Genomic DNA, 550,644 nt, shown 5'->3' with positions numbered 1-550,644 from the left:
ATCTGGGCATTGTTTTTGAAGTGCTGGGCTTTGTTGTGGGGGTGCAGAGGGGATCTGGGCCTTGTGTTGGGGGAGCTGGTCTTGTAATGGGTTTGCTGAGGGGATCTGGGCCTTGTTTTGGGGTTGTTGATGGGATCGGGGCATTGTGTTGGGGGTGCTGGGCTTGTTATGGGGGTGCAGAGGGGATCTGGGCTGTGTGTTTGTTGTGTTGGGCTTGTGGGAGTGCAGAGGGGATCTGGGCTTGTCATGGGGGTGCTGAGGGGATCTGGACCGTCTTGTGGGGGTGTTGAGGGAATATGGGGCTTGTTTTCGTGGTGTTGGGCTTGTCATGCAGGCTGCTGGGCTTTTTGTGGAAGTGCAGAGGCGAGCTGGGTGTTGTGTTGGAGTTGCTGGGCCTTGTTTTGGGGGTGCTGAGGGGATGTGGGCCTTGTGTCGGGGAGCTGGTCTTGTAATGGGTTTGCTGAGGGGATCTGGGCCTTGTTTTGGGGTTCTGAGGGGATTGGGGCATTGTGTTGGGGGTGCTGGGCTTGTGGTAGGGGTGCTGAGGGGATCTGGGCATTGCGTTGGGGGTGCAGGGCTTGTGGTGGGGCTGCTGAGGTGATCGGGGCATTGTTTTGGAGGTGCGGGGCTTGTAGTGGGGGTGCTGAGGGGATCTGGCCATGTTTTCGAGGTGCGGGGCCTTTTTTTCCGTGGTGCAGAGGAAATCTGGGCATTGTGTTGGGGGTGCTGGGCTTGTGGTGGGGGTGCAGAGGGGATCTGGGCGTTGTGGTGGGGGTGCTCAGGAGATCGGGGCCTTGTATTGGGGGTAGTGAGGGGATCAGGGGCTTGTTTTCGAGGTGCTGGGCCTTTTTTTCCGTGGTGCAGAGGAAATCTGGGCATTGTGTTGGGGGTGCTGGGCTTGTGGTGGGGGTGCAGAGGGGATCTGGGCGTTGTGTTGGGGGTGCTGAGGAGATTGGGGCCTTGTATTGGGGGTAGTGAGGGGATCAGGGGCTTGTTTTCGAGGTGCTGGATGTGTTTTGGGAGTGCAGAGGGGATCAGGGCCTTGTGGTGGGGGTGCTGAGGGGATCTGGGCGTTGTGTTGGGGGTGCTGGGCTTGTGGTGGGGGTGCTGAGGAGAGCTAGGTCTTGCACTGGGGGTGCTGGGCTTGTTGTGGGCAGTGCTGGGGCTAGTGGTGGGTGTGCAGAGGGGATCTGGGTCTTGTTGTGGGGGTGTCGGGCTTGTCATGGGGGTACTGAGGGGTCTGGGCCTTGTCTTGGGAGTACTGGGCCTTGTGTTGGGAGTGAAGAGGAGATCTGGGCTGTGTGTTTGTTGTGTTGGGCTTGGGGAAGTGCAGAGGGGATCTGGGCTTGTGGTGGGGGTGCTGAGGAGAGCTAGGTCTTGCACTGGGGGTGCTGGGCTTGTTGTGGGAGGGCTGGGCCTTGTTTTGGGAGTGCAGATGGGATCAGGGCCTTGTTTTGGGGGTGCGGAGGGGATCTGGGCCGTGTGTTTGTTGTGTGGGGCGTGTGGGAGGGCTGAGGGGATCTGGGGCTTGTTTTTGGGGTGCTGGGCTTGTGATGCAGGGTGCTGAGGGGATCTGGGCCTTGTGTTGGGGGTGCTGAGGGGATGTGGGCCTTGTGTCGGGGGAGCTGGTCTTGTAATGGGTTTGCTGAGGGGATCTGGGCCTTTTTTGGGGGTTCTGAGGGGATCTGGGGCATTGTGTTGGGGGTGCTGGGCTTGTTATGGGGGTGCAGAGGGGATCTGGGCTGTGTGTTTGTTGTGTTGGGCTTGTGGGAGTGCAGAGGGGATCTGGGCTTGTCATGGGGGTGCTGAGGGGATCTGGACCGTCTTGTGGGGGTGTTGAGGGAATATGGGGCTTGTTTTCGTGGTGTTGGGCTTGTCATGCAGGCTGCTGGGCTTTTTGTGGAAGTGCAGAGGCGAGCTGGGTGTTGTGTTGGAGTTGCTGGGCCTTGTTTTGGGGGTGCTGAGGGGATGTGGGCCTTGTGTCGGGGGAGCTGGTCTTGTAATGGGTTTGCTGAGGGGATCTGGGCCTTGTTTTGGGGTTGCTGAGGGGATCGGGGCATTGTGTTGGGGGTGCTGGGCTTGTGGTAGGGGTGCTGAGGGGATCTGGGCATTGTGTTGGGGGTGCAGGGCTTGTGGTGCGGCTGCTGAGGTGATCGGGGCATTGTTTTGGAGGTGCGGGGTTTGTAGTGGGGGTGCTGAGGGGATCTGGCCATGTTTTCGAGGTGCTGGGCTTGTCATGCAGGGTGCTAGCCTTGTTTTGGGGGTGCAGAGGGGATCGGGGCATTGTGTTGGGGGTGCTGGGCTTGTGGTGGGGGTGCTGAGGGGATCTGGGCATTGTTTTTGAAGTGCTGGGCTTTGTTGTGGGGGTGCAGAGGGGATCTGGGCCTTGTGTTGGGGGAGCTGGTCTTGTAATGGGTTTGCTGAGGGGATCTGGGCCTTGTTTTGGGGTTGTTGATGGGATCGGGGCATTGTGTTGGGGGTGCTGGGCTTGTTATGGGGGTGCAGAGGGGATCTGGGCTGTGTGTTTGTTGTGTTGGGCTTGTGGGAGTGCAGAGGGGATCTGGGCTTGTCATGGGGGTGCTGAGGGGATCTGGACCGTCTTGTGGGGGTGTTGAGGGAATATGGGGCTTGTTTTCGTGGTGTTGGGCTTGTCATGCAGGCTGCTGGGCTTTTTGTGGAAGTGCAGAGGCGAGCTGGGTGTTGTGTTGGAGTTGCTGGGCCTTGTTTTGGGGGTGCTGAGGGGATGTGGGCCTTGTGTCGGGGAGCTGGTCTTGTAATGGGTTTGCTGAGGGGATCTGGGCCTTGTTTTGGGGTTCTGAGGGGATTGGGGCATTGTGTTGGGGGTGCTGGGCTTGTGGTAGGGGTGCTGAGGGGATCTGGGCATTGCGTTGGGGGTGCAGGGCTTGTGGTGGGGCTGCTGAGGTGATCGGGGCATTGTTTTGGAGGTGCGGGGCTTGTAGTGGGGGTGCTGAGGGGATCTGGCCATGTTTTCGAGGTGCGGGGCCTTTTTTTCCGTGGTGCAGAGGAAATCTGGGCATTGTGTTGGGGGTGCTGGGCTTGTGGTGGGGGTGCAGAGGGGATCTGGGCGTTGTGGTGGGGGTGCTCAGGAGATCGGGGCCTTGTATTGGGTGTAGTGAGGGGATCAGGGGCTTGTTTTCGAGGTGCTGGATGTGTTTTGGGAGTGCAGAGGGGATCAGGGCCTTGTGGTGGGGGTGCTGAGGGGATCTGGGCATTGTGTTGGGGGATCTGGGCTGTGTGTCGGGGGTGCTCAGGGGATCTGGGCGTTGTGTTTGTTGTGTTGAGCTTGTGGGAGTGCTGAGGGGATCTGGGGCTTGTTGTGGGGGTGCTGAGGGGATCAGTGCATGGTGTCGGAAGTGTTGGGCTTGTCATCGGGGTACTGAGGGGTCTGGGCCTTGTCTTGGGTGTGCTGGGCCTTGTGTTGGGGCTTGTCGAGGGGATGTGGGCGGTGTGTTTGTTGAGTTGGGCTTGGGGGAGTGCTGAGGGGATGATGGGCTTGTTTTGGGGGTGCTGGGCTTGTGGTGGGGGTGCTGAGGGGATCTGGGCATTGTTTTTGAAGTGCTGGGCTTTGTTGTGGAGGTGCAGAGGGGATCTGGGCCTTGTGTCGGGGGAGCTGGTCTTGTAATGGGTTTGCTGAGGGGATCTGGGCCTTGTTTTGGGGTTGCTGAGGGGATCGGGGCATTGTGTTGGGGGTGCAGGGCTTGTGGTAGGGGTGCTGAGGGGATCTGGGCATTGCGTTGGGGGTGCAGGGCTTGTGGTGCGGCTGCTGAGGTGATCGGGGCATTGTTTTGGAGGTGCGGGGCTTGTAGTGGGGGTGCTGAGGGGATCTGGCCATGTTTTCGAGGTGCTGGGCCTTTTTTTCCGTGGTGCAGAGGAAATCTGGGCATTGTGTTGGGGGTGCTGGGCTTGTGGTGGGGGTGCAGAGGGGATCTGGGCGTTGTGTTGGGGGTGCTGAGGAGATTGGGGCCTTGTATTGGGGGTAGTGAGGGGATCAGGGGCTTGTTTTCGAGGTGCTGGATGTGTTTTGGGAGTGCAGAGGGGATCAGGGCCTTGTGGTGGGGGTGCTGAGGGGATCTGGGCGTTGTGTTGGGGGTGCTGGGCTTGTGGTGGGGGTGCTGAGGAGAGCTAGGTCTTGCACTGGGGGTGCTGGGCTTGTTGTGGGCAGTGCTGGGGCTAGTGGTGGGTGTGCAGAGGGGATCTGGGTCTTGTTGTGGGGGTGTCGGGCTTGTCATGGGGGTACTGAGGGGTCTGGGCCTTGTCTTGGGAGTACTGGGCCTTGTGTTGGGGGTGAAGAGGAGATCTGGGCCGTGTGTTTGTTGTGTTGGGCTTGGGGAAGTGCAGAGGGGATCTGGGCTTGTGGTGGGGGTGCTGAGGAGAGCTAGGTCTTGCACTGGGGGTGCTGGGCTTGTTGTGGGAGGGCTGGGCCTTGTTTTGGGAGTGCAGATGGGATCAGGGCCTTGTTTTGGGGGTGCGGAGGGGATCTGGGCCGTGTGTTTGTTGTGTGGGGCGTGTGGGAGGGCTGAGGGGATCTGGGGCTTGTTTTTGGGGTGCTGGGCTTGTGATGCAGGGTGCTGAGGGGATCTGGGCCTTGTGTTGGGGGTGCTGAGGGGATGTGGGCCTTGTGTCGGGGGAGCTGGTCTTGTAATGGGTTTGCTGAGGGGATCTGGGCCTTTTTTGGGGGTTCTGAGGGGATCTGGGGCATTGTGTTGGGGGTGCTGGGCTTGTTATGGGGGTGCAGAGGGGATCTGGGCTGTGTGTTTGTTGTGTTGGGCTTGTGGGAGTGCAGAGGGGATCTGGGCTTGTCATGGGGGTGCTGAGGGGATCTGGACCGTCTTGTGGGGGTGTTGAGGGAATATGGGGCTTGTTTTCGTGGTGTTGGGCTTGTCATGCAGGCTGCTGGGCTTTTTGTGGAAGTGCAGAGGCGAGCTGGGTGTTGTGTTGGAGTTGCTGGGCCTTGTTTTGGGGGTGCTGAGGGGATGTGGGCCTTGTGTCGGGGGAGCTGGTCTTGTAATGGGTTTGCTGAGGGGATCTGGGCCTTGTTTTGGGGTTCTGAGGGGATCGGGGCATTGTGTTGGGGGTGCTGGGCTTGTGGTAGGGGTGCTGAGGGGATCTGGGCATTGTGTTGGGGGTGCAGGGCTTGTGGTGCGGCTGCTGAGGTGATCGGGGCATTGTTTTGGAGGTGCGGGGTTTGTAGTGGGGGTGCTGAGGGGATCTGGCCATGTTTTCGAGGTGCTGGGCTTGTCATGCAGGGTGCTAGCCTTGTTTTGGGGGTGCAGAGGGTATCGGGGCATTGTGTTGGGGGTGCTGGGCTTGTGGTGGGGGTGCTGAGGGGATCTGGGCATTGTTTTTGAAGTGCTGGGCTTTGTTGTGGGGGTGCAGAGGGGATCTGGGCCTTGTGTTGGGGGAGCTGGTCTTGTAATGGGTTTGCTGAGGGGATCTGGGCCTTGTTTTGGGGTTGTTGATGGGATCGGGGCATTGTGTTGGGGGTGCTGGGCTTGTTATGGGGGTGCAGAGGGGATCTGGGCTGTGTGTTTGTTGTGTTGGGCTTGTGGGAGTGCAGAGGGGATCTGGGCTTGTCATGGGGGTGCTGAGGGGATCTGGACCGTCTTGTGGGGGTGTTGAGGGAATATGGGGCTTGTTTTCGTGGTGTTGGGCTTGTCATGCAGGCTGCTGGGCTTTTTGTGGAAGTGCAGAGGCGAGCTGGGTGTTGTGTTGGAGTTGCTGGGCCTTGTTTTGGGGGTGCTGAGGGGATGTGGGCCTTGTGTCGGGGAGCTGGTCTTGTAATGGGTTTGCTGAGGGGATCTGGGCCTTGTTTTGGGGTTCTGAGGGGATTGGGGCATTGTGTTGGGGGTGCAGGGCTTGTGGTAGGGGTGCTGAGGGGATCTGGGCATTGCGTTGGGGGTGCAGGGCTTGTGGTGGGGCTGCTGAGGTGATCGGGGCATTGTTTTGGAGGTGCGGGGCTTGTAGTGGGGGTGCTGAGGGGATCTGGCCATGTTTTCGAGGTGCGGGGCCTTTTTTTCCGTGGTGCAGAGGAAATCTGGGCATTGTGTTGGGGGTGCTGGGCTTGTGGTGGGGGTGCAGAGGGGATCTGGGCGTTGTGGTGGGGGTGCTCAGGAGATCGGGGCCTTGTATTGGGTGTAGTGAGGGGATCAGGGGCTTGTTTTCGAGGTGCTGGATGTGTTTTGGGAGTGCAGAGGGGATCAGGGCCTTGTGGTGGGGGTGCTGAGGGGATCTGGGCATTGTGTTGGGGGATCTGGGCTGTGTGTCGGGGGTGCTCAGGGGATCTGGGCGTTGTGTTTGTTGTGTTGAGCTTGTGGGAGTGCTGAGGGGATCTGGGGCTTGTTGTGGGGGTGCTGAGGGGATCAGGGCATGGTGTCGGAAGTGTTGGGCTTGTCATCGGGGTACTGAGGGGTCTGGGCCTTGTCTTGGGTGTGCTGGGCCTTGTGTTGGGGCTTGTCGAGGGGATGTGGGCGGTGTGTTTGTTGAGTTGGGCTTGGGGGAGTGCTGAGGGGATGATGGGCTTGTTTTGGGGGTGCTGGGCTTGTGGTGGGGGTGCTGAGGGGATCTGGGCATTGTTTTTGAAGTGCTGGGCTTTGTTGTGGAGGTGCAGAGGGGATCTGGGCCTTGTGTCGGGGGAGCTGGTCTTGTAATGGGTTTGCTGAGGGGATCTGGGCCTTGTTTTGGGGCTGCTGAGGGGATCGGGGCATTGTGTTGGGGGTGCTGGGCTTGTGGTAGGGGTGCTGAGGGGATCTGGGCGTTGTGTTGGGGGTGCAGGGCTTGTGGTGCGGCTGCTGAGGTGATCGGGGCATTGTTTTGGAGGTGCGGGGCTTGTAGTGGGGGTGCTGAGGGGATCTGGCCATGTTTTCGAGGTGCTGGGCCTTTTTTTCCGTGGTGCAGAGGAAATCTGGGCATTGTGTTGGGGGTGCTGGGCTTGTGGTGGGGGTGCAGAGGGGATCTGGGCGTTGTGTTGGGGGTGCTGAGGAGATTGGGGCCTTGTATTGGGGGTAGTGAGGGGATCAGGGGCTTGTTTTCGAGGTGCTGGATGTGTTTTGGGAGTGCAGAGGGGATCAGGGCCTTGTGGTGGGGGTGCTGAGGGGATCTGGGCGTTGTGTTGGGGGTGCTGGGCTTGTGGTGGGGGTGCTGAGGAGAGCTAGGTCTTGCACTGGGGGTGCTGGGCTTGTTGTGGGCAGTGCTGGGGCTAGTGGTGGGTGTGCAGAGGGGATCTGGGTCTTGTTGTGGGGGTGTCGGGCTTGTCATGGGGGTACTGAGGGGTCTGGGCCTTGTCTTGGGAGTACTGGGCCTTGTGTTGGGGGTGAAGAGGAGATCTGGGCCGTGTGTTTGTTGTGTTGGGCTTGGGGAAGTGCAGAGGGGATCTGGGCTTGTGGTGGGGGTGCTGAGGAGAGCTAGGTCTTGCACTGGGGGTGCTGGGCTTGTTGTGGGAGGGCTGGGCCTTGTTTTGGGAGTGCAGATGGGATCAGGGCCTTGTTTTGGGGGTGCGGAGGGGATCTGGGCCGTGTGTTTGTTGTGTGGGGCGTGTGGGAGGGCTGAGGGGATCTGGGGCTTGTTTTTGGGGTGCTGGGCTTGTGATGCAGGGTGCTGAGGGGATCTGGGCCTTGTGTTGGGTGCGCTGGGCTTGTCGTGGACGTGCTGAGGGGATCTGGGCATTGTGGTGGAGGGGCTGGGCTTGTCGTAGGGGTACTGAGGGGTCTGGGCCTTGTCTGGGGAGTGCTGGGCCTTGTGTTGGGGGTGCTGAGGGGATGTGGGCCTTGTGTCGGGGGAGCTGGTCTTGTAATGGGTTTGCTGAGGGGATCTGGGCCTTGTTTGGGGGTTCTGAGGGGATCTGGGGCATTGTGTTGGGGGTGCTGGGCTTGTTATGGGGGTGCTGAGGGGATGTGGGCCTTGTGTCGGGGGAGCTGGTCTTGTAATGGGTTTGCTGAGGGGATCTGGGCCTTGTTTGGGGGTTCTGAGGGGATCTGGGGCATTGTGTTGGGGGTGCTGGGCTTGTTATGGGGGTGCAGAGGGGATCTGGGCTGTGTGTTTGTTGTGTTGGGCTTGTGGGAGTGCAGAGGGGATCTGGGCTTGTCATGGGGGTGCTGAGGGGATCTGGACCGTCTTGTGGGGGTGTTGAGGGAATATGGGGCTTGTTTTCGTGGTGTTGGGCTTGTCATGCAGGCTGCTGGGCTTTTTGTGGAAGTGCAGAGGCGAGCTGGGTGTTGTGTTGGAGTTGCTGGGCCTTGTTTTGGGGGTGCTGAGGGGATGTGGGCCTTGTGTCGGGGGAGCTGGTCTTGTAATGGGTTTGCTGAGGGGATCTGGGCCTTGTTGTGGGGTTCTGAGGGGATCGGGGCATTGTGTTGGGGGTGCTGGGCTTGTGGTAGGGGTGCTGAGGGGATCGGGGCATTGTGTTGGGGGTGCTGGGCTTGGGGTAGGGGTGCTGAGGGGATCTGGGCATTGCGTTGGGGGTGCAGAGGGGATCTGGGCGTTGTGGTGGGGCTGCTGAGGTGATCTGGGGCGTTTTGTTGGGGGTGCTGGGCTTGTGGTGGGGGTGCAGAGGGGATCTGGGTGTTGTGTTGGGGGTGCTCAGGAGATCGGGGCCTTGTATTGGATGTAGTGAGGGGATCAGGGGCTTGTTTTCGAGGTGCTGGATGTGTTTTGGGAGTGCAGAGGGGATCAGGGCCTTGTGGTGGGAGTGCTGAGGGGATCTGGGCGTTGTTTTGGGGGTGCTGGGCTTGTGGTGGGGGTGCTGAGGGGATCTGGGTCTTGTTGTGGGGGTGTCGGGCTTGTCATGGGGGTACTGAGGGGTCTGGGCCTTGTCTTGGGAGGGCTGGGCCTTGTGTTGGGGGTGAAGAGGAGATCTGGGCCGTGTGTTTGTTGAGTTGGGCTTGTGGGAGTGCTGAGGGGATGATGGGCTTGTTTTGGGGGTGCTGGGCTTGTGGTGGGGGTGCTGAGGGGATCTGGGCTTGTTTTCGAGGTGCTGGGCTTGTCCTGCAGGGTGCTAGCCTTGTTTTGGGGGTGCAGAGGGGAGCTGGGCATTGTGTTGGAGGTGCTGGGCCTTGTGTCGGGGGATCTGGGTGTTGTGTTGGGGGTGCTAGGCTTGTTTTCGGGCTGCTCAGTGGAGCTGGGTATTGTGTTGGGGGTGCTAGTCTTGTCATGAGGGTACTGAAGGGGATCTGGGCGTTGTGTTGGGGGTGCTGGGCTTGTGGTGGGGGTGCAGAGGGGATCTGGGCGTTGTGTTGGGGGTGCTCAGGAGATCGGGGCCTTGTATTGGGTGTAATGAGGGGATCAGGGGCTTGTTTTCGAGGTGCTGGATGTGTTTTGGGAGTGCAGAGGTGATCAGGGCCTTGTGGTGGGAGTGCTGAGGGGATCTGGGCGTTGTGTTGGGGGTGCTGGGCTTGTGGTGGGGGTGCTGAGGGGAGCTAGGTCTTGCACTGGGGGTGCTGGGCTTGTTGTGGGCAGTGCTGGGCTAATGGTGGGTGTGCAGAGGGGATCTGGGTCTTGTTGTGGGGGTGTCGGGCTTGTCATGGGGGTACTGAGGGGTCTGGGCCTTGTCTTGGGAGGGCTGGGCCTTGTGTTGGGGGTGAAGAGGAGATCTGGGCCGTGTGTTTGTTGAGTTGGGCTTGTGGGAGTGCTGAGGGGATGATGGGCTTGTTTTGGGGGTGCTGGGCTTGTGGTGGGGGTGCTGAGGGGATCTGGGCTTGTTTTCGAGGTGCTGGGCTTGTCATGCAGGGTGCTAGCCTTGTTTTGGGGGTGCAGAGGGGAGCTGGGCATTGTGTTGGAGGTGCTGGGCCTTGTGTCGGGGGATCTGGGTGTTGTGTTGGGGGTGCTAGGCTTGTTTTCGGGCTGCTCAGTGGAGCTGGGTGTTGTGTTGGGGGTGCTGGTCTTGTCATGAGGGTACTGAACGGGATCGGGGCGTTGTGTTTGGGGTGCTGGGCTTGTGGTGGGGTTGCTGAGGGGATCTGGGCATTGTTTTTGAAGTGCTGGGCTTTGTTGTGGGGGTGCAGAGGGCATCTGGGCATTGTTTTTGAGGTGCTGGACTTGTCATAGTGGTGCTGAGGGGATCTGGGCTTGTGTTAGGGGTGCTGGGCGTGTTGTGCGAGTGCGGAGGGGATCTGGGGCTTGTATTGGAGGTGTTGGGCCTGTTATGGGGGTGCAGAGGGGATCTGGGCTGTGTGGTTGTTGTGTTGGGCTTGTGGGAGTGCAGAGGGGATCTGGGCTTGTCATGGGGGTGCTGAGGGGATCTGGACCTTCTTGTGGGGGTGCTGAGGGAATATGGGGCTTGTTTTGAGGTGCTGGGCTTGTCATGCAGGCTGCTGGGCTTTTTGTGGAAGTGCAGAGGGGAGCTGGGCGTTGTGTTGGAGTTGCTGGGCCTTGTTTTGGGGGTGCTGAGGGGATGTGGGCCTTGTGTCAGGGGAGCTGGTCTTGTAATGGGTTTGCTGAGGGGATGTGGGCCTTGTTTTGGGGTTCTGAGGGGATCTGGGGCATTGTGTTGGGGGTGCAGGGCTTGCGGTAGGGGTGCTGAGGGGATCTGGGCATTGTGTTGGGGGTGCTGGGCTTGGGGTAGCGGTGCTGAGGGGATCTGGGCATTGCGTTGGGGGTGCAGAGGGGATCTGGGCGTTGTGGTGGGGCTGCTGAGGGGATCTGGGGCATTGTTTTGGAGGTTCGGGGCTTGTAGTGGGGGTGCTGAGGGGATCTGGCCATGTTTTCGAGGTGCGGGGCCTTTTTTTCCGTGGTGTAGAGGAGATCTGGGCATTGTGTTGGGGGTGCTGGGCTTGTGGTGGGGGTGCAGAGGGGATCTGGGCGTTGTGGTGGGGGTGCTGAGGAGATCGGGGCCTTGTATTGGGGGTAGTGAGGGGATCAGGGGCTTGTTTTTGAGGTGCTGGATGTGTTTTGGGAGTGCAGAGGGGATCAGGGCCTTGTGGTGGGGGTGCTGAGGGGATCTGGGCGTTGTGTTGGGGGTGCTGGGCTTGTGGTGGGGGTGCTGAGGAGAGCTAGGTCTTGCACTGGGGGTGCTGGGCTTGTTGTGGGAGTGCTGGGCCTTGTTTTGGGAGTGCAGATGGGATCAGGGCCTTGTTTTGGGGGTGCAGAGGGGATCTGGGCCGTGTGTTTGTTGTGTGGGGCGTGTGGGAGTGCTGAGGGGAACTGGGGCTTGTTTTTGGGGTGCTGGGCTTGTGATGCAGGGTGCTGAGGGGATCTGGGCCTTGTGTTGGGTGCGTTGGGCGTGTTGTGCGAGTGCGGAGGGGATCTGGGGCTTGTGTTGGGTGCGCTGGGCTTGTCGTGGACGTGCTGACGGGATCTGGGCATTGTGGTGGAGGTGCTGGGCTTGTTATGGGGGTGCTGAGGGGAGCTGGGCATTGTGGTGGAGGTGCTGGGCCTTGCTTTGGGGGATCTGGGTGTTGTGTTGGGGGTGCTAGGCTTGTTTTCGGGCTGCTCAGTGGAGCTGGGTGTTGTGTTGGGGGTGCTAGTCTTGTCATGAGGGTACTGAAGGGGATCTGGGCGTTGTGTTGGGGGTGCTGGGCTTGTGGTGGGGGTGCTGAGGGGATCTGGGCATTGTTTTTGAAGTGCTGGGCTTTGTTGTGGGGGTGCCGAGGGCATCTGGGCATTGTTTTTGAGGTGCTGGACTTGTCATAGTGGTGCTGAGGGGATCTGGGCTTGTGTTAGGGGTGCGGGGCGTGTTGTGCCAGTGCGGAGGGGATCTGGGGCTTGTATTGGAGGTGTTGGGCCTGTTATGGGGGTGCAGAGGGGATCTGGGCTGTGTGTTTGTTGTGTTGGGCTTGTGGGAGTGCAGAGGGGATCTGGGCTTGTCATGGGGGTGCTGAGGGGATCTGGACCTTCTTGTGGGGGTGCTGAGGGAATATGGGGCTTGTTTTGAGGTGCTGGGCTTGTCATGCAGGCTGCTGGGCTTTTTGTGGAAGTGCAGAGGGGAGCTGGGCGTTGTGTTGGAGTTGCTGGGCCTTGTTTTGGGGGTGCTGAGGGGATGTGGGCCTTGTGTCGGGGGAGCTGCTCTTGTAATGGGTTTGCTGAGGGGATGTGGGCCTTGTTTTGGGGTTCTGAGGGGATCTGGGGCATTGTGTTGGGGGTGCAGGGCTTGTGGTAGGGGTGCTGAGGGGATCGGGGCATTGTGGTTGGGGTGCTCAGGAGATCAGGGCCTTGTATTGGGGGTAGTGAGGGGATCTGGCCATGTTTTCGAGGTGCGGGGCCTTTTTTTCCGTGGTGTAGAGGAGATCTGGGCATTGTTTTGGGGGTGCTGGGCTTGTGGTGGGGGTGCAGAGGGGATCTGGGCGTTGTGGTGGGGATGCTGAGGAGATCGGGGCCTTGTATTGGGTGTAGTGAGGGGATCAGGGGCTTGTTTTCGAGGTGCTGGATGTGTTTTGGGAGTGCAGAGGGGATCAGGGCCTTGTGGTGGGGGTGCTGAGGGGATCTGGGCGTTGTGTTGGGGTGCTGGGCTTGTGGTGGGGGTGCTGAGGAGAGCTGGGTCTTGCACTGGGGGTGCTGGGCTTGTTGTGGGCAGTGCTGGGCTAGTGGTGGGTGTGCAGAGGGGATCTGGGTCTTGTTGTGGGGGTGTCGGGCTTGTCATGGGGGTACTGAGGGGTCTGGGCCTTGTCTTGGGAGGGCTGGGCCTTGTGTTGGGGGTGCAGAGGAGATCTGGGCCGTGTGTTTGTTGAGTTGGGCTTGTGGGAGTGCTGAGGGGATGATGGGCTTGTTTTGGGGGTGCTGGGCTTGTGGTGGGGGTGCTGAGGGGATCTGGGCTTGTTTTCGAGGTGCTGGGCTTGTCCTGCAGGGTGCTAGCCTTGTTTTGGGGGTGCAGAGGGGAGCTGGGCATTGTGTTGGAGGTGCTGGGCCTTGTGTCGGGGGATCTGGGTGTTGTGTTGGGGGTGCTAGGCTTGTTTTCGGGCTGCTCAGTGGAGCTGGGTGTTGTGTTGGGGGTGCTGGTATTGTCATGAGGGTACTGAACGGGATCGGGGCGTTGTGTTTGGGGTGCTGGGCTTGTGGTGGGGTTGCTGAGGGGATCTGGGCATTGTTTTTGAAGTGCTGGGCTTTGTTGTGGGGGTGCCGAGGGGATCTGGGCATTGTTTTTGAGGTGCTGGACTTGTCATAGTGGTGCTGAGGGGATCTGGGCTTGTGTTAGGGGTGCGGGGCGTGTTGTGCGAGTGCGGAGGGGATCTGGGGCTTGTATTGGAGGTGTTGGGCCTGTTATGGGGGTGCAGAGGGGATCTGGGCTGTGTGTTTGTTGTTTTGGGCTTGTGGGAGTGCAGAGGGGATCTGGGCTTGTCATGGGGGTGCTGAGGGGATCTGGACCTTCTTGTGGGGGTGCTGAGGGAATATGGGGCTTGTTTTGAGGTGCTGGGCTTGTCATGCAGGCTGCTGGGCTTTTTGTGGAAGTGCAGAGGGGAGCTGGGCGTTGTGTTGGAGTTGCTGGGCCTTGTTTTGGGGGTGCTGAGGGGATGTGGGCCTTGTGTCGGGGGAGCTGCTCTTGTAATGGGTTTGCTGAGGGGATGTGGGCCTTGTTTTGGGGCTCTGAGGGGATCTGGGGCATTGTGTTGGGGGTGCAGGGCTTGGGGTAGGGGTGCTGAGGGGATCTGGGGCATTGCGTTGGGGGTGCAGAGGGGATCTGGGCGTTGTGGTGGGGCTGCTGAGGGGATCTGGGGCATTGTTTGGGAGGTGCAGGGGTTGTAGAGGGGGTGCTGAGGGGATCTGGCCATGTTTTCGAGGTGCGGGGCCTTTTTTTCCGTGGTGTAGAGGAGATCTGGGCATTGTGTTGGGGGTGCTGGGCTTGTGGTGGGGGTGCAGAGGGGATCTGGGCGTTGTGGTGGGGGTGCTGAGGAGATCGGGGCCTTGTATTGGGGGTACTGAGGGGATCAGGGGCTTGTTTTTGAGGTGCTGGATGTGTTTTGGGAGTGCAGAGGGGATCAGGGCCTTGTGGTGGGGGTGCTGAGGGGATCTGGGCGTTGTGTTGGGGGTGCTGGGCTTGTGGTGGGGGTGCTGAGGAGAGCTAGGTCTTGCACTGAGGGTGCTGGGCTTGTTGTGGGAGTGCTGGGCCTTGTTTTGGGAGTGCAGATGGGATCAGGGCCTTGTTTTGGGGGTGCAGAGGGGATCTGGGCCGTGTGTTTGTTGTGTGGGGCGTGTGGGAGTGCTGAGGGGAACTGGGGCTTGTTTTTGGGGTTGCTGGGTTTGTGATGCAGGGTGCTGAGGGGATCTGGGCCTTGTCTTGGGTGCGTTGGGCGTGTTGTGCGAGTGCGGAGGGGATCTGGGGCTTGTGTTGGGTGCGCTGGGCTTGTCGTGGACGTGCTGACGGGATCTGGGCATTGTGGTGGAGGTGCTGGGCTTGTTATGGGGGTGCTGAGGGGAGCTGGGCATTGTGGTGGAGGTGCTGGGCCTTGCTTTGGGGGATCTGGGTGTTGTGTTGGGGGTGCTAGGCTTGTTTTCGGGCTGCTCAGTGGAGCTGGGTGTTGTGTTGGGGGTGCTAGTCTTGTCATGAGGGTACTGAAGGGGATCTGGGCGTTGTGTTGGGGGTGCTGGGCTTGTGGTGGGGGTGCTGAGGGGATCTGGGCGTTGTGTTGGGGGTGCTGGGCTTGTGGTGGGGGTGCTGAGGGGATCTGGGCATTGTTTTTGAAGTGCTGGGCTTTGTTGTGGGGGTGCCGAGGGGATCTGGGCATTGTTTTTGAGGTGCTGGACTTGTCATAGTGGTGCTGAGGGGATCTGGGCTTGTGTTAGGGGTGCGGGGCGTGTTGTGCCAGTGCGGAGGGGATCTGGGGCTTGTATTGGAGGTGTTGGGCCTGTTATGGGGGTGCAGAGGGGATCTGGGCTGTGTGTTTGTTGTGTTGGGCTTGTGGGAGTGCAGAGGGGATCTGGGCTTGTCATGGGGGTGCTGAGGGGATCTGGACCTTCTTGTGGGGGTGCTGAGGGAATATGGGGCTTGTTTTGAGGTGCTGGGCTTGTCATGCAGGCTGCTGGGCTTTTTGTGGAAGTGCAGAGGGGAGCTGGGCGTTGTGTTGGAGTTGCTGGGCCTTGTTTTGGGGGTGCTGAGGGGATGTGGGCCTTGTGTCGGGGGAGCTGGTCTTATACTGGGTTTGCTGAGGGGATGTGGGCCTTGTTTTGGGGTTCTGAGGGGATCTGGGCATTGTTTTGGGGGTGCTGGGCTTTTGTGGTGGGGGTGCAGAGGGGATCTGGGCGTTGTGTTGGGGGTGCTCAGGAGATCGGGGCCTTGTATTGGGGGTAGTGAGGGGATCAGGGGCTTGTTTTTGAGGTGCTGGATGTGTTTTGGGAGTGCAGAGGGGATCAGGGCCTTGTGGTGGGGGTGCTGAGGGGATCTGGGCGTTGTGTTGGGGGTGCTGGGCTTGTGGTGGGGGTGCTGAGGAGAGCTAGGTCTTGCACTGGGGGTGCTGGGCTTGTTGTGGGCAGTGCTGGGCTAGTGGTGGGTGTGCAGAGGGGATCTGGGTCTTGTTGTGGGGGTGTCGGGCTTGTCATGGGGGTACTGAGGGGTCTGGGCCTTGTCTTGGGAGGGCTGGGCCTTGTGTTGGGGGTGAAGAGGAGATCTGGGCCGTGTGTTTGTTGAGTTGGGCTTGTGGGAGTGCTGAGGGGATGATGGGCTTGTTTTGGGGGTGCTGGGCTTGTGGTGGGGTTGCTGAGGCAATCTGGGCCTGTTTTCGAGGTGCTGGGCTTGTCATGCAGGGTGCTAGCCTTGTTTTGGGGGTGCAGAGGGGAGCTGGGCATTGTGTTGGAGGTGCTGGGCCTAGTTTTGGGGGATCTGGGTGTTGTGTTGGGGGTGCTAGGGTTGTTTTCGGGCTGCTCAGTGGAGCTGGGTGTTGTGTTGGGGGTGCTGGGCTTGTGTTGGGGGTGCTCAGGGGATCTGAGCGTTGTGTTTGGGGTGCTGGGCTTGTCGTGGGGGTGCTGAGGGGATCTGGGCATTGTTTTTGAAGTGCTGGACTTGTCATAGTGGTGCTGAGGGGATCTGGGCTTGTGTTAGGGGTGCTGGGCGTGTTGTGCGAGTGCGGAGGGGATCTGGGGCTTGTATTGGAGGTGTTGGGCCTGTTATGGGGGTGCAGAGGGGATCTGGGCTGTGTGTTTGTTGTGTTGGGCTTGTGGGAGTGCAGAGGGGATCTGGGCTTGTCATGGGGGTGCTGAGGGGATCTGGACCTTCTTGTGGGGGTGCTGAGGGAATATGGGGCTTGTTTTGAGGTGCTGGGCTTGTCATGCAGGCTGCTGGGCTTTTTGTGGAAGTGCAGAGGGGAGCTGGGCGTTGTGTTGGAGTTGCTGGGCCTTGTTTTGGGGGTGCTGAGGGGATGTGGGCCTTGTGTCGGGGGAGCTGGTCTTGTAATGGGTTTGCTGAGGGGATGTGGGCCTTGTTTTGGGGTTCTGAGGGGATCTGGGGCATTGTGTTGGGGGTGCAGGGCTTGTGGTAGGGGTGCTGAGGGGATCGGGGCATTGTGGTTGGGGTGCTCAGGAGATCAGGGCCTTGTATTGGGGGTAGTGAGGGGATCTGGCCATGTTTTCGAGGTGCTGGGCCTTTTTTTCCGTGGTGTAGAGGAGATCTGGGTATTGTTTTGGGGGTGCTGGGCTTGTGGTGGGGGTGCAGAGGGGATCTGGGCGTTGTGGTGGGGGTGCTGAGGAGATCGGGGCCTTGTATTGGGTGTAGTGAGGCGATCAGGGGCTTGTTTTTGAGGTGCTGGATGTGTTTTGGGAGTGCAGAGGGGATCAGGGCCTTGTGGTGGGGGTGCTGAGGGGATCTGGGCGTTGTGTTGGGGGTGCTGGGCTTGTGGTGGGGGTGCTGAGGGGAGCTAGGTCTTGCACTGGGGGTGCTGGGCTTGTTGTGGGAGTGCTGGGCCTTGTTTTGGGAGTGCAGATGGGATCAGGGCCTTGTTTTGGGGGTGCAGAGGGGATCTGGGCCGTGTGTTTGTTGTGTGGGGCGTGTGGGAGTGCTGAGGGGAACTGGGGCTTGTTTTTGGGGTGCTGGGCTTGTGATGCAGGGTGCTGAGGGGATCTGGGCCTTGTGTTGGGTGCGTTGGGCGTGTTGTGCGAGTGCGGAGGGGATCTGGGGCTTGTGTTGGGTGCGCTGGGCTTGTCGTGGACGTGCTGACGGGATCTGGGCATTGTGGTGGAGGTGCTGGGCTTGTCATGGGGGTGCTGAGGGGAGCTGGGCATTGTGGTGGAGGTGCTGGGCCTTGCTTTGGGGGATCTGGGTGTTGTGTTGGGGGTGCTAGGCTTGTTTTCGGGCTGCTCAGTGGAGCTGGGCGTTGTGTTGGGGGTGCTAGTCTTGTCATGAGGGTACTGAAGGGGATCTGGGCGTTGTGTTGGGGGTGCTGGGCTTGTGGTGGGGGTGCTGAGGGGATCTGGGCATTGTTTTTGAAGTGCTGGGCTTTGTTGTGGGGGTGCCGAGGGGATCTGGGCATTGTTTTTGAGGTGCTGGACTTGTCATAGTGGTGCTGAGGGGATCTGGGCTTGTGTTAGGGGTGCTGGGCGTGTTGTGCCAGTGCGGAGGGGATCTGGGGCTTGTATTGGAGGTGTTGGGCCTGTTATGGGGGTGCAGAGGGGATCTGGGCATTGTTTGTTGTTTTGGGCTTGTGGGAGTGCAGAGGGGATCTGGGCTTGTCATGGGGGTGCTGAGGGGATCTGGACCTTCTTGTGGGGGTGCTGAGGGAATATGGGGCTTGTTTTGAGGTGCTGGGCTTGTCATGCAGGCTGCTGGGCTTTTTGTGGAAGTGCAGAGGGGAGCTGGGCGTTGTGTTGGAGTTGCTGGGCCTTGTTTTGGGGGTGCTGAGGGGATGTGGGCCTTGTGTCGGGGGAGCTGCTCTTGTAATGGGTTTGCTGAGGGGATGTGGGCCTTGTTTTGGGGTTCTGAGGGGATCTGGGGCATTGTGTTGGGGGTGCAGGGCTTGTGGTAGGGGTGCTGAGGGGATCTGGGCGTTGTGTTGGGGGTGCTCAGGAGATCGGGGCCTTGTATTGGGTGTAGTGAGGGGATCAAGGGCTTGTTTTTGAGGTGCTGGATGTGTTTTGGGAGTGCAGAGGGGATCAGGGCCTTGTGGTGGGGGTGCTGAGGGGATCTGGGCGTTGTGTTGGGGGTGCTGGGCTTGTGGTGGGGGTGCTGAGGAGAGCTAGGTCTTGCACTGAGGGTGCTGGGCTTGTTGTGGGAGTGCTGGGCCTTGTTTTGGGAGTGCAGATGGGATCAGGGCCTTGTTTTGGGGGTGCAGAGGGGATCTGGGCCGTGTGTTTGTTGTGTGGGGCGTGTGGGAGTGCTGAGGGGAACTGGGGCTTGTTTTTGGGGTGCTGGGCTTGTGATGCAGGGTGCTGAGGGGATCTGGGCCTTGTGTTGGGTGCGTTGGGCGTGTTGTGCGAGTGCGGAGGGGATCTGGGGCTTGTGTTGGGTGCGCTGGGCTTGTCGTGGACGTGCTGACGGGATCTGGGCATTGTGGTGGAGGTGCTGGGCTTGTTATGGGGGTGCTGAGGGGAGCTGGGCATTGTGGTGGAGGTGCTGGGCCTTGCTTTGGGGGATCTGGGTGTTGTGTTGGGGGTGCTAGGCTTGTTTTCGGGCTGCTCAGTGGAGCTGGGTGTTGTGTTGGGGGTGCTAGTCTTGTCATGAGGGTACTGAAGGGGATCTGGGCGTTGTGTTGGGGGTGCTGGGCTTGTGGTGGGGGTGCTGAGGGGATCTGGGCGTTGTGTTGGGGGTGCTGGGCTTGTGGTGGGGGTGCTGAGGGGATCTGGGCATTGTTTTTGAAGTGCTGGGCTTTGTTGTGGGGGTGCAGAGGGCATCTGGGCATTGTTTTTGAGGTGCTGGACTTGTCATAGTGGTGCTGAGGGGATCTGGGCTTGTGTTAGGGGTGCTGGGCGTGTTGTGCCAGTGCGGAGGGGATCTGGGGCTTGTATTGGAGGTGTTGGGCCTGTTATGGGGGTGCAGAGGGGATCTGGGCTGTGTGTTTGTTGTGTTGGGCTTGTGGGAGTGCAGAGGGGATCTGGGCTTGTCATGGGGGTGCTGAGGGGATCTGGACCTTCTTGTGGGGGTGCTGAGGGAATATGGGGCTTGTTTTGAGGTGCTGGGCTTGTCATGCAGGCTGCTGGGCTTTTTGTGGAAGTGCAGAGGGGAGCTGGGCGTTGTGTTGGAGTTGCTGGGCCTTGTTTTGGGGGTGCTGAGGGGATGTGGGCCTTGTGTCGGGGGAGCTGCTCTTGTAATGGGTTTGCTGAGGGGATGTGGGCCTTGTTTTGGGGTTCTGAGGGGATCTGGGGCATTGTGTTGGGGGTGCAGGGCTTGTGGTAGGGGTGCTGAGGGGATCGGGGCATTGTGTTGGGGGTGCTGGGCTTGGGGTAGGGGTGCTGAGGGGATCTGGGCGTTGCGTTGGGGGTGCAGAGGGGATCTGGGCGTTGTGGTGGGGCTGCTGAGGTGATCTGGGGCATTGTTTGGGAGGTGCGGGGCTTGTAGTGGGGGTGCTGAGGGGATCTGGCCATGTTTTCGAGGTGCGGGGCCTTTTTTTCCGTGGTGCAGAGGAAATCTGGGCATTGTGTTGGGGGTGCTGGGCTTGTGGTGGGGGTGCTGAGGGGATCTGGGCGTTGTGTTGGGGGTGCTCAGGAGATCGGGGCCTTGTATTGGGGGTACTGAGGGGATCAGGGGCTTGTTTTTGAGGTGCTGGATGTGTTTTGGGAGTGCAGAGGGGATCAGGGCCTTGTGGTGGGGGTGCTGAGGGGATCTGGGCGTTGTGTTGGGGGTGCTGGGCTTGTGGTGGGGGTGCTGAGGAGAGCTAGGTCTTGCACTGAGGGTGCTGGGCTTGTTGTGGGAGTGCTGGGCCTTGTTTTGGGAGTGCAGATGGGATCAGGGCCTTGTTTTGGGGGTGCAGAGGGGATCTGGGCCGTGTGTTTGTTGTGTGGGGCGTGTGGGAGTGCTGAGGGGAACTGGGGCTTGTTTTTGGGGTGCTGGGCTTGTGATGCAGGGTGCTGAGGGGATCTGGGCCTTGTGTTGGGTGCGTTGGGCGTGTTGTGCGAGTGCGGAGGGGATCTGGGGCTTGTGTTGGGTGCGCTGGGCTTGTCGTGGACGTGCTGACGGGATCTGGGCATTGTGGTGGAGGTGCTGGGCTTGTTATGGGGGTGCTGAGGGGAGCTGGGCATTGTGGTGGAGGTGCTGGGCCTTGCTTTGGGGGATCTGGGTGTTGTGTTGGGGGTGCTAGGCTTGTTTTCGGGCTGCTCACTGGAGCTGGGTGTTGTGTTGGGGGTGCTAGTCTTGTCATGAGGGTACTGAAGGGGATCTGGGCGTTGTGTTGGGGGTGCTGGGCTTGTGGTGGGGGTGCTGAGGGGATCTGGGCGTTGTGTTGGGGGTGCTGGGCTTGTGGTGGGGGTGCTGAGGGGATCTGGGCATTGTTTTTGAAGTGCTGGGCTTTGTTATGGGGGTGCAGAGGGCATCTGGGCATTGTTTTTGAGGTGCTGGACTTGTCATAGTGGTGCTGAGGGGATCTGGGCTTGTGTTAGGGGTGCTGGGCGTGTTGTGCCAGTGCGGAGGGGATCTGGGGCTTGTATTGGAGGTGTTGGGCCTGTTATGGGGGTGCAGAGGGGATCTGGGCTGTGTGGTTGTTGTGTTGGGCTTGTGGGAGTGCAGAGGGGATCTGGGCTTGTCATGGGGGTGCTGAGGGGATCTGGACCTTCTTGTGGGGGTGCTGAGGGAATATGGGGCTTGTTTTGAGGTGCTGGGCTTGTCATGCAGGCTGCTGGGCTTTTTGTGGAAGTGCAGAGGGGAGCTGGGCGTTGTGTTGGAGTTGCTGGGCTTGTGGTGGGGGTGCTGAGGGGATCTGGGCATTGTTTTTTAAGTGCTGGGCTTTGTTGTGGGGGTGCAGAGGGGATCTGGGCATTGTTTTTGAGGTGCTGGACTTGTCATAGTGGTGCTGAGGGGATCTGGGCTTGTGTTAGGGGTGCTGGGCGTGTTGTGCCAGTGCGGAGGGGATCTGGGGCTTGTATTGGAGGTGTTGGGCCTGTTATGGGGGTGCAGAGGGGATCTGGGCATTGTTTGTTGTTTTGGGCTTGTGGGAGTGCAGAGGGGATCTGGGCTTGTCATGGGGGTGCTGAGGGGATCTGGACCTTCTTGTGGGGGTGCTGAGGGAATATGGGGCTTGTTTTGAGGTGCTGGGCTTGTCATGCAGGCTGCTGGGCTTTTTGTGGAAGTGCAGAGGGGAGCTGGGCGTTGTGTTGGAGTTGCTGGGCCTTGTTTTGGGGGTGCTGAGGGGATGTGGGCCTTGTGTCGGGGGAGCTGGTCTTGTAATGGGTTTGCTGAGGGGATGTGGGCCTTGTTTTGGGGTTCTGAGGGGATCTGGGGCATTGTGTTGGGGGTGCAGGGCTTGTGGTAGGGGTGCTGAGGGGATCGGGGCATTGTGTTGGGGGTGCTGGGCTTGGGGTAGGGGTGCTGAGGGGATCTGGGCATTGCGTTGGGGGTGCAGAGGGGATCTGGGCGTTGTGGTGGGGCTGCTGAGCGGATCTGGCCATGTTTTCGAGGTGCGGGGCCTTTTTTTCCGTGGTGTAGAGGAGATCTGGGCATTGTGTTGGGGGTGCTGGGCTTGTGGTGGGGGTGCTGAGGGGATCTGGGCATTGTTTTTGAGGTGCTGGACTTGTCATAGTGGTGCTGAGGGGATCTGGGCTTGTGTTAGGGGTGCTGGGCGTGTTGTGCCAGTGTGGAGGGGATCTGGGGCTTGTATTGGAGGTGTTGGGCCTGTTATGGGGGTGCAGAGGGGATCTGGGCTGTGTGGTTGTTGTGTTGGGCTTGTGGGAGTGCAGAGGGGATCTGGGCTTGTCATGGGGGTGCTGAGGGGATCTGGACCTTCTTGTGGGGGTGCTGAGGGAATATGGGGCTTGTTTTGAGGTGCTGGGCTTGTCATGCAGGCTGCTGGGCTTTTTGTGGAAGTGCAGAGGGGAGCTGGGCGTTGTGTTGGAGTTGCTGGGCTTGTGGTGGGGGTGCTGAGGGGATCTGGGCATTGTTTTTTAAGTGCTGGGCTTTGTTGTGGGGGTGCAGAGGCGATCTGGGCATTGTTTTTGAGGTGCTGGACTTGTCATAGTGGTGCTGAGGGGATCTGGGCTTGTGTTAGGGGTGCGGGGCGTGTTGTGCCAGTGCGGAGGGGATCTGGGGCTTGTATTGGAGGTGTTGGGCCTGTTATGGGGGGGCAGAGGGGATCTGGGCATTGTTTGTTGTTTTGGGCTTGTGGGAGTGCAGAGGGGATCTGGGCTTGTCATGGGGGTGCTGAGGGGATCTGGACCGTCTTGTGGGGGTGCTGAGGGAATATGGGGCTTGTTTTGAGGTGCTGGGCTTGTCATGCAGGCTGCTGGGCTTTTTGTGGAAGTGCAGAGGGGAGCTGGGCGTTGTGTTGGAGTTGCTGGGTCTTGTTTTGGGGGTGCTGAGGGAATATGGGGCTTGTTTTGAGGTGCTGGGCTTGTCATGCAGGCTGCTGGGCTTTTTGTGGAAGTGCAGAGGGGAGCTGGGCGTTGTGTTGGAGTTGCTGGGCCTTGTTTTGGGGGTGCTGAGGGGATGTGGGCCTTGTGTCGGGGGAGCTGGTCTTGTAATGGGTTTGCTGAGGGGATGTGGGCCTTGTTTTGGGGTTCTGAGGGGATCTGGGGCATTGTGTTGGGGGTGCAGGGCTTGTGGTAGGGGTGCTGAGGGGATCTGGCCATGTTTTCGAGGTGCAGGGCCTTTTTTTCCGTGGTGTAGAGGAAATCTGGGCATTGTGTTGGGGGTGCTGGGCTTGTGGTGGGGGTGCAGAGGGGATCTGGGCGTTGTGTTGGGGGTGCTCAGGAGATCGGGGCCTTGTATTGGGTGTAGTGAGGGGATCAAGGGCTTGTTTTTGAGGTGCTGGATGTGTTTTGGGAGTGCAGAGGGGATCAGGGCCTTGTGGTGGGGGTGCTGAGGGGATCTGGGCGTTGTGTTGGGGGTGCTGGGCTTGTGGTGGGGGTGCTGAGGAGAGCTAGGTCTTGCACTGAGGGTGCTGGGCTTGTTGTGGGAGTGCTGGGCCTTGTTTTGGGAGTGCAGATGGGATCAGGGCCTTGTTTTGGGGGTGCAGAGGGGATCTGGGCCGTGTGTTTGTTGTGTGGGGCGTGTGGGAGTGCTGAGGGGAACTGGGGCTTGTTTTTGGGGTGCTGGGCTTGTGATGCAGGGTGCTGAGGGGATCTGGGCCTTGTGTTGGGTGCGTTGGGCGTGTTGTGCGAGTGCGGAGGGGATCTGGGGCTTGTGTTGGGTGCGCTGGGCTTGTCGTGGACGTGCTGACGGGATCTGGGCATTGTGGTGGAGGTGCTGGGCTTGTTATGGGGGTGCTGAGGGGAGCTGGGCATTGTGGTGGAGGTGCTGGGCCTTGCTTTGGGGGATCTGGGTGTTGTGTTGGGGGTGCTAGGCTTGTTTTCGGGCTGCTCACTGGAGCTGGGTGTTGTGTTGGGGGTGCTAGTCTTGTCATGAGGGTACTGAAGGGGATCTGGGCGTTGTGTTGGGGGTGCTGGGCTTGTGGTGGGGGTGCTGAGGGGATCTGGGCGTTGTGTTGGGGGTGCTGGGCTTGTGGTGGGGGTGCTGAGGGGATCTGGGCATTGTTTTTGAAGTGCTGGGCTTTGTTATGGGGGTGCAGAGGGCATCTGGGCATTGTTTTTGAGGTGCTGGACTTGTCATAGTGGTGTTGAGGGGATCTGGGCTTGTGTTAGGGGTGCTGGGCGTGTTGTGCGAGTGCGGAGGGGATCTGGGGCTTGTATTGGAGGTGTTGGGCCTGTTATGGGGGTGCAGAGGGGATCTGGGCTGTGTGGTTGTTGTGTTGGGCTTGTGGGAGTGCAGAGGGGATCTGGGCTTGTCATGGGGGTGCTGAGGGGATCTGGACCTTCTTGTGGGGGTGCTGAGGGAATATGGGGCTTGTTTTGAGGTGCTGGGCTTGTCATGCAGGCTGCTGGGCTTTTTGTGGAAGTGCAGAGGGGAGCTGGGCGTTGTGTTGGAGTTGCTGGGCTTGTGGTGGGGGTGCTGAGGGGATCTGGGCATTGTTTTTTAAGTGCTGGGCTTTGTTGTGGGGGTGCAGAGGCGATCTGGGCATTGTTTTTGAGGTGCTGGACTTGTCATAGTGGTGCTGAGGGGATCTGGGCTTGTGTTAGGGGTGCGGGGCGTGTTGTGCCAGTGCGGAGGGGATCTGGGGCTTGTATTGGAGGTGTTGGGCCTGTTATGGGGGGGCAGAGGGGATCTGGGCATTGTTTGTTGTTTTGGGCTTGTGGGAGTGCAGAGGGGATCTGGGCTTGTCATGGGGGTGCTGAGGGGATCTGGACCGTCTTGTGGGGGTGCTGAGGGAATATGGGGCTTGTTTTGAGGTGCTGGGCTTGTCATGCAGGCTGCTGGGCTTTTTGTGGAAGTGCAGAGGGGAGCTGGGCGTTGTGTTGGAGTTGCTGGGTCTTGTTTTGGGGGTGCTGAGGGAATATGGGGCTTGTTTTGAGGTGCTGGGCTTGTCATGCAGGCTGCTGGGCTTTTTGTGGAAGTGCAGAGGGGAGCTGGGCGTTGTGTTGGAGTTGCTGGGCCTTGTTTTGGGGGTGCTGAGGGGATGTGGGCCTTGTGTCGGGGGAGCTGGTCTTGTAATGGGTTTGCTGAGGGGATGTGGGCCTTGTTTTGGGGTTCTGAGGGGATCTGGGGCATTGTGTTGGGGGTGCAGGGCTTGTGGTAGGGGTGCTGAGGGGATCGGGGCATTGTGTTGGGGGTGCTGGGCTTGCGGTAGGGGTGCTGAGGGGATCTGGGCATTGCGTTGGGGGTGCAGAGGGGATCTGGGCGTTGTGGTGGGGCTGCTGAGGGGATCTGGGGCATTGTTTTGGAGGTTCGGGGCTTGTAGTGGGGGTGCTGAGGGGATCTGGCCATGTTTTCGAGGTGCGGGGCCTTTTTTTCCGTGGTGTAGAGGAGATGTGGGCATTGTGTTGGGGGTGCTGGGCTTGTGGTGGGGGTGCAGAGGGGATCTGGGCGTTGTGTTGGGGGTGCTCAGGAGATCGGGGCCTTGTATTGGGGGTAGTGAGGGGATCAGGGGCTTGTTTTTGAGGTGCTGGATGTGTTTTGGGAGTGCAGAGGGGATCAGGGCCTTGTGGTGGGGGTGCTGAGGGGATCTGGGCGTTGTGTTGGGGGTGCTGGGCTTGTGGTGGGGGTGCTGAGGAGAGCTAGGTCTTGCACTGAGGGTGCTGGGCTTGTTGTGGGAGTGCTGGGCCTTGTTTTGGGAGTGCAGATGGGATCAGGGCCTTGTTTTGGGGGTGCAGAGGGGATCTGGGCCGTGTGTTTGTTGTGTGGGGCGTGTGGGAGTGCTGAGGGGAACTGGGGCTTGTTTTTGGGGTGCTGGGCTTGTGATGCAGGGTGCTGAGGGGATCTGGGCCTTGTGTTGGGTGCGTTGGGCGTGTTGTGCGAGTGCGGAGGGGATCTGGGGCTTGTGTTGGGTGCGCTGGGCTTGTCGTGGACGTGCTGACGGGATCTGGGCATTGTGGTGGAGGTGCTGGGCTTGTTATGGGGGTGCTGAGGGGAGCTGGGCATTGTGGTGGAGGTGCTGGGCCTTGCTTTGGGGGATCTGGGTGTTGTGTTGGGGGTGCTAGGCTTGTTTTCGGGCTGCTCAGTGGAGCTGGGTGTTGTGTTGGGGGTGCTAGTCTTGTCATGAGGGTACTGAAGGGGATCTGGGCGTTGTGTTGGGGGTGCTGGGCTTGTGGTGGGGGTGCTGAGGGGATCTGGGCATTGTTTTTTAAGTGCTGGGCTTTGTTGTGGGGGTGCAGAGGCGATCTGGGCATTGTTTTTGAGGTGCTGGACTTGTCATAGTGGTGCTGAGGGGATCTGGGCTTGTGTTAGGGGTGCTGGGCGTGTTGTGCGAGTGCGGAGGGGATCTGGGGCTTGTATTGGAGGTGTTGGGCCTGTTATGGGGGTGCAGAGGGGATCTGGGCATTGTTTGTTGTTTTGGGCTTGTGGGAGTGCAGAGGGGATCTGGGCTTGTCATGGGGGTGCTGAGGGGATCTGGACCTTCTTGTGGGGGTGCTGAGGGAATATGGGGCTTGTTTTGAGGTGCTGGGCTTGTCATGCAGGCTGCTGGGCTTTTTGTGGAAGTGCAGAGGGGAGCTGGGCGTTGTGTTGGAGTTGCTGGGCCTTGTTTTGGGGGTGCTGAGGGGATGTGGGCCTTGTGTCGGGGGAGCTGGTCTTGTAATGGGTTTGCTGAGGGGATGTGGGCCTTGTTTTGGGGTTCTGAGGGGATCTGGGGCATTGTGTTGGGGGTGCAGGGCTTGTGGTAGGGGTGCTGAGGGGATCGGGGCATTGCGTTGGGGGTGCTGGGCTTGGGGTAGGGGTGCTGAGGGGATCTGGGCATTGCGTTGGGGGTGCAGAGGGGATCTGGGCGTTGTGGTGGGGCTGCTGAGGGGATCTGGGGCATTGTTTGGGAGGTGCAGGGCTTGTAGAGGGGGTGCTGAGGGGATCTGGCCATGTTTTCGAGGTGCGGGGCCTTTTTTTCCGTGGTGTAGAGGAGATCTGGGCATTGTGTTGGGGGTGCTGGGCTTGTGGTGGGGGTGCAGAGGGGATCTGGGCGTTGTGTTGGGGGTGCTCAGGAGATCGGGGCCTTGTATTGGGTGTAGTGAGGGGATCAAGGGCTTGTTTTTGAGGTGCTGGATGTGTTTTGGGAGTGCAGAGGGGATCAGGGCCTTGTGGTGGGGGTGCTGAGGGGATCTGGGCGTTGTGTTGGGGGTGCTGGGCTTGTGGTGGGGGTGCTGAGGAGAGCTAGGTCTTGCACTGAGGGTGCTGGGCTTGTTGTGGGAGTGCTGGGCCTTGTTTTGGGAGTGCAGATGGGATCAGGGCCTTGTTTTGGGGGTGCAGAGGGGATCTGGGCCGTGTGTTTGTTGTGTGGGGCGTGTGGGAGTGCTGAGGGGAACTGGGGCTTGTTTTTGGGGTGCTGGGCTTGTGATGCAGGGTGCTGAGGGGATCTGGGCCTTGTGTTGGGTGCGTTGGGCGTGTTGTGCGAGTGCGGAGGGGATCTGGGGCTTGTGTTGGGTGCGCTGGGCTTGTCGTGGACGTGCTGACGGGATCTGGGCATTGTGGTGGAGGTGCTGGGCTTGTTATGGGGGTGCTGAGGGGAGCTGGGCATTGTGGTGGAGGTGCTGGGCCTTGCTTTGGGGGATCTGGGTGTTGTGTTGGGGGTGCTAGGCTTGTTTTCGGGCTGCTCAGTGGAGCTGGGTGTTGTGTTGGGGGTGCTAGTCTTGTCATGAGGGTACTGAAGGGGATCTGGGCGTTGTGTTGGGGGTGCTGGGCTTGTGGTGGTTGGTGTGCTGAGGGGATCTGGGCGTTGTGTTGGGGGTGCTGGGCTTGTGGTGGGGGTGCTGAGGGGATCTGGGCATTGTTTTTGAAGTGCTGGGCTTTGTTATGGGGGTGCAGAGGGCATCTGGGCATTGTTTTTGAGGTGCTGGACTTGTCATAGTGGTGCTGAGGGGATCTGGGCTTGTGTTAGGGGTGCTGGGCGTGTTGTGCGAGTGCGGAGGGGATCTGGGGCTTGTATTGGAGGTGTTGGGCCTGTTATGGGGGTGCAGAGGGGATCTGGGCTGTGTGTTTGTTGTGTTGGGCTTGTGGGAGTGCAGAGGGGATCTGGGCTTGTCATGGGGGTGCTGAGGGGATCTGGACCTTCTTGTGGGGGTGCTGAGGGAATATGGGGCTTGTTTTGAGGTGCTGGGCTTGTCATGCAGGCTGCTGGGCTTTTTGTGGAAGTGCAGAGGGGAGTTGGGCGTTGTGTTGGAGTTGCTGGGCCTTGTTTTGGGGGTGCTGAGGGGATGTGGGCCTTGTGTCGGGGGAGCTGGTCTTGTAATGGGTTTGCTGAGGGGATGTGGGCCTTGTTTTGGGGCTCTGAGGGGATCTGGGGCATTGTGTTGGGGGTGCAGGGCTTGTGGTAGGGGTGCTGAGGGGATTGGGGCATTGTGTTGGGGGTGCTGGGCTTGGGGTAGGGGTGCTGAGGGGATCTGGGCATTGCGTTGGGGGTGCAGAGGGGATCTGGGCGTTGTGGTGGGGCTGCTGAGGGGATCTGGCCATGTTTTCGAGGTGCGGGGCCTTTTTTTCCGTGGTGTAGAGGAGATCTGGGCATTGTGTTGGGGGTGCTGGGCTTGTGGTGGGGGTGCTGAGGGGATCTGGGCATTGTTTTTGAGGTGCTGGACTTGTCATAGTGGTGCTGAGGGGATCTGGGCTTGTGTTAGGGGTGCGGGGCGTGTTGTGCCAGTGCGGAGGGGATCTGGGGCTTGTATTGGAGGTGTTGGGCCTGTTATGGGGGGGCAGAGGGGATCTGGGCATTGTTTGTTGTTTTGGGCTTGTGGGAGTGCAGAGGGGATCTGGGCTTGTCATGGGGGTGCTGAGGGGATCTGGACCGTCTTGTGGGGGTGCTGAGGGAATATGGGGCTTGTTTTGCGGTGCTGGGCTTGTCATGCAGGCTGCTGGGCTTTTTGTGGAAGTGCAGAGGGGAGCTGGGCGTTGTGTTGGAGTTGCTGGGTCTTGTTTTGGGGGTGCTGAGGGAATATGGGGCTTGTTTTGAGGTGCTGGGCTTGTCATGCAGGCTGCTGTGCTTTTTGTGGAAGTGCAGAGGGGAGCTGGGCGTTGTGTTGGAGTTGCTGGGCCTTGTTTTGGGGGTGCTGAGGGGATGTGGGCCTTGTGTCGGGGGAGCTGGTCTTGTAATGGGTTTGCTGAGGGGATGTGGGCCTTGTTTTGGGGTTCTGAGGGGATCTGGGGCATTGTGTTGGGGGTGCTGGGCTTGCGGTAGGGGTGCTGAGGGGATCTGGGCATTGCGTTGGGGGTGCAGAGGGGATCTGGGCGTTGTGGTGGGGCTGCTGAGGGGATCTGGGGCATTTTTTGGGAGATGCGGGGCTTGTAGTGGGGGTGCTGAGGGGATCTGGCCATGTTTTCGAGGTGCGGGGCCTTTTTTTCCGTGGTGTAGAGGAGATGTGGGCATTGTGTTGGGGGTGCTGGGCTTGTGGTGGGGGTGCAGAGGGGATCTGGGCTTTGTGTTGGGGGTGCTCAGGAGATCGGGGCCTTGTATTGGGGGTAGTGAGGGGATCAGGGGCTTGTTTTTGAGGTGCTGGATGTGTTTTGGGAGTGCAGAGGGGATCAGGGCCTTGTGGTGGGGGTGCTGAGGGGATCTGGGCGTTGTGTTGGGGGTGCTGGGCTTGTGGTGGGGGTGCTGAGGAGAGCTAGGTCTTGCACTGAGGGTGCTGGGCTTGTTGTGGGAGTGCTGGGCCTTGTTTTGGGAGTGCAGATGGGATCAGGGCCTTGTTTTGGGGGTGCAGAGGGGATCTGGGCCGTGTGTTTGTTGTGTGGGGCGTGTGGGAGTGCTGAGGGGAACTGGGGCTTGTTTTTGGGGTGCTGGGCTTGTGATGCAGGGTGCTGAGGGGATCTGGGCCTTGTGTTGGGTGCGTTGGGCGTGTTGTGCGAGTGCGGAGGGGATCTGGGGCTTGTGTTGGGTGCGCTGGGCTTGTCGTGGACGTGCTGACGGGATCTGGGCATTGTGGTGGAGGTGCTGGGCTTGTTATGGGGGTGCTGAGGGGAGCTGGGCATTGTGGTGGAGGTGCTGGGCCTTGCTTTGGGGGATCTGGGTGTTGTGTTGGGGGTGCTAGGCTTGTTTTCGGGCTGCTCAGTGGAGCTGGGTGTTGTGTTGGGGGTGCTAGTCTTGTCATGAGGGTACTGAAGGGGATCTGGGCGTTGTGTTGGGGGTGCTGGGCTTGTGGTGGGGGTGCTGAGGGGATCTGGGCGTTGTGTTGGGGGTGCTGGGCTTGTGGTGGGGGTGCAGAGGGGATCTGGGCGTTGTGTTGGGGGTGCTCAGGAGATCGGGGCCTTGTATTGGGTGTAGTGAGGGGATCAGGGGCTTGTTTTTGAGGTGCTGGATGTGTTTTGGGAGTGCAGAGGGGATCAGGGCCTTGTGGTGAGGGTGCTGAGGGGATCTGGGTGTTGTGTTGGGGGTGCTGGGCTTGTGGTGGGGGTGCTGAGGGGAGCTAGGTCTTGCACTGGGGGTGCTGGGCTTGTTGTGGGAGTGCTGGGCTAGTGGTGGATGTGCAGAGGGGATCTGGTTCTTGTTGTGGGGGTGTCGGGCTTGTCATGGGGGTACTGAGGGGTCTGGGCCTTGTCTTGGGTGTGCTGGGCCTTGTGTTGGGGGTGCAGAGGAGATCTGGGCCGTGTGTTTGTTGTGTTGGGCTTGTGGGAGTGCTGAGGGGATGATGGGCTTGTTTTGGGGGTGCTGAGGGGATCTGGGCTTGTTTTCGAGGTGCTGGGCTTGTCATGCAGGGTGCTAGCCTTGTTTTGGGGGTGCAGAGGGGAGCTGGGCATTGTGTTGGAGGTGCTGGGCCTTGTGTCGGGGGATCTGGGTGTTGTGTTGGGGGTGCTAGGCTTGTTTTCGGGCTGCTCAGTGGAGCTGGGTGTTGTGTTGGGGGTGCTGGGCTTGTGGTGGGGGTGCTGAGGGGATCTGGGCGTTGTGTTTGGGGTGCTGGGCTTGTGGTGGGGGTGCTGAGGGGATCTGGGCATTGTTTTTGAAGTGCTGGGCTTTGTTGTGGGGGTGCCGAGGGGATCTGGGCATTGTTTTTGAGGTGCTGGACTTGTCATAGTGGTGCTGAGGGGATCTGGGCTTGTGTTAGGGGTGCTGGGCGTGTTGTGCCAGTGCGGAGGGGATCTGGGGCTTGTATTGGAGGTGTTGGGCCTGTTATGGGGGTGCAGAGGGGATCTGGGCTGTGTGCTTGTTGTGTTGGGCTTGTGGGAGTGCAGAGGGGATCTGGGCTTGTCATGGGGGTGCTGAGGGGATCTGGACCGTCTTGTGGGGGTGCTGAGGGAATATGGGGCTTGTTTTGAGGTGCTGGGCTTGTCATGCAGGCTGCTGGGCTTTTTGTGGAAGTGCAGAGGGGAGCTGGGCGTTGTGTTGGAGTTGCTGGGCCTTGTTTTGGGGGTGCTGAGGGGATGTGGGCCTTGTGTCGGGGGAGCTGCTCTTGTAATGGGTTTGCTGAGGGGATGTGGGCCTTGTTTTGGGGTTCTGAGGGGATCTGGGGCATTGTGTTGGGGGTGCAGGGCTTGTGGTAGGGGTGCTGAGGGGATCTGGGCATTGCGTTGGGGGTGCTGGGCTTGGGGTAGGGGTGCTGAGGGGATCTGGGCATTGCGTTGGGGGTGCAGAGGGGATCTGGGCGTTGTGGTGGGGCTGCTGAGGGGATCTGGGGCATTGTTTTGGAGGTGCGGGGCTTGTAGTGGGGGTGCTGAGGGGATCTGGCCATGTTTTCGAGGTGCGGGGCCTTTTTTTCCGTGGTGTGGAGGAGATCTGGGCATTGTGTTGGGGGTGCTGGGCTTGTGGTGGGGGTGCTGAGGGGATCTGGGCGTTGTGTTGGGGGTGCTGGGCTTGTGGTGGGGGTGCTGAGGAGAGCTAGGTCTTGCACTGAGGGTGCTGGGCTTGTTGTGGGAGTGCTGGGCCTTGTTTTGGGAGTGCAGATGGGATCAGGGCCTTGTTTTGGGGGTGCAGAGGGGATCTGGGCCGTGTGTTTGTTGTGTGGGGCGTGTGGGAGTGCTGAGGGGAACTGGGGCTTGTTTTTGGGGTGCTGGGCTTGTCGTGGACGTGCTGAGGGGATCTGGGCATTGTGGTGGAGGTGCTGGGCTTGTCATGGGGGTGCTGAGGGGAGCTGGGCATTGTGGTGGAGGTGCTGGGCCTTGCTTTGGGGGATCTGGGTGTTGTGTTGGGGGTGCTAGGCTTGTTTTCGGGCTGCTCAGTGGAGCTGGGTGTTGTGTTGGGGGTGCTAGTCTTGTCATGAGGGTACTGAAGGGGATCTGGGCGTTGTGTTGGGGGTGCTGGGCTTGTGGTGGGGGTGCTGAGGGGATCTGGGCGTTGTGTTGGGGGTGCTGGGCTTGTGGTGGGGGTGCTGAGGGGATCTGGGCATTGTTTTTGAAGTGCTGGGCTTTGTTGTGGGGGTGCAGAGGGGATCTGGACATTGTTTTTGAGGTGCTGGACTTGTCATAGTGGTGCTGAGGGGATCTGGGCTTGTGTTAGGGGTGCTGGGCGTGTTGTGCCAGTGCGGAGGGGATCTGGGGCTTGTATTGGAGGTGTTGGGCCTGTTATGGGGGTGCAGAGGGGATCTGGGCATTGTTTGTTGTTTTGGGCTTGTGGGAGTGCAGAGGGGATCTGGGCTTGTCATGGGGGTGCTGAGGGGATCTGGACCGTCTTGTGGGGGTGCTGAGGGAATATGGGGCTTGTTTTGAGGTGCTGGGCTTGTCATGCAGGCTGCTGGGCTTTTTGTGGAAGTGCAGAGGGGAGCTGGGCGTTGTGTTGGAGTTGCTGGGCCTTGTTTTGGGGGTGCTGAGGGGATGTGGGCCTTGTGTCGGGGGAGCTGGTCTTGTAATGGGTTTGCTGAGGGGATGTGGGCCTTGTTTTGGGGTTCTGAGGGGATCTGGGGCATTGTGTTGGGGGTGCAGGGCTTGTGGTAGGGGTGCTGAGGGGATCTGGGCATTGCGTTGGGGGTGCTGGGCTTGGGGTAGGGGTGCTGAGGGGATCTGGGCATTGCGTTGGGCGTGCAGAGGGGATCTGGGCGTTGTGGTGGGGCTGCTGAGGGGATCTGGGGCATTGTTTTGGAGGTGCAGGGCTTGTAGTGGGGGTGCTGAGGGGATCTGGCCATGTTTTCGAGGTGCGGGGCCTTTTTTTCTGTGGTGTAGAGGAGATCTGGGCATTGTGTTGGGGGTGCTGGGCTTGTGGTGGGGGTGCTGAGGGGATCTGGGCGTTGTGTTGGGGGTGCTGGGCTTGTGTTGGGGGTGCTGAGGGGATCTGGGCGTTGTGTTTGGGGTGCTGGGCTTTGTTGTGGGGGTGCAGAGGGGATCTGGACATTGTTTTTGAGGTGCTGGACTTGTCATAGTGGTGCTGAGGGGATCTGGGCTTGTGTTAGGGGTGCTGGGCGTGTTGTGCCAGTGCGGAGGGGATCTGGGGCTTGTATTGGAGGTGTTGGGCCTGTTATGGGGGTGCAGAGGGGATCTGGGCATTGTTTGTTGTTTTGGGCTTGTGGGAGTGCAGAGGGGATCTGGGCTTGTCATGGGGGTGCTGAGGGGATCTGGACCGTCTTGTGGGGGTGCTGAGGGAATATGGGGCTTGTTTTGAGGTGCTGGGCTTGTCATGCAGGCTGCTGGGCTTTTTGTGGAAGTGCAGAGGGGAGCTGGGCGTTGTGTTGGAGTTGCTGGGCCTTGTTTTGGGGGTGCTGAGGGGATGTGGGCCTTGTGTCGGGGGAGCTGGTCTTGTAATGGGTTTGCTGAGGGGATGTGGGCCTTGTTTTGGGGTTCTGAGGGGATCTGGGGCATTGTGTTGGGGGTGCAGGGCTTGTGGTAGGGGTGCTGAGGGGATCTGGGCATTGCGTTGGGGGTGCTGGGCTTGGGGTAGGGGTGCTGAGGGGATCTGGGCATTGCGTTGGGGGTGCAGAGGGGATCTGGGCGTTGTGGTGGGGGTGCTCAGGAGATCGGGGCCTTGTATTGGGTGTAGTGAGGGGATCAGGGGCTTGTTTTCGAGGTGCTGGATGTGTTTTGGGAGTGCAGAGGGGATCAGGGCCTTGTGGTGAGGGTGCTGAGGGGATCTGGGCGTTGTGTTGGGGGTGCTGGGCTTGTGGTGGGGGTGCTGAGGGGAGCTAGGTCTTGCACTGGGGGTGCTGGGCTTGTTGTGGGAGTGCTGGGCTAGTGGTGGGTGTGCAGAGGGGATCTGGGTCTTGTTGTGGGGGTGTCGGGCTTGTCATGGGGGTACTGAGGGGTCTGGGCCTTGTCTTGGGAGGGCTGGGCCTTGTGTTGGGGGTGCAGAGGAGATCTGGGCCGTGTGTTTGTTGTGTTGGGCTTGTGGGAGTGCTGAGGGGATGATGGGCTTGTTTTGGGGGTGCTGGGCTTGTGGTGGGGGTGCTGAGGGGATCTGGGCTTGTTTTCGAGGTGCTGGGCTTGTCATGCAGGGTGCTAGCCTTGTTTTGGGGGTGCAGAGGGGAGCTGGGCATTGTGTTGGAGGTGCTGGGCCTTGTGTCGGGGGATCTGGGTGTTGTGTTGGGGGTGCTAGGCTTGTTTTCGGGCTGCTCAGTGGAGCTGGGTGTTGTGTTGGGGGTGCTGGGCTTGTGTTGGGGGTGCTGAGGGGATCTGGGCATTGTTTTTGAGGTGCTGGACTTGTCATAGTGGTGCTGAGGGGATCTGGGCTTGTGTTAGGGGTGCTGGGCGTGTTGTGCCAGTGCGGAGGGGATCTGGGGCTTGTATTGGAGGTGTTGGGCCTGTTATGGGGGTGCAGAGGGGATCTGGGCTGTGTGGTTGTTGTGTTGGGCTTGTGGGAGTGCAGAGGGGATCTGGGCTTGTCATGGGGGTGCTGAGGGGATCTGGACCTTCTTGTGGGGGTGCTGAGGGAATATGGGGCTTGTTTTGAGGTGCTGGGCTTGTCATGCAGGCTGCTGGGCTTTTTGTGGAAGTGCAGAGGGGAGCTGGGCGTTGTGTTGGAGTTGCTGGGCTTGTGGTGGGGGTGCTGAGGGGATCTGGGCATTGTTTTTGAAGTGCTGGGCTTTGTTGTGGGGGTGCAGAGGGCATCTGGGCATTGTTTTTGAGGTGCTGGACTTGTCATAGTGGTGCTGAGGGGATCTGGGCTTGTGTTAGGGGTGCTGGGCGTGTTGTGCCAGTGCGGAGGGGATCTGGGGCTTGTATTGGAGGTGTTGGGCCTGTTATGGGGGTGCAGAGGGGATCTGGGCATTGTTTGTTGTTTTGGGCTTGTGGGAGTGCAGAGGGGATCTGGGCTTCTCATGGGGGTGCTGAGGGGATCTGGACCTTCTTGTGGGGGTGCTGAGGGAATATGGGGCTTGTTTTGAGGTGCTGGGCTTGTCATGCAGGCTGCTGGGCTTTTTGTGGAAGTGCAGAGGGGAGCTGGGCGTTGTGTTGCAGTTGCTGGGCTTGTGGTGGGGGTGCTGAGGGGATCTGGGCGTTGTGTTTGGGGTGCTGGGCTTTGTTGTGGGGTGCCGAGGGGATCTGGGCATTGTTTTTGAGGTGCTGGACTTGTCATAGTGGTGCTGAGGGGATCTGGGCTTGTGTTAGGGGTGCTGGGCGTGTTGTGCCAGTGCGGAGGGGATCTGGGGCTTGTATTGGAGGTGTTGGGCCTGTTATGGGGGTGCAGAGGGGATCTGGGCATTGTTTGTTGTTTTGGGCTTGTGGGAGTGCAGAGGGGTCTGGGCTTGTCATGGGGGTGCTGAGGGGATCTGGACCTTCTTGTGGGGGTGCTGAGGGAATATGGGGCTTGTTTTGAGGTGCTGGGCTTGTCATGCAGGCTGCTGGGCTTTTTGTGGAAGTGCAGAGGGGAGCTGGGCGTTGTGTTGGAGTTGCTGGGCCTTGTTTTGGGGGTGCTGAGGGGATGTGGGCCTTGTGTCGGGGGAGCTGGTCTTGTAATGGGTTTGCTGAGGGGATGTGGGCCTTGTTTTGGGGTTCTGAGGGGATCTGGGGCATTGTGTTGGGGGTGCAGGGCTTGTGGTAGGGGTGCTGAGGGGATCTGGGCATTGCGTTGGGGGTGCTGGGCTTGGGGTAGGGGTGCTGAGGGGATCTGGGCATTGCGTTGGGCGTGCAGAGGGGATCTGGGCGTTGTGGTGGGGCTGCTGAGGGGATCTGGGGCATTGTTTTGGAGGTGCAGGGCTTGTAGTGGGGGTGCTGAGGGGATCTGGCCATGTTTTCGAGGTGCGGGGCCTTTTTTTCCGTGGTGTAGAGGAGATGTGGGCATTGTGTTGGGGGTGCTGGGCTTGTGGTGGGGGTGCTGAGGGGATCTGGGCGTTGTGTTGGGGGTGCTGGGCTTGTGTTGGGGGTGCTGAGGGGATCTGGGCGTTGTGTTTGGGGTGCTGGGCTTTGTTGTGGGGGTGCCGAGGGGATCTGGGCATTGTTTTTGAGGTGCTGGACTTGTCATAGTGGTGCTGAGGGGATCTGGGCTTGTGTTAGGGGTGCTGGGCGTGTTGTGCCAGTGCGGAGGGGATCTGGGGCTTGTATTGGAGGTGTTGGGCCTGTTATGGGGGTGCAGAGGGGATCTGGGCTGTGTGTTTGTTGTGTTGGGCTTGTGGGAGTGCAGAGGGGATCTGGGCTTGTCATGGGGGTGCTGAGGGGATCTGGACCTTCTTGTGGGGGTGCTGAGGGAATATGGGGCTTGTTTTGAGGTGCTGGGCTTGTCATGCAGGCTGCTGGGCTTTTTGTGGAAGTGCAGAGGGGAGCTGGGCGTTGTGTTGGAGTTGCTGGGCCTTGTTTTGGGGGTGCTGAGGGGATGTGGGCCTTGTGTCGGGGGAGCTGGTCTTGTAATGGGTTTGCTGAGGGGATGTGGGCCTTGTTTTGGGGTTCTGAGGGGATCTGGGGCATTGTGTTGGGGGTGCAGGGCTTGTGGTAGGGGTGCTGAGGGGATCTGGGCGTTGTGTTGGGGGTGCTGGGCTTGTGGTGGGGGTGCTGAGGGGATCTGGGCGTTGTGTTTGGGGTGCTGGGCTTTGTTGTGGGGGTGCCGAGGGGATCTGGGCATTGTTTTTGAGGTGCTGGACTTGTCATAGTGGTGCTGAGGGGATCTGGGCTTGTGTTAGGGGTGCTGGGCGTGTTGTGCCAGTGCGGAGGGGATCTGGGGCTTGTATTGGAGGTGTTGGGCCTGTTATGGGGGTGCAGAGGGGATCTGGGCTGTGTGTTTGTTGTGTTGGGCTTGTGGGAGTGCAGAGGGGATCTGGGCTTGTCATGGGGGTGCTGAGGGGATCTGGACCTTCTTGTGGGGGTGCTGAGGGAATATGGGGCTTGTTTTGAGGTGCTGGGCTTGTCATGCAGGCTGCTGGGCTTTTTGTGGAAGTGCAGAGGGGAGCTGGGCGTTGTGTTGGAGTTGCTGGGCCTTGTTTTGGGGGTGCTGAGGGGATGTGGGCCTTGTGTCGGGGGAGCTGGTCTTGTAATGGGTTTGCTGAGGGGATGTGGGCCTTGTTTTGGGGCTCTGAGGGGATCTGGGGCATTGTGTTGGGGGTGCAGGGCTTGTGGTAGGGGTGCTGAGGGGATTGGGGCATTGTGTTGGGGGTGCTGGGCTTGGGGTAGGGGTGCTGAGGGGATCTGGGCATTGCGTTGGGGGTGCAGAGGGGATCTGGGCGTTGTGGTGGGGCTGCTGAGGGGATCTGGGGCATTGTTTTGGAGGTGCGGGGCTTGTAGTGGGGGTGCTGAGGGGATCTGGCCATGTTTTCGAGGTGCGGGGCCTTTTTTTCCGTGGTGTAGAGGAGATGTGGGCATTGTGTTGGGGGTGCTGGGCTTGTGGTGGGGGTGCAGAGGGGATCTGGGCGTTGTGTTGGGGGTGCTCAGGAGATCGGGGCCTTGTATTGGGTGTAGTGAGGGGATCAGGGGCTTGTTTTTGAGGTGCTGGATGTGTTTTGGGAGTGCAGAGGGGATCAGGGCCTTGTGGTGGGGGTGCTGAGGGGATCTGGGCGTTGTGTTGGGGGTGCTGGGCTTGTGGTGGGGGTGCTGAGGAGAGCTAGGTCTTGCACTGAGGGTGCTGGGCTTGTTGTGGGAGTGCTGGGCCTTGTTTTGGGAGTGCAGATGGGATCAGGGCCTTGTTTTGGGGGTGCAGAGGGGATCTGGGCCGTGTGTTTGTTGTGTGGGGCGTGTGGGAGTGCTGAGGGGAACTGGGGCTTGTTTTTGGGGTGCTGGGCTTGTCGTGGACGTGCTGAGGGGATCTGGGCATTGTGGTGGAGGTGCTGGGCTTGTCATGGGGGTGCTGAGGGGAGCTGGGCATTGTGGTGGAGGTGCTGGGCCTTGTGTCGGGGGATCTGGGTGTTGTGTTGGGGGTGCTAGGCTTGTTTTCGGGCTGCTCAGTGGAGTTGGGTGTTGTGTTGGGGGTGCTAGTCTTGTCATGAGGGTACTGAAGGGGATCTGGGCGTTGTGTTGGGGGTGCTGGGCTTGTGGTGGGGGTGCTGAGGGGATCTGGGCGTTGTGGTGGGGGTGCTGGGCTTGTGGTGGGGGTGCTGAGGGGATCTGGGCGTTGTGGTGGGGGTGCTGGGCTTGTGGTGGGGGTGCTGAGGGGATCTGGGCGTTGTGGTGGGGGTGCTGGGCTTGTGGTGGGGGTGCTGAGGGGATCTGGGCATTGTTTTTGAAGTGCTGGGCTTTGTTGTGGGGGTGCAGAGGGGATCTGGACATTGTTTTTGAGGTGCTGGACTTGTCATAGTGGTGCTGAGGGGATCTGGGCTTGTGTTAGGGGTGCTGGGCGTGTTGTGCCAGTGCGGAGGGGATCTGGGGCTTGTATTGGAGGTGTTGGGCCTGTTATGGGGGTGCAGAGGGGATCTGGGCATTGTTTGTTGTTTTGGGCTTGTGGGAGTGCAGAGGGGATCTGGGCTTGTCATGGGGGTGCTGAGGGGATCTGGACCGTCTTGTGGGGGTGCTGAGGGAATATGGGGCTTGTTTTGAGGTGCTGGGCTTGTCATGCAGGCTGCTGGGCTTTTTGTGGAAGTGCAGAGGGGAGCTGGGCGTTGTGTTGGAGTTGCTGGGCCTTGTTTTGGGGGTGCTGAGGGGATGTGGGCCTTGTGTCGGGGGAGCTGGTCTTGTAATGGGTTTGCTGAGGGGATGTGGGCCTTGTTTTGGGGTTCTGAGGGGATCTGGGGCATTGTGTTGGGGGTGCAGGGCTTGTGGTAGGGGTGCTGAGGGGATCTGGGCATTGCGTTGGGGGTGCTGGGCTTGGGGTAGGGGTGCTGAGGGGATCTGGGCATTGCGTTGGGGGTGCAGAGGGGATCTGGGCGTTGTGGTGGGGGTGCTCAGGAGATCGGGGCCTTGTATTGGGTGTAGTGAGGGGATCAGGGGCTTGTTTTCGAGGTGCTGGATGTGTTTTGGGAGTGCAGAGGGGATCAGGGCCTTGTGGTGAGGGTGCTGAGGGGATCTGGGCGTTGTGTTGGGGGTGCTGGGCTTGTGGTGGGGGTGCTGAGGGGAGCTAGGTCTTGCACTGGGGGTGCTGGGCTTGTTGTGGGAGTGCTGGGCTAGTGGTGGGTGTGCAGAGGGGATCTGGGTCTTGTTGTGGGGGTGTCGGGCTTGTCATGGGGGTACTGAGGGGTCTGGGCCTTGTCTTGGGAGGGCTGGGCCTTGTGTTGGGGGTGCAGAGGAGATCTGGGCCGTGTGTTTGTTGTGTTGGGCTTGTGGGAGTGCTGAGGGGATGATGGGCTTGTTTTGGGGGTGCTGGGCTTGTGGTGGGGGTGCTGAGGGGATCTGGGCTTGTTTTCGAGGTGCTGGGCTTGTCATGCAGGGTGCTAGCCTTGTTTTGGGGGTGCAGAGGGGAGCTGGGCATTGTGTTGGAGGTGCTGGGCCTAGTTTTGGGGGATCTGGGTGTTGTGTTGGGGGTGCTAGGCTTGTTTTCGGGCTGCTCAGTGGAGCTGGGTGTTGTGTTGGGGGTGCTGGGCTTGTGTTGGGGGTGCTGAGGGGATCTGGGCGTTGTGTTTGGGGTACTGGGCTTGTCGTGGGGGTGCTGAGGGGATCTGGGCATTGTTTTTGAGGTGCTGGACTTGTCATAGTGGTGCTGAGGGGATCTGGGCTTGTGTTAGGGGTGCTGGGCGTGTTGTGCCAGTGCGGAGGGGATCTGGGGCTTGTATTGGAGGTGTTGGGCCTGTTATGGGGGTGCAGAGGGGATCTGGGCATTGTTTGTTGTTTTGGGCTTGTGGGAGTGCAGAGGGGATCTGGGCTTGTCATGGGGGTGCTGAGGGGATCTGGACCGTCTTGTGGGGGTGCTGAGGGAATATGGGGCTTGTTTTGAGGTGCTGGGCTTGTCATGCAGGCTGCTGGGCTTTTTGTGGAAGTGCAGAGGGGAGCTGGGCGTTGTGTTGGAGTTGCTGGGCCTTGTTTTGGGGGTGCTGAGGGGATGTGGGCCTTGTGTCGGGGGAGCTGGTCTTGTAATGGGTTTGCTGAGGGGATGTGGGCCTTGTTTTGGGGTTCTGAGGGGATCTGGGGCATTGTGTTGGGGGTGCAGGGCTTGTGGTAGGGGTGCTGAGGGGATCTGGGCATTGCGTTGGGGGTGCTGGGCTTGGGGTAGGGGTGCTGAGGGGATCTGGGCATTGCGTTGGGGGTGCAGAGGGGATCTGGGCGTTGTGGTGGGGGTGCTCAGGAGATCGGGGCCTTGTATTGGGTGTAGTGAGGGGATCAGGGGCTTGTTTTCGAGGTGCTGGATGTGTTTTGGGAGTGCAGAGGGGATCAGGGCCTTGTGGTGAGGGTGCTGAGGGGATCTGGGCGTTGTGTTGGGGGTGCTGGGCTTGTGGTGGGGGTGCTGAGGGGAGCTAGGTCTTGCACTGGGGGTGCTGGGCTTGTTGTGGGAGTGCTGGGCTAGTGGTGGGTGTGCAGAGGGGATCTGGGTCTTGTTGTGGGGGTGTCGGGCTTGTCATGGGGGTACTGAGGGGTCTGGGCCTTGTCTTGGGAGGGCTGGGCCTTGTGTTGGGGGTGCAGAGGAGATCTGGGCCGTGTGTTTGTTGTGTTGGGCTTGTGGGAGTGCTGAGGGGATGATGGGCTTGTTTTGGGGGTGCTGGGCTTGTGGTGGGGGTGCTGAGGGGATCTGGGCTTGTTTTCGAGGTGCTGGGCTTGTCATGCAGGGTGCTAGCCTTGTTTTGGGGGTGCAGAGGGGAGCTGGGCATTGTGTTGGAGGTGCTGGGCCTAGTTTTGGGGGATCTGGGTGTTGTGTTGGGGGTGCTAGGCTTGTTTTCGGGCTGCTCAGTGGAGCTGGGTGTTGTGTTGGGGGTGCTGGGCTTGTGTTGGGGGTGCTGAGGGGATCTGGGCGTTGTGTTTGGGGTACTGGGCTTGTGGTGGGGGTGCTGAGGGGATCTGGGCATTGTTTTTGAGGTGCTGGACTTGTCATAGTGGTGCTGAGGGGATCTGGGCTTGTGTTAGGGGTGCTGGGCGTGTTGTGCCAGTGCGGAGGGGATCTGGGGCTTGTATTGGAGGTGTTGGGCCTGTTATGGGGGTGCAGAGGGGATCTGGGCTGTGTGTTTGTTGTGTTGGGCTTGTGGGAGTGCAGAGGGGATCTGGGCTTGTCATGGGGGTGCTGAGGGGATCTGGACCTTCTTGTGGGGGTGCTGAGGGAATATGGGGCTTGTTTTGAGGTGCTGGGCTTGTCATGCAGGCTGCTGGGCTTTTTGTGGAAGTGCAGAGGGGAGCTGGGCGTTGTGTTGGAGTTGCTGGGCCTTGTTTTGGGGGTGCTGAGGGGATGTGGGCCTTGTGTCGGGGGAGCTGGTCTTGTAATGGGTTTGCTGAGGGGATGTGGGCCTTGTTTTGGGGTTCTGAGGGGATCTGGGGCATTGTGTTGGGGGTGCAGGGCTTGTGGTAGGGGTGCTGAGGGGATCGGGGCATTGTGTTGGGGGTGCTGGGCTTGGGGTAGGGGTGCTGAGGGGATCTGGGCATTGCGTTGGGGGTGCAGAGGGGATCTGGGCGTTGTGGTGGGGCTGCTGAGGGGATCTGGGGCATTGTTTTGGAGGTGCGGGGCTTGTAGTGGGGGTGCTGAGGGGATCTGGCCATGTTTTCGAGGTGCGGGGCCTTTTTTTCCGTGGTGTGGAGGAGATCTGGGCATTGTGTTGGGGGTGCTGGGCTTGTGGTGGGGGTGCTGAGGGGATCTGGGCGTTGTGTTGGGGGTGCTGGGCTTGTGGTGGGGGTGCTGAGGAGAGCTAGGTCTTGCACTGAGGGTGCTGGGCTTGTTGTGGGAGTGCTGGGCCTTGTTTTGGGAGTGCAGATGGGATCAGGGCCTTGTTTTGGGGGTGCAGAGGGGATCTGGGCCGTGTGTTTGTTGTTTGGGGCGTGTGGGAGTGCTGAGGGGAACTGGGGCTTGTTTTTGGGGTGCTGGGCTTGTCGTGGACGTGCTGACGGGATCTGGGCATTGTGGTGGAGGTGCTGGGCTTGTCATGGGGGTGCTGAGGGGAGCTGGGCATTGTGGTGGAGGTGCTGGGCCTTGCTTTGGGGGATCTGGGTGTTGTGTTGGGGGTGCTAGGCTTGTTTTCGGGCTGCTCAGTGGAGCTGGGTGTTGTGTTGGGGGTGCTAGTCTTGTCATGAGGGTACTGAAGGGGATCTGGGCGTTGTGTTGGGGGTGCTGGGCTTGTGGTGGGGGTGCTGAGGGGATCTGGGCGTTGTGTTGGGGGTGCTGGGCTTGTGGTGGGGGTGCTGAGGGGATCTGGGCATTGTTTTTGAAGTGCTGGGCTTTGTTGTGGGGGTGCAGAGGGGATCTGGACATTGTTTTTGAGGTGCTGGACTTGTCATAGTGGTGCTGAGGGGATCTGGGCTTGTGTTAGGGGTGCTGGGCGTGTTGTGCCAGTGCGGAGGGGATCTGGGGCTTGTATTGGAGGTGTTGGGCCTGTTATGGGGGTGCAGAGGGGATCTGGGCATTGTTTGTTGTTTTGGGCTTGTGGGAGTGCAGAGGGGATCTGGGCTTGTCATGGGGGTGCTGAGGGGATCTGGACCTTCTTGTGGGGGTGCTGAGGGAATATGGGGCTTGTTTTGAGGTGCTGGGCTTGTCATGCAGGCTGCTGGGCTTTTTGTGGAAGTGCAGAGGGGAGCTGGGCGTTGTGTTGGAGTTGCTGGGCCTTGTTTTGGGGGTGCTGAGGGGATGTGGGCCTTGTGTCGGGGGAGCTGGTCTTGTAATGGGTTTGCTGAGGGGATGTGGGCCTTGTTTTGGGGTTCTGAGGGGATCTGGGGCATTGTGTTGGGGGTGCAGGGCTTGTGGTAGGGGTGCTGAGGGGATCTGGGCATTGCGTTGGGGGTGCTGGGCTTGGGGTAGGGGTGCTGAGGGGATCTGGGCATTGCGTTGGGGGTGCAGAGGGGATCTGGGCGTTGTGGTGGGGGTGCTCAGGAGATCGGGGCCTTGTATTGGGTGTAGTGAGGGGATCAGGGGCTTGTTTTCGAGGTGCTGGATGTGTTTTGGGAGTGCAGAGGGGATCAGGGCCTTGTGGTGAGGGTGCTGAGGGGATCTGGGCGTTGTGTTGGGGGTGCTGGGCTTGTGGTGGGGGTGCTGAGGGGAGCTAGGTCTTGCACTGGGGGTGCTGGGCTTGTTGTGGGAGTGCTGGGCTAGTGGTGGGTGTGCAGAGGGGATCTGGGTCTTGTTGTGGGGGTGTCGGGCTTGTCATGGGGGTACTGAGGGGTCTGGGCCTTGTCTTGGGAGGGCTGGGCCTTGTGTTGGGGGTGCAGAGGAGATCTGGGCCGTGTGTTTGTTGTGTTGGGCTTGTGGGAGTGCTGAGGGGATGATGGGCTTGTTTTGGGGGTGCTGGGCTTGTGGTGGGGGTGCTGAGGGGATCTGGGCTTGTTTTCGAGGTGCTGGGCTTGTCATGCAGGGTGCTAGCCTTGTTTTGGGGGTGCAGAGGGGAGCTGGGCATTGTGTTGGAGGTGCTGGGCCTAGTTTTGGGGGATCTGGGTGTTGTGTTGGGGGTGCTAGGCTTGTTTTCGGGCTGCTCAGTGGAGCTGGGTGTTGTGTTGGGGGTGCTGGGCTTGTGTTGGGGGTGCTGAGGGGATCTGGGCGTTGTGTTTGGGGTGCTGGGCTTGTCGTGGGGGTGCTGAGGGGATCTGGGCATTGTTTTTGAGGTGCTGGACTTGTCATAGTGGTGCTGAGGGGATCTGGGCTTGTGTTAGGGGTGCTGGGCGTGTTGTGCCAGTGCGGAGGGGATCTGGGGCTTGTATTGGAGGTGTTGGGCCTGTTATGGGGGTGCAGAGGGGATCTGGGCATTGTTTGTTGTGTTGGGCTTGTGGGAGTGCAGAGGGGATCTGGGCTTGTCATGGGGGTGCTGAGGGGATCTGGACCTTCTTGTGGGGGTGCTGAGGGAATATGGGGCTTGTTTTGAGGTGCTGGGCTTGTCATGCAGGCTGCTGGGCTTTTTGTGGAAGTGCAGAGGGGAGCTGGGCGTTGTGTTGGAGTTGCTGGGCCTTGTTTTGGGGGTGCTGAGGGGATGTGGGCCTTGTGTCGGGGGAGCTGGTCTTGTAATGGGTTTGCTGAGGGGATGTGGGCCTTGTTTTGGGGTTCTGAGGGGATCTGGGGCATTGTGTTGGGGGTGCAGGGCTTGTGGTAGGGGTGCTGAGGGGATCTGGGCATTGCGTTGGGGGTGCTGGGCTTGGGGTAGGGGTGCTGAGGGGATCTGGGCATTGCGTTGGGGGTGCAGAGGGGATCTGGGCGTTGTGGTGGGGCTGCTGAGGGGATCTGGGGCATTGTTTTGGAGGTGCGGGGCTTGTAGTGGGGGTGCTGAGGGGATCTGGCCATGTTTTTGAGGTGCGGGGCCTTTTTTTCCGTGGTGTAGAGGAGATGTGGGCATTGTGTTGGGGGTGCTGGGCTTGTGGTGGGGGTGCTGAGGGGATCTGGGCGTTGTGTTGGGGGTGCTCAGGAGATCGGGGCCTTGTATTGGGTGTAGTGAGGGGATCAGGGGCTTGTTTTTGAGGTGCTGGATGTGTTTTGGGAGTGCAGAGGGGATCAGGGCCTTGTGGTGGGGGTGCTGAGGGGATCTGGGCGTTGTGTTGGGGGTGCTGGGCTTGTGGTGGGGGTGCTGAGGAGAGCTAGGTCTTGCACTGAGGGTGCTGGGCTTGTTGTGGGAGTGCTGGGCCTTGTTTTGGGAGTGCAGATGGGATCAGGGCCTTGTTTTGGGGGTGCAGAGGGGATCTGGGCCGTGTGTTTGTTGTGTGGGGCGTGTGGGAGTGCTGAGGGGAACTGGGGCTTGTTTTTGGGGTTCTGGGCTTGTCGTGGACGTGCTGAGGGGATCTGGGCATTGTGGTGGAGGTGCTGGGCTTGTCATGGGGGTGCTGAGGGGAGCTGGGCATTGTGGTGGAGGTGCTGGGCCTTGTGTCAGGGGATCTGGGTGTTGTGTTGGGGGTGCTAGGCTTGTTTTCGGGCTGCTCAGTGGAGCTGGGTGTTGTGTTGGGGGTGCTAGTCTTGTCATGAGGGTACTGAAGGGGATCTGGGCGTTGTGTTGGGGGTGCTGGGCTTGTGGTGGGGGTGCTGAGGGGATCTGGGCGTTGTGTTGGGGGTGCTGGGCTTGTGGTGGGGGTGCTGAGGGGATCTGGGCATTGTTTTTGAGGTGCTGGACTTGTCATAGTGGTGCTGAGGGGATCTGGGCTTGTGTTAGGGGTGCTGGGCGTGTTCTGCGAGTGCGGAGAGGATCTGGGGCTTGTATTGGAGGTGTTGGGCCTGTTATAGGGGTGCAGAGGGGATCTGGGCGTTGTGGTGGGGCTGCTGAGGGGATCTTGGGCATTGTTTTGGAGGTGCGGGGCTTGTAGTGGGGGTGCTGAGGGGATCTGGCCATGTTTTCGAGGTGCGGGGCCTTTTTTTCCGTGGTGTGGAGGAGATCTGGGCATTGTGTTGGGGGTGCTGGGCTTGTGGTGGGGGTGCTGAGGGGATCTGGGCGTTGTGTTGGGGGTGCTGGGCTTGTGGTGGGGGTGCTGAGGAGAGCTAGGTCTTGCACTGAGGGTGCTGGGCTTGTTGTGGGAGTGCTGGGCCTTGTTTTGGGAGTGCAGATGGGATCAGGGCCTTGTTTTGGGGGTGCAGAGGGGATCTGGGCCGTGTGTTTGTTGTTTGGGGCGTGTGGGAGTGCTGAGGGGAACTGGGGCTTGTTTTTGGGGTGCTGGGCTTGTCGTGGACGTGCTGAGGGGATCTGGGCATTGTGGTGGAGGTGCTGGGCTTGTCATGGGGGTGCTGAGGGGAGCTGGGCATTGTGGTGGAGGTGCTGGGCCTTGCTTTGGGGGATCTGGGTGTTGTGTTGGGGGTGCTAGGCTTGTTTTCGGGCTGCTCAGTGGAGCTGGGTGTTGTGTTGGGGGTGCTAGTCTTGTCATGAGGGTACTGAAGGGGATCTGGGCGTTGTGTTGGGGGTGCTGGGCTTGTGGTGGGGGTGCTGAGGGGATCTGGGCGTTGTGGTGGGGGTGCTGGGCTTGTGGTGGGGGTGCTGAGGGGATCTGGGCATTGTTTTTGAAGTGCTGGGCTTTGTTGTGGGGGTGCCGAGGGGATCTGGGCATTGTTTTTGAGGTGCTGGACTTGTCATAGTGGTGCTGAGGGGATCTGGGCTTGTGTTAGGGGTGCTGGGCGTGTTGTGCGAGTGCGGAGGGGATCTGGGGCTTGTATTGGAGGTGTTGGGCCTGTTATGGGGGTGCAGAGGGGATCTGGGCTGTGTGTTTGTTGTGTTGGGCTTGTGGGAGTGCAGAGGGGATCTGGGCTTGTCATGGGGGTGCTGAGGGGATCTGGACCTTCTTGTGGGGGTGCTGAGGGAATATGGGGCTTGTTTTGAGGTGCTGGGCTTGTCATGCAGGCTGCTGGGCTTTTTGTGGAAGTGCAGAGGGGAGCTGGGCGTTGTGTTGGAGTTGCTGGGCTTGTGGTGGGGGTGCTGAGGGGATCTGGGCGTTGTGTTGGGGGTGCTCAGGAGATCGGGGCCTTGTATTGGGTGTAGTGAGGGGATCAGGGGCTTGTTTTCGAGGTGCTGGATGTGTTTTGGGAGTGCAGAGGGGATCAGGGCCTTGTGGTGAGGGTGCTGAGGGGATCTGGGCGTTGTGTTGGGGGTGCTGGGCTTGTGGTGGGGGTGCTGAGGGGAGCTAGGTCTTGCACTGGGGGTGCTGGGCTTGTTGTGGGAGTGCTGGGCTAGTGGTGGGTGTGCAGAGGGGATCTGGGTCTTGTTGTGGGGGTGTCGGGCTTGTCATGGGGGTACTGAGGGGTCTGGGCCTTGTCTTGGGAGGGCTGGGCCTTGTGTTGGGGGTGCAGAGGAGATCTGGGCCGTGTGTTTGTTGTGTTGGGCTTGTGGGAGTGCTGAGGGGATGATGGGCTTGTTTTGGGGGTGCTGGGCTTGTGGTGGGGGTGCTGAGGGGATCTGGGCTTGTTTTCGAGGTACTGGGCTTGTCATGCAGGGTGCTAGCCTTGTTTTGGGGGTGCAGAGGGGAGCTGGGCATTGTGTTGGAGGTGCTGGGCCTAGTTTTGGGGGATCTGGGTGTTGTGTTGGGGGTGCTAGGCTTGTTTTCGGGCTGCTCAGTGGAGCTGGGTGTTGTGTTGGGGGTGCTAGTCTTGTCATGAGGGTACTGAAGGGGATCTGGGCGTTGTGTTTGGGGTGCTGGGCTTGTCGTGGGGGTGCTGAGGGGATCTGGGGCATTGTTTTGGAGGTGCTGGGCTTGTGGTGGGGGTGCTGAGGGGATCTGGCCATGTTTTTGAGGTGCGGGGCCTTTTTTTCCGTGGTGTAGAGGAGATGTGGGCATTGTGTTGGGGGTGCTGGGCTTGTGGTGGGGGTGCTGAGGGGATCTGGGCGTTGTGTTGGGGGTGCTCAGGAGATCGGGGCCTTGTATTGGGGGTACTGAGGGGATCAGGGGCTTGTTTTTGAGGTGCTGGATGTGTTTTGGGAGTGCAGAGGGGATCAGGGCCTTGTGGTGGGGGTGCTGAGGGGATCTGGGCGTTGTGTTGGGGGTGCTGGGCTTGTGGTGGGGGTGCTGAGGAGAGCTAGGTCTTGCACTGAGGGTGCTGGGCTTGTTGTGGGAGTGCTGGGCCTTGTTTTGGGAGTGCAGATGGGATCAGGGCCTTGTTTTGGGGGTGCAGAGGGGATCTGGGCCGTGTGTTTGTTGTGTGGGGCGTGTGGGAGTGCTGAGGGGAACTGGGGCTTGTTTTTGGGGTGCTGGGCTTGTCGTGGACGTGCTGAGGGGATCTGGGCATTGTGGTGGAGGTGCTGGGCTTGTCATGGGGGTGCTGAGGGGAGCTGGGCATTGTGGTGGAGGTGCTGGGCCTTGCTTTGGGGGATCTGGGTGTTGTGTTGGGGGTGCTAGGCTTGTTTTCGGGCTGCTCAGTGGAGTTGGGTGTTGTGTTGGGGGTGCTACTCTTGTCATGAGGGTACTGAAGGGGATCTGGGCGTTGTGTTGGGGGTGCTGGGCTTGTGGTGGGGGTGCTGAGGGGATCTGGGCGTTGTGTTGGGGGTGCTGGGCTTGTGGTGGGGGTGCTGAGGGGATCTGGGCATTGTTTTTGAGGTGCTGGACTTGTCATAGTGGTGCTGAGGGGATCTGGGCTTGTGTTAGGGGTGCTGGGCGTGTTGTGCCAGTGCGGAGGGGATCTGGGGCTTGTATTGGAGGTGTTGGGCCTGTTATGGGGGTGCAGAGGGGATCTGGGCTGTGTGTTTGTTGTGTTGGGCTTGTGGGAGTGCAGAGGGGATCTGGGCTTGTCATGGGGGTGCTGAGGGGATCTGGACCTTCTTGTGGGGGTGCTGAGGGAATATGGGGCTTGTTTTGAGGTGCTGGGCTTGTCATGCAGGCTGCTGGGCTTTTTGTGGAAGTGCAGAGGGGAGCTGGGCGTTGTGTTGGAGTTGCTGGGCTTGTGGTGGGGGTGCTGAGGGGATCTGGGCGTTGTGTTGGGGGTGCTCAGGAGATCGGGGCCTTGTATTGGGTGTAGTGAGGGGATCAGGGGCTTGTTTTCGAGGTGCTGGATGTGTTTTGGGAGTGCAGAGGGGATCAGGGCCTTGTGGTGAGGGTGCTGAGGGGATCTGGGCGTTGTGTTGGGGGTGCTGGGCTTGTGGTGGGGGTGCTGAGGGGAGCTAGGTCTTGCACTGGGGGTGCTGGGCTTGTTGTGGGAGTGCTGGGCTAGTGGTGGGTGTGCAGAGGGGATCTGGGTCTTGTTGTGGGGGTGTCGGGCTTGTCATGGGGGTACTGAGGGGTCTGGGCCTTGTCTTGGGAGGGCTGGGCCTTGTGTTGGGGGTGCAGAGGAGATCTGGGCCGTGTGTTTGTTGTGTTGGGCTTGTGGGAGTGCTGAGGGGATGATGGGCTTGTTTTGGGGGTGCTGGGCTTGTGGTGGGGGTGCTGAGGGGATCTGGGCTTGTTTTCGAGGTACTGGGCTTGTCATGCAGGGTGCTAGCCTTGTTTTGGGGGTGCAGAGGGGAGCTGGGCATTGTGTTGGAGGTGCTGGGCCTAGTTTTGGGGGATCTGGGTGTTGTGTTGGGGGTGCTAGGCTTGTTTTCGGGCTGCTCAGTGGAGCTGGGTGTTGTGTTGGGGGTGCTAGTCTTGTCATGAGGGTACTGAAGGGGATCTGGGCGTTGTGTTGGGGGTGCTGGGCTTGTGGTGGGGGTGCTGAGGGGATCTGGGGCATTGTTTTGGAGGTGCTGGGCTTGTGGTGGGGGTGCTGAGGGGATCTGGCCATGTTTTTGAGGTGCGGGGCCTTTTTTTCCGTGGTGTAGAGGAGATGTGGGCATTGTGTTGGGGGTGCTGGGCTTGTGGTGGGGGTGCAGAGGGGATCTGGGCGTTGTGTTGGGGGTGCTCAGGAGATCGGGGCCTTGTATTGGGGGTACTGAGGGGATCAGGGGCTTGTTTTTGAGGTGCTGGATGTGTTTTGGGAGTGCAGAGGGGATCAGGGCCTTGTGGTGGGGGTGCTGAGGGGATCTGGGCGTTGTGTTGGGGGTGCTGGGCTTGTGGTGGGGGTGCTGAGGAGAGCTAGGTCTTGCACTGAGGGTGCTGGGCTTGTTGTGGGAGTGCTGGGCCTTGTTTTGGGAGTGCAGATGGGATCAGGGCCTTGTTTTGGGGGTGCAGAGGGGATCTGGGCCGTGTGTTTGTTGTGTGGGGCGTGTGGGAGTGCTGAGGGGAACTGGGGCTTGTTTTTGGGGTGCTGGGCTTGTCGTGGACGTGCTGAGGGGATCTGGGCATTGTGGTGGAGGTGCTGGGCTTGTCATGGGGGTGCTGAGGGGAGCTGGGCATTGTGGTGGAGGTGCTGGGCCTTGCTTTGGGGGATCTGGGTGTTGTGTTGGGGGTGCTAGGCTTGTTTTCGGGCTGCTCAGTGGAGTTGGGTGTTGTGTTGGGGGTGCTACTCTTGTCATGAGGGTACTGAAGGGGATCTGGGCGTTGTGTTGGGGGTGCTGGGCTTGTGGTGGGGGTGCTGAGGGGATCTGGGCGTTGTGTTGGGGGTGCTGGGCTTGTGGTGGGGGTGCTGAGGGGATCTGGGCATTGTTTTTGAGGTGCTGGACTTGTCATAGTGGTGCTGAGGGGATCTGGGCTTGTGTTAGGGGTGCTGGGCGTGTTGTGCCAGTGCGGAGGGGATCTGGGGCTTGTATTGGAGGTGTTGGGCCTGTTATGGGGGTGCAGAGGGGATCTGGGCTGTGTGGTTGTTGTGTTGGGCTTGTGGGAGTGCAGAGGGGATCTGGGCTTGTCATGGGGGTGCTGAGGGGATCTGGACCTTCTTGTGGGGGTGCTGAGGGAATATGGGGCTTGTTTTGAGGTGCTGGGCTTGTCATGCAGGCTGCTGGGCTTTTTGTGGAAGTGCAGAGGGGAGCTGGGCGTTGTGTTGGAGTTGCTGGGCTTGTGGTGGGGGTGCTGAGGGGATCTGGGCGTTGTGTTGGGGGTGCTCAGGAGATCGGGGCCTTGTATTGGGTGTAGTGAGGGGATCAGGGGCTTGTTTTCGAGGTGCTGGATGTGTTTTGGGAGTGCAGAGGGGATCAGGGCCTTGTGGTGAGGGTGCTGAGGGGATCTGGGCGTTGTGTTGGGGGTGCTGGGCTTGTGGTGGGGGTGCTGAGGGGAGCTAGGTCTTGCACTGGGGGTGCTGGGCTTGTTGTGGGAGTGCTGGGCTAGTGGTGGGTGTGCAGAGGGGATCTGGGTCTTGTTGTGGGGGTGTCGGGCTTGTCATGGGGGTACTGAGGGGTCTGGGCCTTGTCTTGGGAGGGCTGGGCCTTGTGTTGGGGGTGCAGAGGAGATCTGGGCCGTGTGTTTGTTGTGTTGGGCTTGTGGGAGTGCTGAGGGGATGATGGGCTTGTTTTGGGGGTGCTGGGCTTGTGGTGGGGGTGCTGAGGGGATCTGGGCTTGTTTTCGAGGTACTGGGCTTGTCATGCAGGGTGCTAGCCTTGTTTTGGGGGTGCAGAGGGGAGCTGGGCATTGTGTTGGAGGTGCTGGGCCTAGTTTTGGGGGATCTGGGTGTTGTGTTGGGGGTGCTAGGCTTGTTTTCGGGCTGCTCAGTGGAGCTGGGTGTTGTGTTGGGGGTGCTAGTCTTGTCATGAGGGTACTGAAGGGGATCTGGGCGTTGTGTTTGGGGTGCTGGGCTTGTCGTGGGGGTGCTGAGGGGATCTGGCCATGTTTTTGAGGTGCGGGGCCTTTTTTTCCGTGGTGTAGAGGAGATGTGGGCATTGTGTTGGGGGTGCTGGGCTTGTGGTGGGGGTGCTGAGGGGATCTGGGCGTTGTGTTGGGGGTGCTCAGGAGATCGGGGCCTTGTATTGGGTGTAGTGAGGGGATCAGGGGCTTGTTTTTGAGGTGCTGGATGTGTTTTGGGAGTGCAGAGGGGATCAGGGCCTTGTGGTGGGGGTGCTGAGGGGATCTGGGCGTTGTGTTGGGGGTGCTGGGCTTGTGGTGGGGGTGCTGAGGAGAGCTAGGTCTTGCACTGAGGGTGCTGGGCTTGTTGTGGGAGTGCTGGGCCTTGTTTTGGGAGTGCAGATGGGATCAGGGCCTTGTTTTGGGGGTGCAGAGGGGATCTGGGCCGTGTGTTTGTTGTGTGGGGCGTGTGGGAGTGCTGAGGGGAACTGGGGCTTGTTTTTGGGGTGCTGGGCTTGTCGTGGACGTGCTGAGGGGATCTGGGCATTGTGGTGGAGGTGCTGGGCTTGTCATGGGGGTGCTGAGGGGAGCTGGGCATTGTGGTGGAGGTGCTGGGCCTTGCTTTGGGGGATCTGGGTGTTGTGTTGGGGGTGCTAGGCTTGTTTTCGGGCTGCTCAGTGGAGTTGGGTGTTGTGTTGGGGGTGCTAGTCTTGTCATGAGGGTACTGAAGGGGATCTGGGCGTTGTGTTGGGGGTGCTGGGCTTGTGGTGGGGGTGCTGAGGGGATCTGGGCGTTGTGTTGGGGGTGCTGGGCTTGTGGTGGGGGTGCTGAGGGGATCTGGGCATTGTTTTTGAGGTGCTGGACTTGTCATAGTGGTGCTGAGGGGATCTGGGCTTGTGTTAGGGGTGCTGGGCGTGTTGTGCCAGTGCGGAGGGGATCTGGGGCTTGTATTGGAGGTGTTGGGCCTGTTATGGGGGTGCAGAGGGGATCTGGGCTGTGTGGTTGTTGTGTTGGGCTTGTGGGAGTGCAGAGGGGATCTGGGCTTGTCATGGGGGTGCTGAGGGGATCTGGACCTTCTTGTGGGGGTGCTGAGGGAATATGGGGCTTGTTTTGAGGTGCTGGGCTTGTCATGCAGGCTGCTGGGCTTTTTGTGGAAGTGCAGAGGGGAGCTGGGCGTTGTGTTGGAGTTGCTGGGCTTGTGGTGGGGGTGCTGAGGGGATCTGGGCGTTGTGTTGGGGGTGCTCAGGAGATCGGGGCCTTGTATTGGGTGTAGTGAGGGGATCAGGGGCTTGTTTTTGAGGTGCTGGATGTGTTTTGGGAGTGCAGAGGGGATCAGGGCCTTGTGGTGGGGGTGCTGAGGGGATCTGGGCGTTGTGTTGGGGGTGCTGGGCTTGTGGTGGGGGTGCTGAGGAGAGCTAGGTCTTGCACTGAGGGTGCTGGGCTTGTTGTGGGAGTGCTGGGCCTTGTTTTGGGAGTGCAGATGGGATCAGGGCCTTGTTTTGGGGGTGCAGAGGGGATCTGGGCCGTGTGTTTGTTGTGTGGGGCGTGTGGGAGTGCTGAGGGGAACTGGGGCTTGTTTTTGGGGTGCTGGGCTTGTCGTGGACGTGCTGAGGGGATCTGGGCATTGTGGTGGAGGTGCTGGGCTTGTCATGGGGGTGCTGAGGGGAGCTGGGCATTGTGGTGGAGGTGCTGGGCCTTGCTTTGGGGGATCTGGGTGTTGTGTTGGGGGTGCTAGGCTTGTTTTCGGGCTGCTCAGTGGAGTTGGGTGTTGTGTTGGGGGTGCTAGTCTTGTCATGAGGGTACTGAAGGGGATCTGGGCGTTGTGTTGGGGGTGCTGGGCTTGTGGTGGGGGTGCTGAGGGGATCTGGGCGTTGTGTTGGGGGTGCTGGGCTTGTGGTGGGGGTGCTGAGGGGATCTGGGCATTGTTTTTGAGGTGCTGGACTTGTCATAGTGGTGCTGAGGGGATCTGGGCTTGTGTTAGGGGTGCTGGGCGTGTTGTGCCAGTGCGGAGGGGATCTGGGGCTTGTATTGGAGGTGTTGGGCCTGTTATGGGGGTGCAGAGGGGATCTGGGCTGTGTGGTTGTTGTGTTGGGCTTGTGGGAGTGCAGAGGGGATCTGGGCTTGTCATGGGGGTGCTGAGGGGATCTGGACCTTCTTGTGGGGGTGCTGAGGGAATATGGGGCTTGTTTTGAGGTGCTGGGCTTGTCATGCAGGCTGCTGGGCTTTTTGTGGAAGTGCAGAGGGGAGCTGGGCGTTGTGTTGCAGTTGCTGTGCCTTGTTTTGGGGGTGCTGAGGGGATCTGGGCATTGTTTTTGAAGTGCTGGGCTTTGTTGTGGGGGTGCAGAGGGGATCTGGGCATTGTTTTTGAGGTGCTGGACTTGTCATAGTGGTGCTGAGGGGATCTGGGCTTGTGTTAGGGGTGCTGGGCGTGTTGTGCGAGTGCGGAGGGGATCTGGGGCTTGTATTGGAGGTGTTGGGCCTGTTATGGGGGTGCAGAGGGGATCTGGGCATTGTTTGTTGTTTTGGGCTTGTGGGAGTGCAGAGGGGATCTGGGCTTGTCATGGGGGTGCTGAGGGGATCTGGACCTTCTTGTGGGGGTGCTGAGGGAATATGGGGCTTGTTTTGAGGTGCTGGGCTTGTCATGCAGGCTGCTGGGCTTTTTGTGGAAGTGCAGAGGGGAGCTGGGCGTTGTGTTGGAGTTGCTGGGCCTTGTTTTGGGGGTGCTGAGGGGATGTGGGCCTTGTGTCGGGGGAGCTGGTCTTGTAATGGGTTTGCTGAGGGGATGTGGGCCTTGTTTTGGGGTTCTGAGGGGATCTGGGGCATTGTGTTGGGGGTGCAGGGCTTGTGGTAGGGGTGCTGAGGGGATCGGGGCATTGTGTTGGGGGTGCAGGGCTTGTGGTAGGGGTGCTGAGGGGATCTGGGCATTGCGTTGGGGGTGCTGGGCTTGGGGTAGGGGTGCTGAGGGGATCTGGGCATTGCGTTGGGGGTGCAGAGGGGATCTGGGCGTTGTGGTGGGGCTGCTGAGGGGATCTGGGGCATTGTTTTGGAGGTGCGGGGCTTGTAGTGGGGGTGCTGAGGGGATCTGGCCATGTTTTCGAGGTGCGGGGCCTTTTTTTCCATGGTGTAGAGGAGATCTGGGCATTGTGTTGGGGGTGCTGGGCTTGTGGTGGGGGTGCTGAGGGGATCTGGGCGTTGTGTTGGGGGTGCTGGGCTTGTGGTGGGGGTGCTGAGGAGAGCTAGGTCTTGCACTGAGGGTGCTGGGCTTGTTGTGGGAGTGCTGGGCCTTGTTTTGGGAGTGCAGATGGGATCAGGGCCTTGTTTTGGGGGTGCAGAGGGGATCTGGGCCGTGTGTTTGTTGTGTGGGGCGTGTGGGAGTGCTGAGGGGAACTGGGGCTTGTTTTTGGGGTGCTGGGTTTGTGATGCAGGGTGCTGAGGGGATCTGGGCCTTGTGTTGGGTGCGTTGGGCGTGTTGTGCGAGTGCGGAGGGGATCTGGGGCTTGTGTTGGGTGCGCTGGGCTTGTCGTGGACGTGCTGACGGGATCTGGGCATTGTGGTGGAGGTGCTGGGCTTGTCATGGGGGTGCTGAGGGGAGCTGGGCATTGTGGTGGAGGTGCTGGGCCTTGCTTTGGGGGATCTGGGTGTTGTGTTGGGGGTGCTGGGCTTGTGGTGGGGGTGCTGAGGGGATCTGGGCGTTGTGTTGGGGGTGCTGAGGGGATCTGGGGCTTGTTTTCGAGGTGCTGGGCTTGTCATAGTGGTGCTGGGGGGATCTGGGCTTGTGTTAGGGGTGCTGGGCGTGTTGTGCGAGTGCGGAGGGGATCTGGGGCTTGTATTGGAGGTGTTGGGCCTGTTATGGGTGTGCAGAGGGGATCTGGGCTGTGTGTTTGTTGTGTTGAGCTTGTGGGAGTGTTGAGGGGATCTGGGCTTGTTTTCGAGGTGCTGGGCTTGTCATGCAGGGTGCTAGCCTTGTTTTGGGGGTGCTGAGGGGAGCTGGGCATTGTGTTGGAGGTGCTGGGCCTTGTGTCGGGGGATCTGGGTGTTGTGTTGGGGGTGCTAGGCTTGTTTTCGGGCTGCTCAGTGGAGCTGGGTGTTGTGTTGGGGGTGCTAGTCTTGTCATGAGGGTACTGAAGGGGATCTGGGCGTTGTGTTGGGGGTGCTGGGCTTGTGGTGGGGGTGCTGAGGGGATCTGGGCGTTGTGGTGGGGGTGCTGGGCTTGTGGTGGGGGTGCTGAGGGGATCTGGGCATTGTTTTTGAAGTGCTGGGCTTTGTTTTGGGGGTGCAGAGGGGATCTGGGCATTGTTTTTGAGGTGCTGGACTTGTCATAGTGGTGCTGAGGGGATCTGGGCTTGTGTTAGGGGTGCTGGGCGTGTTGTGCGAGTGCGGAGGGGATCTGGGGCTTGTATTGGAGGTGTTGGGCCTGTTATGGGGGTGCAGAGGGGATCTGGGCTGTGTGTTTGTTGTGTTGGGCTTGTGGGAGTGCAGAGGGGATCTGGGCTTGTCATGGGGGTGCTGAGGGGATCTGGACCTTCTTGTGGGGGTGCTGAGGGAATATGGGGCTTGTTTTGAGGTGCTGGGCTTGTCATGCAGGCTGCTGGGCTTTTTGTGGAAGTGCAGAGGGGAGCTGGGCGTTGTGTTGGAGTTGCTGGGCTTGTGGTGGGGGTGCTGAGGGGATCTGGGCGTTGTGTTGGGGGTGCTCAGGAGATCGGGGCCTTGTATTGGGTGTAGTGAGGGGATCAGGGGCTTGTTTTCGAGGTGCTGGATGTGTTTTGGGAGTGCAGAGGGGATCAGGGCCTTGTGGTGAGGGTGCTGAGGGGATCTGGGCGTTGTGTTGGGGGTGCTGGGCTTGTGGTGGGGGTGCTGAGGGGAGCTAGGTCTTGCACTGGGGGTGCTGGGCTTGTTGTGGGAGTGCTGGGCTAGTGGTGGGTGTGCAGAGGGGATCTGGGTCTTGTTGTGGGGGTGTCGGGCTTGTCATGGGGGTACTGAGGGGTCTGGGCCTTGTCTTGGGAGGGCTGGGCCTTGTGTTGGGGGTGCAGAGGAGATCTGGGCCGTGTGTTTGTTGTGTTGGGCTTGTGGGAGTGCTGAGGGGATGATGGGCTTGTTTTGGGGGTGCTGGGCTTGTGGTGGGGGTGCTGAGGGGATCTGGGCTTGTTTTCGAGGTACTGGGCTTGTCATGCAGGGTGCTAGCCTTGTTTTGGGGGTGCAGAGGGGAGCTGGGCATTGTGTTGGAGGTGCTGGGCCTAGTTTTGGGGGATCTGGGTGTTGTGTTGGGGGTGCTAGGCTTGTTTTCGGGCTGCTCAGTGGAGCTGGGTGTTGTGTTGGGGGTGCTAGTCTTGTCATGAGGGTACTGAAGGGGATCTGGGCGTTGTGTTTGGGGTGCTGGGCTTGTCGTGGGGGTGCTGAGGGGATCTGGCCATGTTTTTGAGGTGCGGGGCCTTTTTTTCCGTGGTGTAGAGGAGATGTGGGCATTGTGTTGGGGGTGCTGGGCTTGTGGTGGGGGTGCAGAGGGGATCTGGGCGTTGTGTTGGGGGTGCTCAGGAGATCGGGGCCTTGTATTGGGTGTAGTGAGGGGATCAGGGGCTTGTTTTTGAGGTGCTGGATGTGTTTTGGGAGTGCAGAGGGGATCAGGGCCTTGTGGTGGGGGTGCTGAGGGGATCTGGGCGTTGTGTTGGGGGTGCTGGGCTTGTGGTGGGGGTGCTGAGGAGAGCTAGGTCTTGCACTGAGGGTGCTGGGCTTGTTGTGGGAGTGCTGGGCCTTGTTTTGGGAGTGCAGATGGGATCAGGGCCTTGTTTTGGGGGTGCAGAGGGGATCTGGGCCGTGTGTTTGTTGTGTGGGGCGTGTGGGAGTGCTGAGGGGAACTGGGGCTTGTTTTTGGGGTGCTGGGCTTGTCGTGGACGTGCTGAGGGGATCTGGGCATTGTGGTGGAGGTGCTGGGCTTGTCATGGGGGTGCTGAGGGGAGCTGGGCATTGTGGTGGAGGTGCTGGGCCTTGCTTTGGGGGATCTGGGTGTTGTGTTGGGGGTGCTAGGCTTGTTTTCGGGCTGCTCAGTGGAGTTGGGTGTTGTGTTGGGGGTGCTAGTCTTGTCATGAGGGTACTGAAGGGGATCTGGGCGTTGTGTTGGGGGTGCTGGGCTTGTGGTGGGGGTGCTGAGGGGATCTGGGCGTTGTGTTGGGGGTGCTGGGCTTGTGGTGGGGGTGCTGAGGGGATCTGGGCATTGTTTTTGAGGTGCTGGACTTGTCATAGTGGTGCTGAGGGGATCTGGGCTTGTGTTAGGGGTGCTGGGCGTGTTGTGCCAGTGCGGAGGGGATCTGGGGCTTGTATTGGAGGTGTTGGGCCTGTTATGGGGGTGCAGAGGGGATCTGGGCTGTGTGGTTGTTGTGTTGGGCTTGTGGGAGTGCAGAGGGGATCTGGGCTTGTCATGGGGGTGCTGAGGGGATCTGGACCTTCTTGTGGGGGTGCTGAGGGAATATGGGGCTTGTTTTGAGGTGCTGGGCTTGTCATGCAGGCTGCTGGGCTTTTTGTGGAAGTGCAGAGGGGAGCTGGGCGTTGTGTTGGAGTTGCTGGGCTTGTGGTGGGGGTGCTGAGGGGATCTGGGCGTTGTGTTGGGGGTGCTCAGGAGATCGGGGCCTTGTATTGGGTGTAGTGAGGGGATCAGGGGCTTGTTTTTGAGGTGCTGGATGTGTTTTGGGAGTGCAGAGGGGATCAGGGCCTTGTGGTGGGGGTGCTGAGGGGATCTGGGCGTTGTGTTGGGGGTGCTGGGCTTGTGGTGGGGGTGCTGAGGAGAGCTAGGTCTTGCACTGAGGGTGCTGGGCTTGTTGTGGGAGTGCTGGGCCTTGTTTTGGGAGTGCAGATGGGATCAGGGCCTTGTTTTGGGGGTGCAGAGGGGATCTGGGCCGTGTGTTTGTTGTGTGGGGCGTGTGGGAGTGCTGAGGGGAACTGGGGCTTGTTTTTGGGGTGCTGGGCTTGTCGTGGACGTGCTGAGGGGATCTGGGCATTGTGGTGGAGGTGCTGGGCTTGTCATGGGGGTGCTGAGGGGAGCTGGGCATTGTGGTGGAGGTGCTGGGCCTTGCTTTGGGGGATCTGGGTGTTGTGTTGGGGGTGCTAGGCTTGTTTTCGGGCTGCTCAGTGGAGTTGGGTGTTGTGTTGGGGGTGCTAGTCTTGTCATGAGGGTACTGAAGGGGATCTGGGCGTTGTGTTGGGGGTGCTGGGCTTGTGGTGGGGGTGCTGAGGGGATCTGGGCGTTGTGTTGGGGGTGCTGGGCTTGTGGTGGGGGTGCTGAGGGGATCTGGGCATTGTTTTTGAGGTGCTGGACTTGTCATAGTGGTGCTGAGGGGATCTGGGCTTGTGTTAGGGGTGCTGGGCGTGTTGTGCCAGTGCGGAGGGGATCTGGGGCTTGTATTGGAGGTGTTGGGCCTGTTATGGGGGTGCAGAGGGGATCTGGGCTGTGTGGTTGTTGTGTTGGGCTTGTGGGAGTGCAGAGGGGATCTGGGCTTGTCATGGGGGTGCTGAGGGGATCTGGACCTTCTTGTGGGGGTGCTGAGGGAATATGGGGCTTGTTTTGAGGTGCTGGGCTTGTCATGCAGGCTGCTGGGCTTTTTGTGGAAGTGCAGAGGGGAGCTGGGCGTTGTGTTGCAGTTGCTGTGCCTTGTTTTGGGGGTGCTGAGGGGATCTGGGCATTGTTTTTGAAGTGCTGGGCTTTGTTGTGGGGGTGCAGAGGGGATCTGGGCATTGTTTTTGAGGTGCTGGACTTGTCATAGTGGTGCTGAGGGGATCTGGGCTTGTGTTAGGGGTGCTGGGCGTGTTGTGCGAGTGCGGAGGGGATCTGGGGCTTGTATTGGAGGTGTTGGGCCTGTTATGGGGGTGCAGAGGGGATCTGGGCATTGTTTGTTGTTTTGGGCTTGTGGGAGTGCAGAGGGGATCTGGGCTTGTCATGGGGGTGCTGAGGGGATCTGGACCTTCTTGTGGGGGTGCTGAGGGAATATGGGGCTTGTTTTGAGGTGCTGGGCTTGTCATGCAGGCTGCTGGGCTTTTTGTGGAAGTGCAGAGGGGAGCTGGGCGTTGTGTTGGAGTTGCTGGGCCTTGTTTTGGGGGTGCTGAGGGGATGTGGGCCTTGTGTCGGGGGAGCTGGTCTTGTAATGGGTTTGCTGAGGGGATGTGGGCCTTGTTTTGGGGTTCTGAGGGGATCTGGGGCATTGTGTTGGGGGTGCAGGGCTTGTGGTAGGGGTGCTGAGGGGATCGGGGCATTGTGTTGGGGGTGCAGGGCTTGTGGTAGGGGTGCTGAGGGGATCTGGGCATTGCGTTGGGGGTGCTGGGCTTGGGGTAGGGGTGCTGAGGGGATCTGGGCATTGCGTTGGGGGTGCAGAGGGGATCTGGGCGTTGTGGTGGGGCTGCTGAGGGGATCTGGGGCATTGTTTTGGAGGTGCGGGGCTTGTAGTGGGGGTGCTGAGGGGATCTGGCCATGTTTTCGAGGTGCGGGGCCTTTTTTTCCATGGTGTAGAGGAGATCTGGGCATTGTGTTGGGGGTGCTGGGCTTGTGGTGGGGGTGCTGAGGGGATCTGGGCGTTGTGTTGGGGGTGCTGGGCTTGTGGTGGGGGTGCTGAGGAGAGCTAGGTCTTGCACTGAGGGTGCTGGGCTTGTTGTGGGAGTGCTGGGCCTTGTTTTGGGAGTGCAGATGGGATCAGGGCCTTGTTTTGGGGGTGCAGAGGGGATCTGGGCCGTGTGTTTGTTGTGTGGGGCGTGTGGGAGTGCTGAGGGGAACTGGGGCTTGTTTTTGGGGTGCTGGGTTTGTGATGCAGGGTGCTGAGGGGATCTGGGCCTTGTGTTGGGTGCGTTGGGCGTGTTGTGCGAGTGCGGAGGGGATCTGGGGCTTGTGTTGGGTGCGCTGGGCTTGTCGTGGACGTGCTGACGGGATCTGGGCATTGTGGTGGAGGTGCTGGGCTTGTCATGGGGGTGCTGAGGGGAGCTGGGCATTGTGGTGGAGGTGCTGGGCCTTGCTTTGGGGGATCTGGGTGTTGTGTTGGGGGTGCTGGGCTTGTGGTGGGGGTGCTGAGGGGATCTGGGCGTTGTGTTGGGGGTGCTGAGGGGATCTGGGGCTTGTTTTCGAGGTGCTGGGCTTGTCATAGTGGTGCTGGGGGGATCTGGGCTTGTGTTAGGGGTGCTGGGCGTGTTGTGCGAGTGCGGAGGGGATCTGGGGCTTGTATTGGAGGTGTTGGGCCTGTTATGGGTGTGCAGAGGGGATCTGGGCTGTGTGTTTGTTGTGTTGAGCTTGTGGGAGTGTTGAGGGGATCTGGGCTTGTTTTCGAGGTGCTGGGCTTGTCATGCAGGGTGCTAGCCTTGTTTTGGGGGTGCTGAGGGGAGCTGGGCATTGTGTTGGAGGTGCTGGGCCTTGTGTCGGGGGATCTGGGTGTTGTGTTGGGGGTGCTAGGCTTGTTTTCGGGCTGCTCAGTGGAGCTGGGTGTTGTGTTGGGGGTGCTAGTCTTGTCATGAGGGTACTGAAGGGGATCTGGGCGTTGTGTTGGGGGTGCTGGGCTTGTGGTGGGGGTGCTGAGGGGATCTGGGCGTTGTGGTGGGGGTGCTGGGCTTGTGGTGGGGGTGCTGAGGGGATCTGGGCATTGTTTTTGAAGTGCTGGGCTTTGTTTTGGGGGTGCAGAGGGGATCTGGGCATTGTTTTTGAGGTGCTGGACTTGTCATAGTGGTGCTGAGGGGATCTGGGCTTGTGTTAGGGGTGCTGGGCGTGTTGTGCGAGTGCGGAGGGGATCTGGGGCTTGTATTGGAGGTGTTGGGCCTGTTATGGGGGTGCAGAGGGGATCTGGGCTGTGTGTTTGTTGTGTTGGGCTTGTGGGAGTGCAGAGGGGATCTGGGCTTGTCATGGGGGTGCTGAGGGGATCTGGACCTTCTTGTGGGGGTGCTGAGGGAATATGGGGCTTGTTTTGAGGTGCTGGGCTTGTCATGCAGGCTGCTGGGCTTTTTGTGGAAGTGCAGAGGGGAGCTGGGCGTTGTGTTGGAGTTGCTGGGCTTGTGGTGGGGGTGCTGAGGGGATCTGGGCGTTGTGTTGGGGGTGCTCAGGAGATCGGGGCCTTGTATTGGGTGTAGTGAGGGGATCAGGGGCTTGTTTTCGAGGTGCTGGATGTGTTTTGGGAGTGCAGAGGGGATCAGGGCCTTGTGGTGAGGGTGCTGAGGGGATCTGGGCGTTGTGTTGGGGGTGCTGGGCTTGTGGTGGGGGTGCTGAGGGGAGCTAGGTCTTGCACTGGGGGTGCTGGGCTTGTTGTGGGAGTGCTGGGCTAGTGGTGGGTGTGCAGAGGGGATCTGGGTCTTGTTGTGGGGGTGTCGGGCTTGTCATGGGGGTACTGAGGGGTCTGGGCCTTGTCTTGGGAGGGCTGGGCCTTGTGTTGGGGGTGCAGAGGAGATCTGGGCCGTGTGTTTGTTGTGTTGGGCTTGTGGGAGTGCTGAGGGGATGATGGGCTTGTTTTGGGGGTGCTGGGCTTGTGGTGGGGGTGCTGAGGGGATCTGGGCTTGTTTTCGAGGTACTGGGCTTGTCATGCAGGGTGCTAGCCTTGTTTTGGGGGTGCAGAGGGGAGCTGGGCATTGTGTTGGAGGTGCTGGGCCTAGTTTTGGGGGATCTGGGTGTTGTGTTGGGGGTGCTAGGCTTGTTTTCGGGCTGCTCAGTGGAGCTGGGTGTTGTGTTGGGGGTGCTAGTCTTGTCATGAGGGTACTGAAGGGGATCTGGGCGTTGTGTTTGGGGTGCTGGGCTTGTCGTGGGGGTGCTGAGGGGATCTGGGGCATTGTTTTGGAGGTGCTGGGCTTGTGGTGGGGGTGCTGAGGGGATCTGGCCATGTTTTCGAGGTGCGGGGCCTTTTTTTCCGTGGTGTAGAGGAGATGTGGGCATTGTGTTGGGGGTGCTGGGCTTGTGGTGGGGGTGCAGAGGGGATCTGGGCGTTGTGTTGGGGGTGCTCAGGAGATCGGGGCCTTGTATTGGGGGTACTGAGGGGATCAGGGGCTTGTTTTTGAGGTGCTGGATGTGTTTTGGGAGTGCAGAGGGGATCAGGGCCTTGTGTTGGGGGTGCTGAGGGGATCTGGGCGTTGTGTTGGGGGTGCTGGGCTTGTGGTGGGGGTGCTGAGGAGAGCTAGGTCTTGCACTGAGGGTGCTGGGCTTGTTGTGGGAGTGCTGGGCCTTGTTTTGGGAGTGCAGATGGGATCAGGGCCTTGTTTTGGGGGTGCAGAGGGGATCTGGGCCGTGTGTTTGTTGTGTGGGGCGTGTGGGAGTGCTGAGGGGAACTGGGGCTTGTTTTTGGGGTGCTGGGCTTGTCGTGGACGTGCTGAGGGGATCTGGGCATTGTGGTGGAGGTGCTGGGCTTGTCATGGGGGTGCTGAGGGGAGCTGGGCATTGTGGTGGAGGTGCTGGGCCTTGCTTTGGGGGATCTGGGTGTTGTGTTGGGGGTGCTAGGCTTGTTTTCGGGCTGCTCAGTGGAGTTGGGTGTTGTGTTGGGGGTGCTACTCTTGTCATGAGGGTACTGAAGGGGATCTGGGCGTTGTGTTGGGGGTGCTGGGCTTGTGGTGGGGGTGCTGAGGGGATCTGGGCGTTGTGTTGGGGGTGCTGGGCTTGTGGTGGGGGTGCTGAGGGGATCTGGGCATTGTTTTTGAGGTGCTGGACTTGTCATAGTGGTGCTGAGGGGATCTGGGCTTGTGTTAGGGGTGCTGGGCGTGTTGTGCCAGTGCGGAGGGGATCTGGGGCTTGTATTGGAGGTGTTGGGCCTGTTATGGGGGTGCAGAGGGGATCTGGGCATTGTTTGTTGTTTTGGGCTTGTGGGAGTGCAGAGGGGATCTGGGCTTGTCATGGGGGTGCTGAGGGGATCTGGACCGTCTTGTGGGGGTGCTGAGGGAATATGGGGCTTGTTTTGAGGTGCTGGGCTTGTCATGCAGGCTGCTGGGCTTTTTGTGGAAGTGCAGAGGGGAGCTGGGCGTTGTGTTGGAGTTGCTGGGCCTTGTTTTGGGGGTGCTGAGGGGATGTGGGCCTTGTGTCGGGGGAGCTGGTCTTGTAATGGGTTTGCTGAGGGGATGTGGGCCTTGTTTTGGGGTTCTGAGGGGATCTGGGGCATTGTGTTGGGGGTGCAGGGCTTGTGGTAGGGGTGCTGAGGGGATCTGGGCATTGCGTTGGGGGTGCTGGGCTTGGGGTAGGGGTGCTGAGGGGATCTGGGCATTGCGTTGGGGGTGCAGAGGGGATCTGGGCGTTGTGGTGGGGGTGCTCAGGAGATCGGGGCCTTGTATTGGGTGTAGTGAGGGGATCAGGGGCTTGTTTTCGAGGTGCTGGATGTGTTTTGGGAGTGCAGAGGGGATCAGGGCCTTGTGGTGAGGGTGCTGAGGGGATCTGGGCGTTGTGTTGGGGGTGCTGGGCTTGTGGTGGGGGTGCTGAGGGGAGCTAGGTCTTGCACTGGGGGTGCTGGGCTTGTTGTGGGAGTGCTGGGCTAGTGGTGGGTGTGCAGAGGGGATCTGGGTCTTGTTGTGGGGGTGTCGGGCTTGTCATGGGGGTACTGAGGGGTCTGGGCCTTGTCTTGGGAGGGCTGGGCCTTGTGTTGGGGGTGCAGAGGAGATCTGGGCCGTGTGTTTGTTGTGTTGGGCTTGTGGGAGTGCTGAGGGGATGATGGGCTTGTTTTGGGGGTGCTGGGCTTGTGGTGGGGGTGCTGAGGGGATCTGGGCTTGTTTTCGAGGTGCTGGGCTTGTCATGCAGGGTGCTAGCCTTGTTTTGGGGGTGCAGAGGGGAGCTGGGCATTGTGTTGGAGGTGCTGGGCCTTGTGTCGGGGGATCTGGGTGTTGTGTTGGGGGTGCTAGGCTTGTTTTCGGGCTGCTCAGTGGAGCTGGGTGTTGTGTTGGGGGTGCTGGGCTTGTGTTGGGGGTGCTGAGGGGATCTGGGCATTGTTTTTGAGGTGCTGGACTTGTCATAGTGGTGCTGAGGGGATCTGGGCTTGTGTTAGGGGTGCTGGGCGTGTTGTGCCAGTGCGGAGGGGATCTGGGGCTTGTATTGGAGGTGTTGGGCCTGTTATGGGGGTGCAGAGGGGATCTGGGCTGTGTGGTTGTTGTGTTGGGCTTGTGGGAGTGCTGAGGGGATGATGGGCTTGTTTTGGGGGTGCTGGGCTTTTCATGGGGGTGCTGAGGGGATCTGGACCTTCTTGTGGGGGTGCTGAGGGAATATGGGGCTTGTTTTGAGGTGCTGGGCTTGTCATGCAGGCTGCTGGGCTTTTTGTGGAAGTGCAGAGGGGAGCTGGGCGTTGTGTTGGAGTTGCTGGGCTTGTGGTGGGGGTGCTGAGGGGATCTGGGCATTGTTTTTGAAGTGCTGGGCTTTGTTGTGGGGGTGCAGAGGGCATCTGGGCATTGTTTTTGAGGTGCTGGACTTGTCATAGTGGTGCTGAGGGGATCTGGGCTTGTGTTAGGGGTGCTGGGCGTGTTGTGCCAGTGCGGAGGGGATCTGGGGCTTGTATTGGAGGTGTTGGGCCTGTTATGGGGGTGCAGAGGGGATCTGGGCATTGTTTGTTGTTTTGGGCTTGTGGGAGTGCAGAGGGGATCTGGGCTTGTCATGGGGGTGCTGAGGGGATCTGGACCTTCTTGTGGGGGTGCTGAGGGAATATGGGGCTTGTTTTGAGGTGCTGGGCTTGTCATGCAGGCTGCTGGGCTTTTTGTGGAAGTGCAGAGGGGAGCTGGGCGTTGTGTTGCAGTTGCTGGGCTTGTGGTGGGGGTGCTGAGGGGATCTGGGCGTTGTGTTTGGGGTGCTGGGCTTTGTTGTGGGGTGCCGAGGGGATCTGGGCATTGTTTTTGAGGTGCTGGACTTGTCATAGTGGTGCTGAGGGGATCTGGGCTTGTGTTAGGGGTGCTGGGCGTGTTGTGCCAGTGCGGAGGGGATCTGGGGCTTGTATTGGAGGTGTTGGGCCTGTTATGGGGGTGCAGAGGGGATCTGGGCATTGTTTGTTGTTTTGGGCTTGTGGGAGTGCAGAGGGGTCTGGGCTTGTCATGGGGGTGCTGAGGGGATCTGGACCTTCTTGTGGGGGTGCTGAGGGAATATGGGGCTTGTTTTGAGGTGCTGGGCTTGTCATGCAGGCTGCTGGGCTTTTTGTGGAAGTGCAGAGGGGAGCTGGGCGTTGTGTTGGAGTTGCTGGGCCTTGTTTTGGGGGTGCTGAGGGGATGTGGGCCTTGTGTCGGGGGAGCTGGTCTTGTAATGGGTTTGCTGAGGGGATGTGGGCCTTGTTTTGGGGTTCTGAGGGGATCTGGGGCATTGTGTTGGGGGTGCAGGGCTTGTGGTAGGGGTGCTGAGGGGATCTGGGCATTGCGTTGGGGGTGCTGGGCTTGGGGTAGGGGTGCTGAGGGGATCTGGGCATTGCGTTGGGGGTGCAGAGGGGATCTGGGCGTTGTGGTGGGGCTGCTGAGGGGATCTGGGGCATTGTTTTGGAGGTGCAGGGCTTGTAGTGGGGGTGCTGAGGGGATCTGGCCATATTTTTGAGGTGCGGGGCCTTTTTTTCCGTGGTGTAGAGGAGATGTGGGCATTGTGTTGGGGGTGCTGGGCTTGTGGTGGGGGTGCTGAGGGGATCTGGGCGTTGTGTTGGGGGTGCTGGGCTTGTGTTGGGGGTGCTGAGGGGATCTGGGCGTTGTGTTTGGGGTGCTGGGCTTTGTTGTGGGGGTGCCGAGGGGATCTGGGCATTGTTTTTGAGGTGCTGGACTTGTCATAGTGGTGCTGAGGGGATCTGGGCTTGTGTTAGGGGTGCTGGGCGTGTTGTGCCAGTGCGGAGGGGATCTGGGGCTTGTATTGGAGGTGTTGGGCCTGTTATGGGGGTGCAGAGGGGATCTGGGCTGTGTGTTTGTTGTGTTGGGCTTGTGGGAGTGCAGAGGGGATCTGGGCTTGTCATGGGGGTGCTGAGGGGATCTGGACCTTCTTGTGGGGGTGCTGAGGGAATATGGGGCTTGTTTTGAGGTGCTGGGCTTGTCATGCAGGCTGCTGGGCTTTTTGTGGAAGTGCAGAGGGGAGCTGGGCGTTGTGTTGCAGTTGCTGGGCCTTGTTTTGGGGGTGCTGAGGGGATGTGGGCCTTGTGTCGGGGGAGCTGGTCTTGTAATGGGTTTGCTGAGGGGATGTGGGCCTTGTTTTGGGGTTCTGAGGGGATCTGGGGCATTGTGTTGGGGGTGCAGGGCTTGTGGTAGGGGTGCTGAGGGGATCTGGGCGTTGTGTTGGGGGTGCTGGGCTTGTGGTGGGGGTGCTGAGGGGATCTGGGCGTTGTGTTTGGGGTGCTGGGCTTTGTTGTGGGGGTGCAGAGGGGATCTGGGCATTGTTTTTGAGGTGCTGGACTTGTCATAGTGGTGCTGAGGGGATCTGGGCTTGTGTTAGGGGTGCTGGGCGTGTTGTGCCAGTGCGGAGGGGATCTGGGGCTTGTATTGGAGGTGTTGGGCCTGTTATGGGGGTGCAGAGGGGATCTGGGCTGTGTGTTTGTTGTGTTGGGCTTGTGGGAGTGCAGAGGGGATCTGGGCTTGTCATGGGGGTGCTGAGGGGATCTGGACCTTCTTGTGGGGGTGCTGAGGGAATATGGGGCTTGTTTTGAGGTGCTGGGCTTGTCATGCAGGCTGCTGGGCTTTTTGTGGAAGTGCAGAGGGGAGCTGGGCGTTGTGTTGGAGTTGCTGGGCCTTGTTTTGGGGGTGCTGAGGGGATGTGGGCCTTGTGTCGGGGGAGCTGGTCTTGTAATGGGTTTGCTGAGGGGATGTGGGCCTTGTTTTGGGGCTCTGAGGGGATCTGGGGCATTGTGTTGGGGGTGCAGGGCTTGTGGTAGGGGTGCTGAGGGGATTGGGGCATTGTGTTGGGGGTGCTGGGCTTGGGGTAGGGGTGCTGAGGGGATCTGGGCATTGCGTTGGGGGTGCAGAGGGGATCTGGGCGTTGTGGTGGGGCTGCTGAGGGGATCTGGGGCATTGTTTTGGAGGTGCGGGGCTTGTAGTGGGGGTGCTGAGGGGATCTGGCCATGTTTTCGAGGTGCGGGGCCTTTTTTTCCGTGGTGTAGAGGAGATGTGGGCATTGTGTTGGGGGTGCTGGGCTTGTGGTGGGGGTGCAGAGGGGATCTGGGCGTTGTGTTGGGGGTGCTCAGGAGATCGGGGCCTTGTATTGGGGGTACTGAGGGGATCAGGGGCTTGTTTTTGAGGTGCTGGATGTGTTTTGGGAGTGCAGAGGGGATCAGGGCCTTGTGGTGGGGGTGCTGAGGGGATCTGGGCGTTGTGTTGGGGGTGCTGGGCTTGTGGTGGGGGTGCTGAGGAGAGCTAGGTCTTGCACTGAGGGTGCTGGGCTTGTTGTGGGAGTGCTGGGCCTTGTTTTGGGAGTGCAGATGGGATCAGGGCCTTGTTTTGGGGGTGCAGAGGGGATCTGGGCCGTGTGTTTGTTGTGTGGGGCGTGTGGGAGTGCTGAGGGGAACTGGGGCTTGTTTTTGGGGTGCTGGGCTTGTCGTGGACGTGCTGAGGGGATCTGGGCATTGTGGTGGAGGTGCTGGGCTTGTCATGGGGGTGCTGAGGGGAGCTGGGCATTGTGGTGGAGGTGCTGGGCCTTGCTTTGGGGGATCTGGGTGTTGTGTTGGGGGTGCTAGGCTTGTTTTCGGGCTGCTCAGTGGAGTTGGGTGTTGTGTTGGGGGTGCTACTCTTGTCATGAGGGTACTGAAGGGGATCTGGGCGTTGTGTTGGGGGTGCTGGGCTTGTGGTGGGGGTGCTGAGGGGATCTGGGCGTTGTGTTGGGGGTGCTGGGCTTGTGGTGGGGGTGCTGAGGGGATCTGGGCATTGTTTTTGAGGTGCTGGACTTGTCATAGTGGTGCTGAGGGGATCTGGGCTTGTGTTAGGGGTGCTGGGCGTGTTGTGCCAGTGCGGAGGGGATCTGGGGCTTGTATTGGAGGTGTTGGGCCTGTTATGGGGGTGCAGAGGGGATCTGGGCATTGTTTGTTGTTTTGGGCTTGTGGGAGTGCAGAGGGGATCTGGGCTTGTCATGGGGGTGCTGAGGGGATCTGGACCGTCTTGTGGGGGTGCTGAGGGAATATGGGGCTTGTTTTGAGGTGCTGGGCTTGTCATGCAGGCTGCTGGGCTTTTTGTGGAAGTGCAGAGGGGAGCTGGGCGTTGTGTTGGAGTTGCTGGGCCTTGTTTTGGGGGTGCTGAGGGGATGTGGGCCTTGTGTCGGGGGAGCTGGTCTTGTAATGGGTTTGCTGAGGGGATGTGGGCCTTGTTTTGGGGTTCTGAGGGGATCTGGGGCATTGTGTTGGGGGTGCAGGGCTTGTGGTAGGGGTGCTGAGGGGATCTGGGCATTGCGTTGGGGGTGCTGGGCTTGGGGTAGGGGTGCTGAGGGGATCTGGGCATTGCGTTGGGGGTGCAGAGGGGATCTGGGCGTTGTGGTGGGGGTGCTCAGGAGATCGGGGCCTTGTATTGGGTGTAGTGAGGGGATCAGGGGCTTGTTTTCGAGGTGCTGGATGTGTTTTGGGAGTGCAGAGGGGATCAGGGCCTTGTGGTGAGGGTGCTGAGGGGATCTGGGCGTTGTGTTGGGGGTGCTGGGCTTGTGGTGGGGGTGCTGAGGGGAGCTAGGTCTTGCACTGGGGGTGCTGGGCTTGTTGTGGGAGTGCTGGGCTAGTGGTGGGTGTGCAGAGGGGATCTGGGTCTTGTTGTGGGGGTGTCGGGCTTGTCATGGGGGTACTGAGGGGTCTGGGCCTTGTCTTGGGAGGGCTGGGCCTTGTGTTGGGGGTGCAGAGGAGATCTGGGCCGTGTGTTTGTTGTGTTGGGCTTGTGGGAGTGCTGAGGGGATGATGGGCTTGTTTTGGGGGTGCTGGGCTTGTGGTGGGGGTGCTGAGGGGATCTGGGCTTGTTTTCGAGGTGCTGGGCTTGTCATGCAGGGTGCTAGCCTTGTTTTGGGGGTGCAGAGGGGAGCTGGGCATTGTGTTGGAGGTGCTGGGCCTTGTGTCGGGGGATCTGGGTGTTGTGTTGGGGGTGCTAGGCTTGTTTTCGGGCTGCTCAGTGGAGCTGGGTGTTGTGTTGGGGGTGCTGGGCTTGTGTTGGGGGTGCTGAGGGGATCTGGGCATTGTTTTTGAGGTGCTGGACTTGTCATAGTGGTGCTGAGGGGATCTGGGCTTGTGTTAGGGGTGCTGGGCGTGTTGTGCCAGTGCGGAGGGGATCTGGGGCTTGTATTGGAGGTGTTGGGCCTGTTATGGGGGTGCAGAGGGGATCTGGGCTGTGTGGTTGTTGTGTTGGGCTTGTGGGAGTGCTGAGGGGATGATGGGCTTGTTTTGGGGGTGCTGGGCTTGTCATGGGGGTGCTGAGGGGATCTGGACCTTCTTGTGGGGGTGCTGAGGGAATATGGGGCTTGTTTTGAGGTGCTGGGCTTGTCATGCAGGCTGCTGGGCTTTTTGTGGAAGTGCAGAGGGGAGCTGGGCGTTGTGTTGGAGTTGCTGGGCTTGTGGTGGGGGTGCTGAGGGGATCTGGGCATTGTTTTTGAAGTGCTGGGCTTTGTTGTGGGGGTGCAGAGGGCATCTGGGCATTGTTTTTGAGGTGCTGGACTTGTCATAGTGGTGCTGAGGGGATCTGGGCTTGTGTTAGGGGTGCTGGGCGTGTTGTGCCAGTGCGGAGGGGATCTGGGGCTTGTATTGGAGGTGTTGGGCCTGTTATGGGGGTGCAGAGGGGATCTGGGCATTGTTTGTTGTTTTGGGCTTGTGGGAGTGCAGAGGGGATCTGGGCTTGTCATGGGGGTGCTGAGGGGATCTGGACCTTCTTGTGGGGGTGCTGAGGGAATATGGGGCTTGTTTTGAGGTGCTGGGCTTGTCATGCAGGCTGCTGGGCTTTTTGTGGAAGTGCAGAGGGGAGCTGGGCGTTGTGTTGCAGTTGCTGGGCTTGTGGTGGGGGTGCTGAGGGGATCTGGGCGTTGTGTTTGGGGTGCTGGGCTTTGTTGTGGGGTGCCGAGGGGATCTGGGCATTGTTTTTGAGGTGCTGGACTTGTCATAGTGGTGCTGAGGGGATCTGGGCTTGTGTTAGGGGTGCTGGGCGTGTTGTGCCAGTGCGGAGGGGATCTGGGGCTTGTATTGGAGGTGTTGGGCCTGTTATGGGGGTGCAGAGGGGATCTGGGCATTGTTTGTTGTTTTGGGCTTGTGGGAGTGCAGAGGGGTCTGGGCTTGTCATGGGGGTGCTGAGGGGATCTGGACCTTCTTGTGGGGGTGCTGAGGGAATATGGGGCTTGTTTTGAGGTGCTGGGCTTGTCATGCAGGCTGCTGGGCTTTTTGTGGAAGTGCAGAGGGGAGCTGGGCGTTGTGTTGGAGTTGCTGGGCCTTGTTTTGGGGGTGCTGAGGGGATGTGGGCCTTGTGTCGGGGGAGCTGGTCTTGTAATGGGTTTGCTGAGGGGATGTGGGCCTTGTTTTGGGGTTCTGAGGGGATCTGGGGCATTGTGTTGGGGGTGCAGGGCTTGTGGTAGGGGTGCTGAGGGGATCTGGGCATTGCGTTGGGGGTGCTGGGCTTGGGGTAGGGGTGCTGAGGGGATCTGGGCATTGCGTTGGGGGTGCAGAGGGGATCTGGGCGTTGTGGTGGGGCTGCTGAGTGGATCTGGGGCATTGTTTTGGAGGTGCAGGGCTTGTAGTGGGGGTGCTGAGGGGATCTGGCCATATTTTTGAGGTGCGGGGCCTTTTTTTCCGTGGTGTAGAGGAGATGTGGGCATTGTGTTGGGGGTGCTGGGCTTGTGGTGGGGGTGCTGAGGGGATCTGGGCGTTGTGTTGGGGGTGCTGGGCTTGTGGTGGGGGTGCTGAGGGGATCTGGGCGTTGTGTTTGGGGTGCTGGGCTTTGTTGTGGGGGTGCCGAGGGGATCTGGGCATTGTTTTTGAGGTGCTGGACTTGTCATAGTGGTGCTGAGGGGATCTGGGCTTGTGTTAGGGGTGCTGGGCGTGTTGTGCCAGTGCGGAGGGGATCTGGGGCTTGTATTGGAGGTGTTGGGCCTGTTATGGGGGTGCAGAGGGGATCTGGGCTGTGTGTTTGTTGTGTTGGGCTTGTGGGAGTGCAGAGGGGATCTGGGCTTGTCATGGGGGTGCTGAGGGGATCTGGACCTTCTTGTGGGGGTGCTGAGGGAATATGGGGCTTGTTTTGAGGTGCTGGGCTTGTCATGCAGGCTGCTGGGCTTTTTGTGGAAGTGCAGAGGGGAGCTGGGCGTTGTGTTGCAGTTGCTGGGCCTTGTTTTGGGGGTGCTGAGGGGATGTGGGCCTTGTGTCGGGGGAGCTGGTCTTGTAATGGGTTTGCTGAGGGGATGTGGGCCTTGTTTTGGGGTTCTGAGGGGATCTGGGGCATTGTGTTGGGGGTGCAGGGCTTGTGGTAGGGGTGCTGAGGGGATCTGGGCGTTGTGTTGGGGGTGCTGGGCTTGTGGTGGGGGTGCTGAGGGGATCTGGGCGTTGTGTTTGGGGTGCTGGGCTTTGTTGTGGGGGTGCCGAGGGGATCTGGGCATTGTTTTTGAGGTGCTGGACTTGTCATAGTGGTGCTGAGGGGATCTGGGCTTGTGTTAGGGGTGCTGGGCGTGTTGTGCCAGTGCGGAGGGGATCTGGGGCTTGTATTGGAGGTGTTGGGCCTGTTATGGGGGTGCAGAGGGGATCTGGGCTGTGTGTTTGTTGTGTTGGGCTTGTGGGAGTGCAGAGGGGATCTGGGCTTGTCATGGGGGTGCTGAGGGGATCTGGACCTTCTTGTGGGGGTGCTGAGGGAATATGGGGCTTGTTTTGAGGTGCTGGGCTTGTCATGCAGGCTGCTGGGCTTTTTGTGGAAGTGCAGAGGGGAGCTGGGCGTTGTGTTGGAGTTGCTGGGCCTTGTTTTGGGGGTGCTGAGGGGATGTGGGCCTTGTGTCGGGGGAGCTGGTCTTGTAATGGGTTTGCTGAGGGGATGTGGGCCTTGTTTTGGGGCTCTGAGGGGATCTGGGGCATTGTGTTGGGGGTGCAGGGCTTGTGGTAGGGGTGCTGAGGGGATTGGGGCATTGTGTTGGGGGTGCTGGGCTTGGGGTAGGGGTGCTGAGGGGATCTGGGCATTGCGTTGGGGGTGCAGAGGGGATCTGGGCGTTGTGGTGGGGCTGCTGAGGGGATCTGGGGCATTGTTTTGGAGGTGCGGGGCTTGTAGTGGGGGTGCTGAGGGGATCTGGCCATGTTTTCGAGGTGCGGGGCCTTTTTTTCCGTGGTGTAGAGGAGATGTGGGCATTGTGTTGGGGGTGCTGGGCTTGTGGTGGGGGTGCTGAGGGGATCTGGGCGTTGTGTTGGGGGTGCTCAGGAGATCGGGGCCTTGTATTGGGTGTAGTGAGGGGATCAGGGGCTTGTTTTTGAGGTGCTGGATGTGTTTTGGGAGTGCAGAGGGGATCAGGGCCTTGTGGTGGGGGTGCTGAGGGGATCTGGGCGTTGTGTTGGGGGTGCTGGGCTTGTGGTGGGGGTGCTGAGGAGAGCTAGGTCTTGCACTGAGGGTGCTGGGCTTGTTGTGGGAGTGCTGGGCCTTGTTTTGGGAGTGCAGATGGGATCAGGGCCTTGTTTTGGGGGTGCAGAGGGGATCTGGGCCGTGTGTTTGTTGTGTGGGGCGTGTGGGAGTGCTGAGGGGAACTGGGGCTTGTTTTTGGGGTGCTGGGCTTGTCGTGGACGTGCTGAGGGGATCTGGGCATTGTGGTGGAGGTGCTGGGCTTGTCATGGGGGTGCTGAGGGGAGCTGGGCATTGTGGTGGAGGTGCTGGGCCTTGCTTTGGGGGATCTGGGTGTTGTGTTGGGGGTGCTAGGCTTGTTTTCGGGCTGCTCAGTGGAGTTGGGTGTTGTGTTGGGGGTGCTAGTCTTGTCATGAGGGTACTGAAGGGGATCTGGGCGTTGTGTTGGGGGTGCTGGGCTTGTGGTGGGGGTGCTGAGGGGATCTGGGCGTTGTGTTGGGGGTGCTGGGCTTGTGGTGGGGGTGCCGAGGGGATCTGGGCATTGTTTTTGAGGTGCTGGACTTGTCATAGTGGTGCTGAGGGGATCTGGGCTTGTGTTAGGGGTGCTGGGCGTGTTGTGCCAGTGCGGAGGGGATCTGGGGCTTGTATTGGAGGTGTTGGGCCTGTTATGGGGGTGCAGAGGGGATCTGGGCTGTGTGGTTGTTGTGTTGGGCTTGTGGGAGTGCAGAGGGGATCTGGGCTTGTCATGGGGGTGCTGAGGGGATCTGGACCTTCTTGTGGGGGTGCTGAGGGAATATGGGGCTTGTTTTGAGGTGCTGGGCTTGTCATGCAGGCTGCTGGGCTTTTTGTGGAAGTGCAGAGGGGAGCTGGGCGTTGTGTTGGAGTTGCTGTGCCTTGTTTTGGGGGTGCTGAGGGGATGTGGGCCTTGTGTCGGGGGAGCTGGTCTTGTAATGGGTTTGCTGAGGGGATGTGGGCCTTGTTTTGGGGTTCTGAGGAGATCTGGGGCATTGTGTTGGGGGTGCAGGGCTTGTGGTAGGGGTGCTGAGGGGATCTGGGCATTGCGTTGGGGGTGCTGGGCTTGGGGTAGGGGTGCTGAGGGGATCTGGGCATTGCGTTGGGGGTGCAGAGGGGATCTGGGCGTTGTGGTGGGGCTGCTGAGGGGATCTGGGGCATTGTTTTGGAGGTGCGGGGCTTGTAGTGGGGGTGCTGAGGGGATCTGGCCATGTTTTTGAGGTGCGGGGCCTTTTTTTCCGTGGTGTAGAGGAGATGTGGGCATTGTGTTGGGGGTGCTGGGCTTGTGGTGGGGGTGCTGAGGGGATCTGGGCGTTGTGTTGGGGGTGCTCAGGAGATCGGGGCCTTGTATTGGGTGCAGTGAGGGGATCAGGGGCTTGTTTTCGAGGTGCTGGATGTGTTTTGGGAGTGCAGAGGGGATCAGGGCCTTGTGGTGAGGGTGCTGAGGGGATCTGGGCGTTGTGTTGGGGGTGCTGGGCTTGTGGTGGGGGTGCTGAGGGGAGCTAGGTCTTGCACTGGGGGTGCTGGGCTTGTTGTGGGAGTGCTGGGCTAGTGGTGGGTGTGCAGAGGGGATCTGGGTCTTGTTGTGGGGGTGTCGGGCTTGTCATGGGGGTACTGAGGGGTCTGGGCCTTGTCTTGGGAGGGCTGGGCCTTGTGTTGGGGGTGCAGAGGAGATCTGGGCCGTGTGTTTGTTGTGTTGGGCTTGTGGGAGTGCTGAGGGGATGATGGGCTTGTTTTGGGGGTGCTGGGCTTGTGGTGGGGGTGCTGAGGGGATCTGGGCTTGTTTTCGAGGTACTGGGCTTGTCATGCAGGGTGCTAGCCTTGTTTTGGGGGTGCAGAGGGGAGCTGGGCATTGTGTTGGAGGTGCTGGGCCTAGTTTTGGGGGATCTGGGTGTTGTGTTGGGGGTGCTAGGCTTGTTTTCGGGCTGCTCAGTGGAGCTGGGTGTTGTGTTGGGGGTGCTAGTCTTGTCATGAGGGTACTGAAGGGGATCTGGGCGTTGTGTTTGGGGTGCTGGGCTTGTCGTGGGGGTGCTGAGGGGATCTGGGGCATTGTTTTGGAGGTGCTGGGCTTGTGGTGGGGGTGCTGAGGGGATCTGGCCATGTTTTTGAGGTGCGGGGCCTTTTTTTCCGTGGTGTAGAGGAGATGTGGGCATTGTGTTGGGGGTGCTGGGCTTGTGGTGGGGGTGCTGAGGGGATCTGGGCGTTGTGTTGGGGGTGCTCAGGAGATCGGGGCCTTGTATTGGGGGTACTGAGGGGATCAGGGGCTTGTTTTTGAGGTGCTGGATGTGTTTTGGGAGTGCAGAGGGGATCAGGGCCTTGTGGTGGGGGTGCTGAGGGGATCTGGGCGTTGTGTTGGGGGTGCTGGGCTTGTGGTGGGGGTGCTGAGGAGAGCTAGGTCTTGCACTGAGGGTGCTGGGCTTGTTGTGGGAGTGCTGGGCCTTGTTTTGGGAGTGCAGATGGGATCAGGGCCTTGTTTTGGGGGTGCAGAGGGGATCTGGGCCGTGTGTTTGTTGTGTGGGGCGTGTGGGAGTGCTGAGGGGAACTGGGGCTTGTTTTTGGGGTGCTGGGCTTGTCGTGGACGTGCTGAGGGGATCTGGGCATTGTGGTGGAGGTGCTGGGCTTGTCATGGGGGTGCTGAGGGGAGCTGGGCATTGTGGTGGAGGTGCTGGGCCTTGCTTTGGGGGATCTGGGTGTTGTGTTGGGGGTGCTAGGCTTGTTTTCGGGCTGCTCAGTGGAGTTGGGTGTTGTGTTGGGGGTGCTACTCTTGTCATGAGGGTACTGAAGGGGATCTGGGCGTTGTGTTGGGGGTGCTGGGCTTGTGGTGGGGGTGCTGAGGGGATCTGGGCGTTGTGTTGGGGGTGCTGGGCTTGTGGTGGGGGTGCTGAGGGGATCTGGGCATTGTTTTTGAGGTGCTGGACTTGTCATAGTGGTGCTGAGGGGATCTGGGCTTGTGTTAGGGGTGCTGGGCGTGTTGTGCCAGTGCGGAGGGGATCTGGGGCTTGTATTGGAGGTGTTGGGCCTGTTATGGGGGTGCAGAGGGGATCTGGGCTGTGTGGTTGTTGTGTTGGGCTTGTGGGAGTGCAGAGGGGATCTGGGCTTGTCATGGGGGTGCTGAGGGGATCTGGACCTTCTTGTGGGGGTGCTGAGGGAATATGGGGCTTGTTTTGAGGTGCTGGGCTTGTCATGCAGGCTGCTGGGCTTTTTGTGGAAGTGCAGAGGGGAGCTGGGCGTTGTGTTGGAGTTGCTGGGCTTGTGGTGGGGGTGCTGAGGGGATCTGGGCGTTGTGTTGGGGGTGCTCAGGAGATCGGGGCCTTGTATTGGGTGTAGTGAGGGGATCAGGGGCTTGTTTTCGAGGTGCTGGATGTGTTTTGGGAGTGCAGAGGGGATCAGGGCCTTGTGGTGAGGGTGCTGAGGGGATCTGGGCGTTGTGTTGGGGGTGCTGGGCTTGTGGTGGGGGTGCTGAGGGGAGCTAGGTCTTGCACTGGGGGTGCTGGGCTTGTTGTGGGAGTGCTGGGCTAGTGGTGGGTGTGCAGAGGGGATCTGGGTCTTGTTGTGGGGGTGTCGGGCTTGTCATGGGGGTACTGAGGGGTCTGGGCCTTGTCTTGGGAGGGCTGGGCCTTGTGTTGGGGGTGCAGAGGAGATCTGGGCCGTGTGTTTGTTGTGTTGGGCTTGTGGGAGTGCTGAGGGGATGATGGGCTTGTTTTGGGGGTGCTGGGCTTGTGGTGGGGGTGCTGAGGGGATCTGGGCTTGTTTTCGAGGTACTGGGCTTGTCATGCAGGGTGCTAGCCTTGTTTTGGGGGTGCAGAGGGGAGCTGGGCATTGTGTTGGAGGTGCTGGGCCTAGTTTTGGGGGATCTGGGTGTTGTGTTGGGGGTGCTAGGCTTGTTTTCGGGCTGCTCAGTGGAGCTGGGTGTTGTGTTGGGGGTGCTAGTCTTGTCATGAGGGTACTGAAGGGGATCTGGGCGTTGTGTTTGGGGTGCTGGGCTTGTCGTGGGGGTGCTGAGGGGATCTGGGGCATTGTTTTGGAGGTGCTGGGCTTGTGGTGGGGGTGCTGAGGGGATCTGGCCATGTTTTTGAGGTGCGGGGCCTTTTTTTCCGTGGTGTAGAGGAGATGTGGGCATTGTGTTGGGGGTGCTGGGCTTGTGGTGGGGGTGCAGAGGGGATCTGGGCGTTGTGTTGGGGGTGCTCAGGAGATCGGGGCCTTGTATTGGGTGTAGTGAGGGGATCAGGGGCTTGTTTTTGAGGTGCTGGATGTGTTTTGGGAGTGCAGAGGGGATCAGGGCCTTGTGGTGGGGGTGCTGAGGGGATCTGGGCGTTGTGTTGGGGGTGCTGGGCTTGTGGTGGGGGTGCTGAGGAGAGCTAGGTCTTGCACTGAGGGTGCTGGGCTTGTTGTGGGAGTGCTGGGCCTTGTTTTGGGAGTGCAGATGGGATCAGGGCCTTGTTTTGGGGGTGCAGAGGGGATCTGGGCCGTGTGTTTGTTGTGTGGGGCGTGTGGGAGTGCTGAGGGGAACTGGGGCTTGTTTTTGGGGTGCTGGGCTTGTCGTGGACGTGCTGAGGGGATCTGGGCATTGTGGTGGAGGTGCTGGGCTTGTCATGGGGGTGCTGAGGGGAGCTGGGCATTGTGGTGGAGGTGCTGGGCCTTGCTTTGGGGGATCTGGGTGTTGTGTTGGGGGTGCTAGGCTTGTTTTCGGGCTGCTCAGTGGAGTTGGGTGTTGTGTTGGGGGTGCTAGTCTTGTCATGAGGGTACTGAAGGGGATCTGGGCGTTGTGTTGGGGGTGCTGGGCTTGTGGTGGGGGTGCTGAGGGGATCTGGGCGTTGTGTTGGGGGTGCTGGGCTTGTGGTGGGGGTGCTGAGGGGATCTGGGCATTGTTTTTGAGGTGCTGGACTTGTCATAGTGGTGCTGAGGGGATCTGGGCTTGTGTTAGGGGTGCTGGGCGTGTTGTGCCAGTGCGGAGGGGATCTGGGGCTTGTATTGGAGGTGTTGGGCCTGTTATGGGGGTGCAGAGGGGATCTGGGCTGTGTGGTTGTTGTGTTGGGCTTGTGGGAGTGCAGAGGGGATCTGGGCTTGTCATGGGGGTGCTGAGGGGATCTGGACCTTCTTGTGGGGGTGCTGAGGGAATATGGGGCTTGTTTTGAGGTGCTGGGCTTGTCATGCAGGCTGCTGGGCTTTTTGTGGAAGTGCAGAGGGGAGCTGGGCGTTGTGTTGGAGTTGCTGGGCTTGTGGTGGGGGTGCTGAGGGGATCTGGGCGTTGTGTTGGGGGTGCTCAGGAGATCGGGGCCTTGTATTGGGTGTAGTGAGGGGATCAGGGGCTTGTTTTTGAGGTGCTGGATGTGTTTTGGGAGTGCAGAGGGGATCAGGGCCTTGTGGTGAGGGTGCTGAGGGGATCTGGGCGTTGTGTTGGGGGTGCTGGGCTTGTGGTGGGGGTGCTGAGGGGAGCTAGGTCTTGCACTGGGGGTGCTGGGCTTGTTGTGGGAGTGCTGGGCTAGTGGTGGGTGTGCAGAGGGGATCTGGGTCTTGTTGTGGGGGTGTCGGGCTTGTCATGGGGGTACTGAGGGGTCTGGGCCTTGTCTTGGGAGGGCTGGGCCTTGTGTTGGGGGTGCAGAGGAGATCTGGGCCGTGTGTTTGTTGTGTTGGGCTTGTGGGAGTGCTGAGGGGATGATGGGCTTGTTTTGGGGGTGCTGGGCTTGTGGTGGGGGTGCTGAGGGGATCTGGGCTTGTTTTCGAGGTACTGGGCTTGTCATGCAGGGTGCTAGCCTTGTTTTGGGGGTGCAGAGGGGAGCTGGGCATTGTGTTGGAGGTGCTGGGCCTAGTTTTGGGGGATCTGGGTGTTGTGTTGGGGGTGCTAGGCTTGTTTTCGGGCTGCTCAGTGGAGCTGGGTGTTGTGTTGGGGGTGCTAGTCTTGTCATGAGGGTACTGAAGGGGATCTGGGCGTTGTGTTTGGGGTGCTGGGCTTGTGGTGGGGGTGCTGAGGGGATCTGGGCATTGTTTTTGAGGTGCTGGACTTGTCATAGTGGTGCTGAGGGGATCTGGGCTTGTGTTAGGGGTGCTGGGCGTGTTGTGCCAGTGCGGAGGGGATCTGGGGCTTGTATTGGAGGTGTTGGGCCTGTTATGGGGGTGCAGAGGGGATCTGGGCTGTGTGTTTGTTGTGTTGGGCTTGTGGGAGTGCAGAGGGGATCTGGGCTTGTCATGGGGGTGCTGAGGGGATCTGGACCTTCTTGTGGGGGTGCTGAGGGAATATGGGGCTTGTTTTGAGGTGCTGGGCTTGTCATGCAGGCTGCTGGGCTTTTTGTGGAAGTGCAGAGGGGAGCTGGGCGTTGTGTTGCAGTTGCTGTGCCTTGTTTTGGGGGTGCTGAGGGGATCTGGGCATTGTTTTTGAAGTGCTGGGCTTTGTTGTGGGGGTGCAGAGGGGATCTGGGCATTGTTTTTGAGGTGCTGGACTTGTCATAGTGGTGCTGAGGGGATCTGGGCTTGTGTTAGGGGTGCTGGGCGTGTTGTGCCAGTGCGGAGGGGATCTGGGGCTTGTATTGGAGGTGTTGGGCCTGTTATGGGGGTGCAGAGGGGATCTGGGCATTGTTTGTTGTTTTGGGCTTGTGGGAGTGCAGAGGGGATCTGGGCTTGTCATGGGGGTGCTGAGGGGATCTGGACCTTCTTGTGGGGGTGCTGAGGGAATATGGGGCTTGTTTTGAGGTGCTGGGCTTGTCATGCAGGCTGCTGGGCTTTTTGTGGAAGTGCAGAGGGGAGCTGGGCGTTGTGTTGGAGTTGCTGGGCCTTGTTTTGGGGGTGCTGAGGGGATGTGGGCCTTGTGTCGGGGGAGCTGGTCTTGTAATGGGTTTGCTGAGGGGATGTGGGCCTTGTTTTGGGGTTCTGAGGGGATCTGGGGCATTGTGTTGGGGGTGCAGGGCTTGTGGTAGGGGTGCTGAGGGGATCGGGGCATTGTGTTGGGGGTGCAGGGCTTGTGGTAGGGGTGCTGAGGGGATCTGGGCATTGCGTTGGGGGTGCTGGGCTTGGGGTAGGGGTGCTGAGGGGATCTGGGCATTGCGTTGGGGGTGCAGAGGGGATCTGGGCGTTGTGGTGGGGCTGCTGAGGGGATCTGGGGCATTGTTTTGGAGGTGCGGGGCTTGTAGTGGGGGTGCTGAGGGGATCTGGCCATGTTTTCGAGGTGCGGGGCCTTTTTTTCCATGGTGTAGAGGAGATCTGGGCATTGTGTTGGGGGTGCTGGGCTTGTGGTGGGGGTGCTGAGGGGATCTGGGCGTTGTGTTGGGGGTGCTGGGCTTGTGGTGGGGGTGCTGAGGAGAGCTAGGTCTTGCACTGAGGGTGCTGGGCTTGTTGTGGGAGTGCTGGGCCTTGTTTTGGGAGTGCAGATGGGATCAGGGCCTTGTTTTGGGGGTGCAGAGGGGATCTGGGCCGTGTGTTTGTTGTGTGGGGCGTGTGGGAGTGCTGAGGGGAACTGGGGCTTGTTTTTGGGGTGCTGGGTTTGTGATGCAGGGTGCTGAGGGGATCTGGGCCTTGTGTTGGGTGCGTTGGGCGTGTTGTGCGAGTGCGGAGGGGATCTGGGGCTTGTGTTGGGTGCGCTGGGCTTGTCGTGGACGTGCTGACGGGATCTGGGCATTGTGGTGGAGGTGCTGGGCTTGTCATGGGGGTGCTGAGGGGAGCTGGGCATTGTGGTGGAGGTGCTGGGCCTTGTGTCGGGGGATCTGGGTGTTGTGTTGGGGGTGCTAGGCTTGTGGTGGGGGTGCTGAGGGGATCTGGGCGTTGTGTTGGGGGTGCTGAGGGGATCTGGGGCTTGTTTTCGAGGTGCTGGGCTTGTCATAGTGGTGCTGGGGGGATCTGGGCTTGTGTTAGGGGTGCTGGGCGTGTTGTGCGAGTGCGGAGGGGATCTGGGGCTTGTATTGGAGGTGTTGGGCCTGTTATGGGTGTGCAGAGGGGATCTGGGCTGTGTGTTTGTTGTGTTGAGCTTGTGGGAGTGTTGAGGGGATCTGGGCTTGTTTTCGAGGTGCTGGGCTTGTCATGCAGGGTGCTAGCCTTGTTTTGGGGGTGCAGAGGGGAGCTGGGCATTGTGTTGGAGGTGCTGGGCCTTGTGTCGGGGGATCTGGGTGTTGTGTTGGGGGTGCTAGGCTTGTTTTCGGGCTGCTCAGTGGAGCTGGGTGTTGTGTTGGGGGTGCTAGTCTTGTCATGAGGGTACTGAAGGGGATCTGGGCGTTGTGTTGGGGGTGCTGGGCTTGTGGTGGGGGTGCTGAGGGGATCTGGGCGTTGTGGTGGGGGTGCTGGGCTTGTGGTGGGGGTGCTGAGGGGATCTGGGCATTGTTTTTGAAGTGCTGGGCTTTGTTTTGGGGGTGCAGAGGGGATCTGGGCATTGTTTTTGAGGTGCTGGACTTGTCATAGTGGTGCTGAGGGGATCTGGGCCTTGTGTTGGGGGTGCTGGGCGTGTTGTGCGAGTGCGGAGGGGATCTGGGGCTTGTATTGGAGGTGTTGGGCCTGTTATGGGGGTGCAGAGGGGATCTGGGCTGTGTGTTTGTTGTGTTGGGCTTGTGGGAGTGCAGAGGGGATCTGGGCTTGTCATGGGGGTGCTGAGGGGATCTGGACCTTCTTGTGGGGGTGCTGAGGGAATATGGGGCTTGTTTTGAGGTGCTGGGCTTGTCATGCAGGCTGCTGGGCTTTTTGTGGAAGTGCAGAGGGGAGCTGGGCGTTGTGTTGGAGTTGCTGGGCTTGTGGTGGGGGTGCTGAGGGGATCTGGGCGTTGTGTTGGGGGTGCTCAGGAGATCGGGGCCTTGTATTGGGTGTAGTGAGGGGATCAGGGGCTTGTTTTCGAGGTGCTGGATGTGTTTTGGGAGTGCAGAGGGGATCAGGGCCTTGTGGTGAGGGTGCTGAGGGGATCTGGGCGTTGTGTTGGGGGTGCTGGGCTTGTGGTGGGGGTGCTGAGGGGAGCTAGGTCTTGCACTGGGGGTGCTGGGCTTGTTGTGGGAGTGCTGGGCTAGTGGTGGGTGTGCAGAGGGGATCTGGGTCTTGTTGTGGGGGTGTCGGGCTTGTCATGGGGGTACTGAGGGGTCTGGGCCTTGTCTTGGGAGGGCTGGGCCTTGTGTTGGGGGTGCAGAGGAGATCTGGGCCGTGTGTTTGTTGTGTTGGGCTTGTGGGAGTGCTGAGGGGATGATGGGCTTGTTTTGGGGGTGCTGGGCTTGTGGTGGGGGTGCTGAGGGGATCTGGGCTTGTTTTCGAGGTACTGGGCTTGTCATGCAGGGTGCTAGCCTTGTTTTGGGGGTGCAGAGGGGAGCTGGGCATTGTGTTGGAGGTGCTGGGCCTAGTTTTGGGGGATCTGGGTGTTGTGTTGGGGGTGCTAGGCTTGTTTTCGGGCTGCTCAGTGGAGCTGGGTGTTGTGTTGGGGGTGCTAGTCTTGTCATGAGGGTACTGAAGGGGATCTGGGCGTTGTGTTTGGGGTGCTGGGCTTGTCGTGGGGGTGCTGAGGGGATCTGGGGCATTGTTTTGGAGGTGCTGGGCTTGTGGTGGGGGTGCTGAGGGGATCTGGCCATGTTTTTGAGGTGCGGGGCCTTTTTTTCCGTGGTGTAGAGGAGATGTGGGCATTGTGTTGGGGGTGCTGGGCTTGTGGTGGGGGTGCTGAGGGGATCTGGGCGTTGTGTTGGGGGTGCTCAGGAGATCGGGGCCTTGTATTGGGGGTACTGAGGGGATCAGGGGCTTGTTTTTGAGGTGCTGGATGTGTTTTGGGAGTGCAGAGGGGATCAGGGCCTTGTGGTGGGGGTGCTGAGGGGATCTGGGCGTTGTGTTGGGGGTGCTGGGCTTGTGGTGGGGGTGCTGAGGAGAGCTAGGTCTTGCACTGAGGGTGCTGGGCTTGTTGTGGGAGTGCTGGGCCTTGTTTTGGGAGTGCAGATGGGATCAGGGCCTTGTTTTGGGGGTGCAGAGGGGATCTGGGCCGTGTGTTTGTTGTGTGGGGCGTGTGGGAGTGCTGAGGGGAACTGGGGCTTGTTTTTGGGGTGCTGGGCTTGTCGTGGACGTGCTGAGGGGATCTGGGCATTGTGGTGGAGGTGCTGGGCTTGTCATGGGGGTGCTGAGGGGAGCTGGGCATTGTGGTGGAGGTGCTGGGCCTTGCTTTGGGGGATCTGGGTGTTGTGTTGGGGGTGCTAGGCTTGTTTTCGGGCTGCTCAGTGGAGTTGGGTGTTGTGTTGGGGGTGCTACTCTTGTCATGAGGGTACTGAAGGGGATCTGGGCGTTGTGTTGGGGGTGCTGGGCTTGTGGTGGGGGTGCTGAGGGGATCTGGGCGTTGTGTTGGGGGTGCTGGGCTTGTGGTGGGGGTGCTGAGGGGATCTGGGCATTGTTTTTGAGGTGCTGGACTTGTCATAGTGGTGCTGAGGGGATCTGGGCTTGTGTTAGGGGTGCTGGGCGTGTTGTGCCAGTGCGGAGGGGATCTGGGGCTTGTATTGGAGGTGTTGGGCCTGTTATGGGGGTGCAGAGGGGATCTGGGCTGTGTGTTTGTTGTGTTGGGCTTGTGGGAGTGCAGAGGGGATCTGGGCTTGTCATGGGGGTGCTGAGGGGATCTGGACCTTCTTGTGGGGGTGCTGAGGGAATATGGGGCTTGTTTTGAGGTGCTGGGCTTGTCATGCAGGCTGCTGGGCTTTTTGTGGAAGTGCAGAGGGGAGCTGGGCGTTGTGTTGGAGTTGCTGGGCTTGTGGTGGGGGTGCTGAGGGGATCTGGGCGTTGTGTTGGGGGTGCTCAGGAGATCGGGGCCTTGTATTGGGTGTAGTGAGGGGATCAGGGGCTTGTTTTCGAGGTGCTGGATGTGTTTTGGGAGTGCAGAGGGGATCAGGGCCTTGTGGTGAGGGTGCTGAGGGGATCTGGGCGTTGTGTTGGGGGTGCTGGGCTTGTGGTGGGGGTGCTGAGGGGAGCTAGGTCTTGCACTGGGGGTGCTGGGCTTGTTGTGGGAGTGCTGGGCTAGTGGTGGGTGTGCAGAGGGGATCTGGGTCTTGTTGTGGGGGTGTCGGGCTTGTCATGGGGGTACTGAGGGGTCTGGGCCTTGTCTTGGGAGGGCTGGGCCTTGTGTTGGGGGTGCAGAGGAGATCTGGGCCGTGTGTTTGTTGTGTTGGGCTTGTGGGAGTGCTGAGGGGATGATGGGCTTGTTTTGGGGGTGCTGGGCTTGTGGTGGGGGTGCTGAGGGGATCTGGGCTTGTTTTCGAGGTACTGGGCTTGTCATGCAGGGTGCTAGCCTTGTTTTGGGGGTGCAGAGGGGAGCTGGGCATTGTGTTGGAGGTGCTGGGCCTAGTTTTGGGGGATCTGGGTGTTGTGTTGGGGGTGCTAGGCTTGTTTTCGGGCTGCTCAGTGGAGCTGGGTGTTGTGTTGGGGGTGCTAGTCTTGTCATGAGGGTACTGAAGGGGATCTGGGCGTTGTGTTTGGGGTGCTGGGCTTGTCGTGGGGGTGCTGAGGGGATCTGGGGCATTGTTTTGGAGGTGCTGGGCTTGTGGTGGGGGTGCTGAGGGGATCTGGCCATGTTTTTGAGGTGCGGGGCCTTTTTTTCCGTGGTGTAGAGGAGATGTGGGCATTGTGTTGGGGGTGCTGGGCTTGTGGTGGGGGTGCTGAGGGGATCTGGGCGTTGTGTTGGGGGTGCTCAGGAGATCGGGGCCTTGTATTGGGTGTAGTGAGGGGATCAGGGGCTTGTTTTTGAGGTGCTGGATGTGTTTTGGGAGTGCAGAGGGGATCAGGGCCTTGTGGTGGGGGTGCTGAGGGGATCTGGGCGTTGTGTTGGGGGTGCTGGGCTTGTGGTGGGGGTGCTGAGGAGAGCTAGGTCTTGCACTGAGGGTGCTGGGCTTGTTGTGGGAGTGCTGGGCCTTGTTTTGGGAGTGCAGATGGGATCAGGGCCTTGTTTTGGGGGTGCAGAGGGGATCTGGGCCGTGTGTTTGTTGTGTGGGGCGTGTGGGAGTGCTGAGGGGAACTGGGGCTTGTTTTTGGGGTGCTGGGCTTGTCGTGGACGTGCTGAGGGGATCTGGGCATTGTGGTGGAGGTGCTGGGCTTGTCATGGGGGTGCTGAGGGGAGCTGGGCATTGTGGTGGAGGTGCTGGGCCTTGCTTTGGGGGATCTGGGTGTTGTGTTGGGGGTGCTAGGCTTGTTTTCGGGCTGCTCAGTGGAGTTGGGTGTTGTGTTGGGGGTGCTACTCTTGTCATGAGGGTACTGAAGGGGATCTGGGCGTTGTGTTGGGGGTGCTGGGCTTGTGGTGGGGGTGCTGAGGGGATCTGGGCGTTGTGTTGGGGGTGCTGGGCTTGTGGTGGGGGTGCTGAGGGGATCTGGGCATTGTTTTTGAGGTGCTGGACTTGTCATAGTGGTGCTGAGGGGATCTGGGCTTGTGTTAGGGGTGCTGGGCGTGTTGTGCCAGTGCGGAGGGGATCTGGGGCTTGTATTGGAGGTGTTGGGCCTTTTATGGGGGTGCAGAGGGGATCTGGGCTGTGTGTTTGTTGTGTTGGGCTTGTGGGAGTGCAGAGGGGATCTGGGCTTGTCATGGGGGTGCTGAGGGGATCTGGACCTTCTTGTGGGGGTGCTGAGGGAATATGGGGCTTGTTTTGAGGTGCTGGGCTTGTCATGCAGGCTGCTGGGCTTTTTGTGGAAGTGCAGAGGGGAGCTGGGCGTTGTGTTGGAGTTGCTGGGCTTGTGGTGGGGGTGCTGAGGGGATCTGGGCGTTGTGTTGGGGGTGCTCAGGAGATCGGGGCCTTGTATTGGGTGTAGTGAGGGGATCAGGGGCTTGTTTTCGAGGTGCTGGATGTGTTTTGGGAGTGCAGAGGGGATCAGGGCCTTGTGGTGAGGGTGCTGAGGGGATCTGGGCGTTGTGTTGGGGGTGCTGGGCTTGTGGTGGGGGTGCTGAGGGGAGCTAGGTCTTGCACTGGGGGTGCTGGGCTTGTTGTGGGAGTGCTGGGCTAGTGGTGGGTGTGCAGAGGGGATCTGGGTCTTGTTGTGGGGGTGTCGGGCTTGTCATGGGGGTACTGAGGGGTCTGGGCCTTGTCTTGGGAGGGCTGGGCCTTGTGTTGGGGGTGCAGAGGAGATCTGGGCCGTGTGTTTGTTGTGTTGGGCTTGTGGGAGTGCTGAGGGGATGATGGGCTTGTTTTGGGGGTGCTGGGCTTGTGGTGGGGGTGCTGAGGGGATCTGGGCTTGTTTTCGAGGTACTGGGCTTGTCATGCAGGGTGCTAGCCTTGTTTTGGGGGTGCAGAGGGGAGCTGGGCATTGTGTTGGAGGTGCTGGGCCTAGTTTTGGGGGATCTGGGTGTTGTGTTGGGGGTGCTAGGCTTGTTTTCGGGCTGCTCAGTGGAGCTGGGTGTTGTGTTGGGGGTGCTAGTCTTGTCATGAGGGTACTGAAGGGGATCTGGGCGTTGTGTTTGGGGTGCTGGGCTTGTGGTGGGGGTGCTGAGGGGATCTGGGCATTGTTTTTGAGGTGCTGGACTTGTCATAGTGGTGCTGAGGGGATCTGGGCTTGTGTTAGGGGTGCTGGGCGTGTTGTGCCAGTGCGGAGGGGATCTGGGGCTTGTATTGGAGGTGTTGGGCCTGTTATGGGGGTGCAGAGGGGATCTGGGCTGTGTGGTTGTTGTGTTGGGCTTGTGGGAGTGCAGAGGGGATCTGGGCTTGTCATGGGGGTGCTGAGGGGATCTGGACCGTCTTGTGGGGGTGCTGAGGGAATATGGGGCTTGTTTTGAGGTGCTGGGCTTGTCATGCAGGCTGCTGGGCTTTTTGTGGAAGTGCAGAGGGGAGCTGGGCGTTGTGTTGCAGTTGCTGTGCCTTGTTTTGGGGGTGCTGAGGGGATCTGGGCATTGTTTTTGAAGTGCTGGGCTTTGTTGTGGGGGTGCAGAGGGGATCTGGGCATTGTTTTTGAGGTGCTGGACTTGTCATAGTGGTGCTGAGGGGATCTGGGCTTGTGTTAGGGGTGCTGGGCGTGTTGTGCGAGTGCGGAGGGGATCTGGGGCTTGTATTGGAGGTGTTGGGCCTGTTATGGGGGTGCAGAGGGGATCTGGGCATTGTTTGTTGTTTTGGGCTTGTGGGAGTGCAGAGGGGATCTGGGCTTGTCATGGGGGTGCTGAGGGGATCTGGACCTTCTTGTGGGGGTGCTGAGGGAATATGGGGCTTGTTTTGAGGTGCTGGGCTTGTCATGCAGGCTGCTGGGCTTTTTGTGGAAGTGCAGAGGGGAGCTGGGCGTTGTGTTGGAGTTGCTGGGCCTTGTTTTGGGGGTGCTGAGGGGATGTGGGCCTTGTGTCGGGGGAGCTGGTCTTGTAATGGGTTTGCTGAGGGGATGTGGGCCTTGTTTTGGGGTTCTGAGGGGATCTGGGGCATTGTGTTGGGGGTGCAGGGCTTGTGGTAGGGGTGCTGAGGGGATCTGGGCATTGCGTTGGGGGTGCTGGGCTTGGGGTAGGGGTGCTGAGGGGATCTGGGCATTGCGTTGGGCGTGCAGAGGGGATCTGGGCGTTGTGGTGGGGCTGCTGAGGGGATCTGGGGCATTGTTTTGGAGGTGCAGGGCTTGTAGTGGGGGTGCTGAGGGGATCTGGCCATGTTTTCGAGGTGCGGGGCCTTTTTTTCCGTGGTGTAGAGGAGATGTGGGCATTGTGTTGGGGGTGCTGGGCTTGTGGTGGGGGTGCTGAGGGGATCTGGGCGTTGTGTTGGGGGTGCTGGGCTTGTGGTGGGGGTGCTGAGGGGATCTGGGCGTTGTGTTTGGGGTGCTGGGCTTTGTTGTGGGGGTGCCGAGGGGATCTGGGCATTGTTTTTGAGGTGCTGGACTTGTCATAGTGGTGCTGAGGGGATCTGGGCTTGTGTTAGGGGTGCTGGGCGTGTTGTGCCAGTGCGGAGGGGATCTGGGGCTTGTATTGGAGGTGTTGGGCCTGTTATGGGGGTGCAGAGGGGATCTGGGCATTGTTTGTTGTTTTGGGCTTGTGGGAGTGCAGAGGGCATCTGGGCTTGTCATGGGGGTGCTGAGGGGATCTGGACCTTCTTGTGGGGGTGCTGAGGGAATATGGGGCTTGTTTTGAGGTGCTGGGCTTGTCATGCAGGCTGCTGGGCTTTTTGTGGAAGTGCAGAGGGGAGCTGGGCGTTGTGTTGGAGTTGCTGGGCCTTGTTTTGGGGGTGCTGAGGGGATGTGGGCCTTGTGTCGGGGGAGCTGGTCTTGTAATGGGTTTGCTGAGGGGATGTGGGCCTTGTTTTGGGGTTCTGAGGGGATCTGGGGCATTGTGTTGGGGGTGCAGGGCTTGTGGTAGGGGTGCTGAGGGGATCTGGGCATTGCGTTGGGGGTGCTGGGCTTGGGGTAGGGGTGCTGAGGGGATCTGGGCATTGCGTTGGGGGTGCAGAGGGGATCTGGGCGTTGTGGTGGGGCTGCTGAGGGGATCTGGGGCATTGTTTTGGAGGTGCGGGGCTTGTAGTGGGGGTGCTGAGGGGATCTGGCCATGTTTTCGAGGTGCGGGGCCTTTTTTTCCATGGTGTAGAGGAGATCTGGGCATTGTGTTGGGGGTGCTGGGCTTGTGGTGGGGGTGCTGAGGGGATCTGGGCGTTGTGTTGGGGGTGCTGGGCTTGTGGTGGGGGTGCTGAGGAGAGCTAGGTCTTGCACTGAGGGTGCTGGGCTTGTTGTGGGAGTGCTGGGCCTTGTTTTGGGAGTGCAGATGGGATCAGGGCCTTGTTTTGGGGGTGCAGAGGGGATCTGGGCCGTGTGTTTGTTGTGTGGGGCGTGTGGGAGTGCTGAGGGGAACTGGGGCTTGTTTTTGGGGTGCTGGGTTTGTGATGCAGGGTGCTGAGGGGATCTGGGCCTTGTGTTGGGTGCGTTGGGCGTGTTGTGCGAGTGCGGAGGGGATCTGGGGCTTGTGTTGGGTGCGCTGGGCTTGTCGTGGACGTGCTGACGGGATCTGGGCATTGTGGTGGAGGTGCTGGGCTTGTCATGGGGGTGCTGAGGGGAGCTGGGCATTGTGGTGGAGGTGCTGGGCCTTGTGTCGGGGGATCTGGGTGTTGTGTTGGGGGTGCTGGGCTTGTGGTGGGGGTGCTGAGGGGATCTGGGCGTTGTGTTGGGGGTGCTGAGGGGATCTGGGGCTTGTTTTCGAGGTGCTGGGCTTGTCATAGTGGTGCTGGGGGGATCTGGGCTTGTGTTAGGGGTGCTGGGCGTGTTGTGCGAGTGCGGAGGGGATCTGGGGCTTGTATTGGAGGTGTTGGGCCTGTTATGGGTGTGCAGAGGGGATCTGGGCTGTGTGTTTGTTGTGTTGAGCTTGTGGGAGTGTTGAGGGGATCTGGGCTTGTTTTCGAGGTGCTGGGCTTGTCATGCAGGGTGCTAGCCTTGTTTTGGGGGTGCAGAGGGGAGCTGGGCATTGTGTTGGAGGTGCTGGGCCTTGTGTCGGGGGATCTGGGTGTTGTGTTGGGGGTGCTAGGCTTGTTTTCGGGCTGCTCAGTGGAGCTGGGTGTTGTGTTGGGGGTGCTAGTCTTGTCATGAGGGTACTGAAGGGGATCTGGGCGTTGTGTTGGGGGTGCTGGGCTTGTGGTGGGGGTGCTGAGGGGATCTGGGCGTTGTGGTGGGGGTGCTGGGCTTGTGGTGGGGGTGCTGAGGGGATCTGGGCATTGTTTTTGAAGTGCTGGGCTTTGTTTTGGGGGTGCAGAGGGGATCTGGGCATTGTTTTTGAGGTGCTGGACTTGTCATAGTGGTGCTGAGGGGATCTGGGCCTTGTGTTGGGGGTGCTGGGCGTGTTGTGCGAGTGCGGAGGGGATCTGGGGCTTGTATTGGAGGTGTTGGGCCTGTTATGGGGGTGCAGAGGGGATCTGGGCTGTGTGTTTGTTGTGTTGGGCTTGTGGGAGTGCAGAGGGGATCTGGGCTTGTCATGGGGGTGCTGAGGGGATCTGGACCTTCTTGTGGGGGTGCTGAGGGAATATGGGGCTTGTTTTGAGGTGCTGGGCTTGTCATGCAGGCTGCTGGGCTTTTTGTGGAAGTGCAGAGGGGAGCTGGGCGTTGTGTTGGAGTTGCTGGGCTTGTGGTGGGGGTGCTGAGGGGATCTGGGCGTTGTGTTGGGGGTGCTCAGGAGATCGGGGCCTTGTATTGGGTGTAGTGAGGGGATCAGGGGCTTGTTTTCGAGGTGCTGGATGTGTTTTGGGAGTGCAGAGGGGATCAGGGCCTTGTGGTGAGGGTGCTGAGGGGATCTGGGCGTTGTGTTGGGGGTGCTGGGCTTGTGGTGGGGGTGCTGAGGGGAGCTAGGTCTTGCACTGGGGGTGCTGGGCTTGTTGTGGGAGTGCTGGGCTAGTGGTGGGTGTGCAGAGGGGATCTGGGTCTTGTTGTGGGGGTGTCGGGCTTGTCATGGGGGTACTGAGGGGTCTGGGCCTTGTCTTGGGAGGGCTGGGCCTTGTGTTGGGGGTGCAGAGGAGATCTGGGCCGTGTGTTTGTTGTGTTGGGCTTGTGGGAGTGCTGAGGGGATGATGGGCTTGTTTTGGGGGTGCTGGGCTTGTGGTGGGGGTGCTGAGGGGATCTGGGCTTGTTTTCGAGGTGCTGGGCTTGTCATGCAGGGTGCTAGCCTTGTTTTGGGGGTGCAGAGGGGAGCTGGGCATTGTGTTGGAGGTGCTGGGCCTAGTTTTGGGGGATCTGGGTGTTGTGTTGGGGGTGCTAGGCTTGTTTTCGGGCTGCTCAGTGGAGCTGGGTGTTGTGTTGGGGGTGCTGGGCTTGTGTTGGGGGTGCTGAGGGGATCTGGGCGTTGTGTTTGGGGTGCTGGGCTTTGTTGTGGGGGTGCAGAGGGGATCTGGGCATTGTTTTTGAGGTGCTGGACTTGTCATAGTGGTGCTGAGGGGATCTGGGCTTGTGTTAGGGGTGCTGGGCGTGTTGTGCCAGTGCGGAGGGGATCTGGGGCTTGTATTGGAGGTGTTGGGCCTGTTATGGGGGTGCAGAGGGGATCTGGGCATTGTTTGTTGTTTTGGGCTTGTGGGAGTGCAGAGGGGATCTGGGCTTGTCATGGGGGTGCTGAGGGGATCTGGACCTTCTTGTGGGGGTGCTGAGGGAATATGGGGCTTGTTTTGAGGTGCTGGGCTTGTCATGCAGGCTGCTGGGCTTTTTCTGGAAGTGCAGAGGGGAGCTGGGCGTTGTGTTGCAGTTGCTGTGCCTTGTTTTGGGGGTGCTGAGGGGATGTGGGCCTTGTGTCGGGGGAGCTGGTCTTGTAATGGGTTTGCTGAGGGGATGTGGGCCTTGTTTTGGGGTTCTGAGGGGATCTGGGGCATTGTGTTGGGGGTGCAGGGCTTGTGGTAGGGGTGCTGAGGGGATCTGGGCATTGCGTTGGGGGTGCTGGGCTTGGGGTAGGGGTGCTGAGGGGATCTGGGCATTGCGTTGGGCGTGCAGAGGGGATCTGGGCGTTGTGGTGGGGCTGCTGAGGGGATCTGGGGCATTGTTTTGGAGGTGCAGGGCTTGTAGTGGGGGTGCTGAGGGGATCTGGCCATGTTTTCGAGGTGCGGGGCCTTTTTTTCCGTGGTGTAGAGGAGATGTGGGCATTGTGTTGGGGGTGCTGGGCTTGTGGTGGGGGTGCTGAGGGGATCTGGGCGTTGTGTTGGGGGTGCTGGGCTTGTGGTGGGGGTGCTGAGGGGATCTGGGCGTTGTGTTTGGGGTGCTGGGCTTTGTTGTGGGGGTGCCGAGGGGATCTGGGCATTGTTTTTGAGGTGCTGGACTTGTCATAGTGGTGCTGAGGGGATCTGGGCTTGTGTTAGGGGTGCTGGGCGTGTTGTGCGAGTGCGGAGGGGATCTGGGGCTTGTATTGGAGGTGTTGGGCCTGTTATGGGGGTGCAGAGGGGATCTGGGCATTGTTTGTTGTTTTGGGCTTGTGGGAGTGCAGAGGGGATCTGGGCTTGTCATGGGGGTGCTGAGGGGATCTGGACCGTCTTGTGGGGGTGCTGAGGGAATATGGGGCTTGTTTTGAGGTGCTGGGCTTGTCATGCAGGCTGCTGGGCTTTTTGTGGAAGTGCAGAGGGGAGCTGGGCGTTGTGTTGGAGTTGCTGGGCCTTGTTTTGGGGGTGCTGAGGGGATGTGGGCCTTGTGTCGGGGGAGCTGGTCTTGTAATGGGTTTGCTGAGGGGATGTGGGCCTTGTTTTGGGGTTCTGAGGGGATCTGGGGCATTGTGTTGGGGGTGCAGGGCTTGTGGTAGGGGTGCTGAGGGGATCTGGGCATTGCGTTGGGGGTGCTGGGCTTGGGGTAGGGGTGCTGAGGGGATCTGGGCATTGCGTTGGGGGTGCAGAGGGGATCTGGGCGTTGTGGTGGGGGTGCTCAGGAGATCGGGGCCTTGTATTGGGTGTAGTGAGGGGATCAGGGGCTTGTTTTCGAGGTGCTGGATGTGTTTTGGGAGTGCAGAGGGGATCAGGGCCTTGTGGTGAGGGTGCTGAGGGGATCTGGGCGTTGTGTTGGGGGTGCTGGGCTTGTGGTGGGGGTGCTGAGGGGATCTGGGCATTGCGTTGGGGGTGCTGGGCTTGGGGTAGGGGTGCTGAGGGGATCTGGGCATTGCGTTGGGGGTGCAGAGGGGATCTGGGCGTTGTGGTGGGGGTGCTCAGGAGATCGGGGCCTTGTATTGGGTGTAGTGAGGGGATCAGGGGCTTTGTCTGGGGGTGCTGAGGGGAGCTGGGCATTGTGGTGGAGGTGCTGGGCCTTGTGTCGGGGGATCTGGGTGTTGTGTTGGGGGTGCTGGGCTTGTGGTGGGGGTGCTGAGGGGATCTGGGCGTTGTGTTGGGGGTGCTGAGGGGATCTGGGGCTTGTTTTCGAGGTGCTGGGCCTGTCATAGTGGTGCTGGGGGGATCTGGGCTTGTGTTAGGGGTGCTGGGCGTGTTGTGCGAGTGCGGAGGGGATCTGGGGCTTGTATTGGAGGTGTTGGGCCTGTTATGGGGGTGCAGAGGGGATCTGGGCTGTGTGTTTGTTGTGTTGAGCTTGTGGGAGTGTTGAGGGGATCTGGGCTTGTTTTCGAGGTGCTGGGCTTGTCATGCAGGGTGCTAGCCTTGTTTTGGGGGTGCAGAGGGGAGCTGGGCATTGTGGTGGAGGTGCTGGGCCTTGTGTCGGGGGATCTGGGTGTTGTGTTGGGGGTGCTAGGCTTGTTTTCGGGCTGCTCAGTGGAGCTGGGTGTTGTGTTGGGGGTGCTAGTCTTGTCATGAGGGTACTGAAGGGGATCTGGGCGTTGTGTTGGGGGTGCTGGGCTTGTGGTGGGGGTGCTGAGGGGATCTGGGCGTTGTGTTGGGGGTGCTGGGCTTGTGGTGGGGGTGCTGAGGGGATCTGGGCATTGTTTTTGAGGTGCTGGACTTGTCATAGTGGTGCTGAGGGGATCTGGGCTTGTGTTAGGGGTGCTGGGCGTGTTGTGCCAGTGCGGAGGGGATCTGGGGCTTGTATTGGAGGTGTTGGGCCTGTTATGGGGGTGCAGAGGGGATCTGGGCTGTGTGGTTGTTGTGTTGGGCTTGTGGGAGTGCAGAGGGGATCTGGGCTTGTCATGGGGGTGCTGAGGGGATCTGGACCTTCTTGTGGGGGTGCTGAGGGAATATGGGGCTTGTTTTGAGGTGCTGGGCTTGTCATGCAGGCTGCTGGGCTTTTTGTGGAAGTGCAGAGGGGAGCTGGGCGTTGTGTTGGAGTTGCTGGGCCTTGTAATGGGTTTGCTGAGGGGATGTGGGCCTTGTTTTGGGGTTGCTGAGGGGATCGGGTCATTGTGTTGGGGGTGCTGGGCTTGTGGTGGGGGTGCTGAGGGGATCCGAGCGTTGTGTTGGGGGTGCTGCGCGTTGTTTTTGGAGTGCTGGGCTTGTGGTGGGGATGCTGAGGTGATTTAGGCTGTGTTTTTGGTGTGTTGGGCGTGTGGGAGTGCCTAGGGGATCTGGGGTATGTGTCGGTGGTGCTGACGGGATCTGGGCCTTTTTGTGGGGGTCCTGAGGGAATATGGGGCTTGTTTTCGAGGTGCTGGGCTTGTTTTGCAGGGGATCTGGGCTTTTTGTGGGGGTGCAGACGGGATGTGGGCCTTGTGTCGGGGGAGCTGGTCTTGTAATGGGTTTGCTGAGGGGATCTGGGCCTTGTTTTGGGGTTGCTGAGGGGATCTGGGCATTGTGTTGGGGGTGCAGGGCTTGTGGTAGGGGTGCTGAGGGGATCAGGGCGTTGTTTTGGAGGTGCAGGGCTTGTAGTGGGGGTGCTGAGGGGATCTGGGCCTTGTTTTCGAGGTGCTCGGCCTTTTTTCCGTGGTGCAGAGGAAATCTGGGCATTGTGTTGGGGGTGCTGGGCTTGTGGTGGGGGTGCTGAGGGGATCTGGGCTGTGTGTTTGTTGTGTTGGGCTTGTGGGAGTACTGAGTGGATCTGGGGCTTGTATTGGAGATGCTGGGCTTGACCTGGGGGTTGTAGAGGGGATCTGTGCCTTGTCTTGGAAAATCTGCGCGTTGGGTTTGGGGGTGCTGGGCTTACTGGGGTGCTGAGGGGATCTGGGCGTTGTTGTGGGGGTGTTGGGCTTTGTTTTGGGGTTTCCGAGCGGATCTGTGCCTTGTGTTGGGGGTGCTGGGCTTGTCGTGGGGGTGCTGGGGGGATCTGGGCCTTGTATTTGGGGTGCTGGGTATGACCTGGGGTTTGTAGAGGGGATCTGGGCCTTGTTCCGGGGAGATCTGGGCGGTGTGTTGCGGGTGCTGAGGGGTTCTGGGCGTTGTTTTCGGGGTGCTGGGCTTATCGGCGTCCTGAGGGGATCTGCGCATTGTTTTGGGAGTGCAGAGACTGTGTCGCTGGCTCCTTGAAAGCCTCAGCTGCAGCCTCTTGTATGGGGCTACTCACCCCCCGGCAGGCAGCCCGCACGCCCTCCACCACTGCGCATGCCATGGCTCATGCAGCTTCCCGATTGTTCCTGTCTCCGCCTCTGGAGGCCTCCGCAGATGCTTGGAGCTGCAGCTCACCTGGGTCACAACAAGGCACGATGCATGTGGCCGCTCCTCTTGCCCACAGCCCCTTGGCAGCACACGCAGCGACACAGTCACAGCTCTGCCTTCCCCTCTGAGTGGCATGCCACCACACCTCTGCCTCAGCACTCCTGCCTAGCTGAGAGCCACCAGAGCCACCAGAGCCACTGCCAGGGGCTGCTGTTGGCCAGGCAAGAGCCAGCACTACCTGGGCATCTTCCATAGGCAGCATGGGGGCACTCGCATGCTGCCCAATGTCTCTTTGCTCCACCTGGGAGGCAGAAAGCAGGTGACAACCCTCCCTCAGGGCTCCCTTTTGCCCCTGAGCAGGCACCCCTGCGCCAGGCAGGCCCCAAAGGCACCCAGCCTTGCCGCACAGAGGGGCCCTGCAGACACACCTGCACCGGGCGCCTGGGCTGTGTCTCAGCACCAGGCAGCCTTTCGGGCAGCTCTGCGGCAGCCTTTCCATTTACCCTGGCCCTCCCTAAGCCATTGCCTGCTCTTCAGCACTCCCAACACCCATCCCCTCCTTGGCCTCTGCACCTCAGCCACGCCATGAGCACCTCTCTGCCTCTGGGCTCCATCCTGCCCTCAGTCTCCCCAGGGCCACGCCGCAGCTGCAAGGCCCACAGGCACACATTCAGGGAGCCCCCCGCATCACGGTCTCTCGCACAGCCTGATGCCCTGCAGCCAAGGCCTCTGCCTACCCTTCCTCCTGCCTTCTGCACACTCCTCCTCCGCTTCCTTGTGCGCCACAGAGGCTGCTGCAAGAAGAGGCACACACAGAGTGAGCGAGGGCAGCTCCTCTGCCAAGCCTTGCCTGCGCCAGAGGCACGTGGGTACCGGCAGCGGCGGCGATTTCTTGCTGCGACCAGCTGCACAGTGCCGCACTCACTCTTGCATGCGGTTGCTCACCTCCAGCCTCCTCCTTCCTCTCTCTCTGCCTCATTGTCCTCGGCAGAGCTCTCGCACTAGTGCAGCACGAGTGTGCTGCTGGCTCTTTTGCATGAGCAGCAGCCCCTTGCTTCTTCTCAGGCCAGCCCTTGCTCTCCACCTCTTGCCGCCTCTGCGCCTGCTCCGTCCCCCACTTGCCTCTCACCTGCCCTTCTGCAGCAGCCCAAGATGATGCCTTCGAGCCTCCGATGCGCCAGCAGCGCCCCACCAGCAATCTCGCAGGCCCTGTCCCGTTGGGCACCTGAGGGCCGAGGCAGCTTGCACCTCATGCCCAGTTTGCCCTCTGGGCCTCTGGAGGCTTCTGCACGATGCACTAGCGATGTCTCACGTGCGCCGGCCACTCTTTGTGTGCAACTTTTGGGAGGCAGTCCAGCAGCTCATGGCCTTCATCGCTCACCAGCACCGCCTGGTTGTCAGCACAACGGAGCCGGCTCTGCCTGTGCAGTGCAGATGTTGCTGTTGCCCTCTTCTCAGCACCCCCCCACCACAATCCTTTCTTGGCCTCGGCAGCTCAGCACGGCCATGCCCACCTCTCTGCCTCTGGGCTGCATCCTGCTCTGCCCCGGCCTGCGCCTCCCCCTGCTCCTGGGGCATCTGCCCAGGCCACAGGCACACACTAGTGCCCTCCCCATTCCAGCACCTGCCGCAGGGGCAGACCTCTGCAGCCAAGGCCTCCCCTTGCCCTGCCTCCCGCCTCTCTGCCCCCAAAACACCCCCAGCGCCCCCAACCCCCAGATCCCCCCCGCACCCCCCACAACCCCCAGATCCCCTCAGCAGGGACAGACAAGGCTTCACTCCCCGCCCCACGCTGCCATCCACAACCCGCCAATCAGGACACAGCTAACACTCCCACACCCGCCAATCAGGAGGCTCCTACCGCAGCTGTTGCTCCGGCACCTTCTAGAAGCTTCCCCGGGCCAGCAGGGAGTGAGGAAATGCCCAGAGAAAACGGGCTCCGGAGAAAAGGAGTAATGGAGCCACAACCAGCTGCTCGGGGGGAGAGGGCATCCCACCCCCTGCCCCTGCGCCTGACTCCGTAACCCCCGAGTGAAAATTAATCAGGAACGCCCCAAGGAAATGGCGGGGGGGGTGAGGGGAAAGGGGGAGCTGCTGAAAAACAAAGAACAGCCAAACCCCAACCCAGCCACCTTCCCAGGGGTAAATAAATAAAACCCACAGTGTGTAAGTAAATAAATGACCCCTATGGGTGATTGCTTGTGGGGGAGGAAGAAGAAAAAGACAAAAAAAAAACTGCTGGAAAAAAACCTGGAGAGTTTCAAGGCTGTAAAAAACTTCCTCAGGAAATACATTTTAAAAACCTGCACACAAGCTGCTCAAATATGGGCAACCACCACCCTCCATCTGCCAAAAGACAGGGAGAAAAAAAAAGAAATAGTTGCAAATCAGAAAGGAAATGTGCCACCCCCTCCCCCAAAAAAGTGAAAATGTGGGGAATCCTTTCCCCCTTGCCCCTCCAAGAGCCGCTCCAATAACAATTGGCGATGGAGAAGGCTGCGGTGGAGGCTGCTGCGTTTCTGGCTGGCGTGGCGAGAGCTGTCTGTGGCAGGAAATCCAGCCGGACTGCCCCGGTACGGCCTCCTGGGCGCTGCTTGCCAGATGGCTTCTCCCCTTGGCGCCACGACGAGTGCCCACGTCTTGGGCAGCTCCTGGGACGAGGACCTGCCGCTTGTCCCCCCACCCCACTGTCTCCAGCACCAGGAGAGAGCCTGACTAGCGTTGCAGCCGCTCTGCTGCTTTTCACACCTTGTATGCGCCCTGACCCCCAATACAACGCCCAGATCCCCTCAGGAACGCCCAACACAAGGCCCAGATCCCCTCAGCATCCTAAAACAAAGCCCAGAACTCCAAAAACAAGGCCCAGCACCCCAAAACAAGGCCCAGCACTCCCAAACATAAGGCCCAGATCCCGTTCAGCACCCCCATGACAAGCCCCGCACCACCAATACAAGGCCCAGATCCCCTCAGGACTCCCAAAACAAGCCCCAGCACCCCTAAAACAACACCTAGCTGTCCTCAGCACACTCACAACAAGCCCAGCTCTCCCTAATACAAGGCCCAGATCCCCTCAGCACCACCATAAGCCCAGCCCCCCAACAAAATGCCCAGATCTCCTCAGCACCCACAACACAAGCCCCACACCCCCAACATATCCCCTCAGCACCCCCACAGCAAGGCCCAGCACCCCCAAAACATGCCCAGATGCCCAGATCGCCTCAGCACGTGCAAAACAAGACCCACCACTCACAAAACAAGGCCAAGATCCCCTCAGCACTACTAACACAAGGCCCAGATCCCCTCACCACCCCCCAAAAAAGACACAGATCCCATCAGAACCCCCAACACAAAGCCCAGCACTCCCAATACAAGGCCCAAATCCCCTCAACGTCCCCATGACAAGACCAGCATTTCCAATAAAAGCCCCAGATACCCTCAGCGCTCCTAAAACCAGGCCCAGATCCCCTCCGCACCCCCCAAAAAAAAGCCCCGCACCCCCAAAAGCAATGCCCAGCACCCCAAAAACACAGCCCAGATCCCCTCAGCACCCCAACGACAAGACCAGCACCCCTAAAACAAGACCCAGCACCCCCAGAAAAAGGCCCCGATACTCTCAGGACGCCCAACACAAGGCCTAGATCCCCTAAGCACCACAACAAGCCCAGTGCCCACAACACAATGCCCAGATCCCCTCAGCACCTTCATGAAAAGCCCAGCACCCCCAATACAAGGCCCAGATACCTCCAGCACTCCCAAAACAATGCCTAGGTCCCCTCAGCACCCCAAAACAAGCCTAGCTCTCCCAAAACAAGTCCCAGCACCCCCAAAACAACGCCCTGACTACTCAGGACCCCCACAACAGGCCCTGCACCCCAAACACAAGGCCCACGTCCCCTCTCCACCCCCACGACAAGCCCAGCACCCCCAACACAATACCCAGATGCCCTCAGCACCCCCATGACAAGCCCAGCACCAGGAGAGAGCCTGACTAGCGTTGCAGCCGCTCTGCTGCTTTTCACACCTTGTATGCGCCCTGGCCCTCATCCCACATTGCTTCAATCTCTGCGCGTCTGTGGCAGGAGCCGTGCAAATCTCTATGTGCACCAGCTGAGCCAGGAGGGAGAGGTGGCCCTCTTGGGACAACAGCCTCCAGTCCTGCCCGTGCAGACGAGCGTACTGGACCTGACTTGCCACAGGAGAGTGCGACCAGCTCTTGCCAGGCTCAGCAGGAGACGCCTGCACTCTGCAGCAAGGCTTCGTAAGGGGGCTTCAGGCCTGGCTCCTGCGGAAGACCTTCCCAAAGGCACCTGGCACTTTCTCTCCCCACAACCTCCCCGCCAGCACCCGCACGATGCTTCCCACATACAAGGAGAACGTCAGGAAGCGAGAGCAGGCAACAGGCCCCTTTTACTGCTTGTTGCTGGTACAGAGCTATGAACGTGGGAACATGTGTTACAGACAGAGCAGAGCCACAGGATCAAACACAAGAGAGAGACTTGGTGAAGGGTGACATTCCGTGACGTGTTTGTTCCCGAGGGCATCAGATGAGGGGAACCTATCAGTCCAGTTGGACTTTAAAATCACAGACTTCAGGAAAGACTCTGCTTCATGGAGTCCAGAAGTTGAACACTCTCCAGAAGTGAACCCACTTATGGAGAGGAGAAGAAAATCACAGATGTGATGTACAGGCCATGGTATTATCTAGGTGTGTATCTTGCTGCTTCTGCTGTTGGCTATTGTTTGGGTTCTTTGCAGAAGGCTAGCCCTTGAGGTGATTGTATACATGTTTCCCAGAGTAAGACTAGCAACTGAAATACAAAGGCATGAAATGAAATGCAGCTTCCAGCAGCAATGATCTCTTGGACTGCTGGCAAGGGATGCCAATACATTCAGGCCATTGCCATTGCAGACCGTTTTGGCGCTGGGAGATGCTATGTGGAGGGGATAGCTGTTCCAGCTCAGAGATCACATCTGTCTTTGGGCACTTTTCCCCTTCTGGACGGGTTGCTGCTGTGCCCTCCAATTGTGCACAGCAATCTTGTTGCAATTGGGAGCGGAAACGGCACACAAGCCATTTGCAGCATGCCTGCGGGGAGCTTTCTGGCGTGAGGCCCCAATTGGCAGAAGCTGCTCCTGCTTCTCTAGACTTTGTATAGGCAGCTTCCTTGTTATCCTCAAGCACGAGGCAACAGTGACTTGCTACAAGACTGGAGCAAAGGGCAGGGACCAACTGATTTCTTCTAACCCACTGGCTACCATTGAGGACTTGAGGGCAATGGAAGTGAACACTGTGGTCCCCATCAGGAGCACGTATTGTGTCTGTGCAAAGAGCGCTGCACAACGGGCATTGCTTCCAGCAGCCGTGCAGCCCTTCAACTCCGATTGTATGAGGTTTCCAGTTCCAAGCTTTCAGATGAGGCATGGAAAATGCCTGTTTCAGGTTTGCTAGCACAGGGGCCAGAGCTTTACTCATTGCCTCCTCCAGGAGCTCTAGCTCCTTCCTTTCTTGATGCTCAGTGCTTTTCAGATGACTTCTGGGAAGTTCAGAATTAGCTCCAAGTCTGCTCCCAAATTCCTCTAGCCACAGGGAGACATTGCCACAGTTCTCTTGGACAACTGGAGTTGTAGGTGCAAAGCTAGCAGCAGCAACAAGAGTCTGGAATGAATTCAGGGAAACATGGAACAAGTTCTTCAGCCTTGAATTGTTCTTGTCTAAGCAATAGTTGTTAACACACTTCTCAACGAAACCTTCTAAAACATGTTGGGGGAAATGAATGTGCTGCCTGAACTTCTCACCATTCTCTTCCTCCGCAAGAGACAGGAGAATAGCCGTTTCTAGTTGAGATCGATGGCCACTGAAAGCTGGAGAGTTAGAGCTCCTTTCCCAGGCTATATCAAGAACAGTCTTCACAGACACTGCCTGTCAAAGAGCTCCTGAAAGCTCGTCACATAAAAAAATCAGCAACTGCTGTGATAGAGGGCACTGCTTGGCAGGACATGTGGAAACTTGTGAAGAAGTCTTCTCTCTGGCCCTGCAGGTAGAAAGTGGGGTCGTTTGCTCTTGTGAAAGCCTTCTGCATCTTTGCCAAGCTTTCTGCTGCCACTTTGCCTAGAGACACTGCTGAATGTATTCTGTATCCATGAGTGAAGACATATGTGGAGTTCCTGGCTGCCGAGTCCACCTGTTTTCCTATTTCATGCAGTCTGTCATGAATGCAACTTTGGTTGTCATGCATTGGCTCCTGTTCCTTTGTGTCGATGGGGAGGCTGATGAGCTGTGTGATGCGGTCGTGAAGCTGCTCCGTTCTGGTAATAGCGCAGCTGCGCAAAGGCTTTTTCCTGAAGGGCAGTGCTCCCTTCATGACCACCTGCTTGGAAATAGCTTCGATTGGGCAGGTCTCTCTCAGGGAGTGGTCCTCTCAGGTCCCGAGTACAATTGTTTGTTGTCCCCACTGTAACACTGAGCCATCTATTTCGTAGGCCCTACGCACGGTGTCTGGTTCACTCCCCCAGGTGACATGACAGTTTTGATCCCACGCATTCCTCCAGTTCAAGTCTTGTGGAAGATTCTTGGCTTGCTAGACATATGATGGAGAGATGGGAGTTCGAGACTTGTATGCCCAGGCCCCAATCATATAGACGCACCGTTGGTATTATTCCCGATACGGTTGATTCTCTCTTTCATATTAACTGGAATGATCCCAAGGGGAATGGGGCTCCCTGTGTGCGTGGGCAGTGGCAACCAAGCTGTAATTTGGGGAGTAGTCACTCAATGTGCAAAACCTTTCCTTAGCTCCAAAACCAGATTGCTAGCTGTACGTTCTAACCATTCCCTCAACTGGTTTAAATCAACTAGGTGAACCAACCCCTATAGCAACCATAGGACCTATAACATTGGAACACTACACGAGCACATTACAGGCGATTGTGGGAGGTGTGTGATGGGCTCGACCATCGATGGGAACAAATTCTGAGAAGAAAGGAAAAGAAAACTTCTGGGATGTGAGTGTTAAAATTTTAGCCTTAACATTTCACAGAATCACAGGCTCAGAGAATGGTGGAGGTTGGAAGGGACCTCCGGAGATCCTGGAGTCCAACGCCCCTGCTCAGCCAGGGTCCTCTGGAGCATATTGCCCAGGATTGGGCCAGGCGGCTTTTGAATATCTCCAGGGAAGGAGACTCCACAACCTCTCTGGGCAACCTGGTCGAGTGCTCCGGAACCCTCTCCGCACCCCCAAAAAAAGGCCTAGATTTCCTCAACACCCCCATGACAAGGCCCAGCACCCCCAAAACAACGCCCAGACCCCCTCAGTACCCCGAAAACAAGGCCCAGATCCCCTCTGCACCCCGAAAACAAGCCTAGTTCTCCCAAAACAAGGCCCACCACCCCCAACACAACACCATGACCACTCAGGACCCCCACGACAAGCCCAGCACCCCCAACACAAGGCCCACGTCCTCTAAGCACCCCCAAAACAAGACCCAGATCCCCTCTGCACCCCCAGAACAAGCCCAGCAAACCCTACACAATGCCCAGCACCCCCAACACAATGCCCTGATCCCCTCTGCACCCCCACAACAAGCCCAGCACTCCCAAAACAAGGCCCAGCACCCCAAAAACAAGGCCCTGATAGCCTCTCCACCCCCACGACAAACCCAGCACCCCCAACACAAGGCCCACCTCCTCTAAGCACCCCCACAACAACACCCAGATCCCCTATGCACCCCCAACACAAGGTCCAGATCCCCTCTGCACCTCAAAACAAAGACCAGCACCCCCAACACAAGGACCAACTCCCCTCTGCACCCCCCACGACAAGACCAGCACCCCCAACACAACGCCCAGATCCCCTCGGCACCCCCGCCACAAGCCCAGCACCACGAGACACCCTGACCAGAAGGCTAGCCCGCGAGTTTATTGTAGACATGTTTTGGGAAGTACGACTAGCATCTGAAATACAAAGGGATGAAATGAAATGCAGCTTCCAGCAGCAATGATCTCTTGCACTGCCTGCAAGGGATGCCATGGGAAATGCATCCTTTGGCAAGAAGCATTTTATTTCTTCCTCTCTGTTTGGCTCTTGCTTGAAATGTTCCAGCAGAGTGGTCTCACTAGGGAGGTTTATGTTTGGTTCTGCAGGAGGAGGTGCACTGGAAGATACTTTGTAGAGCCATTGTTTCCAGAGGCTAGCCAAGTGTTGCCTCAGCTTTTCTTCATGCAGCTCTTCCTTCTTTAGCGACCAAGCCACCAGTTGCCTTCTCTTGACAAGCTCGTGTTCACATTCTGGCTTCTTCTGATGCCCTTTGCTCTGATTCTTCTCCCGTTCAATGAACTCGGCAGACTTTCTCTGTGTCTCTTCCACAAGTGCTTCTCTCAGATCTTGCGGTTGATTTTCAATGCTTGCTTTCCGCTGAATCAAAAGCCCACTGGCGTCATCTTCCCTGAAATACGGTTCCAAGCCTTTCCAGAGGGTCTCATATTTATCTTGCACTTCCTCCATAAGGCTTCTTCGGGTCCCATGCGGAACGTCTCCCTTTCTAATCCGATTGTTCCGTTTCATTTGCAAGTCTAGGATGTGGCTCCCCAGCTGCCAGGTCCACTGGCTGTCGGTTGTTCCTAAGCTGTTGTCTGTGGCAACTTCCCGAGTGTTTTGGAAAGGGAAAACATACTTTTCATTCAGCAGAGCCTTCCACAAGTCACTCATACGAACTTTCAAGCTCGAGAGCCTTGAAATAGTGCCCTGCGATCCCTTCTTGGCAGCTTGGAGAATTGTGCTCTTTAACTGCTGCACGTGCTGGCTGTGTGTGGGGTTGGGTGGGGCCCTGCGTGGGTTTCCTTGCCACCCAGAGGTGAGCAAAGTAGTGACGGTGGGTGTTCACATCAAAGCGGATGACATTGCTGAAGCAGGTGACATGGCAGAACGCCTGCTGGGCGGCTGGGCGGCTGTCCCTGCCATTTCCTCCAGCTTTTCCTGCAGGCGTCTTTGTGCTTGCATGTTTTGTTCCTGGGCAGTTATTTCTCCAACATTGTGGTGCACAAAGCAGCAGCTTGGCGAAAGATTGACTTGCTTCATGCGGAGAAAAGCCTGCCCAGCTAGCTGAAGGACATCTTGCATGTCTCCAGGATTTTCTCCCAAGATATTGATCAGAGTCATGTTGCCAATGCCAATGCCAAAGGTGGCTAGCTCATTGTCATCATTAAGTGACTGCTTATTGGCCACCTCCATGGCACAAAGTCCTCCTGTGTCAACAATCAGCCTGTAATCAAAGTCCACGGCCTCTTGGGGTTTCTCGTCCACCTGAAGCAGCTGCATAAACGCTCCCCGCGTGCCTCTCCCCGCACTGACGTTCCACTGCAGACCAAACATGGCATTCAGCAGGCTTGACTTCCCCGGGCTCTGGATGCCAAGCACTGAGAGAACAAACGCTCTTCTCTCCCCTAGCTTCTCAATTAACTTGTCAAAGATTGCCCCAAGCCATCGTCACCGTACAGACGAAGCATCACCATCCACCACTTCAAGGGCATACCCTGAAACCATCAGATCGACTGCCACTTCAGGTAGTTTGCAAAAACATTCATCTTTTGAGTTCAAGGATTCTAGAGCTTCACGAATCTGCCCTACTTCTCTCAAAAGACGCTTGAGACCAATGGATGAATCATTGACTGCATTGGAGAGGGCTTCTAACTTATTCATCAATGCTGTTTTCAGACTGGTTTTTTCCTTGCTTTTCTTTATTTCCAGGATTTGATACCTTCACTGATGATACTCTTTCTGAAGTTCCTCCAAGTGCTCAGAGGACAGGTCATCCCTAAAGACCTTCCTCCACTGCAGCAAGTATTTCTTGGTGTCTCTTGACTGTGCCTGGAGAAAAGCGAGGACTGATTTCATCAGCTGCTTGAGGGGGAACGCTCTGTCGAGTTGCTTTCTTCGTCCTGCACACTTCTCTGGCTCAGTTTGGCTCCCATGATGTTCTATGTTCTTGTTCCTCTTTTCCTGCAAGCGGGGGAGCTCTTTCTCCTTTTTACACCATGGGTACCATAGTTGTCCTTGAAGAGGCAGTAGCTGTGATTTGATCTCAAACACAATTTCTCCTTTGTCAAGAATCCCACCAAGGTTCTTGCCTTTGCTTTGGCTCTCACACACTCTTCTGCCTCTTTAGCCACAATAAATCCACGTTGGCGAGCTGTGTCCTGACAAGCATCAAGCCTTAAAAGGTTGTTTCACCTTGCTAGCAGATCTCTGATTGTTTTTATCAGCTCCTCTACCAATTCTGCTGTGTTTCTGTTCTGGATACCTCTTTTTACATTCTGGCTAGATCGGCCACATGCAACATTCTCTTCTTCAGTGAAAAGACAAATCAAAGGCTTTTGAGACTGCCCCGGGTCACGTACAATGTTCATGCCTTTCTTGTCACTCTGGTCAGACTCAGCTAACTGAGAGCCTCCTTCACAGAAGAGATCTGCTGTAAAAACGGCAATTGTTGTTCATGACCTCTAGCATCTCCATGCAGGTTACAAAAAGCAACACAGCTGTCAAAAGTGTCATCAGCACTGCCACTGGCACAGGACCAAGAGATCTGCACAACACCTGTCATTAGAAGACAGCCTTTGGTGCTGCCTTTGCAATGTCGGTGGAAGAAAGTGTCGTGTTTGTGTTTAGTCGGCAGAGCATTCAGGAGCTGAGCCTTGGAAGAGGAAGGAGAACTCCCGATCCGTATGAAGGACACCATGAGTGTGTCTGCCTGATCAATCGGTTTGTTTTTGTGCCTCTGAATTGTGGTCTGCTCCTCTGAATTGTGGTCTGCTTTCCCAATTGTTCCGTGGCTTTCCAGCTCTTTTTAACTTGGCTGAGGGAACTCTCTTGGTGCGGTGCATGGATTTGGTAGCAGGAGGGGGAGCGCCAAGTGGCACAAAGCGAGGTTTGTTGAAATGTACTGTCTCGTGAAATCAGGGGCACCATGAAACATCGCCACCTGGAGGTCCATGGCATGTGTGTGTGTCAGACCTGCTGTAACAGAGGCATCCCCTTCTTCACGCTCAGCATTGAAAAACTCACTGTCAATATCTGAGGCATTATCTGAGCACTCAGCGCCAAGGCTTGTTGCATTCGGAGTGCTCAGAACGCCTTCTTTTGCTTTGCCATCCTCCTGGCAAACCAGATACCTTCCACGGTAGTCCAGCATCAGCAGCTTGTGCCGAAAATGGAAGGGGTATTCACTGCCAATCCTGGGCTGGCTGTCACACAGGGCAGTCTTGTCGATAACCTGAAGATCTGCCCTCCCCCTTTTCCTTGCGTAGCAATTTTCTAGTCCCGGTTGTTTGATCAAGTGGAAGACCTCTTGGCCTCTGGAACGCTCATTCCTTTTAGGATCCTCCCACTGTTCTGCTGAGGGTGATGGCTTGGATGAATCTTTCTGCTCAGCCCCCTGACCAATATCAATTCTCCCCTGTTTTACAACTTCTTTCTGCAGATCACTGTTGGAGGCTACATAGTCTCCATTCACAGGGGAATTCAGATCTTGCTCCAGAGCGCCCCCAGGATCACATCCACCGCACTTTCTAAGGATCTCACGGACTTCTTCCGACAGCCAGTTTCCTATGTGATGGTTCATCTGAGCTAAGCATTTAAACTTCTGTTCTGGAGACATGTTTTTGCATGTTGCTGCTCTACTCAGCCCTGTCAGGAGCAGGAAAGCCTGAGTTCGGGGAACGGCTGGCTTCCTAAGACTCAGGGAGCATTCCTGCGCCGCCTTCTTTTCACTTCACATGGTGTTTCACTCTCGCCTCCCACAGAGTCTTGCTCAGAGGTTTATTGACGCTGGCCCGGAGGTGGCGAAGGCGTCTAGCTCCGCGGGCGCTGGTTATTGGCACGTCTGCCCAGGCGCGGAGCCTGCTGCTGGCCCCAATCAGCTGGCCCTTGCCTGGCGCCTCCTGAGCACTCGCCGTGGCCCTCGCAGGAAGGAGGCGCATCTGCGGAGGCCCTTGCGCAGCCCTCTGAAGGCGCCTGCAGGGCAGGCTGGGCAGGCTGGGCACAGCAGGCAGGCCAGGGCCGCTGTGCAGCCAGTGGCTGCAGCGGGAGGGGAGGGCGCCTCCGGTGGTGGGCTCCAGAGCTGCATGGTGGGCCAGCGCTGCAGGGAGGTGGCACACGCTGGCTCCTCGTCCTCTTCCTCCTCGGACTGCTCGGGCCGCACTGTGCCTTCCCCTGCCAGCGGGACGGGTGCCCAGGCACAGTGCAGGACGGACCGGCGCGGGATGTGGGCTGGCCAGTCGAGGTGTGGGGCTTTGGGGAGGCAGTCCAGCAGCTCGTGACCTTCCTCGCTGAGCAACACAGTCTGGTTGCGCCCAAAGCGGACCCGCCTGCGTGGTGGGGATGGCGGGAGGGCTGTGGGCACAAGCAGCTCACCCAGCACTCCTGCAGGTGTTGGGGGAGCGTCCAGCAGGATGGAGGTTGGTGGCAGTGGGAGAGGGCCATCCAACTTCCATCCATCCGTGTCTGGCTCGGAGGTCGGCAGGAGGTGGCGAGGGGGCAAGGTGTCCTCGCTTGTGAGCCTGGGAGGGAGAAAGGAGGTGAGGAGGCTGCCTTGGGTGCCCCAGGGGGAAGCCCTGGTGGTGGTGGCAGATGCCAAAGGGTGCCAGGGTGCGGGCGGAGGGGGCGCTGGGGCCAGGGCTGCAGCAGTGGGCAAGGAGCAAAGGGGCTTCCCAGTTGGTGAGCAGCAGGCATGCGGCATGTCCTGGGCATCCCGCGCGTCGACCCCAGCCCTAGCCATGCCATGCCCTGCTCTTTGGGGGGCCCAGGCCAGGCGCAGGTCTGTGGCTCTGGGCTGCATCGGGCTCTTGCCTGCGGTGGGCCTGGCCAGGGCTGTGGGGCAGCCCCCCTGCAGGCCAGGCCTCCGCTTACCCTGCCTGCCGGCTGGCTGCACAGTCCTGTGTGTCCACCGTGGGCAGGAAGGAGGCTGCTGGAAGAGGAGGCAGAGAGGCAGTGAGCGAGGGCAGCCCGTGGGCGGAGCCCCAGCTGGGGCCGAGGGCGGTGGGCGCTGGCGGCGCTGGGCTGTCTTGGCCGGGAGGCGCTGCCGAGCGCGCCTACGCTCTGGGCCGGGGCTGCTCACCTCCGGGCTCGTCCACACTGCCGTTGCCCAGGCTGCCAGCACTGCCGCGAGGCCCCTGCACAGCCCAAGAGAGCGCTGCCTTAGTGGCGAGCATCCACGCTGCGCCAAGAGGCGCCCTGCTCGCGGAAGGGCTGCGCGGGGCACGCAGAGCTGAGGCTGGAGGCAGGCTTGCGCGCAGCACCGTCAGGCTGCCCTTGCTGCAGGTGCTGCCGCGGCCTCAGCCCTCTCGCTGCCCGCGCCAGCTCGGGGCCATGCCCAGGCTGACTCCTACCTTGGGCCAGAGCCTTTTCCCCGCCAGCACCAACACCACCGCTATGCACAGGATCGTGAGGACGTTGACGACCGAGGGCATGTGGGCCAGGCACACCACAAAGAGGCTCAGCACCACAAACTCGCCCACGACGCTCAGCCTCCGAGGCTCCATGCCGCCACCGGAAGCGCGCCGCGAGCGTGCAGCCTGCTCAGCGCTCCGCCTCCACGTCCTGCTCCAAGAGTGCCACCCAAAACACAGCACCCACCTCTGAGCACGCCGCCCCTTGCAGCCACCCTCCCCCTCCCCGACCAAGGCAGACCAGCAGCCCCCAAAGCCCTGCTCCCCACCGCCCCTCCAACGCCCCTCCACCAACCTCCCCCGACCCTGACCGCTCTGCTCTGCTCTGCGGCTCACCCTGTGCACGCTCCTCCGCACCCCAAGATCGACAGCGTCAATCTGACACCAGGAGAAGAGCCAAAGGCCGCCGAGAGCAACTCTGCAAAAAGCAGGGCACGGTGCCCTCACTCCGTCGGCCTTGCCTGGCTGCCCGCTCCCGCCGCTGCTTTCCCACGTGTGACGCGGGGACACCGGGTGGTGAGCAGCAAGGGCGCAGAATGGTGCCCGAGCGTGGCTGGGCTTCGCGGCGGGGACGTTTGCCTGATTGTGGCACTTGTGCCCACCGAGGGAGCGTGCAGCGGGTGGTGGGTGCTGGGGGGGCGACAAAGCCAGGGAGAGCGCCCCGAGGGGAGGAGAGACTGCAGAGAGACGGAAGGAGCCAGCTCTTACCCCGCTGCCTTGCTCCTTCGCCCCAGCTCAACGCCACGCTCTCCACCTGCTCACGCACTCGCTCGCACACTCGCTCGCTCGCTCGCTCGCAGGCAAAGTGACAGCGGCACTTCCCCCAGCCCCACCTCCAGAAAGACCCTGGCATTGTGATGCCATGGCGACATCACTTCCACACACCTGGTCTGCCAGGGCACCCCCAGGCCCCACCTGACGCTGCTCTCACCCAAACCCCAACAAGGCGCAGCCCGCCAAGGCCAGCCCCAACACAGCTCCTGCCAGCACAAAGCCCAACCAAAGCCCAGAGTCGTCCCTGACAAGCACATGCCGAGCCCGTGGCTCGTTCTTCCTTTGGGCACTTTTCCCCTTCTGGACGGGTTGCTCCTTTGCCCTCCAATTGTGCACAGCAATCTTGTTGCAATTGTGAGCGGAAACGGCACACAAGCCATTTGCAGCATGCCTGCGGGGAGCTTTCTGGGGTGAAATGGGAATGGGGCTCCCTGTGTGCGTGGGCAGTGGCAACCAAGCTGTAATTTGGGGAGTAGTCACTCAATGTGCAAAACCTTTCCTTAGCTCCAAAACCAGATTGCTAGCTGTACGTTCTAACCATTCCCTCAACTGGTTTAAATCAACTAGGTGAACCAACCCCATGCCAATCCATAGGACCTATAACATTGGAACACTACATGAGCACATTACAGGCGATTGTGGGAGGTGTGTGATGGGCTCGACCATCGATGGGAACCAATTCTGAGAAGAAAGGAAAAGAAAACTTCTGGGATGTGAGTGTTAAAATTTTAGCCTTAACATTTCACAGAATCACAGACTCACAGAATGGTGGAGGTTGGAAAGGACCTCTGGAGATCCTGGAGTCCAACCCCCCCTGCTCAGCCAGGGTCCTCTGGAGCATATTGCCCAGGATTGGGCCAGGCGGCTTTTGAATATCTCCAGGGAAGGAGACTCCACAACCTCTCTGGGCAACCTGGTCGAGTGCTCCGGAACCCTCTCCGCACCCCAAAAAAAAGGCCTAGATCACCTCAACACCCCCATGACAAGGCCCAGCACACCCAAAACAATGCCCAGATCCCCACCGTACCCCGAAAACAAGGCCCAGATCCCCTCAGCACTCCCAAGACAAGGCCCACATCGCCTGTCCATCCCCAATACAAGGCCCAGATCCCCTCAGCACCCTTACGACAAGCCCACTACCCCCAAAACAAGGCCCACACCCCAAAAACAAGGCCCAGATCCCCTCAGCACCCCCCTGACAAGCCCATCACCCCCATTACAAGGCCGAGCATACCCTCAGCACCCCCATGACAAGGCCCAGATCCCCTCAGCATCCCCACGACAAGCCCAGCACACCCATTACAAGGCCGAGCATTCCCTCAGCACCCCCATGACAAGACCCGGCTCCCCTCTGCACCCCCACAACAAGCCCAGACCCCCAATACAATGCCCAGATCCCCTAAGCACCCCAAAAACAAGCCTAGTTCTCCCAAAACAACACCCACCACCCCCAACACAACACCATGACCACTCAGGACCCCCACGACAAGCCCAGCACCCCCAACACAAGGCCCACGTCCTCTAAGCACCCCCAAAACAAGACCCAGACCCCCTCTGCACCCCCAGAACAAGCCCAGCAAACCCTACACAATGCCCAGCACCCCCAACACAATGCCCTGATCCCCTCTGCACCCCCACAACAAGCCCAGCACTCCCAAAACAAGGCCCAGCACCCCAGAAACAAGGCCCTGATCCCCTCTGCACCCCCATGACAAGACCAGCTCCCCCAACACAAGGCCCACCTCCTCTAAGCACCCCCACAACAACACCCAGATCCCCTATGCACCCCCAACACAAGGTCCAGATCCCCTCTGCACCTCAAAACAAAGACCAGCACCCCCAACACAAGGACCAACTCCCCTCTGCACCCCCCACGACAAGACCAGCACCCCCAACACAACGCCCCACTCCCCCCTGCACCCCCGCCACAAGCCCAGCACCAGCAGACACCCTGACCAGAAGGCTAGCCCGCGAGTTTATTGTAGACATGTTTTGGGAAGTACGACTAGCATCTGAAATACAAAGGGATGAAATGAAATGCAGCTTCCAGCAGCAATGATCTCTTGCACTGCCTGCAAGGGATGCCATGGGAAATGCATCCTTTGGCAGGAAGCATTTTATTTCTTCCTCTCTGTTTGGCTCTTGCTTGAAATGTTCCAGCAGAGTGGTCTCACTAGGGAGGTTTATGTTTGGTTCTGCAGGAGGAGGTGCACTGGAAGATACTTTGTAGAGCCATTGTTTCCAGAGGCTAGCCAAGTGTTGCCTCAGCTTTTCTTCATGCAGCTCTTCCTTCTTTAGCGACCAAGCCACCAGTTGCCTTCTCTTGACAAGCTCGTGTTCACATTCTGGCTTCTTCTGATGCCCTTTGCTCTGATTCTTCTCCCATTCAATGAACTCGGCAGACTTTCTCTGTGTCTCTTCCACAAGTGCTTCTCTCAGATCTTGCGGTTGATTTTCAGTGCTTGCTTTCCGCTGAATCAAAAGCCCACTGGCGTCATCTTCCCTGAAATACGGTTCCAAGCCTTTCCAGAGGGGCTCATATTTATCTTGCACTTCCTCCATAAGGCTTCTTCGGGTCACATGCGGAACGTCTCCCTTTCTAATCCGATTGTTCCGTTTCATTTGCAAGTCTAGGATGTGGCTCCCCAGCTGCCAGGTCCACTGGCTGTCGGTTGTTCCTAAGCTGTTGTCTGTGGCAACTTCCCGAGTGTTTTGGAAAGGGAAAACAAACTTTTCATTCAGCAGAGCCTTCCACAAGTCACTCATACGAACTTTCAAGCTCGAGAGCCTTGAAATAGAGCCCTGCGATCCCTTCTTGGCAGCTTGGAGAATTGTGCTCTTTAACTGCTGCACGTGCTGGCTGTGTGTGGGGTTGGGTGGGGCGATGGGTGGGTTTCCTTGCCACCCAGAGGTGAGCAAAGTAGTGACGGTGGGTGTTCACATCAAAGCGGATGACATCGCTGAAGCAGGTGACATGGCAGAACGCCTGCTGGGCGGCTGGGCGGCTGTCCCTGCCATTTCCTCCAGCTTTTCCTGCAGGCGTCTTTGTGCTTGCATGTTTTGTTCCTGGGCAGTTATTTCTCCAACATTGTGGTGCACAAAGCAGCAGCTTGGCGAAAGATTGACTTGCTTCATGCGGAGAAAAGCCTGCCCAGCTAGCTGAAGGACATCTTGCATGTCTCCAGGATTTTCTCCCAAGATATTGATCAGAGTCATGTTGCCAATGCCAATGCCAAAGGTGGCTAGCTCATTGTCATCATTAAGTGACTGCTTATTGGCCACCTCCATGGCACAAAGTCCTCCTGTGTCAACAATCAGCCTGTAATCAAAGTCCACGGCCTCTTGGCGTTTCTCGTCCACCTGAAGCAGCTGCATAAACGCTCCCCGCGTGCCTCTCCCCGCACTGACGTTCCACTGCAGACCAAACATGGCATTCAGCAGGCTTGACTTCCCCGGGCTCTGGATGCCAAGCACTGAGAGAACAAACGCTCTTCTCTCCCCTAGCTTCTCAATTTGTCAAAGATTGCCCCAAGCCATCGTCACCGTACAGACGAAGCATCACCATCCACCACTTCAAGGGCATACCCTGAAACCATCAGATCGACTGCCACTTCAGGTAGTTTGCAAAAACATTCATCTTTTGAGTTCAAGGATTCTAGAGCTTCACGAATCTGCCCTACTTCTCTCAAAAGATGCTTGAGACCAATGGATGAATCATTGACTGCGTTGGAGAGGGCTTCTAACTTATTCATCAATGCTGTTTTCAGACTGGTTTTTTCCTTGCTTTTCTTTATTTCCAGGATTTGATACCATCACTGATGATATTCTTTCTGAAGTTCCTCCAAGTGCTCAGAGGACAGGTCATCCCTAAAGACCTTCCTCCACTGCAGCAAGTATTTCTTGGTGTCTCTTGCCTGTGCCTGGAGAAAAGCGAGGACTGATTTCATCAGCTGCTTGAGGGGGAACGCTCTGTCGAGTTGCTTTCTTCGTCCTGCACACTTCTCTGGCTCAGTTTGGCTCCCATGATGTTCTATGTTCTTGTTCCTCTTTTCCTGCAAGCGGGGGAGCTCTTTCTCCTTTTTACACCATGGGTACCATAGTTGTCCTTGAAGAGGCAGTAGCTGTGATTTGATCTCAAACACAATTTCTCCTTTGTCAAGAATCCCACCAAGGTTCTTGCCTTTGCTTTGGCTCTCACACACTCTTCTGCCTCTTTAGCCACAATAAATCCACGTTGGCGAGCTGTGTCCTGACAAGCATCAAGCCTTAAGAGGTTGTTTCACCTTGCTAGTAGGTCTCTGATTGTTTTTATCAGCTCCTCTACCAATTCTGCTTTGTTTCTGTTCTGGATACCTCTTTTTACATTCTGGCTAGATCGGCCACATGCAACATTCTCTTCTTCAGTGAAAAGACAAATCAAAGGCTTTTGAGACTGCCACGGGTCACGTACAATGTTCACGCCTTTCTTGTCACTCTGGTCAGACTCAGCTAACTGAGAGCCTCCTTCACAGAAGAGATCTGCTGTAAAAACGGCAATTGTTGTTCATGACCTCTAGCATCTCCATGCAGGTTACAAAAAGCAACACAGCCGTCAAAAGTGTCATCAGCACTGCCACTGGCACAGGACCAAGAGATCTCCACAACACCTGTCATTAGAAGACAGCCTTTGGTGCTGCCTTTGCAATGTCGGTGGAAGAAAGTGTCGTGTTTGTGTTTAGTCGGCAGAGCATTCAGGAGCTGAGCCTTGGAAGAGGAAGGAGAACTCCCGATCCGTAGGAAGGACACGATGAGTGTGTCTGCCTGATCAATCGGTTTGTTTTTGTGCCTCTGAATTGTGGTCTGCTCCTCTGAATTGTGGTCTGCTTTCCCAATTGTTCCGTGGCTTTCCAGCTCTTTTTAACTTGGCTGAGGGAACTCTCTTGGTGCGGTGCATGGATTTGGTAGCAGGAGGGGGAGCGCCAAGTGGCACAAAGCGAGGTTTGTTGAAATGTACTGTCTTGTGAAATCAGGGGCACCATGAAACATCGCCACCTGGAGGTCCATGGCATGTGTGTGTGTCAGACCTGCTTTAACAGAGGCATCCCCTTCTTCACGCTCAGCATTGAAAAACTGACTGTCAATATCTGAGGCACTATCTGAGCACTCAGCGCCAAGGCTTGTTGCATTCGGAGTGCTCAGAATGCCTTCTTTTGCTTTGCCATGCTCCGGGCAAACCAGATACCTTCCACAGTAGTCCAGCATCAGCAGCTTGTGCCGAAAATGGAAGGGGTATTCACTGCCAATCCTGGGCTGGCTGTCACACAGGGCAGTCTTGTGGATAACCTGAAGATCTGCCCTCCCCCTTTTCCTTGCGTAGCAATTTTCTAGTCCCGGGTGTTTGATCAAGTGGAGGACCTCTTGGCCTCTGGAACGCTCATTCCTTTTAGGATCCTCCCACTGTTCTGCTGAGGGTGATGGCTTGGATGAATCTTTCTGCTCAGCCCCCTGACCAATATCAATTCTCCCCTGTTTTACAACTTCTTTCTGCAGATCACTGTTGGAGGCTACATAGTCTCCATTCACAGGGGAATTCAGATCTTGCTCCAGAGTGCCCCCAGGATCACATCCACCGCACTTTCTAAGGATCTCACGGACTTCTTCTGACAGCCAGTTTCCTATGTGATGGTTCATCTGAGCTAAGCATTTAAACTTCTGTTCTGGAGACATGTTTTTGCATGTTGCTGCTCTACTCAGCCCTGTCAGGAGCAGGAAAGCCTGAGTTCGGGGAACGGCTGGCTTCCTAAGACTCAGGGAGCATTCCTGCGCCTCCTTCATAGCACTTCACATGGTGTTTCACTCTCGCCTCCCACAGAGTCTTGCTCAGAGGTTTATTGACGCTGGCCCGGAGGTGGCGAAGGCGTCTAGCTCCGCGGGCGCTGGTTATTGGCACGTCTGCCCAGGCGCGGAGCCTGCTGCTGGCCCCAATCAGCTGGCCCTTGCCTGGCGCCTCCTGAGCACTCGCCGTGGCCCTCGCAGGAAGGAGGCGCATCTGCGGAGGCCCTTGCGCAGCCCTCTGAAGGCGCCTGCAGGGCAGGCTGGGCAGGCTGGGCACAGCAGGCAGGCCAGGGCCGCTGTGCAGCCGGCGGCTGCAGCGGGAGGGGAGGGCGCCTCCGGTGGTGGGCTCCAGAGCTGCATGGTGGGCCAGCGCTGCAGGGAGGTGGCACACGCTGGCTCCTCGCCCTCTTCGTCCTCGGACTGCTCGGGGGGTGAAAGTGGCCGCACTGTGCCTTCCCCTGCCAGCGGGACGGGTGCCCAGGCACAGTGCAGGATGGACCGGCGCGGGATGTGGGCTGGCCAGTCGAGGTGTGGGGCTTTGGGGAGGCAGTCCAGCAGCTCGTGACCTTCCTCGCTCAGCAACACGGTCTGGTTGCGCCCAAAGCGGACCCGCCTGCGTGGTGGGGATGGCGGGAGGGCTGTGGGCACAAGCAGCTCACCCAGCACTCCTGCAGGTGTTGGGGGAGCGTCCAGCAGGATGGAGGGTGGTGGCAGTGGGAGAGGGCCATCCAACTTCCATCCATCCGTGTCCGGCTCGGAGGTGGGCAGGAGGTGGCGAGGGGGCAAGGTGTCCTCGCTTGTGAGCCTGGGAGGGAGAAAGGAGGTGAGGAGGCTGCCTTGGGTGCCCCAGGGGGAAGCCCTGGTGGTGGCGGCAGATGCCAAAGGGTGCCAGGGTGCGGGCAGAGGGGGCGCTGGGGCCAGGGCTGCAGCAGTGGGCAAGGAGCAAAGGGGCTTCCCAGTTGGTGAGCAGCAGGCATGCGGCATGTCCTGGGCATCCCGCGCGTCGACCCCAGCCCTAGCCATGCCATGCCCTGCTCTTTGGGGGGCCCAGGCCAGGCGCAGGTCTGTGGCTCTGGGCTGCATCGGGCTCTTGCCTGCGGTGGGCCTGGCCAGGGCTGTGGGGCAGCCCCCCTGCAGGCCAGGCCTCCGCTTACCCTGCCTGCCGGCTGGCTGCACAGTCCTGCGTCTGCACCGTGGGCAGGAAGGAGGCTGCTGGAAGAGGAGGCAGAGAGGCAGTGAGCGAGGGCAGCCCGTGGGCGGAGCCCCAGCTGGGGCCGAGGGCGGTGGGCGCTGGCGGCGCTGGGCTGTCTTGGCCGGGAGGCGCTGCCGAGCGCGCCTACGCTCTGGGCCGGGGCTGCTCACCTCCGGGCTCGTCCACGCTGCCGTTGCCCAGGCTGCCAGCACTGCCGCGAGGCCCCTGCACAGCCCAAGAGAGCGCTGCCTTAGTGGCGAGCATCCACGCTGCGCCAAGAGGCGCCCTGCTCGCGGAAGGGCTGCGCGGGGCACGCAGAGCTGAGGCTGGAGGCAGGCTTGCACGCAGCACCGTCAGGCTGCCCTTGCTGCAGGTGCTGCCGCGGCCTCAGCCCTCTCGCTGCCCGCGCCAGCTCGGGGCCATGCCCAGGCTGACTCCTACCTTGGGCCAGAGCCTTTTCCCCGCCAGCACCAACACCACCGCTATGCACAGGATCGTGAGGACGTTGACGACCGAGGGCATGTGGGCCAGGCACACCACAAAGAGGCTCAGCACCACAAACTCGCCCACGACGCTCAGCCTCCGAGGCTCCATGCCGCCACCGGAAGCGCGCCGCGAGCGTGCAGCCTGCTCAGCGCTCCGCCTCCACGTCCTGCTCCAAGAGTGCCACCCAAAACACAGCACCCACCTCTGAGCACGCCGCCCCTTGCAGCCACCCTCCCCCTCCCCGACCAAGGCAGACCAGCAGCCCCCAAAGCCCTGCTCCCCACCGCCCCTCCAACGCCCCTCCACCAACCTCCCCCGACCCTGACCGCTCTGCTCTGCTCTGCGGCTCACCCTGTGCACGCTCCTCCGCACCCCAAGATCGACAGCGTCAATCTGACACCAGGAGAAGAGCCAAAGGCCGCCGAGAGCAACTCTGCAAAAAGCAGGGCACGGTGCCCTCACTCCGTCGGCCTTGCCTGGCTGCCCGCTCCCGCGGCTGCTTTCCCACGTGTGACGCGGGGACACCGGGTGGTGAGCAGCAAGGGCGCAGAATGGTGCCCGAGCGTGGCTGGGCTTCGCGGCGGGGACGTTTGCCTGATTGTGGCACTTGTGCCCACCGAGGGAGCGTGCAGCGGGTGGTGGGCGCTGGGGGGGCGACAAAGCCAGGGAGAGCGCCCCGAGGGGAGGAGAGACTGCAGAGAGACGGAAGGAGCCAGCTCTTACCCCGCTGCCTCGCTCCTTCGCCCCAGCTCAACGCCACGCTCTCCACCTGCTCGCGCACTCGCTCGCACACTCGCTCGCTCGCTCGCTCGCAGGCAAAGTGACAGCGGCACTTCCCCCAGCCCCACCTCCAGAAAGACCCCGGCATTGTGATGCCATGGTGACATCACTTCCACACACCTGGTCTGCCAGGGCACCCCCAGGCCCCACCTGACGCTGCTCTCACCCAAACCCCAACAAGGCGCAGCCCGCCAAGGCCAGCCCCAACACAGCTCCCGCCAGCACAAAGCCCAACCAAAGCCCAGAGTCGTCCCTGACAAGCCCATGCCGAGCCCGTGGCTCGTTCTTCCTTTGGGCACTTTTCCCCTTCTGGACGGGTTGCTCCTTTGCCCTCCAATTGTGCACAGCAATCTTGTTGCAATTGTGAGCGGAAACGGCACACAAGCCATTTGCAGCATGCCTGCGGGGAGCTTTCTGGGGTGAAATGGGAATGGGGCTCCCTGTGTGCGTGGGCAGTGGCAACCAAGCTGTAATTTGGGGAGTAGTCACTCAATGTGCAAAACCTTTCCTTAGCTCCAAAACCAGATTGCTAGCTGTACGTTCTAACCATTCCCTCAACTGGTTTAAATCAACTAGGTGAACCAACCCCATGCCAATCCATAGGACCTATAACATTGGAACACTACATGAGCACATTACAGGCGATTGTGGGAGGTGTGTGATGGGCTCGACCATCGATGGGAACCAATTCTGAGAAGAAAGGAAAAGAAAACTTCTGGGATGTGAGTGTTAAAATTTTAGCCTTAACATTTCACAGAATCACAGACTCACAGAATGGTGGAGGTTGGAAAGGACCTCTGGAGATCCTGGAGTCCAACCCCCCCTGCTCAGCCAGGGTCCTCTGGAGCATATTGCCCAGGATTGGGCCAGGCGGCTTTTGAATATCTCCAGGGAAGGAGACTCCACAACCTCTCTGGGCAACCTGGTCGAGTGCTCCGGAACCCTCTCCGCACCCCAAAAAAAAGGCCTAGATCACCTCAACACCCCCATGACAAGGCCCAGCACACCCAAAACAATGCCCAGATCCCCACCGTACCCCGAAAACAAGGCCCAGATCCCCTCAGCACTCCCAAGACAAGGCCCACATCGCCTGTCCATCCCCAATACAAGGCCCAGATCCCCTCAGCACCCTTACGACAAGCCCACTACCCCCAAAACAAGGCCCACACCCAAAAACAAGGCCCAGATCCCCTCAGCACCCCCCTGACAAGCCCATCACCCCCATTACAAGGCCGAGCATACCCTCAGCACCCCCATGACAAGGCCCAGATCCCCTCAGCATCCCCACGACAAGCCCAGCACACCCATTACAAGGCCGAGCATTCCCTCAGCACCCCCATGACAAGACCCGGCTCCCCTCTGCACCCCCACAACAAGCCCAGACCCCCAATACAATGCCCAGATCCCCTAAGCACCCCAAAAACAAGCCTAGTTCTCCCAAAACAACACCCACCACCCCCAACACAACACCATGACCACTCAGGACCCCCACGACAAGCCCAGCACCCCCAACACAAGGCCCACGTCCTCTAAGCACCCCCAAAACAAGACCCAGACCCCCTCTGCACCCCCAGAACAAGCCCAGCAAACCCTACACAATGCCCAGCACCCCCAACACAATGCCCTGATCCCCTCTGCACCCCCACAACAAGCCCAGCACTCCCAAAACAAGGCCCAGCACCCCAGAAACAAGGCCCTGATCCCCTCTGCACCCCCATGACAAGACCAGCTCCCCCAACACAAGGCCCACCTCCTCTAAGCACCCCCACAACAACACCCAGATCCCCTATGCACCCCCAACACAAGGTCCAGATCCCCTCTGCACCTCAAAACAAAGACCAGCACCCCCAACACAAGGACCAACTCCCCTCTGCACCCCCCACGACAAGACCAGCACCCCCAACACAACGCCCCACTCCCCCCTGCACCCCCGCCACAAGCCCAGCACCAGCAGACACCCTGACCAGAAGGCTAGCCCGCGAGTTTATTGTAGACATGTTTTGGGAAGTACGACTAGCATCTGAAATACAAAGGGATGAAATGAAATGCAGCTTCCAGCAGCAATGATCTCTTGCACTGCCTGCAAGGGATGCCATGGGAAATGCATCCTTTGGCAGGAAGCATTTTATTTCTTCCTCTCTGTTTGGCTCTTGCTTGAAATGTTCCAGCAGAGTGGTCTCACTAGGGAGGTTTATGTTTGGTTCTGCAGGAGGAGGTGCACTGGAAGATACTTTGTAGAGCCATTGTTTCCAGAGGCTAGCCAAGTGTTGCCTCAGCTTTTCTTCATGCAGCTCTTCCTTCTTTAGCGACCAAGCCACCAGTTGCCTTCTCTTGACAAGCTCGTGTTCACATTCTGGCTTCTTCTGATGCCCTTTGCTCTGATTCTTCTCCCATTCAATGAACTCGGCAGACTTTCTCTGTGTCTCTTCCACAAGTGCTTCTCTCAGATCTTGCGGTTGATTTTCAGTGCTTGCTTTCCGCTGAATCAAAAGCCCACTGGCGTCATCTTCCCTGAAATACGGTTCCAAGCCTTTCCAGAGGGGCTCATATTTATCTTGCACTTCCTCCATAAGGCTTCTTCGGGTCACATGCGGAACGTCTCCCTTTCTAATCCGATTGTTCCGTTTCATTTGCAAGTCTAGGATGTGGCTCCCCAGCTGCCAGGTCCACTGGCTGTCGGTTGTTCCTAAGCTGTTGTCTGTGGCAACTTCCCGAGTGTTTTGGAAAGGGAAAACAAACTTTTCATTCAGCAGAGCCTTCCACAAGTCACTCATACGAACTTTCAAGCTCGAGAGCCTTGAAATAGAGCCCTGCGATCCCTTCTTGGCAGCTTGGAGAATTGTGCTCTTTAACTGCTGCACGTGCTGGCTGTGTGTGGGGTTGGGTGGGGCGATGGGTGGGTTTCCTTGCCACCCAGAGGTGAGCAAAGTAGTGACGGTGGGTGTTCACATCAAAGCGGATGACATCGCTGAAGCAGGTGACATGGCAGAACGCCTGCTGGGCGGCTGGGCGGCTGTCCCTGCCATTTCCTCCAGCTTTTCCTGCAGGCGTCTTTGTGCTTGCATGTTTTGTTCCTGGGCAGTTATTTCTCCAACATTGTGGTGCACAAAGCAGCAGCTTGGCGAAAGATTGACTTGCTTCATGCGGAGAAAAGCCTGCCCAGCTAGCTGAAGGACATCTTGCATGTCTCCAGGATTTTCTCCCAAGATATTGATCAGAGTCATGTTGCCAATGCCAATGCCAAAGGTGGCTAGCTCATTGTCATCATTAAGTGACTGCTTATTGGCCACCTCCATGGCACAAAGTCCTCCTGTGTCAACAATCAGCCTGTAATCAAAGTCCACGGCCTCTTGGCGTTTCTCGTCCACCTGAAGCAGCTGCATAAACGCTCCCCGCGTGCCTCTCCCCGCACTGACGTTCCACTGCAGACCAAACATGGCATTCAGCAGGCTTGACTTCCCCGGGCTCTGGATGCCAAGCACTGAGAGAACAAACGCTCTTCTCTCCCCTAGCTTCTCAATTTGTCAAAGATTGCCCCAAGCCATCGTCACCGTACAGACGAAGCATCACCATCCACCACTTCAAGGGCATACCCTGAAACCATCAGATCGACTGCCACTTCAGGTAGTTTGCAAAAACATTCATCTTTTGAGTTCAAGGATTCTAGAGCTTCACGAATCTGCCCTACTTCTCTCAAAAGATGCTTGAGACCAATGGATGAATCATTGACTGCGTTGGAGAGGGCTTCTAACTTATTCATCAATGCTGTTTTCAGACTGGTTTTTTCCTTGCTTTTCTTTATTTCCAGGATTTGATACCATCACTGATGATATTCTTTCTGAAGTTCCTCCAAGTGCTCAGAGGACAGGTCATCCCTAAAGACCTTCCTCCACTGCAGCAAGTATTTCTTGGTGTCTCTTGCCTGTGCCTGGAGAAAAGCGAGGACTGATTTCATCAGCTGCTTGAGGGGGAACGCTCTGTCGAGTTGCTTTCTTCGTCCTGCACACTTCTCTGGCTCAGTTTGGCTCCCATGATGTTCTATGTTCTTGTTCCTCTTTTCCTGCAAGCGGGGGAGCTCTTTCTCCTTTTTACACCATGGGTACCATAGTTGTCCTTGAAGAGGCAGTAGCTGTGATTTGATCTCAAACACAATTTCTCCTTTGTCAAGAATCCCACCAAGGTTCTTGCCTTTGCTTTGGCTCTCACACACTCTTCTGCCTCTTTAGCCACAATAAATCCACGTTGGCGAGCTGTGTCCTGACAAGCATCAAGCCTTAAGAGGTTGTTTCACCTTGCTAGTAGGTCTCTGATTGTTTTTATCAGCTCCTCTACCAATTCTGCTTTGTTTCTGTTCTGGATACCTCTTTTTACATTCTGGCTAGATCGGCCACATGCAACATTCTCTTCTTCAGTGAAAAGACAAATCAAAGGCTTTTGAGACTGCCACGGGTCACGTACAATGTTCACGCCTTTCTTGTCACTCTGGTCAGACTCAGCTAACTGAGAGCCTCCTTCACAGAAGAGATCTGCTGTAAAAACGGCAATTGTTGTTCATGACCTCTAGCATCTCCATGCAGGTTACAAAAAGCAACACAGCCGTCAAAAGTGTCATCAGCACTGCCACTGGCACAGGACCAAGAGATCTCCACAACACCTGTCATTAGAAGACAGCCTTTGGTGCTGCCTTTGCAATGTCGGTGGAAGAAAGTGTCGTGTTTGTGTTTAGTCGGCAGAGCATTCAGGAGCTGAGCCTTGGAAGAGGAAGGAGAACTCCCGATCCGTAGGAAGGACACGATGAGTGTGTCTGCCTGATCAATCGGTTTGTTTTTGTGCCTCTGAATTGTGGTCTGCTCCTCTGAATTGTGGTCTGCTTTCCCAATTGTTCCGTGGCTTTCCAGCTCTTTTTAACTTGGCTGAGGGAACTCTCTTGGTGCGGTGCATGGATTTGGTAGCAGGAGGGGGAGCGCCAAGTGGCACAAAGCGAGGTTTGTTGAAATGTACTGTCTTGTGAAATCAGGGGCACCATGAAACATCGCCACCTGGAGGTCCATGGCATGTGTGTGTGTCAGACCTGCTTTAACAGAGGCATCCCCTTCTTCACGCTCAGCATTGAAAAACTGACTGTCAATATCTGAGGCACTATCTGAGCACTCAGCGCCAAGGCTTGTTGCATTCGGAGTGCTCAGAATGCCTTCTTTTGCTTTGCCATGCTCCGGGCAAACCAGATACCTTCCACAGTAGTCCAGCATCAGCAGCTTGTGCCGAAAATGGAAGGGGTATTCACTGCCAATCCTGGGCTGGCTGTCACACAGGGCAGTCTTGTGGATAACCTGAAGATCTGCCCTCCCCCTTTTCCTTGCGTAGCAATTTTCTAGTCCCGGGTGTTTGATCAAGTGGAGGACCTCTTGGCCTCTGGAACGCTCATTCCTTTTAGGATCCTCCCACTGTTCTGCTGAGGGTGATGGCTTGGATGAATCTTTCTGCTCAGCCCCCTGACCAATATCAATTCTCCCCTGTTTTACAACTTCTTTCTGCAGATCACTGTTGGAGGCTACATAGTCTCCATTCACAGGGGAATTCAGATCTTGCTCCAGAGTGCCCCCAGGATCACATCCACCGCACTTTCTAAGGATCTCACGGACTTCTTCTGACAGCCAGTTTCCTATGTGATGGTTCATCTGAGCTAAGCATTTAAACTTCTGTTCTGGAGACATGTTTTTGCATGTTGCTGCTCTACTCAGCCCTGTCAGGAGCAGGAAAGCCTGAGTTCGGGGAACGGCTGGCTTCCTAAGACTCAGGGAGCATTCCTGCGCCTCCTTCATAGCACTTCACATGGTGTTTCACTCTCGCCTCCCGCAGAGTCTTGCTCAGAGGTTTATTGACGCTGGCCCGGAGGTGGCGAAGGCGTCTAGCTCCGCGGGCGCTGGTTACTGGCACGTCTGCCCAGGCGCGGAGCCTGCTGCTGGCCCCAATCAGCTGGCCCTTGCCTGGCGCCTCCTGAGCACTCGCCGTGGCCCTCGCAGGAAGGAGGCGCATCTGCGGAGGCCCTTGCGCAGCCCTCTGAAGGCGCCTGCAGGGCAGGCTGGGCAGGCTGGGCACAGCAGGCAGGCCAGGGCCGCTGTGCAGCCGGCGGCTGCAGCGGGAGGGGAGGGCGCCTCCGGTGGTGGGCTCCAGAGCTGCATGGTGGGCCAGCGCTGCAGGGAGGTGGCACACGCTGGCTCCTCGCCCTCTTCGTCCTCGGACTGCTCGGGGGGTGAAAGTGGCCGCACTGTGCCTTCCCCTGCCAGCGGGACGGGTGCCCAGGCACAGTGCAGGATGGACCGGCGCGGGATGTGGGCTGGCCAGTCGAGGTGTGGGGCTTTGGGGAGGCAGTCCAGCAGCTCGTGACCTTCCTCGCTCAGCAACACGGTCTGGTTGTGCCCAAAGCGGACCCGCCTGCGTGGTGGGGATGGCGGGAGGGCTGTGGGCACAAGCAGCTCACCCAGCACTCCTGCAGGTGTTGGGGGAGCGTCCAGCAGGATGGAGGGTGGTGGCAGTGGGAGAGGGCCATCCAACTTCCATCCATCCGTGTCCGGCTCGGAGGTGGGCAGGAGGTGGCGAGGGGGCAAGGTGTCCTCGCTTGTGAGCCTGGGAGGGAGAAAGGAGGTGAGGAGGCTGCCTTGGGTGCCCCAGGGGGAAGCCCTGGTGGTGGCGGCAGATGCCAAAGGGTGCCAGGGTGCGGGCAGAGGGGGCGCTGGGGCCAGGGCTGCAGCAGTGGGCAAGGAGCAAAGGGGCTTCCCAGTTGGTGAGCAGCAGGCATGCGGCATGTCCTGGGCATCCCGCGCGTCGACCCCAGCCCTAGCCATGCCATGCCCTGCTCTTTGGGGGGCCCAGGCCAGGCGCAGGTCTGTGGCTCTGGGCTGCATCGGGCTCTTGCCTGCGGTGGGCCTGGCCAGGGCTGTGGGGCAGCCCCCCTGCAGGCCAGGCCTCCGCTTACCCTGCCTGCCGGCTGGCTGCACAGTCCTGCGTCTGCACCGTGGGCAGGAAGGAGGCTGCTGGAAGAGGAGGCAGAGAGGCAGTGAGCGAGGGCAGCCCGTGGGCGGAGCCCCAGCTGGGGCCGAGGGCGGTGGGCGCTGGCGGCGCTGGGCTGTCTTGGCCGGGAGGCGCTGCCGAGCGCGCCTACGCTCTGGGCCGGTGCTGCTCACCTCCGGGCTCGTCCACGCTGCCGTTGCCCAGGCTGCCAGCACTGCCGCGAGGCCCCTGCACAGCCCAAGAGAGCGCTGCCTTAGTGGCGAGCATCCACGCTGCGCCAAGAGGCGCCCTGCTCGCGGAAGGGCTGCGCGGGGCACGCAGAGCTGAGGCTGGAGGCAGGCTTGCACGCAGCACCGTCAGGCTGCCCTTGCTGCAGGTGCTGCCGCGGCCTCAGCCCTCTCGCTGCCCGCGCCAGCTCGGGGCCATGCCCAGGCTGACTCCTACCTTGGGCCAGAGCCTTTTCCCCGCCAGCACCAACACCACCGCTATGCACAGGATCGTGAGGACGTTGACGACCGAGGGCATGTGGGCCAGGCACACCACAAAGAGGCTCAGCACCACAAACTCGCCCACGACGCTCAGCCTCCGAGGCTCCATGCCGCCACCGGAAGCGCGCCGCGAGCGTGCAGCCTGCTCAGCGCTCCGCCTCCACGTCCTGCTCCAAGAGTGCCACCCAAAACACAGCACCCACCTCTGAGCACGCCGCCCCTTGCAGCCACCCTCCCCCTCCCCGACCAAGGCAGACCAGCAGCCCCCAAAGCCCTGCTCCCCACCGCCCCTCCAACGCCCCTCCACCAACCTCCCCCGACCCTGACCGCTCTGCTCTGCTCTGCGGCTCACCCTGTGCACGCTCCTCCGCACCCCAAGATCGACAGCGTCAATCTGACACCAGGAGAAGAGCCAAAGGCCGCCGAGAGCAACTCTGCAAAAAGCAGGGCACGGTGCCCTCACTCCGTCGGCCTTGCCTGGCTGCCCGCTCCCGCGGCTGCTTTCCCACGTGTGACGCGGGGACACCGGGTGGTGAGCAGCAAGGGCGCAGAATGGTGCCCGAGCGTGGCTGGGCTTCGCGGCGGGGACGTTTGCCTGATTGTGGCACTTGTGCCCACCGAGGGAGCGTGCAGCGGGTGGTGGGCACTGGGGGGGCGACAAAGCCACGGAGAGCGCCCCGAGGGGAGGAGAGACTGCAGAGAGACGGAAGGAGCCAGCTCTTACCCCGCTGCCTTGCTCCTTCGCCCCAGCTCAACACCACGCTCTCCACCTGCTCACGCACTCGCTCGCACACTCGCTCGCTCGCTCGCTCGCAGGCAAAGTGACAGCGGCACTTCCCCCAGCCCCACCTCCAGAAAGACCCTGGCATTGTGATGCCATGGCGACATCACTTCCACACACCTGGTCTGCCAGGGCACCCCCAGGCCCCACCTGACGCTGCTCTCACCCAAACCCCAACAAGGCGCAGCCCGCCAAGGCCAGCCCCAACACAGCTCCTGCCAGCACAAAGCCCAACCAAAGCCCAGAGTCGTCCCTGACAAGCACATGCCGAGCCCGTGGCTCGTTCTTCCTTTGGGCACTTTTCCCCTTCTGGACGGGTTGCTCCTTTGCCCTCCAATTGTGCACAGCAATCTTGTTGCAATTGTGAGCGGAAACGGCACACAAGCCATTTGCAGCATGCCTGCGGGGAGCTTTCTGGGGTGAAATGGGAATGGGGCTCCCTGTGTGCGTGGGCAGTGGCAACCAAGCTGTAATTTGGGGAGTAGTCACTCAATGTGCAAAACCTTTCCTTAGCTCCAAAACCAGATTGCTAGCTGTACGTTCTAACCATTCCCTCAACTGGTTTAAATCAACTAGGTGAACCAACCCCATGCCAATCCATAGGACCTATAACATTGGAACACTACATGAGCACATTACAGGCGATTGTGGGAGGTGTGTGATGGGCTCGACCATCGATGGGAACCAATTCTGAGAAGAAAGGAAAAGAAAACTTCTGGGATGTGAGTGTTAAAATTTTAGCCTTAACATTTCACAGAATCACAGACTCACAGAATGGTGGAGGTTGGAAAGGACCTCTGGAGATCCTGGAGTCCAACCCCCCCTGCTCAGCCAGGGTCCTCTGGAGCATATTGCCCAGGATTGGGCCAGGCGGCTTTTGAATATCTCCAGGGAAGGAGACTCCACAACCTCTCTGGGCAACCTGGTTGAGTGCTCCGGAACCCTCTCCGCACCCCAAAAAAAAGGCCTAGATCACCTCAACACCCCCATGACAAGGCCCAGCACACCCAAAACAATGCCCAGATCCCCACCGTACCCCGAAAACAAGGCCCAGATCCCCTCAGCACTCCCAAGACAAGGCCCACATCGCCTGTCCATCCCCAATACAAGGCCCAGATCCCCTCAGCACCCTTACGACAAGCCCACTACCCCCAAAACAAGGCCCACACCCCAAAAACAAGGCCCAGATCCCCTCAGCACCCCCCTGACAAGCCCATCACCCCCATTACAAGGCCGAGCATACCCTCAGCACCCCCATGACAAGGCCCAGATCCCCTCAGCATCCCCACGACAAGCCCAGCACACCCATTACAAGGCCGAGCATTCCCTCAGCACCCCCATGACAAGACCCGGCTCCCCTCTGCACCCCCACAACAAGCCCAGACCCCCAATACAATGCCCAGATCCCCTAAGCACCCCAAAAACAAGCCTAGTTCTCCCAAAACAACGCCCACCACCCCCAACACAACACCATGACCACTCAGGACCCCCACGACAAGCCCAGCACCCCCAACACAAGGCCCACGTCCTCTAAGCACCCCCAAAACAAGACCCAGACCCCCTCTGCACCCCCAGAACAAGCCCAGCAAACCCTACACAATGCCCAGCACCCCCAACACAATGCCCTGATCCCCTCTGCACCCCCACAACAAGCCCAGCACTCCCAAAACAAGGCCCAGCACCCCAGAAACAAGGCCCTGATCCCCTCTGCACCCCCATGACAAGACCAGCTCCCCCAACACAAGGCCCACCTCCTCTAAGCACCCCCACAACAACACCCAGATCCCCTATGCACCCCCAACACAAGGTCCAGATCCCCTCTGCACCTCAAAACAAAGACCAGCACCCCCAACACAAGGACCAACTCCCCTCTGCACCCCCCACGACAAGACCAGCACCCCCAACACAACGCCCCACTCCCCCCTGCACCCCCGCCACAAGCCCAGCACCAGCAGACACCCTGACCAGAAGGCTAGCCCGCGAGTTTATTGTAGACATGTTTTGGGAAGTACGACTAGCATCTGAAATACAAAGGGATGAAATGAAATGCAGCTTCCAGCAGCAATGATCTCTTGCACTGCCTGCAAGGGATGCCATGGGAAATGCATCCTTTGGCAGGAAGCATTTTATTTCTTCCTCTCTGTTTGGCTCTTGCTTGAAATGTTCCAGCAGAGTGGTCTCACTAGGGAGGTTTATGTTTGGTTCTGCAGGAGGAGGTGCACTGGAAGATACTTTGTAGAGCCATTGTTTCCAGAGGCTAGCCAAGTGTTGCCTCAGCTTTTCTTCATGCAGCTCTTCCTTCTTTAGCGACCAAGCCACCAGTTGCCTTCTCTTGACAAGCTCGTGTTCACATTCTGGCTTCTTCTGATGCCCTTTGCTCTGATTCTTCTCCCATTCAATGAACTCGGCAGACTTTCTCTGTGTCTCTTCCACAAGTGCTTCTCTCAGATCTTGCGGTTGATTTTCAGTGCTTGCTTTCCGCTGAATCAAAAGCCCACTGGCGTCATCTTCCCTGAAATACGGTTCCAAGCCTTTCCAGAGGGGCTCATATTTATCTTGCACTTCCTCCATAAGGCTTCTTCGGGTCACTTGCGGAACGTCTCCCTTTCTAATCCGATTGTTCCGTTTCATTTGCAAGTCTAGGATGTGGCTCCCCAGCTGCCAGGTCCACTGGCTGTCGGTTGTTCCTAAGCTGTTGTCTGTGGCAACTTCCCGAGTGTTTTGGAAAGGGAAAACAAACTTTTCATTCAGCAGAGCCTTCCACAAGTCACTCATACGAACTTTCAAGCTCGAGAGCCTTGAAATAGAGCCCTGCGATCCCTTCTTGGCAGCTTGGAGAATTGTGCTCTTTAACTGCTGCACGTGCTGGCTGTGTGTGGGGTTGGGTGGGGCGATGGGTGGGTTTCCTTGCCACCCAGAGGTGAGCAAAGTAGTGACGGTGGGTGTTCACATCAAAGCGGATGACATCGCTGAAGCAGGTGACATGGCAGAACGCCTGCTGGGCGGCTGGGCGGCTGTCCCTGCCATTTCCTCCAGCTTTTCCTGCAGGCGTCTTTGTGCTTGCATGTTTTGTTCCTGGGCAGTTATTTCTCCAACATTGTGGTGCACAAAGCAGCAGCTTGGCGAAAGATTGACTTGCTTCATGCGGAGAAAAGCCTGCCCAGCTAGCTGAAGGACATCTTGCATGTCTCCAGGATTTTCTCCCAAGATATTGATCAGAGTCATGTTGCCAATGCCAATGCCAAAGGTGGCTAGCTCATTGTCATCATTAAGTGACTGCTTATTGGCCACCTCCATGGCACAAAGTCCTCCTGTGTCAACAATCAGCCTGTAATCAAAGTCCACGGCCTCTTGGCGTTTCTCGTCCACCTGAAGCAGCTGCATAAACGCTCCCCGCGTGCCTCTCCCCGCACTGACGTTCCACTGCAGACCAAACATGGCATTCAGCAGGCTTGACTTCCCCGGGCTCTGGATGCCAAGCACTGAGAGAACAAACGCTCTTCTCTCCCCTAGCTTCTCAATTTGTCAAAGATTGCCCCAAGCCATCGTCACCGTACAGACGAAGCATCACCATCCACCACTTCAAGGGCATACCCTGAAACCATCAGATCGACTGCCACTTCAGGTAGTTTGCAAAAACATTCATCTTTTGAGTTCAAGGATTCTAGAGCTTCACGAATCTGCCCTATTTCTCTCAAAAGACGCTTGAGACCAATGGATGAATCATTGACTGCATTGGAGAGGGCTTCTAACTTATTCATCAATGCTGTTTTCAGACTGGTTTTTTCCTTGCTTTTCTTTATTTCCAGGATTTGATACCATCACTGATGATATTCTTTCTGAAGTTCCTCCAAGTGCTCAGAGGACAGGTCATCCCTAAAGACCTTCCTCCACTGCAGCAAGTATTTCTTGGTGTCTCTTGCCTGTGCCTGGAGAAAAGCGAGGACTGATTTCATCAGCTGCTTGAGGGGGAACGCTCTGTCGAGTTGCTTTCTTCGTCCTGCACACTTCTCTGGCTCACTTTGGCTCCCATGATGTTCTATGTTCTTGTTCCTCTTTTCCTGCAAGCGGGGGAGCTCTTTCTCCTTTTTACACCATGGGTACCATAGTTGTCCTTGAAGAGGCAGTAGCTGTGATTTGATCTCAAACACAATTTCTCCTTTGTCAAGAATCCCACCAAGGTTCTTGCCTTTGCTTTGGCTCTCACACACTCTTCTGCCTCTTTAGCCACAATAAATCCACGTTGGCGAGCTGTGTCCTGACAAGCATCAAGCCTTAAGAGGTTGTTTCACCTTGCTAGTAGGTCTCTGATTGTTTTTATCAGCTCCTCTACCAATTCTGCTTTGTTTCTGTTCTGGATACCTCTTTTTACATTCTGGCTAGATCGGCCACATGCAACATTCTCTTCTTCAGTGAAAAGACAAATCAAAGGCTTTTGAGACTGCCACGGGTCACGTACAATGTTCACGCCTTTCTTGTCACTCTGGTCAGACTCAGCTAACTGAGAGCCTCCTTCACAGAAGAGATCTGCTGTAAAAACGGCAATTGTTGTTCATGACCTCTAGCATCTCCATGCAGGTTACAAAAAGCAACACAGCCGTCAAAAGTGTCATCAGCACTGCCACTGGCACAGGACCAAGAGATCTCCACAACACCTGTCATTAGAAGACAGCCTTTGGTGCTGCCTTTGCAATGTCGGTGGAAGAAAGTGTCGTGTTTGTGTTTAGTCGGCAGAGCATTCAGGAGCTGAGCCTTGGAAGAGGAAGGAGAACTCCCGATCCGTAGGAAGGACACGATGAGTGTGTCTGCCTGATCAATCGGTTTGTTTTTGTGCCTCTGAATTGTGGTCTGCTCCTCTGAATTGTGGTCTGCTTTCCCAATTGTTCCGTGGCTTTCCAGCTCTTTTTAACTTGGCTGAGGGAACTCTCTTGGTGCGGTGCATGGATTTGGTAGCAGGAGGGGGAGCGCCAAGTGGCACAAAGCGAGGTTTGTTGAAATGTACTGTCTTGTGAAATCAGGGGCACCATGAAACATCGCCACCTGGAGGTCCATGGCATGTGTGTGTGTCAGACCTGCTTTAACAGAGGCATCCCCTTCTTCACGCTCAGCATTGAAAAACTGACTGTCAATATCTGAGGCACTATCTGAGCACTCAGCGCCAAGGCTTGTTGCATTCGGAGTGCTCAGAATGCCTTCTTTTGCTTTGCCATGCTCCGGGCAAACCAGATACCTTCAACGGTAGTCCAGCATCAGCAGCTTGTGCCGAAAATGGAAGGGGTATTCACTGCCAATCCTGGGCTGGCTGTCACACAGGGCAGTCTTGTGGATAACCTGAAGATCTGCCCTCCCCCTTTTCCTTGCGTAGCAATTTTCTAGTCCCGGGTGTTTGATCAAGTGGAGGACCTCTTGGCCTCTGGAACGCTCATTCCTTTTAGGATCCTCCCACTGTTCTGCTGAGGGTGATGGCTTGGATGAATCTTTCTGCTCAGCCCCCTGACCAATATCAATTCTCCCCTGTTTTACAACTTCTTTCTGCAGATCACTGTTGGAGGCTACATAGTCTCCATTCACAGGGGAATTCAGATCTTGCTCCAGAGTGCCCCCAGGATCACATCCACCGCACTTTCTAAGGATCTCACGGACTTCTTCTGACAGCCAGTTTCCTATGTGATGGTTCATCTGAGCTAAGCATTTAAACTTCTGTTCTGGAGACATGTTTTTGCATGTTGCTGCTCTACTCAGCCCTGTCAGGAGCAGGAAAGCCTGAGTTCGGGGAACGGCTGGCTTCCTAAGACTCAGGGAGCATTCCTGCGCCTCCTTCATAGCACTTCACATGGTGTTTCACTCTCGCCTCCCACAGAGTCTTGCTCAGAGGTTTATTGACGCTGGCCCGGAGGTGGCGAAGGCGTCTAGCTCCGCGGGCGCTGGTTATTGGCACGTCTGCCCAGGCGCGGAGCCTGCTGCTGGCCCCAATCAGCTGGCCCTTGCCTGGCGCCTCCTGAGCACTCGCCGTGGCCCTCGCAGGAAGGAGGCGCATCTGCGGAGGCCCTTGCGCAGCCCTCTGAAGGCGCCTGCAGGGCAGGCTGGGCAGGCTGGGCACAGCAGGCAGGCCAGGGCCGCTGTGCAGCCAGTGGCTGCAGCGGGAGGGGAGGGCGCCTCCGGTGGTGGGCTCCAGAGCTGCATGGTGGGCCAGCGCTGCAGGGAGGTGGCACACGCTGGCTCCTCGCCCTCTTCGTCCTCGGACTGCTCGGGGGGTGAAAGTGGCCGCACTGTGCCTTCCCCTGCCAGCGGGACGGGTGCCCAGGCACAGTGCAGGATGGACCGGCGCGGGATGTGGGCTGGCCAGTCGAGGTGTGGGGCTTTGGGGAGGCAGTCCAGCAGCTCGTGACCTTCCTCGCTCAGCAACACGGTCTGGTTGTGCCCAAAGCGGACCCGCCTGCGTGGTGGGGATGGCGGGAGGGCTGTGGGCACAAGCAGCTCACCCAGCACTCCTGCAGGTGTTGGGGGAGCGTCCAGCAGGATGGAGGGTGGTGGCAGTGGGAGAGGGCCATCCAACTTCCATCCATCCGTGTCCGGCTCGGAGGTGGGCAGGAGGTGGCGAGGGGGCAAGGTGTCCTCGCTTGTGAGCCTGGGAGGGAGAAAGGAGGTGAGGAGGCTGCCTTGGGTGCCCCAGGGGGAAGCCCTGGTGGTGGCGGCAGATGCCAAAGGGTGCCAGGGTGCGGGCAGAGGGGGCGCTGGGGCCAGGGCTGCAGCAGTGGGCAAGGAGCAAAGGGGCTTCCCAGTTGGTGAGCAGCAGGCATGCGGCATGTCCTGGGCATCCCGCGCGTCGACCCCAGCCCTAGCCATGCCATGCCCTGCTCTTTGGGGGGCCCAGGCCAGGCACAGGTCTGTGGCTCTGGGCTGCATCGGGCTCTTGCCTGCGGTGGGCCTGGCCAGGGCTGTGGGGCAGCCCCCCTGCAGGCCAGGCCTCCGCTTACCCTGCCTGCCGGCTGGCTGCACAGTCCTGCGTCTGCACCGTGGGCAGGAAGGAGGCTGCTGGAAGAGGAGGCAGAGAGGCAGTGAGCGAGGGCAGCCCGTGGGCGGAGCCCCAGCTGGGGCCGAGGGCGGTGGGCGCTGGCGGCGCTGGGCTGTCTTGGCCGGGAGGCGCTGCCGAGCGCGCCTACGCTCTGGGCCGGGGCTGCTCACCTCCGGGCTCGTCCACGCTGCCGTTGCCCAGGCTGCCAGCACTGCCGCGAGGCCCCTGCACAGCCCAAGAGAGCGCTGCCTTAGTGGCGAGCATCCACGCTGCGCCAAGAGGCGCCCTGCTCGCGGAAGGGCTGCGCGGGGCACGCAGAGCTGAGGCTGGAGGCAGGCTTGCATGCAGCACCGTCAGGCTGCCCTTGCTGCAGGTGCTGCCGCGGCCTCAGCCCTCTCGCTGCCCGCGCCAGCTCGGGGCCATGCCCAGGCTGACTCCTACCTTGGGCCAGAGCCTTTTCCCCGCCAGCACCAACACCACCGCTATGCACAGGATCGTGAGGACGTTGACGACCGAGGGCATGTGGGCCAGGCACACCACAAAGAGGCTCAGCACCACAAACTCGCCCACGACGCTCAGCCTCCGAGGCTCCATGCCGCCACCGGAAGCGCGCCGCGAGCGTGCAGCCTGCTCAGCGCTCCGCCTCCATGTCCTGCTCCAAGAGTGCCACCCAAAACACAGCACCCACCTCTGAGCACGCCGCCCCTTGCAGCCACCCTCCCCCTCCCCGACCAAGGCAGACCAGCAGCCCCCAAAGCCCTGCTCCCCACCGCCCCTCCAACGCCCCTCCACCAACCTCCCCCGACCCTGACCGCTCTGCTCTGCTCTGCGGCTCACCCTGTGCACGCTCCTCCGCACCCCAAGATCGACAGCGTCAATCTGACACCAGGAGAAGAGCCAAAGGCCGCCGAGAGCAACTCTGCAAAAAGCAGGGCACGGTGCCCTCACTCCGTCGGCCTTGCCTGGCTGCCCGCTCCCGCGGCTGCTTTCCCACGTGTGACGCGGGGACACCGGGTGGTGAGCAGCAAGGGCGCAGAATGGTGCCCGAGCGTGGCTGGGCTTCGCGGCGGGGACGTTTGCCTGATTGTGGCACTTGTGCCCACCGAGGGAGCGTGCAGCGGGTGGTGGGCACTGGGGGGGCGACAAAGCCAGGGAGAGCGCCCCGAGGGGAGGAGAGACTGCAGAGAGACGGAAGGAGCCAGCTCTTACCCCGCTGCCTCGCTCCTTCGCCCCAGCTCAACACCACGCTCTCCACCTGCTCGCGCACTCGCTCGCACACTCGCTCGCTCGCTCGCTCGCAGGCAAAGTGACAGCGGCACTTCCCCCAGCCCCACCTCCAGAAAGACCCCGGCATTGTGATGCCATGGTGACATCACTTCCACACACCTGGTCTGCCAGGGCACCCCCAGGCCCCACCTGACGCTGCTCTCACCCAAACCCCAACAAGGCGCAGCCCGCCAAGGCCAGCCCCAACACAGCTCCCGCCAGCACAAAGCCCAACCAAAGCCCAGAGTCGTCCCTGACAAGCCCATGCCGAGCCCGTGGCTCGTTCTTTCTTTGGGCACTTTTCCCCTTCTGGACGGGTTGCTGCTGTGCCCTCCAATTGTGCACAGCAATCTTGTTGCAATTGGGAGCGGAAACGGCACACAAGCCATTTGCAGCATGCCTGCGGGGAGCTTTCTGGCGTGAGGCCCCAATTGGCAGAAGCTGCTCCTGCTTCTCTAGACTTTGTATAGGCAGCTTCCTTGTTATCCTCAAGCACAAGGCAACAGTGACTTGCTACAAGACTGGAGCAAAGGGCAGGGACCAACTGATTTCTTCTAACCCACTGGCTACCATTGAGGACTTGAGGGCGATGGAAGTGAACACTGTGGTCCCCATCAGGAGCACGTATTGTGTCTGTGCAAAGAGCGCTGCACAACGGGCATTGCTTCCAGCAGCCGTGCAGCCCTTCAACTCCGATTGTATGAGGTTTGCAGTTCCAAGCTTTCAGATGAGGCATGGAAAATGCCTGTTTCAGGTTTGCTAGCACAGGGGCCAGAGCTTTACTCATTGCCTCCTTCAGGAGCTCTAGCTCCTTTCTTTCTTGATGCTCAATGCTTTCAGATGACTTCTGGGAAGTTCAGAATTAGCTCCAAGTCTGCTCCCAAATTCCTCTAGCCACAGGGAGACATTGCCACAGTTCTCTTGGACAACTGGAGTTGTAGGCGCAAAGCTAGCAGCAGCAGCAAGAGTCTGGAATGAATTCAGGGAAACATGGAACAAGTTCTTCAGCCTTGAATTGTTCTTGTCTAAGCAATAGTTGTTAACACACTTCTCAACGAAACCTTCTAAAACATGTTGGGGGAAATGAATGTGCTGCCTGAACTTCTCACCATTCTCTTCCTCCGCAAGAGACAGGAGAATAGCCGTTTCTAGTTGAGATCGATGGCCACTGAAAGCTGGAGAGTTAGAGCTCCTTTCCCAGGCTATATCAAGAGCAGTCTTCACAGACACTGCCTGTCAAAGAGCTCCTGAAAGCTCGTCACATAAAAAAAATCAGCAACTGCTGTGATAGAGGGCACTGCTTGGCAGGACATGTGGAAACTTGTGAAGAAGTCTTCTCTCTGGCCCTGCAGGTAGAAAGTGGGGTCGTTTGCTCTTGTGAAAGCCTTCTGCATCTTTGCCAACCTTTCTGCTGCCACTTTGCCTAGAGACACTGCTGAATGTATTCTGTATCCATGAGTGAAGACATATGTGGAGTTCCTGGCTGCCGAGTCCACCTGTTCTCTTATTTCATGCAGTCTGTCATGAATGCAACTTTGGTTGTCATGCATTGGCTCCTGTTCCTGTGTGTCGATGGGGAGGCTGATGAGCTGTGTGATGCGGTCGTGAAGCTGCTCCGTTCTGGTAATAGCGCAGCTGCACAAAGGCTTTTTCCTGAAGGGCAGTGCTCCCTTCATGACCACCTGCTTGGAAATAGCTTCGATTGGGCAGGTCTCTCTCAGGGAGTGGTCCTCTCAGGTCCCGAGTACAATTGTTTGTTGTCCCCACTGTAACGCTGAGCCATCTATTTCGTAGGCCCTACGCACGGTGTCTGGTTCACTCCCCCAGGTGACATGACAGTTTTGATCCCACGCATTCCTCCAGTTCAAGTCTTGTGGAAGATTCTTGGCTTGCTAGACATATGATGGAGAGATGGGAGTTTGAGACTTGTATGCCCAGGCCCCAATCATATAGACGCACCGTTGGTATTATTCCAGATACGGTTGATTCTCTCTTTCATATTAACTGGAATGATCCCAAGGGGAATGGGGCTCCCTGTGTGCGTGGCCAGTGGCAACCAAGCTGTAATTTGGGGAGTAGTCACTCAATGTGCAAAACCTTTCCTTAGCTCCAAAACCAGATTGCTAGCTGTACGTTCTAACCATTCCCTCAACTGGTTTAAATCAACTAGGTGAACCAACCCCATGCCAATCCATAGGACCTATAACATTGGAACACTACATGAGCACATTACAGGCGATTGTGGGAGGTGTGTGATGGGCTCGACCATCGACGGGAACCAATTCTGAGAAGAAAGGAAAAGAAAACTTCTGGGATGTGAGTGCTAAAATTTTAGCCTTAACATTTCACAGAATCACAGGCTCAGAGAATGGTGGAGGTTGGAAGGGACCTCCGGAGATCCTGGAGTCCAACGCCCCTGCTCAGCCAGGGTCCCCTGGAGCATATTGCCCAGGATTGGGCCAGGCGGCTTTTGAATATCTCCAGGGAAGGAGACTCCACAACCTCTCTGGGCAACCTGGTCGAGTGCTCCGTAACCCTCTCCGCACCCCCAAAAAAAGGCCTAGATCCCCTCAACACCCCCACAACAAGGCCCAGCACCCCCAAAACAACGCCCAGATCCCCACAGTACCCCGAAAACAAGGCCCAGATCCCCTAAGCACCCCAAAAACAAGCCCAGTTCTCCCAAAAAAAAGCCCACCACCCCCAATACAACACCATGACCACTCAGGACCCCCACGACAAGCCCAGCACCCCCAACACAAGGCCCACGTCCTCTAAGCACCCCCAAAACAAGACCCAGACCCCCTCTGCACCCCCAGAACAAGCCCAGCAAACCCTACACAATGCCCAGCACCCCCAACACAATGCCCTGATCCCCTCTGCACCCCCACAACAAGCCCAGCACTCCCAAAACAAGGCCCAGCACCCCAGAAACAAGGCCCTGATCCCCTCTGCACCCCCATGACAAGACCAGCTCCCCCAACACAAGGCCCACCTCCTCTAAGCACCCCCACAACAACACCCAGATCCCCTATGCACCCCCAACACAAGGTCCAGATCCCCTCTGCACCTCAAAACAAAGACCAGCACCCCCAACACAAGGACCAACTCCCCTCTGCACCCCCCACGACAAGACCAGCACCCCCAACACAACGCCCCACTCCCCCCTGCACCCCCGCCACAAGCCCAGCACCAGCAGACACCCTGACCAGAAGGCTAGCCCGCGAGTTTATTGTAGACATGTTTTGGGAAGTACGACTAGCATCTGAAATACAAAGGGATGAAATGAAATGCAGCTTCCAGCAGCAATGATCTCTTGCACTGCCTGCAAGGGATGCCATGGGAAATGCATCCTTTGGCAAGAAGCATTTTATTTCTTCCTCTCTGTTTGGCTCTTGCTTGAAATGTTCCAGCAGAGTGGTCTCACTAGGGAGGTTTATGTTTGGTTCTGCAGGAGGAGGTGCACTGGAAGATACTTTGTAGAGCCATTGTTTCCAGAGGCTAGCCAAGTGTTGCCGCAGCTTTTCTTCATGCAGCTCTTCCTTCTTTAGCGACCAAGCCACCAGTTGCCTTCTCTTGACAAGCTCGTGTTCACATTCTGGCTTCTTCTGATGCCCTTTGCTCTGATTCTTCTCCCGTTCAATGAACTCGGCAGACTTTCTCTGTGTCTCTTCCACAAGTGCTTCTCTCAGATCTTGCGGTTGATTTTCAATGCTTGCTTTCCGCTGAATCAAAAGCCCACTGGCGTCATCTTCCCTGAAATACGGTTCCAAGCCTTTCCAGAGGGTCTCATATTTATCTTGCACTTCCTCCATAAGGCTTCTTCGAGTCACTTGCGGAACGTCTCCCTTTCTAATCCGATTGTTCCGTTTCATTTGCAAGTCTAGGATGTGGCTCCCCAGCTGCCAGGTCCACTGGCTGTCGGTTGTTCCTAAGCTGTTGTCTGCGGCAACTTCCCGAGTGTTTTGGAAAGGGAAAACAAACTTTTCATTCAGCAGAGCCTTCCACAAGTCACTCATACGAACTTTCAAGCTCGAGAGCCTTGAAATAGTGCCCTGCGATCCCTTCTTGGCAGCTTGGAGAATTGTGCTCTTTAACTGCTGCACGTGCTGGCTGTGTGTGGGGTTGGGTGGGGCCCTGCGTGGGTTTCCTTGCCACCCAGAGGTGAGCAAAGTAGTGACGGTGGGTGTTCACATCAAAGCGGATGACATCGCTGAAGCAGGTGACATGGCAGAACGCCTGCTGGGCGGCTGGGCGGCTGTCCCTGCCATTTCCTCCAGCTTTTCCTGCAGGCGTCTTTGTGCTTGCATGTTTTGTTCCTGGGCAGTTATTTCTCCAACATTGTGGTGCACAAAGCAGCAGCTTGGCGAAAGATTGACTTGCTTCATGCGGAGAAAAGCCTGCCCAGCTAGCTGAAGGACATCTTGCATGTCTCCAGGATTTTCTCCCAAGATATTGATCAGAGTCATGTTGCCAATGCCAATGCCAAAGGTGGCTAGCTCATTGTCATCATTAAGTGACTGCTTATTGGCCACCTCCATGGCACAAAGTCCTCCTGTGTCAACAATCAGCCTGTAATCAAAGTCCACGGCCTCTTGGCGTTTCTCGTCCACCTGAAGCAGCTGCATAAACGCTCCCCGCGTGCCTCTCCCCGCACTGACGTTCCACTGCAGACCAAACATGGCATTCAGCAGGCTTGACTTCCCCGGGCTCTGGATGCCAAGCACTGAGAGAACAAACGCTCTTCTCTCCCCTAGCTTCTCAATTTGTCAAAGATTGCCCCAAGCCATCGTCACCGTACAGACGAAGCATCACCATCCACCACTTCAAGGGCATACCCTGAAACCATCAGATCGACTGCCACTTCAGGTAGTTTGCAAAAACATTCATCTTTTGAGTTCAAGGATTCTAGAGCTTCACGAATCTGCCCTACTTCTCTCAAAAGACGCTTGAGACCAATGGATGAATCATTGACTGCATTGGAGAGGGCTTCTAACTTATTCATCAATGCTGTTTTCAGACTGGTTTTTTCCTTGCTTTTCTTTATTTCCAAGATTTGATACCTTCACTGATGATACTCTTTCTGAAGTTCCTCCAAGTGCTCAGAGGACAGGTCATCCCTAAAGACCTTCCTCCACTGCAGCAAGTATTTCTTGGTGTCTCTTGCCTGTGCCTGGAGAAAAGCGAGGACTGATTTCAGCAGCTGCTTGAGGGGGAACGCTCTGTCGAGTTGCTTTCTTCGTCCTGCACACTTCTCTGGCTCAGTTTGGCTCCCATGATGTTCTATGTTCTTGTTCCTCTTTTCCTGCAAGCGGGGGAGCTCTTTCTCCTTTTCACACCATGGGTACCATAGTTGTCCTTGAAGAGGCAGTAGCTGTGATTTGATCTCAAACACAATTTCTCCTTTGTCAAGAATCCCACCAAGGTTCTTGCCTTTGCTTTGGCTCTCACACACTCTTCTGCCTCTTTAGCCACAATAAATCCACGTTGGCGAGCTGTGTCCTGACAAGCATCAAGCCTTAAGAGGTTGTTTCACCTTGCTAGTAGGTCTCTGATTGTTTTTATCAGCTCCTCTACCAATTCTGCTTTGTTTCTGTTCTGGATACCTCTTTTTACATTCTGGCTAGATCGGCCACATGCAACATTCTCTTCTTCAGTGAAAAGACAAATCAAAGGCTTTTGAGACTGCCACGGGTCACGTACAATGTTCACGCCTTTCTTGTCACTCTGGTCAGACTCAGCTAACTGAGAGCCTCCTTCACAGAAGAGATCTGCTGTAAAAACGGCAATTGTTGTTCATGACCTCTAGCATCTCCATGCAGGTTACAAAAAGCAACACAGCCGTCAAAAGTGTCATCAGCACTGCCACTGGCACAGGACCAAGAGATCTCCACAACACCTGTCGTTAGAAGACAGCCTTTGGTGCTGCCTTTGCAATGTCGGTGGAAGAAAGTGTCGTGTTTGTGTTTAGTCGGCAGAGCATTCAGGAGCTGAGCCTTGGAAGAGGAAGGAGAACTCCCGATCCGTAGGAAGGACACGATGAGTGTGTCTGCCTGATCAATCGGTTTGTTTTTGTGCCTCTGAATTGTGGTCTGCTCCTCTGAATTGTGGTCTGCTTTCCCAATTGTTCCGTCCCTTTCCAGCTCTTTTTAACTTGGCTGAGGGAACTCTCTTGGTGCGGTGCATGGATTTGGTAGCAGGAGGGGGAGCGCCAAGTGGCACAAAGCGAGGTTTGTTGAAATGTACTGTCTCGTGAAATCATGGGCACCATGAAACATCGCCACCTGGAGGTCCATGGCATGTATGTGTGTCAGACCTGCTGTAACAGAGGCATCCCCTTCTTCACGCTCAGCATTGAAAAACTCACTGTCAATATCTGAGGCACTATCTGAGCACTCAGTGCCAAGGCTTGTTGCATTCGGAGTGCTCAGAACGCCTTCTTTTGCTTTGCCATGCTCCTGGCAAACCAGATACCTTCCATGGTAGTCCAGCATCAGCAGCTTGTGCCGAAAATGGAAGGGGTATTCACTGCCAATCCTGGGCTGGCTGTCACACAGGGCAGTCTTGTGGATAACCTGAAGATCTGCCCTCCCCCTTTTCCTTGCGTAGCAATTTTCTCGTCCCGGGTGTTTGATCAAGTGGAGGACCTCTTGGCCTCTGGAACGCTCATTCCTTTTAGGATCCTCCCACTGTTCTGCTGAGGGTGATGGCTTGGATGAATCTTTCTGCTCAGCCCCCTGACCAATATCAATTCTCCCCTGTTTTACAACTTCTTTCTGCAGATCACTGTTGGAGGCTACATAGTCTCCATTCACAGGGGAATTCAGATCTTGCTCCAGAGCGCCCCCAGGATCACATCCACCGCGCTTTGTAAGGATCTCACGGACTTCTTCTGACAGCCAGTTTCCTATGTGATGGTTCATCTGAGCTAAGCATTTAAACTTCTGTTCTGGAGACATGTTTTTGCATGTTGCTGCTCTACTCAGCCCTGTCAGGAGCAGGAAAGCCTGAGTTCGGGGAACGGCTGGCTTCCTAAGACTCAGGGAGCATTCCTGCGCCGCCTTCTTTTCACTTCACATGGTGTTTCACTCTCGCCTCCCGCAGAGTCTTGCTCAGAGGTTTATTGACGCTGGCCCGGAGGTGGCGAAGGCGTCTAGCTCCGCGGGCGCTGGTTACTGGCACGTCTGCCCAGGCGCGGAGCCTGCTGCTGGCCCCAATCAGCTGGCCCTTGCCTGGCGCCTCCTGAGCACTCGCCGTGGCCTTCGCAGGAAGGAGGCACATCTGCGGAGGCCCTTGCGCAGCCCTCTGAAGGCGCCTGCAGGGCAAGCTGGGCAGGCTGGGCAGAGCAGGCAGGCCAGGGCCGCTGTGCAGCCAGTGGCTGCAGCGGGAGGGGAGGGCGCCTCCGGTGGTGGGCTCCAGAGCTGCATGGTGGGCCAGCGCTGCAGGGAGGTGGCACACGCTGGCTCCTCATCCTCTTCCTCCTCGGACTGCTCGAGGGGTGAAAGTGGCCGCACTGTGCCTTCCCCTGCCAGCGGGACGGGTGCCCAGGCACAGTGCAGGATGGACCGGCGCGGGATGTGGGCTGGCCAGTCGAGGTGTGGGGCTTTGGGGAGGCAGTCCAGCAGCTCGTGTCCTTCCTCACTCAGCAACACGGTCTGGTTGTGCCCAAAGCGGACCCGCCTGCGTGGTGGGGATGGCGGGAGGGCTGTGGGCACAGGCAGCTCACCCAGCACTCCTGCAGGTGTTGGGGGAGCGTCCAGCAGGATGGAGGTTGGTGGCAGTGGGAGAGGGCCATCCAACTTCCATCCATTTGTGTCCAGCTCGGAGGTCGGCAGGAGGTGGCGAGGGGACAAGGTGTCCTCGCTTGTGAGCCTGGGAGGGAGAAAGGAGGTGAGGAGGCTGCCTTGGGTGCCCCAGGGGGAAGCCCTGGTGGCAGCAGACGCCAAAGGGTGCCAGGGTGCGGGCGGAGGGGGCGCTGGGGCCAGGGCTGCAGCAGTGGGCAAGGAGCAAAAGGGCTTCCCAGTTGGTGAGCAGCAGGCATGCGGCATGTCCTGGGCATCCCGCGCGTCGACCCCAGCCCTAGCCATGCCATGCCCTGCTCTTTGGGGGGCCCAGGCCAGGCGTAGGTCCGTGGCTCTGGGCTGCATCGGGCTCTTGCCTGCGGTGGGCCTGGCCAGGGCTGTGGGGCAGCCCCCCTGCAGGCCAGGCCTCCGCTTACCCTGCCTGCCGGCTGGCTGCACAGTCCTGCGTCTGCACCGTGGGCAGGAAGGAGGCTGCTGGAAGAGGAGGCAGAGAGGCAGTGAGCGAGGGCAGCCCGTGGGCGGAGCCCCAGCTGGGGCCGAGGGCGGTGGGCGCTGGCGGCGCTGGGCTGTCTTGGCCGGGAGGCGCTGCCGAGCGCGCCTACGCTCTGGGCCGGGGCTGCTCACCTCCGGGCTCGTCCACGCTGCCGTTGCCCAGGCTGCCAGCACTGCCGCGAGGCCCCTGCACAGCCCAAGAGAGCGCTGCCTTAGTGGCGAGCATCCACGCTGCGCCAAGAGGTGCCCTGCTCGCGGAAGGGCTGCGCGGGGCACGCAGAGCTGAGGCTGCAGGCAGGCTTGCGCGCAGCACCGTCAGGCTGCCCTTGCTGCAGGTGCTGCCGCGGCCTCAGCCCTCTCGCTGCCCGCGCCAGCTCGGGGCCATGCCCAGGCTGACTCCTACCTTGGGCCAGGGCCTTTTCCCCGCCGGCACCAACACCACCGCTATGCACAGGATCGTGAGGACGTTGACGACCGAGGGCATGTGGGCCAGGCACACCACAAAGAGGCTCAGCACCACAAACTCGCCCACGACGCTCAGCCTCCGAGGCTCCATGCCGCCACCGGAAGCGCGCCGCGAGCGTGCAGCCTGCTCAGCGCTCCGCCTCCACGTCCTGCTCCAAGAGTGCCACCCAAAACACAGCACCCACCTCTGAGCACGCCGCCCCTTGCAGCCACCCTCCCCCTCCCCGACCAAGGCAGACCAGCAGCCCCCAAAGCCCTGCTCCCCACCGCCCCTCCAACGCCCCTCCACCAACCTCCCCCGACCCTGACCGCTCCGCTCTGCTCTGCGGCTCACCCTGTGCACGCTCCTCCGCACCCCAAGATCGACAGCGTCAATCTGACACCAGGAGAAGAGCCAAAGGCCGCCGAGAGCAACTCTGCAAAAAGCAGGGCACGGTGCCCTCACTCCGTCGGCCTTGCCTGGCTGCCCGCTCCCGCGGCTGCTTTCCCACGTGTGACGCGGGGACACCGGGTGGTGAGCAGCAAGGGCGCAGAATGGTGCCCGAGCGTGGCTGGGCTTCGCGGCGGGGACGTTTGCCTGATTGTGGCACTTGTGCCCACCGAGGGAGCGTGCAGCGGGTGGTGGGCACTGGGGGGGCGACAAAGCCACGGAGAGCGCCCCGAGGGGAGGAGAGACTGCAGAGAGACGGAAGGAGCCAGCTCTTACCCCGCTGCCTCGCTCCTTCGCCCCAGCTCAACGCCACGCTCTCCACCTGCTCGCGCACTCGCTCGCACACTCGCTCGCTCGCTCGCTCGCAGGCAAAGTGACAGCGGCACTTCCCCCAGCCCCACCTCCAGAAAGACCCCGGCATTGTGATGCCATGGTGACATCACTTCCACACACCTGGTCTGCCAGGGCACCCCCAGGCCCCACCTGACGCTGCTCTCACCCAAACCCCAACAAGGCGCAGCCCGCCAAGGCCAGCCCCAACACAGCTCCCGCCAGCACAAAGCCCAACCAAAGCCCAGAGTCGTCCCTGACAAGCCCATGCCGAGCCCGTGGCTCGTTCTTTCTTTGGGCACTTTTCCCCTTCTGGACGGGTTGCTGCTGTGCCCTCCAATTGTGCACAGCAATCTTGTTGCAATTGGGAGCGGAAACGGCACACAAGCCATTTGCAGCATGCCTGCGGGGAGCTTTCTGGCGTGAGGCCCCAATTGGCAGAAGCTGCTCCTGCTTCTCTAGACTTTGTATAGGCAGCTTCCTTGTTATCCTCAAGTACAAGGCAACAGTGACTTGCTACAAGACTGGAGCAAAGGGCAGGGACCAACTGATTTCTTCTAACCCACTGGCTACCATTGAGGACTTGAGGGCGATGGAAGTGAACACTGTGGTCCCCATCAGGAGCACGTATTGTGTCTGTGCAAAGAGCGCTGCACAACGGGCATTGCTTCCAGCAGCCGTGCAGCCCTTCAACTCCGATTGTATGAGGTTTCCAGTTCCAAGCTTTCAGATGAGGCATGGAAAATGCCTGTTTCAGGTTTGCTAGCACAGGGGCCAGAGCTTTACTCATTGCCTCCTCCAGGAGCTCTAGCTCCTTCCTTTCTTGATGCTCAGTGCTTTTCAGATGACTTCTGGGAAGTTCAGAATTAGCTCCAAGTCTGCTCCCAAATTCCTCTAGCCACAGGGAGACATTGCCACAGTTCTCTTGGACAACTGGAGTTGTAGGCGCAAAGCTAGCAGCAGCAGCAAGAGTCTGGAATGAATTCAGGGAAACATGGAACAAGTTCTTCAGCCTTGAGTTGTTCTTGTCTAAGCAATAGTTGTTAACACACTTCTCAACGAAACCTTCTAAAACATGTTGGGGGAAATGAATGTGCTGCCTGAACTTCTCACCATTCTCTTCCTCCGCAAGAGACAGGAGAATAGCCGTTTCTAGTTGAGATCGATGGCCACTGAAAGCTGGAGAGTTAGAGCTCCTTTCCCAGGCTATATCAAGAGCAGTCTTCACAGACACTGCCTGTCAAAGAGCTCCTGAAAGCTCGTCACATAAAAAAATCAGCAACTGCTGTGATAGAGGGCACTGCTTGGCAGGACATGTGGAAACTTGTGAAGAAGTCTTCTCTCTGGCCCTGCAGGTAGAAAGTGGGGTTGTTTGCTCTTGTGAAAGCCTTCTGCATCTTTGCCAACCTTTCTGCTGCCACTTTGCCTAGAGACACTGCTGAATGTCTTCTGTATCCATGAGTGAAGACATATGTGGAGTTCCTGGCTGCCGAGTCCACCTGTTCTCTTATTTCATGCAGTCTGTCATGAATGCAACTTTGGTTGTCATGCATTGGCTCCTGTTCCTGTGTGTCGATGGGGAGGCTGATGAGCTGTGTGATGCGGTCGTGAAGCTGCTCCGTTCTGGTAATAGCGCAGCTGCGCAAAGGCTTTTTCCTGAAGGGCAGTGCTCCCTTCATGACCACCTGCTTGGAAATAGCTTCGATTGGGCAGGTCTCTCTCAGGGAGTGGTCCTCTCAGGTCCCGAGTACAATTGTTTGTTGTCCCCACTGTAACGCTGAGCCATCTATTTCGTAGGCCCTACGCACGGTGTCTGGTTCACTCCCCCAGGTGACATGACAGTTTTGATCCCACACATTCCTCCAGTTCAAGTCTTGTGGAAGATTCTTGGCTTGCTAGACATATGATGGAGAGATGGGAGTTTGAGACTTGTATGCCCAGGCCCCAATCATATAGACGCACCGTTGGTATTATTCCAGATACGGTTGATTCTCTCTTTCATATTAACTGGAATGATCCCAAGGGGAATGGGGCTCCCTGTGTGCGTGGGCAGTGGCAACCAAGCTGTAATTTGGGGAGTAGTCACTCAATGTGCAAATCTTTCCTTAGCTCCAAAACCAGATTGCTAGCTGTACGTTCTAACCATTCCCTCAACTGGTTTAAATCAACTAGGTGAACCAACCCCATGCCAATCCATAGGACCTATAACATTGGAACACTACATGAGCACATTACAGGCGATTGTGGGAGGTGTGTGATGGGCTCGACCATCGACGGGAACCAATTCTGAGAAGAAAGGAAAAGAAAACTTCTGGGATGTGAGTGCTAAAATTTTAGCCTTAACATTTCACAGAATCACAGGCTCAGAGAATGGTGGAGGTTGGAAGGGACCTCCGGAGATCCTGGAGTCCAACGCCCCTGCTCAGCCAGGGTCCTCTGGAGCATATTGCCCAGGATTGGGCCAGGCAGCTTTTGAATATCTCCAGGGAAGGAGACTCCACAACCTCTCTGGGCAACCTGGTCGAGTGCTCCGGAACCCTCTCCGCACCCCCAAAAAAAGGCCTAGATCCCCTCAACACCCCCACAACAAGGCCCAGCACCCCCAAAACAACGCCCAGATCCCCACAGTACCCCGAAAACAAGGCCCACATCCCCTCAGCACCCTTACGACAAGCCCAGTACCCCCAAAACAAGGCCCACACCCCGAAAACAAGGCCCAGATCCCCTAAGCACCCCAAAAACAAGCCTAGTTCTCCCAAAAAAAAGCCCACCACCCCCAACACAACACCATGACCACTCAGGACCCCCACGACAAGCCCAGCACCCCCAACACAAGGCCCACGTCCTCTAAGCACCCCCAAAACAAGACCCAGACCCCCTCTGCACCCCCAGAACAAGCCCAGCAAACCCTACACAATGCCCAGCACCCCCAACACAATGCCCTGATCCCCTCTGCACCCCCACAACAAGCCCAGCACTCCCAAAACAAGGCCCAGCACCCCAGAAACAAGGCCCTGATCCCCTCTGCACCCCCATGACAAGACCAGCTCCCCCAACACAAGGCCCACCTCCTCTAAGCACCCCCACAACAACACCCAGATCCCCTCAGCACCCCCAACACAAGGTCCAGATCCCCTCTGCACCTCAAAACAAAGACCAGCACCCCCAACACAAGGACCAACTCCCCTCTGCACCCCCCACGACAAGACCAGCACCCCCAACACAACGCCCCACTCCCCCCTGCACCCCTGCCACAAGCCCAGCACCAGCAGACACCCTGACCAGAAGGCTAGCCCGCGAGTTTATTGTAGACATGTTTTGGGAAGTACGACTAGCATCTGAAATACAAAGGGATGAAATGAAATGCAGCTTCCAGCAGCAATGATCTCTTGCACTGCCTGCAAGGGATGCCATGGGAAATGCATCCTTTGGCAAGAAGCATTTTATTTCTTCCTCTCTGTTTGGCTCTTGCTTGAAATGTTCCAGCAGAGTGGTCTCACTAGGGAGGTTTATGTTTGGTTCTGCAGGAGGAGGTGCACTGGAAGATACTTTGTAGAGCCATTGTTTCCAGAGGCTAGCCAAGTGTTGCCTCAGCTTTTCTTCATGCAGCTCTTCCTTCTTTAGCGACCAAGCCACCAGTTGCCTTCTCTTGACAAGCTCGTGTTCACATTCTGGCTTCTTCTGATGCCCTTTGCTCTGATTCTTCTCCCGTTCAATGAACTCGGCAGACTTTCTCTGTGTCTCTTCCACAAGTGCTTCTCTCAGATCTTGCGGTTGATTTTCAATGCTTGCTTTCCGCTGAATCAAAAGCCCACTGGCGTCATCTTCCCTGAAATACGGTTCCAAGCCTTTCCAGAGGGGCTCATATTTATCTTGCACTTCCTCCATAAGGCTTCTTCGGGTCACATGCGGAACGTCTCCCTTTCTAATCCGATTGTTCCGTTTCATTTGCAAGTCTAGGATGTGGCTCCCCAGCTGCCAGGTCCACTGGCTGTCGGTTGTTCCTAAGCTGTTGTCTGCGGCAACTTCCCGAGTGTTTTGGAAAGGGAAAACAAACTTTTCATTCAGCAGAGCCTTCCACAAGTCACTCATACGAACTTTCAAGCTCGAGAGCCTTGAAATAGTGCCCTGCGATCCCTTCTTGGCAGCTTGGAGAATTGTGCTCTTTAACTGCTGCACGTGCTGGCTGTGTGTGGGGTTGGGTGGGGCCATGGGTGGGTTTCCTTGCCACCCAGAGGTGAGCAAAGTAGTGACGGTGGGTGTTCACATCAAAGCGGATGACATTGCTGAAGCAGGTGACATGGCAGAACGCCTGCTGGGCGGCTGGGCGGCTGTCCCTGCCATTTCCTCCAGCTTTTCCTGCAGGCGTCTTTGTGCTTGCATGTTTTGTTCCTGGGCAGTTATTTCTCCAACATTGTGGTGCACAAAGCAGCAGCTTGGCGAAAGATTGACTTGCTTCATGCGGAGAAAAGCCTGCCCAGCTAGCTGAAGGACATCTTGCATGTCTCCAGGATTTTCTCCCAAGATATTGATCAGAGTCATGTTGCCAATGCCAATGCCAAAGGTGGCTAGCTCATTGTCATCATTAAGTGACTGCTTATTGGCCACCTCCATGGCACAAAGTCCTGCTGTGTCAACAATCAGCCTGTAATCAAAGTCCACGGCCTCTTGGCGTTTCTCGTCCACCTCAAGCAGCTGCATAAACGCTCCCCGCGTGCCTCTCCCCGCGCTGACGTTCCACTGCAGACCAAACATGGCATTCAGCAGGCTTGACTTCCCCGGGCTCTGGATGCCAAGCACTGAGAGAACAAACGCTCTTCTCTCCCCTAGCTTCTCAATTAACTTGTCAAAGATTGCCCCAAGCCATCGTCACCGTACAGACGAAGCATCACCATCCACCACTTCAAGGGCGTACCCTGAAACCATCAGATCGACTGCCACTTCAGGTAGTTTGCAAAAACATTCATCTTTTGAGTTCAAGGATTCTAGAGCTTCACGAATCTGCCCTACTTCTCTCAAAAGACGCTTAAGACCAATGGATGAATCATTGACTGCATTGGAGAGGGCTTCTAACTTATTCATCAATGCTGTTTTCAGACTGGTTTTTTCCTTGCTTTTCTTTATTTCCAAGATTTGATACCTTCACTGATGATACTCTTTCTGAAGTTCCTCCAAGTGCTCAGAGGACAGGTCATCCCTAAAGACCTTCCTCCACTGCAGCAAGTATTTCTTGGTGTCTCTTGCCTGTGCCTGGAGAAAAGCGAGGACTGATTTCAGCAGCTGCTTGAGGGGGAACGCTCTGTCGAGTTGCTTTCTTCGTCCTGCACACTTCTCTGGCTCAGTTTGGCTCCCATGATGTTCTATGTTCTTGTTCCTCTTTTCCTGCAAGCGGGGGAGCTCTTTCTCCTTTTTACACCATGGGTACCATAGTTGTCCTTGAAGAGGCAGTAGCTGTGACTTGATCTCAAACACAATTTCTCCTTTGTCAAGAATCCCACCAAGGTTCTTGCCTTTGCTTTGGCTCTCACACACTCTTCTGCCTCTTTAGCCACAATAAATCCACGTTGGCGAGCTGTGTCCTGACAAGCATCAAGCCTTAAAAGGTTGTTTCACCTTGCTAGTAGGTCTCTGATTGTTTTTACCAGCTCCTCTACTAATTCTGCTGTGTTTCTGTTCTGGATACCTCTTTTTACATTCTGGCTAGATTGGCCACATGCAACATTCTCTTCTTCAGTGAAAAGACAAATCAAAGGCTTTTGAGACTGCCACGGGTCACGTACAATGTTCACGCCTTTCTTGTCACTCTGGTCAGACTCAGCTAACTGAGAGCCTCCTTCACAGAAGAGATCTGCTGTAAAAACGGCAATTGTTGTTCATGACCTCTAGCATCTCCATGCAGGTTACAAAAAGCAACACAGCCGTCAAAAGTGTCATCAGCACTGCCACTGGCACAGGACCAAGAGATCTGCACAACACCTGTCATTAGAAGACAGCCTTTGGTGCTGCCTTTGCAATGTCGATGGAAGAAAGTGTCGTGTTTGTGTTTAGTCGGCAGAGCATTCAGGAGCTGAGCCTTGGAAGAGGAAGGAGAACTCCCGATCCGTATGAAGGACACGATGAGTGTGTCTGCCTGATCAATCGGTTTGTTTTTGTGCCTCTGAGTTGTGGTCTGCTCCTCTGAATTGTGGTCTGCTTTCCCAATTGTTCCGTGGCTTTCCAGCTCTTTTTAACTTGGCTGAGGGAACTCTCTTGGTGCGGTGCATGGATTTGGTAGCAGGAGGGGGAGCGCCAAGTGGCACAAAGCGAGGTTTGTTGAAATGTACTGGCTCGTGAAATCAGGGGCACCATGAAACATCGCCACCTGGAGGTCCATGGCATGTGTGTGTGTCAGACCTGCTGTAACAGAGGCATCCCCTTCTTCACGCTCAGCATTGAAAAACTCACTGTCAATATCTGAGGCATTATCTGAGCACTCAGCGCCAAGGCTTGTTGCATTCGGAGTGCTCAGAACGCCTTCTTTTGCTTTGCCATGCTCCGGGCAAACCAGATACCTTCCATGGTAGTCCAGCATCAGCAGCTTGTGCCGAAAATGGAAGGGGTATTCACTGCCAATCCTGGGCTGGCTGTCACACAGGGCAGTCTTGTGGATAACCTGAAGATCTGCCCTCCGCCTTTTCCTTGCGTAGCAATTTTCTAGTCCCGGGTGTTTGATCAAGTGGAGGACCTCTTGGCCTCTGGAACGCTCATTCCTTTTAGGATCCTCCCACTGTTCTGCTGAGGGTGATGGCTTGGATGAATCTTTCTGCTCAGCCCCCTGACCGATATCAATTCTCCCCTGTTTTACAACTTCTTTCTGCAGATCACTGTTGGAGGCTACATAGTCTCCATTCACAGGGGAATTCAGATCTTGCTCCAGAGCGCCCCCAGGATCACATCCACCGCGCTTTGTAAGGATCTCACGGACTTCTTCTGACAGCCAGTTTCCTATGTGATGGTTCATCTGAGCTAAGCATTTAAACTTCTGTTCTGGAGACATGTTTTTGCATGTTGCTGCTCTACTCAGCCCTGTCAGGAGCAGGAAAGCCTGAGTTCGGGGAACGGCTGGCTTCCTAAGACTCAGGGAGCATTCCTGCGCCGCCTTCTTTTCACTTCACATGGTGTTTCACTCTCGCCTCCCGCAGAGTCTTGCTCAGAGGTTTATTGACGCTGGCCTGGAGGTGGCGAAGGCGTCTAGCTCCGCGGGCGCTGGTTATTGGCACCTCTGCCCAGGCGCGGAGCCTGCTGCTGGCCCCAATCAGCTGGCCCTTGCCTGGCGCCTCCTGAGCACTCGCCGTGGCCCTCGCAGGAAGGAGGCGCATCTGCGGAGGCCCTTGCGCAGCCCTCTGAAGGCGCCTGCAGGGCAGGCTGGGCAGGCTGGGCACAGCAGGCAGGCCAGGGCCGCTGTGCAGCCGGCGGCTGCAGCGGGAGGGGAGGGCGCCTCCGGTGGTGGGCTCCAGAGCTGCATGGTGGGCCAGCGCTGCAGGGAGGTGGCACACGCTGGCTCCTCGTCCTCTTCCTCCTCGGACTGCCCGGCGGGCGAAACTGGCCGCACTGTGCCTTCCCCTGCCAGCGGGACGGGTGCCCAGGCACAGTGCAGGATGGACCGGCGCGGGATGTGGGCTGGCCAGTCGAGGTGTGGGGCTTTGGGGAGGCAGTCCAGCAGCTCGTGACCTTCCTCGCTCAGCAACACGGTCTGGTTGCGCCCAAAGCGGACCCGCCTGCGTGGTGGGGATGGCGGGAGGGCTGTGGGCACAAGCAGCTCACCCAGCACTCCTGCAGGTGTTGGGGGAGCGTCCAGCAGGATGGAGGGTGGTGGCAGTGGGAGAGGGCCATCCAACTTCCATCCATCCGTGTCCAGCTCCGAGGTCGGCAGGAGGTGGCAAGGGGACAAGATGTCCTCGCTTGTGAGCCTGGGAGGGAGAAAGGAGGTGAGGAGGCTGCCTTGGGTGCCCCAGGGGGAAGCCCTGGTGGCAGCAGATGCTAAAGGGTGCCAGGGTGCGGGCGGAGGGGGCGCTGGGGCCAGGGCTGCAGCAGTGGGCAAGGAGCAAAGGGGCTTCCCAGTTGGTGAGCAGCAGGCATGCGGCATGTCCTGGGCATCCCGCGCGTCGACCCCAGCCCTAGCCATGCCATGCCCTGCTCTTTGGGGGGCCCAGGCCAGGCGCAGGTCTGTGGCTCTGGGCTGCATCGGGCTCTTGCCTGCGGTGGGCCTGGCCAGGGCTGTGGGGCAGCCCCCCTGCAGGCCAGGCCTCCGCTTACCCTGCCTGCCGGCTGGCTGCACAGTCCTGTGTGTCCACCGTGGGCAGGAAGGAGGCTGCTGGAAGAGGAGGCAGAGAGGCAGTGAGCGAGGGCAGCCCGTGGGCGGAGCCCCAGCTGGGGCCGAGGGCGGTGGGCGCTGGCGGCGCTGGGCTGTCTTGGCCGGGAGGCGCTGCCGAGCGCGCCTACGCTCTGGGCCGGTGCTGCTCACCTCCGGGCTCGTCCACGCTGCCGTTGCCCAGGCTGCCAGCACTGCCGCGAGGCCCCTGCACAGCCCAAGAGAGCGCTGCCTTAGTGGCGAGCATCCACGCTGCGCCAAGAGGCGCCCTGCTCGCGGAAGGGCTGCGCGGGGCACGCAGAGCTGAGGCTGCAGGCAGGCTTGCGCGCAGCACCGTCAGGCTGCCCTTGCTGCAGGTGCTGCCGCAGCCTCAGCCCTCTCGCTGCCCGCGCCAGCTCGGGGCCATGCCCAGGCTGACTCCTACCTTGGGCCAGGGCCTTTTCCCTGCCGGCACCAACACCACCGCTATGCACAGGATCGTGAAGACGTTGACGACCGAGGGCATGTGGGCCAGGCACACCACAAAGAGGCTCAGCACCACAAACTCGCCCACGACGCTCAGCCTCCGAGGCTCCATGCCGCCACCGGAAGCGCGCCGCGAGCGTGCAGCCTGCTCAGCGCTCCGCCTCCACGTCCTGCTCCAAGAGTGCCACCCAAAACACAGCACCCACCTCTGAGCACGCCGCCCCTTGCAGCCACCCTCCCCCTCCCCGACCAAGGCAGACCAGCAGCCCCCAAAGCCCTGCTCCCCACCGCCCCTCCAACGCCCCTCCACCAACCTCCCCCGACCCTGACCGCTCCGCTCTGCTCTGCGGCTCACCCTGTGCACGCTCCTCCGCACCCCAAGATCGACAGCGTCAATCTGACACCAGGAGAAGAGCCAAAGGCCGCCGAGAGCAACTCTGCAAAAAGCAGGGCACGGTGCCCTCACTCCGTCGGCCTTGCCTGGCTGCCCGCTCCCGCCGCTGCTTTCCCACGTGTGACGCGGGGACACCGGGTGGTGAGCAGCAAGGGCGCAGAATGGTGCCCGAGCGTGGCTGGACTTCGCGGCAGGGACGTTTGCCTGATTGTGGCACTTGTGCCCACCGAGGGAGCGTGCAGCGGGTGGTGGGCGCTGGGGGGGCGACAAAGCCAGGGAGAGCGCCCCGAGGGGAGGAGAGACTGCAGAGAGACGGAAGGAGCCAGCTCTTACCCCGCTGCCTCGCTCCTTCGCCCCAGCTCAACGCCACGCTCTCCACCTGCTCGCGCACTCGCTCGCACACTCGCTCGCTCGCTCGCTCACAGGCAAAGTGACAGCGGCACTTCCCCCAGCCCCACCTCCAGAAAGACCCCGGCATTGTGATGCCATGGCGACATCACTTCCACACACCTGGTCTGCCAGGGCACCCCCAGGCCCCACCTGACGCTGCTCTCACCCAAACCCCAACAAGGCGCAGCCCGCCAAGGCCAGCCCCAACACAGCTCCCGCCAGCACAAAGCCCAACCAAAGCCCAGAGTCGTCCCTGACAAGCCCATGCCGAGCCCGTGGCTCGTTCTTCCTTTGGGCACTTTTCCCCTTCTGGACGGGTTGCTCCTTTGCCCTCCAATTGTGCACAGCAATCTTGTTGCAATTGTGAGCGGAAACGGCACACAAGCCATTTGCAGCATGCCTGCGGGGAGCTTTCTGGGGTGAAATGGGAATGGGGCTCCCTGTGTGCGTGGGCAGTGGCAACCAAGCTGTAATTTGGGGAGTAGTCACTCAATGTGCAAAACCTTTCCTTAGCTCCAAAACCAGATTGCTAGCTGTACGTTCTAACCATTCCCTCAACTGGTTTAAATCAACTAGGTGAACCAACCCCATGCCAATCCATAGGACCTATAACATTGGAACACTACATGAGCACATTACAGGCGATTGTGGGAGGTGTGTGATGGGCTCGACCATCGATGGGAACAAATTCTGAGAAGAAAGGAAAAGAAAACTTCTGGGATGTGAGTGTTAAAATTTTAGCCTTAACATTTCACAGAATCACAGACTCACAGAATGGTGGAGGTTGGAAAGGACCTCTGGAGATCCTGGAGTCCAACCCCCCCTGCTCAGCCAGGGTCCTCTGGAGCATATTGCCCAGGATTGGGCCAGGCGGCTTTTGAATATCTCCAGGGAAGGAGACTCCACAACCTCTCTGGGCAACCTGGTCGAGTGCTCCGGAACCCTCTCCGCACCCCAAAAAAAAGGCCTAGATCCCCTCAACACCCCCATGACAAGGCCCAGCACACCCAAAACAATGCCCAGATCCCCACCGTACCCCGAAAACAAGGCCCAGATCCCCTCAGCACTCCCAAGACAAGGCCCACATCGCCTGTCCATCCCCAATACAAGGCCCAGATCCCCTCAGCACCCTTACGACAAGCCCACTACCCCCAAAACAAGGCCCACACCCCAAAAACAAGGCCCAGATCCCCTCAGCATCCCCACGACAAGCCCAGCACACCCATTACAAGGCCAAGCATTCCCTCAGCACCCCCATGACAAGACCCAGCTCCCCTCTGCACCCCCACAACAAGCCCAGACCCCCAATACAATGCCCAGATCCCCTAAGCACCCCAAAAACAAGCCTAGTTCTCCCAAAAAAAAGCCCACCACCCCCAACACAACACCATGACCACTCAGGACCCCCACGACAAGCCCAGCACCCCCAACACAAGGCCCACCTCCTCTAAGCACCCCCAAAACAAGACCCAGACCCCCTCTGCACCCCCAGAACAAGCCCAGCAAACCCTACACAATGCCCAGCACCCCCAACACAATGCCCTGATCCCCTCAGCACCCCCACAACAAGCCCAGCACTCCCAAAACAAGGCCCAGCACCCCAGAAACAAGGCCCTGATCCCCTCTCCACCCCCACAACAAACCCAGCACCCCCAACACAAGGCCCACCTCCTCTAAGCACCCCCACAACAACACCCAGATCCCCTCTGCACCCCCAACACAAGGTCCAGATCCCCTCTGCACCTCAAAACAAAGACCAGCACCCCCAACACAAGGACCAACTCCCCTCTGCACCCCCCACGACAAGACCAGCACCCCCAACACAACGCCCCACTCCCCCCTGCACCCCTGCCACAAGCCCAGCACCAGCAGACACCCTGACCAGAAGGCTAGCCCGCGAGTTTATTGTAGACATGTTTTGGGAAGTACGACTAGCATCTGAAATACAAAGGGATGAAATGAAATGCAGCTTCCAGCAGCAATGATCTCTTGCACTGCCTGCAAGGGATGCCATGGGAAATGCATCCTTTGGCAAGAAGCATTTTATTTCTTCCTCTCTGTTTGGCTCTTGCTTGAAATGTTCCAGCAGAGTGGTCTCACTAGGGAGGTTTATGTTTGGTTCTGCAGGAGGAGGTGCACTGGAAGATACTTTGTAGAGCCATTGTTTCCAGAGGCTAGCCAAGTGTTGCCTCAGCTTTTCTTCATGCAGCTCTTCCTTCTTTAGCGACCAAGCCACCAGTTGCCTTCTCTTGACAAGCTCGTGTTCACATTCTGGCTTCTTCTGATGCCCTTTGCTCTGATTCTTCTCCCGTTCAATGAACTCGGCAGACTTTCTCTGTGTCTCTTCCACAAGTGCTTCTCTCAGATCTTGCGGTTGATTTTCAATGCTTGCTTTCCGCTGAATCAAAAGCCCACTGGCGTCATCTTCCCTGAAATACGGTTCCAAGCCTTTCCAGAGGGTCTCATATTTATCTTGCACTTCCTCCATAAGGCTTCTTCGGGTCCCATGCGGAACGTCTCCCTTTCTAATCCGATTGTTCCGTTTCATTTGCAAGTCTAGGATGTGGCTCCCCAGCTGCCAGGTCCACTGGCTGTCGGTTGTTCCTAAGCTGTTGTCTGTGGCAACTTCCCGAGTGTTTTGGAAAGGGAAAACATACTTTTCATTCAGCAGAGCCTTCCACAAGTCACTCATACGAACTTTCAAGCTCGAGAGCCTTGAAATAGTGCCCTGCGATCCCTTCTTGGCAGCTTGGAGAATTGTGCTCTTTAACTGCTGCACGTGCTGGCTGTGTGGGGGGTTGGGTGGGGCCCTGGGTGGGTTTCCTTGCCACCCAGAGGTGAGCAAAGTAGTGACGGTGGGTGTTCACATCAAAGCGGATGACATTGCTGAAGCAGGTGACATGGCAGAACGCCTGCTGGGCGGCTGGGCGGCTGTCCCTGCCATTTCCTCCAGCTTTTCCTGCAGGCGTCTTTGTGCTTGCATGTTTTGTTCCTGGGCAGTTATTTCTCCAACATTGTGGTGCACAAAGCAGCAGCTTGGCGAAAGATTGACTTGCTTCATGCGGAGAAAAGCCTGCCCAGCTAGCTGAAGGACATCTTGCATGTCTCCAGGATTTTCTCCCAAGATATTGATCAGAGTCATGTTGCCAATGCCAATGCCAAAGGTGGCTAGCTCATTGTCATCATTAAGTGACTGCTTATTGGCCACCTCCATGGCACAAAGTCCTGCTGTGTCAACAATCAGCCTGTAATCAAAGTCCACGGCCTCTTGGGGTTTCTCGTCCACCTCAAGCAGCTGCATAAACGCTCCCCGCGTGCCTCTCCCCGCGCTGACGTTCCACTGCAGACCAAACATGGCATTCAGCAGGCTTGACTTCCCCGGGCTCTGGATGCCAAGCACTGAGAGAACAAACGCTCTTCTCTCCCCTAGCTTCTCAATTAACTTGTCAAAGATTGCCCCAAGCCATCGTCACCGTACAGACGAAGCATCACCATCCACCACTTCAAGGGCGTACCCTGAAACCATCAGATCGACTGCCACTTCAGGTAGTTTGCAAAAACATTCATCTTTTGAGTTCAAGGATTCTAGAGCTTCACGAATCTGCCCTACTTCTCTCAAAAGACGCTTAAGACCAATGGATGAATCATTGACTGCATTGGAGAGGGCTTCTAACTTATTCATCAATGCTGTTTTCAGACTGGTTTTTTCCTTGCTTTTCTTTATTTCCAGGATTTGATACCATCACTGATGATACTCTTTCTGAAGTTCCTCCAAGTGCTCAGAGGACAGGTCATCCCTAAAGACCTTCCTCCACTGCAGCAAGTATTTCTTGGTGTCTCTTGCCTGTGCCTGGAGAAAAGCGAGGACTGATTTCATCAGCTGCTTGAGGGGGAACGCTCTGTCGAGTTGCTTTCTTCGTCCTGCACACTTCTCTGGCTCAGTTTGGCTCCCATGATGTTCTATGTTCTTGTTCCTCTTTTCCTGCAAGCGGGGGAGCTCTTTCTCCTTTTTACACCATGGGTACCATAGTTGTCCTTGAAGAGGCAGTAGCTGTGACTTGATCTCAAACACAATTTCTCCTTTGTCAAGAATCCCACCAAGGTTCTTGCCTTTGCTTTGGCTCTCACACACTCTTCTGCCTCTTTAGCCACAATAAATCCACGTTGGCGAGCTGTGTCCTGACAAGCATCAAGCCTTAAAAGGTTGTTTCACCTTGCTAGTAGAGCTCTGATTGTTTTTACCAGCTCCTCTACTAATTCTGCTTTGTTTCTGTTCTGGATACCTCTTTTTACATTCTGGCTAGATCGGCCACATGCAACATTCTCTTCTTCAGTGAAAAGACAAATCAAAGGCTTTTGAGACTGCCACGGGTCACGTACAATGTTCACGCCTTTCTTGTCACTCTGGTCAGACTCAGCTAACTGAGAGCCTCCTTCACAGAAGAGATCTGCTGTAAAAACGGCAATTGTTGTTCATGACCTCTAGCATCTCCATGCAGGTTACAAAAAGCAACACAGCCGTCAAAAGTGTCATCAGCACTGCCACTGGCACAGGACCAAGAGATCTGCACAACACCTGTCATTAGAAGACAGCCTTTGGTGCTGCCTTTGCAATGTCGATGGAAGAAAGTGTCGTGTTTGTGTTTAGTCGGCAGAGCATTCAGGAGCTGAGCCTTGGAAGAGGAAGGAGAACTCCCGATCCGTATGAAGGACACGATGAGTGTGTCTGCCTGATCAATCGGTTTGTTTTTGTGCCTCTGAGTTGTGGTCTGCTCCTCTGAATTGTGGTCTGCTTTCCCAATTGTTCCGTGGCTTTCCAGCTCTTTTTAACTTGGCTGAGGGAACTCTCTTGGTGCGGTGCATGGATTTGGTAGCAGGAGGGGGAGCGCCAAGTGGCACAAAGCGAGGTTTGTTGAAATGTACTGTCTCGTGAAATCAGGGGCACCATGAAACATCGCCACCTGGAGGTCCATGGCATGTGTGTGTGTCAGACCTGCTGTAACAGAGGCATCCCCTTCTTCACGCTCAGCATTGAAAAACTCACTGTCAATATCTGAGGCATTATCTGAGCACTCAGCGCCAAGGCTTGTTGCATTCGGAGTGCTCAGAACGCCTTCTTTTGCTTTGCCATGCTCCGGGCAAACCAGATACCTTCCATGGTAGTCCAGCATCAGCAGCTTGTGCCGAAAATGGAAGGGGTATTCACTGCCAATCCTGGGCTGGCTGTCACACAGGGCAGTCTTGTGGATAACCTGAAGATCTGCCCTCCCCCTTTTCCTTGCGTAGCAATTTTCTAGTCCCGGGTGTTTGATCAAGTGGAGGACCTCTTGGCCTCTGGAACGCTCATTCCTTTTAGGATCCTCCCACTGTTCTGCTGAGGGTGATGGCTTGGATGAATCTTTCTGCTCAGCCCCCTGACCGATATCAATTCTCCCCTGTTTTACAACTTCTTTCTGCAGATCACTGTTGGAGGCTACATAGTCTCCATTCACAGGGGAATTCAGATCTTGCTCCAGAGCGCCCCCAGGATCACATCCACCGCGCTTTGTAAGGATCTCACGGACTTCTTCTGACAGCCAGTTTCCTATGTGATGGTTCATCTGAGCTAAGCATTTAAACTTCTGTTCTGGAGACATGTTTTTGCATGTTGCTGCTCTACTCAGCCCTGTCAGGAGCAGGAAAGCCTGAGTTCGGGGAACGGCTGGCTTCCTAAGACTCAGGGAGCATTCCTGCGCCGCCTTCTTTTCACTTCACATGGTGTTTCACTCTCGCCTCCCGCAGAGTCTTGCTCAGAGGTTTATTGACGCTGGCCTGGAGGTGGCGAAGGCGTCTAGCTCCGCGGGCGCTGGTTATTGGCACCTCTGCCCAGGCGCGGAGCCTGCTGCTGGCCCCAATCAGCTGGCCCTTGCCTGGCGCCTCCTGAGCACTCGCCGTGGCCCTCGCAGGAAGGAGGCGCATCTGCGGAGGCCCTTGCGCAGCCCTCTGAAGGCGCCTGCAGGGCAGGCTGGGCAGGCTGGGCACAGCAGGCAGGCCAGGGCCGCTGTGCAGCCGGCGGCTGCAGCGGGAGGGGAGGGCGCCTCCGGTGGTGGGCTCCAGAGCTGCATGGTGGGCCAGCGCTGCAGGGAGGTGGCACACGCTGGCTCCTCGTCCTCTTCCTCCTCGGACTGCCCGGCGGGCGAAACTGGCCGCACTGTGCCTTCCCCTGCCAGCGGGACGGGTGCCCAGGCACAGTGCAGGATGGACCGGCGCGGGATGTGGGCTGGCCAGTCGAGGTGTGGGGCTTTGGGGAGGCAGTCCAGCAGCTCGTGACCTTCCTCGCTCAGCAACACGGTCTGGTTGCGCCCAAAGCGGACCCGCCTGCGTGGTGGGGATGGCGGGAGGGCTGTGGGCACAAGCAGCTCACCCAGCACTCCTGCAGGTGTTGGGGGAGCGTCCAGCAGGATGGAGGGTGGTGGCAGTGGGAGAGGGCCATCCAACTTCCATCCATCCGTGTCCAGCTCCGAGGTCGGCAGGAGGTGGCAAGGGGACAAGATGTCCTCGCTTGTGAGCCTGGGAGGGAGAAAGGAGGTGAGGAGGCTGCCTTGGGTGCCCCAGGGGGAAGCCCTGGTGGCAGCAGATGCTAAAGGGTGCCAGGGTGCGGGCGGAGGGGGCGCTGGGGCCAGGGCTGCAGCAGTGGGCAAGGAGCAAAGGGGCTTCCCAGTTGGTGAGCAGCAGGCATGCGGCATGTCCTGGGCATCCCGTGCGTCGACCCCAGCCCTAGCCATGCCATGCCCTGCTCTTTGGGGGGCCCAGGCCAGGCGCAGGTCTGTGGCTCTGGGCTGCATCGGGCTCTTGCCTGCGGTGGGCCTGGCCAGGGCTGTGGGGCAGCCCCCCTGCAGGCCAGGCCTCCGCTTACCCTGCCTGCCGGCTGGCTGCACAGTCCTGTGTGTCCACCGTGGGCAGGAAGGAGGCTGCTGGAAGAGGAGGCAGAGAGGCAGTGAGCGAGGGCAGCCCGTGGGCGGAGCCCCAGCTGGGGCCGAGGGCGGTGGGCGCTGGCGGCGCTGGGCTGTCTTGGCCGGGAGGCGCTGCCGAGCGCGCCTACGCTCTGGGCCGGTGCTGCTCACCTCCGGGCTCGTCCACGCTGCCGTTGCCCAGGCTGCCAGCACTGCCGCGAGGCCCCTGCACAGCCCAAGAGAGCGCTGCCTTAGTGGCGAGCATCCACGCTGCGCCAAGAGGCGCCCTGCTCGCGGAAGGGCTGCGCGGGGCACGCAGAGCTGAGGCTGCAGGCAGGCTTGCGCGCAGCACCGTCAGGCTGCCCTTGCTGCAGGTGCTGCCGCAGCCTCAGCCCTCTCGCTGCCCGCGCCAGCTCGGGGCCATGCCCAGGCTGACTCCTACCTTGGGCCAGGGCCTTTTCCCCGCCAGCACCAACACCACCGCTATGCACAGGATCGTGAGGACGTTGACGACCGAGGGCATGTGGGCCAGGCACACCACAAAGAGGCTCAGCACCACAAACTCACCCACGACGCTCAGCCTCCGAGGCTCCATGCCGCCACCGGAAGCGCGCCGCGAGCGTGCAGCCTGCTCAGCGCTCCGCCTCCACGTCCTGCTCCAAGAGTGCCACCCAAAACACAGCACCCACCTCTGAGCACGCCGCCCCTTGCAGCCACCCTCCCCCTCCCCGACCAAGGCAGACCAGCAGCCCCCAAAGCCCTGCTCCCCACCGCCCCTCCAACGCCCCTCCACCAACCTCCCCCGACCCTGACCGCTCCGCTCTGCTCTGCGGCTCACCCTGTGCACGCTCCTCCGCACCCCAAGATCGACAGCGTCAATCTGACACCAGGAGAAGAGCCAAAGGCCGCCGAGAGCAACTCTGCAAAAAGCAGGGCACGGTGCCCTCACTCCGTCGGCCTTGCCTGGCTGCCCGCTCCCGCCGCTGCTTTCCCACGTGTGACGCGGGGACACCGGGTGGTGAGCAGCAAGGGCGCAGAATGGTGCCCGAGCGTGGCTGGACTTCGCGGCAGGGACGTTTGCCTGATTGTGGCACTTGTGCCCACCGAGGGAGCGTGCAGCGGGTGGTGGGCGCTGGGGGGGCGACAAAGCCAGGGAGAGCGCCCCGAGGGGAGGAGAGACTGCAGAGAGACGGAAGGAGCCAGCTCTTACCCCGCTGCCTCGCTCCTTCGCCCCAGCTCAACGCCACGCTCTCCACCTGCTCGCGCACTCGCTCGCACACTCGCTCGCTCGCTCGCTCGCAGGCAAAGTGACAGCGGCACTTCCCCCAGCCCCACCTCCAGAAAGACCCCGGCATTGTGATGCCATGGTGACATCACTTCCACACACCTGGTCTGCCAGGGCACCCCCAGGCCCCACCTGACGCTGCTCTCACCCAAACCCCAACAAGGCGCAGCCCGCCAAGGCCAGCCCCAACACAGCTCCCGCCAGCACAAAGCCCAACCAAAGCCCAGAGTCGTCCCTGACAAGCCCATGCCGAGCCCGTGGCTCGTTCTTCCTTTGGGCACTTTTCCCCTTCTGGACGGGTTGCTCCTTTGCCCTCCAATTGTGCACAGCAATCTTGTTGCAATTGTGAGCGGAAACGGCACACAAGCCATTTGCAGCATGCCTGCGGGGAGCTTTCTGGGGTGAAATGGGAATGGGGCTCCCTGTGTGCGTGGGCAGTGGCAACCAAGCTGTAATTTGGGGAGTAGTCACTCAATGTGCAAAACCTTTCCTTAGCTCCAAAACCAGATTGCTAGCTGTACGTTCTAACCATTCCCTCAACTGGTTTCAATCAACTAGGTGAACCAACCCCATGCCAATCCATAGGACCTATAACATTGGAACACTACATGAGCACATTACAGGCGATTGTGGGAGGTGTGTGATGGGCTCGACCATCGATGGGAACAAATTCTGAGAAGAAAGGAAAAGAAAACTTCTGGGATGTGAGTGTTAAAATTTTAGCCTTAACATTTCACAGAATCACAGACTCACAGAATGGTGGAGGTTGGAAAGGACCTCTGGAGATCCTGGAGTCCAACCCCCCCTGCTCAGCCAGGGTCCTCTGGAGCATATTGCCCAGGATTGGGCCAGGCGGCTTTTGAATATCTCCAGGGAAGGAGACTCCACAACCTCTCTGGGCAACCTGGTCGAGTGCTCCGGAACCCTCTCCGCACCCCAAAAAAAAGGCCTAGATCCCCTCAACACCCCCATGACAAGGCCCAGCACACCCAAAACAATGCCCAGATCCCCACCGTACCCCGAAAACAAGGCCCAGATCCCCTCAGCACTCCCAAGACAAGGCCCACATCGCCTGTCCATCCCCAATACAAGGCCCAGATCCCCTCAGCACCCTTACGACAAGCCCACTACCCCCAAAACAAGGCCCACACCCCAAAAACAAGGCCCAGATCCCCTCAGCATCCCCACGACAAGCCCAGCACACCCATTACAAGGCCGAGCATTCCCTCAGCACCCCCATGACAAGACCCAGCTCCCCTCTGCACCCCCACAACAAGCCCAGACCCCCAATACAATGCCCAGATCCCCTAAGCACCCCAAAAACAAGCCTAGTTCTCCCAAAAAAAAGCCCACCACCCCCAACACAACACCATGACCACTCAGGACCCCCACGACAAGCCCAGCACCCCCAACACAAGGCCCACCTCCTCTAAGCACCCCCAAAACAAGACCCAGACCCCCTCTGCACCCCCAGAACAAGCCCAGCAAACCCTACACAATGCCCAGCACCCCCAACACAATGCCCTGATCCCCTCAGCACCCCCACAACAAGCCCAGCACTCCCAAAACAAGGCCCAGCACCCCAGAAACAAGGCCCTGATCCCCTCTCCACCCCCACAACAAACCCAGCACCCCCAACACAAGGCCCACCTCCTCTAAGCACCCCCACAACAACACCCAGATCCCCTCTGCACCCCCAACACAAGGTCCAGATCCCCTCTGCACCTCAAAACAAAGACCAGCACCCCCAACACAAGGACCAACTCCCCTCTGCACCCCCCACGACAAGACCAGCACCCCCAACACAACGCCCCACTCCCCCCTGCACCCCTGCCACAAGCCCAGCACCAGCAGACACCCTGACCAGAAGGCTAGCCCGCGAGTTTATTGTAGACATGTTTTGGGAAGTACGACTAGCATCTGAAATACAAAGGGATGAAATGAAATGCAGCTTCCAGCAGCAATGATCTCTTGCACTGCCTGCAAGGGATGCCATGGGAAATGCATCCTTTGGCAAGAAGCATTTTATTTCTTCCTCTCTGTTTGGCTCTTGCTTGAAATGTTCCAGCAGAGTGGTCTCACTAGGGAGGTTTATGTTTGGTTCTGCAGGAGGAGGTGCACTGGAAGATACTTTGTAGAGCCATTGTTTCCAGAGGCTAGCCAAGTGTTGCCGCAGCTTTTCTTCATGCAGCTCTTCCTTCTTTAGCGACCAAGCCACCAGTTGCCTTCTCTTGACAAGCTCGTGTTCACATTCTGGCTTCTTCTGATGCCCTTTGCTCTGATTCTTCTCCCGTTCAATGAACTCGGCAGACTTTCTCTGTGTCTCTTCCACAAGTGCTTCTCTCAGATCTTGCGGTTGATTTTCAATGCTTGCTTTCCGCTGAATCAAAAGCCCACTGGCGTCATCTTCCCTGAAATACGGTTCCAAGCCTTTCCAGAGGGTCTCATATTTATCTTGCACTTCCTCCATAAGGCTTCTTCGGGTCCCATGCGGAACGTCTCCCTTTCTAATCCGATTGTTCCGTTTCATTTGCAAGTCTAGGATGTGGCTCCCCAGCTGCCAGGTCCACTGGCTGTCGGTTGTTCCTAAGCTGTTGTCTGTGGCAACTTCCCGAGTGTTTTGGAAAGGGAAAACATACTTTTCATTCAGCAGAGCCTTCCACAAGTCACTCATACGAACTTTCAAGCTCGAGAGCCTTGAAATAGTGCCCTGCGATCCCTTCTTGGCAGCTTGGAGAATTGTGCTCTTTAACTGCTGCACGTGCTGGCTGTGTGTGGGGTTGGGTGGGGCCCTGGGTGGGTTTCCTTGCCACCCAGAGGTGAGCAAAGTAGTGACGGTGGGTGTTCACATCAAAGCGGATGACATTGCTGAAGCAGGTGACATGGCAGAACGCCTGCTGGGCGGCTGGGCGGCTGTCCCTGCCATTTCCTCCAGCTTTTCCTGCAGGCGTCTTTGTGCTTGCATGTTTTGTTCCTGGGCAGTTATTTCTCCAACATTGTGGTGCACAAAGCAGCAGCTTGGCGAAAGATTGACTTGCTTCATGCGGAGAAAAGCCTGCCCAGCTAGCTGAAGGACATCTTGCATGTCTCCAGGATTTTCTCCCAAGATATTGATCAGAGTCATGTTGCCAATGCCAATGCCAAAGGTGGCTAGCTCATTGTCATCATTAAGTGACTGCTTATTGGCCACCTCCATGGCACAAAGTCCTGCTGTGTCAACAATCAGCCTGTAATCAAAGTCCACGGCCTCTTGGGGTTTCTCGTCCACCTCAAGCAGCTGCATAAACGCTCCCCGCGTGCCTCTCCCCGCGCTGACGTTCCACTGCAGACCAAACATGGCATTCAGCAGGCTTGACTTCCCCGGGCTCTGGATGCCAAGCACTGAGAGAACAAACGCTCTTCTCTCCCCTAGCTTCTCAATTAACTTGTCAAAGATTGCCCCAAGCCATCGTCACCGTACAGACGAAGCATCACCATCCACCACTTCAAGGGCGTACCCTGAAACCATCAGATCGACTGCCACTTCAGGTAGTTTGCAAAAACATTCATCTTTTGAGTTCAAGGATTCTAGAGCTTCACGAATCTGCCCTACTTCTCTCAAAAGACGCTTGAGACCAATGGATGAATCATTGACTGCATTGGAGAGGGCTTCTAACTTATTCATCAATGCTGTTTTCAGACTGGTTTTTTCCTTGCTTTTCTTTATTTCCAGGATTTGATACCATCACTGATGATACTCTTTCTGAAGTTCCTCCAAGTGCTCAGAGGACAGGTCATCCCTAAAGACCTTCCTCCACTGCAGCAAGTATTTCTTGGTGTCTCTTGCCTGTGCCTGGAGAAAAGCGAGGACTGATTTCATCAGCTGCTTGAGGGGGAACGCTCTGTCGAGTTGCTTTCTTCGTCCTGCACACTTCTCTGGCTCAGTTTGGCTCCCATGATGTTCTATGTTCTTGTTCCTCTTTTCCTGCAAGCGGGGGAGCTCTTTCTCCTTTTTACACCATGGGTACCATAGTTGTCCTTGAAGAGGCAGTAGCTGTGACTTGATCTCAAACACAATTTCTCCTTTGTCAAGAATCCCACCAAGGTTCTTGCCTTTGCTTTGGCTCTCACACACTCTTCTGCCTCTTTAGCCACAATAAATCCACGTTGGCGAGCTGTGTCCTGACAAGCATCAAGCCTTAAAAGGTTGTTTCACCTTGCTAGTAGAGCTCTGATTGTTTTTACCAGCTCCTCTACTAATTCTGCTTTGTTTCTGTTCTGGATACCTCTTTTTACATTCTGGCTAGATCGGCCACATGCAACATTCTCTTCTTCAGTGAAAAGACAAATCAAAGGCTTTTGAGACTGCCACGGGTCACGTACAATGTTCACGCCTTTCTTGTCACTCTGGTCAGACTCAGCTAACTGAGAGCCTCCTTCACAGAAGAGATCTGCTGTAAAAACGGCAATTGTTGTTCATGACCTCTAGCATCTCCATGCAGGTTACAAAAAGCAACACAGCCGTCAAAAGTGTCATCAGCACTGCCACTGGCACAGGACCAAGAGATCTGCACAACACCTGTCATTAGAAGACAGCCTTTGGTGCTGCCTTTGCAATGTCGATGGAAGAAAGTGTCGTGTTTGTGTTTAGTCGGCAGAGCATTCAGGAGCTGAGCCTTGGAAGAGGAAGGAGAACTCCCGATCCGTATGAAGGACACGATGAGTGTGTCTGCCTGATCAATCGGTTTGTTTTTGTGCCTCTGAGTTGTGGTCTGCTCCTCTGAATTGTGGTCTGCTTTCCCAATTGTTCCGTGGCTTTCCAGCTCTTTTTAACTTGGCTGAGGGAACTCTCTTGGTGCGGTGCATGGATTTGGTAGCAGGAGGGGGAGCGCCAAGTGGCACAAAGCGAGGTTTGTTGAAATGTACTGTCTCGTGAAATCAGGGGCACCATGAAACATCGCCACCTGGAGGTCCATGGCATGTATGTGTGTCAGACCTGCTTTAACAGAGGCATCCCCTTCTTCACGCTCAGCATTGAAAAACTGACTGTCAATATCTGAGGCACTATCTGAGCACTCAGCGCCAAGGCTTGTTGCATTCGGAGTGCTCAGAACGCCTTCTTTTGCTTTGCCATGCTCCGGGCAAACCAGATACCTTCCATGGTAGTCCAGCATCAGCAGCTTGTGCCGAAAATGGAAGGGGTATTCACTGCCAATCCTGGGCTGGCTGTCACACAGGGCAGTCTTGTGGATAACCTGAAGATCTGCCCTCCGCCTTTTCCTTGCGTAGCAATTTTCTAGTCCCGGGTGTTTGATCAAGTGGAGGACCTCTTGGCCTCTGGAACGCTCATTCCTTTTAGGATCCTCCCACTGTTCTGCTGAGGGTGATGGCTTGGATGAATCTTTCTGCTCAGCCCCCTGACCGATATCAATTCTCCCCTGTTTTACAACTTCTTTCTGCAGATCACTGTTGGAGGCTACATAGTCTCCATTCACAGGGGAATTCAGATCTTGCTCCAGAGCGCCCCCAGGATCACATCCACCGCGCTTTGTAAGGATCTCACGGACTTCTTCTGACAGCCAGTTTCCTATGTGATGGTTCATCTGAGCTAAGCATTTAAACTTCTGTTCTGGAGACATGTTTTTGCATGTTGCTGCTCTACTCAGCCCTGTCAGGAGCAGGAAAGCCTGAGTTCGGGGAACGGCTGGCTTCCTAAGACTCAGGGAGCATTCCTGCGCCGCCTTCTTTTCACTTCACATGGTGTTTCACTCTCGCCTCCCGCAGAGTCTTGCTCAGAGGTTTATTGACGCTGGCCTGGAGGTGGCGAAGGCGTCTAGCTCCGCGGGCGCTGGTTATTGGCACCTCTGCCCAGGCGCGGAGCCTGCTGCTGGCCCCAATCAGCTGGCCCTTGCCTGGCGCCTCCTGAGCACTCGCCGTGGCCCTCGCAGGAAGGAGGCGCATCTGCGGAGGCCCTTGCGCAGCCCTCTGAAGGCGCCTGCAGGGCAGGCTGGGCAGGCTGGGCAGAGCAGGCAGGCCAGGGCCGCTGTGCAGCCGGCGGCTGCAGCGGGAGGGGAGGGCGCCTCCGGTGGTGGGCTCCAGAGCTGCATGGTGGGCCAGCGCTGCAGGGAGGTGGCACACGCTGGCTCCTCGTCCTCTTCCTCCTCGGACTGCCCGGCGGGCGAAACTGGCCGCACTGTGCCTTCCCCTGCCAGCGGGACGGGTGCCCAGGCACAGTGCAGGATGGACCGGCGCGGGATGTGGGCTGGCCAGTCGAGGTGTGGGGCTTTGGGGAGGCAGTCCAGCAGCTCGTGACCTTCCTCGCTCAGCAACACGGTCTGGTTGCGCCCAAAGCGGACCCGCCTGCGTGGTGGGGATGGCGGGAGGGCTGTGGGCACAAGCAGCTCACCCAGCACTCCTGCAGGTGTTGGGGGAGCGTCCAGCAGGATGGAGGGTGGTGGCAGTGGGAGAGGGCCATCCAACTTCCATCCATCCGTGTCCAGCTCCGAGGTCGGCAGGAGGTGGCAAGGGGACAAGATGTCCTCGCTTGTGAGCCTGGGAGGGAGAAAGGAGGTGAGGAGGCTGCCTTGGGTGCCCCAGGGGGAAGCCCTGGTGGCAGCAGATGCTAAAGGGTGCCAGGGTGCGGGCGGAGGGGGCGCTGGGGCCAGGGCTGCAGCAGTGGGCAAGGAGCAAAGGGGCTTCCCAGTTGGTGAGCAGCAGGCATGCGGCATGTCCTGGGCATCCCGTGCGTCGACCCCAGCCCTAGCCATGCCATGCCCTGCTCTTTGGGGGGCCCAGGCCAGGCGCAGGTCTGTGGCTCTGGGCTGCATCGGGCTCTTGCCTGCGGTGGGCCTGGCCAGGGCTGTGGGGCAGCCCCCCTGCAGGCCAGGCCTCCGCTTACCCTGCCTGCCGGCTGGCTGCACAGTCCTGTGTGTCCACCGTGGGCAGGAAGGAGGCTGCTGGAAGAGGAGGCAGAGAGGCAGTGAGCGAGGGCAGCCCGTGGGCGGAGCCCCAGCTGGGGCCGAGGGCGGTGGGCGCTGGCGGCGCTGGGCTGTCTTGGCCGGGAGGCGCTGCCGAGCGCGCCTACGCTCTGGGCCGGTGCTGCTCACCTCCGGGCTCGTCCACACTGCCGTTGCCCAGGCTGCCAGCACTGCCGCGAGGCCCCTGCACAGCCCAAGAGAGCGCTGCCTTAGTGGCGAGCATCCACGCTGCGCCAAGAGGCGCCCTGCTCGCGGAAGGGCTGCGCGGGGCACGCAGAGCTGAGGCTGCAGGCAGGCTTGCGCGCAGCACCGTCAGGCTGCCCTTGCTGCAGGTGCTGCCGCGGCCTCAGCCCTCTCGCTGCCCGCGCCAGCTCGGGGCCATGCCCAGGCTGACTCCTACCTTGGGCCAGAGCCTTTTCCCCGCCGGCACCAACACCACCGCTATGCACAGGATCGTGAGGACGTTGACGACCGAGGGCATGTGGGCCAGGCACACCACAAAGAGGCTCAGCACCACAAACTCGCCCACGACGCTCAGCCTCCGAGGCTCCATGCCGCCACCGGAAGCGCGCCGCGAGCGTGCAGCCTGCTCAGCGCTCCGCCTCCACGTCCTGCTCCAAGAGTGCCACCCAAAACACAGCACCCACCTCTGAGCACGCCGCCCCTTGCAGCCACCCTCCCCCTCCCCGACCAAGGCAGACCAGCAGCCCCCAAAGCCCTGCTCCCCACCGCCCCTCCAACGCCCCTCCACCAACCTCCCCCGACCCTGACCGCTCCGCTCTGCTCTGCGGCTCACCCTGTGCACGCTCCTCCGCACCCCAAGATCGACAGCGTCAATCTGACACCAGGAGAAGAGCCAAAGGCCGCCGAGAGCAACTCTGCAAAAAGCAGGGCACGGTGCCCTCACTCCGTCGGCCTTGCCTGGCTGCCCGCTCCCGCCGCTGCTTTCCCACGTGTGACGCGGGGACACCGGGTGGTGAGCAGCAAGGGCGCAGAATGGTGCCCGAGCGTGGCTGGGCTTCGCGGCGGGGACGTTTGCCTGATTGTGGCACTTGTGCCCACCGAGGGAGCGTGCAGCGGGTGGTGGGCGCTGGGGGGGCGACAAAGCCAGGGAGAGCGCCCCGAGGGGAGGAGAGACTGCAGAGAGACGGAAGGAGCCAGCTCTTACCCCGCTGCCTCGCTCCTTCGCCCCAGCTCAACGCCACGCTCTCCACCTGCTCGCGCACTCGCTCGCACACTCGCTCGCTCGCTCGCTCGCAGGCAAAGTGACAGCGGCACTTCCCCCAGCCCCACCTCCAGAAAGACCCCGGCATTGTGATGCCATGGTGACATCACTTCCACACACCTGGTCTGCCAGGGCACCCCCAGGCCCCACCTGACGCTGCTCTCACCCAAACCCCAACAAGGCGCAGCCCGCCAAGGCCAGCCCCAACACAGCTCCCGCCAGCACAAAGCCCAACCAAAGCCCAGAGTCGTCCCTGACAAGCCCATGCCGAGCCCGTGGCTCGTTCTTCCTTTGGGCACTTTTCCCCTTCTGGACGGGTTGCTCCTTTGCCCTCCAATTGTGCACAGCAATCTTGTTGCAATTGTGAGCGGAAACGGCACACAAGCCATTTGCAGCATGCCTGCGGGGAGCTTTCTGGGGTGAAATGGGAATGGGGCTCCCTGTGTGCGTGGGCAGTGGCAACCAAGCTGTAATTTGGGGAGTAGTCACTCAATGTGCAAAACCTTTCCTTAGCTCCAAAACCAGATTGCTAGCTGTACGTTCTAACCATTCCCTCAACTGGTTTAAATCAACTAGGTGAACCAACCCCATGCCAATCCATAGGACCTATAACATTGGAACACTACATGAGCACATTACAGGCGATTGTGGGAGGTGTGTGATGGGCTCGACCATCGATGGGAACAAATTCTGAGAAGAAAGGAAAAGAAAACTTCTGGGATGTGAGTGTTAAAATTTTAGCCTTAACATTTCACAGAATCACAGACTCACAGAATGGTGGAGGTTGGAAAGGACCTCTGGAGATCCTGGAGTCCAACCCCCCCTGCTCAGCCAGGGTCCTCTGGAGCATATTGCCCAGGATTGGGCCAGGCGGCTTTTGAATATCTCCAGGGAAGGAGACTCCACAACCTCTCTGGGCAACCTGGTCGAGTGCTCCGGAACCCTCTCCGCACCCCAAAAAAAAGGCCTAGATCCCCTCAACACCCCCATGACAAGGCCCAGCACACCCAAAACAATGCCCAGATCCCCACCGTACCCCGAAAACAAGGCCCAGATCCCCTCAGCACTCCCAAGACAAGGCCCACATCGCCTGTCCATCCCCAATACAAGGCCCAGATCCCCTCAGCACCCTTACGACAAGCCCACTACCCCCAAAACAAGGCCCACACCCCAAAAACAAGGCCCAGATCCCCTCAGCATCCCCACGACAAGCCCAGCACACCCATTACAAGGCCGAGCATTCCCTCAGCACCCCCATGACAAGACCCAGCTCCCCTCTGCACCCCCACAACAAGCCCAGACCCCCAATACAATGCCCAGATCCCCTAAGCACCCCAAAAACAAGCCTAGTTCTCCCAAAAAAAAGCCCACCACACCCAACACAACACCATGACCACTCAGGACCCCCACGACAAGCCCAGCACCCCCAACACAAGGCCCACCTCCTCTAAGCACCCCCAAAACAAGACCCAGACCCCCTCTGCACCCCCAGAACAAGCCCAGCAAACCCTACACAATGCCCAGCACCCCCAACACAATGCCCTGATCCCCTCAGCACCCCCACAACAAGCCCAGCACTCCCAAAACAAGGCCCAGCACCCCAGAAACAAGGCCCTGATCCCCTCTCCACCCCCACAACAAACCCAGCACCCCCAACACAAGGCCCACCTCCTCTAAGCACCCCCACAACAACACCCAGATCCCCTCTGCACCCCCAACACAAGGTCCAGATCCCCTCTGCACCTCAAAACAAAGACCAGCACCCCCAACACAAGGACCAACTCCCCTCTGCACCCCCCACGACAAGACCAGCACCCCCAACACAACGCCCCACTCCCCCCTGCACCCCTGCCACAAGCCCAGCACCAGCAGACACCCTGACCAGAAGGCTAGCCCGCGAGTTTATTGTAGACATGTTTTGGGAAGTACGACTAGCATCTGAAATACAAAGGGATGAAATGAAATGCAGCTTCCAGCAGCAATGATCTCTTGCACTGCCTGCAAGGGATGCCATGGGAAATGCATCCTTTGGCAAGAAGCATTTTATTTCTTCCTCTCTGTTTGGCTCTTGCTTGAAATGTTCCAGCAGAGTGGTCTCACTAGGGAGGTTTATGTTTGGTTCTGCAGGAGGAGGTGCACTGGAAGATACTTTGTAGAGCCATTGTTTCCAGAGGCTAGCCAAGTGTTGCCGCAGCTTTTCTTCATGCAGCTCTTCCTTCTTTAGCGACCAAGCCACCAGTTGCCTTCTCTTGACAAGCTCGTGTTCACATTCTGGCTTCTTCTGATGCCCTTTGCTCTGATTCTTCTCCCGTTCAATGAACTCGGCAGACTTTCTCTGTGTCTCTTCCACAAGTGCTTCTCTCAGATCTTGCGGTTGATTTTCAATGCTTGCTTTCCGCTGAATCAAAAGCCCACTGGCGTCATCTTCCCTGAAATACGGTTCCAAGCCTTTCCAGAGGGTCTCATATTTATCTTGCACTTCCTCCATAAGGCTTCTTCGGGTCCCATGCGGAACGTCTCCCTTTCTAATCCGATTGTTCCGTTTCATTTGCAAGTCTAGGATGTGGCTCCCCAGCTGCCAGGTCCACTGGCTGTCGGTTGTTCCTAAGCTGTTGTCTGCGGCAACTTCCCGAGTGTTTTGGAAAGGGAAAACAAACTTTTCATTCAGCAGAGCCTTCCACAAGTCACTCATACGAACTTTCAAGCTCGAGAGCCTTGAAATAGTGCCCTGCGATCCCTTCTTGGCAGCTTGGAGAATTGTGCTCTTTAACTGCTGCACGTGCTGGCTGTGTGTGGGGTTGGGTGGGGCCCTGGGTGGGTTTCCTTGCCACCCAGAGGTGAGCAAAGTAGTGACGGTGGGTGTTCACATCAAAGCGGATGACATTGCTGAAGCAGGTGACATGGCAGAACGCCTGCTGGGCGGCTGGGCGGCTGTCCCTGCCATTTCCTCCAGCTTTTCCTGCAGGCGTCTTTGTGCTTGCATGTTTTGTTCCTGGGCAGTTATTTCTCCAACATTGTGGTGCACAAAGCAGCAGCTTGGCGAAAGATTGACTTGCTTCATGCGGAGAAAAGCCTGCCCAGCTAGCTGAAGGACATCTTGCATGTCTCCAGGATTTTCTCCCAAGATATTGATCAGAGTCATGTTGCCAATGCCAATGCCAAAGGTGGCTAGCTCATTGTCATCATTAAGTGACTGCTTATTGGCCACCTCCATGGCACAAAGTCCTCCTGTGTCAACAATCAGCCTGTAATCAAAGTCCACGGCCTCTTGGGGTTTCTCGTCCACCTCAAGCAGCTGCATAAACGCTCCCCGCGTGCCTCTCCCCGCGCTGACGTTCCACTGCAGACCAAACATGGCATTCAGCAGGCTTGACTTCCCCGGGCTCTGGATGCCAAGCACTGAGAGAACAAACGCTCTTCTCTCCCCTAGCTTCTCAATTAACTTGTCAAAGATTGCCCCAAGCCATCGTCACCGTACAGACGAAGCATCACCATCCACCACTTCAAGGGCGTACCCTGAAACCATCAGATCGACTGCCACGTCAGGTAGTTTGCAAAAACATTCATCTTTTGAGTTCAAGGATTCTAGAGCTTCACGAATCTGCCCTACTTCTCTCAAAAGACGCTTAAGACCAATGGATGAATCATTGACTGCATTGGAGAGGGCTTCTAACTTATTCATCAATGCTGTTTTCAGACTGGTTTTTTCCTTGCTTTTCTTTATTTCCAGGATTTGATACCATCACTGATGATACTCTTTCTGAAGTTCCTCCAAGTGCTCAGAGGACAGGTCATCCCTAAAGACCTTCCTCCACTGCAGCAAGTATTTCTTGGTGTCTCTTGCCTGTGCCTGGAGAAAAGCGAGGACTGATTTCAGCAGCTGCTTGAGGGGGAACGCTCTGTCGAGTTGCTTTCTTCGTCCTGCACACTTCTCTGGCTCAGTTTGGCTCCCATGATGTTCTATGTTCTTGTTCCTCTTTTCCTGCAAGCGGGGGAGCTCTTTCTCCTTTTTACACCATGGGTACCATAGTTGTCCTTGAAGAGGCAGTAGCTGTGACTTGATCTCAAACACAATTTCTCCTTTGTCAAGAATCCCACCAAGGTTCTTGCCTTTGCTTTGGCTCTCACACACTCTTCTGCCTCTTTAGCCACAATAAATCCACGTTGGCGAGCTGTGTCCTGACAAGCATCAAGCCTTAAAAGGTTGTTTCACCTTGCTAGTAGAGCTCTGATTGTTTTTACCAGCTCCTCTACTAATTCTGCTTTGTTTCTGTTCTGGATACCTCTTTTTACATTCTGGCTAGATCGGCCACATGCAACATTCTCTTCTTCAGTGAAAAGACAAATCAAAGGCTTTTGAGACTGCCACGGGTCACGTACAATGTTCACGCCTTTCTTGTCACTCTGGTCAGACTCAGCTAACTGAGAGCCTCCTTCACAGAAGAGATCTGCTGTAAAAACGGCAATTGTTGTTCATGACCTCTAGCATCTCCATGCAGGTTACAAAAAGCAACACAGCCGTCAAAAGTGTCATCAGCACTGCCACTGGCACAGGACCAAGAGATCTGCACAACACCTGTCATTAGAAGACAGCCTTTGGTGCTGCCTTTGCAATGTCGATGGAAGAAAGTGTCGTGTTTGTGTTTAGTCGGCAGAGCATTCAGGAGCTGAGCCTTGGAAGAGGAAGGAGAACTCCCGATCCGTATGAAGGACACGATGAGTGTGTCTGCCTGATCAATCGGTTTGTTTTTGTGCCTCTGAGTTGTGGTCTGCTCCTCTGAATTGTGGTCTGCTTTCCCAATTGTTCCGTCCCTTTCCAGCTCTTTTTAACTTGGCTGAGGGAACTCTCTTGGTGCGGTGCATGGATTTGGTAGCAGGAGGGGGAGCGCCAAGTGGCACAAAGCGAGGTTTGTTGAAATGTACTGGCTCGTGAAATCAGGGGCACCATGAAACATCGCCACCTGGAGGTCCATGGCATGTATGTGTGTCAGACCTGCTTTAACAGAGGCATCCCCTTCTTCACGCTCAGCATTGAAAAACTGACTGTCAATATCTGAGGCACTATCTGAGCACTCAGCGCCAAGGCTTGTTGCATTCGGAGTGCTCAGAACGCCTTCTTTTGCTTTGCCATGCTCCGGGCAAACCAGATACCTTCCATGGTAGTCCAGCATCAGCAGCTTGTGCCGAAAATGGAAGGGGTATTCACTGCCAATCCTGGGCTGGCTGTCACACAGGGCAGTCTTGTGGATAACCTGAAGATCTGCCCTCCGCCTTTTCCTTGCGTAGCAATTTTCTAGTCCCGGGTGTTTGATCAAGTGGAGGACCTCTTGGCCTCTGGAACGCTCATTCCTTTTAGGATCCTCCCACTGTTCTGCTGAGGGTGATGGCTTGGATGAATCTTTCTGCTCAGCCCCCTGACCGATATCAATTCTCCCCTGTTTTACAACTTCTTTCTGCAGATCACTGTTGGAGGCTACATAGTCTCCATTCACAGGGGAATTCAGATCTTGCTCCAGAGCGCCCCCAGGATCACATCCACCGCGCTTTGTAAGGATCTCACGGACTTCTTCTGACAGCCAGTTTCCTATGTGATGGTTCATCTGAGCTAAGCATTTAAACTTCTGTTCTGGAGACATGTTTTTGCATGTTGCTGCTCTACTCAGCCCTGTCAGGAGCAGGAAAGCCTGAGTTCGGGGAACGGCTGGCTTCCTAAGACTCAGGGAGCATTCCTGCGCCGCCTTCTTTTCACTTCACATGGTGTTTCACTCTCGCCTCCCGCAGAGTCTTGCTCAGAGGTTTATTAACGCTGGCCTGGAGGTGGCGAAGGCGTCTAGCTCCGCGGGCGCTGGTTATTGGCACCTCTGCCCAGGCGCGGAGCCTGCTGCTGGCCCCAATCAGCTGGCCCTTGCCTGGCGCCTCCTGAGCACTCGCCGTGGCCCTCGCAGGAAGGAGGCGCATCTGCGGAGGCCCTTGCGCAGCCCTCTGAAGGCGCCTGCAGGGCAGGCTGGGCAGGCTGGGCAGAGCAGGCAGGCCAGGGCCGCTGTGCAGCCGGCGGCTGCAGCGGGAGGGGAGGGCGCCTCCGGTGGTGGGCTCCAGAGCTGCATGGTGGGCCAGCGCTGCAGGGAGGTGGCACACGCTGGCTCCTCGTCCTCTTCCTCCTCGGACTGCCCGGCGGGCGAAACTGGCCGCACTGTGCCTTCCCCTGCCAGCGGGACGGGTGCCCAGGCACAGTGCAGGATGGACCGGCGCGGGATGTGGGCTGGCCAGTCGAGGTGTGGGGCTTTGGGGAGGCAGTCCAGCAGCTCGTGACCTTCCTCGCTCAGCAACACGGTCTGGTTGCGCCCAAAGCGGACCCGCCTGCGTGGTGGGGATGGCGGGAGGGCTGTGGGCACAAGCAGCTCACCCAGCACTCCTGCAGGTGTTGGGGGAGCGTCCAGCAGGATGGAGGGTGGTGGCAGTGGGAGAGGGCCATCCAACTTCCATCCATCCGTGTCCAGCTCCGAGGTCGGCAGGAGGTGGCAAGGGGACAAGATGTCCTCGCTTGTGAGCCTGGGAGGGAGAAAGGAGGTGAGGAGGCTGCCTTGGGTGCCCCAGGGGGAAGCCCTGGTGGCAGCAGATGCTAAAGGGTGCCAGGGTGCGGGCGGAGGGGGCGCTGGGGCCAGGGCTGCAGCAGTGGGCAAGGAGCAAAGGGGCTTCCCAGTTGGTGAGCAGCAGGCATGCGGCATGTCCTGGGCATCCCGTGCGTCGACCCCAGCCCTAGCCATGCCATGCCCTGCTCTTTGGGGGGCCCAGGCCAGGCGCAGGTCTGTGGCTCTGGGCTGCATCGGGCTCTTGCCTGCGGTGGGCCTGGCCAGGGCTGTGGGGCAGCCCCCCTGCAGGCCAGGCCTCCGCTTACCCTGCCTGCCGGCTGGCTGCACAGTCCTGTGTGTCCACCGTGGGCAGGAAGGAGGCTGCTGGAAGAGGAGGCAGAGAGGCAGTGAGCGAGGGCAGCCCGTGGGCGGAGCCCCAGCTGGGGCCGAGGGCGGTGGGCGCTGGCGGCGCTGGGCTGTCTTGGCCGGGAGGCGCTGCCGAGCGCGCCTACGCTCTGGGCCGGTGCTGCTCACCTCCGGGCTCGTCCACGCTGCCGTTGCCCAGGCTGCCAGCACTGCCGCGAGGCCCCTGCACAGCCCAAGAGAGCGCTGCCTTAGTGGCGAGCATCCACGCTGCGCCAAGAGGCCCCCTGCTCGCGGAAGGGCTGCGCGGGGCACGCAGAGCTGAGGCTGGAGGCAGGCTTGCGCGCAGCACCGTCAGGCTGCCCTTGCTGCAGGTGCTGCCGCAGCCTCAGCCCTCTCGCTGCCCGCGCCAGCTCGGGGCCATGCCCAGGCTGACTCCTACCTTGGGCCAGGGCCTTTTCCCCGCCGGCACCAACACCACCGCTATGCACAGGATCGTGAAGACGTTGACGACCGAGGGCATGTGGGCCAGGCACACCACAAAGAGGCTCAGCACCACAAACTCACCCACGACGCTCAGCCTCCGAGGCTCCATGCCGCCACCGGAAGCGCGCCGCGAGCGTGCAGCCTGCTCAGCGCTCCGCCTCCACGTCCTGCTCCAAGAGTGCCACCCAAAACACAGCACCCACCTCTGAGCACGCCGCCCCTTGCAGCCACCCTCCCCCTCCCCGACCAAGGCAGACCAGCAGCCCCCAAAGCCCTGCTCCCCACCGCCCCTCCAACGCCCCTCCACCAACCTCCCCCGACCCTGACCGCTCCGCTCTGCTCTGCCGCTCACCCTGTGCACGCTCCTCCGCACCCCAAGATCGACAGCGTCAATCTGACACCAGGAGAAGAGCCAAAGGCCGCCGAGAGCAACTCTGCAAAAAGCAGGGCACGGTGCCCTCACTCCGTCGGCCTTGCCTGGCTGCCCGCTCCCGCCGCTGCTTTCCCACGTGTGACGCGGGGACACCGGGTGGTGAGCAGCAAGGGCGCAGAATGGTGCCCGAGCGTGGCTGGGCTTCGCGGCGGGGACGTTTGCCTGATTGTGGCACTTGTGCCCACCGAGGGAGCGTGCAGCGGGTGGTGGGCGCTGGGGGGGCGACAAAGCCAGGGAGAGCGCCCCGAGGGGAGGAGAGACTGCAGAGAGACGGAAGGAGCCAGCTCTTACCCCGCTGCCTCGCTCCTTCGCCCCAGCTCAACACCACGCTCTCCACCTGCTCGCGCACTCGCTCGCACACTCGCTCGCTCGCTCGCTCGCAGGCAAAGTGACAGCGGCACTTCCCCCAGCCCCACCTCCAGAAAGACCCCGGCATTGTGATGCCATGGCGACATCACTTCCACACACCTGGTCTGCCAGGGCACCCCCAGGCCCCACCTGACGCTGCTCTCACCCAAACCCCAACAAGGCGCAGCCCGCCAAGGCCAGCCCCAACACAGCTCCCGCCAGCACAAAGCCCAACCAAAGCCCAGAGTCGTCCCTGACAAGCCCATGCCGAGCCCGTGGCTCGTTCTTCCTTTGGGCACTTTTCCCCTTCTGGACGGGTTGCTCCTTTGCCCTCCAATTGTGCACAGCAATCTTGTTGCAATTGTGAGCGGAAACGGCACACAAGCCATTTGCAGCATGCCTGCGGGGAGCTTTCTGGGGTGAAATGGGAATGGGGCTCCCTGTGTGCGTGGGCAGTGGCAACCAAGCTGTAATTTGGGGAGTAGTCACTCAATGTGCAAAACCTTTCCTTAGCTCCAAAACCAGATTGCTAGCTGTACGTTCTAACCATTCCCTCAACTGGTTTCAATCAACTAGGTGAACCAACCCCATGCCAATCCATAGGACCTATAACATTGGAACACTACATGAGCACATTACAGGCGATTGTGGGAGGTGTGTGATGGGCTCGACCATCGATGGGAACAAATTCTGAGAAGAAAGGAAAAGAAAACTTCTGGGATGTGAGTGTTAAAATTTTAGCCTTAACATTTCACAGAATCACAGACTCACAGAATGGTGGAGGTTGGAAAGGACCTCTGGAGATCCTGGAGTCCAACCCCCCCTGCTCAGCCAGGGTCCTCTGGAGCATATTGCCCAGGATTGGGCCAGGCGGCTTTTGAATATCTCCAGGGAAGGAGACTCCACAACCTCTCTGGGCAACCTGGTCGAGTGCTCCGGAACCCTCTCCGCACCCCAAAAAAAAGGCCTAGATCACCTCAACACCCCCATGACAAGGCCCAGCACACCCAAAACAATGCCCAGATCCCCACCGTACCCCGAAAACAAGGCCCAGATCCCCTCAGCACTCCCAAGACAAGGCCCACATCGCCTGTCCATCCCCAATACAAGGCCCAGATCCCCTCAGCACCCTTACGACAAGCCCACTACCCCCAAAACAAGGCCCACACCCCAAAAACAAGGCCCAGATCCCCTCAGCATCCCCACGACAAGCCCAGCACACCCATTACAAGGCCGAGCATTCCCTCAGCACCCCCATGACAAGACCCAGCTCCCCTCTGCACCCCCACAACAAGCCCAGACCCCCAATACAATGCCCAGATCCCCTAAGCACCCCAAAAACAAGCCTAGTTCTCCCAAAAAAAAGCCCACCACCCCCAACACAACACCATGACCACTCAGGACCCCCACGACAAGCCCAGCACCCCCAACACAAGGCCCACCTCCTCTAAGCACCCCCAAAACAAGACCCAGACCCCCTCTGCACCCCCAGAACAAGCCCAGCAAACCCTACACAATGCCCAGCACCCCCAACACAATGCCCTGATCCCCTCAGCACCCCCACAACAAGCCCAGCACTCCCAAAACAAGGCCTAGCACCCCAGAAACAAGGCCCTGATCCCCTCTCCACCCCCACAACAAACCCAGCACCCCCAACACAAGGCCCACCTCCTCTAAGCACCCCCACAACAACACCCAGATCCCCTCTGCACCCCCAACACAAGGTCCAGATCCCCTCTGCACCACAAAACAAAGACCAGCACCCCCAACACAAGGACCAACTCCCCTCTGCACCCCCCACGACAAGACCAGCACCCCCAACACAACGCCCCACTCCCCCCTGCACCCCCGCCACAAGCCCAGCACCAGCAGACACCCTGACCAGAAGGCTAGCCCGCGAGTTTATTGTAGACATGTTTTGGGAAGTACGACTAGCATCTGAAATACAAAGGGATGAAATGAAATGCAGCTTCCAGCAGCAATGATCTCTTGCACTGCCTGCAAGGGATGCCATGGGAAATGCATCCTTTGGCAAGAAGCATTTTATTTCTTCCTCTCTGTTTGGCTCTTGCTTGAAATGTTCCAGCAGAGTGGTCTCACTAGGGAGGTTTATGTTTGGTTCTGCAGGAGGAGGTGCACTGGAAGATACTTTGTAGAGCCATTGTTTCCAGAGGCTAGCCAAGTGTTGCCGCAGCTTTTCTTCATGCAGCTCTTCCTTCTTTAGCGACCAAGCCACCAGTTGCCTTCTCTTGACAAGCTCGTGTTCACATTCTGGCTTCTTCTGATGCCCTTTGCTCTGATTCTTCTCCCGTTCAATGAACTCGGCAGACTTTCTCTGTGTCTCTTCCACAAGTGCTTCTCTCAGATCTTGCGGTTGATTTTCAATGCTTGCTTTCCGCTGAATCAAAAGCCCACTGGCGTCATCTTCCCTGAAATACGGTTCCAAGCCTTTCCAGAGGGTCTCATATTTATCTTGCACTTCCTCCATAAGGCTTCTTCGGGTCCCATGCGGAACGTCTCCCTTTCTAATCCGATTGTTCCGTTTCATTTGCAAGTCTAGGATGTGGCTCCCCAGCTGCCAGGTCCACTGGCTGTCGGTTGTTCCTAAGCTGTTGTCTGTGGCAACTTCCCGAGTGTTTTGGAAAGGGAAAACATACTTTTCATTCAGCAGAGCCTTCCACAAGTCACTCATACGAACTTTCAAGCTCGAGAGCCTTGAAATAGTGCCCTGCGATCCCTTCTTGGCAGCTTGGAGAATTGTGCTCTTTAACTGCTGCACGTGCTGGCTGTGTGTGGGGTTGGGTGGGGCCCTGCGTGGGTTTCCTTGCCACCCAGAGGTGAGCAAAGTAGTGACGGTGGGTGTTCACATCAAAGCGGATGACATTGCTGAAGCAGGTGACATGGCAGAACGCCTGCTGGGCGGCTGGGCGGCTGTCCCTGCCATTTCCTCCAGCTTTTCCTGCAGGCGTCTTTGTGCTTGCATGTTTTGTTCCTGGGCAGTTATTTCTCCAACATTGTGGTGCACAAAGCAGCAGCTTGGCGAAAGATTGACTTGCTTCATGCGGAGAAAAGCCTGCCCAGCTAGCTGAAGGACATCTTGCATGTCTCCAGGATTTTCTCCCAAGATATTGATCAGAGTCATGTTGCCAATGCCAATGCCAAAGGTGGCTAGCTCATTGTCATCATTAAGTGACTGCTTATTGGCCACCTCCATGGCACAAAGTCCTCCTGTGTCAACAATCAGCCTGTAATCAAAGTCCACGGCCTCTTGGGGTTTCTCGTCCACCTCAAGCAGCTGCATAAACGCTCCCCGCGTGCCTCTCCCCGCGCTGACGTTCCACTGCAGACCAAACATGGCATTCAGCAGGCTTGACTTCCCCGGGCTCTGGATGCCAAGCACTGAGAGAACAAACGCTCTTCTCTCCCCTAGCTTCTCAATTAACTTGTCAAAGATTGCCCCAAGCCATCGTCACCGTACAGACGAAGCATCACCATCCACCACTTCAAGGGCGTACCCTGAAACCATCAGATCGACTGCCACGTCAGGTAGTTTGCAAAAACATTCATCTTTTGAGTTCAAGGATTCTAGAGCTTCACGAATCTGCCCTACTTCTCTCAAAAGACGCTTAAGACCAATGGATGAATCATTGACTGCATTGGAGAGGGCTTCTAACTTATTCATCAATGCTGTTTTCAGACTGGTTTTTTCCTTGCTTTTCTTTATTTCCAGGATTTGATACCATCACTGATGATACTCTTTCTGAAGTTCCTCCAAGTGCTCAGAGGACAGGTCATCCCTAAAGACCTTCCTCCACTGCAGCAAGTATTTCTTGGTGTCTCTTGCCTGTGCCTGGAGAAAAGCGAGGACTGATTTCATCAGCTGCTTGAGGGGGAACGCTCTGTCGAGTTGCTTTCTTCGTCCTGCACACTTCTCTGGCTCAGTTTGGCTCCCATGATGTTCTATGTTCTTGTTCCTCTTTTCCTGCAAGCGGGGGAGCTCTTTCTCCTTTTTACACCATGGGTACCATAGTTGTCCTTGAAGAGGCAGTAGCTGTGACTTGATCTCAAACACAATTTCTCCTTTGTCAAGAATCCCACCAAGGTTCTTGCCTTTGCTTTGGCTCTCACACACTCTTCTGCCTCTTTAGCCACAATAAATCCACGTTGGCGAGCTGTGTCCTGACAAGCATCAAGCCTTAAAAGGTTGTTTCACCTTGCTAGTAGGTCTCTGATTGTTTTTACCAGCTCCTCTACTAATTCTGCTGTGTTTCTGTTCTGGATACCTCTTTTTACATTCTGGCTAGATCGGCCACATGCAACATTCTCTTCTTCAGTGAAAAGACAAATCAAAGGCTTTTGAGACTGCCACGGGTCACGTACAATGTTCATGCCTTTCTTGTCACTCTGGTCAGACTCAGCTAACTGAGAGCCTCCTTCACAGAAGAGATCTGCTGTAAAAACGGCAATTGTTGTTCATGACCTCTAGCATCTCCATGCAGGTTACAAAAAGCAACACAGCCGTCAAAAGTGTCATCAGCACTGCCACTGGCACAGGACCAAGAGATCTGCACAACACCTGTCATTAGAAGACAGCCTTTGGTGCTGCCTTTGCAATGTCGATGGAAGAAAGTGTCGTGTTTGTGTTTAGTCGGCAGAGCATTCAGGAGCTGAGCCTTGGAAGAGGAAGGAGAACTCCCGATCCGTATGAAGGACACGATGAGTGTGTCTGCCTGATCAATCGGTTTGTTTTTGTGCCTCTGAGTTGTGGTCTGCTCCTCTGAATTGTGGTCTGCTTTCCCAATTGTTCCGTCCCTTTCCAGCTCTTTTTAACTTGGCTGAGGGAACTCTCTTGGTGCGGTGCATGGATTTGGTAGCAGGAGGGGGAGCGCCAAGTGGCACAAAGCGAGGTTTGTTGAAATGTACTGGCTCGTGAAATCAGGGGCACCATGAAACATCGCCACCTGGAGGTCCATGGCATGTATGTGTGTCAGACCTGCTTTAACAGAGGCATCCCCTTCTTCACGCTCAGCATTGAAAAACTGACTGTCAATATCTGAGGCACTATCTGAGCACTCAGCGCCAAGGCTTGTTGCATTCGGAGTGCTCAGAACGCCTTCTTTTGCTTTGCCATGCTCCTGGCAAACCAGATACCTTCCATGGTAGTCCAGCATCAGCAGCTTGTGCCGAAAATGGAAGGGGTATTCACTGCCAATCCTGGGCTGGCTGTCACACAGGGCAGTCTTGTGGATAACCTGAAGATCTGCCCTCCCCCTTTTCCTTGCGTAGCAATTTAACTAGGCTACATAGTCTCCATTCACAGGGGAATTCAGATCTTGCTCCAGAGCGCCCCCAGGATCACATCCACCGCACTTTCTAAGGATCTCACGGACTTCTTCCGACAGCCAGTTTCCTATGTGATGGTTCATCTGAGCTAAGCATTTAAACTTCTGTTCTGGAGACATGTTTTTGCATGTTGCTGCTCTACTCAGCCCTGTCAGGAGCAGGAAAGCCTGAGTTCGGGGAACGGCTGGCTTCCTAAGACTCAGGGAGCATTCCTGCGCCGCCTTCTTTTCACTTCACATGGTGTTTCACTCTCGCCTCCCGCAGAGTCTTGCTCAGAGGTTTATTGACGCTGGCCTGGAGGTGGCGAAGGCGTCTAGCTCCGCGGGCGCTGGTTATTGGCACCTCTGCCCAGGCGCGGAGCCTGCTGCTGGCCCCAATCAGCTGGCCCTTGCCTGGCGCCTCCTGAGCACTCGCCGTGGCCCTCGCAGGAAGGAGGCGCATCTGCGGAGGCCCTTGCGCAGCCCTCTGAAGGCGCCTGCAGGGCAGGCTGGGCAGGCTGGGCACAGCAGGCAGGCCAGGGCCGCTGTGCAGCCGGTGGCTGCAGCGGGAGGGGAGGGCGCCTCCGGTGGTGGGCTCCAGAGCTGCATGGTGGGCCAGCGCTGCAGGGAGGTGGCACACGCTGGCTCCTCGTCCTCTTCCTCCTCGGACTGCTCGGGGGGTGAAAGTGGCCGCACTGTGCCTTCCCCTGCCAGCGGGACGGGTGCCCAGGCACAGTGCAGGATGGACCGGCGCGGGATGTGGGCTGGCCAGTCGAGGTGTGGGGCTTTGGGGAGGCAGTCCATCAGCTCATGACCTTCCTCGCTCAGCAACACGGTCTGGTTGCGCCCAAAGCGGACCCGCCTGCGTGGTGGGGATGGCGGGAGGGCTGTGGGCACAAGCAGCTCACCCAGCACTCCTGCAGGTGTTGGGGGAGCGTCCAGCAGGATGGAGGGTGGTGGCAGTGGGAGAGGGCCATCCAACTTCCATCCATCCGTGTCCGGCTCCGAGGTCGGCAGGAGGTGGCAAGGGGACAAGATGTCCTCGCTTGTGAGCCTGGGAGGGAGAAAGGAGGTGAGGAGGCTGCCTTGGGTGCCCCAGGGGGAAGCCCTGGTGGCAGCAGATGCTAAAGGGTGCCAGGGTGCGGGTGGAGGGGGCGCTGGGGCCAGGGCTGCAGCAGTGGGCAAGGAGCAAAGGGGCTTCCCAGTTGGTGAGCAGCAGGCATGCGGCATGTCCTGGGCATCCCGTGCGTCGACCCCAGCCCTAGCCATGCCATGCCCTGCTCTTTGGGGGGCCCAGGCCAGGCGCAGGTCCGTGGCTCTGGGCTGCATCGGGCTCTTGCCTGCGGTGGGCCTGGCCAGGGCTGTGGGGCAGCCCCCCTGCAGGCCAGGCCTCCGCTTACCCTGCCTGCCGGCTGGCTGCACAGTCCTGCGTCTGCACCGTGGGCAGGAAGGAGGCTGCTGGAAGAGGAGGCAGAGAGGCAGTGAGCGAGGGCAGCCCGTGGGCGGAGCCCCAGCTGGGGCCGAGGGCGGTGGGCGCTGGCGGCGCTGGGCTGTCTTGGCCGGGAGGCGCTGCCGAGCGCGCCTACGCTCTGGGCCGGGGCTGCTCACCTCCGGGCTCGTCCACGCTGCCGTTGCCCAGGCTGCCAGCACTGCCGCGAGGCCCCTGCACAGCCCAAGAGAGCGCTGCCTTAGTGGCGAGCATCCACGCTGCGCCAAGAGGCGCCCTGCTCGCGGAAGGGCTGCGCGGGGCACGCAGAGCTGAGGCTGCAGGCAGGCTTGCGCGCAGCACCGTCAGGCTGCCCTTGCTGCAGGTGCTGCCGCAGCCTCAGCCCTCTCGCTGCCCGCGCCAGCTCGGGGCCATGCCCAGGCTGACTCCTACCTTGGGCCAGGGCCTTTTCCCTGCCGGCACCAACACCACCGCTATGCACAGGATCGTGAAGACGTTGACGACCGAGGGCATGTGGGCCAGGCACACCACAAAGAGGCTCAGCACCACAAACTCGCCCACGACGCTCAGCCTCCGAGGCTCCATGCCGCCACCGGAAGCGCGCCGCGAGCGTGCAGCCTGCTCAGCGCTCCGCCTCCACGTCCTGCTCCAAGAGTGCCACCCAAAACACAGCACCCACCTCTGAGCACGCCGCCCCTTGCAGCCACCCTCCCCCTCCCCGACCAAGGCAGACCAGCAGCCCCCAAAGCCCTGCTCCCCACCGCCCCTCCAACGCCCCTCCACCAACCTCCCCCGACCCTGACCGCTCCGCTCTGCCGCTCACCCTGTGCACGCTCCTCCGCACCCCAAGATCGACAGCGTCAATCTGACACCAGGAGAAGAGCCAAAGGCCGCCGAGAGCAACTCTGCAAAAAGCAGGGCACGGTGCCCTCACTCCGTCGGCCTTGCCTGGCTGCCCGCTCCCGCCGCTGCTTTCCCACGTGTGACGCGGGGACAGCGGGTCGTGAGCAGCAAGGGCGCAGAATGGTGCCCGAGCGTGGCTGGGCTTCGCGGCGGGGACGTTTGCCTGATTGTGGCACTTGTGCCCACCGAGGGAGCGTGCAGCGGGTGGTGGGCGCTGGGGGGGCGACAAAGCCAGGGAGAGCGCCCCGAGGGGAGGAGAGACTGCAGAGAGACGGAAGGAGCCACCTCTTACCCCGCTGCCTTGCTCCTTCGCCCCAGCTCAACACCACGCTCTCCACCTGCTCGCGCACTCGCTCGCACACTCGCTCGCTCGCTCGCTCGCAGGCAAAGTGACAGCGGCACTTCCCCCAGCCCCACCTCCAGAAAGACCCCGGCATTGTGATGCCATGGCGACATCACTTCCACACACCTGGTCTGCCAGGGCACCCCCAGGTCCCACCTGACACTGCTCTCACCCAAACCCTGGCTGCAAGGCCAAGCACTGGAGGGCACCGAGGAGCAGCATCCCTGATCTGCTTTGCTGGAGGGTGATCCAGGCCTTGCAGCCACCACTAGAGCAGCACCCTCAGCTTTGCACAAACTCCAAGCCCAGGGTGGGGCAGAAGGAAATGCCAAGTTCTGCAGCCAGGCAGGAACAACTCCATGCACCAATACAGGCTGGGGCCAATCGACTCCAAAGCTGGAAAGGCCAACAGCATCATGAGCTGCATTAGGAAGAGCTTTACCAGCAGGTCGACGGAGGTGGTCCTTCCCCTCCACACAGCACTGCTGAGGACACACCTGGAGTACTGTGTCCAGTTCTGCACTCCCCAGTACAAGAGACACACGGAGCTCCTGCAGTGAATCCAGCAAAGGGCAACGAAGATGATTAAGGCACTGGAGCATCTGTCAGACAAGGAGAGCCTGAGAGAGCTGGGACTGTTTAGCCTGGAGAGGAGAAGCCTCTGGGGGATCATCTTAGTATGTGATTGGGGAGGGGGAGTAAAGAAGAGAGAGCAAGACTCCTCTCAGTGATGCTGAATGACAGGACAAGTGGCAAGTGGCACAAACTGAAATACAGGAAATTGCACTTAAAGATCAGAAAATACTTCTTTACTGTGAGGGTGGTTAAACACTGCAATGAGTTCCCCAGAGAGTCCGTGGCGTCTCCATTCTTGTAGAGAATACAAACTTGACTGGACATGACCATGAGCAAGCTGCTCCAGCTGGCCAAGCTTCAAGCAGCACGGTTGCACTAGAAGATCTGCACAGGTCCCTGACCACATAAACTATTCTCGAGTCTATGGTGGCATTTGGTATATATGTCCACAGCCTAGTGGGCAACGGGTCTCCGCCCTGGGGGGTCCAATCTGTGCTCGGGGCTGGAAGTGAACCCCCAGGGCACGTGTGGCTGGGTAACAGAGGGCAGTGGCAGACAGCAGCTCTTCTGGAAGAGCTTAAACCAACTTTTATTGACAAACCAAAACAACATCATCCTAAAAACAACCCCAAGAGCTCCCCAGGTAGTGAGTAAGGGCCTTGCACACTTGAAGCTGAGAAAGGTGGATCTTCAACAGCTTTATATTGCAGTGGGCTGAAGAAAGAGACCTTCCCTCCCTCCCCCAATATACACAGCAAGAAAAGCCCCAGCCCCAAGAAGTAGTGGTCAGTACAAAATAAATAGGCAAACCAGCAGACCACGCTGAGCTCACACTGCACCAGAGAACGTGGCTCCATGGGAGCCTTCAGGCAAGTCCCACCACCACTGCTGCTTTCAGTGGCCTTAGAAAGATGCTTGAGCTGCTGGAAATCTGCCTTCCTGGGGATGGGGCAGCCCAGTCTGCCCCTTGCAGAGCCCAAGGGCTCTGCCAAGTCTCAACTGCTGTTGGGGCAGGGTGGCTGGCGTGCCCTGTGGTGGCATCAGCCCCTGCAGTCAGGGGCAGTGACCTTCAGGGCTAGGAGGGGGGCAGCGGCAGTGCTGGCATGGAGGCCAGGCTTTGGGGCTGCTCTGTGCCTTGTCCCCAAGCCCGAGGGGCTGGCGTGCTCCCAGCAAGCCCTGGCTGCTCTGCCCCACGTCACTGGTTCATGACTGCTTTTAACGTGTCCTGTGAACAAGCATTTAGGCAGCATTCCCACAGCTCCAGCAACGCAACCCTAGTGCTCCCTCTGCTTTCTGCTGGGGCAGAGGAGCAGAGCTGCCCAGACGGGGCACCGACCTCTGCCCCCAGTGGGTCAAGGCATCTGGGACCCACAGCACGGGTGACCCAGAGTAGCCAGCCACGCATCTCTGCCAGCCCAGGTGAGGGACACAGGACAGCCTGGGGACCAGAGGCCTTCTCCAACCCCACTGCTCTGAGAGTAAAGCCAAGAAAGGGATCCACAAAGCAGAAACGCAAAATAGGAGGCACAGCAGCAGGGAGGAGATGTCCCTCAAGGTTGCTGCAAGGCAGAGGCGAGGAGAAGGGCATGGGGCTGGGGCAGGCGGTGGCGCTGGGCTAGGCGTGTGGGGGTGGCCCCTTTGCTTCATGCTCCCACGAGCTTCTTGACCATGTAGCCTGGCATGCTGTAAAGGAAGAGGGCCAGCAGGATGAGGAGCAGCAGGGCCAACACTATTTTGATGATGAGCCACTTGTAGCGGGTGCAGGTGAGGCATTTGATGGACTTGAGGGGGTTGAGGAACCTCATGAAGGATGTGTCTGGGCGGCTGTTGGGGAAGCAAGCATCTGTCATGAATGCCATGGCCACAGAAAGGGAGGGCAGGCACAACAAGCAATACAACCAACATGTGAGCCAATGCGGCGGCAGCATTGTGTCCCACCCAGCCACTCCAGGGTGCAGCAGGCTCTCTCGGGGTTGGGGCCACAGCAACCATCCCCACCCAGATGTGGCTTTCCTGTGGCTGCCCAAGTGCATGATCCTCCCCGGCTCACCGCAGTCTGCTCGCACCCTGGCACAGCCTTGACTTTCCTTTTACAAGCCCAGCTGGCAATGGAGAGGGGCACTGTGAGAGAGCCCACAATCTCCTTCCTTGGATAACCCTTCACGCAGTGAAAGAGCCTGACCTTGAGGATCAGGAGGGTTTCCAAGAGGAGCCAGCAGAATTTGTCCCAGAAGGAGTGCAGGGACTTGAGTGGGGGGTGGAGGGAGGGGTGCTCAGATGAAGCTGATGTCCTGGCAACGGGTACCAGAGGGGAGGAAGAAGAGGTGGGAGGCTGGAGCTAGGAAGGGAGGGAGAGAAGGAAGAGACTAAGGAAAGGCAGGGAAGTAAATAGAGGGCACTGGAATGAACCAGGAGAGGTGACTCTGCCCCTTTTACCCTGCCCGCAGCCCTCATTCCTACATCCCCAGATAAGTGACCCCTTTCTAACCTTCCCCTGCCTGGCTACCTCCCCGGGAACCACCCGACGCAGCATCTCCCACAAATCCAGGCATCTGCTGGGGGAGAGGCGTCTCCTACTTACTTGGGTTTCTCCAGTGGGTCAGGCTCATTGCGAGCCAGCCCAGCAGGCGATTTCTCTGCCTCCTCTGCTCTCAGGAGCTGTAGTTCAGCTTCAACTTTTCCCTGCAGGGAGCAGAGAGAGGCCTGCTGAGACATGGGCAACGCTCTCCACCGCAGGCCCCAGAGACGGTGCCAGCCAGCGACATGGTGAGCAGAGGGGGCCCCATGTAGCAGAGGCAGGCATGAAGGAGCTCTGCAAAGGGGCCTCCATGTACACAGAGGATGCAGTCCCCAGGACAGAAAATCCCCCCGCTTCTCCCCATCCTTGCCGTCATCTCCAGCTCATCGTTTTCATCCCTGGCCACAAACGGCCACCAGCCTTTCACTCGCTTCTGCTTGAAGAGGGAAACCATGGCCAGCTCTGCCTCATTTGTCCCCATCTCCATGCTGCACTGCTTTGCAGTCTTAGCTCCCCGGGGAAAGCGCTTCAGGTCCAGCTCGATTGCCCCTGGTAGGAGAGGGCGAAGGATACATGGTGGCACCCCTCAACTGTGAGTCTTTGGCTGGAGGCGGGCTGGGCCAACATTTCCTGCCCTGGCAAGCATTTCTGAGCTGTGTGTCCTGGCATCCTCCCACACATCTATGGCCATGCATCCTCCGATCTCTCCACTATAGCCTGCTTTTTGGGTCACGTCCCCACCTCCTCTCACCCTCTCAAACATCTGCCCACGGCTTCCAGCCACCCTGCACTCCAAAACTAGCTTGGGCATAGAGCTCCCAGACAGGCACCTAAGGGAAAAAGCTAATGCCTTTGCTACAGGAGCAGCCTTTGAACAGCAGCATGAAGACAAGGCCTCTTAGCCTAACTGCTCTTACCTGCAGCATCCAAAGGCGTTTGTAGGACACAATTGGCTTAAAGACCAGGGCTGTCCTTCCAGGGTCTGTTCCTACATAAACCTTGCCTCATCCCACATGCCTTCCTGCTCCATCAGCCATGTAACCTCCCCCTATCCCTCCAGCTTCCCTGTCACCCCAGCTCAGCTGGCCCTCCCCTCTTACCGAGGAAATCGTCGGCCGAGAAGTGGTCGGCATCCCAGACCTGCAGGGTGAGGCGAGCAGGGAGCTTGTCTTCAGTCTCATCCCAGGAGAACATAGACTCCTTCTTGGAGTTGACCATCTTCTTCTCTGCCATCAGGTAGTCAAAGGGAAAGGTGGAGCGCCAGCTGAAGTTGCCCTCGCCAGTGAGTGAGGGGTAAGGGACATGTGTGTCTTGCTTGTCCTCCTGCTGGCCCTTCAGCCACCTGCAGGGCCCAGAGGGATGAGAGGGGTGGCACATATTAGCAGGAGGGAGGAGAGGGCACAGGGCCATCCTGCGCATACAGCTGGCATGTCTCCAGGCCAGCAAGGCATGGACACACTGGAAGGACTCAAGAGTAACGAGCAGTGGGCTAGGGTTGCTCAAATCACCATGTCAGCCTCGCCAAGAGACAACATGGGCATGAGGGCCCTAGAGGGAACAGGCTGATTGAGGGAGCAACATGCAAGCTGGTTATCGGGGTCCTTCTCTGGGCAGGGGGATGTTCAAGAGATGGAAAGGAGCAGGCAGCACTGCTGGGAAGTCTGGAGCAGAGCTTGCTGGAAGGAGCATTATGAATATTCCTCAGCTTCTTCGACATGACAGGACACCTCTGTTCCTCAGGGAACTCTCAGATTTGTGTGAGTCTCTTGGTCCTGAGGGGCTGCAGCCAGCAGGGACATGGGTCCGTGCTTAGACACTTAGTACAGGGTTGTTCCCCTGGCCTCTGAGCATGCTGACACTCCCGCTCTGCCCTGCAAAACACACAGGGCAAGCAATCCCACCCCAAGCACAAAGGGAAGGCCTCTCACGTTTCAGATTCAGAGTCATCGCAGAAAAGCCACCCATGCATAAACCACCTACTTACCGGCCTTGAAACAGACAGTGACAAGACCTTGTCCCCCTCACGCACATGTACACAGACACAAATTTCACACGCCTGCCAGTATGCAGCAACGGCATGAGAGAGCATGGGTCCTGCCAGCATGTTAAAAGTTCATCGCTCCAAGGGCACCTGCCCTCTGTGCAGCATGGCACTGGGAATGCCGAGGCAGGCACTGCATGCACTGCCCTAAACAACCCTCCACTGCACTCTGCAAACAGGACCAGACATAGAAAATGGAACACGTTCTCCAAGAGCAGCATGAGGTGCAAGACAAGGAGACCTGGCCCAAAAGCTCAGGGTAGCTTTTGGGAAGCAGTGAGCAGTTTAGCAGAGCTGTGGGAAGTCACTGCATGGTGTGATGTCAGCCATCAGCCTTAGATTCTGCTACACTAATCTGACCTTCCTCCTCATGCCTCTTTGCCATGACATAGGGTTTAAGCCTTTGGAGAAAGCTTGTTTTCTTGCCTGCTGCACATTGCGCTATGATCTAGTTGCATCTTAACCTGTGCGTGTCAATTCAAAATGAATGAAAGTATCTGGGAAATCCAAATCGACTCTTGCTGAAGCAGGACAGTTCAGGCAGCTCCGCAGGGACGGGAAAGGGAAATCTGGGGACCAAATTTGGCGGAGCCCATGCTGAGGGCCAGTCTCAGAGCCCTGCTATATGAGGACAGGAGAAAAGGGACTCACAAGCACGTTAAGGTAAGTCGTGGGCCAGGGCTCACTCAGAGATGGTCCACAGGTACCATCTGCCCCATGCTGAATATGGGGAGGGTCAGTGGGGTCTGAGATCAAATAACCTTCTCCACCCACGCCCCCCCCCCCCCCCCGATTTAGCTGTATCCTGGCAGCTCAGGAGAGAAATGTCTTGTAAAGAATTGGTATGTGAAGGTGTGGGTTCTCTTGTCTCTAAAACAGGGGAGTTTTGGAAGCGGTGGATGAGAGAGAAGCAGAGAGAGGGTCACCACCAGGAAGCTACCTGGAATTTGGATCCAGATGCTGGAAGTGGAGGCGTGTTGGGCTGAAGAGCCAATGAAGAGCCAACTGGGGACACCAAGACCAGAGCCAAGGGGGACGGAAGCACTGTGCCTGCCAGGAGCTATGAATGTCGGGAAGCAGACCTGAGGCACAGACGAGTAGAGGAACAGCCCGCACTCAGGTCCTGTCCAAGGGGAGAGGGGCAGAAGGGAGCAAGCAGCAAGACCTCGGCCATTACCCCCTGACATAGATGTCAGACATCTTCTCTCCCACCAGGAAAGCATCATCTTCCAAAACCACCTCATCCGTGTTCCAGATAATGACCCGCAGCTCAAAGCTGGGCAACCAGGCCAGGCAGCAGACAGACACACACAGTAGGTCAAGCAGCCAGCAAGAGAGACACAGAGGCAGAGACAGAGCACAGCACATAACAGCAGCACTGGCACCACCTGGCCCTCCCCATGGGGAAACCCTTCCTAGCTGCATCACAGAACCCCCCTCTCCAAAACCAGCCCTGGGGCCTAAGTGAGCACCAGGACCCCACCTCGAGGAGAAGTGGAAGTGGTGGCACTGGCCAGCCACATCGTACACACCCCGCTGACAAAAATGTCCCTGGATTTCTCACCAGTCAAGTAGTCATCATCCTCCAGGATGACCTCGTCTGTGCTCCACACTATCACTCTAAGCTCATATCTGGCAGCAGGAAGGGAGACCAGGAGGTGAGGCACAGAGGGGGGAACAGAGGGAAGGGGCAGGAGGAGATGGGGTGGGCAGAAGGGAATGGGATGATGCTGCAGGAAACAGGGCGGCAGGAACGCCAACTGCACGGCTCTCTCGCAGCCGTCTTGTCCTAGGGACCAACAGGACAGGAACACAGAGGGAAATGGTGCCTCAGCTCGGAGGCAGCCCAGGCAGGGTCAGAGGAGCAACAAAGGGACTTTTACCTTCATCTGCTCTGAACTGCTGCATGGCCCAAGCCAAAGGCTCTAGGAGACAGCACAGCCTTAGTCTCAGGTACATTTGTGGTTACAATGCGGGTCTGTTGGCCCTGCAAAACAGTCTGAAGCCAGCTCTTTTCCTCATTTCCCCACCTTACCCAACCGGGCCACCCTCCTGGAAACACAGGACAATTTTCCCCTGCCTTCAGAAGTCAGCTCCAAAGGCTCTACCTGCTCTTGTGTCCCAGTCACTTCATCGGGCATCACTGCCTTTCCTAGGACTCCAGCAAGTTTGGAGCCTGTAAGATATTCTCAGCATTGCCTTTGGTGTGCAGGCAACTGGGGTTTCCCAGCCACACTCGGTTCGCTTGGGAATTGTGCTGATAGATAAACCAGCTCCCGTGGGAGTTGGCAGAGGAAAAGCAGAAGCCAGTTTCCTTGAACTGGAAGCAGCTGCAGTGTGGACGGGCTAGAAGAGGACTGGAAGACAGTGGCAGAGAAAGGCAGCCCTGTGGCCACAATCACATCACATGGCTGCAAGTGCCAGGGACTCCTGTGGAACTGCGAGATTCCTGCCATCTTCAGTGCCAGCACCCTCCGGTCTGCTCCTGTTGCGGGGGGGGGGGGGTAGGGGGGGGCAGAGGGGGCTTTCTCTGTGCTGTTCCTCTATAGCACCTAGCACTTGTCCAAGCAACACAGGGATGCTCTTCAGAGCTAACAGGCCACACCGTCAGCTCGTGTTACATGCTGAAACTCCTGGCAAAGGGAGGGGAGCTGCGTTAAATCCCGAGGATGATACATCAGCAGAACCTTGCTGAAATACAGCATCTTCCTACAGACACAGGCACTCATACAGGTGCTCTCCAGTGCACGTGTGAAGACATACATGGGCTGATGTGTCCATGTGTAACTTGACTGGAGCTCACGTTTATCCCTGCCAAAACAGAGCGACCAGAGCCATAGCCCTTCCTGCTCCATTTTCCCCACAGGGAAGGGTGCATTGGTGTTTTCAAGGCTATTGAAATCCTCCCTTCAGCCCCTCCGGAGGAATGTCTCAACTCCAGCACACGGGGCACTACTGAGCATGGCTGCCCCTGGCTGCATTGCAGATAAACCTCTGTTTTTTCCAGGCTGCTTCAGCAACTAGAGCTTTCTCTGGCTTCAGCTTTCCTGCAGCTGCCTGCCCTGCTCTTCACATCCAAGCTACGGCCCTCGGAGATCAGAGGAAATTGTCTCCACTTTCATTGTGCTTTGGAGCCAAACACTAGTCGACTGAGCACAGGAGTGCAAGAGATTCCCACGAGGATGCAAATACTGCCTCTGCATCCCAGCCCCCGGGGATGGGCAAAAGGGGCCCAAGGACACAGTCTAGCTGGGTAAAATTGGCCTAGCATGGATGCTGAGGAATGCAATGTCTTCCTTCTGTCAGCGTGAGACTCTCCCAATGGGGAGAGCACAAAGCTAGGAAGACGCCCCTTTCAAGGGCCCATCAGTGAGCTGCTTTAGTCCTCATGCTGCATCCTTGACCTTGCTGCCATCTGCTATCAGGTGGATGCTGGCACCAACAGCACCAAGAACTAAAAGTCAACTTCTCTGCAGCTTCAGCACCAGCTCTGGGTGCGAGCACTGTAAGGGAACACAGCATCACGCCTTGGCATACAACATGGTTATACTCACCCGAACAACAGAGACTCGGACCAGCACATTGATGGGGTCATTGCTGGCGATCCCCTGGAACATGCCCAAGTCGGGGTCGTATCCTGCCTCCTTGCCCATATCATCACGGAGCGGCACTTTGTAGACACAGATGGAGCCCTAGCACAAGGGAGTGCACGGCCTCAGTAGTCCTGCTGCTCCCGAGGCTCAGAGCGAGCAGACCCATCCCAAACCACCCTTCCTGAGAGCCCACTTTCTCTCCTTGTTTCTAGCCCTGTGCTGTAGTAGACAGGCGAGGTCTGGAAGCTTCCTCTGCCTCACAAGCACCCCCTGCAGAGGATACAACCCTGAGCAGAGCAACTGGACAACGTGAAGGACACCTGCAGAGGAATCAGACTAGCAAGGTGCTCACAGGCAGGGAATTCCAGGAATACAACTGGCAGAAAACCAAGAGCAATGGAAATAAAAGGTGCTGTCAAGGCAGGGGCTGGGAAATCCAGGAACTACCACGTGAAACAGTTCATTTCCATGCTCCCTGACCGTCTGATCACTCCCTCCAGCAAGAGTTTAACTTGCATGCATTGGTGCAACATGGCAGGCAGCTCCGTGCTACTGGTGAAAAATAGTCTGCAAAGATAACTCCAGGCATGGCTTATATCCACAGCGGGTGATAAAGAGGATCTGCTTTGCCCTTGGCCTTCTGTAGGAATCACGAAAGATCTGGTTGCTGCAAAGGACTGCCCTCTGCAATGCACTCTGTGGAGGCATCTGACTCCTGGGGCTATCCTTGGAGGCTTACCCTCCCCTGCAAGGAGATGTGGTTGAGTCAATGCAAATTGGTCTCTCTTACATCCAACCTCCTTTCAGCTAATGCACCTTCAGGAGAGAACCCTATAGGCAAGCCTTTCCCAAGCTGTCCCTGCCCTGACCCAACTCAGCAGCCACACTCACTTTGAGCCTCCCCACTAGCCGCTCCTCTTCTGTTGGCGTTGTCATCATTGTCCCCGGTCTTTCCACGGAGCAGGTTGAAGGTGTGCAGCCAGTCCTCAAAGTTATCAAACTCTCTTTCCAGCTCTTTGTTGAAGACCTGTGATGACACAAAATTAGAGGGGAGCAGTTTAAAAAAAAAAAAAAAAAAAAAAAAAAAAGATAAGATCCAGTGGTTACCCAAGGACAATCAAAGAGATCATGGACATCACCGTTCCCAGTGACCAATTCTCTAGGATGCAAAGGGATCTCCAGGTCATTGGGTCAGACCTTGATGACATAAGCACCTTCCCAAACTGATCATGTATAGGAGGGAACCTCAGCTGAATGGGCTGTGTAGCTATTCCCCTTATGTGTATAATCCGGGTTCAAATTCCTTCTCAGGCCCAGAGTCACAGATTATAATACAGTAAAGTCCATGGACCACTAACCTGAACCAGGGCCCTTTCCTGCACTGAGTCTTGGCCAGGCTGGCTATGGCCCACAGGAAGCTCTCCCCCACCCAGGGCCCATCCAAACTGCCCATGGGATAGCCTTGCCCCAGGCTATTCCCTGCCCCTGCCCAGCAGTGGGATGGGGCTGGGCACATTGGCCTGGAGCCCTGGCACCAGGCCTGGCGCCAGGGTCCTGGTTTGGGTTGCTGATGGGCAATGCCTGGCCCTGATCCATCTCCTACTATAGCTGTAGACTCTGATTCCACCGTGGGGAGGGTGTTCTCACCAACTTAGAACTTCTTCCTCCACTCTCAAGACCAAGTTGATGCCTTTCTCATACTACTCATTAAGCTACACGATTGCCTGATCCTTCAGTGCAGTTACAGAGAGCAAATCATAGCTCCCCCCACCTTTGGTTTTTTCTCCCCTGTAATTCCTGCAAGTACTTCTGGTTCCAGCTGCATTGTGTGGGACAAACCCCTCCAAGAACTACATACAGTGATGGCTGTGATTCCTGCTGCCATGAGGCTACGTCCTTTGAAGCTGACAGCAATGGCGTTGGAGAAAAGAGAAGGGAGTGAAAAACATCAAGGGCACCTGGCTGGGCCCTGCTAGGTGCGCCCATGGAAGAGAATACTTCCTGTGCCTAGACCCCTGACATGTGCGCAGCTTGCAGAGCAAAACCCCTGCCTAGGTGTGGCTGAGGTGACAATGCTTGAAGCTCAGTGCCAAAGCACAGACTGCTGCTCTTCAAGGGTGACGCCAATGACTAGCTGCAACAACAGGCTCTTACGATCTCTCTCTCTTCAGAGCAGTCACCAGCCAAGGACACAGTACAGTCTACCTAGAAAGGCATGCTCAAAGGAGGCTGCACAACACTGCACGCTTCTCCCACTCATGTGCAATCCCCAGCCCTCACTGCCTCTATCCCGCCAGCTTTCATGGCTGCTGCGCAAGGCAGATGAGAACAGACAGATGACAACAGATAAACCTTTAATGTGGAAGAGGAAAGCAGGAAGGAAGGGCAGTGTAAAAGGGGAAAATGAACCCTGCTCAGAATGACTGACAGAGAACGAGGAGGCATACAAGGACACCCCCCCAACAGCTCTGCTACTACAGCAAGCCCAGGCAGAAGCTGCTCAGAGTCATCGCCAAGCTCAGCAGCACCTGGCCTCATCTTTCTCATGATACAAAGGCTAGTCTTCCAACAGAAGCCAGACTCTCTATTTTTCCCACCTAATGGAGTCTGCACGAACAGGACAACCACCCCCTCTCCTCTGAATTCACGATCTATGGAGAGCAGGGGAAGCAGGCAGCGCTGGGAACTCAGTGCTATCTGCTGCTACCCTTCTTTACTCCACTGCCCATTTAGTCCATAGGGTGGCCCTTTGCTGAGCCCCTACGCAGAGGCTCCTAACCTTCTCCCTCTGCCCATTCCCATCTCAGTCTTCATGACTGAGCTGGCCAATCATGGCTCCTCAGGGAAACACTCACCAGCCCTGCTTACCAGGGACTGCCAGAGAGCCTGCAGGGTGGACAAGGTCACCCTTGGACAGCAGGTCCCAGCTCACTCATGTTCACAGCCCATAGTACTCTTGGTATGAAATTGGCCTCACCCAGCTTGAGGCATCTGCAATGCCCCATCTGAGCTACTGTCCCCCAGACTCCTTGAGAGAAAAACGCTCTTAGGGCACACTTCATCTCAGGACAGTATCTAAAATAGGTCAGAGAACTGGCCCTGAAAGGCATAGCTTTCTCTACTGCCCATCCTAGAAAACCAGAACACAGACTACACTTTCAGCTTTAGATCACAGACTACACTTCCAGATTACACTTTTTTTTTTTAAAACAGATCACTCTTCAGCTTTACACTGAAGATAAAAGCAGTCAGGTTAGATGGATCCCAAACATCTTGCCTAGTGGACTCTTCCCTGGCAAAACTGGGGCAAAAGGAGGCCTCCATAAAGCCTCCCTCATGGTGACGAGGGAAAACCCTGCAAATGTGATATTAAAGTATCTGTGCCTTGGTGTTCTCAATAGACTTTGAGCACACAGCCTTGCAGCTCTATAAACGCATGGGCAAGGGGATGCGACTACTAACTTCTGAAGGCACAAAAATGCCTTCAGTCAATAACACAGATCCTAGTCACTAATCTCATTACTTCCACACAGCCTTCCTTCCAGCAGGGATGAGCTGGAGGCTGCCACAATGCCACACTCGGACTGGGAGTCCCCTGGCATTTGCAGCCTGATACGTCAGCCCAACACAATCCATACCAGGTCTGCATTCACAAAAATTGATCCCGCCTGGAGATATGCAACACAGCACGAGTATCTGACTGAGCAGAAGAGCAATTGCATGCTCGGAATTGGGTGCCCAAGCACCAAAAGGAACTCTGGTCCTACCCTTCCCTGCCCCGTTTCCTCCCTTGCTTGCAAACAGCTCACCCTCAGCAGTCTCCATTCCCTCCTCCTCCTCTGCTTCTGCTGCAGCTGCTTCCTGCTGCCAAAGTTGCTGGGGGAGAAACGAAATGAACAACGAGTGGCCAGTTGCACTGAGCTCTCTGTGCTCATTGAAAGTGCCTAGCTTAGGGGTCGCAGCTCTCCCTTTCTCCTTTGAGCAGGGAGCTAGGATCTAGCCAAACTGGAGAAATCAAAGTTGTTCAACACAGTCTTCAACAGTGACGCTGCTAAATAACTGTGCTCTGAATACAAACGAGACACAAAATAAGTACACTCAAGGAAAAGAAACCCTGTTCAGCTCTGCCAGGTGAAAGCCTGGTTGACAGTCAGGCAAGGCTGGCGAGAAAAGCAGCATGGCCCCAAGCCTTTGGCCACAAGGCTGCCCCGGTGTCTGCAAGAACAGCCTATTGACAGCTAAAGCACTTTTACCTCTCTTGCACTTGTTTAAATTGTGTGTCCATCCAGGAAGCTGGACAGAGCCCAGGCAAGTGGGGATGGCTCTAGGGTATCCAAGGAGCAGTTCCCAAGGCCAGGGATGTTGCCAGTGCAAAGAGCCTTTAGTTTTAGGTGGTTCTGTGTAACAGCGGAGGATCAGGCCCCACAGGAGAAAAGAAACACCCTCTCCCTCACTGTACAATTTTTCAGCACTGGTACGTGAGCAGGAATTCTCACAAAGGCAGGGCTCAGCCATGAGCAGGACTGTGTGCGAGGGAGTCTCTCTCGCAGCGGATGGGGCAGGAGGACGTGTCTATGTTTGCATGGCATCCTTGTGCACTTGGGCAGTTCGCAGCTGAGACACTGGGAAGACGACTGGGCTGGTACCAGAAAGGGAAACGGAATGAGCACCTGGCTGGTGCAAGCCCACGTGCCCCTTACCAGCTCGGCAATGATCAGGGAGGCAATAGGCAGAAACAGCAGCTGATCGCTGCTTTTCTACCACCCCATTTTTCACACCGGGGATGGGGACTTCAATACACATACTTCCCCTCCTTCCTTAGGCCAGTGGTCCCAGCCTTAGTGCTGGGAATGGGCACTGTTTGCATTTCAAAAGCAGTCCACTGCTGTGCTGTCCCAACAGATGTTGGGACTGTGCTGTTCTGCTGGAAATAGCCGAGACCTTGCAGGCAGGGAACATCTTCCTGCACCCCCCTACATGCACCCCTCCACTGCTCTCAATTGAAGCAAAATACTTGGACCACCAGTCCAGCATGCTCTCATCCGGCTCCTCCTCTTCTCCTTCCTCTCCTCCTCCTCCTTTCTTCTTCTTCTTCCTTTTCTCCTTCTCTTCCTCAGACTGCAGGAACAAAGGAAGCAAAGACAGAGAAGAAGAGGGATCAGATGGAAGCAAGATGTCTCTCAAAGGGCCAAGGTGATAGGTAAATCCCTTGAGAAGGCAGAACCCTGTATCATTAGCACCTGCCACCTTTTACAACAGGCTCTGAGTAGCAAAGGGAGCTGCCCAAGGCTCCAGAGAGACAGTGTCAGAGTCCTAAACCAGAGATGTCCTCATCCCTTTTCCACCATCCCTTTCACTCATGCATTTCCCAGGCTGAAGCACCTGAAGCTTACATGGTACCAGGCCCCCCTGTCCCAGCAAGGTATCCTGAGCCCGCTCAGTGCCTCACCATTAAGCCTTTGGGAGGTGGTACCACAACCACATAGTTGTGGTGGGAATAATCATCATGCACACTCGCAGGGTGTTGTCTCTCCTGCTCCTCCCAGCCCAACTATGCTCGGAAGCAGATCCGTCACTTACCACCTCCACCTTCACCACTGCATCCGAGTTCTGCCGCCAGGGCTAAAAGGGAACAGGGAGAGGGAACAGCAGGCTAGTGGGCAACTGCACCGCCAACAGGCAGCAGAGTACAAAGGCACACAGACACACACGTGCACAGTGAGCTGCGAGAAGTCACAAACAGCTCCCCACGGTTGCAGGAAGCAAAGGCCTTGAAGGAACAGCCCTGGCTGGGAAGCTCTACATACAAGGGAGACGTCTGCTGGGACACATCAAACCCATCTCCTCTTGGGAGAGCTCTGCTAATGAAGAACCCCAATCCCAAACAATGAGAGCACGGGCCTGGAAAGATACCTGGGCCTTCAGTATGGATAAAGACTGCTTTGCTCCCTTGGAGCTTCTTTTTGTCTAGCTAAGGAGGTTTGCAAGTTTTTGTGGTACATTTCCCGAAGCCAACAAGCATGTGCATGCCAGGGCTTTTCACACATGCACACATGCTCTGGGGGTCCTCTTGAACACAGCTGGGCCAACAGACTCCTTGTGAATGCAAATGCAAGTGACAAGAGTTTTTTGTGCACCTGCTAGGAACTCTAGGTAGAGGTGCATTTCTAAATCCACCAAGGACTTGTGGGTTGTACATGTGTGTGTGTGTTTATGCACATGTGCATCTGTGCAGAAGTGGCTTTGTATGTGCTGTGGTCTTTCTGTAAATGTGTCCATGAGGGGCCATGGATATGCATGCACATTTGGAGCCCGCAATGTGCCCATAGGCACATTCATGCACACATGCTGCTTGCCTGCAGAGGAGGACATGTCCCTACAAAGGGCTTCCTGTAGAGAGACAGGCATTTCTTTTGGTAGAGAGCGCTCTGGAGTAGACAGCTACAGGAGGGTGCTCCAATTTCCATTCTGGGCAAGAAAACGGTGACAGGCTTATTCAACACGTGAGCAAAGTCTGACTCCTCGGGGACACGTTGCTTGTCCCATGTGCAGACTGCTGATTTTTCAGGGCAGACCCAGTAGGTCTAGAGGGCTCTGCCTGCATCAGGATGACTGTGTGTGCCTGGATCAGCCCCGTGCCACATGCATCTGAGGTGCATGCATCTCGAGTCTGCACCATTCACAGAACGATGGTTCAGACAGAGCAACATAGGGGCAGGGTTATGCTCATGGGGGCTCATTCCTATTTAACTGTCTTCACAGGAAAACGTACAAATACCTCATTTTCTTAGCCCAGGACAGGCTGTCTTGGGGCAGCAAGCACCAGCTGAGTTCAGCCAGGACAGGACAGGACGTGACTGATTAGTGCAACTAACTATGACCCCAAGGCCTTTAATTCCAGGCATCAGTCCAACTACATGCCCAACAGCACAAGGTGGCCTCTGCTTGCGGGGGGATCACCCAGTTATTGACAATGCAGTGAAGACAGACATGCTAAAGTAGTGCTGACACACGGATACTCACAGCTTCCAGCTTCACCATGGTCTCCATCTTCTTGATGGGAACCTCAGGTTCCACCTTGACAACAAGCTCCCCCGTGGGGCAAGAGGGAGGACCTCTGATGGCCATTGCCAGAGAGCCATTGAGCAGTTCAACTGGACAGAGGACAGAGAAAGACAGACAACAAGAGAGAAAGGATAGTGCAGAGTGGAAACTGAGAGCTCAAGTGCGATCCTACAGGATTCAGACAGGAGTGGCGTGTGACCCTCTTGTTCAGAGAAGGACCAAAGCACGGAAATTAGTACACTGGTTGGGATTCAAACACTGGCCACCTCAGTGCCAGGAACACTGCTGGTCTTGCTGCTGTCCCCATGACTTTTCAGGTCTCCTTGCTATAAACGTCCACAGGGAAGGCACCTCCACCTAAGCAAGCCATCCCAGGCTCTCGTTATAATCGCCAGAGATCTAAGTAATTCAGTCTAGTCTAGAGCACAAGGCCCGTGCCCTGGACAGAAAAGCTACTTGCAATGACACAACGATGAGTCCAGCCCTCCAGGCTGCATTAAGTGTATTGACTATATCTCTTCCACGGGAGCCTGAGCTGTCTGTCCTGAGCAAATTCATCTCCCAGTCCTGAGGAACAGTTGGAGATTGTAGAGCCACGGAAACACAGCTATGTTAGTGGTGAACCAGGCTTTCTTGTCTGACAGGTGTCAGGAAGAGTAGGCAGTTATCACAGTGAGACCCATGGATCAAACCAATCAAAAGGCAACGATGACCTCATGCCCCCACGGCTTCCCAACCCCTTGATGTGAACCTTGAATCCTAATTCATTTAACAACCAAGCAGACAATGGCCCATAGTCCTTACAACCCACTACCCATCTCCCTTCTTTTCTGTATCGCTCACTTGTGTGCGGTGCCCCACCAATGACCCACACCAGCCTGTCCCTCTTGGCCCAAGCCTGGTACCTGTCATATTCCAATGGTGGGCCTTCTTCTCTGGTGGGCGACAGATGAACTTTCAGACGGAGCTGACAGCACGGGACCCCACTAGGGTATAACGCCCAAAAGCCCGGCACTCCACCACTCGGATGTGGAGGGGCGGGTGAAGCAGTTCATTCTCTGGGAGGTCCTGGAAGCAAAGGGGTCCTGGTTATCAAGGGCTGCATGTAGGCTACAGCATGTCTATTGTGGTGGTTGCCAGTAGGGACTCAAAGAGAGATCATGTTGGAGGAAGAGGTCTCATGTAACTCCAGCAGAGCTGGGCCTGGGAGCCATCACAGAAAGGGGATCCCCAACTAGGCTGGAGATCACTTCCTTTACTATCGTGGGCACACGGAAGCAAGGGGCCAGCAGCCACAATTTGAGCTCCAGCCAAGCCTGGATTTTGGCCAAGGGCTCAGAGGAAAGAGGCAACACTCACCACTCCCAACCGCTTGACTAAAGGGCTGAAGTTGGCGCTTTTCTTGTAGTTCTGGATGAGAGCTGACTGGACCCCCTTTCCAGCACACTCAATGTCCACACGGGGCCGCTCCACCTGAGCCACGTTCACTCTCCTCAGGTCTCTGAGTCCCCAGAACAACATCTAGGGCAGCAGGAGGAGGAAAGGCATACAGGTGAGAAGAACTGCCCCCAACTGCTGCCAGACCTCTTTGCTGGAGCCAAAGGAGTTGGCTTTCCTCATCCCCTGGGAGCAAGGATCCCTCACGGCACACAAAATCACCTGGGCAGCAATGGAGCCCTCAAGCTTCTTTTCCTTCTCCATGCGGCTCTGGCATGCAGCATGCTCTCTCACTGACCCCACACAAACCACCCCATGACTCACCTGCAACAGCCTAACATCTCCTTTCCGATGCCCTCAGCACTCCTCTCCTAGCCCTCTTCTGCCCTCAGACTCCATAGAGCAGGACCACATCAGTTTAGTTTAGCCCATCTGCAGTGGCTCTTCATTCAGCACTGGCAGCATTTTGTCAGAAACAGGGAAATGACTGCCTCCTCCCCTTTCCTTTCTTGGGATAAGAGACCAACACCATGATTAAAAGTCCCCCTGAAACAAGCTTTTTCCACCTCCTGTCCCCCCATGGCCATATTCACACTGCGCACCAGAGGAATAGTATTTCTTTGACCAGATGAAAAAGTCTGCAAAACGTGGACGTAGGATCTCTTTAGAGCCCCTGGGGATCCGATCAGCAGCATCTCCTCCTAGCAGAGACACCTACAACAGCCGGGTGAGTCATGCACCAAATGTCACTGTCTCTATTGCCCACATCACCATTGTCTACCAAGTCAGCCTAGGGTGAGGAGCCCTGATGGATGTGTCACCATATCTCACTAGAGAGAAGCAGCAGGCATCCTGTCCTTGATGTCCAAGATAGGTCAAATGAGCTTCAGGCTACCAATCTTGGGTTTTTCCCCTCCCACCGATACTAAGGGAGAGTCAGCGTGACTACTTCAGGTGTAGGTGTACACCCCTAATGTGCATTCCTCTGAATTTCAGACCAAGTGCCCTCTACTGCAGCTCCTAGGCTTGCTATGGTGCCCACAGTTAAGAAAGAAAGCAAGTAGTAATCCAGTCATCCTGGTTTTTTTTTTTTTTTTTTTTTTTTTTTTAGGGCTGCTGCAGCTTAACTCCCTGTGCAGCTAGTACAGGCAGGTCCTTGCAATCCAAACATCTGGCTGTAGGTGCTTAACTTGTCATCAGAACCTCTAAGATCCCTCCTGGCCTTCAAACACCCACTGACAGAGTCTTCTGCCTTACATCACCCTCGCCTAACAGATGGAGCCCTCATAATGGGATCTGGTCGAGGCCATGACAACACAGTACCTTCTGCTGTGTAGCCATCTGGCTGCGCAGCATTCAAGTCTGGCGCCCCAAGACAAACCCCTCTGCTGTCAACGCATTTGCCTCCACTCTGTATTTACTCAGCACCAGACGAATCCCCAGTGGCACTGGCAGGATGGGACCCCTGTCAATGCCTGTGGGCCCATCGACACGAGGCAGGTCTGACTTGCCCCCAGCTCCAATCTGGAAGAGATGCATCACGGATTAAGGTCTGCTTTTTTGAACTGGGGGAACCGGCACACCCTGCTCTCCTGCACTGGGTCTGTAGAGTCTTAGATGATTCAGCAATCCACTGACTGTACAGTACAGGCACTTTGGGAAAAGGTGTTCATAGGAGCAGAAGAGGTGGTGCTATGCTTCCACACAGGGCACATTCAGCAGCAAAGCAAACTTCCAAGCCCACCCACTAGTGCAGCTGACAGGCTGATACAGACAGGCTTTGGCCAGCTCAAAGCCTGAGCAAAGCCAGCAGGTCTCTACTCCACCACCTTCAACCACTCCAGGCATCTCCTGCTCTGTCTAGTCAATGGAAAGAGAGGGATACCTACAGAGAGAGATTAGCCCCACCCTGAGCTCCTTGTCAAAGATGCTTAGCATACACCATCTTCCTCTATGAGAACTCACACCCCTTTTACCTGGGACCTTCCCATTGACATCTCTTGAGAGAACCAAGACTCCCAATGACAGCTTCCATAGCCCAGGGATGTTGCAGAGAGTTTGTGCTGCTGCAACGCTTTAGTAGGGTTCTCTGCCAGAAAGAAGCTGGCATTCATTGCACACCAGCATAACTCTGCAGGAGCTGCCCTCACACTGAGCTGCGAGTAGCTATACTACACCCTGCTAGCTTTTCTAGGATGCATGAACTAACCACTCTTTGCAGCACCTCAGAAACAGAAGCGTGGATTAAACGCGGTTCTCCCCCACACCCCCTCCCGCTCTCTTCCCTCCCTCGGTCTCGGATGGCTCTGTCCAGCTGCTACCTGCAGTAGCTCAAAGGCAGCCAGCAGGTCGCCTGCTGTGGAGTTGCCCCGGTATATCTGGTAGCACTCCAGCTGCGGAGGGAACCGTGGAGGGCAGTACTGTTCATCTGACATCTTCACCCCAGGTTGGGCAAAGGTGCAGCCCATCAAGTCAGCTTTGCCCTGGCCAGGCAAAGACAGCACTCGGGTTTTTAGCACGGGGCTTCTTGTCTGCCTTGAGAGACCAACCAAAGGTCTCCACAGTTAGCCCCACAGCACTCCCCAGTATGGGCAGAACAGGATCAGTCTGCTGCACGTACGTGACCAAAGCTCAGTGCCACCTTTCACTGGTGCCTTTCCATCCACGAGGCCTTTCCTAATGCACCAACTTCTTTAAGGAAGGTGAAGGAGGTGGCCCAGGGTTGGGGCAGCAATGAGGCCAGGACTGAGCACTGCTCTACAGGGAGAGACTACAGTAATATATCCTTGCCTCCAGCCTCACCTGAACTCTTGCTTCTGGCTCCTAACATAAGACACCAACGAGTGCAAGAGATCAATTAGCAGCAGAGGCTCCTAGTTTCTTCTGTGCCCTGGGAAACAGGGAGGAAACATCTTCCACAGGTCAGGAAAAACATTTCTTCTCACATCTGCTGCACCAGCTGCCTTGCCAGGAGTGATCTCAGTACCTGAATCAGAAATGCTTTCCTCTGCTGAGATTCATCTTACCACTGGGTCCTGCTCATAGATCTCAATGACAACTATGGGAGGGTCGTCCCGCATTTCGTGAGCTTCTCCATATAGCTCCACATTGTCAAAGACCAGCAGCTGGTCCCAGCTTGGGCAAAGGCTTTCATTGAGAACCTGGAGGAACAGAAACAGCATTTACCACTACAGCTAGGAGTAGCAGCCAGGGCCTAAGGCTCTGAACAACGGGAGCAGAGAGGATACTGATCTCCGTTTTCCTGCACCAGGACTTTTTGCAGTGCTGCGAGCAGTGGGGAGGTTACTTTGAAAATATGAGGGGATTTATCTTGGGTCACATTGCATGTCCACAACATAAAGGCTCCCTTACTTCATGGTAGGCACCCCAGAATCCCTGACTAGGGAGGGGAGAGAAAAGAAATCTCTTTATGGCACCGATTGACTCTTCCTAAGGTGTATGGCTAAAATAGATGAGATGTATTTTGTCTTTTAAAGGTCCTTTTCTCCCCACTGCTTATTCAGAGAATTGAGGCAGCTCTGATGCAGATGTGGACACTGTGGCAGTCTGCCATCTATTGGGTATTAATGCTATTGACAAGCAGTGCTTTGGATCACAGATATTTACTGGATCATACTGTGAAGGCACCTGGGGCTAAACCCATTAGAGGGTTGATGGCTTGTGGGGCAAGAGATGGGAAAGAGCCACATTAGGATCTGAAGCCTGATCCAAAGGAAGGGGAATTACAGGTCTAACTCGCTTGGCAGATCTTGACCCAAGATACTTGCAGCTCCCAGAGTTCACCCCTTGCTCTGATGGTCTAATTTTCTCTGCCTGAGCATCTGCTTCCTTCTGTCAAATCAGGACAAAACAGTACCCTGCAAAGGGGCAGCCACAGGGATGACCCCATTTCCGTGAATGACCCCAGGCCTGGCCTGTCTGAGCCAGGCCACAGGCTGCAACTTCAGTGCTGGCAGCACCCGTAGGCTGGCGCTTGCTCTGCAGGCAAGCGAGCCATAGCGCATCTCCCATGGACTCTCCCAGGAAAAAACAGCAGGCAGGCACAAATTATTCCTAGCTTCCACAAGGTTTGCTAAAGCTCAGCAGCCTTCAGCACAGGAAGAGATGGCACAGAAACACCTCCTGCTTCCTGTAGGGTCCAGTTTCTCTTCACCAGGCAGCTGAAAGCTCAGTCACACAGAAACGGGGTGGCTGTGTGCTTGTGCCCAGGGACATGCGGTGAAAGGGCTGTTGGACTTGCCTGCAGCTGGGGAAGAGACTTCCAGCAGGCAACCTTGCACTCAAAGGAAGCTCGAGATAGATAGTCAGGCCCCAGTGCTATGGCTGCTTTCGCACCCCAGGACCCCACGGTCAACCTGATCCATGATTCTGCAGGAGTCAGGAGACCCAGCCCCATGGCAGGGCAGCAGGATGGACAGATGATAGGACAAGTACCACATTCAACCCCAGGGATTGCCCACTCCTCCAGGTCAGGAAATAGTGTTCACCTCGGTGCATTGGCTCTGGGGGAGGAAGACGACTCGGGCAAAGGGAGCCAAAAGGCCACTACTGTCAGCAGCAAACAAACTCCTGGCCTGGTACATGTGGGCTCGCAGCTCAAACACCTGCTTCTCTGTGACAGAGAGAGGGGGAAGTGAGACAGCTTGGGATGCATCCCTGGAGCTTAGCCATGGATAACTCCAGATTGGAAGGCTGAAGATTTTCCTTTTCTCTTAGTTCAGTGCCCACAAGGACTGTAGGGCAGGTGCCCTGCACTTCCATTCCCTACAATGGAAGCAGCTCCCTGTCTGGACATCTCCTATCATGCCTTAGAGCCTGCTTTATTTTCTGCTGTGGCAAGCCAAAGCAGAGAAAAGAGTTACTTTATAATGGGCTATTTCACCAAGCCTAGGAGCCTCGCCTATATTGGGAAATGAGAACAGCAAGTGCCAAACTACAACTTCCACGTGGACCAATAACCCCAAATGGCTGCAGCCATACAGACCCAGGTAGAAACTGCACGAATTTCAGAGGAACTGCAATTTTCTGCAGGAAGGAACAAAAGATTTTGCAGATATAGCATCTTTTTGGAAATTTTGTGAGCAGCTCTAACATATTCGGCTATTAACTGTCAGCCATGAGGTGGAGTGAAGCAAGAATACACCGCAGTGATAATAATTAGATGGCTTCATCTGAAAGCTCTCCAAAGAGCTATCTACTTAACAATTTCCTCTAATTAGCAAAAATCAGAGATGGCTGCAGGCTGCTCACTTGAATATTGGGTGGACATTTGCCACCTTCTGGGGGCTGCTCCCCTGGGGAATTGCACAGCCTTGTCACGGCTCAAGGCAGGCAAAACCATCCTCTAGCTCAACTGCAAGAGGACCCAGTTCTGTTACTGTCTGGGAAGGGCTCTTCAACTTATATTAATGCTCATCCTTCCCAATCCAGGAGCGTATAGGCAAACCTGGGAGGCACGGGGCAGGTTATAGACAGACTATGCAAAGTTGCCAGATGGTGAAAAGTATACTGGTGACCTATTTCAGGCCAGGGCCCTGCCTCAGGCCCTGGGCCAGGCTGGAAAACGCCCCCACCTCAAGGGGTCCCTCCAACCAGCTCCAGGGATGCCCTGTCCAGGGCTAAGCCTGGCCTCACCTGCGGACGGGTTAGGGCTGGGCATTTTGGCTTGGGCTCACGGTGCACCAGGATGGACAGCCAGGGCTCAGTTCCCACCACAGACTGGTTAATTAGCACACGAGATATAACTGGTGTAGTCAGTGGAGGGAAGTGGTCATGCTGCCTTGGCTGAGCACTTCTATTAGGTGGTCTGAAGAGAGGTCTAAGCACTTGTCTTGACACAGGAGGAACATACAGGTCCTTTAGAAAAGGAGCAGAGCCCAACAAAGGTCTTTTCTTCTTGGACTGGCTCCTTGCAGAAGACCTGTGTCACCAGGGAACTCTCCTGCACACAGGATTTGCCCATAAGCTGACCCAGCTAACAGGCACTCTCCCTGTGGAGGGCAACTCACCTCATCAGCTAACAACCAGAGTTTCTGGAGGAAGTTTTGCACCAGCTTCACCTTGTCTTTCATGGTGGTGTACTTCACCTGCGAGCGCAGAGTCATGGCTTGCTGACCCATGTTTTCCTGTGATTAAAAGGGAGCCCAGGACACATTGTGAATGAGAGCACAATGGAGCACAGAGAAGGCAAAAGCAGCAGACAGGTCTCCCTGCGTTTAGGAAGGCGTGGTGAGGACACAAATGCCTTAGTCCTGCCATGTGCATCCAGATAATGGTACTTCTGGCGCCCCTTTGTTAACCTCAGCAGGATATAGGAAGGGTCCCACAGCACAGAGGTTTCTGCCCCAGCAGGGCCTGCCATGGGACAGAGAGGTGTCAGTTGTGCTTATGGCATTTTGCAGTGGCTTCAAGCCTTGTCTTAAGCATAGCCTCTCCCCTTTCCCTGACTCCACTACAAATCAGCATCTGGCAGTTCAGAAGAGGGGACATAGAGGCTTCCACAGGTCACATTCATCACTCTGTTGTATGCAGCTGGCTAATGAAGCTTCATTGCGTCAGCTGGATAAACCACTTGGTCTTTGCACAGCTCCTTTCCAATACGTTGGCCTACCAGCTCCAAATACCCAGGCTAGAGCTAGCCCTGAAGCATCTATACTCGGCAGGGTCCCCTACATTCCTGCTTTCCCCTCTCCTGAACTCTTTGACAATAAAGCGACTCCTTTTCTGCACTCCGGGATTTCTTCCCAATGAAAAGCAGAGCGTGATGGAGGGGACGTAGTGGTGTGGACCCAAGGGTCATGTGGGACCTGTGCAAGACAGGAAGTGCTCTTGGGTCCCCCTCTTTAGCAATAAACCTCAAACCACCAATCCACAGAGACTGGAAGTCAAGACCCCTAAGGACCAAGGTTCCCCGCCGCATTGATGGGGTCCAGCCCCATTCCCGAATCTTCCTCCCCAGCTGAATCACACTTACCAGCTCCCTCATGCAGGACTCGAGTCTTTCTCGATCCAGCCTCGTGCGGGAAGAGTGGTGCCGGTCCTTGTCAGCTAAGGTCACAAAGCGCCTGATGGAAAAGCTCGTCAGCATGAATCCTGCGAGAGCCTGCTGGCTCTCTGCAAGCAGCCTTGCCAGGCTGGATCTCTGCTAGCAGTAGGGCACTTGCCTACACGGAAGCGCCCTTGTTCTTTCAGTGTGCGCTGCAATCGCAGCCAAGTGGCCTATTTACACCCAGCACTCAATGACGTGCATGAGGAGAAGGTACTGCTCAGGCACTAGCCTGTGGAGGCCACAAGACTGAGTCTGTGTGGCTTTCATCACTGGCTGGGGGTCTTTGGAATTCAGAGGCGAGTACCACCTCGCCCATGCTCCAAGGCAGAAGGCAATCAATATGGTGGTGTGCTAAGCCAAGAAAATGATTGCCTGTCATCTCGGAGCATAACGCAAGGGGAGCTCATGCTCTCAGTCCCATGATCTTGCCCATATCCCAGCTGAGAGCACAGGTCTGTGGTGGGCAGCTTTTGCTAGTCTTTTACTCACAAGCACCCACTGCTCAGCTCCTCCAGGACCCCTCGGAGCCAGCGCTCCAGCTGTGGCTTCTCCGTCTTGATCGTTTCCTGCACATCACTGAGGCCTTCCTCCTGGAATGGCAATGGGGGGGAAGCAGTGAAGGGGGCAGTGGAGCAGAGCCCCACAGCAGGCTGAGGTTTAGCACCACAGCCACTCCATGAAGAGCAGCCCTGGCACTGCCAATAGCACACACCTGCTTCTTCCCTAGGCTTTCCTGCCTCAGAGCTCAGCTCTGGCACATGTTTGGCTGGGGGAGGCTGGCTTCAGTTGATGTGAATTTCACCTCTCTCCACCTGCAGGCATCACAAAGGCTCCTCAGCAATCAGTTCAGGCTACAAAGGAGGCTCTGCCACAAAAGGGGCTCACTCCAGGAGTCCAGGCAGGTAAAGTCTCCCACCTTCCTTCAGCCTTCCGGGGGACACTCTGGGTCTGACCCACACCAAAATTCATTCAACCCCCAGGGTTTGGCCATTCATTCTGTGGAGTGTTTAGTATTGCGGAGCTTCCTCTTTCCTGGCATGAGTTTGATAAAGGCTCTCTGCAACGGTCTGGCCCTGCTTTGTAACAAGCTGCAGAGACATGCAGGGAGCCTGGATGTGCCAGGAATGGCCTACCCCATCCCCTGAGCCAGCTCCATCCCCAGCACATACTGACCACCTTGTCTGCAATCTTGTCCATGATGGTGGCATTATACAGTCTCCGGCGCTGGTCTGGCCACCAGCTCTTGATGTACCTGCAGGCCTTCTTCTCAAAGTATGGCACGTGGAAGCAGTTCCTGCAACAGGAAGCAGAAGGATGTTCTGTGGTAGGACCACTCCCAGACAGGAACGGCCATTGCCCCCCACCTCTCCCAGCATGTCAGAGCGCTGGGATGGGGAAATGGATATACATGAAGTCAGGCCAAGAGGAAAGGCGCTGGGAGTAGCATATATGAATTGCACGTTCAAGGACAGAGACTCCATCTCTCCTAGCACCCTTCCGCATCTGGAGTACTGTGTCCACATCTGGGCTCCCCAATACAAGAGAGACATGGAGCTCCTGGAGCGAGTCCAGCAAAGGGCCACTACGATGATGAAGGGACTGGAGCATCTCCCCTAGGAGGAAAGGCTGAGGGAGCTGTTACTCTTCAGCCTGCAGAAGAAAAAATTGAGGGGGAATCTCATCAATGTGGACAAGTATCTGAAGGGAGGGCGTCAAGAGGAGGAGGCCAGACTCTTCTGCGTGGTGCCCAGCGACAGGACGAGAGGCAACGGGCACAAACTGGAGCACAGGAAGTTCCATATGAATAGGAAGAAAAACTTGTTGACTGTGAGGGTGACAGAGCACGGGACCAGGTTGCCCAGACAGACTGCAGACTCTCCTTCCTTGGAGATATTCAAAAGCATCTGGACACAGTCCTGGGAAAAATGTTGTAGGTGACCCTGGTTGAGCAGAGGTGGGGGTTGGACTAGATGATCCCCAGAGGTCCCTTCCAACCGCAACCATTCTGTGATTCCTAGCACCAGACCGGTCCCCACCCAAGCCCACAGCTAGGCCAGCCATGCCTGGGGGAAACTTTCCCCTCCCAGCCAAGGCCCACCCAAACTGCCCCCAGGCATGCCCTGCCTGGGTTAACCCCTGCCTCTGCCCAGGGAGGGTTGGGGCTGCATGCATTGGCCAGGTGCTCCAGTGTGACAGCGCATGCAGGCAGACACCATGAGCGAGCACAAGTGAAACCAAAGCACTAACACCCTATTCTGAAAGCCAGCGAGCATTTCTTATAGACCCCCCTGGCCTTCACAACAGGCAGAGGTCTCTGCTGTTTGCAGAGCTGCCAGATTTCCATTCGTCTGTGGGATGGACGTGGCATGGAGAGACAATAGTCATGGCACAGAAAAGGCGGGGGGAAGAGCCAGGATCACAGGCATGCCCTGCAGAACAGGTTCACGCTTCTGGTTTGCCCAAGGCAGCCTGAGCATCCGCTGTGAGCCAGGATTCACCCTGGATAAAGCCACTGCAGATCCTGCTGCAACTGGAATCACCCTTAGGTTACAAAACAGCTTCACAAGATGAAGTGAAGCTATCTGGGTTATTTTTAGCCAGATGATGTCAGCAGAGTCCCACAGTTGATGGGGAAACTCCCTGTGCTCTGATAAGGGAGTAGGAAAAGCAAAGCCCAGGGGAATACACTCTGTAAAACATCTGTGCTTTCCATCTCCCTTCTGCATTCACCTTCCCAATGGGCTGCTTAACAAGTGCAGCAACCCCAGGCAGACAGTTCTATCTAGAATGCAAACAGCCTTGATTCAGGTTAGTCTCTTTCATTTCCCAGTTGAATTAAGTCAGTCAGTTAATTTTGATTAGCAACATCTATCTGCTGGTATAATAGTTACAATAATCCACTTCCAATACATCTCCTCAGGTTAAATCCGATTAGCCTTCCTGAGTACAAGTCCTTTGTATTCAAATCTTGGCCAGGGATGGCGTGCAGCCTAGACACACCAAGACCTGGGTCCTGATCCCATTTGCTTCTGGGCTTTCTGAAAAGCCTTCTGAAGCTCCAGGTGCTTGCGGTAGTGATAGGCGCCACACAGGCAAGTGTGGGACTCAGGATGGTGCAGCCCCTAGAAGAGGGGTTTGCTCTAGGGTGCTCCCCAAGAGTTTAGGAACCCCGGGTGCACCACGGCCAGAGCCACCACACTGTGGGGGTGCCGTAGCCTCATGAGTGCACAGCATGAGTGCAGAGCAAACCTAGTCAGCAAAGGAGAAGGGACACCGCAGACTCACATTGTAAGCATCTGGATACCTTGGAATTGCGCACTGATAGCTGCTGACTGTGCGCACTGATAGCTGTTAAACGTGCAACTGTTAAACATGCACACTGATAGCTGCTGAATATACTGATAAGCATCCTGTTGACCATCCTGTTGGCATCCCTACTGTTATCACCTAAGACTATCCGTTCCATTGTCCAGCTATGGTCTGGCACTGATCAATGAACTAAGCCCGGGAAGGATAAAAGACAGCAAGCCACATACCTCTGTGTGGACTCGGACTCACCGTCAGCTGGCCTGCGGACCCCACAACCCACCCATCAGCGGGGACGCCCCTGATGCCAACTGCCAGAGAGAACCTGAATCCTCTTGGCGCAGCTCGAGCGTGGTGAGAACAAGCCGGGGAAAACTATACCGCAGGGCTGGCCCATAAGGACAAGGAAAGGGCGAGAGCGGTCATTATACCGTGCATCCAAGAGCAGTCATTGTACTGGGCTTCCGAGGCTTAACCATAGAGCTCTGATATGTGGGGGTTTTGGATTCCTTACTATACTTCTTAGCCTTGTTATACTTGTAGATTGTCTGCTGGTCATGGTTTAGTGTTGTCCAGTGTCCGTCATATGTGCAGAACCGCTTAGATCTAATACATTCTTACATCTGACAAAGAACCATCTCTCCAGTTCAGTGCAACTAACCCCAGAATACAAAAGAATCCCGGACGCCCCACTAGTGGCACGTCACAGGTAGAAAGCATCGAGTAGACTCACATTTGCAGCTGTCTGGATCACCTGTCTGTTAGGGTAATTTCTACCTGCACATCGCAAAGAATTGCCTCAATTCTACAGAGGGAGAACCTGAAGCAGAGAGAACAGAACTCATCTGCCCAGTGAAACTCACCAGTTTTGGCAGTCCCAGGAATAGGATCTACTTTCCTCATATCCTGATTCTCTGACACTGACACACGAGAACGAGGCATGCCAATAGTTAGAGGGAATGGGAATAGACAGACTGACCAAAAGAGAGAGAGAAGCTACAAATCTAGACACTGAAAGGATTTTAAGACTTTTACCCCAAACTCCTGCTAACCCATTCTCATGAACTTCCTCCAGCAGTTTCTGCATCCGCCCCTCTCTGTGTTTGTGACCTCGGCTAGCTTTTCAGATCCCAAGCGATTCCAAATGCACCTTGCCCCAGCACAAATTACCTTAATTACTGAAATCTATGCCTTATTTCAAGGTAGACTTTTTGCCAATCTCTAAACGGTCTCCAGGATGCTTTCACATGTCAGGCAGCTAGAGAAATCAAAGACGCAAAGCCCAGGTACCTCCCTCCCTCTTTCCTCCCTGATGGGCAGAAGTGCGTTTGTGCATTCACACATTTGCTGTGGCATCAAAGGGTCCTAGGCAGGGACCTGTCTTTTAGGCTGGTTTTCTGAATGTCTGAAACTTGCATGTGCAGCAGTCCATCTGCTTTTTTTAATGCCAACCAATGATTTTTGAATCCACTGGTTAACTTTCCCCTAATTTGCCACAGAGGTAGAGCGTTAAAGGTGTGGATAGCTAGGAGCGCTGGGCACAACTGGCCGCGTAGATGAGAGGGGCCCTCTGTAGGGTAGGCTGAGAGGTCAACTCAACCTTTATGAGACAACAGGCAATCGACAAGAGTGCTCAGCACTGTAGGCAATGGCGGTGGGTGTTCAGCTCTTCTTAGCTGTAATACCCAAGATGGGGTCTCTACAAGCACTTAGCTAAGCTCCCTTCACAGGGCACAGAGAGCTAGTGGCGGCTGCTGCTGCTCCTAGGGCTGGCTGGCTGAATGACTCTCCAGGTTCCAGGGACTGCACTGACTCCATCTCTGCTGACTCTCGGGGGAGCTCAGATACCTGGCACACATGCCAACACCTTCGGACAAGGAACTAAGTCACATCTCTCCCCACGAGCTTTTAGGTCTGCTGCTCCCATCAGCCTACAGACCATTCAGAAACCAGATGCTAATTCCCTCTCCTGCAAGGCAAGGGAGCACACTGCCTCTCTGTTTCCCAGCTGCTGGCAGGAGACAGACCCCTCCTACCTCACTACAACACTGCAATGTCCCTTCCCTCACTTTCCCCTTGCCATGCCCAGCAAGGCCGCCCTCTGGTGGCCAGGAGGGCACACTTACCTGTCTGTGACCAGGGGTTTCATGGGTTGAGATGAGCAAAGGGAGACCAGCTCTCCATCCTCATCACCGTCTTCCTCACTTGAGTTCTGCAGCAGCTCAGACTCTGCTTCGTCCCCATCCTCTCCATCTTTCTTCCTCCGCAAGGTAGGCTTGGCCATGCCATCAATCTGGTTCCCGTAGTTACCTCAGGAAAGAAGTCACAGGGCTATAACTCACACTGGGGTTAAACAGCCTCAGTCACCTGCCTTTAATTCAGGCTGGGGAGCAACTTCCTCTGCAGGAACCATGGGGGACAGTGGAGTTCAGCTTTCTGAAACCCTGACCAGGGATTACAAACTAACAACAGAAATCTGTCCTCTACTCATGCCCCCTTCCAAGCCACTAGAAACATACATCCTTCCTTTGGTGGTTAACCTCTGGAAACGCAAAGCCAGGTGCTCTCAACTGAGAGATGGAGCAGATCCACTGCTGACAGGAGATCACGCAGCAAAGAGCTCATCTGGGGACACGCATGGCTTGTGCCAATGAAGTAGCCATCACCTTCTTCCTAAACTGAGAGCCTCGGATGCTCTGTCAAATGTTAGCATGGAAAGAGGGGGTAAACAGCCTGCTTTTGGCCTTGGCTCCTGCAGTCTCTGCCGGGCATGTTTCAAAACCAACCTCCTCAGAAAACCACCAACCTATTGTGACCTCAGAGTTGATGGGTTTGTCACCAATCTTCCTGTCCATCACGGTAGCTTCCAGGAAGGCTCCAAAGAGGAAGAATTCCTCCATTTTCCCAGGACAGTTCTGCAGGAAAGAAAACAGGCAAGTAGGATACAAGGTTAAGGTCAGCTGGATGGACCCTTAGGAGAACAAGCCACAGGGCAGGGGGTCCCAGAAGGCCACATTCGGCACCTTGAACACCTACACGGGCTCTATGAAGGGGACGTGCCACTGTCTAGGTTTTCATGGAGACTACGAGGGTTTTCTCTCCCTCTGCTCAAGCCTTCTAAGAGATAGGTGTCTGGCTGAACTCGGTGTCTAGGCTCACTGCACGTTCTTTTTGAATGACCATAAAACCTGAAAAATCTTTGCAAGATTTGTTGTTGTGCTGGGGGATCCAGTGCTTTTAGTGCAACACCAAATAAAATCCTCAGTCTATGAGGCCAGACATAACTACCAAGGGGACTGAGCAAACTATCACTAACACCCAGCACTTGTCACTGGCAACCAAAGGGTCAGGGAAGACTCACGTCAGCAACTCATCTCCAAGATCTCCACAACAAGGCTTATCAAAAGCCTGGCCCGGAAAGAGATGCCTTCACCCAGACCCTCATTCAGATCTTGGTGCTCATCCATCAGGGTGTAGTTCCGAGTGGAGCCGTACATGTTCACCCAGGCACGACCAAAGGTGGGCAGGAAGCCTGCAGGAGACCAGACACACACGTAGTGAAGGGGATGTGCAAGAAGGAGGGCATGGCTTTGTCTCAGGGCTCAAGCTGGCTCATGGAATGCCATCACTTCCCTGCTCTGGGTATTGTACTACAGGATTGAGCATGCGTATGTGTGCGTGCGCGTGCACATGAAAAATACACACTTGCAACAATACATGGAGATGATTTTGTGGTGACAGCAGTGAGGGGGATTGTGCAGCTCACCACGTCAAAGACACACACAACTACTCCGTTGGGCAAGCCACCCAGCATGAGGCAACAGAGAGGAGAAACCCTCATTAGCCACCTTCATAGAGCCCTCTCTGCTTTTACATTGGTCCTGTCCACGTGTGCGCTAGTGCATTTGTGTGTGTGTGCGCATTCATGCATGTGTGTGTCTGTGTGAACATGAGAGCCTGTCACATATTCATCCATTCACGGCCATGAATTTTCTGGAAGGGTCAATTGTTCTTGGGTGTCTTTTCTTTCAAGTTTCTGACTGGAGGCATGTTATGGGACTTGGTTTTCAGGGAATGGGTGCCCAGTGATCTCAGAAAACCACTGCAGGGAATAAAGGTCTCTCCTACTGGCCACCAAGGAGCAGCTGTCTCCAGGGCTGGGGAAGGAGCCTGGGCTATTTTGCTAACTCTCTGCCAAAGGGAAGCCTCTCTCTCTACCATGAAGAGGGTGTCTCAGTCCTCCCCTCATATTAGCTTTACCTTTGTCTCCTTCGTTAGAGACCTCCCGCCAATCAATGAAATGGGTCCCAATGGCCACATCATTGACTTCGTCAGAGTCTCGGACCTGGATCTTTATCCTCTTGCACAATGGGGGGGAACATTCCTGTGAAGACTATTTGCTCATTCCAGAGGGGCTCGTAGCTGCTCTTCCGCACAGATGTCTTCCCCTGCCAAGTGGGAGGAGAAAGCACATGTTTCACAAGGGTCTGAGCCCACAAGCCACCCACCTTCTTTCAGACCTCAACTCCTCCCCTGCTAATGACCATGATAGCAACACGTGTTCTGCTCGGGACTTTCTTCTCCCAAATAGAGACTGCTGGAGACTGCAGACTGCTGCAACCCCCTCATAGTCTGGGCAAGAGAAGGGAACGTGGCACATGACAAACAAGCAGCTTTGTCACACAGTTCAACATCTACATGCCAGGACAGCTGAGATCATCCTTGGCCACGTAGTCCCAAACCTGCATAATGGCTAGCCCTGCTCACGTTATCATGTCACAATAGTATAGCAAGCAGATCACCCACCTTCTGCCCTGCAAAGAACACCTCCACATCGGGGTCCACCAAGTCCTTGCTCTCCCCAATGAGAGCCTTCTTCACATTGGCCACGAGGCTGGTGTTCATACGGGGCAGCCCCTCAGCTCAATAGATCTTTAGGTAGAAACGAGCCCATTGCCGCTCTGGAGGGACCCCATCTGGAAGGAGGAGGTTCCTGCAGCATCAGAAAACAGGACTCAAAACAGCTCCTGGGCCTGGCAGGTTTGTCAGGAGAGATTTGCAGAAGAGGGAGAAGCTGCCCCACTTGTGGAGCACAGGCTGTGAGGAGGTGGAAAGGTAGCCATTTCTGCAGCCCTATATTTTATCATAGTCCTGTTCCTGCCCACCCTCCCGATTCAGGACGGGGAAGGGCGGTTTCATAAGGGAAACCTTATGGCAACACATTGAGGTGCCTCAGAGACAACCTGCATCTTTCTAAAGGGATACAATCATTATCAGCAGTGGAGCCGAGGGGAAGACTAATCTCTACCTAGTTTAGACATCTGCAGCAGCCCAGATGAATGGGATGTTAGAAGAGCCTTTACCTTTGGAAAAGGCCCTCATACCCTGCCAGGGTATAAGGAGAACTGGGGTGGTTATACTGGAAGGAAACTTGAGCTCCATGAAAGGGCTTCTCGTGGCAGGTCTTGCCTCTTCTCTCTTCCCCGAGAGCTACAGAGGATGCTGTGAACAACAGTTCTAAAGGAACTTTGTCCACAATAAAGTGGGATAAGAGCATGACTGCAGCATGGAACAATAGTCCAAAAGAGTTCACATGCTGCTTTAAGCCCCTTGGTGCCCTCTCTGTCCTTACAGCGGGTAGGGAGACCTCAGCCATCATTTCCCATCTTCCCTTCAACCTCACTTCTGTGGCTCCCATTCAACGGCCAACTGGAGCAACAGCTAAAAAGTACGGACATCATGTTGGTTCACATCAGGCTGGTGATGGTATGCACAAGTGAACAACCAGCAGCAGAGGGTCTGAACTGATATAAAGGACTGGTCTGTAGTGATGTGACCAGGATTTGCATCAGTAATCTAGCAACTCTTCTCTTTCCAAGAAACAATCTAGTTGGCACTTCTGATTGCAGTGCACGACTACTAGAGGGGCTGTCAGCCTAATTGGGAAGGGATGCTGTCCTTACTGAATAATCCAAAATAAAGTGACACGAAAAGCTCATAGCTCATTCCCAAGGAAGGATACAGGAAACTGGCTCTGCGAATCCTTACCCCTCAATATCATCCTCATCTGTCTCATTGGCTTTGTGTGGTGTCTTGATGTTGTCCCCTTTCCCTACCACAGCAACGGCACCCTCCAGATAACCTTTAAGTCCAGCAGTGAGACCAACCCTCAGGGTCAGAAAGGATGGCCCGTTTGCGATAGAACTGGTGCTCTGAAAGCCATGGAACAAGACAGACATTTATCACAATTACAGGAATTACTGCGAGCACTGGGCATGTCTGTCCACTTGACTGCAGAAGCCTGCATGCATGCATAAAGAGACCTCTCCAGGTGTGAGGAATTCCAGACAGAACCCCCTGAAAATCCATTGGGAGGATCTGCCCAATGTTGGAGACAGAGAAGCAATGGGATAAACTGCCTGTAGAGGTGTGGAGTTTCCATCACTGGACATTTTTAAGGCCTGGTGCCTCTCAGATGGGCGAGAAAGATCTCATCCTTCTGTGGAGTGGATCAGAAGAGACGCTCTCTTCAGATCCCTTCCAGCATCATTTGCTGAGCCCCCCTGAAATGGAAACTTAGCTCTCAGGACTCTTCAGAGGGGCAGAGTGCTACAAAAAGCTGCATGAGCTAAGATAAGATCCCAGTGATTCTGGATGTCTCTTCTCTAAAGGGAAGTTTCAGGTCTTCCTTACGCTGGCATGCTGCAAGCCCTGGGCCCTCCAAGGAGCCATGCTCTTCTGTACAGAGCAGGCATTTCTTAGTCTCCTCTCCTGCAGATGGGTTTGCTTCATCAGTCTGCCAGACACGTTCAAGACGATTCACTGATTCAGTGACTTTTCAGGCAGAAGCTCAGCGGGGAGCCTGTCACGGAGTAGGGCTGATCCTTCCCAAGAGCAAGGGTATGGACTGAATGACCTCTCCAGAGACCCTTCTGGACCTCCTTTATACTAATCCCAACCATGCCTGCTTTCGCTGCGCACAGCGAGTGCAGGATGCTGAAAGCTTCCACATTTCTTTTATGGTTCTATAAAACAGGCTTCCCTGAAACAGAGGTCCTCTAAACAAAGCCCACGATAGCACAGTGGATTTTAGTAGCACTCATTGGGCCCCTCTGTGCTAAGTCAAGGCAGGCTGTAGCATCAGTGAGCAACATGACATTCTCACAGAAGCTCTAATTAACCTCTCTTTCTTTGCACACTGGGCATCTTCCTGTCTTGGTCTAAAGGCCAGCCACACAGGGCTAGACCTTCAGCTCTCGGAAAGGTCAACATCTTGCCTAAGCAAGCTAATCTAAGCTTCTTAGGAGGTCAGTGGAGAGAGAATGGCACATCTGAGGACAATTCTACCTGCGTGCATTATGCCTTATCCTAGAATGGGATATACCATCTTCTGGAGATGCTGAGGGCTCTTTTCTGACTGCAGAAGGAGCCTAGATGACATGCTTGCACCTGGGATACTAAAATTAAGTTGACTAAGTGTTGCCAAAGGAAACTAGTGACTGCCTGGCTACCTTGCAAAGACATTTGTTTGATGGTGAAGGTAGGCATCTATATGACCCCTTGCAAATTGTGGTGACATACCAGGCTGGGTGTAAACAGTTCCAACATCCACCTTGAAGGAGCCTACCAAAGTCCCACTGCGCAAGAGATTTTTTGAGTGGATCACCTGAAAAGCGAGGGAGAACAACAAGTCAGAGCTTTTTCTGTGCCCAGCCATGCTGGGAGGGGTAGGGCTGTTTCTAATGTTTGACACTGAACCCTTCTAAAGGATTTGATGCATCTTGCTTAGTCCGGGCAGGAGATATAATCACTCTATGAAGCACAGTGTGGTTGGCAGCTCTTGTTTAGCAGTCTTGCAAGCAAGTGTACACTTGGATTCAACAGAAAAAAAAAGTAAAAAAAAACCCCATCTTTGAAACAAGATGCAGTGTTCCAGCTACTATGGCACCAAACACTGAGACATTCTCCTCAAGGAAGTGTCCCAAAGATGCTTGAAATCTATGCTTTAATTCCCTTCCTGGGAGAAATTACACAGCCAGACTATGCATGGGATAGATGTGGATGCTCCTAGCCAGCCTGCTTTGATCTGTGAATCTATGAATCTCCTTCCTAGTCTTCCTTTGCGGCTCTGGGGAGAGCTGGAGCCTCTGTTTTGCTCTCATTATTTACAACTCTGAATTTCCTCAAGAGCTGTACCCACCCTCAGGCTTCAGGGAATCCACTGGCAGCCTCAGGAAGCTCTTGCTTCTCCCCAAGCCTAAAGAGACATCCTGAGACAGGCTTAGTTTTGCCTAGCTAGGAAATACCAGAGAGCAGCCACAGAGGGAACACGAGTGGAGGGGTGTGTGGCTGCAGCAATAAGGACACTGACAGAGGGATTGGGGGGGTCTGCAAAGGAGGTGAGGCTCGTAGGACATGAGGGCTCAGAGAGAGGGACTGAGCACCTCCGCTCCTGCCACAGGTCTCGCATCATCAAGGGTCTTAAATCCATCCCAACAAGTAAGTAAAATGGGTTGGTTTCCACCAAAGCCCACTGAAAAGGGCAACACAACCACGCTCACTTACGGACAGCTTGATGATCTTATCGAACACGACATCTGGGGGAACATGGAAATCAAAGACAAAGTACTGAAAGAGAAGGAGCATGCGTGAAAGCAGGGAAGCAGGCGTGGACTCCTCCTGAATTGAAGGACAACATTATGGTCCATATCCCACCAACAGAGACGTGTCGGGGCAGAGGAACAGCCTGCAGTTCACGTCACAGCTGCAGAGGGACCCACGTCAGCCCAACAACTGACAGCATCAGTGATCTGAGAAACTGAAATAAAGCATTAACTTCTTGGAAAGACTCAGAAAGTGGGCACAGGATCATTTAATTTGAAACTGATCAAGTAAGGGGTTTTGTTTTGCTTTGGTTCTTTGTCACCATTTTGTAAAATACCAGAGGGCCAAGGTTTCATCTCTCCTTCTGCATGGTTTCTGATTTCATCTTACTCCATCTTACTTACTAACAGAAGAAAAAGAAAAAAAAAACAAAGTCAAATAAATGTAACTTGCTGTCAAACTGCAGTGTAGGCCTTGAGGAGCAACGAGCCTGGAGCAGCACCTCAGGAAAAATCCAGCTCACCTCATTGTAGGCAATTAGTCGAGTCCTTCATGGACGTGCATTTCTTTTCATCTCCAACCTCCACACAGGCCACGGGGTCCATGTTGAGCCCAACCAGCTGCCGTGACTCAATGACTATGATGCTGACCTGGGGAGAGAGATTCATGGACCTCCACCTCGGCTGCCCTAAACCGTGTCTCCACCTGACTCTCCTCTCCAAGGTGCTTTCAGTGCCGGGGTGGCAGCTGGGTAGTCTCTCTTCATCACACAAAAGGGACAGGGCTGCTCCTACAAGCCTGAGAGAGCTGCAGCATGGCATGGGAGGTAGGAGCATCAGAGCAGCCCTGTCCGTTCAGATGGCTCTTCTGCTCCAAGAGCACGTAAGGCACAAAGTTGAACAGATTTAGCTAAGCTGCGGGAGCAGACACTCTGCTACTGATGCCCTAACTGGCTTAACTTGCTTCTGCTAAAAAATACAAGGGGTAAACCGCTCATAAAAGGAAGCTGATAAAAGACAGCTGAGCTCTCTAAAGAAGAGGACAAGACTGCCTGGCATTGATTGCTGCACAAACTGACTTACTGCAGAGGAGCTGAGCTGCAAATGCAACCTCCTACCCCTCACCCAAAGCTGCACCAGCTTAACAAACCCAGCTCAAATCCCTTCCTCATTTCAAGGGCAGCAAGGTAGGTGCGAATACTCTCAGACTCCTTCTGAGGAGGTAAGCAGCTAAGGTCACTGCTCTGTTCCCTCACCATTCCCAATGAAGAGCAGCCTTGTGATACTCCTGTTTGCACTGGCCAATTAACTGAACCTCTTGCTCTGTCTTGCACATAATTCGTCTTGCACCTTCCTCCTTCTCCTTACATTCCGATTATACTATTCCCGAACCAGGGACACTCAGTCCTCGTCGTCCTCGCAACTTGCTTTAGGCTTTTTATGCGCATAATTAAACCTCTTCCACATACTGCTCTACTGCATCTTCTGATGTCAACTGGTCTCTCGTGGGATTTAAAAGTGGATGCCGTAAGTGGTCTACAATAAACCTTTAACAACAAATCATTATTTGCATTGGTCCCAGACATCCCTAGGAACGTGCTACTGCACTAACACACAAGGACAGAAAAGTAAACGGCTGCCGAATCAGCATGACTCGGTGAAAACGAGAAGAGGAACAAGATAACAGCAACCAGGCACCAACCTACCAGAGGAAATCCAACGAGTACTGCCAGCCAGGCCTCATCAATTGGGAACGCTAAAACAGGTACTGAAAGCCTTTGGAAATTAAGAGAACTGTGTTGGAGATTGCCTGCTTCAAACCCTGATTAAGCTGGGCTTTCTGGGCTTGTCACAATGGACAGCAAATCCAGTTAACTACTTGAGATATAGCTTATCACTCTAGCATTTAAACAGCAGCTTTTTGAAAGTCATCCTCCCACAGGAACAATACCTGAAACAGTCGTTCACACATGAGCCAGCCTTCAGACTTAACAAACAAATTGTCAGTTGCTTTTGTGAGCGCAGTACATTGAAACCCGCGCTGGACTCACTCCCAACAACGCCATGCCAAGGTCCATAACCTGCTGCGTGGGGAGGAGGCACAGCCTCGGTGGGACTCCAGCAAGCCTAGGCCTGCTCAAGTGACTGTCAGTCCTTCCTCCTGGTCCCAGAGCTGTCCCACAGGCCATCGGGGACAAAGGCTTCAACTAAGAGATTCAGCTCCTCAAGTAACTACTCTGCTGATAGTTGTGGTCCAAGAAAGTGTGAAAGAAAAGTTCTCAACTCGCCTCTTCCTCCCCTTAAACACTCCCTGTGAAATGGTCTCTCTCTGGGCTCTGAACCCCCCGAGCTGAAGTTGGGGGCACAGCGTTGTCACCTACCTGATAATCCATCGGCCTCCCAGCACTCGGCTCCATTTTGATATCAGGCTTGGACCTTCCAAAGGGCAGGAAAAAAGACCTCTGTCAAACAACAGATGAACTCACTGCAGACTGTGACAGAGCATTTCCCAGGGTTACTCCTCGCAGTGCCAGCTCTCTTGGCATGAGAGGAATATAAACTCCAGGGGCTGTGAAATGCCACTGAACATTCTTTGTTCAAGCGTTTCTGAAAACAGTTGCATGGGGCAACGTGATTTCCAGCATATCTCAGCTCAGGGAACACATGGCTCTGGGGAGCAGGCACGTCTGAGAGTTTGCCATCACCTCCTGGCTTGCACAAGCTCACATCTGGCCTTCACCTCTTGTTGGAGACATTGGTGGTTACAGCCGTGACGGAAGCCAAGGAGACTGTGTCTGGGTCCAGTCCACCTCCTAGTCTCATGGCTTTTCGGCCCAGGTCTTCTGCTTCCAAAACAGCAGGTTCCTCTGCATAAAGGCACACAGACAAAAGAACGTCTCTTGTTGTTTCCACTCGGTGGATAATTGAAGACTCCGAGAAAGGTAACCAATACATCCTATCAACCTCTCCTGGTAATACAAAGAACAGTGGTCACCTGGTCAGGTCACAGACAACCTGGTTTAAAATGGATTTTAAAAGAGGTTTGCGTAGCGTGACACATTATTCCACCTGTGCTGTGTGCCAGCACAGTTTCATGAAGGCAATAAGCTTTGGAAAACTGAAATCCGACAAATGAGCAATGCAGACTTCACGAGGTAAAAGAGCATGTGAACATGTGCTGCAGCTCTAACTGCCATAAGGTGATGCACTGCTGAGGATGAAGGGAGGTGGGGAGCTGCTTTAGGGTCACTGGTTTGTTTCGTTGGCACAGGGGGAAATACTACCAAAACCACGCATAGAGCACAGACATCGCTTTTGGGAAACAGGTTTCCTACCTCGTGGCTAATCCAAGACTTGGATCAGTTGCTTCACCATAGTCTGGCCCGGTTCTGTGAGATAATACAGAAATAACCTTGGGCCTCAGCTGAAGTGAGGGGGATCTAGGCTGGATGTTAGGAAAAGCTTTCCTAGGTGGAGAGAGGCACTGCAGCAAGTTGTGTGTGAAAAGAGTGTCCTCATTTCCACTGAGGGACCTAAGCAGATTCCATCCTGCCATGTGTGGGTGGAGGGACAGACCAGCACCTTCCCAGCTCTGCTTGCAGTGATTCAGTGGGTTTGTTTGACCCGAGCAGAACTGGCAATCTGCCTGGGATGGCAGAAAGAAGCAGACCACCACTCAGGAGGGATGCTGGGAGGACTACGCCCTGTGGAGGGCAAAGGGGGAGGAAGGATACACACACAGCTGTGAGGCAATGACCACATGAACAGTTGTTGCAACTGTTCCCCCACCACTGGTAAATCTACATGTGAATGTACTCCACAATCTGGAAGTACAGCCTTTTCATGCCTTTGCATCCCAGATGGCTTTCCTCATCACCTTAGGTGAAGTCTTCACCACAAGAACACCACCCTTTCACTGGGGAGGGCAGGAAGATCACCAAGGTTTCAGTATTATGCCTCTACAGTCTGCCAAGGCCTCTACCTCTATAGTGTCTCAGGCCAAATCCCTCCTTTCTTCTCTTAAAAGCTGGCTGAACAACAACAAAGATTTGCCCATGAAGAATATCTAAAGCAACATTTGGTCTTCCTCCACAAAAAGGCATTCCCCAATTTCTTTGTCACTGAAACATCATAGTTTGAGCCGAATGGAAACAACAACAAATTTCCGATCGCTAACCACCTTCTGCCTTTCCAGAAAGGTGTCCCATTTCAGCACTGTAGCAGGTATCGAGACCTTGGAACAGACAACCTTGAGGCAACAGAGCCCTACCTCTCACTGTGCTGCTGCAACGCTATTCATGCGGGTCTCCATGCATCACAGAGAAGCAGTGAAAGGGCTAAATCACGCTTTTTGCTCTTACACTTGCAAGTAATCCTTAAAATAAGCCAGAAACTGCCCACCTGACTTCCAGGTTTCACCATGATCTCACAAAGCGGGTGAGATCTGGCAAAGCCTTCAGTGTAAGGCTCTCTCCATCTATCCCTGCTTCCCAGATTCCCCCATGCAGACCCTCTCTCCAGCCTTCACCCTGTCCACTAAATGCTCCCTGTCTAATCCCTGAGTTACCAACAGCGTTGATGTGTGCCACTTACAGGGCGCAGCCGGGGGGGGGTCTCATCCGTTAAGTGGATGGGAGCAGGGGCTTTCCTGGAACAGCAGTACTGGATCAGGGAACAACCTCCTCCCAGCACCTACCTTGCTTCCAATGATCATCCTTTGGTGGACGCGTCTTGCCAAGCTTCATGGCTGAAAAAACTCCTTTCCCAGCTCTGGGAGAAGACGTTCTTTCTTCTGAAAGAACTCATTGTATCCTGTACTTTTAGTGGTGTTCTCTGTGACACAGGGGACAACAGGAGGTTTCACAGAATCACAGAATGGTTGAGGTTAGAAGAGGGACTGCTAACTTCCTCCCCCAGCTCCTTTATCTGGCAATACAAAGGGTCAACCACAGCACACCTTGCACAGGAGAGCTGACTGTCAGCCCAGGCCTCACAGAAAGGCCCCAGGCACTGCCTGCAGCCTGACACCTGCAGAGCTGCATCTGCTGTCTGAGGGTCTGTCTGGGTTGAAGCCTCACACACAGCTGAGGCAGCACCTCCAGCAGCCACTGGGGAATGTGCTCTGCAGCATGTCATGACCATGCCCCAGGGAAGGACACACCACTGCAGAAAAGGGAGAGGCACCTTCTTTGCCTGCTGCCCAAACTGCTGCCTCTGCCAGCCCCACTCTGGGAGCTGGGCTCTAGGCCTGGCTCTTATATAGGCCTCTGCCCAGCAGTGACTCACAAGAGTGCTTGACCCACCCAATCAGGAGCCACCTGAAACAAAAGCCCCAACTCCCTCTGACCAGGCCAGCCCAGATTGCTCCTTAGCAGCAGCCCCACCTAGCTAGGACTTCCCAGAAGTTAAGTTAAGTTAAGTCAAGGCCCCCTGCAGTAGTCCTTGCCTAGCTCTCCCTTCCTGCTAGCAGCAAGCACTGTCTAGTTCCTCGGGGGTCCCCAGAAAGCCTCCCCAACTTCCAACAAGGCCCACAAAAGGACCAGGCAGAGCCCAGACACTGCTGCGCAAACTGCTGTGTCTGTTTGCTGCCTCTGTTTGCTGTGCTCTGCAGCTCATCACTGCACCATGACAAGAACAGGTGCGTTTTCACCAAAACAGAGCCGGCTCTGCCTGTGCAGTGCAGATGTTGCTGTTGCCCTCTTCTCAGCACCCCCCCACCACCACCACAATCCTTTCTTGGCCTCAGCAGCTCAGCACGGCCATGCCCACTTCTCTGCCTCTGGGCTGCATCCTGCTCTGCCCCGGCCTGTACCTCCCCCTGCTCCTGGGGCACCTGCCCAGGCCACAGGCACACACTAGTGCCCTCCCCATTCCAGCACCTGCCGCAGGGGCAGACCTCTGCAGCCAAGGCCTCCCCTTAACCCTGCCTCCCGCCTCTCTGCCCAAAGCTCCCCGTCTGCTGGGGGGAAGCAAGGAGGCTGTGGCAACAAGAGCCACACAGAGAGTGAGGGAGGGCAGCTCCTCCGTGCCCTTTGGGGGAGCTGGTCTTGTCATAGGTTTGCTCAGGGGATCTGGGCCTTGTGTTGGGGGTGCTGGGCTTGTTGTGGGGGTGCTGAGGGTCACTGAACTTTGTGTTGGGAGTGCTGAGGGGATCTGCTTGTTGTGTTGGGGGTGCTAGGTTTGTTTTCGGGCTGCTCAGTGGAGCGGAGCCTTGTGTTGCGGGTGCTGGGGTTGTCATGGTGGTGCTTAGGGGATCTGGGCGTTGTGCAGGAGGTGCTGAGCCTTTTGTTGCGAGTGCTAGGCTTGTCGTGGGGGTGCAGAGGGGATCTGGACCTTTCTTATGGGGCTGCTGGGCTTGTTTTGGGGGATCTGGGCCTTGTGTTGGGGGTGCTGGGCTTGTGGGTCTGCTGAGGGGATCTGGACATTGTGTTGGGACTGCTGGGCTTGTCATGCAGGGTGCTGAGGGGATCAGGGCCTTGTGTTGGGGAGAGCAAGGCTTGTTGTGGGGGTGCTGAGGAAAGCTAGGTCTTGTTTTGGGGGTGCTGGGCCTTGTTTTGGGAGTGCAGAGGGGATCAGGGCCCTGTTTTGGGGGTGCTGAGTAGATCTGGGCGGTGTGTTTGTTGTGTTGGGCTTGTGGGAGTGCTGAGGGCATCTCGAGCTTGTATTGGAGATGCTGGGCTTCTGGTGGGGGTGCTGAGGGGTCTGAGCTTTGTGTTGGGGTTGCTGGGCCTTGTGTTGGGAGTGCTGGGTCTTGTGTTGGGGGTGCTGAGGGAATCTGGGCCGTTGCGTTGGGGGTGCTGGGCCTTGTGGTGGGGGTGCTGAGGGGATCTGGGCTTGTTTTTGAGGTGCTGAGCTTGTGTTGCAGGTGCTGGCCTTGTTTTGGGGGTGCAGAGGGGAGCTGGGTGTTGTGTTGGAGGTGCTGGGCCTTGTATTGGGGGGATCTGGGTGTTGTGTTGGGGGTGCTAGGCTTGTTTTCAGGCTGCTCACTGGAGATGAGTGTTGTGTTGGGGGTGCTGGTCTTATCATGAGGGTACTGAACGGGATCTCGGCGTAGTGTTGGGGGTGCTGGGCTTGTTGTGGCTGTGCTTAGGGGGTCTGGGCTTTGTTTTCGAGGTGCTGGGCTTTGTTTTGGGGGTGCAGAGGGGATCTGGGGCTTGTGTTGGGGGTGCTGGGCTTGTCATAGTGGTGCTGAGGGGATCTGGGGCTTGTTTTAGGGGTGCTGGGCCTTTTTTACGTGGTGCAGAGGAGATCTGGGGCTTGTTTTCGAGATGCTGGGCTTGTGGTCGGGGTGCTGAGGGGGTCTGGGCATTGTGTTCGGCGTGCTGGGCTTGTAGTGGAGGTGCTGAAGGGATGTGGGGCTTGTTTTCAAGATGCTGGGCCTTTTTTTGGTGGTGCAGAGGTTTATCAGGTACTTGTTTTGGAGATGCTGCGCTTGTGGTGGGGTTGCAGAGGGGATCTGGCCATTGCGTTGGGGGTGCAGAGGGGATCTGGGCCTTGTGTTGGGGATGCTGAACTTGTCATAGTGGTGCTGAGGGGATCTGGGCTTGTGTTGGGGGTGCTGGGCGTGTTGTGCGAGTGCGGAGGGGATCTGGGGCTTGTATTGGAGGTGTTGGGTTTGTTATAGGGCTGCTGAGGGGATCAGGGGCTTGTATTGGGGGTACTGAGGGGATCAGGGGCTTGTTTTCGAGGTGCTGGATGTGTTTTGGGAGTGCAGAGGGGATCAGGGCCTTGTGGTGGGGGTGCTGAGGGGATCTGGGCGTTGTGTTGGGGGTGCTGGGCTTGTGGTCGGGCTGCTGATGGGATGTGGGCCTTGTGTCGGGGGAGCTGGTCTTGTAATGGGTTTGCTGAGGGGATGTGGGCCTTGTTTTGGGGTTGCTGAGGGGATCGGGGCATTGCGTTGGGGGTGCAGGGCTTGTGGTAGGGGTGCTGAGGTGATCTGGGGCATTGTTTTGGAGGTGCGGGGCTTGTGGTGGGGGTGCTGAGGGGATCTGGCCATGTTTTCGAGGTGCTGGGCCTTTTTTTCCGTGGTGCAGAGGAAATCTGGGCATTGTGTTGGGGGTGCTGGGCTTGTGGTGGGGGTGCTGAGGGGATCTGGGCTTTGTGTTGGGGGTGCTGAGGAGATCGGGGCCTTGTATTGGGTGTAGTGAGGGGATCAGGGGCTTGTTTTCGAGGTGCTGGATGTGTTTTGGGAGTGCAGAGGGGATCAGGGCCTTGTGGTGGGGGTGCTGAGGGGATCTGGGCATTGTGTTGGGGGTGCTGAGGGGATCGGGGCATTGTGTTGGGGGTGCTGGGTGTTGTTTTTGGAGTGCTGGGCTTGTGGTGGGGATGCTGAGGTGATTTAGGCCCTGTTTTTGTTGTGTGGGGCGTGTGGGAGTGCCTAGGGGATCTGGGCTGTGTGTCGGGGGTGCTCAGGGGATCTGGGCGTTGTGTTTGTTGTGTTGAGCTTGTGGGAGTGCTGAGGGGATCTGGGGCTTGTTGTGGGGGTGCTGAGGGGATCAGGGCATGGTGTTGGAGGTGTTGGGCTTGTCATCGGGGTACTGAGGGGTCTGGGCCTTGTCTTGGGAGTGCTGGGCCTTGTGTTGGGGCTGGTCGAGGGGATGTGGGCGGTGTGTTTGTTGAGTTGGGCTTGGGGGAGTGCTGAGGGGATGATGAGCTTGTTTTGGGGGTGCTGGGCTTGTGGTGGGGGTGCTGAGGGGATCAGGGCGTGTTTTCGAGGTGCTGGGCTTGTCATGCAGGGTGCTAGCCTTGTTTTGGGGGTGCAGAGGGGATCTGGGCGTTGTGTTGGGGGTGCTGGGCTTTGTTGTGGGGGTGCTGAGGGGATCTGGGCATTGTTTTTGAAGTGCTGGGCTTTGTTGTGGGGGTGCAGAGGGGATCTGGGCCTTGTGTCGGGGGAGCTGGTCTTGTAATGGGTTTGCTGAGGGGATCTGGGCCTTGTTTTGGGGTTGCTGAGGGGATCGGGGCATTGTGTTGGGGGTGCAGGCCTTGTGGTGCGGCTGCTGAGGTGATCGGGGCATTGTTTTGGAGGTGCGGGGCTTGTAGTGGGGGTGCTGAGGGGATCTGGCCATGTTTTCGAGGTGCTGGGCCTTTTTTTCCATGGTGCAGAGGAAATCTGGGCATTGTGTTGGGGGTGCCGGGCTTGTGGTGGGGGTGCAGAGGGGATCTGGGCTTTGTGTTGGGGGTGCTGGGCTTGTGGTGAGGGTGCTGAGGAGATCGGGGCCTTGTATTGGGGGTACTGAGGGGATCAGCGGTTTGTTTTCGAGGTGCTGGATGTGTTTTGGGAGTGCAGAGGGGATCAGAGCCTTGTGGTGGGGGTGCTGAGGGGATCTGGGCGTTGTGTTGGGGGTGCTGGGCTTGTGGTGGGGGTGCTGAGGGGAGCTAGGTCTTGCACTGGGGGTGCTGGGCTTGTTGTGGGCAGTGCTGGGCTAGTGGTGGGTGTGCAGAGGGGATCTGGGTCTTGTTGTGGGGGTGTCGGGCTTGTCATGGGGTACTGAGGGGTCTGGGCCTTGTCTTGGGAGTGCTGGGCCTTGTGTTGGGGGTGAAGAGGAGATCTGGGCCGTGTGTTTGTTGTGTTGGGCTTGGGGAAGTGCAGAGGGGATCTGGGCTTGTCATGGGGGTGCTGAGGGGATCCGGACCTTCTTGTGGGGGTGTTGAGGGAATATGGGGCTTGTTTTCGAGGTGCTGGATGTGTTTTGGGAGTGCAGAGGGGATCAGGGCCTTGTGGTGGGGGTGCTGAGGGGATCAGGGCGTTGTGTTGGGGGTGCTGGGCGTTGTGTTGGGGGTGCTGAGGGGAGCTAGGTCTTGCACTGGGGGTGCTGGGCTTGTTGTGGGAGTGCTGGGCTAGTGGTGGGTGTGCAGAGGGGATCTGGGTCTTGTTGTGGGGGTGTCGGGCTTGTCATGGGGGTACTGAGGGGTCTGGGCCTTGTCTTGGGAGGGCTGGGCCTTGTGTTGGGGGTGCAGAGGAGATCTGGGCCGTGTGTTTGTTGTGTTGGGCTTGTGGGAGTGCTGAGGGGATGATGGGCTTGTTTTGGGGGTGCTGGGCTTGTGGTGGGGGTGCTGAGGGGATCTGGGCTTGTTTTTGAGGTGCTGGGCTTGTCATGCAGGGTGCTGGGCTTGTTTTGGGGGTGCAGAGGGGAGCTGGGCATTGTGTTGGAGGTGCTGGGCCTAGTTTTGGGGGATCTGGGTGTTGTGTTGGGGGTGCTAGGCTTGTTTTCGGGCTGCTCAGTGGAGCTGGGTGTTGTGTTGGGGGTGCTAGTCTTGTCATGAGGGTACTGAAGGGGATCTGGGCGTTGTGTTGGGGGTGCTGGGCTTTGTTGTGGGGGTGCTGAGGGGATCTGGGCATTGTTTTTGAGGTGCTGGACTTGTCATAGTGGTGCTGAGGGGATCTGGGCTTGTGTTAGGGGTGCTGGGCGTGTTGTGCCAGTGCGGAGGGGATCTGGGGCTTGTATTGGAGGTGTTGGGCCTGTTATGGGGGTGCAGAGGGGATCTGGGCTGTGTGTTTGTTGTGTTGGGCTTGTGGGAGTGCAGAGGGGATCTGGGCTTGTCATGGGGGTGCTGAGGGGATCTGGACCTTCTTGTGGGGGTGCTGAGGGAATATGGGGCTTGTTTTGAGGTGCTGGGCTTGTCATGCAGGCTGCTGGGCTTTTTGTGGAAGTGCAGAGGGGAGCTGGGCGTTGTGTTGGAGTTGCGGGGCTTGTGGTGGGGGTGCTGAGGGGATCTGGGCATTGTGTTGGGGGTGCTGGACTTGTCATAGTGGTGCTGAGGGGATCTGGGCTTTTGTTAGGGGTGCGGGGCGTGTTGTGCCAGTGCGGAGGGGATCTGGGGCTTGTATTGGAGGTGTTGGGCCTGTTATGGGGGTGCAGAGGGGATCTGGGCATTGTTTGTTGTTTTGGGCTTGTGGGAGTGCAGAGGGGATCTGGGCTTGTCATGGGGCTGCTGAGGGGATTTGGACCTTCTTGTGGGGGTGCTGAGGGAATATGGGGCTTGTTTTGAGGTGCTGGGCTTGTCATGCAGGCTGCTGGGCTTTTTGTGGAAGTGCAGAGGGGAGCTGGGCGTTGTGTTGGAGTTGCTGGGCCTTGTTTTGGGGATGCTGAGGGGATGTGGGCCTTGTGTCGGGGGAGCTGGTCTTGTAATGGGTTTGCTGAGGGGATGTGGGCCTTGTTTTGGGGTTCTGAGGGGATCTGGGGCATTGTGTTGGGGGTGCAGGGCTTGTGGCAGGGGTGCTGAGGGGATCGGGGCATTGTGTTGGGGGTGCTGGGCTTGGGGTAGGGGTGCTGAGGGGATCTGGGCATTGCGTTGGGGGTGCAGAGGGGATCTGGGCGTTGTGGTGGGGCTGCTGAGGTGATCTGGGGCATTGTTTTGGAGGTGCGGGGCTTGTAGTGGGGGTGCTGAGGGGATCTGGCCATGTTTTCGAGGTGCTGGGCCTTTTTTTCCGTGGTGCAGAGGAAATCTGGGCATTGTGTTGGGGGTGCCGGGCTTGTGGTGGGGGTGCAGAGGGGATCTGGGCTTTGTGTTGGGGGTGCTGGGCTTGTGGTGAGGGTGCTGAGGAGATCGGGGCCTTGTATTGGGGGTACTGAGGGGATCAGCGGTTTGTTTTCGAGGTGCTGGATGTGTTTTGGGAGTGCAGAGGGGATCAGGGCCTTGTGGTGGGGGTGCTGAGGGGATCTGGGCGTTGTGTTGGGGGTGCTGGGCTTGTGGTGGGGGTGCTGAGGGGAGCTAGGTCTTGCACTGGGGGTGCTGGGCTTGTTGTGGGCAGTGCTGGGGCTAGTGGTGGGTGTGCAGAGGGGATCTGGGTCTTGTTGTGGGGGTGTCGGGCTTGTCATGGGGTACTGAGGGGTCTGGGCTTTGTCTTGGGAGTGCTGGGCCTTGTGTTGGGGGTGAAGAGGAGATCTGGGCCGTGTGTTTGTTGTGTTGGGCTTGGGGAAGTGCAGAGGGGATCTGGGCTTGTCATGGGGGTGCTGAGGGGATCCGGACCTTCTTGTGGGGGTGTTGAGGGAATATGGGGCTTGTTTTCGAGGTGCTGGATGTGTTTTGGGAGTGCAGAGGGGATCAGGGCCTTGTGGTGGGGGTGCTGAGGGGATCAGGGCGTTGTGTTGGGGGTGCTGGGCGTTGTGTTGGGGGTGCTGAGGGGAGCTAGGTCTTGCACTGGGGGTGCTGGGCTTGTTGTGGGAGTGCTGGGCTAGTGGTGGGTGTGCAGAGGGGATCTGGGTCTTGTTGTGGGGGTGTCGGGCTTGTCATGGGGGTACTGAGGGGTCTGGGCCTTGTCTTGGGAGGGCTGGGCCTTGTGTTGGGGGTGCAGAGGAGATCTGGGCCGTGTGTTTGTTGTGTTGGGCTTGTGGGAGTGCTGAGGGGATGATGGGCTTGTTTTGGGGGTGCTGGGCTTGTGGTGGGGGTGCTGAGGGGATCTGGGCTTGTTTTCGAGGTGCTGGGCTTGTCATGCAGGGTGCTGGGCTTGTTTTGGGGGTGCAGAGGGGAGCTGGGCATTGTGTTGGAGGTGCTGGGCCTAGTTTTGGGGGATCTGGGTGTTGTGTTGGGGGTGCTAGGCTTGTTTTCGGGCTGCTCAGTGGAGCTGGGTGTTGTGTTGGGGGTGCTAGTCTTGTCATGAGGGTACTGAAGGGGATCTGGGCGTTGTGTTGGGGGTGCTGGGCTTGTGGTGGGGGTGCTGAGGGGATCTGGGCGTTGTGTTGGGGGTGCTGGGCTTTGTTGTGGGGGTGCTGAGGGGATCTGGGCATTGTTTTTGAGGTGCTGGACTTGTCATAGTGGTGCTGAGGGGATCTGGGCTTGTGTTAGGGGTGCTGGGCGTGTTGTGCCAGTGCGGAGGGGATCTGGGGCTTGTATTGGAGGTGTTGGGCCTGTTATGGGGGTGCAGAGGGGATCTGGGCATTGTTTGTTGTTTTGGGCTTGTGGGAGTGCAGAGGGGATCTGGGCTTGTCATGGGGGTGCTGAGGGGATCTGGACCTTCTTGTGGGGGTGCTGAGGGAATATGGGGCTTGTTTTGAGGTGCTGGGCTTGTCATGCAGGCTGCTGGGCTTTTTGTGGAAGTGCAGAGGGGAGCTGGGCGTTGTGTTGGAGTTGCGGGGCTTGTGGTGGGGGTGCTGAAGGGATCTGGGCATTGTGTTGGGGGTGCTGGACTTGTCATAGTGGTGCTGAGGGGATCTGGGCTTTTGTTAGGGGTGCGGGGCGTGTTGTGCCAGTGCGGAGGGGATCTGGGGCTTGTATTGGAGGTGTTGGGCCTGTTATGGGGGTGCAGAGGGGATCTGGGCATTGTTTGTTGTTTTGGGCTTGTGGGAGTGCAGAGGGGATCTGGGCTTGTCATGGGGCTGCTGAGGGGATTTGGACCTTCTTGTGGGGGTGCTGAGGGAATATGGGGCTTGTTTTGAGGTGCTGGGCTTGTCATGCAGGCTGCTGGGCTTTTTGTGGAAGTGCAGAGGGGAGCTGGGCGTTGTGTTGGAGTTGCTGGGCCTTGTTTTGGGGATGCTGAGGGGATGTGGGCCTTGTGTCGGGGGAGCTGGTCTTGTAATGGGTTTGCTGAGGGGATGTGGGCCTTGTTTTGGGGTTCTGAGGGGATCTGGGGCATTGTGTTGGGGGTGCAGGGCTTGTGGTAGGGGTGCTGAGGGGATCGGGGCATTGTGTTGGGGGTGCTGGGCTTGGGGTAGGGGTGCTGAGGGGATCTGGGCATTGCGTTGGGGGTGCAGAGGGGATCTGGGCGTTGTGGTGGGGCTGCTGAGGTGATCTGGGGCATTGTTTTGGAGGTGCGGGGCTTGTAGTGGGGGTGCTGAGGGGATCTGGCCATGTTTTCGAGGTGCTGGGCCTTTTTTTCCGTGGTGCAGAGGAAATCTGGGCATTGTGTTGGGGGTGCCGGGCTTGTGGTGGGGGTGCAGAGGGGATCTGGGCTTTGTGTTGGGGGTGCTGGGCTTGTGGTGAGGGTGCTGAGGAGATCGGGGCCTTGTATTGGGGGTACTGAGGGGATCAGCGGTTTGTTTTCGAGGTGCTGGATGTGTTTTGGGAGTGCAGAGGGGATCAGAGCCTTGTGGTGGGGGTGCTGAGGGGATCTGGGCGTTGTGTTGGGGGTGCTGGGCTTGTGGTGGGGGTGCTGAGGGGAGCTAGGTCTTGCACTGGGGGTGCTGGGCTTGTTGTGGGCAGTGCTGGGCTAGTGGTGGGTGTGCAGAGGGGATCTGGGTCTTGTTGTGGGGGTGTCGGGCTTGTCATGGGGTACTGAGGGGTCTGGGCCTTGTCTTGGGAGTGCTGGGCCTTGTGTTGGGGGTGAAGAGGAGATCTGGGCCGTGTGTTTGTTGTGTTGGGCTTGGGGAAGTGCAGAGGGGATCTGGGCTTGTCATGGGGGTGCTGAGGGGATCCGGACCTTCTTGTGGGGGTGTTGAGGGAATATGGGGCTTGTTTTCGAGGTGCTGGATGTGTTTTGGGAGTGCAGAGGGGATCAGGGCCTTGTGGTGGGGGTGCTGAGGGGATCAGGGCGTTGTGTTGGGGGTGCTGGGCGTTGTGTTGGGGGTGCTGAGGGGAGCTAGGTCTTGCACTGGGGGTGCTGGGCTTGTTGTGGGAGTGCTGGGCTAGTGGTGGGTGTGCAGAGGGGATCTGGGTCTTGTTGTGGGGGTGTCGGGCTTGTCATGGGGGTACTGAGGGGTCTGGGCCTTGTCTTGGGAGGGCTGGGCCTTGTGTTGGGGGTGCAGAGGAGATCTGGGCCGTGTGTTTGTTGTGTTGGGCTTGTGGGAGTGCTGAGGGGATGATGGGCTTGTTTTGGGGGTGCTGGGCTTGTGGTGGGGGTGCTGAGGGGATCTGGGCTTGTTTTTGAGGTGCTGGGCTTGTCATGCAGGGTGCTGGGCTTGTTTTGGGGGTGCAGAGGGGAGCTGGGCATTGTGTTGGAGGTGCTGGGCCTAGTTTTGGGGGATCTGGGTGTTGTGTTGGGGGTGCTAGGCTTGTTTTCGGGCTGCTCAGTGGAGCTGGGTGTTGTGTTGGGGGTGCTAGTCTTGTCATGAGGGTACTGAAGGGGATCTGGGCGTTGTGTTGGGGGTGCTGGGCTTTGTTGTGGGGGTGCTGAGGGGATCTGGGCATTGTTTTTGAGGTGCTGGACTTGTCATAGTGGTGCTGAGGGGATCTGGGCTTGTGTTAGGGGTGCTGGGCGTGTTGTGCCAGTGCGGAGGGGATCTGGGGCTTGTATTGGAGGTGTTGGGCCTGTTATGGGGGTGCAGAGGGGATCTGGGCTGTGTGTTTGTTGTGTTGGGCTTGTGGGAGTGCAGAGGGGATCTGGGCTTGTCATGGGGGTGCTGAGGGGATCTGGACCTTCTTGTGGGGGTGCTGAGGGAATATGGGGCTTGTTTTGAGGTGCTGGGCTTGTCATGCAGGCTGCTGGGCTTTTTGTGGAAGTGCAGAGGGGAGCTGGGCGTTGTGTTGGAGTTGCGGGGCTTGTGGTGGGGGTGCTGAGGGGATCTGGGCATTGTGTTGGGGGTGCTGGACTTGTCATAGTGGTGCTGAGGGGATCTGGGCTTTTGTTAGGGGTGCGGGGCGTGTTGTGCCAGTGCGGAGGGGATCTGGGGCTTGTATTGGAGGTGTTGGGCCTGTTATGGGGGTGCAGAGGGGATCTGGGCATTGTTTGTTGTTTTGGGCTTGTGGGAGTGCAGAGGGGATCTGGGCTTGTCATGGGGCTGCTGAGGGGATTTGGACCTTCTTGTGGGGGTGCTGAGGGAATATGGGGCTTGTTTTGAGGTGCTGGGCTTGTCATGCAGGCTGCTGGGCTTTTTGTGGAAGTGCAGAGGGGAGCTGGGCGTTGTGTTGGAGTTGCTGGGCCTTGTTTTGGGGATGCTGAGGGGATGTGGGCCTTGTGTCGGGGGAGCTGGTCTTGTAATGGGTTTGCTGAGGGGATGTGGGCCTTGTTTTGGGGTTCTGAGGGGATCTGGGGCATTGTGTTGGGGGTGCAGGGCTTGTGGCAGGGGTGCTGAGGGGATCGGGGCATTGTGTTGGGGGTGCTGGGCTTGGGGTAGGGGTGCTGAGGGGATCTGGGCATTGCGTTGGGGGTGCAGAGGGGATCTGGGCGTTGTGGTGGGGCTGCTGAGGTGATCTGGGGCATTGTTTTGGAGGTGCGGGGCTTGTAGTGGGGGTGCTGAGGGGATCTGGCCATGTTTTCGAGGTGCTGGGCCTTTTTTTCCGTGGTGCAGAGGAAATCTGGGCATTGTGTTGGGGGTGCCGGGCTTGTGGTGGGGGTGCAGAGGGGATCTGGGCTTTGTGTTGGGGGTGCTGGGCTTGTGGTGAGGGTGCTGAGGAGATCGGGGCCTTGTATTGGGGGTACTGAGGGGATCAGCGGTTTGTTTTCGAGGTGCTGGATGTGTTTTGGGAGTGCAGAGGGGATCAGGGCCTTGTGGTGGGGGTGCTGAGGGGATCTGGGCGTTGTGTTGGGGGTGCTGGGCTTGTGGTGGGGGTGCTGAGGGGAGCTAGGTCTTGCACTGGGGGTGCTGGGCTTGTTGTGGGCAGTGCTGGGGCTAGTGGTGGGTGTGCAGAGGGGATCTGGGTCTTGTTGTGGGGGTGTCGGGCTTGTCATGGGGTACTGAGGGGTCTGGGCTTTGTCTTGGGAGTGCTGGGCCTTGTGTTGGGGGTGAAGAGGAGATCTGGGCCGTGTGTTTGTTGTGTTGGGCTTGGGGAAGTGCAGAGGGGATCTGGGCTTGTCATGGGGGTGCTGAGGGGATCCGGACCTTCTTGTGGGGGTGTTGAGGGAATATGGGGCTTGTTTTCGAGGTGCTGGATGTGTTTTGGGAGTGCAGAGGGGATCAGGGCCTTGTGGTGGGGGTGCTGAGGGGATCAGGGCGTTGTGTTGGGGGTGCTGGGCGTTGTGTTGGGGGTGCTGAGGGGAGCTAGGTCTTGCACTGGGGGTGCTGGGCTTGTTGTGGGAGTGCTGGGCTAGTGGTGGGTGTGCAGAGGGGATCTGGGTCTTGTTGTGGGGGTGTCGGGCTTGTCATGGGGGTACTGAGGGGTCTGGGCCTTGTCTTGGGAGGGCTGGGCCTTGTGTTGGGGGTGCAGAGGAGATCTGGGCCGTGTGTTTGTTGTGTTGGGCTTGTGGGAGTGCTGAGGGGATGATGGGCTTGTTTTGGGGGTGCTGGGCTTGTGGTGGGGGTGCTGAGGGGATCTGGGCTTGTTTTCGAGGTGCTGGGCTTGTCATGCAGGGTGCTGGGCTTGTTTTGGGGGTGCAGAGGGGAGCTGGGCATTGTGTTGGAGGTGCTGGGCCTAGTTTTGGGGGATCTGGGTGTTGTGTTGGGGGTGCTAGGCTTGTTTTCGGGCTGCTCAGTGGAGCTGGGTGTTGTGTTGGGGGTGCTAGTCTTGTCATGAGGGTACTGAAGGGGATCTGGGCGTTGTGTTGGGGGTGCTGGGCTTGTGGTGGGGGTGCTGAGGGGATCTGGGCGTTGTGTTGGGGGTGCTGGGCTTTGTTGTGGGGGTGCTGAGGGGATCTGGGCATTGTTTTTGAGGTGCTGGACTTGTCATAGTGGTGCTGAGGGGATCTGGGCTTGTGTTAGGGGTGCTGGGCGTGTTGTGCCAGTGCGGAGGGGATCTGGGGCTTGTATTGGAGGTGTTGGGCCTGTTATGGGGGTGCAGAGGGGATCTGGGCATTGTTTGTTGTTTTGGGCTTGTGGGAGTGCAGAGGGGATCTGGGCTTGTCATGGGGGTGCTGAGGGGATCTGGACCTTCTTGTGGGGGTGCTGAGGGAATATGGGGCTTGTTTTGAGGTGCTGGGCTTGTCATGCAGGCTGCTGGGCTTTTTGTGGAAGTGCAGAGGGGAGCTGGGCGTTGTGTTGGAGTTGCGGGGCTTGTGGTGGGGGTGCTGAAGGGATCTGGGCATTGTGTTGGGGGTGCTGGACTTGTCATAGTGGTGCTGAGGGGATCTGGGCTTTTGTTAGGGGTGCGGGGCGTGTTGTGCCAGTGCGGAGGGGATCTGGGGCTTGTATTGGAGGTGTTGGGCCTGTTATGGGGGTGCAGAGGGGATCTGGGCATTGTTTGTTGTTTTGGGCTTGTGGGAGTGCAGAGGGGATCTGGGCTTGTCATGGGGCTGCTGAGGGGATTTGGACCTTCTTGTGGGGGTGCTGAGGGAATATGGGGCTTGTTTTGAGGTGCTGGGCTTGTCATGCAGGCTGCTGGGCTTTTTGTGGAAGTGCAGAGGGGAGCTGGGCGTTGTGTTGGAGTTGCTGGGCCTTGTTTTGGGGATGCTGAGGGGATGTGGGCCTTGTGTCGGGGGAGCTGGTCTTGTAATGGGTTTGCTGAGGGGATGTGGGCCTTGTTTTGGGGTTCTGAGGGGATCTGGGGCATTGTGTTGGGGGTGCAGGGCTTGTGGTAGGGGTGCTGAGGGGATCGGGGCATTGTGTTGGGGGTGCTGGGCTTGGGGTAGGGGTGCTGAGGGGATCTGGGCATTGCGTTGGGGGTGCAGAGGGGATCTGGGCGTTGTGGTGGGGCTGCTGAGGTGATCTGGGGCATTGTTTTGGAGGTGCGGGGCTTGTAGTGGGGGTGCTGAGGGGATCTGGCCATGTTTTCGAGGTGCTGGGCCTTTTTTTCCGTGGTGCAGAGGAAATCTGGGCATTGTGTTGGGGGTGCCGGGCTTGTGGTGGGGGTGCAGAGGGGATCTGGGCTTTGTGTTGGGGGTGCTGGGCTTGTGGTGAGGGTGCTGAGGAGATCGGGGCCTTGTATTGGGGGTACTGAGGGGATCAGCGGTTTGTTTTCGAGGTGCTGGATGTGTTTTGGGAGTGCAGAGGGGATCAGAGCCTTGTGGTGGGGGTGCTGAGGGGATCTGGGCGTTGTGTTGGGGGTGCTGGGCTTGTGGTGGGGGTGCTGAGGGGAGCTAGGTCTTGCACTGGGGGTGCTGGGCTTGTTGTGGGCAGTGCTGGGCTAGTGGTGGGTGTGCAGAGGGGATCTGGGTCTTGTTGTGGGGGTGTCGGGCTTGTCATGGGGTACTGAGGGGTCTGGGCCTTGTCTTGGGAGTGCTGGGCCTTGTGTTGGGGGTGAAGAGGAGATCTGGGCCGTGTGTTTGTTGTGTTGGGCTTGGGGAAGTGCAGAGGGGATCTGGGCTTGTCATGGGGGTGCTGAGGGGATCCGGACCTTCTTGTGGGGGTGTTGAGGGAATATGGGGCTTGTTTTCGAGGTGCTGGATGTGTTTTGGGAGTGCAGAGGGGATCAGGGCCTTGTGGTGGGGGTGCTGAGGGGATCAGGGCGTTGTGTTGGGGTGCTGGGCTTGTGTTGGGGGTGCTGAGGGGAGCTAGGTCTTGCACTGGGGGTGCTGGGCTTGTTGTGGGAGTGCTGGGCTAGTGGTGGGTGTGCAGAGGGGATCTGGGTCTTGTTGTGGGGGTGTCGGGCTTGTCATGGGGGTACTGAGGGGTCTGGGCCTTGTCTTGGGAGGGCTGGGCCTTGTGTTGGGGGTGCAGAGGAGATCTGGGCCGTGTGTTTGTTGTGTTGGGCTTGTGGGAGTGCTGAGGGGATGATGGGCTTGTTTTGGGGGTGCTGGGCTTGTGGTGGGGGTGCTGAGGGGATCTGGGCTTGTTTTTGAGGTGCTGGGCTTGTCATGCAGGGTGCTGGGCTTGTTTTGGGGGTGCAGAGGGGAGCTGGGCATTGTGTTGGAGGTGCTGGGCCTAGTTTTGGGGGATCTGGGTGTTGTGTTGGGGGTGCTAGGCTTGTTTTCGGGCTGCTCAGTGGAGCTGGGTGTTGTGTTGGGGGTGCTAGTCTTGTCATGAGGGTACTGAAGGGGATCTGGGCGTTGTGTTGGGGGTGCTGGGCTTTGTTGTGGGGGTGCTGAGGGGATCTGGGCATTGTTTTTGAGGTGCTGGACTTGTCATAGTGGTGCTGAGGGGATCTGGGCTTGTGTTAGGGGTGCTGGGCGTGTTGTGCCAGTGCGGAGGGGATCTGGGGCTTGTATTGGAGGTGTTGGGCCTGTTATGGGGGTGCAGAGGGGATCTGGGCTGTGTGTTTGTTGTGTTGGGCTTGTGGGAGTGCAGAGGGGATCTGGGCTTGTCATGGGGGTGCTGAGGGGATCTGGACCTTCTTGTGGGGGTGCTGAGGGAATATGGGGCTTGTTTTGAGGTGCTGGGCTTGTCATGCAGGCTGCTGGGCTTTTTGTGGAAGTGCAGAGGGGAGCTGGGCGTTGTGTTGGAGTTGCGGGGCTTGTGGTGGGGGTGCTGAGGGGATCTGGGCATTGTGTTGGGGGTGCTGGACTTGTCATAGTGGTGCTGAGGGGATCTGGGCTTTTGTTAGGGGTGCGGGGCGTGTTGTGCCAGTGCGGAGGGGATCTGGGGCTTGTATTGGAGGTGTTGGGCCTGTTATGGGGGTGCAGAGGGGATCTGGGCATTGTTTGTTGTTTTGGGCTTGTGGGAGTGCAGAGGGGATCTGGGCTTGTCATGGGGCTGCTGAGGGGATTTGGACCTTCTTGTGGGGGTGCTGAGGGAATATGGGGCTTGTTTTGAGGTGCTGGGCTTGTCATGCAGGCTGCTGGGCTTTTTGTGGAAGTGCAGAGGGGAGCTGGGCGTTGTGTTGGAGTTGCTGGGCCTTGTTTTGGGGATGCTGAGGGGATGTGGGCCTTGTGTCGGGGGAGCTGGTCTTGTAATGGGTTTGCTGAGGGGATGTGGGCCTTGTTTTGGGGTTCTGAGGGGATCTGGGGCATTGTGTTGGGGGTGCAGGGCTTGTGGTAGGAGTGCTGAGGGGATCGGGGCATTGTGTTGGGGGTGCTGGGCTTGGGGTAGGGGTGCTGAGGGGATCTGGGCATTGCGTTGAGGGTGCAGAGGGGATCTGGGCGTTGTGGTGGGGCTGCTGAGGTGATCTGGGGCATTGTTTTGGAGGTGCGGGGCTTGTAGTGGGGGTGCTGAGGGGATCTGGCCATGTTTTCGAGGTGCTGGGCCTTTTTTTCCGTGGTGCAGAGGAAATCTGGGCATTGTGTTGGGGGTGCCGGGCTTGTGGTGGGGGTGCAGAGGGGATCTGGGCTTTGTGTTGGGGGTGCTGGGCTTGTGGTGAGGGTGCTGAGGAGATCGGGGCCTTGTATTGGGGGTACTGAGGGCATCAGCGGTTTGTTTTCGAGGTGCTGGATGTGTTTTGGGAGTGCAGAGGGGATCAGGGCCTTGTGGTGGGGGTGCTGAGGGGATCTGGGCGTTGTGTTGGGGGTGCTGGGCTTGTGGTGGGGGTGCTGAGGGGAGCTAGGTCTTGCACTGGGGGTGCTGGGCTTGTTGTGGGCAGTGCTGGGCTAGTGGTGGGTGTGCAGAGGGGATCTGGGTCTTGTTGTGGGGGTGCCAGGCTTGTCATGGGGTACTGAGGGGTCTGGGCCTTGTCTTGGGAGTGCTGGGCCTTGTGTTGGGGGTGCAGAGGAGATCTGGGCCGTGTGTTTGTTGTGTTGGGCTTAGGGAAGTGCAGAGGGGATCTGGGCTTGTCATGGGGGTGCTGAGGGGATCCGGACCTTCTTGTGGGGGTGTTGAGGGAATATGGGGCTTGTTTTCGAGGTGCTGGATGTGTTTTGGGAGTGCAGAGGGGATCAGGGCCTTCTGGTGGGGGTGCTGAGGGGATCAGGGCGTTGTGTTGGGGGTGCTGGGCGTTGTGTTGGGGGTGCTGAGGGGAGCTAGGTCTTGCACTGGGGGTGCTGGGCTTGTTGTGGGAGTGCTGGGCTAGTGGTGGGTGTGCAGAGGGGATCTGGGTCTTGTTGTGGGGGTGTCGGGCTTGTCATGGGGGTACTGAGGGGTCTGGGCCTTGTCTTGGGAGGGCTGGGCCTTGTGTTGGGGGTGCAGAGGAGATCTGGGCCGTGTGTTTGTTGTGTTGGGCTTGTGGGAGTGCTGAGGGGATGATGGGCTTGTTTTGGGGGTGCTGGGCTTGTGGTGGGGGTGCTGAGGGGATCTGGGCTTGTTTTCGAGGTGCTGGGCTTGTCATGCAGGGTGCTGGGCTTGTTTTGGGGGTGCAGAGGGGAGCTGGGCATTGTGTTGGAGGTGCTGGGCCTAGTTTTGGGGGATCTGGGTGTTGTGTTGGGGGTGCTAGGCTTGTTTTCGGGCTGCTCAGTGGAGCTGGGTGTTGTGTTGGGGGTGCTAGTCTTGTCATGAGGGTACTGAAGGGGATCTGGGCGTTGTGTTGGGGGTGCTGGGCTTGTGGTGGGGGTGCTGAGGGGATCTGGGCGTTGTGTTGGGGGTGCTGGGCTTTGTTGTGGGGGTGCTGAGGGGATCTGGGCATTGTTTTTGAGGTGCTGGACTTGTCATAGTGGTGCTGAGGGGATCTGGGCTTGTGTTAGGGGTGCTGGGCGTGTTGTGCCAGTGCGGAGGGGATCTGGGGCTTGTATTGGAGGTGTTGGGCCTGTTATGGGGGTGCAGAGGGGATCTGGGCTGTGTGTTTGTTGTGTTGGGCTTGTGGGAGTGCAGAGGGGATCTGGGCTTGTCATGGGGGTGCTGAGGGGATCTGGACCTTCTTGTGGGGGTGCTGAGGGAATATGGGGCTTGTTTTGAGGTGCTGGGCTTGTCATGCAGGCTGCTGGGCTTTTTGTGGAAGTGCAGAGGGGAGCTGGGCGTTGTGTTGGAGTTGCGGGGCTTGTGGTGGGGGTGCTGAGGGGATCTGGGCATTGTGTTGGGGGTGCTGGACTTGTCATAGTGGTGCTGAGGGGATCTGGGCTTTTGTTAGGGGTGCGGGGCGTGTTGTGCCAGTGCGGAGGGGATCTGGGGCTTGTATTGGAGGTGTTGGGCCTGTTATGGGGGTGCAGAGGGGATCTGGGCATTGTTTGTTGTTTTGGGCTTGTGGGAGTGCAGAGGGGATCTGGGCTTGTCATGGGGCTGCTGAGGGGATTTGGACCTTCTTGTGGGGGTGCTGAGGGAATATGGGGCTTGTTTTGAGGTGCTGGGCTTGTCATGCAGGCTGCTGGGCTTTTTGTGGAAGTGCAGAGGGGAGCTGGGCGTTGTGTTGGAGTTGCTGGGCCTTGTTTTGGGGATGCTGAGGGGATGTGGGCCTTGTGTCGGGGGAGCTGGTCTTGTAATGGGTTTGCTGAGGGGATGTGGGCCTTGTTTTGGGGTTCTGAGGGGATCTGGGGCATTGTGTTGGGGGTGCAGGGCTTGTGGTAGGGGTGCTGAGGGGATCGGGGCATTGTGTTGGGGGTGCTGGGCTTGGGGTAGGGGTGCTGAGGGGATCTGGGCATTGCGTTGAGGGTGCAGAGGGGATCTGGGCGTTGTGGTGGGGCTGCTGAGGTGATCTGGGGCATTGTTTTGGAGGTGCGGGGCTTGTAGTGGGGGTGCTGAGGGGATCTGGCCATGTTTTCGAGGTGCTGGGCCTTTTTTTCCGTGGTGCAGAGGAAATCTGGGCATTGTGTTGGGGGTGCCGGGCTTGTGGTGGGGGTGCAGAGGGGATCTGGGCTTTGTGTTGGGGGTGCTGGGCTTGTGGTGAGGGTGCTGAGGAGATCGGGGCCTTGTATTGGGGGTACTGAGGGCATCAGCGGTTTGTTTTCGAGGTGCTGGATGTGTTTTGGGAGTGCAGAGGGGATCAGGGCCTTGTGGTGGGGGTGCTGAGGGGATCTGGGCGTTGTGTTGGGGGTGCTGGGCTTGTGGTGGGGGTGCTGAGGGGAGCTAGGTCTTGCACTGGGGGTGCTGGGCTTGTTGTGGGCAGTGCTGGGCTAGTGGTGGGTGTGCAGAGGGGATCTGGGTCTTGTTGTGGGGGTGCCAGGCTTGTCATGGGGTACTGAGGGGTCTGGGCCTTGTCTTGGGAGTGCTGGGCCTTGTGTTGGGGGTGAAGAGGAGATCTGGGCCGTGTGTTTGTTGTGTTGGGCTTAGGGAAGTGCAGAGGGGATCTGGGCTTGTCATGGGGGTGCTGAGGGGATCCGGACCTTCTTGTGGGGGTGTTGAGGGAATATGGGGCTTGTTTTCGAGGTGCTGGATGTGTTTTGGGAGTGCAGAGGGGATCAGGGCCTTGTGGTGGGGGTGCTGAGGGGATCAGGGCGTTGTGTTGGGGGTGCTGGGCGTTGTGTTGGGGGTGCTGAGGGGAGCTAGGTCTTGCACTGGGGGTGCTGGGCTTGTTGTGGGAGTGCTGGGCTAGTGGTGGGTGTGCAGAGGGGATCTGGGTCTTGTTGTGGGGGTGTCGGGCTTGTCATGGGGGTACTGAGGGGTCTGGGCCTTGTCTTGGGAGGGCTGGGCCTTGTGTTGGGGGTGCAGAGGAGATCTGGGCCGTGTGTTTGTTGTGTTGGGCTTGTGGGAGTGCTGAGGGGATGATGGGCTTGTTTTGGGGGTGCTGGGCTTGTGGTGGGGGTGCTGAGGGGATCTGGGCTTGTTTTCGAGGTGCTGGGCTTGTCATGCAGGGTGCTGGGCTTGTTTTGGGGGTGCAGAGGGGAGCTGGGCATTGTGTTGGAGGCGCTGGGCCTAGTTTTGGGGGATCTGGGTGTTGTGTTGGGGGTGCTAGGCTTGTTTTCGGGCTGCTCAGTGGAGCTGGGTGTTGTGTTGGGGGTGCTAGTCTTGTCATGAGGGTACTGAAGGGGATCTGGGCGTTGTGTTGGGGGTGCTGGGCTTGTGGTGGGGGTGCTGAGGGGATCTGGGCGTTGTGTTGGGGGTGCTGGGCTTTGTTGTGGGGGTGCTGAGGGGATCTGGGCATTGTTTTTGAGGTGCTGGACTTGTCATAGTGGTGCTGAGGGGATCTGGGCTTGTGTTAGGGGTGCTGGGCGTGTTGTGCCAGTGCGGAGGGGATCTGGGGCTTGTATTGGAGGTGTTGGGCCTGTTATGGGGGTGCAGAGGGGATCTGGGCTGTGTGTTTGTTGTGTTGGGCTTGTGGGAGTGCAGAGGGGATCTGGGCTTGTCATGGGGGTGCTGAGGGGATCTGGACCTTCTTGTGGGGGTGCTGAGGGAATATGGGGCTTGTTTTGAGGTGCTGGGCTTGTCATGCAGGCTGCTGGGCTTTTTGTGGAAGTGCAGAGGGGAGCTGGGCGTTGTGTTGGAGTTGCGGGGCTTGTGGTGGGGGTGCTGAGGGGATCTGGGCATTGTGTTGGGGGTGCTGGACTTGTCATAGTGGTGCTGAGGGGATCTGGGCTTTTGTTAGGGGTGCGGGGCGTGTTGTGCCAGTGCGGAGGGGATCTGGGGCTTGTATTGGAGGTGTTGGGCCTGTTATGGGGGTGCAGAGGGGATCTGGGCATTGTTTGTTGTTTTGGGCTTGTGGGAGTGCAGAGGGGATCTGGGCTTGTCATGGGGCTGCTGAGGGGATTTGGACCTTCTTGTGGGGGTGCTGAGGGAATATGGGGCTTGTTTTGAGGTGCTGGGCTTGTCATGCAGGCTGCTGGGCTTTTTGTGGAAGTGCAGAGGGGAGCTGGGCGTTGTGTTGGAGTTGCTGGGCCTTGTTTTGGGGATGCTGAGGGGATGTGGGCCTTGTGTCGGGGGAGCTGGTCTTGTAATGGGTTTGCTGAGGGGATGTGGGCCTTGTTTTGGGGTTCTGAGGGGATCTGGGGCATTGTGTTGGGGGTGCAGGGCTTGTGGCAGGGGTGCTGAGGGGATCGGGGCATTGTGTTGGGGGTGCTGGGCTTGGGGTAGGGGTGCTGAGGGGATCTGGGCATTGCGTTGGGGGTGCAGAGGGGATCTGGGCGTTGTGGTGGGGCTGCTGAGGTGATCTGGGGCATTGTTTTGGAGGTGCGGGGCTTGTAGTGGGGGTGCTGAGGGGATCTGGCCATGTTTTCGAGGTGCTGGGCCTTTTTTTCCGTGGTGCAGAGGAAATCTGGGCATTGTGTTGGGGGTGCCGGGCTTGTGGTGGGGGTGCAGAGGGGATCTGGGCTTTGTGTTGGGGGTGCTGGGCTTGTGGTGAGGGTGCTGAGGAGATCGGGGCCTTGTATTGGGGGTACTGAGGGGATCAGCGGTTTGTTTTCGAGGTGCTGGATGTGTTTTGGGAGTGCAGAGGGGATCAGGGCCTTGTGGTGGGGGTGCTGAGGGGATCTGGGCGTTGTGTTGGGGGTGCTGGGCTTGTAGTGGGGGTGCTGAGGGGAGCTAGGTCTTGCACTGGGGGTGCTGGGCTTGTTGTGGGCAGTGCTGGGCTAGTGGTGGGTGTGCAGAGGGGATCTGGGTCTTGTTGTGGGGGTGTCGGGCTTGTCATGGGGTACTGAGGGGTCTGGGCCTTGTCTTGGGAGGGCTGGGCCTTGTGTTGGGGGTGCAGAGGAGATCTGGGCCGTGTGTTTGTTGTGTTGGGCTTGTGGGAGTGCTGAGGGGATGATGGGCTTGTTTTGGGGGTGCTGGGCTTGTGGTGGGGGTGCTGAGGGGATCTGGGCTTGTTTTCGAGGTGCTGGGCTTGTCATGCAGGGTGCTGGGCTTGTTTTGGGGGTGCAGAGGGGAGCTGGGCATTGTGTTGGAGGTGCTGGGCCTAGTTTTGGGGGATCTGGGTGTTGTGTTGGGGGTGCTAGGCTTGTTTTCGGGCTGCTCAGTGGAGCTGGGTGTTGTGTTGGGGGTGCTAGTCTTGTCATGAGGGTACTGAAGGGGATCTGGGCGTTGTGTTGGGGGTGCTGGGCTTGTGGTGGGGGTGCTGAGGGGATCTGGGCGTTGTGTTGGGGGTGCTGGGCTTTGTTGTGGGGGTGCTGAGGGGATCTGGGCATTGTTTTTGAGGTGCTGGACTTGTCATAGTGGTGCTGAGGGGATCTGGGCTTGTGTTAGGGGTGCTGGGCGTGTTGTGCCAGTGCGGAGGGGATCTGGGGCTTGTATTGGAGGTGTTGGGCCTGTTATGGGGGTGCAGAGGGGATCTGGGCATTGTTTGTTGTTTTGGGCTTGTGGGAGTGCAGAGGGGATCTGGGCTTGTCATGGGGCTGCTGAGGGGATCTGGACCTTCTTGTGGGGGTGCTGAGGGAATATGGGGCTTGTTTTGAGGTGCTGGGCTTGTCATGCAGGCTGCTGGGCTTTTTGTGGAAGTGCAGAGGGGAGCTGGGCGTTGTGTTGGAGTTGCTGGGCCTTGTTTTGGGGATGCTGAGGGGATGTGGGCCTTGTGTCGGGGGAGCTGGTCTTGTAATGGGTTTGCTGAGGGGATGTGGGCCTTGTTTTGGGGTTCTGAGGGGATCTGGGGCATTGTGTTGGGGGTGCAGGGCTTGTGGTAGGGGTGCTGAGGGGATCGGGGCATTGTGTTGGGGGTGCTGGGCTTGGGGTAGGGGTGCTGAGGGGATCTGGGCATTGCGTTGGGGGTGCAGAGGGGATCTGGGCGTTGTGGTGGGGCTGCTGAGGTGATCTGGGGCATTGTTTTGGAGGTGCGGGGCTTGTAGTGGGGGTGCTGAGGGGATCTGGCCATGTTTTCGAGGTGCTGGGCCTTTTTTTCCGTGGTGCAGAGGAAATCTGGGCATTGTGTTGGGGGTGCCGGGCTTGTGGTGGGGGTGCAGAGGGGATCTGGGCTTTGTGTTGGGGGTGCTGGGCTTGTGGTGAGGGTGCTGAGGAGATCGGGGCCTTGTATTGGGGGTACTGAGGGGATCAGCGGTTTGTTTTCGAGGTGCTGGATGTGTTTTGGGAGTGCAGAGGGGATCAGGGCCTTGTGGTGGGGGTGCTGAGGGGATCTGGGCGTTGTGTTGGGGGTGCTGGGCTTGTGGTGGGGGTGCTGAGGAGAGCTAGGTCTTGCACTGGGGGTGCTGGGCTTGTTGTGGGCAGTGCTGGGCTAGTGGTGGGTGTGCAGAGGGGATCTGGGTCTTGTTGTGGGGGTGTCGGGCTTGTCATGGGGTACTGAGGGGTCTGGGCCTTGTCTTGGGAGTGCTGGGCCTTGTGTTGGGGGTGAAGAGGAGATCTGGGCCGTGTGTTTGTTGTGTTGGGCTTAGGGAAGTGCAGAGGGGATCTGGGCTTGTCATGGGGGTGCTGAGGGGATCCGGACCTTCTTGTGGGGGTGTTGAGGGAATATGGGGCTTGTTTTCGAGGTGCTGGATGTGTTTTGGGAGTGCAGAGGGGATCAGGGCCTTGTGGTGGGGGTGCTGAGGGGATCAGGGCGTTGTGTTGGGGGTGCTGGGCGTTGTGTTGGGGGTGCTGAGGGGAGCTAGGTCTTGCACTGGGGGTGCTGGGCTTGTTGTGGGAGTGCTGGGCTAGTGGTGGGTGTGCAGAGGGGATCTGGGTCTTGTTGTGGGGGTGTCGGGCTTGTCATGGGGGTACTGAGGGGTCTGGGCCTTGTCTTGGGAGGGCTGGGCCTTGTGTTGGGGGTGCAGAGGAGATCTGGGCCGTGTGTTTGTTGTGTTGGGCTTGTGGGAGTGCTGAGGGGATGATGGGCTTGTTTTGGGGGTGCTGGGCTTGTGGTGGGGGTGCTGAGGGGATCTGGGCTTGTTTTCGAGGTGCTGGGCTTGTCATGCAGGGTGCTGGGCTTGTTTTGGGGGTGCAGAGGGGAGCTGGGCATTGTGTTGGAGGTGCTGGGCCTAGTTTTGGGGGATCTGGGTGTTGTGTTGGGGGTGCTAGGCTTGTTTTCGGGCTGCTCAGTGGAGCTGGGTGTTGTGTTGGGGGTGCTAGTCTTGTCATGAGGGTACTGAAGGGGATCTGGGCGTTGTGTTGGGGGTGCTGGGCTTGTGGTGGGGGTGCTGAGGGGATCTGGGCGTTGTGTTGGGGGTGCTGGGCTTTGTTGTGGGGGTGCTGAGGGGATCTGGGCATTGTTTTTGAGGTGCTGGACTTGTCATAGTGGTGCTGAGGGGATCTGGGCTTGTGTTAGGGGTGCTGGGCGTGTTGTGCCAGTGCGGAGGGGATCTGGGGCTTGTATTGGAGGTGTTGGGCCTGTTATGGGGGTGCAGAGGGGATCTGGGCTGTGTGTTTGTTGTGTTGGGCTTGTGGGAGTGCAGAGGGGATCTGGGCTTGTCATGGGGGTGCTGAGGGGATCTGGACCTTCTTGTGGGGGTGCTGAGGGAATATGGGGCTTGTTTTGAGGTGCTGGGCTTGTCATGCAGGCTGCTGGGCTTTTTGTGGAAGTGCAGAGGGGAGCTGGGCGTTGTGTTGGAGTTGCGGGGCTTGTGGTGGGGGTGCTGAGGGGATCTGGGCATTGTGTTGGGGGTGCTGGACTTGTCATAGTGGTGCTGAGGGGATCTGGGCTTTTGTTAGGGGTGCGGGGCGTGTTGTGCCAGTGCGGAGGGGATCTGGGGCTTGTATTGGAGGTGTTGGGCCTGTTATGGGGGTGCAGAGGGGATCTGGGCATTGTTTGTTGTTTTGGGCTTGTGGGAGTGCAGAGGGGATCTGGGCTTGTCATGGGGCTGCTGAGGGGATTTGGACCTTCTTGTGGGGGTGCTGAGGGAATATGGGGCTTGTTTTGAGGTGCTGGGCTTGTCATGCAGGCTGCTGGGCTTTTTGTGGAAGTGCAGAGGGGAGCTGGGCGTTGTGTTGGAGTTGCTGGGCCTTGTTTTGGGGATGCTGAGGGGATGTGGGCCTTGTGTCGGGGGAGCTGGTCTTGTAATGGGTTTGCTGAGGGGATGTGGGCCTTGTTTTGGGGTTCTGAGGGGATCTGGGGCATTGTGTTGGGGGTGCAGGGCTTGTGGTAGGGGTGCTGAGGGGATCGGGGCATTGTGTTGGGGGTGCTGGGCTTGGGGTAGGGGTGCTGAGGGGATCTGGGCATTGCGTTGGGGGTGCAGAGGGGATCTGGGCGTTGTGGTGGGGCTGCTGAGGTGATCTGGGGCATTGTTTTGGAGGTGCGGGGCTTGTAGTGGGGGTGCTGAGGGGATCTGGCCATGTTTTCGAGGTGCTGGGCCTTTTTTTCCGTGGTGCAGAGGAAATCTGGGCATTGTGTTGGGGGTGCCGGGCTTGTGGTGGGGGTGCAGAGGGGATCTGGGCTTTGTGTTGGGGGTGCTGGGCTTGTGGTGAGGGTGCTGAGGAGATCGGGGCCTTGTATTGGGGGTACTGAGGGGATCAGCGGTTTGTTTTCGAGGTGCTGGATGTGTTTTGGGAGTGCAGAGGGGATCAGGGCCTTGTGGTGGGGGTGCTGAGGGGATCTGGGCGTTGTGTTGGGGGTGCTGGGCTTGTGGTGGGGGTGCTGAGGGGAGCTAGGTCTTGCACTGGGGGTGCTGGGCTTGTTGTGGGCAGTGCTGGGCTAGTGGTGGGTGTGCAGAGGGGATCTGGGTCTTGTTGTGGGGGTGTCGGGCTTGTCATGGGGTACTGAGGGGTCTGGGCCTTGTCTTGGGAGTGCTGGGCCTTGTGTTGGGGGTGAAGAGGAGATCTGGGCCGTGTGTTTGTTGTGTTGGGCTTGGGGAAGTGCAGAGGGGATCTGGGCTTGTCATGGGGGTGCTGAGGGGATCCGGACCTTCTTGTGGGGGTGTTGAGGGAATATGGGGCTTGTTTTCGAGGTGCTGGATGTGTTTTGGGAGTGCAGAGGGGATCAGGGCCTTCTGGTGGGGGTGCTGAGGGGATCAGGGCGTTGTGTTGGGGGTGCTGAGGGGAGCTAGGTCTTGCACTGGGGGTGCTGGGCTTGTTGTGGGAGTGCTGGGCTAGTGGTGGGTGTGCAGAGGGGATCTGGGTCTTGTTGTGGGGGTGTCGGGCTTGTCATGGGGGTACTGAGGGGTCTGGGCCTTGTCTTGGGAGGGCTGGGCCTTGTGTTGGGGGTGCAGAGGAGATCTGGGCCGTGTGTTTGTTGTGTTGGGCTTGTGGGAGTGCTGAGGGGATGATGGGCTTGTTTTGGGGGTGCTGGGCTTGTGGTGGGGGTGCTGAGGGGATCTGGGCTTGTTTTCGAGGTGCTGGGCTTGTCATGCAGGGTGCTGGGCTTGTTTTGGGGGTGCAGAGGGGAGCTGGGCATTGTGTTGGAGGTGCTGGGCCTAGTTTTGGGGGATCTGGGTGTTGTGTTGGGGGTGCTAGGCTTGTTTTCGGGCTGCTCAGTGGAGCTGGGTGTTGTGTTGGGGGTGCTAGTCTTGTCATGAGGGTACTGAAGGGGATCTGGGCGTTGTGTTGGGGGTGCTGGGCTTGTGGTGGGGGTGCTGAGGGGATCTGGGCGTTGTGTTGGGGGTGCTGGGCTTTGTTGTGGGGGTGCTGAGGGGATCTGGGCATTGTTTTTGAGGTGCTGGACTTGTCATAGTGGTGCTGAGGGGATCTGGGCTTGTGTTAGGGGTGCTGGGCGTGTTGTGCCAGTGCGGAGGGGATCTGGGGCTTGTATTGGAGGTGTTGGGCCTGTTATGGGGGTGCAGAGGGGATCTGGGCATTGTTTGTTGTGTTGGGCTTGTGGGAGTGCAGAGGGGATCTGGGCTTGTCATGGGGGTGCTGAGGGGATCTGGACCTTCTTGTGGGGGTGCTGAGGGAATATGGGGCTTGTTTTGAGGTGCTGGGCTTGTCATGCAGGCTGCTGGGCTTTTTGTGGAAGTGCAGAGGGGAGCTGGGCGTTGTGTTGGAGTTGCGGGGCTTGTGGTGGGGGTGCTGAGGGGATCTGGGCATTGTGTTGGGGGTGCTGGACTTGTCATAGTGGTGCTGAGGGGATCTGGGCTTTTGTTAGGGGTGCGGGGCGTGTTGTGCCAGTGCGGAGGGGATCTGGGGCTTGTATTGGAGGTGTTGGGCCTGTTATGGGGGTGCAGAGGGGATCTGGGCATTGTTTGTTGTTTTGGGCTTGTGGGAGTGCAGAGGGGATCTGGGCTTGTCATGGGGCTGCTGAGGGGATTTGGACCTTCTTGTGGGGGTGCTGAGGGAATATGGGGCTTGTTTTGAGGTGCTGGGCTTGTCATGCAGGCTGCTGGGCTTTTTGTGGAAGTGCAGAGGGGAGCTGGGCGTTGTGTTGGAGTTGCTGGGCCTTGTTTTGGGGATGCTGAGGGGATGTGGGCCTTGTGTCGGGGGAGCTGGTCTTGTAATGGGTTTGCTGAGGGGATGTGGGCCTTGTTTTGGGGTTCTGAGGGGATCTGGGGCATTGTGTTGGGGGTGCAGGGCTTGTGGTAGGGGTGCTGAGGGGATCGGGGCGTTGTGTTGGGGGTGCTGGGCTTGGGGTAGGGGTGCTGAGGGGATCTGGGCATTGCGTTGGGGGTGCAGAGGGGATCTGGGCGTTGTGGTGGGGCTGCTGAGGTGATCTGGGGCATTGTTTTGGAGGTGCGGGGCTTGTAGTGGGGGTGCTGAGGGGATCTGGCCATGTTTTCGAGGTGCTGGGCCTTTTTTTCCGTGGTGCAGAGGAAATCTGGGCATTGTGTTGGGGGTGCCGGGCTTGTGGTGGGGGTGCAGAGGGGATCTGGGCGTTGTGTTGGGGGTGCTGGGCTTGTGGTGGGGGTGCTGAGGGGAGCTAGGTCTTGCACTGGGGGTGCTGGGCTTGTTGTGGGCAGTGCTGGGCTAGTGGTGGGTGTGCAGAGGGGATCTGGGTCTTGTTGTGGGGGTGTCGGGCTTGTCATGGGGTACTGAGGGGTCTGGGCCTTGTCTTGGGAGTGCTGGGCCTTGTGTTGGGGGTGAAGAGGAGATCTGGGCCGTGTGTTTGTTGTGTTGGGCTTGGGGAAGTGCAGAGGGGATCTGGGCTTGTTTTGGGGGTGCTGAGGGGATCTGGACCTTCTTGTGGGGGTGTTGAGGGAATATGGGGCTTGTTTTCGAGGTGCTGGATGTGTTTTGGGAGTGCAGAGGGGATCAGGGCCTTCTGGTGGGGGTGCTGAGGGGATCAGGGCGTTGTGTTGGGGGTGCTGGGCGTTGTGTTGGGGGTGCTGAGGGGAGCTAGGTCTTGCACTGGGGGTGCTGGGCTTGTTGTGGGAGTGCTGGGCTAGTGGTGGGTGTGCAGAGGGGATCTGGGTCTTGTTGTGGGGGTGTCGGGCTTGTCATGGGGGTACTGAGGGGTCTGGGCCTTGTCTTGGGAGGGCTGGGCCTTGTGTTGGGGGTGCAGAGGAGATCTGGGCCGTGTGTTTGTTGTGTTGGGCTTGTGGGAGTGCTGAGGGGATGATGGGCTTGTTTTGGGGGTGCTGGGCTTGTGGTGGGGGTGCTGAGGGGATCTGGGCTTGTTTTCAAGGTGCTGGGCTTGTCATGCAGGGTGCTGGGCTTGTTTTGGGGGTGCAGAGGGGAGCTGGGCATTGTGTTGGAGGTGCTGGGCCTAGTTTTGGGGGATCTGGGTGTTGTGTTGGGGGTGCTAGGCTTGTTTTCGGGCTGCTCAGTGGAGCTGGGTGTTGTGTTGGGGGTGCTAGTCTTGTCATGAGGGTACTGAAGGGGATCTGGGCGTTGTGTTGGGGGTGCTGGGCTTGTGGTGGGGGTGCTGAGGGGATCTGGGCGTTGTGTTGGGGGTGCTGGGCTTTGTTGTGGGGGTGCTGAGGGGATCTGGGCATTGTTTTTGAGGTGCTGGACTTGTCATAGTGGTGCTGAGGGGATCTGGGCTTGTGTTAGGGGTGCTGGGCGTGTTGTGCCAGTGCGGAGGGGATCTGGGGCTTGTATTGGAGGTGTTGGGCCTGTTATGGGGGTGCAGAGGGGATCTGGGCCGTGTGTTTGTTGTGTTGGGCTTGGGGAAGTGCAGAGGGGATCTGGGCTTGTTTTGGGGGTGCTGAGGGGATCTGGACCTTCTTGTGGGGGTGTTGAGGGAATATGGGGCTTGTTTTCGAGGTGCTGGATGTGTTTTGGGAGTGCAGAGGGGATCAGGGCCTTCTGGTGGGGGTGCTGAGGGGATCAGGGCGTTGTGTTGGGGGTGCTGGGCGTTGTGTTGGGGGTGCTGAGGGGAGCTAGGTCTTGCACTGGGGGTGCTGGGCTTGTTGTGGGAGTGCTGGGCTAGTGGTGGGTGTGCAGAGGGGATCTGGGTCTTGTTGTGGGGGTGTCGGGCTTGTCATGGGGGTACTGAGGGGTCTGGGCCTTGTCTTGGGAGGGCTGGGCCTTGTGTTGGGGGTGCAGAGGAGATCTGGGCCGTGTGTTTGTTGTGTTGGGCTTGTGGGAGTGCTGAGGGGATGATGGGCTTGTTTTGGGGGTGCTGGGCTTGTGGTGGGGGTGCTGAGGGGATCTGGGCTTGTTTTCGAGGTGCTGGGCTTGTCATGCAGGGTGCTGGGCTTGTTTTGGGGGTGCAGAGGGGAGCTGGGCATTGTGTTGGAGGTGCTGGGCCTAGTTTTGGGGCTGGGTGTTGTGTTGGGGGTGCTAGGCTTGTTTTCGGGCTGCTCAGTGGAGCTGGGTGTTGTGTTGGGGGTGCTAGTCTTGTCATGAGGGTACTGAAGGGGATCTGGGCGTTGTGTTGGGGGTGCTGGGCTTGTGGTGGGGGTGCTGAGGGGATCTGGGCGTTGTGTTGGGGGTGCTGGGCTTTGTTGTGGGGGTGCTGAGGGGATCTGGGCATTGTTTTTGAGGTGCTGGACTTGTCATAGTGGTGCTGAGGGGATCTGGGCTTGTGTTAGGGGTGCTGGGCGTGTTGTGCCAGTGCGGAGGGGATCTGGGGCTTGTATTGGAGGTGTTGGGCCTGTTATGGGGGTGCAGAGGGGATCTGGGCATTGTTTGTTGTTTTGGGCTTGTGGGAGTGCAGAGGGGATCTGGGCTTGTCATGGGGGTGCTGAGGGGATCTGGACCTTCTTGTGGGGGTGCTGAGGGAATATGGGGCTTGTTTTGAGGTGCTGGGCTTGTCATGCAGGCTGCTGGGCTTTTTGTGGAAGTGCAGAGGGGAGCTGGGTGTTGTGTTGGAGTTGCTGGGCCTTGTTTTGGGGGTGCCCTGAGGGGATCAGGGCATGGTGTCAGAAGTGTTGGGCTTGTCATAGGGGTACTGAGGGGTCTGGGCCTTGTCTTGGGTGTGCTGGGCCTTGTGTTGGGGCTTGTCGAGGGGATGTGGGCGGTGTGTTTGTTGAGATGGGCTTGGGGGAGTGCTGAGGGGATGATGGGCTTGTTTTGGGGGTGCTGGGCTTGTGGTGGGGGTGCTGAGGGGATCTGGGCCTGTTTTCGAGGTGCTGGGCTTGTCATGCAGGGTGCTAGCCTTGTTTTGGGGGTGCAGAGGGGATCTGGGCGTTGCGTTGGGGGTGCTGGGCTTGTGGTGGGGGTGCTGAGGGGATGTGGGCCTTGTGTCGGGGGAGCTGGTCTTATAATGGGTTTGCTGAGGGGATCTGGGCCTTGTTTTGGGGTTGCTGAGGGGATCGGGGCATTGTGTTGGGGGTGCTGGGCTTGTGGTAGGGGTGCTGAGGGGATCTGGGCATTGCGTTGGGGGTGCTGGGCTTGTGGTGCGGCTGCTGAGGGGATCGGGGCATTGTTTTGGAGGTGCGGAGCTTGTAGTGGGGGTGCTGAGGGGATCTGGCCATGTTTTCGAGGTGCTGGGCCTTTTTTTCCGTGGTGCAGAGGAAATCTGGGCATTGTGTTGGGGGTGCTGGGCTTGTGGTGGGGGTGCAGAGGGGATCTGGGCGTTGTGGTGGGGGTGCTGAGGAGATCGGGGCCTTGTATTGCGGGTACTGAGGGGATCAGGGGCTTGTTTTCGAGGTGCTGGATGTGTTTTGGGAGTGCAGAGGGGATCAGGGCCTTGTGGTGGGGGTGCTGAGGGGATCTGGGCGTTGTGTTGGGGGTGCTGGGCTTGTGGTGGGGGTGCTGAGGAGAGCTAGGTCTTGCACTGGGGGTGCTGGGCTTGTTGTGGGCAGTGCTGGGCTAGTGGTGGGTGTGCAGAGGGGATCTGGGTCTTGTTGTGGGGGTGTCGGGCTTGTCATGGGGGTACTGAGGGGTCTGGGCCTTGTCTTGGGAGGGCTGGGCCTTGTGTTGGGGGTGCAGAGGAGATCTGGGCCGTGTGTTTGTTGTGTTGGGCTTGTGGGAGTGCTGAGGGGATGATGGGCTTGTTTTGGGGGTGCTGGGCTTGTGGTGGGGGTGCTGAGGGGATCTGGGCTTGTTTTCGAGGTGCTGGGCTTGTCGTGCAGGGTGCTGGGCTTGTTTTGGGGGTGCAGAGGGGAGCTGGGCATTGTGTTGGAGGTGCTGGGCCTAGTTTTGGGGGATCTGGGTGTTGTGTTGGGGGTGCTAGGCTTGTTTTCGGGCTGCTCAGTGGAGCTGGGTGTTGTGTTAGGGGTGCTAGGCTTGTTTTCGGGCTGCTCAGTGGAGCTGGGTGTTGTGTTGGGGGTGCTAGTCTTGTCATGAGGGTACTGAAGGGGATCTGGGCGTTGTGTTGGGGGTGCTGGGCTTGTGGTTGGGGTGCTGAGGGGATCTGGGCGTTGTGTTGGGGGTGCTGGGCTTTTTTGTGGGGGTGCTGAGGGGATCTGGGCATTGTTTTTGAAGTGCTGGGCTTTGTTGTGGGGGTGCCGAGGGGATCTGGGCATTGTTTTTGAGGTGCTGGACTTGTCATAGTGGTGCTGAGGGGATCTGGGCTTGTGTTAGGGTTGCTGGGCATGTTGTGCGAGTGCGGAGGGGATCTGGGGCTTGTTTTCGAGGTGCTGGATGTGTTTTGGGAGTGCAGAGCGGATCAGGGCCTTGTGGTGAGGGTGCTGAGGGGATCTGGGCATTGTGTTGGGGGTGCTGAGTGGATCGGGGCATTGTGTTGTGGGTGCTGGGCTTGTGGTGCGGGTGCAGAGGAGAGCTAGGTCTTGCACTGGGGGTGCTGGGCTTGTTGTGGGAGTGCTGGGCTAGTGGTGGGTGTGCAGAGGGGATCTGGGCATTGTGTTGGGGGTGCTGGACTTGTCATAGTGGTGCTGAGGGGATCTGGGCTTGTGTTAGTGGTGCTGGGCGTGTTGTGCCAGTGTGGAGGGGCTCTGGGGCTTGTATTGGAGGTGTTGGGCCTGTTATGGGGGTGCAGAGGGGATCTGGGCTGTGTGTTTGTTGTGTTGGGCTTGTGGGAGTGCAGAGGGGATCTGGGCTTGTCATGGGGGTGCTGAGGGGATCTGGACCTTCTTGTGGGGGTGCTGAGGGAATATGGGGCTTGTTTTGAGGTGCTGGGCTTGTCATGCAGGCTGCTGGGCTTTTTGTGGAAGTGCAGAGGGGAGCTGGGCGTTGTGTTGGAGTTGCTGGGCCTTGTTTTGGGGGTGCTGAGGGGATGTGGGCCTTGTGTCGGGGGAGCTGGTCTTGTAATGGGTTTGCTGAGGGGATGTGGGCCTTGTTTTGGGGTTCTGAGGGGATCTGGGGCATTGTGTTGGGGGTGCAGGGCTTGTGGCAGGGGTGCTGAGGGGATCTGGGCATTGTGTTGGGGGTGCTGGGCTTGGGTAGGGGTGCTGAGGGGATCTGGGGCATTGTTTTGGAGGTGCGGGGCTTGTAGTGGGGGTGCTGAGGGGATCTGGCCATGTTTTCGAGGTGCTGGGCCTTTTTTTCCGTGGTGCAGAGGAAATCTGGGCATTGTGTTGGGGGTGCTGGGCTTGTGGTGGGGGTGCAGAGGGGATCTGGGCGTTGTGGTGGGGGTGCTGAGGAGATCGGTGCCTTGTATTGGGGGTAGTGAGGGGATCAGGGGCTTGTTTTTGAGGTGCTGGATGTGTTTTGGGAGTGCAGAGGGGATCAGGGCCTTGTGGTAGGGGTGCTGAGGGGATCTGGGCGTTGTGTTGGGGGTGCTGGGCTTTGTTGTGGGGGTGCTGAGGGGATCTGGGCATTGTTTTTGAGGTGCTGGACTTGTCATAGTGGTGCTGAGGGGATCTGGGCTTGTGTTAGGGGTGCTGGGCGTGTTGTGCCAGTGCGGAGGGGATCTGGGGCTTGTATTGGAGGTGTTGGGCCTGTTATGGGGGTGCAGAGGGGATCTGGGCTGTGTGTTTGTTGTGTTGGGCTTGTGGGAGTGCAGAGGGGATCTGGGCTTGTCATGGGGGTGCTGAGGGGATCTGGACCTTCTTGTGGGGGTGCTGAGGGAATATGGGGCTTGTTTTGAGGTGCTGGGCTTGTCATGCAGGCTGCTGGGCTTTTTGTGGAAGTGCAGAGGGGAGCTGGGCGTTGTGTTGGAGTTGCGGGGCTTGTGGTGGGGGTGCTGAGGGGATCTGGGCATTGTGTTGGGGGTGCTGGACTTGTCATAGTGGTGCTGAGGGGATCTGGGCTTTTGTTAGGGGTGCGGGGCGTGTTGTGCCAGTGCGGAGGGGATCTGGGGCTTGTATTGGAGGTGTTGGGCCTGTTATGGGGGTGCAGAGGGGATCTGGGCATTGTTTGTTGTGTTGGGCTTGTGGGAGTGCAGAGGGGATCTGGGCTTGTCATGGGGGTGCTGAGGGGATCTGGACCTTCTTGTGGGGGTGCTGAGGGAATATGGGGCTTGTTTTGAGGTGCTGGGCTTGTCATGCAGGCTGCTGGGCTTTTTGTGGAAGTGCAGAGGGGAGCTGGGCGTTGTGTTGGAGTTGCTGGGCCTTGTTTTGGGGATGCTGAGGGGATGTGGGCCTTGTGTCGGGGGAGCTGGTCTTGTAATGGGTTTGCTGAGGGGATGTGGGCCTTGTTTTGGGGTTCTGAGGGGATCTGGGGCATTGTGTTGGGGGTGCAGGGCTTGTGGTAGGGGTGCTGAGGGGATCGGGGCATTGCGTTGGGGGTGCAGAGGGGATCTGGGCGTTGTGGTGGGGCTGCTGAGGGGATCTGGGGCATTGTTTTGGAGGTGCGGGGCTTGTAGTGGGGGTGCTGAGGGGATCTGGCCATGTTTTCGAGGTGCTGGGCCTTTTTTTCCGTGGTGCAGAGGAAATCTGGGCATTGTGTTGGGGGTGCCGGGCTTGTGGTGGGGGTGCAGAGGGGATCTGGGCTTTGTGTTGGGGGTGCTGGGCTTGTGGTGGGGGTGCTGAGGGGAGCTAGGTCTTGCACTGGGGGTGCTGGGCTTGTTGTGGGCAGTGCTGGGCTAGTGGTGGGTGTGCAGAGGGGATCTGGGTCTTGTTGTGGGGGTGTCGGGCTTGTCATGGGGTACTGAGGGGTCTGGGCCTTGTCTTGGGAGTGCTGGGCCTTGTGTTGGGGGTGCAGAGGAGATCTGGGCCGTGTGTTTGTTGTGTTGGGCTTGTGGGAGTGCTGAGGGGATGATGGGCTTGTTTTGGGGGTGCTGGGCTTGTGGTGGGGGTGCTGAGGGGATCTGGGCTTGTTTTCGAGGTGCTGGGCTTGTCATGCAGGGTGCTGGGCTTGTTTTGGGGGTGCAGAGGGGAGCTGGGCATTGTGTTGGAGGTGCTGGGCCTAGTTTTGGGGGATCTGGGTGTTGTGTTGGGGGTGCTAGGCTTGTTTTCGGGCTGCTCAGTGGAGCTGGGTGTTGTGTTGGGGGTGCTAGTCTTGTCATGAGGGTACTGAAGGGGATCTGGGCGTTGTGTTGGGGGTGCTGGGCTTGTGGTGGGGGTGCTGAGGGGATCTGGGCGTTGTGTTGGGGGTGCTGGGCTTTGTTGTGGGGGTGCTGAGGGGATCTGGGCATTGTTTTTGAGGTGCTGGACTTGTCATAGTGGTGCTGAGGGGATCTGGGCTTGTGTTAGGGGTGCTGGGCGTGTTGTGCCAGTGCGGAGGGGATCTGGGGCTTGTATTGGAGGTGTTGGGCCTGTTATGGGGGTGCAGAGGGGATCTGGGCATTGTTTGTTGTTTTGGGCTTGTGGGAGTGCAGAGGGGATCTGGGCTTGTCATGGGGGTGCTGAGGGGATCTGGACCTTCTTGTGGGGGTGCTGAGGGAATATGGGGCTTGTTTTGAGGTGCTGGGCTTGTCATGCAGGCTGCTGGGCTTTTTGTGGAAGTGCAGAGGGGAGCTGGGCGTTGTGTTGGAGTTGCTGGGCCTTGTTTTGGGGATGCTGAGGGGATGTGGGCCTTGTGTCGGGGGAGCTGGTCTTGTAATGGGTTTGCTGAGGGGATGTGGGCCTTGTTTTGGGGTTCTGAGGGGATCTGGGGCATTGTGTTGGGGGTGCAGGGCTTGTGGTAGGGGTGCTGAGGGGATCGGGGCATTGTGTCGGGGGAGCTGGTCTTGTAATGGGTTTGCTGAGGGGATCTGGGCCTTTTTTTGGGGTTCTGAGGGGATCGGGGCATTGTGTTGGGGGTGCTGGGCTTGTTATGGGGGTGCAGAGGGGATCTGGGCTGTGTGTTTGTTGTGTTGGGCTTGTGGGAGTGCAGAGGGGATCTGGGCTTGTCATGGGGGTGCTGAGGGGATCTGGACCTTCTTGTGGGGGTGTTGAGGGAATATGGGGCTGGTTTTCGTGGTGTTGGGCTTGTCATGCAGGCTGCTGGGCTTTTTGTGGAAGTGCAGAGGGGAGCTGGGTGTTGTGTTGGAGTTGCTGGGCCTTGTTTTGGGGGTGCCCTGAGGGGATCAGGGCATAGTGTCAGAAGTGTTGGGCTTGTCATAGGGGTACTGAGGGGTCTGGGCCTTGTCTTGGGTGTGCTGGGCCTTGTGTTGGGGCTTGTCGAGGGGATGTGGGCGGTGTGCGGGGCTTGTAGTGGGGGTGCTGAGGGGATCTGGCCATGTTTTCGAGGTGCTGGGCTTGTCATGCAGGGTGCTAGCCTTGTTTTGGGGGTGCAGAGGGGATCTGGGCATTGTGTTGGGGGTGCTGGGCTTGTGGTGGGGGTGCTGAGGGGATCTGGGCATTGCGTTGGGGGTGCAGAGGGGATCTGGGCGTTGTGGTGGGGCTGCTGAGGTGATCTGGGGCATTGTTTTGGAGGTGCGGGGCTTGTAGTGGGGGTGCTGAGGGGATCTGGCCATGTTTTCGAGGTGCTGGGCCTTTTTTTCCGTGGTGCAGAGGAAATCTGGGCATTGTGTTGGGGGTGCCGGGCTTGTGGTGGGGGTGCAGAGGGGATCTGGGCTTTGTGTTGGGGGTGCTGGGCTTGTGGTGAGGGTGCTGAGGAGATCGGGGCCTTGTATTGGGGGTACTGAGGGCATCAGCGGTTTGTTTTCGAGGTGCTGGATGTGTTTTGGGAGTGCAGAGGGGATCAGGGCCTTGTGGTGGGGGTGCTGAGGGGATCTGGGCGTTGTGTTGGGGGTGCTGGGCTTGTGGTGGGGGTGCTGAGGGGATCTGGGCGTTGTGGGGGTGCTGAGGAGATCGGTGCCTTGTATTGGGGGTACTGAGGGGATCAGGGGCTTGTTTTTGAGGTGCTGGATGTGTTTTGGGAGTGCAGAGGGGATCAGGGCCTTGTGGTAGGGGTGCTGAGGGGATCTGGGCGTTGTGTTGGGGGTGCTAGTCTTGTCATGAGGGTACTGAAGGGGATCTGGGCGTTGTGTTGGGGGTGCTGGGCTTGTGGTGGGGGTGCTGAGGGGATCTGGGCATTGTTTTTGAAGTGCTGGGCTTTGTTGTGGGGGTGCCGAGGGGATCTGGGCATTGTTTTTGAGGTGCTGGACTTGTCATAGTGGTGCTGAGGGGATCTGGGCTTGTGTTAGGGGTGCTGGGCGTGTTGTGCCAGTGCGGAGGGGATCTGGGGCTTGTATTGGAGGTGTTGGGCCTGTTATGGGGGTGCAGAGGGGATCTGGGCTGTGTGTTTGTTGTGTTGGGCTTGTGGGAGTGAGGGGCTGGGCTTGTCGTAGGCGTACTGAGGGGTTTGGGCCTTGTCTGGGGAGTGCTGGGCCTTGTGTTCGGGGTGCTGAGGGGATGTGGGCCTTGTGTCGGGGGAGCTGGTCTTGTAATGGGTTTGCTGAGGGGATCTGGGCCTTTTTTTGGGGTTCTGAGGGGATCGGGGCATTGTGTTGGGGGTGCTGGGCTTGTTATGGGGGTGCAGAGGGGATCTGGGCTGTGTGTTTGTTGTGTTGGGCTTGTGGGAGTGCAGAGGGGATCTGGGCTTGTCATGGGGGTGCTGAGGGGATCTGGACCTTCTTGTGGGGGTGTTGAGGGAATATGGGGCTGGTTTTCGTGGTGTTGGGCTTGTCATGCAGGCTGCTGGGCTTTTTGTGGAAGTGCAGAGGGGAGCTGGGTGTTGTGTTGGAGTTGCTGGGCCTTGTTTTGGGGGTGCTGAGGGGATGTGGGCCTTGTGTCGGGGGAGCTGGTCTTATAATGGGTTTGCTGAGGGGATCTGGGCCTTGTTTTGGGGTTGCTGAGGGGATCGGGGCATTGTGTTGGGGGTGCTGGGCTTGTGGTGGGGGTGCTGAGGGGATCTGGGCATTGCGTTGGGGGTGCAGGGCTTGTGGTGGGGCTGCTGAGGTGATCGGGGCATTGCTTTGGAGGTGCGGGGCTTGTAGTGGGGGTGCTGAGGGGATCTGGCCATGTTTTCGAGGTGCTGGGCCTTTTTTTCCGTGGTGCAGAGGAAATCTGGGCATTGTGTTGGGGGTGCTGGCCTTGTGGTGGGGGTGCAGAGGGGATCTGGGCTTTGTGGTGGGGGTGCTCAGGAGATCGGGGCCTTGTATTGGGGGTAGTGAGGGGATCAGGGGCTTGTTTTCGAGGTGCTGGATGTGTTTTGGGAGTGCAGAGGGGATCAGGGCCTTGTGGTGGGGGTGCTGAGGGGATCTGGGCATTGTGTTGGGGGTGCTGAGGGGATCGGGCCATTGTGTTGGGGGTGCTGGGTGTTGTTTTTGGACTGCTGGGCTTGTGGTGGGGATGCTGAGGTGACTTAGGCCCTGTTTTTGTTGTGTGGGAGTTGTAGGGGATCTGGGCTGTGTGTCGGGGGTGCTCAGGGGATCTGGGCGTTGTGTTTGTTGTGTTGAGCTTGTGGGAGTGCTGAGGGGATCTGGGGCTTGTTGTGGGGGTGCTGAGGGGATCAGGGCATGGTGTCGGAAGTGTTGGGCTTGTCAATAGGGGTACTGAGGGCTCTGGGCCTTGTCTTCGGTGTGCTGGGCCTTGTGTTGGGGCTTGTCGAGGGGATGTGGGCGGTGTGTTTGTTGAGATGGGCTTGGGGGAGTGCTGAGGGGATGATGGGCTTGTTTTGGGGGTGCTGGGCTTGTGGTGGGGGTGCTGAGGGGATCTGGGCCTGTTTTCGAGGTGCTGGGCTTGTCATGCAGGGTGCTAGCCTTGTTTTGGGGGTGCAGAGGGGATCTGGGCGTTGTGTTGGGGGTGCTGGGCTTGTGGTGGGGGTGCTGAGGGGATCTGGGCATTGCGTTGGGGATGCTGGGCTTGTGGTGGGGGTGCTGAGGAGAGCTAGGTCTTGCACTGGGGGTGCTGGGCTTGTTGTGGCAGTGCTGGGCTAGTGGTGGGTGTGCAGAGGGGATCTGGGTCTTGTTGTGGGGGTGTCGGGCTTGTCATGGGGGTACTGAGGGGTCTGGGCCTTGTCTTGGGAGTGCTGGGCCTTGTGTTGGGGGTGCAGAGGAGATCTGGGCCGTGTGTTTGTTGTGTTGGGCTTGTGGGAGTGCTGAGGGGATGATGGGCTTGTGTTGGGGGTGCTGGGCTTGTGGTGGGGGTGCTGAGGGGATCTGGGCTTGTTTTCGAGGTGCTGGGCTTGTCATGCAGGGTGCTAGCCTTGTTTTGGGGGTGCAGAGGGGAGCTGGGCATTGTGTTGGAGGTGCTGGGCCTAGTTTTGGGGGATCTGGGTGTTGTGTTGGGGGTGCTAGGCTTGTTTTCGGGCTGCTCAGTGGAGATGGGTGTTGTGTTGGGGGTGCTAGTCTTGTCATGAGGGTACTGAAGGGGATCTGGGCGTTGTGTTGGGGGTGCTGGGCTTGTGGTGGGGGTGCTGAGGGGATCTGGGCGTTGTGTTGGGGGTGCTGGGCTTGTGGTGGGGGTGCTGAGGGGATCTGGGCGTTGTGTTGGGGGTGCTGGGCTTTGTTGTGGGGGTGCTGAGGGGATCTGGGCATTGTTTTTGAGGTGCTGGACTTGTCATAGTGGTGCTGAGGGGATCTGGGCTTGTGTTAGGGGTGCTGGGCGTGTTGTGCCAGTGCGGAGGGGATCTGGGGCTTGTATTGGAGGTGTTGGGCCTGTTATGGGGGTGCAGAGGGGATCTGGGCATTGTTTGTTGTTTTGGGCTTGTGGGAGTGCAGAGGGGATCTGGGCTTGTCATGGGGGTGCTGAGGGGATTTGGACCTTCTTGTGGGGGTGCTGAGGGAATATGGGGCTTGTTTTGAGGTGCTGGGCTTGTCATGCAGGCTGCTGGGCTTTTTGTGGAAGTGCAGAGGGGAGCTGGGCGTTGTGTTGGAGTTGCTGGGCCTTGTTTTGGGGATGCTGAGGGGATGTGGGCCTTGTGTCGGGGGAGCTGGTCTTGTAATGGGTTTGCTGAGGGGATGTGGGCCTTGTTTTGGGGTTCTGAGGGGATCTGGGGCATTGTGTTGGGGGTGCAGGGCTTGTGGCAGGGGTGCTGAGGGGATCGGGGCATTGTGTTGGGGGTGCTGGGCTTGTGGTGGGGGTGCAGAGGGGATCTGGGCTTTGTGTTGGGGGTGCTGAGGAGATCGGGGCCTTGTATTGCGGGTAGTGAGGGGATCAGGGGCTTGTTTTCGAGGTGCTGGATGTGTTTTGGGAGTGCAGAGTGGATCAGGGCCTTGTGGTGAGGGTGCTGAGGGGATCTGGGCATTGTGTTGGGGGTGCTGAGGGGATCGGGGCATTGTGTTGGGGGTGCTGGGCTTGTGGTGGGGGTGCAGAGGAGAGCTAGGTCTTGCACTGGGGGTGCTGGGCTTGTTGTGGGAGTGCTGGGCTAGTGGTGGGTGTGCAGAGGGGATCTGGGTCTTGTTGTGGGGGTGTCGGGCTTGTCATGGGGGTACTGAGGGGTCTGGGCCTTGTCTTGGGAGTGCTGGGCCTTGTGTTGGGGGTGCAGAGGAGATCTGGGCCGTGTGTTTGTTGTGTTGGGCTTGTGGGAGTGCTGAGGGGATGATGGGCTTGTTTTGGGGGTGCTGGGCCTTGTCATGCGGGGTGCTAGCCTTGTTTTGGGGGTGCAGAGGGGAGCTGGGCATTGTGTTGGAGGTGCTGGGCCTAGTTTTGGGGGATCTGGGTGTTGTGTTGGGGGTGCTAGGCTTGTTTTCGGGCTGCTCAGTGGAGCTGAGTGTTGTGTTGGGGGTGCTGGTCTTGTCATGAGGGTACTGAAGGGGATCTGGGCATTGTGTTGGGGTGCTGGGCTTGTCGTGGGGGTGCTGATTGGATCTGGGCGTTGTGTTCGGGGTGCTGGGCTTTGTTGTGGGGTGCTTAGGGGATCTGGGCATTGTTTTTGAGGTGCTGGGCTTTGTTGTGGGGGTGCTTAGGGTGTCTGGGCATTGTTTTTGAGGTGCTGGGCTTTGTTGTGGGGGTGCTTAGGGTGTCTGGGCATTGTTTTTGAGGTGCTGGGCTTTGTTGTGGGGGTGCAGAGGGGATCTGGGGCTTGTGTTGGGGGTGCTGGGCGTGTTGTGCGAGTGCGGAGGGGATCTGGGCTGCGTGTTTGTTGTGTTGAGCTTGTGGGAGTGCTGAGGGGATCTGGGGCTTGTTGTGGGGGTGCTGAGGGGATCTGGGCATGGTGTCGGAGGTGTTGGGCTTGTCATCGGGGTACTGAGGGGTCTGGGCCTTGTCTTGGGTGTGCTGGGCCTTGTGTTGGGGCTTGTCGAGGGGATGTGGGCGGTGTGTTTGTTGAGGTGGGCTTGGGGGAGTGCTGAGGGGATGATGGGCTTGTTTTGGGGGTGCTGGGCTTGTGGTGGGGGTGCTGAGGGGATCTGGGCCTGTTTTGGAGATGCGGGGCTTGTCATGCAGGGTGCTAGCCTTGTTTTGGGGGTGCAGAGGGGATCTGGGCGTTGTGTTGGGGGTGCTGGGCTTGTGGTGGGGGTGCTGAGGGGATCTGGGCATTGCGTTGGGGGTGCAGGGCTTGTGGTGCGGCTGCTGAGGTGATCGGGGCATTGTTTTGGAGGTGCGGGGCTTGTGGTGGGGGTGCTGAGGGGATCTGGGCCTGTTTTCGAGGTGCTGGGCTTGTCATGCAGGGTGCTAGCCTTGTTTTGGGGGTGCAGAGGGGATCTGGGCGTTGCGTTGGGGGGGCTGGGCTTGTGGTGGGGGTGCTGAGGGGATGTGGGCCTTGTGTCGGGGGAGCTGGTCTTATAATGGGTTTGCTGAGGGGATCTGGGCCTTGTTTTGGGGTTGCTGAGGGGATCGGGGCATTGTGTTGGGGGTGCTGGGCTTGGGGTAGGGGTGCTGAGGGGATCTGGGCATTGCGTTGGGGGTGCTGGGCTTGTGGTGCGGCTGCTGAGGGGATCGGGGCATTGTTTTGGAGGTGCGGGGCTTGTAGTGGGGGTGCTGAGGGGATCTGGCCATGTTTTCGAGGTGCTGGGCCTTTTTTTCCGTGGTGCAGAGGAAATCTGGGCATTGTGTTGGGGATGCTGGGCTTGTGGTGGGGGTGCAGAGGGGATCGGGGCATTGTGTTGGGGGTGCTGGGCTTGTGGTGGGGGTGCTGAGGGGATCTGGGCTTTGTGGTGGGGGTGCTCAGGAGATCGGGGCCTTGTATTGCGGGTACTGAGGGGATCAGGGGCTTTTTTTCGAGGTGCTGGATGTGTTTTGGGAGTGCAGAGGGGATCAGGGCCTTGTGGTGGGGGTGCTGAGGGGATCTGGGCGTTGTGTTGGGGGTGCTGGGCTTGTGGTGGGGGTGCTGAGGAGAGCTAGGTCTTGCACTGGGGGTGCTGGGCTTGTTGTGGGCAGTGCTGGGCTAGTGGTGGGTGTGCAGAGGGGATCTGGGTGTTGGTGTGGGGGTGTCGGGCTTGTCATGGGGGTACTGAGGGGTCTGGGCCTTGTCTTGGGAGGGCTGGGCCTTGTGTTGGGGGTGCAGAGGAGATCTGGGCCGTGTGTTTGTTGTGTTGGGCTTGTGGGAGTGCTGAGGGGATGATGGGCTTGTTTTGGGGGTGCTGGGCTTGTGGTGGGGGTGCTGAGGGGATCTGGGGCTTGTTTTCGAGGTGCTGGATGTGTTTTGGGAGTGCAGAGCGGATCAGGGCCTTGTGGTGAGGGTGCTGAGGGGATCTGGGCATTGTGTTGGGGGTGCTGAGGGGATCGGGGCATTGTGTTGGGGGTGCTGGGCTTGTGGTGCGGGTGCAGAGGAGAGCTAGGTCTTGCACTGGGGGTGCTGGGCTTGTTGTGGGAGTGCTGGGCTAGTGGTGGGTGTGCAGAGGGGATCTGGGCATTGTGTTGGGGGTGCTGGACTTGTCATAGTGGTGCTGAGGGGATCTGGGCTTGTGTTAGTGGTGCTGGGCGTGTTGTGCCAGTGTGGAGGGGCTCTGGGGCTTGTATTGGAGGTGTTGGGCCTGTTATGGGGGTGCAGAGGGGATCTGGGCTGTGTGTTTGTTGTGTTGGGCTTGTGGGAGTGCAGAGGGGATCTGGGCTGTGTGTTTGTTGTGTTGGGCTTGTGGGAGTGCAGAGGGGATCTGGGCTTGTCATGGGGGTGCTGAGGGGATCTGGACCTTCTTGTGGGGGTGTTGAGGGAATATGGGGCTGGTTTTCGTGGTGTTGGGCTTGTCATGCAGGCTGCTGGGCTTTTTGTGGAAGTGCAGAGGGGAGCTGGGTGTTGTGTTGGAGTTGCTGGGCCTTGTTTTGGGGGTGCCCTGAGGGGATCAGGGCATGGTGTCAGAAGTGTTGGGCTTGTCATAGGGGTACTGAGGGGTCTGGGCCTTGTCTTGGGTGTGCTGGGCCTTGTGTTGGGGCTTGTCGAGGGGATGTGGGCGGTGTGTTTGTTGAGATGGGCTTGGGGGAGTGCTGAGGGGATGATGGGCTTGTTTTGGGGGTGCTGGGCTTGTGGTGGGGGTGCTGAGGGGATCTGGGCCTGTTTTCGAGGTGCTGGGCTTGTCATGCAGGGTGCTAGCCTTGTTTTGGGGGTGCAGAGGGGATCTGGGCATTGCGTTGGGGGTGCTGGGCTTGTGGTGGGGGTGCTGAGGGGATGTGGGCCTTGTGTCGGGGGAGCTGGTCTTATAATGGGTTTGCTGAGGGGATCTGGGCCTTGTTTTGGGGTTGCTGAGGGGATCGGGGCATTGTGTTGGGGGTGCTGGGCTTGTGGTGGGGGTGCAGAGGGGATCTGGGCTTTGTGTTGGGGGTGCTGAGGAGATCGGGGCCTTGGATTGCGGGTAGTGAGGGGATCAGGGGCTTGTTTTCGAGGTGCTGGATGTGTTTTGGGAGTGCAGAGGGGATCAGGGCCTTGTGGTGGGGGTGCTGAGGGGATCTGGGCATTGTGTTGGGGGTGCTGAGGGGATCGGGACATTGTGTTGGGGGTGCTGGGTGTTGTTTTTGGAGTGCTGGGCTTGTGGTGGGGATGCTGAGGTGATTTAGGCCCTGTTTTTGTTGTGTGGGGCGTGTGGGAGTGCCTAGGAGATTTGGGCTGTGTGTCGGGGGTGCTCAGGGGATCTGGGCGTTGTGTTTGTTGTGTTGAGCTTGTGGGAGTGCTGAGGGGATCTGGGGCTTGTTGTGGGGGTGCTGAGGGGATCAGGGCATGGTGTCGGAAGTGTTGGGCTTGTCAATAGGGGTACTGAGGGGTCTGGGCCTTGTCTTGGGTGTGCTGGGCCTTGTGTTGGGGCTTGTCGAGGGGATGTGGGCGGTGTGTTTGTTGAGTTGGGCTTGGGGGAGTGCTGAGGGGATGATGAGCTTGTTTTGGGGGTGCTGGGCTTGTGGTGGGGGTGCTGAGGGGATCTGGGCCTGTTTTCGAGGTGCTGGGCTTGTCATGCAGGGTGCTAGCCTTGTTTTGGGGGTGCAGAGGGGATCTGGGCGTTGTGTTGGGGGTGCTGGGCTTGTGGTGGGGGTGCTGAGGGGATCTGGGCATTGCGTTGGGGGTGCAGGGCTTGTGGTGCGGCTGCTGAGGTGATCGGGGCATTGTTTTGGAGGTGCGGGGCTTGTAGTGGGGGTGCTGAGGGGATCTGGCCATGTTTTCGAGGTGCTGGGCCTTTTTTTCCGTGGTGCAGAGGAAATCTGGGCATTGTGTTGGGGGTGCTGGGCTTGTGGTGGGGGTGCTGAGGGGATCTGGGCTTTGTGTTGGGGGTGCTCAGGTGATCGGGGCCTTGTATTGGGGGTAGTGAGGGGATCAGGGGCTTGTTTTCGAGGTGCTGGATGTGTTTTGGGAGTGCAGAGGGGATCAGGGCCTTGTGGTGGGGGTGCTGAGGGGATCTGGGCGTTGTGTTGGGGGTGCTGGGCTTGTGGTGGGGGTGCTGAGGAGAGCTAGGTCTTGCACTGGGGGTGCTGGGCTTGTTGTGGGAGTGCTGGGCCTTGTTTTGGGAGTGCAGAGGGGATCAGGGCCTTGTTTTGGGGGTGCGGAGGGGATCTGGGCCGTGTGTTTGTTGTGTGGGGCGTGTGGGAGTGCTGAGGGGATCTGGGCCTTGTTTTTGGGGTGCTGGGCTTGTGATGGAGGATGCTGAGGGGATCTGGGCCTTGTGTTGGGTGCGCTGGGCTTGTCGTGGACGTGCTGAGGGGATCTGGGCATTGTGGTGGAGGGGCTGGGCTTGTCGTAGGGGTAATGAGGGGTCTGGGCCTTGTCTGGGGAGTGCTGGGCCTTGTGTTCGGGGTGCTGAGGGGATGTGGGCCTTGTGTCGGGGGAGCTGGTCTTGTAATGGGTTTGCTGAGGGGATCTGGGCCTTTTTTTGGGGTTCTGAGGGGATCGGGGCATTGTGTTGGGGGTGCTGGGCTTGTTATGGGGGTGCAGAGGGGATCTGGGCTGTGTGTTTGTTGTGTTGGGCTTGTGGGAGTGCAGAGGGGATCTGGGCTTGTCATGGGGGTGCTGAGGGGATCTGGACCTTCTTGTGGGGGTGTTGAGGGAATATGGGGCTTGTTTTCGTGGTGTTGGGCTTGTCATGCAGGCTGCTGGGCTTTTTGTGGAAGTGCAGAGGGGAGCTGGGTGTTGTGTTGGAGTTGCTGGGCCTTGTTTTGGGGGTGCTGAGGGGATGTGGGCCTTGTGTCGGGGGAGCTGGTCTTGTAATGGGTTTGCTGAGGGGATGTGGGCCTTGTTTTGGGGTTGCTGAGGGGATCGGGGCATAGTGTTGGGGGTGCTGGGCTTGTGGTGGGGGTGCTGAGGGGATCTGGGCATTGCGTTGGGGGTGCAGGGCTTGTGGTGGGGCTGCTGAGGTGATCGGGGCATTGTTTTGGATGTGCGGGGCTTGTAGTGGGGGTGCTGAGGGGATCTGGCCATGTTTTCGAGGTGCTGGGCCTTTTTTTCCGTGGTGCAGAGGAAATCTGGGCATTGTGTTGGGGGTGCTGGGCTTGTGGTGGGGGTGCAGAGGGGATCTGGGCTTTGTGTTGGGGGTGCTGAGGAGATCGGGGCCTTGTATTGCGGGTAGTGAGGGGATCAGGGGCTTGTTTTCGAGGTGCTGGATGTGTTTTGGGAGTGCAGAGGGGATCAGGGCCTTGTGGTGGGGGTGCTGAGGGGATCTGGGCATTGTGTTGGGGGTGCTGAGGGGATCGGGACATTGTGTTGGGGGTGCTGGGTGTTGTTTTTGGAGTGCTGGGCTTGTGGTGGGGATGCTGAGGTGATTTAGGCCCTGTTTTTGTTGTGTGGGGCGTGTGGGAGTGCCTAGGGGATTTGGGCTGTGTGTCGGGGGTGCTCAGGGGATCTGGGCGTTGTGTTTGTTGTGTTGAGCTTGTGGGAGTGCTGAGGGGATCTGGGGCTTGTTGTGGGGGTGCTGAGGGGATCAGGGCATGGTGTCGGAAGTGTTGGGCTTGTCATCGGGGTACTGAGGGGTCTGGGCCTTGTCTTGGGTGTGCTGGGCCTTGTGTTGGGGCTTGTCGAGGGGATGTGGGCGGTGTGTTTGTTGAGTTGGGCTTGGGGGAGTGCTGAGGGGATGATGGGCTTGTTTTGGGGGTGCTGGGCTTGTGGTGGGGGTGCTGAGGGGATCTGGGCGTGTTTTCGAGGTGCTGGGCTTGTCATGCAGGGTGCTAGCCTTGTTTTGGGGGTGCAGAGGGGATCTGGGCGTTGTGTTGGGGGTGCTGGGCTTGTGGTGGGGGTGCTGAGGGGATGTGGGCCTTGTGCCGGGGGAGCTGGTCTTATAATGGGTTTGCTGAGGGGATCTGGGCCTTGTTTTGGGGTTGCTGAGGGGATCGGGGCATTGTGTTGGGGGTGCTGGGCTTGTGGTAGGGGTGCTGAGGGGATCTGGGCATTGCGTTGGGGGTGCTGGGCTTGTGGTGCGGCTGCTGAGGTGATCGGGGCATTGTTTTGGAGGTGCGGGGCTTGTAGTGGGGGTGCTGAGGGGATCTGGCCAAGTTTTCGAGGTGCTGGGCCTTTTTTTCCGTGGTGCAGAGGAAATCTGGGCATTGTGTTGGGGATGCTGGGCTTGTGGTGGGGGTGCAGAGGGGATCGGGGCATTGTGTTGGGGGTGCTGGGCTTGTGGTGGGGGTGCTGAGGGGATCTGGGCGTTGTGGTGGGGGTGCTCAGGTGATCGGGGCCTTGTATTGCGGGTACTGAGGGGATCAGGGGCTTGTTTTCGAGGTGCTGGATGTGTTTTGGGAGTGCAGAGGGGATCAGGGCCTTGTGGTGGGGGTGCTGAGGGGATCTGGGCCTTGTTTTGGGGTTGCTGAGGGGATCGGGGCATTGTGTTGGGGGTGCTGGGCTTGTGGTAGGGGTGCTGAGGGGATCTGGGCATTGCGTTGGGGGTGCTGGGCTTGTGGTGGGGGTGCTGAGGAGAGCTAGTTCTTGCACTGGGGGTGCTGGGCTTGTTGTGGGCAGTGCTGGGCTAGTGGTGGGTGTGCAGAGGGGATCTGGGTCTTGTTGTGTGGGTGTCGGGCTTGTCATGGGGGTACTGAGGGGTCTGGGCCTTGTCTTGGGAGTGCTGGGCCTTGTGTTGGGGGTGCAGAGGAGATCTGGGCCGTGTGTTTGTTGTGTTGGGCTTGTGGGAGTGCTGAGGGGATGATGGGCTTGTTTTGGGGGTGCTGGGCTTGTGGTGGGGGTGCTGAGGGGATCTGGGCTTGTTTTCGAGGTGCTGGGCTTGTCATGCAGGGTGCTGGGCTTGTTTTGGGGGTGCAGAGGGGAGCTGGGCATTGTGTTGGAGGTGCTGGGCCTAGTTTTGGGGGATCTGGGTGTTGTGTTGGGGGTGCTAGGCTTGTTTTCGGGCTGCTCAGTGGAGCTGGGTGTTGTGTTGGGGGTGCTAGTCTTGTCATGAGGGTACTGAAGGGGATCTGGGCGTTGTGTTGGGGGTGCTGGGCTTGTGGTGGGGGTGCTGAGGGGATCTGGGCGTTGTGTTGGGGGTACTGGGCTTGTGGTGGGGGTGCTGAGGGGATCTGGGCGTTGTGTTGGGGGTGCTGGGCTTTGTTGTGGGGGTGCTGAGGGGATCTGGGCATTGTTTTTGAGGTGCTGGACTTGTCATAGTGGTGCTGAGGGGATCTGGGCTTGTGTTAGGGGTGCTGGGCGTGTTGTGCGAGTGCGGAGGGGATCTGGGGCTTGTATTGGAGGTGTGGGGCCTGTTATGGGGGTGCAGAGGGGATCTGGGCTGTGTGTTTGTTGTGTTGGGCTTGTGGGAGTGCAGAGGGGATCTGGGCTTGTCATGGGGGTGCTGAGGGGATCTGGACCTTCTTGTGGGGGTGCTGAGGGAATATGGGGCTTGTTTTGAGGTGCTGGGCTTGTCATGCAGGCTGCTGGGCTTTTTGTGGAAGTGCAGAGGGGAGCTGGGCGTTGTGTTGGAGTTGCTGGGCCTTGTTTTGGGGATGCTGAGGGGATGTGGGCCTTGTGTCGGGGGAGCTGGTCTTGTAATGGGTTTGCTGAGGGGATGTGGGCCTTGTTTTGGGGTTCTGAGGGGATCTGGGGCATTGTGTTGGGGGTGCAGGGCTTGTGGTAGGGGTGCTGAGGGGATCGGGGCATTGTGTCGGGGGAGCTGGTCTTGTAATGGGTTTGCTGAGGGGATCTGGGCCTTTTTTTGGGGTTCTGAGGGGATCGGGGCATTGTGTTGGGGGTGCTGGGCTTGTGGTGGGGGTGCAGAGGGGATCTGGGCTTTGTGTTGGGGGTGCTGAGGGGATCGGGGCGTTGTGTTGGGGGTGCTGGGTGTTGTTTTTGGAGTGCTGGGCTTGTGGTGGGGATGCTGAGGTGATTTAGGCCCTGTTTTTGTTGTGTGGGGCGTGTGGGAGTGCCTAGGGGATCTGGGCTGTGTGTCGGGGGTGCTCAGGGGATCTGGGCGTTGTGTTTGTTGTGTTGAGCTTGTGGGAGTGCTGAGGGGATCTGGGGCTTGTTGTGGGGGTGCTGAGGGGATCAGGGCATGGTGTCGGAAGTGTTGGGCTTGTCAATAGGGGTACTGAGGGGTCTGGGCCTTGTCTTGGGTGTGCTGGGCCTTGTGTTGGGGCTTGTCGAGGGGATGTGGGCGGTGTGTTTGTTGAGATGCGCTTGGGGGAGTGCTGAGGGGATGATGGGCTTGTTTTGGGGGTGCTGGGCTTGTGGTGGGGGTGCTGAGGGGATCTGGGCCTGTTTTCGAGGTGCTGGGCTTGTCATGCAGGGTGCTAGCCTTGTTTTGGGGGTGCAGAGGGGATCTGGGTGTTGCGTTGGGGGTGCCGGGCTTGTGGTGGGGGTGCTGAGGGGATGTGGGCCTTGTGTCGGGGGAGGTGGTCTTATAATGGGTTTGCTGAGGGGATCTGGGCCTTGTTTTGGGGTTGCTGAGGGGATCAGGGCATTGTGTTGGGGGTGCTGGGCTTGTGGTAGGGGTGCTGAGGGGATCTGGGCATTGCGTTGGGGGTGCTGGGCTTGTGGTGGGGGTGCTGAGGAGAGCTAGTTCTTGCACTGGGGGTGCTGGGCTTGTTGTGGGCAGTGCTGGGCTAGTGGTGGGTGTGCAGAGGGGATCTGGGTCTTGTTGTGTGGGTGTCGGGCTTGTCATGGGGGTACTGAGGGGTCTGGGCCTTGTCTTGGGAGTGCTGGGCCTTGTGTTGGGGGTGCAGAGGAGATCTGGGCCGTGTGTTTGTTGTGTTGGGCTTGTGGGAGTGCTGAGGGGATGATGGGCTTGTTTTGGGGGTGCTGGGCTTGTGGTGGGGGTGCTGAGGGGATCTGGGCTTGTTTTCGAGGTGCTGGGCTTGTCATGCAGGGTGCTGGGCTTGTTTTGGGGGTGCAGAGGGGAGCTGGGCAGTGTGTTGGAGGTGCTGGGCCTAGTTTTGGGGGATCTGGGTGTTGTGTTGGGGGTGCTAGGCTTGTTTTCGGGCTGCTCAGTGGAGCTGGGTGTTGTGTTGGGGGTGCTAGTCTTGTCATGAGGGTACTGAAGGGGATCTGGGCGTTGTGTTGGGGGTGCTGGGCTTGTGGTGGGGGTGCTGAGGGGATCTGGGCGTTGTGTTGGGGGTGCTGGGCTTGTTGTGGGGGTGCTTAGGGTGTCTGGGCATTGTTTTTGAGGTGCTGGGCTTTGTTGTGGGGGTGCTGAGGGGATCTGGGCATTGTTTTTGAGGTGCTGGACTTGTCATAGTGGTGCTGAGGGGATCTGGGCTTGTGTTAGGGGTGCTGGGCGTGTTGTGCGAGTGCGGAGGGGATCTGGGGCTTGTATTGGAGGTGTTGGGCCTGTTATGGGGGTGCAGAGGGGATCTGGGCTGTGTGTTTGTTGTGTTGGGCTTGTGGGAGTGCAGAGGGGATCTGGGCTTGTCATGGGGGTGCTGAGGGGATCTGGACCTTCTTGTGGGGGTGCTGAGGGAATATGGGGCTTGTTTTGAGGTGCTGGGCTTGTCATGCAGGCTGCTGGGCTTTTTGTGGAAGTGCAGAGGGGAGCTGGGCGTTGTGTTGGAGTTGCTGGGCCTTGTTTTGGGGATGCTGAGGGGATGTGGGCCTTGTGTCGGGGGAGCTGGTCTTGTAATGGGTTTGCTGAGGGGATGTGGGCCTTGTTTTGGGGTTCTGAGGGGATCTGGGGCATTGTGTTGGGGGTGCAGGGCTTGTGGCAGGGGTGCTGAGGGGATCGGGGCATTGTGTTGGGGGTGCTGGGCTTGTGGTGGGGGTGCAGAGGGGATCTGGGCTTTGTGTTGGGGGTGCTGAGGAGATCGGGGCCTTGTATTGCGGGTAGTGAGGGGATCAGGGGCTTGTTTTCGAGGTGCTGGATGTGTTTTGGGAGTGCAGAGGGGATCAGGGCCTTGTGGTGAGGGTGCTGAGGGGATCTGGGCATTGTGTTGGGGGTGCTGAGGGGATCGGGGCATTGTGTTGGGGGTGCTGGGCTTGTGGTGGGGGTGCAGAGGAGAGCTAGGTCTTGCACTGGGGGTGCTGGGCTTGTTGTGGGAGTGCTGGGCTAGTGGTGGGTGTGCAGAGGGGATCTGGGTCTTGTTGTGGGGGTGTCGGGCTTGTCATGGGGGTACTGAGGGGTCTGGGCCTTGTCTTGGGAGTGCTGGGCCTTGTGTTGGGGGTGCAGAGGAGATCTGGGCCGTGTGTTTGTTGTGTTGGGCTTGTGGGAGTGCTGAGGGGATGATGGGCTTGTTTTGGGGGTGCTGGGCCTTGTCATGCGGGGTGCTAGCCTTGTTTTGGGGGTGCAGAGGGGAGCTGGGCATTGTGTTGGAGGTGCTGGGCCTAGTTTTGGGGGATCTGGGTGTTGTGTTGGGGGTGCTAGGCTTGTTTTCGGGCTGCTCAGTGGAGCTGAGTGTTGTGTTGGGGGTGCTGGTCTTGTCATGAGGGTACTGAAGGGGATCTGGGCATTGTGTTGGGGTGCTGGGCTTGTCGTGGGGGTGCTGATTGGATCTGGGCGTTGTGTTCGGGGTGCTGGGCTTTGTTGTGGGGTGCTTAGGGGATCTGGGCATTGTTTTTGAGGTGCTGGGCTTTGTTGTGGGGGTGCTTAGGGTGTCTGGGCATTGTTTTTGAGGTGCTGGGCTTTGTTGTGGGGGTGCTTAGGGTGTCTGGGCATTGTTTTTGAGGTGCTGGGCTTTGTTGTGGGGGTGCAGAGGGGATCTGGGGCTTGTGTTGGGGGTGCTGGGCGTGTTGTGCGAGTGCGGAGGGGATCTGGGCTGCGTGTTTGTTGTGTTGAGCTTGTGGGAGTGCTGAGGGGATCTGGGGCTTGTTGTGGGGGTGCTGAGGGGATCTGGGCATGGTGTCGGAGGTGTTGGGCTTGTCATCGGGGTACTGAGGGGTCTGGGCCTTGTCTTGGGTGTGCTGGGCCTTGTGTTGGGGCTTGTCGAGGGGATGTGGGCGGTGTGTTTGTTGAGGTGGGCTTGGGGGAGTGCTGAGGGGATGATGGGCTTGTTTTGGGGGTGCTGGGCTTGTGGTGGGGGTGCTGAGGGGATCTGGGCCTGTTTTGGAGATGCGGGGCTTGTCATGCAGGGTGCTAGCCTTGTTTTGGGGGTGCAGAGGGGATCTGGGCGTTGTGTTGGGGGTGCTGGGCTTGTGGTGGGGGTGCTGAGGGGATCTGGGCATTGCGTTGGGGGTGCAGGGCTTGTGGTGCGGCTGCTGAGGTGATCGGGGCATTGTTTTGGAGGTGCGGGGCTTGTGGTGGGGGTGCTGAGGGGATCTGGGCCTGTTTTCGAGGTGCTGGGCTTGTCATGCAGGGTGCTAGCCTTGTTTTGGGGGTGCAGAGGGGATCTGGGCGTTGCGTTGGGGGGGCTGGGCTTGTGGTGGGGGTGCTGAGGGGATGTGGGCCTTGTGTCGGGGGAGCTGGTCTTATAATGGGTTTGCTGAGGGGATCTGGGCCTTGTTTTGGGGTTGCTGAGGGGATCGGGGCATTGTGTTGGGGGTGCTGGGCTTGTGGTAGGGGTGCTGAGGGGATCTGGGCATTGCGTTGGGGGTGCTGGGCTTGTGGTGCGGCTGCTGAGGGGATCGGGGCATTGTTTTGGAGGTGCGGGGCTTGTAGTGGGGGTGCTGAGGGGATCTGGCCAAGTTTTCGAGGTGCTGGGCCTTTTTTTCCGTGGTGCAGAGGAAATCTGGGCATTGTGTTGGGGATGCTGGGCTTGTGGTGGGGGTGCAGAGGGGATCGGGGCATTGTGTTGGGGGTGCTGGGCTTGTGGTGGGGGTGCTGAGGGGATCTGGGCTTTGTGGTGGGGGTGCTCAGGAGATCGGGGCCTTGTATTGCGGGTACTGAGGGGATCAGGGGCTTTTTTTCGAGGTGCTGGATGTGTTTTGGGAGTGCAGAGGGGATCAGGGCCTTGTGGTGGGGGTGCTGAGGGGATCTGGGCGTTGTGTTGGGGGTGCTGGGCTTGTGGTGGGGGTGCTGAGGAGAGCTAGGTCTTGCACTGGGGGTGCTGGGCTTGTTGTGGGCAGTGCTGGGCTAGTGGTGGGTGTGCAGAGGGGATCTGGGTGTTGGTGTGGGGGTGTCGGGCTTGTCATGGGGGTACTGAGGGGTCTGGGCCTTGTCTTGGGAGGGCTGGGCCTTGTGTTGGGGGTGCAGAGGAGATCTGGGCCGTGTGTTTGTTGTGTTGGGCTTGTGGGAGTGCTGAGGGGATGATGGGCTTGTTTTGGGGGTGCTGGGCTTGTGGTGGGGGTGCTGAGGGGATCTGGGGCTTGTTTTCGAGGTGCTGGATGTGTTTTGGGAGTGCAGAGCGGATCAGGGCCTTGTGGTGAGGGTGCTGAGGGGATCTGGGCATTGTGTTGGGGGTGCTGAGGGCATCGGGGCATTGTGTTGGGGGTGCTGGGCTTGTGGTGCGGGTGCAGAGGAGAGCTAGGTCTTGCACTGGGGGTGCTGGGCTTGTTGTGGGAGTGCTGGGCTAGTGGTGGGTGTGCAGAGGGGATCTGGGCATTGTGTTGGGGGTGCTGGACTTGTCATAGTGGTGCTGAGGGGATCTGGGCTTGTGTTAGTGGTGCTGGGCGTGTTGTGCCAGTGTGGAGGGGCTCTGGGGCTTGTATTGGAGGTGTTGGGCCTGTTATGGGGGTGCAGAGGGGATCTGGGCTGTGTGTTTGTTGTGTTGGGCTTGTGGGAGTGCAGAGGGGATCTGGGCTGTGTGTTTGTTGTGTTGGGCTTGTGGGAGTGCAGAGGGGATCTGGGCTTGTCATGGGGGTGCTGAGGGGATCTGGACCTTCTTGTGGGGGTGTTGAGGGAATATGGGGCTGGTTTTCGTGGTGTTGGGCTTGTCATGCAGGCTGCTGGGCTTTTTGTGGAAGTGCAGAGGGGAGCTGGGTGTTGTGTTGGAGTTGCTGGGCCTTGTTTTGGGGGTGCCCTGAGGGGATCAGGGCATGGTGTCAGAAGTGTTGGGCTTGTCATAGGGGTACTGAGGGGTCTGGGCCTTGTCTTGGGTGTGCTGGGCCTTGTGTTGGGGCTTGTCGAGGGGATGTGGGCGGTGTGTTTGTTGAGATGGGCTTGGGGGAGTGCTGAGGGGATGATGGGCTTGTTTTGGGGGTGCTGGGCTTGTGGTGGGGGTGCTGAGGGGATCTGGGCCTGTTTTCGAGGTGCTGGGCTTGTCATGCAGGGTGCTAGCCTTGTTTTGGGGGTGCAGAGGGGATCTGGGCATTGCGTTGGGGGTGCTGGGCTTGTGGTGGGGGTGCTGAGGGGATGTGGGCCTTGTGTCGGGGGAGCTGGTCTTATAATGGGTTTGCTGAGGGGATCTGGGCCTTGTTTTGGGGTTGCTGAGGGGATCGGGGCATTGTGTTGGGGGTGCTGGGCTTGTGGTGGGGGTGCAGAGGGGATCTGGGCTTTGTGTTGGGGGTGCTGAGGAGATCGGGGCCTTGGATTGCGGGTAGTGAGGGGATCAGGGGCTTGTTTTCGAGGTGCTGGATGTGTTTTGGGAGTGCAGAGGGGATCAGGGCCTTGTGGTGGGGGTGCTGAGGGGATCTGGGCATTGTGTTGGGGGTGCTGAGGGGATCGGGACATTGTGTTGGGGGTGCTGGGTGTTGTTTTTGGAGTGCTGGGCTTGTGGTGGGGATGCTGAGGTGATTTAGGCCCTGTTTTTGTTGTGTGGGGCGTGTGGGAGTGCCTAGGAGATTTGGGCTGTGTGTCGGGGGTGCTCAGGGGATCTGGGCGTTGTGTTTGTTGTGTTGAGCTTGTGGGAGTGCTGAGGGGATCTGGGGCTTGTTGTGGGGGTGCTGAGGGGATCAGGGCATGGTGTCGGAAGTGTTGGGCTTGTCAATAGGGGTACTGAGGGGTCTGGGCCTTGTCTTGGGTGCGCTGGGCTTGTCGTGGACGTGCTGAGGGGATCTGGGCATTGTGGTGGAGGTGCTGGGCTTGTCGTAGGGGTACTGAGGGGTCTGGGCCTTGTCTGGGGAGTGCTGGGCCTTGTGTTCGGGGTGCTGAGGGGATGTGGGCCTTGTGTCGGGGGAGCTGGTCTTGTAATGGGTTTGCTGAGGGGATCTGGGCCTTTTTTTGGGGTTCTGAGGGGATCGGGGCATTGTGTTGGGGGTGCTGGGCTTGTTATGGGGGTGCAGAGGGGATCTGGGCTGTGTGTTTGTTGTGTTGGGCTTGTGGGAGTGCAGAGGGGATCTGGGCTTGTCATGGGGGTGCTGAGGGGATCTGGACCTTCTTGTGGGGGTGTTGAGGGAATATGGGGCTTGTTTTCGTGGTGTTGGGCTTGTCATGCAGGCTGCTGGGCTTTTTGTGGAAGTGCAGAGGGGAGCTGGGTGTTGTGTTGGAGTTGCTGGGCCTTGTTTTGGGGGTGCTGAGGGGATGTGGGCCTTGTGTCGGGGGAGCTGGTCTTGTAATGGGTTTGCTGAGGGGATGTGGGCCTTGTTTTGGGGTTGCTGAGGGGATCGGGGCATTGTGTTGGGGGTGCTGGGCTTGTGGTGGGGGTGCTGAGGGGATCTGGGCATTGCGTTGGGGGTGCAGGGCTTGTGGTGGGGCTGCTGAGGTGATCGGGGCATTGTTTTGGATGTGCGGGGCTTGTAGTGGGGGTGCTGAGGGGATCTGGCCATGTTTTCGAGGTGCTGGGCCTTTTTTTCCGTGGTGCAGAGGAAATCTGGGCATTGTGTTGGGGGTGCTGGGCTTGTGGTGGGGGTGCAGAGGGGATCTGGGCTTTGTGTTGGGGGTGCTGAGGAGATCGGGGCCTTGTATTGCGGGTAGTGAGGGGATCAGGGGCTTGTTTTCGAGGTGCTGGATGTGTTTTGGGAGTGCAGAGGGGATCAGGGCCTTGTGGTGGGGGTGCTGAGGGGATCTGGGCATTGTGTTGGGGGTGCTGAGGGGATCGGGGCATTGTGTTGGGGGTGCTGGGTGTTGTTTTTGGACTGCTGGGCTTGTGGTGGGGATGCTGAGGTGATTTAGGCCCTGTTTTTGTTGTGTGGGGCGTGTGGGAGTGCCTAGGGGATTTGGGCTGTGTGTCAGGGGTGCTCAGGGGATCTGGGCGTTGTGTTTGTTGTGTTGAGCTTGTGGGAGTGCTGAGGGGATCTGGGGCTTGTTGTGGGGGTGCTGAGGGGATCAGGGCATGGTGTCGGAAGTGTTGGGCTTGTCATAGGGGTACTGAGGGGTCTGGGCCTTGTCTTGGGTGTGCTGGGCCTTGTGTTGGGGCTTGTCGAGGGGATGTGGGCGGTGTGTTTGTTGAGATGGGCTTGGGGGAGTGCTGAGGGGATGATGGGCTTGTTTTGGGGGTGCTGGGCTTGTGGTGGGGGTGCTGAGGGGATCTGGGCCTGTTTTCGAGGTGCTGGGCTTGTCATGCAGGGTGCTAGCCTTGTTTTGGGGGTGCAGAGGGGATCTGGGCGTTGCGTTGGGGGTGCTGGGCTTGTGGTGGGGGTGCTGAGGGGATCTGGGCATTGCGTTGGGGGTGCAGGGCTTGTGGTGCGGCTGCTGAGGTGATCGGGGCATTGCTTTGGAGGTGCGGGGCTTGTAGTGGGGGTGCTGAGGGGATTTGGCCATGTTTTCGAGGTGCTGGGCCTTTTTTTCCGTGGTGCAGAGGAAATCTGGGCATTGTGTTGGGGGTGCTGGGCTTGTGGTGGGGGTGCTGAGGGGATCTGGGCTTTGTGTTGGGGGTGCTCAGGTGATCGGGGCCTTGTATTGGGGGTAGTGAGGGGATCAGGGGCTTGTTTTCGAGGTGCTGGATGTGTTTTGGGAGTGCAGAGGGGATCAGGGCCTTGTGGTGGGGGTGCTGAGGGGATCTGGGCGTTGTGTTGGGGGTGCTGGGCTTGTGGTGGGGGTGCTGAGGAGAGCTAGGTCTTGCACTGGGGGTGCTGGGCTTGTTGTGGGAGTGCTGGGCCTTGTTTTGGGAGTGCAGAGGGGATCAGGGCCTTGTTTTGGGGGTGCGGAGGGGATCTGGGCCGTGTGTTTGTTGTGTGGGGCGTGTGGGAGTGCTGAGGGGATCTGGGCCTTGTTTTTGGGGTGCTGGGCTTGTGATGGAGGATGCTGAGGGGATCTGGGCCTTGTGTTGGGTGCGCTGGGCTTGTCGTGGACGTGCTGAGGGGATCTGGGCATTGTGGTGGAGGTGCTGGGCTTGTCGTAGGGGTACTGAGGGGTCTGGGCCTTGTCTGGGGAGTGCTGGGCCTTGTGTTCGGGGTGCTGAGGGGATGTGGGCCTTGTGTCGGGGGAGCTGGTCTTGTAATGGGTTTGCTGAGGGGATCTGGGCCTTTTTTTGGGGTTCTGAGGGGATCTGGGGCATTGTGTTGGGGGTGCTGGGCTTGTTATGGGGGTGCAGAGGGGATCTGGGCTGTGTGTTTGTTGTGTTGGGCTTGTGGGAGTGCAGAGGGGATCTGGGCTTGTCATGGGGGTGCTGAGGGGATCTGGACCGTCTTGTGGGGGTGTTGAGGGAATATGGGGCTTGTTTTCGTGGTGTTGGGCTTGTCATGCAGGCTGCTGGGCTTTTTGTGGAAGTGCAGAGGGGAGCTGGGCGTTGTGTTGGAGTTGCTGGGCCTTGTTTTGGGGATGCTGAGGGGATGTGGGCCTTGTGTCGGGGGAGCTGGTCTTGTAATGGGTTTGCTGAGGGGATGTGGGCCTTGTTTTGGGGTTCTGAGGGGATCTGGGGCATTGTGTTGGGGGTGCAGGGCTTGTGGCAGGGGTGCTGAGGGGATCGGGGCATTGTGTTGGGGGTGCTGGGCTTGTGGTGGGGGTGCAGAGGGGATCTGGGCTTTGTGTTGGGGGTGCTGAGGAGATCGGGGCCTTGTATTGCGGGTAGTGAGGGGATCAGGGGCTTGTTTTCTAGGTGCTGGATGTGTTTTGGGAGTGCAGAGCGGATCAGGGCCTTGTGGTGAGGGTGCTGAGGGGATCTGGGCATTGTGTTGGGGGTGCTGAGGGGATCGGGGCATTGTGTTGGGGGTGCTGGGCTTGTGGTGGGGGTGCAGAGGAGAGCTAGGTCTTGCACTGGGGGTGCTGGGCTTGTTGTGGGAGTGCTGGGCTAGTGGTGGGTGTGCAGAGGGGATCTGGGTCTTGTTGTGGGGGTGTCGGGCTTGTCATGGGGGTACTGAGGGGTCTGGGCCTTGTCTTGGGAGTGCTGGGCCTTGTGTTGGGGGTGCAGAGGAGATCTGGGCCGTGTGTTTGTTGTGTTGGGCTTGTGGGAGTGCTGAGGGGATGATGGGCTTGTTTTGGGGGTGCTGGGCTTGTGGTGGGGGTGCTGAGGGGATCTGGGCTTGTTTTCGAGGTGCTGGGCTTGTCATGCAGGGTGCTGGGCTTGTTTTGGGGGTGCAGAGGGGAGCTGGGCATTGTGTTGGAGGTGCTGGGCCTAGTTTTGGGGGATCTGGGTGTTGTGTTGGGGGTGCTAGGCTTGTTTTCGGGCTGCTCAGTGGAGCTGAGTGTTGTGTTGGGGGTGCTGGTCTTGTCATGAGGGTACTGAACGGGATCTGGGCGTTGTGTTGGGGTGCTGGGCTTGTCGTGGGGGTGCTGATTGGATCTGGGCGTTGTGTTCGGGGTGCTGGGCTTTGTTGTGGGGTGCTTAGGGGATCTGGGCATTGTTTTTGAGGTGCTGGGCTTTGTTGTGGGGGTGCTTAGGGTGTCTGGGCATTGTTTTTGAGGTGCTGGGCTTTGTTGTGGGGGTGCTTAGGGTGTCTGGGCATTGTTTTTGAGGTGCTGGGCTTTGTTGTGGGGGTGCAGAGGGGATCTGGGGCTTGTGTTGGGGGTGCTGGGCGTGTTGTGCGAGTGCGGAGGGGATCTGGGCTGCGTGTTTGTTGTGTTGAGCTTGTGGGAGTGCTGAGGGGATCTGGGGCTTGTTGTGGGGGTGCTGAGGGGATCAGGGCATGGTGTCGGAAGTGTTGGGCTTGTCATAGGGGTACTGAGGGGTCTGGGCCTTGTCTTGGGTGTGCTGGGCCTTGTGTTGGGGCTTGTCGAGGGGATGTGGGCGGTGTGTTTGTTGAGATGGGCTTGGGGGAGTGCTGAGGGGATGATGGGCTTGTTTTGGGGGTGCTGGGCTTGTGGTGGGGGTGCTGAGGGGATCTGGGCCTGTTTTCGAGGTGCTGGGCTTGTCATGCAGGGTGCTAGCCTTGTTTTGGGGGTGCAGAGGGGATCTGGGCGTTGCGTTGGGGGTGCTGGGCTTGTGGTGGGGGTGCTGAGGGGATGTGGGCCTTGTGTCGGGGGAGCTGGTCTTATAATGGGTTTGCTGAGGGGATCTGGGCCTTGTTTTGGGGTTGCTGAGGGGATCGGGGCATTGTGTTGGGGGTGCTGGGCTTGTGGTAGGGGTGCTGAGGGGATCTGGGCATTGCGTTGGGGGTGCTGGGCTTGTGGTGGGGGTGCTGAGGAGAGCTAGTTCTTGCACTGGGGGTGCTGGGCTTGTTGTGGGCAGTGCTGGGCTAGTGGTGGGTGTGCAGAGGGGATCTGGGTCTTGTTGTGGGGGTGTCGGGCTTGTCATGGGGGTACTGAGGGGTCTGGGCCTTGTCTTGGGAGTGCTGGGCCTTGTGTTGGGGGTGCAGAGGAGATCTGGGCCGTGTGTTTGTTGTGTTGGGCTTGTGGGAGTGCTGAGGGGATGATGGGCTTGTTTTGGGGGTGCTGGGCTTGTGGTGGGGGTGCTGAGGGGATCTGGGCTTGTTTTCGAGGTGCTGGGCTTGTCATGCAGGGTGCTAGCCTTGTTTTGGGGGTGCAGAGGGGAGCTGGGCATTGTGTTGGAGGTGCTGGGCCTAGTTTTGGGGGATCTGGGTGTTGTGTTGGGGGTGCTAGGCTTGTTTTCGGGCTGCTCAGTGGAGATGGGTGTTGTGTTGGGGGTGCTAGTCTTGTCATGAGGGTACTGAAGGGGATCTGGGCGTTGTGTTGGGGGTGCTGGGCTTGTGGTGGGGGTGCTGAGGGGATCTGGGCGTTGTGTTGGGGGTACTGGGCTTGTGGTGGGGGTGCTGAGGGGATCTGGGCGTTGTGTTGGGGGTGCTGGGCTTTGTTGTGGGGGTGCTGAGGGGATCTGGGCATTGTTTTTGAGGTGCTGGACTTGTCATAGTGGTGCTGAGGGGATCTGGGCTTGTGTTAGGGGTGCTGGGCGTGTTGTGCGAGTGCGGAGGGGATCTGGGGCTTGTATTGGAGGTGTTGGGCCTGTTATGGGGGTGCAGAGGGGATCTGGGCTGTGTGTTTGTTGTTTTGGGCTTGTGGGAGTGCAGAGGGGATCTGGGCTTGTCATGGGGGTGCTGAGGGGATCTGGACCTTCTTGTGGGGGTGCTGAGGGAATATGGGGCTTGTTTTGAGGTGCTGGGCTTGTCATGCAGGCTGCTGGGCTTTTTGTGGAAGTGCAGAGGGGAGCTGGGCGTTGTGTTGGAGTTGCTGGGCCTTGTTTTGGGGATGCTGAGGGGATGTGGGCCTTGTGTCGGGGGAGCTGGTCTTGTAATGGGTTTGCTGAGGGGATCTGGGCCTTGTTTTGGGGTTGCTGAGGGGATCGGGGCATTGTGTTGGGGGTGCTGGGCTTGTGGTAGGGGTGCTGAGGGGATCTGGGCATTGCGTTGGGGGTGCTGGGCTTGTGGTGGGGGTGCTGAGGAGAGCTAGTTCTTGCACTGGGGGTGCTGGGCTTGTTGTGGGCAGTGCTGGGCTAGTGGTGGGTGTGCAGAGGGGATCTGGGTCTTGTTGTGTGGGTGTCGGGCTTGTCATGGGGGTACTGAGGGGTCTGGGCCTTGTCTTGGGAGTGCTGGGCCTTGTGTTGGGGGTGCAGAGGAGATCTGGGCCGTGTGTTTGTTGTGTTGGGCTTGTGGGAGTGCTGAGGGGATGATGGGCTTGTTTTGGGGGTGCTGGGCTTGTGGTGGGGGTGCTGAGGGGATCTGGGCTTGTTTTCGAGGTGCTGGGCTTGTCATGCAGGGTGCTAGCCTTGTTTTGGGGGTGCAGAGGGGAGCTGGGCATTGTGTTGGAGGTGCTGGGCCTAGTTTTGGGGGATCTGGGTGTTGTGTTGGGGGTGCTAGGCTTGTTTTCGGGCTGCTCAGTGGAGCTGGGTGTTGTGTTGGGGGTGCTAGTCTTGTCATGAGGGTACTGAAGGGGATCTGGGCGTTGTGTTGGGGGTGCTGGGCTTGTGGTGGGGGTGCTGAGGGGATCTGGGCGTTGTGTTGGGGGTACTGGGCTTGTGGTGGGGGTGCTGAGGGGATCTGGGCGTTGTGTTGGGGGTGCTGGGCTTTGTTGTGGGGGTGCTGAGGGGATCTGGGCATTGTTTTTGAGGTGCTGGACTTGTCATAGTGGTGCTGAGGGGATCTGGGCTTGTGTTAGGGGTGCTGGGCGTGTTGTGCGAGTGCGGAGGGGATCTGGGGCTTGTATTGGAGGTGTTGGGCCTGTTATGGGGGTGCAGAGGGGATCTGGGCTGTGTGTTTGTTGTGTTGGGCTTGTGGGAGTGCAGAGGGGATCTGGGCTTGTCATGGGGGTGCTGAGGGGATCTGGACCTTCTTGTGGGGGTGCTGAGGGAATATGGGGCTTGTTTTGAGGTGCTGGGCTTGTCATGCAGGCTGCTGGGCTTTTTGTGGAAGTGCAGAGGGGAGCTGGGCGTTGTGTTGGAGTTGCTGGGCCTTGTTTTGGGGATGCTGAGGGGATGTGGGCCTTGTGTCGGGGGAGCTGGTCTTGTAATGGGTTTGCTGAGGGGATGTGGGCCTTGTTTTGGGGTTCTGAGGGGATCTGGGGCATTGTGTTGGGGGTGCAGGGCTTGTGGCAGGGGTGCTGAGGGGATCGGGGCATTGTGTTGGGGGTGCTGGGCTTGTGGTGGGGGTGCAGAGGGGATCTGGGCTTTGTGTTGGGGGTGCTGAGGAGATCGGGGCCTTGTATTGCGGGTAGTGAGGGGATCAGGGGCTTGTTTTCGAGGTGCTGGATGTGTTTTGGGAGTGCAGAGCGGATCAGGGCCTTGTGGTGAGGGTGCTGAGGGGATCTGGGCATTGTGTTGGGGGTGCTGAGGGGATCGGGGCATTGTGTTGGGGGTGCTGGGCTTGTGGTGGGGGTGCAGAGGAGAGCTAGGTCTTGCACTGGGGGTGCTGGGCTTGTTGTGGGAGTGCTGGGCTAGTGGTGGGTGTGCAGAGGGGATCTGGGTCTTGTTGTGGGGGTGTCGGGCTTGTCATGGGGGTACTGAGGGGTCTGGGCCTTGTCTTGGGAGTGCTGGGCCTTGTGTTGGGGGTGCAGAGGAGATCTGGGCCGTGTGTTTGTTGTGTTGGGCTTGTGGGAGTGCTGAGGGGATGATGGGCTTGTTTTGGGGGTGCTGGGCCTTGTCATGCGGGGTGCTAGCCTTGTTTTGGGGGTGCAGAGGGGAGCTGGGCATTGTGTTGGAGGTGCTGGGCCTAGTTTTGGGGGATCTGGGTGTTGTGTTGGGGGTGCTCGGCTTGTTTTCGGGCTGCTCAGTGGAGCTGAGTGTTGTGTTGGGGGTGCTGGTCTTGTCATGAGGGTACTGAACGGGATCTGGGCGTTGTGTTGGGGTGCTGGGCTTGTCGTGGGGGTGCTGATTGGATCTGGGCGTTGTGTTCGGGGTGCTGGGCTTTGTTGTGGGGTGCTTAGGGGATCTGGGCATTGTTTTTGAGGTGCTGGGCTTTGTTGTGGGGGTGCTTAGGGTGTCTGGGCATTGTTTTTGAGGTGCTGGGCTTTGTTGTGGGGGTGCTTAGGGTGTCTGGGCATTGTTTTTGAGGTGCTGGGCTTTGTTGTGGGGGTGCAGAGGGGATCTGGGGCTTGTGTTGGGGGTGCTGGGCGTGTTGTGCGAGTGCGGAGGGGATCTGGGCTGCGTGTTTGTTGTGTTGAGCTTGTGGGAGTGCTGAGGGGATCTGGGGCTTGTTGTGGGGGTGCTGAGGGGATCAGGGCATGGTGTCGGAGGTGTTGGGCTTGTCATCGGGGTACTGAGGGGTCTGGGCCTTGTCTTGGGTGTGCTGGGCCTTGTGTTGGGGCTTGTCGAGGGGATGTGGGCGGTGTGTTTGTTGAGGTGGGCTTGGGGGAGTGCTGAGGGGATGATGGGCTTGTTTTGGGGGTGCTGGGCTTGTGGTGGGGGTGCTGAGGGGATCTGGGCATTGCGTTGGGGGTGCAGGGCTTGTGGTGCGGCTGCTGAGGTGATCGGGGCATTGTTTTGGAGGTGCGGGGCTTGTAGTGGGGGTGCTGAGGGGATCTGGCCATGTTTTCGAGGTGCTGGGCCTTTTTTTCCGTGGTGCAGAGGAAATCTGGGCATTGTGTTGGGGGTGCTGGGCTTGTGGTGGGGGTGCTGAGGGGATCTGGGCTTTGTGTTGGGGGTGCTCAGGATATCTGGGCATTGTATTGGGGGTAGTGAGGGGATCAGGGGCTTGTTTTCGAGGTGCTGGATGTGTTTTGGGAGTGCAGAGGGGATCAGGGCCTTGTGGTGGGGGTGCTGAGGGGATCTGGGCATTGTGTTGGGGGTGCTGAGGGGATCGGGGCATTGTGTTGGGGGTGCTGGGTGTTGTTTTTGGACTGCTGGGCTTGTGGTGGGGATGCTGAGGTGATTTAGGCCCTGTTTTTGTTGTGTGGGGCGTGTGGGAGTGCCTAGGGGATCTGGGCTGTGTGTCGGGGGTGCTCAGGGGATCTGGGCGTTGTGTTTGTTGTGTTGAGCTTGTGGGAGTGCTGAGGGGATCTGGGGCTTGTTGTGGGGGTGCTGAGGGGATCAGGGCATGGTGTCGGAAGTGTTGGGCTTGTCATCGGGGTACTGAGGGGTCTGGGCCTTGTCTTGGGTGTGCTGGGCCTTGTGTTGGGGCTTGTCGAGGGGATGTGGGCGGTGTGTTTGTTGAGTTGGGCTTGGGGGAGTGCTGAGGGGATGATGGGCTTGTTTTGGGGGTGCTGGGCTTGTGGTGGGGGTGCTGAGGGGATCTGGGCCTGTTTTCGAGGTGCTGGGCTTGTCATGCAGGGTGCTAGCCTTGTTTTGGGGGTGCAGAGGGGATCTGGGCGTTGCGTTGGGGGTGCTGGGCTTGTGGTGGGGGTGCTGAGGGGATCTGGGCATTTTTTTTGAAGTGCTGGGCTTTGTTGTGGGGGTGCAGAGGGGATCTGGGCCTTGTGTCGGGGGAGCTGGTCTTGTAATGGGTTTGCTGAGGGGATGTGGGCCTTGTTTTGGGGTTGCTGAGGGGATCGGGGCATTGTGTTGGGGGTGCTGGGCTTGGGGTAGGGGTGCTGAGGGGATCTGGGCATTGCATTGGGGGTGCAGGGCTTGTGGTGGGGGTGCTGAGGTGATCGGGGCATTGTTTTGGAGGTGCGGGGCTTGTAGTGGGGGTGCTGAGGGGATCTGGCCATGTTTTCGAGGTGCGGGGCCTTTTTTTCCGTGGTGCAGAGGAAATCTGGGCATTGTGTTGGGGGTGCTGGGCTTGTGGTGGGGGTGCAGAGGGGATCTGGGCTTTGTTTTGGGGGTGCTGGGCTTGTGGTGGGGGTGCTGAGGGGATCTGGGTGTTGTGGTGGGGGTGCTCAGGAGATCGGGGCCTTGTATTGGGGGTACTGAGGGGATCAGGGGCTTGTTTTCGAGGTGCTGGATGTGTTTTGGGAGTGCAGAGGGGATCAGGGCCTTGTGGTGGGGGTGCTGAGGGGATCAGGGCGTTGTGTTGGGGGTGCTGGGCTTGTGGTGGGGGTGCAGAGGAGATCTAGGTCTTGCGCTGGGGGTGCTGGGCTTGTTGTGGGAGTGCTGGGCTAGTGGTGGGTGTGCAGAGGTGATCTGGGTCTTGTTGTGGGGGTGTCGGGCTTGTCATGGGGGTACTGAGGGGTCTGGGCCTTGTCTTGGGAGTGCTGGGCCTTGTGTTGGGGGTGCAGAGGAGATCTGGGTCGTGTGTTTGTTGTGTTGGGCTTGTGGGAGTGCTGAGGGGATGATGGGCTTGTTTTGGGGGTGCTGGGCCTTGTCATGCAGGGTGCTAGCCTTGTTTTGGGGGTGCAGAGGGGAGCTGGGCATTGTGTTGGAGGTACTGGGCCTAGTTTTGGGGGATCTGGGCGTTGTGTTGGGGTGCTGGGCTTGTCGTGGGGGTGCTGATTGGATCTGGGCGTTGTGTTCGGGGTGCTGGGCTTTGTTGTGGGGTGCTTAGGGGATCTGGGCATTGTTTTTGAGGTGCTGGGCTTTGTTGTGGGGGTGCTTAGGGTGTCTGGGCATTGTTTTTGAGGTGCTGGGCTTTGTTGTGGGGGTGCTTAGGGTGTCTGGGCATTGTTTTTGAGGTGCTGGGCTTTGTTGTGGGGGTGCAGAGGGGATCTGGGGCTTGTGTTGGGGGTGCTGGGCGTGTTGTGCGAGTGCGGAGGGGATCTGGGCTGCGTGTTTGTTGTGTTGAGCTTGTGGGAGTGCCGAGGGGATCTGGGGCTTGTTGTGGGGGTGCTGAGGGGATCAGGGCATGGTGTCGGAGGTGTTGGGCTTGTCATAGGCGTACTGAGGGGTCTGGGCCTTGTCTTGGGAGTGCTGGGCCTTGTGTTGGGGCTGCTGAGGGGATCTGGGCTGTGTGTTTGTTGTGTTGGGCTTGGGGGAGTGCCGAGGGGATGATGGGCTTGTTTTGGGGGTGCTGGGCTTGTGGTGGGGGTGCTGAGGCGATCTGGGCGTGTTTTCGAGGTGCTGGGCTTGTCATGCAGGGTGCTAGCCTTGTTTTGGGGGAGCAGAGGGGATCTGGGCATTGTGTTGGGGGTGCTGGGCTTGTGGTGGGGGTGCTGAGGGGATCTGGGCTTTGTGTTCGCGGTGCTGGACTTGTCATAGTCGTGCTGAGGGGATCTGGGCCTTGTGTTGTGGGTTCTGGGCATCTTTTGGGAGTGCGGAGGGGATCTGGGGCTTGTATTGGAGGTGTTGGGCCTGTTATGGGTGTGCAGAGGGGATCTGGGCTGTGTGTTTGTTGTGTTGAGCTTGTGGGAGTGTTGAGGGGATCTGGGCTTGTTTTCGAGGTGCTGGGCTTGTGTTGGGTGTGCTGGGCTTGTTTTGGGGGTGCAGAGGGAAGCTGGGCATTGTGTTGGAGGTGCTGGGCCTAGTTTTGGGGGATCTGGGTGTTGTGTTGGGGGTGCTCGGCTTGTTTTCGGGCTGCTCAGTGGAGCTGAGTGTTGTGTTGGGGGTGCTGGTCTTGTCATGAGGGTACTGAAGGGGATCTGGGCGTTGTGTTGGGGTGCTGGGCTTTGTTGTGGGGTGCTTAGGGGATCTGGGCATTGTTTTTGAGGTGCTGGGCTTTGTTGTGGGGGTGCTTAGGGTGTCTGGGCATTGTTTTTGAGGTGCTGGGCTTTGTTGTGGGGGTGCTTAGGGTGTCTGGGCATTGTTTTTGAGGTGCTGGGCTTTGTTGTGGGGGTGCAGAGGGGATCTGGGGCTTGTGTTGGGGGTGCTGGGCGTGTTGTGCGAGTGCGGAGGGGATCTGGGCTGCGTGTTTGTTGTGTTGAGCTTGTGGGAGTGCCGAGGGGATCTGGGGCTTGTTGTGGGGGTGCTGAGGGGATCTGGGCATGGTGTCGGAGGTGTTGGGCTTGTCATAGGGGTACTGAGGGGTCTGGGCCTTGTCTTGGGAGTGCAGGCCTTGTGTTGGGGCTGCTGAGGGGATCTGGGCAGTGTGTTTGTTGTGGTGAGCTTGTGGGAGTGCTGAGGGGATCTGTACATTGTGTTGGGAGTGCTGGGCTTGTCATGGAGGGTGCTGAGGGGATTTGGGCCTTGTATTGGGGAGAGCTGGGCTTGTCGTGGGTGTGCTGAGGAAAGCTAGGTTTTGTTTTAGGGGTGCTAGGCCTTGTTTTCGGAGTGCAGAGGGGATCAGGGCCATGTGTTGGCGGTGCGGAGGGGATTTGGGCTGTGTTTTTGTTGCTTTGGGCTTGGGGGAGTGCTGAGGAGGTCTGGGGCTTGTGTTGGGAGTGCTGGGCTTGTGGTGGGGGTGCTGAGGGGATCATGGGCTTGTTTTCGAGGTGCTGGGCTTGTCATGCAGGGTGCTAGCCTTGTTTTGGGGGTGCAGAGGGGAGCTGGGCATTGTTTTGGAGGTGCTGGGCTTAGTTTTTGGGGATCTGGGTGTTGTGTTGGGGGTGCTCGGCTTGTTTTCGGGCTGCTCAGTGGAGCTGAGTGTTGTGTTGGGGGTGCTGGTCTTGTCATGAGGGTACAGAACGGGATCGGGGTGTTGTGTTTGGGGTGCTGGGCCTTGTTTTGGGGGTGCTTAGGGGATGTGGGCCTTGTGTCGGGGGAGCTGGTCTTGTAATGGGTTTGCTGAGGGGATGTGGGCCTTGTTTTGGGGTTGCTGAGGGGATCGGGGCATTGTGTTGGGGGTGCTGGGCTTGGGGTAGGGGTGCTGAGGGGATCTAGGCATTGCGTTGGGGGTTCAGGGCTTGTGGTGCGGCTGCTGAGGTGATCGGGGCATTGTTTTGGAGGTGCGGGGCTTGTAGTGGGGGTGCAGAGGAGATCTGGGCGTTTTGGTGGGGGTGCTGAGGAGATTGGGGCCTTGTATTGCGGGTACTGAGGGGATCAGGGGTTGTTTTCGAGGTGCTGGATGTGTTTTGGGAGTGCAGAGGGGATCAGGGCCTTGTGGTGGGGGTGCTGAGGGGATCTGGGCATTGCGTTGGGGGTGCTGGGCTTGTGGTGGGGGTGCTGAGGAGAGCTAGGTCTTGCACTGGGGGTGCTGGGCTTGTTGTGGGAGTGCTGGGCTAGTGGTGGGTGTGCAGAGGGCATCTGGGTCTTGTTGTGGGGGTGTCGGGCTTGTCATGGGGGTACTGAGGGGTCTGGGCCTTGTCTTGGGAGTGCTGGGCCTTGTGTTGGGGGTGCAGAGGAGATCTGGGCCGTGTGTTTGTTGTGTTGGGCTTGTGGGAGTGCTGAGGGGATGATGGGCTTGTTTTGGGGGTGCTGGGCCTTGTCATGCAGGGTGCTAGCCTTGTTTTGGGGGTGCAGAGGGGAGCTGGGCATTGTGTTGGAGGTACTGGGCCTAGTTTTGGGGGATCTGGGTGTTGTGTTGGGGGTGCTAGGCTTGTTTTCGGGCTGCTCAGTGGAGCTGAGTGTTGTGTTGGGGGTGCTGGTCTTGTCATGAGGGTACTGAACGGGATCTGGGCGTTGTGTTGGGGTGCTGGGCTTGTCGTGGGGGTGCTGATTGGATCTGGGCGTTGTGTTCGGGGTGCTGGGCTTTGTTGTGGGGTGCTTAGGGGATCTGGGCATTGTTTTTGAGGTGCTGGGCTTTGTTGTGGGGGTGCTTAGGGTGTCTGGGCATTGTTTTTGAGGTGCTGGGCTTTGTTGTGGGGGTGCTTAGGGTGTCTGGGCATTGTTTTTGAGGTGCTGGGCTTTGTTGTGGGGGTGCAGAGGGGATCTGGGGCTTGTGTTGGGGGTGCTGGGCGTGTTGTGCGAGTGCGGAGGGGATCTGGGCTGCGTGTTTGTTGTGTTGAGCTTGTGGGAGTGCCGAGGGGATCTGGGGCTTGTTGTGGGGGTGCTGAGGGGATCTGGGCATGGTGTCGGAGGTGTTGGGCTTGTCAGAGGGGTACTGAGGGGTCTGGGCCTTGTCTTGGGAGTGCTGGGCCTTGTGTTGGGGCTGCTGAGGGGATCTGGGCTGTGTGTTTGTTGTGTTGGGCTTGGGGGAGTGCTGAGGGGATGATGGGCTTGTTTTGGGGGTGCTGGGCTTGTGGTGGGGGTGCTGAGGCAATCTGGGCGTGTTTTCGAGGTGCTGGGCTTGTCATGCAAGGTGCTAGCCTTGTTTTGGGGGAGCAGAGGGGATCTGGGCATTGTGTTGGGGGTGCTGGGCTTGTGGTGGGGGTGCTGAGGGGATCTGGGCTTTGTGTTCGCGGTGCTGGACTTGTCATAGTCATGCTGAGGGGATCTGGGCCTTGTGTTGTGGGTTCTGGGCATCTTTTGGGAGTGCGGAGGGGATCTGGGGCTTTTATTGGAGGTGTTGGGCCTGTTATGGGTGTGCAGAGGGGATCTGGGCTGTGTGTTTGTTGTGTTGAGCTTGTGGGAGTGTTGAGGGGATCTGGGCTTGTTTTCGAGGTGCTGGGCTTGTGTTGGGTGTGCTGGGCTTGTTTTGGGGGTGCAGAGGGAAGCTGGGCATTGTGTTGGAGGTGCTGGGCCTAGTTTTGGGGAATCTGGGTGTTGTGTTGGGGGTGCTCGGCTTGTTTTCGGGCTGCTCAGTGGAGCTGAGTGTTGTGTTGGGGGTGCTGGTCTTGTCATGAGGGTACTGAAGGGGATCTGGGCGTTGTGTTTGGGGTGCTGGGCTTTGTTGTGGGGGTGCAGAGGGGATCTGGGCCTTGTGTTGGGGGTGCTGGTCTTGTCATGAGGGTACAGAACGGGATCGGGGTGTTGTGTTTGGGGTGCTGGGCCTTGTTTTGGGGGTGCTTAGGGGATGTGGGCCTTGTGTCGGGGGAGCTGGTCTTGTAATGGGTTTGCTGAGGGGATGTGGGCCTTGTTTTGGGGTTGCTGAGGGGATCGGGGCATTGTGTTGGGGGTGCTGGGCTTGGGGTAGGGGTGCTGAGGGGATCTAGGCATTGCGTTGGGGGTTCAGGGCTTGTGGTGCGGCTGCTGAGGTGATCGGGGCATTGTTTTGGAGGTGCGGGGCTTGTAGTGGGGGTGCAGAGGAGATCTGGGCGTTTTGGTGGGGGTGCTGAGGAGATTGGGGCCTTGTATTGCGGGTACTGAGGGGATCAGGGGTTGTTTTCGAGGTGCTGGATGTGTTTTGGGAGTGCAGAGGGGATCAGGGCCTTGTGGTGGGGGTGCTGAGGGGATCAGGGCGTTGTGTTGGGGGTGCTGGGCTTGTGGTGGGGGTGCTGAGGAGAGCTAGGTCTTGCACTGGGGGTGCTGGGCTTGTTGTGGGAGTGCTGGGCTAGTGGTGGGTGTGCAGAGGGCATCTGGGTCTTGTTGTGGGGGTGTCGGGCTTGTCATGGGGGTACTGAGGGGTCTGGGCCTTGTCTTGGGAGTGCTGGGCCTTGTGTTGGGGGTGCAGAGGAGATCTGGGCCGTGTGTTTGTTGTGTTGGGCTTGTGGGAGTGCTGAGGGGATGATGGGCTTGTTTTGGGGGTGCTGGGCCTTGTCATGCAGGGTGCTAGCCTTGTTTTGGGGGTGCAGAGGGGAGCTGGGCATTGTGTTGGAGGTGCTGGGCCTTGTTTTGGGGGTGCTGAGGGGATGTGGGCCTTGTGTTTGGGGAACTGGTCTTGTCATGGGTTTGCTGAGGAGATATGGGCCCTGTTTTGGGGTTGCTGAGGGGATCGGGGCTTGTGTTGGGGGTGCTGGACTTGTCATAGTGGTGCTGAGGGGATCTGGGCATTGCGTTGGGGGTGCAGGGCTTGTGGTGGGGGTGCTGAGGGGATCGGGGCATTGTTTTGGAGGTGCGGGGCTTGTGGTGGGGGTGCTGAGGGGATCTGGGCGTTGTGGTGGGAGTGCTGAGGAGATCGGGGCCTTGTATTGGGGGTACTGAGGGGATCAGGGGCTTGTTTTTGAGGTGCTGGATGTGTTTTGGGAGTGCAGAGGGGATCAGGGCCTTGTGGTGGGGGTGCTGAGGGGATCAGGGCGTTGTGTTGGGGGTGCTGGGCTTGTGGTGGGGGTGCTGAGGAGAGCTAGGTCTTGCACTGGGGGTGCTGGGCTTGTTGTGGGAGTGCTGGGCCTTCTTTTGGGAGTGCAGATGGGATCCTAGTGTTGTGTTACGGGTGCTGGGCTTGTGGTAAGGCTGCTGATGGGATGTGGGCCTTGTGTCGGGGGAGCTGGTCTTGTAATGGGTTTGCTGAGGGTATGTGGGCCTTGTTTTGGGGTTGCTGAGGGGATCGGGGCATTGTGTTGGGGGTGCTGGGTGTTGTTTTTGGAGTGCTGGGCTTGTGTTGGGATGCTGAGCTGATTTAGGCCGTGTTTTTGTTGTGTTGGGCATGTGGGAGTGCCTAGGGGATCTGGGCTGTGTGTCGGGGGTGCTCAGGGGATCTGGGCGTTGTGTTTGTTGTGTTGAGCTTGTGGGAGTGCTGAGGGGATCTGGGGCTTGTTGTGGGGGTGCTGAGGGGATCAGGGCATGGTGTCGGAGGTGTTGGGCTTGTCATAGGGGTACTGAGGGGTCTGGGCCTTGTCTTGGGAGTGCTGGGCCTTGTGTTGGGGCTGCTGAGGGGATCTGGGCTGTGTGTTTGTTGTGTTGGGCTTGGGGGAGTGCCGAGGGGATGATGGGCTTGTTTTGGGGGTGCTGGGCTTGTGGTGGGGGTGCTGAGGCGATCTGGGCGTGTTTTCGAGGTGCTGGGCTTGTCATGCAGGGTGCTAGCCTTGTTTTGGGGGAGCAGAGGGGATCTGGGCATTGTGTTGGGGGTGCTGGGCTTGTGGTGGGGGTGCTGAGGGGATCTGGGCTTTGTGTTCGCGGTGCTGGACTTGTCATAGTCGTGCTGAGGGGATCTGGGCCTTGTGTTGTGGGTTCTGGGCATCTTTTGGGAGTGCGGAGGGGATCTGGGGCTTGTATTGGAGGTGTTGGGCCTGTTATGGGTGTGCAGAGGGGATCTGGGCCGTGTGTTTGTTGTGTTGAGCTTGTGGGAGTGTTGAGGGGATCTGGGCTTGTTTTCGAGGTGCTGGGCTTGTGTTGGGTGTGCTGGGCTTGTTTTGGGGGTGCAGAGGGAAGCTGGGCATTGTGTTGGAGGTGCTGGGCCTAGTTTTGGGGGATCTGGGTGTTGTGTTGGGGGTGCTCGGCTTGTTTTCGGGCTGCTCAGTGGAGCTGAGTGTTGTGTTGGGGGTGCTGGTCTTGTCATGAGGGTACTGAAGGGGATCTGGGCGTTGTGTTGGGGTGCTGGGCTTTGTTGTGGGGGTGCAGAGGGGATCTGGGCCTTGTGTTGGCGGTGCTGGGCTTGTCATAGTGGTGCTGAGGGGATCTGGGCTTGTGTTAGTGGTGCTGGGCGTGTTGTGCGAGTGCGGAGGGGACCTGGGGCTTGTATTGGAGGTGTTGGGCCTGTTATGGGGGTGCAGAGGGGATCTGGGCTGTGTCATGGGGGTGCTGAGGGGATCTGGACCTTCTTGTGGGGGTGCTGAGGGAATATGGGGCTTGTTTTGAGGTGCTGGGCTTGTCATGCAGGCTGCTGGGGTTTTTGTGGAGGTGCAGAGGGGAGCTGGGCATTGTGCTGGAGTTGCTAGGCCTTGTTTTGGGGGTGCTGAGGGGATGTGGGGCCTTGTTTTGGGGGTGCTGAGGGGATGTGGGCCTTGTTTTGGAATTGCTGAGGGGATTGGGGCATTGTGTTGTGGGTGCTGGGCTTGTGTTAGGGGTGTTGAGGGGATCTGGGCTTTGTTTTCGAGGTGCTGGACCTTTTTTCCGTGGTGCAGAGGAAATCTGGGCATTGTGTTGGGGGTGCTGGGCTTGTGGTGGGGGTGCTGAGGGGATCTGGGCGTTTTGGTGGGGGTGCTGAGGAGAACGGGGCCTTGTATTGGGGGTAGTGAGGGGATCAGGGGCTTGTTTTTGAGGTGGTGGATGTGTTTTGGGAGTGCAGAGGGGATCAGTGCCTTCTGGTGGGGGTGCTGAGGGGATCAGGGCGTTGTGTTGGGGGTGCTGGGCTTGTGGTGGGGGTGCAGAGGAGAGCTAGGTCTTGCACTGGGGGTGCTGGGCTTGTTGTGGGAGTGCTGGGCTAGTGGTGGGTGTGCAGAGGGCATCTGGGTCTTGTTGTGGGGGTGTCGGGCTTGTCATGGGGGTACTGAAGGGTCTGGGCCTTGTCTTGGGAGTGCTGGGCCTTGTGTTGGGGGTGCAGAGGAGATCTGGGCCATGTGTTTGTTGTGTTGGGCTTGTGGGAGTGCTGAGGGGATGATGGGCTTGTTTTGGGGGTGCTGGGCCTTGTCATGCGGGGTGCTAGCCTTGTTTTGGGGGTGCAGAGGGGAGCTGGGCATTGTGTTGGAGGTGCTGGGCCTTGTGTCGGGGGATCTGGGTGTTGTGTTGGGGGTGCTCGGCTTGTTTTCGGGCTGCTCAGTGGAGCTGAGTGTTGTGTTGGGGGTGCTGGTCTTGTCATGAGGGTACTGAAGGGGATCTGGGCGTTGTGTTGGGGTGCTGGGCTTTGTTGTGGGGTGCTTAGGGGATCTGGGCATTGTTTTTGAGGTGCTGGGCTTTGTTGTGGGGGTGCTTAGGGTGTCTGGGCATTGTTTTTGAGGTGCTGGGCTTTGTTGTGGGGGTGCTTAGGGTGTCTGGGCATTGTTTTTGAGGTGCTGGGCTTTGTTGTGGGGGTGCAGAGGGGATCTGGGGCTTGTGTTGGGGGTGCTGGGCGTGTTGTGCGAGTGCGGAGGGGATCTGGGCTGCGTGTTTGTTGTGTTGAGCTTGTGGGAGTGCCGAGGGGATCTGGGGCTTGTTGTGGGGGTGCTGAGGGGATCTGGGCATGGTGTCGGAGGTGTTGGGCTTGTCATAGGGGTACTGAGGGGTCTGGGCCTTGTCTTGGGAGTGCAGGCCTTGTGTTGGGGCTGCTGAGGGGATCTGGGCAGTGTGTTTGTTGTGGTGAGCTTGTGGGAGTGCTGAGGGGATCTGGACATTGTGTTGGGAGTGCTGGGCTTGTCATGGAGGGTGCTGAGGGGATTTGGGCCTTGTATTGGGGAGAGCTGGGCTTGTCGTGGGTGTGCTGAGGAAAGCTAGGTTTTGTTTTAGGGGTGCTAGGCCTTGTTTTCGGAGTGCAGAGGGGATCAGGGCCATGTGTTGGCGGTGCGGAGGGGATTTGGGCTGTGTTTTTGTTGCTTTGGGCTTGGGGGAGTGCTGAGGAGGTCTGGGGCTTGTGTTGGGAGTGCTGGGCTTGTGGTGGGGGTGCTGAGGGGATCATGGGCTTGTTTTCGAGGTGCTGGGCTTGTCATGCAGGGTGCTAGCCTTGTTTTGGGGGTGCAGAGGGGAGCTGGGCATTGTTTTGGAGGTGCTGGGCTTAGTTTTTGGGGATCTGGGTGTTGTGTTGGGGGTGCTAGGCTTGTTTTCGGGCTGCTCAGTGGAGCTGAGTGTTGTGTTGGGGGTGCTGGTCTTGTCATGAGGGTACAGAACGGGATCGGGGTGTTGTGTTTGGGGTGCTGGGCCTTGTTTTGGGGGTGCTTAGGGGATGTGGGCCTTGTGTCGGGGGAGCTGGTCTTGTAATGGGTTTGCTGAGGGGATGTGGGCCTTGTTTTGGGGTTGCTGAGGGGATCGGGGCATTGTGTTGGGGGTGCTGGGCTTGGGGTAGGGGTGCTGAGGGGATCTAGGCATTGCGTTGGGGGTTCAGGGCTTGTGGTGCGGCTGCTGAGGTGATCGGGGCATTGTTTTGGAGGTGCGGGGCTTGTAGTGGGGGTGCTGAGGGGATCTGGCCATGTTTTCGAGGTGCTGGGCCTTTTTTCCGTGGTGCAGAGGAAATCTGGGCATTGTGTTGGGGGTGCTGGGCTTGTGGTGGGGGTGCTGAGGGGATCTGGGCGTTGTGGTGGGAGTGCTGAGGAGATCGGGGCCTTGTATTGGGGGTACTGAGGGGATCAGGGGCTTGTTTTTGAGGTGCTGGATGTGTTTTGGGAGTGCAGAGGGGATCAGGGCCTTGTGGTGGGGGTGCTGAGGGGATCTGGGCGTTGTGTTGGGGGTGCTGGGCTTGTGGTGGGGGTGCTGAGGAGAGCTAGGTCTTGCACTGGGGGTGCTGGGCTTGTTGTGGGAGTGCTGGGCCTTCTTTTGGGAGTGCAGATGGGATCCTGGTGTTGTGTTACTGGTGCTGGGCTTGTGGTAAGGCTGCTGATGGGATGTGGGCCTTGTTTTGGGGTTGCTGAGGGGATCTGGGCCTTGTGTTGTGGGTTCTGGGCATCTTTTGGGAGTGCGGAGGGGATCTGGGGCTTGTATTGGAGGTGTTGGGCCTGTTATGGGTGTGCAGAGGGGATCTGGGCCGTGTGTTTGTTGTGTTGAGCTTGTGGGAGTGTTGAGGGGATCTGGGCTTGTTTTCGAGGTGCTGGGCTTGTCATGCAGGGTGCTGGGCTTGTTTTGGGGGTGCAGAGGGAAGCTGGGCATTGTGTTGGAGGTGCTGGGCCTAGTTTTAGGGGATCTGGGTGTTGTGTTGGGGGTGCTAGGCTTGTTTTCAGGCTGCTCACTGGAGCTGAGTGTTGTGTTGGGGGTGCTGGTCTTGTCATGAGGGTACTGAAGGGGATCTGGGCGTTGTGTTGGGGGTGCTGGGCTTGTGGTGCGGGTGCTGAGGGTATCTGGGCGTTGTGTTCAGGGTGCTGGGCTTTGTTGTGGGGGTGCAGAGGGGATCTGGGCATTGTGTTGGGGGTGCTGGACTTGTCATAGTGGTGCTGAGGGGATCTGGGCTTGTGTTAGGGGTGCTGGGCGTGTTGTGCGAGTGCGGAGGGGATCTGCGGCTTGTATTGGAGGTGTTGGGCCTGTTATGGGGGTGCAGAGGGGATCTGGGCTGTGTGTTTGTTGTGTTGGGCTTGTGGGAGTGCAGAGGGGATCTGGGCTTGTCATGGGGGTGCTGAGGGGATCTGGACCTTCTTGTGGGGGTGCTGAGGGAATATGGGGCTTGTTTTGAGGTGCTGGGCTTGTCATGCAGGCTGCTGGGCTTTTTGTGGAAGTGCAGAGGGGAGCTGGGCGTTGTGTTGGAGTTGCTGGGCCTTGTTTTAGGGGTGCTGAGGGGATGTGGGCCTTGTGTCGGGGGAGCTGGTCTTGTAATGGGTTTGCTGAGGGGATCTGGGCCTTGTTTTGGGGTTGCTGAGGGGATCGGGGCATTGTGTTGGGGGTGCTGGGCTTGTGGTAGGGGTGCTGAGGGGATCTGGGCATTGCGTTGGGGGTGCTGGGCTTGTGGTGGGGGTGCTGAGGAGAGCTAGTTCTTGCACTGGGGGTGCTGGGCTTGTTGTGGGCAGTGCTGGGCTAGTGGTGGGTGTGCAGAGGGGATCTGGGTCTTGTTGTGTGGGTGTCGGGCTTGTCATGGGGGTACTGAGGGGTCTGGGCCTTGTCTTGGGAGTGCTGGGCCTTGTGTTGGGGGTGCAGAGGAGATCTGGGCCGTGTGTTTGTTGTGTTGGGCTTGTGGGAGTGCTGAGGGGATGATGGGCTTGTTTTGGGGGTGCTGGGCTTGTGGTGGGGGTGCTGAGGGGATCTGGGCTTGTTTTCGAGGTGCTGGGCTTGTCATGCAGGGTGCTGGGCTTGTTTTGGGGGTGCAGAGGGGAGCTGGGCATTGTGTTGGAGGTGCTGGGCCTAGTTTTGGGGGATCTGGGTGTTGTGTTGGGGGTGCTAGGCTTGTTTTCGGGCTGCTCAGTGGAGCTGGGTGTTGTGTTGGGGGTGCTAGTCTTGTCATGAGGGTACTGAAGGGGATCTGGGCGTTGTGTTGGGGGTGCTGGGCTTGTGGTGGGGGTGCTGAGGGGATCTGGGCGTTGTGTTGGGGGTACTGGGCTTGTGGTGGGGGTGCTGAGGGGATCTGGGCGTTGTGTTGGGGGTGCTGGGCTTTGTTGTGGGGGTGCTGAGGGGATCTGGGCATTGTTTTTGAGGTGCTGGACTTGTCATAGTGGTGCTGAGGGGATCTGGGCTTGTGTTAGGGGTGCTGGGCGTGTTGTGCGAGTGCAGAGGGGATCTGGGGCTTGTATTGGAGGTGTTGGGCCTGTTATGGGGGTGCAGAGGGGATCTGGGCTGTGTGTTTGTTGTGTTGGGCTTGTGGGAGTGCAGAGGGGATCTGGGCTTGTCATGGGGGTGCTGAGGGGATCTGGACCTTCTTGTGGGGGTGCTGAGGGAATATGGGGCTTGTTTTGAGGTGCTGGGCTTGTCATGCAGGCTGCTGGGCTTTTTGTGGAAGTGCAGAGGGGAGCTGGGCGTTGTGTTGGAGTTGCTGGGCCTTGTTTTGGGGATGCTGAGGGGATGTGGGCCTTGTGTCGGGGGAGCTGGTCTTGTAATGGGTTTGCTGAGGGGATGTGGGCCTTGTTTTGGGGTTCTGAGGGGATCTGGGGCATTGTGTTGGGGGTGCAGGGCTTGTGGCAGGGGTGCTGAGGGGATCGGGGCATTGTGTTGGGGGTGCTGGGCTTGTGGTGGGGGTGCAGAGGGGATCTGGGCTTTGTGTTGGGGGTGCTGAGGAGATCGGGGCCTTGTATTGCGGGTAGTGAGGGGATCAGGGGCTTGTTTTCGAGGTGCTGGATGTGTTTTGGGAGTGCAGAGCGGATCAGGGCCTTGTGGTGAGGGTGCTGAGGGGATCTGGGCATTGTGTTGGGGGTGCTGAGGGGATCGGGGCATTGTGTTGGGGGTGCTGGGCTTGTGGTGGGGGTGCAGAGGAGAGCTAGGTCTTGCACTGGGGGTGCTGGGCTTGTTGTGGGAGTGCTGGGCTAGTGGTGGGTGTGCAGAGGGCATCTGGGTCTTGTTGTGGGGGTGTCGGGCTTGTCATGGGGGTACTGAGGGCTCTGGGCCTTGTCTTGGGAGTGCTGGGCCTTGTGTTGGGGGTGCAGAGGAGATCTGGGCCGTGTGTTTGTTGTGTTGGGCTTGTGGGAGTGCTGAGGGGATGATGGGCTTGTTTTGGGGGTGCTGGGCCTTGTCATGCGGGGTGCTAGCCTTGTTTTGGGGGTGCAGAGGGGAGCTGGGCATTGTGTTGGAGGTGCTGGGCCTTGTGTCGGGGGATCTGGGTGTTGTGTTGGGGGTGCTCGGCTTGTTTTCGGGCTGCTCAGTGGAGCTGAGTGTTGTGTTGGGGGTGCTGGTCTTGTCATGAGGGTACTGAACGGGATCTGGGCGTTGTGTTGGGGTGCTGGGCTTGTCGTGGGGGTGCTGATTGGATCTGGGCGTTGTGTTCGGGGTGCTGGGCTTTGTTGTGGGGTGCTTAGGGGATCTGGGCATTGTTTTTGAGGTGCTGGGCTTTGTTGTGGGGGTGCTTAGGGTGTCTGGGCATTGTTTTTGAGGTGCTGGGCTTTGTTGTGGGGGTGCTTAGGGTGTCTGGGCATTGTTTTTGAGGTGCTGGGCTTTGTTGTGGGGGTGCAGAGGGGATCTGGGGCTTGTGTTGGGGGTGCTGGGCGTGTTGTGCGAGTGCGGAGGGGATCTGGGCTGCGTGTTTGTTGTGTTGAGCTTGTGGGAGTGCTGAGGGGATCTGGGGCTTGTTGTGGGGGTGCTGAGGGGATCAGGGCATGGTGTCGGAGGTGTTGGGCTTGTCATCGGGGTACTGAGGGGTCTGGGCCTTGTCTTGGGTGTGCTGGGCCTTGTGTTGGGGCTTGTCGAGGGGATGTGGGCGGTGTGTTTGTTGAGGTGGGCTTGGGGGAGTGCTGAGGGGATGATGGGCTTGTTTTGGGGGTGCTGGGCTTGTGGTGGGGGTGCTGAGGGGATCTGGGCCTGTTTTGGAGATGCGGGGCTTGTCATGCAGGGTGCTAGCCTTGTTTTGGGGGTGCAGAGGGGATCTGGGCGTTGTGTTGGGGGTGCTGGGCTTGTGGTGGGGGTGCTGAGGGGATCTGGGCATTGCGTTGGGGGTGCAGGGCTTGTGGTGCGGCTGCTGAGGTGATCGGGGCATTGTTTTGGAGGTGCGGGTCTTGTAGTGGGGGTGCTGAGGGGATCTGGCCATGTTTTCGAGGTGCTGGGCCTTTTTTTCCGTGGTGCAGAGGAAATCTGGGCATTGTGTTGGGGGTGCTGGGCTTGTGGTGGGGGTGCAGAGGGGATCTGGGCTTTGTGTTGGGGGTGCTCAGGATATCTGGGCATTGTATTGGGGGTAGTGAGGGGATCAGGGGCTTGTTTTCGAGGTGCTGGATGTGTTTTGGGAGTGCAGAGGGGATCAGGGCCTTGTGGTGGGGGTGCTGAGGGGATCTGGGCATTGTGTTGGGGGTGCTGAGGGGATCGGGGCATTGTGTTGGGGGTGCTGGGTGTTGTTTTTGGAGTGCTGGGCTTGTGGTGGGGATGCTGAGGTGATTTAGGCCCTGTTTTTGTTGTGTGGGGCGTGTGGGAGTGCCTAGGGGATCTGGGCTGTGTGTCGGGGGTGCTCAGGGGATCTGGGCGTTGTGTTTGTTGTGTTGAGCTTGTGGGAGTGCTGAGGGGATCTGGGGCTTGTTGTGGGGGTGCTGAGGGGATCAGGGCATGGTGTCGGAAGTGTTGGGCTTGTCAATAGGGGTACTGAGGGGTCTGGGCCTTGTCTTGGGTGTGCTGGGCCTTGTGTTGGGGCTTGTCGAGGGGATGTGGGCGGTGTGTTTGTTGAGATGGGCTTGGGGGAGTGCTGAGGGGATGATGGGCTTGTTTTGGGGGTGCTGGGCTTGTGGTGGGGGTGCTGAGGGGATCTGGGCCTGTTTTCGAGGTGCTGGGCTTGTCATGCAGGGTGCTAGCCTTGTTTTGGGGGTGCAGAGGGGATCTGGGCATTGCGTTGGGGGTGCTGGGCTTGTGGTGGGGGTGCTGAGGGGATGTGGGCCTTGTGTCGGGGGAGCTGGTCTTATAATGGGTTTGCTGAGGGGATCTGGGCCTTGTTTTGGGGTTGCTGAGGGGATCGGGGCATTGTGTTGGGGGTGCTGGGCTTGTCATGAGGGTACTGAAGGGGATCTGGGCGTTGTGTTGGGGGTGCTGGGCTTGTGGTTGGGGTGCTGAGGGGATCTGGGCGTTGTGTTGGGGGTACTGGGCTTGTGGTGGGGGAGCTGAGGGGATCTGGGCGTTGTGTTGGGGGTGCTGGGCTTTGTTGTGGGGGTGCCGAGGGGATCTGGGCATTGTTTTTGAGGTGCTGGACTTGTCATAGTGGTGCTGAGGGGATCTGGGCTTGTGTTAGGGGTGCTGGGCGTGTTGTGCGAGTGTGGAGGGGATCTGGGGCTTGTATTGGAGGTGTTGGGCCTGTTATGGGGGTGCAGAGGGGATCTGGGCTGTGTGTTTGTTGTGTTGGGCTTGTGGGAGTGCAGAGGGGATCTGGGCTTGTCATGGGGGTGCTGAGGGGATCTGGACCTTCTTGTGGGGGTGCTGAGGGAATATGGGGCTTGTTTTGAGGTGCTGGGCTTGTCATGCAGGCTGCTGGGCTTTTTGTGGAAGTGCAGAGGGGAGCTGGGCGTTGTGTTGGAGTTGCTGGGCCTTGTTTTGGGGATGCTGAGGGGATGTGGGCCTTGTGTCGGGGGAGCTGGTCTTGTAATGGGTTTGCTGAGGGGATGTGGGCCTTGTTTTGGGGTTCTGAGGGGATCTGGGGCATTGTGTTGGGGGTGCAGGGCTTGTGGCAGGGGTGCTGAGGGGATCGGGGCATTGTGTTGGGGGTGCTGGGCTTGTGGTGGGGGTGCTGAGGGGATCTGGGCGTTGTGGTGGGGGTGCTGAGGAGATCGGGGCCTTGTATTGCGGGTAGTGAGGGGATCAGGGGCTTGTTTTCGAGGTGCTGGATGTGTTTTGGGAGTGCAGAGCGGATCAGGGCCTTGTGGTGGGGGTGCTGAGGGGATCTGGGCATTGTGTTGGGGGTGCTGAGGGGATCGGGGCATTGTGTTGGGGGTGCTGGGCTTGTGGTGGGGGTGCAGAGGAGAGCTAGGTCTTGCACTGGGGGTGCTGGGCTTGTTGTGGGAGTGCTGGGCTAGTGGTGGGTGTGCAGAGGGGATCTGGGTCTTGTTGTGGGGGTGTCGGGCTTGTCATGGGGGTACTGAGGGCTCTGGGCCTTGTCTTGGGAGTGCTGGGCCTTGTGTTGGGGGTGCAGAGGAGATCTGGGCCATGTGTTTGTTGTGTTGGGCTTGTGGGAGTGCTGAGGGGATGATGGGCTTGTTTTGGGGGTGCTGGGCCTTGTCATGCGGGGTGCTAGCCTTGTTTTGGGGGTGCAGAGGGGAGCTGGGCATTGTGTTGGAGGTGCTGGGCCTAGTTTTGGGGGATCTGGGTGTTGTGTTGGGGGTGCTGGGCTTGTGGTGGGGGTGCTGAGGGGATCTGGGCGTTGTGGTGGGGGTGCTGAGGAGATCGGGGCCTTGTATTGCGGGTAGTGAGGGGATCAGGGGCTTGTTTTCGAGGTGCTGGATGTGTTTTGGGAGTGCAGAGCGGATCAGGGCCTTGTGGTGGGGGTGCTGAGGGGATCTGGGCATTGTGTTGGGGGTGCTGAGGGGATCGGGGCATTGTGTTGGGGGTGCTGGGCTTGTGGTGGGGGTGCTGAGGAGAGCTAGGTCTTGCACTGGGGGTGCTGGGCTTGTTGTGGGAGTGCTGGGCTAGTGGTGGGTGTGCAGAGGGGATCTGGGTCTTGTTGTGGGGGTGTCGGGCTTGTCATGGGGGTACTGAGGGGTCTGGGCCTTGTCTTGGGAGTGCTGGGCCTTGTGTTGGGGGTGCAGAGGAGATCTGGGCCATGTGTTTGTTGTGTTGGGCTTGTGGGAGTGCTGAGGGGATGATGGGCTTGTTTTGGGGGTGCTGGGCCTTGTCATGCGGGGTGCTAGCCTTGTTTTGGGGGTGCAGAGGGGAGCTGGGCATTGTGTTGGAGGTGCTGGGCCTAGTTTTGGGGGATCTGGGTGTTGTGTTGGGGGTGCTCGGCTTGTTTTCGGGCTGCTCAGTGGAGCTGAGTGTTGTGTTGGGGGTGCTGGTCTTGTCATGAGGGTACTGAAGGGGATCTGGGCATTGTGTTGGGGTGCTGGGCTTGTCGTGGGGGTGCTGATTGGATCTGGGCGTTGTGTTCGGGGTGCTGGGCTTTGTTGTGGGGTGCTTAGGGGATCTGGGCATTGTTTTTGAGGTGCTGGGCTTTGTTGTGGGGGTGCTTAGGGTGTCTGGGCATTGTTTTTGAGGTGCTGGGCTTTGTTGTGGGGGTGCTTAGGGTGTCTGGGCATTGTTTTTGAGGTGCTGGGCTTTGTTGTGGGGGTGCAGAGGGGATCTGGGGCTTGTGTTGGGGGTGCTGGGCGTGTTGTGCGAGTGCGGAGGGGATCTGGGCTGCGTGTTTGTTGTGTTGAGCTTGTGGGAGTGCTGAGGGGATCTGGGGCTTGTTGTGGGGGTGCTGAGGGGATCTGGGCATGGTGTCGGAGGTGTTGGGCTTGTCATCGGGGTACTGAGGGGTCTGGGCCTTGTCTTGGGTGTGCTGGGCCTTGTGTTGGGGCTTGTCGAGGGGATGTGGGCGGTGTGTTTGTTGAGGTGGGCTTGGGGGAGTGCTGAGGGGATGATGGGCTTGTTTTGGGGGTGCTGGGCTTGTGGTGGGGGTGCTGAGGGGATCTGGGCATTGCGTTGGGGGTGCAGGGCTTGTGGTGCGGCTGCTGAGGTGATCGGGGCATTGTTTTGGAGGTGCGGGGCTTGTAGTGGGGGTGCTGAGGGGATCTGGCCATGTTTTCGAGGTGCTGGGCCTTTTTTTCCGTGGTGCAGAGGAAATCTGGGCATTGTGTTGGGGGTGCTGGGCTTGTGGTGGGGGTGCTGAGGGGATCTGGGCTTTGTGTTGGGGGTGCTCAGGATATCTGGGCATTGTATTGGGGGTAGTGAGGGGATCAGGGGCTTGTTTTCGAGGTGCTGGATGTGTTTTGGGAGTGCAGAGGGGATCAGGGCCTTGTGGTGGGGGTGCTGAGGGGATCTGGGCATTGTGTTGGGGGTGCTGAGGGGATCGGGGCATTGTGTTGGGGGTGCTGGGTGTTGTTTTTGGACTGCTGGGCTTGTGGTGGGGATGCTGAGGTGATTTAGGCCCTGTTTTTGTTGTGTGGGGCGTGTGGGAGTGCCTAGGGGATCTGGGCTGTGTGTCGGGGGTGCTCAGGGGATCTGGGCGTTGTGTTTGTTGTGTTGAGCTTGTGGGAGTGCTGAGGGGATCTGGGGCTTGTTGTGGGGGTGCTGAGGGGATCAGGGCATGGTGTCGGAAGTGTTGGGCTTGTCATCGGGGTACTGAGGGGTCTGGGCCTTGTCTTGGGTGTGCTGGGCCTTGTGTTGGGGCTTGTCGAGGGGATGTGGGCGGTGTGTTTGTTGAGTTGGGCTTGGGGGAGTGCTGAGGGGATGATGGGCTTGTTTTGGGGGTGCTGGGCTTGTGGTGGGGGTGCTGAGGGGATCTGGGCCTGTTTTCGAGGTGCTGGGCTTGTCATGCAGGGTGCTAGCCTTGTTTTGGGGGTGCAGAGGGGATCTGGGCGTTGCGTTGGGGGTGCTGGGCTTGTGGTGGGGGTGCTGAGGGGATCTGGGCATTTTTTTTGAAGTGCTGGGCTTTGTTGTGGGGGTGCAGAGGGGATCTGGGCCTTGTGTCGGGGGAGCTGGTCTTGTAATGGGTTTGCTGAGGGGATGTGGGCCTTGTTTTGGGGTTGCTGAGGGGATCGGGGCATTGTGTTGGGGGTGCTGGGCTTGGGGTAGGGGTGCTGAGGGGATCTGGGCATTGCATTGGGGGTGCAGGGCTTGTGGTGGGGGTGCTGAGGTGATCGGGGCATTGTTTTGGAGGTGCGGGGCTTGTAGTGGGGGTGCTGAGGGGATCTGGCCATGTTTTCGAGGTGCGGGGCCTTTTTTTCCGTGGTGCAGAGGAAATCTGGGCATTGTGTTGGGGGTGCTGGGCTTGTGGTGGGGGTGCAGAGGGGATCTGGGCTTTGTTTTGGGGGTGCTGGGCTTGTGGTGGGGGTGCTGAGGGGATCTGGGTGTTGTGGTGGGGGTGCTCAGGAGATCGGGGCCTTGTATTGGGGGTACTGAGGGGATCAGGGGCTTGTTTTCGAGGTGCTGGATGTGTTTTGGGAGTGCAGAGGGGATCAGGGCCTTGTGGTGGGGGTGCTGAGGGGATCAGGGCGTTGTGTTGGGGGTGCTGGGCTTGTGGTGGGGGTGCAGAGGAGATCTAGGTCTTGCGCTGGGGGTGCTGGGCTTGTTGTGGGAGTGCTGGGCTAGTGGTGGGTGTGCAGAGGTGATCTGGGTCTTGTTGTGGGGGTGTCGGGCTTGTCATGGGGGTACTGAGGGGTCTGGGCCTTGTCTTGGGAGTGCTGGGCCTTGTGTTGGGGGTGCAGAGGAGATCTGGGTCGTGTGTTTGTTGTGTTGGGCTTGTGGGAGTGCTGAGGGGATGATGGGCTTGTTTTGGGGGTGCTGGGCCTTGTCATGCAGGGTGCTAGCCTTGTTTTGGGGGTGCAGAGGGGAGCTGGGCATTGTGTTGGAGGTACTGGGCCTAGTTTTGGGGGATCTGGGTGTTGTGTTGGGGGTGCTCGGCTTGTTTTCGGGCTGCTCAGTGGAGCTGAGTGTTGTGTTGGGGGTGCTGGTCTTGTCATGAGGGTACTGAAGGGGATCTGGGCGTTGTGTTGGGGTGCTGGGCTTGTCGTGGGGGTGCTGATTGGATCTGGGCGTTGTGTTCGGGGTGCTGGGCTTTGTTGTGGGGTGCTTAGGGGATCTGGGCATTGTTTTTGAGGTGCTGGGCTTTGTTGTGGGGGTGCTTAGGGTGTCTGGGCATTGTTTTTGAGGTGCTGGGCTTTGTTGTGGGGGTGCTTAGGGTGTCTGGGCATTGTTTTTGAGGTGCTGGGCTTTGTTGTGGGGGTGCAGAGGGGATCTGGGGCTTGTGTTGGGGGTGCTGGGCGTGTTGTGCGAGTGCGGAGGGGATCTGGGCTGCGTGTTTGTTGTGTTGAGCTTGTGGGAGTGCCGAGGGGATCTGGGGCTTGTTGTGGGGGTGCTGAGGGGATCAGGGCATGGTGTTGGAGGTGTTGGGCTTGTCATAGGCGTACTGAGGGGTCTGGGCCTTGTCTTGGGAGTGCTGGGCCTTGTGTTGGGGCTGCTGAGGGGATCTGGGCTGTGTGTTTGTTGTGTTGGGCTTGGGGGAGTGCCGAGGGGATGATGGGCTTGTTTTGGGGGTGCTGGGCTTGTGGTGGGGGTGCTGAGGCGATCTGGGCGTGTTTTCGAGGTGCTGGGCTTGTCATGCAGGGTGCTAGCCTTGTTTTGGGGGAGCAGAGGGGATCTGGGCATTGTGTTGGGGGTGCTGGGCTTGTGGTGGGGGTGCTGAGGGGATCTGGGCTTTGTGTTCGCGGTGCTGGACTTGTCATAGTCGTGCTGAGGGGATCTGGGCCTTGTGTTGTGGGTTCTGGGCATCTTTTGGGAGTGCGGAGGGGATCTGGGGCTTGTATTGGAGGTGTTGGGCCTGTTATGGGTGTGCAGAGGGGATCTGGGCTGTGTGTTTGTTGTGTTGAGCTTGTGGGAGTGTTGAGGGGATCTGGGCTTGTTTTCGAGGTGCTGGGCTTGTGTTGGGTGTGCTGGGCTTGTTTTGGGGGTGCAGAGGGAAGCTGGGCATTGTGTTGGAGGTGCTGGGCCTAGTTTTGGGGGATCTGGGTGTTGTGTTGGGGGTGCTCGGCTTGTTTTCGGGCTGCTCAGTGGAGCTGAGTGTTGTGTTGGGGGTGCTGGTCTTGTCATGAGGGTACTGAAGGGGATCTGGGCGTTGTGTTGGGGTGCTGGGCTTTGTTGTGGGGTGCTTAGGGGATCTGGGCATTGTTTTTGAGGTGCTGGGCTTTGTTGTGGGGGTGCTTAGGGTGTCTGGGCATTGTTTTTGAGGTGCTGGGCTTTGTTGTGGGGGTGCTTAGGGTGTCTGGGCATTGTTTTTGAGGTGCTGGGCTTTGTTGTGGGGGTGCAGAGGGGATCTGGGGCTTGTGTTGGGGGTGCTGGGCGTGTTGTGCGAGTGCGGAGGGGATCTGGGCTGCGTGTTTGTTGTGTTGAGCTTGTGGGAGTGCCGAGGGGATCTGGGGCTTGTTGTGGGGGTGCTGAGGGGATCTGGGCATGGTGTCGGAGGTGTTGGGCTTGTCATAGGGGTACTGAGGGGTCTGGGCCTTGTCTTGGGAGTGCAGGCCTTGTGTTGGGGCTGCTGAGGGGATCTGGGCAGTGTGTTTGTTGTGGTGAGCTTGTGGGAGTGCTGAGGGGATCTGGACATTGTGTTGGGAGTGCTGGGCTTGTCATGGAGGGTGCTGAGGGGATTTGGGCCTTGTATTGGGGAGAGCTGGGCTTGTCGTGGGTGTGCTGAGGAAAGCTAGGTTTTGTTTTAGGGGTGCTAGGCCTTGTTTTCGGAGTGCAGAGGGGATCAGGGCCATGTGTTGGCGGTGCGGAGGGGATTTGGGCTGTGTTTTTGTTGCTTTGGGCTTGGGGGAGTGCTGAGGAGGTCTGGGGCTTGTGTTGGGAGTGCTGGGCTTGTGGTGGGGGTGCTGAGGGGATCATGGGCTTGTTTTCGAGGTGCTGGGCTTGTCATGCAGGGTGCTAGCCTTGTTTTGGGGGTGCAGAGGGGAGCTGGGCATTGTTTTGGAGGTGCTGGGCTTAGTTTTTGGGGATCTGGGTGTTGTGTTGGGGGTGCTCGGCTTGTTTTCGGGCTGCTCAGTGGAGCTGAGTGTTGTGTTGGGGGTGCTGGTCTTGTCATGAGGGTACTGAAGGGGATCTGGGCGTTGTGTTGGGGTGCTGGGCTTTGTTGTGGGGTGCTTAGGGGATCTGGGCATTGTTTTTGAGGTGCTGGGCTTTGTTGTGGGGGTGCTTAGGGTGTCTGGGCATTGTTTTTGAGGTGCTGGGCTTTGTTGTGGGGGTGCTTAGGGTGTCTGGGCATTGTTTTTGAGGTGCTGGGCTTTGTTGTGGGGGTGCAGAGGGGATCTGGGGCTTGTGTTGGGGGTGCTGGGCGTGTTGTGCGAGTGCGGAGGGGATCTGGGCTGCGTGTTTGTTGTGTTGAGCTTGTGGGAGTGCCGAGGGGATCTGGGGCTTGTTGTGGGGGTGCTGAGGGGATCTGGGCATGGTGTCGGAGGTGTTGGGCTTGTCATAGGGGTACTGAGGGGTCTGGGCCTTGTCTTGGGAGTGCAGGCCTTGTGTTGGGGCTGCTGAGGGGATCTGGGCAGTGTGTTTGTTGTGGTGAGCTTGTGGGAGTGCTGAGGGGATCTGGACATTGTGTTGGGAGTGCTGGGCTTGTCATGGAGGGTGCTGAGGGGATTTGGGCCTTGTATTGGGGAGAGCTGGGCTTGTCGTGGGTGTGCTGAGGAAAGCTAGGTTTTGTTTTAGGGGTGCTAGGCCTTGTTTTCGGAGTGCAGAGGGGATCAGGGCCATGTGTTGGCGGTGCGGAGGGGATTTGGGCTGTGTTTTTGTTGCTTTGGGCTTGGGGGAGTGCTGAGGAGGTCTGGGGCTTGTGTTGGGAGTGCTGGGCTTGTGGTGGGGGTGCTGAGGGGATCATGGGCTTGTTTTCGAGGTGCTGGGCTTGTCATGCAGGGTGCTAGCCTTGTTTTGGGGGTGCAGAGGGGAGCTGGGCATTGTTTTGGAGGTGCTGGGCTTAGTTTTTGGGGATCTGGGTGTTGTGTTGGGGGTGCTAGGCTTGTTTTCGGGCTGCTCAGTGGAGCTGAGTGTTGTGTTGGGGGTGCTGGTCTTGTCATGAGGGTACAGAACGGGATCGGGGTGTTGTGTTTGGGGTGCTGGGCCTTGTTTTGGGGGTGCTTAGGGGATGTGGGCCTTGTGTCGGGGGAGCTGGTCTTGTAATGGGTTTGCTGAGGGGATGTGGGCCTTGTTTTGGGGTTGCTGAGGGGATCGGGGCATTGTGTTGGGGGTGCTGGGCTTGGGGTAGGGGTGCTGAGGGGATCTAGGCATTGCGTTGGGGGTTCAGGGCTTGTGGTGCGGCTGCTGAGGTGATCGGGGCATTGTTTTGGAGGTGCGGGGCTTGTAGTGGGGGTGCAGAGGAGATCTGGGCGTTTTGGTGGGGGTGCTGAGGAGATTGGGGCCTTGTATTGCGGGTACTGAGGGGATCAGGGGTTGTTTTCGAGGTGCTGGATGTGTTTTGGGAGTGCAGAGGGGATCAGGGCCTTGTGGTGGGGGTGCTGAGGGGATCTGGGCATTGCGTTGGGGGTGCTGGGCTTGTGGTGGGGGTGCTGAGGAGAGCTAGGTCTTGCACTGGGGGTGCTGGGCTTGTTGTGGGAGTGCTGGGCTAGTGGTGGGTGTGCAGAGGGCATCTGGGTCTTGTTGTGGGGGTGTCGGGCTTGTCATGGGGGTACTGAGGGGTCTGGGCCTTGTCTTGGGAGTGCTGGGCCTTGTGTTGGGGGTGCAGAGGAGATCTGGGCCGTGTGTTTGTTGTGTTGGGCTTGTGGGAGTGCTGAGGGGATGATGGGCTTGTTTTGGGGGTGCTGGGCCTTGTCATGCAGGGTGCTAGCCTTGTTTTGGGGGTGCAGAGGGGAGCTGGGCATTGTGTTGGAGGTACTGGGCCTAGTTTTGGGGGATCTGGGTGTTGTGTTGGGGGTGCTCGGCTTGTTTTCGGGCTGCTCAGTGGAGCTGAGTGTTGTGTTGGGGGTGCTGGTCTTGTCATGAGGGTACTGAAGGGGATCTGGGCGTTGTGTTGGGGTGCTGGGCTTGTCGTGGGGGTGCTGATTGGATCTGGGCGTTGTGTTCGGGGTGCTGGGCTTTGTTGTGGGGTGCTTAGGGGATCTGGGCATTGTTTTTGAGGTGCTGGGCTTTGTTGTGGGGGTGCTTAGGGTGTCTGGGCATTGTTTTTGAGGTGCTGGGCTTTGTTGTGGGGGTGCTTAGGGTGTCTGGGCATTGTTTTTGAGGTGCTGGGCTTTGTTGTGGGGGTGCAGAGGGGATCTGGGGCTTGTGTTGGGGGTGCTGGGCGTGTTGTGCGAGTGCGGAGGGGATCTGGGCTGCGTGTTTGTTGTGTTGAGCTTGTGGGAGTGCCGAGGGGATCTGGGGCTTGTTGTGGGGGTGCTGAGGGGATCTGGGCATGGTGTCGGAGGTGTTGGGCTTGTCAGAGGGGTACTGAGGGGTCTGGGCCTTGTCTTGGGAGTGCTGGGCCTTGTGTTGGGGCTGCTGAGGGGATCTGGGCTGTGTGTTTGTTGTGTTGGGCTTGGGGGAGTGCTGAGGGGATGATGGGCTTGTTTTGGGGGTGCTGGGCTTGTGGTGGGGGTGCTGAGGCAATCTGGGCGTGTTTTCGAGGTGCTGGGCTTGTCATGCAAGGTGCTAGCCTTGTTTTGGGGGAGCAGAGGGGATCTGGGCATTGTGTTGGGGGTGCTGGGCTTGTGGTGGGGGTGCTGAGGGGATCTGGGCTTTGTGTTCGCGGTGCTGGACTTGTCATAGTCATGCTGAGGGGATCTGGGCCTTGTGTTGTGGGTTCTGGGCATCTTTTGGGAGTGCGGAGGGGATCTGGGGCTTTTATTGGAGGTGTTGGGCCTGTTATGGGTGTGCAGAGGGGATCTGGGCTGTGTGTTTGTTGTGTTGAGCTTGTGGGAGTGTTGAGGGGATCTGGGCTTGTTTTCGAGGTGCTGGGCTTGTGTTGGGTGTGCTGGGCTTGTTTTGGGGGTGCAGAGGGAAGCTGGGCATTGTGTTGGAGGTGCTGGGCCTAGTTTTGGGGAATCTGGGTGTTGTGTTGGGGGTGCTCGGCTTGTTTTCGGGCTGCTCAGTGGAGCTGAGTGTTGTGTTGGGGGTGCTGGTCTTGTCATGAGGGTACTGAAGGGGATCTGGGCGTTGTGTTTGGGGTGCTGGGCTTTGTTGTGGGGGTGCAGAGGGGATCTGGGCCTTGTGTTGGGGGTGCTGGTCTTGTCATGAGGGTACAGAACGGGATCGGGGTGTTGTGTTTGGGGTGCTGGGCCTTGTTTTGGGGGTGCTTAGGGGATGTGGGCCTTGTGTCGGGGGAGCTGGTCTTGTAATGGGTTTGCTGAGGGGATGTGGGCCTTGTTTTGGGGTTGCTGAGGGGATCGGGGCATTGTGTTGGGGGTGCTGGGCTTGGGGTAGGGGTGCTGAGGGGATCTAGGCATTGCGTTGGGGGTTCAGGGCTTGTGGTGCGGCTGCTGAGGTGATCGGGGCATTGTTTTGGAGGTGCGGGGCTTGTAGTGGGGGTGCAGAGGAGATCTGGGCGTTTTGGTGGGGGTGCTGAGGAGATTGGGGCCTTGTATTGCGGGTACTGAGGGGATCAGGGGTTGTTTTCGAGGTGCTGGATGTGTTTTGGGAGTGCAGAGGGGATCAGGGCCTTGTGGTGGGGGTGCTGAGGGGATCAGGGCGTTGTGTTGGGGGTGCTGGGCTTGTGGTGGGGGTGCTGAGGAGAGCTAGGTCTTGCACTGGGGGTGCTGGGCTTGTTGTGGGAGTGCTGGGCTAGTGGTGGGTGTGCAGAGGGCATCTGGGTCTTGTTGTGGGGGTGTCGGGCTTGTCATGGGGGTACTGAGGGGTCTGGGCCTTGTCTTGGGAGTGCTGGGCCTTGTGTTGGGGGTGCAGAGGAGATCTGGGCCGTGTGTTTGTTGTGTTGGGCTTGTGGGAGTGCTGAGGGGATGATGGGCTTGTTTTGGGGGTGCTGGGCCTTGTCATGCAGGGTGCTAGCCTTGTTTTGGGGGTGCAGAGGGGAGCTGGGCATTGTGTTGGAGGTGCTGGGCCTTGTTTTGGGGGTGCTGAGGGGATGTGGGCCTTGTGTTTGGGGAACTGGTCTTGTCATGGGTTTGCTGAGGAGATATGGGCCCTGTTTTGGGGTTGCTGAGGGGATCGGGGCTTGTGTTGGGGGTGCTGGACTTGTCATAGTGGTGCTGAGGGGATCTGGGCATTGCGTTGGGGGTGCAGGGCTTGTGGTGGGGGTGCTGAGGGGATCGGGGCGTTGTTTTGGAGGTGCGGGGCTTGTAGTGGGGGTGCTGAGGGGAGCTGGGCATTGTGTTGGAGGTGCTGGGCCTTGTGTCGGGGGATCTGGGTGTTGTGTTGGGGGTGCTCGGCTTGTTTTCGGGCTGCTCAGTGGAGCTGAGTGTTGTGTTGGGGGTGCTGGTCTTGTCATGAGGGTACTGAAGGGGATCTGGGCGTTGTGTTGGGGTGCTGGGCTTTGTTGTGGGGTGCTTAGGGGATCTGGGCATTGTTTTTGAGGTGCTGGGCTTTGTTGTGGGGGTGCTTAGGGTGTCTGGGCATTGTTTTTGAGGTGCTGGGCTTTGTTGTGGGGGTGCTTAGGGTGTCTGGGCATTGTTTTTGAGGTGCTGGGCTTTGTTGTGGGGGTGCAGAGGGGATCTGGGGCTTGTGTTGGGGGTGCTGGGCGTGTTGTGCGAGTGCGGAGGGGATCTGGGCTGCGTGTTTGTTGTGTTGAGCTTGTGGGAGTGCCGAGGGGATCTGGGGCTTGTTGTGGGGGTGCTGAGGGGATCTGGGCATGGTGTCGGAGGTGTTGGGCTTGTCATAGGGGTACTGAGGGGTCTGGGCCTTGTCTTGGGAGTGCAGGCCTTGTGTTGGGGCTGCTGAGGGGATCGGGGCGTTGTTTTGGAGGTGCGGGGCTTGTAGTGGGGGTGCTGAGGGGAGCTGGGCATTGTGTTGGAGGTGCTGGGCCTTGTGTCGGGGGATCTGGGTGTTGTGTTGGGGGTGCTCGGCTTGTTTTCGGGCTGCTCAGTGGAGCTGAGTGTTGTGTTGGGGGTGCTGGTCTTGTCATGAGGGTACTGAAGGGGATCTGGGCGTTGTGTTGGGGTGCTGGGCTTTGTTGTGGGGTGCTTAGGGGATCTGGGCATTGTTTTTGAGGTGCTGGGCTTTGTTGTGGGGGTGCTTAGGGTGTCTGGGCATTGTTTTTGAGGTGCTGGGCTTTGTTGTGGGGGTGCTTAGGGTGTCTGGGCATTGTTTTTGAGGTGCTGGGCTTTGTTGTGGGGGTGCAGAGGGGATCTGGGGCTTGTGTTGGGGGTGCTGGGCGTGTTGTGCGAGTGCGGAGGGGATCTGGGCTGCGTGTTTGTTGTGTTGAGCTTGTGGGAGTGCCGAGGGGATCTGGGGCTTGTTGTGGGGGTGCTGAGGGGATCTGGGCATGGTGTCGGAGGTGTTGGGCTTGTCATAGGGGTACTGAGGGGTCTGGGCCTTGTCTTGGGAGTGCAGGCCTTGTGTTGGGGCTGCTGAGGGGATCTGGGCAGTGTGTTTGTTGTGGTGAGCTTGTGGGAGTGCTGAGGGGATCTGTACATTGTGTTGGGAGTGCTGGGCTTGTCATGGAGGGTGCTGAGGGGATTTGGGCCTTGTATTGGGGAGAGCTGGGCTTGTCGTGGGTGTGCTGAGGAAAGCTAGGTTTTGTTTTAGGGGTGCTAGGCCTTGTTTTCGGAGTGCAGAGGGGATCAGGGCCATGTGTTGGCGGTGCGGAGGGGATTTGGGCTGTGTTTTTGTTGCTTTGGGCTTGGGGGAGTGCTGAGGAGGTCTGGGGCTTGTGTTGGGAGTGCTGGGCTTGTGGTGGGGGTGCTGAGGGGATCATGGGCTTGTTTTCGAGGTGCTGGGCTTGTCATGCAGGGTGCTAGCCTTGTTTTGGGGGTGCAGAGGGGAGCTGGGCATTGTTTTGGAGGTGCTGGGCTTAGTTTTTGGGGATCTGGGTGTTGTGTTGGGGGTGCTCGGCTTGTTTTCGGGCTGCTCAGTGGAGCTGAGTGTTGTGTTGGGGGTGCTGGTCTTGTCATGAGGGTACTGAAGGGGATCTGGGCGTTGTGTTGGGGTGCTGGGCTTTGTTGTGGGGTGCTTAGGGGATCTGGGCATTGTTTTTGAGGTGCTGGGCTTTGTTGTGGGGGTGCTTAGGGTGTCTGGGCATTGTTTTTGAGGTGCTGGGCTTTGTTGTGGGGGTGCTTAGGGTGTCTGGGCATTGTTTTTGAGGTGCTGGGCTTTGTTGTGGGGGTGCAGAGGGGATCTGGGGCTTGTGTTGGGGGTGCTGGGCGTGTTGTGCGAGTGCGGAGGGGATCTGGGCTGCGTGTTTGTTGTGTTGAGCTTGTGGGAGTGCCGAGGGGATCTGGGGCTTGTTGTGGGGGTGCTGAGGGGATCTGGGCATGGTGTCGGAGGTGTTGGGCTTGTCATAGGGGTACTGAGGGGTCTGGGCCTTGTCTTGGGAGTGCAGGCCTTGTGTTGGGGCTGCTGAGGGGATCTGGGCAGTGTGTTTGTTGTGGTGAGCTTGTGGGAGTGCTGAGGGGATCTGTACATTGTGTTGGGAGTGCTGGGCTTGTCATGGAGGGTGCTGAGGGGATTTGGGCCTTGTATTGGGGAGAGCTGGGCTTGTCGTGGGTGTGCTGAGGAAAGCTAGGTTTTGTTTTAGGGGTGCTAGGCCTTGTTTTCGGAGTGCAGAGGGGATCAGGGCCATGTGTTGGCGGTGCGGAGGGGATTTGGGCTGTGTTTTTGTTGCTTTGGGCTTGGGGGAGTGCTGAGGAGGTCTGGGGCTTGTGTTGGGAGTGCTGGGCTTGTGGTGGGGGTGCTGAGGGGATCATGGGCTTGTTTTCGAGGTGCTGGGCTTGTCATGCAGGGTGCTAGCCTTGTTTTGGGGGTGCAGAGGGGAGCTGGGCATTGTTTTGGAGGTGCTGGGCTTAGTTTTTGGGGATCTGGGTGTTGTGTTGGGGGTGCTAGGCTTGTTTTCGGGCTGCTCAGTGGAGCTGAGTGTTGTGTTGGGGGTGCTGGTCTTGTCATGAGGGTACAGAACGGGATCGGGGTGTTGTGTTTGGGGTGCTGGGCCTTGTTTTGGGGGTGCTTAGGGGATGTGGGCCTTGTGTCGGGGGAGCTGGTCTTGTAATGGGTTTGCTGAGGGGATGTGGGCCTTGTTTTGGGGTTGCTGAGGGGATCGGGGCATTGTGTTGGGGGTGCTGGGCTTGGGGTAGGGGTGCTGAGGGGATCTAGGCATTGCGTTGGGGGTTCAGGGCTTGTGGTGCGGCTGCTGAGGTGATCGGGGCATTGTTTTGGAGGTGCGGGGCTTGTAGTGGGGGTGCAGAGGAGATCTGGGCGTTTTGGTGGGGGTGCTGAGGAGATTGGGGCCTTGTATTGCGGGTACTGAGGGGATCAGGGGTTGTTTTCGAGGTGCTGGATGTGTTTTGGGAGTGCAGAGGGGATCAGGGCCTTGTGGTGGGGGTGCTGAGGGGATCTGGGCATTGCGTTGGGGGTGCTGGGCTTGTGGTGGGGGTGCTGAGGAGAGCTAGGTCTTGCACTGGGGGTGCTGGGCTTGTTGTGGGAGTGCTGGGCTAGTGGTGGGTGTGCAGAGGGCATCTGGGTCTTGTTGTGGGGGTGTCGGGCTTGTCATGGGGGTACTGAGGGGTCTGGGCCTTGTCTTGGGAGTGCTGGGCCTTGTGTTGGGGGTGCAGAGGAGATCTGGGCCGTGTGTTTGTTGTGTTGGGCTTGTGGGAGTGCTGAGGGGATGATGGGCTTGTTTTGGGGGTGCTGGGCCTTGTCATGCAGGGTGCTAGCCTTGTTTTGGGGGTGCAGAGGGGAGCTGGGCATTGTGTTGGAGGTACTGGGCCTAGTTTTGGGGGATCTGGGTGTTGTGTTGGGGGTGCTCGGCTTGTTTTCGGGCTGCTCAGTGGAGCTGAGTGTTGTGTTGGGGGTGCTGGTCTTGTCATGAGGGTACTGAACGGGATCTGGGCGTTGTGTTGGGGTGCTGGGCTTGTCGTGGGGGTGCTGATTGGATCTGGGCGTTGTGTTCGGGGTGCTGGGCTTTGTTGTGGGGTGCTTAGGGGATCTGGGCATTGTTTTTGAGGTGCTGGGCTTTGTTGTGGGGGTGCTTAGGGTGTCTGGGCATTGTTTTTGAGGTGCTGGGCTTTGTTGTGGGGGTGCTTAGGGTGTCTGGGCATTGTTTTTGAGGTGCTGGGCTTTGTTGTGGGGGTGCAGAGGGGATCTGGGGCTTGTGTTGGGGGTGCTGGGCGTGTTGTGCGAGTGCGGAGGGGATCTGGGCTGCGTGTTTGTTGTGTTGAGCTTGTGGGAGTGCCGAGGGGATCTGGGGCTTGTTGTGGGGGTGCTGAGGGGATCTGGGCATGGTGTCGGAGGTGTTGGGCTTGTCAGAGGGGTACTGAGGGGTCTGGGCCTTGTCTTGGGAGTGCTGGGCCTTGTGTTGGGGCTGCTGAGGGGATCTGGGCTGTGTGTTTGTTGTGTTGGGCTTGGGGGAGTGCTGAGGGGATGATGGGCTTGTTTTGGGGGTGCTGGGCTTGTGGTGGGGGTGCTGAGGCGATCTGGGCGTGTTTTCGAGGTGCTGGGCTTGTCATGCAAGGTGCTAGCCTTGTTTTGGGGGAGCAGAGGGGATCTGGGCATTGTGTTGGGGGTGCTGGGCTTGTGGTGGGGGTGCTGAGGGGATCTGGGCTTTGTGTTCGCGGTGCTGGACTTGTCATAGTCATGCTGAGGGGATCTGGGCCTTGTGTTGTGGGTTCTGGGCATCTTTTGGGAGTGCGGAGGGGATCTGGGGCTTGTATTGGAGGTGTTGGGCCTGTTATGGGTGTGCAGAGGGGATGTGGGCTGTGTGTTTGTTGTGTTGAGCTTGTGGGAGTGTTGAGGGGATCTGGGCTTGTTTTCGAGGTGCTGGGCTTGTGTTGGGTGTGCTGGGCTTGTTTTGGGGGTGCAGAGGGAAGCTGGGCATTGTGTTGGAGGTGCTGGGCCTAGTTTTGGGGAATCTGGGTGTTGTGTTGGGGGTGCTCGGCTTGTTTTCGGGCTGCTCAGTGGAGCTGAGTGTTGTGTTGGGGGTGCTGGTCTTGTCATGAGGGTACTGAAGGGGATCTGGGCGTTGTGTTGGGGTGCTGGGCTTTGTTGTGGGGGTGCAGAGGGGATCTGGGCCTTGTGTTGGCGGTGCTGGGCTTGTCATAGTGGTGCTGAGGGGATCTGGGCTTGTGTTAGTGGTGCTGGGCGTGTTGTGCGAGTGCGGAGGGGACCTGGGGCTTGTATTGGAGGTGTTGGGCCTGTTATGGGGGTGCAGAGGGGATCTGGGCTGTGTCATGGGGGTGCTGAGGGGATCTGGACCTTCTTGTGGGGGTGCTGAGGGAATATGGGGCTTGTTTTGAGGTGCTGGGCTTGTCATGCAGGCTGCTGGGGTTTTTGTGGAGGTGCAGAGGGGAGCTGGGCATTGTGCTGGAGTTGCTAGGCCTTGTTTTGGGGGTGCTGAGGGGATGTGGGGCCTTGTTTTGGGGGTGCTGAGGGGATGTGGGCCTTGTTTTGGAATTGCTGAGGGGATTGGGGCATTGTGTTGTGGGTGCTGGGCTTGTGTTAGGGGTGTTGAGGGGATCTGGGCTTTGTTTTCGAGGTGCTGGACCTTTTTTCCGTGGTGCAGAGGAAATCTGGGCATTGTGTTGGGGGTGCTGGGCTTGTGGTGGGGGTGCTGAGGGGATCTGGGCGTTTTGGTGGGGGTGCTGAGGAGAACGGGGCCTTGTATTGGGGGTAGTGAGGGGATCAGGGGCTTGTTTTTGAGGTGGTGGATGTGTTTTGGGAGTGCAGAGGGGATCAGTGCCTTCTGGTGGGGGTGCTGAGGGGATCAGGGCGTTGTGTTGGGGGTGCTGGGCTTGTGGTGGGGGTGCTGAGGAGAGCTAGGTCTTGCACTGGGGGTGCTGGGCTTGTTGTGGGAGTGCTGGGCTAGTGGTGGGTGTGCAGAGGGCATCTGGGTCTTGTTGTGGGGGTGTCGGGCTTGTCATGGGGGTACTGAAGGGTCTGGGCCTTGTCTTGGGAGTGCTGGGCCTTGTGTTGGGGGTGCAGAGGAGATCTGGGCCGTGTGTTTGTTGTGTTGGGCTTGTGGGAGTGCTGAGGGGATGATGGGCTTGTTTTGGGGGTGCTGGGCCTTGTCATGCGGGGTGCTAGCCTTGTTTTGGGGGTGCAGAGGGGAGCTGGGCATTGTGTTGGAGGTGCTGGGCCTTGTGTCGGGGGATCTGGGTGTTGTGTTGGGGGTGCTCGGCTTGTTTTCGGGCTGCTCAGTGGAGCTGAGTGTTGTGTTGGGGGTGCTGGTCTTGTCATGAGGGTACTGAAGGGGATCTGGGCGTTGTGTTGGGGTGCTGGGCTTTGTTGTGGGGTGCTTAGGGGATCTGGGCATTGTTTTTGAGGTGCTGGGCTTTGTTGTGGGGGTGCTTAGGGTGTCTGGGCATTGTTTTTGAGGTGCTGGGCTTTGTTGTGGGGGTGCTTAGGGTGTCTGGGCATTGTTTTTGAGGTGCTGGGCTTTGTTGTGGGGGTGCAGAGGGGATCTGGGGCTTGTGTTGGGGGTGCTGGGCGTGTTGTGCGAGTGCGGAGGGGATCTGGGCTGCGTGTTTGTTGTGTTGAGCTTGTGGGAGTGCCGAGGGGATCTGGGGCTTGTTGTGGGGGTGCTGAGGGGATCTGGGCATGGTGTCGGAGGTGTTGGGCTTGTCATAGGGGTACTGAGGGGTCTGGGCCTTGTCTTGGGAGTGCAGGCCTTGTGTTGGGGCTGCTGAGGGGATCTGGGCAGTGTGTTTGTTGTGGTGAGCTTGTGGGAGTGCTGAGGGGATCTGGACATTGTGTTGGGAGTGCTGGGCTTGTCATGGAGGGTGCTGAGGGGATTTGGGCCTTGTATTGGGGAGAGCTGGGCTTGTCGTGGGTGTGCTGAGGAAAGCTAGGTTTTGTTTTAGGGGTGCTAGGCCTTGTTTTCGGAGTGCAGAGGGGATCAGGGCCTTGTGTTGGCGGTGCGGAGGGGATTTGGGCTGTGTTTTTGTTGCTTTGGGCTTGGGGGAGTGCTGAGGAGGTCTGGGGCTTGTGTTGGGAGTGCTGGGCTTGTGGTGGGGGTGCTGAGGGGATCATGGGCTTGTTTTGGAGGTGCTGGGCTTGTCATGCAGGGTGCTAGCCTTGTTTTGGGGGTGCAGAGGGGAGCTGGGCATTGTTTTGGAGGTGCTGGGCTTAGTTTTTGGGGATCTGGGTGTTGTGTTGGGGGTGCTAGGCTTGTTTTCGGGCTGCTCAGTGGAGCTGAGTGTTGTGTTGGGGGTGCTGGTCTTGTCATGAGGGTACAGAACGGGATCGGGGTGTTGTGTTTGGGGTGCTGGGCCTTGTTTTGGGGGTGCTTAGGGGATGTGGGCCTTGTGTCGGGGGAGCTGGTCTTATAATGGGTTTGCTGAGGGGATGTGGGCCTTGTTTTGGGGTTGCTGAGGGGATCGGGGCATTGTGTTGGGGGTGCTGGGCTTGGGGTAGGGGTGCTGAGGGGATCTAGGCATTGCGTTGGGGGTTCAGGGCTTGTGGTGCGGCTGCTGAGGTGATCGGGGCATTGTTTTGGAGGTGCGGGGCTTGTAGTGGGGGTGCTGAGGGGATCTGGCCAAGTTTTCGAGGTGCTGGGCCTTTTTTTCCGTGGTGCAGAGGAAATCTGGGCATTGTGTTGGGGGTGCTGGGCTTGTGGTGGGGGTGCTGAGGGGATCTGGGCGTTGTGGTGGGAGTGCTGAGGAGATCGGGGCCTTGTATTGGGGGTACTGAGGGGATCAGGGGCTTGTTTTTGAGGTGCTGGATGTGTTTTGGGAGTGCAGAGGGGATCAGGGCCTTGTGGTGGGGGTGCTGAGGGGATCTGGGCGTTGTGTTGGGGGTGCTGGGCTTGTGGTGGGGGTGCTGAGGAGAGCTAGGTCTTGCACTGGGGGTGCTGGGCTTGTTGTGGGAGTGCTGGGCCTTCTTTTGGGAGTGCAGATGGGATCCTGGTGTTGTGTTACTGGTGCTGGGCTTGTGGTAAGGCTGCTGATGGGATGTGGGCCTTGTTTTGGGGTTGCTGAGGGGATCTGGGCCTTGTGTTGTGGGTTCTGGGCATCTTTTGGGAGTGCGGAGGGGATCTGGGGCTTGTATTGGAGGTGTTGGGCCTGTTATGGGTGTGCAGAGGGGATCTGGGCCGTGTGTTTGTTGTGTTGAGCTTGTGGGAGTGTTGAGGGGATCTGGGCTTGTTTTCGAGGTGCTGGGCTTGTGTTGGGTGTGCTGGGCTTGTTTTGGGGGTGCAGAGGGAAGCTGGGCATTGTGTTGGAGGTGCTGGGCCTAGTTTTAGGGGATCTGGGTGTTGTGTTGGGGGTGCTAGGCTTGTTTTCAGGCTGCTCACTGGAGCTGAGTGTTGTGTTGGGGGTGCTGGTCTTGTCATGAGGGTACTGAAGGGGATCTGGGCGTTGTGTTGGGGGTGCTGGGCTTGTGGTGGGGGTGCTGAGGGGATCTGGGCGTTGTGTTCAGGGTGCTGGGCTTTGTTGTGGGGGTGCAGAGGGGATCTGGGCATTGTGTTGGGGGTGCTGGACTTGTCATAGTGGTGCTGAGGGGATCTGGGCTTGTGTTAGGGGTGCTGGGCGTGTTGTGCGAGTGCGGAGGGGATCTGCGGCTTGTATTGGAGGTGTTGGGCCTGTTATGGGGGTGCAGAGGGGATCTGGGCTGTGTGTTTGTTGTGTTGGGCTTGTCGGAGTGCAGAGGGGATCTGGGCTTGTCATGGGGGTGCTGAGGGGATCTGGACCTTCTTGTGGGGGTGCTGAGGGAATATGGGGCTTGTTTTGAGGTGCTGGGCTTGTCATGCAGGCTGCTGGGCTTTTTGTGGAAGTGCAGAGGGGAGCTGGGCGTTGTGTTGGAGTTGCTGGGCCTTGTTTTAGGGGTGCTGAGGGGATGTGGGCCTTGTGTCGGGGGAGCTGGTCTTGTAATGGGTTTGCTGAGGGGATGTGGGCCTTGTTTTGGGGTTGCTGAGGGGATCTGGGGCATTGTGTTGGGGGTGCAGGGCTTGTGGTGGGGGTGCTGAGGGGATCGGGGCATTTTGTAGGGGGTGCAGGGCTTGTGATAGGGGTGCTGAGGGCATGTGGGCATTGCGTTGGGGGTGCAGAGGGGATCTGGGCATTGTGGTGCGGCTGCTGAGGGGATCTCGGGCATTGTTTTGGAGATGTGGGGCTTGTAGTGGGGGTGCTGAGGGGATCTGGCCATGTTTTCGAGGTGCTGGGCCTTTTTTTCCGTGGTGCAGAGGAGATCTGGGCATTGTGTTGGGGGTGCTGGGCTTGTGGTGGGGGTGCTGAGGGGATCTGGGCGTTGTGGTGGGGGTGCTCAGGTGATCGGGGCCTTGTATTGCGGGTACTGAGGGGATCAGGGGCTTGTTTTCGAGGTGCTGGATGTGTTTTGGGAGTGCAGAGGGGATCAGGGCCTTGTGGTGGGGGTGCTGAGGGGATCAGGGCGTTGTGTTGGGGGTGCTGGGCTTGTGGTGGGGGTGCTGAGGAGAGCTAGGTCTTGCACTGGGGGTGCTGGGCTTGTTGTGGGAGTGCTGGGCTAGTGGTGGGTGTGCAGAGGGGATCTGGGTCTTGTTGTGGGGGTGTCGGGCTTGTCATGGGGGTACTGAGGGGTCTGGGCCTTGTCTTGGGAGTGCTGGGCCTTGTGTTGGGGGTGCAGAGGAGATCTGGGCCGTGTGTTTGTTGTGTTGGGCTTGTGGGAGTGCTGAGGGGATGATGGGCTTGTTTTGGGGGTGCTGGGCTTGTCATGCAGGGTGCTAGCCTTGTTTTGGGGGTGCAGAGGGGAGCTGGGCATTGTGTTGGAGGTGCTGGGCCTAGTTTTGGGGGATCTGGGTGTTGTGTTGGGGGTGCTCGGCTTGTTTTCGGGCTGGTCAGTGGAGCTGAGTGTTGTGTTGGGGGTGCTGGTCTTGTCATGAGGGTACTGAAGGGGATCTGGGCGTTGTGTTGGGAGTGCTGGGCTTGTGGTGGGGGTGCTGAGGTGATCTGGGCTTTGTGTTGGGGGTGCTGGGTGTGTTTTGCGAGTGCGGAGGGGATCTGGGGCTTGTATTGGAGGTGTTGGGCCTGTTATGGGGGTGCAGAGGGGATCTGGGCTGCGTGTTTGTTGTGTTGAGCTTGTGGGAGTGCCGAGGGGATCTGGGGCTTGTTGTGGGGGTGCTGAGGGGATCAGGGCATGGTGTTGGAGGTGTTGGGCTTGTCATCGGGGTACTGAGGGGTCTGGGCCTTGTCTTGGGAGTGCTGGGCCTTGTGTTGGGGCTGCTGAGGGGATCTGGGCCGTGTGTTTGTAGTGTTGGGCTTGGGGGAGTGCTGAGGGGATGATGGGCTTGTTTTGGGGGTGCTGGGCTTGTCATGCAGGGTGCTAGCCTTGTTTTGGGGGTGCAGAGGGGAGCTGGGCATTGTGTTGGAGGTGCTGGGCCTAATTTTGGGGGATCTGGGTGTTGTGTTGGGGGTGCTAGGCTTGTTTTCGGGCTGCTCAGTGGAGCTGAGTGTTGTGTTGGGGGTGCTGGTCTTGTCATGAGGGTACTGAAGGGGATCTGGGCATTGTGTTGGGAGTGCAGAGACTGTGTCGCTGGCTCCTTGAAAGCCTCAGCTGCAGCCTCTTGAATGGGGCTACTCACCCCCCGGCAGGCAGCCTGCACGCCCTCCACCACTGCGCATGCCATGGCTCATGCAGCTTCCCGATTGTTCCTGTCTCCGCCTCTGGAGGCCTCCGCAGATGCTTGGAGCTGCAGCTCACCTGGGTCACAACAAGGCACAAGGCTTGTGGCCGCTCCTCTTGCCCACAGCCCCTTGGCAGCACACGCAGCGACACAGTCACAGCTCTGCCTTCCCCTCTGAGTGGCATGCCACCACACCTCTGCCTCAGCACTCCTGCCTAGCTGAGAGCCACCAGAGCCACTGCCAGGGGCTGCTGTTGGCCAGGCAAGAGCCAGCACTACCTGGGCATCTTCCATAGGCAGCATGGGGGCACTCGCATGCTGCCCAATGTCTCTTTGCTCCACCTGGGAGGCAGAAAGCAGGTGACAACCCTCCCTCAGGGCTCCCTTTTGCCCCTGAGCAGGCACCCCTGCGCCAGGCAGGCCCCAAAGGCACCCAGCCTTGCCGCACAGAGGGGTCCTGCAGACACACAGGCAGCTTGCACCTTATGCCCAGTTTGCCCTCTGGGCCTCTGGAGGCTTCTGCACGATGCACTGGCGATGTCTCACGTGCGCCGGCCACTCTGTGTGTGCAACTTTTGGGAGGCAGTCCAGCAGCTCATGGCCTTCATCGCTCACCAACACCGCCTGGTTGTCAGCACAACGGAGCCGGCTCTGCCTGTGCAGTGCAGATGTTGCTGTTGCCCTCTTCTCAGCACCCCCCCACCACAATCCTCTCTTGGCCTCGGCAGCTCAGCACGGCCATGCCCACCTCTCTGCCTCTGGGCTGCATCCTGCTCTGCCCCGGCCTGCGCCTCCCCCCGCTCCTGCGGCACCTGCCCAGGCCACAGGCACACACTAGTGCCCTCCCCATTCCAGCACCTGCCGCAGGGGCAGACCTCTGCAGCCAAGGCCTCCCCTTGCCCTGCCTCCCGCCTCTCTGCCCCCAAAACACCCCCAGCGCCCCCAACCCCCAGATCCCCCCCGCACCCCCCACAACCCCCAGATCCCCTCAGCAGGGACAGACAAGGCTTCACTCCCCGCCCCACGCTGCCATCCACAACCCGCCAATCAGGACACAGCTAACACTCCCACACCCACCAATCAGGAGGCTCCTACCGCAGCTGTTGCTCCGGCAGCTTCTAGAAGCTTCCCCGGGCCAGCAGGGAGTGAGGAAATGCCCAGAGAAAACGGGCTCCGGAGAAAAGGAGTAATGGAGCCACAACCAGCTGCTCGGGGGGAGAGGGCATCCCACCCCCTGCCCCTGCGCCTGACTCCGTAACCCCCCGAGTGAAAATTAATCAGGAACGCCCCAAGGAAATGGCGGGGGGGGAGGTGAGGGGAAAGGGGGAGCTGCTGAAAAACAAAGAACAGCCAAACCCCAACCCAGCCACCTTCCCATGGGTAAATAAATAAAACCCACAGTGTGTAAGTAAATAAATGACCCCTATGGGTGATTGCTTGTGGGGGAGGAGGAAGAAAAAGACAAAAAAAAAAAACTGCTGGAAAAAAGCCTGGAGAGTTTCAAGGCTGTAAAAAACTTCCTCAGGAAATACATTTTAAAAACCTGCACACAAGCTGCTCAAATATGGGCAACCACCACCCTCCATCTGCCAAAAGACAGGGAGAAAAAAAAAAGAAATAGTTGCAAATCAGAAAGGAAATGTGCCACCCCCTCCCCCAAAAAAGTGAAAATGTGGGGAATCCTTTCCCCCTTGCCCCTCCAAGAGCCGCTCCAATAACAATTGGCGATGGAGAAGGCTGCGGTGGAGGCTGCTGCGTTTCTGGCTGGCGTGGCGAGAGCTGTCTGTGGCAGGAAATCCAGCCGGACCGCCCCGGTACGGCCTCCTGGGCGCTGCTTGCCAGATGGCTTCTCCCCTTGGCGCCACGACGAGTGCCCACGTCTTGGGCAGCTCCTGGGACGAGGACCTGCCGCTTGTCCCCCCACCCCACTGTCTCCAGCACCAGGAGAGAGCCTGACTAGCGTTGCAGCCGCTCTGCTGCTTTTCACACCTTGTATGCGCCCTGACCCCCAATACAACGCCCAGATCCCCTCAGGAACGCCCAACACAAGGCCCAGATCCCCTCAGCACCCTAAAACAAAGCCCAGAACTCCAAAAACAAGGCCCAGCACCCCAAAACAAGGCCCAGCACTCCCAAACATAAGGCCCAGATCCCGTTCAGCACCCCCATGACAAGCCCCGCACCCCCAACACAAGGCCCAGATCCCCTCTGCACTCCCAAAACAAGCCCCAGCACCCCTAAAACAACACCTAGCTGTCCTCAGCACACTCACAACAAGCCCAGCTCTCCCTAATACAAGGCCCAGATCCCCTCAGCACTCCCAAAACAAGCCCAGCACCCCCAACACAAGGCCCAGATCCCCTCAGCACCACCATAAGCCCAGCCCCCCAACAAAATGCCCAGATCTCCTCAGCACCCACAACACAAGCCCCACACCCCCAACATATCCCCTCAGCACCCCCACAGCAAGGCCCAGCACCCCCAAAACATGCCCAGATGCCCAGATCGCCTCAGCACGTGCAAAACAAGACCCACCACTCACAAAACAAGGCCAAGATCCCCTCAGCACTACTAACACAAGGCCCAGATCCCCTCACCACCCCCCAAAAAAGACACAGATCCCATCAGAACCCCCAACACAAAGCCCAGCACTCCCAATACAAGGCCCAAATCCCCTCAACGTCCCCATGACAAGACCAGCATTTCCAATAAAAGCCCCAGATACCCTCAGCGCTCCTAAAACCAGGCCCAGATCCCCTCCGCACCCCCCAAAAAAAAGCCCCGCACCCCCAAAAGCAATGCCCAGCACCCCAAAAACACAGCCCAGATCCCCTCAGCACCCCAACGACAAGACCAGCACCCCTAAAACAAGACCCAGCACCCCCAGAAAAAGGCCCCGATACTCTCAGGACGCCCAACACAAGGCCTAGATCCCCTAAGCACCACAACAAGCCCAGTGCCCACAACACAATGCCCAGATCCCCTCAGCACCTTCATGAAAAGCCCAGCACCCCCAATACAAGGCCCAGATACCTCCAGCACTCCCAAAACAATGCCTAGGTCCCCTCAGCACCCCAAAACAAGCCTAGCTCTCCCAAAACAAGTCCCAGCACCCCCAAAACAACACCCTGACTACTCAGGACCCCCACAACAGGCCCTGCACCCCAAACACAAGGCCCACGTCCCCTCTCCACCGCCACGACAAGCCCAGCACCCCCAACACAACGCCCAGATCCCCTCAGCACCCCCATGACAAGCCCAGCACCAGGAGAGAGCCTGACTAGCGTTGCAGCCGCTCTGCTGCTTTTCACACCTTGAATGCGCCCTGGCCCTCATCCCACATTGCTTCAATCTCTGCGCGTCTGTGGCAGGAGCCGTGCAAATCTCTATGTGCACCAGCTGAGCCAGGAGGGAGAGGTGGCCCTCTTGGGACAACAGCCTCCAGCCCTGCCCGTGCAGACGAGCGTACTGGACCTGACTTGCCACAGGAGAGTGCGACCAGCTCTTGCCAGGCTCAGCAGGAGACGCCTGCACTCTGCAGCAAGGCTTCGTAAGGGGGCTTCAGGCCTGGCTCCTGCGGAAGACCTTCCCAAAGGCACCTGGCACTTTCTCTCCCCACAACCTCCCCGCCAGCACCCGCACGATGCTTCCCACATACAAGGAGAACGTCAGGAAGCGAGAGCAGGCAACAGGCCCCTTTTACTGCTTGTTGCTGGTACAGAGCTATGAACGTGGGAACATGTGTTACAGACAGAGCAGAGCCACAGGATCAAACACAAGAGAGAGACTTGGTGAAGGGTGACATTCCGTGACGTGTTTGTTCCCGAGGCCATCAGATGAGGGGAACCTATCAGTCCAGTTGGACTTTAAAATCACAGACTTCAGGAAAGACTCTGCTTCATGGAGTCCAGAAGTTGAACACTCTCCAGAAGTGAACCCACTTATGGAGAGGAGAAGAAAATCACAGATGTGATGTACAGGCCATGGTATTATCTAGGTGTGTATCTTGCTGCTTCTGCTGTTGGCTATTGTTTGCGTTCTTTGCAGAAGGCTAGCCCTTGAGGTGATTGTATACGTGTTTCCCAGAGTAAGACTAGCAACTGAAATACAAAGGCATGAAATGAAATGCAGCTTCCAGCAGCAATGATCTCTTGGACTGCTGGCAAGGGATGCCAATACATTCAGGCCATTGCCATTGCAGACCGTTTTGGCGCTGGGAGATGCTATGTGGAGGGGATAGCTGTTCCAGCTCAGAGATCACATCTGTCTTTGGGCACTTTTCCCCTTCTGGAGGGGTTGCTGCTGTGCCCTCCAATTGTGCACAGCAATCTTGTTGCAATTGTGAGCGGAAACGGCACACAAGCCATTTGCAGCATGCCTGCGGGGAGCTTTCTGGCGTGAGGCCCCAATTGGCAGAAGCTGCTCCTGCTTCTCTAGACTTTGTATAAGCAGCTTCCTTGTTATCCTCAAGCACGAGGCAACAGTGACTTGCTACAAGACTGGAGCAAAGGGCAGGGACAAACCGATTTCTTCTAACCCACTGGCTACCATTGAGGACTTGAGGGCGATGGAAGTGAACACTGTGGTCCCCATCAGGAGCACGTATTGTGTCTGTGCAAAGAGCGCTGCACAACGGGCATTGCTTCCAGCAGCCGTGCAGCCCTTCAACTCCGATTGTATGAGGTTTCCAGTTCCAAGCTTTCAGATGAGTCATGGAAAATGCCTGTTTCAGGTTTGCTAGCACAGGGGCCAGAGCTTTACTCATTGCCTCCTCCAGGAGCTCTAGCTCCTTTCTTTCTTGATGCTCAGTGCTTTTCAGGTGACTTCTGGGAAGTTCAGAATTAGCTCCAAGTCTGCTCCCAAATTCCTCTAGCCACAGGGAGACATTGCCACAGTTCTCTTGGACAACTGGAGTTGTAGGCGCAAAGCTAGCAGCAGCAACAAGAGTCTGGAATGAATTCAGGGAAACATGGAACAAGTTCTTCAGCCTTGAATTGTTCTTGTCTAAGCAATAGTTGTTAACACACTTCTCAACGAAACCTTCTAAAACATGTTGGGGGAAATGAATGTGCTGCCTGAACTTCTCACCATTCTCTTCCTCCGCAAGAGACAGGAGAATAGCCGTTTCTAGTTGAGATCGATGGCCACTGAAAGCTGGAGAGTTAGAGCTCCTTTCCCAGGCTATATCAAGAGCAGTCTTCACAGACACTGCCTGTCAAAGAACTCCTGAAAGCTCGTCACATAAAAAAATCAGCAACTGCTGTGAGAGAGGGCACTGCTTGGCAGGACATGTGGAAACTTGTGAAGAAGTCTTCTCTCTGGCCCTGCAGGTAGAAAGTGGGGTCGTTTGCTCTTGTGAAAGCCTTCTGCATCTTTGCCAACCTTTCTGCTGCCACTTTGCCTAGAGACACTGCTGAATGTATTCTGTATCCATGAGTGAAGACATATGTGGAGTTCCTGGCTGCCGAGTCCACCTGTTTTCCTATTTCATGCAGTCTGTCATGAATGCAACTTTGGTTGTCATGCATTGGCTCCTGTTCCTTTGTGTCGATGGGGAGGCTGATGAGCTGTGTGATGCGGTCGTGAAGCTGCTCCGTTCTGGTAATAGCGCAGCTGCACAAAGGCTTTTTCCTGAAGGGCAGTGCTCCCTTCATGACCACCTGCTTGGAAATAGCTTTGATTGGGCAGGTCTCTCTCAGGGAGTGGTCCTCTCAGGTCCTGAGTACAATTGTTTGTTGTCCCCACTGTAACGCTGAGCCATCTATTTCGTAGGCCCTACGCACGGTGTCTGGTTCACTCCCCCAGGTGACATGACAGTTTTGATCCCACACATTCCTCCAGTTCAAGTCTTGTGGAAGATTCATGGCTTGCTAGACATATGATGGAGAGATGGGAGTTGGAGACTTGTATGCCCAGGCCCCAATCATATAGACGCACCGTTGGTATTATTCCCGATACAGTTGATTCTCTCTTTCATATTAACTGGAATGATCCCAAGGGGAATGGGGCTCCCTGTGTGCGTGGGCAGTGGCAACCAAGCTGTAATTTGGGGAGTAGTCACTCAATGTGCAAAACCTTTCCTTAGCTCCAAAACCAGATTGCTAGCTGTACGTTCTAACCATTCCCTCAACTGGTTTAAATCAACTAGGTGAACCAACCCCATGCCAATCCATAGGACCTATAACATTGGAACACTACACGAGCACATTACAGGCGATTGTGGGAGGTGTGTGATGGGCTCGACCATCGATGGGAACAAATTCTGAGAAGAAAGGAAAAGAAAACTTCTGGGATGTGAGTGTTAAAATTTTAGCCTTAACATTTCACAGAATCACAGGCTCAGAGAATGGTGGAGGTTGGAAGGGACCTCCGGAGATCCTGGAGTCCAACGCCCCTGCTCAGCCAGGGTCCTCTGGAGCATATTGCCCAGGATTGGGCCAGGCGGCTTTTGAATATCTCCAGGGAAGGAGACTCCACAACCTCTCTGGGCAACCTGGTCGAGTGCTCCGGAACCCTCTCCGCACCCCCAAAAAAAGGCCTAGATTTCCTCAACACCCCCATGACAAGGCCCAGCACACCCAAAACAAGGCCCACACCCCGAAAACAAGGCCCAGATCCCCTCAGCACCCTTAGGACAAGCCCAGTACCCCCAAAACAAGGCCCACACCCCGAAAACAAGGCCCAGATCCCCTCAGCACCCCGAAAACAAGCCTAGTTCTCCCAAAACAACGCCCACCACACCCAACACAACACCATGACCACTCAGGACCCCCACGACAAGCCCTGCACCCCCAACACAAGGCCCACGTCCTCTAAGCACCCCCAAAACAAGACCCAGATCCCCTCTGCACCCCCAGAACAAGCCCAGCACTCCCAAAACAAGGCCCAGCACCCCCAACACAATGCCCTGATCCCCTCAGCACCCCCACAACAAGCCCAGCACTCCCAAAACAAGGCCCAGCACCCCAAAAACAAGGCCCTGATCCCCTCTGCACCCCCATGACAAGCCCAGCTCCCCCAACACAAGGCCCACCTCCTCTAAGCACCCCCACAACAACACCCAGATCCCCTATGCACCCCCAACACGAGGTCCAGATCCCCTCTGCACCTCAAAACAAAGACCAGCACCCCCAACACAAGGACCAACTCCCCTCTGCACCCCCCACGACAAGACCAGCACCCCCAACACAACGCCCCACTCCCCCCTGCACCCCCGCCACAAGCCCAGCACCAGCAGACACCCTGACCAGAAGGCTAGCCCGCGAGTTTATTGTAGACATGTTTTGGGAAGTACGACTAGCATCTGAAATACAAAGGGATGAAATGAAATGCAGCTTCCAGCAGCAATGATCTCTTGCACTGCCTGCAAGGGATGCCATGGGAAATGCATCCTTTGGCAAGAAGCATTTGATTTCTTCCTCTCTGTTTGGCTCTTGCTTGAAATGTTCCAGCAGAGTGGTCTCACTAGGGAGGTTTATGTTTGGTTCTGCAGGAGGAGGTGCACTGGAAGATACTTTGTAGAGCCATTGTTTCCAGAGGCTAGCCAAGTGTTGCCTCAGCTTTTCTTCATGCAGCTCTTCCTTCTTTAGCGACCAAGCCACCAGTTGCCTTCTCTTGACAAGCTCGTGTTCACATTCTGGCTTCTTCTGATGCCCTTTGCTCGGATTCTTCTCCCGTTCAATGAACTCGGCAGACTTTCTCTGTGTCTCTTCCACAAGTGCTTCTCTCAGATCTTGCGGTTGATTTTCAATGCTTGCTTCCCGCTGAATCAAAAGCCCACTGGCGTCATCTTCCCTGAAATACGGTTCCAAGCCTTTCCAGAGGGTCTCATATTTATCTTGCACTTCCTCCATAAGGCTTCTTCGAGTCACATGCGGAACGTCTCCCTTTCTAATCCGATTGTTCCGTTTCATTTGCAAGTCTAGGATGTGGCTCCCCAGCTGCCAGGTCCACTGGCTGTCGGTTGTTCCTAAGCTGTTGTCTGCGGCAACTTCCCGAGTGTTTTGGAAAGGGAAAACAAACTTTCCATTCAGCAGAGCCTTCCACAAGTCACTCATACGAACTTTCAAGCTCGAGAGCCTTGAAATAGTGCCCTGCGATCCCTTCTTGGCAGCTTGGAGAATTGTGCTCTTTAACTGCTGCACGTGCTGGCTGTGTGTGGGGTTGGGTGGGGCCCTGGGTGGGTTTCCTTGCCACCCAGAGGTGAGCAAAGTAGTGACTGTGGGTGTTCACATCAAAGCGGATGACATTGCTGAAGCAGGTGACATGGCAGAATGCCTGCTGGGTGGTTGGGCGGCTGTCCCTGCCATTTCCTCCAGCTTTTCCTGCAGGCGTCTTTGTCCTTGCATGTTTTGTTCCTGGGCACTTATTTCTCCAACATTGTGGTGCACAAAGCAGCAGCTTGGCGAAAGATTGACTTGCTTCATGCGGAGAAAAGCCTGCCCAGCTAGCTGAAGGACATCTTGCATGTCTCCAGGATTTTCTCCCAAGATATTGATCAGAGTCATGTTGCCAATGCCAATGCCAAAGGTGGCTAGCTCATTGTCATCATTAAGTGACTGCTTATTGGCCACCTCCATGGCACAAAGTCCTGCTGTGTCAACAATCAGCCTGTAATCAAAGTCCACGGCCTCTTGGGGTTTCTCGTCCACCTGAAGCAGCTGCATAAACGCTCCCCGCGTGCCTCTCCCCGCACTGACGTTCCACTGCAGACCAAACATGGCATTCAGCAGGCTTGACTTCCCCGGGCTCTGGATGCCAAGCACTGAGAGAACAAACGCTCTTCTCTCCCCTAGCTTCTCAATTAACTTGTCAAAGATTGCCCCAAGCCATCGTCACCGTACAGACGAAGCATCACCATCCACCACTTCAAGGGCATACCCTGAAACCGTCAGATCGACTGCCACTTCAGGTAGTTTGCAAAAACATTCATCTTTTGAGTTCAAGGATTCTAGAGCTTCACGAATCTGCCCTACTTCTCTCAAAAGACGCTTGAGACCAATGGATGAATCATTGACTGCATTGGAGAGGGCTTCTAACTTATTCATCAATGCTGTTTTCAGACTGGTTTTTTCCTTGCTTTTCTTTATTTCCAGGATTTGATACCATCACTGATGATACTCTTTCTGAAGTTCCTCCAAGTGCTCAGAGGACAGGTCATCCCTAAAGACCTTCATCCACTGCAGCAAGTATTTCTTGGTGTCTCTTGACTGTGCCTGGAGAAAAGCGAGGACTGATTTCAGCAGCTGCTTGAGGGGGAACGCTCTGTCGAGTTGCTTTCTTCGTCCTGCACACTTCTCTGGCTCAGTTTGGCTCCCATGATGTTCTATGTTCTTGTTCCTCTTTTCCTGCAAGCGGGGGAGCTCTTTCTCCTTTTTACACCATGGGTACCATAGTTGTCCTTGAAGAGGCAGTAGCTGTGACTTGATCTCAAACACAATTTCTCCTTTGTCAAGAATCCCACCAAGGTTCTTGCCTTTGCTTTGGCTCTCACACACTCTTCTGCCTCTTTAGCCACAATAAATCCACGTTGGCGAGCTGTGTCCTGACAAGCATCAAGCCTTAAGAGGTTGTTTCACCTTGCTAGTAGGTCTCTGATTGTTTTTATCAGCTCCTCTACCAATTCTGCTTTGTTTCTGTTCTGGATACCTCTTTTTACATTCTGGCTAGATTGGCCACATGCAACATTCTCTTCTTCAGTGAAAAGACAAATCAAAGGCTTTTGAGACTGCCACGGGTCACGTACAATGTTCATGCCTTTCTTGTCACTCTGGTCAGACTCAGCTAACTGAGAGCCTCCTTCACAGAAGAGATCTGCTGTAAAAACGGCAATTGTTGTTCATGACCTCTAGCATCTCCATGCAGGTTACAAAAAGCAACACAGCCGTCAAAAGTGTCATCAGCACTGCCACTGGCACAGGACCAAGAGATCTGCACAACACCTGTCGTTAGAAGACAGCCTTTGGTGCTGCCTTTGCAATGTCGATGGAAGAAAGTGTCGTGTTTGTGTTTAGTCGGCAGAGCATTCAGGAGCTGAGCCTTGGAAGAGGAAGGAGAACTCCCGATCCGTATGAAGGACACCATGAGTGTGTCTGCCTGATCAATCGGTTTGTTTTTGTGCCTCTGAATTGTGGTCTGCTCCTCTGAATTGTGGTCTGCTTTCCCAATTGTTCTGTCCCTTTCCAGCTCTTTTTAACTTGGCTGAGGGAACTCTCTTGGTGCGGTGCATGGATTTGGTAGCAGGAGGGGGAGCGCCAAGTGGCACAAAGCGAGGTTTGTTGAAATGTACTGTCTCGTGAAATCAGGGGCACCATGAAACATCGCCACCTGGAGGTCCATGGCATGTATGTGTGTGTCAGACCTGCTGTAACAGAGGCATCCCCTTCTTCACGCTCAGCATTGAAAAACTCACTGTCAATATCTGAGGCATTATCTGAGCACTCAGCGCCAAGGCTTGTTGCATTCGGAGTGCTCAGAACGCCTTCTTTTGCTTTGCCATGCTCCGGGCAAACCAGATACCTTCCACGGTAGTCCAGCATCAGCAGCTTGTGCCGAAAATGGAAGGGGTATTCACTGCCAATCCTGGGCTGGCTGTCACACAGGGCAGTCTTGTCGATAACCTGAAGATCTGCCCTCCCCCTTTTCCTTGCGTAGCAATTTTCTCGTCCCGGGTGTTTGATCAAGTGGAGGACCTCTTGGCCTCTGGAACGCTCATTCCTTTTAGGATCCTCCCACTGTTCTGCTGAGGGTGATGGCTTGGATGAATCTTTCTGCTCAGCCCCCTGACCGATATCAATTCTCCCCTGTTTTAGACTTCTTTCTGCAGATCGCTGTTGGAGGCTACATAGTCTCCATTCACAGGGGAATTCAGATCTTGCTCCAGAGTGCCCCCAGGATCACATCCACCGCGCTTTGTAAGGATCTCAACGGACTTCTTCTGACAGCCAGTTTCCTATGTGATGGTTCATCTGAGCTAAGCATTTAAACTTCTGTTCTGGAGACATGTTTTTGCATGTTGCTGCTCTACTCAGCTCTGTCAGGAGCAGGAAAGCCTGAGTTCGGGGAACGGCTGGCTTCCTAAGACTCAGGGAGCATTCCTGCGCCGCCTTCTTTTCACTTCACATGGTGTTTCACTCTCGCCTCCCGCAGAGTCTTGCTCAGAGGTTTATTGACGCTGGCCCGGAGGTGGCTGGCCCGCGGGCGCTGGTTACTGGCACGTCTGCCCAGGCGCGGAGCCTGCTGCTGGCCCCAATCAGCTGGCCCTTGCCTGGCGCCTCCTGAGCACTCGCCGTGGCCCTCGCAGGAAGGAGGCGCATCTGCGGAGGCCCTTGCGCAGCCCTCTGAAGGCGCCTGCAGGGCAGGCTGGGCAGGCTGGGCACAGCAGGCAGGCCAGGGCCGCTGTGCAGCCGGTGGCTGCAGCGGGAGGGGAGGGCGCCTCCGGTGGTGGGCTCCAGAGCTGCATGGTGGGCCAGCGCTGCAGGGAGGTGGCACACGCTGGCTCCTCATCCTCTTCCTCCTCGGACTGCTCGAGGGGTGAAACTGGCCGCACTGTGCCTTCCTCTGCCAGCGGGACGAGTGCCCAGGCACAGTGCAGGATGGACCGGCGCGGGATGTGGGCTGGCCAGTCGAGGTGTGGGGCTTTGGGGAGGCAGTCCAGCAGCTCATGACCTTCTTCACTGAGCAGCACGGTCTGGTTGCGCCCAAAGCGGACCCGCCTGCGTGGTGGGGATGGCGGGAGGGCTGTGGGCACAAGCAGCTCACCCAGCACTCCTGCAGGTGTTGGGGGAGCGTCCAGCAGGATGGAGGTTGGTGGCAGTGGGAGAGGGCCATCCAACTTCCATCCATCCGTGTCCAGCTCGGAGGTCGGCAGGAGGTGGCGAGGGGACAAGGTGTCCTCGCTTGTGAGCCTGGGAGGGAGAAAGGTGGTGAGGAGGCTGCCTTGGGTGCCCCAGGGGGAAGCCCTGGTTGCGGCGGCAGACGCCAAAGGGTGCCAGGGTGCGGGCGGAGGGGGCGCTGGGGCCAGGGCTGCAGCAGTGGGCAAGGAGCAAAGGGGCTTCCCAGTTGGTGAGCAGCAGGCATGCGGCATGTCCTGGGCATCCCGCGCGTCGACCCCAGCCCTAGCCATGCCATGCCCTGCTCTTTGGGGGGCCCAGGCCAGGCGCAGGTCCGTGGCTCTGGGCTGCATCGGGCTCTTGCCTGCGGTGGGCCTGGCCAGGGCTGTGGGGCAGCCCCCCTGCAGGCCAGGCCTCCGCTTACCCTGCCTGCCGGCTGGCTGCACATTCCTGCGTGTCCACCGTGGGCAGGAAGGAGGCTGCTGGAAGAGGAGGCAGAGAGGCAGTGAGCGAGGGCAGCCCGTCGGCGGAGTCCCAGCTGGGGCCGAGGGCGGTGGGCACTGGCGGCGCTGGGCTGTCTTGGCCGGGAGGCGCTGCCGAGCGCGCCTACGCTCTGGGCCGGGGCTGCTCACCTCCGGGCTCGTCCACGCTGCCGTTGCCCAGGCTGCCAGCACTGCCGCGAGGCCCCTGCACAGCCCGAGAGAGCGCTGCCTTAGTGGCGAGCATCCACGCTGCGCCAAGAGGCGCCCTGCTCGCGGAAGGGCTGCGCGGGGCACGCAGAGCTGAGGCTGGAGGCAGGCTTGCGCGCAGCACCGTCAGGCTGCCCTTGCTGCAGGTGCTGCCGCGGCCTCAGCCCTCTCGCTGCCCGCGCCAGCTCGGGGCCATGCCCAGGCTGACTCCTACCTTGGGCCAGGGCCTTTTCCCCGCCGGCACCAACACCACCGCTATGCACAGGATCATGAGGACGTTGACGACCGAGGGCATGTGGGCCAGGCACACCACAAAGAGGCTCAGCACCACAAACTCGCCCACGACGCTCAGCCTCCGAGGCTCCATGCCGCCACCGGAAGCGCGCCGCGAGCGTGCAGCCTGCTCAGCGCTCCGCCTCCACGTCCTGCTCCAAGAGTGCCACCCAAAACACAGCACCCACCTCTGAGCACGCCGCCCCTTGCAGCCACCCTCCCCCTCCCCGACCAAGGCAGACCAGCAGCCCCCAAAGCCCTGCTCCCCACCGCCCCTCCAACGCCCCTCCACCAACCTCCCCCGACCCTGACCGCTCCGCTCTGCTCTGCGGCTCACCCTGTGCACGCTCCTCTGCACCCCAAGATCGACAGCGTCAATCTGACACCAGGAGAAGAGCCAAAGGCCACCGAGAGCAACTCTGCAAAAAGCAGGGCACGGTGCCCTCACTCCGTCGGCCTTGCCTGGCTGCCCGCTCCCGCCGCTGCTTTCCCACGTGTGACGCGGGGACACCGGGTGGTGAGCAGCAAGGGCGCAGAATGGTGCCCGAGCGTGGCTGGGCTTCGCGGCGGGGACGTTTGCCTGATTGTGGCACTTGTGCCCACCGAGGGAGCGTGCAGCGGGTGGTGGGCGCTGGGGGGGCGACAAAGCCAGGGAGAGCGCCCCGAGGGGAGGAGAGACTGCAGAGAGACGGAAGGAGCCACCTCTTACCCCGCTGCCTCGCTCCTTCGCCCCAGCTCAACACCACGCTCTCCACCTGCTCGCGCACTCGCTCGCACTCTCGCTCGCTCGCTCGCTCGCAGGCAAAGTGACAGCGGCACTTCCCCCAGCCCCACCTCCAGAAAGACCCCGGCATTGTGATGCCATGGCCACATCACTTCCACACACCTGGTCTGCCAGGGCACCCCCAGGCCCCACCTGACGCTGCTCTCACCCAAACCCCAACAAGGCGCAGCCCGCCAAGGCCAGCCCCAACACAGCTCCCGCCAGCACAAAGCCCAACCAAAGCCCAGAGTCGTCCCTGACAAGCCCATGCCGAACCCGTGGCTCGTTCTTTCTTTGGGCACTTTTCCCCTTCTGGAGGGGCTGCTCCTTTGCCCTCCAATTGTGCACAGTAATCTTGTTGCAATTGTGAGCGGAAACGGCACACAAGCCATTTGCAGCATGCCTGCGGGGAGCTTTCTGGCGTGAGGCCCCAATTGGCAGAAGCTGCTCCTGCTTCTCTAGACTTTGTATAGGCAGCTTCCTTGTTATCCTCAAGCACGAGGCAACAGTGACTTGCTACAAGACTGGAGCAAAGGGCAGGGACCAACTGATTTCTTCTAACCCACTGGCTACCATTGAGGACTTGAGGGCGATGGAAGTGAACACTGTGGTCCCCATCAGGAGCACGTATTGTGTCTGTGCAAAGAGCGCTGCACAACGGGCATTGCTTCCAGCAGCCGTGCAGCCCTTCAACTCCGATTGTATGAGGTTTCCAGTTCCAAGCTTTCAGATGAGTCATGGAAAATGCCTGTTTCAGGTTTGCTAGCACAGGGGCCAGAGCTTTACTCATTGCCTCCTCCAGGAGCTCTAGCTCCTTTCTTTCTTGATGCTCAGTGCTTTTCAAATGACTTCTGGGAAGTTCAGAATTAGCTCCAAGTCTGCTCCCAAATTCCTCTAGCCACAGGGAGACATTGCCACAGTTCTCTTGGACAACTGGAGTTGTAGGCGCAAAGCTAGCAGCAGCAACAAGAGTCTGGAATGAATTCAGGGAAACATGGAACAAGTTCTTCAGCCTTGAATTGTTCTTGTCTAAGCAATAGTTGTTAACACACTTCTCAACGAAACCTTCTAAAACATGTTGGGGGAAATGAATGTGCTGCCTGAACTTCTCACCATTCTCTTCCTCCGCAAGAGAGAGGAGAATAGCCGTTTCTAGTTGAGATCGATGGCCACTGAAAGCTGGAGAGTTAGAGCTCCTTTCCCAGGCTATATCAAGAGCAGTCTTCACAGACACTGCCTGTCAAAGAGCTCCTGAAAGCTCGTCACATAAAAAAATCAGCAACTGCTGTGAGAGAGGGCACTGCTTGGCAGGACATGTGGAAACTTGTGAAGAAGTCTTCTCTCTGGCCCTGCAGGTAGAAAGTGGGGTCGTTTGCTCTTGTGAAAGCCTTCTGCATCTTTGCCAACCTTTCTGCTGCCACTTTGCCTAGAGACACTGCTGAATGTCTTCTGTATCCATGAGTGAAGACATATGTGGAGTTCCTGGCTGCCGAGTCCACCTGTTTTCCTATTTCATGCAGTCTGTCATGAATGCAACTTTGGTTGTCATGCATTGGCTCCTGTTCCTGTGTGTCGATGGGGAGGCTGATGAGCTGTGTGATGCGGTCGTGAAGCTGCTCCGTTCTGGTAATAGCGCAGCTGCGCAAAGGCTTTTTCCTGAAGGGCAGTGCTCCCTTCATGACCACCTGCTTGGAAATAGCTTCGATTGGGCAGGTCTCTCTCAGGGAGTGGTCCTCTCAGGTCCCGAGTACAATTGTTTGTTGTCCCCACTGTAACGCTGAGCCATCTATTTCGTAGGCCCTACGCACGGTGTCTGGTTCACTCCCCCAGGTGACATGACAGTTTTGATCCCACACATTCCTCCAGTTCAAGTCTTGTGGAAGATTCATGGCTTGCTAGACATATGATGGAGAGATGGGAGTTGGAGACTTGTATGCCCAGGCCCCAATCATATAGACGCACCGTTGGTATTATTCCCGATACAGTTGATTCTCTCTTTCATATTAACTGGAATGATCCCAAGGGGAATGGGGCTCCCTGTGTGCGTGGGCAGTGGCAACCAAGCTGTAATTTGGGGAGTAGTCACTCAATGTGCAAAACCTTTCCTTAGCTCCAAAACCAGATTGCTAGCTGTACGTTCTAACCATTCCCTCAACTGGTTTAAATCAACTAGGTGAACCAACCCCATGCCAATCCATAGGACCTATAACATTGGAACACTACATGAGCACATTACAGGCGATTGTGGGAGGTGTGTGATGGGCTCGACCATCGACGGGAACCAATTCTGAGAAGAAAGGAAAAGAAAACTTCTGGGATGTGAGTGTTAAAATTTTAGCCTTAACATTTCACAGAATCACAGGCTCAGAGAATGGTGGAGGTTGGAAGGGACCTCCGGAGATCCTGGAGTCCAACGCCCCTGCTCAGCCAGGGTCCTCTGGAGCATATTGCCCAGGATTGGGCCAGGCGGCTTTTGAATATCTCCAGGGAAGGAGACTCCACAACCTCTCTGGGCAACCTGGTCGAGTGCTCCGTAACCCTCTCCGCACCCCCAAAAAAAGGCCTAGATTCCCTCAACACCCCCACAACAAGGCCCAGCACCCCCAAAACAACGCCCAGATCCCCACAGCACCCCGAAAACAAGGCCCAGATCCCCTCAGCACCCCCATGACAAGGCCCAGCACACCCAAAACAAGGCCCACACCCCGAAAACAAGGCCCAGATCCCCTCAGCACCCTTAGGACAAGCCCAGTACCCCCAAAACAAGGCCCACACCCCGAAAACAAGGCCCAGATCCCCTCAGCACCCCAAAAACAAGCCTAGTTCTCCCAAAACAACGCCCACCACACCCAACACAACACCATGACCACTCAGGACCCCCACGACAAGCCCTGCACCCCCAACACAAGGCCCACGTCCTCTAAGCACCCCCAAAACAAGACCCAGATCCCCTCTGCACCCCCAGAACAAGCCCAGCACTCCCAAAACAAGGCCCAGCACCCCCAACACAATGCCCTGATCCCCTCAGCACCCCCACGACAAGCCCAGCACTCCCAAAACAAGGCCCAGCACCCCAAAAACAAGGCCCTGATCCCCTCTGCACCCCCATGACAAGCCCAGCTCCCCCAACACAAGGCCCACCTCCTCTAAGCACCCCCACAACAACACCCAGATCCCCTATGCACCCCCAACACAAGGTCCAGATCCCCTCTGCACCTCAAAACAAAGACCAGCACCCCCAACACAAGGCCCAACTCCCCTCTGCACCCCCCACGACAAGACCAGCACCCCCAACACAACGCCCCACTCCCCCCTGCACCCCCGCCACAAGCCCAGCACCAGCAGACACCCTGACCAGAAGGCTAGCCCGCGAGTTTATTGTAGACATGTTTTGGGAAGTACGACTAGCATCTGAAATACAAAGGGATGAAATGAAATGCAGCTTCCAGCAGCAATGATCTCTTGCACTGCCTGCAAGGGATGCCATGGGAAATGCATCCTTTGGCAAGAAGCATTTTATTTCTTCCTCTCTGTTTGGCTCTTGCTTGAAATGTTCCAGCAGAGTGGTCTCACTAGGGAGGTTTATGTTTGGTTCTGCAGGAGGAGGTGCACTGGAAGATACTTTGTAGAGCCATTGTTTCCAGAGGCTAGCCAAGTGTTGCCTCAGCTTTTCTTCATGCAGCTCTTCCTTCTTTAGCGACAAAGCCACCAGTTGCCTTCTCTTGACAAGCTCGTGTTCACATTCTGGCTTCTTCTGATGCCCTTTGCTCGGATTCTTCTCCCGTTCAATGAACTCGGCAGACTTTCTCTGTGTCTCTTCCACAAGTGCTTCTCTCAGATCTTGCGGTTGATTTTCAATGCTTGCTTCCCGCTGAATCAAAAGCCCACTGGCGTCATCTTCCCTGAAATACGGTTCCAAGCCTTTCCAGAGGGTCTCATATTTATCTTGCACTTCCTCCATAAGGCTTCTTCGAGTCACATGCGGAACGTCTCCCTTTCTAATCCGATTGTTCCGTTTCATTTGCAAGTCTAGGATGTGGCTCCCCAGCTGCCAGGTCCACTGGCTGTCGGTTGTTCCTAAGCTGTTGTCTGCGGCAACTTCCCGAGTGTTTTGGAAAGGGAAAACAAACTTTTCATTCAGCAGAGCCTTCCACAAGTCACTCATACGAACTTTCAAGCTCGAGAGCCTTGAAATAGTGCCCTGCGATCCCTTCTTGGCAGCTTGGAGAATTGTGCTCTTTAACTGCTGCACGTGCTGGCTGTGTGTGGGGTTGGGTGGGGCCCTGGGTGGGTTTCCTTGCCACCCAGAGGTGAGCAAAGTAGTGACTGTGGGTGTTCACATCAAAGCGGATGACATTGCTGAAGCAGGTGACATGGCAGAATGCCTGCTGGGTGGTTGGGCGGCTGTCCCTGCCATTTCCTCCAGCTTTTCCTGCAGGCGTCTTTGTGCTTGCATGTTTTGTTCCTGGGCAGTTATTTCTCCAACATTGTGGTGCACAAAGCAGCAGCTTGGCGAAAGATTGACTTGCTTCATGCGGAGAAAAGCCTGCCCAGCTAGCTGAAGGACATCTTGCATGTCTCCAGGATTTTCTCCCAAGATATTGATCAGAGTCATGTTGCCAATGCCAATGCCAAAGGTGGCTAGCTCATTGTCATCATTAAGTGACTGCTTATTGGCCACCTCCATGGCACAAAGTCCTGCTGTGTCAACAATCAGCCTGTAATCAAAGTCCACGGCCTCTTGGGGTTTCTCGTCCACCTGAAGCAGCTGCATAAACGCTCCCCGCGTGCCTCTCCCCGCACTGACGTTCCACTGCAGACCAAACATGGCATTCAGCAGGCTTGACTTCCCCGGGCTCTGGATGCCAAGCACTGAGAGAACAAACGCTCTTCTCTCCCCTAGCTTCTCAATTAACTTGTCAAAGATTGCCCCAAGCCATCGTCACCGTACAGACGAAGCATCACCATCCACCACTTCAAGGGCATACCCTGAAACCGTCAGATCGACTGCCACTTCAGGTAGTTTGCAAAAACATTCATCTTTTGAGTTCAAGGATTCTAGAGCTTCACGAATCTGCCCTACTTCTCTCAAAAGACGCTTGAGACCAATGGATGAATCATTGACTGCATTGGAGAGGGCTTCTAACTTATTCATCAATGCTGTTTTCAGACTGGTTTTTTCCTTGCTTTTCTTTATTTCCAGGATTTGATACCATCACTGATGATACTCTTTCTGAAGTTCCTCCAAGTGCTCAGAGGACAGGTCATCCCTAAAGACCTTCATCCACTGCAGCAAGTATTTCTTGGTGTCTCTTGACTGTGCCTGGAGAAAAGCGAGGACTGATTTCAGCAGCTGCTTGAGGGGGAACGCTCTGTCGAGTTGCTTTCTTCGTCCTGCACACTTCTCTGGCTCAGTTTGGCTCCCATGATGTTCTATGTTCTTGTTCCTCTTTTCCTGCAAGCGGGGGAGCTCTTTCTCCTTTTTACACCATGGGTACCATAGTTGTCCTTGAAGAGGCAGTAGCTGTGACTTGATCTCAAACACAATTTCTCCTTTGTCAAGAATCCCACCAAGGTTCTTGCCTTTGCTTTGGCTCTCACACACTCTTCTGCCTCTTTAGCCACAATAAATCCACGTTGGCGAGCTGTGTCCTGACAAGCATCAAGCCTTAAGAGGTTGTTTCACCTTGCTAGTAGGTCTCTGATTGTTTTTATCAGCTCCTCTACCAATTCTGCTTTGTTTCTGTTCTGGATACCTCTTTTTACATTCTGGCTAGATTGGCCACATGCAACATTCTCTTCTTCAGTGAAAAGACAAATCAAAGGCTTTTGAGACTGCCACGGGTCACGTACAATGTTCATGCCTTTCTTGTCACTCTGGTCAGACTCAGCTAACTGAGAGCCTCCTTCACAGAAGAGATCTGCTGTAAAAACGGCAATTGTTGTTCATGACCTCTAGCATCTCCATGCAGGTTACAAAAAGCAACACAGCCGTCAAAAGTGTCATCAGCACTGCCACTGGCACAGGACCAAGAGATCTGCACAACACCTGTCGTTAGAAGACAGCCTTTGGTGCTGCCTTTGCAATGTCGATGGAAGAAAGTGTCGTGTTTGTGTTTAGTCGGCAGAGCATTCAGGAGCTGAGCCTTGGAAGAGGAAGGAGAACTCCCGATCCGTATGAAGGACACGATGAGTGTGTCTGCCTGATCAATCGGTTTGTTTTTGTGCCTCTGAATTGTGGTCTGCTCCTCTGAATTGTGGTCTGCTTTCCCAATTGTTCTGTCCCTTTCCAGCTCTTTTTAACTTGGCTGAGGGAACTCTCTTGGTGCGGTGCATGGATTTGGTAGCAGGAGGGGGAGCGCCAAGTGGCACAAAGCGAGGTTTGTTGAAATGTACTGTCTCGTGAAATCAGGGGCACCATGAAACATCGCCACCTGGAGGTCCATGGCATGTATGTGTGTGTCAGACCTGCTGTAACAGAGGCATCCCCTTCTTCACGCTCAGCATTGAAAAACTCACTGTCAATATCTGAGGCATTATCTGAGCACTCAGCGCCAAGGCTTGTTGCATTCGGAGTGCTCAGAACGCCTTCTTTTGCTTTGCCATGCTCCGGGCAAACCAGATACCTTCCACGGTAGTCCAGCATCAGCAGCTTGTGCCGAAAATGGAAGGGGTATTCACTGCCAATCCTGGGCTGGCTGTCACACAGGGCAGTCTTGTCGATAACCTGAAGATCTGCCCTCCCCCTTTTCCTTGCGTAGCAATTTTCTCGTCCCGGGTGTTTGATCAAGTGGAGGACCTCTTGGCCTCTGGAACGCTCATTCCTTTTAGGATCCTCCCACTGTTCTGCTGAGGGTGATGGCTTGGATGAATCTTTCTGCTCAGCCCCCTGACCGATATCAATTCTCCCCTGTTTTAGACTTCTTTCTGCAGATCGCTGTTGGAGGCTACATAGTCTCCATTCACAGGGGAATTCAGATCTTGCTCCAGAGTGCCCCCAGGATCACATCCACCGCGCTTTGTAAGGATCTCAACGGACTTCTTCTGACAGCCAGTTTCCTATGTGATGGTTCATCTGAGCTAAGCATTTAAACTTCTGTTCTGGAGACATGTTTTTGCATGTTGCTGCTCTACTCAGCTCTGTCAGGAGCAGGAAAGCCTGAGTTCGGGGAACGGCTGGCTTCCTAAGACTCAGGGAGCATTCCTGCGCCTTCTTCATATCACTTCACATGGTGTTTCACTCTCGCCTCCCACAGAGTCTTGCTCAGAGGTTTATTGACGCTGGCCCGGAGGTGGCGAAGGCGTCTAGCTCCGCGGGCGCTGGTTACTGGCACGTCTGCCCAGGCGCGGAGCCTGCTGCTGGCCCCAATCAGCTGGCCCTTGCCTGGCGCCTCCTGAGCACTCGCCGTGGCCCTCGCAGGAAGGAGGCGCATCTGCGGAGGCCCTTGCGCAGCCCTCTGAAGGCGCCTGCAGGGCAGGCTGGGCAGGCTGGGCACAGCAGGCAGGCCAGGGCCGCTGTGCAGCCGGTGGCTGCAGCGGGAGGGGAGGGCGCCTCCGGTGGTGGGCTCCAGAGCTGCATGGTGGGCCAGCGCTGCAGGGAGGTGGCACACGCTGGCTCCTCATCCTCTTCCTCCTCGGACTGCTCGAGGGGTGAAACTGGCCGCACTGTGCCTTCCCCTGCCAGCGGGACGGGTGCCCAGGCACAGTGCAGGATGGACCGGCGCGGGATGTGGGCTGGCCAGTCGAGGTGTGGGGCTTTGGGGAGGCAGTCCAGCAGCTCATGACCTTCTTCACTGAGCAGCACGGTCTGGTTGCGCCCAAAGCGGACCCGCCTGCGTGGTGGGGATGGCGGGAGGGCTGTGGGCACAAGCAGCTCACCCAGCACTCCTGCAGGTGTTGGGGGAGCGTCCAGCAGGATGGAGGTTGGTGGCAGTGGGAGAGGGCCATCCAACTTCCATCCATCCGTGTCCGGCTCGGAGGTCGGCAGGAGGTGGCGAGGGGACAAGGTGTCCTCGCTTGTGAGCCTGGGAGGGAGAAAGGTGGTGAGGAGGCTGCCTTGGGTGCCCCAGGGGGAAGCCCTGGTTGCGGCGGCAGACGCCAAAGGGTGCCAGGGTGCGGGCGGAGGGGGCGCTGGGGCCAGGGCTGCAGCAGTGGGCAAGGAGCAAAGGGGCTTCCCAGTTGGTGAGCAGCAGGCATGCGGCATGTCCTGGGCATCCCGCGCGTCGACCCCAGCCCTAGCCATGCCATGCCCTGCTCTTTGGGGGGCCCAGGCCAGGCGCAGGTCCGTGGCTCTGGGCTGCATCGGGCTCTTGCCTGCGGTGGGCCTGGCCAGGGCTGTGGGGCAGCCCCCCTGCAGGCCAGGCCTCCGCTTACCCTGCCTGCCGGCTGGCTGCACATTCCTGCATGTCCACCGTGGGCAGGAAGGAGGCTGCTGGAAGAGGAGGCAGAGAGGCAGTGAGCGAGGGCAGCCCGTCGGCGGAGTCCCAGCTGGGGCCGAGGGCGGTGGGCACTGGCGGCGCTGGGCTGTCTTGGCCGGGAGGCGCTGCCGAGTGCGCCTACGCTCTGGGCCGGGGCTGCTCACCTCCGGGCTCGTCCACGCTGCCGTTGCCCAGGCTGCCAGCACTGCCGCGAGGCCCCTGCACAGCCCGAGAGAGCGCTGCCTTAGTGGCGAGCATCCACGCTGCGCCAAGAGGCGCCCTGCTCGCGGAAGGGCTGCGCGGGGCACGCAGAGCTGAGGCTGGAGGCAGGCTTGCGCGCAGCACCGTCAGGCTGCCCTTGCTGCAGGTGCTGCCGTGGCCTCAGCCCTCTCGCTGCCCGCGCCAGCTCGGGGCCATGCCCAGGCTGACTCCTACCTTGGGCCAGAGCCTTTTCCCCGCCAGCACCAACACCACCGCTATGCACAGGATCGTGAAGACGTTGACGACCGAGGGCATGTGGGCCAGGCACACCACAAAGAGGCTCAGCACCACAAACTCGCCCACGACGCTCAGCCTCCGAGGCTCCATGCCGCCACCGGAAGCGCGCCGCGAGCGTGCAGCCTGCTCAGCGCTCCGCCTCCACGTCCTGCTCCAAGAGTGCCACCCAAAACACAGCACCCACCTCTGAGCACGCCGCCCCTTGCAGCCACCCTCCCCCTCCCCGACCAAGGCAGACCAGCAGCCCCCAAAGCCCTGCTCCCCACCGCCCCTCCAACGCCCCTCCACCAACCTCCCCCGACCCTGACCGCTCCGCTCTGCTCTGCGGCTCACCCTGTGCACGCTCCTCCGCACCCCAAGATCGACAGCGTCAATCTGACACCAGGAGAAGAGCCAAAGGCCGCCGAGAGCAACTCTGCAAAAAGCAGGGCACGGTGCCCTCACTCCGTCGGCCTTGCCTGGCTGCCCGCTCCCGCCGCTGCTTTCCCACGTGTGACGCGGGGACACCGGGTGGTGAGCAGCAAGGGCGCAGAATGGTGCCCGAGCATGGCTGGGCTTCGCGGCGGGGACGTTTGCCTGATTGTGGCACTTGTGCCCACCGAGGCAGCATGCAGCGGGTGGTGGGCGCTGGGGGGGCGACAAAGCCAGGGAGAGCGCCCCGAGGGGAGGAGAGACTGCAGAGAGACGGAAGGAGCCAGCTCTTACCCCGCTGCCTTGCTCCTTCGCCCCAGCTCAACGCCACGCTCTCCACCTGCTCGCGCACTCGCTCGCACACTCGCTCGCTCGCTCGCTCGCAGGCAAAGTGACAGCGGCACTTCCCCCAGCCCCACCTCCAGAAAGACCCCGGCATTGTGATGCCATGGCCACATCACTTCCACACACCTGGTCTGCCAGGGCACCCCCAGGCCCCACCTGACGCTGCTCTCACCCAAACCCCAACAAGGCGCAGCCCGCCAAGGCCAGCCCCAACACAGCTCCCGCCAGCACAAAGCCCAACCAAAGCCCAGAGTCGTCCCTGACAAGCCCATGCCGAGCCCGTGGCTCGTTCTTTCTTTGGGCACTTTTCCCCTTCTGGACGGGTTGCTCCTTTGCCCTCCAATTGTGCACAGCAATCTTGTTGCAATTGTGAGCGGAAACGGCACACAAGCCATTTGCAGCATGCCTGCGGGGAGCTTTCTGGGGTGAAATGGGAATGGGGCTCCCTGTGTGCGTGGGCAGTGGCAACCAAGCTGTAATTTGGGGAGTAGTCACTCAATGTGCAAAACCTTTCCTTAGCTCCAAAACCGGATTGCTAGCTGTACGTTCTAACCATTCCCTCAACTGGTTTAAATCAACTAGGTGAACCAACCCCATGCCAATCCATAGGACCTATAACATTGGAACACTACATGAGCACATTACAGGCGATTGTGGGAGGTGTGTGATGGGCTCGACCATCGATGGGAACAAATTCTGAGAAGAAAGGAAAAGAAAACTTCTGGGATGTGAGTGTTAAAATTTTAGCCTTAACATTTCACAGAATCACAGGCTCACAGAATGGTGGAGGTTGGAAAGGACCTCTGGAGATCCTGGAGTCCAACCCCCCCTGCTCAGCCAGGGTCCTCTGGAGCATATTGCCCAGGATTGGGCCAGGCGGCTTTTGAATATCTCCAGGGAAGGAGACTCCACAACCTCTCTGGGCAACCTGGTCGAGTGCTCCGGAACCCTCTCCGCATCGCAAAAAAAAAGGCCTAGATCCCCTCAACACCCCCATGACGAGGCCCAGCACACCCAAAACAATGCCCAGATCCCCACCGTACCCCGAAAACAAGGCCCAGATCCCCTCAGCACTCCCAAGACAAGGCCCACATCGCCTGTCCATCCCCAATACAAGGCCCAGATCCCCTCAGGACCCTTACGACAAGCCCACTACCCCCAAAACAAGGCCCACACCCCAAAAACAAGGCCCAGATCCCCTCAGCACCCCCCTGACAAGCCCACCACCCCCATTACAAGGCCGAGCATACCCTCAGCACCCCCATGACAAGGCCCAGATCCCCTCAGCATCCCCACGACAAGCCCAGCACACCCATTACAAGGCCGAGCATTCCCTCAGCACCCCCATGAAAAGACCCAACTCCCCTCTGCACCCCCACAACAAGCCCAGACCCCCAATACAATGCCCAGATCCCCTAAGCACCCCAAAAACAAGCCTAGTTCTCCCAAAACAACGCCCACCACCCCCAACACAACACCAAGACCACTCAGGACCCCCATGATAAGCCCAGCACCCCCAACACAAGGCCCACGTCCTCTAAGCACCCCCACAACAAGACCCAGACCCCCTCTGCACCCCCATAACAAGCCCAGCAAACCCTACACAATGCCCAGCACCCCCAACACAATGCCCTGATCCCCTCAGCACCCCCACAACAAGCCCAGCACTCCCAAAACAAGGCCCAGCACCCCAGAAACAAGGCCCTGATCCCCTCTCCACCCCCACAACAAACCCAGCACCCCCAACACAAGGCCCACCTCCTCTAAGCACCCCCACAACAACACCCAAATCCCCTCTGCACCCCCAACACAATGTCCAGATCCCCTCTGCACCTCAAAACAAAGACCAGCACCCCCAACACAAGGCCCAACTCCCCTCTGCACCCCCCACGACAAGACCAGCACCCCCAACACAACGCCCAGATCCCCTCGGCACCCCCACCACAAGCCCAGCACCAGCAGACACCCTGACCAGAAGGCTAGCCCGCGAGTTTATTGTAGACATGTTTTGGGAAGTACGACTAGCATCTGAAATACAAAGGGATGAAATGAAATGCAGCTTCCAGCAGCAATGATCTCTTGCACTGCCTGCAAGGGATGCCATGGGAAATGCATCCTTTGGCAAGAAGCATTTTATTTCTTCCTCTCTGTTTGGCTCTTGCTTGAAATGTTCCAGCAGAGTGGTCTCACTAGGGAGGTTTATGTTTGGTTCTGCAGGAGGAGGTGCACTGGAAGATACTTTGTAGAGCCATTGTTTCCAGAGGCTAGCCAAGTGTTGCCTCAGCTTTTCTTCATGCACCTCTTCCTTCTTTAGCGACAAAGCCACCAGTTGCCTTCTCTTGACAAGCTCGTGTTCACATTCTGGCTTCTTCTGATGCCCTTTGCTCGGATTCTTCTCCCGTTCAATGAACTCGGCAGACTTTCTCTGTGTCTCTTCCACAAGTGCTTCTCTCAGATCTTGCGGTTGATTTTCAATGCTTGCTTTCCGCTGAATCAAAAGCCCACTGGTGTCATCTTCCCTGAAATATGGTTCCAAGTCTTTCCAGAGGGAAAGAGAGAGAGTCTTTCATATTTATCTTGCACTTCCTCCATAAGGCTTCTTCAAGTCACTTGCGGAACGTCTCCCTTTTTAATCCGATTGTTCCGTTTCATTTGCAAGTCTAGGATGTGGCTCCCCAGCTGCCAGGTCCACTGGCTGTCGGTTGTTCCTAAGCTGTTGTCTGCGGCAACTTCCCGAGTGTTTTGGAAAGGGAAAACAAACTTTTCATTCAGCAGAGCCTTCCACAAGTCACTCATACGAACTTTCAAGCTCGAGAGCCTTGAAATAGAGCCCTGCGATCCCTTCTTGGCAGCTTGGAGAATTGTGCTCTTTAACTGCTGCACGTGCTGGCTGTGTGGGGGGTTGGGTGGGGCCCTGGGTGGGTTTCCTTGCCACCCAGAGGTGAGCAAAGTAGTGACGGTGGGTGTTCACATCAAAGCGGATGACATTGCTGAAGCAGGTGACATGGCAGAATGCCTGCTGGGCGGCTGGGCAGCTGTCCCTGCCATTTCCTCCAGCTTTTCCTGCAGGCGTCTTTGTGCTTGCATGTTTTGTTCCTGGGCAGTTATTTCTCCAACATTGTGGTGCACAAAGCAGCGGCTTGGCGAAAGATTGACTTGCTTCATGCGGAGAAAAGCCTGCCCAGCTAGCTGAAGGACATCTTGCATGTCTCCAGGATTTTCTCCCAAGATATTGATCAGAGTCATGTTGCCAATGCCAATGCCAAAGGTGGCTAGCTCATTGTCATCATTAAGTGACTGCTTATTGGCCACCTCCATGGCACAAAGTCCTGCTGTGTCAACAATCAGCCTGTAATCAAAGTCCACGGCCTCTTGGCGTTTCTCGTCCACCTCAAGCAGCTGCATAAACGCTCCCCGCGTGCCTCTCCCCGCACTGACGTTCCACTGCAGACCAAACATGGCATTCAGCAGGCTTGACTTCCCCGGGCTCTGGATGCCAAGCACTGAGAGAACAAATGCTCTTCTCTCCCCTAGCTTCTCAATTAACTTGTCAAAGATTGCCCCAAGCCATCGTCGCCGTACAGACGAAGCATCACCATCCACCACTTCAAGGGCATACCCTGAAACCATCAGATCGACTGCCACTTCAGGTAGTTTGCAAAAACATTCATCTTTTGAGTTCAAGGATTCTAGAGCTTCACGAATCTGCCCTACTTCTCTCAAAAGATGCTTGAGACCAATGGATGAATCATTGACTGCGTTGGAGAGGGCTTCTAACTTATTCATCAATGCTGTTTTCAGACTGGTTTTTTCCTTGCTTTTCTTTATTTCCAGGATTTGATACCATCACTGATGATACTCTTTCTGAAGTTCCTCCAAGTGCTCAGAGGACAGGTCATCCCTAAAGACCTTCATCCACTGCAGCAAGTATTTCTTGGTGTCTCTTGCCTGTGCCTGGAGAAAAGCGAGGACTGATTTCAGCAGCTGCTTGAGGGGGAACGCTCTGTCGAGTTGCTTTCTTCGTCCTGCACACTTCTCTGGCTCAGTTTGGCTCCCATGATGTTCTATGTTCTTGTTCCTCTTTTCCTGCAAGCGGGGGAGCTCTTTCTCCTTTTCACACCATGGGTACCATAGTTGTCCTTGAAGAGGCAGTAGCTGTGATTTGATCTCAAACACAGTTTCTCCTTTGTCAAGAATCCCACCAAGGTTCTTGCCTTTGCTTTGGCTCTCACACACTCTTCTGCCTCTTTAGCCACAATAAATCCACGTTGGCGAGCTGTGTCCTGACAAGCATCAAGCCTTAAAAGGTTGTTTCACCTTGCTAGTAGAGCTCTGATTGTTTTTACCAGCTCCTCTACTAATTCTGCTGTGTTTCTGTTCTGGATACCTCTTTTTACATTCTGGCTAGATCGGCCACATGCAACATTCTCTTCTTCAGTGAAAAGACAAATCAAAGGCTGTTGAGACTGCCACAGGTCACGTACAATGTTCATGCCTTTCTTGTCACTCTGGTCAGACTCAGCTAACTGAGAGCCTCCTTCACAGAAGAGATCTGCTGTAAAAACGGCAATTGTTGTTCATGACCTCTAGCATCTCCATGCAGGTTACAAAAAGCAACACAGCCGTCAAAAGTGTCATCAGCACTGCCACTGGCACAGGACCAAGAGATCTGCACAACACCAGTCATTAGAAGACAGCCTTTGGTGCTGCCTTTGCAATGTCGGTGGAAGAAAGTGTCGTGTTTGTGCTTAGTCGGCAGAGCATTCAGGAGCTGAGCTTTGGAAGAGGAAGGAGAACTCCCGATCCGTATGAAGGACACCATGAGTGTGTCTGCCTGATCAATCGGTTTGTTTTTGTGCCTCTGAATTGTGGTCTGCTCCTCTGAATTGTGGTCTGCTTTCCCAATTGTTCCGTCCCTTTCCAGCTCTTTTTAACTTGGCTGAGGGAACTCTCTTGGTGCGGTGCATGGATTTGGTAGCAGGAGGGGGAGCGCCAAGTGGCACAAAGCGAGGTTTGTTGAAATGTACTGTCTCGTGAAATCATGGGCACCATGAAACATCGCCACCTGGAGGTCCATGGCATGTATGTGTGTCAGACCTGCTGTAACAGAGGCATCCCCTTCTTCACGCTCAGCATTGAAAAACTCACTGTCAATATCTGAGGCACTATCTGAGCACTCAGCGCCAAGGCTTGTTGCATTCGGAGTGCTCAGAACGCCTTCTTTTGCTTTGCCATGCTCCTGGCAAACCAGATACCTTCCACGGTAGTCCAGCATCAGCAGCTTGTGCCGAAAATGGAAGGGGTATTCACTGCCAATCCTGGGCTGGCTGTCACACAGGGCAGTCTTGTCGATAACCTGAAGATCTGCCCTCCGCCTTTTCCTTGCGTAGCAATTTTCTAGTCCCGGGTGTTTGATCAAGTGGAGGACCTCTTGGCCTCTGGAAAGCTCATTCCTTTTAGGATCCTCCCACTGTTCTGCTGAGGGTGATGGCTTGGATGAATCTTTCTGCTCAGCCCCCTGACCAATATCAATTCTCCCCTGTTTTACAACTTCTTTCTGCAGATCACTGTTGGAGGCTACATAGTCTCCATTCACAGGGGAATTCAGATCTTGCTCCAGAGCGCCCCCAGGATCACATCCACCGCGCTTTGTAAGGATCTCACGGACTTCTTCTGACAGCCAGTTTCCTATGTGATGGTTCATCTGAGCTAAGCATTTAAACTTCTGCTCTGGAGACATGTTTTTGCATGTTGCTGCTCTACTCAGCCCTGTCAGGAGCAGGAAAGCCTGAGTTCGGGGAACGGCTGGCTTCCTAAGACTCAGGGAGCATTCCTGCGCCGCCTTCTTTTCACTTCACATGGTGTTTCACTCTCGCCTCCCGCAGAGTCTTGCTCAGAGGTTTATTGACGCTGGCCCGGAGGTGGCGAAGGCGTCTAGCTCCGCGGGCGCTGGTTACTGGCACCTCTGCCCAGGCGCGGAGCCTGCTGCTGGCCCCAATCAGCTGGCCCTTGCCTGGCGCCTCCTGAGCACTCGCCGTGGCCCTCGCAGGAAGGAGGCGCATCTGCGGAGGCCCTTGCGCAGCCCTCTGAAGGCGCCTGCAGGGCAGGCTGGGCAGGGCAGGCAGGCCAGGGCCGCTGTGCAGCCAGTGGCTGCAGCGGGAGGGGAGGGCGCCTCCGGTGGTGGGCTCCAGAGCTGCATGGTGGGCCAGCGCTGCAGGGAGGTGGCACACGCTGGCTCCTCGCCCTCTTCGTCCTCGGACTGCTCGGGGGGTGAAAGTGGCCGCACTGTGCCTTCCCCTGCCAGCGGGACGGGTGCCCAGGCACAGTGCAGGATGGACCGGCGCGGGATGTGGGCTGGCCAGTCGAGGTGTGGGGCTTTGGGGAGGCAGTCCAGCAGCTCGTGACCTTCCTCGCTCAGCAACACGGTCTGGTTGCGCCCAAAGCGGACCCGCCTGCGTGGTGGGGATGGCGGGAGGGCTGTGGGCACAAGCAGCTCACCCAGCACTCCTGCAGGTGTTGGGGGAGCGTCCAGCAGGATGGAGGGTGGTGGCAGTGGGAGAGGGCCATCCAACTTCCATCCATCCGTGTCCAGCTCGGAGGTCGGCAGGAGGTGGCGAGGGGACAAGGTGTCCTCGCTTGTGAGCCTGGGAGGGAGAAAGGAGGTGAGGAGGCTGCCTTGGGTGCCCCAGGGGAAGCCCTGGTGGTAGCAGATGCTAAAGGGTGCCAGGGTGCGGGCGGAGGGGGCGCTGGGGCCAGGGCTGCAGCAGTGGGCAAGGAGCAAAGGGGCTTCCCAGTTGGTGAGCAGCAGGCATGCGGCATGTCCTGGGCATCCCGCGCGTCGACCCCAGCCCTAGCCATGCCATGCCCTGCTCTTTGGGGGGCCCAGGCCAGGCGCAGGTCCGTGGCTCTGGGCTGCATCGGGCTCTTGCCTGCGGTGGGCCTGGCCAGGGCTGTGGGGCAGCCCCCCTGCAGGCCAGGCCTCCGCTTACCCTGCCTGCCGGCTGGCTGCACATTCCTGCATGTCCACCGTGGGCAGGAAGGAGGCTGCTGGAAGAGGAGGCAGAGAGGCAGTGAGCGAGGGCAGCCCGTCGGCGGAGTCCCAGCTGGGGCCGAGGGCGGTGGGCACTGGCGGCGCTGGGCTGTCTTGGCCGGGAGGCGCTGCCGAGTGCGCCTACGCTCTGGGCCGGGGCTGCTCACCTCCGGGCTCGTCCACGCTGCCGTTGCCCAGGCTGCCAGCACTGCCGCGAGGCCCCTGCACAGCCCGAGAGAGCGCTGCCTTAGTGGCGAGCATCCACGCTGCGCCAAGAGGCGCCCTGCTCGCGGAAGGGCTGCGCGGGGCACGCAGAGCTGAGGCTGGAGGCAGGCTTGCGCGCAGCACCGTCAGGCTGCCCTTGCTGCAGGTGCTGCCGTGGCCTCAGCCCTCTCGCTGCCCGCGCCAGCTCGGGGCCATGCCCAGGCTGACTCCTACCTTGGGCCAGAGCCTTTTCCCCGCCAGCACCAACACCACCGCTATGCACAGGATCGTGAAGACGTTGACGACCGAGGGCATGTGGGCCAGGCACACCACAAAGAGGCTCAGCACCACAAACTCGCCCACGACGCTCAGCCTCCGAGGCTCCATGCCGCCACCGGAAGCGCGCCGCGAGCGTGCAGCCTGCTCAGCGCTCCGCCTCCACGTCCTGCTCCAAGAGTGCCACCCAAAACACAGCACCCACCTCTGAGCACGCCGCCCCTTGCAGCCACCCTCCCCCTCCCCGACCAAGGCAGACCAGCAGCCCCCAAAGCCCTGCTCCCCACCGCCCCTCCAACGCCCCTCCACCAACCTCCCCCGACCCTGACCGCTCCGCTCTGCTCTGCGGCTCACCCTGTGCACGCTCCTCCGCACCCCAAGATCGACAGCGTCAATCTGACACCAGGAGAAGAGCCAAAGGCCGCCGAGAGCAACTCTGCAAAAAGCAGGGCACGGTGCCCTCACTCCGTCGGCCTTGCCTGGCTGCCCGCTCCCGCCGCTGCTTTCCCACGTGTGACGCGGGGACACCGGGTGGTGAGCAGCAAGGGCGCAGAATGGTGCCCGAGCATGGCTGGGCTTCGCGGCGGGGACGTTTGCCTGATTGTGGCACTTGTGCCCACCGAGGCAGCATGCAGCGGGTGGTGGGCGCTGGGGGGGCGACAAAGCCAGGGAGAGCGCCCCGAGGGGAGGAGAGACTGCAGAGAGACGGAAGGAGCCAGCTCTTACCCCGCTGCCTTGCTCCTTCGCCCCAGCTCAACGCCACGCTCTCCACCTGCTCGCGCACTCGCTCGCACACTCGCTCGCTCGCTCGCTCGCAGGCAAAGTGACAGTGGCACTTCCCCCAGCCCCACCTCCAGAAAGACCCCGGCATTGTGATGCCATGGCCACATCACTTCCACACACCTGGTCTGCCAGGGCACCCCCAGGCCCCACCTGACGCTGCTCTCACCCAAACCCCAACAAGGCGCAGCCCGCCAAGGCCAGCCCCAACACAGCTCCCGCCAGCACAAAGCCCAACCAAAGCCCAGAGTCGTCCCTGACAAGCCCATGCCGAGCCCGTGGCTCGTTCTTTCTTTGGGCACTTTTCCCCTTCTGGAGGGGTTGCTCCTTTGCCCTCCAATTGTGCACAGCAATCTTGTTGCAATTGTGAGCGGAAACGGCACACAAGCCATTTGCAGCATGCCTGCGGGGAGCTTTCTGGGGTGAAATGGGAATGGGGCTCCCTGTGTGCGTGGGCAGTGGCAACCAAGCTGTAATTTGGGGAGTAGTCACTCAATGTGCAAAACCTTTCCTTAGCTCCAAAACCGGATTGCTAGCTGTACGTTCTAACCATTCCCTCAACTGGTTTAAATCAACTAGGTGAACCAACCCCATGCCAATCCATAGGACCTATAACATTGGAACACTACATGAGCACATTACAGGCGATTGTGGGAGGTGTGTGATGGGCTCGACCATCGATGGGAACCAATTCTGAGAAGAAAGGAAAAGAAAACTTCTGGGATGTGAGTGTTAAAATTTTAGCCTTAACATTTCACAGAATCACAGGCTCACAGAATGGTGGAGGTTGGAAAGGACCTCTGGAGATCCTGGAGTCCAACCCCCCCTGCTCAGCCAGGGTCCTCTGGAGCATATTGCCCAGGATTGGGCCAGGCGGCTTTTGAATATCTCCAGGGAAGGAGACTCCACAACCTCTCTGGGCAACCTGGTCGAGTGCTCCGGAACCCTCTCCGCATCGCAAAAAAAAAGGCCTAGATCCCCTCAACACCCCCATGACGAGGCCCAGCACACCCAAAACAATGCCCAGATCCCCACCGTACCCCGAAAACAAGGCCCAGATCCCCTCAGCACTCCCAAGACAAGGCCCACATCGCCTGTCCATCCCCAATACAAGGCCCAGATCCCCTCAGGACCCTTACGACAAGCCCACTACCCCCAAAACAAGGCCCACACCCCAAAAACAAGGCCCAGATCCCCTCAGCACCCCCCTGACAAGCCCACCACCCCCATTACAAGGCCGAGCATACCCTCAGCACCCCCATGACAAGGCCCAGATCCCCTCAGCATCCCCACGACAAGCCCAGCACACCCATTACAAGGCCGAGCATTCCCTCAGCACCCCCATGAAAAGACCCAACTCCCCTCTGCACCCCCACAACAAGCCCAGACCCCCAATACAATGCCCAGATCCCCTAAGCACCCCAAAAACAAGCCTAGTTCTCCCAAAACAACGCCCACCACCCCCAACACAACACCAAGACCACTCAGGACCCCCATGATAAGCCCAGCACCCCCAACACAAGGCCCACGTCCTCTAAGCACCCCCACAACAAGACCCAGACCCCCTCTGCACCCCCATAACAAGCCCAGCAAACCCTACACAATGCCCAGCACCCCCAACACAATGCCCTGATCCCCTCAGCACCCCCACAACAAGCCCAGCACTCCCAAAACAAGGCCCAGCACCCCAGAAACAAGGCCCTGATCCCCTCTCCACCCCCACAACAAACCCAGCACCCCCAACACAAGGCCCACCTCCTCTAAGCACCCCCACAACAACACCCAAATCCCCTCTGCACCCCCAACACAATGTCCAGATCCCCTCTGCACCTCAAAACAAAGACCAGCACCCCCAACACAAGGCCCAACTCCCCTCTGCACCCCCCACGACAAGACCAGCACCCCCAACACAACGCCCAGATCCCCTCGGCACCCCCACCACAAGCCCAGCACCAGCAGACACCCTGACCAGAAGGCTAGCCCGCGAGTTTATTGTAGACATGTTTTGGGAAGTACGACTAGCATCTGAAATACAAAGGGATGAAATGAAATGCAGCTTCCAGCAGCAATGATCTCTTGCACTGCCTGCAAGGGATGCCATGGGAAATGCATCCTTTGGCAAGAAGCATTTTATTTCTTCCTCTCTGTTTGGCTCTTGCTTGAAATGTTCCAGCAGAGTGGTCTCACTAGGGAGGTTTATGTTTGGTTCTGCAGGAGGAGGTGCACTGGAAGATACTTTGTAGAGCCATTGTTTCCAGAGGCTAGCCAAGTGTTGCCTCAGCTTTTCTTCATGCACCTCTTCCTTCTTTAGCGACAAAGCCACCAGTTGCCTTCTCTTGACAAGCTCGTGTTCACATTCTGGCTTCTTCTGATGCCCTTTGCTCGGATTCTTCTCCCGTTCAATGAACTCGGCAGACTTTCTCTGTGTCTCTTCCACAAGTGCTTCTCTCAGATCTTGCGGTTGATTTTCAATGCTTGCTTTCCGCTGAATCAAAAGCCCACTGGTGTCATCTTCCCTGAAATATGGTTCCAAGTCTTTCCAGAGGGAAAGAGAGAGAGTCTTTCATATTTATCTTGCACTTCCTCCATAAGGCTTCTTCAAGTCACTTGCGGAACGTCTCCCTTTTTAATCCGATTGTTCCGTTTCATTTGCAAGTCTAGGATGTGGCTCCCCAGCTGCCAGGTCCACTGGCTGTCGGTTGTTCCTAAGCTGTTGTCTGCGGCAACTTCCCGAGTGTTTTGGAAAGGGAAAACAAACTTTTCATTCAGCAGAGCCTTCCACAAGTCACTCATACGAACTTTCAAGCTCGAGAGCCTTGAAATAGAGCCCTGCGATCCCTTCTTGGCAGCTTGGAGAATTGTGCTCTTTAACTGCTGCACGTGCTGGCTGTGTGGGGGGTTGGGTGGGGCCCTGGGTGGGTTTCCTTGCCACCCAGAGGTGAGCAAAGTAGTGACGGTGGGTGTTCACATCAAAGCGGATGACATTGCTGAAGCAGGTGACATGGCAGAATGCCTGCTGGGCGGCTGGGCAGCTGTCCCTGCCATTTCCTCCAGCTTTTCCTGCAGGCGTCTTTGTGCTTGCATGTTTTGTTCCTGGGCAGTTATTTCTCCAACATTGTGGTGCACAAAGCAGCGGCTTGGCGAAAGATTGACTTGCTTCATGCGGAGAAAAGCCTGCCCAGCTAGCTGAAGGACATCTTGCATGTCTCCAGGATTTTCTCCCAAGATATTGATCAGAGTCATGTTGCCAATGCCAATGCCAAAGGTGGCTAGCTCATTGTCATCATTAAGTGACTGCTTATTGGCCACCTCCATGGCACAAAGTCCTGCTGTGTCAACAATCAGCCTGTAATCAAAGTCCACGGCCTCTTGGCGTTTCTCGTCCACCTCAAGCAGCTGCATAAACGCTCCCCGCGTGCCTCTCCCCGCACTGACGTTCCACTGCAGACCAAACATGGCATTCAGCAGGCTTGACTTCCCCGGGCTCTGGATGCCAAGCACTGAGAGAACAAATGCTCTTCTCTCCCCTAGCTTCTCAATTAACTTGTCAAAGATTGCCCCAAGCCATCGTCGCCGTACAGACGAAGCATCACCATCCACCACTTCAAGGGCATACCCTGAAACCATCAGATCGACTGCCACTTCAGGTAGTTTGCAAAAACATTCATCTTTTGAGTTCAAGGATTCTAGAGCTTCACGAATCTGCCCTACTTCTCTCAAAAGATGCTTGAGACCAATGGATGAATCATTGACTGCGTTGGAGAGGGCTTCTAACTTATTCATCAATGCTGTTTTCAGACTGGTTTTTTCCTTGCTTTTCTTTATTTCCAGGATTTGATACCATCACTGATGATACTCTTTCTGAAGTTCCTCCAAGTGCTCAGAGGACAGGTCATCCCTAAAGACCTTCATCCACTGCAGCAAGTATTTCTTGGTGTCTCTTGCCTGTGCCTGGAGAAAAGCGAGGACTGATTTCAGCAGCTGCTTGAGGGGGAACGCTCTGTCGAGTTGCTTTCTTCGTCCTGCACACTTCTCTGGCTCAGTTTGGCTCCCATGATGTTCTATGTTCTTGTTCCTCTTTTCCTGCAAGCGGGGGAGCTCTTTCTCCTTTTCACACCATGGGTACCATAGTTGTCCTTGAAGAGGCAGTAGCTGTGATTTGATCTCAAACACAGTTTCTCCTTTGTCAAGAATCCCACCAAGGTTCTTGCCTTTGCTTTGGCTCTCACACACTCTTCTGCCTCTTTAGCCACAATAAATCCACGTTGGCGAGCTGTGTCCTGACAAGCATCAAGCCTTAAAAGGTTGTTTCACCTTGCTAGTAGGTCTCTGATTGTTTTTACCAGCTCCTCTACTAATTCTGCTGTGTTTCTGTTCTGGATACCTCTTTTTACATTCTGGCTAGATCGGCCACATGCAACATTCTCTTCTTCAGTGAAAAGACAAATCAAAGGCTGTTGAGACTGCCACAGGTCACGTACAATGTTCATGCCTTTCTTGTCACTCTGGTCAGACTCAGCTAACTGAGAGCCTCCTTCACAGAAGAGATCTGCTGTAAAAACGGCAATTGTTGTTCATGACCTCTAGCATCTCCATGCAGGTTACAAAAAGCAACACAGCCGTCAAAAGTGTCATCAGCACTGCCACTGGCACAGGACCAAGAGATCTGCACAACACCAGTCATTAGAAGACAGCCTTTGGTGCTGCCTTTGCAATGTCGGTGGAAGAAAGTGTCGTGTTTGTGCTTAGTCGGCAGAGCATTCAGGAGCTGAGCCTTGGAAGAGGAAGGAGAACTCCCGATCCGTAGGAAGGACACGATGAGTGTGTCTGCCTGATCAATCGGTTTGTTTTTGTGCCTCTGAATTGTGGTCTGCTCCTCTGAATTGTGGTCTGCTTTCCCAATTGTTCCGTGGCTTTCCAGCTCTTTTTAACTTGGCTGAGGGAACTCTCTTGGTGCGGTGCATGGATTTGGTAGCAGGAGGGGGAGCGCCAAGTGGCACAAAGCGAGGTTTGTTGAAATGTACTGGCTCGTGAAATCAGGGGCACCATGAAACATCGCCACCTGGAGGTCCATGGCATGTGTGTGTGTCAGACCTGCTGTAACAGAGGCATCCCCTTCTTCACGCTCAGCATTGAAAAACTCACTGTCAATATCTGAGGCACTATCTGAGCACTCAGTGCCAAGGCTTGTTGCATTCGGAGTGCTCAGAACGCCTTCTTTTGCTTTGCCATCCTCCTGGCAAACCAGATACCTTCCACGGTAGTCCAGCATCAGCAGCTTGTGCCGAAAATGGAAGGGGTATTCACTGCCAATCCTGGGCTGGCTGTCACACAGGGCAGTCTTGTCGATAACCTGAAGATCTGCCCTCCGCCTTTTCCTTGCGTAGCAATTTTCTCGTCCCGGGTGTTTGATCAAGTGGAGGACCTCTTGGCCTCTGGAACGCTCATTCCTTTTAGGATCCTCCCACTGTTCTGCTGAGGGTGATGGCTTGGATGAATCTTTCTGCTCAGCCCCCTGACCAATATCAATTCTCCCCCGTTTTATAACTTCTTTCTGCAGATCGCTGTTGGAGGCTACATAGTCTCCATTCACAGGGGAATTCAGATCTTGCTCCAGAGTGCCCCCAGGATCACATCCACCGCGCTTTGTAAGGATCTCACGGACTTCTTCTGACAGCCAGTTTCCTATGTGATGGTTCATCTGAGCTAAGCATTTAAACTTCTGTTCTGGAGACATGTTTTTGCATGTTGCTGCTCTACTCAGCCCTGTCAGGAGCAGGAAAGCCTGAGTTCGGGGAACGGCTGGCTTCCTAAGACTCAGGGAGCATTCCTGCGCCGCCTTCTTTTCACTTCACATGGTGTTTCACTCTCGCCTCCCGCAGAGTCTTGCTCAGAGGTTTATTGACGCTGGCCCGGAGGTGGCGAAGGCGTCTAGCTCCGCGGGCGCTGGTTACTGGCACCTCTGCCCAGGCGCGGAGCCTGCTGCTGGCCCCAATCAGCTGGCCCTTGCCTGGTGCCTCCTGAGCACTCGCCGTGGCCCTCGCAGGAAGGAGGCGCATCTGCGGAGGCCCTTGCGCAGCCCTCTGAAGGCGCCTGCAGGGCAGGCTGGGCAGGCTGGGCACAGCAGGCAGGCCAGGGCCGCTGTGCAGCCGGCGGCTGCAGCGGGAGGGGAGGGCGCCTCCGGTGGTGGGCTCCAGAGCTGCATGGTGGGCCAGCGCTGCAGGGAGGTGGCACACGCTGGCTCCTCGTCCTCTTCGTCCTCGGACTGCCCGGGGGGCGAAACTGGCCGCACTGTGCCTTCCCCTGCCAGTGGGACGAGTGCCCAGGCACAGTGCAGGATGGACCGGCGCGGGATGTGGGCTGGCCAGTCAAGGTGTGGGGCTTTGGGGAGGCAGTCCAGCAGCTCGTGTCCTTCCTCGCTGAGCAACACGGTCTGGTTGCGCCCAAAGCGGACCCGCCTGCGTGGTGGGGATGGCGGGAGGGCTGTGGGCACAAGCAGCTCACCCAGCACTCCTGCAGGTGTTGGGGGAGCGTCCAGCAGGATGGGGGTTGGTGGCAGTGGGAGAGGGCCATCCAACTTCCATCCATCCGTGTCTGGCTCGGAGGTCGGCAGGAAGTGGCGAGGGGGCAAGGTGTCCTCGCTTGTGAGCCTGGGAGGGAGAAAGGAGGTGAGGAGGCTGCCTTGGGTGCCCCAGGGGGAAGCCCTGGTGGCAGCAGACGCCAAAGGGTGCCAGGGTGCGGGCGGAGGGGGCGCTGGGGCCAGGGCTGCAGCAGTGGGCAAGGAGCAAAGGGGCTTCCCAGTTGGTGAGCAGCAGGCATGCGGCATGTCCTGGGCATCCCGCGCGTCGACCCCAGCCCTAGCCATGCCATGCCCTGCTCTTTGGGGGGCCCAGGCCAGGCGCAGGTCTGTGGCTCTGGGCTGCATCGGGCTCTTGCCTGCGGTGGGCCTGGCCAGGGCTGTGGGGCAGCCCCCCTGCAGGCCAGGCCTCCGCTTACCCTGCCTGCCGGCTGGCTGCACAGTCCTGCGTCTGCACCGTGGGCAGGAAGGAGGCTGCTGGAAGAGGAGGCAGAGAGGCAGTGAGCGAGGGCAGCCCGTGGGCGGAGCCCCAGCTGGGGCCGAGGGCGGTGGGCGCTGGCGGCGCTGGGCTGTCTTGGCCGGGAGGCGCTGCCGAGCGCGCCTACGCTCTGGGCCGGGGCTGCTCACCTCCGGGCTCGTCCACGCTGCCGTTGCCCAGGCTGCCAGCACTGCCGCGAGGCCCCTGCACAGCCCAAGAGAGCGCTGCCTTAGTGGCGAGCATCCAAGCTGCGCCAAGAGGCGCCCTGCTCGCGGAAGGGCTGCGCGGGGCACGCAGAGCTGAGGCTGGAGGCAGGCTTGCGCGCAGCACCGTCAGGCTGCCCTTGCTGCAGGTGCTGCCGCGGCCTCAGCCCTCTCGCTGCCCGCGCCAGCTCGGGGCCATGCCCAGGCTGACTCCTACCTTGGGCCAGGGCCTTTTCCCCGCCGGCACCAACACCACCGCTATGCACAGGATCGTGAAGACGTTGACGACCGAGGGCATGTGGGCCAGGCACACCACAAAGAGGCTCAGCACCACAAACTCGCCCACGACGCTCAGCCTCCGAGGCTCCATGCCGCCACCGGAAGCGCGCCGCGAGCGTGCAGCCTGCTCAGCGCTCCGCCTCCACGTCCTGCTCCAAGAGTGCCACCCAAAACACAGCACCCACCTCTGAGCACGCCGCCCCTTGCAGCCACCCTCCCCCTCCCCGACCAAGGCAGACCAGCAGCCCCCAAAGCCCTGCTCCCCACCGCCCCTCCAACGCCCCTCCACCAACCTCCCCCGACCCTGACCGCTCCGCTCTGCTCTGCGGCTCACCCTGTGCACGCTCCTCCGCACCCCAAGATCGACAGCGTCAATCTGACACCAGGAGAAGAGCCAAAGGCCGCCGAGAGCAACTCTGCAAAAAGCAGGGCACGGTGCCCTCACTCCGTCGGCCTTGCCTGGCTGCTCGCTCCCACGGCTGCTTTCCCACGTGTGACGCGGGGACACCGGGTCGTGAGCAGCAAGGGCGCAGAATGGTGCCCGAGCGTGGCTGGGCTTCGCGGCGGGGACGTTTGCCTGATTGTGGCACTTGTGCCCACCGAGGGAGCGTGCAGCGGGTGGTGGGCGCTGGGGGGGCGACAAAGCCAGGGAGAGCGCCCCGAGGGGAGGAGAGACTGCAGAGAGACGGAAGGAGCCAGCTCTTACCCCGCTGCCTTGCTCCTTCGCCCCAGCTCAACGCCACGCTCTCCACCTGCTCGCGCACTCGCTCGCACACTCGCTCGCTCGCTCGCTCGCAGGCAAAGTGACAGCAGCACTTCCCCCAGCCCCACCTCCAGAAAGACCCCGGCATTGTGATGCCATGGCCACATCACTTCCACACACCTGGTCTGCCAGGGCACCCCCAGGCCCCACCTGACGCTGCTCTCACCCAAACCCCAACAAGGCGCAGCCCACCAAGGCCAGCCCCAACACAGCTCCCGCCAGCACAAAGCCCAACCAAAGCCCAGAGTCGTCCCTGACAAGCCCATGCCGAGCCCGTGGCTCGTTCTTTCTTTGGGCACTTTTCCCCTTCTGGACGGGTTGCTGCTGTGCCCTCCAATTGTGCACAGCAATCTTGTTGCAATTGGGAGCGGAAACGGCACACAAGCCATTTACAGCATGCCTGCGGGGAGCTTTCTGGCGTGAGGCCCCAATTGGCAGAAGCTGCTCCTGCTTCTCTAGACTTTGTATAGGCAGCTTCCTTGTTATCCTCAAGCACAAGGCAACAGTGACTTGCTACAAGACTGGAGCAAAGGGCAGGGACAAACCGATTTCTTCTAACCCACTGGCTACCATTGAGGACTTGAGGGCGATGGAAGTGAACACTGTGGTCCCCATCAGGAGCACGTATTGTGTCTGTGCAAAGAGCGCTGCACAACGGGCATTGCTTCCAGCAGCCGTGCAGCCCTTCAACTCCGATTGTATGAGGTTTCCAGTTCCAAGCTTTCAGATGAGGCATGGAAAATGCCTGTTTCAGGTTTGCTAGCACAGGGGCCAGAGCTTTACTCATTGCCTCCTCCAGGAGCTCTAGCTCCTTTCTTTCTTGATGCTCAGTGCTTTTCAGGTGACTTCTGGGAAGTTCAGAATTAGCTCCAAGTCTGCTCCCAAATTCCTCTAGCCACAGGGAGACATTGCCACAGTTCTCTTGGACAACTGGAGTTGTAGGCGCAAAGCTAGCAGCAGCAACAAGAGTCTGGAATGAATTCAGGGAAACATGGAACAAGTTCTTCAGCCTTGAGTTGTTCTTGTCTAAGCAATAGTTGTTAACACACTTCTCAACAAAACCTTCTAAAACATGTTGGGGGAAATGAATGTGCTGCCTGAACTTCTCACCATTCTCTTCCTCTGCAAGAGACAGGAGAATAGCCGTTTCTAGTTGAGATCGATGGCCATTGAAAGCTGGAGAGTTAGAGCTCCTTTCCCAGGCTATATCAAGAGCAGTCTTCACAGGCACTGCCTGTCAAAGAGCTCCTGAAAGCTCGTCACATAAAAAAAATCAGCAACTGCTGTGATAGAGGGCACTGCTTGGCAGGACATGTGGAAACTTGTGAAGAAGTCTTCTCTCTGGCCCTGCAGGTAGAAAGTGGGGTCGTTTACTCTTGTGAAAGCCTTCTGCATCTTTGCCAACCTTTCTGCTGCCACTTTGCCTAGAGACACTGCTGAATGTCTTCTGTATCCATGAGTGAAGACATATGTGGAGTTCCTGGCTGCCGAGTCCACCTGTTTTCCTATTTCATGCAGTCTGTCATGAATGCAACTTTGGTTGTCATGCATTGGCTCCTGTTCCTGTGTGTCGATGGGGAGGCTGATGAGCTGATGCGGTCGTGAAGCTGCTCCGTTCTGGTAATAGCGCAGCTGCACAAAGGCTTTTTCCTGAAGGGCAGTGCTCCCTTCATGACCACCTGCTTGGAAATAGCTTCGATTGGGCAGGTCTCTCTCAGGGAGTGGTCCTCTCAGGTCCCGAGTACAATTGTTTGCTGTCCCCACTGTAACGCTGAGCCATCTATTTCGTAGGCCCTACGCACGGTGTCTGGTTCACTCCCCCAGGTGACATGACAGTTTTGATCCCACACATTCCTCCAGTTCAAGTCTTGTGGAAGATTCATGGGTTGCTAGACATATGATGGAGATGGGAGTTGGAGACTTGTATGCCCAGGCCCCAATCATATAGACGCACCGTTGGTATTATTCCCGATACAGTTGATTCTCTCTTTCATATTAACTGGAATGATCCCAAGGGGAATGGGGCTCCCTGTGTGCGTGGGCAGTGGCAACCAAGCTGTAATTTGGGGAGTAGTCACTCAATGTGCAAAACCTTTCCTTAGCTCCAAAACCAGATTGCTAGCTGTACGTTCTAACCATTCCCTCAACTGGTTTAAATCAACTAGGTGAACCAACCCCTGTAGCAACCATATGACCTATAGCATTTGAACACTACATGAGCACATTACAGGTGATTGTGGAAGATGTGTGATGGGCTCGACCATCGATGGGAACCAATTCTGAGAAGAAAGGAAAAGAAAACTTCTGGGATGTGAGTGTTAAAATTTTAGCCTTAACATTTCACAGAATCACAGGCTCAGAGAATGGTGGAGGTTGGAAGGGACCTCCGGAGATCCTGGAGTCCAACGCCCCTGCTCAGCCAGGGTCCTCTGGAGCATATTGCCCAGGATTGGGCCAGGCGGCTTTTGAATATCTCCAGGGAAGGAGACTCCACAACCTCTCTGGGCAACCTGGTCGAGTGCTCCGGAACCCTCTCCGCACCCCCAAAAAAAGGCCTAGATTCCCTCAACACCCCCACAACAAGGCCCAGCACACCCAAAACAATGCCCAGATCCCCACCGTACCCCGAAAACAAGGCCCAGATCCCCTAAGCACCCTGAAAACAAGCCTAGTTCTCCCAAAACAAGGCCCACCACCCCCAATACAACACCATGACCACTCAGGACCCCCACGATAAGCCCAGCACCCCCAACACAAGGCCCACGTCCTCTAAGCGCCCCCAAAACAAGACCCAGATCCCCTCTGCACCCCCATAACAAGCCCAGCAAACCCTACACAATGCCCAGCACCCCCAACACAATGCCCTGATCCCCTCAGCACCCCCACAACAAGCCCAGCACTCCCAAAACAAGGCCCAGCACCCCAAAAACAAGGCCCTGATCCCCTCTGCACCCCCATGACAAGCCCAGCACCCCCAACACAAGGCCCACCTCCTCTAAGCACCCCCACAACAACACCCAGATCCCCTATGCACCCCCAACACGAGGTCCAGATCCCCTCTGCACCTCAAAACAAAGACCAGCACCCCCAACACAAGGACCAACTCCCCTCTGCACCCCCCACGACAAGACCAGCACCCCCAACACAACGCCCCACTCCCCCCTGCACCCCCGCCACAAGCCCAGCACCAGCAGACACCCTGACCAGAAGGCTAGCCCGCGAGTTTATTGTAGACATGTTTTGGGAAGTACGACTAGCATCTGAAATACAAAGGGATGAAATGAAATGCAGCTTCCAGCAGCAATGATCTCTTGCACTGCCTGCAAGGGATGCCATGGGAAATGCATCCTTTGGCAAGAAGCATTTGATTTCTTCCTCTCTGTTTGGCTCTTGCTTGAAATGTTCCAGCAGAGTGGTCTCACTAGGGAGGTTTATGTTTGGTTCTGCAGGAGGAGGTGCACTGGAAGATACTTTGTAGAGCCATTGTTTCCAGAGGCTAGCCAAGTGTTGCCTCAGCTTTTCTTCATGCAGCTCTTCCTTCTTTAGCGACCAAGCCACCAGTTGCCTTCTCTTGACAAGCTCGTGTTCACATTCTGGCTTCTTCTGATGCCCTTTGCTCGGATTCTTCTCCCGTTCAATGAACTCGGCAGACTTTCTCTGTGTCTCTTCCACAAGTGCTTCTCTCAGATCTTGCGGTTGATTTTCAATGCTTGCTTTCCGCTGAATCAAAAGCCCACTGGCGTCATCTTCCCTGAAATACGGTTCCAAGCCTTTCCAGAGGGTCTCATATTTATCTTGCACTTCCTCCATAAGGCTTCTTCGAGTCACATGCGGAACGTCTCCCTTTTTAATCCGATTGTTCCGTTTCATTTGCAAGTCTAGGATGTGGCTCCCCAGCTGCCAGGTCCACTGGCTGTCGGTTGTTCCTAAGCTGTTGTCTGCGGCAACTTCCCAAGTGTTTTGGAAAGGGAAAACAAACTTTCCATTCAGCAGAGCCTTCCACAAGTCACTCATACGAACTTTCAAGCTCGAGAGCCTTGAAATAGTGCCCTGCGATCCCTTCTTGGCAGCTTGGAGAATTGTGCTCTTTAACTGCTGCACGTGCTGGCTGTGTGTGGGGTTGGGTGGGGCCATGGGTGGGTTTCCTTGCCACCCAGAGGTGAGCAAAGTAGTGACTGTGGGTGTTCACATCAAAGCGGATGACATCGCTGAAGCAGGTGACATGGCAGAATGCCTGCTGGGTGGTTGGGCGGCTGTCCCTGCCATTTCCTGCAGCTTTTCCTGCAGGCGTCTTTGTGCTTGCATGTTTTGTTCCTGGGCAGTTATTTCTCCAACATTGTGGTGCACAAAGCAGCAGCTTGGCGAAAGATTGACTTGCTTCATGCGGAGAAAAGCCTGCCCAGCTAGCTGAAGGACATCTTGCATGTCTCCAGGATTTTCTCCCAAGATATTGATCAGAGTCATGTTGCCAATGCCAATGCCAAAGGTGGCTAGCTCATTGTCATCATTAAGTGACTGCTTATTGGCCACCTCCATGGCACAAAGTCCTGCTGTGTCAACAATCAGCCTGTAATCAAAGTCCACGGCCTCTTGGGGTTTCTCATCCACCTGAAGCAGCTGCATAAACACTCCACGCGTGCCTCTCCCCGCACTGACGTTCCACTGCAGACCAAACATGGCATTCAGCAGGCTTGACTTCCCCGGGCTCTGGATGCCAAGCACTGAGAGAACAAACGCTCTTCTCTCCCCTAGCTTCTCAATTAACTTGTCAAAGATTGCCCCAAGCCATCGTCACCGTACAGACGAAGCATCACCATCCACCACTTCAAGGGCATACCCTGAAACCATCAGATCGACTGCCACGTCAGGTAGTTTGCAAAAACATTCATCTTTTGAGTTCAAGGATTCTAGAGCTTCACGAATCTGCCCTACTTCTCTCAAAAGACGCTTAAGACCAATGGATGAATCATTGACTGCATTGGAGAGGGCTTCTAACTTATTCATCAATGCTGTTTTCAGACTGGTTTTTTTCATTGCTTTTCTTTATTTCCAGGATTTGATACCTTCACTGATGAAACTCTTTCTGAAGTTCCTCCAAGTGCTCAGAGGACAGGTCATCCCTAAAGACCTTCCTCCACTGCAGCAAGTATTTCTTGGTGTCTCTTGCCTGTGCCTGGAGAAAAGCGAGGACTGATTTCAGCAGCTGCTTGAGGGGGAACGCTCTGTCGAGTTGCTTTCTTCGTCCTGCACACTTCTCTGGCTCAGTTTGGCTCCCATGATGTTCTATGTTCTTGTTCCTCTTTTCCTGCAAGCGGGGGAGCTCTTTCTCCTTTTTACACCATGGGTACCATAGTTGTCCTTGAAGAGGCAGTAGCTGTGACTTGATCTCAAACACAATTTCTCCTTTGTCAAGAATCCCACCAAGGTTCTTGCCTTTGCTTTGGCTCTCACACACTCTTCTGCCTCTTTAGCCACAATAAATCCACGTTGGCGAGCTGTGTCCTGACAAGCATCAAGCCTTAAAAGGTTGTTTCACCTTGCTAGCAGGTCTCTGATTGTTTTTACCAGCTCCTCTACCAATTCTGCTTTGTTTCTGTTCTGGATACCTCTTTTTACATTCTGGCTAGATCGGCCACATGCAACATTCTCTTCTTCAGTGAAAAGACAAATCAAAGGCTGTTGAGACTGCCACAGGTCACGTACAATGTTCATGCCTTTCTTGTCACTCTGGTCAGACTCAGCTAACTGAGAGCCTCCTTCACAGAAGAGATCTGCTGTAAAAACGGCAATTGTTGTTCATGACCTCTAGCATCCCCATGCAGGTTACAAAAAGCAACACAGCCGTCAAAAGTGTCATCAGCACTGCCACTGGCACAGGACCAAGAGATCTCCACAACACCTGTCGTTAGAAGACAGCCTTTGGTGCTGCCTTTGCAATGTCGGTGGAAGAAAGTGTCGTGTTTGTGTTTAGTCGGCAGAGCATTCAGGAGCTGAGCCTTGGAAGAGGAAGGAGAACTCCGGATCCGTAGGAAGGACATGATGGGTGTGTCTGCCTGATCAATCGGTTTGTTTTTGTGCCTCTGAATTGTGGTCTGCTCCTCTGAATTGTGGTCTGCTTTCCCAATTGTTCCGTGGCTTTCCAGCTCTTTTTAACTTGGCTGAGGGAACTCTCTTGGTGCGGTGCATGGATTTGGTAGCAGGAGGGGGAGCGCCAAGTGGCACAAAGCGAGGTTTGTTGAAATGTACTGTCTCGTGAAATCAGGGGCACCATGAAACATCGCCACCTGGAGTTCCATGGCATGTATGTGTGTCAGACCTGCTGTAACAGAGGCATCCCCTTCTTCACGCTCAGCATTGAAAAACTGACTGTCAATATCTGAGGCATTATCTGAGCACTCAGTGCCAAGGCTTGTTGCATTCGGAGTGCTCAGAACGCCTTCTTTTGCTTTGCCATGCTCCTGGCAAACCAGATACCTTCCACGGTAGTCCAGCATCAGCAGCTTGTGCCGAAAAGGGAAGGGGTATTCACTGCCAATCCTGGGCTGGCTGTCACACAGGGCAGTCTTGTCGATAACCTGAAGATCTGCCCTCCCCCTTTTCCTTGCGTAGCAATTTTCTAGTCCCGGGTGTTTGATCAAGTGGAGGACCTCTTGGCCTCTGGAACGCTCATTCCTTTTAGGATCCTCCCACTGTTCTGCTGAGGGTGATGGCTTGGATGAATCTTTCCGCTCAGCCCCCTGACCGATATCAATTCTCCCCTGTTTTATAACTTCTTTCTGCAGATCACTGTTGGAGGCTACATAGTCTCCATTCACAGGGGAATTCAGATCTTGCTCCAGAGTGCCCCCAGGATCACATCCACTGCGCTTTGTAAGGATCTCACGGACTTCTTCCGACAGCCAGTTTCCTATGTGATGGTTCATCTGAGCTAAGCATTTAAACTTCTGCTCTGGAGACATGTTTTTGCATGTTGCTGCTCTACTCAGCCCTGTCAGGAGCAGGAAAGCCTGAGTTCGGGGAACGGCTGGCTTCCTAAGACTCAGGGAGCATTCCTGCGCCGCCTTCTTTTCACTTCACATGGTGTTTCACTCTCGCCTCCCGCAGAGTCTTGCTCAGAGGTTTATTGACGCTGGCCCGGAGGTGGCGAAGGCGTCTAGCTCCGCGGGCGCTGGTTACTGGCACCTCTGCCCAGGCGCGGAGCCTGCTGCTGGCCCCAATCAGCTGGCCCTTGCCTGGCGCCTCCTGAGCACTCGCCGTGGCCCTCGCAGGAAGGAGGCGCATCTGCGGAGGCCCTTGCGCAGCCCTCTGAAGGCGCCTGCAGGGCAGGCTGGGCAGGCTGGGCACAGCAGGCAGGCCAGGGCCGCTGTGCAGCCGGTGGCTGCAGCGGGAGGGGAGGGCGCCTCCAGTGGTGGGCTCCAGAGCTGCATGGTGGGCCAGCGCTGCAGGGAGGTGGCACACGCTGGCTCCTCGTCCTCTTCCTCCTCGGACTGCCCGGGGGGTGAAACTGGCCGCACTGTGCCTTCCCCTGCCAGTGGGACGGGTGCCCAGGCACAGTGCAGGATGGACCGGCGCGGGATGTGGGCTGGCCAGTCGAGGTGTGGGGCTTTGGGGAGGCAGTCCAGCAGCTCGTGACCTTCCTCGCTGAGCAACACGGTCTGGTTGCGCCCAAAGCGGACCCGCCTGCGTGGTGGGGATGGCGGGAGGGCTGTGGGCACAAGCAGCTCACCCAGCACTCCTGCAGGTGTTGGGGGAGCGTCCAGCAGGATGGGGGTTGGTGGCAGTGGGAGAGGGCCATCCAACTTCCATCCATCCGTGTCTGGCTCGGAGGTCGGCAGGAAGTGGCGAGGGGGCAAGGTGTCCTCGCTTGTGAGCCTGGGAGGGAGAAAGGAGGTGAGGAGGCTGCCTTGGGTGCCCCAGGGGGAAGCCCTGGTGGCAGCAGACGCCAAAGGGTGCCAGGGTGCGGGCGGAGGGGGCGCTGGGGCCAGGGCTGCAGCAGTGGGCAAGGAGCAAAGGGGCTTCCCAGTTGGTGAGCAGCAGGCATGCGGCATGTCCTGGGCATCCCGCGCGTCGACCCCAGCCCTAGCCATGCCATGCCCTGCTCTTTGGGGGCCCAGGCCAGGCGCAGGTCTGTGGCTCTGGGCTGCATCGGGCTCTTGCCTGCGGTGGGCCTGGCCAGGGCTGTGGAGGCCAGGCCTCCGCTTACCCTGCCTGCCGGCTGGCTGCACAGTCCTGCGTGTCCACCGTGGGCAGCAAGGAGGCTGCTGGAAGAGGAGGCAGAGAGGCAGTGAGCGAGGGCAGCCCGTCGGCGGAGCCCCAGCTGGGGCCGAGGGCGGTGGGCGCTGGCGGCGCTGGGCTGTCTTGGCCGGGAGGCGCTGCCGAGCGTGCCTGTGCTCTGGGCCGGGGCTGCTCACCTCCGGGCTCGTCCACGCTGCCGTTGCCCAGGCTGCCAGCACTGCCGCGAGGCCCCTGCACAGCCCAAGAGAGCGCTGCCTTAGTGGCGAGCATCCACGCTGCGCCAAGAGGCGCCCTGCTCGCGGAAGGGCTGCGCGGGGCACGCAGAGCTGAGGCTGGAGGCAGGCTTGCGCGCAGCACCGTCAGGCTGCCCTTGCTGCAGGTGCTGCCGCGGCCTCAGCCCTCTCGCTGCCCGCGCCAGCTCGGGGCCATGCCCAGGCTGACTCCTACCTTGGGCCAGAGCCTTTTCCCCGCCAGCACCAACACCACCGCTATGCACAGGATCGTGAGGACGTTGACGACCGAGGGCATGTGGGCCAGGCACACCACAAAGAGGCTCAGCACCACAAACTCGCCCACGACGCTCAGCCTCCGAGGCTCCATGCCGCCACCGGAAGCGCGCCGCGAGCGTGCAGCCTGCTCAGCGCTCCGCCTCCACGTCCTGCTCCAAGAGTGCCACCCAAAACACAGCACCCACCTCTGAGCATGCCGCCCCTTGCAGCCACCCTCCCCCTCCCCGACCAAGGCAGACCAGCAGCCCCCAAAGCCCTGCTCCCCACCGCCCCTCCAACGCCCCTCCACCAACCTCCCCCGACCCTGACCGCTCTGCTCTGCTCTGCGGCTCACCCTGTGCACGCTCCTCCGCACCCCAAGATCGACAGCGTCAATCTGACACCAGGAGAAGAGCCAAAGGCCGCCAAGAGCAACTCTGCAAAAAGCAGGGCACGGTGCGCTCACTCCGTCGGCCTTGCCTGGCTGCCCGCTCCCGCCGCTGCTTTCCCACGTGTGACGCGGGGACACTGGGTCGTGAGCAGCAAGGGCGCAGAATGGTGCCCGAGCGTGGCTGGGCTTCGCGGCGGGGACGTTTGCCTGATTGTGGCACTTGTGCCCACCGAGGGAGCGTGCAGCGCGTGGTGGGCGCTGGGGGGGCGACAAAGCCAGGGAGAGCGCCCCGAGGGGAGGAGAGACTGCAGAGAGACGGAAGGAGCCAGCTCTTACCCCGCTGCCTCGCTCCTTCGCCCCAGCTCAACACCACGCTCTCCACCTGCTCGCGCACTCGCTCGCACACTCGCTCGCTCGCTCGCTCGCAGGCAAAGTGACAGCGGCACTTCCCCCAGCCCCACCTCCAGAAAGACCCCGGCATTGTGATGCCATGGCCACATCACTTCCACACACCTGGTCTGCCAGGGCACCCCCAGGCCCCACCTGACGCTGCTCTCACCCAAACCCCAACAAGGCGCAGCCCGCCAAGGCCAGCCCCAACACAGCTCCCGCCAGCACAAAGCCCAACCAAAGCCCAGAGTCGTCCCTGACAAGCCCATGCCGAGCCCGTGGCTCGTTCTTCCTTTGGGCACTTTTCCCCTTCTGGACGGGTTGCTGCTGTGCCCTCCAATTGTGCACAGCAATCTTGTTGCAATTGTGAGCGGAAACGGCACACAAGCCATTTGCAGCATGCCTGCGGGGAGCTTTCTGGCGTGAGGCCCCAATTGGCAGAAGCTGCTCCTGCTTCTCTAGACTTTGTATAGGCAGCTTCCTTGTTATCCTCAAGCACAAGGCAACAGTGACTTGCTACAAGACTGGAGCAAAGGGCAGGGACCAACTGATTTCTTCTAACCCACTGGGTCCCATTGAGGACTTGAGGGCGATGGAAGTGAACACTGTGGTCCCCATCAGGAGCACGTATTGTGTCTGTGCAAAGAGCGCTGCACAACGGGCATTGCTTCCAGCAGCCGTGCAGCCCTTCAACTCCGATTGTATGAGGTTTCCAGTTCCAAGCTTTCAGATGAGGCATGGAAAATGCCTGTTTCAGGTTTGCTAGCACAGGGGCCAGAGCTTTACTCATTGCCTCCTCCAGGAGCTCTAGCTCCTTTCTTTCTTGATGCTCAATGCTTTTCAGATGACTTCTGGGAAGTTCAGAATTAGCTCCAAGTCTGCTCCCAAATTCCTCTAGCCACAGGGAGACATTGCCACAGTTCTCTTGGACAACTGGAGTTGTAGGCGCAAAGCTAGCAGCAGCAACAAGAGTCTGGAATGAATTCAGGGAAACATGGAACAAGTTCTTCAGCCTTGAATTGTTCTTGTCTAAGCAATAGTTGTTAACACACTTCTCAACGAAACCTTCTAAAACATGTTGGGGGAAATGAATGTGCTGCCTGAACTTCTCACAATTCTCTTCCTCCGCAAGAGAGAGGAGAATAGCCGTTTCTAGTTGAGATCGATGGCCATTGAAAGCTGGAGAGTTAGAGCTCCTTTCCCAGGCTATATCAAGAGCAGTCTTCACAGACACTGCCTGTCAAAGAGCTCCTGAAAGCTCGTCACATAAAAAAAATCAGCAACTGCTGTGATAGAGGGCACTGCTTGGCAGGACATGTGGAAACTTGTGAAGAAGTCTTCTCTCTGGCCCCGCAGGTAGAAAGTGGGGTCGTTTGCTCTTGTGAAAGCCTTCTGCATCTTTGCCAACCTTTCTGCTGCCACTTTGCCTAGAGACACTGCTGAATGTCTTCTGTATCCATGAGTGAAGACATATGTGGAGTTCCTGGCTGCCGAGTCCACCTGTTTTCCTATTTCATGCAGTCTGTCATGAATGCAACTTTGGTTGTCATGCATTGGCTCCTGTTCCTTTGTGTCGATGGGGAGGCTGATGAGCTGTGTGATGCGGTCGTGAAGCTGCTCCGTTCTGGTAATAGCGCAGCTGCGCAAAGGCTTTTTCCTGAAGGGCAGTGCTCCCTTCATGACCACCTGCTTGGAAATAGCTTCGATTGGGCAGGTCTCTCTCAGGGAGTGGTCCTCTCAGGTCCCGAGTACAATTGTTTGTTGTCCCCACTGTAACGCTGAGCCATCTATTTCGTAGGCCCTACGCACGGTGTCTGGTTCACTCCCCCAGATGACATGACAGTTTTGATCCCACGCATTCCTCCAGTTCAAGTCTTGTGGAAGATTCATGGCTTGCTAGACATATGATGGAGAGATGGGAGTTTGAGACTTGTATGCCCAGGCCCCAATCATATAGACGCACCGTTGGTATTATTCCAGATACGGTTGATTCTCTCTTTCATATTAACTGGAATGATCCCAAGGGGAATGGGGCTCCCTGTGTGCGTGGGCAGTGGCAACCAAGCTGTAATTTGGGGAGTAGTCACTCAATGTGCAAAACCTTTCCTTAGCTCCAAAACCAGATTGCTAGCTGTACGTTCTAACCATTCCCTCAACTGGTTTAAATCAACTAGGTGAACCAACCCCATGCCAATCCATAGGACCTATAGCATTGGAACACTATATGAGCACGTTACAGGCGATTGTGGAAGGTGTGTGATGGGCTCGACCATCGACGGGAACCAATTCTGAGAAGAAAGGAAAAGAAAACTTCTGGGATGTGAGTGTTAAAATTTTAGCCTTAACATTTCACAGAATCACAGGCTCAGAGAATGGTGGAGGTTGGAAGGGACCTCCGGAGATCCTGGAGTCCAACGCCCCTGCTCAGCCAGGGTCCTCTGGAGCATATTGCCCAGGATTGGGCCAGGCGGCTTTTGAATATCTCCAGGGAAGGAGACTCCACAACCTCTCTGGGCGACCTGGTCGAGTGCTCCGGAACCCTCTCCGCACCCCCAAAAAAAGGCGTAGATCCCCTCAACACCCCCACGACAAGGCCCAGCACTGCCAAAACAACGCCCAGATCCCCTCAGTACCCCGAAAACAAGGCTCAGATCCCCTCAGCCCCCTTACGACAAGCCCTCACCCCAACACAAGGCCCACACCCTGAAAACAAGGCCCAGATGCCCTAAGCACCCCGAAAACAAGCCTAGTTCTCCCAAAACAACGCCCACCACACCCAACACAACACCATGACCACTCAGGACCCCCACGACAAGCCCAGCACCCCCAACACAAGGCCCACGTCCCCTAAGCACCCCCAAAACAAGACCCAGATCCCCTCTCCACCCCCATAACAAGCCCAGCAAACCCTACACAATGCCCAGCACCCCCAACACAATGCCCTGATCCCCTCAGCACCCCCATGACAAGCCCAGCACTCCCAAAACAAGGCCCAGCACCCCAAAAACAAGGCCCTGATCCCCTCTCCACCCCCACAAAAAACCCAGCACCCCCAACACAAGGCCCATCTCCTCTAAGCACCCCCACAACAACACCCAAATCCCCTCAGCACCCCCAACACAAGGTCCAGATCCCCTCTGCACCCCAAAACAAAGACCAGCACTCCAAAAACAAGGCCCTGATCCCTTCTGCACCCCCATGACAAGCCCAGCACCCCCAACACAAGGCCCACCTCCTCTAAGCACCCCCACAACAACACCCAGATCCCCTATGCACCCCCAACACAAGGTCCAGATCCCCTCTGCACCCCCCCATGACAAGACCAGCACCCCCAACACAACGCCCCACTCCCCCCTGCACCCCTGCCACAAGCCCAGCACCAGCAGACACCCTGACCAGAAGGCTAGCCTGCGAGTTTATTGTAGACATGTTTTGGGAAGTACGACTAGCATCTGAAATACAAAGGGATGAAATGAAATGCAGCTTCCAGCAGCAATGATCTCTTGCACTGCCTGCAAGGGATGCCATGGGAAATGCATCCTTTGGCAAGAAGCATTTTATTTCTTCCTCTCTGTTTGGCTCTTGCTTGAAATGTTCCAGCAGAGTGGTCTCACTAGGGAGGTTTATGTTTGGTTCTGCAGGAGGAGGTGCACTGGAAGATACTTTGTAGAGCCATTGTTTCCAGAGGCTAGCCAAGTGTTGCCTCAGCTTTTCTTCATGCAGCTCTTCCTTCTTTAGCGACAAAGCCACCAGTTGCCTTCTCTTGACAAGCTCGTGTTCACATTCTGGCTTCTTCTGATGCCCTTTGCTCGGATTCTTCTCCCGTTCAATGAACTCGGCAGACTTTCTCTGTGTCTCTTCCACAAGTGCTTCTCTCAGATCTTGCGGTTGATTTTCAATGCTTGCTTCCCGCTGAATCAAAAGCCCACTGGCGTCATCTTCCCTGAAATACGGTTCCAAGTCTTTCCAGAGGGTCTCCTATTTATCTTGCACTTCCTCCATAAGGCTTCTTCGGGTCACATGCGGAACGTCTCCCTTTCTAATCCGATTGTTCCGTTTCATTTGCAAGTCTAGGATGTGGCTCCCCAGCTGCCAGGTCCACTGGCTGTCGGTTGTTCCTAAGCTGTTGTCTGCGGCAACTTCCCGAGTGTTTTGGAAAGGGAAAACAAACTTTTCATTCAGCAGAGCCTTCCACAAGTCACTCATACGAACTTTCAAGCTCGAGAGCCTTGAAATAGAGCCCTGCGATCCCTTCTTGGCAGCTTGGAGAATTGTGCTCTTTAACTGCTGCACGTGCTGGCTGTGTGGGGGGTTGGGTGGGGCCCTGGGTGGGTTTCCTTGCCACCCAGAGGTGAGCAAAGTAGTGACGGTGGGTGTTCACATCAAAGCGGATGACATCGCTGAAGCAGGTGACATGGCAGAATGCCTGCTGGGCGGCTGGGCGGCTGTCCCTGCCATTTCCTCCAGCTTTTCCTGCAGGCGTCTTTGTGCTTGCATGTTTTGTTCCTGGGCAGTTATTTCTCCAACATTGTGGTGCACAAAGCAGCAGCTTGGCGAAAGATTGACTTGCTTCATCCGGAGAAAAGCCTGCCCAGCTAGCTGAAGGACATCTTGCATGTCTCCAGGATTTTCTCCCAAGATATTGATCAGAGTCATGTTGCCAATGCCAATGCCAAAGGTGGCTAGCTCATTGTCATCATTAAGTGACTGCTTATTGGCCACCTCCATGGCACAAAGTCCTCCTGTGTCAACAATCAGCCTGTAATCAAAGTCCACGGCCTCTTGGGGTTTCTCGTCCACCTGAAGCAGCTGCATAAACGCTCCCCGCGTGCCTCTCCCCGCGCTGACGTTCCACTGCAGACCAAACATGGCATTCAGCAGGCTTGACTTCCCCGGGCTCTGGATGCCAAGCACTGAGAGAACAAACGCTCTTCTCTCCCCTAGCTTCTCAATTAACTTGTCAAAGATTGCCCCAAGCCATCGTCACCGTACAGACGAAGCATCACCATCCACCACTTCAAGGGCATACCCTGAAACCGTCAGATCGACTGCCACTTCAGGTAGTTTGCAAAAACATTCATCTTTTGAGTTCAAGGATTCTAGAGCTTCACGAATCTGCCCTACTTCTCTCAAAAGACGCTTGAGACCAATGGATGAATCATTGACTGCATTGGAGAGGGCTTCTAACTTATTCATCAATGCTGTTTTCAGACTGGTTTTTTCATTGCTTTTCTTTATTTCCAGGATTTGATACCTTCACTGATGATACACTTTCTGAAGTTCCTCCAAGTGCTCAGAGGACAGGTCATCCCTAAAGACCTTCCTCCACTGCAGCAAGTATTTCTTGGTGTCTCTTGCCTGTGCCTGGAGAAAAGCGAGGACTGATTTCATCAGCTGCTTGAGGGGGAACGCTCTGTCGAGTTGCTTTCTTCGTCCTGCACACTTCTCTGGCTCAGTTTGGCTCCCATGATGTTCTATGTTCTTGTTCCTCTTTTCCTGCAAGCGGGGGAGCTCTTTCTCCTTTTTACACCATGGGTACCATAGTTGTCCTTGAAGAGGCAGTAGCTGTGATTTGATCTCAAACACAGTTTCTCCTTTGTCAAGAATCCCACCAAGGTTCTTGCCTTTGCTTTGGCTCTCACACACTCTTCTGCCTCTTTAGCCACAATAAATCCACGTTGGCGAGCTGTGTCCTGACAAGCATCAAGCCTTAAAAGGTTGTTTCACCTTGCTAGCAGATCTCTGATTGTTTTTATCAGCTCCTCTACTAATTCTGCTTTGTTTCTGTTCTGGATACCTCTTTTTACATTCTGGCTAGATCGGCCACATGCAACATTCTCTTCTTCAGTGAAAAGACAAATCAAAGGCTTTTGAGACTGCCACGGGTCACGTACAATGTTCATGCCTTTCTTGTCACTCTGGTCAGACTCAGCTAACTGAGAGCCTCCTTCACAGAAGAGATCTGCTGTAAAAACGGCAATTGTTGTTCATGACCTCTAGCATCTCCATGCAGGTTACAAAAAGCAACACAGCCGTCAAAAGTGTCATCAGCACTGCCACTGGCACAGGACCAAGAGATCTGCACAACACCTGTCATTAGAAGACAGCCTTTGGTGCTGCCTTTGCAATGTCGGTGGCAGAAAGTGTCATGTTTGTGTTTAGTCGGCAGAGCATTCAGGAGCTGAGCCTTGGAAGAGGAAGGAGAACTCCCGATCCGTAGGAAGGACACCATGAGTGTGTCTGCCTGATCAATCGGTTTGTTTTTGTGCCTCTGAATTGTGGTCTGCTCCTCTGAATTGTGGTCTGCTTTCCCAATTGTTCCGTCCCTTTCCAGCTCTTTTTAACTTGGCTGAGGGAACTCTCTTGGTGCGGTGCATGGATTTGGTAGCAGGAGGGGGAGCGCCAAGTGGCACAAAGCGAGGTTTGTTGAAATGTACTGGCTCGTGAAATCAGGGGCACCATGAAACATCGCCACCTGGAGGTCCATGGCATGTGTGTGTGTCAGACCTGCTTTAACAGAGGCATCCCCTTCTTCACGCTCAGCATTGAAAAACTCACTGTCCATATCTGAGGCACTATCTGAGCACTCAGTGCCAAGGCTTGTTGCATTCGGAGTGCTCAGAACGCCTTCTTTTGCTTTGCCATGCTCCTGGCAAACCAGATACCTTCCACAGTAGTCCAGCATCAGCAGCTTGTGCCGAAAATGGAAGGGGTATTCACTGCCAATCCTGGGCTGGCTGTCACACAGGGCAGTCTTGTCGATAACCTGAAGATCTGCCCTCCCCCTTTTCCTTGCGTAGCAATTTTCTAGTCCCGGGTGTTTGATCAAGTGGAGGACCTCTTGGCCTCTGGAATGCTCATTCCTTTTAGGATCCTCCCACTGTTCTGCTGAGGGTGATGGCTTGGATGAATCTTTCTGCTCAGCCCCCTGACCGATATCAATTCTCCCCTGTTTTACAACTTCTTTCTGCAGATCACTGTTGGAGGCTACATAGTCTCCATTCACAGGGGAATTCAGATCTTGCTCCAGAGCGCCCCCAGGATCACATCCACCGCGCTTTGTAAGGATCTCACGGACTTCTTCTGACAGCCAGTTTCCTATGTGATGGTTCATCTGAGCTAAGCATTTAAACTTCTGTTCTGGAGACATGTTTTTGCATGTTGCTGCTCTACTCAGCCCTGTCAGGAGCAGGAAAGCCTGAGTTCGGGGAACGGCTGGCTTCCTAAGACTCAGGGAGCATTCCTGCGCCGCCTTCTTTTCACTTCACATGGTGTTTCACTCTCGCCTCCCGCAGAGTCTTGCTCAGAGGTTTATTGACGCTGGCCCGGAGGTGGCGAAGGCGTCTAGCTCCGCGGGCGCTGGTTACTGGCACGTCTGCCCAGGCGCGGAGCCTGCTGCTGGCCCCAATCAGCTGGCCCTTGCCTGGCGCCTCCTGAGCACTCGCCGTGGCCCTCGCAGGAAGGAGGCGCATCTGCGGAGGCCCTTGCGCAGCCCTCTGAAGGCGCCTGCAGGGCAGGCTGGGCAGAGCAGGCAGGCCAGGGCCGCTGTGCAGCCGGTGGCTGCAGCGGGAGGGGAGGGCGCCTCCGGTGGTGGGCTCCAGAGCTGCATGGTGGGCCAGCGCTGCAGGGAGGTGGCACACGCTGGCTCCTCGTCCTCTTCGTCCTCGGACTGCTCGGGGGGCGAAAGTGGCCGCACTGTGCCTTCCCCTGCCAGCGGGACGGGTGCCCAGGCACAGTGCAGGATGGACCGGCGCGGGATGTGGGCTGGCCAGTCGAGGTGTGGGGCTTTGGGGAGGCAGTCCAGGAGCTCGTGACCTTCCTCGCTCAGCAACACGGTCTGGTTGCGCCCAAAGCGGACCCGCCTGCGTGGTGGGGATGGCGGGAGGGCTGTGGGCACAAGCAGCTCACCCAGCACTCCTGCAGGTGTTGGGGGAGCGTCCAGCAGGATGGAGGTTGGTGGCAGTGGGAGAGGGCCATCCAACTTCCATCCATCCGTGTCCGGCTCAGAGGTCGGCAGGAGGTGGCGAGGGGACAAGATGTCCTCGCTTGTGAGCCTGGGAGGGAGAAAGGAGGTGAGGAGGCTGCCTTGGGTGCCCCAGGGGGAAGCCCTGGTGGCGGCAGCAGACGCCAAAGGGTGCCAGGGTGCGGGCGGAGGGGGCGCTGGGGCCAGGGCTGCAGCAGTGGGCAAGGAGCAAAGGGGCTTCCCAGTTGGTGAGCAGCAGGCATGCGGCATGTCCTGGGCATCCCGCGCGTCGACCCCAGCCCTAGCCATGCCATGCCCTGCTCTTTGGGGGCCCAGGCCAGGCGCAGGTCCGTGGCTCTGGGCTGCATCGGGCTCTTGCCTGCGGTGGGCCTGGCCAGGGCTGTGGAGGCCAGGCCTCCGCTTACCCTGCCTGCCGGCTGGCTGCACAGTCCTGCGTCTCCACCGTGGGCAGCAAGGAGGCTGCTGGAAGAGGAGGCAGAGAGGCAGTGAGCGAGGGCAGCCCGTCGGCGGAGCCCCAGCTGGGGCCGAGGGCGGTGGGCGCTGGCGGCGCTGGGCTGTCTTGGCCGGGAGGCGCTGCCGAGCGCGCCTACGCTCTGGGCCGGGGCTGCTCACCTCCGGGCTCGTCCACGCTGCCGTTGCCCAGGCTGCCAGCACTGCCGCGAGGCCCCTGCACAGCCCAAGAGAGCGCTGCCTTAGTGGCGAGCATCCACGCTGCGCCAAGAGGCGCCCTGCTCGCGGAAGGGCTGCGCGGGGCACGCAGAGCTGAGGCTGGAGGCAGGCTTGCGCGCAGCACCGTCAGGCTGCCCTTGCTGCAGGTGCTGCCGCGGCCTCAGCCCTCTCGCTGCCCGCGCCAGCTCGGGGCCATGCCCAGGCTGACTCCTACCTTGGGCCAGAGCCTTTTCCCCGCCAGCACCAACACCACCGCTATGCACAGGATCGTGAGGACGTTGACGACCGAGGGCATGTGGGCCAGGCACACCACAAAGAGGCTCAGCACCACAAACTCGCCCACGACGCTCAGCCTCCGAGGCTCCATGCCGCCACCGGAAGCGCGCCGCGAGCGTGCAGCCTGCTCAGCGCTCCGCCTCCACGTCCTGCTCCAAGAGTGCCACCCAAAACACAGCACCCACCTCTGAGCACGCCGCCCCTTGCAGCCACCCTCCCCCTCCCCGACCAAGGCAGACCAGCAGCCCCCAAAGCCCTGCTCCCCACCGCCCCTCCAACGCCCCTCCACCAACCTCCCCCGACCCTGACCGCTCCGCTCTGCTCTGCGGCTCACCCTGTGCACGCTCCTCCGCACCCCAAGATCGACAGCGTCAATCTGACACCAGGAGAAGAGCCAAAGGCCGCCGAGAGCAACTCTGCAAAAAGCAGGGCACGGTGCGCTCACTCCGTCGGCCTTGCCTGGCTGCCCGCTCCCGCGGCTGCTTTCCCACGTGTGACGCGGGGACACCGGGTGGTGAGCAGCAAGGGCGCAGAATGGTGCCCGAGCGTGGCTGGGCTTCGCGGCGGGGACGTTTGCCTGATTGTGGCACTTGTGCCCACCGAGGGAGCGTGCAGCGCGTGGTGGGCGCTGGGGGGGCGACAAAGCCAGGGAGAGCGCCCCGAGGGGAGGAGAGACTGCAGAGAGACGGAAGGAGCCAGCTCTTACCCCGCTGCCTCGCTCCTTCGCCCCAGCTCAACACCACGCTCTCCACCTGCTCGCGCACTCGCTCGCACACTCGCTCGCTCGCTCGCTCGCAGGCAAAGTGACAGCGGCACTTCCCCCAGCCCCACCTCCAGAAAGACCCCGGCATTGTGATGCCATGGCCACATCACTTCCACACACCTGGTCTGCCAGGGCACCCCCAGGCCCCACCTGACGCTGCTCTCACCCAAACCCCAACAAGGCGCAGCCCACCAAGGCCAGCCCCAACACAGCTCCCGCCAGCACAAAGCCCAACCAAAGCCCAGAGTCGTCCCTGACAAGCCCATGCCGAGCCCGTGGCTCGTTCTTCCTTTGGGCACTTTTCCCCTTCTGGACGGGTTGCTGCTGTGCCCTCCAATTGTGCACAGCAATCTTGTTGCAATTGTGAGCGGAAACGGCACACAAGCCATTTGCAGCATGCCTGCGGGGAGCTTTCTGGCGTGAGGCCCCAATTGGCAGAAGCTGCTCCTGCTTCTCTAGACTTTGTATAGGCAGCTTCCTTGTTATCCTCAAGCACAAGGCAACAGTGACTTGCTACAAGACTGGAGCAAAGGGCAGGGACCAACTGATTTCTTCTAACCCACTGGGTCCCATTGAGGACTTGAGGGCGATGGAAGTGAACACTGTGGTCCCCATCAGGAGCACGTATTGTGTCTGTGCAAAGAGCGCTGCACAACGGGCATTGCTTCCAGCAGCCGTGCAGCCCTTCAACTCCGATTGTATGAGGTTTCCAGTTCCAAGCTTTCAGATGAGGCATGGAAAATGCCTGTTTCAGGTTTGCTAGCACAGGGGCCAGAGCTTTACTCATTGCCTCCTCCAGGAGCTCTAGCTCCTTTCTTTCTTGATGCTCAATGCTTTTCAGATGACTTCTGGGAAGTTCAGAATTAGCTCCAAGTCTGCTCCCAAATTCCTCTAGCCACAGGGAGACATTGCCACAGTTCTCTTGGACAACTGGAGTTGTAGGCGCAAAGCTAGCAGCAGCAACAAGAGTCTGGAATGAATTCAGGGAAACATGGAACAAGTTCTTCAGCCTTGAATTGTTCTTGTCTAAGCAATAGTTGTTAACACACTTTTCAACGAAACCTTCTAAAACATGTTGGGGGAAATGAATGTGCTGCCTGAACTTCTCACCATTCTCTTCCTCCGCAAGAGACAGGAGAATAGCCGTTTCTAGTTGAGATCGATGGCCACTGAAAGCTGGAGAGTTAGAGCTCCTTTCCCAGGCTATATCAAGAGCAGTCTTCACAGGCACTGCCTGTCAAAGAGCTCCTGAAAGCTCGTCACATAAAAAAAATCAGCAACTGCTGTGATAGAGGGCACTGCTTGGCAGGACATGTGGAAACTTGTGAAGAAGTCTTCTCTCTGGCCCCGCAGGTAGAAAGTGGGGTTGTTTGCTCTTGTGAAAGCCTTCTGCATCTTTGCCAACCTTTCTGCTGCCACTTTGCCTAGAGACACTGCTGAATGTCTTCTGTATCCATGAGTGAAGACATATGTGGAGTTCCTGGCTGCCGAGTCCACCTGTTTTCCTATTTCATGCAGTCTGTCATGAATGCAACTTTGGTTGTCATGCATTGGCTCCTGTTCCTTTGTGTCGATGGGGAGGCTGATGAGCTGTGTGATGCGGTCGTGAAGCTGCTCCGTTCTGGTAATAGCGCAGCTGCGCAAAGGCTTTTTCCTGAAGGGCAGTGCTCCCTTCATGACCACCTGCTTGGAAATAGCTTCGATTGGGCAGGTCTCTCTCAGGGAGTGGTCCTCTCAGGTCCCGAGTACAATTGTTTGTTGTCCCCACTGTAACGCTGAGCCATCTATTTCGTAGGCCCTACGCACGGTGTCTGGTTCACTCCCCCAGATGACATGACAGTTTTGATCCCACGCATTCCTCCAGTTCAAGTCTTGTGGAAGATTCATGGCTTGCTAGACATATGATGGAGAGATGGGAGTTCGAGACTTGTATGCCCAGGCCCCAATCATATAGACGCACCGTTGGTATTATTCCCGATACGGTTGATTCTCTCTTTCATATTAACTGGAATGATCCCAAGGGGAATGGGGCTCCCTGTGTGCGTGGCCAGTGGCAACCAAGCTGTAATTTGGGGAGTAGTCACTCAATGTGCAAAACCTTTCCTTAGCTCCAAAACCAGATTGCTAGCTGTACGTTCTAACCATTCCCTCAACTGGTTTAAATCAACTAGGTGAACCAACCCCATGCCAATCCATAGGACCTATAGCATTGGAACACTACATGAGCACATTACAGGCGATTGTGGAAGGTGTGTGATGGGCTCGACCATCGACGGGAACCAATTCTGAGAAGAAAGGAAAAGAAAACTTCTGGGATGTGAGTGTTAAAATTTTAGCCTTAACATTTCACAGAATCACAGGCTCAGAGAATGGTGGAGGTTGGAAGGGACCTCCGGAGATCCTGGAGTCCAACGCCCCTGCTCAGCCAGGGTCCTCTGGAGCATATTGCCCAGGATTGGGCCAGGCGGCTTTTGAATATCTCCAGGGAAGGAGACTCCACAACCTCTCTGGGCGACCTGGTTGAGTGCTCCGGAACCCTCTCCGCACCCCCAAAAAAAGGCGTAGATCCCCTCAACACCCCCACGACAAGGCCCAGCACCGCCAAAACAACGCCCAGATCCCCTCAGTACCCCGAAAACAAGGCTCAGATCCCCTCAGCCCCCTTACGACAAGCCCTCACCCCAACACAAGGCCCACACCCTGAAAACAAGGCCCAGATGCCCTAAGCACCCCGAAAACAAGCCTAGTTCTCCCAAAACAACGCCCACCACACCCAACACAACACCATGACCACTCAGGACCCCCACGACAAGCCCAGCACCCCCAACACAAGGCCCACGTCCCCTAAGCACCCCCAAAACAAGACCCAGATCCCCTCTCCACCCCCATAACAAGCCCAGCAAACCCTACACAATGCCCAGCACCCCCAACACAATGCCCTGATCCCCTCAGCACCCCCATGACAAGCCCAGCACTCCCAAAACAAGGCCCAGCACCCCAAAAACAAGGCCCTGATCCCCTCTCCACCCCCACAAAAAACCCAGCACCCCCAACACAAGGCCCATCTCCTCTAAGCACCCCCACAACAACACCCAAATCCCCTCAGCACCCCCAACACAAGGTCCAGATCCCCTCTGCACCCCAAAACAAAGACCAGCACTCCAAAAACAAGGCCCTGATCCCTTCTGCACCCCCATGACAAGCCCAGCACCCCCAACACAAGGCCCACCTCCTCTAAGCACCCCCACAACAACACCCAGATCCCCTATGCACCCCCAACACAAGGTCCAGATCCCCTCTGCACCCCCCCATGACAAGACCAGCACCCCCAACACAACGCCCCACTCCCCCCTGCACCCCTGCCACAAGCCCAGCACCAGCAGACACCCTGACCAGAAGGCTAGCCTGCGAGTTTATTGTAGACATGTGTTGGGAAGTACGACTAGCATCTGAAATACAAAGGGATGAAATGAAATGCAGCTTCCAGCAGCAATGATCTCTTGCACTGCCTGCAAGGGATGCCATGGGAAATGCATCCTTTGGCAAGAAGCATTTTATTTCTTCCTCTCTGTTTGGCTCTTGCTTGAAATGTTCCAGCAGAGTGGTCTCACTAGGGAGGTTTATGTTTCGTTCTGCAGGAGGAGGTGCACTGGAAGATACTTTGTAGAGCCATTGTTTCCAGAGGCTAGCCAAGTGTTGCCGCAGCTTTTCTTCATGCAGCTCTTCCTTCTTTAGCGACAAAGCCACCAGTTGGCTTCTCTTGACAAGCTCGTGTTCACATTCTGGCTTCTTCTGATGCCCTTTGCTCGGATTCTTCTCCCGTTCAATGAACTCGGCAGACTTTCTCTGTGTCTCTTCCACAAGTGCTTCTCTCAGATCTTGCGGTTGATTTTCAATGCTTGCTTTCCGCTGAATCAAAAGCCCACTGGCGTCATCTTCCCTGAAATACGGTTCCAAGTCTTTCCAGAGGGTCTCCTATTTATCTTGCACTTCCTCCATAAGGCTTCTTCGAGTCACATGCGGAACGTCTCCCTTTCTAATCCGATTGTTCCGTTTCATTTGCAAGTCTAGGATGTGGCTCCCCAGCTGCCAGGTCCACTGGCTGTCGGTTGTTCCTAAGCTGTTGTCTGCAGCAACTTCCCGAGTGTTTTGGAAAGGGAAAACAAACTTTTCATTCAGCAGAGCCTTCCACAAGTCACTCATACGAACTTTCAAGCTCGAGAGCCTTGAAATAGTGCCCTGCGATCCCTTCTTGGCAGCTTGGAGAATTGTGCTCTTTAACTGCTGCACGTGCTGGCTGTGTGTGGGGTTGGGTGGGGCCCTGGGTGGGTTTCCTTGCCACCCAGAGGTGAGCAAAGTAGTGACTGTGGCTGTTCACATCAAAGCGGATGACATTGCTGAAGCAGGTGACATGGCAGAATGCCTGCTGGGCGGCTGGGCGGCTGTCCCTGCCATTTCCTCCAGCTTTTCCTGCAGGCGTCTTTGTGCTTGCATGTTTTGTTCCTGGGCAGTTATTTCTCCAACATTGTGGTGCACAAAGCAGCAGCTTGGCGAAAGATTGACTTGCTTCATGCGGAGAAAAGCCTGCCCAGCTAGCTGAAGGACATCTTGCATGTCTCCAGGATTTTCTCCCAAGATATTGATCAGAGTCATGTTGCCAATGCCAATGCCAAAGGTGGCTAGCTCATTGTCATCATTAAGTGACTGCTTATTGGCCACCTCCATGGCACAAAGTCCTCCTGTGTCAACAATCAGCCTGTAATCAAAGTCCACGGCCTCTTGGGGTTTCTCGTCCACCTGAAGCAGCTGCATAAACGCTCCCCGCGTGCCTCTCCCCGCACTGATGTTCCACTGCAGACCAAACATGGCATTCAGCAGGCTTGACTTCCCCAGGCTCTGGATGCCAAGCACTGAGAGAACAAACGCTCTTCTCTCCCCTAGCTTCTCAATTAACTTGTCAAAGATTGCCCCAAGCCATCGTCACCGTACAGACGAAGCATCACCATCCACCACTTCAAGGGCATACCCTGAAACCGTCAGATCGACTGCCACTTCAGGTAGTTTGCAAAAACATTCATCTTTTGAGTTCAAGGATTCTAGAGCTTCACGAATCTGCCCTACTTCTCTCAAAAGACGCTTGAGACCAATGGATGAATCATTGACTGCATTGGAGAGGGCTTCTAACTTATTCATCAATGCTGTTTTCAGAGTGGTTTTTTCCTTGCTTTTCTTTATTTCCAGGATTTGATACCATCACTGATGATATTCTTTCTGAAGTTCCTCCAAGTGCTCAGAGGACAGGTCTTCCCTAAAGACCTTCCTCCACTGCAGCAAGTATTTCTTGGTGTCTCTTGCCTGTGCCTGGAGAAAAGCGAGGACTGATTTCATCAGCTGCTTGAGGGGGAACGCTCTGTCGAGTTGCTTTCTTCGTCCTGCACACTTCTCTGGCTCAGTTTGGCTCCCATGATGTTCTATGTTCTTGTTCCTCTTTTCCTGCAAGCGGGGGAGCTCTTTCTCCTTTTTACACCATGGGTACCATAGTTGTCCTTGAAGAGGCAGTAGCTGTGATTTGATCTCAAACACAATTTCTCCTTTGTCAAGAATCCCACCAAGGTTCTTGCCTTTGCTTTGGCTCTCACACACTCTTCTGCCTCTTTATCCACAATAAATCCACGTTGGCGAGCTGTGTCCTGACAAGCATCAAGCCTTAAGAGGTTGTTTGTCCTTGCTAGTAGGTCTCTGATTGTTTTTATCAGCTCCTCTACTAATTCTGCTTTGTTTCTGTTCTGGATACCTCTTTTTACATTCTGGCTAGATCGGCCACATGCAACATTCTCTTCTTCAGTGAAAAGACAAATCAAAGGCTTTTGAGACTGCCACAGGTCACGTACAATGTTCACGCCTTTCTTGTCACTCTGGTCAGACTCAGCTAACTGAGAGCCTCCTTCACAGAAGAGATCTGCTGTAAAAACGGCAATTGTTGTTCATGACCTCTAGCATCTCCATGCAGGTTACAAAAAGCAACACAGCCGTCAAAAGTGTCATCAGCACTGCCACTGGCACAGGACCAAGAGATCTGCACAACACCTGTCGTTAGAAGACAGCCTTTGGTGCTGCCTTTGCAATGTCGGTGGAAGAAAGTGTGGTGTTTGTGTTTAGTCGGCAGAGCATTCAGGAGCTGAGCCTTGGAAGAGGAAGGAGAACTCCCGATCCGTATGAAGGACACGATGAGTGTGTCTGCCTGATCAATCGGTTTGTTTTTGTGCCTCTGAATTGTGGTCTGCTCCTCTGAATTGTGGTCTGCTTTCCCAATTGTTCCGTCCCTTTCCAGCTCTTTTTAACTTGGCTGAGGGAACTCTCTTGGTGCGGTGCATGGATTTGGTAGCAGGAGGGGGAGCACCAAGTGGCACAAAGCGAGGTTTGTTGAAATGTACTGGCTCGTGAAATCATGGGCACCATGAAACATCGCCACCTGGAGGTCCATGGCATGTGTGTGTGTGTCAGACCTGCTGTAACAGAGGCATCCCCTTCTTCACGCTCAGCATTGAAAAACTCACTGTCAATATCTGAGGCACTATCTGAGCACTCAGCGCCAAGGCTTGTTGCATTCGGAGTGCTCAGAACGCCTTCTTTTGCTTTGCCATGCTCCTGGCAAACCAGATACCTTCCACGGTAGTCCAGCATCAGCAGCTTGTGCCGAAAATGGAAGGGGTATTCACTGCCAATCCTGGGCTGGCTGTCACACAGGGCAGTCTTGTCGATAACCTGAAGATCTGCCCTCCCCCTTTTCCTTGCGTAGCAATTTTCTAGTCCCGGGTGTTTGATCAAGTGGAGGACCTCTTGGCCTCTGGAACGCTCATTCCTTTTAGGATCCTCCCACTGTTCTGCTGAGGGTGATGGCTTGGATGAATCTTTCTGCTCAGCCCCCTGACCGATATCAATTCTCCCCTGTTTTACAACTTCTTTCTGCAGATCACTGTTGGAGGCTACATAGTCTCCATTCACAGGGGAATTCAGATCTTGCTCCAGAGCGCCCCCAGGATCACATCCACCGCGCTTTGTAAGGATCTCACGGACTTCTTCTGACAGCCAGTTTCCTATGTGATGGTTCATCTGAGCTAAGCATTTAAACTTCTGTTCTGGAGACATGTTTTTGCATGTTGCTGCTCTACTCAGCCCTGTCAGGAGCAGGAAAGCCTGAGTTCGGGGAACGGCTGGCTTCCTAAGACTCAGGGAGCATTCCTGCGCCGCCTTCTTTTCACTTCACATGGTGTTTCACTCTCGCCTCCCGCAGAGTCTTGCTCAGAGGTTTATTGACGCTGGCCCGGAGGTGGCAAAGGCGTCTAGCTCCGCGGGCGCTGGTTACTGGCACGTCTGCCCAGGCGCGGAGCCTGCTGCTGGCCCCAATCAGCTGGCCCTTGCCTGGCGCCTCCTGAGCACTCGCCGTGGCCCTCGCAGGAAGGAGGCGCATCTGCGGAGGCCCTTGCGCAGCCCTCTGAAGGCGCCTGCAGGGCAGGCTGGGCAGGCTGGGCACAGCAGGCAGGCCAGGGCCGCTGTGCAGCCGGCGGCTGCAGCGGGAGGGGAGGGCGCCTCCGGTGGTGGGCTCCAGAGCTGCATGGTGGGCCAGCGCTGCAGGGAGGTGGCACACGCTGGCTCCTCGTCCTCTTCGTCCTCGGACTGCCCGGCGGGTGAAAGTGGCCGCACTGTGCCTTCCCCTGCCAGCGGGACGGGTGCCCAGGCACAGTGCAGGATGGACCGGCACGGGATGTGGGCTGGCCAGTCGAGGTGTGGGGCTTTGGGGAGGCAGTCCAGGAGCTCGTGACCTTCCTCGCTCAGCAACACGGTCTGGTTGCGCCCAAAGCGGACCCGCCTGCGTGGTGGGGATGGCGGGAGGGCTGTGGGCACAAGCAGCTCACCCAGCACTCCTGCAGGTGTTGGGGGAGCGTCCAGCAGGATGGAGGGTGGTGGCAGTGGGAGAGGGCCATCCAACTTCCATCCATCCGTGTCCGGCTCAGAGGTCGGCAGGAGGTGGCGAGGGGACAAGATGTCCTCGCTTGTGAGCCTGGGAGGGAGAAAGGAGGTGAGGAGGCTGCCTTGGGTGCCCCAGGGGGAAGCCCTGGTGGCAGCAGATGCTAAAGGGTGCCAGGGTGCGGGCGGAGGGGGCGCTGGGGCCAGGGCTGCAGCAGTGGGCAAGGAGCAAAGGGGCTTCCCAGTTGGTGAGCAGCAGGCATGCGGCATGTCCTGGGCATCCCGCGCGTCGACCCCAGCCCTAGCCATGCCATGCCCTGCTCTTTGGGGGACCCAGGCCAGGCGCAGGTCTGTGGCTCTGGGCTGCATCGGGCTCTTGCCTGCGGTGGGCCTGGCCAGGGCTGTGGGGCAGCCCCCCTGCAGGCCAGGCCTCCGCTTACCCTGCCTGCCGGCTGGCTGCACAGTCCTGCGTCTCCACCGTGGGCAGCAAGGAGGCTGCTGGAAGAGGAGGCAGAGAGGCAGTGAGCGAGGGCAGCCCGTCGGCGGAGCCCCAGCTGGGGCCGAGGGCGGTGGGCGCTGGCGGCGCTGGGCTGTCTTGGCCGGGAGGCGCTGCCGAGCGCGCCTACGCTCTGGGCCGGGGCTGCTCACCTCTGGGCTCGTCCACGCTGCCGTTGCCCAGGCTGCCAGCACTGCCGCGAGGCCCCTGCACAGCCCGAGAGAGCGCTGCCTTAGTGGCGAGCATCCACGCTGCGCCAAGAGGCGCCCTGCTCGCGGAAGGGCTGCGCGGGGCACGCAGAGCTGAGGCTGGAGGCAGGCTTGCGCGCAGCACCGTCAGGCTGCCCTTGCTGCAGGTGCTGCCGCGGCCTCAGCCCTCTCGCTGCCCGCGCCAGCTCGGGGCCATGCCCAGGCTGACTCCTACCTTGGGCCAGGGCCTTTTCCCCGCCAGCACCAACACCACCGCTATGCACAGGATCGTGAGGACGTTGACGACCGAGGGCATGTGGGCCAGGCACACCACAAAGAGGCTCAGCACCACAAACTCGCCCACGACGCTCAGCCTCCGAGGCTCCATGCCGCCACCGGAAGCGCGCCGCGAGCGTGCAGCCTGCTCAGCGCTCCGCCTCCACGTCCTGCTCCAAGAGTGCCACCCAAAACACAGCACCCACCTCTGAGCACGCCGCCCCTTGCAGCCACCCTCCCCCTCCCCGACCAAGGCAGACCAGCAGCCCCCAAAGCCCTGCTCCCCACCGCCCCTCCAACGCCCCTCCACCAACCTCCCCCGACCCTGACCGCTCCGCTCTGCTCTGCGGCTCACCCTGTGCACGCTCCTCCGCACCCCAAGATCGACAGCATCAATCTGACACCAGGAGAAGAGCCAAAGGCCGCCGAGAGCAACTCTGCAAAAAGCAGGGCACGGTGCCCTCACTCCGTCGGCCTTGCCTGGCTGCCCGCTCCCGCCGCTGCTTTCCCACGTGTGACGCGGGGACACCGGGTGGTGAGCAGCAAGGGCGCAGAATGGTGCCCGAGCGTGGCTGGGCTTCGCGGCGGGGACGTTTGCCTGATTGTGGCACTTGTGCCCGCCGAGGGAGCGTGCAGCGCGTGGTGGGCGCTGGGGGGGCGACAAAGCCAGGGAGAGCGCCCCGAGGGGAGGAGAGACTGCAGAGAGACGGAAGGAGCCAGCTCTTACCCCGCTGCCTCGCTCCTTCGCCCCAGCTCAACACCACGCTCTCCACCTGCTCGCGCACTCGCTCGCACACTCGCTCGCTCGCTCGCTCGCAGGCAAAGTGACAGCGGCACTTCCCCCAGCCCCACCTCCAGAAAGACCCCGGCATTGTGATGCCATGGCCACATCACTTCCACACACCTGGTCTGCCAGGGCACCCCCAGGCCCCACCTGACGCTGCTCTCACCCAAACCCCAACAAGGCGCAGCCCACCAAGGCCAGCCCCAACACAGCTCCCGCCAGCACAAAGCCCAACCAAAGCCCAGAGTCGTCCCTGACAAGCCCATGCCGAGCCCGTGGCTCGTTCTTCCTTTGGGCACTTTTCCCCTTCTGGACGGGTTGCTGCTGTGCCCTCCAATTGTGCACAGCAATCTTGTTGCAATTGTGAGCGGAAACGGCACACAAGCCATTTGCAGCATGTCTGCGGGGAGCTTTCTGGCGTGAGGCCCCAATTGGCAGAAGCTGCTCCTGCTTCTCTAGACTTTGTATAGGCAGCTTCCTTGTTATCCTCAAGCACAAGGCAACAGTGACTTGCTACAAGACTGGAGCAAAGGGCAGGGACCAACTGATTTCTTCTAACCCACTGGGTCCCATTGAGGACTTGAAGGCGATGGAAGTGAACACTGTGGTCCCCATCAGGAGCACGTATTGTGTCTGTGCAAAGAGCGCTGCACAACGGGCATTGCTTCCAGCAGCCGTGCAGCCCTTCAACTCCGATTGTATGAGGTTTCCAGTTCCAAGCTTTCAGATGAGGCATGGAAAATGCCTGTTTCAGGTTTGCTAGCACAGGGGCCAGAGCTTTACTCATTGCCTCCTCCAGGAGCTCTAGCTCCTTTCTTTCTTGATGCTCAATGCTTTTCAGATGACTTCTGGGAAGTTCAGAATTAGCTCCAAGTCTGCTCCCAAATTCCTCTAGCCACAGGGAGACATTGCCACAGTTCTCTTGGACAACTGGAGTTGTAGGCGCAAAGCTAGCAGCAGCAACAAGAGTCTGGAATGAATTCAGGGAAACATGGAACAAGTTCTTCAGCCTTGAATTGTTCTTGTCTAAGCAATAGTTAACACACTTTTCAACGAAACCTTCTAAAACATGTTGGGGGAAATGAATGTGCTGCCTGAACTTCTCACCATTCTCTTCCTCCGCAAGAGACAGGAGAATAGCCGTTTCTAGTTGAGATCGATGGCCACTGAAAGCTGGAGAGTTAGAGCTCCTTTCCCAGGCTATATCAAGAGCAGTCTTCACAGGCACTGCCTGTCAAAGAGCTCCTGAAAGCTCGTCACATAAAAAAAATCAGCAACTGCTGTGATAGAGGGCACTGCTTGGCAGGACATGTGGAAACTTGTGAAGAAGTCTTCTCTCTGGCCCCGCAGGTAGAAAGTGGGGTTGTTTGCTCTTGTGAAAGCCTTCTGCATCTTTGCCAACCTTTCTGCTGCCACTTTGCCTAGAGACACTGCTGAATGTCTTCTGTATCCATGAGTGAAGACATATGTGGAGTTCCTGGCTGCCGAGTCCACCTGTTTTCCTATTTCATGCAGTCTGTCATGAATGCAACTTTGGTTGTCATGCATTGGCTCCTGTTCCTTTGTGTCGATGGGGAGGCTGATGAGCTGTGTGATGCGGTCGTGAAGCTGCTCCGTTCTGGTAATAGCGCAGCTGCGCAAAGGCTTTTTCCTGAAGGGCAGTGCTCCCTTCATGACCACCTGCTTGGAAATAGCTTCGATTGGGCAGGTCTCTCTCAGGGAGTGGTCCTCTCAGGTCCCGAGTACAATTGTTTGTTGTCCCCACTGTAACGCTGAGCCATCTATTTCGTAGGCCCTACGCACGGTGTCTGGTTCACTCCCCCAGATGACATGACAGTTTTGATCCCACGCATTCCTCCAGTTCAAGTCTTGTGGAAGATTCATGGCTTGCTAGACATATGATGGAGAGATGGGAGTTCGAGACTTGTATGCCCAGGCCCCAATCATATAGACGCACCGTTGGTATTATTCCCGATACGGTTGATTCTCTCTTTCATATTAACTGGAATGATCCCAAGGGGAATGGGGCTCCCTGTGTGCGTGGCCAGTGGCAACCAAGCTGTAATTTGGGGAGTAGTCACTCAATGTGCAAAACCTTTCCTTAGCTCCAAAACCAGATTGCTAGCTGTACGTTCTAACCATTCCCTCAACTGGTTTAAATCAACTAGGTGAACCAACCCCATGCCAATCCATAGGACCTATAGCATTGGAACACTACATGAGCACATTACAGGCGATTGTGGAAGGTGTGTGATGGGCTCGACCATCGACGGGAACCAATTCTGAGAAGAAAGGAAAAGAAAACTTCTGGGATGTGAGTGTTAAAATTTTAGCCTTAACATTTCACAGAATCACAGGCTCAGAGAATGGTGGAGGTTGGAAGGGACCTCCGGAGATCCTGGAGTCCAACGCCCCTGCTCAGCCAGGGTCCTCTGGAGCATATTGCCCAGGATTGGGCCAGGCGGCTTTTGAATATCTCCAGGGAAGGAGACTCCACAACCTCTCAGGGCAACCTGGTCGAGTGCTCCGGAACCCTCTCCGCACCCCCAAAAAAAGGCGTAGATCCCCTCAACACCCCCACGACAAGGCCCAGCACCGCCAAAACAACGCCCAGATCCCCTCAGTACCCCGAAAACAAGGCTCAGATCCCCTCAGCCCCCTTACGACAAGCCCTCACCCCAACACAAGGCCCACACCCTGAAAACAAGGCCCAGATGCCCTAAGCACCCCGAAAACAAGCCTAGTTCTCCCAAAACAAGGCCCACCACACCCAACACAACACCATGACCACTCAGGACCCCCACGACAAGCCCAGCACCCCCAACACAAGGCCCACGTCCCCTAAGCACCCCCAAAACAAGACCCAGATCCCCTCTCCACCCCCATAACAAGCCCAGCAAACCCTACACAATGCCCAGCACCCCCAACACAATGCCCTGATCCCCTCAGCACCCCCATGACAAGCCCAGCACTCCCAAAACAAGGCCCAGCACCCCAAAAACAAGGCCCTGATCCCCTCTCCACCCCCACAAAAAACCCAGCACCCCCAACACAAGGCCCATCTCCTCTAAGCACCCCCACAACAACACCCAAATCCCCTCAGCACCCCCAACACAAGGTCCAGATCCCCTCTGCACCCCAAAACAAAGACCAGCACTCCAAAAACAAGGCCCTGATCCCTTCTGCACCCCCATGACAAGCCCAGCACCCCCAACACAAGGCCCACCTCCTCTAAGCACCCCCACAACAACACCCAGATCCCCTATGCACCCCCAACACAAGGTCCAGATCCCCTCTGCACCCCCCCATGACAAGACCAGCACCCCCAACACAACGCCCCACTCCCCCCTGCACCCCTGCCACAAGCCCAGCACCAGCAGACACCCTGACCAGAAGGCTAGCCTGCGAGTTTATTGTAGACATGTGTTGGGAAGTACGACTAGCATCTGAAATACAAAGGGATGAAATGAAATGCAGCTTCCAGCAGCAATGATCTCTTGCACTGCCTGCAAGGGATGCCATGGGAAATGCATCCTTTGGCAAGAAGCATTTTATTTCTTCCTCTCTGTTTGGCTCTTGCTTGAAATGTTCCAGCAGAGTGGTCTCACTAGGGAGGTTTATGTTTCGTTCTGCAGGAGGAGGTGCACTGGAAGATACTTTGTAGAGCCATTGTTTCCAGAGGCTAGCCAAGTGTTGCCGCAGCTTTTCTTCATGCAGCTCTTCCTTCTTTAACGACAAAGCCACCAGTTGGCTTCTCTTGACAAGCTCGTGTTCACATTCTGGCTTCTTCTGATGCCCTTTGCTCGGATTCTTCTCCCGTTCAATGAACTCGGCAGACTTTCTCTGTGTCTCTTCCACAAGTGCTTCTCTCAGATCTTGCGGTTGATTTTCAATGCTTGCTTTCCGCTGAATCAAAAGCCCACTGGCGTCATCTTCCCTGAAATACGGTTCCAAGTCTTTCCAGAGGGTCTCCTATTTATCTTGCACTTCCTCCATAAGGCTTCTTCGAGTCACATGCGGAACGTCTCCCTTTCTAATCCGATTGTTCCGTTTCATTTGCAAGTCTAGGATGTGGCTCCCCAGCTGCCAGGTCCACTGGCTGTCGGTTGTTCCTAAGCTGTTGTCTGCAGCAACTTCCCGAGTGTTTTGGAAAGGGAAAACAAACTTTTCATTCAGCAGAGCCTTCCACAAGTCACTCATACGAACTTTCAAGCTCGAGAGCCTTGAAATAGTGCCCTGCGATCCCTTCTTGGCAGCTTGGAGAATTGTGCTCTTTAACTGCTGCACGTGCTGGCTGTGTGTGGGGTTGGGTGGGGCCCTGGGTGGGTTTCCTTGCCACCCAGAGGTGAGCAAAGTAGTGACTGTGGCTGTTCACATCAAAGCGGATGACATTGCTGAAGCAGGTGACATGGCAGAATGCCTGCTGGGCGGCTGGGCGGCTGTCCCTGCCATTTCCTCCAGCTTTTCCTGCAGGCGTCTTTGTGCTTGCATGTTTTGTTCCTGGGCAGTTATTTCTCCAACATTGTGGTGCACAAAGCAGCAGCTTGGCGAAAGATTGACTTGCTTCATCCGGAGAAAAGCCTGCCCAGCTAGCTGAAGGACATCTTGCATGTCTCCAGGATTTTCTCCCAAGATATTGATCAGAGTCATGTTGCCAATGCCAATGCCAAAGGTGGCTAGCTCATTGTCATCATTAAGTGACTGCTTATTGGCCACCTCCATGGCACAAAGTCCTGCTGTGTCAACAATCAGCCTGTAATCAAAGTCCACGGCCTCTTGGCGTTTCTCGTCCACCTGAAGCAGCTGCATAAACGCTCCCCGCGTGCCTCTCCCCGCACTGACGTTCCACTGCAGACCAAACATGGCATTCAGCAGGCTTGACTTCCCCAGGCTCTGGATGCCAAGCACTGAGAGAACAAACGCTCTTCTCTCCCCTAGCTTCTCAATTAACTTGTCAAAGATTGCCCCAAGCCATCGTCACCGTACAGACGAAGCATCACCATCCACCACTTCAAGGGCATACCCTGAAACCGTCAGATCGACTGCCACTTCAGGTAGTTTGCAAAAACATTCATCTTTTGAGTTCAAGGATTCTAGAGCTTCACGAATCTGCCCTACTTCTCTCAAAAGACACTTAAGACCAATGGATGAATCATTGACTGCATTGGAGAGGGCTTCTAACTTATTCATCAATGCTGTTTTCAGACTGGTTTTTTCATTGCTTTTCTTTATTTCCAGGATTTGATACCATCACTGATGATACACTTTCTGAAGTTCCTCCAAGTGCTCAGAGGACAGGTCATCCCTAAAGACCTTCCTCCACTGCAGCAAGTATTTCTTGGTGTCTCTTGCCTGTGCCTGGAGAAAAGCGAGGACTGATTTCATCAGCTGCTTGAGGGGGAACGCTCTGTCGAGTTGCTTTCTTCGTCCTGCACACTTCTCTGGCTCAGTTTGGCTCCCATGATGTTCTATGTTCTTGTTCCTCTTTTCCTGCAAGCGGGGGAGCTCTTTCTCCTTTTTACACCATGGGTACCATAGTTGTCCTTGAAGAGGCAGTAGCTGTGATTTGATCTCAAACACAGTTTCTCCTTTGTCAAGAATCCCACCAAGGTTCTTGCCTTTGCTTTGGCTCTCACACACTCTTCTGCCTCTTTATCCACAATAAATCCACGTTGGCGAGCTGTGTCCTGACAAGCATCAAGCCTTAAAAGGTTGTTTGACCTTGCTAGCAGATCTCTGATTGTTTTTATCAGCTCCTCTACTAATTCTGCTTTGTTTCTGTTCTGGATACCTCTTTTTACATTCTGGCTAGATTGGCCACATGCAACATTCTCTTCTTCAGTGAAAAGACAAATCAAAGGCTTTTGAGACTGCCACGGGTCACGTACAATGTTCACGCCTTTCTTGTCACTCTGGTCAGACTCAGCTAACTGAGAGCCTCCTTCACAGAAGAGATCTGCTGTAAAAACGGCAATTGTTGTTCATGACCTCTAGCATCTCCAAGCAGGTTACAAAAAGCAACACAGCCGTCAAAAGTGTCATCAGCACTGCCACTGGCACAGGACCAAGAGATCTGCACAACACCTGTCATTAGAAGACAGCCTTTGGTGCTGCCTTTGCAATGTCGATGGAAGAAAGTGTCGTGTTTGTGTTTAGTCGGCAGAGCATTCAGGAGCTGAGCCTTGGAAGAGGAAGGAGAACTCCCGATCCGTAGGAAGGACACGATGAGTGTGTCTGCCTGATCAATCGGTTTGTTTTTGTGCCTCTGAATTGTGGTCTGCTCCTCTGAATTGTGGTCTGCTTTCCCAATTGTTCCGTGGCTTTCCAGCTCTTTTTAACTTGGCTGAGGGAACTCTCTTGGTGCGGTGCATGGATTTGGTAGCAGGAGGGGGAGCGCCAAGTGGCACAAAGCGAGGTTTGTTGAAATGTACTGGCTCGTGAAATCAGGGGCACCATGAAACATCGCCACCTGGAGGTCCATGGCATGTGTGTGTGTCAGACCTGCTTTAACAGAGGCATCCCCTTCTTCACGCTCAGCATTGAAAAACTCACTGTCAATATCTGAGGCACTATCTGAGCACTCAGCGCCAAGGCTTGTTGCATTCGGAGTGCTCAGAACGCCTTCTTTTGCTTTGCCATGCTCCTGGCAAACCAGATACCTTCCACAGTAGTCCAGCATCAGCAGCTTGTGCCGAAAATGGAAGGGGTATTCACTGCCAATCCTGGGCTGGCTGTCACACAGGGCAGTCTTGTCGATAACCTGAAGATCTGCCCTCCCCCTTTTCCTTGCGTAGCAATTTTCTAGTCCCGGGTGTTTGATCAAGTGGAGGACCTCTTGGCCTCTGGAACGCTCATTCCTTTTAGGATCCTCCCACTGTTCTGCTGAGGGTGATGGCTTGGATGAATCTTTCTGCTCAGCCCCCTGACCGATATCAATTCTCCCCCGTTTTACAACTTCTTTCTGCAGATCACTGTTGGAGGCTACATAGTCTCCATTCACAGGGGAATTCAGATCTTGCTCCAGAGCGCCCCCAGGATCACATCCACCGCGCTTTGTAAGGATCTCACGGACTTCTTCTGACAGCCAGTTTCCTATGTGATGGTTCATCTGAGCTAAGCATTTAAACTTCTCTTCTGGAGACATGTTTTTGCATGTTGCTGCTCTACTCAGCCCTGTCAGGAGCAGGAAAGCCTGAGTTCGGGGAACGGCTGGCTTCCTAAGACTCAGGGAGCATTCCTGCGCCGCCTTCTTTTCACTTCACATGGTGTTTCACTCTCGCCTCCCGCAGAGTCTTGCTCAGAGGTTTATTGACGCTGGCCCAGAGGTGGCGAAGGCGTCTAGCTCCGCGGGCGCTGGTTACTGGCACGACTGCCCAGGCGCGGAGCCTGCTGCTGGCCCCAATCAGCTGGCCCTTGCCTGGCGCCTCCTGAGCACTCGCCGTGGCCCTCGCAGGAAGGAGGCGCATCTGCGGAGGCCCTTGCGCAGCCCTCTGAAGGCGCCTGCAGGGCAGGCTGGGCAGGCTGGGCACAGCAGGCAGGCCAGGGCCGCTGTGCAGCCGGCGGCTGCAGCGGGAGGGGAGGGCGCCTCCAGTGGTGGGCTCCAGAGCTGCATGGTGGGCCAGCGCTGCAGGGAGGTGGCACACGCTGGCTCCTCGTCCTCTTCGTCCTCGGACTGCTCGGGGGGCGAAAGTGGCCGCACTGTGCCTTCCCCTGCCAGCGGGACGGGTGCCCAGGCACAGTGCAGGATGGACCGGCGCGGGATGTGGGCTGGCCAGTCGAGGTGTGGGGCTTTGGGGAGGCAGTCCAGCAGCTCGTGACCTTCTTCACTGAGCAGCACGGTCTGGTTGCGCCCAAAGCGGACCCGCCTGCGTGGTGGGGATGGCGGGAGGGCTGTGGGCACAAGCAGCTCACCCAGCACTCCTGCAGGTGTTGGGGGAGCGTCCAGCAGGATGGAGGTTGGTGGCAGTGGGAGAGGGCCATCCAACTTCCATCCATCCGTGTCCGGCTCAGAGGTCGGCAGGAGGTGGCGAGGGGACAAGGTGTCCTCGCTTGTGAGCCTGGGAGGGAGAAAGGTGGTGAGGAGGCTGCCTTGGGTGCCCCAGGGGGAAGCCCTGGTTGCGGCAGCAGACGCCAAAGGGTGCCAGGGTGCGGGCGGAGGGGGCGCTGGGGCCAGGGCTGCAGCAGTGGGCAAGGAGCAAAGGGGCTTCCCAGTTGGTGAGCAGCAGGCATGCGGCATGTCCTGGGCATCCCGCGCGTCGACCCCAGCCCTAGCCATGCCATGCCCTGCTCTTTGGGGGCCCAGGCCAGGCGCAGGTCTGTGGCTCTGGGCTGCATCGGGCTCTTGCCTGCGGTGGGCCTGGCCAGGGCTGTGGAGGCCAGGCCTCCGCTTACCCTGCCTGCCGGCTGGCTGCACAGTCCTGCGTCTCCACCGTGGGCAGCAAGGAGGCTGCTGGAAGAGGAGGCAGAGAGGCAGTGAGCGAGGGCAGCCCGTCGGCGGAGCCCCAGCTGGGGCCGAGGGCGGTGGGCGCTGGCGGCGCTGGGCTGTCTTGGCCGGGAGGCGCTGCCGAGCGCGCCTACGCTCTGGGCCGGGGCTGCTCACCTCCGGGCTCGTCCACGCTGCCGTTGCCCAGGCTGCCAGCACTGCCGCGAGGCCCCTGCACAGCCCAAGAGAGCGCTGCCTTAGTGGCGAGCATCCAAGCTGCGCCAAGAGGCGCCCTGCTCGCGGAAGGGCTGCGCGGGGCACGCAGAGCTGAGGCTGCAGGCAGGCTTGCGCGCAGCACCGTCAGGCTGCCCTTGCTGCAGGTGCTGCCGCAGCCTCAGCCCTCTCGCTGCCCGCGCCAGCTCGGGGCCATGCCCAGGCTGACTCCTACCTTGGGCCAGGGCCTTTTCCCTGCCGGCACCAACACCACCGCTATGCACAGGATCGTGAAGACGTTGACGACCGAGGGCATGTGGGCCAGGCACACCACAAAGAGGCTCAGCACCACAAACTCGCCCACGACGCTCAGCCTCCGAGGCTCCATGCCGCCACCGGAAGCGCGCCGCGAGCGTGCAGCCTGCTCAGCGCTCCGCCTCCACGTCCTGCTCCAAGAGTGCCACCCAAAACACAGCACCCACCTCTGAGCACGCCGCCCCTTGCAGCCACCCTCCCCCTCCCCGACCAAGGCAGACCAGCAGCCCCCAAAGCCCTGCTCCCCACCGCCCCTCCAACGCCCCTCCACCAACCTCCCCCGACCCTGACCGCTCCGCTCTGCTCTGCGGCTCACCCTGTGCACGCTCCTCCGCACCCCAAGATCGACAGCGTCAATCTGACACCAGGAGAAGAGCCAAAGGCCACCGAGAGCAACTCTGCAAAAAGCAGGGCACGGTGCCCTCACTCCGTCGGCCTTGCCTGGCTGCCCGCTCCCGCGGCTGCTTTCCCACGTGTGACACGGGGACACCGGGTCGTGAGCAGCAAGGGCGCAGAATGGTGCCCGAGCGTGGCTGGGCTTCGCGGCGGGGACGTTTGCCTGATTGTGGCACTTGTGCCCACCGAGGGAGCGTGCAGCGGGTGGTGGGCGCTGGGGGGGCGACAAAGCCAGGGAGAGCGCCCCGAGGGGAGGAGAGACTGCAGAGAGACGGAAGGAGCCAGCTCTTACCCCGCTGCCTCGCTCCTTCACCCCAGCTCAACACCACGCTCTCCACCTGCTCGCGCACTCGCTCGCACACTCGCTCGCTCGCTCGCTCGCAGGCAAAGTGACAGCGGCACTTCCCCCAGCCCCACCTCCAGAAAGACCCCAGCATTGTGATGCCATGGCGACATCACTTCCACACACCTGGTCTGCCAGGGCACCCCCAGGCCCCACCTGACGCTGCTCTCACCCAAACCCTGGCTGCAAGGCCAAACACTGGAGGGCACCGAGGAGCAGCATCCCTCATCTGCTTTGCTGGAGGGTGATCCAGGCCTTGCAGCCACCACTAGAGCAGCACCCTCAGCTTTGCACAAACTCCAAGCCCAGGGTGGGGCAGAAGGAAATGCCAAGTTCTGCAGCCAGGCAGGAACAACTCCATGCACCAATACAGGCTGGGGCCAATCGACTCCAAAGCTGCAAAGGCCAACAGCATCATGAGCTGCATTAGGGAGAGCTTTACCAGCAGGTCGACGGAGGTGGTCCTTCCCCTCCACACAGCACTGCTGAGGACACACCTGGAGTACTGTGTCCAGTTCTGCACTCCCCACTACAAGAGACACACGGAGCTCCTGTAGTGAATCCAGCAAAGGGCAACGAAGATGATTAAGGCACTGGAGCATCTGTCAGACAAGGAGAGCCTGAGAGAGCTGGGACTGTTTAGCCTGGAGAGGAGAAGCCTCTGGGGGATCATCTTAGTATGTGATTGGGGAGGGGGAGTAAAGAAGAGAGAGCAAGACTCCTCTCAGTGATGCTGAATGACAGGACAAGTGGCAAGTGGCACAAACTGAAATACAGGAAATTGCACTTAAAGATCAGAAAATACTTCTTTACTGTGAGGGTGGTTAAACACTGCAATGAGTTCCCCAGAGAGTCCGTGGCGTCTCCATTCTTGTAGAGAATACAAACTTGACTGGACATGACCATGAGCAAGCTGCTCCAGCTGGCCAAGCTTCAAGCAGCGCGGTTGCACTAGAAGATCTGCACAGGTCCCTGACCACATAAACTATTCTCGAGTCTATGGTGGCATTTAGTATATATGTCCACAGCCTAGTGGGCAACAGGTCTCCGCCCTGGGGGGTCCAATCTGTGCTCGGGGCTGGAAGTGAACCCCCAGGGCACGTGTGGCTGGGTAACAGAGGGCAGTGGCAGACAGCAGCTCTTCTGGAAGAGCTTAAACCAACTTTTATTGACAAACCACAACAACATCATCCTAAAAACAACCCCAAGAGCTCCCCAGGTAGTGAGTAAGGGCCTTGCACACTTGAAGCTGAGAAAGGTGGATCTTCAACAGCTTAATATTGCAGTGGGCTGAAGAAAGAGACCTTCCCTCCCTCCCCCAATATACACAGCAAGAAAAGCCCCAGCCCCAAGAAGTAGTGGTCAGTACAAAATAAATAGGCAAACCAGCAGACCACGCTGAGCTCACACTGCACCAGAGAACGTGGCTCCATGGGAGCCTTCAGGCAAGTCCCACCACCACTGCTGCTTTCAGTGGCCTTAGAAAGATGCTTGAGCTGCTGGAAATCTGCCTTCCTGGGGATGGGGCAGCCCAGTCTGCCCCTTGCAGAGCCCAAGGGCTCTGCCAAGTCTCTACTGCTGTTGGGGCAGGGTGGCTGGCGTGCCCTGTGGTGGCATCAGCCCCTGCAGTCAGGGGCAGTGACCTTCAGGGCTAGGAGGGGGGCAGCGGCAGTGCTGGCATGGAGGCCAGGCTTTGGGGCTGCTCTGTGCCTTGTCCCCAAGCCCGAGGGGCTGGCGTGCTCCCAGCAAGCCCTGGCTGCTCTGCCCCACGTCACTGGTTCATGACCGCTTTTAACGTGTCCTGTGAACAAGCATTTAGGCAGCATTCCCACAGCTCCAGCAACGCAACCCTAGTGCTCCCTCTGCTTTCTGCTGGGGCAGAGGAGCTGAGCTGCCCAGAGGGGGCACCGACCTCTGCCCCCAGTGGGTCAAGGCATCTGGGACCCACAGCACGGGTGACCCAGAGTAGCCAGCCACGCATCTCTGCCAGCCCAGGTGAGGGACACAGGACAGCCTGGGGACCAGAGGCCTTCTCCAACCCCACTGCTCTGAGAGTAAAGCCAAGAAAGGGATCCACAAAGCAGAAACGCAAAATAGGAGGCACAGCAGCAGGGAGGAGATGTCCCTCAAGGTTGCTGCAAGGCAGAGGCGAGGAGAAGGGCATGGGGCTGGGGCAGGCGGTGGCGCTGGGCTAGGCGTGTGGGGGTGGCCCCTTTGCTTCATGCTCCCAGGAGCTTCTTGACCATGTAGCCTGGCATGCTGTAAAGGAAGAGGGCCAGCAGGATGAGGAGCAGCAGGGTCAACACTATTTTGATGATGAGCCACTTGTAGCGGGTGCAGGTGAGGCATTTGATGGACTTGAGGGGGTTGAGGAACCACATGAAGGATGTGTCTGGGCGGCTGTTGGGGAAGCAAGCATCTGTCATGAATGCCATGGCCACAGAAAGGGAGGGCAGGCACAACAAGCAATACAACCAACATGTGAGCCAATGCGGCGGCAGCATTGTGTCCCACCCAGCCACTCCAGGGTGCAGCAGGCTCTCTCTGGGTTGGGGCCACAGCAACCATCCCCACCCAGATGTGGCTTTCCTGTGGCTGCCCAAGTGCATGATCCTCCCCGGCTCACCGCAGTCTGCTCGCACCCTGGCACAGCCTTGACTTTCCTTTTACAAGCCCAGCTGGCAATGGAGAGGGGCACTGTCAGAGAGCCCACGATCTCCTTCCTTGGATAACCCTTCACGCAGTGAAAGAGCCTGACCTTGAGGATCAGGAGGGTTTCCAAGAGGAGCCAGCAGAATTTGTGCCAGAAGGAGTGCAGGGACTTGAGTGGGGGGTGGAGGGAGGGGGTCCTGATGAAGCTGATGTCCTGGCAACGGGTACCAGAGGGGAGGAAGAAGAGGTGGGAGGCTGGGAAAGGGGGATGGAGCTAGGAAGGGAGGGAGAGAAGGAAGAGACTAAGGAAAGGCAGGGAAGTAAATAGAGGGCACTGGAATGAACCAGGAGAGGTGACTCTGCCCCTTTTACCCTGCCCGCAGCCCTCATTCCTACATCCCCAGATAAGTGACCCCTTTCTAACCTTCCCCTGCCTGGCTACCTCCCCGGGAACCACCCGACGCAGCATCTCCCACAAATCCAGGCATCTGCTGGGGGAGAGGGGTCTCCTACTTACTTGGGTTTCTCCAGTGGGTCAGGCTCATTGCGAGCCAGCCCAGCAGGCGATTTCTCTGCCTCCTCTGCTCTCAGGAGCTGTAGTTCAGCTTCAACTTTTCCCTGCAGGGAGCAGAGAGAGGCCTGCTGAGACATGGGCAACGCTCTCCACCGCCGGCCCCAGAGACGGTGCCAGCCAGCGACATGGTGAGCAGAGGGGGCCCCATGTAGCAGAGGCAGGCATGAAGGAGCTCTGCAAAGGGGCCTCCGTGTACACAGAGGATGCAGTCCCCAGGACAGAAAATCCCCCCGCTTCTCCCCATCCTTGCCGTCATCTCCAGCTCATCGTTTTCATCCCTGGCCACAAACGGCCACCAGCCTTTCACTCGCTTCTGCTTGAAGAGGGAAACCATGGCCAGCTCTGCCTCATTTGTCCCCATCTCCATGCTGCACTGCTTTGCAGTCTTAGCTCCCCGGGGAAAGCGCTTCAGGTCCAGCTCGATTGCCCCTGGTAGGAGAGGGCGAAGGATACATGGTGGCACCCCTCAACTGTGAGTCTTTGGCTGGAGGCGGGCTGGGCCAACATTTCCTGCCCTGGCGAGCAACATTTCCTGCCCTGAGCTGTGTCCTGGCATCCTCCCACACATCTATGGCCATGCATCCTCCGATCTCTCCACTATAGCCTGCTTTTTGGGTCACGTCCCCACCTCCTCTCACCCTCTCAATCATCTGCCCACGGCTTCCAGCCACCCTGCACTCCAAAACTAGCTTGGGCATAGAGCTCCCAGACAGGCACCTAAGGGAAAAAGCTAATGCCTTTGCTACAGGAGCAGCCTTTGAACAGCAGCATGAAGACAAGGCCTCTTAGCCTAACTGCTCTTACCTGCAGCATCCAAAGGCGTTTGTAGGACACAATTGGCTTAAAGACCAGGGCTGTCCTTCCAGGATCTGTTCCTACATAAACCTTGTCTCATCCCACATGCCTTCCTGCTCCATCAGCCATGTAACCTCCCCCTATCCCTCCAGCTTCCCTGTCACTCCAGCTCAGCTGGCCCTCCCCTCTTACCGAGGAAATCGTCGGCCGAGAAGTGGTCGGCATCCCAGACCTGCAGGGTGAGGCGAGCAGGGAGCTTGTCTTCAGTCTCATCCCAGGAGAACATGGACTCCTTCTTGGAGATGACCATCTTCTTCTCTGCCATCAGGTAGTCAAAGGGAAAGGTGGAGCGCCAGCTGAAGTTGCCCTCGCCAGTGAGTGAGGGGTAAGGGACATGTGTGTCTTGCTTGTCCTCCTGCTGGCCCTTCAGCCACCTGCAGGGCCCAGAGGGATGAGAGGGGTGGCACATATTAGCAGGAGGGAGGAGAGGGCAAAGGGCCATCCTGCGCATACAGCTGGCATGTCTCCAGGCCAGCAAGGCATGGACACACTGGAAGGACTCAAGAGTAACGAGCAATGGGCTAGGGTTGCTCAAATCACCATGTCAGCCTCGCCAAGAGACAACATGGGCATGAGGGCCCTAGAGGGAACAGGCTGATTGAGGGAGCAACACGCAAGCTGGTTATCGGGGTCCTTCTCTGGGCAGGGGGATGTTCAAGAGATGGAAAGGAGCAGGCAGCACTGCTGGGAAGTCTGGAGCAGAGCTTGCTGGAAGGAGCATTATGAATGTTCCTCAGCTTCTTCGACATGACAGGACACCTCTGTTCCTCAGGGAACTCTCAGATTTGTGTGAGTCTCTTGGTCCTGAGGGGCTGCAGCCAGCAGGGACATGGGTCCGTGCTTAGACACTTAGTACAGGGTTGTTCCCCTGGCCTCTGAGCATGCTGACACTCCCGCTCCGCCCTGCAAAACACACAGGGCAAGCAATCCCACCCCAAGCACAAAGGGAAGGCCTCTCACGTTTCAGATTGAGTCATCGCAGAAAAGCCACCCATGCATAAACCACTTACTTACCGGCCTTGAAACAGACAGTGACAAGACCTTGTCCCCCTCACGCACATGTACACAGACACAAATTTCACACGCCTGCCAGTATGCAGCAACGGCATGAGAGAGCATGGGTCCTGCCAGCATGTTAAAGTTCATCGCTCCAAGGGCACCTGCCCTCTGTGCAGCATGGCACTGGGAATGCCGAGGCAGGCACTGCATGCACTGCCCTAAACAACCCTCCACTGCACTCTGAAAACAGGACCAGACATAGAAAATGGAACACGTTCTCCAAGAGCAGCATGAGGTGCAAGACAAGGAGACCTGGCCCAAAAGCTCAGGGTAGCTTTTGGGAAGCAGTGAGCAGTTTAGCAGAGCTGTGGGAAGTCACTGCATGGTGTGATGTCAGCCATCAGCCTTAGATTCTGCTACACTAATCTGACCTTCCTCCTCATGCCTCTTTGCCATGACATAGGGTTTAAGCCTTTGGAGAAAGCTTGTTTTCTTGCCTGCTGCACATTGCGCTATGATCTAGTTGCATCTTAACCTGTGCGTGTCAATTTAAAATGAATGAAAGGATCTGGGAAATCCAAATCGACTCTTGCTGAAGCAGGACAGTTCAGGCAGCTCCGCAGGGACGGGAAAGGGAAATCTGGGGACCAAATTTGGCAGAGCCCATGCTGAGGGCCAGTCTCAGAGCCCTGCTATATGAGGACAGGAGAAAAGGGACTCACAAGCACGTTAAGGTAAGTCGTAGGCCAGGGCTCACTCAGAGATGGTCCACAGGTACCATCTGCCCCATGCTGAATATGGGGAGGGTCAGTGGGGTCTGAGATCAAATAACCTTCTCCACCCACGCCCCCCCCCCCCACCCCCCAGATTTAGCTGTATCCTGGCAGCTCAGGAGAGAAATGTCTTGTAAAGAATTGGTATGTGAAGGTGCGGGTTCTCTTGTCTCTAAAACAGGGGAGTTTTGGAAGCGGTGGATGAGAGAGAAGCAGAGAGAGGGTCACCACCAGGAAGCTACCTGGAATTTGGATCCAGATGCTGGAAGTGGAGGCATGTTGGGCTGAAGAGCCAACTGGGGACACCAAGACCAGAGCCAAGGGGGACGGAAGCACTGTGCCTGCCAGGAGCTATGAATGTCGGGAAGCAGACCTGAGGCACAGACGAGTAGAGGAACAGCCCGCACTCAGGTCCTGTCCAAGGGGAGAGGGGCAGAAGGGAGCAAGCAGCAAGACCTCGGCTATTACCCCCTGACATAGATGTCAGACATCTTCTCTCCCACCAGGAAAGCATCATCTTCCAAAACCACCTCATCCGTGTTCCAGATAATGACCCGCAGCTCAAAGCTGGGCAACCAGGCCAGGCAGCACAGACAGACACACACAGTACGTCAAGCAGCCAGCAAGAGAGACACAGAGGCAGAGACAGAGCACAGCACATAACAGCAGCACTGGCATCATCTGGCCCTCCCCATGGGGAAACCCTTCCTAGCTGCATCACAGAACCCCCCCTCTCCAAAACCAGCCCTGGGGCCTAAGTGAGCACCAGGACCCCACCTCGAGGAGAAGTGGAAGTGGTGGCACTGGCCAGCCACATCGTACATACCCCGCTGACAAAAACGTCCCTGGATTTCTCGCCAGTCAAGTAGTCATCGTCCTCCAGGATGACCTCGTCTGTGCTCCACACTATCACTCTAAGCTCATATCTGGCAGCAGGAAGGGAGACCAGGAGGTGAGGCACAGAGGGGGGAACAGAGGGAAGGGGCAGGAGGAGATGGGGTGGGCAGAAGGGAATGGGATGATGCTGCAGGAAACAGGGCGGCAGGAACGCCAACTGCAGGGCTCTCTCGCAGCCGTCTTGTCCTAGGGACCAACAGGGCAGGAACACAGAGGGAAATGGTGCCTCAACTCCAGCACATGGGGCACTACTGAGCATGGCTGCCCCTGGCTGCATTGCAGATAAACCTCTGTTTTTTCCAGGCTGCTTCAGCAACTAGAGCTTTCTCTGGCTTCAGCTTTCCTGCAGCTGCCTGCCCTGCTCTTCACATCCAAGCTACGGCCCTCGGAGATCAGAGGAAATTGTCTCCACTTTCATTGTGCTTTGGAGCCAAACACCAGTCGACTGAGCACAGGAGTGCAAGAGATTCCCACGAGGATGCAAATACGGCCTCTGCATCCCAGCCCCCGGGGACGGGCAAAAGGGGCCCAAGGACACAGTCTAGCTGGGTAAAATTGGCCTAGCATGGATGCTGAGGAACGCAATGTCTTCCTTCTGTCTAAAGGACTCCTAGAGGGGCTGAGCATCGGAGGGCAGAGGTGGAGAGGACAGGAATGGGAAGGAGAACTCTCTAGTTCACTGTCTGCTGCCTGCTCTGTCCTACCTGCCTTTACCAAGTCTCTCCCAGTGATCCGCCTGGTGCCAGGGCCCTTCCTTGCCCAGAGCCCCAGCCAGACTGGGAAACTCTCCCCTCCAGCCAAGGGCCTGTGGACGCCCTGACCTAGGCTAACCCCTGCCCCTGGGGCTGCGTTCGGGCTGGCTGCATTGGTCTGCCCCCTTCCCCATACCAGGCACTAGCTAGCAATTTGAACTCCTCGTCTAGACAGACACAGAGAGGTGAGGAGCTGCAGGGAACTGAACAGATGGGAACTGAAGCACCCTGCAAGGGCAGCTCCACAACCTGTGGGGAAGCGGAAGACAGCATTTGATGCCTCCAGTCTTGGGATCTCTGGCCATGCCAGTCTGGTTGGGGGTCCCAGGCACATGGCTGTGCTGAGCTGGGCCATGGAGAACCAGTAGAAGAGTGGGGAAGCAGGGCTCCAGCCCCAGCCACGGGTTTTCCCTGGGGTTTGTTGGCTGGCAGATTCCTTACTTCTTTGGTTTCCTGGGGGAAATATCAATGGCAGGGCCTGGTGCCAGCATATCCATGGGGAACATGTCAGGCAGGGGGGAAGCAGGGGACCCAGAGACTTTGGGGTATGAAATAGGTGCCAGCTGAAGATGAAGAGGCATTGAAGATTTAGTCAGCTGGGCTCAACAGGCCGAGTGTTAAGGACTGCTATGTCCAAGTGCCACTTTTCGTAGGCTGCCTCCCTCCCCACTGCTCCCCATGACAAGGGGGGTTGCAGCTTGTCTGCCCAGCTGAGGTCTCTCCTCCCTGCTTGGAGGCTAAGCAGGCCCTGCCCTTCCCCCGGATCTTGGGCTGCGGGGACCTGTTCAATGCCCGGCTTGTCAGGGTTCAGCAATGGACGTGGCTCCACGTGCTCAGGGACCAGCCTGCAGCCTGCGTGTGGAACGTCTTCCCAGTGGTGCAGCACGGTCAGTGCTAGGCGTTCCTCTGCCTGCTTCTTCTGTCCCGTGTGGGTAAAGGGAGGACTGAGTGTGGAGAACTGGGCAGAAGAGACACCAGGGACAGCAAACAATCCCAAGCAGGACCCAACCTCCTACTGACAGCAGGACCTCCAGTCTGGCTTTGCAAACTTCTGCTGACATCCTCTTCCCCAAGGCCACACACACTGCTCCTGCTGGCTACCTCTTCCAGCTCCTACCAACTTCAAGGCAGCAGAACTGCCTAGTAGTTGCTCCTCTCCGTTTCACTGGGCCCACTTTGTTCTTGCACCAACACTCCCTAACTCCTCTTTCTCCCCTTTCTACTCCTAGGCACTCACAGAGAAGGTCCAGATCCCCTACCAGGCTGTATTTTCCCACGCTCAACAAGCTCTATATCCACCGACACTGCTGCCCCCCTCCTCTGCACCCCTCCTGGTCTGCATTCAACTTTGTTGCACATATACGAGTGATTTGGACACAACCATTGTTTGGGGATGCAGCTATATGGACAGTGGCTTCCTAAGCCCTGCAAGGGCCAGGATGGGCTATCTGCATTGGTCCTTTGCCATAAACTGCCAGCAGGAAGGTTTCAAAGGCAGCTTTGGTCATGCCATGCCGTGGATGCTCACCAGTAACTCTGACAGCAACCTGGGTCGTCTATAAGACACTGTCTAGCTGGTGACATAACGCAGGCCCCACACAAGGGGGTGGCTGGAGAGACATTGCAATGCTGCAGGGGGTGATGGGATTCAGTTCTGGATGATGAGGGGACACCCCATGCCCCTGCTCCCCTCCCCACCTTCACGCCATGGGGTGCGTACCATTTTCATCCTCCATCTCCGTGGCGCCACTGAAGACCCTCGTAGCCACTTTCACTCTTCCTCCTGGACCAAAGGGCGGCCCATCCACTTGGCCCTCTTTGCACAGCTTGCACAGCATTTGGGAAGGCTTCATGGGGTCACGCCACATGTTATACCCATGTCTGTGAACAAGAGCACAAGGTCAGACTTGGAGGAAGAAGGAATTTTTGTTTCCATCTGCCAGAAACGCAAATGTTACTGCCCCTCAGGAGCCAGGATTCATCAGGGAAGGATCTGAGGCTCCACATGTCAAACTTCAGAGCAAGGTAGGGCCATCCGTGCCCAAACTCTACGCTTTGCCGATACCTTTCCACCCCAGGCCCCTCACTCTGTGCTGACCCAGACCTGCAATCCCCAGCGCCCTCCACTTTGCTACTGATGCTCAGTTCTGCTGCTCCGGCCCAGCTGCTATTTCAGCAACCTCTTCATTTCTATATCCAGACCTACCAATGCCCCTCAGTCCCTTCCTCACCGCCCTGTGCTCCTGCTTACAACCTGCTCTCCTGCTACCCCACTGTGCTGGTCCCAAAGCCCACGTTAAGACTGAGGGCACAGCACAGATTCCCTCATCATCAGGCAATGAAAGAGGGAGATCCCTACAGGAGATCTAGGCCTAGTGCGGAAGATGAAACTGACACGGGTCCAGACACCAAGTTGCACAGGGAAAGCTTGGCTCATACATGGCATAAGGCTGTGACACCCCACAAGTAGCTCGGTGCTTGCTGTAGTAGTGGTTCTCCAGGTCAATCTTGGTCTCTCCAACGAGGTCGTCGGTCCCCACCAAGTCCCAGTCGTACACCGCCACCCTCAGCATGGACTCCATGGGAAAGGTGGCCTCAATGTCAAAGGACCTGTGGCGGGAGAAAGGGTGGAGAGGGAGAACAGGCTGTAGCCATCCAAGGGTTTGGATGGCGCTCAAGACACATGCATGGGTGAGGTGGGTCTGCTCCAGTCTCTGGACAGTGTTTAATTGCACCTCCCACTGCAGTACATTCAGCTTACGTGTTGTCACTAATTCTCTGCGCGGACTGCTTCTGAACTAGCAGCCCTAGAAGGGAGAGCGATCATGAGGATCGCTTGACGTGGATGTCCCAATAGCCCTGAAACTAAATGTGTGTGTCACTGGAGAGCCGGCGATGCTGTTACTTGGGTCCAGGCCTAGCGCTTCCTAAAGTAGGCACCTATCTCGATCAGATACGGATAGCTCTTCAACACTCTTGACAGCGTTGACGAGACTGCTGACAAAGCAGGACAGATGACTTCAATGGGGACAGCTACACTGCACCCAAGGAAAGTTCAGGGCGATCAGTCCCATCTTTCGACCCCAAGCTGGGGCTATGGGATGGGTAGGGTGCAGGCCCAAGGGCTGGTGAGCCTAGCTCACTCTTCAGGGTGAAGACAGGTAACAGGGCTGGGGCAACTCACTCACCAAAGACAGGATTCAACTGTTGGGAGATGTAGTTCTCCTCATCTTTGATGTCTGTCTTCCCCAGCTTGATGGCAATATAAGGATCAGCTTTCCCATTGATGTCAGCTGGGGGCAGCTCTGTGGCCTGTAGGGAAAAGATAAGATAGGTCAGCCCAGTCAATGCTAGGGAACAATTCAGGGACAGTCCCTATTCTCCATCCCTGAGACCAGCTGGCCTTATCCTTGGATTTATTAGGGCCACAGGCTTCTGTAAGCAGCCCCTGTAAGCAGGGGTAAGTATCCTCAATCTCGCCAATTCAACCTCTTCCCCATCTTGGCACACAACAGCAGACACCCATGCCAGGATATGTCCAGTGATGAAGCCAGTCCTGGCTGTTGGTGGTGCTAACCAGGCTGGAAGCTACCATTTAGGGTTGGGGTCAGTGGTGCGGAGTCTAGTTGGAGGCCTCTAGCTAGCAGTGTGCCCCAGGGGTCAATACTGGGTCCAGTCTTGTTCAACTTATTCCTCAATGACCTGGATGAAAGGACAGAGGGCCTCCTCAGCAAGTTTGCTGAGGATGCTAAACTAGGAGGAGCGGCTGACACACCAGAAGGCTGTGCTGCCATTGCGAGGGACCTGGACAGGCTGGAGAGTTGGGCAGAGAGGAGCCTCATGACATTCAACAAAGGCCAGTGCAGGGTCCTGCACCTGGGGAGGAATAACCTGGTGCATGGTGCATGGGCACCAGGACAGGCTCAGGCTTGACCTCCTGGAAAGCAGCTCTGCAGAGAAGGACCTGGGAGTCCTGGTGGACAACAAGTTGACTATAAGCCAGCAATGTGCCCTTGTGGCCAACAAGGTCAATGGTACCCTGGGCAGCCTTAGGAAGAGTGTTGCTAGCAGGTGGAGGGAGGTGAGGGCCTCCCCCTCTCCTCAGCCCTGCTGAGACCACACCTCGGGTGGTGTGTCTAGTGCTGGGCTCCCCAGTACAAGACAGACATGGAGCTCCTGGAGTGAGTCCAGCAAAGGGCCACTAAGATGAGGAAGGGCCTGGAGCATCTCTCCTAGGACGAAAGGCTGAGAGCGCTGCTACTCTTCAGCCTGCAGAAGAGAAGACTTGAGAGGGGAGTCTCATCAATGAGTCTAAGCATGTGAAGGGAGGGTGACAGGAAGACGGGGCCAGACTCTTCTCCATGGTGCCCAGCAACAGGACAAGAGGCAACGGGCACAACCTGAAACATAGGAAGTTCTGTCTGAACATGAGGAAACACTTCTTTCCTGGGAGGGTAACTGAGCACTGGAGCAGGTTGCCCAGAGAGGCTGTGGAGTCTCCTTCCTTGAAGATATTCAAAAGCCATCTGGACACAATTCTACGCAACATGCTGTAGGTGACCCTGGTTGAGCGGGGGGAGTTGGACTAGATGATCTCCAGAGGTCCCTTCCAACTTCAACCATTCGGTGATTTTGCAATCACAGAATCACAATCTCACCTGTTATCCCCTTCTCAGGGCAATGAGATGTAGCACTGGATGGGAAACCAGGTTAGTGGGAAACGTAGGTGAAAGTAGGTTGCATTTATAAAACAACAGGGACAAGGGGTTGGCAAAGAGCCACCCAGGTGCTTCCAGCAGGGCTGAGATTTCTCAAGATATCTTATCTTGACATAAGAATGGAGGTCAAGAAGGACTTTTTCCAGAGTGCACTCCATATAAAGAGACAGGCGTTAGCTGGACCACATTGATTATCACTCGGCATGTGTCCCACAAGGTGACAGGCCCTTCAGCCAGATCTACTAATCCCTGCCTCCTCCTGGTTTGCTCAGCATATGCCTCATTGATTATCTAAAGGGGATTATGTAAAGAACCAGAATCTCGTAGTCTGGGCTGATCCAAATTCTTCTCTGAAGTTGAGCACTACAACGGACACCTCCATCCATCCTGTAGGCCAGGTGTCTGGACCTCACACAGGCTTAGTATCCCAATGGGGAGAGCACAAAGCTAGGAAGACGCCCCTTTCAAGGGCCCATCAGTGAGCTGCTTTAGTCCTCATGCTGCATCCTTGACCTTGCTGCCATCTGCTATCAGGTGGATGCTGGCACCAACAGCACCAAGAACTAAAAGTCAACTTCTCTGCAGCTTCAGCACCAGCTCTGGGTGCGAGCACTGTAAGGGAACACAGCATCACGCCTTGGCATACAACATGGTTATACTCACCCGAACAACAGAGACTCGGACCAGCACATTGATGGGGTCATTGCTGGCGATCCCCTGGAACATGCCCAAGTCGGGGTCGTATCCTGCCTCCTTGCCCATATCATCACGGAGCGGCACTTTGTAGACACAGATGGAGCCCTAGCACAAGGGAGTGCACAGCCTCAGTAGTCCTGCTGATCCCGAGGCTCGGAGCGAGCAGACCCATCCCAAACCACCCTTCCTGAGAGCCCACTTTCTCTCCTTGTTTCTAGCCCTGTGCTGTAGTAGACAGGCGAGGTCTGGAAGCTTCCTCTGCCTCACAAGCACCCCCTGCAGAGGATACAACCCTGAGCAGAGCAACTGGACAACGTGAAGGACACCTGCAGAGGAATCAGACTAGCAAGGTGCTCACAGGCAGGGAATTCCAGGAATACAACTGGCAGAAAACCAAGAGCAATGGAAATAAAAGGTGCTGTCAAGGCAGGGGCTGGGAAATCCAGGAACTACCACGTGAAACACAGTTCATTTCCATGCTCCCTGACCGTCTGATCACTCCCTCCAGCAAGAGTTTAACTTGCATGCATTGGTGCAACATGGCAGGCAGCCCCGTGCTACTGGTGAAAAATAGTCTGCAACGATAACTCCAGGCATGACTTATATCCACAGCGGGTGATAAAGAGGATCTGCTTTGCCCTTGGCCTTCTGTAGGAATCACAAAAGATCTGGTTGCTGCAAAGGACTGCCCTCTGCAATGCACTCTGTGAAGCCATCTGACTCCTGGGGCTATCCTTGGAGGCTTACCCTCCCTGCAAGGAGATGTGGTTGAGTCAATGCAAATTGGTCTCTCTTACATCCAACCTCCTTTCAGCTAATGCACCTTCAAGGAGAGAACCCTATAGGCAAGGCTTTCCCAAGCTGTCCCTGCCCTGACCCAACTCAGCAGCCACACTCACTCTGAACCTCCCCACTAGCCGCTCCTCTTCTGTTGCGTCGTCATCATTGTCCCCGATCTTTCCACGGAGCAGGTTGAAGGTGTGCAGCCAGTCCTCAAAGTTATCAAACTCTCTTTCCAGCTCTTTGTTGAAGACCTGTGATGACACAAAATTAGAGGGGAGCAGTTTAAAAAAAAAAAAAAAAAAAGAAAAGATCCAGTGGTCACCCAAGGACAATCAAAGAGATCATGGACATCACCATTCCCAGTGACTAATTCTCTAGGATGCAAAGGGATCTCCAGGTCATTGGGTTAGACCTTGATGACATAAGCACCTTCCCAAACTGATCATGTATAGGAGGGAACCTCAGCTGAATGGGCTGTGTAGCTATTCCCCTTATGTGTATAATCCGGGTTCAAATTCCTTCTCAGGCCCAGAGTCACAGATTCTATAGTAAAGTCCATGGACCACTAACCTGAACCAGGGCCCTTTCCTGCACTGAGTCTTGGCCAGGCTAGCTATGGCCCACAGGAAGCTCTCCCCCACCCAGGGCCCATCCAAACTGCCCATGGGATAGCCTTGCCCCAGGCTATTCCCTGCCCCTGCCCAGCAGTGGGATGGGGCTGGGCACATTGGCCTGGAGCCCTGGCACCAGGCCTGGCGCCAGGGTCCTGGTTTGGGTTGCTGATGGGCAATGCCTGGCCCTGATCCATCTCCTACTATAGCTGTAGACTCTGATTCCACCGTGGGGAGGGTGTTCTCACCAACTTAGAACTTCTTCCTCCACTCTCAAGACCAAGTTGATGCCTTTCTCATACTACTCATTAAGCTACACGATTGCCTGATCCTTCAGTGCAGTTACAGAGAGCAAATCATAGCTCCCCCCACCTTTGGTTTTTTTTCTCCCCTGTAATTCCTGCAAGTACTTCTGGTTCCAGCTGCATTGTGTGGGACAAACCCCTCCAAGAACTACATACAGTGATGGCTGTGATTCCTGCTGCCATGAGGCATGTTGGGTTTCAGCCCCACATACAGCAGCTGTTTGGGCACTCAGGATGCCAGTCACCTCAGGAGCTTTAGACATCCACTGGCTGAACATGGGAGCTGCCTGATCAAATGGGGGCATCTCTGGATGGGCAAATCATACAGTCATATGGGAACTGAGGTGGGAAGGGACCACTGGCATTCAAAGTTAGAGAAGCTTGCCCAGGGTCAAGCTCCCATGTCTCCAAGGACTGAGAGCTCTGCAAAGTTGCAGCACACTCATGATGAATAAGTTCATTGTAGGAAACAAATGATGCTTTATGTCCAACAGGAATTTCCTTTGCTGCATCTTGCGTCCATTTCCTTCTGCACTCTCCTTTGTCCTCTGCCATATCCCCCTGCCATGTACCATCAGGTACCTGAAGAGGACAATTCAATCCCCCATTCACCTTCTCCTCTCCAAGCTGAACAAACCCAGCTCTCAGCCTCTTCCTCTTCTTGTATGCCACGTCCTCCAGACCTGTGACCAGCCTGGTGGCTTCCACCACTGGACTCACTGCAGTAGGTCAGTGTCTTCCTTGTGCTGGGGAGCACCAGTCAGGACAGAGAAGCCAGAAGGGATCTGACAAGTGCCAGAAAGAGGGGAAGAATCCCTCCCCTCAACTCGCTGGCCAACTCTTGCTAACACAGCCCAGCATGCACTTGGCCTTCACTGCTAGAAGGGTTCACTGCTGACTTTTCCTGTCCCCAAGATCCCAGGTCCTTTCCTGCAAAGCTAGTTACCCTGAACTCTCCGTCTATGCAGAGAATTTGACAGTCCCAAGGCACATCTCACCCAGTGCTAGATACCCCTCACACAGGTGAGATGCATCCAGCAGGGGTGTTTTCCACTGTGTTTTCCACATGGCTAGGATCCGACTTCCATCCTGCTGCTGAGCAGGCAGAGCCTCCTCCTCCCCCTGCCAACACACATACCTTCAGTTCATCAATCTTCGGCTTGTTCTGCTTCTCAGGAAGCTCAGCGGCTCACTGCTGCTTCTCCTTGCTCTTCGCCTGACCCTTGGAGCCTTTCATGGGAGAGTCATCCGGTTTGATTTCTGAGTCCAAGGGGAAGCAATGGGGATGGAGGAGATGGAAACGAGGGTGAGGTGGAGCGGAGGAAGACAGAGAAGGGGGAACATGATCACAGGCACTCAAACAGGAGGAACATGAAAGCTGACAGCTGCTACTGCCTGCAATTCCCATCTCAGTCCCACAGAAACCCTTCAACCTCTCTCCTGTCTTTCCTCAGCTCTGGCCATTGCTACCCAGCTCACAGCATTTCCAGGAGCCCACAGATCTCCGTGTAGGGAACTCCCACAGTTGACCCGAGCAGGAGTCATTTGGAGGACTACGAAACATGGACTGAGAGCCTAGGCTCTGCCTAGTTTCAACAGCACTGAAAATATCTGATCCTGCCCATAGCACCCTCTTTTCTTCTTTCCACTTGTCCTGCTGGGCTGCTAGTACAACACCCTTCCCAGTCTTCCCTGAAGGGCTCATTTCCCCATCTCACTCTGGTCTCCGCTACGTCCTTTGAAGCTGACAGCAATGGCGTTGGAGAAAAGAGAAGGGAGTGAAAAACATCAAGGGCACCTGGCTGGGCCCTGCTAGGTGCGCCCATGGAAGAGAATACTTCCTGTGCCCAGACCCCTGACACGTGCGCAGCTTGCAGAGCAAAACCCCTGCCTAGGTGTGGCTGAGGTGACAATGCTTGAAGCTCAGTGCCAAAGCACAGACTGCTGCTCTTCAAGGGTGACGCCAATGACTAGCTGCAACAACAGGCTCTTAAGATCTCTCTCTCTTCCGAGTAGTCACCAGCCAAGGACACAGTACAGTCTACCTAGAAAGGCATGTTCAAAGGAGGCTGCACAACACTGCACGCTTCTCCCACTCATGTGCAATCCCCAGCCCTCACTGCCTCTATCCCGCCAGCTTTCATGGCTGCTGCGCAAGGCAGATGAGAACAGACAGATGACAACAGATAAACCTTTAATGTGGAAGAGGAAAGCAGGAAGGAAGGGCAGTGTAAAAGGGGAAAGTGAACCCTGCTCAGAATGACTGACAGAGAACGAGGAGGCATACAAGGACACCCCCCCAACAGCTCTGCTACTACAGCAAGCCCAGGCAGAAGCTGCTCAGAGTCATCGCCAAGCTCAGCAGCACCTGGCCTCATCTTTCTCATGATACAAAGGCTAGTCTTCCAACAGAAGCCAGACTCTCTATTTTTCCCACCTAATGGAGTCTGCATGAACAGGACAACCACCCCCTCTCCTCTGAATTCACGACCTATGGAGAGCAGGGGAAGCAGGCAGCGCTGGGAACTCAGTGCTATCTGCTGCTACCCTTCTTTACTCCACTGCCCATTTAGTCCATAGGGTGGCCCTTTGCTGAGCCCCTACGCAGAGGCTCCTAACCTTCTCCCTCTGCCCATTCCCATCTCAGTCTTCATGACTGAGCTGGCCAATCATGGCTCCTCAGGGAAATAAAACTTACCAGCCCTACTGGCGGCACTGCCAAAGAGCCTGCAGGGTGGACAAGGTCACCCTTGGACAGCAGGTCCCAGCTCACTCATGTTCACAGCCCATAGTACTCTTGGTATGAAATTGGCCTCACCCAGCTTGAGGCATCTGCAATGCCCCATCTGAGCTACTGTCCCCCAGACTCCTTGAGAGAAAAACGCACTCAGGGCACACTTCATCTCAGGACAGTATCTAAAATAGGTCAGAGAACTGGCCTGGAAATGCATAGTTTTCTCTATTGCCCATTCTAGAAAACCAGAACACAGCTAGAAAACCACACATTCTAGAAAACAAATTCTAGAAAACCAGAACACTTTCAGCTTTAGATAACAGATTAAAAAAAAAGTGTAATCTGAAAGTGTAAACAGATCACTCTTCAGCTTTACACTGAAGATAAAACAGTCAGGTTAGATGGATCCCAAACATCTTGCCTAGTTGACTCTTCCCTGGCAAAACTGGGGCAAAAGGAGGCCTCCATAAAGCCTCCCTCATGGTGACGAGGGAAAACCCTGCAAATGCGATATTAACGTATCTGTGCCTTGGTGTTCTCAATAGACTTTGAGCACACAGCCTTGCAGCTCTATAAACGCATGGGCAAGGGGATGCGACTACTAACTTCTGAAGGCACAAAAATGCCTTCAGTCAATAACACAGATCCTAGTCACTAATCTCATTACTTCCACACAGCCTTCCTTCCAGCAGGGATGAGCTGGAGGCTGCCACAATGCCACACTCGGACTGGGAGTCCCCTGGCATTTGCAGCCTGATACGTCAGCCCAACACAATCCATACCAGGTCTGCATTCACAAAAATTGATCCCGCCTGGAGATATGCAACACAGCACGAGTATCTGACTGAGCAGAAGAGCAATTGCATGCTCGGAATTGGGTGCCCAAGCACCAAAAGGAACTCTGGTCCTACCCTTCCCTGCCCCGTTTCCTCCCTTGCTTGCAAACAGCTCACCCTCAGCAGTCTCCATTCCCTCCTCCTCCTCTGCTTCTGCTGCGGCTGCTTCCTGCTGCCAAAGTTGCTGGGGGAGAAACGAAATGAACAACGAGTGGCCAGTTGCACTGAGCTCTCTGTGCTCATTGAAAGTGCCTAGCTTAGGGGTCGCAGCTCTCCCTTTCTCCTTTGAGCAGGGAGCTAGGATCTAGCCAAACTGGAGAAATCAAAGTTGTTCAACACAGTCTTCAACAGTGACGCTGCTAAATAACTGTGCTCTGAATACAAACGAGACACAAAATAAGTACACTCAAGGAAAAGAAACCCTGCTCAGCTCTGCCAGGTGAAAGCCTGGTTGACAGTCAGGCAAGGCTGGCGAGAAAAGCAGCATGGCCCCAAGCCTTTGGCCACAAGGCTGCCCCGGTCTCTGCAAGAACAGCCTATTAGACAGCTAAAGCACTTTTACCTCTCTCTTGCACTTGTCTAAATTGTGTGTCCATCCCGGAAGCTGGACAGAGCCCAGGCAAGTGGGGATGGCTCTAGGGTATCCAAGGAGCAGTTCCCAAGGCCAGGGATGTTGCCAGTGCAAAGAGCCTTTAGTTTTAAAGGTGGTTCTGTGTAACAGCGGAGGATCAGGCCCCACAGGAGAAAAGAAACACCCTCTCCCTCACTGTACAATTTTTCAGCACTGGTACGCGAGCAGGAATTCTCACAAAGGCAGGGCTCAGCCATGAGCAGGACTGTGTGCGAGGGAGTCTCTCTCGCAGGGGATGGGGCAGGAGGACGTGTCTATGTTTGCATGGCATCCTTGTGCACTTGGGCAGTTCGCAGCTGAGACACTGGGAAGACGACTGGGCTGGTACCAGCAAGGGAAACAGAACGAGCACCTGGCTGGCGCAAGCCCACGTGCCCCTTACCAGCTCGGCAATGGTCAGGAAGGCAACAGGCAGAAACAGCAGCTGATCGCTGCTTTTCTACCACCCCATTTTTCACACTGGGGATGGGGACTTCAATACACATACTTCCCCTCCTTCCTTAGGCCAGTGGTCCCAGCCTTAGTGCTGGGAATGGGCACTGTTTGCATTTCAAAAGCAGTCCACTGCTGTGCTGTCCCAACAGATGTTAGGACTGTGCTGTTCTGCTGGAAATAGCCCAGACCTTGCAGGCAGGGAACATCTTCCTGCACCCCTCCACTGCTCTGCACCCACTCTCCTCCAATGTCTCCATTGAAGCAAAATACTTGGACCACCAGTCCAGCATGCTCTCATCCGGCTCCTCCTCTTCTCCTTCCTCTCCTCCTCCTTTCTTCTTCTTCCTCCTTTTCTCCTTCTCTTCCTCAGACTGCAGGAACAAAGGAAGCAAAGACAGAGAAGAAGAGGGATCAGATGGAAGCGAGATGTCTCTCAAAGGGCCAAGGAGATGGGTAAATCCCTTGAGAAGGCAGAACCCTCCTGGCTGGGCTGTATCATTAGCACCTGCCACCTTTTACAACCAGAGAAACTGAGGCTCCGAGTAGCAAAGGGAGCTGCCCAAGGCTCCAGAGAGATAGTGTCAGAGTCCTAAACCAGAGATGTCCTCATCCCTTTTCCACCATCCCTTTCACTCATGCATTTCCCAGGCTGAAGCACCTGAAGCTTACATGGTACCAGGCCCCCCTGTCCCAGCAAGGTATCCTGAGCCCGCTCAGTGCGTCACCATTAAGCCTTTGGGAGGTGGTACCACAACCACATAGCTGTGGTGGGAATAATCATCATGCACACTCGCAGGGTGCTGTCTCTCCTGCTCCTCCCAGCCCAACTATGCCCTGAAGTGCTCACCAAGAAGTATTCCCAAATTTGCAGGGACCAAGCCAGTGCTATAGCTACGGTCTAAACAACGTAGCTCTGTCTTTGCCTTGGCATGAAGGGGCCCAGGTCCCTGCTTGCTCGGGGAGCAGTGTGGAGGATGCATGAGGGCGGCTGGTGCCATGGTGGCCACTGCCTTGCTTGCTGGGTCAGGGCCCTCCTGTGTCTCTGCTGTGCAGCCCAGCCCAGCTCCACTCACGCCCAGCAGCCAGAGGACAAGCAAGGCACAGGATCGTTCACTGAAAGCCACACAGAAGGGTAGCATAGGCTGTGGAGGGGTAGAAGCACACATGCAAGGCAGATCCGTCACTTACCACCTCCACCTTCACCACTGCATCCGAGTTCTGCCGCCAGGGCTAAAAGGGAACAGGGAGAGGGAACAGCAGGCTAGTGGGCAACTGCACCGCCAAAAGGCAGCAGAGTACAAATACACACAGACACACACGTGCACAGTGAGCTGGGAGAAGTCACAAACAGCTCCCCACGGTTGCAGGAAGCAAAGGCCTTGAAGGAACAGCCCTGGCTGGGAAGCTCTGCATACAAGGGAGACGTCTGCTGGGACACATCAAACCCATCTCCTCTTGGGAGAGCTCTGCTAATGAAGAACCCCAATCCCAAACAATGAGAGCACGGGCCTGGAAAGATACCTGGGCCTTCAGTATGGATAAAGATTGCTTTGCTCCCTTGGAGCTTCTTTTTGTCTAGCTAAGGAGGTTTGCAAGTGTTTGTGGTACATTTCCCAAAGCCAAGAAGCATGTGCATGCCAGGGCTTTTCACACATGCACACGTGCTCTGGGGGTCCTCCTGAACACAGCTGGGCCAACAGACTCCTTGTGAATGCAAATGCAAGTGACAAGAGTTTTTTGTGCACCTGCTAGGAACTCTAGGTAGAGGTGCATTTCTAAATCCACCAAGGACTTGTGGGTTGTACGGGTGTGTGTGTGTTTATGCACATGTGCATCTGTGCAGAAGTGGCTTTGTATGTGCTGTGGTCTTTCTGTAAATGTGCCCATGAGGGGCCATGGATATGCATGCACATTTGGAGCCCGCAATGTGCCCATAGGCACATGCATGCACACATGCTGCTTGCCTGCAGAGGAGGACATGTCCCTACAAAGGGCTTCCTGTAGAGAGACAGGCATTTCTTTTGGTAGAGAGCGCTCTGGAGTAGACAGCTACAGGAGGGTGCTCCAATTTCCATTCTGGGCAAGAAAACGGTGACAGGCTTATTCAACACGTGAGCAAAGTCTGACTCCTCGGGGACACATTGCTTGTCCCATGTGCAGACTGCTGATTTTTCAGGGCAGACCCAGTAGGTCTAAAGGGCTCTGCCTGCATCAGGATGACTCTGTGTGCCTGGATCAGCCCCGTGCCACATGCATCTGAGGTGCATGCATCTCGAGTCTGCACCATTCACAGAATGATGGTTCAGACAGAGCAACACAGGGGCAGGGTTATGCTCATGGGGGCTCATTCCTATTTAACTGTCTTCACAGGAAAACATACCAATACCTCATTTTCTTAGCCCAGGACAGGCTGTCTTGGGGCAGCAAGCACCAGCTGAGTTCAGCCAGGACAGGACAGGACGTGACTGATTAGTACAACTAACTATGACCCCAAGGCCTTTAATTCCAGGCATCAGTCCAACTACATGCCCAACAGCACAAGGTCGCCTCTGCTTGCGGGGGGATCAACCAGTTATTGACAATGCAGTGAAGACAGACATGCTAAAGTAGTGCCGACACACGGATACTCACAGCTTCCAGCTTCACCATGGTCTCCATCTTCTTGATGGGAACCTCAGGTTCCACCTTGACAACAAGCTCCCCCGTGGGGCAAGAGGGAGGACCTCTGTCGGCCATTGCCAGAGAGCCATTGAGCAGTTCAACTGGACAGAGGACAGAGAAAGACAGACAACAAGAGAGAAAGGATAGTGCAGAGTGGAAACTGAGAGCTCAAGTGCGATCCTACAGGATTCAGACAGGAGTGGCGTGTGACCCTCTTGTTCAGAGAAGGACCAAAGCACGGAAATTAGTACACTGGTTGGGATTCAAACACTGGCCACCTCAGTGCCAGGAACACTGCTAGTCTTGCTGCTGTCCCCATGACTTTTCAGGTCTCCTTGCTACAAATGTCCACAGGGAAGGCACCTCCACCTAAGCAAGCCATCCCAGGCTCTCGTTATAATCACCAGAGATCTAAGTAATTCAGTCTAGTCTAGAGCACAAGGCCCGTGCCCTGGACAGAAAAGCTACTTGCAATGACACAACGATGAGTCCAGCCCTCCAGGCTGCATTAAGTGTATTGACTATATCTCTTCCACGGGAGCCTGAGCTGTCTGTCCTGAGCAAATTCATCTCCCAGTCCTGAGGAACAGTTGGAGATTGTAGAGCCATGGAAACACAGCTGTGTTAGTGGTGAACCAGGCTTTCTTGTCTGACAGGTATCAGGAAGAGTAGGCAGTTATCACAGTGAGACCCATGGATCAAACCAATCAAAAGGCAACGATGACCTCATGCCCCCACGGCTTCCCAACCCCTTGATGTGAACCTTGAATCCTAATTCATTTAACAACCAAGCAGACAATGCCCCATAGTCCTTACAACCCACTACCCATCTCCCTTCTTTTCTATATCGCTCACTTGTGTGCGGTGCCCCACCAATGACCCACACCAGCCTGTTCCTCTTGGCCCAAGCCTGGTACCTGTCATATTCCAATGGTGGGCTGCCTTCTCTGGTGGGCGACAGATGAACTTTCAGACGGAGCTGACAGCATGGGACCCCACTAGGGTATAACGCCCAAAAGCCCGGCACTCCACCACTCGGATGTGGAGGGGCGGGTGAAGCAGTTCATTCTCTGGGAGGTCCTGGAAGCAAAGGGGTCCTGGTTATCAAGGGCTGCATGTAGGCTACAGCATGTCTATTGTGGTGGTTGCCAGTAGGGACTCAAAGAGAGATCATGTTGGAGGAAGAGGTCTCATGTAACTCCAGCAGAGCTGGGCCTGGGAGCCATCACAGAAAGGGAATCCCCGACTAGGCTGGAGATCACTTCCTCTATTATCGTGGGCAAACGGAAGCAAGGGGCCAGCAGCCACAATTTGAGCTCCAGCCAAGCCTGGATTTTGGCCAAGGGCTCAGAGGAAAGAGGCAACACTCACCACTCCCAACCGCTTGACTGAAGTGCTGAAGTTGGCGCTTTTCTTGTAGTTCTGGATGAGAACTGACTGGACCCCCTTTCCAGCACACTCAATGTCCACGCGGGGCCGCTCCTCCTCAGTCACGTTCACTCTCTTCAGGTCTCTGAGTCCCCAGAACAACATCTAGGGCAGCAGGAGGAGGAAAGGCATACAGGTGAGAAGAACTGCCCCCAACTGCTGCCAGACCTCTTTGCTGGAGCCAAAGGAGTTGGCTTTCCTCATCCCCTGGGAGCAAGGATCCCTCACGGCACACAAAATCACCTGGGCAGCAATGGAGCCCTCAAGCTTCTTTTCCTTCTCCATGCGGCTCTGGCATGCAGCATGCTCTCTCACTGACCCCACACAAACCACCCCATGACTCACCTGCAACAGCCTAACATCTCCTTTCCGATGCCCTCAGCACTCCTCTCCTAGCCCTCTTCTGCCCTCAGACTCCATAGAGCAGGACCACATCAGTTTAGTTTAGCCCATCTGCAGTGGCTCTTCATTCAGCACTGGCAGCATTTTGTCAGAAACAGGGAAATGACTGCCTCCTCGCCTTTCCTTTCTTGGGATAAGAGACCAACACCATGATTAAAAGTCCCCCTGAAACGAGCTTTTTCCACCTCCTGTCCCCCCATGGCCATATTCACACTGCGCACCAGAGGAATAGTATTTCTTTGACCAGATGAAAAAGTCTGCAAAACGTGGAGGTAGGATCTCTTTAGAACCCCTGGGGATCCGATCAGCAGCATCTCCTCCTAGCAGAGACACCTACAACAGCCGGGTGAGTCATGCACCAAACCTCACTGTCTCTATTGCCCACATCACCATTGTCTACCAAGTCAGCCTAGGGTGAGGAGCCCTGATGGATGTGTCACCATATCTCACTAGAGAGAAGCAGCAGGCATCCTGTCCTTGAGGTCCAAGATAGGTCAAATGAGCTTCAGGCTACCAATCTTGGGTTTTTCCCCTCCCACCGATACTAAGGGAGAGTCAGCGTGACTACTTCAGGTGTAGGTGTACACCCCTAATGTGCATTCCTCTGAATTTCAGACCAAGTGCCCTCTACTGCAGCTCCTAGGCTTGCTATGGTGCCCACAGTTAAGAAAGAAAGCAAGTACTAATCCAGTCATCCTGCTTTTTTTTTTCCTTAGGGCTGCTGCAGCTTAACTCCCTGTGCAGCTAGTACAGGCAGGTCCTTGCAATCCAAACATCTGGCTGTAGGTGCTTAACTTGTCATCAGAACCTCTAAGATCCCTCCTGGCCTTCAAACACCCACTGACAGAGTCTTCTGCCTTACATCACCCTCACCTAACAGCTGGAGCCCTCATAATGGGATCTGGTCGAGGCCATGACAACACAGTACCTTCTGCTGTGTAGCCATCTGGCTGTGCAGCATTCAAGTCTGGCGCCCCAAGACGAACCCCTCTGCTGTCAACGCATTTGCCTCCACTCTGTATTTACTCAGCACCAGACGAATCCCCAATGGTACTGGCAGGATGGGACCCCTGTCAATGCCTGGGGGTCCATCGACACGAGGCAGGTCTGACTTGCCCCCAGCTCCAATCTGGAAGAGATGCATCACGGATTAAGGTCTGCTTTTTTGAACTGGGGGAACCGGCACACCCTGCTCTCCTGCACTGGGTCTGTAGAGTCTTAGACGATTCAGCAATCCACTGACTGTACAGTACAGGCACTTTGGGAAAAGGTGTTCATAGGAGCAGAAGAGGTGGTGCTATGCTTCCACACAGGGCACATTCAGCAGCAAAGCAAACTTCCAAGCCCACCCACTAGTGCAGCTGACAGGCTGATACGGACAGGCTTTGGCCAGCTCAAAGCCTGAGCAAAGCCAGCAGGTCTCTACTCCACCACCTTCAACCACTCCAGGCATCTCCTGCTCTGTCTAGTCAATGGAAAGAGAGGGATACCTACAGAGAGAGATTAGCCCCCACCCTGAGCTCCTTGTCAAAGATGCTTAGCATACACCATCTTCCTCTATGAGAACTCACACCCCTTTTACCTGGGACCTTCCCATTGACATCTCTTGAGAGAACCAAGACTCCCAATGACAGCTTCCATAGCCCAGGGATGTTGCAGAGAGTTTGTGCTGCTGCAACGCTTTAGTAGGGTTCCCTGCCAGAAAGAAGCTGGCATTCATTGCACACCAGCATAACTCTGCAGGAGCTGCCCTCACACTGAGCTGCGAGTAGCTATACTACACCCTGCTAGCTTTTCTAGGATGCATGAACTAACCACTCTTTGCAGCACCTCAGAAACAGAAGCGTGGATTAAACGCGGTTCTCCCCCACACCCCCTCCCGCTCTCTTCCCTCCCTCGGTCTGGGATGGCTCTGTCCAGCTGCTACCTGCAGTAGCTCAAAGGCAGCCAGCAGGTCGCCTGCTGTGGAGTTGCCCCGGTATATCTGGTAGCACTCCAGCTGCGGAGGGAACCGTGGAGGGCAGTACTGTTCATCTGACATCTTCACCACAGGTTGGGCAAAGGTGCGGCCCATCAAGTCAGCTTTGCCCTGGCCAGGCAAAGACAGCACTCGCGTTTTTAGCATCGGGCTTCTTGTCTGCCTTGAGAGACCAACCAAAGGTCTCCACAGTTAGCCCCACAGCACTCCCCAGTGTGGGCAGAACAGGATCAGTCTGCTGCACGTACGTGACCAAAGCTCAGTGCCACCTTCCACTGGTGCCTTTCCATCCACAAGGCCTTTCCTAATGCACCAACATCTTTAAGGAAGGTGAAGGAGGTGGCCCAGGGTTGGGGCAGCAATGAGGCCAGGACTGAGCACTGCTCTACAGGGAGAGACTACAGTAATATATCCTTGCCTCCAGCCTCACCTGAACTCTTGCTTCTGGCTCCAAACATAAGACACCAAGGAGTGCAAGAGATCAATTAGCAGCAGAGGCTCCTAGTTTCTTCTGTGCCCTGGGAAACAGGGAGGAAACATCTTCCACAGGTCAGGAAAAACACTTCTTCTCACATCTGCTGCACCAGCTGCCTTGCCAGGAGTGATCTCAGTACCTGAATCAGAAATGCTTTCCTCTGCTGAGATTCATCTTACCACTGGGTCCTGCTCATAGATCTCAATGACAACTATGGGAGGGTCGTCCCGCATTTCGTGAGCTTCTCCATATAGCTCCACATTGTCAAAGACCAGCAGCTGGTCCCAGCTTGGGCAAAGGCTTTCATTGAGAACCTGGAGGAACAGAAACAGCATTTACCACTACAGCTAGGAGTAGCAGCCAGGGCCTAAGGCTCTGAACAACGGGAGCAGAGAGGATATTGATCTCAGTTTTCCTGCACCAGGACTTTTGCAGCGCTGCGAGCAGCGGGGAGGTTACTTTGAAAATATGAGGGGATTTATCTTGGGCCACATTACATGTCCACAACATAAAGGCTCCCTTACTTCATGGTAGGCACCCCAGAATCCCTGACTAGGGAGGGGAGAGAAAAGAAATCTCTTTATGGCACCGCTTGTCTCTTCCTAAGGTGTATGGCTAAAATAGATGAGATGTATTTTGTCTTTTAAAGGTCCTTTTCTCCCCACTGCTTATTCAGAGAATTGAGGCAGCCCTGATGCAGATGTGGACACTGTGGCAGTCTGCAGTCTATTGGGTATTAATGCTATTGCCAAGCAGTGCTTTGGATCACAGATATTTACTGGATCATACTGTGAAGGCACCTGGGGCTAAACCCATTAGAGGGTTGATGGCTTATGGGGCAAGAGACAGGAAAGAGCCACATTAGGATCTGAAGCCTGATCCAAAGGAAGGGGAATTACAGGTCTAACTCGCTTGGCAGATCTTGACCCAAGATACTTGCAGCTCCCAGAGTTCACCCCTTGCTCTGATGGTCTAATTTTCTCTGCCTGAGCATCTGCTTCCTTCTGTCAAATCAGGACAAAACAGTACCCTGCAAAGGGGTAGCCACAGGGATGACCCCATTTCCGTGAATGACCCCAGGCCTGGCCTGTCTGAGCCAGGCCACAGGCTGCAACTTCAGTGCTGGCAGCACCCGTAGGCTGGCGCTTGCTCTGCAGGCAAGTGAGCCATAGCGCATCTCCCATGGACTCTCCCAGGAAAAAACAGCAGGCAGGCACAAATTATTCCCAGCTTCCACAAGGTTTGCTAAAGCTCGGCAGCCTTCAGCACAGGAAGAGATGGCACAGAAACACCTCCTGCTTCCTGTAGGGTCCAGTTTCTCTTCACCAGGCAGCTGAAAGCTCAGTCACACAGAAACGGGGTGGCTGTGTGCTTGTGCCCAGGGACATGCAGTGAAAGGGCTGTTGGACTTGCCTGCAGCTGGGGAAGAGACTTCCAACAGGCTTCCTTTGGGTGCAAGGTTGCTCGAGATAGCTAGTCAGGCCCCAGTGCTATGGCTGCTTTCGCACCCCAGGACCCCACGGTCAACCTGATCCATGATTCTGCAGGAGTCAGGAGACCCAGCCCCATGGCAGGGCAGCAGGATGGACAGATGATACTTGTCCTATCACATTCAACCCCAGGGATTGCCCACTCCTCCAGGTCAGGAAATAGTGTTCACCTCGGTGCATTGGCTCTGCGTGAGGAAGACGACTCGGGCAAAGGGAGCCAAAAGGCCACTACTCTCAGCAGCAAACAAACTCCTGGCCTGGTACATGTGGGCTCGCAGCTCAAACACCTGCTTCTCTGTGACAGAGAGAGGGGGAAGTGAGACAGCTTGGGATGCATCCCTGGAGCTTAGCCATGGAGAGCAAGGTCTCAGAGGCACACTTTTGCTCAGGGCCAACACGGATGAAGGAAGTCGGCTTAAAGCATGGATCCTGAATGGATATGGACTTCTTCAGGGTCCTGCTCACGATGTGCAGAATGACAGCTGGGAATGGGGTAAGGAGAAGGGCGCAGAAGTCCCCCACCCCAGCTCCCCACGGGAACAGTGGGAGACCTCAGACTGGCACATGTGGAAGTATTTCCCATATTTCCCCCTCAGTTCCTGCAGGTCCTTGGCCCAAGTGGTGTTGAACCAGGCTCCCGCCTGCCTTTTCCATAGCCTGCCCTCTTACTCGTGTAAAGGAGGCTGATGCGTGGAAAGGATGGCAGGTTTGGGCCTCTGGCTGTCGTCTTCTCCTCAAAGCCACAGGGCACGCCGCTCAGGAAGTCGTTGCGCTGCTTGTTGAGGCCCAGCCACAAGTAAATCTCCATCTTGGCCTGAACTGTCCAGTCTGCAGGTCCAAAGCCCCTCTTCCCAGGTAGCTGGGCACAAGGGACAAGAGAGTTTACAGGGACATAGGAGAGGCCTTAGAGATTGGACAGACCACCTCTTGCAGTGCCCACCACCTTCTGCGGCCTCACCTTGTACCGCTGCTCCTTAAACCCAGGGACCCACCCCTTATCATTCTGGATCATGTCCGCTACTCTTTCTCATGCATCATGTTCTTCCCAGCACACTGGCTTCCTCTTCTCAAGCCACTAGCTCCCCTCCCAGCAAACTCAATAGGACATCTCTCTCCTTCCAGACCTCTATCACCTACCAGACCCATCTGGTACCCAGCTCTCATCTCCACCCCCATCCCCCCCATTCTGTCTCTGCTTCACCTCCCTCCTTGTGGTTTCAGCTCCCCCAAGGAAGACGGGCAGGCACCTTGAGGAAGACGGTCTTCACTTTGGCCCAGTCCTTTCCCATCTCCTCATCCACAATGCAGCAGAGAATATCCTTGCAAGGGAGACGCCTGTAAGCAATGCGTTTGTTGTTGCTCATCATCCAGATGAAGAGGTCAGCAATGGTGTGCTGGGGCTGTGAACACCAACAAAGAGCCCTGTCAGCATCTTAGCCCTTTCTGACCCCTGACACACCGGCAAGGTGAAGCCTAGCAGGAAAGAAACTGGGATTTACATTTGTTCTGATAAAATTAAAAAAAAAAAGAGATATTAACTCCAGATTGGAAGGCTGAAGATTTTCCCTTTCTCTTAGTTCAGTGCCCACGAGGACTGTAGGGCAGGTGCCCTGCACTTCCATTCCCTACAATGGAAGCAGCTCCCTCTCTGGACATCTCCTATCATGCCTTAGAGCCTGCTTTATTTTCTGCTGTGGCAAGCCAAAGCAGAGGAAAGAGTTACTTTATAATGGGCTATTTCACCAAGCCTAGGAGCCTCGCCCATATTGGGAAATGAGAACAGCAAGTGCCAAAACTACAACTTCCACGTGGACCAATAACCCCAAATGGCTGCAGCCACACAGACCCAGGTAGAAACTGCACAAATTTCAGAGGAACTGCAATTTTCTGCAGGAAGGAACAAAAGATTTTGCAGAAATAGCATCTTTTTGGAAATTTTGTGAGCAGCTCTAACATATTCGGCTATTAACTGTCACCCATGAGGTGGAGTGAAGCAAGAGTACACCACAGTGATAACAATTAGATGGCTTCATCTGAAAGCTCTCCAAAGAGCTACCTACTTAACAATTTCCTCTAATTAGCAAAAATCAGAGATGGCTGCAGGCTGCTCAATTCAATATTGGGTGGACATTTGCCACCTTCTGGGGGCTGCTCCCCTGGGGAATTGCACAGCCTTGTCACGGCTCAAGGCAGGCAAAACCATCCTCTAGCTCAACTGCAAGAGGACCCAGTTCTGTTACTGTCTGGGAAGGGCTCTTCAACTTATATTAATGCTCATCCTTCCCAATCCAGGAGCGTATAGGCAAACCTGGGAGGCATGGGGCAGTTTATAGACTGACTATGCAAAGTTGCCAGATGGTGAAAAGTATACTGGTGACCTATTTCAGGCCAGGGCCCTGCCTCAGGCCCTGGGCCAGGCTGGGAAACGCCCCCACCTCAAGGGGTCCCTCCAACCAGCTCCAGGGATGCCCTGTCCAGGGCTAAGCCTGGCCTCACCTGCGGACGGGTTAGGGCTGGGCATTTTGGCTTGGGCTCACGGTGCACCAGGATGGACAGCCAGGGCTCAGTTCCCACCACAGACTGGTTAATTAGCACATGAGATATAACTGGTGTAGTCAGTGGAGGGAAGTGGTCATGCTGCCTTGGCTGAGCACCTCTCTTCAGACCACCTAATAGAAGTCTAAGCACCTGTCTTGACACAGGAGGAACATACAGGTCCTTTAGAAAAGGAGCAGAGCCCAACAAAGGTCTTTTCTTCTTGGACTGGCTCCTTGCAGAAGACCTGTGTCACTAGGGAACTCTCCTGCACGCAGGATTTGCCCATAAGCTGACCCAGCTAACAGGCACTCTCCCTGTGGAGGGCAACTCACCTCATCAGCTAACAACCAGAGTTTCTGGAGGAAGTTTTGCACCAGCTTCACCTTGTCTTTCATGGTGGTGTTCTTCACCTGCGAGCACAGAGTCGTGGCTTGCTGACCCATGTTTTCCTGTGATTAAAAGGGAGCCCAGGACACATTGTGAATGAGAGCACAATGGAGCACAGAGAAGGCAAAAGCAGCAGACAGGTCTCCCCGCGTTTAGGAAGGCGTGGTGAGGACACAAATGCCTTAGTCCTGCCACGTGCATCCAGATAATGGTACTTCTGGCGCCCCTTTGTTAACCTCAGCAGGATATAGGAAGGGTCCACAGCACAGAGGTTTCTGCCCCAGCAGGGCCTGCCATGGGACAGAGAGGTGTCAGTTGTGTTTATGGCATTTTGCAGTGGCTTCAAGCCTTGTCTTAAGCATAGCCTCTCCCCTTTCCCTGACTCCACTACAAATCAGCATCTGGCAGTTCAGAAGAGGGGACATAGAGGCTTCCACAGGTCACATTCATCACTCTGTTGTATGCAGCTGGCTAATGAAGCTTCATTGTGTCAGCTGGATAAACCACTTGGTCTTTGCACAGCTCCTTTCCAATAAGTTGGCCTACCAGCTCCAAATACCCAGGCTAGGGTTAGCCCTGCAGCATCTATACTCGGCAGAGTCCCCTACGTTCCTGCTTTCCCCTCTCCTGAACTCTTTGACAATAAAGCGACTCCTTTTCTGCACTCCGGGATTTCTTCCCAATAAAAAGCAGAGCGTGATGGAGGGGACGCAGTGGTGTGGACCCAAGGGTCATGTAGGACCTGTGCAAGACAGGAAGTGCTCTTGGGTCCCCCTCTTTAGCAATAAACCTCAAACCACCAATCCGCAGAGACTGGAAGTCAAGACCCCTAAGGACCAAGGTTCCCCACCGCATTGATGGGGTCCAGCCCCATTCCCGAATCTTCCTCCCCAACTGAATCACACTTACCAGCTCCCTCATGCAGGACTCGAGTCTTTCTCGATCCAGCCTCATGCAGGAAGAGTGGTGCCGGTCCTTGTCAGCTAAGGTCACAAAGCACCTGATGGAAAAGCTCGTCAGCATGAATCCTGCGAGAGCCTGCTGGCTCTCTGCAAGCAGCCTTGCCAGGCTGGATCTCTGCTAGCAGTAGGGCACTTGCCTACACAGAAGCACCCTTGTTCTTTCAGTGTGCGCTGCAATCGCAGCCAAGTGGCCTATTTACACCCAGCACTCAATGACGTGCATGAGGAGAAGGTACCACTCAGGCACTAGCCTGTGGAGGCCACAAGACTGAGTCTGTGTGGCTTTCATCACTGGCTGGGGGTCTTTGGAATTCAGAGGCGAGTACCACCTTGCCCATGCTCCAAGGCAGAAGACAATCAATATGGTGGTGTGCTAAGCCAAGAAAATGATTGCCTGTCATCTCGGAGCATAACGCAAGGGGAGCTTATGCTCTCAGTCCCATGATCTTGCCCATATCCCGGCTGAGAGCACAGGTCTGTGGTGGGCAGCTTTTGCTAGTCTTTTACTCACAAGCACCCACTGCTCAGCTCCTCCAGGACCCCTCGGAGCCAGCGCTCCAGCTGTGGCTTCTCACTCTTGATCGTTTCCTGCACATCACTGAGGCCTTCCTCCTGGAATGGCAATGGGGGGGAAGCAGTGAAGGGGGCAGTGGAGCAGAGCCCCACAGCAGGCTGAGGTTTAGCACCACAGCCACTCCATGAAGAGCAGCCCTGGCACTGCCAATAGCACACACCTGCTTCTTCCCCAGGCTTTCCTGCCACAGAGCTCAGCTCTGGCACATGTTTGGCTGGGGGAGGTTGGCTTCAGTTGATGTGAATTTCACCTCTCTCCACCTGCAGGCATCACAAAGGCTCCTCAGCAATCAGTTCAGGCTACAAAGGAGGCTCTGCCACAAAAGGGGCTCACTCCAGGAGTCCAGGCAGGTAAAGTCTCCCACCTTCCTTCAGCCTTCCGGGGGACACTCTGGGTCTGACCCACACCAAAATTCATTCAACCCCCAGGGTTTGGCCATTCATTCTGTGGAGTGTTTAGTATTGCGGAGCTTCCTCTTTCCTGGCATGAGTTTGATAAAGGCTCTCTGCAACGGTCTGGCCCTGCTTTGTAACAAGCTGCAGAGACATGCAGGGAGCCGGGATGTGCCAGGAATGGCCTACCCCATCCCCTGAGCCAGCTCCATCCCCAGCACATACTGACCACCTTGTCTGCAATCTTGTCCATGATGGTGGCATTATACAGTCTCCGGCGCTGGTCTGGCCACCAGCTCTTGATGTACCTGCAGGCCTTCTTCTCAAAGTATGGCACGTGGAAGCAGTTCCTGCAACAGGAAGCAGAAGGATGTTCTGTGGTAGGACCACTCCCAGACAGGAATGGCCATCGCCCCCCACCTCTCTCAGCATGTCAGAGCGCTGGGATGGGGAAATGGATATACATGAAGTCAGGCCAAGAGGAAAGGCGCTGGGAGTAGCATATATGAATTGCACATTCAAGGACAGAGACTCCATCTCTCCTAGCACCCTTCCACATCTGGAGTACTGTGTCCACGTCTGGGCTCCCCAATACAAGAGAGACATGGAGCTCCTGGAGTGAGTCCAGCAAAGGGCCACTACGATGATGAAGGGGCTGGAGCATCTCCCCTAGGAGGAAAGGCTGAGGGAGCTGTTACTCTTCAGCCTGCAGAAGAAAAAATTGAGGGGGAATCTCATCAATGTGGACAAGTATCTGAAGGGAGGGCGTCGAGAGGAGGAGGCCAGACTCTTCTGCGTGGTGCCCAGCAACAGGACGAGAGGCAACAGGCACAAACTGAAGCACAGGAAGTTCCATATGAATAGGAAGAAAAACTTGCTGACTGTGAGGGTGACAGAGCACGGGACCAGGTGGCCCAGACAGACTGCAGAGTCTCCTTCCTTGGAGATATTCAAAAGCATCTGGACACAGTCCTGAGCAAAATGTTGTAGGTGACCCTGGTTGAGCGGAGGTGGGGGTTGGACTAGATGATCCCCAGAGGTCCCTTCCAACCACAACCATTCTGTGATTCCTAGCACCAGACCGGTCCCCACCCAAGTCCACAGCTGGGCCAGCCATGCCTGGGGGAAACTTTCCCCTCCCAGCCAAGGCCCACCCAAACTGCCCCCAGGCATGCCCTGCCTGGGTTAACCCCTGCCTCTGCCCAGGGAGGGTTGGGGCTGCATGCATTGGCCAGGTGCTCCAGTGTGACAGCGCATGCAGGCAGACACCATGAGCGAGCACAAGTGAAACCAAAGCACTAACACCCTATTCTGAAAGCCAGCGAGCATTTCTTATAGACCCCCCTGGCCTTCACAACAGGCAGAGGTCTCTGCTGTTTGCAGAGCTGCCAGATTTCCATTCGTCTGTGGGATGGACGTGGCATGGAGAGACAATAGTCATGGCACAGAAAAGGGGGGGGAAGAGCCAGGATCACAGGCATGCCCTGCAGAACAGGTTCATGCTTCTGGTTTGCCCAAGGCAGCCTGAGCATCCGCTGTGAGCCAGGATTCACCCTGGATAAAGCCACTGCAGATCCTGCTGCAACTGGAATCACCCTTAGGTTACAAAACAGCTTCACTTCATCTTGTGAAGCTGTCTGGGTTATTTTTAGCCAGATGATGTCAGCAGAGTCCCACAGTTGATGGGGAAACTCCCTGTGCTCTGATAAGGCAGTAGGAAAAGCAAAGCCCAGGGGAATACGCTCTGTAAAACATTTGTGCTTTCCATCTCCCTTCTGCATTCACCTTCCCAATGGGCTGCTTAACAAGTGCAGCAACCCCAGGCAGACAGTTCTATCTAGAATGCAAACAGCCTTGATTCAGGTTAGTCTCTTTCATTTCCCAGTTGAATTAAGTCAGTCAGTTAATTTTGATTAGCAACATCTATCTGCTGGTATAATAGTTACAATAATCCACTTTCAATACATCTCCTCAGGTTAAATCCGATTAGCCTTCCTGAGTACAAGTCCTTTGTATTCAAATCTTGGCCAGGGATGGCGTGCAGCCTAGACACACCAAGACCCGGGTCCTGATCCCATTTGCTTCTGGGCTTTCTGAAAAGCCTTCTGAAGCTCCAGGTGCTTGCGGTAGTGATAGGCGCCACACAGGCAAGTGTGGGACTCAGGATGGTGCAGCCCCTAGAAGAGGGGTTTGCTCTAGGGTGCTCCCCAAGAGTTTAGGAACCCCGGGTGCACCACGGCCAGAGCCACCACACTGTGGGGGTGCCGTAGCCTCATGAGTGCACAGCATGAGTGCAGAGCAAACCTAGTCAGCAAAGGAGAAGGGACACCGCAGACTCACATTGTAAGCATCTGGATACCTTGGAATTGCGCACTGATAGCGGCTGACTGTGCGCACTGATAGCGGCTGACTGTGCGCACTGATAGCGGCTGACTGTGCGCACTGATAGCGGCTGACTGTGCGCACTGATAGCGGCTGACTGTGCGCACTGATAGCGGCTGACTGTGCGCACTGATAAACATGCACACTGATAGCTGCTGAATATACTGATAAGCATCCTGTTGACATCCCTACTGTTATCACCTAAGACCATCCGTTCCGTTGTCCAGCTATGGTCTGGCACTGATCAATGAACTAAGCCCGGGAAGGATAAGAGACAGTAAGCCACCTACCTCTGTGTGGACTCGGACTCACCGTCAGCTGGCCTGTGGACCCCACAACCCACCCATCAGCGGGGACGCCCCTGATGCCAACTGCCAGAGAGAACCTGAATCCTCTTGGCGCAGCTCGAGCGTGGTGAGAACAAGCCGGGGAAAACTATACTGCAGGGGTGGCCCATAAGGACAAGGAAAGGGCGAGAGCGGTCATTATACCGTGCATCCGAGAGCAGTCATTGTACTGGGCTTCCGTGGCTTAACCATAGAGCTCTGATACGTGGGGGTTTTGGATTCCTTACTATACTACTTAGCTTTGTTATACTTGTAGATTGTCTGCTGGTCATGGTTTAGTGTTGTCCAGTGTCCGTCATACGTGCAGAACCGCTTAGATCTAATACATTCTTACATCTGACAAAGAACCATCTCTCCAGTTCAGTGCAACTAACCCCAGAATACAAAAGAATCCCGGACGCCCCACTAGTGGCACGTCACAGGTAGAAAGCATCGAGTAGACTCACATTTGCAGCTGTCTGGATCACCTGTCTGTTAGGGTAATTTCTACCTGCACATCGCAAAGAATTGCCTCAATTCTACAGAGGGAGAACCTGAAGCAGACAGAACAGAACTCGTCTGCCCAGTGAAACTCACCAGTTTTGGCACAGTCCCAGGAATAGGATCTACTTTCCCCATATCCTGATTCTCTGACACTGACACACGAGAACGAGGCATGCCAATAGTTAGAGGGAATGGGAATAGACAGACTGACCAAAAGAGAGAGAGAAGCTACAAATCTAGACACTGAAAGAATTAAGACTTTTACCCCAAACTCCTGCTAACCCATCCTCATGAACTTCCTCAAGCAGTTCCTGCATCCTCCCCTCTGTGTTTGTGACCTCGGCTAGCTTTTCAGACCCCAAGCGATTCCAAATGCACCTTGCCCCAGCACAAATTACCTTAATTACTGAAATCTATGCCTTATTTCAAGATAGACTTTTTGCCAATCTCTAAACGGTCTCCAGGATGCTTTCAGATGTCAGGCAGCTAGAGAAATCAAAGACGCAAAGCCCAGGCACCTCCCTCCCTCTTTCCTCCCTGATGGGCAGAAGTGCGTTTGTGCATTCACACATTTGCTGTGGCATCAAAGAGTCCTAGGCAGGGACCTGTCTTTTAGGCTGGTTTTCTGAATGTCTGAAACTTGCATGTGCAGCAGTCCATCTGCTTTTTTTAATGCCAACCAATGATTTTTGAATCCACTGGTTAACTTTCCCCTAATTTGCCACAGAGGTAGAGCGTTAAAGGTGTGGATAGCTAGGAGCGCTGGGCACATAACTGGCTGCGTAGATGAGAGAGGCCCTCTGTAGGGTAGGCTGAGAGGTCAACTCAACCTTTATGAGACAACAGGCAATCGACAAGAGTGCTCAGCACTGTAGGCAATGGCGGTGGGTGTTCAGCTCTTCTTAGCTGTAATACCCAAGATGGGGTCTCTACAAGCACTTAGCTAAGCTCCCTTCACAGGGCACAGAGAGCTAGTGGCGGCTGCTGCTGCTCCGAGGGCTGGCTGGCTGAATGACTCTCCAGGTTCCTGGGACTGCACTGACTCCATCTCTGCTGACTCTCGGGGGAGCTCAGATACCTGGCACACATGCCAACACCTTCGGACAAGGAACTAAGTCACATCTCTCCCCACGAGCTTTTAGGTCTGCTGCTCCCATCAGCCTACAGACCATTCAGAAACCAGATGCTAATTCCCTCTCCTGCAAGGCAAGGGAGCACACTGCCTCTCTGTTTCCCAGCTGCTGGCAGGAGACAGACCTCTCCTACCTCACTACAACACTGCAATGTCCCTTCCCTCACTTTCCCCTTGCCATGTTCAGCAAGGCCGCCCTCTGGTGGCCAGGAGGGCACACTTACCTGTCTGTGACCAGGGGTTTCATGGGTTGAGATGAGCAAAGGGAGACCAGCTCTCCATCCTCATCACCGTCTTCCTCACTTGAGTTCTGCAGCAGCTCAGACTCTGCTTCGTCCCCATCCTCTCCATCTTTCTTCCTCCACAAGGTAGGCTTGGCCATGCCATCTACGGGAACCAGATTGTTACCTCAGGAAAGAAGTCACAGGGCTATAACTCACACTGGGGTTAAACAGGCTCAGTCACCTGCCTTTAATTCAGGCTGGGGAGCAACTTCCTCTGCAGGAACCATGGGGGACAGTGGAGTTCAGCTTTCTGAAACCCTGACCAGGGATTACAAACTAACAACAGAAATCTGTCCTCTACTCATGCCCCCTTCCAAGCCACTAGAAACATACATCCTTCCTTTGGTGGTTAACCTCTGGAAACGCAAAGCCAGGTGCTCTCAACTGAGAGATGGAGCAGATCCACTGCTGACAGGAGATCACGCAGCAAAGAGCTCATCTGGGGACACGCATGGCTTGTGCCAATGAAGTAGCCATCACCTTCTTCCTAAACTGAGAGCCTCGGATGCTCTGTCAAATGTTAGCATGGAAAGAGGGGGTAAACAGCCTGCTTTTGGCCTTGGCTCCTGCAGTCTCTGCCGGGCATGTTTCAAAACCAACCTCCTCAGAAAACCACCAACCTATTGTGACCTCAGAGTTGATGGGTTTGTCACCAATCTTCCTGTCCATCACGGTAGCTTCCAGGAAGGCTCCAAAGAGGAAGAACTCCTCCATTTTCCCAGGACAGTTCTGCAGGAAAAAAAACAGGCAAGTAGGATACAAGGTTAAGGTCAGCTGGATGGACCCTTAGGAGAACAAGCCACAGGGCAGGGGGTCCCAGAAGGCCACATTCAGCACCTTGAACACCTACACGGGCTCTATGAAGGGGACGTGCCACTGTCTAGGTTTTCATGGAGACTACGAGGGTTTTCTCTCCCTCTGCTCAAGCCTTCTAAGAGATAGGTGTCTGGCTGAACTTGATGTCTAGGCTCACTGCATGTTCTTTTTGAATGACCATAAAACCTGAAAAATCTTTGCAAGATTTGTTGTCATGCTGGGGGATCCAGTGCTTGTAGTGCAACACCAAATAAAATCCTCAGTCTATGAGACCAGGCATAACTACCAAGGGGACTGAGCAAACTATCACTAACACCCAGCACTTGTCACTGGCAACCAAAGGGTCAGGGAAGACTCACATCAGCAACTCATCTCCAAGATCTCCACAGCAAGGCTTATCAAAAGCCTGGCCCGGAAGGAGACGCCTTCACCCAGACCCTCATTCAGATCTTGGTGCTCATCCATCAGGGTGTAGTTCCGAGTGGAACCGTACATGTTCACCCAGGCACGGCCAAAGGTGGGCAGGAAGCCTGCAGGAGACCAGACACACATCTGGATGTGCAAGAAGGAGGGCATGGCTTTGTCTCAGGGCTCAAGCTGGCTCATGGAATGGCATCACTTCCCTGCTCTGGGTAGGGTAGTACAGGATTGAGCATGCGTATGTGTGCGTGCGCGTGCACATGGAAAATACACACATGCAACAATACATGGAGATGATTTTGTGGTGACAGCAGTGAGGGGGATTGTGCAGCTCACCACGCCAAAGACACACACAACTACTCCGTTGGGCAAGCCACCCAGCATGAGGCAACAGAGAGGAGAAACCCTCATTAGCCACCTTCGTAGAGCCCTCTCTGCTTTTACATTGGTCCTGTCCACGTGTGCGCTAGTGCATTTGTGCATGTGTGTGCATTCGTGTGTGCATGTGTGTCTGTGTGAACATGAGAGCCTGTCACATATTCATCCATTCACGGCCATGAATTTTCTGGAAGGGCCAGTTGTTCTTGGGTGTCTTTTCTTTCAAGTTTCTGACTGGAGGCATGTTATGGGACTTGGTTTTCAGGGAATGGGTGCCCAGTGATCTCAGAAAACCACTGCAGGGAAGAAAGGTCTCTCCTACTGGCCACCAAGGAGCAGCTGTCTCCAGGGCTGGGGAAGGAGCCTGGGCTATTTTGCTAACTCTCTGCCAAAGGGAAGCCTCTCTCTACCATGAGGAAGGTGTCTCAGTCCTCCCCTCATATTAGCTTTACCTTTGTCTCCTTCGTTAGAGACCTCCTGCCAATCAATGAAATGGGTCCCAATGGCCACATCATTGACTTTGTCAGAGTCTCGGACCTGGATCTTTATCCTCTTGCACAATGGGGGGAACATTCCTGTGAAGACTATTTGCTCATTCCAGAGGGGCTCGTAGCTGCTCTTCCGCACAGATGTCTTCCCCTGCCAAGTGGGAGGAGAAAGCACATGTTTCACAAGGGTCTGAGCCCACAAGCCACCCACCTTCTTTCAGACCTCAACTCCTCCCCTGCTAATGACCATGATAGCAACATGTGTTCTGCTCGGGACTTTCTTCTCCCAAATAGAGACTGCTGGAGACTGCAGACTGCTGCAACCCCCTCATAGTCTGGGCAAGAGAAGGGAACGTGGCACAGGACAAACAAGCAGCTTTGTCACACAGGTCAGCATCTACATGCCAGGACAGCTGAGATCATCCTTGGCCACGTAGTCCCAAACCTGCATAATGGCTAGCCCTGCTCACGTTATCATGTCACAAAGGTATAGCAAGCAGCTCACCCACCTTCTGCCCTGCAAAGAACACCTCCACATCGGGGTCCACCAAGTCCTTGCTCTCCCCAATGAGAGCCTTCTTCACATTGGCCATGAGGCTGGTGTTCATACAGGGCAGCCCCTCAGCTCAATAGATCTTTAGGTAGAAACGAGCCCATTGCTGCTCCGGAGGGACCCCATCTGGAAGGAGGAGGTTCCTGCAACATCAGAAAACAGGACTCAAAACAGCTCCTGGGCCTGGCAGGTTTGTCGGGAGAGACTTGCAGAAGAGGGAGAAGCTGCCCCCCTTGTGGAGCACAGGCTGTGAGGAGGTGGAAAGGTAGCCATTTCTGCAGCCCTATATTTTATCATAGTCCTGTTCCTGCCCACCCTCCCGATTCAGGACGGGGAAGGGCGGTTTCATAAGGGAAACCTTATGGCAACACATTGAGGTGCCTCAGAGACAACCTGCATCTTTCTAAAGGGATATAATCATTATCAGCAGTGGAGCCGAGGGGAAGACTAATCTCTACCTAGTTTAGACATCTGCAGCAGCCCAGATGAATGGGATGTTAGAAGGGCCTTTATCTTTGGAAAAGGCCCTCATACCCTGCCAGGGTATAAGGAGAACTGGGGTGGTTATACTGGAAGGAAACTTGAGCTCCATGAAATGGCTTCTCGTGGCAGGTCTTGCCTCTTCTCTCTTCCCCGAGAGCTACAGAGGACGCCGTGAACAACAGTTCTAAAGGAACTTTGTCCACGATAAAGTGGGATAAGAGCATGACTACAGCATGGAACAATAGTCCAAAAGAGTTCACATGCTGCTTTAAGCCCCTTGGTGCCCTCTCTGTCCTTACAGCGAGTAGGGAGACCTCAGCCATCATTTCCCATCTTCCCTTCAACCTCACTTCTGTGGCTCCCATTCAACGGCCAACAGGAGCAACAGCTAAAAAGCACGGACATCACGTTGGTTCACATCAGGCTGGTGCTGGTATGCACAAGTGAACAACCAGCAGCAGAGGGTCTGAACTGATATAAAGGACTGGTCTGTAGTGATGTGACCTGGATTTGCATCAGTAATCTAGCAACTCTTCTCTTTCCGAGAAACAATCTAGTTGGCACTTCTGATTGCAGTGCACGACTACTAGAGGGGCTGTCAGCCTAATCGGGAAGGGATGCTGTCCTTACTGAATAATCCAAAATAAAGTGACACGAAAAGCTCATAGCTCATTCCCAAGGAAGGATACAGGAAACTGGCTCTACGAATCCTTACCCCTCAATATCATCCTCATCTGTCTCATTGGCTTTGTGTGGTGTCTTGATGTTGTCCCCTTTCCCTACCACGGCAACGGCACCCTCCAGATAACCTTTAAGTCCAGCAGTGAGACTGACCCTCAGGGTCAGAAAGGATGGCCCATTTGCGATAGAACTGGTGCTCTGAAAGCCATGGAACAAGACAGACATTTATCACAATTACAGGAATTACTGCGAGCACTGGGCATGTCTGTCCACTTGACTGCAGAAGCCTGCATGCATGCATAAAGAGACCTCTCCAGGTGTGAGGAATTCCAGACAGAACCCCCTGAAAATCCATTGGGAGGATCTGCCCAATGTTGGAGACAGAGAAGCAATGGGATAAACTGCTTGCAGAGGTGTGGAGTTTCCATCACTGGACATTTTTAAGGCCTGGTGCCTCTTAGATGGGCGAGAAAGATCTCATCCTTCTGTGGAGTGCATCAGAAGAGACGCTCTCTTAAGGTACCTTCCAGCATCATTTGCTGAGCCCCCCTGAAATGGAAACTTAGCTCTCAGGACTCTTCAGAGGGGCAGAGTGATACAAAAAGGCCTGATGCATAAGCTAAGATAAGATCCCAGTGATTCTGGATGTCTCTTCTCTAAAGGGAAGTTTCAGGTGTTCCTTACGCTGGCATGCTGCAAGCCCTGGGCCCTCCAAGGAGCCATGCTCTTCTGTACAGAGCAGGCATTTCTTAGTCTCCTCTCCTGCAGATGGGTTTGCTTCATCAGTCTGCCAGACACGTTCAAGACGATTCACTGATTCAGTGACTTTTCAGGCAGAAGCTCAGCGGGGAGCCTGTCACAGAGTAGGGCTGATCCTTCCCAAGAGCAAGGGTATGGACTGAATGACCTCTCCAGGGACCCTTCTGGACCTCCTTTATACTAATCCCAACCATGCCTGCTTTCGCTGCGCACAGCGAGTGCAGGATGCTGAAAGCTTCCACATTTCTTTTATGGTTCTATAAAACAGGCTTCCCTGAAACAGAGGTCCTCTAAACAAAGCCCACGATAGCACAGTGGATTTTAGTAGCACTCATCGGGCCCCTCTGTGCTAAGTCAAGGCAGGCTGTAGCATCAGTGAGCAACATGACATTCTCACAGAAGCTCTAATTAACCTCTCTTTCTTTGCACACTGGGCATCTTCCTGTCTTGGTCTAAAGGCCAGCCACACAGGGCTAGACCTTCAGCTCTCGGAAAGGTCAACATCTTGCCTAAGCAAGCTAATCTAAGCTTCTTAGGAGGTCAGTGGAGAGAGAATGGCACATCTGAGGACAATTCTACCTGCGTGCATTATGCCTTATCCTAGAATGGGATATACCATCTTCTGGAGAGGCTGAGGGCTCTTTTCGGACTGCAGAAGGAGCCTAGATGACATGCTTGCACCTGGGATACTAAAATTAAGTTGACTAAGTGTTGCCAAAGGAAACTAGTGACTGCCTGGCTACCTTGCCAAGACATTTGTTTGATGGTGAAGGTAGGCATCTATATGACCCCTTGCAAATTGTGGTGACATACCAGGCTGGGTGTAAACAGTTCCAACATCCACCTTGAAGGAGCCTACCAAAGTCCCACTGCGCAAGAGATTTTTTGAGTGGATCACCTGAAAAGCGAGGGAGAACAAGTCAGAGCTTTTTCTGTGCCCAGCCATGCTGGGAGGGGTAGGGCTGTTTCTAGAACGGTTCAGTGTCAAACATTAAAGGATTTGATGCATCTTGCTTAGTTTGGGCAGGAGACATAATCACTCACTGTGCTGTGTGAAGCACAGTGTGGTTGGCAGCTCTTGTTTAGCAGTCTTGCAAGCAAGTGTACACTTGGATTCAATAGGAAAAAAAAGTAAAAAAAAAAAACCATCTCTGAAACAAGATGCAGTGTTCCAGCCACTATGGCACCAAACACTGAGACATTCTCCTCAAGGAAGTGTCTCAAAGATGCTTGAAATCTATGCTTTAATTCCCTTCCTGGGAGAAATTACACAGCCAGACTATGCATGGGATAGATGTGGATACTCCTAGCCAGCCTGCTTTGATCTGTGAATCTATGAATCTCCTTCCTAGTCTTCCTTTGCGGCTCTGGGGAGAGCTGGAGCCTCTGTTTTGCTCTCATTATTTACAACTCTGAATTTCCTCAAGAGCTGTACCCACCCTCAGGCTTCAGGGAATCCACTGGCAGCCTCAGGAAGCTCTTGCTTCTCCCCAAGCCTAAAGAGACATCCTGAGACAGGCTTAGTTTTGCCTAGCTAGGAAATACCAGAGAGCAGCCACAGAGCAACAGAGGGAACACGAGTGGAGGGGTGTGTGGCTGCAGCAATAAGGACACTGACAGAGGGACTGGGGGGGTCTGCAAAGGAGGTGAGGCTCGTAGGACATGAGGGCTCAGAGAGAGGGACTGAGCACCTCCGCTCCTGCCAGAGGTCTCGCATCAAGGGTCTAAATCCATCCCAACAAGTAAGTAAAATGGGTTGGGTTCCACCAAAGCCCACTGAAAAGGACAACACAACCATGCTCACTTACGGACAGCTTGATGATCTTATCGAACACGACATCTGGGGGAACATGGAAATCAAACACAAAGCACTGAAAGAGAAGGAGCATGCGTGAAAGCAGGGAAGCAGGCATGGGCTCCTTCTGAATTGAAGGACAACATTATGGTCCCTATCCCACCAACAGAGACGTGTCTGGGCAGAGGAACAGCCTGCAGTTCACGTCACAGCTGCAGAGGGACCCACGTCAGCCCAACAACTGACAGCATCAGTGATCTCAGAAACTAAAATAAAGCATTAACTTCTTGGAAAGACTCAGAAAGTGGGCACAGGCTCATTTAATTTGAAACTGATCAAGTGAGGGGTTTTGTTTTGCTTTGGGTTTTTGTCACCATTTTGTAAAATACCAGAGGGCCAAGGTTTCATCTCTCCTTCTGCATGGTTTCTGATTTCATCTTACTCCATCTTACTTACTAACAGAAGAAAAAGAAAAAAAACCAAAGTCAAATAAATGTAATTTGCTGTCAAACTGCAGTGTAGGCCTTGAGGAGCAACGAGCCTGGAGCAGCACCTCAGGAAAAATCCAGCTCACCTCATTGTAGTAAGGGCAATTAGTCGAGTCCTTCATGGACGTGCATTTCTTTTCATCTCCAACCTCCACACGGGCCACGGGGTCCATGTTGAGCCCAACCAGCTGCCGTGCCTCAATGACTGTGATGCTGACCTGGGGAGAGAGATTCATGGACCTCCACCTCGGCTGCCCTAAACTGTGTCTCCACCTGGCTCTCCTCTCCAAGGTGCTTTCAGTGCCGGGGTGGCAGCTGGGTAGTCTCTCTTCATCACACAAAAGGGACAGGGCTGCTCCTACAAGCCTGAGAGAGCTGTGGCATGGCATGGGAGGTAGGAGCATCAGAGCAGCCCTGTCCGTTCAGATGGCTCTTCTGCTCTGAGAGCACGTAAGGCACAAAGTTGAACAGATTTAGCTAAGCTGCGGGAGCAGACACTCTGCTACTGATGCCCTAACTGGCTTAACTTGCTTCTGCTAAAAAATACAAGGGGTAAACCGCTCATAAAAGGAAGCTGATAAAAGACAGCTGAGCTCTCTAAAGAAGAGGACAAGACTGCCTGGCATTGATTGCTGCACAAACTGACTTACTGCAGAGGAGCTGAGCTGCAAATGCAACCTCCTACCCCTCACCCAAAGCTACACCAGCTTAACAAACCCAGCTCAAATCCCTTCCTCATTTCAAGGGCAGCAAGGTAGGTGCGAATACTCTCAGACTCCTTCTGAGGAGGTAAGCAGCTAAGGTCACCGCTCTGTTCCCTCACCATTCCCAATGAAAATCAGCCTTGTGATACTCCTGTTTGCACTGGCCAATTAACTGAACCTCTTGCTCTGTCTTGCACGTAATTCGTCTTGCACCTTCCTCCTCCTCCTTACATTCTGATTATACTATTCCCGAACCAGGGACACTCAGTCCTCGTCGTCCTCGCAACTTGCTTTAGGCTTTTTATGCGTATAATTAAACCTCTTCCACATACTGCTCTACTGCATCTTCTGATGGCAACTGGTCTCTCGTGGGATTTAGAAGTGGACGCCGTATATGGTCTACAATAAACCTTTAACAACAAATCATTATTTGCATTGTTCCCAGACATCCCTAGGAACGTGCTACTGCACTAACACGCAAGGACAGAAAAGTAAACGGCTGCCGAATCAGCATGACTCGGTGAAAACGAGAAGAGGAACAAGATAACAGCAACCAGGCACCAACCTACCAGAGGAAATCCAACGAGTACTGCCAGCCAGGCCTCGTGTCAATTGGGAACGCTAAAACAGGTACTGAAAGCCTTTGGAAATTAAGAGAACTGTGTTGGAGATTGCCTGCTTCAAACCCTGATTAAGCTGGGCTTTCTGGGCTTGTCACAATGGACAGCAAATCCAGTTAACTACTTGAGATATAGCTTATCACTCTAGCATTTAAACACCAGCTTTTTGAAAGTCATCCTCCCACAGGAACAATACCTGAAACAGTCGTTCACACGTGAGCCAGCCTTCAGACTTAAACAAATTGTCAGTTGCTTTTGTGAGCGCAGTACATTGAAACCTGCACTGGACTCGCTCCCAGCAACGCCATGCCAAGGTCCATAACCTGCTGCACGGGGAGGAGGCACAGCCTCGGTGGGACTCCAGCAAGCCTAGGCCTGCTCAAGTGACTGTCAGTCCTTCCTCCTGGTCCCAGAGCTGTCCCACAGGCCATCGGGGACAAAGGCTTCAACTAAGAGATTCAGCTCCTCAAGGAACTACTCTGCTGATAGTTGTGGTCCAAGAAAGTGTGAAAGAAGAGTTCTCAACTTGCCTCTTCCTCCCCTTAAACGCTCCCTGTGAAGTGGTCTCTCCCTGGGCTCTGAACCCCCCGAGCTGAAGTTGGGGGCACAGCGTTGTCACCTACCTGATAATCCATCGGCCTCCCAGCACTCGGCTCCATTTTGATATCAGGCTTGGACCTTCCAAAGGGCAGGAAAAAAGACCTCCGTCAAACAGATGAACTCACTGCAGACTGTGACAGAGCATTTCCCAGGGTTACTCCTCACAGTGCAGCTCTCTTGGCATGAGAGGAATATAAACTCCAGGGGCTGTGAAATGCCACTGAACATTCTTTGTTCAAGCGTTTCTGAAAACAGTTGCATGGGGCAACATGATTTCCAGCATATCTCAGCTCAGGGAACACATGGCTCTGGGGAGCAGGCACGTCTGAGAGTTTGCCATCACCTCCTGGCTTGCACAAGCTCACATCTGGCCTTCACCTCTTGTTGGAGACACTGGTGGTTACAGCCGTGACGGAAGCCAAGGAGACTGTGTCTGGGTCCAGTCCACCTCCTAGTCTCATGGCTTTTCGGCCCAGGTCTTCTGCTTCCAAAACAGCAGGTTCCTCTGCATAAAGGCACACAGACAAAAGAATGTCTCTTGTTGTTTCCACTCGGTGGATAATTAAAGACTCCGAGAAAGGTAACCAATACATCCTATCAACCTCTCCTGGTAATACAAAGAACAGTGGTCACCTGGTCAGGTCACAGACAACCTGGTTTAAAATGGATTTTAAAAGAGGTTTGCGTAGCGTGACACATTATTCCACCTGTGCTGTGTGCCAGCACAGTTTCATGAAGGCAATAAACTTTGGAAAACTGAAATCTGACAAATGAGCAATGCAGACTTCACGAGGTAAAAGAGCATGTGAACATGTGCTGCAGCTCTAACTGCCATAAGGTGATGCACTGCTGAGGATGAAGGGAGGTGGGGAGCTGCTTTAGGGTCACTGGTTTGTTTCGTTGGCACAGGGGGAAATACTACCAAAACCACGCCTAGAGCACAGACATCGCTTTTGGGAAACAGGTTTCCTACCTCGTGGCTAATCCAAGACTTGGATCAGTTGCTTCACCATAGTCTGGCCCGGTTCTGTGAGATAATACAGAAATAACCTTGGGCTTCAGCTGAAGTGAGGGGGATCTAGGCTGGATGTTAGGAAAAGCTTTCCTAGGTGGAGAGAGGCACTGCAGCAAGTTGTGTGTGAAAAGAGTGTCCTCATTTCCACTGAGGGACCTAAGCAGATTCCATCCTGCCACGTGTGGGTGGAGGGACAGACCAGCACCTTCCCAGCTCTGCTTGCAGTGATTCAGTGGGTTTGTTTGACCCGAGCAGAACTGGCAGATGGCAGAAAGCAGCAGACCACCACTCAGGAGGGATGCTGGGAGGACTACGCCCTGTGGAGGGCAAAGGGGGAGGAAGGATACACACAGCTGTGAGGCAATGACCACATGAACAGTTGTTGCAACTGTTCCCCCACCACTGGTAAATCTACATGTGAATGTACTCCACAATCTGGAAGTACAGCCTTTTCATGCCTTTGCATCCCAGATGGCTTTCCTCATCACCTTAGGTGAAGTCTCCACCACAAGAAGAACACCCTTTCACTGGGGAGGGCAGGAAGATCACCAAGGTTTCAGTATTATGCCTCTACAGTCTGCCAAGGCCTCTACCTCTATAGTGTCTCAGGCCAAATCCCTCCTTTCTTCTCTTAAAAGCTGGCTGAACAACAACAAAGATTTGCCCATGAAGAATATCTAAAGCAACATTTGGTCTTCCTCCACAAAAAGGCATTCCCCAATTTCTTTGTCACTGAAACATCATAATTTGAGCCGAATGGAAACAACAACAAATTTCCGATCGCTAACCACCTTCTGCCTTTCCAGAAAGGTGTCCCATTTCAGCACTGTAGCAGGTATCGAGACCTTGGAACAGACAACCTTGAGGCAACAGAGCCCTACCTCTCACTGTGCTGCTGCAACGCTATTCATGCGGGTCTCCATGCATCACAGAGAAGCAGTGAAAGGGCTAAATCACGCTTTTTGCTCTTACACTTGCAAGTAATCCTTAAAATAAGCCAGAAACTGCCCACCTGACTTCCAGGTTTCACCATGATCTCACAAAGCGGGTGAGATCTGGCAAAGCCTTCAGTGTAAGGCTCTCTCCATCTATCCCTGCTTGCCAGTTCCCCCATGGAGACCCTCTCTCCAGCCTTCACCCTGTCCACCAAATGCTCCCTGTCTAATCCCTGAGTTACCAACAGCGTTGATGTGTGCCACTTACGGGGCCGGGAGGGGAGTCTCATCCGTTAAGTGGATGGGACCAGGGGCTTTCCTGGAACAGCAGTACTGGATCAGGGAACAACCTCCTCCCAGCACCTACCTTGCTTCCGATGATCATCCTTTGGTGGACGCGTCTTGCCAAGCTTCATGGCTGAAAAAAAAACTCCTTTCCCAGCTCCAGAAGAAGACGTGGAAAAGAACTCATTGCATCCTGTACTTTTAGTGGTGTTCTCTGTGACACAGGGGACAACAGGAGGTTTCACAGAATCACAGAATGGTTGAGGTTAGAAGAGGGACTGCTAACTTCCTGCTCACTTCCTCCCCCAGCTCCTTTATCTGGCAATACAAAGGGTCAACCACAGCACACCTTGCACAGGAGAGCTGACTGTCAGCCCAGGCCTCACAGAAAGGCCCCAGGCACTGCCTGCAGCCTGACACCTGCAGAGCTGCATCTGCTGTCTGAGGGTCTGTCTGGGTTGAAGCCTCACACACAGCTGAGGCAGCACCTCCAACAGCCACTGGGGAATGTGCTCTGCAGCATGTCATGACCATGCCCCAAGGAAGGACACACCACTGCAGAAAAGGGAGAGGCACCTTCTTTGCCTGCTGCCCAAACTGCTGCCTCTGCCAGCCCCACTCTGGGAGCTGGGCTCTAGGCCTGGCTCTTATATAGGCCTCTGCCCAGCAGTGACTCACAAGGGTGCTTGACCCACCCAATCAGGAGCCACCTGAAACAAAAGCCCCAACTCCCTCTGACCAGGCCAGCCCAGAGAGCTCGTTAGCAGCAGCCCCACCTAGCTAGAACTTCCCAGAAGTTAAGTTAAGTCAAGGCCCCCTGCAGTAGTCCTTGCCTAGCTCTCCCTTCCTGCTAGCAGCAAGCACTGTCTAGTTCCTCGGGGGTCCCCAGAAAGCCTCCCCAACTTCCAACAAGGCCCACAAAAGGCCCAGGCAGAGCCCAGACACTGCTGCGCAAACTGCTGCGTCTGTTTGCTGCCTCTGTTTGCTGTGCTCTGCAGCTCATCACTGCACCATGACAAGAACAGGTGCGTTTTCACCAAAACAGAGCTGGCCATGCCCACCTCTCTGCCTCTGGGCTGCATCCTGCTCTGCCCCGGCCTGTACCTCCCCCTGCTCCTGGGGCATCTGCACAGGCCACAGGCACACACTAGTGCCCTCCCCATTCCAGCACCTGCCACAGGGGCAGACCTCTGCAGCCAAGGCCTCCCCTTAACCCTGCCTCCCGCCTCTCTGCCCAAAGCTCCCCGTCTGCCGGGGGGAAGCAAGGAGGCTGCGGCAACAAGAGCCACACAGAGAGTGAGGGAGGGCAGCTCCTCCGTGCCCTTTGGGGGAGCTGGTCTTGTCATAGGTTTGCTCAGGGGATCTGGGCCTTGTGTTGGGGGTTCTGGGCTTGTTGTGCGGGTGCTGAGGGTCACTGAACTTTGTGTTGGGAGTGCTGAGTGCATCTGCTTGTTGTGTTGGTGGTGCTAGGTTTGTTTTCGGGCTGCTCAGTGGAGCTGAGCCTTGTGTTGCGGGTGCTGGGGTTGTCATGGTGGTGCTTAGGGGATCTGGGCGTTGTGCAGGAGGTGCTGAGCCTTTTGTTGTGAGTGCTAGGCTTGTCGTGGGGGTGCAGAGGGGATCTGGACCTTTCTTATGGGGCTGCTGGGCTTGTTTTGGGGGATCTGGGCCTTGTGTTGGGGGTGCTGGGCTTGTGGTGGGAGTGCTGAGAGGATCTCGGCGTTGTGTTGGGGGTTCTGGGCTTGTTGCGGGGGTGCTGAGGGTCACTGAGGCTTGTGTTGGGAGTGGTGGGGTTGTTGTGGGGGTGCTGAGGAGATCTGGGCCTTGTGTAGAGAGTACTGAGGGGATGTGGGCCTTGTGTTGGGGGTGCTGGGCTTGTTGTGGGTCAGCTGAGGGGATCTGGGCGTTGTGTTTGGGGTGCTAGGCTTGTTTTCGGGCTGCTCAGTGGAGCTGAGCCTTGTTTTGGAGGTGCTGAGCCTTGTATTGGGAGTGCTGGGATTGTTGTGGGGGTGCTGAGGGGATCTCGACCTTTCTTGTGCGGATCTTGAGGGGATGTGGGCCTTGTGTTGGGGGTGCTGGGCCATGTTTTGGGGTTGCTGAGGCGATTTGGGCGTTGTGTTGGGGGCACTGGGCTTGACGTGAGGGGTTGCTGAGGGGATCTGGATCTCTTTTTGGGAGTCCTGAACTTGTCATGGGGGTGCTGAGGGGATGTGGGCCTTGTGTTGAGCGTTCTGGGCTTGTTCTGGGAGTGCTGAGGGGATCTAGACCTTGTTTTGCAGGTGCTGAGGGGACCTGGTCCTAGTATTGTGGGTGCTGAGGGGATCTGGGCGTTGTGTTGGTGGTGCTGGGCTTATGGGGGTGCTGAGGGGTCTGGCCCTTGTATTGGGGTTTCTGGGTTTCTCAGGGTACTGAAAGGGATCAGGGTCTTGTTTTGGGTTTGCTGGGCTTGGTAGGGTGCGGAGGGGATCTGGACATTGTTTTGGAGGTGCTGGGCTTGTCGTGGGGGTGCTGAGGGGATCTGGGCATTGTGTAGGTGGTGCGGGGCTTGTAGTGCGGGTGCAGAGGGGATCTGGGCCTTGTATTGGGGGGCTGGGCTTATGGGGGTGCGGAGGGGATCTTGGGCTTGTGTTGGGGGTGCTCGGCTTATGGGGGTGCTGAAGGGATCTGGGCGTTCTGTTGTGGGTGCTGGGCTTGTGGTGGGATTGCTGAGGGGATCTGGGCGTTGTTTTGGAGGTGCTGGGCTTGTCGTGGGGGTGCTGAGAGGATCTGTGCATTGTGTTGGGGGAGCTCTGCTTGTTGTGGGGGTGCGGAGGGGATCTGGGTGTTGTGTTCGGGGTGCTGGGCTTTGTTTTGGGGGTGCTGAGGGGATCTGGGTGTTGTTTTGGAGGTGCTGGGCTTGTGGTGGGGGTGCTGAGGGGATCTGGGTGGGGTGTGTGTTTGTTGTGTTGAGCTTGTGGGCGCGCAGAGGGGATCTGGGCCTTGTGTTGGAGGTGTCGGGTTTGTCATAGGGATACTGAGGGGTCTGGGCCTTGTCTTGGGGTGCTGAGTGGATTTGGGCTGCATGTTTGTTTTGTGTTGAGCTTGTGGGATTGCTGAGGGGATCTGGGGCTTGTCATAGGGTTGCTGAGGGGATCTGGGCGTTGTGTTGGAAGTGTTGGGCTTGTCATAGGGGTACTGAGGGGTCTGGGCCTTGTCTTGGGAGTGCTGGGCCTTGTGTTGGGGCTGCTGAGGGGATCTGGGCTTTGTGTTTGTTGTGTTGAGCTTGTGGGAGTGCTGAGGGCATCTGGGGCTTGTTTTGGAGGTGTTGAGCTTGTGTTGCAGGTGCTGGACTTTTTGTGGGAGTGCAGAGGGGAGCTGGGCGTTGTGTTGGAGTTGCTGGGCCTTGTTGTGGGGTTGCTAAGGGGATCTGGGCTTGTTTTCGAGGTGCTGGGTTTGTGTTGCGGGGGCTGGCCTTGTTTTGGGGGTGCAGAGGGGATCTGGGTGTTGTGTTGGGGGTGCTGGTCTTGTCATGAGGGTACTGACCGGGATCTGGGTGTGGTGTTGGGGGTGCTGGGCTTGTTGTGGGGGTGCTGAGGGTATTTGGACATTGTTTTCGAGGTGCTGGGCTTGTGGTGGGTGTGCAGAGGGGATCTGGGCTGTGTGTTTGTTGTTTTGGGCTTGTGGGAGTGCTGAGGGGATCGGGGCCCTGTGTTGGGGGTGCTGGGCATTCTGTACGAGTGCGGTGGGGATCTGGGGCTTCTATTGGAGATGCTGGGCTTGTGGTGGGGATGCAGAGGGGATCTGGGGCTTGTTTTCGAGGTGCTGGGCTTTGTTGTGGGGGTGCCGAGGGGATCTGGGCCTTGTGTTGGGGGTGCTGGACTTGTCATAGTGGTGCTGAGGGGATCTGGGCATTGCGTTGGGGGTGCAGAGGGGATCTGGGCGTTGTGGTGGGGCTGCTGAGGTGATCTGGGGCATTGTTTTGGAGGTGCGGGGCTTGTAGTGGGGGTGCTGAGGGGATCTGGCCATGTTTTCGAGGTGCTGGGCCTTTTTTCCGTGGTGTAGAGGAGATCTGGGCGTTGTGTTGGGGGTGCTGGGCTTGTGGTGGGGGTGCTGAGGGTATGTGGGCATTGTGTTTGGGGTGCTGGGCTTTGTTGTGGGGGTGCTGAGGGGATCTGGCCTTGTTTTCGACGTGCTGGGCCTTTTTTCCGTGGCGCAGAGGAGATCTGGGCATTGTGTTGGGGGTGGTGGGCCTTGTGTTCTGCTTGCAGCAGCGATCTGGAGCTGTCATGGGGGTGGAGAGGGGATGTGGGCTTGTATTTCGGGTGCTGGGTCTTTTTTTAGTGGGGGTGCTGAGGGGATCTGGGCATTGTTTTGGAGGTCTTGGGCTTGTCCTGGGTGTACTGAGTGGTCAGGGCCTTGTATTGCGGGTGCTGGGCTTGTTGTGGGGTTGCTGTGTGGATCTGGGCTGTGTGTTTGTTGTGTTGAGCTTGTGGGAGTGTTGAGGGGATCATGGGCTTGTTTTTGAGGTGTTGGGCTTGTGTTGCGGGTGCTGGGCTTGTTTTGGGGGTGCAGAGGGAAGCTGGGCATTGTGTTGGAGGTGCTGGGCCTTGTGTTGGGGGATCTGGGTGTTGTGTTGGGGGTGCTAGGCTTGTTTTCGGGCTGCTCAGTGGAGCTGGGTGTTGTGTTGGGGGTGCTAGTCTTGTCATGAGGGTACTGAACGGGATCTGGGCGTTGTGTTGGGGGTGCTGGGCTTGTGGTGGGGGTGCTGAGGGGATCTGGGCGTTGTGTTTGGGGTGCTGGGCTTTGTTGTTGGGGTGCTTAGGGGATCTGGGCCTTGTGTTGGGGGTGCTGGACTTGTCATAGTGGTGCTGAGGGGATCTGGGCATTGCGTTGGGGGTGCAGAGGGGATCTGGGCGTTGTGGTGGGGCTGCTGAGGTGATCTGGGGCATTGTTTTGGAGGTGTGGGGCTTGTAGTGGGGATGCTGAGGGGATCTGGCCATGTTTTCGAGGTGCTGGGCCTTTTTTTCCGTGGTGTAGAGGAGATCTGGGCGTTGTGTTGGGGGTGCTGGGCTTGTGGTGGGGGTGCTGAGGGTATGTGGGCATTGTGTTGGGGGTGCTGGGCTTTGTTGTGGGGGTGCAGAGGGGATCTGGGCCTTGTGTTGGGGGTGCTGGACTTGTCATAGTGGTGCTGAGGGGATCTGGGCATTGCGTTGGGGGTGCAGAGGGGATCTGGGGCATTGTTTTGGAGGTGCGGGGCTTGTAGTGGGGGTGCTGAGGGGATCTGGCCATGTTTTCGAGGTGCTGGGCCTTTTTTTCCGTGGTGTAGAGGAGATCTGGGCGTTGTGTTGGGGGTGCTGGGCTTGTTTTCGGGCTGCTCAGTGGAGCTGAGTGTTGTGTTGGGGGTGCTATTCTTGTCATGAGGGTACTGAACGGGATCTGGGCATTGTGTTTGGGGTGCTGGACTTGTGGTGGGGGTGCTGAGGGGATCTGGGCATTGTTTTGGAGGTGCTGGCCTTGTGGTGGGAGTGCCTAGGGGATCTGGGCTGTGTGTTGGGGGTTGCTCGTGGGATCTGGGCGTTGTGGTGGGGCTGCTGAGGGGATCTGGGGCTTGTTTTCGACGTGCTGGGCTTGTAGTGGGGGTGCTGAGGGGATCTGGCCTTGTTTTCGACGTGCTGGGCCTTTTTTCCGTGGCGCAGAGGAGATCTGGGCATTGTGTTGGGGGTGGTGGGCCTTGTGTTCTGCTTGCAGCAGCGATCTGGAGCTGTCAGGGGGGTGGAGAGGGGATCTGGGCTTGTATTTCGGGTGCTGGGTCTTTTTTTAGTGGGGGTGCTGAGGGGATCTGGGCATTGTTTTGGAGGTCTTGGGCTTGTCCTGGGTGTACTGAGTGGTCAGGGCCTTGTATTGCGGGTGCTGGGCTTGTTGTGGGGTTGCTGTGTGGATCTGGGCTGTGTGTTTGTTGTGTTGAGCTTGTGGGAGTGTTGAGGGGATCATGGGCTTGTTTTTGAGGTGTTGGGCTTGTGTTGCGGGTGCTGGGCTTGTTTTGGGGGTGCAGAGGGAAGCTGGGCATTGTGTTGGAGGTGCTGGGCCTTGTGTTGGGGGATCTGGGTGTTGTGTTGGGGGTGCTAGGCTTGTTTTCGGGCTGCTCAGTGGAGCTGGGTGTTGTGTTGGGGGTGCTAGTCTTGTCATGAGGGTACTGAACGGGATCTGGGCGTTGTGTTGGGGGTGCTGGGCTTGTGGTGGGGGTGCTGAGGGGATCTGGGCGTTGTGTTTGGGGTGCTGGGCTTTGTTGTTGGGGTGCTTAGGGGATCTGGGCCTTGTGTTGGGGGTGCTGGACTTGTCATAGTGGTGCTGAGGGGATCTGGGCATTGCGTTGGGGGTGCAGAGGGGATCTGGGCGTTGTGGTGGGGCTGCTGAGGTGATCTGGGGCATTGTTTTGGAGGTGTGGGGCTTGTAGTGGGGATGCTGAGGGGATCTGGCCATGTTTTCGAGGTGCTGGGCCTTTTTTTCCGTGGTGTAGAGGAGATCTGGGCGTTGTGTTGGGGGTGCTGGGCTTGTGGTGGGGGTGCTGAGGGTATGTGGGCATTGTGTTGGGGGTGCTGGGCTTTGTTGTGGGGGTGCAGAGGGGATCTGGGCCTTGTGTTGGGGGTGCTGGACTTGTCATAGTGGTGCTGAGGGGATCTGGGCATTGCGTTGGGGGTGCAGAGGGGATCTGGGCGTTGTGGTGGGGCTGCTGAGGTGATCTGGGGCATTGTTTTGGAGGTGCGGGGCTTGTAGTGGGGGTGCTGAGGGGATCTGGCCATGTTTTCGAGGTGCTGGGCCTTTTTTCCGTGGTGTAGAGGAGATCTGGGCGTTGTGTTGGGGGTGCTGGGCTTGTCATGAGGGTACTGAACGGGATCGGGGCGTTGTGTTGGGGGTGCTGGGCTTGTTGTGGGGGTGCTGAGGGTATGTGGGCATTGTGTTTGGGGTGCTGGGCTTTGTTGTGGGGGTGCTGAGGGGATCTGGGCATTGTTTTGGAGGTGCTGGCCTTGTGGTGGGAGTGCCTAGGGGATCTGGGCTGTGTGTTGGGGGGTTGCTCATGGGATCTGGGCGTTGTGGTGGGGCTGCTGAGGGGATCTGGGGCTTGTTTTCGAGGTGCTGGGCTTGTCATGCAGGCTGCTGGGCTTTTTGTAGAAGTGCAGAGGGGAGCTGGGCGTTGTGTTGGAGCTGCTGGGCCTTGTTTTGGGGGTGCTGAGGGGATCTGGGCCTTGTTTTGGGGTTGCTGAGGGGATTGGGGCATTGTGTTGGGGGTGCTGGGCTTGTGGTAGGGGTGCTGAGGGGATCTGGGCATTGCGTTGGGGGTACAGGGCTTGTGGTGGGGTTGCTGAGGGGATCGGGACGTTGTTTTCGAGGTGCTGGGCTTGTAGTGGGGGTGCTGAGGGGATCTGGCCTTGTTTTCGACGTGCTGGGCCTTTTTTCCATGGCGCAGAGGAGATCTGGGCATTGTGTTGGGGGTGGTGGGCCTTGTGTTCTGCTTGCAGCAGCGATCTGGAGCTGTCATGGGGGTGGAGAGGGGATGTGGGCTTGTATTTCGGGTGCTGAGTCTTTTTTTAGTGGGGGTGCTGAGGGGATCTGGGCATTGTTTTGGAGGTCTTGGGCTTGTCCTGGGTGTACTGAGTGGTCAGGGCCTTGTATTGCGGGTGCTGGGCTTGTTGTGGGGTTGCTGTGTGGATCTGGGCTGTGTGTTTGTTGTGTTGAGCTTGTGGGAGTGTTGAGGGGATCATGGGCTTGTTTTTGAGGTGTTGGGCTTGTGTTGCGGGTGCTGGGCTTGTTTTGGGGGTGCAGAGGGAAGCTGGGCATTGTGTTGGAGGTGCTGGGCCTTGTGTCGGGGGATCTGGGTGTTGTGTTGGGGGTGCTAGGCTTGTTTTCGGGCTGCTCAGTGGAGCTGGGTGTTGTGTTGGGGGTGCTAGTCTTGTCATGAGGGTACTGAACGGGATCTGGGCGTTGTGTTGGGGGTGCTGGGCTTGTGGTGGGGGTGCTGAGGGGATCTGGGCGTTGTGTTTGGGGTGCTGGGCTTTGTTGTGGGGGTGCAGAGGGGATCTGGGCCTTGTGTTGGGGGTGCTGGACTTGTCATAGTGGTGCTGAGGGGATCTGGGCATTGCGTTGGGGGTGCAGAGGGGATCTGGGCGTTGTGGTGGGGCTGCTGAGGTGATCTGGGGCATTGTTTTGGAGGTGCGGGGCTTGTAGTGGGGATGCTGAGGGGATCTGGCCATGTTTTCGAGGTGCTGGGCCTTTTTTTCCGTGGTGTAGAGGAGATCTGGGCGTTGTGTTGGGGGTGCTGGGCTTGTTGTGGGGGTGCTGAGGGTATGTGGGCATTGTGTTGGGGGTGCTGGGCTTTGTTGTGGGGGTGCAGAGGGGATCTGGGCCTTGTGTTGGGGGTGCTGGACTTGTCATAGTGGTGCTGAGGGGATCTGGGCATTGCGTTGGGGGTGCAGAGGGGATCTGGGCGTTGTGGTGGGGCTGCTGAGGTGATCTGGGGCATTGTTTTGGAGGTGTGGGGCTTGTAGTGGGGGTGCTGAGGGGATCTGGCCATGTTTTCGAGGTGCTGGGCCTTTTTTCCGTGGTGTAGAGGAGATCTGGGCGTTGTGTTGGGGGTGCTGGGCTTGTCATGAGGGTACTGAACGGGATCGGGGCGTTGTGTTGGGGGTGCTGGGCTTGTTGTGGGGGTGCTGAGGGTATGTGGGCATTGTGTTTGGGGTGCTGGGCTTTGTTGTGGGGGTGCTGAGGGGATCTGGGCATTGTTTTGGAGGTGCTGGCCTTGTGGTGGGAGTGCCTAGGGGATCTGGGCTGTGTGTTGGGGGGTTGCTCATGGGATCTGGGCGTTGTGGTGGGGCTGCTGAGGGGATCTGGGGCTTGTTTTCGAGGTGCTGGGCTTGTCATGCAGGCTGCTGGGCTTTTTGTAGAAGTGCAGAGGGGAGCTGGGCGTTGTGTTGGAGCTGCTGGGCCTTGTTTTGGGGGTGCTGAGGGGATCTGGGCCTTGTTTTGGGGTTGCTGAGGGGATCGGGGCATTGTGTTGGGGGTGCTGGGCTTGTGGTAGGGGTGCTGAGGGGATCTGGGCATTGCGTTGGGGGTGCAGGGCTTGTGGTGGGGTTGCTGAGGGGATCGGGACGTTGTTTTCGAGGTGCTGGGCTTGTAGTGGGGGTGCTGAGGGGATCTGGCCTTGTTTTCGACGTGCTGGGCCTTTTTTCCGTGGCGCAGAGGAGATCTGGGCATTGTGTTGGGGGTGGTGGGCCTTGTGTTCTGCTTGCAGCAGCGATCTGGAGCTGTCATGGGGGTGGAGAGGGGATGTGGGCTTGTATTTCGGGTGCTGGGTCTTTTTTTAGTGGGGGTGCTGAGGGGATCTGGGCATTGTTTTGGAGGTCTTGGGCTTGTCCTGGGTGTACTGAGTGGTCAGGGCCTTGTATTGCGGGTGCTGGGCTTGTTGTGGGGTTGCTGTGTGGATCTGGGCTGTGTGTTTGTTGTGTTGAGCTTGTGGGAGTGTTGAGGGGATCATGGGCTTGTTTTGGAGGTGCTGTGCTTGTGTTGGGGGTGCTGGGCTTGTTTTGGGGGTGCAGAGGGAAGCTGGGCGTTGTGTTGGAGTTGCTGGGCCTTGTGTCGGGGGATCTGGGTGTTGTGTTGGGGGTGCTAGGCTTGTTTTCGGGCTGCTCAGTGGAGCTGGGTGTTGTGTTGGGGGTGCTAGTCTTGTCATGAGGGTACTGAACGGGATCTGGGCGTTGTGTTGGGGGTGCTGGGCTTGTGGTGGGGGTGCTGAGGGGATCTGGGCGTTGTGTTTGGGGTGCTGGGCTTTGTTGTGGGGGTGCTTAGGGGATCTGGGCCTTGTGTTGGGGGTGCTGGACTTGTCATAGTGGTGCTGAGGGGATCTGGGCATTGCGTTGGGGGTGCAGAGGGGATCTGGGCGTTGTGGTGGGGCTGCTGAGGTGATCTGGGGCATTGTTTTGGAGGTGTGGGGCTTGTAGTGGGGATGCTGAGGGGATCTGGCCATGTTTTCGAGGTGCTGGGCCTTTTTTTCCGTGGTGTAGAGGAGATCTGGGCGTTGTGTTGGGGGTGCTGGGCTTGTGGTGGGGGTGCTGAGGGTATGTGGGCATTGTGTTGGGGGTGCTGGGCTTTGTTGTGGGGGTGCAGAGGGGATCTGGGCCTTGTGTTGGGGGTGCTGGACTTGTCATAGTGGTGCTGAGGGGATCTGGGCATTGCGTTGGGGGTGCAGAGGGGATCTGGGCGTTGTGGTGGGGCTGCTGAGGTGATCTGGGGCATTGTTTTGGAGGTGCGGGGCTTGTAGTGGGGGTGCTGAGGGGATCTGGCCATGTTTTCGAGGTGCTGGGCCTTTTTTCCGTGGTGTAGAGGAGATCTGGGCGTTGTGTTGGGGGTGCTGGGCTTGTCATGAGGGTACTGAACGGGATCGGGGCGTTGTGTTGGGGGTGCTGGGCTTGTTGTGGGGGTGCTGAGGGTATGTGGGCATTGTGTTTGGGGTGCTGGGCTTTGTTGTGGGGGTGCTGAGGGGATCTGGGCATTGTTTTGGAGGTGCTGGCCTTGTGGTGGGAGTGCCTAGGGGATCTGGGCTGTGTGTTGGGGGGTTGCTCATGGGATCTGGGCGTTGTGGTGGGGTGCTGAGGGGATCTGGGGCTTGTTTTCGAGGTGCTGGGCTTGTCATGCAGGCTGCTGGGCTTTTTGTAGAAGTGCAGAGGGGAGCTGGGCGTTGTGTTGGAGCTGCTGGGCCTTGTTTTGGGGGTGCTGAGGGGATCTGGGCCTTGTTTTGGGGTTGCTGAGGGTATTGGGGCATTGTGTTGGGGGTGCTGGGCTTGTGGTAGGGGTGCTGAGGGGATCTGGGCATTGCGTTGGGGGTACAGGGCTTGTGGTGGGGTTGCTGAGGGGATCGGGACGTTGTTTTCGAGGTGCTGGGCTTGTAGTGGGGGTGCTGAGGGGATCTGGCCTTGTTTTCGACGTGCTGGGCCTTTTTTCCGTGGCGCAGAGGAGATCTGGGCATTGTGTTGGGGGTGGTGGGCCTTGTGTTCTGCTTGCAGCAGCGATCTGGAGCTGTCATGGGGGTGGAGAGGGGATGTGGGCTTGTATTTCGGGTGCTGGGTCTTTTTTTAGTGGGGGTGCTGAGGGGATCTGGGCATTGTTTTGGAGGTCTTGGGCTTGTCCTGGGTGTACTGAGTGGTCAGGGCCTTGTATTGCGGGTGCTGGGCTTGTTGTGGGGTTGCTGTGTGGATCTGGGCTGTGTGTTTGTTGTGTTGAGCTTGTGGGAGTGTTGAGGGGATCATGGGCTTGTTTTTGAGGTGTTGGGCTTGTGTTGCGGGTGCTGGGCTTGTTTTGGGGGTGCAGAGGGAAGCTGGGCATTGTGTTGGAGGTGCTGGGCCTTGTGTCGGGGGATCTGGGTGTTGTGTTGGGGGTGCTAGGCTTGTTTTCGGGCTGCTCAGTGGAGCTGGGTGTTGTGTTGGGGGTGCTAGTCTTGTCATGAGGGTACTGAACGGGATCTGGGCGTTGTGTTGGGGGTGCTGGGCTTGTGGTGGGGGTGCTGAGGGGATCTGGGCGTTGTGTTTGGGGTGCTGGGCTTTGTTGTGGGGGTGCAGAGGGGATCTGGGCCTTGTGTTGGGGGTGCTGGACTTGTCATAGTGGTGCTGAGGGGATCTGGGCATTGCGTTGGGGGTGCAGAGGGGATCTGGGCGTTGTGGTGGGGCTGCTGAGGTGATCTGGGGCATTGTTTTGGAGGTGCGGGGCTTGTAGTGGGGATGCTGAGGGGATCTGGCCATGTTTTCGAGGTGCTGGGCCTTTTTTTCCGTGGTGTAGAGGAGATCTGGGCGTTGTGTTGGGGGTGCTGGGCTTGTAGTGGGGGTGCTGAGGGTATGTGGGCATTGTGTTGGGGGTGCTGGGCTTTGTTGTGGGGGTGCAGAGGGGATCTGGGCCTTGTGTTGGGGGTGCTGGACTTGTCATAGTGGTGCTGAGGGGATCTGGGCATTGCGTTGGGGGTGCAGAGGGGATCTGGGCGTTGTGGTGGGGCTGCTGAGGTGATCTGGGGCATTGTTTTGGAGGTGTGGGGCTTGTAGTGGGGGTGCTGAGGGGATCTGGCCATGTTTTCGAGGTGCTGGGCCTTTTTTCCGTGGTGTAGAGGAGATCTGGGCGTTGTGTTGGGGGTGCTGGGCTTGTCATGAGGGTACTGAACGGGATCGGGGCGTTGTGTTGGGGGTGCTGGGCTTGTTGTGGGGGTGCTGAGGGTATGTGGGCATTGTGTTTGGGGTGCTGGGCTTTGTTGTGGGGGTGCTGAGGGGATCTGGGCATTGTTTTGGAGGTGCTGGCCTTGTGGTGGGAGTGCCTAGGGGATCTGGGCTGTGTGTTGGGGGGTTGCTCATGGGATCTGGACGTTGTGGTGGGGCTGCTGAGGGGATCTGGGGCTTGTTTTCGAGGTGCTGGGCTTGTCATGCAGGCTGCTGGGCTTTTTGTAGAAGTGCAGAGGGGAGCTGGGCGTTGTGTTGGAGCTGCTGGGCCTTGTTTTGGGGGTGCTGAGGGGATCTGGGCCTTGTTTTGGGGTTGCTGAGGGGATTGGGGCATTGTGTTGGGGGTGCTGGGCTTGTGGTAGGGGTGCTGAGGGGATCTGGGCATTGCGTTGGGGGTGCAGGGCTTGTGGTGGGGTTGCTGAGGGGATCGGGACGTTGTTTTCGAGGTGCTGGGCTTGTAGTGGGGGTGCTGAGGGGATCTGGCCTTGTTTTCGACGTGCTGGGCCTTTTTTCCGTGGCGCAGAGGAGATCTGGGCATTGTGTTGGGGGTGGTGGGCCTTGTGTTCTGCTTGCAGCAGCGATCTGGAGCTGTCATGGGGGTGGAGAGGGGATGTGGGCTTGTATTTCGGGTGCTGGGTCTTTTTTTAGTGGGGGTGCTGAGGGGATCTGGGCATTGTTTTGGAGGTCTTGGGCTTGTCCTGGGTGTACTGAGTGGTCAGGGCCTTGTATTGCGGGTGCTGGGCTTGTTGTGGGGTTGCTGTGTGGATCTGGGCTGTGTGTTTGTTGTGTTGAGCTTGTGGGAGTGTTGAGGGGATCATGGGCTTGTTTTTGAGGTGTTGGGCTTGTGTTGCGGGTGCTGGGCTTGTTTTGGGGGTGCAGAGGGAAGCTGGGCATTGTGTTGGAGGTGCTGGGCCTTGTGTCGGGGGATCTGGGTGTTGTGTTGGGGGTGCTAGGCTTGTTTTCGGGCTGCTCAGTGGAGCTGGGTGTTGTGTTGGGGGTGCTAGTCTTGTCATGAGGGTACTGAACGGGATCTGGGCGTTGTGTTGGGGGTGCTGGGCTTGTGGTGGGGGTGCTGAGGGGATCTGGGCGTTGTGTTTGGGGTGCTGGGCTTTGTTGTTGGGGTGCTTAGGGGATCTGGGCCTTGTGTTGGGGGTGCTGGACTTGTCATAGTGGTGCTGAGGGGATCTGGGCTGTGTGTTGGGGGTTGCTCATGGGATCTGGGCGTTGTGGTGGGGCTGCTGAGGGGATCTGGGACTTGTTTTCGACGTGCTGGGCTTGTAGTGGGGATGCTGAGGGGATCTGGCCATGTTTTCGAGGTGCTGGGCCTTTTTTTCCGTGGTGTAGAGGAGATCTGGGCATTGTGTTGGGGGTGCTGGGCTTGTTTTCGGGCTGCTCAGTGGAGCTGAGTGTTGTGTTGGGGGTGCTATTCTTGTCATGAGGGTACTGAACGGGATCTGGGCATTGTGTTTGGGGTGCTGGACTTGTGGTGGGGGTGCTGAGGGGATCTGGGCATTGTTTTGGAGGTGCTGGCCTTGTGGTGGGAGTGCCTAGGGGATCTGGGCTGTGTGTTGGGGGTTGCTCATGGGATCTGGGCGTTGTGGTGGGGCTGCTGAGGGGATCTGGGACTTGTTTTCGACGTGCTGGGCTTGTAGTGGGGGTGCTGAGGGGATCTGGCCATGTTTTCGAGGTGCTGGGCCTTTTTTTCCGTGGTGTAGAGGAGATCTGGGCGTTGTGTTGGGGGTGCTGGGCTTGTTTTCGGGCTGCTCAGTGGAGCTGAGTGTTGTGTTGGGGGTGCTATTCTTGTCATGAGGGTACTGAACGGGATCTGGGCATTGTGTTTGGGGTGCTGGACTTGTGGTGGGGGTGCTGAGGGGATCTGGGCATTGTTTTGGAGGTGCTGGCCTTGTGGTGGGAGTGCCTAGGGGATCTGGGCTGTGTGTTGGGGGTTGCTCATGGGATCTGGGCGTTGTGGTGGGGCTGCTGAGGGGATCTGGGGCTTGTTTTCGACGTGCTGGGCTTGTAGTGGGGGTGCTGAGGGGATCTGGCCTTGTTTTCGACGTGCTGGGCCTTTTTTCCGTGGCGCAGAGGAGATCTGGGCATTGTGTTGGGGGTGGTGGGCCTTGTGTTCTGCTTGCAGCAGCGATCTGGAGCTGTCATGGGGGTGGAGAGGGGATGTGGGCTTGTATTTCGGGTGCTGGGTCTTTTTTTAGTGGGGGTGCTGAGGGGATCTGGGCATTGTTTTGGAGGTCTTGGGCTTGTCCTGGGTGTACTGAGTGGTCAGGGCCTTGTATTGCGGGTGCTGGGCTTGTTGTGGGGTTGCTGTGTGGATCTGGGCTGTGTGTTTGTTGTGTTGAGCTTGTGGGAGTGTTGAGGGGATCATGGGCTTGTTTTTGAGGTGTTGGGCTTGTGTTGCGGGTGCTGGGCTTGTTTTGGGGGTGCAGAGGGAAGCTGGGCATTGTGTTGGAGGTGCTGGGCCTTGTGTTGGGGGATCTGGGTGTTGTGTTGGGGGTGCTAGGCTTGTTTTCGGGCTGCTCAGTGGAGCTGGGTGTTGTGTTGGGGGTGCTAGTCTTGTCATGAGGGTACTGAACGGGATCTGGGCGTTGTGTTGGGGGTGCTGGGCTTGTGGTGGGGGTGCTGAGGGTATGTGGGCATTGTGTTGGGGGTGCTGGGCTTTGTTGTGGGGTGCAGAGGGGATCTGGGCCTTGTGTTGGGGGTGCTGGACTTGTCATAGTGGTGCTGAGGGGATCTGGGCATTGCGTTGGGGGTGCAGAGGGGATCTGGGCGTTGTGGTGGGGCTGCTGAGGTGATCTGGGGCATTGTTTTGGAGGTGTGGGGCTTGTAGTGGGGATGCTGAGGGGATCTGGCCATGTTTTCGAGGTGCTGGGCCTTTTTTTCCGTGGTGTAGAGGAGATCTGGGCGTTGTGTTGGGGGTGCTGGGCTTGTGGTGGGGGTGCTGAGGGTATGTGGGCATTGTGTTGGGGGTGCTGGGCTTTGTTGTGGGGGTGCAGAGGGGATCTGGGCCTTGTGTTGGGGGTGCTGGACTTGTCATAGTGGTGCTGAGGGGATCTGGGCATTGCGTTGGGGGTGCAGAGGGGATCTGGGGCATTGTTTTGGAGGTGCGGGGCTTGTAGTGGGGGTGCTGAGGGGATCTGGCCATGTTTTCGAGGTGCTGGGCCTTTTTTTCCGTGGTGTAGAGGAGATCTGGGCGTTGTGTTGGGGGTGCTGGGCTTGTTTTCGGGCTGCTCAGTGGAGCTGAGTGTTGTGTTGGGGGTGCTATTCTTGTCATGAGGGTACTGAACGGGATCTGGGCATTGTGTTTGGGGTGCTGGACTTGTGGTGGGGGTGCTGAGGGGATCTGGGCATTGTTTTGGAGGTGCTGGCCTTGTGGTGGGAGTGCCTAGGGGATCTGGGCTGTGTGTTGGGGGTTGCTCGTGGGATCTGGGCGTTGTGGTGGGGCTGCTGAGGGGATCTGGGGCTTGTTTTCGACGTGCTGGGCTTGTTTTGGGGGTGCTGAGGGGATCTGGCCTTGTTTTCGACGTGCTGGGCCTTTTTTCCGTGGCGCAGAGGAGATCTGGGCATTGTGTTGGGGGTGGTGGGCCTTGTGTTCTGCTTGCAGCAGCGATCTGGAGCTGTCATGGGGGTGCAGAGGGGATGTGGGCTTGTATTTCGGGTGCTGGGTCTTTTTTTAGTGGGGGTGCTGAGGGGATCTGGGCATTGTTTTGGAGGTCTTGGGCTTGTCCTGGGTGTACTGAGTGGTCAGGGCCTTGTATTGCGGGTGCTGGGCTTGTTGTGGGGTTGCTGTGTGGATCTGGGCTGTGTGTTTGTTGTGTTGAGCTTGTGGGAGTGTTGAGGGGATCATGGGCTTGTTTTTGAGGTGTTGGGCTTGTGTTGCGGGTGCTGGGCTTGTTTTGGGGGTGCAGAGGGAAGCTGGGCATTGTGTTGGAGGTGCTGGGCCTTGTGTCGGGGGATCTGGGTGTTGTGTTGGGGGTGCTAGGCTTGTTTTCGGGCTGCTCAGTGGAGCTGGGTGTTGTGTTGGGGGTGCTAGTCTTGTCATGAGGGTACTGAACGGGATCTGGGCGTTGTGTTGGGGGTGCTGGGCTTGTGGTGGGGGTGCTGAGGGGATGTGGGCGTTGTGTTTGGGGTGCTGGGCTTTGTTGTGGGGGTGCTTAGGGGATCTGGGCCTTGTGTTGGGGGTGCTGGACTTGTCATAGTGGTGCTGAGGGGATCTGGGCATTGCGTTGGGGGTGCAGAGGGGATCTGGGCGTTGTGGTGGGGCTGCTGAGGTGATCTGGGGCATTGTTTTGGAGGTGTGGGGCTTGTAGTGGGGATGCTGAGGGGATCTGGCCATGTTTTCGAGGTGCTGGGCCTTTTTTTCCGTGGTGTAGAGGAGATCTGGGCGTTGTGTTGGGGGTGCTGGGCTTGTGGTGGGGGTGCTGAGGGTATGTGGGCATTGTGTTGGGGGTGCTGGGCTTTGTTGTGGGGGTGCAGAGGGGATCTGGGCCTTGTGTTGGGGGTGCTGGACTTGTCATAGTGGTGCTGAGGGGATCTGGGCATTGCGTTGGGGGTGCAGAGGGGATCTGGGCGTTGTGGTGGGGCTGCTGAGGTGATCTGGGGCATTGTTTTGGAGGTGCGGGGCTTGTAGTGGGGGTGCTGAGGGGATCTGGCCATGTTTTCGAGGTGCTGGGCCTTTTTTCCGTGGTGTAGAGGAGATCTGGGCGTTGTGTTGGGGGTGCTGGGCTTGTGGTGGGGGTGCTGAGGGTATGTGGGCATTGTGTTGGGGGTGCTGGGCTTTGTTGTGGGGGTGCTGAGGGGATCTGGGCCTTGTTTTGGGGTTGCTGAGGGGATCTGGGCATTGCGTTGGGGGTGCAGGGCTTGTGGTGGGGTTGCTGAGGGGATCGGGACGTTGTTTTTGACGTGCTGGGCTTGTAGTGGGGGTGCTGAGGGGATCTGGCCTTGTTTTCGACGTGCTGGGCCTTTTTTCCGTGGCGCAGAGGAGATCTGGGCATTGTGTTGGGGGTGGTGGGCCTTGTGTTCTGCTTGCAGCAGCGATCTGGAGCTGTCATGGGGGTGGAGAGGGGATGTGGGCTTGTATTTCGGGTGCTGGGTCTTTTTTTAGTGGGGGTGCTGAGGGGATCTGGGCATTGTTTTGGAGGTCTTGGGCTTGTCCTGGGTGTACTGAGTGGTCAGGGCCTTGTATTGCGGGTGCTGGGCTTGTTGTGGGGTTGCTGTGTGGATCTGGGCTGTGTGTTTGTTGTGTTGAGCTTGTGGGAGTGTTGAGGGGATCATGGGCTTGTTTTTGAGGTGTTGGGCTTGTGTTGCGGGTGCTGGGCTTGTTTTGGGGGTGCAGAGGGAAGCTGGGCATTGTGTTGGAGGTGCTGGGCCTTGTGTCGGGGGATCTGGGTGTTGTGTTGGGGGTGCTAGGCTTGTTTTCGGGCTGCTCAGTGGAGCTGGGTGTTGTGTTGGGGGTGCTAGTCTTGTCATGAGGGTACTGAACGGGATCTGGGCGTTGTGTTGGGGGTGCTGGGCTTGTGGTGGGGGTGCTGAGGGGATCTGGGCGTTGTGTTTGGGGTGCTGGGCTTTGTTGTTGGGGTGCTTAGGGGATCTGGGCCTTGTGTTGGGGGTGCTGGACTTGTCATAGTGGTGCTGAGGGGATCTGGGCTGTGTGTTGGGGGTTGCTCATGGGATCTGGGCGTTGTGGTGGGGCTGCTGAGGGGATCTGGGACTTGTTTTCGACGTGCTGGGCTTGTAGTGGGGATGCTGAGGGGATCTGGCCATGTTTTCGAGGTGCTGGGCCTTTTTTTCCGTGGTGTAGAGGAGATCTGGGCGTTGTGTTGGGGGTGCTGGGCTTGTGGTGGGGGTGCTGAGGGTATGTGGGCATTGTGTTGGGGGTGCTGGGCTTTGTTGTGGGGGTGCAGAGGGGATCTGGGGCATTGTTTTGGAGGTGCGGGGCTTGTAGTGGGGGTGCTGAGGGGATCTGGCCATGTTTTCGAGGTGCTGGGCCTTTTTTTCCGTGGTGTAGAGGAGATCTGGGCGTTGTGTTGGGGGTGCTGGGCTTGTTTTCGGGCTGCTCAGTGGAGCTGAGTGTTGTGTTGGGGGTGCTATTCTTGTCATGAGGGTACTGAACGGGATCTGGGCATTGTGTTTGGGGTGCTGGACTTGTGGTGGGGGTGCTGAGGGGATCTGGGCATTGTTTTGGAGGTGCTGGCCTTGTGGTGGGAGTGCCTAGGGGATCTGGGCTGTGTGTTGGGGGTTGCTCGTGGGATCTGGGCGTTGTGGTGGGGCTGCTGAGGGGATCTGGGGCTTGTTTTCGACGTGCTGGGCTTGTTTTGGGGGTGCTGAGGGGATCTGGCCTTGTTTTCGACGTGCTGGGCCTTTTTTCCGTGGCGCAGAGGAGATCTGGGCATTGTGTTGGGGGTGGTGGGCCTTGTGTTCTGCTTGCAGCAGCGATCTGGAGCTGTCATGGGGGTGGAGAGGGGATGTGGGCTTGTATTTCGGGTGCTGGGTCTTTTTTTAGTGGGGGTGCTGAGGGGATCTGGGCATTGTTTTGGAGGTCTTGGGCTTGTCCTGGGTGTACTGAGTGGTCAGGGCCTTGTATTGCGGGTGCTGGGCTTGTTGTGGGGTTGCTGTGTGGATCTGGGCTGTGTGTTTGTTGTGTTGAGCTTGTGGGAGTGTTGAGGGGATCATGGGCTTGTTTTTGAGGTGTTGGGCTTGTGTTGCGGGTGCTGGGCTTGTTTTGGGGGTGCAGAGGGAAGCTGGGCATTGTGTTGGAGGTGCTGGGCCTTGTGTTGGGGGATCTGGGTGTTGTGTTGGGGGTGCTAGGCTTGTTTTCGGGCTGCTCAGTGGAGCTGGGTGTTGTGTTGGGGGTGCTAGTCTTGTCATGAGGGTACTGAACGGGATCTGGGCGTTGTGTTGGGGGTGCTGGGCTTGTGGTGGGGGTGCTGAGGGGATCTGGGCGTTGTGTTTGGGGTGCTGGGCTTTGTTGTTGGGGTGCTTAGGGGATCTGGGCCTTGTGTTGGGGGTGCTGGACTTGTCATAGTGGTGCTGAGGGGATCTGGGCATTGCGTTGGGGGTGCAGAGGGGATCTGGGCGTTGTGGTGGGGCTGCTGAGGTGATCTGGGGCATTGTTTTGGAGGTGTGGGGCTTGTAGTGGGGATGCTGAGGGGATCTGGCCATGTTTTCGAGGTGCTGGGCCTTTTTTTCCGTGGTGTAGAGGAGATCTGGGCGTTGTGTTGGGGGTGCTGGGCTTGTGGTGGGGGTGCTGAGGGTATGTGGGCATTGTGTTGGGGGTGCTGGGCTTTGTTGTGGGGGTGCAGAGGGGATCTGGGCCTTGTGTTGGGGGTGCTGGACTTGTCATAGTGGTGCTGAGGGGATCTGGGCATTGCGTTGGGGGTGCAGAGGGGATCTGGGCGTTGTGGTGGGGCTGCTGAGGTGATCTGGGGCATTGTTTTGGAGGTGCGGGGCTTGTAGTGGGGGTGCTGAGGGGATCTGGCCATGTTTTCGAGGTGCTGGGCCTTTTTTCCGTGGTGTAGAGGAGATCTGGGCGTTGTGTTGGGGGTGCTGGGCTTGTGGTGGGGGTGCTGAGGGTATGTGGGCATTGTGTTGGGGGTGCTGGGCTTTGTTGTGGGGGTGCTGAGGGGATCTGGGCCTTGTTTTGGGGTTGCTGAGGGGATCTGGGCATTGCGTTGGGGGTGCAGGGCTTGTGGTGGGGTTGCTGAGGGGATCGGGACGTTGTTTTTGACGTGCTGGGCTTGTAGTGGGGGTGCTGAGGGGATCTGGCCTTGTTTTCGACGTGCTGGGCCTTTTTTCCGTGGCGCAGAGGAGATCTGGGCATTGTGTTGGGGGTGGTGGGCCTTGTGTTCTGCTTGCAGCAGCGATCTGGAGCTGTCATGGGGGTGGAGAGGGGATGTGGGCTTGTATTTCGGGTGCTGGGTCTTTTTTTAGTGGGGGTGCTGAGGGGATCTGGGCATTGTTTTGGAGGTCTTGGGCTTGTCCTGGGTGTACTGAGTGGTCAGGGCCTTGTATTGCGGGTGCTGGGCTTGTTGTGGGGTTGCTGTGTGGATCTGGGCTGTGTGTTTGTTGTGTTGAGCTTGTGGGAGTGTTGAGGGGATCATGGGCTTGTTTTTGAGGTGTTGGGCTTGTGTTGCGGGTGCTGGGCTTGTTTTGGGGGTGCAGAGGGAAGCTGGGCATTGTGTTGGAGGTGCTGGGCCTTGTGTCGGGGGATCTGGGTGTTGTGTTGGGGGTGCTAGGCTTGTTTTCGGGCTGCTCAGTGGAGCTGGGTGTTGTGTTGGGGGTGCTAGTCTTGTCATGAGGGTACTGAACGGGATCTGGGCGTTGTGTTGGGGGTGCTGGGCTTGTGGTGGGGGTGCTGAGGGGATCTGGGCGTTGTGTTTGGGGTGCTGGGCTTTGTTGTTGGGGTGCTTAGGGGATCTGGGCCTTGTGTTGGGGGTGCTGGACTTGTCATAGTGGTGCTGAGGGGATCTGGGCTGTGTGTTGGGGGTTGCTCATGGGATCTGGGCGTTGTGGTGGGGCTGCTGAGGGGATCTGGGACTTGTTTTCGACGTGCTGGGCTTGTAGTGGGGATGCTGAGGGGATCTGGCCATGTTTTCGAGGTGCTGGGCCTTTTTTTCCGTGGTGTAGAGGAGATCTGGGCGTTGTGTTGGGGGTGCTGGGCTTGTGGTGGGGGTGCTGAGGGTATGTGGGCATTGTGTTGGGGGTGCTGGGCTTTGTTGTGGGGGTGCAGAGGGGATCTGGGGCATTGTTTTGGAGGTGCGGGGCTTGTAGTGGGGGTGCTGAGGGGATCTGGCCATGTTTTCGAGGTGCTGGGCCTTTTTTTCCGTGGTGTAGAGGAGATCTGGGCGTTGTGTTGGGGGTGCTGGGCTTGTTTTCGGGCTGCTCAGTGGAGCTGAGTGTTGTGTTGGGGGTGCTATTCTTGTCATGAGGGTACTGAACGGGATCTGGGCATTGTGTTTGGGGTGCTGGACTTGTGGTGGGGGTGCTGAGGGGATCTGGGCATTGTTTTGGAGGTGCTGGCCTTGTGGTGGGAGTGCCTAGGGGATCTGGGCTGTGTGTTGGGGGTTGCTCGTGGGATCTGGGCGTTGTGGTGGGGCTGCTGAGGGGATCTGGGGCTTGTTTTCGACGTGCTGGGCTTGTTTTGGGGGTGCTGAGGGGATCTGGCCTTGTTTTCGACGTGCTGGGCCTTTTTTCCGTGGCGCAGAGGAGATCTGGGCATTGTGTTGGGGGTGGTGGGCCTTGTGTTCTGCTTGCAGCAGCGATCTGGAGCTGTCATGGGGGTGGAGAGGGGATGTGGGCTTGTATTTCGGGTGCTGGGTCTTTTTTTAGTGGGGGTGCTGAGGGGATCTGGGCATTGTTTTGGAGGTCTTGGGCTTGTCCTGGGTGTACTGAGTGGTCAGGGCCTTGTATTGCGGGTGCTGGGCTTGTTGTGGGGTTGCTGTGTGGATCTGGGCTGTGTGTTTGTTGTGTTGAGCTTGTGGGAGTGTTGAGGGGATCATGGGCTTGTTTTTGAGGTGTTGGGCTTGTGTTGCGGGTGCTGGGCTTGTTTTGGGGGTGCAGAGGGAAGCTGGGCATTGTGTTGGAGGTGCTGGGCCTTGTGTTGGGGGATCTGGGTGTTGTGTTGGGGGTGCTAGGCTTGTTTTCGGGCTGCTCAGTGGAGCTGGGTGTTGTGTTGGGGGTGCTAGTCTTGTCATGAGGGTACTGAACGGGATCTGGGCGTTGTGTTGGGGGTGCTGGGCTTGTGGTGGGGGTGCTGAGGGGATCTGGGCGTTGTGTTTGGGGTGCTGGGCTTTGTTGTTGGGGTGCTTAGGGGATCTGGGCCTTGTGTTGGGGGTGCTGGACTTGTCATAGTGGTGCTGAGGGGATCTGGGCATTGCGTTGGGGGTGCAGAGGGGATCTGGGCGTTGTGGTGGGGCTGCTGAGGTGATCTGGGGCATTGTTTTGGAGGTGTGGGGCTTGTAGTGGGGATGCTGAGGGGATCTGGCCATGTTTTCGAGGTGCTGGGCCTTTTTTTCCGTGGTGTAGAGGAGATCTGGGCGTTGTGTTGGGGGTGCTGGGCTTGTGGTGGGGGTGCTGAGGGTATGTGGGCATTGTGTTGGGGGTGCTGGGCTTTGTTGTGGGGGTGCAGAGGGGATCTGGGCCTTGTGTTGGGGGTGCTGGACTTGTCATAGTGGTGCTGAGGGGATCTGGGCATTGCGTTGGGGGTGCAGAGGGGATCTGGGCGTTGTGGTGGGGCTGCTGAGGTGATCTGGGGCATTGTTTTGGAGGTGCGGGGCTTGTAGTGGGGGTGCTGAGGGGATCTGGCCATGTTTTCGAGGTGCTGGGCCTTTTTTCCGTGGTGTAGAGGAGATCTGGGCGTTGTGTTGGGGGTGCTGGGCTTGTGGTGGGGGTGCTGAGGGTATGTGGGCATTGTGTTGGGGGTGCTGGGCTTTGTTGTGGGGGTGCTGAGGGGATCTGGGCCTTGTTTTGGGGTTGCTGAGGGGATCTGGGCATTGCGTTGGGGGTGCAGGGCTTGTGGTGGGGTTGCTGAGGGGATCGGGACGTTGTTTTTGACGTGCTGGGCTTGTAGTGGGGATGCTGAGGGGATCTGGCCTTGTTTTCGACGTGCTGGGCCTTTTTTCCGTGGCGCAGAGGAGATCTGGGCATTGTGTTGGGGGTGGTGGGCCTTGTGTTCTGCTTGCAGCAGCGATCTGGAGCTGTCATGGGGGTGGAGAGGGGATGTGGGCTTGTATTTCGGGTGCTGGGTCTTTTTTTAGTGGGGGTGCTGAGGGGATCTGGGCATTGTTTTGGAGGTCTTGGGCTTGTCCTGGGTGTACTGAGTGGTCAGGGCCTTGTATTGCGGGTGCTGGGCTTGTTGTGGGGTTGCTGTGTGGATCTGGGCTGTGTGTTTGTTGTGTTGAGCTTGTGGGAGTGTTGAGGGGATCATGGGCTTGTTTTTGAGGTGTTGGGCTTGTGTTGCGGGTGCTGGGCTTGTTTTGGGGGTGCAGAGGGAAGCTGGGCATTGTGTTGGAGGTGCTGGGCCTTGTGTCGGGGGATCTGGGTGTTGTGTTGGGGGTGCTAGGCTTGTTTTCGGGCTGCTCAGTGGAGCTGGGTGTTGTGTTGGGGGTGCTAGTCTTGTCATGAGGGTACTGAACGGGATCTGGGCGTTGTGTTGGGGGTGCTGGGCTTGTGGTGGGGGTGCTGAGGGGATCTGGGCGTTGTGTTTGGGGTGCTGGGCTTTGTTGTTGGGGTGCTTAGGGGATCTGGGCCTTGTGTTGGGGGTGCTGGACTTGTCATAGTGGTGCTGAGGGGATCTGGGCTGTGTGTTGGGGGTTGCTCATGGGATCTGGGCGTTGTGGTGGGGCTGCTGAGGGGATCTGGGACTTGTTTTCGACGTGCTGGGCTTGTAGTGGGGATGCTGAGGGGATCTGGCCATGTTTTCGAGGTGCTGGGCCTTTTTTTCCGTGGTGTAGAGGAGATCTGGGCGTTGTGTTGGGGGTGCTGGGCTTGTGGTGGGGGTGCTGAGGGTATGTGGGCATTGTGTTGGGGGTGCTGGGCTTTGTTGTGGGGGTGCAGAGGGGATCTGGGCCTTGTGTTGGGGGTGCTGGACTTGTCATAGTGGTGCTGAGGGGATCTGGGCATTGCGTTGGGGGTGCAGAGGGGATCTGGGGCATTGTTTTGGAGGTGCGGGGCTTGTAGTGGGGGTGCTGAGGGGATCTGGCCATGTTTTCGAGGTGCTGGGCCTTTTTTTCCGTGGTGTAGAGGAGATCTGGGCGTTGTGTTGGGGGTGCTGGGCTTGTTTTCGGGCTGCTCAGTGGAGCTGAGTGTTGTGTTGGGAGTGCTATTCTTGTCATGAGGGTACTGAACGGGATCTGGGCATTGTGTTTGGGGTGCTGGACTTGTGGTGGGGGTGCTGAGGGGATCTGGGCATTGTTTTGGAGGTGCTGGCCTTGTGGTGGGAGTGCCTAGGGGATCTGGGCTGTGTGTTGGGGGTTGCTCATGGGATCTGGGCGTTGTGGTGGGGCTGCTGAGGGGATCTGGGACTTGTTTTCGACGTGCTGGGCTTGTAGTGGGGGTGCTGAGGGGATCTGGCCATGTTTTCGAGGTGCTGGGCCTTTTTTTCCGTGGTGTAGAGGAGATCTGGGCGTTGTGTTGGGGGTGCTGGGCTTGTTTTCGGGCTGCTCAGTGGAGCTGAGTGTTGTGTTGGGGGTGCTATTCTTGTCATGAGGGTACTGAACGGGATCTGGGCATTGTGTTTGGGGTGCTGGACTTGTGGTGGGGGTGCTGAGGGGATCTGGGCATTGTTTTGGAGGTGCTGGCCTTGTGGTGGGAGTGCCTAGGGGATCTGGGCTGTGTGTTGGGGGTTGCTCGTGGGATCTGGGCGTTGTGGTGGGGCTGCTGAGGGGATCTGGGGCTTGTTTTCGACGTGCTGGGCTTGTTTTGGGGGTGCTGAGGGGATCTGGCCTTGTTTTCGACGTGCTGGGCCTTTTTTCCGTGGCGCAGAGGAGATCTGGGCATTGTGTTGGGGGTGGTGGGCCTTGTGTTCTGCTTGCAGCAGCGATCTGGAGCTGTCATGGGGGTGCAGAGGGGATGTGGGCTTGTATTTCGGGTGCTGGGTCTTTTTTTAGTGGGGGTGCTGAGGGGATCTGGGCATTGTTTTGGAGGTCTTGGGCTTGTCCTGGGTGTACTGAGTGGTCAGGGCCTTGTATTGCGGGTGCTGGGCTTGTTGTGGGGTTGCTGTGTGGATCTGGGCTGTGTGTTTGTTGTGTTGAGCTTGTGGGAGTGTTGAGGGGATCATGGGCTTGTTTTTGAGGTGTTGGGCTTGTGTTGCGGGTGCTGGGCTTGTTTTGGGGGTGCAGAGGGAAGCTGGGCATTGTGTTGGAGGTGCTGGGCCTTGTGTTGGGGGATCTGGGTGTTGTGTTGGGGGTGCTAGGCTTGTTTTCGGGCTGCTCAGTGGAGCTGGGTGTTGTGTTGGGGGTGCTAGTCTTGTCATGAGGGTACTGAACGGGATCTGGGCGTTGTGTTGGGGGTGCTGGGCTTGTGGTGGGGGTGCTGAGGGGATCTGGGCGTTGTGTTTGGGGTGCTGGGCTTTGTTGTGGGGGTGCAGAGGGGATCTGGGCCTTGTGTTGGGGGTGCTGGACTTGTCATAGTGGTGCTGAGGGGATCTGGGCATTGCGTTGGGGGTGCAGAGGGGATCTGGGCGTTGTTGTGGGGCTGCTGAGGTGATCTGGGGCATTGTTTTGGAGGTGTGGGGCTTGTAGTGGGGATGCTGAGGGGATCTGGCCATGTTTTCGAGGTGCTGGGCCTTTTTTTCCGTGGTGTAGAGGAGATCTGGGCGTTGTGTTGGGGGTGCTGGGCTTGTGGTGGGGGTGCTGAGGGGATCTGGGCGTTGTGTTTGGGGTGCTGGGCTTTGTTGTGGGGGTGCAGAGGGGATCTGGGCCTTGTGTTGGGGGTGCTGGACTTGTCATAGTGGTGCTGAGGGGATCTGGGCATTGCGTTGGGGGTGCAGAGGGGATCTGGGCGTTGTGGTGGGGCTGCTGAGGTGATCTGGGGCATTGTTTTGGAGGTGCGGGGCTTGTAGTGGGGGTGCTGAGGGGATCTGGCCATGTTTTCGAGGTGCTGGGCCTTTTTTTCCGTGGTGTAGAGGAGATCTGGGCGTTGTGTTGGGGGTGCTGGGCTTGTTGTGGGGGTGCTGAGGGTATGTGGGCATTGTGTTGGGGGTGCTGGGCTTTGTTGTGGGGGTGCAGAGGGGATCTGGGCCTTGTGTTGGGGGTGCTGGACTTGTCATAGTGGTGCTGAGGGGATCTGGGCATTGCGTTGGGGGTGCAGAGGGGATCTGGGCGTTGTGGTGGGGCTGCTGAGGTGATCTGGGGCATTGTTTTGGAGGTGTGGGGCTTGTAGTGGGGGTGCTGAGGGGATCTGGCCATGTTTTCGAGGTGCTGGGCCTTTTTTCCGTGGTGTAGAGGAGATCTGGGCGTTGTGTTGGGGGTGCTGGGCTTGTCATGAGGGTACTGAACGGGATCGGGGCGTTGTGTTGGGGGTGCTGGGCTTGTTGTGGGGGTGCTGAGGGTATGTGGGCATTGTGTTTGGGGTGCTGGGCTTTGTTGTGGGGGTGCTGAGGGGATCTGGGCATTGTTTTGGAGGTGCTGGCCTTGTGGTGGGAGTGCCTAGGGGATCTGGGCTGTGTGTTGGGGGGTTGCTCATGGGATCTGGGCGTTGTGGTGGGGCTGCTGAGGGGATCTGGGGCTTGTTTTCGAGGTGCTGGGCTTGTCATGCAGGCTGCTGGGCTTTTTGTAGAAGTGCAGAGGGGAGCTGGGCGTTGTGTTGGAGCTGCTGGGCCTTGTTTTGGGGGTGCTGAGGGGATCTGGGCCTTGTTTTGGGGTTGCTGAGGGGATCGGGGCATTGTGTTGGGGGTGCTGGGCTTGTGGTAGGGGTGCTGAGGGGATCTGGGCATTGCGTTGGGGGTGCAGGGCTTGTGGTGGGGTTGCTGAGGGGATCGGGACGTTGTTTTCGAGGTGCTGGGCTTGTAGTGGGGGTGCTGAGGGGATCTGGCCTTGTTTTCGACGTGCTGGGCCTTTTTTCCGTGGCGCAGAGGAGATCTGGGCATTGTGTTGGGGGTGGTGGGCCTTGTGTTCTGCTTGCAGCAGCGATCTGGAGCTGTCATGGGGGTGGAGAGGGGATGTGGGCTTGTATTTCGGGTGCTGGGTCTTTTTTTAGTGGGGGTGCTGAGGGGATCTGGGCATTGTTTTGGAGGTCTTGGGCTTGTCCTGGGTGTACTGAGTGGTCAGGGCCTTGTATTGCGGGTGCTGGGCTTGTTGTGGGGTTGCTGTGTGGATCTGGGCTGTGTGTTTGTTGTGTTGAGCTTGTGGGAGTGTTGAGGGGATCATGGGCTTGTTTTGGAGGTGCTGTGCTTGTGTTGGGGGTGCTGGGCTTGTTTTGGGGGTGCAGAGGGAAGCTGGGCGTTGTGTTGGAGGTGCTGGGCCTTGTGTCGGGGGATCTGGGTGTTGTGTTGGGGGTGCTAGGCTTGTTTTCGGGCTGCTCAGTGGAGCTGGGTGTTGTGTTGGGGGTGCTAGTCTTGTCATGAGGGTACTGAACGGGATCTGGGCGTTGTGTTGGGGGTGCTGGGCTTGTGGTGGGGGTGCTGAGGGGATCTGGGCGTTGTGTTTGGGGTGCTGGGCTTTGTTGTGGGGGTGCTTAGGGGATCTGGGCCTTGTGTTGGGGGTGCTGGACTTGTCATAGTGGTGCTGAGGGGATCTGGGCATTGCGTTGGGGGTGCAGAGGGGATCTGGGCGTTGTGGTGGGGCTGCTGAGGTGATCTGGGGCATTGTTTTGGAGGTGTGGGGCTTGTAGTGGGGATGCTGAGGGGATCTGGCCATGTTTTCGAGGTGCTGGGCCTTTTTTTCCGTGGTGTAGAGGAGATCTGGGCGTTGTGTTGGGGGTGCTGGGCTTGTGGCGGGGGTGCTGAGGGTATGTGGGCATTGTGTTGGGGGTGCTGGGCTTTGTTGTGGGGGTGCAGAGGGGATCTGGGCCTTGTGTTGGGGGTGCTGGACTTGTCATAGTGGTGCTGAGGGGATCTGGGCATTGCGTTGGGGGTGCAGAGGGGATCTGGGCGTTGTGGTGGGGCTGCTGAGGTGATCTGGGGCATTGTTTTGGAGGTGCGGGGCTTGTAGTGGGGGTGCTGAGGGGATCTGGCCATGTTTTCGAGGTGCTGGGCCTTTTTTCCGTGGTGTAGAGGAGATCTGGGCGTTGTGTTGGGGGTGCTGGGCTTGTCATGAGGGTACTGAACGGGATCGGGGCGTTGTGTTGGGGGTGCTGGGCTTGTTGTGGGGGTGCTGAGGGTATGTGGGCATTGTGTTTGGGGTGCTGGGCTTTGTTGTGGGGGTGCTGAGGGGATCTGGGCATTGTTTTGGAGGTGCTGGCCTTGTGGTGGGAGTGCCTAGGGGATCTGGGCTGTGTGTTGGGGGGTTGCTCATGGGATCTGGGCGTTGTGGTGGGGTGCTGAGGGGATCTGGGGCTTGTTTTCGAGGTGCTGGGCTTGTCATGCAGGCTGCTGGGCTTTTTGTAGAAGTGCAGAGGGGAGCTGGGCGTTGTGTTGGAGCTGCTGGGCCTTGTTTTGGGGGTGCTGAGGGGATCTGGGCCTTGTTTTGGGGTTGCTGAGGGTATTGGGGCATTGTGTTGGGGGTGCTGGGCTTGTGGTAGGGGTGCTGAGGGGATCTGGGCATTGCGTTGGGGGTACAGGGCTTGTGGTGGGGTTGCTGAGGGGATCGGGACGTTGTTTTCGAGGTGCTGGGCTTGTAGTGGGGGTGCTGAGGGGATCTGGCCTTGTTTTCGACGTGCTGGGCCTTTTTTCCGTGGCGCAGAGGAGATCTGGGCATTGTGTTGGGGGTGGTGGGCCTTGTGTTCTGCTTGCAGCAGCGATCTGGAGCTGTCATGGGGGTGGAGAGGGGATGTGGGCTTGTATTTCGGGTGCTGGGTCTTTTTTTAGTGGGGGTGCTGAGGGGATCTGGGCATTGTTTTGGAGGTCTTGGGCTTGTCCTGGGTGTACTGAGTGGTCAGGGCCTTGTATTGCGGGTGCTGGGCTTGTTGTGGGGTTGCTGTGTGGATCTGGGCTGTGTGTTTGTTGTGTTGAGCTTGTGGGAGTGTTGAGGGGATCATGGGCTTGTTTTTGAGGTGTTGGGCTTGTGTTGCGGGTGCTGGGCTTGTTTTGGGGGTGCAGAGGGAAGCTGGGCATTGTGTTGGAGGTGCTGGGCCTTGTGTCGGGGGATCTGGGTGTTGTGTTGGGGGTGCTAGGCTTGTTTTCGGGCTGCTCAGTGGAGCTGGGTGTTGTGTTGGGGGTGCTAGTCTTGTCATGAGGGTACTGAACGGGATCTGGGCGTTGTGTTGGGGGTGCTGGGCTTGTGGTGGGGGTGCTGAGGGGATCTGGGCGTTGTGTTTGGGGTGCTGGGCTTTGTTGTGGGGGTGCAGAGGGGATCTGGGCCTTGTGTTGGGGGTGCTGGACTTGTCATAGTGGTGCTGAGGGGATCTGGGCATTGCGTTGGGGGTGCAGAGGGGATCTGGGCGTTGTGGTGGGGCTGCTGAGGTGATCTGGGGCATTGTTTTGGAGGTGCGGGGCTTGTAGTGGGGATGCTGAGGGGATCTGGCCATGTTTTCGAGGTGCTGGGCCTTTTTTTCCGTGGTGTAGAGGAGATCTGGGCGTTGTGTTGGGGGTGCTGGGCTTGTAGTGGGGGTGCTGAGGGTATGTGGGCATTGTGTTGGGGGTGCTGGGCTTTGTTGTGGGGGTGCAGAGGGGATCTGGGCCTTGTGTTGGGGGTGCTGGACTTGTCATAGTGGTGCTGAGGGGATCTGGGCATTGCGTTGGGGGTGCAGAGGGGATCTGGGCGTTGTGGTGGGGCTGCTGAGGTGATCTGGGGCATTGTTTTGGAGGTGTGGGGCTTGTAGTGGGGGTGCTGAGGGGATCTGGCCATGTTTTCGAGGTGCTGGGCCTTTTTTCCGTGGTGTAGAGGAGATCTGGGCGTTGTGTTGGGGGTGCTGGGCTTGTCATGAGGGTACTGAACGGGATCGGGGCGTTGTGTTGGGGGTGCTGGGCTTGTTGTGGGGGTGCTGAGGGTATGTGGGCATTGTGTTTGGGGTGCTGGGCTTTGTTGTGGGGGTGCTGAGGGGATCTGGGCATTGTTTTGGAGGTGCTGGCCTTGTGGTGGGAGTGCCTAGGGGATCTGGGCTGTGTGTTGGGGGGTTGCTCATGGGATCTGGACGTTGTGGTGGGGCTGCTGAGGGGATCTGGGGCTTGTTTTCGAGGTGCTGGGCTTGTCATGCAGGCTGCTGGGCTTTTTGTAGAAGTGCAGAGGGGAGCTGGGCGTTGTGTTGGAGCTGCTGGGCCTTGTTTTGGGGGTGCTGAGGGGATCTGGGCCTTGTTTTGGGGTTGCTGAGGGGATTGGGGCATTGTGTTGGGGGTGCTGGGCTTGTGGTAGGGGTGCTGAGGGGATCTGGGCATTGCGTTGGGGGTGCAGGGCTTGTGGTGGGGTTGCTGAGGGGATCGGGACGTTGTTTTCGAGGTGCTGGGCTTGTAGTGGGGGTGCTGAGGGGATCTGGCCTTGTTTTCGACGTGCTGGGCCTTTTTTCCGTGGCGCAGAGGAGATCTGGGCATTGTGTTGGGGGTGGTGGGCCTTGTGTTCTGCTTGCAGCAGCGATCTGGAGCTGTCATGGGGGTGGAGAGGGGATGTGGGCTTGTATTTCGGGTGCTGGGTCTTTTTTTAGTGGGGGTGCTGAGGGGATCTGGGCATTGTTTTGGAGGTCTTGGGCTTGTCCTGGGTGTACTGAGTGGTCAGGGCCTTGTATTGCGGGTGCTGGGCTTGTTGTGGGGTTGCTGTGTGGATCTGGGCTGTGTGTTTGTTGTGTTGAGCTTGTGGGAGTGTTGAGGGGATCATGGGCTTGTTTTTGAGGTGTTGGGCTTGTGTTGCGGGTGCTGGGCTTGTTTTGGGGGTGCAGAGGGAAGCTGGGCATTGTGTTGGAGGTGCTGGGCCTTGTGTCGGGGGATCTGGGTGTTGTGTTGGGGGTGCTAGGCTTGTTTTCGGGCTGCTCAGTGGAGCTGGGTGTTGTGTTGGGGGTGCTAGTCTTGTCATGAGGGTACTGAACGGGATCTGGGCGTTGTGTTGGGGGTGCTGGGCTTGTGGTGGGGGTGCTGAGGGGATGTGGGCGTTGTGTTTGGGGTGCTGGGCTTTGTTGTGGGGGTGCTTAGGGGATCTGGGCCTTGTGTTGGGGGTGCTGGACTTGTCATAGTGGTGCTGAGGGGATCTGGGCATTGCGTTGGGGGTGCAGAGGGGATCTGGGCGTTGTGGTGGGGCTGCTGAGGTGATCTGGGGCATTGTTTTGGAGGTGTGGGGCTTGTAGTGGGGATGCTGAGGGGATCTGGCCATGTTTTCGAGGTGCTGGGCCTTTTTTTCCGTGGTGTAGAGGAGATCTGGGCGTTGTGTTGGGGGTGCTGGGCTTGTGGTGGGGGTGCTGAGGGTATGTGGGCATTGTGTTGGGGGTGCTGGGCTTTGTTGTGGGGGTGCAGAGGGGATCTGGGCCTTGTGTTGGGGGTGCTGGACTTGTCATAGTGGTGCTGAGGGGATCTGGGCATTGCGTTGGGGGTGCAGAGGGGATCTGGGCGTTGTGGTGGGGCTGCTGAGGTGATCTGGGGCATTGTTTTGGAGGTGCGGGGCTTGTAGTGGGGGTGCTGAGGGGATCTGGCCATGTTTTCGAGGTGCTGGGCCTTTTTTCCGTGGTGTAGAGGAGATCTGGGCGTTGTGTTGGGGGTGCTGGGCTTGTCATGAGGGTACTGAACGGGATCGGGGCGTTGTGTTGGGGGTGCTGGGCTTGTTGTGGGGGTGCTGAGGGTATGTGGGCATTGTGTTTGGGGTGCTGGGCTTTGTTGTGGGGGTGCTGAGGGGATCTGGGCATTGTTTTGGAGGTGCTGGCCTTGTGGTGGGAGTGCCTAGGGGATCTGGGCTGTGTGTTGGGGGGTTGCTCATGGGATCTGGGCGTTGTGGTGGGGCTGCTGAGGGGATCTGGGGCTTGTTTTCGAGGTGCTGGGCTTGTCATGCAGGCTGCTGGGCTTTTTGTAGAAGTGCAGAGGGGAGCTGGGCGTTGTGTTGGAGCTGCTGGGCCTTGTTTTGGGGGTGCTGAGGGGATCTGGGCCTTGTTTTGGGGTTGCTGAGGGGATTGGGGCATTGTGTTGGGGGTGCTGGGCTTGTGGTAGGGGTGCTGAGGGGATCTGGGCATTGCGTTGGGGGTACAGGGCTTGTGGTGGGGTTGCTGAGGGGATCGGGACGTTGTTTTCGAGGTGCTGGGCTTGTAGTGGGGGTGCTGAGGGGATCTGGCCTTGTTTTCGACGTGCTGGGCCTTTTTTCCGTGGCGCAGAGGAGATCTGGGCATTGTGTTGGGGGTGGTGGGCCTTGTGTTCTGCTTGCAGCAGCGATCTGGAGCTGTCATGGGGGTGGAGAGGGGATGTGGGCTTGTATTTCGGGTGCTGGGTCTTTTTTTAGTGGGGGTGCTGAGGGGATCTGGGCATTGTTTTGGAGGTCTTGGGCTTGTCCTGGGTGTACTGAGTGGTCAGGGCCTTGTATTGCGGGTGCTGGGCTTGTTGTGGGGTTGCTGTGTGGATCTGGGCTGTGTGTTTGTTGTGTTGAGCTTGTGGGAGTGTTGAGGGGATCATGGGCTTGTTTTTGAGGTGTTGGGCTTGTGTTGCGGGTGCTGGGCTTGTTTTGGGGGTGCAGAGGGAAGCTGGGCATTGTGTTGGAGGTGCTGGGCCTTGTGTCGGGGGATCTGGGTGTTGTGTTGGGGGTGCTAGGCTTGTTTTCGGGCTGCTCAGTGGAGCTGGGTGTTGTGTTGGGGGTGCTAGTCTTGTCATGAGGGTACTGAACGGGATCTGGGCGTTGTGTTGGGGGTGCTGGGCTTGTGGTGGGGGTGCTGAGGGGATCTGGGCGTTGTGTTTGGGGTGCTGGGCTTTGTTGTTGGGGTGCTTAGGGGATCTGGGCCTTGTGTTGGGGGTGCTGGACTTGTCATAGTGGTGCTGAGGGGATCTGGGCTGTGTGTTGGGGGTTGCTCATGGGATCTGGGCGTTGTGGTGGGGCTGCTGAGGGGATCTGGGACTTGTTTTCGACGTGCTGGGCTTGTAGTGGGGATGCTGAGGGGATCTGGCCATGTTTTCGAGGTGCTGGGCCTTTTTTTCCGTGGTGTAGAGGAGATCTGGGCATTGTGTTGGGGGTGCTGGGCTTGTTTTCGGGCTGCTCAGTGGAGCTGAGTGTTGTGTTGGGGGTGCTATTCTTGTCATGAGGGTACTGAACGGGATCTGGGCATTGTGTTTGGGGTGCTGGACTTGTGGTGGGGGTGCTGAGGGGATCTGGGCATTGTTTTGGAGGTGCTGGCCTTGTGGTGGGAGTGCCTAGGGGATCTGGGCTGTGTGTTGGGGGTTGCTCATGGGATCTGGGCGTTGTGGTGGGGCTGCTGAGGGGATCTGGGACTTGTTTTCGACGTGCTGGGCTTGTAGTGGGGGTGCTGAGGGGATCTGGCCATGTTTTCGAGGTGCTGGGCCTTTTTTTCCGTGGTGTAGAGGAGATCTGGGCGTTGTGTTGGGGGTGCTGGGCTTGTTTTCGGGCTGCTCAGTGGAGCTGAGTGTTGTGTTGGGGGTGCTATTCTTGTCATGAGGGTACTGAACGGGATCTGGGCATTGTGTTTGGGGTGCTGGACTTGTGGTGGGGGTGCTGAGGGGATCTGGGCATTGTTTTGGAGGTGCTGGCCTTGTGGTGGGAGTGCCTAGGGGATCTGGGCTGTGTGTTGGGGGTTGCTCATGGGATCTGGGCGTTGTGGTGGGGCTGCTGAGGGGATCTGGGGCTTGTTTTCGACGTGCTGGGCTTGTAGTGGGGGTGCTGAGGGGATCTGGCCTTGTTTTCGACGTGCTGGGCCTTTTTTCCGTGGCGCAGAGGAGATCTGGGCATTGTGTTGGGGGTGGTGGGCCTTGTGTTCTGCTTGCAGCAGCGATCTGGAGCTGTCATGGGGGTGGAGAGGGGATGTGGGCTTGTATTTCGGGTGCTGGGTCTTTTTTTAGTGGGGGTGCTGAGGGGATCTGGGCATTGTTTTGGAGGTCTTGGGCTTGTCCTGGGTGTACTGAGTGGTCAGGGCCTTGTATTGCGGGTGCTGGGCTTGTTGTGGGGTTGCTGTGTGGATCTGGGCTGTGTGTTTGTTGTGTTGAGCTTGTGGGAGTGTTGAGGGGATCATGGGCTTGTTTTTGAGGTGTTGGGCTTGTGTTGCGGGTGCTGGGCTTGTTTTGGGGGTGCAGAGGGAAGCTGGGCATTGTGTTGGAGGTGCTGGGCCTTGTGTTGGGGGATCTGGGTGTTGTGTTGGGGGTGCTAGGCTTGTTTTCGGGCTGCTCAGTGGAGCTGGGTGTTGTGTTGGGGGTGCTAGTCTTGTCATGAGGGTACTGAACGGGATCTGGGCGTTGTGTTGGGGGTGCTGGGCTTGTGGTGGGGGTGCTGAGGGTATGTGGGCATTGTGTTGGGGGTGCTGGGCTTTGTTGTGGGGTGCAGAGGGGATCTGGGCCTTGTGTTGGGGGTGCTGGACTTGTCATAGTGGTGCTGAGGGGATCTGGGCATTGCGTTGGGGGTGCAGAGGGGATCTGGGCGTTGTGGTGGGGCTGCTGAGGTGATCTGGGGCATTGTTTTGGAGGTGTGGGGCTTGTAGTGGGGATGCTGAGGGGATCTGGCCATGTTTTCGAGGTGCTGGGCCTTTTTTTCCGTGGTGTAGAGGAGATCTGGGCGTTGTGTTGGGGGTGCTGGGCTTGTGGTGGGGGTGCTGAGGGTATGTGGGCATTGTGTTGGGGGTGCTGGGCTTTGTTGTGGGGGTGCAGAGGGGATCTGGGCCTTGTGTTGGGGGTGCTGGACTTGTCATAGTGGTGCTGAGGGGATCTGGGCATTGCGTTGGGGGTGCAGAGGGGATCTGGGGCATTGTTTTGGAGGTGCGGGGCTTGTAGTGGGGGTGCTGAGGGGATCTGGCCATGTTTTCGAGGTGCTGGGCCTTTTTTTCCGTGGTGTAGAGGAGATCTGGGCGTTGTGTTGGGGGTGCTGGGCTTGTTTTCGGGCTGCTCAGTGGAGCTGAGTGTTGTGTTGGGGGTGCTATTCTTGTCATGAGGGTACTGAACGGGATCTGGGCATTGTGTTTGGGGTGCTGGACTTGTGGTGGGGGTGCTGAGGGGATCTGGGCATTGTTTTGGAGGTGCTGGCCTTGTGGTGGGAGTGCCTAGGGGATCTGGGCTGTGTGTTGGGGGTTGCTCGTGGGATCTGGGCGTTGTGGTGGGGCTGCTGAGGGGATCTGGGGCTTGTTTTCGACGTGCTGGGCTTGTTTTGGGGGTGCTGAGGGGATCTGGCCTTGTTTTCGACGTGCTGGGCCTTTTTTCCGTGGCGCAGAGGAGATCTGGGCATTGTGTTGGGGGTGGTGGGCCTTGTGTTCTGCTTGCAGCAGCGATCTGGAGCTGTCATGGGGGTGGAGAGGGGATGTGGGCTTGTATTTCGGGTGCTGGGTCTTTTTTTAGTGGGGGTGCTGAGGGGATCTGGGCATTGTTTTGGAGGTCTTGGGCTTGTCCTGGGTGTACTGAGTGGTCAGGGCCTTGTATTGCGGGTGCTGGGCTTGTTGTGGGGTTGCTGTGTGGATCTGGGCTGTGTGTTTGTTGTGTTGAGCTTGTGGGAGTGTTGAGGGGATCATGGGCTTGTTTTTGAGGTGTTGGGCTTGTGTTGCGGGTGCTGGGCTTGTTTTGGGGGTGCAGAGGGAAGCTGGGCATTGTGTTGGAGGTGCTGGGCCTTGTGTTGGGGGATCTGGGTGTTGTGTTGGGGGTGCTAGGCTTGTTTTCGGGCTGCTCAGTGGAGCTGGGTGTTGTGTTGGGGGTGCTAGTCTTGTCATGAGGGTACTGAACGGGATCTGGGCGTTGTGTTGGGGGTGCTGGGCTTGTGGTGGGGGTGCTGAGGGGATCTGGGCGTTGTGTTTGGGGTGCTGGGCTTTGTTGTTGGGGTGCTTAGGGGATCTGGGCCTTGTGTTGGGGGTGCTGGACTTGTCATAGTGGTGCTGAGGGGATCTGGGCATTGCGTTGGGGGTGCAGAGGGGATCTGGGCGTTGTGGTGGGGCTGCTGAGGTGATCTGGGGCATTGTTTTGGAGGTGTGGGGCTTGTAGTGGGGATGCTGAGGGGATCTGGCCATGTTTTCGAGGTGCTGGGCCTTTTTTTCCGTGGTGTAGAGGAGATCTGGGCGTTGTGTTGGGGGTGCTGGGCTTGTGGTGGGGGTGCTGAGGGTATGTGGGCATTGTGTTGGGGGTGCTGGGCTTTGTTGTGGGGGTGCAGAGGGGATCTGGGCCTTGTGTTGGGGGTGCTGGACTTGTCATAGTGGTGCTGAGGGGATCTGGGCATTGCGTTGGGGGTGCAGAGGGGATCTGGGCGTTGTGGTGGGGCTGCTGAGGTGATCTGGGGCATTGTTTTGGAGGTGCGGGGCTTGTAGTGGGGGTGCTGAGGGGATCTGGCCATGTTTTCGAGGTGCTGGGCCTTTTTTCCGTGGTGTAGAGGAGATCTGGGCGTTGTGTTGGGGGTGCTGGGCTTGTGGTGGGGGTGCTGAGGGTATGTGGGCATTGTGTTGGGGGTGCTGGGCTTTGTTGTGGGGGTGCTGAGGGGATCTGGGCCTTGTTTTGGGGTTGCTGAGGGGATCTGGGCATTGCGTTGGGGGTGCAGGGCTTGTGGTGGGGTTGCTGAGGGGATCGGGACGTTGTTTTTGACGTGCTGGGCTTGTAGTGGGGGTGCTGAGGGGATCTGGCCTTGTTTTCGACGTGCTGGGCCTTTTTTCCGTGGCGCAGAGGAGATCTGGGCATTGTGTTGGGGGTGGTGGGCCTTGTGTTCTGCTTGCAGCAGCGATCTGGAGCTGTCATGGGGGTGGAGAGGGGATGTGGGCTTGTATTTCGGGTGCTGGGTCTTTTTTTAGTGGGGGTGCTGAGGGGATCTGGGCATTGTTTTGGAGGTCTTGGGCTTGTCCTGGGTGTACTGAGTGGTCAGGGCCTTGTATTGCGGGTGCTGGGCTTGTTGTGGGGTTGCTGTGTGGATCTGGGCTGTGTGTTTGTTGTGTTGAGCTTGTGGGAGTGTTGAGGGGATCATGGGCTTGTTTTTGAGGTGTTGGGCTTGTGTTGCGGGTGCTGGGCTTGTTTTGGGGGTGCAGAGGGAAGCTGGGCATTGTGTTGGAGGTGCTGGGCCTTGTGTCGGGGGATCTGGGTGTTGTGTTGGGGGTGCTAGGCTTGTTTTCGGGCTGCTCAGTGGAGCTGGGTGTTGTGTTGGGGGTGCTAGTCTTGTCATGAGGGTACTGAACGGGATCTGGGCGTTGTGTTGGGGGTGCTGGGCTTGTGGTGGGGGTGCTGAGGGGATCTGGGCGTTGTGTTTGGGGTGCTGGGCTTTGTTGTTGGGGTGCTTAGGGGATCTGGGCCTTGTGTTGGGGGTGCTGGACTTGTCATAGTGGTGCTGAGGGGATCTGGGCTGTGTGTTGGGGGTTGCTCATGGGATCTGGGCGTTGTGGTGGGGCTGCTGAGGGGATCTGGGACTTGTTTTCGACGTGCTGGGCTTGTAGTGGGGATGCTGAGGGGATCTGGCCATGTTTTCGAGGTGCTGGGCCTTTTTTTCCGTGGTGTAGAGGAGATCTGGGCGTTGTGTTGGGGGTGCTGGGCTTGTGGTGGGGGTGCTGAGGGTATGTGGGCATTGTGTTGGGGGTGCTGGGCTTTGTTGTGGGGGTGCAGAGGGGATCTGGGGCATTGTTTTGGAGGTGCGGGGCTTGTAGTGGGGGTGCTGAGGGGATCTGGCCATGTTTTCGAGGTGCTGGGCCTTTTTTTCCGTGGTGTAGAGGAGATCTGGGCGTTGTGTTGGGGGTGCTGGGCTTGTTTTCGGGCTGCTCAGTGGAGCTGAGTGTTGTGTTGGGGGTGCTATTCTTGTCATGAGGGTACTGAACGGGATCTGGGCATTGTGTTTGGGGTGCTGGACTTGTGGTGGGGGTGCTGAGGGGATCTGGGCATTGTTTTGGAGGTGCTGGCCTTGTGGTGGGAGTGCCTAGGGGATCTGGGCTGTGTGTTGGGGGTTGCTCGTGGGATCTGGGCGTTGTGGTGGGGCTGCTGAGGGGATCTGGGGCTTGTTTTCGACGTGCTGGGCTTGTTTTGGGGGTGCTGAGGGGATCTGGCCTTGTTTTCGACGTGCTGGGCCTTTTTTCCGTGGCGCAGAGGAGATCTGGGCATTGTGTTGGGGGTGGTGGGCCTTGTGTTCTGCTTGCAGCAGCGATCTGGAGCTGTCATGGGGGTGGAGAGGGGATGTGGGCTTGTATTTCGGGTGCTGGGTCTTTTTTTAGTGGGGGTGCTGAGGGGATCTGGGCATTGTTTTGGAGGTCTTGGGCTTGTCCTGGGTGTACTGAGTGGTCAGGGCCTTGTATTGCGGGTGCTGGGCTTGTTGTGGGGTTGCTGTGTGGATCTGGGCTGTGTGTTTGTTGTGTTGAGCTTGTGGGAGTGTTGAGGGGATCATGGGCTTGTTTTTGAGGTGTTGGGCTTGTGTTGCGGGTGCTGGGCTTGTTTTGGGGGTGCAGAGGGAAGCTGGGCATTGTGTTGGAGGTGCTGGGCCTTGTGTTGGGGGATCTGGGTGTTGTGTTGGGGGTGCTAGGCTTGTTTTCGGGCTGCTCAGTGGAGCTGGGTGTTGTGTTGGGGGTGCTAGTCTTGTCATGAGGGTACTGAACGGGATCTGGGCGTTGTGTTGGGGGTGCTGGGCTTGTGGTGGGGGTGCTGAGGGGATCTGGGCGTTGTGTTTGGGGTGCTGGGCTTTGTTGTTGGGGTGCTTAGGGGATCTGGGCCTTGTGTTGGGGGTGCTGGACTTGTCATAGTGGTGCTGAGGGGATCTGGGCATTGCGTTGGGGGTGCAGAGGGGATCTGGGCGTTGTGGTGGGGCTGCTGAGGTGATCTGGGGCATTGTTTTGGAGGTGTGGGGCTTGTAGTGGGGATGCTGAGGGGATCTGGCCATGTTTTCGAGGTGCTGGGCCTTTTTTTCCGTGGTGTAGAGGAGATCTGGGCGTTGTGTTGGGGGTGCTGGGCTTGTGGTGGGGGTGCTGAGGGTATGTGGGCATTGTGTTGGGGGTGCTGGGCTTTGTTGTGGGGGTGCAGAGGGGATCTGGGCCTTGTGTTGGGGGTGCTGGACTTGTCATAGTGGTGCTGAGGGGATCTGGGCATTGCGTTGGGGGTGCAGAGGGGATCTGGGCGTTGTGGTGGGGCTGCTGAGGTGATCTGGGGCATTGTTTTGGAGGTGCGGGGCTTGTAGTGGGGGTGCTGAGGGGATCTGGCCATGTTTTCGAGGTGCTGGGCCTTTTTTCCGTGGTGTAGAGGAGATCTGGGCGTTGTGTTGGGGGTGCTGGGCTTGTGGTGGGGGTGCTGAGGGTATGTGGGCATTGTGTTGGGGGTGCTGGGCTTTGTTGTGGGGGTGCTGAGGGGATCTGGGCCTTGTTTTGGGGTTGCTGAGGGGATCTGGGCATTGCGTTGGGGGTGCAGGGCTTGTGGTGGGGTTGCTGAGGGGATCGGGACGTTGTTTTTGACGTGCTGGGCTTGTAGTGGGGATGCTGAGGGGATCTGGCCTTGTTTTCGACGTGCTGGGCCTTTTTTCCGTGGCGCAGAGGAGATCTGGGCATTGTGTTGGGGGTGGTGGGCCTTGTGTTCTGCTTGCAGCAGCGATCTGGAGCTGTCATGGGGGTGGAGAGGGGATGTGGGCTTGTATTTCGGGTGCTGGGTCTTTTTTTAGTGGGGGTGCTGAGGGGATCTGGGCATTGTTTTGGAGGTCTTGGGCTTGTCCTGGGTGTACTGAGTGGTCAGGGCCTTGTATTGCGGGTGCTGGGCTTGTTGTGGGGTTGCTGTGTGGATCTGGGCTGTGTGTTTGTTGTGTTGAGCTTGTGGGAGTGTTGAGGGGATCATGGGCTTGTTTTTGAGGTGTTGGGCTTGTGTTGCGGGTGCTGGGCTTGTTTTGGGGGTGCAGAGGGAAGCTGGGCATTGTGTTGGAGGTGCTGGGCCTTGTGTCGGGGGATCTGGGTGTTGTGTTGGGGGTGCTAGGCTTGTTTTCGGGCTGCTCAGTGGAGCTGGGTGTTGTGTTGGGGGTGCTAGTCTTGTCATGAGGGTACTGAACGGGATCTGGGCGTTGTGTTGGGGGTGCTGGGCTTGTGGTGGGGGTGCTGAGGGGATCTGGGCGTTGTGTTTGGGGTGCTGGGCTTTGTTGTGGGGGTGCAGAGGGGATCTGGGCCTTGTGTTGGGGGTGCTGGACTTGTCATAGTGGTGCTGAGGGGATCTGGGCTGTGTGTTGGGGGTTGCTCATGGGATCTGGGCGTTGTGGTGGGGCTGCTGAGGGGATCTGGGACTTGTTTTCGACGTGCTGGGCTTGTAGTGGGGATGCTGAGGGGATCTGGCCATGTTTTCGAGGTGCTGGGCCTTTTTTTCCGTGGTGTAGAGGAGATCTGGGCGTTGTGTTGGGGGTGCTGGGCTTGTGGTGGGGGTGCTGAGGGTATGTGGGCATTGTGTTGGGGGTGCTGGGCTTTGTTGTGGGGGTGCAGAGGGGATCTGGGCCTTGTGTTGGGGGTGCTGGACTTGTCATAGTGGTGCTGAGGGGATCTGGGCATTGCGTTGGGGGTGCAGAGGGGATCTGGGGCATTGTTTTGGAGGTGCGGGGCTTGTAGTGGGGGTGCTGAGGGGATCTGGCCATGTTTTCGAGGTGCTGGGCCTTTTTTTCCGTGGTGTAGAGGAGATCTGGGCGTTGTGTTGGGGGTGCTGGGCTTGTTTTCGGGCTGCTCAGTGGAGCTGAGTGTTGTGTTGGGAGTGCTATTCTTGTCATGAGGGTACTGAACGGGATCTGGGCATTGTGTTTGGGGTGCTGGACTTGTGGTGGGGGTGCTGAGGGGATCTGGGCATTGTTTTGGAGGTGCTGGCCTTGTGGTGGGAGTGCCTAGGGGATCTGGGCTGTGTGTTGGGGGTTGCTCATGGGATCTGGGCGTTGTGGTGGGGCTGCTGAGGGGATCTGGGACTTGTTTTCGACGTGCTGGGCTTGTAGTGGGGGTGCTGAGGGGATCTGGCCATGTTTTCGAGGTGCTGGGCCTTTTTTTCCGTGGTGTAGAGGAGATCTGGGCGTTGTGTTGGGGGTGCTGGGCTTGTTTTCGGGCTGCTCAGTGGAGCTGAGTGTTGTGTTGGGGGTGCTATTCTTGTCATGAGGGTACTGAACGGGATCTGGGCATTGTGTTTGGGGTGCTGGACTTGTGGTGGGGGTGCTGAGGGGATCTGGGCATTGTTTTGGAGGTGCTGGCCTTGTGGTGGGAGTGCCTAGGGGATCTGGGCTGTGTGTTGGGGGTTGCTCGTGGGATCTGGGCGTTGTGGTGGGGCTGCTGAGGGGATCTGGGGCTTGTTTTCGACGTGCTGGGCTTGTTTTGGGGGTGCTGAGGGGATCTGGCCTTGTTTTCGACGTGCTGGGCCTTTTTTCCGTGGCGCAGAGGAGATCTGGGCATTGTGTTGGGGGTGGTGGGCCTTGTGTTCTGCTTGCAGCAGCGATCTGGAGCTGTCATGGGGGTGGAGAGGGGATGTGGGCTTGTATTTCGGGTGCTGGGTCTTTTTTTAGTGGGGGTGCTGAGGGGATCTGGGCATTGTTTTGGAGGTCTTGGGCTTGTCCTGGGTGTACTGAGTGGTCAGGGCCTTGTATTGCGGGTGCTGGGCTTGTTGTGGGGTTGCTGTGTGGATCTGGGCTGTGTGTTTGTTGTGTTGAGCTTGTGGGAGTGTTGAGGGGATCATGGGCTTGTTTTTGAGGTGTTGGGCTTGTGTTGCGGGTGCTGGGCTTGTTTTGGGGGTGCAGAGGGAAGCTGGGCATTGTGTTGGAGGTGCTGGGCCTTGTGTTGGGGGATCTGGGTGTTGTGTTGGGGGTGCTAGGCTTGTTTTCGGGCTGCTCAGTGGAGCTGGGTGTTGTGTTGGGGGTGCTAGTCTTGTCATGAGGGTACTGAACGGGATCTGGGCGTTGTGTTGGGGGTGCTGGGCTTGTGGTGGGGGTGCTGAGGGGATCTGGGCGTTGTGTTTGGGGTGCTGGGCTTTGTTGTGGGGGTGCAGAGGGGATCTGGGCCTTGTGTTGGGGGTGCTGGACTTGTCATAGTGGTGCTGAGGGGATCTGGGCATTGCGTTGGGGGTGCAGAGGGGATCTGGGCGTTGTGGTGGGGCTGCTGAGGTGATCTGGGGCATTGTTTTGGAGGTGTGGGGCTTGTAGTGGGGATGCTGAGGGGATCTGGCCATGTTTTCGAGGTGCTGGGCCTTTTTTTCCGTGGTGTAGAGGAGATCTGGGCGTTGTGTTGGGGGTGCTGGGCTTGTGGTGGGGGTGCTGAGGGTATGTGGGCATTGTGTTGGGGGTGCTGGGCTTTGTTGTGGGGGTGCAGAGGGGATCTGGGCCTTGTGTTGGGGGTGCTGGACTTGTCATAGTGGTGCTGAGGGGATCTGGGCATTGCGTTGGGGGTGCAGAGGGGATCTGGGCGTTGTGGTGGGGCTGCTGAGGTGATCTGGGGCATTGTTTTGGAGGTGCGGGGCTTGTAGTGGGGGTGCTGAGGGGATCTGGCCATGTTTTCGAGGTGCTGGGCCTTTTTTCCGTGGTGTAGAGGAGATCTGGGCGTTGTGTTGGGGGTGCTGGGCTTGTGGTGGGGGTGCTGAGGGTATGTGGGCATTGTGTTGGGGGTGCTGGGCTTTGTTGTGGGGGTGCAGAGGGGATCTGGGCCTTGTGTTGGGGGTGCTGGACTTGTCATAGTGGTGCTGAGGGGATCTGGGCATTGCGTTGGGGGTGCAGAGGGGATCTGGGGCATTGTTGTGGTGGGGCTGCTGAGGTGATCTGGGGCATTGTTTTGGAGGTGCGGGGCTTGTAGTGGGGGTGCTGAGGGGATCTGGCCATGTTTTCGAGGTGCTGGGCCTTTTTTCCGTGGTGTAGAGGAGATCTGGGCGTTGTGTTGGGGGTGCTGGGCTTGTCATGAGGGTACTGAACGGGATCTGGGCGTTGTGTTGGGGGTGCTGGGCTTTGTTGTGGGGGTGCTGAGGGTATGTGGGCATTGTGTTTGGGGTGCTGGGCTTTGTTGTGGGGGTGCTGAGGGTATCTGGGCATTGTTTTGGAGGTGCTGGCCTTGTGGTGGGAGTGCCTAGGGGATCTGGGCTGTGTGTTGGGGGGTTGCTCATGGGATCTGGGCGTTGTGGTGGGGCTGCTGAGGGGATCTGGGGCTTGTTTTCGAGGTGCTGGGCTTGTCATGCAGGCTGCTGGGCTTTTTGTAGAAGTGCAGAGGGGAGCTGGGCGTTGTGTTGGAGCTGCTGGGCCTTGTTTTGGGGGTGCTGAGGGGATCTGGGCCTTGTTTTGGGGTTGCTGAGGGTATTGGGGCATTGTGTTGGGGGTGCTGGGCTTGTGGTAGGGGTGCTGAGGGGATCTGGGCATTGCGTTGGGGGTACAGGGCTTGTGGTGGGGTTGCTGAGGGGATCGGGACGTTGTTTTCGAGGTGCTGGGCTTGTAGTGGGGGTGCTGAGGGGATCTGGCCTTGTTTTCGACGTGCTGGGCCTTTTTTCCGTGGCGCAGAGGAGATCTGGGCATTGTGTTGGGGGTGGTGGGCCTTGTGTTCTGCTTGCAGCAGCGATCTGGAGCTGTCATGGGGGTGGAGAGGGGATGTGGGCTTGTATTTCGGGTGCTGGGTCTTTTTTTAGTGGGGGTGCTGAGGGGATCTGGGCATTGTTTTGGAGGTCTTGGGCTTGTCCTGGGTGTACTGAGTGGTCAGGGCCTTGTATTGCGGGTGCTGGGCTTGTTGTGGGGTTGCTGTGTGGATCTGGGCTGTGTGTTTGTTGTGTTGAGCTTGTGGGAGTGTTGAGGGGATCATGGGCTTGTTTTTGAGGTGTTGGGCTTGTGTTGCGGGTGCTGGGCTTGTTTTGGGGGTGCAGAGGGAAGCTGGGCATTGTGTTGGAGGTGCTGGGCCTTGTGTTGGGGGATCTGGGTGTTGTGTTGGGGGTGCTAGGCTTGTTTTCGGGCTGCTCAGTGGAGCTGGGTGTTGTGTTGGGGGTGCTAGTCTTGTCATGAGGGTACTGAACGGGATCTGGGCGTTGTGTTGGGGGTGCTGGGCTTGTGGTGGGGGTGCTGAGGGGATCTGGGCGTTGTGTTTGGGGTGCTGGGCTTTGTTGTGGGGGTGCTTAGGGGATCTGGGCCTTGTGTTGGGGGTGCTGGACTTGTCATAGTGGTGCTGAGGGGATCTGGGCATTGCGTTGGGGGTGCAGAGGGGATCTGGGCGTTGTGGTGGGGCTGCTGAGGTGATCTGGGGCATTGTTTTGGAGGTGCGGGGCTTGTAGTGGGGGTGCTGAGGGGATCTGGCCATGTTTTCGAGGTGCTGGGCCTTTTTTCCGTGGTGTAGAGGAGATCTGGGCGTTGTGTTGGGGGTGCTGGGCTTGTGGTGGGGGTGCTGAGGGTATGTGGGCATTGTGTTGGGGGTGCTGGGCTTTGTTGTGGGGGTGCAGAGGGGATCTGGGCCTTGTGTTGGGGGTGCTGGACTTGTCATAGTGGTGCTGAGGGGATCTGGGCATTGCGTTGGGGGTGCAGAGGGGATCTGGGGCATTGTTTTGGAGGTGCGGGGCTTGTAGTGGGGGTGCTGAGGGGATCTGGCCTTGTTTTCGAGGTGCTGGGCCTTTTTTTCCGTGGTGTAGAGGAGATCTGGGCGTTGTGTTGGGGGTGCTGGGCTTGTTTTCGGGCTGCTCAGTGGAGCTGAGTGTTGTGTTGGGGGTGCTATTCTTGTCATGAGGGTACTGAACGGGATCTGGGCATTGTGTTTGGGGTGCTGGACTTGTGGTGGGGGTGCTGAGGGGATCTGGGCATTGTTTTGGAGGTGCTGGCCTTGTGGTGGGAGTGCCTAGGGGATCTGGGCTGTGTGTTGGGGGTTGCTCGTGGGATCTGGGCGTTGTGGTGGGGCTGCTGAGGGGATCTGGGGCTTGTTTTCGAGGTGCTGGGCTTGTAGTGGGGGTGCTGAGGGGATCTGGCCTTGTTTTCGACGTGCTGGGCCTTTTTTCCGTGGCGCAGAGGAGATCTGGGCATTGTGTTGGGGGTGGTGGGCCTTGTGTTCTGCTTGCAGCAGCGATCTGGAGCTGTCATGGGGGTGGAGAGGGGATGTGGGCTTGTATTTCGGGTGCTGGGTCTTTTTTTAGTGGGGGTGCTGAGGGGATCTGGGCATTGTTTTGGAGGTCTTGGGCTTGTCCTGGGTGTACTGAGTGGTCAGGGCCTTGTATTGCGGGTGCTGGGCTTGTTGTGGGGTTGCTGTGTGGATCTGGGCTGTGTGTTTGTTGTGTTGAGCTTGTGGGAGTGTTGAGGGGATCATGGGCTTGTTTTTGAGGTGTTGGGCTTGTGTTGCGGGTGCTGGGCTTGTTTTGGGGGTGCAGAGGGAAGCTGGGCATTGTGTTGGAGGTGCTGGGCCTTGTGTCGGGGGATCTGGGTGTTGTGTTGGGGGTGCTAGGCTTGTTTTCGGGCTGCTCAGTGGAGCTGGGTGTTGTGTTGGGGGTGCTAGTCTTGTCATGAGGGTACTGAACGGGATCTGGGCGTTGTGTTGGGGGTGCTGGGCTTGTGGTGGGGGTGCTGAGGGGATCTGGGCGTTGTGTTTGGGGTGCTGGGCTTTGTTGTTGGGGTGCTTAGGGGATCTGGGCCTTGTGTTGGGGGTGCTGCACTTGTCATAGTGGTGCTGAGGGGATCTGGGCTGTGTGTTGGGGGTTGCTCATGGGATCTGGGCGTTGTGGTGGGGCTGCTGAGGGGATCTGGGACTTGTTTTCGACGTGCTGGGCTTGTAGTGGGGATGCTGAGGGGATCTGGCCATGTTTTCGAGGTGCTGGGCCTTTTTTTCCGTGGTGTAGAGGAGATCTGGGCGTTGTGTTGGGGGTGCTGGGCTTGTGGTGGGGGTGCTGAGGGTATGTGGGCATTGTGTTGGGGGTGCTGGGCTTTGTTGTGGGGGTGCAGAGGGGATCTGGGCCTTGTGTTGGGGGTGCTGGACTTGTCATAGTGGTGCTGAGGGGATCTGGGCATTGCATTGGGGGTGCAGAGGGGATCTGGGCGTTGTGGTGGGGCTGCTGAGGTGATCTGGGGCATTGTTTTGGAGGTGCGGGGCTTGTAGTGGGGGTGCTGAGGGGATCTGGCCATGTTTTCGAGGTGCTGGGCCTTTTTTCCGTGGTGTAGAGGAGATCTGGGCGTTGTGTTGGGGGTGCTGGGCTTGTGGTGGGGGTGCTGAGGGTATGTGGGCATTGTGTTGGGGGTGCTGGGCTTTGTTGTGGGGGTGCAGAGGGGATCTGGGCCTTGTGTTGGGGGTGCTGGACTTGTCATAGTGGTGCTGAGGGGATCTGGGCATTGCGTTGGGGGTGCAGAGGGGATCTGGGGCATTGTTTTGGAGGTGCGGGGCTTGTAGTGGGGGTGCTGAGGGGATCTGGCCATGTTTTCGAGGTGCTGGGCCTTTTTTTCCGTGGTGTAGAGGAGATCTGGGCGTTGTGTTGGGGGTGCTGGGCTTGTTTTCGGGCTGCTCAGTGGAGCTGAGTGTTGTGTTGGGGGTGCTATTCTTGTCATGAGGGTACTGAACGGGATCTGGGCATTGTGTTTGGGGTGCTGGACTTGTGGTGGGGGTGCTGAGGGGATCTGGGCATTGTTTTGGAGGTGCTGGCCTTGTGGTGGGAGTGCCTAGGGGATCTGGGCTGTGTGTTGGGGGTTGCTCATGGGATCTGGGCGTTGTGGTGGGGCTGCTGAGGGGATCTGGGGCTTGTTTTCGACGTGCTGGGCTTGTAGTGGGGGTGCTGAGGGGATCTGGCCTTGTTTTCGACGTGCTGGGCCTTTTTTCCGTGGCGCAGAGGAGATCTGGGCATTGTGTTGGGGGTGGTGGGCCTTGTGTTCTGCTTGCAGCAGCGATCTGGAGCTGTCATGGGGGTGGAGAGGGGATGTGGGCTTGTATTTCGGGTGCTGGGTCTTTTTTTAGTGGGGGTGCTGAGGGGATCTGGGCATTGTTTTGGAGGTCTTGGGCTTGTCCTGGGTGTACTGAGTGGTCAGGGCCTTGTATTGCGGGTGCTGGGCTTGTTGTGGGGTTGCTGTGTGGATCTGGGCTGTGTGTTTGTTGTGTTGAGCTTGTGGGAGTGTTGAGGGGATCATGGGCTTGTTTTTGAGGTGTTGGGCTTGTGTTGCGGGTGCTGGGCTTGTTTTGGGGGTGCAGAGGGAAGCTGGGCATTGTGTTGGAGGTGCTGGGCCTTGTGTTGGGGGATCTGGGTGTTGTGTTGGGGGTGCTAGGCTTGTTTTCGGGCTGCTCAGTGGAGCTGGGTGTTGTGTTGGGGGTGCTAGTCTTGTCATGAGGGTACTGAACGGGATCTGGGCGTTGTGTTGGGGGTGCTGGGCTTGTGGTGGGGGTGCTGAGGGGATCTGGGCGTTGTGTTTGGGGTGCTGGGCTTTGTTGTTGGGGTGCTTAGGGGATCTGGGCCTTGTGTTGGGGGTGCTGCACTTGTCATAGTGGTGCTGAGGGGATCTGGGCATTGCGTTGGGGGTGCAGAGGGGATCTGGGCGTTGTGGTGGGGCTGCTGAGGTGATCTGGGGCATTGTTTTGGAGGTGTGGGGCTTGTAGTGGGGATGCTGAGGGGATCTGGCCATGTTTTCGAGGTGCTGGGCCTTTTTTTCCGTGGTGTAGAGGAGATCTGGGCGTTGTGTTGGGGGTGCTGGGCTTGTGGTGGGGGTGCTGAGGGTATGTGGGCATTGTGTTGGGGGTGCTGGGCTTTGTTGTGGGGGTGCAGAGGGGATCTGGGCCTTGTGTTGGGGGTGCTGGACTTGTCATAGTGGTGCTGAGGGGATCTGGGCATTGCGTTGGGGGTGCAGAGGGGATCTGGGCGTTGTGGTGGGGCTGCTGAGGTGATCTGGGGCATTGTTTTGGAGGTGCGGGGCTTGTAGTGGGGGTGCTGAGGGGATCTGGCCATGTTTTCGAGGTGCTGGGCCTTTTTTCCGTGGTGTAGAGGAGATCTGGGCGTTGTGTTGGGGGTGCTGGGCTTGTGGTGGGGGTGCTGAGGGTATGTGGGCATTGTGTTTGGGGTGCTGGGCTTTGTTGTGGGGGTGCTGAGGGGATCTGGCCTTGTTTTCGACGTGCTGAGCCTTTTTTCCGTGGTGTAGAGGAGATCTGGGCATTGTGTTGGGGGTGGTGGGCCTTGTGTTCTGCTTGCAGCAGCGATCTGGAGCTGTCATGGGGGTGGAGAGGGGATGTGGGCTTGTATTTCGGGTGCTGGGTCTTTTTTTAGTGGGGGTGCTGAGGGGATCTGGGCATTGTTTTGGAGGTCTTGGGCTTGTCCTGGGTGTACTGAGTGGTCAGGGCCTTGTATTGCGGGTGCTGGGCTTGTTGTGGGGTTGCTGTGTGGATCTGGGCTGTGTGTTTGTTGTGTTGAGCTTGTGGGAGTGTTGAGGGGATCATGGGCTTGTTTTTGAGGTGTTGGGCTTGTGTTGCGGGTGCTGGGCTTGTTTTGGGGGTGCAGAGGGAAGCTGGGCATTGTGTTGGAGGTGCTGGGCCTTGTGTCGGGGGATCTGGGTGTTGTGTTGGGGGTGCTAGGCTTGTTTTCGGGCTGCTCAGTGGAGCTGGGTGTTGTGTTGGGGGTGCTAGTCTTGTCATGAGGGTACTGAACGGGATCTGGGCGTTGTGTTGGGGGTGCTGGGCTTGTGGTGGGGGTGCTGAGGGTATGTGGGCGTTGTGTTTGGGGTGCTGGGCTTTGTTGTTGGGGTGCTTAGGGGATCTGGGCCTTGTGTTGGGGGTGCTGGACTTGTCATAGTGGTGCTGAGGGGATCTGGGCATTGCGTTGGGGGTGCAGAGGGGATCTGGGCGTTGTGGTGGGGCTGCTGAGGTGATCTGGGGCATTGTTTTGGAGGTGTGGGGCTTGTAGTGGGGATGCTGAGGGGATCTGGCCATGTTTTCGAGGTGCTGGGCCTTTTTTTCCGTGGTGTAGAGGAGATCTGGGCGTTGTGTTGGGGGTGCTGGGCTTGTGGTGGGGGTGCTGAGGGTATGTGGGCATTGTGTTGGGGGTGCTGGGCTTTGTTGTGGGGGTGCAGAGGGGATCTGGGCCTTGTGTTGGGGGTGCTGGACTTGTCATAGTGGTGCTGAGGGGATCTGGGCATTGCGTTGGGGGTGCAGAGGGGATCTGGGCGTTGTGGTGGGGCTGCTGAGGTGATCTGAGGCATTGTTTTGGAGGTGCGGGGCTTGTAGTGGGGGTGCTGAGGGGATCTGGCCATGTTTTCGAGGTGCTGGGCCTTTTTTCCGTGGTGTAGAGGAGATCTGGGCGTTGTGTTGGGGGTGCTGGGCTTGTCATGAGGGTACTGAACGGGATCGGGGCGTTGTGTTGGGGGTGCTGGGCTTGTTGTGGGGGTGCTGAGGGTATGTGGGCATTGTGTTTGGGGTGCTGGGCTTTGTTGTGGGGGTGCTGAGGGGATCTGGGCATTGTTTTGGAGGTGCTGGCCTTGTGGTGGGAGTGCCTAGGGGATCTGGGCTGTGTGTTGGGGGGTTGCTCATGGGATCTGGGCGTTGTGGTGGGGCTGCTGAGGGGATCTGGGGCTTGTTTTCGAGGTGCTGGGCTTGTCATGCAGGCTGCTGGGCTTTTTGTAGAAGTGCAGAGGGGAGCTGGGCGTTGTGTTGGAGCTGCTGGGCCTTGTTTTGGGGGTGCTGAGGGGATCTGGGCCTTGTTTTGGGGTTGCTGAGGGGATCTGGGCATTGCGTTGGGGGTGCAGGGCTTGTGGTGGGGTTGCTGAGGGGATCGGGACGTTGTTTTCGAGGTGCTGGGCTTGTAGTGGGGGTGCTGAGGGGATCTGGCCTTGTTTTCGACGTGCTGGGCCTTTTTTCCGTGGCGCAGAGGAGATCTGGGCATTGTGTTGGGGGTGGTGGGCCTTGTGTTCTGCTTGCAGCAGCGATCTGGAGCTGTCATGGGGGTGGAGAGGGGATGTGGGCTTGTATTTCGGGTGCTGGGTCTTTTTTTAGTGGGGGTGCTGAGGGGATCTGGGCATTGTTTTGGAGGTCTTGGGCTTGTCCTGGGTGTACTGAGTGGTCAGGGCCTTGTATTGCGGGTGCTGGGCTTGTTGTGGGGTTGCTGTGTGGATCTGGGCTGTGTGTTTGTTGTGTTGAGCTTGTGGGAGTGTTGAGGGGATCATGGGCTTGTTTTTGAGGTGTTGGGCTTGTGTTGCGGGTGCTGGGCTTGTTTTGGGGGTGCAGAGGGAAGCTGGGCATTGTGTTGGAGGTGCTGGGCCTTGTGTCGGGGGATCTGGGTGTTGTGTTGGGGGTGCTAGGCTTGTTTTCGGGCTGCTCAGTGGAGCTGGGTGTTGTGTTGGGGGTGCTAGTCTTGTCATGAGGGTACTGAACGGGATCTGGGCGTTGTGTTGGGGGTGCTGGGCTTGTGGTGGGGGTGCTGAGGGGATCTGGGCGTTGTGTTTGGGGTGCTGGGCTTTGTTGTGGGGGTGCTTAGGGGATCTGGGCCTTGTGTTGGGGGTGCTGGACTTGTCATAGTGGTGCTGAGGGGATCTGGGCATTGCGTTGGGGGTGCAGAGGGGATCTGGGCGTTGTGGTGGGGCTGCTGAGGTGATCTGGGGCATTGTTTTGGAGGTGCGGGGCTTGTAGTGGGGGTGCTGAGGGGATCTGGCCATGTTTTCGAGGTGCTGGGCCCTTTTTCCGTGGTGTAGAGGAGATCTGGGCCTTGTGTTGGGGGTGCTGGGCTTGTGGTGGGGGTGCTGAGGGGATCTGGGCGTTGTGTTGGGGGTGCTGAGGAGATCGGGGCCTTGTATTGGGGGTACTGAGGGGATCAGGGGCTTGTTTTTGAGGTGCTGGATGTGTTTTGGGAGTGCAGAGGGGATCAGGGCCTTGTGGTGGGGGTGCTGGGCTTGTGGTGGGGGTGCTGAGGAGAGCTAGGTCTTGCACTGGGGGTGCTGGGCTTGTTGTGGGAGTGCTGGGCCTTGTTTTGGGAGTGCAGATGGGATCAGGGCCTTGTTTTGGGGGTGCGGAGGGGATCTGGGTGGTGTGTTTGTTGTGTTGGGCTTGGGGGAGTGCCGAGGGGGTCTGGTGCTTGTGTTGGGAGTGCTGGGCTTGTGGTGGGGGTGTTGAGGGGATCATGGGCTTGTTTTGGAGGTGCTGGGCTTGTCATGCAGGGTGCTAGCCTTGTTTTGGGGGTGCAGAGGGGAGCTGGGCATTGTGTTGGAGGTGCTGGGCCTTGTGTCGGGGGATCTGGGTGTTGTGTTGGGGGTGCTAGGCTTGTTTTCGGGCTGCTCAGTGGAGCTGGGTGTTGTGTTGGGGGTGCTAGTCTTGTCATGAGGGTACTGAACGGGATCTGGGCGTTGTGTTGGGGGTGCTGGGCTTGTGGTGGGGGTGCTGAGGGGATCTGGGCGTTGTGTTTGGGGTGCTGGGCTTTGTTGTGGGGGTGCAGAGGGGATCTGGGCCTTGTGTTGGGGGTGCTGGACTTGTCATAGTGGTGCTGAGGGGATCTGGGCATTGCGTTGGGGGTGCAGAGGGGATCTGGGCGTTGTGGTGGGGCTGCTGAGGTGATCTGGGGCATTGTTTTGGAGGTGCGGGGCTTGTAGTGGGGGTGCTGAGGGGATCTGGCCATGTTTTCGAGGTGCTGGGCCTTTTTTTCCGTGGTGTAAAGGAGATCTGGGCGTTGTGTTGGGGGTGCTGGGCTTGTGGTGGGGGTGCTGAGGGGATCTGGGCGTTGTGGTGGGGGTGCTCAGGAGATCGGGGCCTTGTATTGGGGGTACTGAGGGGATCAGGGGCTTGTTTTTGAGGTGCTGGATGTGTTTTGGGAGTGCAGAGGGGATCAGGGCCTTGTGGTGGGGGTGCTGAGGGGATCTGGGCGTTGTGTTGGGGGTGCTGGGCTTGCGGTGGGGGTGCTGAGGAGAGCTAGGTCTTGCACTGGGGGTGCTGGGCTTGTTGTGGGAGTGCTGGGCCTTGTTTTGGGAGTGCAGATGGGATCAGGGCCTTGTTTTGGGGGTGCGGAGGGGATCTGGGTGGTGTGTTTGTTGTGTTGGGCTTGGGGGAGTGCCGAGGGGGTCTGGGGCTTGTGTTGGGAGTGCTGGGCTTGTGGTGGGGGTGCTGAGGGGATCATGGGTTTGTTTTCCAGGTGCTGGGCTTGTCATGCAGGGTGCTAGCCTTGTTTTGGGGGTGCAGAGGGAAGCTGGGCATTGTGTTGGAGGTGCTGGGCCTTGTTTTTGGGGATTTGGGTGTTGTGTTGGGGGTGCTAGGCTTGTTTTCGGGCTGCTCAGTGGAGCTGAGTGTTGTGTTGGGGGTGCTGGTCTTGTCATGAGGGTACTGAACGGGATCGGGGCGTTGTGTTGGGGGTGCTGGGCTTGTGGTGGGGGTGCTGAGGGGATCTGGGCGTTTTGTTTGGGGTGCTGGGCTTTGTTGTGGGGGTGCTTAGGGGATCTGGGCCTTGTGTTGGGGGTGCTGGACTTGTCATAGTGGTGCTGAGGGGATCTGGGCATTGCGTTGGGGGTGCAGGGGGGATCTGGGCGTTGTGGTGGGGCTGCTGAGGTGATCTGGGGCATTGTTTTGGAGGTGCGGGGCTTGTAGTGGGGGTGCTGAGGGGATCTGGCCATGTTTTCGAGGTGCTGGGCCTTTTTTTCCGTGGTGTAGAGGAGATCTGGGCGTTGTGTTGGGAGTGCTGGGCTTGTGGTGGGGGTGCTGAGGGGATCATGGGTTTGTTTTCCAGGTGCTGGGCTTGTCATGCAGGGTTCTAGCCTTGTTTTGGGGGTGCAGAGGGGAGCTGGGCATTGTGTTGGATGTGCTGGGCCTTGTGTCGGGGGATCTGGGTGTTGTGTTGGGGGTGCTAGGCTTGTTTTCGGGCTGCTCAGTGGAGCTGAGTGTTGTGTTGGGGGTGCTCGTCTTGTCATGAGGGTACTGAACGGGATCGGGGCGTTGTGTTGGGGGTGCTGGGCTTGTTGTGGAGGTGCTGAGGGTATGTGGGCATTGTGTTTGGGGTGCTGGGCTTTGTTGTGGGGGTGCTGAGGGGATCTGGGCATTGTTTTTGAGGTGCTGGACTTGCCATAGTGGTGCTGAGGGGATCTGGGCTTGTGTTAGGGGTGCTGGGCGTGTTGTGCGAGTGCGGAGGGGATCTGGGGCTTGTATTGGAGGTGTTGGGCCTGTTATGGGTGTGCAGAGGGGATCTGGGCTGTGTGTTTGTTGTGTTGAGCTTGTGGGAGTGTTGAGGGGATCTGGGCTTGTTTAGGAGGTGCTGGGCTTGTCATGCAGGGTGCTAGCCTTGTTTTGGGGGGTGCCGAGGGGAGCTGGGCATTGTGTTGGAGGTGCTGGGCCTTGTTTTGGGGGATCTGGGTGTTGTGTTGGGGGTGCTAGGCTTGTTTTCGGGCTGCTCAGTGTAGCTGAGTGTTGTGTTGGGGGTGCTGGTCTTGTCATGAGGGTACTGAACGGGATCTGGGCATTGTTTTGGAGGTGCTGGCCTTGTGGTGGGAGTGCCTAGCGGATCTGGGCTGTGTGTTGGGGGTTGCTCATGGGATCTGGGCGTTGTGGTGGGGCTGCTGAGGGGATCTGGGGCTTGTTTTCGAGGTGCTGGGCTTGTCATGCAGGCTGCTGGGCTTTTTGTAGAAGTGCAGAGGGGAGCTGGGCGTTGTGTTGGAGGTGCTGGGCCTTGTTTTGGGGGTGCTGAGGGGATCTGGGCCTTGTTTTGGGATTTGTTTGTTGAGGGGATCGGGGCATTGTGTTGGGGGTGCTGGGCTTGTGGTGGGGTTGCTGAGGGCTTGTAGTGGGGGTGCTGAGGGGGATCTGGCCTTGTTTTCGACGTGCTGGGCCTTTTTTCCGTGGTGCAGAGGAGATCTGGGCATTGTGTTGGGGGTGGTGGGCCTTGTGTTCTGCTTGCAGCAGCGATCTGGAGCTGTCATGGGGGTGGAGAGGGGATGTGGGCTTGTATTTCGGGTGCTGGGTCTTTTTTTAGTGGGGGTGCTGAGGGGATCTGGGCATTGTTTTGGAGGTCTTGGGCTTGTCCTGGGTGTACTGAGTGGTCAGGGCCTTGTATTGCGGGTGCTGGGCTTGTTGTGGGGTTGCTGTGTGGATCTGGGCTGTGTGTTTGTTGTGTTGAGCTTGTGGGAGTGTTGAGGGGATCATGGGCTTGTTTTTGAGGTGTTGGGCTTGTGTTGCGGGTGCTGGGCTTGTTTTGGGGGTGCAGAGGGAAGCTGGGCATTGTGTTGGAGGTGCTGGGCCTTGTGTCGGGGGATCTGGGTGTTGTGTTGGGGGTGCTAGGCTTGTTTTCGGGCTGCTCAGTGGAGCTGGGTGTTGTGTTGGGGGTGCTAGTCTTGTCATGAGGGTACTGAATGGGATCTGGGCGTTGTGTTGGGGGTGCTGGGCTTGTGGTGGGGGTGCTGAGGGTATGTGGGCATTGTGTTTGGGGTGCTGGGCTTTGTTGTGGGGGTGCTTAGGGGATCTGGGCCTTGTGTTGGGGGTGCTGGACTTGTCATAGTGGTGCTGAGGGGATCTGGGCATTGCGTTGGGGGTGCAGAGGGGATCTGGGCGTTGTGGTGGGGCTGCTGAGGTGATCTGGGGCATTGTTTTGGAGGTGTGGGGCTTGTAGTGGGGATGCTGAGGGGATCTGGCCATGTTTTCGAGGTGCTGGGCCTTTTTTTCCGTGGTGTAGAGGAGATCTGGGCGTTGTGTTGGGGGTGCTGGGCTTGTGGTGGGGGTGCTGAGGGGATCTGGGCGTTGTGGTGGGGGTGCTGAGGAGATCGGGGCCTTGTATTGGGGGTACTGAGGGGATCAGGGGCTTGTTTTTGAGGTGCTGGATGTGTTTTGGGAGTGCAGAGGGGAACAGGGCGTTGTGTTGGGGGTGCTAGGCTTGTGGTGGGGGTGCTGAGGAGAGCTAGGTCTTGCACTGGGGGTGCTGGGCTTGTTGTGGGAGTGCTGGGCCTTGTTTTGGGAGTGCAGATGGGATCAGGGCCTTGTTTTGGGGGTGCGGAGGGGATCTGGGTGGTGTGTTTGTTGTGTTGGGCTTGGGGGAGTGCTGAGGGGGTCTGGGGCTTGTGTTGGGAGTGCTGGGCTTGTGGTGGGGGTGTTGAGGGGATCTGGGCTTGTTTTGGAGGTGCTGGGCTTGTCATGCAGGGTGCTAGCCTTGTTTTGGGGGTGCAGAGGGGAGCTGGGCATTGTGTTGGAGGTGCTGGGCCTTGTTTTTGGGGATCTGGGTGTTGTGTTGGGGGTGCTAGGCTTGTTTTCGGGCTGCTCAGTGGAGCTGGGTGTTGTGTTGGGGGTGCTGGTCTTGTCATGAGGGTACTGAACGGGATCGGGGCGTTGTGTTGGGGGTGCTGGGCTTGTGGTGGGGGTGCTGAGGGTATGTGGGCATTGTGTTTGGGGTGCTGGGTTTTGTTGTGGGGGTGCTGAGGGGATCTGGGCATTGTTTTTGAGGTGCTGGACTTGTCATAGTGGTGCTGAGGGGATCTGGGCTTGTGTTAGGGGTGCTGGGCGTGTTGTGCGAGTGCGGAGGGGATCTGGGGCTTGTATTGGAGGTGTTGGGCCTGTTATGGGTGTGCAGAGGGGATCTGGGCTGTGTGTTTGTTGTGTTGAGCTTGTGGGAGTGTTGAGGGGATCTGGGCTTGTTTTGGAGGTGATGGGCTTGTGTTGCGGGGGCTGGGCTTTTTTTGGGGGGTGCAGAGGGGAGCTGGGCATTGTGTTGGAGGTGCTGGGCCTTGTGTCGGGGGATCTGGGTGTTGTGTTGGGGGTGCTAGTCTTGTCATGAGGGTACTGAACGGGATCTGGGCGTTGTGTTTAGGGTGCTGGGCTTGTGGAGGGGGTGCTGAGGGGATCTGGGCGTTGTGTTTAGGGTGCTGGGCTTTGTTGTGGGGGTGCTTAGGGGATCTGGGCCTTGTGTTGGGGGTGCTGGACTTGTCATAGTGGTGCTGAGGGGATCTGGGCATTGCGTTGGGGGTGCAGAGGGGATCTGGGCGTTGTGGTGGGGCTGCTGAGGTGATCTGGGGCATTGTTTTGGAGGTGCTGGCCTTGTGGTGGGAGTGCCTAGGGGATCTGGGCTGTGTGTTGGGGGTTGCTCATGGGATCTGGGCGTTGTGGTGGGGCTGCTGAGGGGATCTGGGGCTTGTTTTCGAGGTGCTGGGCTTGTCATGCAGGCTGCTGGGCTTTTTGTAGAAGTGCAGAGGGGAGCTGGGCGTTGTGTTGGAGGTGCTGGGCCTTGTTTTGGGGGTGCTGAGGGGATCTGGGCCTTGTTTTGGGGTTGCTGAGGGGATCGGGGCGTTGTGTTGGGGGTGCTGGGCTTGTGGTAGGGGTGCTGAGGGGATCTGGGCATTGCGTTGGGGGTGCAGGGCTTGTGGTGGGGTTGCTGAGGGGATCGGGACGTTGTTTTTGAGGTGCTGGGCTTGTAGTGGGGGTGCTGAGGGGATCTGGCCTTGTTTTTGACGTGCTGGGCCTTTTTTCCGTGGCGCAGAGGAGATCTGGGCATTGTGTTGGGGGTGGTGGGCCTTGTGTTCTGCTTGCAGCAGCGATCTGGAGCTGTCATGGGGGTGGAGAGGGGATGTGGGCTTGTATTTCGGGTGCTGGGTCTTTTTTTAGTGGGGGTGCTGAGGGGATCTGGGCATTGTTTTGGAGGTCTTGGGCTTGTCCTGGGTGTACTGAGTGGTCAGGGCCTTGTATTGCGGGTGCTGGGCTTGTTGTGGGGTTGCTGTGTGGATCTGGGCTGTGTGTTTGTTGTGTTGAGCTTGTGGGAGTGTTGAGGGGATCATGGGCTTGTTTTTGAGGTGTTGGGCTTGTGTTGCGGGTGCTGGGCTTGTTTTGGGGGTGCAGAGGGAAGCTGGGCATTGTGTTGGAGGTGCTGGGCCTTGTGTTGGGGGATCTGGGTGTTGTGTTGGGGGTGCTAGGCTTGTTTTCGGGCTGCTCAGTGGAGCTGGGTGTTGTGTTGGGGGTGCTAGTCTTGTCATGAGGGTACTGAACGGGATCTGGGCGTTGTGTTGGGGGTGCTGGGCTTGTGGTGGGGGTGCTGAGGGGATCTGGGCGTTGTGTTTGGGGTGCTGGGCTTTGTTGTTGGGGTGCTGAGGGGATCTGGGCGTTGTGTTGGGGGTGCTGAGGAGATCGGGGGCTTGTATTGGGGTACTGAGGGGATCAGGGGCTTGTTTTTGAGGTGCTGGATGTGTTTTGGGAGTGCAGAGGGGATCAGGGCCTTGTGGTGGGGGTGCTGAGGGGATCTGGGCGTTGTGTTGGGGGTGCTGGGCTTGCGGTGGGGGTGCTGAGGAGAGCTAGGTCTTGCACTGGGGGTGCTGGGCTTGTTGTGGGAGTGCTGGGCCTTGTTTTGGGAGTGCAGATGGGATCAGGGCCTTGTTTTGGGGGTGCGGAGGGGATCTGGGTGGTGTGTTTGTTGTGTTGGGCTTGGGGGAGTGCTGAGGGGGTCTGGGGCTTGTGTTGGGAGTGCTGGGCTTGTGGTAGGGGTGCTGAGGGGATCATGGGCTTGTTTTGGAGGTGCTGGGCTTGTCATGCAGGGTGCTAGCCTTGTTTTGGGGGTGCAGAGGGGAGCTGGGCATTGTGTTGGAGGTGCTGGGCCTTGTTTTTGGGGATCTGGGTGTTGTGTTGGGGGTGCTAGGCTTGTTTTCGGGCTGCTCAGTGGAGCTGAGTGTTGTGTTGGGGGTGCTGGTCTTGTCATGAGGGTACTGAACGGGATCGGGGCGTTGTGTTGGGGGTGCTGGGCTTGTTGTGGGGGTGCTGAGGGGATCTGGGCGTTGTGTTTGGGGTGCTGGGCTTTGTTGTGGGGGTGCTTAGGGGATCTGGGCCTTGTGTTGGGGGTGCTGGACTTGTCATAGTGGTGCTGAGGGGATCTGGGCATTGCGTTGGGGGTGCAGAGGGGATCTGGGCGTTGTGGTGGGGCTGCTGAGGTGATCTGGGGCATTGTTTTGGAGGTGCGGGGCTTGTAGTGGGGGTGCTGAGGGGATCTGGCCATGTTTTCGAGGTGCTGGGCCTTTTTTTCCGTGGTGTAGAGGAGATCTGGGCGTTGTGTTGGGAGTGCTGGGCTTGTGGTGGGGGTGCTGAGGGGATCATGGGTTTGTTTTCCAGGTGCTGGGCTTGTCATGCAGGGTGCTAGCCTTGTTTTGGGGGTGCAGAGGGGAGCTGGGCATTGTGTTGGAGGTGCTGGGCCTTGTTTTTGGGGATCTGGGTGTTGTGTTGGGGGTTCTAGGCTTGTTTTCGGGCTGCTCAGTGGAGCTGGGTGTTGTGTTGGGGGTGCTGGTCTTGTCATGAGGGTACTGAACGGGATCGGGCCGTTGTGTTGGGGGTGCTGGGCTTGTGGTGGGGGTGCTGAGGGTATGTGGGCATTGTGTTTGGGGTGCTGGGCTTTGTTGTGGTGGTGCTGAGGGGATCTGGGCATTGTTTTTGAGGTGCTGGACTTGTCATAGTGGTGCTGAGGGGATCTGGGCTTGTGTTAGGGGTGCTGGGCGTGTTGTGCGAGTGCGGAGGGGATCTGGGGCTTGTATTGGAGGTGTTGGGCCTGTTATGGGTGTGCAGAGGGGATCTGGGCTGTGTGTTTGTTGTGTTGAGCTTGTGGGAGTGTTGAGGGGATCTGGGCTTGTTTTGGAGGTGATGGGCTTGTGTTGCGGGGGCTGGGCTTTTTTTGGGGGGTGCAGAGGGGAGCTGGGCATTGTGTTGGAGGTGCTGGGCCTTGTGTCGGGGGATCTGGGTGTTGTGTTGGGGGTGCTAGGCTTGTTTTCGGGCTGCTCAGTGGAGCTGAGTGTTGTGTTGGGGGTGCTATTCTTGTCATGAGGGTACTGAACGGGATCTGGGCATTGTGTTTGGGGTGCTGGACTTGTGGTGGGGGTGCTGAGGGGATCTGGGCATTGTTTTGGAGGTGCTGGCCTTGTGGTGGGAGTGCCTAGGGGATCTGGGCTGTGTGTTGGGGGTTGCTCATGGGATCTGGGCGTTGTGGTGGGGCTGCTGAGGGGATCTGGGGCTTGTTTTCGAGGTGCTGGGCTTGTCATGCAGGCTGCTGGGCTTTTTGTAGAAGTGCAGAGGGGAGCTGGGCGTTGTGTTGGAGCTGCTGGGCCTTGTTTTGGGGGTGCTGAGGGGATCTGGGCATTGTGTTGGGGTTTTTGAGGGGATTGGGGCATTGTGTTGGGGGTGCTGGGCTTGTGGTGGGGTTGCTGAGGGCTTGTAGTGGGGGTGCTGAGGGGATCTGGCCTTGTTTTCGACGTGCTGGGCCTTTTTTCCGTGGCGCAGAGGAGATCTGGGCATTGTGTTGGGGGTGGTGGGCCTTGTGTTCTGCTTGCAGCAGCGATCTGGAGCTGTCATGGGGGTGGAGAGGGGATGTGGGCTTGTATTTCGGGTGCTGGGTCTTTTTTTAGTGGGGGTGCTGAGGGGATCTGGGCATTGTTTTGGAGGTCTTGGGCTTGTCCTGGGTGTACTGAGTGGTCAGGGCCTTGTATTGCGGGTGCTGGGCTTGTTGTGGGGTTGCTGTGTGGATCTGGGCTGTGTGTTTGTTGTGTTGAGCTTGTGGGAGTGTTGAGGGGATCATGGGCTTGTTTTTGAGGTGTTGGGCTTGTGTTGCGGGTGCTGGGCTTGTTTTGGGGGTGCAGAGGGAAGCTGGGCATTGTGTTGGAGGTGCTGGGCCTTGTGTCGGGGGATCTGGGTGTTGTGTTGGGGGTGCTAGGCTTGTTTTCGGGCTGCTCAGTGGAGCTGGGTGTTGTGTTGGGGGTGCTAGTCTTGTCATGAGGGTACTGAACGGGATCTGGGCGTTGTGTTGGGGGTGCTGGGCTTGTGGTGGGGGTGCTGAGGGGATCTGGGCGTTGTGTTTGGGGTGCTGGGCTTTGTTGTTGGGGTGCTGAGGGGATCTGGGCGTTGTGTTGGGGGTGCTGAGGAGATCGGGGGCTTGTATTGGGGTACTGAGGGGATCAGGGGCTTGTTTTTGAGGTGCTGGATGTGTTTTGGGAGTGCAGAGGGGATCAGGGCCTTGTGGTGGGGGTGCTGAGGGGATCTGGGCGTTGTGTTGGGGGTGCTGGGCTTGCGGTGGGGGTGCTGAGGAGAGCTAGGTCTTGCACTGGGGGTGCTGGGCTTGTTGTGGGAGTGCTGGGCCTTGTTTTGGGAGTGCAGATGGGATCAGGGCCTTGTTTTGGGGGTGCGGAGGGGATCTGGGTGGTGTGTTTGTTGTGTTGGGCTTGGGGGAGTGCTGAGGGGGTCTGGGGCTTGTGTTGGGAGTGCTGGGCTTGTGGTAGGGGTGCTGAGGGGATCATGGGCTTGTTTTGGAGGTGCTGGGCTTGTCATGCAGGGTGCTAGCCTTGTTTTGGGGGTGCAGAGGGGAGCTGGGCATTGTGTTGGAGGTGCTGGGCCTTGTTTTTGGGGATCTGGGTGTTGTGTTGGGGGTGCTAGGCTTGTTTTCGGGCTGCTCAGTGGAGCTGAGTGTTGTGTTGGGGGTGCTGGTCTTGTCATGAGGGTACTGAACGGGATCGGGGCGTTGTGTTGGGGGTGCTGGGCTTGTTGTGGGGGTGCTGAGGGGATCTGGGCGTTGTGTTTGGGGTGCTGGGCTTTGTTGTGGGGGTGCTTAGGGGATCTGGGCCTTGTGTTGGGGGTGCTGGACTTGTCATAGTGGTGCTGAGGGGATCTGGGCATTGCGTTGGGGGTGCAGAGGGGATCTGGGCGTTGTGGTGGGGCTGCTGAGGTGATCTGGGGCATTGTTTTGGAGGTGCGGGGCTTGTAGTGGGGGTGCTGAGGGGATCTGGCCATGTTTTCGAGGTGCTGGGCCTTTTTTTCCGTGGTGTAGAGGAGATCTGGGCGTTGTGTTGGGAGTGCTGGGCTTGTGGTGGGGGTGCTGAGGGGATCATGGGTTTGTTTTCCAGGTGCTGGGCTTGTCATGCAGGGTGCTAGCCTTGTTTTGGGGGTGCAGAGGGGAGCTGGGCATTGTGTTGGAGGTGCTGGGCCTTGTTTTTGGGGATCTGGGTGTTGTGTTGGGGGTTCTAGGCTTGTTTTCGGGCTGCTCAGTGGAGCTGGGTGTTGTGTTGGGGGTGCTGGTCTTGTCATGAGGGTACTGAACGGGATCGGGCCGTTGTGTTGGGGGTGCTGGGCTTGTGGTGGGGGTGCTGAGGGTATGTGGGCATTGTGTTTGGGGTGCTGGGCTTTGTTGTGGTGGTGCTGAGGGGATCTGGGCATTGTTTTTGAGGTGCTGGACTTGTCATAGTGGTGCTGAGGGGATCTGGGCTTGTGTTAGGGGTGCTGGGCGTGTTGTGCGAGTGCGGAGGGGATCTGGGGCTTGTATTGGAGGTGTTGGGCCTGTTATGGGTGTGCAGAGGGGATCTGGGCTGTGTGTTTGTTGTGTTGAGCTTGTGGGAGTGTTGAGGGGATCTGGGCTTGTTTTGGAGGTGATGGGCTTGTGTTGCGGGGGCTGGGCTTTTTTTGGGGGGTGCAGAGGGGAGCTGGGCATTGTGTTGGAGGTGCTGGGCCTTGTGTCGGGGGATCTGGGTGTTGTGTTGGGGGTGCTAGGCTTGTTTTCGGGCTGCTCAGTGGAGCTGAGTGTTGTGTTGGGGGTGCTATTCTTGTCATGAGGGTACTGAACGGGATCTGGGCATTGTGTTTGGGGTGCTGGACTTGTGGTGGGGGTGCTGAGGGGATCTGGGCATTGTTTTGGAGGTGCTGGCCTTGTGGTGGGAGTGCCTAGGGGATCTGGGCTGTGTGTTGGGGGTTGCTCATGGGATCTGGGCGTTGTGGTGGGGCTGCTGAGGGGATCTGGGGCTTGTTTTCGACGTGCTGGGCTTGTCATGCAGGCTGCTGGGCTTTTTGTAGAAGTGCAGAGGGGAGCTGGGCGTTGTGTTGGAGCTGCTGGGCCTTGTTTTGGGGGTGCTGAGGGGATCTGGGCATTGTGTTGGGGTTTTTGAGGGGATTGGGGCATTGTGTTGGGGGTGCTGGGCTTGTGGTGGGGTTGCTGAGGGCTTGTAGTGGGGGTGCTGAGGGGGATCTGGCCTTGTTTTCGACGTGCTGGGCCTTTTTTCCGTGGCGCAGAGGAGATCTGGGCATTGTGTTGGGGGTGGTGGGCCTTGTGTTCTGCTTGCAGCAGCGATCTGGAGCTGTCATGGGGGTGGAGAGGGGATGTGGGCTTGTATTTCGGGTGCTGGGTCTTTTTTTAGTGGGGGTGCTGAGGGGATCTGGGCATTGTTTTGGAGGTCTTGGGCTTGTCCTGGGTGTACTGAGTGGTCAGGGCCTTGTATTGCGGGTGCTGGGCTTGTTGTGGGGTTGCTGTGTGGATCTGGGCTGTGTGTTTGTTGTGTTGAGCTTGTGGGAGTGTTGAGGGGATCATGGGCTTGTTTTTGAGGTGTTGGGCTTGTGTTGCGGGTGCTGGGCTTGTTTTGGGGGTGCAGAGGGAAGCTGGGCATTGTGTTGGAGGTGCTGGGCCTTGTGTCGGGGGATCTGGGTGTTGTGTTGGGGGTGCTAGGCTTGTTTTCGGGCTGCTCAGTGGAGCTGGGTGTTGTGTTGGGGGTGCTAGTCTTGTCATGAGGGTACTGAACGGGATCTGGGCGTTGTGTTGGGGGTGCTGGGCTTGTGGTGGGGGTGCTGAGGGGATCTGGGCGTTGTGTTTGGGGTGCTGGGCTTTGTTGTTGGGGTGCTGAGGGGATCTGGGCGTTGTGTTGGGGGTGCTGAGGAGATCGGGGGCTTGTATTGGGGTACTGAGGGGATCAGGGGCTTGTTTTTGAGGTGCTGGATGTGTTTTGGGAGTGCAGAGGGGATCAGGGCCTTGTGGTGGGGGTGCTGAGGGGATCTGGGCGTTGTGTTGGGGGTGCTGGGCTTGCGGTGGGGGTGCTGAGGAGAGCTAGGTCTTGCACTGGGGGTGCTGGGCTTGTTGTGGGAGTGCTGGGCCTTGTTTTGGGAGTGCAGATGGGATCAGGGCCTTGTTTTGGGGGTGCGGAGGGGATCTGGGTGGTGTGTTTGTTGTGTTGGGCTTGGGGGAGTGCTGAGGGGGTCTGGGGCTTGTGTTGGGAGTGCTGGGCTTGTGGTAGGGGTGCTGAGGGGATCATGGGCTTGTTTTGGAGGTGCTGGGCTTGTCATGCAGGGTGCTAGCCTTGTTTTGGGGGTGCAGAGGGGAGCTGGGCATTGTGTTGGAGGTGCTGGGCCTTGTTTTTGGGGATCTGGGTGTTGTGTTGGGGGTGCTAGGCTTGTTTTCGGGCTGCTCAGTGGAGCTGAGTGTTGTGTTGGGGGTGCTGGTCTTGTCATGAGGGTACTGAACGGGATCGGGGCGTTGTGTTGGGGGTGCTGGGCTTGTTGTGGGGGTGCTGAGGGGATCTGGGCGTTGTGTTTGGGGTGCTGGGCTTTGTTGTGGGGGTGCTTAGGGGATCTGGGCCTTGTGTTGGGGGTGCTGGACTTGTCATAGTGGTGCTGAGGGGATCTGGGCATTGCGTTGGGGGTGCAGAGGGGATCTGGGCGTTGTGGTGGGGCTGCTGAGGTGATCTGGGGCATTGTTTTGGAGGTGCGGGGCTTGTAGTGGGGGTGCTGAGGGGATCTGGCCATGTTTTCGAGGTGCTGGGCCTTTTTTTCCGTGGTGTAGAGGAGATCTGGGCGTTGTGTTGGGAGTGCTGGGCTTGTGGTGGGGGTGCTGAGGGGATCATGGGTTTGTTTTCCAGGTGCTGGGCTTGTCATGCAGGGTGCTAGCCTTGTTTTGGGGGTGCAGAGGGGAGCTGGGCATTGTGTTGGAGGTGCTGGGCCTTGTTTTTGGGGATCTGGGTGTTGTGTTGGGGGTTCTAGGCTTGTTTTCGGGCTGCTCAGTGGAGCTGGGTGTTGTGTTGGGGGTGCTGGTCTTGTCATGAGGGTACTGAACGGGATCGGGCCGTTGTGTTGGGGGTGCTGGGCTTGTGGTGGGGGTGCTGAGGGTATGTGGGCATTGTGTTTGGGGTGCTGGGCTTTGTTGTGGTGGTGCTGAGGGGATCTGGGCATTGTTTTTGAGGTGCTGGACTTGTCATAGTGGTGCTGAGGGGATCTGGGCTTGTGTTAGGGGTGCTGGGCGTGTTGTGCGAGTGCGGAGGGGATCTGGGGCTTGTATTGGAGGTGTTGGGCCTGTTATGGGTGTGCAGAGGGGATCTGGGCTGTGTGTTTGTTGTGTTGAGCTTGTGGGAGTGTTGAGGGGATCTGGGCTTGTTTTGGAGGTGATGGGCTTGTGTTGCGGGGGCTGGGCTTTTTTTGGGGGGTGCAGAGGGGAGCTGGGCATTGTGTTGGAGGTGCTGGGCCTTGTGTCGGGGGATCTGGGTGTTGTGTTGGGGGTGCTAGGCTTGTTTTCGGGCTGCTCAGTGGAGCTGAGTGTTGTGTTGGGGGTGCTATTCTTGTCATGAGGGTACTGAACGGGATCTGGGCATTGTGTTTGGGGTGCTGGACTTGTGGTGGGGGTGCTGAGGGGATCTGGGCATTGTTTTGGAGGTGCTGGCCTTGTGGTGGGAGTGCCTAGGGGATCTGGGCTGTGTGTTGGGGGTTGCTCATGGGATCTGGGCGTTGTGGTGGGGCTGCTGAGGGGATCTGGGGCTTGTTTTTGAGGTGCTGGGCTTGTCATGCAGGCTGCTGGGCTTTTTGTAGAAGTGCAGAGGGGAGCTGGGCGTTGTGTTGGAGCTGCTGGGCCTTGTTTTGGGGGTGCTGAGGGGATCTGGGCATTGTGTTGGGGTTTTTGAGGGGATTGGGGCATTGTGTTGGGGGTGCTGGGCTTGTGGTGGGGTTGCTGAGGGCTTGTAGTGGGGGTGCTGAGGGGGATCTGGCCTTGTTTTCGACGTGCTGGGCCTTTTTTCCGTGGCGCAGAGGAGATCTGGGCATTGTGTTGGGGGTGGTGGGCCTTGTGTTCTGCTTGCAGCAGCGATCTGGAGCTGTCATGGGGGTGGAGAGGGGATGTGGGCTTGTATTTCGGGTGCTGGGTCTTTTTTTAGTGGGGGTGCTGAGGGGATCTGGGCATTGTTTTGGAGGTCTTGGGCTTGTCCTGGGTGTACTGAGTGGTCAGGGCCTTGTATTGCGGGTGCTGGGCTTGTTGTGGGGTTGCTGTGTGGATCTGGGCTGTGTGTTTGTTGTGTTGAGCTTGTGGGAGTGTTGAGGGGATCATGGGCTTGTTTTTGAGGTGTTGGGCTTGTGTTGCGGGTGCTGGGCTTGTTTTGGGGGTGCAGAGGGAAGCTGGGCATTGTGTTGGAGGTGCTGGGCCTTGTGTCGGGGGATCTGGGTGTTGTGTTGGGGGTGCTAGGCTTGTTTTCGGGCTGCTCAGTGGAGCTGGGTGTTGTGTTGGGGGTGCTAGTCTTGTCATGAGGGTACTGAACGGGATCTGGGCGTTGTGTTGGGGGTGCTGGGCTTGTGGTGGGGTGCTGAGGGTATGTGGGCGTTGTGTTTGGGGTGCTGGGCTTTGTTGTGGGGGTGCTTAGGGGATCTGGGCCTTGTGTTGGGGGTGCTGGACTTGTCATAGTGGTGCTGAGGGGATCTGGGCATTGCATTGGGGGTGCAGAGGGGATCTGGGCGTTGTGGTGGGGCTGCTGAGGTGATCTGGGGCATTGTTTTGGAGGTGTGGGGCTTGTAGTGGGGATGCTGAGGGGATCTGGCCATGTTTTCGAGGTGCTGGGCCTTTTTTTCCGTGGTGTAGAGGAGATCTGGGCGTTGTGTTGGGGGTGCTGGGCTTGTGGTGGGGGTGCTGAGGGGATCTGGGCGTTGTGGTGGGGGTGCTGAGGAGATCGGGGCCTTGTATTGGGGGTACTGAGGGGATCAGGGGCTTGTTTTTGAGGTGCTGGATGTGTTTTGGAAGTGCAGAGGGGATCAGGGCCTTGTGGTGGGGGTGCTGGGCTTGTGGTGGGGGTGCTGAGGAGAGCTAGGTCTTGCACTGGGGGTGCTGGGCTTGTTGTGGGAGTGCTGGGCCTTGTTTTGGGAGTGCAGATGGGATCAGGGCCTTGTTTTGGGGGTGCGGAGGGGATCTGGGTGGTGTGTTTGTTGTGTTGGGCTTGGGGGAGTGCCGAGGGGGTCTGGGGCTTGTGTTGGGAGTGCTGGGCTTGTGGTGGGGGTGTTGAGGGGATCTGGGCTTGTTTTGGAGGTGCTGGGCTTGTCATGCAGGGTGCTAGCCTTGTTTTGGGGGTGCAGAGGGGAGCTGGGCATTGTGTTGGAGGTGCTGGGCCTTGTTTTTGGGGATCTGGGTGTTGTGTTGGGGGTGCTAGGCTTGTTTTCGGGCTGCTCAGTGGAGCTGGGTGTTGTGTTGGGGGTGCTGGTCTTGTCATGAGGGTACTGAACGGGATCGGGGCGTTGTGTTGGGGGTGCTGGGCTTGTGGTGGGGGTGCTGAGGGTATGTGGGCATTTTGTTTGGGGTGCTGGGTTTTGTTGTGAGGGTGCTGAGGGGATCTGGGCATTGTTTTTGAGGTGCTGGACTTGTCATAGTGGTGCTGAGGGGATCTGGGCTTGTGTTAGGGGTGCTGGGCGTGTTGTGCGAGTGCGGAGGGGATCTGGGGCTTGTATTGGAGGTGTTGGGCCTGTTATGGGTGTGCAGAGGGGATCTGGGCTGTGTGTTTGTTGTGTTGAGCTTGTGGGAGTGTTGAGGGGATCTGGGCTTGTTTTGGAGGTGATGGGCTTGTGTTGCGGGGGCTGGGCTTTTTTTGGGGGGTGCAGAGGGGAGCTGGGCATTGTGTTGGAGGTGCTGGGCCTTGTTTTGGGGGATCTGGGTGTTGTGTTGGGGGTGCTAGGCTTGTTTTCGGGCTGCTCAGTGGAGCTGGGTGTTGTGTTGGGGGTGCTAGTCTTGTCATGAGGGTACTGAACGGGATCTGGGCGTTGTGTTGGGGGTGCTGGGCTTGTGGAGGGGGTGCTGAGGGGATCTGGGCGTTGTGTTTAGGGTGCTGGGCTTTGTTGTGGGGGTGCTTAGGGGATCTGGGCCTTGTGTTGGGGGTGCTGGACTTGTCATAGTGGTGCTGAGGGGATCTGGGCATTGCGTTGGGGGTGCAGAGGGGATCTGGGCGTTGTGGTGGGGCTGCTGAGGTGATCTGGGGCATTGTTTTGGAGGTTCTGGGCTTGTCATGCAGGCTGCTGGGCTTTTTGTAGAAGTGCAGAGGGGAGCTGGGCGTTGTGTTGGAGCTGCTGGGCCTTGTTTTGGGGGTGCTGAGGGGATCTGGGCCTTGTTTTGGAGTTGCTGAGGGGATCGGGGTGTTGTGTTTAGGGTGCTGGGCTTTGTTGTGGGGGTGCTTAGGGGATCTGGGCCTTGTGTTGGGGGTGCTGGACTTGTCATAGTGGTGCTGAGGGGATCTGGGCATTGCGTTGGGGGTGCAGAGGGGATCTGGGCGTTGTGGTGGGGCTGCTGAGGTGATCTGGGGCATTGTTTTGGAGGTGCTGGCCTTGTGGTGGGAGTGCCTAGGGGATCTGGGCTTTGTGTTGGGGGTTGCTCATGGGATCTGGGCATTGTGGTGGGGCTGCTGAGGGGATCTGGGGCTTGTTTTTGAGGTGCTGGGCTTGTCATGCAGGCTGCTGGGCTTTTTGTAGAAGTGCAGAGGGGAGCTGGGCGTTGTGTTGGAGCTGCTGGGCCTTGTTTTGGGGGTGCTGAGGGGATCTGGGCCTTGTTTTGGGGTTGCTGAGGGGATCGGGGTGTTGTGTTGGGGGTGCTGGGCTTGTGGTAGGGGTGCTGAGGGGATCTGGGCATTGCGTTGGGGGTGCAGGGCTTGTGGTGGGGTTGCTGAGGGGATCGGGACGTTGTTTTTGAGGTGCTGGGCTTGTAGTGGGGGTGCTGAGGGGATCTGGCCTTGTTTTCGACGTGCTGGGCCTTTTTTCCGTGGCGCAGAGGAGATCTGGGCATTGTGTTGGGGGTGGTGGGCCTTGTGTTCTGCTTGCAGCAGCGATCTGGAGCTGTCATGGGGGTGGAGAGGGGATGTGGGCTTGTATTTCGGGTGCTGGGTCTTTTTTTAGTGGGGGTGCTGAGGGGATCTGGGCATTGTTTTGGAGGTCTTGGGCTTGTCCTGGGTGTACTGAGTGGTCAGGGCCTTGTATTGCGGGTGCTGGGCTTGTTGTGGGGTTGCTGTGTGGATCTGGGCTGTGTGTTTGTTGTGTTGAGCTTGTGGGAGTGTTGAGGGGATCATGGGCTTGTTTTTGAGGTGTTGGGCTTGTGTTGCGGGTGCTGGGCTTGTTTTGGGGGTGCAGAGGGAAGCTGGGCATTGTGTTGGAGGTGCTGGGCCTTGTGTCAGGGGATCTGGGTGTTGTGTTGGGGGTGCTAGGCTTGTTTTCGGGCTGCTCAGTGGAGCTGGGTGTTGTGTTGGGGGTGCTAGTCTTGTCATGAGGGTACTGAACGGGATCTGGGCGTTGTGTTGGGGGTGCTGGGCTTGTGGTGGGGTGCTGAGGGTATGTGGGCATTGTGTTTGGGGTGCTGGGCTTTGTTGTGGGGGTGCTTAGGGGATCTGGGCCTTGTGTTGGGGGTGCTGGACTTGTCATAGTGGTGCTGAGGGGATCTGGGCATTGCATTGGGGGTGCAGAGGGGATCTGGGCGTTGTGGTGGGGCTGCTGAGGTGATCTGGGGCATTGTTTTGGAGGTGTGGGGCTTGTAGTGGGGATGCTGAGGGGATCTGGCCATGTTTTCGAGGTGCTGGGCCTTTTTTTCCGTGGTGTAGAGGAGATCTGGGCGTTGTGTTGGGGGTGCTGGGCTTGTGGTGGGGGTGCTGAGGGGATCTGGGCGTTGTGGTGGGGGTGCTGAGGGGATCTGGGCCTTGTATTGGGGGTACTGAGGGGATCAGGGGCTTGTTTTTGAGGTGCTGGATGTGTTTTGGAAGTGCAGAGGGGATCAGGGCCTTGTGGTGGGGGTGCTGGGCTTGTGGTGGGGGTGCTGAGGAGAGCTAGGTCTTGCACTGGGGGTGCTGGGCTTGTTGTGGGAGTGCTGGGCCTTGTTTTGGGAGTGCAGATGGGATCAGGGCCTTGTTTTGGGGGTGCGGAGGGGATCTGGGTGGTGTGTTTGTTGTGTTGGGCTTGGGGGAGTGCCGAGGGGGTCTGGGGCTTGTGTTGGGAGTGCTGGGCTTGTGGTGGGGGTGTTGAGGGGATCTGGGCTTGTTTTGGAGGTGCTGGGCTTGTCATGCAGGGTGCTAGCCTTGTTTTGGGGGTGCAGAGGGGAGCTGGGCATTGTGTTGGAGGTGCTGGGCCTTGTTTTTGGGGATCTGGGTGTTGTGTTGGGGGTGCTAGGCTTGTTTTCGGGCTGCTCAGTGGAGCTGGGTGTTGTGTTGGGGGTGCTGGTCTTGTCATGAGGGTACTGAACGGGATCGGGGCGTTGTGTTGGGGGTGCTGGGCTTGTGGTGGGGGTGCTGAGGGTATGTGGGCATTTTGTTTGGGGTGCTGGGTTTTGTTGTGAGGGTGCTGAGGGGATCTGGGCATTGTTTTTGAGGTGCTGGACTTGTCATAGTGGTGCTGAGGGGATCTGGGCTTGTGTTAGGGGTGCTGGGCGTGTTGTGCGAGTGCGGAGGGGATCTGGGGCTTGTATTGGAGGTGTTGGGCCTGTTATGGGTGTGCAGAGGGGATCTGGGCTGTGTGTTTGTTGTGTTGAGCTTGTGGGAGTGTTGAGGGGATCTGGGCTTGTTTTGGAGGTGATGGGCTTGTGTTGCGGGGGCTGGGCTTTTTTTGGGGGGTGCAGAGGGGAGCTGGGCATTGTGTTGGAGGTGCTGGGCCTTGTTTTGGGGGATCTGGGTGTTGTGTTGGGGGTGCTAGGCTTGTTTTCGGGCTGCTCAGTGGAGCTGGGTGTTGTGTTGGGGGTGCTAGTCTTGTCATGAGGGTACTGAACGGGATCTGGGCGTTGTGTTGGGGGTGCTGGGCTTGTGGAGGGGGTGCTGAGGGGATGTGGGCGTTGTGTTTAGGGTGCTGGGCTTTGTTGTGGGGGTGCTTAGGGGATCTGGGCCTTGTGTTGGGGGTGCTGGACTTGTCATAGTGGTGCTGAGGGGATCTGGGCATTGCGTTGGGGGTGCAGAGGGGATCTGGGCGTTGTGGTGGGGCTGCTGAGGTGATCTGGGGCATTGTTTTGGAGGTGCTGGCCTTGTGGTGGGAGTGCCTAGGGGATCTGGGCTTTGTGTTGGGGGTTGCTCATGGGATCTGGGCATTGTGGTGGGGCTGCTGAGGGGATCTGGGGCTTGTTTTTGAGGTGCTGGGCTTGTCATGCAGGCTGCTGGGCTTTTTGTAGAAGTGCAGAGGGGAGCTGGGCGTTGTGTTGGAGCTGCTGGGCCTTGTTTTGGGGGTGCTGAGGGGATCTGGGCCTTGTTTTGGGGTTGCTGAGGGGATCGGGGTGTTGTGTTGGGGGTGCTGGGCTTGTGGTAGGGGTGCTGAGGGGATCTGGGCATTGCGTTGGGGGTGCAGGGCTTGTGGTGGGGTTGCTGAGGGGATCGGGACGTTGTTTTTGAGGTGCTGGGCTTGTAGTGGGGGTGCTGAGGGGATCTGGCCTTGTTTTCGACGTGCTGGGCCTTTTTTCCGTGGCGCAGAGGAGATCTGGGCATTGTGTTGGGGGTGGTGGGCCTTGTGTTCTGCTTGCAGCAGCGATCTGGAGCTGTCATGGGGGTGGAGAGGGGATGTGGGCTTGTATTTCGGGTGCTGGGTCTTTTTTTAGTGGGGGTGCTGAGGGGATCTGGGCATTGTTTTGGAGGTCTTGGGCTTGTCCTGGGTGTACTGAGTGGTCAGGGCCTTGTATTGCGGGTGCTGGGCTTGTTGTGGGGTTGCTGTGTGGATCTGGGCTGTGTGTTTGTTGTGTTGAGCTTGTGGGAGTGTTGAGGGGATCATGGGCTTGTTTTTGAGGTGTTGGGCTTGTGTTGCGGGTGCTGGGCTTGTTTTGGGGGTGCAGAGGGAAGCTGGGCATTGTGTTGGAGGTGCTGGGCCTTGTGTCGGGGGATCTGGGTGTTGTGTTGGGGGTGCTAGGCTTGTTTTCGGGCTGCTCAGTGGAGCTGGGTGTTGTGTTGGGGGTGCTAGTCTTGTCATGAGGGTACTGAACGGGATCTGGGCGTTGTGTTGGGGGTGCTGGGCTTGTGGTGGGGGTGCTGAGGGTATGTGGGCATTGTGTTTGGGGTGCTGGGCTTTGTTGTTGGGGTGCTTAGGGGATCTGGGCCTTGTGTTGGGGGTGCTGGACTTGTCATAGTGGTGCTGAGGGGATCTGGGCATTGCGTTGGGGGTGCAGAGGGGATCTGGGCGTTGTGGTGGGGCTGCTGAGGTGATCTGGGGCATTGTTTTGGAGGTGTGGGGCTTGTAGTGGGGATGCTGAGGGGATCTGGCCATGTTTTCGAGGTGCTGGGCCTTTTTTTCCGTGGTGTAGAGGAGATCTGGGCGTTGTGTTGGGGGTGCTGGGCTTGTGGTGGGGGTGCTGAGGGGATCTGGGCGTTGTGGTGGGGGTGCTCAGGAGATCGGGGCCTTGTATTGGGGGTACTGAGGGGATCAGGGGCTTGTTTTTGAGGTGCTGGATGTGTTTTGGGAGTGCAGAGGGGATCAGGGCCTTGTGGTGGGGGTGCTGAAGGGGTCTGGGGCTTGTGTTGGGAGTGCTGGGCTTGTGGTGGGGGTGTTGAGGGGATCTGGGCTTGTTTTGGAGGTGCTGGGCTTGTCATGCAGGGTGCTAGCCTTGTTTTGGGGGTGCAGAGGGGAGCTGGGCATTGTGTTGGGGGTGCTGGGCCTTGTTTTGGGGGATCTGGGTGTTGTGTTGGGGGTGCTAGGCTTGTTTTCGGGCTGCTCAGTGGAGCTGGGTGTTGCGTTGGGGGTGCTGGTCTTGTCATGAGGGTACTGAACGGGATCGGGGCGTTGTGTTGGGGGTGCTGGGCTTGTGGTGGGGGTGCTGAGGGTATGTGGGCATTTTGTTTGGGGTGCTGGGTTTTGTTGTGGGGGTGCTGAGGGGATCTGGGCATTGTTTTTGAGGTGCTGGACTTGTCATAGTGGTGCTGAGGGGATCTGGGCTTGTGTTAGGGGTGCTGGGCGTGTTGTGCGAGTGCGGAGGGGATCTGGGGCTTGTATTGGAGGTGTTGGGCCTGTTATGGGTGTGCAGAGGGGATCTGGGCTGTGTGTTTGTTGTGTTGAGCTTGTGGGAGTGTTGAGGGGATCTGGGCTTGTTTTGGAGGTGATGGGCTTGTGTTGCGGGGGCTGGGCTTTTTTTGGGGGGTGCAGAGGGGATGTGGGCGTTGTGTTTAGGGTGCTGGGCTTTGTTGTGGGGGTGCTTAGGGGATCTGGGCCTTGTGTTGGGGGTGCTGGACTTGTCATAGTGGTGCTGAGGGGATCTGGGCATTGCGTTGGGGGTGCAGAGGGGATCTGGGCGTTGTGGTGGGGCTGCTGAGGTGATCTGGGGCATTGTTTTGGAGGTGCTGGCCTTGTGGTGGGAGTGCCTAGGGGATCTGGGCTTTGTGTTGGGGGTTGCTCATGGGATCTGGGCATTGTGGTGGGGCTGCTGAGGGGATCTGGGGCTTGTTTTTGAGGTGCTGGGCTTGTCATGCAGGCTGCTGGGCTTTTTGTAGAAGTGCAGAGGGGAGCTGGGCGTTGTGTTGGAGCTGCTGGGCCTTGTTTTGGGGGTGCTGAGGGGATCTGGGCCTTGTTTTGGGGTTGCTGAGGGGATCGGGGTGTTGTGTTGGGGGTGCTGGGCTTGTGGTAGGGGTGCTGAGGGGATCTGGGCATTGCGTTGGGGGTGCAGGGCTTGTGGTGGGGTTGCTGAGGGGATCGGGACGTTGTTTTTGAGGTGCTGGGCTTGTAGTGGGGGTGCTGAGGGGATCTGGCCTTGTTTTCGACGTGCTGGGCCTTTTTTCCGTGGCGCAGAGGAGATCTGGGCATTGTGTTGGGGGTGGTGGGCCTTGTGTTCTGCTTGCAGCAGCGATCTGGAGCTGTCATGGGGGTGGAGAGGGGATGTGGGCTTGTATTTCGGGTGCTGGGTCTTTTTTTAGTGGGGGTGCTGAGGGGATCTGGGCATTGTTTTGGAGGTCTTGGGCTTGTCCTGGGTGTACTGAGTGGTCAGGGCCTTGTATTGCGGGTGCTGGGCTTGTTGTGGGGTTGCTGTGTGGATCTGGGCTGTGTGTTTGTTGTGTTGAGCTTGTGGGAGTGTTGAGGGGATCATGGGCTTGTTTTTGAGGTGTTGGGCTTGTGTTGCGGGTGCTGGGCTTGTTTTGGGGGTGCAGAGGGAAGCTGGGCATTGTGTTGGAGGTGCTGGGCCTTGTGTCGGGGGATCTGGGTGTTGTGTTGGGGGTGCTAGGCTTGTTTTCGGGCTGCTCAGTGGAGCTGGGTGTTGTGTTGGGGGTGCTAGTCTTGTCATGAGGGTACTGAACGGGATCTGGGCGTTGTGTTGGGGGTGCTGGGCTTGTGGTGGGGGTGCTGAGGGTATGTGGGCATTGTGTTGGGGGTGCTGGGCTTTGTTGTGGGGGTGCTTAGGGGATCTGGGCCTTGTGTTGGGGGTGCTGGACTTGTCATAGTGGTGCTGAGGGGATCTGGGCATTGCATTGGGGGTGCAGAGGGGATCTGGGCGTTGTGGTGGGGCTGCTGAGGTGATCTGGGGCATTGTTTTGGAGGTGTGGGGCTTGTAGTGGGGATGCTGAGGGGATCTGGCCATGTTTTCGAGGTGCTGGGCCTTTTTTTCCGTGGTGTAGAGGAGATCTGGGCGTTGTGTTGGGGGTGCTGGGCTTGTGGTGGGGGTGCAGAGGGGATCTGGGCGTTGTGGTGGGGGTGCTGAGGAGATCGGGGCCTTGTATTGGGGATACTGAGGGGATCAGGGGCTTGTTTTTGAGGTGCTGGATGTGTTTTGGAAGTGCAGAGGGGATCTGGGCGTTGTGTTGGGGGTGCTGGGCTTGTGGTGGGGGTGCTGAGGAGAGCTAGGTCTTGCACTGGGGGTGCTGGGCTTGTTGTGGGAGTGCTGGGCCTTGTTTTGGGAGTGCAGATGGGATCAGGGCCTTGTTTTGGGGGTGCGGAGGGGATCTGGGTGGTGTGTTTGTTGTGTTGGGCTTGGGGGAGTGCCGAGGGGGTCTTGGGCTTGTGTTGAGAGTGCTGGGCTTGTGGTGCGGGTGTTGAGGGGATCATGGGCTTGTTTTCGAGGTGCTGGGCTTGTCATGCAGGGTGCTAGCCTTGTTTTGGGGGTGCAGAGGGGAGCTGGGCATTGTGTTGGAGGTGCTGGGCCTTGTTTTTGGGGATCTGGGTGTTGTGTTGGGGGTTCTAGGCTTGTTTTCGGGCTGCTCAGTGGAGCTGGGTGTTGTGTTGGGGGTGCTGGTCTTGTCATGAGGGTACTGAACGGGATCGGGGCGTTGTGTTGGGGGTGCTGGGCTTGTGGTGGGGGTGCTGAGGGTATGTGGGCATTGTGTTTGGGGTGCTGGGCTTTGTTGTGGTGGTGCTGAGGGGATCTGGGCATTGTTTTTGAGGTGCTGGACTTGTCATAGTGGTGCTGAGGGGATCTGGGCTTGTGTTAGGGGTGCTGGGCGTGTTGTGCGAGTGCGGAGGGGATCTGGGGCTTGTATTGGAGGTGTTGGGCCTGTTATGGGTGTGCAGAGGGGATCTGGGCTGTGTGTTTGTTGTGTTGAGCTTGTGGGAGTGTTGAGGGGATCATGGGCTTGTTTTGGAGGTGCTGGGCTTGTGTTGCGGGTGCTGGGCTTGTTTTGGGGGTGCAGAGGGGAGCTGGGCATTGTGTTGGAGGTGCTGGGCCTTGTGTCGGGGGATCTGGGTGTTGTGTTGGGGGTGCTAGGCTTGTTTTCGGGCTGCTCAGTGGAGCTGGGTGTTGTGTTGGGGGTGCTAGTCTTGTCATGAGGGTACTGAACGGGATCTGGGCGTTGTGTTGGGGGTGCTGGACTTGTGGAGGGGGTGCTGAGGGGATCTGGGCGTTGTGTTTAGGGTGCTGGGCTTTGTTGTGGGGGTGCTTAGGGGATCTGGGCCTTGTGTTGGGGGTGCTGGACTTGTCATAGTGGTGCTGAGGGGATCTGGGCATTGCGTTGGGGGTGCAGAGGGGATCTGGGCGTTGTGGTGGGGCTGCTGAGGTGATCTGGGGCATTGTTTTGGAGGTGCTGGCCTTGTGGTGGGAGTGCCTAGGGGATCTGGGCTGTGTGTTGGGGGTTGCTCATGGGATCTGGGCGTTGTGGTGGGGCTGCTGAGGGGATCTGGGGCTTGTTTTCGAGGTGCTGGGCTTGTCATGCAGGCTGCTGGGCTTTTTGTAGAAGTGCAGAGGGGAGCTGGGCGTTGTGTTGGAGGTGCTGGGCCTTGTTTTGGGGGTGCTGAGGGGATCTGGGCCTTGTTTTGGGGTTGCTGAGGGGATCGGGGTGTTGTGTTGGGGGTGCTGGGCTTGTGGTAGGGGTGCTGAGGGGATCTGGGCATTGCGTTGGGGGTGCAGGGCTTGTGGTGGGGTTGCTGAGGGGATCGGGACGTTGTTTTTGAGGTGCTGGGCTTGTAGTGGGGGTGCTGAGGGGATCTGGCCTTGTTTTCGACGTGCTGGGCCTTTTTTCCGTGGCGCAGAGGAGATCTGGGCATTGTGTTGGGGGTGGTGGGCCTTGTGTTCTGCTTGCAGCAGCGATCTGGAGCTGTCATGGGGGTGGAGAGGGGATGTGGGCTTGTATTTCGGGTGCTGGGTCTTTTTTTAGTGGGGGTGCTGAGGGGATCTGGGCATTGTTTTGGAGGTCTTGGGCTTGTCCTGGGTGTACTGAGTGGTCAGGGCCTTGTATTGCGGGTGCTGGGCTTGTTGTGGGGTTGCTGTGTGGATCTGGGCTGTGTGTTTGTTGTGTTGAGCTTGTGGGAGTGTTGAGGGGATCATGGGCTTGTTTTTGAGGTGTTGGGCTTGTGTTGCGGGTGCTGGGCTTGTTTTGGGGGTGCAGAGGGAAGCTGGGCATTGTGTTGGAGGTGCTGGGCCTTGTGTCGGGGGATCTGGGTGTTGTGTTGGGGGTGCTAGGCTTGTTTTCGGGCTGCTCAGTGGAGCTGGGTGTTGTGTTGGGGGTGCTAGTCTTGTCATGAGGGTACTGAACGGGATCTGGGCGTTGTGTTGGGGGTGCTGGGCTTGTGGTGGGGGTGCTGAGGGGATCTGGGCATTGTGTTTGGGGTGCTGGGCTTTGTTGTGGGGGTGCTGAGGGGATCTGGGCCTTGTGTTGGGGGTGCTGGACTTGTCATAGTGGTGCTGAGGGGATCTGGGCATTGCGTTGGGGGTGCAGAGGGGATCTGGGCGTTGTGGTGGGGCTGCTGAGGTGATCTGGGGCATTGTTTTGGAGGTGCGGGGCTTGTAGTGGGGGTGCTGAGGGGATCTGGCCATGTTTTCGAGGTGCTGGGCCTTTTTTCCGTGGTGTAAAGGAGATCTGGGCGTTGTGTTGGGGGTGCTGGGCTTGTGGTGGGGGTGCAGAGGGGATCTGGGCGTTGTGGTGGGGGTGCTGAGGAGATCGGGGCCTTGTATTGGGGGTAGTGAGGGGATCAGGGGCTTGTTTTTGAGGTGCTGGATGTGTTTTGGGAGTGCAGAGGGGATCAGGGCCTTGTGGTGGGGGTGCTGAAGGGGTCTGGGGCTTGTGTTGGGAGTGCTGGGCTTGTGGTGGGGGTGCTGAGGGGATCTGGGCTTGTTTTGGAGGTGCTGGGCTTGTCATGCAGGGTGCTAGCCTTGTTTTGGGGGTGCAGAGGGGAGCTGGGCATTGTGTTGGAGGTGCTGGGCCTTGTTTTGGGGGATCTGGGTGTTGTGTTGGGGGTGCTAGGCTTGTTTTCGGGCTGCTCAGTGGAGCTGGGTGTTGTGTTGGGGGTGCTGGTCTTGTCATGAGGGTACTGAACGGGATCGGGGCGTTGTGTTGGGGGTGCTGGGCTTGTGGTGGGGGTGCTGAGGGTATGTGGGCATTTTGTTTGGGGTGCTGGGTTTTGTTGTGGGGGTGCTGAGGGGATCTGGGCATTGTTTTTGAGGTGCTGGACTTGTCATAGTGGTGCTGAGGGGATCTGGGCTTGTGTTAGGGGTGCTGGGCGTGTTGTGCGAGTGCGGAGGGGATCTGGGGCTTGTATTGGAGGTGTTGGGCCTGTTATGGGTGTGCAGAGGGGATCTGGGCTGTGTGTTTGTTGTGTTGAGCTTGTGGGAGTGTTGAGGGGATCTGGGCTTGTTTTGGAGGTGATGGGCTTGTGTTGTGGGGGCTGGGCTTTTTTTGGGGGGTGCAGAGGGGATCTGGGCGTTGTGTTTAGGGTGCTGGGCTTTGTTGTGGGGGTGCTTAGGGGATCTGGGCCTTGTGTTGGGGGTGCTGGACTTGTCATAGTGGTGCTGAGGGGATCTGGGCATTGCGTTGGGGGTGCAGAGGGGATCTGGGCGTTGTGGTGGGGCTGCTGAGGTGATCTGGGGCATTGTTTTGGAGGTGCTGGCCTTGTGGTGGGAGTGCCTAGGGGATCTGGGCTTTGTGTTGGGGGTTGCTCATGGGATCTGGGCATTGTGGTGGGGCTGCTGAGGGGATCTGGGGCTTGTTTTTGAGGTGCTGGGCTTGTCATGCAGGCTGCTGGGCTTTTTGTAGAAGTGCAGAGGGGAGCTGGGCGTTGTGTTGGAGCTGCTGGGCCTTGTTTTGGGGGTGCTGAGGGGATCTGGGCCTTGTTTTGGGGTTGCTGAGGGGATCGGGGTGTTGTGTTGGGGGTGCTGGGCTTGTGGTAGGGGTGCTGAGGGGATCTGGGCATTGCGTTGGGGGTGCAGGGCTTGTGGTGGGGTTGCTGAGGGGATCGGGACGTTGTTTTTGAGGTGCTGGGCTTGTAGTGGGGGTGCTGAGGAGATCTGGCCTTGTTTTCGACGTGCTGGGCCTTTTTTCCGTGGCGCAGAGGAGATCTGGGCATTGTGTTGGGGGTGGTGGGCCTTGTGTTCTGCTTGCAGCAGCGATCTGGAGCTGTCATGGGGGTGGAGAGGGGATGTGGGCTTGTATTTCGGGTGCTGGGTCTTTTTTTAGTGGGGGTGCTGAGGGGATCTGGGCATTGTTTTGGAGGTCTTGGGCTTGTCCTGGGTGTACTGAGTGGTCAGGGCCTTGTATTGCGGGTGCTGGGCTTGTTGTGGGGTTGCTGTGTGGATCTGGGCTGTGTGTTTGTTGTGTTGAGCTTGTGGGAGTGTTGAGGGGATCATGGGCTTGTTTTTGAGGTGTTGGGCTTGTGTTGCGGGTGCTGGGCTTGTTTTGGGGGTGCAGAGGGAAGCTGGGCATTGTGTTGGAGGTGCTGGGCCTTGTGTCGGGGGATCTGGGTGTTGTGTTGGGGGTGCTAGGCTTGTTTTCGGGCTGCTCAGTGGAGCTGGGTGTTGTGTTGGGGGTGCTAGTCTTGTCATGAGGGTACTGAACGGGATCTGGGCGTTGTGTTGGGGGTGCTGGGCTTGTGGTGGGGGTGCTGAGGGTATGTGGGCATTGTGTTTGGGGTGCTGGGCTTTGTTGTGGGGGTGCTTAGGGGATCTGGGCCTTGTGTTGGGGGTGCTGGACTTGTCATAGTGGTGCTGAGGGGATCTGGGCATTGCATTGGGGGTGCAGAGGGGATCTGGGCGTTGTGGTGGGGCTGCTGAGGTGATCTGGGGCATTGTTTTGGAGGTGTGGGGCTTGTAGTGGGGATGCTGAGGGGATCTGGCCATGTTTTCGAGGTGCTGGGCCTTTTTTTCCGTGGTGTAGAGGAGATCTGGGCGTTGTGTTGGGGGTGCTGGGCTTGTGGTGGGGGTGCAGAGGGGATCTGGGCGTTGTGGTGGGGGTGCTGAGGAGATCGGGGCCTTGTATTGGGGGTACTGAGGGGATCAGGGGCTTGTTTTTGAGGTGCTGGATGTGTTTTGGAAGTGCAGAGGGGATCTGGGCGTTGTGTTGGGGGTGCTGGGCTTGCGGTGGGGGTGCTGAGGAGAGCTAGGTCTTGCACTGGGGGTGCTGGGCTTGTTGTGGGAGTGCTGGGCCTTGTTTTGGGAGTGCAGATGGGATCAGGGCCTTGTTTTGGGGGTGCGGAGGGGATCTGGGCCGTGTGTTTGTTGTGTTGGGCTTGGGGGAGTGCCGAGGGGGTCTGGGGCTTGTGTTGGGAGTGCTGGGCTTGTGGTGGGGGTGCTGAGGGGATCATGGGCTTGTTTTCGAGGTGCTGGGCTTGTCATGCAGGGTGCTAGCCTTGTTTCGGGGGTGCAGAGGGGAGCTGGGCATTGTGTTGGAGGTGCTGGGCCTTGTTTTTGGGGATCTGGGTGTTGTGTTGGGGGTGCTAGGCTTGTTTTCGGGCTGCTCAGTGGAGCTGAGTGTTGTGTTGGGGGTGCTGGTCTTGTCATGAGGGTACTGAACGGGATCTGGGCGTTGTGTTGGGGGTGCTGGGCTTGTGGTGGGGGTGCTGAGGGTATGTGGGCATTGTGTTTGGGGTGCTGGGCTTTGTTGTGGGGGTGCTGAGGGGATCTGGGCATTGTTTTTGAGGTGCTGGACTTGTCATAGTGGTGCTGAGGGGATCTGGGCTTGTGTTAGGGGTGCTGGGCATGTGCGAGTGCGGAGGGGATCTGGGGCTTGTATTGGAGGTGTTGGGCCTGTTATGGGGGTGCAGAGGGGATCTGGGCTGTGTGTTTGTTGTGTTGAGCTTGTGGGAGTGTTGAGGGGATCTGGGCTTGTTTTGGAGGTGATGGGCTTGTGTTGCGGGGGCTGGGCTTTTTTTGGGGGGTGCAGAGGGGAGCTGGGCATTGTGTTGGAGGTGCTGGGCCTTGTTTTGGGGGATCTGGGTGTTGTGTTGGGGGTGCTAGGCTTGTTTTCGGGCTGCTCAGTGGAGCTGGGTGTTGTGTTGGGGGTGCTAGTCTTGTCATGAGGGTACTGAACGGGATCTGGGCGTTGTGTTGGGGGTGCTGGGCTTGTGGAGGGGGTGCTGAGGGGATGTGGGCGTTGTGTTTAGGGTGCTGGGCTTTGTTGTGGGGGTGCTTAGGGGATCTGGGCCTTGTGTTGGGGGTGCTGGACTTGTCATAGTGGTGCTGAGGGGATCTGGGCATTGCGTTGGGGGTGCAGAGGGGATCTGGGCGTTGTGGTGGGGCTGCTGAGGTGATCTGGGGCATTGTTTTGGAGGTGCTGGCCTTGTGGTGGGAGTGCCTAGGGGATCTGGGCTTTGTGTTGGGGGTTGCTCATGGGATCTGGGCATTGTGGTGGGGCTGCTGAGGGGATCTGGGGCTTGTTTTTGAGGTGCTGGGCTTGTCATGCAGGCTGCTGGGCTTTTTGTAGAAGTGCAGAGGGGAGCTGGGCGTTGTGTTGGAGCTGCTGGGCCTTGTTTTGGGGGTGCTGAGGGGATCTGGGCCTTGTTTTGGGGTTGCTGAGGGGATCGGGGTGTTGTGTTGGGGGTGCTGGGCTTGTGGTAGGGGTGCTGAGGGGATCTGGGCATTGCGTTGGGGGTGCAGGGCTTGTGGTGGGGTTGCTGAGGGGATCGGGACGTTGTTTTTGAGGTGCTGGGCTTGTAGTGGGGGTGCTGAGGGGATCTGGCCTTGTTTTCGACGTGCTGGGCCTTTTTTCCGTGGCGCAGAGGAGATCTGGGCATTGTGTTGGGGGTGGTGGGCCTTGTGTTCTGCTTGCAGCAGCGATCTGGAGCTGTCATGGGGGTGGAGAGGGGATGTGGGCTTGTATTTCGGGTGCTGGGTCTTTTTTTAGTGGGGGTGCTGAGGGGATCTGGGCATTGTTTTGGAGGTCTTGGGCTTGTCCTGGGTGTACTGAGTGGTCAGGGCCTTGTATTGCGGGTGCTGGGCTTGTTGTGGGGTTGCTGTGTGGATCTGGGCTGTGTGTTTGTTGTGTTGAGCTTGTGGGAGTGTTGAGGGGATCATGGGCTTGTTTTTGAGGTGTTGGGCTTGTGTTGTGGGTGCTGGGCTTGTTTTGGGGGTGCAGAGGGAAGCTGGGCATTGTGTTGGAGGTGCTGGGCCTTGTGTCGGGGGATCTGGGTGTTGTGTTGGGGGTGCTAGGCTTGTTTTCGGGCTGCTCAGTGGAGCTGGGTGTTGTGTTGGGGGTGCTAGTCTTGTCATGAGGGTACTGAACGGGATCTGGGCGTTGTGTTGGGGGTGCTGGGCTTGTGGTGGGGGTGCTGAGGGGATGTGGGCGTTGTGTTGGGGGTGCTGGACTTGTCATAGTGGTGCTGAGGGGATCTGGGCATTGCATTGGGGGTGCAGAGGGGATCTGGGCGTTGTGGTGGGGCTGCTGAGGTGATCTGGGGCATTGTTTTGGAGGTGTGGGGCTTGTAGTGGGGATGCTGAGGGGATCTGGCCATGTTTTCGAGGTGCTGGGCCTTTTTTTCCGTGGTGTAGAGGAGATCTGGGCGTTGTGTTGGGGGTGCTGGGCTTGTGGTGGGGGTGCAGAGGGGATCTGGGCGTTGTGGTGGGGGTGCTGAGGAGATCGGGGCCTTGTATTGGGGGTAGTGAGGGGATCAGGGGCTTGTTTTTGAGGTGCTGGATGTGTTTTGGAAGTGCAGAGGGGATCTGGGCGTTGTGTTGGGGGTGCTGGGCTTGCGGTGGGGGTGCTGAGGAGAGCTAGGTCTTGCACTGGAGGTGCTGGGCTTGTTGTGGGAGTGCTGGGCCTTGTTTTGGGAGTGCAGATGGGATCAGAGCCTTGTTTTGGGGGTGCGGAGGGGATCTGGGTGGTGTGTTTGTTGTGTTGGGCTTGGGGGAGTGCCGAGGGGGTCTGGGGCTTGTGTTGGGAGTGCTGGGCTTGTGGTGGGGGTGCTGAGGGGATCATGGGCTTGTTTTCGAGGTGCTGGGCTTGTCATGCAGGGTGCTAGCCTTGTTTTGGGGGTGCAGAGGGGAGCTGGGCATTGTGTTGGAGGTGCTGGGCCTTGTTTTTGGGGATCTGGGTGTTGTGTTGGGGGTGCTAGGCTTGTTTTCGGGCTGCTCAGTGGAGCTGGGTGTTGTGTTGGGGGTGCTGGTCTTGTCATGAGGGTACTGAACGGGATCGGGGCGTTGTGTTGGGGGTGCTGGGCTTGTGGTGGGGGTGCTGAGGGTATGTGGGCATTGTGTTTGGGGTGCTGGGCTTTGTTGTGGGGGTGCTGAGGGGATCTGGGCATTGTTTTTGAGGTGCTGGACTTGTCATAGTGGTGCTGAGGGGATCTGGGCTTGTGTTAGGGGTGCTGGGCATGTGCGAGTGCGGAGGGGATCTGGGGCTTGTATTGGAGGTGTTGGGCCTGTTATGGGGGTGCAGAGGGGATCTGGGCTGTGTGTTTGTTGTGTTGAGCTTGTGGGAGTGTTGAGGGGATCTGGGCTTGTTTTGGAGGTGATGGGCTTGTGTTGCGGGGGCTGGGCTTTTTTTGGGGGGTGCAGAGGGGAGCTGGGCATTGTGTTGGAGGTGCTGGGCCTTGTTTTGGGGGATCTGGGTGTTGTGTTGGGGGTGCTAGGCTTGTTTTCGGGCTGCTCAGTGGAGCTGGGTGTTGTGTTGGGGGTGCTGGTCTTGTCATGAGGGTACTGAACGGGATCTGGGCGTTGTGTTGGGGGTGCTGGGCTTGTGGAGGGGGTGCTGAGGGGATGTGGGCGTTGTGTTTAGGGTGCTGGGCTTTGTTGTGGGGGTGCTTAGGGGATCTGGGCCTTGTGTTGGGGGTGCTGGACTTGTCATAGTGGTGCTGAGGGGATCTGGGCATTGCGTTGGGGGTGCAGAGGGGATCTGGGCGTTGTGGTGGGGCTGCTGAGGTGATCTGGGGCATTGTTTTGGAGGTGCTGGCCTTGTGGTGGGAGTGCCTAGGGGATCTGGGCTTTGTGTTGGGGGTTGCTCATGGGATCTGGGCATTGTGGTGGGGCTGCTGAGGGGATCTGGGGCTTGTTTTTGAGGTGCTGGGCTTGTCATGCAGGCTGCTGGGCTTTTTGTAGAAGTGCAGAGGGGAGCTGGGCGTTGTGTTGGAGCTGCTGGGCCTTGTTTTGGGGGTGCTGAGGGGATCTGGGCCTTGTTTTGGGGTTGCTGAGGGGATCGGGGTGTTGTGTTGGGGGTGCTGGGCTTGTGGTAGGGGTGCTGAGGGGATCTGGGCATTGCGTTGGGGGTGCAGGGCTTGTGGTGGGGTTGCTGAGGGGATCGGGACGTTGTTTTTGAGGTGCTGGGCTTGTAGTGGGGGTGCTGAGGGGATCTGGCCTTGTTTTCGACGTGCTGGGCCTTTTTTCCGTGGCGCAGAGGAGATCTGGGCATTGTGTTGGGGGTGGTGGGCCTTGTGTTCTGCTTGCAGCAGCGATCTGGAGCTGTCATGGGGGTGGAGAGGGGATGTGGGCTTGTATTTCGGGTGCTGGGTCTTTTTTTAGTGGGGGTGCTGAGGGGATCTGGGCATTGTTTTGGAGGTCTTGGGCTTGTCCTGGGTGTACTGAGTGGTCAGGGCCTTGTATTGCGGGTGCTGGGCTTGTTGTGGGGTTGCTGTGTGGATCTGGGCTGTGTGTTTGTTGTGTTGAGCTTGTGGGAGTGTTGAGGGGATCATGGGCTTGTTTTTGAGGTGTTGGGCTTGTGTTGCGGGTGCTGGGCTTGTTTTGGGGGTGCAGAGGGAAGCTGGGCATTGTGTTGGAGGTGCTGGGCCTTGTGTCGGGGGATCTGGGTGTTGTGTTGGGGGTGCTAGGCTTGTTTTCGGGCTGCTCAGTGGAGCTGGGTGTTGTGTTGGGGGTGCTAGTCTTGTCATGAGGGTACTGAACGGGATCTGGGCGTTGTGTTGGGGGTGCTGGGCTTGTGGTGGGGGTGCTGAGGGGATGTGGGCGTTGTGTTGGGGGTGCTGGACTTGTCATAGTGGTGCTGAGGGGATCTGGGCATTGCATTGGGGGTGCAGAGGGGATCTGGGCGTTGTGGTGGGGCTGCTGAGGTGATCTGGGGCATTGTTTTGGAGGTGTGGGGCTTGTAGTGGGGATGCTGAGGGGATCTGGCCATGTTTTCGAGGTGCTGGGCCTTTTTTTCCGTGGTGTAGAGGAGATCTGGGCGTTGTGTTGGGGGTGCTGGGCTTGTGGTGGGGGTGCAGAGGGGATCTGGGCGTTGTGGTGGGGGTGCTGAGGAGATCGGGGCCTTGTATTGGGGGTACTGAGGGGATCAGGGGCTTGTTTTTGAGGTGCTGGATGTGTTTTGGAAGTGCAGAGGGGATCTGGGCGTTGTGTTGGGGGTGCTGGGCTTGCGGTGGGGGTGCTGAGGAGAGCTAGGTCTTGCACTGGAGGTGCTGGGCTTGTTGTGGGAGTGCTGGGCCTTGTTTTGGGAGTGCAGATGGGATCAGAGCCTTGTTTTGGGGGTGCGGAGGGGATCTGGGTGGTGTGTTTGTTGTGTTGGGCTTGGGGGAGTGCCGAGGGGGTCTGGGGCTTGTGTTGGGAGTGCTGGGCTTGTGGTGGGGGTGCTGAGGGGATCATGGGCTTGTTTTCGAGGTGCTGGGCTTGTCATGCAGGGTGCTAGCCTTGTTTCGGGGGTGCAGAGGGGAGCTGGGCATTGTGTTGGAGGTGCTGGGCCTTGTTTTTGGGGATCTGGGTGTTGTGTTGGGGGTGCTAGGCTTGTTTTCGGGCTGCTCAGTGGAGCTGAGTGTTGTGTTGGGGGTGCTGGTCTTGTCATGAGGGTACTGAACGGGATCGGGGCGTTGTGTTGGGGGTGCTGGGCTTGTGGTGGGGGTGCTGAGGGTATGTGGGCATTGTGTTTGGGGTGCTGGGCTTTGTTGTGGGGGTGCTGAGGGGATCTGGGCATTGTTTTTGAGGTGCTGGACTTGTCATAGTGGTGCTGAGGGGATCTGGGCTTGTGTTAGGGGTGCTGGGCATGTGCGAGTGCGGAGGGGATCTGGGGCTTGTATTGGAGGTGTTGGGCCTGTTATGGGGGTGCAGAGGGGATCTGGGCTGTGTGTTTGTTGTGTTGAGCTTGTGGGAGTGTTGAGGGGATCTGGGCTTGTTTTGGAGGTGATGGGCTTGTGTTGCGGGGGCTGGGCTTTTTTTGGGGGGTGCAGAGGGGAGCTGGGCATTGTGTTGGAGGTGCTGGGCCTTGTTTTGGGGGATCTGGGTGTTGTGTTGGGGGTGCTAGGCTTGTTTTCGGGCTGCTCAGTGGAGCTGGGTGTTGTGTTGGGGGTGCTGGTCTTGTCATGAGGGTACTGAACGGGATCTGGGCGTTGTGTTGGGGGTGCTGGGCTTGTTGTGGGGGTGCTGAGGGTATGTGGGCGTTGTGTTTAGGGTGCTGGGCTTTGTTGTGGGGGTGCTTAGGGGATCTGGGCCTTGTGTTGGGGGTGCTGGACTTGTCATAGTGGTGCTGAGGGGATCTGGGCATTGCGTTGGGGGTGCAGAGGGGATCTGGGCGTTGTGGTGGGGCTGCTGAGGTGATCTGGGGCATTGTTTTGGAGGTGCTGGCCTTGTGGTGGGAGTGCCTAGGGGATCTGGGCTTTGTGTTGGGGGTTGCTCATGGGATCTGGGCATTGTGGTGGGGCTGCTGAGGGGATCTGGGGCTTGTTTTTGAGGTGCTGGGCTTGTCATGCAGGCTGCTGGGCTTTTTGTAGAAGTGCAGAGGGGAGCTGGGCGTTGTGTTGGAGCTGCTGGGCCTTGTTTTGGGGGTGCTGAGGGGTTCTGGGCCTTGTTTTGGGGTTGCTGAGGGGATCGGGGTGTTGTGTTGGGGGTGCTGGGCTTGTGGTAGGGGTGCTGAGGGGATCTGGGCATTGCGTTGGGGGTGCAGGGCTTGTGGTGGGGTTGCTGAGGGGATCGGGACGTTGTTTTCGAGGTGCTGGGCTTGTAGTGGGGGTGCTGAGGGGATCTGGCCTTGTTTTCGACGTGCTGGGCCTTTTTTCCGTGGCGCAGAGGAGATCTGGGCATTGTGTTGGGGGTGGTGGGCCTTGTGTTCTGCTTGCAGCAGCGATCTGGAGCTGTCATGGGGGTGGAGAGGGGATGTGGGCTTGTATTTCGGGTGCTGGGTCTTTTTTTAGTGGGGGTGCTGAGGGGATCTGGGCATTGTTTTGGAGGTCTTGGGCTTGTCCTGGGTGTACTGAGTGGTCAGGGCCTTGTATTGCGGGTGCTGGGCTTGTTGTGGGGTTGCTGTGTGGATCTGGGCTGTGTGTTTGTTGTGTTGAGCTTGTGGGAGTGTTGAGGGGATCATGGGCTTGTTTTTGAGGTGTTGGGCTTGTGTTGCGGGTGCTGGGCTTGTTTTGGGGGTGCAGAGGGAAGCTGGGCATTGTGTTGGAGGTGCTGGGCCTTGTGTCGGGGGATCTGGGTGTTGTGTTGGGGGTGCTAGGCTTGTTTTCGGGCTGCTCAGTGGAGCTGGGTGTTGTGTTGGGGGTGCTAGTCTTGTCATGAGGGTACTGAACGGGATCTGGGCGTTGTGTTGGGGGTGCTGGGCTTGTGGTGGGGGTGCTGAGGGTATGTGGGCATTGTGTTTGGGGTGCTGGGCTTTGTTGTGGGGGTGCTTAGGGGATCTGGGCCTTGTGTTGGGGGTGCTGGACTTGTCATAGTGGTGCTGAGGGGATCTGGGCATTGCATTGGGGGTGCAGAGGGGATCTGGGCGTTGTGGTGGGGCTGCTGAGGTGATCTGGGGCATTGTTTTGGAGGTGTGGGGCTTGTAGTGGGGATGCTGAGGGGATCTGGCCATGTTTTCGAGGTGCTGGGCCTTTTTTTCCGTGGTGTAGAGGAGATCTGGGCGTTGTGTTGGGGGTGCTGGGCTTGTGGTGGGGGTGCAGAGGGGATCTGGGCGTTGTGGTGGGGGTGCTGAGGAGATCGGGGCCTTGTATTGGGGGTACTGAGGGGATCAGGGGCTTGTTTTTGAGGTGCTGGATGTGTTTTGGAAGTGCAGAGGGGATCAGGGCCTTGTGTTGGGGGTGCTGGGCTTGTGGTGGGGGTGCTGAGGAGAGCTAGGTCTTGCACTGGGGGTGCTGGGCTTGTTGTGGGAGTGCTGGGCCTTGTTTTGGGAGTGCAGATGGGATCAGGGCCTTGTTTTGGGGGTGCGGAGGGGATCTGGGTGGTGTGTTTGTTGTGTTGGGCTTGGGGGAGTGCCGAGGGGGTCTGGGGCTTGTGTTGGGAGTGCTGGGCTTGTGGTGGGGGTGTTGAGGGGATCATGGGCTTGTTTTGGAGGTGCTGGGCTTGTCATGCAGGGTGCTAGCCTTGTTTTGGGGGTGCAGAGGGGAGCTGGGCATTGTGTTGGAGGTGCTGGGCCTTGTTTTTGGGGATCTGGGTGTTGTGTTGGGGGTTCTAGGCTTGTTTTCGGGCTGCTCAGTGGAGCTGGGTGTTGTGTTGGGGGTGCTGGTCTTGTCATGAGGGTACTGAACGGGATCGGGGCGTTGTGTTGGGGGTGCTGGGCTTGTGGTGGGGGTGCTGAGGGTATGTGGGCATTGTGTTTGGGGTGCTGGGCTTTGTTGTGGGGGTGCTGAGGGGATCTGGGCATTGTTTTTGAGGTGCTGGACTTGTCATAGTGGTGCTGAGGGGATCTGGGCTTGTGTTAAGGGTGCTGGGCGTGTTGTGCGAGTGCGGAGGGGATCTGGGGCTTGTATTGGAGGTGTTGGGCCTGTTATGGGGGTGCAGAGGGGATCTGGGCTGTGTGTTTGTTGTGTTGAGCTTGTGGGAGTGTTGAGGGGATCTGGGCTTGTTTTGGAGGTGATGGGCTTGTGTTGCGGGGGCTGGGCTTTTTTGGGGGGGTGCAGAGGGGAGCTGGGCATTGTGTTGGAGGTGCTGGGCCTTGTTTTGGGGGATCTGGGTGTTGTGTTGGGGGTGCTAGGCTTGTTTTCGGGCTGCTCAGTGGAGCTGGGTGTTGTGTTGGGGGTGCTAGTCTTGTCATGAGGGTACTGAACGGGATCTGGGCGTTGTGTTGGGGGTGCTGGGCTTGTGGAGGGGGTGCTGAGGGGATGTGGGCGTTGTGTTTAGGGTGCTGGGCTTTGTTGTGGGGGTGCTTAGGGGATCTGGGCCTTGTGTTGGGGGTGCTGGACTTGTCATAGTGGTGCTGAGGGGATCTGGGCATTGCGTTGGGGGTGCAGAGGGGATCTGGGCGTTGTGGTGGGGCTGCTGAGGTGATCTGGGGCATTGTTTTGGAGGTGCTGGCCTTGTGGTGGGAGTGCCTAGGGGATCTGGGCTGTGTGTTGGGGGTTGCTCATGGGATCTGGGCGTTGTGGTGGGGCTGCTGAGGGGATCTGGGGCTTGTTTTCGAGGTGCTGGGCTTGTCATGCAGGCTGCTGGGATTTTTGTAGAAGTGCAGAGGGGAGCTGGGCGTTGTGTTGGAGCTGCTGGGCCTTGTTTTGGGGGTGCTGAGGGGATCTGGGCCTTGTTTTGGGGTTGCTGAGGGGATCTGGGCATTGCGTTGGGGGTGCTGGGCTTGTGGTAGGGGTGCTGAGGGGATCTGGGCATTGCGTTGGGGGTGCAGGGCTTGTGGTGGGGTTGCTGAGGGGATCGGGACGTTGTTTTTGAGGTGCTGGGCCTTTTTTCCGTGGCGCAGAGGAGATCTGGGCATTGTGTTGGGGGTGGTGGGCCTTGTGTTCTGCTTGCAGCAGCGATCTGGAGCTGTCATGGGGGTGGAGAGGGGATGTGGGCTTGTATTTCGGGTGCTGGGTCTTTTTTTAGTGGGGGTGCTGAGGGGATCTGGGCATTGTTTTGGAGGTCTTGGGCTTGTCCTGGGTGTACTGAGTGGTCAGGGCCTTGTATTGCGGGTGCTGGGCTTGTTGTGGGGTTGCTGTGTGGATCTGGGCTGTGTGTTTGTTGTGTTGAGCTTGTGGGAGTGTTGAGGGGATCATGGGCTTGTTTTTGAGGTGTTGGGCTTGTGTTGCGGGTGCTGGGCTTGTTTTGGGGGTGCAGAGGGAAGCTGGGCATTGTGTTGGAGGTGCTGGGCCTTGTGTCGGGGGATCTGGGTGTTGTGTTGGGGGTGCTAGGCTTGTTTTCGGGCTGCTCAGTGGAGCTGGGTGTTGTGTTGGGGGTGCTAGTCTTGTCATGAGGGTACTGAACGGGATCTGGGCGTTGTGTTGGGGGTGCTGGGCTTGTGGTGGGGGTGCTGAGGGGATCTGGGCGTTGTGTTTGGGGTGCTGGGCTTTGTTGTTGGGGTGCTTAGGGGATCTGGGCCTTGTGTTGGGGGTGCTGGACTTGTCATAGTGGTGCTGAGGGGATCTGGGCATTGCGTTGGGGGTGCAGAGGGGATCTGGGCGTTGTGGTGGGGCTGCTGAGGTGATCTGGGGCATTGTTTTGGAGGTGTGGGGCTTGTAGTGGGGATGCTGAGGGGATCTGGCCATGTTTTCGAGGTGCTGGGCCTTTTTTTCCGTGGTGTAGAGGAGATCTGGGCGTTGTGTTGGGGGTGCTGGGCTTGTGGTGGGGGTGCTGAGGGTATGTGGGCATTGTGTTGGGGGTGCTGGGCTTTGTTGTGGGGTGCAGAGGGGATCTGGGCATTGTTTTTGAGGTGCTGGACTTGTCATAGTGGTGCTGAGGGGATCTGGGCTTGTGTTAGGGGTGCTGGGCGTGTTGTGCGAGTGCGGAGGGGATCTGGGGCTTGTATTGGAGGTGTTGGGCCTGTTATGGGTGTGCAGAGGGGATCTGGGCAGTGTGTTTGTTGTGTTGAGCTTGTGGGAGTGTTGAGGGGATCTGGGCTTGTTTTTGAGGTGTTGGGCTTGTGTTGCGGGGGCTGGGCTTGTTTTGGGGGTGCAGAGGGGAGCTGGGCATTGTGTTGGAGGTGCTGGGCCTTGTTTTGGGGGATCTGGGTGTTGTGTTGGGGGTGCTAGGATTGTTTTCGGGCTGCTCAGTGGAGCTGAGTGTTGTGTTGGGGGTGCTGTTCTTGTCATGAGGGTACTGAACGGGATCTGGGCATTGTGTTTGGGGTGCTGGACTTGTGGTGGGGGTGCTGAGGGGATCTGGGCATTGTTTTGGAGGTGCTGGCCTTGTGGTGGGAGTGCCTAGGGGATCTGGGCTGTGTGTTGGGGGTTGCTCATGGGATCTGGGCGTTGTGGTGGGGCTGCTGAGGGGATCTGGGGCTTGTTTTCGAGGTGCTAGGCTTGTCATGCAGGCTGCTGGGCTTTTTGTAGAAGTGCAGAGGGGAGCTGGGCGTTGTGTTGGAGCTGCTGGGCCTTGTTTTGGGGGTGCTGAGGGGATCTGGGCATTGTTTTGGGGTTGTTGAGGGGATCGGGGCATTGTGTTGGGGGTGCTGGGCTTGTGGTGGGGTTGCTGAGGGCATTGTGTTGGGGGTGCTGAGGGGATCTGGCCTTGTTTTCGACGTGCTGGGCCTTTTTTCCGTGGCGCAGAGGAGATCTGGGCATTGTGTTGGGGGTGGTGGGCCTTGTGTTCTGCTTGCAGCAGCGATCTGGAGCTGTCATGGGGGTGGAGAGGGGATCTGGGCTTGTATTTCGGGTGCTGGGTCTTTTTTAAGTGGGGGTGCTGAGGGGATCTGGGCATTGTTTTGGAGGTCTTGGGCTTGTCCTGGGTGTACTGAGTGGTCAGGGCCTTGTATTGCGGGTGCTGGGCTTGTTGTGGGGTTGCTGTGTGGATCTGGGCTGTGTGTTTGTTGTGTTGAGCTTGTGGGAGTGTTGAGGGGATCATGGGCTTGTTTTTGAGGTGTTGGGCTTGTGTTGCGGGTGCTGGGCTTGTTTTGGGGCTGCAGAGGGGAGCTGGGCATTGTGTTGGAGGTGCTGGGCCTTGTGTCGGAGGATCTGGGTGTTGTGTTGGGGGTGCTAGGCTTGTCATGAGGGTACTGAACGGGATCTGGGCGTTGTGTTGGGGGTGCTGGGCTTGTTGTGGGGGTGCTGAGGGGATCTGGGCGTTGTGTTTGGGGTGCTGGGCTTTGTTGTGGGGGTGCAGAGGGGATCTGGGCCTTGTGTTGGGGGTGCTGGACTTGTCATAGTGGTGCTGAGGGGATCTGGGCATTGCGTTGGGGGTGCAGAGGGGATCTGGGCGTTGTGGTGGGGCTGCTGAGGTGATTTGGGGCATTGTTTTGGAGGTGCGGGGCTTGTAGTGGGGGTGCTGAGGGGATCTGGCCATGTTTTAGAGGTGCTGGGCCTTTTTTTCCGTGGTGTAGAGGAGATCTGGGCGTTGTGTTGGGGGTGCTGGGCTTGTGGTGGGGGTGCTGAGGGGATCGGGGCCTTGTATTGGGGGTACTGAGGGGATCAGGGGCTTGTTTTTGAGGTGCTGGATGTGTTTTGGGAGTGCAGAGGGGATCAGGGCCTTGTGGTGGGGGTGCTGAGGTGATCTGGGCGTTGTGTTGGGGGTGCTGGGCTTGTGGTGGGGGTGCTGAGGAGAGCTAGGTCTTGCACTGGGGGTGCTGGGCTTGTTGTGGGAGTGCTGGGCCTTGTTTTGGGAGTGCAGATGGGATCAGGGCCTTGTTTTGGGGGTGCGGAGGGGATCTGGGTGGTGTGTTTGTTGTGTTGGGCTTGGGGGAGTGCCGAGGGGGTCTGGGGCTTGTGTTGGGAGTGCTGGGCTTGTGGTGGGGGTGTTGAGGGGATCATGGGCTTGTTTTGGAGGTGCTGGGCTTGTCATGCAGGGTGCTAGCCTTGTTTTGGGGGTGCAGAGGGGAGCTGGGCATTGTGTTGGAGGTGCTGGGCCTTGTTTTTGGGGATCTGGGTGTTGTGTTGGGGGTGCTAGGCTTGTTTTCGGGCTGCTCAGTGGAGCTGAGTGTTGTGTTGGGGGTGCTGGTCTTGTCATGAGGGTACTGAAGGGGATCTGGGCGTTGTGTTGGGGGTGCTGGGCTTGTTGTGGGGGTGCTGAGGGTATGTGGGCATTGTGTTTGGGGTGCTGGGCTTTGTTGTGGGGGTGCTGAGGGGATCTGGGCATTGTTTTTGAGGTGCTGGACTTGTCATAGTGGTGCTGAGGGGATCTGGGCTTGTGTTAGGGGTGCTGGGCATGTGCGAGTGCGGAGGGGATCTGGGGCTTGTATTGGAGGTGTTGGGCCTGTTATGGGGGTGCAGAGGGGATCTGGGCTGTGTGTTTGTTGTGTTGAGCTTGTGGGAGTGTTGAGGGGATCTGGGCTTGTTTTGGAGGTGATGGGCTTGTGTTGTGGGGGCTGGGCTTTTTTTGGGGGGTGCAGAGGGGAGCTGGGCATTGTGTTGGAGGTGCTGGGCCTTGTTTTGGGGGATCTGGGTGTTGTGTTGGGGGTGCTAGGCTTGTTTTCGGGCTGCTCAGTGGAGCTGAGTGTTGTGTTGGGGGTGCTGGTCTTGTCATGAGGGTACTGAACGGGATCTGGGCATTGTGTTTGGGGTGCTGGACTTGTGGTGGGGGTGCTGAGGGGATCTGGGCATTGTTTTGGAGGTGCTGGCCTTGTGGTGGGAGTGCCTAGGGGATCTGGGCTGTGTGTTGGGGGGTTGCTCATGGGATCTGGGCGTTGTGGTGGGGCTGCTGAGGGGATCTGGGGCTTGTTTTCGAGGTGCTGGGCTTGTCATGCAGGCTGCTGGGCTTTTTGTAGAAGTGCAGAGGGGAGCTGGGCGTTGTGTTGGAGCTGCTGGGCCTTGTTTTGGGGGTGCTGAGGGGATCTGAGCCTTGTTTTGGGGTTGCTGAGGGGATCGGGGCGTTGTGTTGGGGGTGCTGGGCTTGTGGTAGGGGTGCTGAGGGGATCTGGGCATTGCGTTGGGGGTGCTGGGCTTGTGGTGGGGTTGCTGAGGGGATCGGGACGTTGTTTTCGAGGTGCTGGGCTTGTAGTGGGGGTGCTGAGGGGATCTGGCCTTGTTTTCGACGTGCGCAGAGGAGATCTGGGCATTGTGTTGGGGGTGGTGGGCCTTGTGTTCTGCTTGCAGCAGCGATCTGGAGCTGTCATGGGGGTGGAGAGGGGATGTGGGCTTGTATTTCGGGTGCTGGGTCTTTTTTTAGTGGGGGTGCTGAGGGGATCTGGGCATTGTTTTGGAGGTCTTGGGCTTGTCCTGGGTGTACTGAGTGGTCAGGGCCTTGTATTGTGGGTGCTGGGCTTGTTGTGGGGTTGCTGTGTGGATCTGGGCTGTGTGTTTGTTGTGTTGGGCTTGTGGGAGTGTTGAGGGGATCATGGGCTTGTTTTTGAGGTGTTGGGCTTGTGTTGCGGGTGCTGGGCTTGTTTTGGGGGTGCAGAGGGGAGCTGGGCATTGTGTTGGAGGTGCTGGGCCTTGTGTCGGGGGATCTGGGTGTTGTGTTGGGGGTGCTAGGCTTGTTTTCGGGCTGCTCAGTGGAGCTGGGTGTTGTGTTGGGGGTGCTAGTCTTGTCATGAGGGTACTGAACGGGATCTGGGCGTTGTGTTGGGGGTGCTGGGCTTGTGCTGGGGTGCTGAGGGGATCTGGGTGTTGTGTTTGGGGTGCTGGGCTTTGTTGTGGGGGTGCTTAGGGGATCTGGGCCTTGTGTTGGGGGTGCTGGACTTGTCATAGTGGTGCTGAGGGGATCTGGGCATTGCGTTGGGGGTGCAGAGGGGATCTGGGCGTTGTGGTGGGGCTGCTGAGGTGATCTGGGGCATTGTTTTGGAGGTGCGGGGCTTGTAGTGGGGGTGCTGAGGGGATCTGGCCATGTTTTCGAGGTGCTGGGCCTTTTTTCCGTGGTGTAAAGGAGATCTGGGCGTTGTGTTGGGGGTGCTGGGCTTGTGGTGGGGGTGCAGAGGGGATCTGGGCGTTGTGGTGGGGGTGCTGAGGAGATCGGGGCCTTGTATTGGGGGTACTGAGGGGATCAGGGGCTTGTTTTTGAGGTGCTGGATGTGTTTTGGGAGTGCAGAGGGGATCAGGGCCTTGTGGTGGGGGTGCTGAGGGGATCTGGGCGTTGTGTTGGGGGTGCTGGGCTTGCGGTGGGGGTGCTGAGGAGAGCTAGGTCTTGCACTGGGGGTGCTGGGCTTGTTGTGGGAGTGCTGGGCCTTGTTTTGGGAGTGCAGATGGGATCAGGGCCTTGTTTTGGGGGTGCGGAGGGGATCTGGGTGGTGTGTTTGTTGTGTTGGGCTTGGGGGAGTGCCGAGGGGGTCTGGGGCTTGTGTTGGGAGTGCTGGGCTTGTGGTGGGGGTGCTGAGGGGATCTGGGCGTTGTGTTTGGGGTGCTGGGCTTTGTTGCGGGGGTGCTTAGGGGATCTGGGCCTTGTGTTGGGGGTGCTGGACTTGTCATAGTGGTGCTGAGGGGATCTGGGCGTTGTGTTGGCGGTGCTGGGCTTGTGGTGGGGGTGCTGAGGAGAGCTAGGTCTTGCACTGGGGGTGCTGGGCTTGTTGTGGGAGTGCTGGGCCTTGTTTTGGGAGTGCAGATGGGATCAGGGCCTTGTTTTGGGGGTGCGGAGGGGATCTGGGTGGTGTGTTTGTTGTGTTGGGCTTGGGGGAGTGCCGAGGGGGTCTGGGGCTTGTGTTGGGAGTGCTGGGCTTGTGGTGGGGGTGTTGAGGGGATCATGGGCTTGTTTTCGAGGTGCTGGGCTTGTCATGCAGGGTGCTAGCCTTGTTTTGGGGGTGCAGAGGGGAGCTGGGCATTGTGTTGGAGGTGCTGGGCCTTGTTTTTGGGGATCTGGGTGTTGTGTTGGGGGTGCTAGGCTTGTTTTCGGGCTGCTCAGTGGAGCTGAGTGTTGTGTTGGGGGTGCTGGTCTTGTCATGAGGGTACTGAACGGGATCGGGGCGTTGTGTTGGGGGTGCTGGGCTTGTGGTGGGGGTGCTGAGGGGATCTGGGCGTTGTGTTTGGGGTGCTGGGCTTTGTTGTGGGGGTGCTGAGGGGATCTGGGCCTTGTGTTGGGGGTGCTGGACTTGTCATAGTGGTGCTGAGGGGATCTGGGCATTGCGTTGGGGGTGCAGAGGGGATCTGGGCGTTGTGGTGGGGCTGCTGAGGTGATCTGGGGCATTGTTTTGGAGGTGCGGGGCTTGTAGTGGGGGTGCTGAGGGGATCTGGCCATGTTTTCGAGGTGCTGGGCCTTATTTTCCGTGGTGTAGAGGAGATCTGGGCGTTGTGTTGGGGGTGCTGGGCTTGTGGTGGGGGTGCTGAGGGGATCGGGGCCTTGTATTGGGGGTACTGAGGGGATCAGGGGCTTGTTTTTGAGGTGCTGGATGTGTTTTGGGAGTGCAGAGGGGATCAGGGCCTTGTGGTGGGGGTGCTGAGGGGATCTGGGCGTTGTGTTGGGGGTGCTGGGCTTGTGGTGGGGGTGCTGAGGAGAGCTAGGTCTTGCACTGGGGGTGCTGGGCTTGTTGTGGGAGTGCTGGGCCTTGTTTTGGGAGTGCAGATGGGATCAGGGCCTTGTTTTGGGGGTGCGGAGGGGATCTGGGTGGTGTGTTTGTTGTGTTGGGCTTGGGGGAGTGCCGAGGGGGTCTGGGGCTTGTGTTGGGAGTGCTGGGCTTGTGGTGGGGGTGTTGAGGGGATCATGGGCTTGTTTTGGAGGTGCTGGGCTTGTCATGCAGGGTGCTAGCCTTGTTTTGGGGGTGCAGAGGGGAGCTGGGCATTGTGTTGGAGGTGCTGGGCCTTGTTTTTGGGGATCTGGGTGTTGTGTTGGGGGTGCTAGGCTTGTTTTCGGGCTGCTCAGTGGAGCTGAGTGTTGTGTTGGGGGTGCTGGTCTTGTCATGAGGGTACTGAAGGGGATCTGGGCGTTGTGTTGGGGGTGCTGGGCTTGTGGTGGGGGTGCTGAGGGTATGTGGGCATTGTGTTTGGGGTGCTGGGCTTTGTTGTGGGGGTGCTGAGGGGATCTGGGCATTGTTTTTGAGGTGCTGGACTTGTCATAGTGGTGCTGAGGGGATCTGGGCTTGTGTTAGGGGTGCTGGGCATGTGCGAGTGCGGAGGGGATCTGGGGCTTGTATTGGAGGTGTTGGGCCTGTTATGGGGGTGCAGAGGGGATCTGGGCTGTGTGTTTGTTGTGTTGAGCTTGTGGGAGTGTTGAGGGGATCTGGGCTTGTTTTGGAGGTGATGGGCTTGTGTTGTGGGGGCTGGGCTTTTTTTGGGGGGTGCAGAGGGGAGCTGGGCATTGTGTTGGAGGTGCTGGGCCTTGTTTTGGGGGATCTGGGTGTTGTGTTGGGGGTGCTAGGCTTGTTTTCGGGCTGCTCAGTGGAGCTGAGTGTTGTGTTGGGGGTGCTGGTCTTGTCATGAGGGTACTGAACGGGATCTGGGCATTGTGTTTGGGGTGCTGGACTTGTGGTGGGGGTGCTGAGGGGATCTGGGCATTGTTTTGGAGGTGCTGGCCTTGTGGTGGGAGTGCCTAGGGGATCTGGGCTGTGTGTTGGGGGGTTGCTCATGGGATCTGGGCGTTGTGGTGGGGCTGCTGAGGGGATCTGGGGCTTGTTTTCGAGGTGCTGGGCTTGTCATGCAGGCTGCTGGGCTTTTTGTAGAAGTGCAGAGGGGAGCTGGGCGTTGTGTTGGAGCTGCTGGGCCTTGTTTTGGGGGTGCTGAGGGGATCTGGGCCTTGTTTTGGGGTTGCTGAGGGGATCGGGGCATTGTGTTGGGGGTGCTGGGCTTGTGGTAGGGGTGCTGAGGGGATCTGGGCATTGCGTTGGGGGTGCAGGGCTTGTGGTGGGGTTGCTGAGGGGATCGGGACGTTGTTTTCGAGGTGCTGGGCTTGTAGTGGGGGTGCTGAGGGGATCTGGCCTTGTTTTCGACGTGCGCAGAGGAGATCTGGGCATTGTGTTGGGGGTGGTGGGCCTTGTGTTCTGCTTGCAGCAGCGATCTGGAGCTGTCATGGGGGTGGAGAGGGGATCTGGGCTTGTATTTCGGGTGCTGGGTCTTTTTTTAGTGGGGGTGCTGAGGGGATCTGGGCATTGTTTTGGAGGTCTTGGGCTTGTCCTGGGTGTACTGAGTGGTCAGGGCCTTGTATTGCGGGTGCTGGGCTTGTTGTGGGGTTGCTGTGTGGATCTGGGCTGTGTGTTTGTTGTGTTGGGCTTGTGGGAGTACTGAGTGGATCTGGGGCTTGTATTGGAGATGCTGGGCTTGACCTGGGGGTTGTAGAGGGGATCTGGGCCTTGTCTTGGAAAATCTGGGCGTTGTGTTGGGGGTGCTGGGGTTACTGGGGTGCTGAGGGGATCTGGGCGTTGTTGTGGGGATGTTGGGCTTTGTTTTGGGGTTTCCAAGCGGATCTGGGCGTTGTGTTGGGGGTGCTGGGCTTTTTGTGGGGGTCCTGGGGGGATCTGGGCCTTGTATTTGGGGTGCTGGGTATGACCTGGGTTTTGTAGAGGGAATCTGGGCCTTGTTCCGGGGAGATCTGGGCGGTGTTTTGGGGGTGCTGAGGGGTTCTGGGCGTTGCGTTCGGGGTCCTGGGCTTATTGGCGTCCTGAGGGGCGTTGTGTTGGGAGTGCAGAGACTGTGTCGCTGGCTCCTTGAAAGCCTCAGCTGCAGCCTCTTGAATGGGGCTACTCACCCCCCCCGGCAGGCAGCCTGCATGCCCTCCACCACTGCGCGTGCCATGGCTCATGCAGCTTCCCGATTGTTCCTGTCTCCGCCTCTGGAGGCCTCCGCAGATGCTTGGAGCTGCAGTTCACCTGGGTCACAACAAGGCACAAGGCTTGTGGCCGCTCCTCTTGCCCACAGCCCCTTGGCAGCACACGCAGCGACACAGTCACAGCTCTGCCTTCCCCTCTGAGTGGCATGCCACCACACCTCTGCCTCAGCACTCCTGCCTAGCTGAGAGCCACCAGAGCCACTGCCAGGGGCTGCTGTTGGCCAGGCAAGAGCCAGCACTACCCAGGCATCTTCCATAGGCAGCATGGGGGCATTCGTATGCTGCCCAATGTCTCTTTGCTCCACCTGGGAGGCAGAAAGCAGGCGACAACCCTCCCTCAGGGCTCCCTTTTGCCCCTGAGCAGGCACCCCTGCACCAGGCAGGCCCCAAAGGCACCCAGCCTTGCCGCACAGAGGGGTCCTGCAGACACACAGGCAGCTTGCACCTCATGCCCAGTTTGCGCTCTGGGCCTCTGGAGGCTTCTGCACGATGCGCTGGCAATGTCTCACGTGCGCCGGCCACTCTTTGTGTGCAACTTTTGGGAGGCAGTCCAGCAGCTCATGGCCTTCATCGCTCACCAGCACCGCCTGGTTGTCAGCACAACGGAGCCGGCTCTGCCTGTGCAGTGCAGATGTTGCTGTTGCCCTCTTCTCAGCACCCCCCCACCACAATCCTCTCTTGGCCTCGGCAGCTCAGCACGGCCATGCCCGCCTCTCTGCCTCTGGGCTGCATCCTGCTCTGCCCCGGCCTGCGCCTCCCCCTGCTCCTGCGGCACCTGCCCAGGCCACAGGCACACACTAGTGCCCTCCCCATCCCAGCACCTGCCGCAGGGGCAGACCTCTGCAGCCAAGGCCTCCCCTTGCCCTGCCTCCCGCCTCTCTGCCCCCAAAACACCCCCAGCGCCCCCAACCCCCAGATCCCCCCCGCACCCCCCACAACCCCCAGATCCCCTCAGCAGGGACAGACAAGGCTTCACTCCCCGCCCCACGCTGCCATCCACAACCCGCCAATCAGGACACAGCTAACACTCCCACACCCACCAATCAGGAGGCTCCTACCGCAGCTGTTGCTCCGGCACCTTCTAGAAGCTTCCCCGGGCCAGCAGGGAGTGAGGAAATGCCCAGAGAAAACGGGCTCCGGAGAAAAGGAGTAATGGAGCCACAACCAGCTGCTCGGGGGGAGAGGGCATCCCACCCCCTGCCCCTGCGCCTGACTCCGTAACCCCCGAGTGAAAATTAATCAGGAACGCCCCAAGGAAATGCCGGGGGGGGGGGGTGAGGGGAAAGGGGGAGCTGCTGAAAAACAAAGAACAGCCAAACCCCAACCCAGCCTCCTTCCCATGGGTAAATAAATAAAACCCACAGTGTGTAAGTAAATAAATGACCCCTATGGGTGATTGCTTGTGGGGGAGGAAGAAGAAAAAGACAAAAAAAAAAACTGCTGGAAAAAAACCTGGAGAGTTTCAAGGCTGTAAAAAACTTCCTCAGGAAATACATTTTAAAAACCTGCACACAAGCTGCTCAAATATGGGCAACCACCACCCTCCATCTGCCAAAAGACAGGGAGAAAAAAAAAAAAAAAGAAAGTGTTGCAAATCAGAAAGGAAATGTGCCACCCTCCCCCCCCAAAAGGTGAAAATGTGGGGAATCCTTTCCCCCTTGCCCCTCCAAGAGCCGCTCCAATAACAAATGGCGATGGAGAAGGCTGCGGTGGAGGCTGCTGCGTTTCTGGCTGGCGTGGCGAGAGCTGTCTGTGGCAGGAAATCCAGCCGGACCGCCCCGGTACGGCCTCCTGGGCGCTGCTTGCCAGATGGCTTCTCCCCTTGGTGCCACGACGAGTGCCCACGTCTTGGGCAGCTCCTGGGACGAGGACGTGCCGCTTGTCCCCCCACCCCACTGTCTCCAGCACCAGGAGAGAGCCTGACTAGCGTTGCAGCCGCTCTGCTGCTTTTCACACCTTGTATGCGCCCTGACCCCCAATACAACGCCCAGATCCTCTCAGGAAACCCCCACACAAGGCCCAGATCCCCTCAGCACCCTAAAACAAAGCCCAGAACTCCAAAAACAAGGCCCAGCACCCCCAAAACAAGGCCCAGCACTCCCAAACATAAGGCCCAGATCC

The 550,644-nt window shown here is 57.5% G+C and overlaps 1 protein-coding gene and 1 pseudogene across 1 annotated transcript; both read right to left on the bottom strand.

Annotated features, from left to right (window-relative positions):
- Positions 1-187,100: 187,100 nt before the first annotated feature.
- On the bottom strand, positions 187,101-405,373 carry LOC138066524 (otoferlin-like; annotated as a pseudogene).
- Positions 405,374-405,809: 436 nt separating this feature from the next.
- On the bottom strand, positions 405,810-453,966 carry LOC138066523 (otoferlin-like). The gene is given in 43 exon segments (XM_068936390.1): positions 405,810-405,990; positions 406,760-406,860; positions 407,067-407,245; positions 407,804-408,045; positions 410,259-410,369; positions 411,534-411,655; positions 411,874-412,017; positions 412,814-412,973; positions 413,532-413,702; positions 414,277-414,404; positions 416,474-416,611; positions 417,406-417,540; positions 419,344-419,465; positions 421,893-421,959; positions 423,066-423,212; positions 424,030-424,059; positions 425,473-425,603; positions 426,420-426,582; positions 426,874-427,035; positions 428,342-428,461; positions 429,260-429,421; positions 429,965-430,099; positions 431,446-431,570; positions 431,945-432,134; positions 432,523-432,675; positions 434,146-434,262; positions 435,110-435,200; positions 435,674-435,774; positions 436,358-436,478; positions 440,697-440,880; positions 441,377-441,485; positions 441,894-442,102; positions 442,823-443,009; positions 443,368-443,554; positions 444,610-444,728; positions 444,730-444,773; positions 446,148-446,232; positions 447,143-447,205; positions 447,704-447,835; positions 449,565-449,619; positions 449,920-450,046; positions 451,859-451,990; positions 453,912-453,966. Coding segments are annotated over 43 exon segments (5,637 nt in total).
- Positions 453,967-550,644: the final 96,678 nt, after the last annotated feature.

This window comes from Struthio camelus, chromosome 3 (assembly GCF_040807025.1).
Source record: "Struthio camelus isolate bStrCam1 chromosome 3, bStrCam1.hap1, whole genome shotgun sequence".
Classification (NCBI taxonomy): Eukaryota; Metazoa; Chordata; class Aves; order Struthioniformes; family Struthionidae; genus Struthio; species Struthio camelus.
Note: the sequence above shows the minus strand (reverse complement) of the source record. Positions and strands in the feature narration are given on the sequence as shown.